A 485347-nucleotide genomic window follows, 5' to 3' on the forward strand; every position below is an offset into this window, starting at 1 on the left:
GTGTCAGGAAAGGGCTTGGCCGCCTGGCGACTTGCCTCTTCTTGGGACTACGCACCTTCCCGGCACACCCTTCCAGGTTCCATATCAATAACACCTCCAGACCTACCCTTGCCTTAAATACGCAATTCCAGGGGTCCTTTCTCGTGAACACATCTCCCCACACATTGTTTAACACCAAAAAACATATTTACGAGAGGCTAGGACCTTACATCGCCACAACTGGTACTTAGAAATAGAACTTAAATAAGTTTATCCATTTTGGGGCGCCTGGGTGGCTCAGTTGGTCAGGCATCTGCCTTTTGATTTCGACTCAGGTCACGATCTCATGGTTCATAAAAATAAATAAATAAAGTTCATCCATCTTGAAAGAGAGAGAGACCGAGAGGAAGCATGCGGGCAGGGGAGGGGCAGAGAGAGAGAGAGAGGGACAGAATCCCAAGTAGGCTCCTTACTGCCAGTGCAAAGCCCAACGTGGGGCTCCGTCTCACAAACTGTAAGATCTGACCTGAGCCGAAATCAAGAGTCAGACACTTAACTGACTGAGCCACCAGGCGCCCCACACAATAAATATAATTAATATCTATTTCCATACATAGTTACATTTTTTTCTTGTGATGAGGACGTTTAAGATCTACTCTCTTAGCAATTTTCAAATGTAAAATACAGTATTATTAACTATAGTCACCATGGTGAACCTTACATCCCCATGACGTATTTGTTTTATAACTGGCAGTTAGTACCTTTTGACCCCCTTCACTCATTTTGCCCCCCCCCCACCCCCATCCTCGCTCCCATTAAAGAATGCTTTTGGGGGCGCCTGGGTGGCTCAGTGGGTTAAGTGGCTGACTTCGGCTCAGGTCATGATGTCACAGTTCGTGGGTTCGAGCCCCGCGTCGGGCTCTGTGCTGACAGCTCGGAGCCTGGAGCCTGCTTTGGATTCTGTGTCTTCCTCTCTGTCCCTCCTCCACCCCTGCTCTGTCTCTCTCTCTCTCTCTCTCTCAAAATCAAATACACATTTTAAGAATTTTTAAAAAGGGATGCTTTTTATTGTATTTGCCAGTTCTAAATAAAAATGATACAATGTTTACACCCATGCTCAGAAATTGAAAACGTCAAGTGGTTTCTTTATGTTCCGAGCATTGCTGGACCTACCGCGTGCGTTTGCGTTACCCCCATGGGGAGCTGCCTCTCAGATCCGCGAGGTGTCCTTGGATAGTGTGATAAAGTCATAATAATACCAAAACTAATTAAGGGACAGTCATATAACTTTACCAATTGGCCCTCTCCAAACTCTGTGAGAAGGATGTGACCTCCCCTGGGATATAACAATATAGAACATACCGTTGGTCTTCCATTATCATTTTATTTCCATTCACTGGGACGCATTTTCTTCCTCCCTCCGTAGGAAGACCTAAGTCGTTTCGTGCCTTCTCCCAAGTAATACAGTCTCAGTCCCAAAGTAAACGCTGAGCTCCATGCAACACCCTAAAATTCATACTTGACATGAAGGTCATACTTCTCCCTGCCCCCAGTGCAGCTGTTGAGTGCTAGCCCCTTGGATAGTTGCTAGGGAAAATGTTTCCTCTCTCTTTCCTCCTGCTTCTCTCCCCCTGAGTTGCTTTCATTTCTCCACTAGGGCCCATTTAAACTAGCGTTAAGTTGATCCCACGCCAATGCTCTCTCTCTCTCTCTCTCTCTCTCTCTCTCCCACCTCCCACATGTGTTCTGTGGGAAATGTCCATGCCTGGTTGGCCTTGAAGCTCTAAAACTACAGGCCAATCTCGCCGAAGAATCAGCTTCAGGCAGTCAAGCCGCCCATCTGTTGCCTTCATATTCCCCTGGCCTCTTCCACCGTGTCCCCTGTATTTTGGTGCCATTGACTGGCCTTGTTGACGCCGCTCTTGTGAAGATTTAGGAAGAGGGAAGGAGCGCCTCAGTTTAAACCCTTGTGTGGGGGGAGTGTGCAGAAATAATGGCACACCCACAGCTCACTCCCAAACCCTTTTCGTGAATTCTGTGTCAACTGCCTTTGCTTCGTGCTAAGAGTTGCCCTCCTGACCCGGCTCAGGATGTGACGCCACTGGTTGGGCTTCTGCCTCCCTAGACGCCCTCCTCGTGCCGATCAGACTTTAACACCGTGTGCTGAGCTGCTCTCATCTCACCGGGGCTCCAACACCATGTTTTGGGCCCCGTTCCTAAGCGGATGCCTCCTGCATTATGCTTGGGGTAAACAATCCGCAGCAAGGGGTATCAGCATCCCACCTGGGATCCAACACTCCGTGTCACCTCCCAACATGGATACTTTCTTCACCTGGGAAAGTCCGGGACACCACAGCTCCCCAGTCCGAACTTGGTCTGACATACCTAATGACTGGACAATTAAATTCTTCAGGAAGGAAAAGTAAAGGGAAATGGAATGGAAGAACAGAAGAAGGCAAAAGAGGGAGAGTAGGATGAGGACTTTTTTTTTTAATTGAAGTATAGCTGACATACAATATTATATTCGTTTCATGTATACATCATAGTGATTTGACATCAACAAAATTAAAATTCAACCTGCTGAATGGGAGAAGGTATTTGCAAATGATATATCCAATAAGGGGCTATTATCCAAAAATATATAAAGAATTTATAGAGCTCACCACCAAAAAATATTAATAATAATCCGATTAAAAATGGGCAGAGGACCTGAATAGACACTTTTCCAAAGAAGTCATACAGATGGTCAACAGACACATGAAAAGATGCTCAACATCACTCATCATCAGGGAAATACAAATCAAAACCACAATGAAATATCACTTCACACCTGTCACAATGGCTAAAATCAAAAAGACAAGAAATAACGAATGTAAGGGAAGACTGGGGATAAAGGACCCCTCGGGCACTGTTGGTGGGAATGCAAACTGGTACCGCCACTGTGGAAAACAGGATGGAGTTTCCTCAAAAAATTAAAAATAGAACTACCATATGATCTAGTAATTCCGCCACTGTGTATTCACCCAAAGAAAACAAAAATACTAATTGGAGAAGATACATGCACCCCTACATTTACTGCCGTAAGACTTGTAATAGCCAAGATATGGAAGCAGCCCACGTGTCCATTGACGGACGAATGGATAAAGAGGATGTGGTGTATAGATATAGATCTAGGAACATTACTCAGTCGTGAAAAAGAACAAGACCTTGCCACTTATGACAACATGGATGGACCTGGATGGTATTATGTTATGTGAAATACATCAGACATAAAAAGACAAATACCATATCATTTCACTCATATGTGGAATCTAAAGAATAAGACAAAAGAACAAACAAACAAACAAACAAGCAGAAACAGATATATAAATATAAAAAGCAAACAAACTTATGGTTGACAGAAAGAGGGGGCTGGGGGGGGTGAGCAAAAAGGGTGAAAGAGAGTGGGAGATGCAGGCTTCCAGTCAGAGAATGAATAAGTCACAGGGATCAAAGGTACAGACGGCATAGGGAATACAGTCCATGGTATTACTACAGTGTTGGGTGTTGACGGACGGAGCTATGCTCGGGTGAGCACAGCCCAACAGAGAGAGATGTTGAGTCACTATGCTGAGCACCCGAAACTAATGCAAGGTTGTGTGTCAAATACGTTTCAATTCAAGAAATCTGAATTGATTAATTAAAATTAAAATGGGCAAAGGATTCAAATAAAAACTTATTTAAAGAAGATGTACAGGGGCGCCTGGGTGGCTCAGTTGGTTAAGCATCTAACTTCAGCTCAGGTCATGCTCTCATAGTTGGTGGGCGTGTGCCCGCGTTGCGCTCTGTGTTGACAGCTCAGAGCCTGGACAGCGAAAGAGACTGTGTCCCTCCCTCTCTCTCTGCCCCTCCCCTGCTCATGCTCTCTCTCTCTCTCTCTCTCTCTCTCTCTCTCTCTCTCTCAAAAATAAACATTTAAAAAAAAGATGGCCAGTAAGCGCATGAAAAAATGTTCATCATTACTCATCAGAGAAATGCAAAACAAAACTACAATGAGATATCGCTTCATACCTGCTAGGATGGCTAGAATTAAAAAGAAAAGGGAAATAACTGTTGGCAAAGATGTGGAGAAATTGGGACCCTCGTGTAATGCCAGTGGGAATGTAAAACGTAAATTGCTGTGTAAAACAGATGACTTCCTCAAAAAGCTAAACATAGAATCACCGTATCAGCTAGCAATTCTCCTCCTGGGTATATACCCAAAATAATTGAGAATAGAGACCCACTCAGATGCTTGTATTTCAATGTGCATTGCAGCACTGTTCACAATAGCCAAAAGGTAGAAATGACACAAATGGCCATCAACAGATGAATGGGTAAACCAAATGTGGTGTGTATCATGTATATATACATGATACATATACATATACATTTATATATGTGTATATATATATATGATAGTATCCAGTCATAAAATGGAAGTTTTCATACATGCTAAAACATGGATGAACCTCAAAAAGTGAAATAAGTGAAATAAGCCAGATACCAAAGTATAAATATTATATGCATCCACTTATATGAAATGCCTAGAATAGGCAAATTCACAGAAACAGAAAATGGATTTGAGGATATGAGGAGTTAGGGGAAGACAGGTATGAATGGGTTGAGTTTCTAGTTGGGTGATGGATAAAGATTTGGAAATAGTGATGGCTGGAGAACATTGTAAATGTAATTAATGGTTTTAAATTGTACACTTAAGAGTGGTTAAAATGGTATGTTTTATGTTATGCACATTTTACCACACGAAATTTTTTTAAGAAGAAAAAGAAATTTGGTTTTTTGACAACATCCCCAACATGATAAAATTAGTCAACATTGGGGAAAAAAAGAATTCTGCAGTGGCAAATGGCAGACTCCAAATCATTGCCTGAAAATTACTTAAAACCAGCTGTTTTTTACATAATCCACTTGAAATACGGGGAAGGAAAGACAGGGTGGTGGTCTGGTGGTTTCTTCTCCCAACCCCACTGATCCCAGCTGTATCCTAAACTTGGGCTCGTACGTTTATTTTACAGTCCGCCTTCTGAAATAATTGTACTGTACGGGCACTCAACTGGGGGGAAGGGGCAAAAATCACAGGGATATCGAGGTTTAGAAACATTGTGTAGGTGTACATGGGGTTGTTCAGAAGGTTTCCCTTACTCATTGGAGATGAGAATGAGGCCCTTTAAACCTCCTTCTTATCCACATTTGAACCTAATTCCACAAGAGTAATGGACAGACGCAGTGGAACAGACACTTCTATAGGAATAGAACTCAGGCTTCTCCCTGAAGGAAGCCACGAGCATAACCACACACACACGTGCAAAACACACAAAGCACACACAGCACACCTCTCCGTGCAAAATGAACAAACCTTTTGGAATCTCTAAAAGTAAGAAAGCGAGTTTTCTTTGAGCCCAACTTAGGGACAGCTGCCGGGGAAACCTGTTCTTCGTGGGGAAGAAAATGTTCCGGAGAATGAACGGTCTTTACAAGGCGATATGCTCTCTTTTCCATCTTGTAAGAGCTCAAAAGATTGTAGACTAGCCCAGAGGCGGGAATCACGTGTGTCGTCGCCACGGAGTGGAGCCGAGCGAGCAGGAGCGCTGACCGCATCTCCAGGACAAGACGGTTTCCTTACACTACTCATCCACGGAGGGAGGACACGATGCACGGTGGCCATAAACTAGGCTTCGGCTGTGAACACAGCTTATGAACAGTCACACTAACTTAGAAACTTACGGTGGCTTCCCCGCGGGGCACCTGGCTGGCGCAGTGGGAGAGGAGCATGCGCCCGAAAGCATCAAGAACACGTCGGGAGCGTGAGCTCCGGCTTCCCCTTCCTGAAGAGCTCGCAGTGCTCGAGGCCAGTGGCTTTGCTGAACCTCGCCTGGTGCCCATGAACGCGGCCGACCCAGGCAGCTGCTTCCGCTGGCCACTGGCCATCTCGACCTCTGCAGTCCACTCCAGGCCCTCTTTTCTGTATGGTTTCACAACAAGTAGACAAAAACGGGACCCTCGAATATGCCACCCGTGACTTTGAGGCACCTGTTCATCTTCCTCTTGCTTGGGTGTGCTTCAGTGAGAAAACCTGAGAAGCCCTAGGAAATCAAGAGATCAGCCAAGCTATCCTGTTGGAATTGTTCAGCCATTAACATGGTGACTTTTTAAAATAGGCTGTTGGTTGTTATCTTTGGATTCGAACAAACAGAAGATACTTTTGTGAGAACATAACTCTGCTGAATCAGGGTTTTGGTGAATGACTCGTAGAACAAGTTGGAAACCCGATGCATAGGGTACCTGTAGCTAGTTGGGATTCCTCCCTCCAAGCCCGAAAAGGGTTTCTCAACAAGACCGAGGCAATGCAGGTGTATTTTCCTTCCTCTGATTTGCCTTCCCTGCTTAAAGGATCATCCCTCCCCAGTATTTCAGACCCCAGGCCCTCGTATCTCCTGCGAGGCCTCAGATATCCCTCTCCTGAATCTTCATTCTGTTGACATTTTTCCTTTGGCAACATATTCCAATCTCTTTCACCCTGGGGCTGTAGGACCTTCTCCCTGTGGGCGTCGGATGTTCTACAGTAGAAATGGCCTTTCATTGTTCATTTTTATAGCCCAGCTTCTGGAAAGAATGATACAGCTTGTGTCCCCTTCTTCCCTTTCCGTCACACTCCACAGACGCAGAAAGCCAGACTGCCAGGGCTTCAATCCCATTTTGCCACTTACCGGCAGCATGCTCTTGTACGAAACACTTAACTTCCTCGTACTTCACGTCCCTCATCTGTAAGATGGGGTTGTTGTGACGATTAAACAGCATAGGGTTCTCGGATGACTGCGTTAGTACACATGAAGAGCTTATAACATGCCCAGAACATAGGAATTCTCAACTGACCTCTACGGTATGTGACATTGCCGTCCCCAACCTTTTGACTGAAACTCTCCTCCCTTGGTTGCCCTAGATTATGTCACTTCTGCCTCTACCAGACCACTTACGACAGCTGCTGTCTCCGTGCTAGGTGTGAGCCATTAGAGGAATGGGACTGGGTCTCATCGGCCTTTAAATTCCTAACAGCCACTGTGCAGGCACATGAATTGGTAGTGCTCCATAAGCATTTGCTGAATGAATGGCACAAGAAATAAAATGAGCACTCTGGGCCAGTGTCTCTTGAAAGAAAAGGCTGAGGAGTTCAGCACTTAATGAGACCTTCTCACATGCAGCGTGGGGATCAGAACCATTTGCTTGATTTCTATTCCAGAATATCTCCACAATACACTCAACCACTGCTGAGGTAGCCTTCTAAGCATAGTCAGCGCAAGCACAGGCCCTGGGATCAGACTGTTCATCTTTCAGCCTCATCAGTTACCAAACGTGTGCTCTCGGGCAAGTTACTCAATCTCTGTGCGCACCAGTTTCCTCCTAAGATAAATCATCATCATAATACACATCTCATAGAATTTTTGTGACAGGTTAATGGGATAACACAGGGGAAGTGTTTAGAACACGGTCTGGAACGTACCACCTACTCAACTTAAAAATTACTATTTCCAACATTAAGACGACTCCCGGTAGAGCATTTTGGCCTTGCTCAGTTTTCATTAAAAGCAAATATGAAACGAAAATAAACCGCAGCTCCCCCGGAGAATCCCAGAATTAGCAACATGATTCGCTAATCTTGAACGCGTGACTGGTAAACCCTGAGGATGTTCTCACGGCTCCCGGCCCCCAGTACTTTGCTCACAACCGAAGTCCTTGGTTACACCGCCAAGGACTCTTTGCTGAGAGCTTCTTAAAAACTTTTGCTCACTCAACAACCGAGCAGGGAAAGCAGATATTCCTCGGAAGGAAATCTCCATTCTGCTCGAACCCAAACACAAGGGATTAGCCTTAGCGGATTCCAGCCCAGGGCTGGGGACCCCGCTGGCATCAGAGAAGTCCTAGCCTCCTCCGCTGCAGCTGTCTCCACCTACGCACGACCACCACCACCCCTCTGGAAGCGTTTCATCCAGCTCGCGGGCCACATCCTCTGTGACCGAGCGCTTCCGCTGCGCTGCGGGCTCCTCCATTTCTCCCAGGTCCTTCGGGGTGTTTTTCGCGGGGTCCGCACTCGTCTCCGTGAAGCTACTCCTAGCTCGAGTCCTCCTTTAACTGCCTTGAGGAAAGGGCACGGAAATCAGACACTGTCATTTAAACAACGTCGTTTCCTCTTAGACCAGGTGGCCGCGGAGCACCCACCTCCCCCCTCAGCCCAGGACCCCAAGCCTCCGAGGAACTCTCCATTTCCTGGCCAGCTCCGCCCGGAACCGCCGAGGGCCCGCAGCGCAGGCGCCCCGGGGCCCCGCCCCGCTACACGGGCTCAGCCCCCATTGGCCCAGAGGCTGGGGGCGGGACGCCCCAGCCGCCGAAGCAGGGGTGATCATGTGACTCGCGGGGGCGGGGCTGCGCCGGCCGCTTCCCAGCCTGGCTGAAAGGGCTCGCGTAGCCGGCCCTGTCGGCCCTTAAAGCGGTCAGTGGGCGGCCTGGCCCCGGCTCCCCTCCCGAGCCGCGCAAAGGGAGCTGCTCCCGGCTCTCGTCCGCCCCCCAGGTTTGCTTTCCTTCCCTTCCCGAAGGTGGGCCCCGAGGTCCACTGCCGCGGAGGCTGCGGCCGCCGGGAAGCCCAGAGCCGAGTGTCCGGAGACTAACCGGAAGTGCGGTCCCAGGCGGAGGGGCGGTGCCGGCGGCTGCCGGGGTAAGCGCGGCCCGCGGGGCCTGGGGAGGGGCGCGGCCGCGGGGCCCGGGGGGAGTGGGAGGGGGGTGGCGGGACCAGAAAGCAGCCCCCGCCGCCTCGCCGGCCCCCGGCCTCCGCAGGGCAAGAGCAGCCTCTGCTACTCGCCGCCGAGCGGGGTCTGTGACCCCCAGCCACCCGACGGCGGACCGAAAGACGGTCAATGAAAAGTTGAAAGAAGAGAAGCTCGGTACGGTCGCTCCTGGAGATAATAGTAAATATTAATTACCAGGCACTTTTCTAAGCGATCTGTATCTCTTCCTACGGGGGGGGGGGGACCGAAGGACCTTGAACGAAGTCCACCCCCTCCCCCAGCATCTTAAAGGTAGAGATTAGTTATATTGCACTCAAATGTGCAGAAGAACAGAACCATCTGGTGTTCAACCACCTTATAACTATTCTTGGAAAGCTACATTGTATATAAAATGGTACCGTATACACTTGTCAACTACGTCTTGGCGTGTAGAGTGGTTAGAAGAATGGGTCCTTGACCTTAGGAGTTGAGGTAATGCAAACAAAAGATAATTAGCAGAAAGAAAAATTTAAACAAACAAGTGAAACAGGACTCAGGGCTTTCTTCAGTTAAAGTTAGTCATTGTCCAGAAGGATTCTTGGTGTTTTGTCTAGAGCTGGTTGGGAAGGACCTGATGGCCGCCAGCAGCAGGTGCCTCTTGGAGGAGAAACAAAATGTAAGCAAATGTGGGAAGAGGTAAGATGTGGTTGAAGGATGCTGACCAGACTGGGGAGTAAATGGGAGCAATATTTAGATGGCCAGCTCCAGAAAAAATACAAATTTCACCAAAAAACTATACATTTCTGCATTATTGATTTTTCCTCCAGGAGAGGGCAGAATTGCGTGCCGTGAATACTTATGGACCAGAGACCTTTTGAAGCCAGAAGGAACACTGTCTCGAGTCTTTGTTGTTACGGTAAGTGGCATACCAGGTTGCGTGTTTCTAGATAAATGTGGATTTGGGAGGGGGAAGGAGAGGTGGGACTGAGGGCCTGCCTAGGATTGGGAGAAGATAACATGAAAAAGGGATTGATACTCTCTTAGCTCCTGAAATAGCAAAGTGATAAAACTGGATCCTATTCTACTAACTTGAATGTATTTTCTACTTCTTTCCAACATGGATACTCGCAACAGGCTTGTAGTAATTGCTTCTTGGTTGATTTGCGGCCCAGAACAGGCAGTATGCTCAGTGCTTGGGCAGACTCCGTAGTTAAAAGATCGAAATTTAAATCGTGGCTCTTCTGCTTACTAGCTGTGAGTTCTTGGGTAATTATTTAACTGCCCTAAGCATCAGGTTTTCTATCTGTTAGGTGCAAATATTGGTATTAATACCTATTTTATAGAGTTCTTGGGAAGATTAAATGAGACAGTCCATGCCATCAATTAAAAATAAATGAAGGGGGGAGTCAACGGGGGGCTCAGTCAGTTGAGTGTCCGACTCTTGATTTTGGCTCAGGTCATGATCTCACAGTTCTGTGAGTTTGAGCCCTGAGTCTGGCTCTGCTTGGGATTCTCTCTCTCTCCCTCTTTCTGCCCCCTCCCGTATCTCTCTCAAAATAAATAAATAAGCTTTAAAAAAGTAAAAGAAAGGGGACAATCCCTAGCCTCAGGCCTGATACAGTTGGCATTACCTGTTTCTTAGATTAATCTTCTGTCACCTTTGTCTGTTTGTCCCATGCATCCTTAACCTTGCACTTTGAAGTTCTAAACTCAGTTTCTCTGCCTGGACTTTTATTGCCTGCCTGCTTACTCTGCACACTGTGACTCTACCGATGGAAGAGAGAACCAGTGTCTTGCTAGGGTGAGATAAGAGAAACCTCTTGGAAGAGGGTACCCTGAAGCTAAGACTTGCAGGATATGTTTGAGTTTGCCGAGTGGACCAGCCAGGGCTGCTAGCCTAGCCAGTTGCATTGCCCTGGGGGTTCTGAGAATTATGACGGCCCTTTTTTTTTGTCGTGCCGCTTGGTCATAGGTTTCATTCAACGGCGTATCCTAGATCCTGGGGATATTGCAGGGGACAATAGACTAAGGCCTAACCCTAATGGAAGTTATATTCTAGTAGGAGGGAGAAACAAATGAACAGGTATAAAATATATTCCACATCGTTGGATGGGAAGTGCTATTAGAGAAATGGAACAGGATAAGAGGACCCCGCTATCTCACATAAAGTAGTCCAGGGGGTGCCTCCTTTTGAGGAGTTAATGTTCAGAGACTGGAATCAAATAAGGAAGCAAGCTACTTGGGGGGAGAGCATTCTAGGCAGAAGGAACAAGTGCCAGGCTCGCGAGGCTGACGGTAGGCAGGGGTGCCACAGGACGTAGAACAGCGAAAACCAGGCTTTATTCTGAGTGTGCTACGAAACCGTTGAAACATCTTGGAGCTCAGGAAGTTTGGACAACTAGACTGTATTTTGTCTTCTAGGTGCTGACATCCAAAAGACTGAGATGCGAATAAGAAAATGATTTCCTTATGTTTTAAGTTTTTTCTTCTTGGTGCCCCCCGTTTTATTGGCTACTTAGGGCAGATAGGCTACCCTGGCCTGATAAGTTGGGAATACTCTGATTTCACTTACCAGGCTATGACCAGACTCAGAATTCTCTGTTTCCACTCTGCTCCCCTTTTGACCTTAGCAGTCATACTGCAGTAATACACATTTTATTTTATCTTTTTAATGTTTGTTTATTTTTGAGAGAGAGAGAGACAGAGAACGAGCAGGGGAGGGGCAGAGAGAGAGGGAGACACAGAATCAGAAGCAGGCTCCAGGCTCTGAGCTGTCAGCATAGAGCCTGATGCGGGGCTCGAACTCTTGAACTGTGAGATCACAACCTGAGCTGAAGTTGGACGCTTAACCGACGGAGGTACAGGCGCCCCACACAGCTTAAAAGACAGAACATTCAGGGGCACCTGAGTTATTGTTTATGATTTAGCTAATTAAGTTTAAATGGGCTTTGAACAAGGCTTTGCACAAGAGACAGACACGGAGGATAGACTCGATAAATATTCGGGTTTTCATGTGTGTGAAGATGGAATGAAGAAAATAATAGAGCCTGTCCTTCATCGAGCATCCCTTGATTCTCAGGCATGGAGCTGGGTCCTTAGTGGCAGCGTCTCAGTTGTCATGGCAGCTGCTTACGGCAGGCCATGGTACCTTACGTATTTTATCACAGGGGAAATGGAAGCAGAAGGAAGGTAAGTACTTTCCTTACCCAGGTTCCTGTGTCTACAGGGGAGCCCAGTGGGAATTTGAACCAAAACCTGATTCCAGAACTTGAACGTTCAATGTTAGCACAATATATCAACTCACTGCTACCGTGTTCTTTAAAAAACAAACTGAAATATCTGTTAATTTGGAAATAATTTCAGACTGACACAAAAGTTGCAAAATCATACAGAGTAGTCCTGTACCCTTTGCCCAGCAGTCCTAAATGTTACCGTTGTACTGTGTTTGCGTTACGATTCTGTGTGTGTCTGTATTCACCTACATATGCATACATGTGCGTTTTTTTCCTGCACTTTTTGAGAGTAGGTTATAGCCATAATGATTCTTGTCAAACTATGAGAGAATGAAGCCCTGAAGTCTTACGACAGGCTAAGCCCTAAAGTCTTAAGAGAATTAAGCCCTAAAGTCCTAAGGTATGTAATGAATTAACTGCTTTCTTGTGCACGTACAATGCTACTAGCTACATGCCATTCTTGGGAGAATTGAAAAAAACAGTTACTCAAATCATTTTCTGTGGAGCTTCATTCTTTTCTCGAACCCCAGCTGAGAGAGCCTGTCCTAAATACTCAATAGTTCCTGTCTTAAAAACAAGGCTGTTCTCTTACCATTACAGCTATCAAAGTCAAGATATTAACTCATGTAATATTATCTTATTCAAATTTACCCCATTGTTCCACTAATGGCCTTTTCAAGAAAAGGGAAAAACCCGGTTCTTACAAAGATCAGTCAACCACCACCCCCCCCCATTTCATTTAATTGTCATGTGTTCTTGCTTGTGGCACACATATCCTCAGACTTTGTCTTTCATGACCTTGACTTTTTTTAAGAGTTTAGGCCACGTATTTAGTAGGATTTCCTTCAGTTTGGATTTGTCCGATGTTTCCTCGTGATCAGATTCAGGTTATACGTTGTTGACAAGGTGGCCCAGGGGTGCGTTCTGTACTGCACGTTCTAGTAGGAGGCAAGTTATATACCATGTTACTGGTGACAGTGACTTTGATCACTGGGTTTAAGTCGTGGCTTCCAGGTTTGTGTCCTATGAAGTTACTCTCCTTGTCTCTGTAATTATTAAATATCTAGTAGGGAGATATTTTCAAATTGTGTCAATATCCTGATGTCACAAACTTTATACCCACTAGATTTTTACCTGAAATAATTCATATTCTTCTTTTGATTGGACATCGTGACTTTTAAAATTACATCTTTTCTTCTACGTTTAATTGTTGGCTTTTTAGTATAAGAAAAACTCCCTTCTCTATTTGCTTTTTTTTTTTAAATATATACGTATAGATTCATGGATTCTTACTGTGTTACTAACTTATTGCTTGTTTTGATGTTCTGTTTGTTCCGGATTTGGGTAATAGCAGCCCCCTCGGCCTGGCTCCTGGGTCCTTTTCCCATCTTGTCACTACTTTCTGAGCACTTGCTTATTTTCTGGCACATGGTGCTCCGGGCTCATCTTGTACTTTCTAAAGCCCGGAATCAACATTTCTCCCAGGAGCCCTGATCGCTTTCAGGGGAGAATGGTGTTTAGAAACAAGACCTGGGTGCTTGGTGTGTTCCTTACCACTAAGATTTCATGCTTTCTGTGACCTTTCAGCAGACATTATTAGAAAGATAAAATAAACGTGCACTTTGACACATACATGCATTTCTGTGTTCTGTATATACTTAAAAACTTGATCTCTGGGGCGCCTGGGTGGCTCGGTTGAGCATCTGACTTCAGCTCAGGCCATGATCCCACAGTTCATGAGTTCGAGCCCCACTGAGCTCTCTGCAGTCGACACAGAGCCTACTTTGGATCCTCAGTCCCCCCCATCCTGCCCCTCTCCCATTCATGTGCTCCCTTGCTCTCTCAAAATAAATAAACAAACTTAAAAAAATGTTAAAAAAAATTTGACCTCCTGGTACTTCTAATTCCAGGTAAACACTAGAGTTCTCTTTTCTATATTTGTAACTCCCTTCTCTGACGATAAGGAATCTGTGTGCCATTTTGCCAGTAGTATATTTACTTATTTGTTCAGTCCTAGGGTATACAGTAGGTAGTATATCTTCACCACCACAGGGGGAAATAGCCCTGCTAATTAGAGTGCAGTAATTGTTGATAGTTCTTTTTATCTTCAACTTGGGTTTATATTCTTAGTATCATATTAAAGTACCATTTGAGTGTGTCGCCTTCTGGGGATTCTTCATTTGAAACACTGACTCATTTGTTTCGCTTGTATTACATTGTAACATTTTGCTCAGGCGTCTTGCCTGTTTACTTACTGAGCGTGTGGAATGTAACAGTTGTGAAAGTAAAAACGTGCGTGTGACAAACAACGTAGGTTCACGGAAGCGTGACTCTCCCTCGGTCACCTGTTGACACCAGTTCCGTTTTCCTGTGCTCTTACTGTGGGTTCGCCCCCCACGGGATAGTAGCCACGCGCGTTAGTGTCTTCTTTCACCTTTTCCAAAGCTGTCTGTGGCCAGATGAATAGATACATGTGTAAGTTTTTTATTTCTACTTCGTTCTTGCACAAAATGGAGTGGATGTTTTTCTTGTTTTTTTTTTTTTTTTCCTTTTTGAGAGTGGGGGGGAGGGGCAGAGAGAGGGAGAGAGAGAAGCCCAAGCAGGCTCTGTACTGTCAGCAACGAGCCCGATGCGGGGCTCAGACCCACAGATGGTGAGACCGTGACCCGAGCCGACACCAAGAGCCGGACCCTTAACGACTGAGCCACCCACGCACCCCACAGAATGTGGCGTGTGTTTCTCGACTGTTGTTTTTTGAAATTTATGGTATATCCTGAAAATCATTTCGTGTCAATTCACGAAGGTTTTCTTCCTTGTTACAGGTGCGTAGTACTCCGTTATACCAGGTTTGTTCGACCACTTTGCTTCACATGGGCGTTGAAGTGGTTTAAATATTTTCAAACCGCAAACCTTGGCTACGGTGCGCAACTTCGTGCTTGTATATGTTTAAATCGTTGGAGATGTATCTTCAGAGCCGATTTCTAGAGATGGGACCGCTGAGTCAGATATAAATGCAGATCTAGTTTTAGGAGCGCTGCCAAACTCCCGGCCAGAGCGTCGTGTCAGTTGGCCTTCCCTCTAGCAACACAAGCGTGTCTGTTGCCCCCAGTTTTGACGACAAAATGCGCTGTCACACTTTTCAATGGATGCCGGCCTGATTGGTGAGAAACAATATTTCACATACCTTTTTTAATTATTTCATTTTTTTAAATAGACGTTTTTGAGAGTACTCGTAGGTTCACAGCAAAATTGAGTGGAGAATGCAAGCAGCTGCCTTGCGTCCTCTACCCCCCCCCCCCCCCCCCAGCCTCCCCAGCTGTCAACCTCTGGGACCAGAGTGCTACAGCTGTTACAGAGGAGCCTACATTGAGATGCCATTATCCCCCAAAGGCCTTGATTTACTTGAGGGTTCGTTCTTTGTGTTGTACATTCCGTGGCTTTGACAAATGTATGATGGCGTCTGTCACCATTTATGGTGTCACAGAAGAGTTTCACTGCCCTGAAAATCCTCCGTGCTCCGCTTACTCATCCTTCTCCCCGACCCCTGAAACCACTGATCTCTTTCACCAATGCCATAGTTTTGTTTATTCTAGAATATCATGTACTTGGAATCGTACAGTTTGTGGCCTTTTCAGGCTGGTTTCTTTCACTTAGCAATATGCGCATAAGGTTTCCCCAGGGCTTTCCCTGGGGAACATTCCTATTTCAGCTCTAAGCAATGTTCCCTTGTCTGGATGTGGCACCGTTTGGTTATCCTTTCATTGACTGAAGGGCATCTTTGGTGCTGCCGAGTTTTGGCAATTGTGCACAGAGCTGCTGTAAACATCCTTGTGCAGGTGTTTGTGTGGACATCACATTTTCAGCTCCTTTGGGTAAATACCAAGAAGCACAGTTGCTGGATTATGTAAGAGTGTGTATAGTTTTTGTGTGTGTGTGTTTTTAATGTTGATTCATTTTTGAGAGAGACAGTGTGAGTGGGGGAGGGGCAGAGAGAGAGGGAGACACACACAATGTGAAGAGGCTCCAGGCTCTGAGCCGTCAGCATAGAGCCCACCGCGGGGCTTGAACCCACCGACTGTGAGATCATGACCTGAGCTGAAGTTGGACACTTAACCGACCGAGCACCCAGGCACCCCAAGAGTGTGTTTAGTTTTGTGAAAAACCACCAAACTGCCTTCCAGAGTGGCTGTACCATTTTGCGTTCCCACCAGCGATGGACGGGACTTCCTGTTGGTCCACGTCCTTGTCAGCATCTGTTGTCAGTGTACTGGATTTGGGTCATTGTAATTTTTAGTGGTATCTCGTTTTAACGTTCAGTTCCCCAATGACGTACGATGTGGAGCATCTTTTCATATGCTAATTTGTCATCTGTACATCTACTCTGGTGGGCTGTCTGTTCAGATCTTTTGCCCTTTTTTTAATCAGGTGGTTCCTTGTTGGGTTTTAAGGATATAGAAATGCATTGTATATTTTGGGTAACAGTCCTTTATCAGATGTCTTTTGCAAATATTTTCTCCCAGTCTGTGGCTTTAGACTGTGTCTTTTACAAAACAGAAGTTTTTAACCTTAATGAAATCCAGATTGTTATTTCTTTCATAGGTCATTCCTTCGGTATTTTATCTAAAAAATTGTCTTTATTTCCCCCGTGTTATCTTCTAGGAGTTTTATAGTTTTGTGTTTTACATTTAAGTCCATGGCCTATTTTGAGTTTATTTTTGTGAAAAGCGTAAAGTCTGTCTATTTCATATTCTTGCAGGGGACGTCCAGTTGTTCTTGCCACATTTGTTGAAAGATATCTTTCTGTATTGCATCGCCTTTGCTGTTTTGTTGAAAGATCAGACTACATCTATATGAGTCCATTTCTAGACTCTCTTCCACTGATCTATTTGTTCTTTTACCAATACTACATGGGTTACTGGAGCATTGTAGCAAGTCTTGAAGTTGAGTAGTGTCAGTCCCTCAGTTTTGTTCTCTTTCAATAGTTTGTTGACTTCTCTGGGTCTTTTGCTCTCTGTATAAACTTTAGGGTCAGTTTGTTGATAGCAACAGAATAACCTGCAGGGATTTTGATTGGAATTGAGTTCAACCTGTAGATCAAGTTAGGAAGAATTGGCGTCCTGACAGCATAGATGTCAGCATATCCATGAACATGGGATTTCTGTTCATTTATTTAGTTCTTTTTTATTTCTCTCATCAGAGTTTTATGTTTTCTTCATACATACAGAAGTTAGATTAATACATAAGTTAGATTAATACTTAAGTATATCATTTTGCATAGGTGCTAATGATGTTGCGTTTTTAACTTCAGATTCATTGCTGGTGTGGAAGAAGGTGATTGCCTTTTGTATATTATCTTTGTATCCTGCATGCTTGCTATAATCGCTTAATTAATTCCAGGTTTTTTGTTGATACTTTTGTATCTTCTACACTGACAATCATGTGATCTGGAAGCAAAGATAGTTTATTTTTTCCCATTCTGTATAATTTTTATTTTCTCTTCTTGTCTTACTGTATTATCTAAGACTTTCAGTATGATGTTGAAAAGGAGTAGTAAGAAGGGACATCCTTACCTTTTTCCTTGTCTTAACTGGAAAGATTCAAGCTTCTCACCATTAAGTATAATATTAGCTATAGTTTTCTTGTATTCTTTATCAAGTTTAGAAAGCTCCTGTCTATTCCTAGATATTTCATGTACTTTTAATTTAAATTTCTGTAAATATAAGTGAGATTTAACATCTTTTTATGTGTTTGAGAAACATTTTTCTATCTTTTTTGTGTATTTTTTTGCCTATCAGGTTTTTAGTGGTTTTTTTCCCCTCAATTTTTAAGAGACCTTTATCTAATAGATACAAATATTCGTTTGTCTCAAATATATGTTACAAACATTTTCTTTCAGTTTGTCATTGACTTTTGACTTTGTTCTTTCCTTTTTACATGCAAAATGCTTTTATTTTAGTCAAATGGCCAATCTTGTGTCATAGGCTGAAAACCTTTCTATACACTGAGGTTATCTGTATGTTTCAGTACCTGTGTGGTTTCAACGTGTTAAATTCAGATCCCTGATCAGTTTGGAATTGATTTTGGTATGTGATGTGGGTATAGATCAAATTGTATCAGTTTTCATGTGACTATCCTGATGTTCTGACATCGTTTATTAAAAGTTCAGCGCCTAGGAGGCTCAGTCGATTAAGTGTCTGACTCTTGATTTTGGCTCAGGTCATGATCTCACAGTTCATGAGCTCAAGCCCTGCATCGGGCTCTGTGCTGAGAGTGCAGACCCTGCTTGGGATTCTCTCTCTCCCTCTCTGTCTCTCCCCCACTCATGTGCTCTCTAAAATAAATAAATAAAGAAATAAAGAAATAAATAAAGAAATAAATGCAAGCTTTTCCCTGCTAATTTGAGACATAACCTTTATTGTATACTAAATTTCTACGTATGGTGATATCTGTTTCTGGATTTTCTATTCTATTCCACTTATCTTTTTATGTATTCCTGTACCAGAATATTAACATTAGAAGCTTTATACTATATTTTAATGTCTCATAGAGTTAGTCACCCCCCAGTCTTTCTTTTCATTGTTTCCTGGCGATTCTTGCATGTTGGTTTTCCCAAGTGAATTTGAGTAATAATGGTAGCTCAGGCATTCCTGATACGTCTGTGAAGCATCAGAAAGTATGTATTTTAGGTTTTGGGGGCCATATGGTCTCTGCTCAACTATTTAACTCTGCCTGTGTGAAAGAAGCCATGGGCAATATGTTAATGAGTAAGTGTTACCTTGTTTCAGTAAAACTTTATGGAAACGGGCTGCAGGCCAGAATTGACCTGTGGGCCATAGTTTGCTCACATTTGGTCTGGTTCCATGAAGAAGCATATTATTTTTTGTTGTAATTGCATTAATTCACACATCTTTTTACGAGGAACCGACGTCTTCATTATATTGAGTCATTCTATCCAAGAACAAAAGATACCTTTCCGTTTGTTCAGGTCTACTTTTAGGTCCTTCAGTAGTGTTTGAGAGTCTTCCTCTTCTCTATTTTACAAAATTATTTATTTTTGCGTATTTCATATTTTCTGTTATCGTACAAGGAATATTCTCTATCATTGTATGCTCTAGTCGGTTGTCTGTGCACAGAAAAGGGCTGTTTGTTTCTGTGGGTGAGTTTTATATCCTGCTGCCTTACTGAATTCTTTTGAGTCCGTTTTAATGTTGATTCTAGAGTTTTCTAGTTATACTCTCATACATCTCCAAACAGATATAATTTTACCTCTTTTCAGTTATTAAACCTCTAATTGACTTTTCGTTTCTAATTGTGTTGGCTAGTACTTCCAGCTCAGAGTTTATTAACAGTGGAGATAGTGGTCATTCTTGACTTGCTCCTGATCTCATTGGAAATGACTAGTTTTTCTCACTTAGGTACTGGCTGTAAGACTAAGGAGTGTATATTTTATCATTTAAAAGGGAGTATTCGTATAAAAAATAAAAGGAAGTATTCATTAATTCCTACTTTCTTGAGTATTTTCATCAGGTATGGATGTTGATTTCTGTTGTGAGTTCCTTCAGTATCTATGGAGATAATTATGATTTTCCCCCATAGATCTGTTAATATGCAGTATTATGTTAATGGATTTCCTAATATTGAACAAATCTTGCATTCCTTGAATAACTCCCACTTTTGTCATGATATATTACTTTCCTTAATGTGATGTTGGATTTTTGTTAGTACTTTTCACTTTAATACTGGGCTACAAAATATTTTTGTACTCTTTGTCAGGTTAATTGTCAATGTTAAACTATTTTCACAAAAAAATTAGAAGTTTTGTTCATTTTTAAGCACTCTGGAAGATATTTATGAAACGTTAGGTTTATTTGGTCTTTGTAAGTTTGTTAGAATACTCTTCTGAAATAATCTAGGTACAGGAGTGCCTGGGTGGCTCAGTCAGTTGAGTGTCCAACTTTGGCTCAGGTCATGATCTCACAGTTCGTGAGTAAAAAAAAAATTTTTTTTGAATGATCTAGGTCTAGTGCTTTTTTCTGGGGTAATTCCTTAACATCTTTGTTTATTCTGTGCATATTAGTGTTCTAAAACTTTCTGTCTCTGACGGGGGTGATTTTGGTGAATTGTATTTCATGAGGAAACAGTCTGTTTCATAGACTATCACATTTATTTGTGCAGAAGTCTGCAAAGTGATACAGTATGTGTATGTGGGGGCGGGGTTTGTTTGTTTTAGCTATTATTTATTCCTTACTTTGTAAGCGTGTACTTTCTCCCTTTTTTCCTCATTGAGTTAGCTCGTAGTTTATCAGTTGTTTACGTTTTTTCCAAAGTAGGATTTTGATTTATAATTAGGTTGTTTTTCTCTTCAGTTTCCTGATTTCCGTCTTTAATTTTATTTTCTTCCTTAATTTCTTTTGATTTACCTTTTTTTTTAGCTTTTTGAGCTGAGAATTTAGTTTGTTCATGTAATTCTTTTTATCGATGTAAAAATATTTAGGGGCGCCTGGGTGGCTCAGTCGGTTAAGCGTCCGACTTCGGCTCAGGTCACGATCTCGCGGTCCGTGAGTTCGAGCCCCGCATCAGGCTCTGGGCTGATGGCTCAGAGCCTGGAGCCTGTTTCCAATTCTGTGTCTCCCTCTCTCTCTGCCCCTCCCCCGTTCATGCTCTGTCTCTCTCTGTCTCAAAAATAAATAAACGTTAAAAAAAAATATTTAAAACTATGAATATTCCTTGGTCACTGCTTTAAATTTATTCCATAGATTATAATCTGTAATATTGTTAATTGTCACTATTTAGAAATTTTGTTTTGTCTCCCCATTTGCTGAAGAGTTGTTTTATTAGTTTATTTTTCCCCATTTAGGAGGGGCTTTTTTAATTTGATGTTTCAATAAATTTTTAGTTTGATGTCACTTTATGGAACTTACTGATGCTCTCTTTGTGACCTACTATATGACAGAATTCTGTGACTGATTCATGTGTGCTTGAGAAGAAAGTTTACTTCCTGTTATTAGGAGATAACTATCCTTAGCTATCCCTAAGATTTACTTACTAATTCGATCAAGTTTTCCGCATCATAACTTATTTTTGTTCTACTTTGTATGTCCATTTACTGACCGTGGAATGTTAAGTTTTCTTATTAATAATGTGTGTATCTCTATTTCTTGTTATGTATTGTAGTTTTTGCTTGATGAGGTTGACTGCTGTGTGATTTGGTGCAAAACCATAACTGTTACAAGTCAAGCTATAGTATATGGCTTTCGACATTAAAAGGTGCCCTTTATCATGTTTCATGTTTTTTGGCCGAATTCTCTTCCTGATATCTTAAAAAAAAAAAAACAAAAAATCCTACTTTTATTGTTTCTATTTGCCCCGTATCCTTTTTTCTGTCCCTGTGTTTTCAGCCTTTTCAAATCTTTGTTTTAGGTGTCTCTTGTGTTTAGCATATAGTTGGGTCTTGCTTCTTGAGCCACAGTAAAAATTTTTTAATGGGTGAGTGAGTCGGTTAAGCGTCCAATTCGGCTCAGGTCATGATTTCACACCTCGTGGGTTTGAGCCCCGCATCAGGCTCTATACTGACAGCTCAGGGCCTGGAACCTGCTTCGAATTCTGTGTCTCCTACTCTTATTAAGATAATAAATGTATTTATTTTAAATATTACAATATTTAATATTTTATTAAATAAAAATAATAAATTTAAAAAAAAATTTTAATGGGTGAGTAAAACAACTCATTTATCGATATGATTGATGTGTTTGGTCTCAGCGTGATCATATTATTTATACTTGTTTTTTCAACTACTTGTTGCTTTTCATTAAAAAAAATCTAGAATGTTTTGTTTTTGTTATAATGGCTACCTTGGAACATAGATCTTTGTAATGCCTTGGTACCATTTTCTTTTTCTTTTTTCTTTTCGTAGTTTTTTTTCTTTTTTTTTTTAAGTTTTATTTATTTATTTTTGACACAGAGAGAGAGTGGGAAGGAAGGAGAAAGAGGAAGAAAGAGAATCTCAAGCTGATAGGACAGAGCCTGATGTGGGGCTCAAACTTACACACCATGAGATCATGACCTGAGCAGAATCCAAGAGTCGGATGCTTAACTGACTGAGTCCCCCGGGCACCCCCTTGGTACCATTTTCTTATTTAGCCTTTAATTATCTGGTTCTTCAGGTTTTGGTAGTATACCTTAACTCTCACCTGCCATTAATACAATAACCAGTGAGGTTATATTAGTTTTTTGTTTCTTTTCCTAGTTTTTAGTTGAATTACGTCTATTTTACTAGAACGTGAAATATTTAATAAGACTGCTAATTCAGCAACACTTTACCACTTTTGTCATTGTGGTAAAGTTTTGTGGCATTGTTTTTCTTTTTTTGTTTTTTCTTTAATGTTTGTTTATTTTGAGAGAGATCGAGTACATGCTCCCAAGCAGGGGAGGGGCAGAGAGAGGAAGAGAGAGAATCCCAAGCAGGCTCCGAGCTGTCCGTGCAGAGCCCGACGCAGGGCTCAGTCCCACAAGCCATGAGATCATGACCTGAGCCGGAATCCAGTAGGATATTTAAGCTAAGACTGAGCCACCCAAGGGCCCCTAGATGGTATTTTTATTTTCCTTTTTTCTAAAAAACTTTTTCCATCATCTTGAAGGACCTTACATTCCTCTCTGCTCTTTTTCTCCTTCACGGTGCAGCCCAGAAGGTTCCTGTCCTTTCCTTTTTACTTTCCTGAAGGATCGCCACCCTGGGACTGCCTCTAAGTGTGTGCAGGCTGAGTCCCTTCCTTCTGTCCTGCTCTGATCAGAGCTTGAAGAAAACATTTTCTACTTGGAGTGAGTTGTGTCTGTCATAGACTGGTTCCAGCACCCCGGCGGCCCAAAGCCTGTGTCTTCAGCTGGCCCTGCTCCCCTCGCCCTGCTGCCCTGGCCCTGCTCCCCTCGCCCTGTCCCTGCTCCCCTCGGCCCTGCCTCCCCTGGCCCTGCTTATCTTGGGCCTGCTCCCCTCATCCTGGCTCTGCTCCCCTCAGCCCTGCTCCCCTCGCCCTGGCCCTGCTCCCCTCAGCCCTGCTCCCCTCGCCCTGGCCCTGCTCCCCTCAGCCCTGCTCCCCTCGCCCTGGCCCTGCTCCCCTCAGCCCTGCTCCCCTCGCCCTGGCCCTGCTCCCCTCAGCCCTGCTCCCCTCGCCCTGGCCCTGCTCCCCTCAGCCCTGCTCCCCTCGCCCTGGCCCTGCTCCCCTCAGCCCTGCTCCCCTCGCCCTGGCCCTGCTCCCCTCAGCCCTGCTCCCCTCGCCCTGCTGCCCTGGCCCTGCTCCCCTCACCCTGTCCCTGCTCCCCTCGGCCCTGCCTCCCCTGGCCCTGCTTCTCTTGGGCCTGCTCCCCTCATCCTGGCTCTGCTCCCCTCAGCCCTGCTCCCCGAGCCCTGGCCCTGCTCCCCTCAGCCCTGCTCCCTTCGCCCTGGCCCTGCTCCCCTCAGCCCTGCTCCCCTCGCCCTGCTGCCCTGGCCCTGCTCCCCTCGCCCTGTCCCTGCTCCCCTCGGCCCTGCCTCCCCTGGCCCTGCTTCTCTTGGGCCTGCTCCCCTCATCCTGGCTCTGCTCCCCTCAGCCCTGCTCCCCTCGCCCTGGCCCTGCTCCCCTCAGCCCTGCTCCCCTCGCCCTGGCCCTGCTCCCCTCGGTGGCTTGCCGCTGAGAGCTCACCCGAGGCATTTGGCGAAGGGGTGTGTTTGTTCGGTGCATTTGTTCTTGTCCTTACAGAGCTAGAGGCATGCCGGGGCGGTGTGGGTGTGCGTGTGGGTGTCTGCAGCACCGATACCCCCTCTCGAACTCTCTTTTCTTCCCGTGTTCTGTGTAGTTCTTCCAGAAGTATTCTGTTCTTTTTCCATCTTTAATCCATTTTCTGCCCCTCGACCGAAGTTAGCATGAAGCATGAAGATTCCAAGGGGGGCTGAGGATGGCCTCTGTTTACCCTGTCTTACCTGGAGCCAGAGCCAGGAAATAGGTCGTCTGTGTGGTGGCAGCTCTGGACGAGTGTCATGCAGAGCCTCTGCCCGGCCCGTGTGTTGTCTGGGTCTGAGCCCTTCCGCTCTGGCTTCTGATCCCTGGTGGCAGTGGGACCCTCGAGGGACCTGAAGCCTCAGTGGCCCGGAAATGGCAGGTCTAGTCTGCTGAGGGAAGGAGTCGGGGACCGGCCTGGGCACTAACTCTCGTGCCCGTCTAGTGCCCGTCATCGGCCGCCTCCTGAGTTGCGTGCGGCTGAAACAGAAGGCGGCTGGGGCCGGTGTAGACTCTCGATGCCCCAGAGCCTGAGGCCTGCTCGCAGCACCGAGTAAAGTTGGGCCTTGTTGCTGTGCAGGTTGTCCCCACGGCTGCGGATGGGGCGGCCTGCGTTCCTGGCGGCCAGGGTGTCACCTTTGCGTGTGTCTCTCCTGAGATTTGGCCTTGGGGGCCCTTCCCCTCCGTGTCAGAACCCCGAGGAGGACGTAGATTATGCAGATGGTTTTCAGATTCTTGTCCCCTTTCTGGAGAGCCACACGGGATGGGTTAGGACGATTCATCTCTCAGGACTCAGTGTAAAGGCTTGTGGGAGAACACCCTTAAGTTTTCTTAAGGAAACTTTACCCATTTTCGGAGTCATCGAGTGAAACGCTCTAGGGCCAAGTCCACTCGCTTGTGACTGTCCCTGTCATACTGTCATGTCTTACAGAAGGCCGGCTGCCGAGAGAGACCGGATTCCCGGGGCCAGGAAGCCAGGCGCTCTCCCAGCTAGCTCCCAGGTAAGCCGCCGTGTCTAGGCCTCAGCAACGTGCGTCCTGTCTCCGGGACTGAGCCCGGGCACAGCGGCACTCGGCCCCCTTCCTTTCCCGCAGGGACACAACAGTTAAGGTGGGGGGGAGGAAGGGGGAGTGGTGCACGCACCGGAGGTGCCTGGTAAAGACCTGCCGTGTGCACGGGAGAAAGCGCACACACGACACCCAGACATCCTTGTCGTGCTTCAGCCAGAGGCCTCACATATCAGAAGATGGCAGACGCGGTGGAGAACAGCGAAAAAGAGGGGTTGGGAAGCCGGGAGCACGCGGGCAGCTCCCTGTTTTAAACGCGGGGGTCGGGAGAGGCCTCCTGGGAAAGACATTTGAAGAAACAGAGGAATTGAGAGGGCGCCGGGCACACCCCTGGAGGAAGAGAGCTAGGGGCCACACCGGGAGGGGCAGAGGCCCTGGGGAGCGTGGGTGAGGACAGCCCGGAGGCCACGTGGCCAGGTGGGGACGTGCGATGGGGACGTGCGGGGAGCGGGCCGGTGAGAGAGCAGGTGGGGGAGGCCGCGGGGTCAGCAGAGCCGCAGGCTGTTCTTCGGGGGCACAGAGGACTGGCCGTGTTGTCTGGGCTGCTTCTTTGTTTGTATCTTTTTAGAGAGAGTGTGAGAGGGGAGGGGCAGACAGGGGGAGGGAGTCCCAAGCAGGCTCCACCGGGCTTGATCTCAAGACGCTGGGATCAGGACCCCGAGTCATGACCTGAGCAGAAACCAAGAGTCCGAGGCTTAACCGACCGAGCCCCCAGGCACCCCCACATTCTGTTGTTTTAACACAGGTTCCGCCGGCCACGGAGCGGAGAGTCTGAGTGTAGGAGGTGGTGACGGGAGGGTGGCCTGAGTTGTGGGGCTACCGTGACGAAGTGCCACAGGCTGGTGTCAAGAGCAAATTTATTTTCTCCCGGTTCTGGAGGCTGACGGTCCAAGATCAAAGCGTCGGGCTTGGTGTCTTCCGAGACGTCTCCTTGGCTCGCGGCCGGCGAGGGAGGCAGTTGGGTTCTCGTTCTGAGAATGGAGCCAGCGAGTCTGCCGATGGCTCCGTTGTGGGGTGTGAGGGAGAAGGTCACAGGAGGACTCCAAGGCTTTGGCCGAGGACCTGAAAGAACGGGAACGGAGATCGGGTGGACGGGGGCGGCGGAGGCCGGGTCTGTGCGCCACCGCCCCGCCTGTGCCGAACTTGTCCTTGACGGGTCAGTAAGGCAGGAGCAGACACGAGGCGTTTCGTTGCAAACCCTAGCGAATAAGAAGCGTCCTTTGTGACGACACTTCAGGCTTTGGGGGTCGACGATGGCAGCCCCAGGCTACTTGGTGCTTCGTGCGCTGTGTGTTGTTGGTGGTAGTTTCTGGATCACTTGGTCCCTCAGTGACCGCGGTAAGTGTCCCGCTGCAGACACCCGCTTAGCGCTCCGAGACACGCGCGCAGGAGTCAACGAGGTGACCTCTGGCGCTCGGCGCGCTGGTAAATAATAGGAGTATTCGTTCTCTCGTGAGGACAGAAATGGGCTCACTCTGAAGGTATTTTACTGGGTGGCAGAGGTCCCTTTGATGGATCAGGTTGGTGACCTTGTTCCCTAGGGTACCCATCCATCATCAAATGATCTGGGAGTGTGAGGAATTCTTAACGCCGCCGCGAGAGTCATCTGGAACTTGTAGTTTGGACCCCCAAAAATGTCACGTCTGGAACGGCTTTGACGATCACGGTGACGTGATAGATTTTTTGAAATCGGAGGTGTATACTTAACCGCATGTAGCATAAGCGTGCTGTCTCTTGTTCAAGCTCACCTTCCCCTGCTCCGAGCCGTTGACTTCACTGCTCTGGTAGCCGTGCGTCACGTTTCTCTCTCATTCTGTCCTTCTGCCGTGGTTTCAGCGTTAACATTTCTTGCGGACCCGTGTCTGCACTCGAGAAACCGCGCTCACTACTCCCACCCCGTTCCGTTTCCTCTCATCCCCTAAACCTAAACATTAGAACTTTTTTGAGCTGACATTTGAAGCCGTGGTATTTCTTCTTATGTTTATGAATAACTTTTTTTTTTTTTTTCTATCACAGCAGCCGTCTCCGTGCCCTGCACATGGAGAGCTTACCGAATTGTTGCAGGGAAATTAGAAAACTGATTAGCAGACTGATGACGCAGAAAGCCTTCCACCTTCTAGATCCTTTTGACTCCTTGTTTTGTCTGAATTCAGGTGGCCACTGCTGCTGCCGCTTCTGGAGCTGTTGTGTTTTGGGTTCTGGTCCGTTACGCTTACTAGCGTGCTATACTCAACCCTCCTGCTGTTTTCATGTCACCTGAGTGTGCGGGTGCCCAGTCCTACGCGTCACAGCTGAGGAACCATGGACTCTGTCCCCAGAAGAGTGTACATACACCAAACAACCTTTGTATCAGTGTTTTCGTAGGTTACTTTAGGTGTCTGTGGATGCAAAATAACTTCTGTTCTAGCTTTGAGCACCTATTATGCGCTATGAGGAGCTGTTCGGCCTCTTGATTATCCGGTTGAAGCGAGGGGAAGGGGAAGAACCCTGGTTTTGAGATCACCCAGGTTCATAACAGAAATAATCCTGACTGGTCTTGTCCTCAGATGTGTCACTGACCGGTTTCGTATTAGAAAAGAGGAAAACTAACTGGGACGCCTGGGTGGCTCAGTCGGTTGAGCGTCCACCTTCGGCTCAGGTCATGATCTCACAGTCCGTGAGTTTGAGCCCCGCGTCAGGCTCTGTGCTGACAGCTCGGAGCCTGGAGCCCGCTTCGGATTCTGTGTCTCCCTCTCTCTCTGCCCCTCCCCTGCTCGAGCTCTGTCTCTCTGTCCCAAAAATAAAGAAAAACATTAAAAAAATTTTTTTTCTTTAAAAAAAGAAAAGAGGAAAACTAACTGATTTCAACCCTTGTGAAAACTAGAGCACTTATGGACTCTGCTGGAGAATTTCTGTCTTTTTTGCAGTGATTTTTAACTTTGAACATTGTTTTCTTAGTCACGGGAAGATAGATAATATTTCTTCTTTGTCTCACAGGGTTGAAAATACCAAGTAAGGAATTAGTGTATAGGATGCTGGAAACTTGTAGTGACGAACTGCTCATGACTGAAAGGCCTAGAACAGATGTATCTTTCAAGTTCTTACCAAGCAAACAGCTATGAAGAAAACGATGGGTCAAGAAGACCAGTGGAAAACTCCCTAGGAGAGAGCCATAGAAAATGTGCGCTTCGGAAGAGAGATATAATCAGAGAACTCAGAAAAGGAAAATATATCATGGATGCCCTCAGAAGGGTAAAAAGATTTTTATTCATGTGCGTGAGATTACGCAAATAGATGATCAGCTATACCAGTGCCTTGAACGTGAGCAAAACTTGTGTGAACGCTTAGCTCTTATTATGTGCGAGAGATCCCACACTGGGGAGAAACCTTACAGATGTGATATGTGTGAGAAAACCTTCGTCCAAAGCTCAGAGCTGCTTTCACACCAGAGGGTCCACAATTACGAGAAACCTTATAAATGCAGCAAATGCGAGAAGAGCTTCTGGCATCACTTGGCCCTCTCGGGACACCAGAGGACACACGCAGGTAAAAAATTCTATACCTGTGACATCTGTGGCAAGAATTTCGGCCAGAGCTCCGACCTGCTTGTCCACCAGCGAAGCCATACAGGCGAGAAGCCGTATCTGTGTAGCGAGTGTGACAAATGCTTCAGTCGAAGCACGAACCTCATAAGGCACCGAAGAACTCACACGGGCGAGAAGCCGTTTAAGTGTCTGGAGTGTGAAAAGGCTTTTAGTGGGAAGTCAGACCTCATCAGCCACCAGAGAACTCATACTGGCGAAAGGCCCTATAAATGCAACAAGTGTGAGAAAAGTTACCGACACCGTTCAGCCTTCATTGTTCATAAAAGAGTTCACACTGGGGAGAAGCCCTACAAGTGTGGCGCCTGTGACAAGTGCTTTGGCCAGAAATCAGACCTTATTGTACATCAGAGAGTCCATACGGGCGAGAAGCCGTATAAGTGCTTGGAGTGCATGAGAAGCTTTACGCGGAGCGCTAACCTGATCAGGCATCAGGCAACTCACACTCACACTTTCAAATGCCTCGAATATGAGAAAAGCTTCAGCTGTGGCTCAGACCTTATTGTGCATCAGAGAATTCACATGGACGAGAAACCGCCCCAGTGGTCTACATGTGAGGGTGGCTTCCTCCTAGGCATGGACTTCGTGGCCCAGCAGAAAATGCGAACTCAGACCGAAGAGCTGCGTTATAAGTACAGCGTGTGCGATAAAAGCTTCCACCAGAGCCCAGCCCTTCTGCAACATCAGACAATCCACATCGGTGAAAAACCGTATATCTGTAATATGGGTGACAAGGGTCTTGAGCTCAGCCCTCCCCATGCATCCGAAGCCTCACAGATGTCTTGATCAGACAGGGAGTTCTAATCCCATAGAAGGTGTATGTACGTGTCCGAGAACTCATAAGATAAAGGACTCTAGGCGAATCTCAGACTTTCCTCGGAGCTCAGACTTCCGTGGGGACCAGAGAATGCAACTGTGGGAAGCTGAGAAATGGTTTGCCCAGAGAGCTACCCTAGCAGGACACTTTTATCAGTCACTTGAGTGAGAAACCGTACAAATGCCCTGAGTTTTGGAAAACCCGTAGTCCAGGCTCACAGCTGATCACCCACGAGGGGATTCGTACAGGTGGGAGACCTTGCAAATGCAGTGAGTGTGAGAGAACTTTCTAGCGGTGCCCGCCCCCCCCTCATCCCACGAGAATTCACACCAGAGGACTTTCTAAATGCCCTCCGTGTCAACAGAGCTTCAGACAGTACGCACATCGCATCGGATGTCAGAAAGCCCACGGTGGGGAGAAACCCCAGCGAGTGCGTAAAAAGCTTCTAACAGAACTGTGACTTTTTTTTACTCTTCAGAGAAGCCATACTGGTGAAAGTGTGTCTATTTGTCTTGACTGTGGCAAATCCATTCATCGGGAGAGCCTCCTTGGGTTTGCACCAAAGAAACCCAATCTGAGGAAGGACCTTACAGAGTCTCTGAATGAGAAAAACTTCTGTCAGTGATCCGCTCTTGTGGTATCCCGGGGCACTCACACAAGTGAAAAAGCCCCTGGAGTCTGAAAAAAGCCTTGTCAGAAACTCTCCTACCTTATCGGGTCCCAAAGAACGTACTCTGCGGAGAACTTTTTGCCAGTGAGAGATCTAAGTGTGTGAACTGTGTACATATAATAGGTATGAAGAGAACTGTTCTCATAGTTAGTTGGCCCGTATGGCAGAGGTGACTTTTAATGGAGTCGGTATGTAAACAGTGTTTAGATCCCCAGGAGCTCGTTCTGGGAGGAGTGAGGGCAGGTCGCGGTGGGCCTCATGGGTAACTCAGGTAAAGATGCTTTTCTTTTATCGGAACCACTTAATGGTTACTTTCGCTTTTTACAATTTGGAAATCCAATAAAGGAAAGGACCGTAACCTTGTGATAGAAGGCGTGACATGTGTTACTGTTGGGGGAAAGGATTGTATTGACTTTGCCTCTGTCCCTTTTTTATTCTTGACCAGAATGGGGACTAGCGTGTTGATGGTAGCCTGGGAACCATTTGCTAGTAGTGAAAAGAACTGAACGGCCAGGGAGGAGTGACCCTAGATCGAAACTGTCCCCCCAGGTTCCTCCTGCGGAGGGCCAACCTCATAAAGAGGCAGAGTAGTCAGCTTTTGTATTTTAGTGTGAGTTAAGGCATCCCCTCAAAAGTTTCCTTTCCCTGAAATACCTTTGAGATGATCGCTGGTTTTCGAAACCTCAGCTTTAGAGATTGATTTCTTTCCAACTCAGAAGTGCAAATTTCAGCAGAACCGTCATGACGTTGCTAGCGTGCACGTTGTTGGGACCTTATCACGTCTCTTTCAGTGATGAGACCCGCTCTTCAGATCCTCGCAGGCTGATTAAGGGAAACCAAAAGAAAGGTTTAAGCCTGAGTAGGCACAGAAAAGAACACATAATGATGCATTATGAATGGAGGAGCTAAACTTCTTGATTCTGATTATCCCGACTCCAAAGCTGGTGTTCTTTTCACTCTGTTACCCTGCTGTTGCTAGCAAATCAAGCCCCATAATGATACGCTTTTCGTTTATTTCAGTTCTGCCAAGAAAAGAGAATACTTTTTTTTCCCAGGGAAAGGATTGCAGTCACCACAACGCAAGGTATCTGTTTGGCTTGGAGTGTAGGATTCTAAATGCTAGAAGGGAAAAGTAGTTGGCAAATTCATCAGAGGTTTAAGGATGAGCACGTATCTGCAATTTACCAGGATAATTATGATGATCTTTAACATTCTCTAGAAATACTATCATTAATCCAGGGATTATTAATGGACAATTCTGAGGGGTTTTTTCCTTCTCTCAGATTAAAAGACATTTACTATAAATCCTTAAGATTCCTCCAGTATCTGGGACTATAGACTGGTGAGTCAGTATGTTGTTGCTAGTCTGGGTTCTCTGGTTTATTTTAACAAATCCCCGAACTCCAGAGTGTTGGCATTCGGACTCATGGGTGGCCAGTGGCTACCTTGTGTGTGGCTCTAAGCTTTGATCCTAATGACTGGTGGATGATCTTGATAATCTTAGGGTCAGTGGATAGAGCATATAGTGATAATAAGGAATCTGATTCTAGGGGATTTTTTGTTTGTGTTTTCGTTTTTGCTTTTTTGTTTTTTTTGTGTTTGAAAACAATTGCTGGAAGTTTATTCGATCTGACGTGTTTTAGTAATTTTCACACACAGCTCTTACACCATGAAAAGTGGCCCAGTGTGACAAAACACGCAAGATGTATTTGTTTCTCTTCGGTGCAAATCATGCCCGTCACTAGTGTATGTTTGACAGTTGTAATACTTAAAATAGTATTGGGCGCATGGCCTGGTGGTGATGACAGTTAGTCCGCGTGGCTACTTGTTAGTCATTAGAACTTGGAGAAGGGGACAGAGTTTGTATCGTCGCCAGGGCAGTGACTCGCCCCTTCTTTCAACTAATCTTTCCGGTAATTGTCTCTCGTCTTTAAGTAAATTAAGGATGGACCATCCCTCAAAAGGAGAACATTAGAGACAGGTCTGAGGGTGAGGGCTTTTAACTGGGGGGGAAAGGTGTTGGTGTTGTTCATAGAGCATAACCTGAGGTTGGAGAGGACCACTTGGGAGCCTGTAACCAAAACTAGAAGGTAACTTCTGGGATGGATGGAGGTTCTCTTGAGACAGTGCCAACCTAAGTCTACCTCAGGTAAGTAGTTAGAGTACCTTTCAGGATTTCAGACCAAACGAGACACTTGTATTCAGTCAATGTATTCCTATGCTTTAATGTTTTTGTTTTCCCTTAATTCTTAAATAAACTTTTATTCTGAAAACCTCTATTTTTGTCTCTACTAAGAAAAGGCATTTCCCCTACACTTGCGTTAGAATAAAGCCGATATGGAGGAATCCTTCCGCAGTGGACACGGATCAGATCATTGCAATGCCCACGTGAGTATCTTAGAATGTTGCCAGCTCTACCTTAATTAAATACACAGAACAAAGGACTAAAGTTGACGTTCACATGGCCCTTTGGCCTGGTAGAGGCGATCAGGGCCATTAGAACGGCTCTAGAGTTCCAGGAGTTTTTGAGGCGAAAGTGGAGAAGTGAACAGAAACCTGGAAGGAATATTGTCTCTGCTCTGCTGGGGATACTGGATCCTTCTGGAGCCTCTGCCGGGCATTACCTAACTAACACAGGAGAGAGTCACCGCTGAAACTGACCATGTTTGGGGCTAAAATTCAGTAACAGCAAAACATCTGTTTATGTGAGTAACCTGCAACCTCGAAATCAAGACAAATTTTGAATTTGAAGTTTGAATGTAGAATCCGCCCGGGGCGCAGTTCTACCTCTCCCCTTGGCGGGGTGGTGTCGGCGGGGTGGCACCGAGTTTCCCCCCGTTGTCACGTGTGCCTCCGTTTGTATCTGTTTGCTCCCCTAATGGAATAGGTTTCAGGGTTTTAAGTGGCTTTTTCATTGTGAGGAAACAAGAGGGAGGTATGACAGCCAGCGGACGAAAAGGGGAAGGGAAAATGGCCCAGCTTCGGCTTGTTTTCCTTCTGGCTTGCGGGTAGAGAGGTGTGCCCCAACGAGGCCTGCAGCCCTCCTGCTGCTCTGTCCCCGGCCCGACATTCACGTGGGCAGTGCTGAGACGAGCCTGGGGAAGCAGCCATTTCCCTTGCGAGTGACGGGGACAGAAGTGATGTCTCGGGAAGTGGAAGAACGAAGGTGCGTCCCAGCGCCCACAGAGGCCTTCAGTGTTTGTCGAAAATAGTTCTTTCTCCTTGAGGGAAAAAACAAAGCTTGTCACGCAGTAGAAGCTTGCTCGTTTCATGCCCCAGGCGACAGCTTTGGCCTCGCCTTCCAGTTGGACTCTAGAAGCGGTGGGGCAAGCTGAAAGCGGTTGACCCTGGCCGAGGCCGTCCTTCCGTCCTTCTGTCCGGCAGGGGATCCTTGACACGGAGGGGCTGCACCTGCTAAGGTCGATTAACTGGCGGTTAAGGTCTAGGGAGGAAAGGAGAGGACCCGTGGGGTAGCTCCTGTTTATTACGTTCCGTGCCCATTTTGAGAAATCTCCACAGCCCTCGCGTACCTTTAACTCCTGGCTCAGAAGGTTGCCTTAACATATCTGAAAACGAGGAGGAGCCTTCGTATGAAATCCTAAGTGGACCTTCCTGGTTGAATCCAGCCCCTGTTCTAAACGGGGAGCCCCGACGTGCGGGCGGAGGACGTTGGAGCTGCTCGTGGTCGGTTCGGGGACGGCAAGGCCTTAGGGTTCGCCAGTGGGCGGTACAAACCCTGTGTTTCTGGCCGAGCGGGGGACTGACGGAGTTTGGAACAGTCGCCGCTGGCCTCCTCTGCCCTCCTCGGCGCCCCCATCGGATCACCTACACGGAAAAACAAAATCTGGCAGTCAGGGCCCTCCTGACCGCTTCAGCACAAATCTTTTTATCTATCCCGCCTTTCTTCTCCCAGAGGAATAAATGTGCTGACTCCTTTAACCTGCCCAGCCCATGCTGCCACCGCCTCTGGAACCTACTTCATTTGTCTTTTCTGTAGGTTTTTAAAATTCATTTCCTTCATGGAGATTTTCCCTCGTGTGTTCAAATATGTGCAGATGCCCTTTCGTACCCGGTTTAAAAAAGAAGAAAAGGTTTGGGTTGCCTTTAATCGGCTGGTGTTTTTTTTCTTTCTTCTTCCCCTTCCAAAATTTACCAGCTTAAAGTCTATACTGCTTCCATTTCCAAGTGTTCATTTCCTATCATGCTACAATCTGTCTTCTCTCAATTTTCTACTTAGCTGCTTTCCCAAAGATCGCTGATCTTTCAGCCGAAGTGCAAGATGTGCTCTCCAGTACTGCAATTCATCTTCCTGCCTCTTTTCTCTGTCTCTAGCAACGGGGGAAGGCATGGATTCTCACCCCGGCTTCCTTCCGGACATGTGTTTTCCTCTCCCCACGCCCTCACGCCCCCCACGCCCTCTGGCCACGCCCCCAACCCTCTGGCCACGCCCCTGCCACGGAGCACCCACGAGGGGATGCGCTGATTCCTCCCCGCCTCCCAGCGATTCTGTGGCGGGTGAGGAGGCTTCGTGTTGCCCCTGCCATCTAGGGCTTGTGGTTCGCATTTCTCCGTCCTCCTTCCGCGCTCCCCTCACTGCGGCCCCTCCACGCCTACTCCCTGTGTCTGTGTGTTGGGCCCAGTTATGTGTGCCTGAGTTCCTGTGTGTGTTTGTGTCTGAACCTGTGTCCCTGTGAATGGGGGTCTCCCGGGCTGGCCTGGCCGCAGCTCTGCAATGAGAACCACATGTATAAAATGTGTCGTGTGCTTCCGCTGAGTTCTGTGTGTATATGTGATATGTTTAAAATCTTGTGCTTTGTTTTGTCGGTGTTAACAGTGTAAATTAAACGGAAAACCACTGGAAGGTGTTCACTACACACACGGAAGAGATCAAGAGTTCCTTTTCCTCCAAAGACAGTAGATAAAGCAAAACGCAAAGTGCAGAAACAGATCTGCATTATATAGGAATTTACTGTACTTAAAAAGTGTCATTTTGGATTAGTGCAGAAAGGATGAGTCAGTCACTCAGTAAATGGTGTTAGTCAGATAAAAGCTTAGGAGAAAAAATTAGATCCCTACCACCCTGAGTGCAAAAATAAAGTACAGGTAGGTTAAAAGACTGGAATTCTAAGCCAAACTCTACCGTAATAAAACCAGATGGCCTTGAAGAAAGTCCCTTAACACCTCTGAACCTGAGTCTTCCACTCTCTAAAATAAGTATTTACACCATATGTTTGCACTATTAAGGTAGCTAGCCACATGTAGCTATTGAGCACATAAAATTTTAGTCTAAATTGAGATATGCTACACTTATATGATACACACTAGATTTGGAAGGGTTCGTGCAAACGAGAACATAAATTATCTCCTTAATAACATATCAATTTCATGTTAAATGGTATTTTGGATATACTGTGTTAACTAAGGTATATTACTCAAATTACACTTGTCTCTTTTTTTGTTTTCCTTTCATATGGCTACTAAAAAATTTTAAATTGCGTATGAGGCTCACATGATACTTCTTTTGAACAGTATCACCGTGTAGTATTTAAGGCCATCCCAAGCTTTGAAAGCCTACTGTTAGTCTTTTACAGTGATTCCTTCTATTTGTATGGTAAATTACATCTTCTAGAGCTGTTTTTTGATATATTGTCTCATACAGAGTTCCCAGGAACTCGGAGGATAACAGTGATCTCCCCAGTCTGCAGATGGTGAGGAAACTAAGCCTGTACTAAAGGTCCGTATGATGGAATCAGGACTAGACCAGGTCCCTTCTCTGCTGGATTCTGTCACGTTCCATTTTATATCCATTTGTATGGAACTTGATGCTCATATTGGAGCTGCTTTGAATGTCTGTGGTCGTCAGAGGCTGGCTGCAGCAGGACTGTTGTGTGAGGGGTGCTGGTGTGGGTCCCTTCTTTTGACCTGCTGTTTGCCTCCCTCGTCGGGGAGGGGGGTGGGCAGTAAGCCTCAGAGTTAAAGATCAAGCGGAAGGGAGCTTGCCTCTTCAGGTATGAACCTCCAGCTTCTGTAGGAACTAAAGAGAAGACATAAAGAGGCAAAATCCCAGAGCAACGAAAATGAATCTTGAAAGAGGCCTATGTGGGTAAAGCAGCAGCTAGGGCCGCTCCACACAGGTTTCCTAACCCGCTGCTCTCCCTACGTGGAAGGTTCCACTGCCATACTTAGAAGAGATCAAGGGTTGTTTTTCCTCCAAAGGCTGTGGAACAAAAATTCCAAACGACAGATCAGTGATTTATATAGCAAGGAATTTTTTTTTTTTTTTTTTTTTTTTTTTTTAAGTAGGCTCCTCTCGCCCAGCACAGACCCCACTGGGGCTTGAATTCCCGACCCTGAGATCAAGACCTGAGCTGAGATCAAGAGTCAGAAACTTAACCGACTGAGCCACCCAGGCACCCCCGAAGTAGTTTATCTTTAAATTGGTATTTAAGTCATGGAGAAAAGGATCATTCATTTGAAATGTGCTTAACACATTAAGGGTTGGGGAAAAGGCATTAAATTCCCACCACACCCAACCTAAAAAACGGTCTGGAGGGGTTTCATTGGAAAAAATGTACTATTTTCTTAATGTAAAACGTAACATCATGGATGTGCCAAAATGAAGTTTAGGATAATTTAAAAAATAATAATCCTTCGTTGTGAAGGCCTTTCTTCACATAATATCAGTGTCAGAAGTTATGAAAGAGTTGTCAGACTTGACAGTATAAAAACTAAAAACTTAACGTTACTTAATTGCCCCATAGACCAGATGAGGAAGGCTACTCACCATATGTCACGGGCAAGTGTTCCTATTCATGCTATAAAAGAGCTTCTACAAGTCAATAACTAAAAATAGGAAAAGATGTGAACAGGGAGTTACTGAGGGAATAAAGTCAACATACACTTGAAAAGAGAGTCGCATTCATGAGTAGACACTTTTCCAATGAAGACATCCGGATGGCCAACAGACACATGAAAAGATGCTCAACGTCACTCATCATCAGGGAACTACAAAGCGAAACCACATTTGGATACCGCTTCACCCCAGAGCGGCTAAAATGAACAATTCAGGAAACTGCAGCTGCTGGCGAGGATGTGGAGAAACGGGCACCCTCTTGCACTGTTGGTGGGAATGCAAACTGGTGCGGCCGCTCTGGAAAACGGGGTGGAGGTTCCTCAAAAAATTAAAACTAGAACTACCCTACAACTCACCAATAGCCCTGCTAGGAATTTATCCAAAGGATACAGGAGTGCTGATTCGTAGGGGCACATGTACCCCAATTTATAGCAGCACTCTCAACAATAGCCAAATGATGGAAAGAGCCTAAATGTCCATCAACTGATGAATGGATAAAGAAGATGTGGTTTATATATACAATGGAATACGACTTGGCAATGAGAAAGAATAAAATCATGCCGTTTGCAGCAACGTAGATGGAACTGGAGGGTATTATGCTAAGTGAAATAAATCAGTCAGAGAAAGACAGATATCATATATTTTCACTCATGTGGGACTTGAGAAACTTAACAGAAGACCATGGGGGAAGCGAAGGGGAAAAAAGTAGTTTCAAACAGAGAGGGAGGCAAACTGTAAGAGACTCTTAAATACAAAGAACATACTGAGGGTGGATGGGGAGGTGGGGGAGAGGGGAAAATGGGTGATGGGCGTTGAGGAGGGCACTTATTGGAAGGAGCACTGGGTGTTGCATGTAAGCGATGAACCACAGGAATCTACCCCCAAAACCAAGAGCACACTTTACACACTGTATGTTAGCCAATTTGGCAATAAATCATATTAAAGAAAAAAGAGTCACGTTAATATTCAAAGTAATGTAAAAGACTTTGATTATTCTTGAATTTTCCAACTCTTGGTAATGTTTCATATTAGCAAAGATTAAAAAACAGTAAGAGCCGTATCGGTGGCAGTTTGGAAAAACAGAAACCTTTATAGATTGAATGTTCGTGTCTCCCCCAAATTCTTACGGCTTCACGGCGTTTGGCAGTGGGGCCTTTGGGAGGTGATTAGGTCATGAGGGTGAAACCATCATGAAGAGCGTCAGTGCCCTTAGCGAAGAGACCCTAGAGAGCCTCTTGCCCCTTCGGCCAAGTGAGCGCCCAGCAAGAAGACCGCCATCTTGAACAGAATCGGGAAGAAGGCCTTCACCAGAACTCTACCATTTTGGCATCCTCGTCCCGGACGTCCAGACTCCAGACTGTGACAAATAAATGTCTGCAGTTTAGAAGCCGCCCAGTCTATAAATAGACGAAACCACTCTTGTACATTACTAGTATGAGTACAAATAGTTTATATATGTATACACAGTCTCACTGGAGAAACAAACTTTACGCCTGAAATGGTTTGAAAGTAGGAGAATAGTAGCTTTCACATTTAATGTATATATTCTTTAACCCAGTAACTACACTTTAAGGATGTTCTATAAATATACTGATAACAAAAATCTATGTGTCTGTGTCTACATGGATATTTATTGTAGCCAGCTTGTGATATAGCAAAAAATTGGAAACGATTTAAATGCTAAGTTAAATAAACTATTTAAATCAACTGCGGTGACTCCATTTGATGAAATGCCCAAAATATATTTGTGTAAAGCCTATCAAAGTAGGATGTACATTATTGTAAAAAGTGGTATGTTTGTAAATGCATAGAAAAATTCTAGGAGGATATTGAGAATAGTATTTTTATGAATGTTAAAAATAGAGGACATTTTCACCTCCTAATTTATGTATTATATATCATCTCATTATTTAAATGTTAACATTCGGAAAAAACAGGTTGAACAGAACATTACGAATACAACTATTTTACTGGAGTTGGGCAACTCTTAGAGCAGAGCTGTACCATAAACCACTGGGACTGTTTACATGGTAGATCATGGTACTTAAAACCCAATGTCTTGTTTTAGTCGTTCATCTTTTTCTTCTGTCTGTTCTAGAGTTATACCTACCTTTGTTTTCCAAGGGATTTCTCCCTTAGTTTTCCCAACACTCAAATCCTCTTGGATTTGATCTGAAGTTATTTTAAGGAATATACCATTAGGAAGCAATTAAAAGTGTGACAAGATACACATACAAGGATGCTTGTCAAAGTGAGTCGTAAAATGTATATGTCTAACACTAAGGGGTATGCATGATGCATTGCAAAAACTAAAAGGCAGGTTATACAGTGATATGTACTGAATGACTCCACTTTAATATATATAGACATGTATAGGAAAAACATTGGGAATATGCTCATTAAAATGGTTACAGGGATTATTTCTGTTGGTTTGTAGGTCTATTTCCCAAATATCTAATAGTGAACATATTTTTGAAACTGAAAATGCAAAACCCATGTTTTTAAAAGAAATTTCATAAAATATAACATAAAATTTACCATTTTAACCATTTGTACATTTACAAATGAAGTACATTCCCATGGGGTGCCTGGGTGGCTCCCTCGGTTGAGCGTCTGACTTTGGCTCGGGTCATGATCTTGCAGTTTGTGAGTTCTAGCCCCGCGTCGGGCTCTGTGCTGACAACTTAGAGCCTAGAGCCTGTTTCGGATTCTGTCTCCCTCTCCCTCTGTCCCTATCCTGCCCCTATCCCACTTGCACTCTCTCTCTCTCTCTCTCTCTCTCTCAAAACATAAATAAATATCAAAACAAAATTAAAAAGGTAAAAAAGGTAAGTATAGTCCCAATGTTGTATAGCCATCACACTGTCAATTTCTAGAACTTTTGCATCGTTCCCAAACAGAAACTCTGTTCCCATTAGACAGTAACTTCTCATTCCCTCTTCCTTGAGCCCCTGGTAACCTCTCTCTTACTTTCCACCCCCATGAGTTTGCCTAGTCTAGGTACCTCCTATGAGTGGAATCATACGATATTTGTCCTTTTGTGTCTAGCTTATTTCACTTAGCATAATGTTTTCCCGGTGCATCTCTGCGCAGCATGTATCAGAATTTCATTCTTTTTTAAGGATGAATAATCTTCTGTTGTATGAGTACACCACATTTTGCTTATCCACTCATCTGCTGATGGAAAGTTGCGTTGTTTTCACCCTTGAATCCACGTATTTCAAAATAGTTCTTCGTATAGCTTTGAGGGCCTTGATGCAGTGAAGCTCTTATGTTTCGCCTACAAAATTTAGCTGCCAACTAGTCTCCTTTTTTTCTTCTTTTTTCTTTTTAAAGATTTTACTTTTAAGTAATCTCTGCACCCACGTGGGGCTCGAACTCACAACTCCAGGAGTCACATGCTCTATCGGTGGAGCCGGCCGGGCGCCCCTAAATTGTCCTTTCTTAAAAAGATGGCCTCGTATGTTGGTGAACGTCCCGAGAGGATTCTCTGGTGCTGTGTCCCTCAAGTTCTTCTCATCTTTTTCTCTCTTAGGTATCCTCAACGTTCAAGATTTTATACGGTTTCCTTTTACGGGGGAAATAAAACTTACACGCAAAATGCTTTTAAAATAAGAGATCAGCCAAGAACTTCATTGTGATACAGACTTTGTCCAGGCGGAATTCAGAGGAGGGAGGCATCACCCAACCGGACCCCTTGACCCCTTGTTAGGAAAACCAGTTCTGGAAGCCCCATCGCTCAGCGACGGAGTCTCTGGTGGGACTTCCCACCTGAGGGCCAGAGCCTCTCTGCTTGAAGTGTGCAGTTTCCGTATACATCGTTTGTGATGTGTTCCTGTGGAAATTTCCCCACTGGGACACCCACTATCCTAGTAGGTACTCTAAAGATTTCGAGTATCAGCTGGAGGAAATGAAACACCCGCAGGGAAAGAAGCCTCCCTAGAGGGAAGAGAGGTGGAAAGGAGGTGACATTTGTTAAGCACTTACTGTGCATGAAGTACGATCATTTCTTTCCAAGAACATTCAAATCTGGGAGTAGGACAACCACCGGAAATGACGCCACCTGGCGGTGGCTTGGCCAGAAGGCGTCTTCTTGGGGGTTTGCCTGAACGCGCAGGGCTGTGAGCAGGTTGAATGCGGCCCGACCACCGTGGAAGAACTTTTTCTTTACGTAACAAATGGTTGCTGAGGCTGGGCATGATTGTAGACAATGCGCAAATATCAGTGAAGAGCACGTGCATTTATGAAGTTTGCACTGTGATAGGAGGGTGGGGTAAACACCAGAACAAACGGTCGCAACGCTCACACGGCCTGGTTTCAGGGAACAAGTCTGTGAAGCCTGGTGTGTTGTAAAAAGAATCCTGAGAGAGGATCAGGAAGTCGGGTGGTTGACCTTTGCTCTGCTGCTTATAAGCCACATGCCGGTGGGTAACACAGTTAGCATGTTGGGTCCCTATCTTCTTCTTCAGTAAGATGAGTGGAATTCAATCAGTTGGTCCCCAAAATATATTCTCCTTAGCACTCGGTGATTTCTTCACTTTTAATTTAACCAAAGTTGACAGCATCGACTCAGCACCCCCTCCGCCCCACCACCCCTCTGCCTACCTCTCCAGAGAGGTACATTCCGGTACATTCTGAAACAAGTGTCCCAAACTGAACAGTCTACTAAATGTATTCACTCTGAAGTGAATTCTATGGGGAATAATAGAACAGCAAACAAGATTTGTTTCATCTTATTATGTCCCTCTATGGAACTTAGCGGATTGATTGCTATGGCCCAATAAAGCAGGAGGGGGATATTAAAGATGTGTCACTGAATGAAAAGGTAGACTAAGGCTACTGTCACATTGAGTTACACTTTGCAGAGCAAAGGGCATTTGGGGAGAATTCCAGGTGTGATCACTGTGTCCTCACCGGAAGACCAAAGGTCCATTTCCGGGATCCTAATTTGAATACAGGTACAGGTAACAGTGCCCGAGAAACTTCCCTTTGATCGTGTTTTGAGTCTGGTCAGTAACACCCCTCCCTTTTCATATGATTGATTGACTGATTGACTGATTGAACTTAATAGACTATTATTTAAAGCAGTTTTAGATTTGTAGAAAAAATCATCACTGGGGCACCTGGGTGGTGCAGTCAGTTAAGCGTCTGACTTCAGCTCAGGTCATGATCTCACAGGTTTGTGAGTTCGAGGCCTGCGTCAGGCTCTCACCGCCTGGAGCCTGCTTCGGACTCTGTGTCTCCCTTTCTCTGCCTCTCCCCATTCATGTTCTGTCTCTGTCTCTCGAAAATAAATAAACATTTAAAAAGTTTTTTTGATAAAAAAAAAGAATAATCAGAAATACAGAGATACAGGGAAAAACCCCACAAGAAATAGAGTTCTCACATACCCCATCCCCCTCTGCACACAATTCCTCCCGTTTGTCGCACTTTGTATCACACGTTGGCTACTTATTACTCTCCAAGCAAAGAAAATTACATCACACCTTAATTTTTCGGATGGCGTTTTCCCAGCTGGGGCTCTTTCCAGGGACATATTACTGTCTATTTCGCACTACTTTCCAGCCTTCCAGACCTTTCCATGGACGCTGTATCCCAAAATACTCAAGTCTGTGCTGAGGACCCTTAAGGGGATGTTTTGGCTTTGGAATCTCCGAGATCTTATTTTACTCAACGAACGTTTTAAATTCTTCATGTTTCGTTCCTTTTTTTTTTTTTTTTTTTTTTTTTTCCTGAAGAAGAAATTCTGTCTCAAGACTGTGACCCAGAAATCCTGTCTGAGTTCCAGCTTGCTGGCCAGCTCTATACACATCAGCCCATCAGATAGGTAAGGGATGAAATAGATAGATGATGCATTGATTGAGGACTGGTAGATGGATCTAGAATAGGGGGAGATCTCTAGAGAAAGGAACTGAGAGAGAGAGATGAGAGAGACAAGAGATATTACATACGTTCTGCTTCTCTGGAAGAGCCATGATCGAAACAGTCACTAACGTTTTTCAGCATCTTGTTCCACGGCGATAGCTAAATGGAGCAAGGGGGCCAGAAGCTATCAAATGACATCCAAGTTAATCCTTTTTGGCCAGAATATCACGTGGGCGTGCCCGTGTGACTTCACCGGGAAGCGCCGATGTTAATCCGCCCCGTTGTTAAGGATGCTCAATTTGATCCCTGGTGTAAGTGGAGACAGAGGTCACTTTGCAAAGACTTTTCTCTTTGCGGTTAGCAAGAGATCTCTGTGCTGCTGCTTTGGTACGTGAGAATATCCTATTTCCGGGCAAGTACACTTTTACCTGATCATTTAAGGATCCACTGATGAGCCTTCAGACTGTCCCCTAAGTGGTTTTCCTTTCTGCGTTTCTCTTACTGGAATCTTTCCCATTGAAGGTATCTTCACCTGTACAGAACCCTTCCAGGGGCTTCCCTGTCAGCCGGAGTGTTAGCAAAAGCTCTCTTATCGACCTGAAAAGAAATTCGGTCCAGATGTCCTTCACTATTATTATTATTATTATTATTATTATTATTATTATTTTATTATAATCACACTTTCTCGGGGTAAACAGCAGTCCCGCGCCCAGCTCCCCACCCAATCAACACTCTGAGGTTCCTCTCTAAGAATAATATCTGTATTGTCAAAATTTGTTTTCAAAACATAGGAACAACAGAAACCAGGAAACGAGGGAACATTTCTTCAATATACACGCCCGGCAAAAGGTTCGTTTCTTGAGTATATCCCACGGTCTGGACTGGGGAAATGACATGATCACGTTTGACAAGAGAGCTCCTCGCGTCCCCGTCTCTGTGGCGCAATCGGTTAGCGCGTTCGGCTGTTAACCGAAAGGTTGGTGGTTCGAGCCCACCCAGGGACGGCCCCTTCCCTTTAAGGACTCGGCGGTTTTCGGAAATTTTGTCGGACAATATCCGTTTGTGAACATTCTCACAAATAAAATGAAAACCGAGCCAACATATCCCCCCAGGGCGTCTTGCGACAGAGGGAGTGTTCCCGTGTTCACGGATTATTTGCTTGAAAGCCTTCAGGATGCAGCCAGACGTGGGCGCGATCCCGTCCTTTTGTCCCCTTTGTACTGAATTTGTTTCCAGATTCCTTCTCCCTCAGCTGCGTTGGTCCATCCGGCGACGTGAACCCCGGCCGTCCACACCCAGCTGGCCCAGGCTGTCCCCGAGTCAGGTCCTCGGGTTCTGGACGTCGGGAATGGGCCGCGGAGGCAGAGTGCAGGCTTCCATCGAAATCATCTGACTTTCCTCGCTTATAATCCCCCAAAGGGTCCCTGACACTTTCCATAAAAGGCATTTTGACAAGATCTACCATAATTACTCTGCAAATCCACTTCTGGGAACGTACACAATTGCTGCATTTGTACAACTAAAATTGACCCATGTCAGGGTTACTCGTGGCAACATTCAGAAAATAAAACTTTAAGTGTAAAAGAAGGTATTTTCCTGCCCTCAAAGGGCTTGGTCTGCAGGGAATCAAGCCGACGGTTCCCCAGAAACTCGTCTTCCACCCATTCTTATCTTCATTTCTCGCTCCGCCTGTGATTTACCCGGTTTTCCAGGCTGCGGGTAAACTCTTTGTTCGAACTACTGTACCGGAGCCTTGGATGCTGACCTTGAATATACTGACACCTGACGCCACCCGGCCCGAGTTTATTTCATTCAAAAAATTCCGAAGCCCCATGTTTTACTTCCTAAATTGTTAGCAACCTAAGGGGAGGAGATTTCTCACTCTTGATATTCTCTTTATCTAACAAAGGTGACAGAGGCACTGGGAATTCTGAATAAGTGAATGTGACAGTTTGTCAGATTCTGACACGGAATTTTTCTCGCTCACTTGGAAAGACATCATGACCTGAGGAAACGATCCACGGGAAACAAACTCACCAGATATGAACACAGAAACAAGGGTATCAAGTTCCCAAGACTGAGGGTGTAACGTTTCACAGATGTTTTTATCAGACGGGTTCGAGAGGGTTAGGGACGTGGGAAATGTGACACCCAACAGCCATCATTTTGAACCGTAAGGTCATTTTTATTCTCCCACACAAAGTGCACCTATCGAATAAAAACCGTAACAGGACTAAGATTTTATCATTTTAGAGCCAAAGAAGTGGATGAATCTGCTTCACCCAAACACATGAGTAATTATATTGAGGAGCGGCGGTGGGGGGGGGGGGGGGGTGGCGGGGGGGGGAATTAAACTGCACAAGCAAAATCCCTATTATTAGAGTCACTCTACTATTTCCTGTAAGTTTGACTGGATAGTGACTAGTGTTTTTTAAGACTTTTTCAGTGATCTCTACACCCAACTCAAGATCAGGAGTCGCTCACTCCATGGACCGAGGCAGCCAGGCGCCCCTGACCGGTTTCAATTTCTATGAGGCTGCATCCAGGTTTCTTAACACTTCAGTTTTGTTTCTCTTAGTGGCTGCCACGGATTCTGTGCGGCTTCTAAAGCTGCTTTGGTGTTGTGAGCCCTCCCCCTTGTCTAAGCTCTAATTTGTAGAAGACCACCCGAAGGGCACCGTGCCTACCTCCTAGGCTTTGTCTCCCTTTACAATGGTTTGAACCCAACGCTCCATCCATGGAGCTTTGTTTCCAACAGGAGTACATCAGGCTCATTCAGATTTCTGTTCACTTTTTAGGAGCGATATGGGAAACTTGGTGAAAACTGACCCCTCTCTGAGGAGTGTGATGAGGGATCAGCTTCATATTAAGCACTGCTTACCTTCCCAGATAAACCAAGCCCTCCCATGGCTCCTCCTCTAGCCCTTATTTATTTCTACATGATGCCTGCAGTACCTCTGGACATTATTTCTTGAATATCTGTCCCCTTCTAGTGGCCTAAAACTCTTAATGCCAAGGGCCGTGTGTTATTACCTACTATCACTATGTCCTCATGTAGTGACTTGGTAAATGTGGAATTAGATCACTGATAAAGTGGGCTAAGAAATTAATCTGATAGAAAAGAGTTCAGACTGAAGGTGGAGAGGGAGGGGGAGGTGGCTCTGAGACCAGGAGATGACATTAATGGGACATGAGGAGACAGAAGTTAGAACTTATAAAATGCACCCCCCCCCCCGCACCAATAAACTACAAAAGTATACAAATATATGTATTTTTTCTTTTCTATAAATACATTTGGAAGGTGGCTCCCACCCAGTCCCACCCCATTAACCCATCCCTGTTAATCTTTTCTAAATAAAAAGGATGTGGCTGCTACCCTTCACTTACAGTTGGTAAAAAAGTTGCCTGGACTACACATTCCCACTCTAGCTTGAGGTAAAGGCTCTTCCTGAGGCCAGAAAGTGGGATTTTTAGAGGCTCCCACTGGGCAGGAGGCAGACGGCCAAGAATCAAATGAAACAGGCATGTGCAGTAGTCATACTCATGCTAGTATGAACTAGGGGCCTTTGCCAGGCAACAGGAGTGGGAGCAGGGAGGAGAGGCCCACAAAAGGTCTGTCTGAGCACTCATCAGAGACTCCTGGTCTGAGAAAGATATAAAATGTCTGCCTGAATAGACATTATCAGGGCTATGAGACAGAAGGGGTCTCTGTGCCCTTCATGAGTCCCTGGCTAGTGAGGGTTCTTCCACATTCTCTGAAGGTGGTGGAGCTCCGAAGATCTTGGCAAGCAGCCCTCGGTTGGAGCGAGCCTGGTCCTGGACGTTAGCCAGGCGAGCCCGTTCACGTCCCCCGGGCCGAGCTGCCTTCCGGGCTCTCAGCTCCTGCTCAGTAGGACGCTGGGCAAAGGCCCAGGTGCCATTCGGGCGGGCGGAGTCCCCATCGGCGGCAAGGAAGCGCTGTCCCCGTTCCACACTTCGAAGGTAGAAGTCAGTCTCACGCTTGGCCTGGGCAACCTCGGCCCTCAGGCGCTGCCTGCGCACCTGGCGCTCAAAGGCAAGATGTTCGCTGAGGTGGGACCACGTGAAACGGTGCAGGTACTGTGAACAGCAACAACAAGGACAACAAAAACGAGAAAGGGCGTGGGTAAGGCGTGGCAGGAAGGCAGAGGAGAGGAGAGGAGAGCGAGTGGGGCCAACAGGAGGTAACGGAGCAGCCCCGGCTAGGGCTGGGAAGGCAGACAAGTCCGCCCCTCACCTTGAGGTTCCACAGGTCGTAACGGAAGGGGCTGCGCCGTCGGGCTCCCATGGGCGTGTTGTGCAGACTGGCCGCCACGCGCTTGGCCACTCGCTTGTCCCGAAACTCCACCCAGCCCTCGGTGTAGTCCTTGCTGTACTTGGGCCGCTTTTTCCCTCCCGTGGCCGAGGCTGCCGCCGCCTTCTTCTTGCGCCTCACGAACCCGTCTGCGCGCCGAGGACACGGCAGAGGTTTAAGGGGCCCACGTGGCTCCCAAGGAACTTCACCCCCCACTCGCCCGCGGGCCAGGATCCCACCTCCAGGCCTTTGCCCGGGAAAAGGACTCCAAGTTCCATCCATTCCCCGTGCACCCTTTCCCCACGTCTAACTCAACCCTTTCCTCAAACGTCAACTCCTGCTTCAGATCCGCTCCGAACATTCTACTTACAACTCTCACACGCCCCCAATCCCGATTCGATTAGTGTCCGCGCGGGAGCTGGGGTCAGCTGACCACACGGTGTCTAGACCCGGGCCGCGATGACAAAGGGGATGGGTTCAGTGTGTGAAAAAGCCTCTGAGACTTTTATTCAGGATGTACGCACTTAGTAAACTGGTAAAGCTGGTTCAGGAAAGAGGGCTGCGCGGGGTCGACACCAGAAGCCAGAGTCACCACCCGAGAACTACCCATCTGTGCGCAAGGCGCTACCCACACCTAATCCCGTCTCCTTAAAGGCCTGCGCACCACTCGTCTCCCCGGGCGCCGGCCTCGAGTCCCGTGCCCCACGGCGCCTCGGACGCGCACAGCCCGGGCCACGCGACGCGCGGGCGAGTCCACCCTGCTGCCCGCACAGCCAGGGCCTACGCTCTTACCCTCCGGCTGGAAAAAAACGCGCCCGACCTCGCCATAGGCGCTGAGAAGGTTCCGTACGTGCAGAGGCCGAAAGCGGGGCGGGAGGTGGCCCAAGTACACAATACCCGGCACTACCCGCTGCTTGCCGCCGCAAGCCGCCTCTTCGGATTCCTCCTGCTCCTCCTCCGCTTCTGGTTTCTGGTCTCTCGCTTCCGGGGGCTCCTGCTCCGCAGCCTCCTTCTCCAACTCCTCGGCCTCCATGCTGGCGGAGACCAGAAGCACGACAGCCGTAAAGCGCCGCGCCGCGCCGGCTGCCGCGCACCGAGTACGCCGGCCGGCGGCGAGGGGGCGGGACCGACGCGGGCGAAGATAAATGGAAGAACCAGATTGGGTGGAGAGAGCGGAAGTGGGGGTCGAAGCGGCCGCGAGATCCGAAGCTGGCGGTTAGGACCCGGGGGTCGAGCAGACCCAGAGGCAGAAGCCGAGCGGGTGGGTCCCCAAGTGTTAACGCGCCCTAGAGAACGCCTTGGTGAGGTGTAGAAAGGCGGGAAGCAGGCTCTTCCTGGAAATGCTGGAAAACTGGGAAGTTGGGAGAGGTTTCTGTGTGTCAGCGATCAAAACAGCATTTTACCCAAGGGACCCGGCTGTGCCTCCGGTTGGGGGCTGTTCCACCTTTTACAGTTTACTTCAGTTTTTAAAATTGTCTTGAGTTTTGAAATTTGAATTATTTTTCAAAATTTAGCTGCGAGTTTTGAATGTTTCTAAGTTTTGGAAATGTAGTTTAGCTTCGCAAATACAGGTTTTGGAAGTGAGATTTGCATTTTGAAAATTTCAGTTGTGACCTCAAGTAGTTTACAAGTATTTTGTTTACTTTAAAGTATTCATTTTAGATTTGATTTCGTAAAGATGTCCCCCAAATGTTCATGTGTAACAGGTATTGCCCTAACGTTAAATACGTGCTTGGCGCCTGTCATACATTTGTACTGATAACGTGATTCGTGTTTATATTATAAACACCTGTTGGCACATAGACACACGGCCCGGAGTCTGGGGACCCCCCGGGCGGCGTGCTTAACCCTGGTCTCGCGAGACCTGTCTGTGCGGACCGCCCCGCGGGCGGTCCTTGCACTCCTGCTGAGACCTCTCTCCCGCCGGTGCCTGGCTCCGCCCTGTCCCGTCGCGCGCGGACGCGCCCAGCAGGGGGCGCCGTCTCCGTGCTCTTGGAGCCGCCGTTCCTCCCCCGCGCACCTGCAATGGGGCGGAAAGGGGCGCGGCCTGGAATGCGGACAAACCCTCCAGCCCGCTTTCCGGAAGGGGCCCGGGGCGAGTTTAAGCGTCACTTAGGCCCGCCCTGGCTGCAGCCGGACGGAAAGTCCCATCCCGCTGGAACAGGCGAGGGCGCCGAGGAACCCAGAGGACTGCAGCAGGGGGCACAGGTGTCCGTCCACAAGCTGCCTTCCTAGGTGACAGCTCCTGCCAGAGCGCCTCCCGGTATATTCCTGCAGGAACGCAGCGCCACGCTCTTCCTGGAGTGGGCGAAAGATCTAATAAACTCGAGTTCCTACACGCCGCTTTCATTAATGTTACGAAAGCAAACTTTATCATTTGCCCGCCGCTCCTTTTTTCGAGGCGGGAGAGGGCGGTAAGAGGCACCGACTCGGTCCCGTAAGTCATTCTTCCGTCTTCAAAGCACCGAGCAACTACGGATGAAGTGAGAGCACGTCTCGGCACCGCTTCAAGAGGCCGGGGTGGGAAGGGGGGCATCTGCGGAAATAGATGCTTCCTGTTGTGCCCGTGTGATGGCTGCGATGGTAACGTATGCTGTTTTCTCGACCTTGTGTGTGTTTCAAGTTGCCATTAATGAAATGTTTATGCGCTTAAATACCATTATAACAGAGAGTCCAGAAAGACCACCGGGCCTCCAAAATGAATTGTAAACTTTGGGTCAAGACGTCCTTCCGGTTGTCCGCCCTCCCCATGACCCTTTCCCAAACTCCATGAAAAGTCAGCCTTCCCGGAGACCCCGACTTACATAAGCAGCTTTTTGTGTACGTATCTGGGGGTCGTTTACTATTGTTTTTATTATTTTTCAGTCCCACGAGTTCATCTGTAAGTACAAATGACAGTCCGCCCAACTGTGTTCAAGTTTTCCTACACGCGCTAGGGGACCGGGTGTGCAGTGTCACCGAAAACCTTTCAAAAAGGTCAAGTCCTTCGAGCCGGATTCGAACCAGCGACCTAAGGATGACCACAACCACACGCCTACAGTCCTCCGCTCTACCAACTGAGCTATCGAAGGATTGGTGGTAAGGCTTGTTAGAATACCTTAATGTTTCTCCCAATGGTTTTGTTTGGATTCTGTTTTTAAAATCTAGTGCGGATTTTGTTCTAGGGTGCTGGAAATGTTCTAAAACTGATAGGGGTCGCGATCATTAAGGGATATTAAAAAATCAATATTCATAAAAACTTAAGTTTTGTGCTTTTTACTGCCTGTTTCAGGTCTTTAAAAAAGGAAATACCACCATCCATGTTCCATATCCTGCTCCCTGAGGCCCATCACCCTTATCCCTACTGCGGCCCCGCTGTCCCGGCCACTTAACGCCTGTTATAGTGGCCGATAAATGATAACTTATCCTAAATACAGATAACTGGGTTGAAGAGGGCTCTACTGTCTTAAAGCAGAGACACTGCCAAGTTCATTTTGGAAACATTGCATTTCTCCTTGTTGAAAGACAAGGAAAGCGTACAGACGGAAATGTGCTAGACCCAAACCACGAGGGGCATCATGTATGCAAGTGTATGTCTAGGAACTGAGTGCCTCATATTAGAGTGGGCCAAATAAATGAAATACGCCCCTCCCCAATTTTGAGAAGAGCAATGTAGACATTTATTGGGGGGGGGGGTTGATATCATGCATTGCTAATGAACACCTGTAATGGTGTTTGGCTTCCTGGTTGAACACGGTTGGAGAAAACAGGAAGCCATCTGGACAGACATTTCTCGATGATGTATCCTTAGAAAAGATTTCTGGTAAGTTTATCTATAAAAGAGTATTTCTTATTTAAAAATACTTCGTAACTGTAGTCTTGGAAAAAACACATTTTTCTTCAGAAGATCCTACCCAGTGACTTCTATGAGAAATCTGCCAACACATAATTCATATTAAATGTAGTTGTTCTGTTCCCTCTCATGAGAAACTAAGAATATATGGTCTAGTACATTTCTCTCCTTTTTTTTTTTTTAAGTTTACGTATTTATTTTTAAGAGACAGAGAGAAAACGTGGGGGAGGGGCAGAGAGAGAGAGCTGTTTTCAAAAGATACCACTAAGAAAATGAAAAGTCAAACCACAGACTGGGAGACAGTATTTGCAGAACAAACATCTGATATACAGGACTTTTATCCAGTATAAAGTATTCTCACAACTCAATCAGGAGGCAAACCATTCAATTTTTTGTAAAAAAGGGAAGGATCTCAACAGACATTTCACCAAAGATGTGCAGATGACCTATAACTACCTGAAAAGGTAGACATCATTAGCCACGAGGGAAATGCAGATTAAGCCCCAGGAGATGCCTCCACACATTCATCAAAGGAGGCCGGAATCTAAGACGACCCCAAGATTTTCACCCACCTCTTAGAATATCTGAATAATCCCCTCCCCATAAATGTGGGTGGGACATGTGAATGTGTTACAGTGTTCGTTACGATTCTGAATGGCCAATATTTAAAAGACTGACTGTGCTAAGATGTGGAGAAACGAACTGCAATGAGAATGTAAAACGGTATAGCCCCCTTGGATAACAGCTGGTAGTTTCTTTGAAAGTTAAATACACACCTCCCATAGGATCCAGCAGTCCCATGCCTATGTTATTTACTGAAAATAAATGAAAACGCACGTCCACACAAAGACTTATACCCGAAATATTTATAGCCACGTAATAGTTGGTGAGGACCGCCATAACAACGCGCCACAAGCTGGGTGACTCAAGCAACAGAAATTTATTTCCTCACAGCTCTGGAAGCTGAGGCCCAAGATCAAGGTGTCAGCAGGGTTGATTTCTTCTGCGGCCTCTGTTTGGCCTCAGAAGGGTATCTTCTTGTTTCCTCCTTCCACGGTAGTTACTTCGTACTCACATGCTCCTAGCGTCTCTCTCTGTGTCCTCATCACCTCCTCTTATAAAGATGCCAGCCAGATCGGGTCAAGGCACACAATGAATGCAGTAACGTCTTTCAGGGTCCATCTCCAAATACGGTCTCATTCTGATGTACTGGAAATCAGGGCTTCAACATAGGAACGGGGCGGGGGGGTTATTCGGTCCATAACAAGCAGTTTTGTTATTAATAAGAAAGCCAATACCAACGTTCGTTAGCTGGTGAGTGAAGAAACAAATCGTAGTACATCCCTACCATGGGCTACTGACCAGTAAGAGGGAACGAACCATGAATATACACCCGACAAGGGTGAATCCCAACAGCACTGCTAGGTAAAGGAAGCCGGGCTCCCAGCCGCACGCTGCGCGAGTCTCTTTCTAGACTTTTGCAGAAAGTACTGCGACGGAAAGCAGATCAGTGCTTCTGAAGGCAGAAGTAAACTTTTTGGAGGGATGAAAAGGTTCTATGTCATGATGGTTGTGGTAGTTCTATGACTGAATATAATTTTCAAGACTCACCGAACTATACACTTAAAAAGACTTAAAAGGAATGGATTTTACTATGTGTGTGTCGGGTTTTTGTTTTGTTTTAGAGAGAGAGAGAGAGTGCACAAGCAGGGGAGAGGGGCAGGGGGGAGAGAGAATCTTCAGCAGGCTCCGACACCAGGGCTCGATCTCACACACCATGAGATCCTGACCTGAGCCAAAATCAGGAGTCAAATGCTTAACCAACTGAGCCCTCCAGGAGCCCTGACTTTTACTGTGTTTAAATTACATTTCAATAGAAGTAATTAAAAACAAAAGAAAACTGGTCATCCAAACGGAAACTTCAACACCAACTCGATGCCATTGCTAAGCAGTCTGTTTCCTGCTGCACGCGGCCTCCTTATCACCGATTCCCAACTTACTCTGTTTACTTGTTCTTTTACCCACAGTACTTACTATTTGCAGCATATTATGCAATTACACAAATTTGTGTTTACCCTATTTTTAAATCTCCAGTGCGTTCAAGCTGATGTTTTGTATCACATACAAGAGTTTTAGTCGTCCTAAATGTCACATTTGGACAGACCTAGTTGCATTTATGAAAAGCCGCGTAGAAACAAATGCAAATCCTTTACCAGCGAAGGAACCAGCGTGCATCACTCAGAGATGCTAGACTTTCAGCAAACTGATGTTCTCATGGACTTTTATGTTGTCTCCCCCCAGGGGAAGCCAAGCGTATTTGGCTTTTAGGAAGGAGGGTGGGCAGAATCGTCGGTGGCTGCGTGGTGAACTGTAACGGACACTGTTGCTTTTCAAAAATCTCCTGACATTGTGTTGTACCATATCTAAGATTAGAGTTCATTACTCCTTTAGAAATAGATGTGGCCGTGTGACTCAACTGTTTTGACAAATGAGATGTCCCTCCTGGAAGTTGGAGAGCCAGTGAGCCATCCACCACACCCCTCTTGACCCTTCCCCTGACAAAATATGATCTGAGTTGTTGGGGATCCACAAGGAGCCCACCAGGCAAACCATGACTGATTTATATGACGCCGAAGAGTTTCCGGTTACGAGCCATCATGATTTGCAGAGGGGGGGATGCTTGTGACTGCAGTGTAACCTACCCTACTCAGGCGGACACATACAGGAAATGTGCAAGTCTGAATCCACCAAGAAGGCTCATTCTCCTCCTAGGAAAACACCCAACAGAAATGTGTGAGCTTCTGCACCAAGAGATATGTATGGTAAGAGGGTTCAAAGATTTGTTGGTTGGTTGGTTTCCAATTGTCCGTGTTCTGTCACTGAGTGAAAGAAAAGTTCAGTGACGTTTGCCGAGAGTCTGCCTGCCAGCCTAGTGTCATTTTGTATTACTTTAAGAGAGGTGAGTTTTTTTTTCCAGTCACTCCAAGAAATGGATTCCAGGAAAGTATTCTGGAAAAGCTGCTCATCGTAGGCTCAGGCTCTTTGTGGAATTTCTAGATGTGTTGAGCTAAAAGGGGAGCAAATTTATCAGAGTGAATCCAGATCTTGGATGGGATTTGAAAAGGCTGTGGCAATTTTTCAAGACTGAAAACTGCAGTAGTTGGGACTCCAGCAAAAAGGATATAAGTCGTTAGACACGAGGTGTTTCACCTGCTCTGTCCTGCATCACGTGGGCCACAGGACTGCCCTGTTCTCCTTTCCTCTCTTGCAACAACATTCCAGAATTCAGCCTGCTTAAAACTTGGTAGCTTCTACCCGCCGTTTGGTTGCTGGGAACAGGCTTCCCCAAAGACAGACTGAAAAGGACAGCAGGAATCTTCAAAGCCTCCTAATTCCTTGCTGTTCCTGAAAATTACCATTCGAGATCATTTTTAAATGTTGGGTTTTACACCAAACTATTAGCAAACAGGCTGAGCATGATATTCTACGAGAAGCTACACGACTGTCTCAAACATGCGTGCCATGTCTAACTAAGTTCACGGCCGAAAGCTAGAGGAAAGCTGTGGGTGGTCTGGTCCCCCTGCCGGCGGGCAGCAGACAGGGCTTCCGCAGGCTCAGCTCCTTCGACGCGATCGGCTGGGAGCAGAGCAGGTGTCATGGGTCACGAGCGAACCCGCGTGTACAAGTTCGACCTCCTCGTTTGTCTGCACGCGTCCCAGCGCGGGGACATCCCCAAGGTGCAGGCGGCCTCCCGCCCGCGCACTCGGTTCATCTGAAGGGTGATTGTCCTCCACTCCTGGTGTGTTTGTAGAGGGGACAGGAGGCTTGGGCTGGTCCTGTCCCCTCTTCCGTCCTTCACACCGATCTCTTCGAGACACAGGAGCGGGAGAAAGGAGAACACATCTCGGGTTTGTGCCCAAAGGTCACAGGTTGCGGGCAGGGTGTGGCTCTGGGGTTAGACGGTGCCACGGTGGTGGCCGTATCTGGGCGGTGGGTACGATGGGAGTTCGTTATGCCGCGTCCTGGGTGTGTCTGAAATTTCTCCGACAGAAGGCTTCAGACATCACCGGGCTAACAGGGCCCCCAGCGGCGGGCTCGGACCCCAACGTCGGAGACACTCGCGCGCCCTCGCGGTTGCGCTGCGCGGAGCCGGCGCCGGGGCCGCGCGCGGGGAAACGCTGAACCTGGAACCCGGGACGGCCGCGCGCAGGGAGCCCAGGGTCGGGGCCGCGCGCGCGGAGCCGGGCCGCCCTCGCGAGCGTGTGAGTGTCACAGGCGAAAAGGTGAACGGAGACTCGTGGGAAGGGCTTCGCCACCCCCTTCCCCCCTTTCCTAGAGCCACCGCGTTGGCAGTCTGTTCCGACGCGCTTTGTGCTTGTAAATAAGAGAGCGCGTTCAGGTTTGAATCTCAGTTAAAACCTGAAACTGCACAGCGCGGAAAGGGACTATTCCCTGCGTTCAGTAAGGGTCTAAGTGTTGCTGTGGCGTCGCTGGAGTTGTCTACGATTTCCAAAATTGTCGTCCTTCGAGCCGGATTCGAACCAGCGACCTAAGGATGCCCAACTATCGCACCTACAGTCCTCCGCTCTACCAACTGAGCTATCGAAGGACTCCTGGGAGGCACCCTTTCAGGATTCCTAAAATAACGTCGGTCCAGACGGTCTCTGTGTTGGTAATGTTCACGTGCACTTTTCAAAGTGCAGCCTTAAGCTGACTTCCTAGACCCCGAATGTGTTTTATATAGTGATCTGGATAGACAGCTGGTTCCATGGGTTTATAAAGACATAAAATTCATTGGGTTATACATATAAGACATTAGGATATCACTTATGTAGCTCTCAAGCAAAACCCCTAAGGCTGTCCCCTGTCCTCCTCCCCCAGGAACAATATAGCTGAAGGTAGTGCCCTCTTATTATGGACCGATTTCCTTCCTTCCTCTCTGGTTACCTACTCCTTCTCTCCAAAGTGTCAAAGTTTGCTCAATAAATGTTATGGTTGCCCTAAATACAGACAACTAGGTTGGAGAAGATCCCTGGGTTGTGAACAGAGCAAGGTCCCATGCATTTTGGTACATTGTGGTACTCCACAGTGAAAGTCCAATGGGAAATCGTGTCTATTCTTAACTCTAATGATGAAAAATGTGGAGTGTTTTGTGTGTGTGTGTGTGTGTGTGTGTGTGTGTGTGTGTAAATGTTCTTAGTTGGATAAATATGATCTGGGTGGTTCACATTCCACTGCATAATTATAGTAGAGCAATTAAAATGAAACAAAAATTCTTAAAATTCTTAAGTGGAAATATAAATATTCCTTACCCAAAGAAAATCAGACAACATTGAGGTTCAACAGAAATTGATCAGTTTCCTTGCACCTGCTACAGAAATAGACACAAGTAGAGAATTTGCTAAACTACCTGGAGCAAAAGGGCTTTTCCTTTGTAATATATTTAAGGAAAAGATTAAGTGGGTTTCTCTGTAAAATATCTGTGCTTCTTATAATAACAGTTCTACAAAACCATATTATTGGAAAAAAATCCAAATTTTTCTTCAAATGGCCATTGCCAGTGCCTCCTATTAGAAACATTGAGAGCTCATAGTTGATAGGAAGCTCAGTAATTAAGTCCCTTTCCATGAGACGCTAATGAAACGGAACCTAGTAACGTTCCTTCCAATGTTCCTAACCTAATAGAGGATTAGCAGCTAGAGAAAAAGGGTCCTAAGAAGTGGACGGTTTCTCTTAACATTATCAGGTGTCCTTTCTGTGCTTTGAATACCAAGTAGAAAACGTTGCCAACAAGTGCTGAAATTTCAGGATGGTGATGGATTCATCGCTGGGGCCACACTTAGAGGAACAGGAAGTTCCCGGAAAGGACACAGGAAGGAGTAAGCCCACCTTTCCTCCTTCTCCAGCCTTTCATTCTCCTCCTAGCTTCCCTTTTGGCAGTAAATCAGCAATGTGGTTCACAGACTCCCATCTCCTTTATCACGAGGCAGATTAAAAAGGGGTTTTTGTCTTAGTCTGCTCAGGCTGCTGTGACAAAATGCCACAGGCTGGGGTGGCTTAAACAACAAAAATTATTTTTTTCTCACAGTTCTGGAGGCTGGAAGCCCATGACCAAGGCCATTCAGTTCCTGTGACAGCTCTCTTCTTGGCTTGCAGATGGCCGTCTCCTGGCTGTGCCTTCACAGGGCAGAGAAAGAATGGGCTCTTTGGTGGCTCCCCTGTAAGCCACCAATCCCAGGGGATCAGGGCCCCGCCCTTACAAGCTGGTAAACCTTAGTTACTTCCTTATTCCAAATACAATCACCCTGGGGGTTAGAGCTTCAACATGTGAATTTGGGGGGAACGCAATTCAGTCCAGAACAGAGAGCTTAGAGTGGAGTCTGGTAACAACTGGTAAAACGTCCATGTGAGTTTTAAAGTAATATTCTTGATTTTCATTTGGTCTCTGTGGAAGCCGAGTGTTGGGAAATGTAACACCCAGCACAGCGGGACTGGAAACTAACACTCCCAGCTCATGGCTGCAGGCCCCCAGACAAACCAGTCGCTGCCGGTGCGGTCAGTCATGCCAGTGTTCCGTCCATGGACCTGAGCTGTGGAGCAGGCCTACTGTCGCTAAAATTCCACACACACCTACACCCTTAGTAGAATCATAGGGAAAATAAATAGGGAGGAAAAAGTGAGCGGAGGCCAAATGGACTTCTGCAGCAGGGTGAATTCTGTCCAGGAAAGAATAGGGGAGACACATCCAGATTCTGGGGACAGTCAGGGCGGGGCTGGCCTGGAGCTAAGTTTTGAACTGAACGGTGGGTTTCTACACACACTCGGAAGACCCGAGTTGTGAACTCTCTTGCCTAAGATGTGGGGAGGCAAGAAGGTGGAAGTTTTCGTCAGTCAGAGGGCTATTCATCAGCGTTTTTATCAGCCCTGATTGCAAAGAAAAAGCAAAAAAGGAGAGCAGACGTGAAGGGCATTTTAAGGATCTTGGGAAGGGCTGTTCTGCATAGGGACGGAGAGTCACTTTCTTAATTGAGATGTTTCTCCTCCGTTTGAATTTTGATCGCTTGCTTCAATTTCACTGAGACTGAAAAATAACACTAAACCAAATAGAGGAAGTCTCTAATGATGGAATATTAGGCAAAGAAGTCGAAGGTGTAGATGGGGCTGAAAGCCTTCATATGGCTTTCCTGCACGTGATGGGCTCCTGGCAATGCCCAGCGAATCCTGCTCTTCGGAGCTAGCTCTGTACAGTAAGCAGCACCTAATACAGTACCTGGTACTTAGTACCCAATAAGTCCCGAAGAAAAAGAGGTGACTACTGCCTTTGTCTTTTTGCAAAGACTCTAGATCTCAGCCTGCAGGCAGAATTATCTTAGCATCCGATTAATGTTTACCTTGGAAAAATGCAAAATAACTTTTACACCCTTTAATCAAAATCAGAAATATAGAAGCCAGAATAAAAGGAGAAATAAACTGGGACGCGCGCCCCCTCGTGGCCATGTATCCACAGGCGGGGATTTTCTTTTTTTTAAGCCAGTTTTTTTTAAGGGGTATTTTTTTTTTTTTTTTTTAAGGGATATCTGTGGGGACTCCGGAGAGTCTGTTTCTGAAGTCAGCAGAGTCAACTGGTGGAAAATGTAGGGGTGCAGGGATTGTCAAGGCCTATTGCGAAGGCCAAAGCCGAGCCTCTTTGCTCGAGGAACTTAGTTTCCCCTCCTGGATGCACCTGTAATTTCCTTCCATTCCCTGTTTCCACAGATAGACGTCCAGGGTTAAACTCTTGCCCAATTTCTAAGACAAGTGTTTCTGAGGACTCCACGGCCTGGATTCCAGCTGCACTCTGAGCTCTTTTACCGACAGGGTCCAGAAGCGTAGGACAGGTTGTAGGTGGCGCCGAGGGACAGAATTGCCGTTGATCTGCGGCTCCGCACCCCAAACAATTGGCTAAGACCGACTACAAACAGGTGGCGCGACACGTTCTGAATGGCCTCCAGCTTTCAAAGTGGGGAAGAGAGGCGTGGCGGCGTGTCCGGACGGGGAATTAGCTCAAATGGTAGAGCGCTCGCTTAGCATGCGAGAGGTAGCGGGATCGATGCCCGCATTCTCCAGTTTTGCGTTCTCTTCCCCGCTGGCTTTTGCTTTCCCGCTCCTCTAAACAGATGGAGATGATGGAGACATCACCAGCTGGGAGCGAGGCCCAGTTCATAACAGGGAAGGCCTTCAGACAGTGCCAGGATAGGAAGGCTGAGGTCTTTAGGATTTGGCAACCGTTTTGCAGATTTGAATATTGGTCCCTGCCACGTGGACTTACGAATCGACGCTTCAATTATTTATGCATTAATATTGTATTTTTATTCTCAATCTATTTCCCACACATCTGACCTATGTAGGGCCACCTCAAGTTCTTAAAACTGGAAGGAAGGATTCCCATTTCTTAGTGAGATGGTGAAGAGCCACATAATTAGGTATATTTCAGACTTGTTTTTTATGCATGCAGTTTTCCTCCTCTGGAGTCGGACGGCCACATCTTTGGAGGTGGTGGTGATGATGCGGATACCGATACCGGGCTGTGGCAGAAAATGGCCCAATTACGGGAGGGTGGAGAACCTCGGTGGTGCCTTCAGAAGCTCAGGCCCGGACTCTCTAATACACTTTGCATCCAGAGCCCAAAAGTTATCTTTGAAAAGAAAATCGGACCCGTTTTCTTCTTTACTCTTTTGCCCCAGTTCGCTTTCCAAAAACAAATTTCATCAGGAGCTATCCGTTAAGACCAATCTTCAGCCCTTAATAGGGATAGTTTCCAATATGGTTTAGGCAGTGGTTCTCACACTACCCCAATGCAAGAAGCCTGGGCTTCTGTGTTCTGATATACACCAAAGCTTGAGAATCATTTAAGACTAAAAGTTCTGAAGCACAGGAAGGAATACAAAAAATTCAAAAAACACAAAAAATTACCGAGGACAAAATTCGCACACAACTCTTCTTTACTTGATCTAATTAGTATCTTTGTAGTTGAGGACTCTCCCACTCGGGAGGTGGTCGGTATCCCATTTTTGAGACAGGGGCGCAAGTGGGATTAATATATTTTAATGAGATTGGCGCAAAATTAGCAAATGCTTTCTGTTGATAAGCGGAATCTCTATCTTTTGAGCTGATTCCCAAAATGGGCAGAAAGTCCTACCCATTTCCCCCACCTTGTCTGTTACTTTTAATTCTAGGATTTTTGTTTCTCTTCTATTCGTGTTCTCCACCCCTGCAGCGCATGAATGCCACCTGGGAATTTTTAAAACTACCAATGCCTAGGTCGCACCTTCAAAATGGCCCAGGCAGAGGCGCGTTGTAAAACCCGCCCAAGTGATTCTGTGTCCACCGACTTTCCTCAGGCAGGGTTCAAAACCGCTGTTACACAATTAAACCGAGAAGGGGGAGTAGTGCCCCTGAATCCCGGAATTTCATCCGGCCCTGACACTGTGGGCGGCTGCCTGCAGTCGAGCAGGAAAAACACCGTCCGGGAGACTCACGACTCCAATTCCACCAGGGGGCGCGCGTGCCCCACCGATTCCCCGCAGGTCGCGTCCTTCCTACGCAGGTACCGTCCTTCCTTCCCGGGTCCCGGGTCTCCCCGGTGGGAGAGTGCGGACGCGTCAGCGGACCCCCAGCCCCGTAGGGCCGCCTCTGCTCCGCCTCGGCCGGGCCCAGGACTTCTCTGCGGCCCCCGCTGTATGTGAAGTGTGCGGCTGAAGCCTGTCTGATCGCGCGTATTAGTCGTCGTTACAGAAACCAGTAATTTTAAAAATTAGATTCGTTGTACAACGGGAATAGTCTTAGGAGACGCACATCGGGGATGTATGTAGCTGAAATGCACCTTTTTGAGGGTGAGGATTCAAAAAAAAAAAAAAAAGGACGCAAAACACGAATTCCTTCGAGCCGGATTCGAACCAGCGACCTAAGGATGCCCGAGAAGCTTTCCACTACAGTCCTCCGCTCTACCAACTGAGCTATCGAAGGAATCACACTGCTGAGCGTTCCCGCCGAGGATGCCTTCTCTGCGCGCGCTTGGGAGCCCGTAGGCGCTGGTCCCTTCGCTCGGCCGCGTGGTTTACGGGTTCGCCTTGGCCGCGTCCGCTCTTCTGTTCTTAATCCCGCGCTCCTTCGCGACGGACGCTCCAAGGTCCACTGCCCTGGACGAAGAAGGAAACGGGAGCCTCCACTGGTTTGCAAAAAGCAAAATAAAATAAGGAGGCACAGAAACGGCTAAGGACTTAGCGAGGAGCGTTTTCTATGATGAGGAATGCATTTCAGTAACCGATTTTGACTCAACTTAGAAATAGGATTTGAAGGGACTTAAATTCTAACAGGGTCACTAACAGAAGGAGGGGGAGGAGGAAGAAAAGAAGTAGAGGGTTAAGCTCTCCGAAACGCTAAAATGTCCTTTCATTGACATTTGTCTTTGTAGACAAATGGTTTACCACACGAATTCTGAACTCGGCAAAAACATCGATAGGGAGCCAAAACTACGTTTTTAAATTCTTCTCTATCTTCACGCAAGGTAGAAACTAATGTCTTTCAAATACTAGTTAATTTTGCCAAGTGTGAGGTTCTGACCGAGTTTTCTGTGACTGTCTGAAGGTCAAAAAGGTCGGTTACTCTCTTGTTAATGAAATCGACATCAGGAATGTTTTGTCCTTCTTCACTTTCCATTAAATATCATTACACTGTCACCCGATGGAACCACACAGATGGGGCAAATGACCCCCCTTGGGCAAGTAGATCATGGAGACCACCTGTGGGACAAAGAAAAAAAAAATTTTTTTTTTCTGAGTAAGAATTAAAAGCAAGTTAATCACTTAATTTGGCCATTAACCTCTTCGAGTCTTCACGAACCATCTACTAGAAGAGAGGACGGTCTGAATGAATTACATATAAAATTTTATCTCCACCCTAAGCCCAAATTGACTAAATGTTATTTTATAGGTGTATTTCATAGTATCCATTTTGTCAAAGCACACCTGTCAAAAAGTTAAATGCACCGAAATGTTATAAAAAGCTGCCTTGCATTTTGTCCCGCTCCACGTGAGAAAAGATTCGGAGATGAAAAAGACGGGCCTGAAGGGAGCCTTGAGAGAGGGGGGCAGGTGGCGGTACAGGCGGTAGATGCGAGGGACGCTGAGATGTGTATGTACAACCTGTATTTTTGTAGGTGAAGAATCTTGCCTGATTCATGTATATGAATCTCTAACATTCCTTTCTATAGATCTGCAAAATAAAATGCAACCCGGGGTGAAACCGGGAAAAAGCAGGAAAGTTTTGGGGTCCCTTTACGTCCTTCGGGAGTGTTCTCAGACGCAGGTGAGCGTGCGCGCGCCGAACTCCCGGACGCGACGGTCGGAAAGCGGCGGGAGTTCGGGGGACCGGTCGGGGGGCAGGTAGGCCCACCCAGGAAAGGAAAGCGCGCCAGGGACCCCCTCGGCCGAAGGGGCTCCACACGGCCGCGCCCCGACGGCCGTTTTGGGCGCCCGCCCGGGGGCACTCGCTCGGCCGCCCACTTTTCTGGCTTCTTCACCCGCCCCCTCCGGACGCCGTGCTCCCTTCCTCCAGGTCGGGAGCCGGGGCGGGGGCAGCGGACCGCCGGGCCGCACGGGGGGCGGGTGGCCGGGGGTCACGTGGCGAGCGGCGGTCACGTGGCGGGAGGGCGTGGCGCGACGTGCGGCGGGGGCGACCGGGGCCGCGGAGCTCTGGCAGCTCCGCCCGACGCCGGGCCGGTGAGCCGTCCTGAAGGTTCCGTAGTTCGCGCTGTGCACTGCGTAATTTTCCGTCAGATAAAGGTCCTTTCGTGTCAAGTGGGGCCCACGCTGCCTAGCGACAGGTCGCTCTTTCCTTTGTCCCTGCAGTAAGGTTTCCCGCGCGCGCGCTGGCCGCGGGCCCCGCGGGCTGAGCGAGCTGTGACCCCGCCCCACATCCCGGGGAGAGGGGGGTGGGGGGCGTGCGGTAGTGACCCTGGCGGGGGGGGGGGGGGGCAGAGACCGGCTCGCCCCAGGTGCAGACTGCGTGTGTCCCGGGGGGAGTGCAGAGCCGCTTCTGTGAAATGTGCTTTAAAGGTCACTGCGTTGTAAGACTGCAAGAAATGTATGTGCATTGAACCCTCCTGTAGGTAGGCTCTGTTTAACACAATATAAAAGTAAATAACGAATTTTTGTGGTAGAAATTAGGGCAACAGACATTCAGTAGCGTGTATGGTACAATGGAAAGAACAAAGGCTTTGGGGCCACTTAGGCCACTTGGGTTTTTTTTTTTTTTTTTTTTTAATTGAAGTATCATAAACAGTGGTATGTTAGTTTCAGGGATACAGTGTAATGATTCAAAAATTCTATGCACTACTGTGGTCACTATGATGAGTGTAGTCACGATCTGTCACCAGACAATATTACCGTAATCGTATTGGCCGTATTCTCAACGCTGTACTTTTCACCTCCCTGATGTAATCTTATACCTGGAAATTTGTACCCCTTTATCTATTTCACTTATTCTCCTGCCCACCTCCCCCTGACAACCACAAGTTTGTTCTTTGCAACTTGGTGTATTTAAAAGTTTGCTTTTTTGTTGTTTCTTTGTTTTGTTTTGAGATTCCACATATAAGTGAAAGCATATGGTATTTGTCTTTGAATTATGTCCTCTAGGTCCATCCACGTTGTCACAAATGGCGAGGTCTCATTTTTTTTCTGGCTGAGTAATAGTCCATTGTATGTACATAGTACATCTTCTTTATTTGTTCCTCTATTGATGGACGCCTGGGTTGCTTCCATATATGGGCTACTCTGAATAATGCTGCCATAAACATAGGCGCGGATATACCTTTTCAGATTAGTGTTTTCATTTTCTTTGGGTTATTAGCCAGTAGTGAAATTACTGCGTCATAGGGTACTTCTATTTCTAACTTTTTGAAGAACCTCTACTGTTTTCCACAGCGGCCGCGCCAATGTACGTTCCCACCAACAGTGCACAAGGGTTCCTTTTTCTCCACATCCTCGCCGACACTTGCTGTTTTCTTGCCTTTTTGACTCTAGCTGTTCTGACAGGTGGGAGGTGATCTCTCACTGTGCTTTTGATTTTCACTTCCCTGATGATGAGTGATGTTGAGCACCTTTTCATGCGTCTGTTGGCCATCTGGATGTCTTCTTTGGAAAAATGTCTGGGTCCTCTGCCCATTTTTAATCATATTGTTTAGGGTTTTTTGGTGTTTGAGTTGTGCAAGTCCTTTATATATTTTGGATATTGGCCCCTTATTGGACATGTCACTTGGAAATATTTTCTCCCGTTTGGTAGATTGCCTTTTCACTTTGTTGATGGTTTCTGTCACTGTGCAAATGCTTTTCGGTTTGGTGTAGTCCCAGTTGTTTACTTTTGCTTTTGTTTCCCTTGCCTGAGGAGACAGCTCTAGAAAAATGTTGCCTGCGTGTTGCCGTCCAGTTCTCCGGGCACCATTTGTCGACAGGCTGCCTTTTTCCCATTGGATATTCTTGCCTCTTTTCTCCTAATGGGCCAGATACGTGTGGGTTTATTTCTGGGTTCTCTATTCCATTGGCCAATGTGTCTGTTTTAGCGCCAGTACTATTCTGTTGTGATTATTACAGCTTCGTAGTGTATCTTGAAGTGTGTATATGTTATATAATGTACATGGTATACAATATGCATGTTATATATGTATATATGCATATATATATCTTGAAATATGAATTTTATGGGTTTATGATACCTCCAGCTTTGTTCTTCTTTCTCTAGATCGCTTTGACTCTGGGGGGGGGCGGGTCTCTTGTGGTTGCATACCCATTTTTTTGCATATTCCATGAAAAACGCAGTTGTGTTTTGATAAGGCTCGCTTTCAATCTGTAGATTACTTTGGGTCGTATGGAGATTTTAACAAGATTGATTCTTCCAGTCCGCGAGCGCGGAACATCTCTCCATTTGTCTGTCTTGCCTTCGGTCTCTTTCATCAGTGTTTAAACAGTTTTCGGAGTATGGGTCTCTCACTTCCTTGGTGAAACTTCCTAAATTTATTCCTAGGTTTGTTATTCTTTTTGGTGCCATTGTAAATGGAATTATCTTCATAATTTCTCTTTCTGTTACCTCATTAGTGTTCGGACCACTTAGGCCACTTTTGAATCCTGTCTCTTCCCCCCTTTGTGACCTCTCTAACTTCCCCATGCCCTGTCCAGAATGGGGGTGATGATAATAAAAATAATACAGGTCCTAAGAGGTATTGTCGTGAATATCCTACGAAATAGCATTCGTAAAGCAAAGTGTATGGAGTGAACTCAGTCCCCCCACCCGCTCATGCAGGGGAGCCCTCACAGGGCGCTTTGAAAGGTTTTCATCTGGGCCACACCTTTGGGTAAGTCAGAGTGGAAAGTTCAAGAATATACCACATGAAACAAAAAGGTAGCAATAGTTGCAGCAGTGGGGGCAGTGCTTTATCCTTCATGAAACTCCTGTGTGACAGGCCTGAAAGAAGGAGGCAGCTTGACGCATTGGTTTCATTGTTCTTTGGCGCCATAGTTTAGGCCTCTTTCCCAGAGGCCATGCCCTCCAGTCCAGTCACGTGGACAGATCTCTTGAGCCATAATCTCTGAAAACTGCTGCAGTCCTTCCTTACATTTTCCTTATTTCCTGTTCAGAAAATGATACTGTCCTTTGTTTCTGGAATGCCGAGGCGGTTGTCCCCGGGCTGCTTGCACAGATCAGCGCGCGTGCCTAGAGGGTTCTTCCTTTCTCCTGGACCTGTGGCCTCTGACACGTTTCCTCCTTTCTTCCTTTCCTCTCCTCACCTAGCGAGGCTTCCAGAAGCACACCTGACTGACAGATTGCTGTTGGAGCTTCCGGAACAGGCTGAACTAGAACCTCCTGTTCACAACAGTGCGGTTTTGTCCCCCTTTGCGCTTTCTCAGAGACTGACCTCCCGAGTTCGGATCTGTCTCTGGGCTTACACAGCCTCGTAGTCGGTGCCCTCAAATTACTCGCTTCTTTGTATTTTCTTTTGTCTTTTTCCTACCTGGCTCCATCCAGCACCATTCCAGCTCTAGTAATGAACAGTCTTGCGTTCCGCTTCCTGAGTATCTGTCCTGAGGAAAAGCCACTGTAAGGCGGTTTTTTAGCTAATTTAGTCATGTTTATCATACACTGTTAGATGTATAGAAGGTGGGGTTGAGTTTTGTACAGACAGTGCAGCTAAATCATTCCTTCAACAACTGTTTGACTACCTACCGTGTGCCAGAGAAGCTTCCGAATTCCAAATGCCACAGTGTGTTTTGGGTGGGGTTTTTTGGGGGGGGGTCTCCCCAAAATTCGTGTGAAAGCTTTACTGAAGTTTACACGGAACCCTCAGCGTGGCTGTATTTGGAGTAAGGAAGTCAATCGGGTTAAATGAGGTCACGGGGATGGGGCCCCGATGCAGTGGGATTAGTGTCCTCACCGGAAGGGAGCTCACCCCCCTCGCCCTTCTGCGCGGGGACACGATGAGAAGGCGACGTCCACAAACCAAGAAGAGAGCTCTTACCAGAAACTGAATCAGCTGGCCCCTCGACCTTGGACTTCTCAACCTCCAGAACTGAGGAAATAAATCTCTGTTGTTCAAGCGCCCAGTGGTGTTTTGTTTTGGCAGATTGGCATAACAAGACCCCTCCGCCCCGCCAAACACCCTTTGCAGTTCAAGTGTTTTATCGAAGCAGTTAGGTTAGCTGCTCAGGGACAGCCTTGGCCTTGGAGGTGATGCCACAGGTCTCAGATTCAGAAATTCAATTTTCAAGTATGTCAATTCAGTTTTAACAATATAGCCAAGGACTAGTAAGAATAGGAAAAAGCAGTCTGTTCCAAGCAACTCAAAGGTTGTTTAGAAGCCAGAAATGCAATAAGTTCATTGACAATCGGGTATGTTTATTAATATTAGCACTATTTGTTTTATCCGTGATAACCCAGTATAGTCCTCGAGGCACCCCAGAAGCCAAAACATTCAGCAGGGGCTGCGGGGCGAGGAAAGGCGGTTCAGGCTTTCCACTAAGACTTGGGGTTCGTCTGCCCACAACATGTGGTCTGGAAATCCTCAGTGGTTGTAGACTCTCGCAGGTAGAACATCTGAACCAGATACGAGGTCTTTGTTCCTCGGATTTTGCTTGGTAAACCCGGGTGATTTCGTAACTACCCAGTCCCGTCACCGTCACCTACTTCTTTAAACCCGTCACGCCAAGCCCCTTCGTTTCCTAGCGCCAGCTCAAACACAGCTGGGGGTTTCACTTCCCCTGAATCAGTTACATTCTCCCAGTGGGGAGATGACAGGCTTCTTGAAGGCCCGGACCACGTTGCGTGTGTGTTTTCATCCTGAGCGTCCAGCACGAGAAGGGTGTTCATCCATTGGTTTGGAAGACAGTCAAGGTCAGTGTACCCCTCTAGGAAAGTTCCTTCTTGTTCATCCATGTCATGTCGACTCTTGATTCTCGGTGTCATTGGGTACACGACGACGGGATCTCCAACCTCTGGGGAATCCACGTGGCGAAAAACATGTGACTCCCGTGCCCAACGACAGATGCAGTTGAGCGGAGCAGGTGAAATGCTGAATAGTTTGGGGACTAAGTGTAACATCACGGGGGGCGAGTGACCGATCAGCGATAGTCATCCAGGCGCCTGGGTAAAGAGACAAGGAAGCTTTGGAAGGGTCGCGTGGAGAGCGGTAATTGGCGGTGACTCCACGGCGCCCAGAAGCAGGCAGTCTTTCCACACCGCGATTCCGCGGGGCTGGCGCCCGCTCAGTGGGGCACAGCCAGCCAGCAACACCGGCGTCTTTACAGCGACACCAGCAGTGTCACCGTCTCTTTTTGCTCTGATTATACCCTAGCCGACCTTCCATACGAATTTGGCCTACGCACGTGCACACACACACACACACACACACACGGTCCCCTAACAGTTTGTTTCTTGGTGTACATCTACCAAGTCGCCCTCTGACTTTAAAAGTTTTTCTTGACTGTCGTTCGCACCCCCAGGAAGTCCCAGAAATCAGGCCACTTCTCCGCTCCTGCCCTGTGACCCCTCCGGGCTGACTTGACACCTTTGGTCACCAAGAGCCTCCTGACGAGGTCTCCTTGTGACCGCTATTGTCCCCTTGAGATCTGTTCCCGTCGCGACAGCCAGTTATCCTTTTCAGAGGTAGGTTAGACCCTGTCACTCTTCTGTACAGACACTTCTGAGACGTATTCCTGCCTCACTCAGCTCGAAGTCCTGACAGCCTGCAAGCTCTCACATTTTTTGAGACCACACGGCCACAAACACGCCTCTGCCTTCGGCCTGAGTCCTCTGTTTAGAAACTCTCCTCGAAAATGACACCGTGGCTCCTGTTTGCTCAAAAGTCCCCTTCGGGAAGCTTCACCTGACAGCCCCGTTTCCTGCTGCAGCGTGCCCCGACCTGATCCCAGCACCCTGACCACGCTCTAACGCCGCTTTTCGTTTACTTGTGTATTTACTACGCGGAATGTAAGGGGCAGGGGTCGTTGCTTTGTCCACCGATGAATCCCAACCCCCAGAGCACCTCCTGACACAGAGTGGCTCTCAGTGAGCGTGCAGAACGAACAAAGGGACGAATGTGTTTCATTTGGGGGAATCGGGACCCCATCCCTGCAGAGTCTACGTGCCTGGGAAGAGGAAGGGCGAATGGCAGAAAAGACCCGCGACGTCAAGTTTCTGAACCCGAGACACCGAGAAACAGGGCTTCCGGTAAGATGCTGACCCCTCGTGGTACTCCAGCCGGGCCAGGCCACCGAATCCGTCGTGTTAAAATGAAACGAACCCCCTCGGAAGCCCTGGTTTCTAAAGCATCGGAGATTCAGCTTCACTAGGGCCGAGCTGGGGCTCAGGAATCAAATTCGCAAAGCTCGCCAGGTGACTCACATGTCCAGCCAGATGTGGATACTCAAGTGAGAGCATTTTCATGAGTTGTCCTGAGGCCTGAAGAGAACATCGGGTCGAGGTTAGGGAAGTGAGAGGAACATATGTGGTTCGTTGTGCTTTTAGAATCAATGAAGAGCTGTGTATGTGTGTGGTTTCTCCATCACGGTCATGGGTGTTTCATCAGTCACTGCCAGTGAATCCACGAACGCTTCAAAGGAATGATAAAGTAAGACAGGCGTGATGGAATTTTCCTAAAGGGACATTTGGAAAAGTCTTGGTCAGTTTGACCACGGGAATGGTTTTCAAGTCAGTCAGTGGTGGCAAAATCCACCCCTGTCTGGGATAATATCGTCCATGCACAGAGCTGACTCGACCTAGTCCCAACCAGCATGGATTTGTAGGAGGAAAAAGAGGACACAGTGAGCGAACCTCGGTGGCTGGACTGGGCAGGTTTATTCTAGAGGGTGGAGAGCTCAGAGGAGTTGGGGGTAGAAATGCAGTTTGGCTTTTGAAAAACAAGCCGAAATAGTTAGATTTTATTTTGTAGGCAGTTGCAGTCTATTATGGACTGTTCGGTACCTTCCACAATTAGGAGGTGTATTGTGCTGTCTGGGTGCAGGTGATCAGAAACCGAACCGATGTGTGAGGCAGTGGAAATAACAAATTCGCCTCCCATTATTCCGGAATGACACTTGCTTGGGCCAGAAAGTGGAGTCGTGGATCTCAAAACTCTGCTTGGACATTGTCACCTCTGACCTCTGCCCATCAGACTGTTCCCTGTGTTTGGATCGTTTTTTTCTCCACCTTCAGACTTTAGCTTTGCCAACATCTCTGCGTCCTTCTCCCTCCATCCTAAGCCTTTTTTCGTGCTTCAGAATCATCCGAGGAGCTTAAAAATACAAAGCTCATGCCCTACCACAGACTTGCAATGTCAAGACAAAGCTCTAAGAGGCCAGAAAAATGCATTCCCCGCTAGGGGGCGATGAGGCCCACCTCTGCAAGAGTAAGAGAGCACGTTAGGCGTAGCTGAGCAGAGCCGTGAACCGCGGCCGCTCCCGGTGATTCCATCATTCCACACATTTAAAAGCGTTGACCTCCCAAACTCCTCTTGCTTGACATTGGGGGGGAGCCTTGCTTCGGAGGTGAGTGGACAGAAAAGGAGAATACACGTTGAAAGGAAAAGGCAACCGCCCAACGTGGGGCTCGAACCCACGACCCTGAGATTAAGAGTCTCATGCTCTACCGACTGAGCTAGCCGGGCAGTTGGTGTCAGGCCTTCCCCAATCTATTATGAGCACATACGAATTCTTCTTGGCCCTGTTGCGACTATAGGGCTCCAGGTCTTGTCTGATTGTTTTTGCCTTCCAAAGAAGACGACGTGAAAGTCAAAGTATATAAGCATTATCTGTTATTCTTGCTGTGCAAACCGGCTCACTTTCGCTACCTCGCCCCCCCCCCCCCCCCCCCCCCCCCGACCTGCTGCGAATACGGCACAGAAAGTTTCCCGGATCCGAGGGCCGGCATCTCTGGGTGCTGAGCGAATCACTCCAACCCTGGCACCCCCATCGCTCTTCCAAGCCCAGGCGCCCTTGCGCCCTCTTTGTGGCCCAACGAGGCACCTCTGGCTGTGGCTGTGGCCCCGCAGGCAGTCTCTGCGGGTTTCTCCTCCCACCGCTTGTTCATATTTTGTACTTCCCCACCATCAAGGCTCACACACGCAGAGAAGGGAAAGGGGGTGCAATTTCATTTTAATGTGTGTTTTGTTTACCACTGACCTCAAAAGTTCACTGAACATAATAGATGGTAAACAAATACCTGCTTAGTGAATGTACCAAGAGCACCCCCCGGGGAAGCGAGAAAGCGTCCCCTCCCAACGAGGAGGCAGAACCTCAGTCTCCTGAAGGATTGGGCGGGGGGAGATAGTCACCCCTGTGCGAACGAGGAAAGCCGAAATATCCTGGACGAAGGTTGCCAGAACCCCAACTCTAGAGCTCATTGTCTTATTTTTCCACAAAAAAGTGATGAATGAACGATGGATGACACTGAATGGAGATGTGACCATCGTCTTCCTGCACTTTGATCGGATCGCAACCGTGGAGTTGGAACTAACTTGGAGAACCAGAAACATCTGCCTCTGCGAGAGTCACTTTAGAGCCGATGGAACACCGAGTAAAAGCCAAAATTAAACAGTGTTTGTTTCTTTTTTAGTAAAAGTCACTTATTGGGATCCAGAGCGTATGCAGCGAACGCGTTTTCACGTGAAGGCCGAGTGGTTTCATTGAACTGTAGCTGCACCTGTTTTTCTGTAACAAAACAAAACAGGGCTCGTCCGGGATTTGAACCCGGGACCTCTCGCACCCTAAGCGAGAATCATACCCCTAGACCAACGAGCCGCACGCTTCCTGGCTCTTCTGAATATATTAAATATTTAGTGAATTTCTTTATTTTATCTTTTGCATTTCATTCATATTTGGGCAAATGTAACTACCACCGACCCTTACTCTGACCCTCCGGCTCTGTGGCTCCCAGAACTTCGCCGGCTCATCTCGCGACCCAATAATCCCTGTAAGGAGTGAACGGAGCCTTGTTTCTCAAGGGCCGCCGGCCCATCCACTGTAAGAAAAGACCGTGGCCGCTGAGAGGGCAGCAGAAGCCGGTGCTGCTTGTCACCTCGCGGAGCCGGTCTGTGGGACGACCCCCGGCCGGCCCCCTGCTCCCGGGGTCCCCGGCAAGTAGCCGGAGCGCGGGCGTGGCTCGGAGGGCCGTGGGGACGCGGGGTCGAGAATTCAGAGGAGATGAGCTGTGTGGGAAGCGGGGGACACCGTTAAGGAGCCGAAAGCCGGCCGTGGCGGAAAATGAGGCGGACACAGGGGCGTCCCGTCCAGAAATGGCCAGAACGCAGGGGCCGCGGGCGTCGGCAAGCCGGGCCCCAGGACGCGGACGGAAGCAGGGTGGGTTGTGCCCGGCGGCTTGGTCCTTCCTCACGGGGCCATCCATTCAATGAGGACAGCGGGCTTCTCTGCACTCGGGTTCCTCCCCCGCCTGCGTGACCAGCGCTGCCTTCAGTCCGCACGGACGCGAGCCCGCGCCGCGGTGATTCAAGACACTTGTTTCCTGACTCTTTTCGGGGGCAGCGTTCGGCGACGCCGTTTTCCTCCTAATGAATTGAATCACCCCTACAGCGTCCCGGTGCCCTTCTGCTTCTCGGGGCAAACTCTCCGAGCGTGCCCGCTTGCCAAGGGGCGCGCTCGGGGTTCCCCTGGGGTGGTCTGCACTTGGAGCAAAAAGCCGCTGTCCTCCCCCGGACCGTGGTCCCCCGCCGCCGCCGCCTCTCCGGGGGACACAAGGGGAGGTCAGCGTTCAGGGCGAGTAGACACCGAATAGAAAACGAACCACTGGCCCGTACGGGGATCGAACCCGCGACCTTGGCGTTATTAGCACCACGCTCTAACCAACTGAGCTAACCGGCCAACTGCGACAGGCCCCTTTCCAAAGTCCTTACAAGAATGTACTCTGGTTATTGTTTATTTTTTTTATACTGTAAGTAATGTGGTGTATCCAAGACGTCGAATTTGGCCCCACCGACCTAGACTTCGTCCTTCTCCCAAGACTCATCCTACTTTCTTCCTGCGGTGACGCAGCAACGAGGTGGCTAGCAATACCCCCTTATCCTCCCGCCCAACCCTCTGTATTTTCAGGCCAAGATTATCTCTGCCTTTAAAGGCCAGCCAGATACTACAAATAGCCTTTTACTGGTAGGCCCTGGGCTGATTGGCAGGCTGCTCCGCTTAGGCCATCTCTTCCCTTGGGTGTTTTTTTTTTCTCTAAGTTGCCAGTTTTATCGGTTTCAGATAAAGATTTCGCAAAATACCTTACAGTTGTCCTGTTTCCCTCTCTACACACATGATTCTGTATGCAGTGGCTATAAGAACGCCTTAGAAAATTAACGAAGACGAGGATACGAAGTCTAATGATTCCACATTATAAAAACATAGCCACAGCTTCTGATGGTGCAGGGAAAACGGTTTGGAGATGCCGGGGATCGAACCCGGGGCCTCATACATGCGAAGCATGCGCTCTACCACTGAGCTACATCCCCAACCACACAGAGCGTCTCTTTATAACTCTTCCCAATTCTTTCAACCTTATTTTTTTTCCCCCCAGCAATTAAGATTTTCTTCAATACTAAAGTTAAAGTTTCCTTTATTGATTCAGCAAAATCATGAAATGGTTAAGGGGACAACATCAGTATTCCGAGCGGAAGAAGCTTTCCAGCCATCGGACCCTTGTCAAGCACTTAACCTAGCGACCAAAGGAGGGAACCAACTACTGAAAAATCTACTGAGAGAAAGGAGAGAGGACCTCCAGTTTAAAAGTTTCTTTCTTTCCTTTTTTCCTTTCCTTAAGGACGGCTGAGGGGCACTGCAGCCACGTTAGGCCGACTATGGGCTGATAAGATCGCTGCAAACTTGCAGCTGAACTGAGAGAGGAGTGGAAGAAACGAATGAGCCCCAGAACAAGGGATATATGTTTACTTGAAGATAATAAACTGGCTCCAGAATTAACTACCCAAGGAAGGCCTTCCGCCTAGATAAAAGGGTACTAGTAATACAGGGGGCTCGAGACCGCACAGAGCAGAAGGTCTTCTAGGGTCACAGTTTGCCTTGGGACTCAGGGCGTCCAGGGCTAAAATTGAGAAGCTTTAGTCACCCCACTCCCCTCTCGGCCACTCCCACAATCCAGAGTTTCCAGCCCAAAGCCCTAAGCGGGCTTCCAGAAGGATGGACCTCCTCTCCTCACGCCTGGCTCCGGAGGCTGAGAAGATCAGGGAGGAGTGGGGCAGCAGAAGGCCTCCTGCTTTCTCTTGGACCCTTGTTCCCAGCCCCTGGAAATGTTAGGGTGCCCTAGAGTTTGCAGGGCCCGTTTTCAGTGATCACGAGAATCTCATGCCCAAACTGTGCTGGACCGGAAGGACACCCACTGAGAAGATGATTGAGTAAACAGAGATACCTAAGTAAAGCTGCGACTGGTTTGTTTGTTTTTGAAGTCCTGAAGTTTCAATTCTGTGACGGAAGTTTCCAGGGTATATTGTTCGGGAACTTTGAAACACCTTAATAGATGCCAAATTATAAAGAACGGGAGAGGGAGCATAAGCCCCAAGTTCAAGACAGTGTGTGTCCGGGGGAGATGAAGAGATACGACCCCGGCGGGACACACGAATGTGGGTCATTATCTGTCTAAGCTGAGAAATGCACACGCGGACGTGCGCGGTATTCTAACTGGTGCCCTTTAAAGTGCATACACGTGTAAGGTGCGAGCAAAAGTGGACGCCGGGTATGTGGGCACTCTGTATGTTTTTGCAACCTTTTGGCACATCTAAAACTACTCAAAAATTAAAAGTTTATCTAAATTTAAAAAGTTAATAAATAAATAAAGACAGCGGAGACCCAGCACAAAATCAAACCGCTTCCTCTGGCTCTCGACCCGTATTCAGATATCCAAAGTGCCGCCTAAAAGGTGATTTAATTGCCCCTTAAAAGCGCCGGTGTCATGTTGGCTTCCTTTGGAAAGTGCTCTATTTGGGCCCAAATGTAGAATATTTGAGATATTTCTCTGGGAAGCCTAGAAGCTTCCCAGCAGAAGCTTCAGAATTCTATACAGTATAATATCTATCTAATATTGATCTATGCCATGTATATAGAGAGAAAGAAAACATTCAGGGCAATATTATAATTCATATAATATAGTTAGGTCAGGGTATTAAAGAAGACTTTCATTGTGACTGAGTTTCTATGCTAATTAGGGTATTAACAAGCATTTTGTGAATGAATAGCTCCAAACCAGAATCACCAGTGAAACTTCTAAAAGAATTTTCTCCTTCAAGTTTGCAGATAAATTGACTATAGTTGATGTGTTGAGGGAGCAGCATGCGAGCCCGGATAGCTCAGTCGGTAGAGCATCAGACTTTTAATCTGAGGGTCCAGGGTTCAAGTCCCTGTTCGGGCGTTAGCACTTTTATGTCGTGTTTGTTTTGTTTTTTCCCGTCTCCATTCCTGCATTTTAATCCCAGTAGATAGTAACAGGAAGGAAGATAATCTCAAATCACAGGCTCTGATGTCACTAAAAAATGAGAGGGGATTCTGAGCACAGCACAGAATAACCTAGGACCTGTTCAGAAAACAAGAAGGGCCTTTCAGACAGGTGTCTAAGGCACACACACAAAACATTTCCTCCAGAGCACAAGGGAAAGTCTCATTGACAATGGTCACAAGTTATCAAAAGTCAAACTCTTATTTGAAAAGCAACAAAAGCACAGAACTGTTCCCTCTGTCCCACGCCGGAGGGCTCCTCTCTGGTCCGCGGCTCTGCTCGGCTCCGGGGAAGCCCAGGTAAACTACTGGGCTGTAGCGTCAGCACTTAGAACTCAGGGGCTGGCGGCCTCGGCTTCCACACTTTCTTGGCCATGACTCGTTTGAGCTTTAGTTTACATCTGGACCCAGACATACAAATGTAGGAGGAAGAAAATGGCCTGAATTACCACTTACTCTTACGCATTCATTGCCTTCTGATAGTTCAGACTCTATCCTCTTCTTTCCAATGCTGGAGGCCACACACCATTAAACTGATTTTGCTCCCCCCTCGTTGGGAAACACGGGGCTTGGAGAAATCATAAAGATGAAATGTGACATATAGCACAAGGTGACGGGTCCTGTGCTGCATAACCTGTCCCTTGCCCTAAATCCAAGTCCCCTCTCCTAGAGTGACCCCAAACCTCAAGTCACCCGAGCTCACTGCCATCAACACCATCTCTGCCCTGCTAGGAACCACGGAAGGAACGAACTTGAAAGCCCCTGAAGGAGACTCCGTTTGGGAATCGCCCAAAGAAGAAATTTCATCCTAAGTGATCCAGAGAATGACAGAGAAAGGGGATTTTACAATGCTATGAAAAAAATCACCAAAGTTGCTACAAAACCTCTGGAAAACCCTAACAGAACACTTCTTGTCCGGTGCCTTGGGGACACCGTAGGCAGAATGTCAGCTTCATAATATGAGGGCCTTGAGCTCAGTCCTCAGAGAAAGTATAGCACTTTGCAAAAACAAAACCAAACACAAAAAACAAAACTGCAGAAGTAATCCAACATGATCGTTACTCTTATTGCTATTAGAGTCACACAAGAAATATCTTCTCTAAGCGCCTGTCGCTTCATAGAATTTTTTCCTGCCTATAAGGAAACCCACTTGGGTTGTGACCCTACGACGTTTCTTTATAACACTCACAGCTTTTTCAAAAGAAAAAAAAAAAAAAAAAACCTCCATTAACTTGACCTAAACACAACAGGGCAAGCGTCTCTCACAACCTTGTAAAAATAGGCAGCGGGAGGAAGTCACAAAATCGAATATTAAATCCAAACGGATCGCAACATGGTCTCAGGGCACCAGGCAGTAAAAATAATAAATGTTGAGTGGCTACACTGTTCAGGAAGACGAAGGACCTACCAGACATCAGTCAGTGCGTGTAGTTAGACGAGAGTCAAAAGGTTTCCTTTTCTCGGTCTTTGGGGGAAGCTTGGGACGGAAAGAAAAGGCAACCCCTTGAACTTGCACATCTTGCACCCTGGATCTTTAGTGGGCTGAAAGGGCAGCCACACGGTGGGTGTTACCTGGGCTCCAACAACAGGAATCCACCTGCTGCAATCGCTCGATTGACCGACTTGCCAAGAATGTTGTTCCAGTTCCAGTAGGCAAGCAGCTCATATAAAATTATAAAATGGCACTGGATTAAGTTAACAGACGAACTGTATTTCCATTCTACACTATTGTCCCCATCTCTTAACGGGTTTCCATCGATTTTCAAACACCGAATACTCGACTAGTCCTCATCATTTGCTTTACCAGACAAAACCACATGTGTGGCTGGCACCCTCCATTCAAGAGACCCAGCTACCCTGAGGCTGGTGCCCAGAGGAAACAGCTACTAGAAATGCCCATGGGTCGTCTACCCTTCTGTTGGACAGGTGAGTTGAGGCGAACAGTCAGATTTAAACTCCCCAAGCCAAGCTTCTTTTCTATTGTTTATTGAAATGTAAAACACACAGCAAGAGTATACAAATAACAAACGTAGATCTCAATAGCTCTGTGGATGTTCTTTGATGCTTCTGGTCTATTGAGGAGAACATACCCTCCACCAACTCATCCAGTCTCTGAAGACTTTGTGAAAGAAAGAAAGAAAGAAAGAAAGAAAGAAAGAAAGAAAGAAAGAAAGAAAAAGAAAGAAAGAGAGAAGGAGGGAGGGAGGAAGGAAGGAAGGAAGGAAAGAGGAAGGAAGGAAGGAAGGAGGAAGGAAGAAGGAAGGAAGAAGGAAGGAAGAAGGAAGGAAGGAGGAAGGAAGGAGGAAGGAAGGAAAGAAAGAGAAGAAAGAAAGAAAGAAAGAAAGAAAGAAGAAAGAAAGAAAAGAAAGAAAGAGAAGAAAGAAAGAAAGAAAGAAAGAAAGAGAGGGAGGGAGGAAGGAAGGAGGAAAGAAAGAAAGAAAGGGAGGGAGGAAGGAGAGGGAGGGAGGAAGGAAAGGAAGGAAGGAAGGAAGGGAGGAAGGCAGGGAGGAAGGAAGAAAAAGAAAAAACTCAACTGGTGAAGCAACTCAGTGTTGGGACGTAATCCTTCATGAATCTCTCACATTTCTTCATGTAATGCTAGCAAGGCAATGAATGCCCCCTTTGTTCTGGATTTTCTTTCCAAGGATGCTTGCACAGCAAACACTCTTGGAAGACAGAGACAATGTCTCTCTAGAGCAATGGACAGGCGTGCTTACATCCATGGGTTTAGGGTTTCTCTCTTGTAACAGAATCCACACGTGTACAGATGCCATGGTTTTGCCCTCTGCAAACTAGAGCCAGGGAACCAGAGGAAAAAATGCTGATAATCCAGTTATTGCTACTACTGGAATAATAGACTTTCCATTGTCTCGGACCCAGGAGTCTCGTGAATTACACCAGCGTCCGTGAAACTGCATATGGCAGGTTTAGCTGGCACGTTGGGTAAAACTTTGGACCCTTCACATTTCTTGCAACTCATCAACCCCACGGTCCCTTCTTCCTTCTGCATATTCCTTACCTTGGTTAATTACACAACCACCCACATGAATCCAAAGCTGGAAGTTAGATGCCTTCTCAGACTCCTTTCCTTTCCTCGCCCCACTCCTCCGTATCCAACCCATCACCAAGTCTACCCTTTAAATACTCAAGAGGAAGTGGGGGCAGAGAATTTTGTGAAAAGTTCATTTCCTTTCCTGCTCCCATCCCATCACCCAAATTCTGGCTCCCGCCATCTCCGTGGGGGTATGACAATCATTTTCTAGCTATCTTTTTCAGCAAAGGGGACAGCTGATTTGCTACTTCCTCATCTCTAGGGCTGAATAAAGCAGTAGATTTTCCAGTCAGGAAACCTCTCCTTCCAACACCCTCCCTCCAATTCCACCATCCAAAGCCCAAGTGACACAGAGGTTTTTGTGAACTGCAAGTCTGGACAGGCTTTCCCCCAGGGCTGAAGCTTTTAAGACAGACAGGATAAAATCTGAAATCCTTTGCAGGAGAAAGGCCCTTTGTGAACTGCTTTGTGCCTAATGTATTCTCCCCCATCCCATGCTTCTTTGCTTTTGTGCGTTATCTAACCACAGCTTAACGGGTCGCTGCAGGGGCAGTGGAATCAAAGGTGGTGCTTAGAGCTAAGTCCTTTGTGCAAAGGCTCCTTTAAGTCTTTCTTCGCAGGGATGTATGATTTAGAAACTGTGGAGCCAAACCTCGGAGCTTTTCACTTGTGTGTTTTTTTTTTCCTACTTTTCCTCAGATGGGAGAGCTTTTTCTCCACCTCTGGAGAAAGGCCTTCTCACTCTCTGTTGAGGACAAGGCCCTTGTGCCTGAGCTGTAGCCGTGGCCACGATCGAAGCTCTCTAAATGCTGAATAAATCAGGGGATTGCCCCCTAAAATTATGTCATCATGCCTGAGTCCCCCCTTTCTCCTCACTTTGCAACCCCCGACTCCCTACACCCACCGAATTTTCCCTTCCTTTATCCCGCAGCTGGAGGGGGCGGACAGCACTCCTTAGCACTCACATCTAAAGGCATTCGTACACACAAGTAAATGCAGATATGTTATTTATTTAGTCCATAGCGGATTACACATTTAGTTCGATGCATAAGTAACCGAAGTTCACACAGTCAATAATACTCTATTACACAGCTGCAAGTTTTGCTAGAGAGTAAATCTTGAACATGCTCATCACCCAGAAGGTTTTTTGTCCCTGTGTAAAATGACACACGTTGGCCACACAATGGCAGCGATCATCTCACAAGGTGCACAACCACCGAGTCCCTACGTGGGGCGGTTGAAACTAACACAGTATTCAACTGTACCTCGGTCAAAAAGTGAATTAAAAAATGCCTGAAGCCATGGGCTCCACGCTGATTCATTTTGGGGTCCCTCCAACACTTCATGTGATCGGCTTTACCCCGGTTCCCCGAAAGAAACCTGAACGGGCACGAGCAAAGCAATAGTTAAATTGCCACTATCCACTTCTCTGGGGGGCCCCTCAACGGGCCAGACACCGCGTTAAGCGCTTTTGCACGGTTTCTTACCTTGGGGACTGGTGAACATTTGCACCTTTCAGATCTCCGAGCTGGAGCTGAAATCTGGCTGTACCCTTACCCTAGGAACGTAGGGAGCCAACCACCGTCAGGAGCGTCTGTGGTTCCGTCACCAGCAGAAGTCACAGACATTTTCCCACTGAGGAGAACAAAGGCGGGAGAAATGTGGCTTCAATTACACCTTCTCACGACCTGCATCCACTGCTAGACGCCTGAGGCCCCCAGAACGGAGCTCAGAAAGGAACTCACCGCTGCCTTGCTGTCGCTGTTGTATTGAAAACAAAAAGCAGCCTTATCTTAACCACAGCCAGGCCCCCAAGGCCCTGTAGGCGCTGCATTCAGCGGACAGAAATTTCCTTAGAGAATCAGGTTATCTCTACCTTCCTGCCCTCTGCAAACCCAAAAACAGAGAACCCGTCACTCCTAGCAACCCCAGGGCATCTCTCCCTGTCCGCGGGTCCTGTCCCCGGGCGGTTATATACAATCACCTTTTGGCACCCAAGACGTCTCCAGACTTGTTTCTTGGCCGTTGGCTCACGACCCCCGAACCCCGCCCCCCAACCCCGGCCAAACCCATCCAGGGGCTCGTACTTGAGACAGGATGCCCGTTATCTACACCGCAGGCCTCACTATCTCCAAGTCTCACGGACGGGACGGGCCCCGGGGGGCGGCGCCAGCACGGGAGGCTCTGAGCAAGAGAGGAGGAAACGTGGGAGACCAGCCCCGAGTCCTGAACATTCTGTCCCCCGGTTCCCAACCGGCGGTGAAACATGGGGGAGGGGGGAACCCAACCCCTCGGGGATGGCGGCTGTCCTCTCTGTCTCTGTCTCTCTTTGTCTCTGTCTCTCTCGAGCCGCTTGCTCTGGTGTCTCGAGATCGTACTTTTCCCTTTAATAAACTTTCCCGCTTGTGTGGCTGGTTGTGCTGCACGCGTGTCCTTGAATTTCTTGTGACAAGACCAGTACCCTTCGGGGACTCCTTGGGTGGGTCTTCCCAGTTCACCCCAGGGGTGGGTGGGTGGGTGGGTGGAGGCCCCAGGCCCCAGGGTCTTCCCAGTTCACCCCGTAACAGAACTGGGAGGGACAGGGGTGGATCCAGGAAAATACGTTTCCCTCCTTCGGCTTTCTAGCTCTGCCAGGACCATTGACTCACTTTCGAGGGTCAGAAGTGTCATTCTGGAAAACTCTGGATCGCTCGTCTATTTGGTGTCAGACACCCACATGCTCAAAATATTCACAGACCAGGGTGTTAATTGAGGAATTTGCAGACAGGAAAAGTGGGCAGAGAGGTTTCAGGGCTGATATATTATTTCCTAATTTGCTCTCCCCGCTTAGAAATATTTGGCTAAGACCGTAGCCTCTTTGTACAGAAAAAAGTAACAATAAATAACCCTTTCTAATAAATTCCATATGACCACTTGATGAGGGAAACGAAGGCAAGAGAAATGCAGTTTAAATCTCCTTGCCGCTGGCAGCCGACTGCTAGATGTGCAGACCGTGACCTTGAGGACCTCATGGCCGCCCTGCTGCCTTAATGTTTTTGTTTCATTAAAGACTAAAAGCAACCTTACCTTAGCAGCTCGCCCCTCAACGTCCTGAAACCTTGCTTCCAAATTCCTTAGAGACTGACTTATCCTCACCCCCACTGACTTGAAAGTATGTAACCAGTCACTCCTCACAACCCCGGGGGCAGCCCTCTCTGCCCCCGGGGTCCTGTCCCTTTGCTGTAGTAAAATCACCTTTTTCCACCAGAAAACACCTCAAGAATTCTTTCTCAGCCATTTGCTCATGAACCTCACTTTATAATTTTAGCACTGTGGCGCCCTTACGTGGGGCTTTGAGTTTTTTCATCTGGACTCTGAGCCCCAGCGCTAACTTGGTAATTCCGCTCCCCTTTCCTTTTATTTCAGGGGCTTTTGGAGGAACAGTTTCATGTCAGTTGCTCAGGCTGCAGGCCTCCGGTGCCCGTGGCTCCTCCGCAGGGAGGAGAAAGGCTGCCTTTTGGCTGGAAGTTAGTACCCTGGCAGGAATGCTAAGACCAGAAACTTGATGCCCTCTCTTTATTCCTGTCCTTACACCAAGTTGTCCGTCTTGGGCGTGGGACGGCCACCTAAGTCACCAGGACGGCTGCCACTCTTTAGACTCCCTTGTGAGGTTTCCTCCTCATTGGTCTAATGTGGGCCCCTCCAGATCCCTGGTCTAGCCGCCTCTGGCCCAGAGAACGCCACTCAGAGCCGGCCGAAACCAGTCCGTGCATGATTAAATTAGATCCCAACTGGGGACTGTTTCCTAGGGAAGTCGGCTGTAAGGACGACATGTGTTGGAATGTCTCTTAGACCCTGATGGGTTTCTGTCTTTCCTATTTTTCATCAGGGCCCCTACTGACTACTGAAATTATCATTCCTGCAGGAAACCAAGCAAATAGACTGAGATACCCTATATCCAGCTGCGAATGGCCCTAAATCATGCCCCGGATTTTAAGCCCTCTTGTAAAATGTGTTTGGCCACTAACCAGGCTGATAAACTCCCTCCTGACACGCTGAGGACTGTCTAAACAGGCCTCCTCTGTAAGGAGCCCCTCCCGGGTAGTGGGTAGCGGGAGTTTTGTTTCATTCTCGCCCTAATAAATTTGGTGCCTGTGCCGCTCTTAACCTTGTTCGTGGGTTCCATCCTTCGGCTCCATCAGAACACGATCCTGAATTTTTAAAAACGCAGTACATCCCCCTGGCATTTAGTGTCCTTTCATTACTACCTGTCTTCGCTGGAAACCACAACTGTTTAGCATGTGGATAGCTTGCATTTGATTGTTTTCTAGTGGTATCTTGGGCAATTTCCTTAATTTACTCAGAAACTGGATGGATTACATTTGAAATTTATACCGCTGATCTTTCCAACAATGAGGGGCTTTCTAACCCCCCGAGTTGTAGACCCGGGTCTTAATACGGATTTTACCACTCACTGTCTGACCTCAAGGCAAATTAATCTGTTTGTCTCAAGTGTCACTAAGTGTAAAGTAAAATGGGGATAATAATATTCAGCTCATAGGGTCATGGAAATAAACTTACGCATGGAAATCACTGGACAGTGTTTGGCAAACAGTGAGCACTTGAGAACTTCCTTACTGTAAAAAAAAAAAAAAAAAAAAAAACCTGCTAGAATTTACTTGGTGATGCATTTAAATCATTCTTTGGATTCAACAATTTATTGACCACCTACTATGCACCATGTTCTCTTAACCTCTTTGCAAATGTCATTGCTCTTTCTAGAAGGCTTGCTTTCCCCCACTCCTTCTTGCTTAAAGGACTTCTTGCTTGACTAACTCCTGTTTTCATTTTGTTGCTTAAGCGTCAAAACAACCCAGGACCCCTTCCTGCTCTGGCATCACCGTCAGGATCTTCTGCGGGATTAGCCCCACACCAGGCACGGTACCATGTGGTGACTTTACTGCATTTGACTTTGGACTCTGAGGACAGGGCATGTTTTTCTTCGGCCCCAATCTGTTGCTTGGCAAAGAGAAGACACAGATACATGTTTGCTGGTTACCAGGCAAAATGAGGTGGGGACAGTCGAGCAGGGGGACAGTAAGGCAGCTTGCTAAAATAGTTTCCTGCTACTCAGTGACAGCCACTTAGCGGATCTTCCTCCTTTTGTCCGTCCCTTACAGCCTTTTGCCTGCCCACACCCCCCTCCACAACTCAGATTGTTTTTCTCTGTCTGAAACTCTAACGGTATCCCATAATGTTCAGAGACACTCTTGTCCACCCTCTTTCCAATTCCTCTTCTGCTTCCTTGTTCTCCCTCAGCGAGCCAAACAGCCAAACACATTTTCACCTCCTGCTTGCATTTGCCGTTCCCTCTGCTGGAACGCTTTTCCCTCATGTGGACCTCTCTTGTTCCTTTATTTCTTTAAGTGTTCCGCTCAGGCGTCATCCTCATCAGGGAGGACTTCCCTAACCACCCTATCTACATAGCACCCACTTTTAAGGCCCCTCGTCACATAAGTTTGGGTATTTTCTACCCCTCCCCCCACCAGAATAGAAGCTTGGCGAAAGCCGCCTTTGTTTTGTTCGTTGTTGTGCCCCTAGCAACTTGGACAATGCCCAGCGTTAGAAAGAGTAAAAAAGGGAATAACATTGTGTAGAAGCAAAACTGTTTGCATATACACAACATATGGTTTACTTATGTAGAAAGCCCAAAAGAATATACACACATATTACACGAATGAGAGTTCAGCAAAGATGCTGGATACGAAAATCAACTAGCTAGAAAATGCAGGAACTAAAAATATACCACAAAAATAGCATAAAAAAGTATAAAGTCCCTAGGAAATATTAACAATAGACATTTATGGAGAAAATTATAAAACTTTATTGAAAGACACTTAAAAAGGTTAAATAAATGAAGAGCTACATCATGTTCAAGGGAAGACTCAACATTGTAATTAGTCTATGAATTCAATATAAATCCAATAAAAATTCCAGCATTTTTGTTTTGTTTTAGAACTGGTCAATCTAGGGGTGCCTGGGTGGCTCAGTCGGCTAAGCGTCCGACGTCGGCTGAGGTCACGATCTCGCGATTCGTGAGTTCGAGCCACACATCAGGCTCCGTGCTGACAGCTCAGAGCCTGGAGCCTGCTTGGGATTCTGTGTCTCCCTCTCTCTCTGTCCCTCCCCCACTCATCCTCTGTCTCTCAAAAATGAATAAACATTAAAAAACATTTAAAAATAAAAGGCCTGATCAATCTAAAAGTTGTAGCAAATCTAACTCTAAAAGCCGTTAGCAAACGGCTGAGAATGGCCACGATGCTCCCGAAGAAGACAAGTTTGGTGGAGATTTTATTTTGGAGCTGGAGGTGAGATCTGTCCTGAGATACCAAGACCTCTTTCTAAAAGCTGTAGTGCTCAGGACTATATTGCACTGCCGTGGGGTTGGGCAAACTGACCAGTGAGTCAGAAGAGCATCCACACCCGCCCTGCCCCGCACCCACCCACCCCCAAGAGACTCCATTTTCGAAAGAGCTGGTGTTCCGGATCCACGGGAAGGAATGAACTCTTCAGAAAATGGTGCAGCGACGACCACTGCTTATCCACCTGGACAAAATATTACATGGAACTTCTATCTCGTACTTGGCGCGCCGATCAGTGCAGAGAAGACTGTGGACAAGTGTGAAACGTAAAACCCTGTTTAAGGTGCAGTAAAGAAGATCCCTAGGGCTGTGGGTAGGAAATGATCCCCCTCCCACCAGGCTAATATGTATTCAGCTTTTATAAGATACTTTTCAGGACCAGCCGCTTCCAGGAGGACACGGGTGACAATCGATCCACACAACACCCGACAACATTCAAACTCCCCCCCCCCCCCAAGTCAACAGTCTTCTGTTGCTCTTCTGAAAAGGTGACATTCTCGGGAGGCGTGGATAGTTCGCATGAGGTACGTGAGATCTTTTCACGGGTCAACTCTGACGTGGGGGAGAGGAGCTAAAAAGTGCAGGATGGCCACTGGGATCGCCTGCCAACTACACACAGGAATCCTGGCTCTTTGGGGCAAGGCCATCTTGATGTTATGGCCAGAAGGCCTGAGTGTGATCACCCGACAGGAGGCTGGGGGTGCCAAGGCCGCGTCATGACTATTCCAGGAAGGCCAGTGCATGCTGCTCGCCTCGGGAGAGAAGCCGTGAGGTTTTGCTTCTCCGTGCCGGAAGGCTTCTGAGCCCGGGGGGCTGACACGAGACCCCTCCCGGGAACCAGGAATAATCTTCAACAGTGAGGACACAGGCGCCATCCCCCCCCATTTCAATCGGGCCCCGGAGACGTTCTGTCAGCGGGATTTGCGCTTTCCACGGGGGACAACAACAATGCGTCTTGTATGCCAACGGCGGAAGTCGGAAATAAGAGCCCAAGTTCTACACTTTTATAAAAGTTGATTGAAGACAGACAGTATCTCGAACAGCAGAGTCACTAGAAGGTGAGTTAGGAAAAAAGTACATTTCATTTGGCGTCCCCGCTGCCTTCTGCTTTCTGTGACGGGGCCGTGGAAGCGTCCGGGTTCTTCCCGGCCTTGTCCCCGGCCTTGTCCCCAACCCTGTCGCCCTCTGCTTTCCCCTTTCTCCCCTTGGGCCGCTTCTCGGCCTTCCTGGCAGCGGCCTTTGGAGGCCTGGCTTCCGGTTTTGGGGGAGCGGGTTTGGCAGACAGCCGCGCGGATCTCCTCTGCGGCTCACCCTTCACCTTGGCTTTGTCACCTTTAGCATCGCCTTTTGCCTTTCTCTTGGGCATGGTGGCGGGTGGCTTCGCCAGGCCAGGGAGGGCGGCGGCTTCTGCCTTCCTCACGCTGCTTCCGGGAAGATTTCTGTAACAAACACAAAGCGTGTAAGCCATTACGGGATGGACGGACAGATGGAACTACATTAGAATTCAAGGTTGACTGTATTAAAATGAAGAACTTGTACAAATCGAAGATAGTATAAAAAAGTAAAAGGATACATTACAAGCTGGGCAAAGATATTCCTAACACACAGAACTGACGAGGGATCCGAATCCAGAATATACAAAGAATTCCTGGGGCGCCTGGGTTCAGTCAGTGGAACCTCCAACTTGGGCTCAGGTCATGATCTTAGAGTTCACGAGTTCGAGCCCCGTGTGGGTCTCTGTGCCGACAGCTCGGAGCCTGGAGCCTGCTTGGGATTCTGTGCCCCCCCCCCCTCTGCCCCTCCCCAAGTTGTGTTCTGTCTCTCAAAAATAAACATTAAGAAATTAAAAAAAAAAAAAAAAAAAGAATGGCTACAGATTCATGAGAGAAGGGCAAAATGAAAATTTTAAAACAATGAGCAAAAGTGTTAACACGAACTTCTTAGAAGCAGCACGAATGGTGAATAAGCACGTACGAGTATGCCCAACCTCACTAGTAACACAGAGAAAGACACACTGACATTTCACGGCCATCAAATTGGTGGAAACTCAATGGCCTGACAAAATCAAGTGCCCAGCAGATGTGGAACAATTAAAGCATCATGCACTGCTGGGCTGTGCTGTTTATTTGTGTGTAAATTAGTGTATTAAATTTGAAAATATCCTGAAAAGCAATTTCACTTCTGGGTGTTTACCTAGAGGAATTCTTGGAGATGAACACAGGAAATCCCTATGAGAATGTTTACGAACCTCTACACCACCCACTGGCCTTTCAGTAGCAGAAGAGATCAATCCATTATTAGCATCGCTGCAAAAGAACGCGAGTCAGCAGCAGAAACGAAGAGATTAGGATGAATCTCAAGCACGTAATGTTGAGCAAAAACAACAGATTGCCAAATATGTACAGTATAGATCCACTGACAAGCATACAGCCAAATGACATGTCTACACCGCAAGCATGTAGTAAAACCAAAACAGAAAACAACAACGACAACAAAATAAGGGATAAAGGTAAAAATCGGGACAAGAGCCACATCGACGGGAGTCGAGAAAGAGCCGGTGGCTGGAGACGGGGTGGGGGTCCAGAGGAAGGGGTGAGGTAGCACTCTCTTCCTTGGACTGGGGGTGGGACAGGAGCACACAGAACAGAAGGTGATTTATTTGGGGTCGGGTAATTAGGACCCGGGGCTGTGGCTGCCATTCTCAAGTGGCAAGGGAACTCTTTTAAAGCTTTAGGCCAAGGGGCGCCTGGGTGGCTCAGTCAGTTGAGCGGCCGACTTCGGCTCAGGTCACGATCTCTCACTCCGTGAGTTTGAGCCCCGCGTCGGGCTCTGTGCTGACAGCTCGGAGCCTGGAGCCTGTTTCGGATTCTGTGTCTCCCCCTCTCTCTGACCCTCCCCTGTTCATGCTCTCTCTCTGTCTCAAAAGTAAATAAACGTTAAAAAAAAAAATTTAAAGCTTTAGGCCAAGTCTAGTGGCTCAGACCTCTGCCCACCCCCCACCCTTGAACACATTTCCTGGGGAATTCTGTAACCTCTGCCCTGCCCCACTCCACAATGTTTTGAGGGGAAAAAAAAAAAAAAAAAAAAAAAAAAGATTACCTTGTCCCTAAACTGCTCCAAAGTTCTGTTGTGTTGTTTTTGCTGGACCTCACTATCTAGATACTTCGTGGGCAAACCTGATCCTTGAGCAAACCTGGTTTTGATTTTATGTTCCTTGGCTAACAAAAGGACCCACCTGTAAATCGTGCTAAAGTATCAAATTAGCCATTTTTCTCCCCACTTTTTCACCATGACCGGAGCCGCTGAAAATTTTGTTTCTCCCTTCCTCCTTGTGCAATAGAGGGAGAAATATATTAGCATAAAGAAGAAAGAGCCAAAGTGCCTGAATCAGTCAGTATTGCCCTTGGGACCTGGTAAGGGACTTTGGGAACAGGGAAGGATATGAACAGGAGGGACAGTTGTATTCTCATGCTGAACAGCAATGCAGTGAAAAGCTAATGTGAAATTAGCAGGACCCTTCTCTCCCCTTGCAGCGCCCTTCGCCCGCCTCTAAATATTCTAAATTCCTGAGGGTCACGAAGCCCCTGCCGCCACAGAAGCGCAGCATGGGTCTGCTGGCCCAGGGGACTCGCCCGCCCTCACCCGAGGACACGCGTCCCCAGACATTCCGTGAACTTAGGCCTAATTTATCCTCTTTTTATTTCCTCTCCCAAACGCACCACTAAAGAAATGCTTGAACAATTCTTAGAGAACAAAAGGTGTGTGTGTGTGTTTTTTAACCCACATTCTGGCACAACACAGAAAATGATTTTTAAAGAAAATAATTGAGGATGCTAGAGATCCCACAGGCTAACGCTGCGTGTGGTGACGGTGTGCCTGGAGAGGGACAGGCAGGGAGACAGCTGCTCTTAAGATGAAGGAAGCAACGTTGAGAGATCTTTTACGGCATGAAAATCATTTGGTCTGGTGCTAGGGTGGCTGGGTTTATCCCTGTTGTCCTGGCATAATTATTTTTAAAAAATTTTTTCTTAATGTTTACTCATCTCTGAGACAGAGAGAGACAGAGCATGGACAGGGGAGGTGCAGAGAGAGAGGGAGACAGAATCCGAAGCAGGCTCCAGGCTCTGAGCTGTCAGCGCAGAGCCCAATGCGGGGTTCGAACTCATGACCTGAGCCGAAGTCGGACGCCTAACCGATCGAGCCACCCAGGCGCCCTGCGTACAGGGGGCTTTTGAGGGCAGTGAAACCATTCTGTGTGTTACCCTAATGGTGGGTACGTGACATTAGGCATTTAGCAAAACTCCACTGTATACAAAGAGGGAGGCCGAATGTAGACTGTGGACTTCAGGTAATTATGTGGAAATCCTGGCTCATCGATTCTAACACATGTACCACGCCAGTGCAAGTTGTTAATAAGAAGAGAAACTTTAATAATAGGAGAAACTGTACTTTCTGCTCAATTTGTCTGAAAGACTAAAACTGTTCTTTAAAAAAAAAATGAAGTCTACTGATTCAAAAAAACAAAACAACCCCCCCCATATTTTAAGAATTAAAACAAGAAGAAATAATTTGTCAGACAATAAAATATAGAATTCACAGGGCGACAAACATTCCATCGTGTACGTCAGAGGGAAGAACTATTACGGGCCGGCAGATAAATCTACCTAATGTTGTAACTGCGGGAATCCAGCAATAGGACTTCCCATGGCTATCTCCAGGGCAAGAAATGATCAAGACAGGGCAACAGTGTTTCAAGTTTTAGGAATTTAACAGTTCCCCTTTGTGAATACAGCTTTGTCCTTGGAAGTGTTATCGTAACAGAGAACAGAACGGGAACACAGTGAGATTCTGAATCACTCTCTCCCAGGTTGCACACCTCACGGGAGAACTCTTCATTTAACCAGACTGCTTGTTCTGTAAGGTCGAGGCTCTCTCTCCCTCAGCAGCCCCCGGGGGAGAGGCAGCAGCCTTTCCTTAAAATGCTTCTGTTAGCTACGAAGATGTGCATTTTTCCATTAGCAAGAGACCTAGGAAGTCTAAATTAACTGGCAGAAATAGCTTAAAACACCTAATAGTCAAATGAAGAGTAAATCCTAGCTTTCATGTGCAGGAGAAACCTGCTAACGCCAACTTCGAAGCAGCTGTGCTATAATCCTCTGGGAGACGCACTGCTGGGGATTCTCCAAACTGTGTCAACAGGATATGTGATACATCCATCTCAGTCTCCAGAAGTGAGCTGAATTTGCAACCCCCCCCCCCCAATTCATAGGTAGAAGTCCTGACCCCCAGGACCTCACACCGTGACTGCAGTTGGAGGCAGGGCCTTTAAAAAGGCAGTTAAGGTAAAATGAGGACGTATGGGTGGGCCCCGATCCGACAGCATTCCTGTCCTTATAAGAGGGGATCGGGACACAGACAACACAGAGGGGTGACCATCCAAGCTACGGAGAGAGGCTTGGGAGGAAACCAAACCTGTCAACATCCTGATGCCGGACTTCCAGCCTTTAGAACTGGGAGAAGATACATTTCTGTTGTTTCCGACACGCGGCCTGTGGCATTTTGTCACACAGCTCCTGCACATTAACGCAGGAGGGGCGAGTGCAAAGACCCCACTGACCTAGAGCACATCCCGGGTGAGATTCCCTGTGAGGCTTGGCACAGCTCTCAAAATCCTTCCCCCATATGGTTTCTTCTCTTTCCTCGCAAGCCTGTCTCCAGTATCCACGGAGCAGATCCCGCCCCATCCAACACATGCCCCACCCCATTCCCAGCAGACTCGCACAGGGCGCATTTTAGCAGCATTTACTGATCTGGATTTCTGGGAGCCAGTTCTAACCTGGGTTCTGGTCTCAATCCCACCCCCAAAGTCGCAAGGCCACCTTCTCTCTGCCTCTTACTCAGGGCAAGATAGTGCTTTGGGGTTGGACGGGAGACCTGGAAGAAGGCTGCTAACACCAAGTTTGGGGAAGGGACAATAAAGGACATGACCGAAGAAAAGACGGTGTGCAAGGCGAGCCGCGGGACAAGAGCCCACCTGGCGTCAGCCGCCATCTAGGGCCTGTCTGTTCTCCACCTGCCAGACGACGTGATCAGTCAGGGCCTGCAGCCCGAGCTTCCATCTGGGGTTAAGTGAGGGGCCCTGGGGGAGGGAAAGGTGAGAGAGGGCAGAGTGTCTAAAAGGGTAGGGCAGCTGCATCTTGCCAGGGTTCTCCTGGTCTGAAGAGAAGCAGAGAGCCACGGGTTTCTAAACGAAACTGTCACCCATTTGCAACTGGTTGGCTTGGGGCACACTCGCTTCGGTGTTCCCGCCCACTGGCATCCGAGGACAAATCTCCAACATCTCCCAGGCCCCTGAGACCCCGGCCTGCTTTCTGGGCACATGAACTCCCTCCTACTTCTGAGTGGCAGGGAAGAGACTGTAAATGAAAATGTCTTAGACAAGTTTCTATCGGCCACCTGCCAAACCTTATTGTCTTGCTAACGAGGAAATTAACAAGATGATAAAATCACGTCCTTTTTTTGGCAGAGACAGGATGAAAATGGAGGAGGGAGAGAGAGAAGGAAAGCTCATTAGGTAAAGACTGCCCTTTCTTACGCCCGTAAACACATCACGTTGGCATCAGTCATGTCAGGGAACCCAGAGCCCCGCGGACTGGGAGACTAGGCTTGGCCGACCCTTAAAAGCAGCCCTAATAGAAATAACGGAAGCAGTGGTGGTGGTGGTAGTAATAATCATCTACGAAGGAAATCCTGAGGCCGTCGGGTGGGATACCGAGACTCCTGTGCCAGAAAAGCCTTTGATGGATCCAATTAACACGCAAGCAGACCAGGGGTCCGAGGTCAGAGGCCAAACACCGGGGCTCAAGACCCGATTCCGAGCAGGTGCGGCCCGTGACCCCAAGCTTCGAGGCGACACGCAGAACCCACCGCGGGTCCGTTTCTTAACTTTCTTCGGGCGGGGAGGGCAGAAGGCCAAAGCGCAGGCAGACCCGGGCCTCCGGGGTCCCCGGGGCGGCGGGGAGGGGGGCTTCCCGCAGGTGAGGCCCCCGGGAGTGGGGGAGACGGACGCCGAGGGGGGTGGGCCAGGCCAACCCACCCGCCACGGCCCGGCCGGCGCGGTCCCTTCGGCCCCCCGGCACCCCCCCCCCCCAGCGTCCGGGCGACGCGCCGCCGGAATTCCGCCCCTTCCCAGAGACTCACGCCCGGGCCGGCGGACACACCGTGATTCCGGAGGCGCGGCGGCGGGAGGGCCCCCGGTACACGACCGCCTCGGCGGCGCACCCGAGTCCCGCGGCCGTCCGACAGGCGCGGGGCTCCCGGCCGCGGCCCGGGCGCCGGTGCCCTCGGCTGGGGCGGGGCCGGCGCGGGCCGCGGGGCCGGGGGCGGACGCGCCGAGCGGGCCCCGCCGGGAACAGGAAGGCGGCGGGCGGCGAGGAACCGCTTCCGGGGCTGCGGGCGGCCGCGCGGCCGCGTGCGAGCGGGGGAGAGCCGCGTCTCCGCTCGCGAGACGTCAGGCCGCCGCCCGGGTGCGCGGGACCCCGGCCCAGCTCGGGCGGGGCCGCCTCCGCACCACGGCCCGGCGACAAGACGACGGAAGGCGGGAACGTATGAAAGAAGACCTGAGAGTTTTAAGGAAATAAAGGAAACAAAATTTTAAGGAATTCGCTACAAAACGGAGAGAAGAAAAGGGAAGCCTTGTTTCCGCCCGGTTTCGAACCGGGGACCTTTCGCGTGTGAGGCGAACGTGATAACCACTACACTACGGAAACACGACGGCGGGAGGCTCCCTGAGAGAGCGGTTCTCTCTGCAGAACACGCCGCCCGGCCTGCCCGATTCCTGCAAACGAGTGTCGTTCGTGTGCGCATGCGTCCGTGCACCCGTCTTCTTCGCACCACACGAGCCCGTGAAGAGCGCGGGCCAGACCCTCGCAGTGTACAGACTCGAAGCCAAATCCATAACAGTTTATTCTGGAAATGCCCAGATTGGGAGAAAACAGAAGAGAGGCTTCGGTGCTCACGAGCGACCCTTCTCGGTTACTTCTCAATCGGAATAGGCACGCCCCGGGACCATGCACAGGCCTCGGGCTGCTCAGCGCCACCGCGTGGCCGAGACGCGGAACTTGCTGTGCAGGGGCGTGAGGACCCCCGCCAGCTGCGGTAACTGCGGCGCTCCTTGGCCCCGGAGAACCTGCAAGGCAGATGTCGCCGTGCCCGAGTTTTCGGGCTCCACGGCGCGCCGCGGTGCTCTGCCCGGGAGAGGCAAAATAGCACGCCCCGCCTCGAGCCAGCCAGGAGTCGAACCTGGAATCTTCTGATCCGTAGTCAGACGCGTTATCCATTGCGCCACTGGCCCGCACGGAGGCGTCCGCCGCCGCGGATACTTTCGTGAGGACGCAGGCGCCGGCGGGTCCGGGCGAGGCGCGCTCGCGCCCGGGCCGCGCTCCCCGCTGGCCCGCTGGGCTCCCGGCCGGTCGCCTGCGGCCGGCTGCTCGCTCCGTGGCGTCCGTGCTCCCCTCCGCGGCGTCTTCTCCGCCCGCGACACCTCGCCATCCACGCGTTCGCCCCGCAACCAGTGTTACCGTCGGAGGCGCTGAAGTGGAGCCCTGAAGAAAAGCGATGTGGTCCCTCGTCCATCGACAAGATGACCGGGAAGCACTACATAAGGAGAATAATCATGATGAGCATTTGGAGGAAAACAGAAAGACCGGGGAGACCAGGAAGGCCCGGCGGAGACGGTGATTAACGAGAGAGAAACGCGGGTGTCAGGGAAAAGAGCCTGGAGGGGCGAGAGCGCGCACAGACCCCCCGCTTGCGAGGACCGTGGATGTGATCTGTTGGGACTTGGAGGTCGTGGTGGGGCGGCGTGATCTGGCGTGCTCTCTTGTCTCTCCTTCGGTCGTTAAAAAATGGGTTTCAGTACTTACCAAGCAAGGCTCTGTGCTAAGCACCTGCTTGCCTGCGCGCCTACCGCTGGGCCTGCGACTCCCAATTTGACACCTTTGAAAGGGGCATCGTCAGCTCGCACGCGTGACTGCGCGTGTTCGCTTTCTCAGGAAGCGAGTAAGCATCTCCCAGGTGTGCGTTTCAGTCTCCAGAATTCTTGAGAGGTCATCGTCGTCTCCATGCCTGGGTGAGCATCGCAGAAGAGTTGACGGCTGTTAACCGAGTGAAACTGCCTGACATTGAGAACATACCCACTGAGCGTAGAAAATAGTCGTTTTCGGTTCATAAGGTTGCAACGGCCCTTAAGAATAATAAAGGTGTTCCTGCTCCTTCTGCATCACCTCCTAGTAGACCTAGTTAGGAATCTCCCCCTGGACAATGGAACAGGAGACCTCTGGCCAGGTTTTGTACTTGTATGCCTAGGGCACTTTGGTGGTTATGGACTGCCTCACAGAATAATCGTTTCGGCTAGAAAGAAAAAAAGATAAATACGTACGATTTCAAAGGGAAATCAGTTGCACTGAAATATGTTACCAAAATATTAAAAACGTACGCTGTGGCAATATTTTTGCTCCTCTATTAATGCACTAACTGACAGTGTACAGCAGGTCTAATCGATACCGTAATTTCAAAGCACTAAGGAGCATCCATGATATTTAACGAAATTTGCAACAACTGTAGTTTGATGCGAAATACTTGTGATCTCCAAAAATGACAAAATAAAAAGGGCTGAGATACAACAGTAATTTGTTGCCAACACTCCAGATGGAATAAAACACAAAATTTCAGTATCAAGTTGGTCAAGATAAAGATTTATTTTCCCATCCGAGTTCACAGACTCTCGCCTCCCTATAGGAAGCAAAAGGAGATTTCCGTTCTCAAGAGCGGTTTGGAAACACGAACACTCACGCTTGAATTTTGAGAAATGAAGCAAACCGGGGTACTTCTCGGTTCTATTTTACCCTCATCGCATACCCAGGATGGGCAGGCAGGCCAGACCCCAAGGCGTCCCTGGAGCCGCGGGTCGCGTCTTGCACCTCTCAAATGGGCTTCAACTCGGCTAGCTGGAGGCCCCGTCCACATGTTCTCTCCTCGGCGTCTGCAGAGACCTCCGTTCGCTGGGCAGGTTTTGAAAGCTTCAGCGGCCTCCAAGTTCTCCGCGATGCTCACAACCCGACAGGAGCCGAGGCATGCTTTCACTTTGTTTTTGGAGAGCTTTCTAGGGGTCACCTTTTCTGAGAGTTCCAGTTTCTAGCGTTCAGTCTTTTCTTCAGTGGTTGTATCAGTCAGAGAAACAGAGTCCAGAAAAAAAAAAAAAAAAAAAAAACAGAACTAGTAAGAGAATATGAATGAATGAATGAATGAACGAATGAATGAATGACTATTTCAAAGCCTGGCGAGTCTGAAATCTGCGGAGCAGGCCTGTAGTTTAGAAAATCTCAGGCAGGAGCTGACGCTACAGTCTTAAGACAGAATTTCTTCTTCCTCCGGGAAGCCTCCATTTTGCTTTTAAATAAAGCCTTTCACCTGGTTGGAAATAATAACTCATGGGAAATAATCATCGGTTCGGCTGGCTGGCTCACCCGTATTACTGAGGATCTTACAGTCAACTCGTTGTAGCCACGTTAACCCACGAAGATATTTACAAAGTATCTTTACAGCCACATCCAGATTAGTGTTCAGTTGAATAACTGGGTACTGTACAGCCTAGCCAAGTTCACACATCAAGCTAACCATCGCAGTGCACTGTTCTTCTGGTTTCTCTCTCAAGCACGTGGACAATGGCACTCTCTGCCCCTCCCGTGTTTCTTTACATTATTGTCAGCAGTCTGTGACACAGAGATCCGCACCTTCTCCAGTTTCGGATGCGAGGAACAGAGCCAAGTGTGAGAGGCCCTTCCACGGGCTTTGCCGGCCACACTGGGGAATTGCGTAGAGGAGAGAATTCGCACCCAGAGTTCTGGAAGCGATTGTTCTAAGTCTCAGCTTTCCCCCCAAGATTTGTCTGCGGCTTGTTAAACAGCTGCTTTGACTTAGCAGCATTTCACTGCAGATTTTGACCGCTGGTGACCCACCAAAGGAAGAACCCCGACCAAATACTCACCGCTCTGCTGTCTTTCTGATAATCTGCCACAGTTTGGTCAAAGCCATAGTAGGTGTGGCTGTGCTCTTTATGATTATGTTGGCTCCCAGCACACTAATAATATAATGGCTAATCTTATCATATTAAAGAAATAGGTGCTTATTTCATGGAGGCTCAAACCGATTTCATGTTTCATAGACTTTCAGGGTTTTTACTGCAATGAGAAATCTAGCAGAGTCATGGGCTTTTATACCCCAGCCCTCAACTGTGTGGAGGTGGTGGTTAAGTGCCAAGGGCTGCCTTTTAGAGTGTGACGGCGAAATCCTTCAAATGTGGGTACAATTTAGAAATACCGAAAGGCTGATTTCAGCATTATCCCCAGGAGAACAGATTTCGGGCAACACAGCCAATCGTAATTGGAGGTTTCATCTGGGAAATTACATTCTCGGGTTATGGCAATAATTTGTGAACTCTTGGGAGTTTCACTAACGCCCTTTGTTCAAATCTTATTCCCAAGGACAGATTTATTTTCCAGAGAATAGAATAAATTGGGGAAGAGTGACAAACACACAAGTCCCCATGACAATATAGAAGTTCTTGTGAATGCTCTCAATTTGACATCTTAATCAAAACGAATCCTTTGGACCAGTTTTAGGACAAGAAAGCTTCCCTCCCTCTGTAGCTGCGGAGGAGAGGGGGCTGCTTCTCTATCTCTTGCTAAAACTAGATGTTAATTATGAAGTCTCGTATTTCTAAAGGTGCGGCTGTGGGACTCCATTAGTTAGCATTATAAGCAGAAGCAGGCAGGTGGAACCCAATTTTACGGAAAGCCATGGGGTAAGGAATGACTGGAGTTTTCATTAAAGACCGTGACACGCAGAACACAGAGCTCGCTTCCCGAGGGAACGGTTCTCGGTGCTGGAGGAGTTGTGGTGGAAAAGCCGGGCGTCCCCTCCCTGGGGCCCCGGGTCACACTCCCCGCGGAGGCGTGAGAACCGCCCTCCCCGCAGTTTCTGGGACAAGACGCCTTCCGGCGCCTGCGGGAAGGGGCCTCAGTTTTCCTGCAGCCGCGCAGTTTCTTAGGTCTTCTGGGGCGAAGCGGGGACTGATTCATCTTTTGGGCCTAGAGAAGCCTCTAGGCTGCTCCTGGCCCTCAGTGGTGGGAAGATGCAGACATGCACACAAGGAAAGCAAACATCATTCCTTTTCTATGTCGATTTGGAAGCAGGCGGGCGTGCCGGCTCCGTGGCTTAGCTGGTTAAAGCGCCTGTCTAGTAAACAGGAGATCCTGGGTTCGAATCCCAGCGGGGCCTTTTGTGGTTTTCCCGCTCCCAGCAAAGACAATGTGCGATCAAAGTATAACATCAAGGGTAAATTCCCCTACGGAATGTGGGTCCCAGGGTGGCCACTCTGCACAGAGAGAAAAGAGTTTGCGTTTCTTTCGGGAGAAAAAATTTCCATCTTCCTTTGTGTCAACACTTATTTTACACGTAATTTTTTTTTTTTTTTTTTTTTTCAGCCAATACTAGAGGAAACTAAGCAAAGTAGAAGGCAAAATCACCAAGTTTAAACTACAAGCAACATCATAATCTCTGGTCACCCGATCCTCTTTCCTGGGGGAATTCCAAACCAATGCACTCTTACGATCAGCAGGCAATATTTGCAGAAAGCGCAGCCTCCGGAATGATTGCTACATGTGCAGCGTCTCAATTCACAGCAGCCACTAAAATCCAACCACATCACGCAAGCCGCAAATAACTGATTTAACAGGTGGTGTTGTGCTCAGACTTTTTCGGAAAGGAGCATCAAACTCAAACAACTGTTTGTCACCGGTGATTTCAGAAAAGAAGGCGTCGGGAAGAAGCATCTGGCTGTACGTCACAGAGTGGATGGATAGCCCACTGGGACAGGCCGACTTGAAAATGGCAGCCCCAGGCTGACTCCAAGCCGTCCAGGAAGAGCCAAGGCGCGGACTCCCAGGCTGAGTCACGGTGTAGACGTCAGCGCTAGAACACTACTTCACCCTGCTACTGAATTTCACTTGACCTTCACCCCCTGCTCCATCAGGGTCCAGGAACACTTTTACCGGGATGCTTCCAGCCCAGAGGCCCTTAACAGAGTGCATGATCTGTACCACTGAGGTAACGGTGCTGGCTCTTGGAGCTCTAGAATATTCCAGGTGAGGACTCTAACCATGTCTCCCCAAAAGCTTGAAAGCCTTTCTACCTCTCCATATATGGACCGTGAAAGTGATTTACGCGTACAAGTGGAAATGATTTACAATCCAATGTTTGTTTAGCCTCCCGGTGCCTACTTGTCCAGAGCCAGTTCTGTGCAAGCGCCATGCCAATCGCACATGGGTCATGAATGGTGCTGTAAAAAGCCTGGGGGGAGGGTGCGGCAGACAGTTCAATGGCAGTTGCAGGGTAGTGGTGGGTGATAACACTGGGGGTGGGGGCCCTGGGGGCCGCAGTTCACTATTTAGCCCGGACTGGTGGAGGAAAGAGGTGGGGGAAGACTTCACGAAGAAGTGACACCCATACTGAGCCTGGAGGAGATGTAGAGAGGGGGCTGGAGAGAAGGCGTGGAAAAGGTGCCCCTGGCAAAGGGGACCATGGGTGGCTGCAGGTGAAGATCTGAGGAAACAATGGTGGGGGGGGGGGGGGGGGGGGGGTGGACCCTGTGGCTGTGTGTGCAGATCCTGAAACTCTCATAAAGACCACAGATGGACTTGACCTGACCGTAAGTCATCAAATGCTTCATGGGATAAATTTGTTTGTTTGCTTGCTTGCTTCATGTTTTGTTTTGTTTTTAAAGACCACGTGCTACTGGGGCACCTTGGTGGCTCAGCCGGTTAAGAATCTGCCTCTTGGTTTCTGCTCAGGTCATGATCTCATGGTCAGGGGTTTAGGCCCCCGGCGGGCTCTGCTCCGACAGTGCGGAGCCTGCTTGCGCTTCTCTCTCCCTCTCTCTCTGCCAGACCCTGCTCAAGCCCTCTCTCTCTCTCTCTCGAATAAGGGCGATCTCCGATCTCCAGAGTTCGGCACAGGCCCCAGCAGAGAGCGGGTGCTCTATTGTAACAAAAAATATCATTTATCAGGTGTTTCTGATTTTCCAGGCAAATAAAGTGTTCTTTGCCAAGCACTTTATATCTACTAAGTCATGCAATCCTCACAGCCTACTTATGAAGTAATGTTCAGTTACTTCCTTCCCTTTAGAGAGGAGGGCACCAAGGCACGGGCTTACAAGGTCACTTGCCTGGAAGGTCACATAGCTCATCAGTGGCAGAGTCAGGGGGCCCTGTAGCCTGAAGACCATTGAACCCGTTCGCCCTCCAAGTGTCTCTAAATGCTTCTCTTTGCACTGTTTGCCATTTCCTCTTTTCTCATATGTTGCCAGCGCCCAAGGGAGGACTCTAACTGGGCAGAAATGGACTGGGTGTGTGGCCACCTGGGCGATAAGGAGAACCCTCGTTTGCTTGTTCTTTTCTAACCTTACTGAGGACAGTCTTCCTAAGCAATACCAACTCGCTTTTCTTTCAGCGTGTGTATGAAGGTTTCTGTGAATTTTGAGGAATTTGGGAGAGGGCAGAATGATTATCAATGATCATAAAACAGATTCCCTCTGTTTTCTGTCCTTGTAACCTGGATTGGATCGGATTTCTTTTAAAAATGGAATGGTGAGGAGAAAATTCCAGTCGCCTGTGCTTTTTGATTACTTGGGGCTTTGCAAGAAATTATGTTAGAATAATATTCACTATCTAAGTTTTGAGTTCAAAATAGAAGCATTGTTAATATTTGTAGCTGTAACTATTGATGCTTAAGATAAGCAGTCTGAACATCAGGAAACTTGAATTTGAGGGATATTTCTGAAGATGTCACTAAACATGAATTTCTATGTGTCTAAATCGCATTCCCTGGGTCCTAGATCCTGTTCTGAAGTCTAACCTTTTTAACTGTCAGACCCTCATCACCTGTCATTTGCTCCTGCTCTATGTCAAGGAAAGATTCATAATGGAAAACATAGGAAGATGTTCATTGATGGCATTTTTTTTTTTTTTTTTTTTTTTTGTGGTGGCCAGGCGTTGAACCCAGTCTGGGAGTCATCCCTGGGTGAGTAGGCAAACCCACGCTTGCTGATCTCTGCGCAGCAATTGAAAGCGATGGTCTAGATGTGCATACGGCAACAGAGGTAAACCTCAAAACCGTGGTAGGATGGAAATGAGGTAAAAATAGAATGGGATACGATGGATGAATGGATAAAGAAGATGTGGTATATATATACAATGGAGTATTACTCGGCAATGAAAAAGAATGAAATCTTGACATTTGCGGCTATGTGGATGGAACTGGAGGGTATTATGCTAAGTGAAATTAGTCAGAGAAAGACAAAAATCATATGACTTCACTCATATGAGGACTTTAAGAGACAAAACAGATGAACATAAGGGAAGGGAAACAAAAATAATATAAAAACAGGGAGGGGAGGCACCCGGGTGGCTCAGTTGGTTGAGCTTCCTCCTTTGGCGCAGGTCATGATCTCCCAGTTCGTGAGTTGGAGCCCGGGGTCTGGCCCTATGCTGACAGCTCAGAGCCTGGAGCCTGCTTCAGATTCTGTGCCTCCCTCTCTCTCTCTGCCCCTTCTCCACTCATGCTCTGTCTCTTTCTCTCTTAAAAATAAGTAAACATTAAATTTAAAAAAAAAAAATAGGGAGGGAGACAAAACATAAGAGACTCATATATGGGGAACAAACAGAGGGTTACTGGAGGGGTTGTGGGAGGGGGGATGGGCTAAATGGGTAAGGGGCATTAAATATACTGGTGAAATCATTGTTGCACTATATGCTAGCTAAGTTGGATGTAAAATAAAATAAAATAAAATAAAATAAAATAAAATAAAATGGAATAGGATATATGAAACAGTGTCATTTATGTGGATTAAAAACGAAAGCACTGAAACCAAAAATATATGTTCCACAAAAACATTGAGAAGGAAAAAGATACCCTCTCTCCAGAAATTTCTTATGGGGGTGGAGGATGGGACATGAACTTGAGAAAAGGGTATTATTAAAAAGAAATCTATAAGCAAACAAAAGAGGGCCCTGCCGACCTCAGCGCTTGTAATTTAGGAGTAGCATTCATTCAATTCCTCGAATGTGAGAGGAGAGACAGACAATTACAGACAGAGAAAGGAGATGAAAACTACCAGGCCTTACATCATCTTCTACGCACCGAGTGCTTACATTCGAGAGCATAGACAAGAATTTTATTTTTTCAGTTGATCATTCCGCTGTTGGAATATTGGAAAAAGTAGCGGGCCACCTTCCGTAGTAAGTAAGGATTCGCAAAAAAAGACCGTTCTGTCAGGAGTGGGATTCGAACCCACGCCTCCAGGGGAGACTGCGACCTGAACGCAGCGCCTTAGACCGCTCGGCCATCCTGACTCGCTGGAGAGCAAGCTTGCTCCGAATTTATTTGTGTCTCTACCCACACACCAAGCAGTTCCGGATGCGGAACCCTTCCGGGCAGGAGAGAAACGAGCGCTCCTTCGTGAGCCGCGCGCGGGACGCCGGCCCCGGCTCCGGGCGCGGCCGAGTGGCACCTGCCGTGCGACCGCGGATTCGATTCCAGGCCCCCGGGAGGGGCGGGGCGGGATGCCCGGGGAGAAGGGCGCCCTCCCCCCACAGGGGGCAGAACCCTGCTGAACTCGTGGCACCGTGGCGCCGGAATACGCGCTTTCTCCCGGGAGGTTTTGGGCCGCGGCAGGTGCGCGCAGGCTGCAGCCCTGCCCGCAGGCGCTCGCTAACCCTCCCCCTCCTCCCAGCGGGCGCCGCCCCGGGAAGCGGCGTTAGCAGGCGGGCGAGTGGAGCTTCTCGTTCTGAATTCCTTGAACTCTCTACACTGAGGATTTGCCGGCTTTACTGTGTGGATGTTCTACTGCGGGGAACAGAAGTTTCTGCACCTAGTAAACCTGCCACAGGGGCCCTCGATGCCAGGCCTCTACTGCAGCAACTTCTCTAAGCACACTTCACGTCTGATGGGACCTACCTCGGGGTTTCTTGTCCAGTGTTAGCGTCGGGATGCTGGGGTCAGGACCTCGCCGACGGGGAGTCGGGGAACCTGACCGTGAGTTTCAAACAAACGACTAGTGAGCCAACTGCCTGGAGGCTTGCGGGCAAGTCGTTTGGCCCGTGTTGACGTGAGAAACGGCTTTTCTAGACGCTTTACAGTTTCATCTAAATTCATTTGAAGAAATACAAAGCTTGAGCGCTTAAATGAAGCATCAAATAAATCCCCGTCCCCAGAGAACCAGTTAGACGCAAGTAATTCTCAGTCTCACCCAGACCTACCGAGTCAGACATTCGGGGGGTAGCGTCCAGGAATCTGTGTGTAACCAGCACTCCAGGGGATTCGAGATGTGCCCAGGTTTGAGAGTCACGGGCTGGAGGCACAGTAACCCCGCAATTCTTACCAGAGAAACTGCTCTGGCGTGAGCAGGTGCCATGTGAAAGCGGGCGCATACTGCCAACCTCCTCCCCGCCTCAGACTCATCGAATCGGGGTGCCTGAGAGTTCCACCTGGGGACTGTATTCCTTACGGTTCCCCCTTCACCCCCGGGGGGTTCTAGTGTGCACCCAAGTTCGAGATCATTACTTTAGGATTTAGCTTCAGAAAAAGGCTGAGTCCCTTAAGGGTGAGGTGGAGGGGCCGCATTCAGAAAACGTGTTCAGGCCTCCGTGGCACAGGGCTCTGGCCCCAAATATTTGTAAAACGTGGAGTGCCGCCGGCCAAAGCACAACTCACGGGGGCTGTTCATAGGCTCCGCGTGTGTGCGCGTCCACCTGCGTGGGATGTCTGAAGGTGGATCGTGGGAGATGGCCAGAGATGATCATCAGCAAAGGAGGGTTTTCCCCGGCACCTGAAATGCCAGGGCCCAGCCTTTCCCAGAGATAAGATGGAAACGATCCAGAGAGCACATTCCAGTCCAATGGTCGGCGTGGTTGCACGTGAGCATTTTGTGAAGACGAATAGATCTGTCCGGGATGCAGATACGCCTTCCGGGTTCCAGAAGCCCAGCAACACCCAGGCTCGTCTCTTTTAGGAGATTCAGGAATAAAGCCAGAACATCCGGAGACTCACCGTTTCCTCCAGGTCCCGGTGGCCAGTGCCAGCTGGAAAAAGAGCCTCAAGGCTCATCAGATAAGTTCTTCCTCGAGGGTGTGCTTCATGCAAAGAGGCTAGAGCTGGGGGTGGGGGTGGGGGGTGGGGGGAAGGAGGAAGAACACAGACGTTTCCCAGGAATCTGCTGTCTGGTTCGCACTGTGCCTCGTGACCGTTTTCCTTGAATGGTCAAGGAAATCATGGATCTTGGGAGGTCGAGAGTCCTGGGGGGAGGGGAGGAGAGTCAGGGAGCTGATTACAATCTATGGCTGTCTGTCCTTCTATTCTCAGAGACGGGTTCTTGTGGCAGCGCCGTCTGTTCTCGGTGAGGTTTCACAAATACGTCTCAGGACACACATTATACGTTACGCCAGCAAAGCAACTGCCTGAGGCTCCCAAGTATTTTTGAAAGACTTGAGACTTTTTCTTCGACTTTCTGAAAGTATAATTTGAACAAACATGAACACTCGAGTCGCGCTATGTGATGTTTTTCTCCCAGGGGTGCCGTGTAGGGTGGCCGGCCTGGGGAGGACAGTGTGGGGTGAGAAGTGTTTGAGGAAGGGGCGTGGAAAGGAGGACACTGGGTGTTGGGGGAATCCACGAAATGACGGAAGGGGCCCTTTCTGTCTGGTTCTCCAGGTGCCCGCCCTTGGTCCAAGTATAAGGTGGCACACTTAGTTACTCTTTTCTTCTCCTGACCCTCTTCATGCCTAAGAAGCTCCTGAGCCAACGGGTCCCACCTTGATAATATCTCGGAGTCTTTAGTCCTCCTACTCAACTATAGTTTGTTCAGTATAAGATGTCCTGGACAGATAGCAAGGACACCCGCTTTCAGGTCCTGGCTTAGGCACAGACTATATGTTTTAATGAATCACGTTATGTCAGGGCGCCCGGGTGGCTCAGTCGTTGAGCTTCTGACTTTGGCTCAGGTCGTGATCTCACACACTCTGTGTTTCGAGCCCCACGTCGGGCTCTGTGCTGACGGCTCAGAGCCTGGAGCCTGCTTCAGATTCTGTCTCTCTCTCTCTTTCTCTGACCCTCCCACGTTCACGCTCGGTCTCTGTCTCAAAAATAAATAAACATTAAAAAAAAAAAGAAAGAAATCACTTTATGTCTCTTGGCTTCAGATTCTCATCTCTGAAAGGAGGCAGATGGAGTTAAGTGTTGACAGTCACTTCTCATGCATTACAGTTTCTTCTTGATCCCTTTCCCAAATACCACCTGTGTGGTCTCCTGATTTACAAGCCTTTATGCGGAATGACTTTACAATAATGCACATGTGGAAATGTCATTATCTAGATATTGTTATGTAGGTCTTGAACCCCAAGTCCGTAGGAAGACACTGAAACCAAAACCATAATCAAAACCTAAATGGAAATGGGGCCTGGGAGGTGACAATCACAAAGGTGAGTGATAGAGTTGTTGGCAATATCACCTGTCACAATACACAGTGGATGAATGTGATGGTAAGAGACCTGTCTGGTGTTCAGAATTTTCCCCTAAGAGAGAATGTTGGGTTTTAAATTTGCCACAATCCTCTGTGAGGGTAGTCGGTGGACTGAAAATTTAGAAAAGGTGGATTTTATCTTAATCGTGAGAAATATATGCGGTGCAATAATGGAAATAATATGTTAGTGTGGATGTAATTGGGATCTGGATTTCTTGCTTGACCTGTAACGGATCTGACTTTGATGACTCCTTAGCAGAAGACACGCATATTAGGTGATATGCCCACCATTTGGTGAATCTTTGGAGACTCACGTTCAGAGCTGGTTGAATTGCTTTAAGGTCAGACCATGTGTGAAGGAGACCACTCCCGATCCTCGCTTGCTTGGGGCCACACAGGGGAAAGCGTTCAGCTCACTGAACTACAGACGTCCTCAAGCAGAGGTCAAGTGGGAATCCACAGGGCTTCCCCTCTGGGGGAGCGGTTTTTTCTTTTCTTTTTTTAATGTGTATTTATTTTTGACAGACAGAGAACAAGCAGGGAAGGGGCAGAGACAGAATGAGAGAGACAGAGAGAGAGAGAGAGAGAGAGAAATCCCAAGCAGGCTCCACGCCGCCATCCCAGAGCCCGACGTGGGGCTCGAACTCACGAACCGGGAAAGCGTGACCTGGGCCCAAACCAAGAGTTGGACGCTTAACCGATCGAGCCACCCAGGCACCTCTGAAAGAGAGGTGTCTAAAGATCGCCCAAGGTTTTTATTTTTCCAATTACTAGGCCCTACAATTCACAATTTCCCCAATATTTCCTCCTCCCGGAAAAGTACTGTTAAAATTTCAAGAGGTGGCTTCACTCACCGACACCCGTAGTCCGTTACCTCTTCAGCCGTCGATATGGGGCCACCACCCACACAGACGCTGAGGGGAGGCAGCGACTGGCACCCTGGCCTTTCTGTAAGCAGCTAGACCCTCCTGGGACGATAGCCCTTGCGCCCTCGGTGAGCCCACTGCCGTCAGGCCTGCGGGTGAGTCTTGGCTACATAGAACCACGCTGCCGCGGCCGGGCAGCTGCGCTCCCCGGCGGCTTCTTTCCTGTTTCTGTCTCGGTTCCACTTGTTGGGATAAAGAAAGGAAGGTCGCAGATGCCGCTTTCAGCAATCAACAGACTTATTTATTAGGTCAAGGCCACGGGCGACACCCATGCTGGAAACTGGAAGAACACAACGGAAGTAGAAGGGAAGAGCCCAGATACACCCGCGGTCCACGGGCGTGACAAGCCCCAAGTGTACGGGAAAGCGCAAACACGAGCGGCTGCGGTCAGCCTAGCTGTGTCGAGCGCGATGACACAGCCTCCGGGGACCCCGGGGAGAACGGCACGCAGGAGAGCTGGGCGGGGAGAGTGACCGGTGGCGGGGCGTGGGCATGAGCTGCTTGGGGAGCGGATGGAAGGGGGGTTTGAGGGGGCTGAAGCAGATGTTGGGACGAGGGCTGAGGGGCCCCGAGGCCGACACCGGCTGCTAAAGAGGGGACATCACCGACCAGGGTTTCTAGAAAGGCTCTGAGATGGAGAGATTCTAAGTCAAAAGGAGGAAGAGAGCTGGAAAGTTGTGGGGCCCAGCAAGTGAGGCCGGAATGACTCCAGGTGAGGGGGAAACAGGAGGCCGCAGAGAGGAAAGCAGGATCCGCGTCGTGGCGACGCACACAGCTTGGGTTTTGTCTCCCGTTTTCTCCGGGGTCAGATCTTCTGTCGGGCCCCCAGCCCTGCTCCCTTCATCCCTTCTCCACGCCCCCACACCATTTTTTTCAGATCCCACAGGAGTAGGGCCAGTTCCCTTTACTCTGTAGGACACGTCTTAGAAAATGTGAGAGACAGGCCCTAAAACTCTAGGAGCAGGCCAGGTATTCGTCATTGGCCTATGTTCCCCTCCCTTTCCTCCACTGCGATGTCCCCCCAGGTTCCTTTATGGGACTTCAGCCTCGAATTTTCCCTTCCCAGAACCTTTTGGGTTTCCCGCTTGTGTAAAACCTGTTCCTCTACTCACCCCTCTTCTGGACACTGAGACGTTTCTGTCATAACCACATGCCAACCTAACCCCATCTCGATAGCCGAGCTGTCCCTCCCTATAGGATGTGGCCTGGGGGGGAGGGGTAGGAGGACACTAGAAACAGCTTCAGAGTCACGCGCCTGCCCCCTGAGTACCAGTACAGAAACAGATTAGGAAGGCCCTACACCCCACGCTCTCTAACAGCAGCAACATAACCTTCCCAAGACCAACTGATCCCTACCCAACAGGAAGAAACAGGGGCTGGGTGAGGTCGGGGGCTGGCGACTCAGAGAGGACCGAGGGGAGGGCTTAGCATAAAGGAGAACGGTTTAGCTGGGAGATTCCTTAAGGTGCCCCTTGGCTGGGCTGGGTAGGGATTAGCTTAGAGTGGAGGGTATCCGCATCCCCAGAGGCAGAGTCCTCCCCCATAGGGGACAGCGGGATCTCCTTAGCAAAGTCCTCGGCATCGACAACTACTGTGACTCTCTCAGGCCCATCAGTGGGTGGGCAGATGGTCAAGGGCTTTTTACCACAAGACCACAGGCAGAAGAAAGGCCGAAGGGGACCAGAGAAGGAGGCATTGGAGAAAGTATAGATAGGGGCTCCGTTGGCCATATTGTAGAAGGAGACGTCTCCTGATTCATAGTCCAGGAAAATCCCAACCCGGCGGGGGGGCCCTGCCAATGGGAGAGGGGTCCGCTGTGGGGTGAGGGCCCAGTACCCACTCCCATACAACTCCACAGCCCAGAACCCATTCTGAGGAGTCATGGGGTCACACCCTTTCTTCACCACATTCTCCCTACACACCCCGACCGCCCAGTCGGCCCTGTCTCCCACCTCCACCTCCCAGAAATGTCGCCCTGACGTGAAGGTCTCACGACCCAACACACAAGGCCAGGAGTCAAATCTCTCCGGTTTCTCGGGCAGTTTCTGGCGTGAATCTTCCAGCCGGACAGATTTTGAATCCTCGTACAAAAAGAGGTGGGGATGGGCGGTGTCTGGATCCAGAGTCACGTCAACTAGAGACGGAGAGAGAGCCGGTCTGAGCATCAGTGAGCATGAGAGGTGACAAGACATAGTCTTTCTTCTCAAAAAAAAAAAAAAATTATATATATATACACATACATATACATATGTATATGTATGTGTATATATATATATATGTATGTATATATATGTGCATATATATATATATATATATATATATATATATAGGGCCGTCTGGGTGGCTCAGTCAGTTGGGCGGCTGACTACAGCTCAGGTCATGATCTCACAGTCTGTGAGTTCGAGCCCCGCGTCGGGCTCTGTGCTGACGGCTCAGAGCCCGGAGCCTGTTTCCAATTCTGTGTCTCCCTCTCTCTCTGCCCCTTCCCTGCTTGCTCTCTGTCTCTGTCTCTCTCTCTCTCTCAAATAATAAACAATAAAAAATTAAAAATATCTATCTATCTATCTATCTAGACTGTTCTAGACTTTGGTAGGTCTCCTCAGGAGGAGAGGTGTTTGGCCTGTTCTGCCGTCTCTATTTTCCTCTTCCGTCAAAAGCCACAAGGTGATGTGTGAGTTGACTGTCCCCAGGGCCTCAGGGGCGCCTGTTACAGGGGCTTGTCTTCGAAACATCTTCCAAGGGCCCTCTGTGTGCCTCGAGGAAAATGTGAAGCCCGTTTACATCATCTTTCCCCTATCTATCTTCACCACGAAACTGTGTTAGTGTTTTTATGTCCAAGTATTATAGGACTTTGAATCCCTGGGTGATAGAGCCTCAGAGCCCTTGAGAAGCTCAGTCACTCACCTGCATGCAGGGTGGCCTTTTTCTGTTCTGCAATGAAAGAGAACGAGATGGTCATTGATGGGTTTCTAATGAGAGAGGGGACACCTTGTCGGTGAACTAACGACAAGAAGAGAGAACTTACTGAGCTCTTCCAGGAGTTTCTCTGGAAAACAAACAGAAATACCTCAATGACAAAGGAATAAATGGTTCATCTCTACCTGATTACTGAAGCTTTATCAATAAATGAGGAACAAGGATTATGGTTTATTTATTTTATGTTTCTAAGAAATGTGCAGGAAGTTCCTACTGGCTTGGGATCAGATCTTTGATCTTTACTGGGAAACCGAGTTAGGAGCGAGGAGAGTCTGAGGGTGGGTAGTGAGTGCACATCAGGTCTAATATCTCAGTTTGCATTGGTTTTGACTCCTTCTGCCCCCCAGACCTTCATATTGGGGATCAGCGGCTTCAGGTGCCTTATAGCGACCCCCCATCTTGACTTCCAGAATTCTAGACCCAAATATCTTCTGAAAGGACTTGGGTCCACCCCCACTCGGAAGCACTCCTGACAAGCGGCCTCTGACTCACCTTTAGAGCTGAATTCATCCTTTCTCTGTCGGGCTCTTTCCGTGTATAGTCTCCAAGTGCCAAATACGGACCCAATTGTAAGAAGTCCCAGGACCATCAAGATGACAGCCACTGCCACCATCCAGGGAGTCAGCCGTGGGAAGAAGGGAGCTGAAACGAAATCCCCAAGAAGGACATTTGTCGTGCGGCCCTGAGCAAGTCTGCCTCTGCTCCCGATGGCAAAGGGGGTTGCAAGAGAAGACGACCTAGACCTCCCCCGTTCCTCCCACGGCAAAAATGAGTCCTTCCAGTGCTGCTCTAAGCTTTTCAGAAAAATTTTGATCTCAGGTAGGGGAGGGCAGTGAGAGAGGAAGGACTAGGGTGGGAGCCAAGGGGATGCGGGAAGTAAATAAGGAAGGGGACATGTCACCTCTGTGTGCCACAGAAAGGGACTCAATGACCAAAGAATAAGGAAAGGTCCCTGCCTGAGCCAGAGATGGTCGGGGTGGGGGGGAGGGTGATGAGAAGATCTGCTTTCCTGAGGGCCCTCGAAACCTAGACAGAGCTCTAGCATGGGAGGGGGGAGGCCAAGGGGCAAGGGTGGAAATGGGTTTTCCTATTACTCAAGGAGAGAACGCTCTGGATTAGGAAGGCCCCCAAGGACAGAGCTTCTGTATCTAAGATATATCTCCTAAAATGGAAAATCTGGGATTTCAATGAGATCCAGGGAGGGTTGATGTGTTCAGAATCCCTATTCTTCTGATGACGTTGGTGGGGCTCCCTCACGTCGGGGATCAGGAGCTTAGGTGGGGAGAAAGTAGACAACTGTGTCATGAGGGCATGGCTTGGGCAGGTGCCCTAGGTGATGTGGCCCTGAAACTGTCACATAGGAACCCAACGCTGATTTCACTGACCTGGTATGGAGATCTCTACTTCCTTCTCCTGGCCCAGAAGGAGGTTCTGGACATGGCAGGATATATTCTTCACGGAGGTGTCCCTGATGATCACGGAAGCCGCCACAGTGAACAGGCCTTCTTCATCAGGGTTCCTAGACTCTGCTGTGGACGGAAACCACTCTCCCTCGGAAGTTCTCCACCGCACCTGGGGCTCTGGGTACCATCCTACGGAGGTACACTCCAGCCGGATCTCTCCACTTTCTTGAACTTCCATATGGATTTGAGGGTCAGAGCCCAGAGCTGCGGAGAGAGAAGCTGGCCTCACTCCTTTAGTGGACACCCTTCTGGGAACCTTATAACCATAGGGTTACACAGTCTGAGAAAGAAAGGCACACGGAGACTAGGAATGAGAGGGATTCATGTTCTGTTTCATGACACGAGGAAACTGAGGCGTCAGTAAAAGGAACATTATCAGAGAGGGATCCCATATTGGGATTTAGTGTTTGAAATATAAGCAGGAGTGTGATGGACAAACATAGGAACACAGTCAGCAGGAACAGCAGGACCAATGGCTTAGAGGCAGGTGAGGGAGCTCCAGAGATGGGGAGGGCTTTGTGGTTGGAAGTATTATGAAAAGACTTCGAGGAGGAGAACCAGGAGTAGGTATTTAACAGAGAAGATGTGAACAGAGAAGTGTCCCTGAGGAGAAGGGGGATTGGAGGTTCCCTGCATTAAGACTGCAGCTGACAATTTAAGTTTCCTTTCCGTGTGATACTGATTCAGGAATTTTCTTAAATGGTTTCAACCTCCTTGCCCCAGTGTCCTAACATATATCAACATAAAGCTGTTCTTACCCTTTCTGTTTTCAGCCTAATTATATTCTTACAATTCTACAGAGTACAGAAAAACACCAAGCTGCAGAGGAGAGTCCTTAAACACCTGTCCACAGCTCTTAGTTTAAATCTACGTTTTGATTTGTGTGTATATGTGAAAATGGGTATTCTTTTCATGAAAAGGGCTGCCTGCCACTTTCAGGAGATTCTCAAAGATGTCTATCACTTTAAAAGAGTAACAATAACAGTTTCATGTATACACCGTCTCACTTTATTTCATTCTTGCCAAATCTTGTTTGACAGATGCATTGCCCAGTTTTATAGCAGGAAATAAGGCTCAGAAAGAGATTAGTTTGATGGCATTCCAAGTAAGCGGGAAAGTCAGACCCCAACGCATACTTTCCTCCTGAATGCTTACCATTCTCCTTAGTTTGAAATTTGGCTTGAAGCAGAGAAGGGAAACAAAACCCAAAAACTTTTCTAGGTGGATCAACAATGTTAGCGAGCAGCCACCTCTAGGATCCTGGGAAGCCCGTCCCTAGGCACGAATCCACGCGGCAGCCTCAGGTTGCAACGGAAAAGCGCGGCACAGGGTCCCTCACCGGAATGGTTACAAGCAGACACAACCTGAATGTTGGGGCCTGGGGCTGGATCCAGCATATTCTGGCGCGCTAACTAGAGAGGACGTGGTGTAGCCTCGCAATCACAACATGGGGCCATCTCTCCAACGCCTTCCCGCTGACCTCCCACCCTCGGCCCGCCAGCCTTTTCCGCCCTAGAAGGGATTTCTCGGGACGACGAACGCGGTGGCTTCCAAAGCAAGGGAGCCGCGGGAAAACGGACGCCCCCCGGAAGTCACCGGAGAGGGTCGAACCCGCGCACTCACCGGCCACCTTCAGGTGCACGCTGGCCTCCCCGTAGCGTCCGTCCTGCCGGAAGAGGCACCGGTACTCGCCGTCGTCCGAGGCCCGGACCCGGTGTATGCGCACGGCGACGCGCCCGGCCGCGATGTCGCCGTCCAGCAGCGTGGCCCTGCCGCGGTACTCGGCTGTCTGCTCGGCCTCCCGCTCGCGGCCGTCCCGGCGCACCAGCAGCGCGGCCGCCACCTTCCCGCGGAACCACCGCAGCTCCATGCGCTCGGCGCTCACGCTCGGGGACAGGCGGCAGGGCAGCTCGGCGTCGTCCCCCAGCGCGGCCAGGACGGGCTCCGCGGGCCCGATCACGTCGAAGGGGGCTGCGCAAACCGGGCGTGCAGGGGGGAGCTGAGGACTCACACGGACGGAGGGCCGTCTGCTCCACCCGGATCCCGGCCGAGGTCGGGGCGTGGGGGGGGGGGGACCCCAGGGGGCCAGAGACGGAGCCCGGGGGGACCTACCCGAATCGGGCCTGGACAGCTGGAAGAAAGTGAGTACGAGCAGGCACGCGGGGAGGCAGGAGTTTGGAAAAACTGCCATGTCCAGCCTTCCTGGGGCAGCAGGTCACCGGGTGTCCTGCGGGCGTCAGAACTTGCGCCTGGGAGATGCAGGCCGGGAGATGGATCTTTCGACGCCCTTCTCCGGCCTCCTCCCCACCGCTCTTTCCACGCGGATCCGCCCGCTCGCCCCCCTCCCACCGCAGACTCCCGGTGCGAGCGCACACCGCCCCGTGTGGCCGAGCAGGTGCACAGCCGAATAGGCCCTAAACCCCTAAAAGAATCCTAGGAGAAGGGAATTGGGAGGCATGGTACCCATTAATGGGTTGCGTACCAATGTACCGCTGCTCTAAAAAGCCACCCCCCCCAGTACAGTAATTTGGTATTTGCTTTCAGGAATGATAATAACGATGAAGCGATGGAGGCAGAGATGGAAACCAGGGGACTGAACCGGAGGAGAGAAGAGGAAAGTCGGGGGAAGGGAGGGGAGCTGGAGAGTAAAGGGCAGGGGGTAGAGGGCCCAGGACCCGGGAAAGAGCCAGAGGGAGAGAAAGTGCTCTCTGGCGGGGGGGGGGGGGGACCAGAGCGGGCACAGGCACTGACCTCTGATCTTGGAGGAAGAGGCACCCAGGAGCCTGGTTAGCAAGTGACCAAGCTGGCTGTGGCCCCAGGAGCCAAAGTTAAAGGCGGGGAAGAAGGAAGCGGGAAGTGATCTCAGGAAAGCCTGCCCCCAGCTCCCAGGCCTTGGCTCTGGGGGGTGGGGTGGGGAGGGGAAGTTTTCCAGAGAGATGAAGGGTCCGTGTCTTTGCAGTCTTCAGCTCAAAGACCAGGATACAGAAGGATGGGCTGGACTAAATAAAAGGGGATAGGGCAAAAAGGGAGGGTCAAGACAACACTAAAATGAAACGAAGGCGTTGGGCTGGTGAATTTCCCCCCTCAAGCCTCACTTCTTTTATCCTGAAGTTGGGGAGGCACTGGGAGCATTAAATGAGATTAAGCCTGTCAAGTGATGGTAAGGATTGAGAAGAGGGCAAGTTGTTACTCTGTTGTTTATGTGGGTTGAAAGTTCAAGGGTAGACTGGGAATGCCCGTGTGTGATTCAGTTTTCACTGCCTCAAAGTTGCCTTCCTGCAAGCAATTCGGCCTGCAATTCCTTATTTTGGAGTTAAACCTCTTATTGTCATGAAAAAAAAAATTAAAAACATGGGAAAACATTTTTTTAGTTATTTTTTTTAAGATTTTATTTTTAAGTAATCTCTACACCCAGTGTGGGACTCAAACTTACAACCCCAAGATCAAGGCTCTCCTGCTCCACTGACTGAGCCAGCCAGGCACCTCTGGAAAACACTTTTACAAAGCAGAAATCACTCATAATGTCACCAACCAATGACAGCCTCTGTTCACATTGTGGCAGAATTGAAGATGCTTTTGCATAATCAGAAACATTATTTATACTTACATAATATCATATTGTAGGTTCCTGTAATTCCCAAGATTGTGGGACATCTTAGTGGGTTTTTTTTTAAATCTACTGTAACTAGTGCGCTTTATAAATACATAAATCTTTGTCCACATCTTTGATACTTCCTGACAAACTTTCTGATTCCCAGAAAGATAGTCATCGGGTCTAGGAGTTGAATTATGAGCATATTGCCAAAGTTAAACCTATCACACTGTTAATGGGAATGAGCCTCTCACCTAATTCCTGCCAACACTGAGAACAAATATTCCCTAGTCATCACTAATGGGATGGGTGAAATGGATCAAATTATTATTTTACTAGACATTTATAGGACAGCGAGGCTGATCACTTTTCATATTAACTATTTAATATACTCTGGAAGAGATTTTTCCAGGCCAATTGCCCCCCCGTCAGACATTCTGATGCTGTTTCCTATTCTTCCATATGAATTTTTTATAAATTAAAGCTGTCAACCCTGTATTATATTTGTGGCTCATATCCTTCACCACCCCAGTTTGTACTTTGCCTTTATTTCAGGTTATGATTAAGACCAACAAAAGAGGGGCACCTGGGTGGCTCGGTGGGTTGAGCCTCTGACTTTGGCTGAGGTCATGATCTCAGGGTTCATGAGCCAGACCCGACCCGCAGACCCGCATCGGGCTTGAAGCTGTGAGTGCGGAGCCCGCTTCCAATCCTTTGTCCCCGGCCTCTCTGCCCCTCCCCCACCTACAGGCTCTCTCAAAAATAAACATTAAAAAAGAAAAAAACGACCAACAAAAAGTAATTGCTCCGGTTGACTTACAAGACTGCTAGAATGGCTTTTACCAAATGGAAATCTGATCATGTCACTTCTTGCTTCAAAACCCCTACATGTCTCCTTAGTGGCCCCAGCACCAAATTCAGACACTTAATCTGGTCAAGAAAATGTAGGATCTAGTTGTCTCCCTGATTCCTTCCTCTCGGCCTCTTCTCCCTCCCCTCCGATGGCCTATCCACCTCTCGAAGAATTTGGAAGATGGGGTAACCTCAGCCCACAGCACCTTTCCAGGCCTCCAGGTTCCGGTGCTGTCTCCCCTCTTCCTACAGCATCTGCAGGACAAAGTCCTGCTCCTCCCTCAGAAGCTCATTTAAGGGCAACTTCTTCCAGAAGCAAGCAGGTGCACCCTCTCTTCTAGAGCTGCTCCTTCGTTCCCTGGGCCGGACCTCACTGTGGTCCCAGCCGAGCACCCTAACCAGAGGGGCTTCAGGAAGGAGCTCCCAGTGCTGCCCAACTCGAGTGAGAAATACTCTTAAAGTCTTGGGTCTTACCTATAAGTTTGGGGTAAATCACATCATTTTACTTCATTATATACGAGATTTGTTTAAATATGACTCTGGATAACCTAGGCCCCCTCCAAGCAAAACCGAGTCTCCAGGACATGGGCCTGGTTTATCCTGTGACACAGGAAACTTCCTGGTCCTCTCTGCTGGCACACACCTGACCTGAGTCCTACTTTGACAGGCACATGTTTATTTTTGTCTTTTGTTTCCAAGTCTACCTTCCTCTCCTAAACTGAGCTCCCCCTCAAGTTCTTACTCTCTGACTTCTCATCAGCACAAAAGCCAAAATAGAATTTGCAGCTGAAATCAAACTAACTGGTCCTTGGCCTTCCTCGTTTGAAATGCTCCTGTCTCATTCTCAACTCCCCTTTGTGTTTAACTTCTGAAAAATATCATCTATAATGGGTTTCCTCTCCTCAACACGCTATGACTAGACTCCTGACCCCTGCTCTACGTTGTCAAAAAAATCTCACAGGGAATTTTGGGGGGGAAAGAAAAAAAGAAGAGCTTTTTCCTGCACCCAAGGGAGCTACACGGAACAAGGAAGGGGCCAGGGAGATAGAAAGCAATGGTATCTAGAACTCAAGCTATGTGGCAGCCCCAGTTTTGACAGGGTAACATCTGAGTCACTTCTACATACAGGAACATCTTGGGTCATCCCAGGCAGGATGTCTGAGTCAAGGCTCACTCCGGGAACAGAGATGCTAGGCGCCCCTGTCTCTCCAGGCTCGCATTGTTCGTGAGATGCCTGAACCATGCGGGGCTGCTATGGGAAAGGTCCTGCCACGCCCAGGGCCACTGGAGACCCGAAACAGACTTTTCCCTCTGAGACGCGAAGATCGTTTGGGCCGAGGCATGTGCCCCGCTCCCTATGGAGTGAATCTCATGGCCAAAGGTCAGGACTTATATCTTCGGCCCTTTCCCACCACTGTTCAGATTTCCCAGCGTCCTAGACTAGTCAGAGCCAGGGATTACGCTCATCCTCGTTCTACGTGACCTTCACCAGCACTTGACTGAGGCAACCACTTGCCCCTTCTGTCTCTCTTTTACGTTTATTTATTTATTGTCTTAAGTAAGCTCTACATCCAGCATGGAACTCAAACTCCCAGCCCCGGGATTAAGAGTCGCATGCTCTTCTTACTGAGCCAGCCAGGTGTCCTGCTTCTCTTTCTAAAATTAGTTTATTTTTCATTTTTTAGAGGAGCAAGTGAGCGGGCGAGAGGGGCAGGGAGAGAATCTCAAGCAGGCCCCATGCTCAGCACGCAGCCCGACGAGAGGCTTGAGCCCATGACCCCGGGATCATGACCTGGGAGTCAGAGTAAAGCAGGTTTCCCTCAACAACATGGACGGGCATCATCCAATCCATTGAGGGCTGAGTAGAACAAAGACGGAGGCAGCGTGTTTGCTCTCTGCTTGAGCTGGGATGTCCAGCTGTCCCTTCCCTCAGACGCTGGCTCCCTGGTTCTCAGACCTTGGGGTTTGGAGCACTTTTCCAGGGGCTCCAGCTTGTGGGGGGCAGAACCTGGGGCTTCTCTGCCTCCACAGTCACATGAACTGGTCCCTCGTAACATATCTTTTTCTAGATGTCTGTATCTACGCTGTTGGGTCTGCTTCTCTGGAGAACCCTGATACAGTTCTTTTACATCACCACTACAGATAGGTCACTTTTCTTCACTCTTTCCAACTCCATGGTTATGTAGCCGTAATCTTATGGAAGGGCCAACACAGTTAGAAGCAAAGAGTCCCAGAGAAATGAAGATCCGCTGATGTGCGTATCATTGCGCTTTGCGTTCTGCAGTAACAGGGAGGTCTTATGGTTTTATAAGAGATGCAAAGCCTTATTGATGGAACCATGTGGGAGAACCCCACAATTCTCCAAGCTCTTGTAGGAATTTCTTTGGAAAATAAACAGAACTAAAGCAACTGGGATTTGAGTTAAGACGTGGGAAGGAGGAGGGAATGTGCTTCAGAATCATACAATGGAGTGACTGTTCCCTTCTGTGAAAACTTGATTACCGAAAAACTATCAATACATCACAAACAAGGAATGCTTTTTGTTGCAGTTTATGTTCTTAGAAATCTGCAGGAAGTTCCTTTTGGCTTCACTTGCTAAGAGAGGTTGCTGTATCTAGGGAACTTAAGTGAAAGTCTGCAGCCAAGTTTGGGATGGATGGGTAGGAGGGCTGGGAGACCGATAGGGGCTCCTCCCTGTCTGTGGCCACGCTGGAGCCCAGCAGCCAAGGCGGACCTGTGGCCAAACCCAGTTAAATTTGATGGTACCTGTTACCGCAGCACAGATCTCACATACTGTGGGGAGGCTGGGAGCTGGGGTGTCTCAGTGAGAGGGGTGGGAGGGATTTATAGGATTTCAGTTTGTGGTGGGGGTTTGGGAGAGGGTCAGTCAAAGAGGGAAGGGTTGCTCTGGATGAATGCCGCTGGAAATCGGGGGACTGGTGGCAGCACTGAATATTCTGATGTTTATTAGGACATGGAGGAACAGAGTGGGCTGAAACTGTAATGGGTAAAGAAGCGGTTAGCTGAGACGGGGATGTGTGGTTGTTCTTGTGGTTTGCCTGTGGTGTTGCATTTGTGTCTGCATGCCGAACATGATTACACGGGGGACTTGTCTCACTCCGTCACAATCCCGGAGTGGTCTTGTCCGTTCTGGGAAGCAGCTGTCACACCTGATTTTGCTTTCTCAGAGCCCACATTCTCCTTCAGATCTAAAGGTATTTGGGGTTGTATTTATTTATGTATTATTTAATACATTTGGGGTTTTATAACCTTTAGAATCCCTTCCCATGTTACATATGTATTTTGAGAGAGAGAGAGTGAGAGAGAGAGCGAGCAGAGGAGGGGCAGACAGAGAGGGAGACAGAATCCCAAGCAGGCTCTGTGCACAGAGCCCAACGCAGGGCGCGAACCCACGAACCACAAGACCATGACCTGAGCCGAAATCAACAGCCCGACATTTAACCTTAACCGACCGAGCCACCCAGGCACCCCCCTCCCTCCCAATTAAAAACAAGTTTCTTTATCTATTTAAGTAACTGCTATACCGGATGTGGGGCTCAAACTCACAACCCCAAGAACAAGAGTCACCTGCTGCTCTAGCTGAGCTCCCCAGGGACCCTGAATCCCTTCCAATTTTGAAAAGCCTAGAATCATAGTTCTAGACTCTAGACGGGGATGACTTTTGACTAGAAGTCATCTTAAAGGGTTATGGAATTCAAGCATGTCTAAGGTTTAAATGCCCACAAGGCACGAACACCCTGCGGAGCAGCCTCATCTGGTGAAATATACAGGAATCAACCTCAGCCTTCCCCTCTGGGTGCCTCCCACGCCATTGCATTTCCAAAATAATATTCCCCAAATGAGAAGTCTCAGGCATGTGATGACCACTGAGCAGAGAATCAGTTTTAGATGTAAGGGAGGGAAAAAAAAAGGCCCTAGACATTTTAATGATGAAAAGTAGAATAGGCCACGCAAAATACACCATTTTGTCACAGAAATTATTTTGAGCTGAAGGCAATCTAGAAGGGGCCAACAAAGATTTCAGTAGAATTTTAGTCCTGAACACTGTGGGGAAAATGCATTTTCTTCAGAATTATCCATTATGTGCATTTAAATCCTGCCAGGAAAAAAAAAACAAAAACCGAAACTATTTTGTTTTAAACTACTTTTTGTATTTAGTAGCTTTTTGTATAAATTAAACAAAAGGTTTTTGAGTCAGGAAAAAAAAAAAAAGGCAGCCAACACAGGAAAAGTTCTTTACTTTCCCCGTTTTGCCTAAAGGCAAGATATAAATTATTTTACCGGAGACTGACATTTACCAGCCCAGAGAGGAACCAGGAGAATCTGCAAACCTCCATTACTTTCCTCCCTTATTAGTACCTTCCCAGCTTGTTGGCCTTGGGGCCTAAAATTGTTTTCCTTTGTCCTATCACCTCTGCAAATGTACTCTCCTTTATTGAAGATGGAAAATAAGTTGGAATTCTAAGTTACCATCGTGAGTTTGTTTTCATTTAGGTTTCCCTTGTGATGTGCACTGGGTGCGTGAACTGTTTTTCTCTTGCTAGTGTTTTCGTTAAGAGTCCTAGCCAAAAACCTAAGACGGGAAGAGGTAAAGTTTTGCCTCCCCTACAATGATATAGAGAGAAAGGGCAGGTATCACTCTGGCAATATTGATGATCTTAATTAAATAAGTTACTTAGGAAATAGTGCAAGGACACTCACACCCTCCTCCGTCCCGCTGAAAGCAGGTAGCAAATCTCCCTTATGAAAAATACCCTCCCTAACAAGTAAACAAGTAAAAAGACATCCACATCACCAGGGACCGGAACTTGAGAAAGCCAAGAAAGAGGAACCGGCGGGACTGTTCTGGACCCCAGGGTTCTTTAGCCCTCCGCAAAAACAGAAATTGACACGAGGCCAAGAAAAGGTTCAGGCAGCGTTTATTGGGGGCCTATGCTCCAGACCAGAGAGACGGCGGCGGAACAAACGTCCCAGCCGGCTCCCGGAACAAAGGCCGGCAAAGCCCGCAAGGGGGCTGAAGCGGCGAAGGAGGGACATCTCAGCAGGTGGAGGTGGAGACAAAGGAGGTTGGGGCGCAGGCGCAGTGGACAGAACATGCTTCCGCAGCAGGTGTCTTATTAGCATGTTAAGTATCCACCCACGGCCGGGATTATTGGTATTCTAACGACGAAAAAAGTAGGTGAGGGTCCGTGCTGGGGTCCATCTTGGCACAGGCTTGGTTTAGTTTGGTTTCTTCATTTGAGTTCTTTCTGGAAAACATCCTGCCCCCGCATCCCTATGAGATATAATGCTCAAAAGCATGTAGCTCTCAGCCTTTTCTCCTAAGGTGACAAAAGCACAGAGCAATGTGCACTGTGGTTAGGGCGGGGAGGGGGGGAGGTCCCAGACACAGCTCCTGGTCTACCTCACCCCTCCCCACCTCCACCGGAGAGATTTTACCCTCCTTATTCCTAAGGAGGAGGGGCCGAAGGTCTCATCTTCTGAAACTGCTTCTTGCTGAGCGGGGCGTCGTCCCTGTCCTACCAGGAGGAGTAAAACTCTCCCGCTGACTGCTCTAACGACCTGTAAGGACCTTGTTCCTCTTGGGGCTGGATAGGTGGGGCCCTTGTGCCACTATCTGTTTGACAAGAAACTGCCGTCCTCTAGAAGACTCAAACTTAACCAAAAGATTAAGGAGGTAGGGTCTGAATAGTAACAGAAGAATTTTTCGCCACAAGAGGGCCCAGGAAAGAACGGAATCAGGCAATGTTAGGCATATAACCTCTGAGTCCTATATAGTTTGGGCATTGGGGCTCTTGAACCCATGCAGCGATCTGGCTTGTCTGTAAATCTCCTGGGTATTTAGCTCGACCTCCCCAGAGGCGTTGATGTACGTACAGCACGTGTCGTTGACTACCGCACAGACACCCCCTTGTGTGGCCAGAAGATAATCTACAGCTAACCTATTGTCAAGGGAATCTAGGGACTCCTGGAGGCCCTCTGAGGTGTCGCCAGCGCTTGAGGCCAGGTTTTCGATGACCTGGGTAAGGCTTTTTAAGGTCGTCTCATGATAGGCAATCCTCTCCTGGGGGGCAGCGGGTCCCGTGGCTTCTCCAGCTGCCGCCAAGATAAGCCCGAGTGCTCTCTTACGTCTGCCTTGAGAGGTGACGTTATATATAGTGGCGCCTAATCCTTCTGGGCCCAGTCGTCCCACAGTGCATTGTCCCCGGAAGTGGACATTATCTAAACACGCGTAGGCCACTGCCCGAAGAGGCCAGGAGAAGGAGGAATCGGGGCTCCCTTCATAGGGCAGTTTATTTTGTGGCGGCCCACAGAGGAACAGATATCCAGCGGGGGCACAGGCCCGGCGGGCTGAAGAGGAATTAAACCAACTTCGTAAAAGGGGACCCCACTTAGGTGTGCTCTTGCACCTGGGGGACAGGGGCCCTCCGTCCATCGGCCCCCCACCTAGCTCTGCGTCCTCCTCTATTCCCTCGTGGCTATCGAAGGCAGATGGGGTCTGATAGGTGAGCCTCCAGGAAGGGGTTGCTGTTCCTTTCCAGTGAGTACAGGAGAAGTTAGGTTGGTCACCCGGGGGAAGCAGAGAGGAGTCCACACACCAGTGAGTCTGGTTGGGGACACACGAAGAGCTTGCAATGGAAAAGGACATGGGATAAATGGAGGGCGAGCTGCCCGCACTGGTAAGGCAGGTGTTGGTCTCGCAGGGGCAACAGGGCCGCCCCTGTTCTTTACAGAGAAGAGGGCGCTTAACCTGGAGCCCAGTTTGGTTCCAAGTGTCTGTAAGGGTCACACACGCCATATCCTCGTGCTCCTTGAGTTCCGCCACCAGGAGTGGTGTGCTCCTAATGGGTCCGGAAGTCAAAGTGAGAGGCACATCCTCGTTTGTAGGTACGAACTGGAGCTTAGGAACCCCATCCCGTGGGCCGGGATGGCAGATCCAACAGTTAGAGAGATTATTTCCCGAGGCCACGATGCTGGAGAAGTTGACGATTGAATTTTCTCCCCAGGTTTCCCTCCCTTTGTTATTTCCTTCCCAACTCATCCCCAGGAGAAGGGCCAAGAGAAGGGCCCACATTATGCAACCCATCATTGGTTCTCGTCTTCTAGACCCAGCAGGGGCAGAACAGGTGTTTGCCAGAGTGGAGTGCCGCGAAATGTACCCGCAGAGAAGAAAAAGGAAAACAGAGGCAACAAAAAGAAATGTCAGCAAACCAATCCACCAAGATAGAATCACTTATCTGACTCTGAGGCTCGCTTCTTGAACCAGGTATCTGAGGTCTCCAACAGGCTCACGTGAGGAAGAAGGTTCCAGGCCTTCCAGGTGTTTCTGAGGAGGTCCAGGAGAAAAAGATTTTAGCCTGGAAAGATGTCCCCAGCTAGGGATTCCTTGCAGCTTAACTGCCACTGGAGTGACTAAAAATCACCTGGTAAGGACCTTGCCACTTGGGGAGCAGCTGATTTTTTTCTGGGGAGCTCTCCTTACAACTTGGAAGGAAGGCCTGACCCCCTGGATTAATTTGCAGAGGTGAGGGCTCTTCTAAATCACCTCTAGGGGTGCCGGCAGCCTATGATTAGCAGAAGCCCAACTGGCTTTTCGCACTCAGCCCAAAGTATTCAAAGGCCGCAAGTTCTGGCTTATCTTCCCGCGTGGTGGAATACGGGCTGGAAGGAGGGTCTCCCATGTCATTTCACTGGAAGAAGGATTGCTCCTGTCATTTCAAATGCGCTGAGTCCTAGGGGCGGTGGGAATCCTGAGTGGTGTGAGAGGAAGCAATTTGACCCAAGGCTCTTCAGTTTCTTGACAGAGTTTTGCTCGCATCTTTTTAAGGGTCTGATTCATCTTTTCTACCTTCCCTGAGGAATGGGGGTGCCAGGGAGCATGTCATTTATAACTTATTCCCAGGGCTGCTGAAAGGCTCTGGGTGACATGAGCCATAAAAGAAGGCCCGTTACCACTTTGGAGTGACTTAGGAATTCCCTTTTAGGAGGGATTTACAGACCTCGGTCGCCTTCCCAGACCCGGGTGGGAAGGCTTATACCCATTCAGTAAAAATATCAACAAACACGAGGTAATATCGGTAGCCTGCTTGTGATGGCACCTGGCTAGAATCCACTTGCCAATCTTCCCCAGGAAATGCCCCCTGGTCTTGGACCGGCATGAGAAGTGGGGATAGATTGGACGGCTCTGTGGTTTATTTTGGGTGCAGAAGTCACAGGCAAGGGTAACTTGGTTTTATTGTCTAAGTCCCTGACCTAGAAAGACCTTTTGCACCAAGTCCCATTGGACATCTCTGCCATAATGGGTGGCGTGCATCATGTCGATGTTTGAGCTTTTCTTGTCGGGCTTCCGGAATGAGAATTTTGTCCTCTCTCATAAGCTACCAGCACTTTATTCTGTATATCCCTGTCTCTCTGTGTCCTCCCATGCCAGCAGGGAGCATTGAGGGTGGCCGGGGAACTCAGAGGAGTCAACTATCAAGGTGGTAATTTGATCTGGTTTTTGTGCTCCATGGACTGTGAACAGCTGATCGGTCAGCCTTACTATTATTTTCTTTGCTTACAGAGGTCCCATCTTTCTGGCAACTTTCACAATGGACTACAGCCACCTAAACGAGAAGCTGTACTGCCTCTACAAGAGTGAAGATTGGGTCCTTACGTTTTATTGGTGAATTCTTGCTGTTAACATTTTCCTGTCTTTCTGGACGACCGCAAGGGCATGTAGTACATGGAACCCATATTTTGAATCAGTGTAGAGATTTCATCTTTTTCCTTCCCTCAACTGCAAGGTCCTAATTAGGGCTATCAGTTCAACCTTTTGGGTGGATGAAGTCTTGAGGTGAGCTCTAGCCTCAATGACCCTACTTAGGTTCACGATCACGTAGCCTGCCTTCCAGATGCCTCTCTTCACAAGTGTCCCGTCCGTAAATGACACCATATCCAGATTGTCAAGGGGTTTGTCTTGAAGGTCAGGTCTGCTAGAAGTCTGTTCTACTGTCTCCATACTGATGTTGGAGCCCCTTAACCTCCAGGGTGAAGCAGGGTGCAGTCCAGTGGACCTTTAAAATATCTGGGGAATCTGGCAAGAGGGCGTGATACTTAGTTAGCCTTCCTCCAGTCAGCCAGTGGTGCCCTCTAGTTTCTAACATGGTCTGAACCTGACAGGGAGTTAGGCTGACCCGGGGTAAGCTTACTGGCCTCGCTAAGAGAGATGTGGCCATCACTGCTGGGCCGTCCCTGTGCAAGTGGGTCTAGTTATTTTGAAAAGTACTCTCTGATCAGGGTCCGGCTCTTGAGTTAGGACCCCCAAAGCCTGCCTCTCATGGGTAGATGAGGTAAAATGTTTATCCAAATAGGGGAACTCCAGTGTAGGGGCCCCATCCAGCTCCGTTTTCAAGGCTTTAAAAGCCCCCCAACACAGTCTATTGTAGGGGTTCCCTTTTTTCCCCCTTCAAGGCCTCATATAGGGGCTTTGCATCAGGGCCGTAACTGGGGAACCAGATACAAGAGAACTCTCCCGTGTCAAGAAAGCCACGGAGTTGCTTTCTAGTTGGCAGTATGGGCAGGCGCTGCTGGTCCTCTTGGGATCCGTGGCCAGGACATGGGTGCCTGGAGATAGGATGAAGCCCAGATATTGGCCCTGTTGTTGTGATATGTGAGCCTTTGATGGGGGAGACCCTATATCCTCTGTTAGCTAGAAAACGTAAGGTTTTTGCAGTATTATAGTCCGAGGACTGCTTAGTCAAACTGGCTATTAACAAATCACCATGTTGTAAGAGGATCCCCTCTCTCAATTTTAATTCTTGTAACTCTTTTGCCACTATATTTCCAAATAGATTGGTGGGAGGTGTCTCTAAGGCCCCAGGGAAGCACCACCCAGGTGTGCTGGGTAGTGTCTTGAGTATCAGGGGTTTTCCATTCGAAGGCAAGTAAATAGTGGCTCTCCTCATAAAGGGATGTGCAGAAAAAGGCACCCTTCAGGTCCAGGATGGTAAAAAATTTAGCATCGCCTGGACCCTGGGTAAGCGGAGTATATGGGTTGGGTACTACCAGGTGTATGAGAACAGCTTTATTTATGGCCCTCAAATCCTGTACAAAGCAATATTCTCCACTGGGCTTCCTCACTGGGAGGACTGGGGTATTACATGGGGATTGACAAGGCTTGATCCATCCATACTTGAGAAATTTTGAAATTATCAGCTGGATTCCTCCTAAAGATTTACTTTTTACGGGAAACTATTTTTTCTAGACACCCTGCACTAGGTTTTACCTTTCCCTGAATGGGGGAGACTTTTTTTTTTTTGTTTTTTTTTTTTGCCTCCCCTGGGACATGAGTCTACTTGGTTGTTTGTCCTCGGAGTATCTGCGGCTCAAGCCTGGGACCATCCAGTAGTGCCCACGGATGAAATCCCAGTTTCTGGTCTATCTCCATTTTAATATCACCCTTTTCAAGGTAAAGAGTGGCTCCAGAATGGTTTTGTAGATCTCTTCCCAGCGGCAGGGCAGAGCAGAGCATTCCGGGACCTACAGAAAGGAATGCGTAGAACAGTTGATCTGGCTTCACAGGCGAGGGGGAAAGTAAACGGTCTCATCTTTGGCCACATCTCTCCCAGTTACCACATGTCATGCTTGGGGAAGGGCCCACAGGTTGGGTCAGGACAGAGCAGGCGGCTCCAGTATCTACACGGAATTTAGTTTTCCTACCTGCCACGTCAAGGGTGACCGAGGTTCCGCTAGTACAATGGTAAGGGGTCAGGTGGGTGCTGGGGCGGGCAGCTCCTGGGGCCTCTTTGTGGTTGCACGGCCCCTCTTCCGAGAGACTGGCCGGGGGTGGGAGTCCGTGTGTGCCCTTCGCTCTCTGGGGCGGGCAGGCTCAGGTCCCCCCACCTTCCTGCCTGCATTATGCACACTTGTTCCGATGGTTCTGGCTACGGCCTTCTGGGCCTCCTGGGGTCACCCTGAGCAGGGCAGCCAGAACCTGTGCCTGTTTTGCTACCCTTGTCTTTACTGGCCTCCTCTGCGCTGTCTCAGTTATTAAAAACCTTGAAGGCCTCCTCCACCAAAGGTGACAGCAGGGACTGAGAACCTGCCTCTGACGTCCGTAGCTTCCCCCTAAGATCAGAGGCAGGCTGGGCGATAAAGCACACAGTCAGTAAAGACCTCCCCGTGGCGACTCTGGGTCTCCATTTGGGCGTCTGCAGAAGGCATCCATCAGTGGTTTAGAAAGACAGCTGGATTCTCCTCCTTTTTGCCGAGTTATTTCCCTCCCTTTGTCATAATTAGCTGGTTTGGCTAGGCACTTCGTCATCCCTTCAGACAGGCAGGTAATAAAGTGCCTCTGCATCCTGGGGGTTGTGCCCTCCTGATCCTACTGTGGGTCCCAAGCAGGGACAGCATTTCATCCGGCCCCAAGCACTCCGTCCCCTGGATTGGCAGACCCTAAGACCCCAGGCTGTCAGCATAATCCCCAGCCTTCCTAAGGATCTGTCTTCCTCATCTAGGGTGCAACAGTAAGGCCTGGGATGACATCTCATCAGGTGTTTGTTTGTTTGTTTGTTTTGGAAAAATGACCCAACTGTTCTTTACACAGAACCAGGTCTGTAAGCAAGACAGGAAACTCTGGTAATCCCTTCCTCGGGTATGTCCTTTCCCTAAGGGGAAACAGATCTAGTTGGGGCCTATGGTGGGTGGGTGGGCACTATGGGTGCTAGTGGGACTTACTTCAGAGGAGGGAGGAGGATGCAGGGGCAGGGAAGCTCCTTATGAATAAGGAGGTGGGGAGACCTTGGAGGAAGGAAGGGAAATTGTTGGGGTCAAAGTCGCAGAGGTAGAGGGGGTTTGGGATGGGACTCCTGCAAAGGAGTACTAGGTCCCACTTGACTAGAACAGGGGATTGTCTAAAATGTCTGGTTTTGGGGTGCCTGAGTGGCTCAGCGGGTTAAGCGTCCGACTCTTGACTTCGACTGAGGACATGATCTCATGGTTCGTGAGTTCGAGGCCCACATTGGGCTCTCTGCTGACTTTGCAGAGCCTGCTTAGGATTCTGTCTTCCTCACACTCTGCCCCTCCCCTGCTCGCTCTCTCTCTCAAATAAATAAATATAAATTTAAATAGATAAGTAAATAAATAAAATGTCTGGTTTCAACCCAGCAGTGAGAGGGGTGCCGGTGGTAACGATCTGAGGCCACAGAGACTCTGCAAGAATTCCTTAATTTGGGGTCTTGGTGTCTCTCCCTACTTCTGAGATCTTTTGCAAAACAAATCCAACTGCAAGATAGTATTAAAATTTAAATTTGAGCATACAAATTTAAAGGTCCATTTTGGAGCCACTGTTCCTGGTTCTTGTTCGCCTAAGATATTGGGGCCAAACAGTGCCATGCAAAAAAAAAAAAAAAAAAAAAATTTTGTTTTCCTTTTCTTCAAACCATCCAATTTAAACTGATCCCAATTATTTATTTATTTATTTTTAATGTTTACTTATTTTTGAGAGAGAGAAAGAGTGCAAGCAGAGGAGGGGCAGAGAGAGAGGGAGACACAGAATCTGAAGCAGGCTCCAGGCTCCAAGCTGTCAGCACAGAGCCGGATGTGGGGCTCGAGCTCACAAACTGTGAGATCATGACCTGAGCCCAAGTCGGATGCCCAACCGACTAAGCCACCCAGGCGCCCCTGATCCCAATTATTTAAAAAAATCCTAGAAGGGAGTCCTTTGTCCCATTTAAGGTGTTGCACATGTTGGGAAGTTGGATGGGCCTGGTGACTTATAAAAAAAGAAAAAAGGTGAAAGCTGACTAGCAGATAGAGTCACACTGTGTGATTCTGTGTGATTCTGTGTGAAGCCTGGGTGATTCTGGGTGAAGTCTGTGTGATTCTGTGTGAATGGACCTCTCCTTGTCCCAGCTGGGCCATCGGTAGAAGCAGGCCAGTACGACCAGAGAAGCTTGATTTCTTAAAACAGGCGGCTCCCCGGTACACAAAAAGATTAACCCTGAGGCCCCCCGAATCCGGACCAAGGTCTGGATTTCTTCAACCTGACACTGGAACGAAGTCTGACTCACCAGGAATTCTCCTTCCCTCTTAATAGGATAAGGTACCAGATGATTCACAAGACAAACAAAAAGGAGAAAGACGAGATGGTCAGGGTCAAGCCAAGACTGACTTAGGAAGTTAACACTTACACAAAGACAACACAGAGTTAGTTCTCAGGGCCACAGCCCACATTCCGAGAGACAACAGGTAAAGAACACAGATCTGACCCCAAAGAAAATCACAAGAGAGTCTGGAAGTAATTCCGGCTTTCAAACACACCCAGGAAACTGAGACCGGCCACAAGAAAAGCCAGCGGAGAGGATACCCGGGCCGGGCTCAACCCACCAGAGGCCCTCCAGTGAGCCTGCAGGGGACCACCACTGGGGGTTAGAGTCAGGGGACAGGGGACAGGGGACACTCAGGCTGAACCCACCAGAGAGGTCCCAGTGACCCTGCAGGGGACCAACGCCGGGGAGGTCAGAGTCGGGGGACCGGGGACACCCGGCCCCGGAACGCCGGCCCAGACCAACCTTGCTCCGTCCGAGAAATGCAGACTACAGTGACAGTGACAGAGGGAGACGGGCAAAACCCGCAGCCGCAGGCGCGGCCTGAGACGAGGGGCAGAGTCCCGGCGGCGGGAGGCACGACTTACCGCCGCGGGGACGCGGGACTCCAGCTCCGAGCCGCTGGTGAGTCGCACGGCAGGGGGGGCTCCCTCCGCGGTCCGCAGGCTCCGGGTCCTCGGGCCGTCACCGGGGCTCCCTCTCGGGGTCCCTGCGTGGTCGCCAAAGTACGATCCCGACCCCACGGCTCTTTGGCTCTCGGCGCAAACAGAAATCGACATGAGGCCGAGAGAGGCGTTTCCCGGGGCTTATCCTCCGGCACCAGCGCGGCGCCAGGCGCAGAAGTCCCCGCCGGCCCCCGGCACCGACCCGCGGTTGGCAAAGCGGCTGAGGCGGGAAAGACGGAACACCGCGCTTGAGGGGCGGGGAGAAGCTGGCGCGCAGGCGCACTGGGCAGCACGCGCCGCCACCTGCCCCGCCTGTCTCATTAGCATGTTAGGTCTCCACCCCCTGGCGGCATTTGCGTATTCTAATGAGGAGAGAGCAGGTGAAGGGTCGGCGCCGGGGTCCACCTGGGCGCGGGCCGGTGTAGTCCGGTTTCCGGTGCTGAGTTCTTTCTGGCAAACATCCTGCTTCCGCATTCCTGTGAGGTCTCCGGCCCTGGAACGTGTAGCTCAGCCCGCTCTTCTAGGGGGATAAGCCCAGAGCAGCAGCGAGCTCCGTGGTTAGGGCCGGGTGGGGGGAGGGGACCCAACACAGCCACTGTTCCATCTCGGACTAGTTTAGCCGGCGAAGTTAGGAAGGGCCTCCTAGAGGAAGGGAGGGATTTTCAGAGACGGGAGGACGAGGCAAGAACCAGCATGTTTGGGGGCCGCCTGCCCAGGGCCCGCGCATTACTTGATGAGGGAGCCAAAGGCAAGCCGACACCCCGCAACACCTCACTACCCACCCTCCCCACCCCCACCCCCCAACCGCCAGGTGGGATCTCTGTGACCTTCCTCAGGCACTCGGGCTGCCCAAGAACAAAGGAAAGGGGAATGCAAATGGTTGACCGGTAGAGATCACAGTCGTGCCGGACGTGAGTCTACATCAGTTTACAAAATGTCTTGGTAAAGGACAAGAAAAAGGCAATCTTATCAAGAGTCTAATCTTCAGAAACCTATAGTTTCAGTTTCCCGGAGCCCCAACATGACCTTCCCCTCCCTAGCGATGTGGGGAATAAAGGCAAGAAGCAAATGGTAAATAACATTGAATTTCTGTGTAACCTGCGGCCCACTGACAAGTACTTGAGGCAAATACAGAGTATGACGATTCTCCAGGAACCCCCTCCCCTCTTAATGCTAACGCCTTACTAGAGGGACAAACAACCTTAGCTTGACCGTGGCGGGGGCTCCGGTATCTTAAGCGCCCCCTGTAGTATTTGAAAGTCCTTCTGGGGGCCTCCCTGCCTTTTACCTTGACCTCCCCCAAGTCCCTAGTATATGACCAGTCACTCCTCACGACCCCAGTGCCGCTCTTCCTGCCCACGGATCCCGTCCCTGTGCCTTAATAAAATCACCTTTTTGCACCAAAGACGTGTCAAGAATTCTTTCTTGGCCATCAGCTCCAGACCGCCACCACTCCAAGACTCCATTAGTAGTAGTTATGATAATAATAATAATATAATGTTTCTGCTCTCAATCTCTCAAAGTTTTCGAGATGACATGACTTGTGATACTCCAACACGAGTACAGCGGCAGATGAGAAGGTGCAGCCCATCTTTTAGGAGAAGCCAGACATTAGACTTGCAGAAACCTTAAAGAATGCCACATTTCTCAATAACATTTATTTGGCTTTGGAAACAAGTGATTTTTCATAAAACATGTTTTTCCTATTAACTTATCGTTGGTTTATTATTGCTATTTTCATATAAATTATAAATACAGTTTTTAAATGTTTCAGTTTCAACCTTCAATGCCATAAATGTTCACAGATATAACCCAAGTGAGCAAGACTCTTTGGGGTCCTCAATAATTTTTGAGGTATCTTACTTAAGTGGCCTGAGGTCAAAACGTTGGAAACTGCTGCTTTGCCCACTGAACCTGAACCCGAACCTGAACTCGGGGCAGTTCTCACCAGCTCAGCTGCGACCTTAACCCTTAAGCCATACTCAGTCACTGAGTGCTGACTCCCAGTTTATTGAGGGGACACCCGAGCCAGGCCAACACGGGTCTTCTTCTTTCATCTTTCTTCAGCTCAGTTCTAGGCTAGGAGTGCAATCTGGAAATCTCCGGGGGTTGTGGGGGGAGGGATAGAAATGGGACCACCAGCTCTCGAGCCCCCATAGCTGTAACTGAGGCTCGACAGCACCCAGGCCCTTGTCCCCTCCCACCCCCCAGGCTTGGCTTCCCTGTCCCTGACCTCCTGTTATGGTTTCCCTCCCCTTACAGTGGGTCCTGTGTCCCTCACCCCGAGTCCACAGAGCCTGGTGCCCGGGCATCAGGCTGACTGTGTCACGCTGATGTTAAAACCCGTCACTGTCTCCCGCTTTCTTCCAGGCTGGGAGCCATGTAGCAGCACGGCTCTGAGACTGGCCGGTGCCCCCATGGTCACCAGCAAATGAATCGGGTAAGCAACAGCCTGATGAGGGCCAGGCAGGGCTGGGCCTGAAGAGGGTGTCCAGGCGGCCTCTGGAGGAGGTTCTTCACATGACCCGTTTCCTGCCAGGGGTGCCGGGGCCCTCTACTTGGCTCTGAGACCAGGGAACTGACCCTGGTGACTGCGCTGGGTCCCCGTCCTGTGAAGGATCAGGCCGCCCTCGGGCACCGCGACCCCCCGGGCCCCTGTGAAGGCTGGGCAGATGAAGAGGGGGCTGTCATCAGACCCCAGCCTGAAGAAGGGTCTCAAGGGCCCAGAGAAGGGTGAGCGGGGACACGTGTAGATGTGTGACCGGTCCCTCATGTTATAGAAGGAGATATCTCCAGCTTCGTAGTCCAGAAAGATGCCCACGCGGCGAAGGCGCTCTTTCAGGGGGAGGATCTTCTCGGGGGAAGACAGGACCCGGTATTGGTTTCCAAACATCTCCAGGGTCCAGAAGCCATTCCGAGGAACCGGTAAGGCCTCTCCTTTCCTCTCGACATTGTCTCTACAAAGCCCCAGAGCCCACACCATCACGTTTTCGACCTCCACCTCCCAGTAGTGCCTCCCTGAGGAGAAGCTCTCCAGGCCCAGGACACAGGGCCGGCAGTCGAACCTCTCGGGGTTGTCAGGCACACTCTGCCTGGAGGGGCCTCGCCTCACACCTCTCCGGTCCCCTGTCAGGAAGAGCTCAGGATGTGCCGTGTCTGGGTCTAGGACCACGTCAGCTGCAGAGGAAGTCTGCCGGTTAGGTCTGGGGTCTCAGGAGACGGTGCTACTCCCGGACCCCGGAGGGGGCCCAGGAAGGTGGTGGGAGATCCCCGTGGGGAGGGCCCCCTGCACCTGCTCCCGGGCAGGAAGCCGGCTCACAGACTTGCTGAGGCTGCTGGTCTGTCTCCCGAGTGAGGGGACACTGCCTCAGGCCGGGGACAACCCTAAACAGTGGGGGAACTTTAGCAAATGCACTGAAGTTAGCGGCCCCTGCTTTCTGTCATCATCCTCAGATCTGCCCCCTTGTCTATTCAAGACGGAAGGTGTCTGGGACTCTCTTTACCTAGGAAGTTCCCAAGCGGGGCCTAAACCAGCCAAGAGCCCCCCTCTCCCAATGAAGCAGTTAAGGCCAGTTTTTCCCTGCGGATTCCTGGGCAGCAAGAGGTCCTTTCGCGGGTTGGGTGTGTTCCACCAGCGTAACCGGGCGACAGCTGATTGAAGTGACTCACAAGGGCATCCTTCACAGGGGACAAAGACAGGAGAAGGTCTCCACAGGCCACCCTGCTTCTGCTCTATCAACACGGGTGTGAAGTCTCCGTCGGTGACCTCTCTGGACACGGGGAACGCTTGGGCCCCCTGCCATCCCGCGGACGGCTCCCCACCACCGCTGTCAGTACTCAGCCCAGCTACATTTCTGTCGCGTTAAAGTGACTTTCTCCCTTCCCCGCGTTGTTGATACGCCTGACTCTGACAGTTTGGAAGTTCACCCAAAGAGGAAAGGGCCGAGGACCATGGGATCTGGTATGGCCTGGACTCCTTGGCGCTTTGGAGCACAAGGGGAGAAACCAGCGGAGGCACAGTGCTCGTGGGCATGAGGCATTTGGATCCTGTCCCCGCACCGCCCCCCCACCCCCGGCCACCCACCACCCCCCTTCCCTCCCAGGCCAGACACATAGTAACCTGGGAAGCAGGAAGGCGTTTCTTAAGAGCTGGGACCCAGGGCTGTGGGGGTTACTGCCAGGGAGCTGACCCCAGCGCCCCCCCCCAGCTGGCCTGCACCCCAGTTTGTGTGCGCTAATCGGCCCTGGTGGCTGGCCAGTGGGGAGGAGTTGTGGATGTGAGGGAGTGTCGGAGGCTCACCGGCATGTAGCAGGGTTCTTCTCCATCCTGCAACAGAGGGACAGGCAGAGGTGAGCTCCGGGAGGGGGGACAAACGGAGCAGAGCACCGACGACGGCACGGGACGCGTCAGGAAATGCCACACTTACGCAGTTCTTCTTGAAGATGCTCTGAAAAATAAACAGACGCACGTGAGTGTCCTCAGTGGAAGAAATAAGAGAATTTGAGTTTGAATCAAACAAGGAAGGACTGGCCTTTCGTGAACACCACGGGCCCCCTCCCCTCCTGCCTATGGGACTGTCAACGTTCCACAAACAGTCTGTGAGCCCGGGGTGGGCCTTCTGAGTGTTCGTGGGGTTTGCTTCTGTTCAACAAGACAGGCCTGTGGGCAGGGGGGTGGCGGGGACTCTGCAGAGTGGAAGCAAGCTGCGAGGGCGGGGCGGGTCACAAGATGCCACCGTTCCCAGCCCCTTGCTGCCGCCTGTTTCTTGCCTCCCTGTGCCCGGGCTTCTAGCTTGCAGAGCTGTGTCCCCCTGTGACCGTGACCTGTCTTCGTACTCTTTTACCTCTGATCTCACGTTCTTTCTCTTTTTCCACATCTTCTTTCCCCAGTTCCTGGCATGCAGTTTCTCTCTCTTCATTCTCAACCTCTTTTTCCCGGTGGACTTTCCTGGCGAGACAGAGGACTCCAGCGACGAGGAGCAGCAGAGAAGGCGGGAGGGCAGCGAGGCCCGCCATCCAGGGGAGTGCGCTGGGGGGCAAGGATTCTGAAAAGGGAGCCCGAAAAGCCCCATTTCGTGAGAAAAAGGAGCCCCAGGATGAGAGAGCCCCATTGGAAGAGCTCCCTGGGGTCCCTGCTCTGCCGCCTTCTCTCTCAGAAACCCCAGAGAGGGCCCCTGGCCCTACCCCGGCTCATCCTGCGGCGATCGCCGGGGCTGGGGGCCCAGGCGACAGAAAGGCAGCACACCTGAGTCACCGTGGGAAGGATCGGGGTGAACAAAGCTAACTGGCCACCACCAGGCACGAGGTACCATCCCTTCCTTCCTGCCTGAGATTTTGCAATCCCTTATTCTGGGCCGCTGCCCATACTGTCTGCAGTCTATCCTCAGCACGGCAGCCAGAGCAAGATCATGTCACTTCTCTGCTTAAAACCTTGCAGTGTGTCCTATCTCACTTGGACCAACTCACTGAGGTCGCCCCGCCTGCCCACAAGCCACACCTGCCCTTTGGGGTTCCCCCAAACTGCTAGACAGGCCCCTGCCTCAGGCCCTTTGCATGTGCTGCTCCTGCTTCCTGGGTTTCTGGGTCCTCAAATATCTGCCCGGTTCATTCCTCACTTGCCCAACCTCCATCTTTTCAGCGACGACTTCCCTGAGCATCCTCTTTGTAATTACAACTCCCCCATACCCCCTGGCACTCCCCTCCCTCCCCCCAATTAATTTCCCTACACTACTTATCGTCATCTGATATAGTCTGCAGTTTAATTAATTATTTCACTTCTTGCTCTCTGCTACTCTAGAATGAGGGTAGGGATCTTTATGTATTTTGTTCACTGATTTATCTTTGCTTTCTAGCACAGGGCCTTGAGCACAGGTGATGCTTGCTAAGTATCCGTTGGACGAATGTGTGTGCGTGTAGATAGAGTCCCGCCCACCCCTCCCTTCCCTTGAGAAATTCCACCGACAGAAAGGGAGACCAGGCAGCACCTCCGGGTGTAGGTAGCCACTTGTCCATACCGTTCTCCACTTGTGACTGTTCTGAGTGTTTAAACATGGCCACGGGGGCCCCTGGCTGGCTCAGTCAGAAGAGCAGGTGACTCTTGATCTCGGGGTCATGAGCTCAAGCCCCACGGTGGGTGCAGAGATTACTTAAATACATAAATACACTTTAACAAAAATAAAACAATAAAAATTGCTGCAGGATCAGGACCAGAGCAGAGAAAAAAACCACCAGATCGACCCTCAGAGAAGACTGTTTGGTTTTCCCCTTGGGACGAGGGGAGCGGCCTCCAGCTCTGTGGGGCGCAGGACCCCTCTGCCCCACGTTTCTACCTCCCCAGCCTCCAGTCTGTCCGTCTGAGGATTCTGCCTCCACCTGATGGGCCTCCAGAGGGCAGGGAACCAACCTGGAATGAAAATCACAGTTTCCTTCTCCTGGCCAAGCAGGGTGTTGTTGACGGAGCAGGACGCGTTCCTCACAGAGCAGTCCCTGATGATCATGGCCACGGTGACCGTGAAGAGGCCGTCTGCGTCCACAGTGTAAGCCTCCTCCAGGGCGGGCATGATCTCACCGTAAGGGTCCCTCCACACCGCGTGGGGCTCTGGGTACCACCCTACGGATGTGCACTCCAGCCGGATGCCCCCGTCCTCATGGCCCTTCATTTCAATGAGGGGCTTGGAGCCCAGGCCTGGGGACAGAGACCAGGGCTCAGCTAAAAAGGCAACAACAGTGTCTTAGCCAAAGTGTCTTAGATCAGCCCCCAGTGAGGAGAGCCCAGGGAAGGAGACAGACGGCCAGTGGCCAGTGGCCAGAGAAACTGGTTATGCCCACAGCACCCTTGCCATGAAGGGGGGAAGGAAGGGAGGGACAGAGGGAAGGAAGCAAGAGAACACCAGGAGACCAAGATGCCAATGGATCGTGAGATCTCTGAGGACAGGATGACACGGCACTTTGCTTTGTGCTCTACCTATGACCCCATCACAGTGGCACGCATCCGTCTGTCTCCTAAGTGTTCGTTGACCGATTCGATTCAGTGAGAGAGGTTAGTTTGTTCACTGCTGGGTGAGAATGTGCACTCTGGCCTGAGACGGGCAGGTTGGGGATTTCACTTCCTGTCCTGGGAGGACTTCTCAGTAGCATTGGCTTCCCGAAGCTCCAGAATCACATGACAAGGACAGAAACCGGCCAGGCCAGCAGAGTCTTAGGAAGCTTTTGACCCCGAGACACTGTCCCTTCTCTCCTGGCTAATTAGGGTTTCACATGACCGCAGGTCATAAGGAGTGGTTGGATTTTAGGAGAATGGACAGAACTAGAATACGAAACCTACCCTTCCCCCAATTCAGGGAAGTTTACCTCCCAGGGGGCTCAGTCAGCGAGGTGAGTTCCTTAAGTCCCTCCACAACATCTACCTAGTAGAAAGATCTGGATGCTCGTGGGATCCTCAAGAAACAATATCACGTCTTCAATGTCAGCAGAACATCACACAAAATCCTGAGCTCAGACTTTTTCAACTTATTCTATCTTTAAAAGAGAATACTAAAAAAAATAAAAAATAAAAAAAAATTAAAAAAAAATAAAAGAGAATACCAATGCAAGACCTGAAAACGCACAGTCTTAGGAGACTTCTGCCCCATTAGCCAGGGGTCCAGCGATCATCCAAACTGTTTTACTTTATTTTACTTTATTTTATCTTATTTTATTTTATTTTTATTTATTTTAGAACAACAGGGCAAAATAAAATTCCAGTTTATTGCTGGACCACATTGTCTCATCCAAACTTCTAAGTAATTCATTTGTTGGGGCTAGACACCAAATTAAAAGATAAAATTGAGACAAATTAAGAGGCAAAAAGACAAAATTAAAGCAGTTGCTTAAGCCTTAGTGCTACCTCCTCCATCTGATTTTTGCCAAGAAGAAAGAAAGAAAGAAAGAAAGAAACAAAGACTAGTTGCGTATGGAAAGGCTCACACAGAAACTCTGAAGCATGACACGGCTCAAAAGAATTGGGCAGGTTGGAAGGAAATTCTACAAAATTGGGTTCAGTAAGGGCAAGCATTAGACAACAGACTTAAGGACGAAACCAGCCAGCCGATTAACCAAATGAGAAACAAGAAACGAACAAACAATTCCACAATTCAGCTCGGAGCAGGGCAGGCCAGGCCAGGGTCGCGTTTACAGGGAAAGGACAGAGGGTTCCCACCGCATACAGACCCATCCCGGTCGCCTGCGCCGGGCTGCTGTGAACAGTCAGAGCACCAGGGTGAGAAATCTTCCTGCCACAATATTTTCTATTAACTACACACAAGGTTGCCCTTCTCAGTAACAAAGATGGGGGCTCCTACCATTTGTGAATCGAGGCCTACTTAGGGGGGACCTCACTGTCCCCTAAGCCTTACTTCCATGGGTCTGATCCACTGAAATGCCATTGATTTATGTGTATCTTAAAGGCTTTTCCAGTCTTCAAATGTTTCTTTTAAGATATAACACACTGGCCCCGACGGTGAGATCGTACCTTAAAACCATTATTAATAAACTCCTAGAAATCTCGGTTTAAATGCCACTTCTATTCTGAAACCCTGCGAGATTCCTCTCGGTTCCATTCCCACGGCTTTCCCTTGGGGTCAGCAGGCTTGGTGATTAATCACACTGTAATGAACTCATCTGTACACATCAGTCACTCTCACTATGGTCAGTATTTGGGCAAAGGGGGGGGGGGGAAGGCAAAATCAATGTTTATCAAGACAAGGGATGTCCATATGTCATAGTTTGCTGGACAGCTCTGGTGGATTCCAGTTGTCCCCATGCTTCTTACTCTCAAAATCAGAGAGTGTGAGTGACAAAGTACGTGGTCCCCCATCTAGACGCCAGGGGCCAGGTGCGGTGCCAGATGGGGCCTCACACCGGGTCCCTCTGCCCAGAGGGGCACAGCTCACCCCCTCCATTCTGCTTCTGCTCAATTGCCATCCTTGCAGGGAAGCTGGCTCTGGCCATTCTTCCCCCCCGCCCCCCCCCCCCCCCAGCACTCCCAACCCTTTCTCTGCTTTCTTTTCTCTACAGTGCTCACCACCACAGGATATAAGATCCAGTGTAATTAATTATCATGTTTATTGGCTGTCTGCACTCTCTAGAATGTGAGCTCCACGAGGGCAGGAAACTTTGCGTATTTTGTTCACTGATTTATCCTCGGTTTCTTGGAACAGTGACTTGAACATAGGAAGGGCTTGTTGAGCATTTGTTGAATGAACTTGCGCATGTCTATGATGAGAGGGAGCCCAAAGGTAAATTTTCCCACTCTGAAATTTTGATATCAGCAATTTCTTTTTTTCCACCCATTCATTTTACAACTATTTTTAAACATATTTTTTAATGTTTATTTATTTTTGAGAGAGAGAAGAGAGAGCAAGCAGGGGAGGGGCAGAGAGAGAGACACACAGAATCCGAAGCAGGCTCCAGGCTCTGAGCTGTCAGCACAGAGCCCGACACTGGGCTGGAACTCACCAACCGCGAGATCATGACCTGAGCCGAAGTCGGCCGCTTAACCGACTGAGCCACCCAGGCGCCCCTGGACTATGAAGCTAAAAAAAAAAAAATCCGGTGACAAAAGCCTGAAAAGGTACTCTGGTGCCGTCCACCAAAAATTTTCAGTTCACCTGGGCACACGGTTGGGATTGTGTTTCCGCTCTCCTGTGCGGTGAGGCACGGGACTGGCTTTGGTCAATGAAATGTGAGTGTAAATAACATGCCGCCCCTCACCGGCAGAGGCTTTGTGAGCCAGGAGGGGATTTGCCAGGCTCTTTCCCTCTGCCAAGGGGAACCGCAAAGCTCCAGATCCCCGAGGAAGGTCCCTGTGAAGTCGAGGCCCACCTGACTCATGAGGACACGTTTCATGGTCAGAAACGGACCTTCGTTATTTTAACGTACTGAGTGCTGGGGGCTGCTTGTTACCAGAGCATCACCCAGCCTGCCCTGACTAACACACACATCAAAGACGATTAAAAATTTAGACTGGCCGCAGGCTCACAGGAAAAGGTTGAAGAAGCAGATCGGAGGCTCAGAATGAAGACAGCGCAGGCATGAGATGATGAACAGCACCTAGAGCCTTCATTTATCCATTCAATTACTATTCGTTGAGCACCTACTATGCCCCAGACATGGGCATACAACAGGAGCAGAATAGGAAAAAAAAAATCCCTCTAGTGGAAGAGACATAATAAGCAGGATGAATAAGCAAAGTGCATACTACACCAGAAGGCTATACATGCTGAGGAGAAAATTCAGGAAGGGGAGTGAAAAGGGTCAAGGTTAGTGTTTGACCCTCCCAGTCATAAAAAGCAACTGACTAGAAAGAAGAAATGGGTTGGGGCGCCTGGGTGGCTCAGTCGGTTGAGCGCGGCTGACTTCGACTTCACTTCAGCTCAGGTCACGATCTCAAGGTTCGTGAGTTCGAGCCCCGCGTCGGGCTCTGTGCTGACCGCTCGGAGCCCGGAACCTGCTTCGGATTCTTGGTCTCCCTCTGTCTCTGCCCCTCCCCTGCTCATGCTCTGTGTCTCTCTGCCTCAAAAATAAACGAGTATTTAAAAAGATTTTTTTAAAAAAAGAGAACGAATCGAATTCAAATGTGAAAAACTTGTCTTCGGACCTGATGGCAAATGTATGGAGCACCATATACTATTGGTAAGAGTATATATTGGTACAAGCATTTTGGCAACCAAATCTGTCGTATCTCTAAAAGAGGAAGATGAGTATTTCCCATTACACAGCACTTCTGGGAACACGTGTCAGTTGGGGGTTTTGAGAGGGGGCATGTTATGAACTGAACTATGCCCCTCCCCATTCACGTGTTGGAGCCCTCACGTCCAATACCTTGGGCTGTGAAGAGATCAGCACAGAGAAAGGTACCAGGGGTGGGTCCACACAGGGGAAAGGCCACGTGAAGACACAGAGGGAGGACCACGTGAGGACACAGTGAGACGGCAGCCATCTGTAAGCCAAGGAGAGAAGCCTCAGGAGACACCAAACCTGTGGACGGTTCGACCTTCGTCCAGAACTGTGAGAAAATTAATTTGTGTCGCTTAAGCCGGTCTATGGGGTATTTTGTTATGGTGGGCCGAATTCGCCCGGTCAGGAGAAGGCAGGGCTCTATTCGTTGATATGAGTAGCGGTCACATGGGCTACAGTTCATAGTCGTCCGGTAATCTGTACATTCATGTTTCATAAGTTTTTCTGTATGTGTATTGTATTACACACTAAAAATGTCGAATTCTAGAACAAGTTACTAAGGAGGACCCCCAGAGATCTCTGAGTAGGCATAAGAATTATCTCTAGAGGGGCGCCAGGGTGGCTCAGTTGGTTGAACATCTGGCTCTTGGTTTCCGCCCAGGTCATGAGCTCGAGGTTCGTGGGATCGAGCCCCACGTCAGGCTGCACGCTGACTACGCAGAGGCCGCTTGGGATTCTCTCTCCCTCGCTCTCTGCCCCTCCCCCTCCCTCAAAATAAAACAAATAAACTTATTTAAAAAAAAAAAAAAAAGAACTATCTCTAAGGACTAAACATTCTCCCTGGCTCAAGGCTGTAGCTGAGTCCCGTGCCTACGTCTCGAGAACCGATGCCCACGGTGTAGCAGGTGGTCGATGCCCACAGTGGTCCTGGGGCAGGAGGAAGCCACTCTCCCCGCTTAAAGAGGATTCGAGGCACAAATGTGCCGGTCTGCCACGGGCCTGAGGTGAGGAGAGAAACTTTCCCTACGAGCGACACTGAAAAAGCAACCGAGCAAAATGAAAGGACACACCTGCAACCATCAGCCGCATGATGGCCTCATCGTAGGACCTGCCTTCTTGGAAGTAACAGTGGTAGATGCCATTCTCGTGCGCTGTGACATTGTGTATGACGAGTGCCACGCTCCCCTGTTTGATGCCGTCGCTCACAAAGGTCGTCCTTCCTCGGAACTCCTCCAGCTGTTCCTCGGTTCTCTCTCGTCCACCCTTGTACACGAGCACTGCCCGCGAGAAGTGAGTCCGGAACCACCGCACTTCCATGTCCTCAGCGTTCTTCTCGGGGGACAGGTGGCAGTGAAACGTGGTGTCTTCTCCCACCATGGCCAGGACTGGGTCAGCTGGACCCACGACAGTAAACTGGGCTGTTCGACAGAGGAGCGGAGTCAGACGGGGCACAGCCATCGGATATGGAAGGCAGGAAAGGAAGCAGATACTCTGGGGGGACGACTTAGGCTTTCCCAGGGCCCAGGGGCTTCCTGAGCTGCGGATTCTGGGGGCCAGCAGCCCCCAGCAGCCGCGGTCTGGGGCACCAGACACCCGGTGGGGTTCTCCGCCCCTGGGGCTGCTCCTCCTTTGCGAACAAAGTACCAACAGCACATCCCGAGGACCTCCCAGACCCCGTGCTTGCAGACACTGTCCACCCCCCAGTCTAGCACAGGGCCTGGAGTGTAGCCTCAACTTGAGCGAGTCCCTACTGAAATGTGTCGTAAATGTAAGGTACACGCACACGCAATGCGGAGATGTTAGAATACGAAATGTTCTCTATCTCACCGGGAGGTGTTTCACATCAGCTCAGAGTTCAAATAGCGCTAGTCGGGTTATTTGGAGTTAAGCCAGATACCGTATGAAAGCGCACTTCGTCTGTTTTCTTTTTACTAGTTTAAACGTCGCCGCTCAAAAAACGCAAACCCTGTCCGTGCAGCCCGCCTCTGGGGCTCTCACCGTGTTTCTCCTACCAGGCGGCGCTGGCGTGAAACCAAGGAGCCGGTGCAGAATGGAAGGTGCTTGACCCCAACTGCAATACCTCTTGACCCTCCCGACTCGGGCGTGCATTTTCCCCTCTGCAAGGCTACGGGGGCTGGGGCGCCCCCTACCTGAGAGCAGGGCACACCCGCAGAGGAGCGCCAAGAAGAGAAGCGAGCCCCGCGCGCGGCAGCGGGGGGCGGCCGCGGGCTCCATCAGCGCCACCGACCAGGCACCCGGGAGGGTCAGCGCCCGACCGGAGGCCTGGGGGCACCAGACGTGGAGAGACCGGCCGAGGAGACGGGGCCCCAGCTCCGATCCAAGTCCAGCTTTCCTGTAGCCGCGGGGGACCGTCAGCGCGCCCCACGCTGTCTCCGGGTTCAGGTACCTCCCGACGGATGGGCTCATTAGACGTTCCCTGGATTAAGCCAACGACACAATGATCGGGGAGGCAGTTTTCCGCCCTCCCCGACTCACTTCTCTCGCCAGAGTTGAGTTTCTTCAGCTGTCACCTGATATTTTTCCATACCCTTCCCCTCCCCCCCCCAACCCCCCCAGGAATCCCGGGGTGCGCTGGGAGGTACCACCGGGAAGCGGCTCCTCTCCCGGGGACCCCGCCGCCCACAGAGTGGGTTCCCACCTACCGCCCCACCCCTGCCCCCAGAGGGGTAGCGCTACCCCTCCTCCCTCCCTTTCCTACCTTCTAGAATTAACTTCTGCGTTCTCTTTTCTCCTCTGACGCTCAACTAACTGATGATTTTCCTGTGGTCCGTCTTCTGTCTAATCTCATAGTCACAAACAGAGAACAAACCGCCCTGAAATCGGAGAAGAAAAAACAAAAAGCAAAAAAATTTACCTTCGCCTTCCATTACTCGCGGAGTGCCCAGCGGCAGGACCTGAGACTAGGTCCACTCTGACCGCGGAGTCCCAAGATCTCAATGAATGGTCTAGAGCCCAGGATTGGCCGACTGTGGATGGGCCCAGCCAATGGTATCCCTGAGCCTACTCTCTCACCAGTTACTAGGCAGAATACACAGACAGTTTTAAAATCTCACCGCTGCAGACAGCCTTTTGAGATGAGCTGACCTTTTAAAAATTTCCTTTTCTTTTTTCCGGAAGCGAGGTAACCACCAGGAGAGATATCTGAGTGTGTAGCGGCTGGAGTTGGGGGTGATGAGACAAAGACAAGCCGCCCTCTTTCCAAAGCCAGAGGAATCTGTCCCAGTTGCTGGGTTTGTGGGGAGCAGGGAGGAGGGCACCGGAGAGAGACGGAGGGAACGCAGGGAGGGGTGCAGAAGTAGTAAAGAAGGTGCCGTGGCCATTACGGGCGCCCTGTCATTCCTTCAAAAACTATTGAGTGAGAGATGCTAAGGATGCGAGTGTGAGATGCTGAGTCACCCCAGGGAGGTGACATACCAGCGGGGACAGGAAGGTGGCACTGAACAAAGGCTTTCTCCTTGGGCGTCACGCTCTGTCGGTCTGGTTGAGTCCAACGTCCTCTACACCCACACGGCCCCCCTCCCATGCCCCGCAGACCTCAATCCGACCATCGTATAGCTTTGTTCTAAAGTCACCTTCCCAAAGCACATCTCTTAATGTTTCCCCAAGGGCCCAAATGCTTCCCCGAAGGCCTCCAACTCCCTTCTGCTTCGATTCAAACCTGTGCAGCCAACACACCAGCAACGGCTCCCCTGGCCTCCTACCCGCTGCTGCCGGCCCAGCTCCCCCTCGCCCAAATCCTTCTCCACTTCCGCCTCTTGAATCCCTGCCCCGCCTTCTTGTCCCCTCCAAGAACGACTCCAGGCGTTCCCGGTCTGGAGCGTCCTCAGACTCTTCTGACCCCCGAGGCTTTCCCTGTTACTATATCCTGTCCCGCGTTATCGTAGGTTAGGGACCTTGCACGTCCCCGCAGATAACTTGCACCCTGGGATTCCTCTCTCCCCCTCTCCCCTGCAAGTCCCAGCGGGGGGCGCCGCACACAGCGGTTGTTCAGTGCGCGAGTGAAACAGCTAAGTGCCACGCCATGCCCCGGCGGGCAGTCAAATGTGCAAGGCCTGCCCTCTGGCCCGGCCTGGGTGGGACGCCCCCACCAGCTCCAGTCCACGGTGGGGCGGGGAGGAGGCAGCGGGGCCTTATCACAGGGACGCCTACCGGAAGACAGGAAGTGAGCACGGCTAAACGGATGGGAGTGGAGGGAGGGCCGACGGATCCGATCAGGCATTCACTGCACTCTCAGGGGCAGAGCCTTGTAAACAGACGCCGTTGATGTCCAATCCCACCCCACCCCTCCCCGACCCCCTCAGGCGGAAGGTTCCTGCCAGGTGGCTCCCCAGATGCCTGCTTTCCTTCTTCCCCACCTGAGAGCTTTCTCTAACACAAGGATGCTTGCTGCTTCGCATGTACACAGCCTGACCTGGAAGTTCAGGGGAGTTAACCCCCCCCAGGGGCGGATGGGGCTGTGGGTAAATGGCCCAGGCTCCCCACCCCTGCTGCGAGGATTCTGAGAACACTGGGTGGGATTGAGCCCCATTGCCCACATGGCAACCAACTAGTTAATGTACCCTTTATGCCATTTTTTCACTTGGTTGACTTTTTGTTCCTTTTATTTATTTCTGAACTTGGTTTCCCCCGGGGGGTCATTTCCCACATGGACGACCTCGACCTTGACTCAAAAGTCAGCTTTTGGGGCACCTGAACTAAGATGGAAGGAACGAGGTGGAAACGTCACACGCTTTGTCCAACAGTGAGAATGATCGTTTCTGGAGAAGGGCCCTCTGACGTCTGTGCCTGTTTTCTCTACGGAGTGACATTGCACATCCTGTCATGGTGTCATTTCCTTTTCTGCGAGCTAATAATTTATGTCCTTTGCTCATTTCTCTACTGGGCTGTTTTTTATTTGAAGGAGATTCGATTTTTGTGTAAGGTGTGAGTTGTATATATTCCCCCCCACCCCGTTTTGTCACGTTATCTTTGCTGAAGGATCTAGTATTCACCACTTCTCGTCGCCTGTCACAGATTTTGGCCCACAGGCAACACGCAGGAAATGTTTGTGGGGGGAGACAGCTTTGTGGGGGAAAGACACATCTCTGGAGGGAGAAGGCTGGGGATTGCCGCTCTGTGTCTCACCGTCCCTGCAAAGACACAAGTCACCGGCAGAGAATCGACATCCTCCTTGGAACAGCCGCTCTACCCGAGGCTGCGTGGGGTCCTGACCTGTGACGCCGGTCCCAGGTCCCCGGCTGTCCCTTCCTGGCTGAAGGGGGAATTCTGATGATACAGGACACACGTGCCCCAGGGCTCTCTGCAGCCGCACAGACCCTCTCCGTCTGCAACCCTAGGCACCGCCGAGGCCCGGCAGACTCTCTCCGTTGGCGGGTCTCCACTGTGCCTGGGGCCGGGGACACAAGCCGGTGGACGTGCGCTCCAGGCGGATCCTGCCATCTTCATAACCCTTCGTTTCAGTATGAACCTCTGTCAGAACCCAGCGCCGGACAAGGAGCTGTGAGCCAGCGTTCTCGGGGCCACCAGCATCAGCAAGACTCAACAGGCTTCGGAGGGGACGCTCACACTGGGAACTTCAGGAAGGGGTCAGTAGGGAGCTGTTCACAAAAATGCGGGATGGAGCTATACCCCAGGGCCAGGAACAGGGGACCCCGTTACCACCCACCCCTAACCCAAAGGGGAGGAGGCAGAGAGGCCGTTTTGGAGGCCTAAAAGAAGGCGGTCGTGCAGGCAGGGCTCTCTTAAGAGGAGCCGTGAGCTGTGGAGGGGAGTGTGGCCAGCGAGCAGTGGCCCTGCAGGGACAGAGCCCAAGGGGATAGTGCGCCCACAGTGCTCCCTCCTCTCCCCTTCTTCCATCTTCTGCCCTGGCTCCCCATTGACCAAACCCAGCCAGAAGCCACAGGCCAAGAGGGCCCCCTGAGGAGAAATGCAACCCTTGGACATCGGCCCGGACTCAGTGTCCTGATGGCCATAAGCGATTTCAGGGAACATCGACATCAGACGTTATCACCGTGACGGATCCAGCCAAAAACGAGACCGCGCGACAACTGCGTACGAACACGGAGAGAACCGTGAATGCTGTTCCACACCGCAGCCAGGCCCAGCCATCCTCCTGTCCTGGCTTTGAGGGACCGCTGCCCCTCCTCCGGTGACAGCTTTAGCCTCGTGAGATGCAGCCTTCCCCCAGACAGGATTTAGGAAGCTGCCCACCTGCAGGACCGCCCCTGCCCCACCTCCCTGACAGCATCCCCTCCCTGAACCCTCCCCCAAATTCCCTAACACGAGCCCAGACTCCAGGCCACGTTTTCTCTGACGCCCTCTTGCTGAGACTGGGTTAGAGGCGTCGGAAACCACTTCTCCAATGCAGAGGTGTCTTGGGGGGCCTTTGATCCGAGAGCGGGCTCAAAGGTGTTGCAGAAACAAAGTGGGAAGGCAGCGCAGGCTTCCTACTCGTGACCAGCTGAGGTGGTGGGGGGGGGGGGGGGGGGGCGGGGGGCGGGGCGGGGGGGGTGTTGGTGGAGCTTTCGGGTGCATCTGGAACAGGAACTCCGCATTTGTCCCCAGGTCCCACAGAAAAATGAGCAGGAGCCCTGGGGGCCACGTGCCCAGATGGTGTGTCTGAGCGGCCAGACCAGCTCTGGACGGTTGCTTACTTTGTTATAATCTATCCTGTTCATCCTCCTCTTCATTCGTATTTCTTTCTTTCTATTAAAAAAAAAAAAATTGTAAATGTCTATTTATTTATTTTGAGAGAGAGAGAGAGAGAAAGCAAAGAGAAATTCGGAGAGAGAGAGAATCCCAAGTAGGCTCCGTGCTGTCAGCGCAGAGCCTGATGTGGGGCTCGAACCTGTGAGATCCTGGTCAAGAGTTGGATGGTTAATGGACTCCACCACCCAGGTGCCCCACTATTTATTTATTTCCGGTCCTGGTTTTTTTTTTTTTTGTTGTTGTTTGTTTGTTTCGTGCCTTCTAAAGTAAGTTGCAGACATCAATGCATTCCACCCCCCATGACTTCAGCACCCCTGTCAAGTAGAACACAGTTCTGAAATGCTCAAGGCACCGACACTGTACTTGAAATACGTGTAGGAGTAACTCGCAGTTTATGCTCTAAAATGATCAGTGGGTTGTGTTTATCTGGGCATCCTTGGCTCCTAGATGCCTGGCCATTCCCAGCCTTGTCGCCAGTCTGGCCCTAGGTGCCTGGCCTTTCCCAGTAAGAGTCAGGAATGCCTCCAATAGGCTTTTGTGAGCGAGGGGCCTCGGGGACTGCCCCTTGGGATGCCTTCTGTCCAGTCTTTGACACCTGCTGGGAGAAGCGCTCCCTTCTCCACTGACATCACAAGAAGGGACTAGATGCTCTTGAGGACCTGTCCCGACGACGTAGGGCCCCACAACCCCCTTGTGAACGAGTGAGGAACGACAGAGTTCAGAGATACAATAACAGGGGAGTGAGAGAGTATGAAGTAGCTTGGAATGTGGAAATCTGCCCTTCCAGGCCTCAGGCCAGGCTAACAGACAGGTTTGTTGAAGCCAACTGCCTAGTTAACAGGAAATACTGTTTCCTCCAAAGTCACTCTGCCCCTGCAAAGCCCAAAACAGCCCCCTCCTCTGGGCGCTTCCTGCTTTGTCACTGGGAAACTGTCTTTAACTTTCACATTCTACCAAAAGCTTTGATGTTGGAAATCGTACCGATAAGAATGAAACCTTCTGGAGGATCCCCCACTAGTTTGACCCAGAGAAGCAGCTTGATTTCTGAACTAGATGCTAAACTTCAGGTAAGGGCCCCTAAAGGTGCATTTCTGCCCCCCAGATACTGGGTAACTAACATACCAGAGCCCCTGACTGTTGGTAAGGTCATGTGTGTGTTCTTGGCCCAGGCACGTTGATTATAATATGAATTTGCCAAATCTTTCTGATGTTTTTAGATTTTTTTTTTTTTTTTTAGCTAAGCTCCATGCCCAATGTCGGGCTTGAACTCACAACCTTGAGATCAAGGGTCACATGCTCTACCCACTGAGTCAGCCAGGAACCTCTGGGTTGGGGGCTATTTAAAGAGGGATGTACCAAGCCGGGAAAGTGAGGAAACTTTTGGAAATCCTACCTCCCTGAGGAACCGTTGCTATTTCTATGTATTCTGGAACACGGAAGGTATAATATATATATACATATATATGTACATATATATATACACGTATATATATGTATATATGTACGTATATATATGTATATATATACATATATATACGTGTATATATGTACATACATATACATATATATGTGTATATATATATACATACATATATATATATACATACATATATATATATATATGTATGTATATATATATATACTGCTTCGAATATCATTAGTCGCTGTAACAAATATATTCCAAAATATCAGGGGCTTAATTCAACAGTCATTAACGTCTTGCTCACATCATTGTCAGCACGGTTGCCCCTGGTTGGCAGGTAGGTTTTGTTGTGTGACTCCTTTCATCTGTGAGTCCCCATCCCTGACAGCAGAGTCCTTCACATGTGGCCGGAGAGAAGAAGAGAGAAAGTGGCTTTGGCCCAGAGGTAACACACCTCACCTCCACCCATGTTCCCTCGGTGAGAATCAGTCCGTGGACCCACTTAGAAGCAAGGGGTGCTGGGAAACGTATTCCCAGGCCAGATGGCCAATTACCAGTGACAACTCCATTCTGTGGGAGGAAAACCCATGGATTTTGATGGACAGGTTTCTCAGCTTCCGTGGGGAAAGCTGTTATTCAGAGCACGCCTAAAACAACAAGCCCCACTGTCCAATGATCTGCTGTGGCGAGAGCAAAGAAATCTTGCAGACTGTCTCTTCTGCTTCTATTTTTGTTTGTTTATTTGGGGGGCTATTGTTAACCCAAAGAGGGGTGCTCTCCAGAAATGTTGGTCTCAGCCCCAAGGATGGTAATTTCTAGCTGGCAGAGTCAGAACACTTGAAAAGGCTCATGGGAGGTGGGGGCGTCTTGGTGGCTCAGTCGGTTAAGCATCTGACTTCTGCTCGGGTCATGATCTAAGGTCATGATCTAACGGCCAGTGGGTTCTGGCCCCGCGTCCGGCTCTGTGCTGACAGCTCAGAGCCTGGAGCCTACTTGGGATTCTGTGTCTCCCTCTCTCTCTGCCCCTCCCCCGCTCACACTCTGTATCTCTCTCTCTCTCTTAAAAATAAACATTAAAACATTTAAAAAAAAAAGAGAGAGAAAAGAAAAGGCTCATCGATTCATTGAATGGAGCACATACCTTTAGACCCTATTTCTGTTTTAAAAATAGACTGTCCCCGAGGCCAATTTGTAGAATTTGAGAAGTTTGACTTCGGGATATCCAGTCTCCTCTGGGTACTGAGTTTCAGATGCCCAGGGCCTGCTGACTTTTTAACCCTATCCCTTATCAGACAGACTTCTGTGAGGCAAAGTCTCTTCTATTTCACATTTGCATACTTGAGGGAAAATGGAGTCAGTGCCTGAAAGACAGGGTCTGTGCCCAAACCGATGGTTGAATAAAAACAGAGAGGAGAGAGAGAGAGAGAGAGGATCATTATCTACCTTAAAAACTCATCTGCTCTTTTATATCGCATTTGAAATTTCTTTTACATTGCATTTGCAACCTGTGATTTCTAATTCTTGGATAAAAGGCTATCTCCCTCATGAAATAGATTTCAGGCAATAGTGAGCAGGTTGGAGATAAAGTTTCAGGTGCTAGGGAGTCTTCTCAGCCCTGGGATTATCCTTCATCCAAATCAGGCCCTGGAGTTAAGCCTGTTTTCCAGGCTTTCCCTGGGGCGGGAAGAGCAAGGACCCTCTCTCCTCAGGTCCCCACCCCCCAACTTCACGTTCAGCAAGATGATTCAGCTGCTCAGATTCACAAAATAGGAACCTCAGACATGGACAAACTAGTCCTCCACCTGATCAATGGCAAGGATTTACCATTATATATATAAAAAATAATGGCAATAATATTTACTCTATAGTGGGTGTATGCATATTAGACAGGTTTCTCTTGGTTTTGTTTTTAAGATTTTTAAAACTAATTTACTTATTTTGAGAGAGAGAGAGAGAGAGAGAGAACGCTCACAAGCAGGGGAAGGGCAGAGAGGGGGAAAGAGAGAATCCCAAGCAGGCTCCGACAGGGCTCGCATTCATGAACCCAGAGATCATGACCTGAGCCAAAATCAAGAGTCCGATGCTTAGATGCTTAACCGGCTGAGCCACCCAGGCGCCCCCAGACAGGTTTCTATTGTTAGGATGCCTCAGATAAACACCGAACATCTCGGGCGATTATGTCAACATTTATCTTCTCTTCCGTGGGTGTGCAGGTGTCTGGGGTATAGCTGGCCTGCGTGTGGCCGACTGGGTTGGACTCCAGGCTGGACGTGGAACTCCAGCCAGCTTAGAGGTCTCTTTATTCTCACAGCAGGACCTACAGGACTCAGGTGTCCCCCGTCCCGGCAGGTGGGCAGGTGGCAGAGCTAGGGAGCCACGCCACACCCCGAAAGCACATTCGGAGCCCTGGAGCATTTCCCCCACCTTCCGCTGGCCAGGCCCAGAGGTAATGAGCAGGGCACCGCACAGACACCCGCCTGGAGCGGGGACCTGGGGGCAGGGGCCTGTGCAGCACAGCCCTGTCTGCAGAAGCAGCATGCGCTAACCAACGCATGCACGCATGCACACACGCAAGCACATGCATGCACACGTGTGCACGCAGGCACACACGTGCAAGCACGCGCACACGCAAGCACGCACGTGCATGGACATGCACACATATGCATGCACGCGGGCACACACAAGCACGTGCGCACACGCATGCACACGTAAGCGCACACACGCGCACACGCATGCCCCCCCCCCCCCAATCCCACCACCAAAGGAAACACAGTCGAATCACTATTCTCGTCGCCGGCCACTGGGCCATCCTCTCAAACCAACTCTGGAAAGTCATCCCTGCTCCTCCTGTCCTCATACCGCCAGCATCGAGCCCACCAGCAAGTCCTGTCGGGGCTACGTCCAAATAAACCTGATTTACATTCTGTGATTCTGTGGTTACCACGTGGTCCAAGCCTGCATTTCCATCTCCGTTTTTTGAACAGTCTCCCTCCTCCGCACTTGGCCCCAGGTACCCACACATCACAGGAGAGGGAGGTTCGACATGGCAGGCTCCCCCCAGATCCCCCAGGGGTTCTTGTGTTAGAGTGGGTAGTTAGTTACTGACAGGATGCCCGGAGGCCAGCATGGAGGAGGCCGTGCCCAGCTGCAGGGAGGGTCAGAGGCCCGTCCTGGCCTCACTCCGTGCGAAGCCCCATCACACCAGATGGCCCCAGATGGTGGCACCAGGACAGGAAGCCCCCAAGCAAGTGAGGAGGAAAACCCCCTAAATCCTGCTTCCTGCTCTAAGTTATATTCTACCCCCTAGTTAACAACTGTTAAAAAAAAAGGTAGAAACCCCAACCCCCAGGGCGCTAAGCTCCCTCTCTCTCTCTCTCTCTCTAGCTCACCCGCTCCCTTATCATGAGAGTGCACTTTTCACTTTAGTAAACTTTCCTGCTTGTGTCACCTGTCCGCTGTGCTATGTGTCTGTCCTTGAATGCCTTCTCATGACAAGACAAGACCAAGAACCTTTGGTGACCCCTTCAGGTCTGGCTGGGTCAAGGCTCCAGGGTCCGGGCTCTCCCCAGTTCACCCAGCAACACTTGCAGCTTAAATAAGATCCAAATCCCTTGCCATTCTCCACAGCATGCCTCCCTCACTGAAATAGGGATCTCAGTGGCCTGGGTGGGGACCTTATTAAAATGCAGAGTGACTCAGTAAATCTGGGGTGGGGCTTGAGACTTAGCATTAAAAAAAAAAAAATTCTTTTTTTAATGCTTATTTATTTTTGAGAGAAAGCCAGAGACAGAGGGTGAGCAGGGGAGGGGCAGAGAGAGCCAGAGACACAGAATGGAAGCAGGCTCCAGGCTCCGAGCTGTCGGCACGGAGCCCGATGCTGGGCCCGAACTCATGAACCGTGAGATCATGACCTGAGCTGAAGTCGGACGTTCAACCGACTGAGCTCCCCGGGGCCGGGAGACTTGGCATTTTCAGTGAGGTTGGTGCGTGCATTAGGCTCCCGGACCCGGGGCGGGGGGCGCCCTCTGTGGTCTGCTCCCCACTTTCTCTTCGGCCACACCCCTTCCAAGGCCTTCTCTCTATTCCTTTTCCACTGAAGGCTTTCCTGCTCCAAGGACTCTGCCCCCTCTGCCTGCACACTCTCCTCTCAGCTCTGCACTTGGCTTACTCCTCCTCAGTCAGGTCTCAGCTCAACCGTCACCTCCTCAGATGAGCTACTCCTGACGCCCCATCTTGCTGGAGGGTTTCTCAATCAGCACTGTCGACATTTTGAACCGGACAGTGGGGAGCTGTCCCGTGCACTGTAGGACGTTTAGCAACATCCCTGGACCCTCCCCTCTAGGTGCCAGTAGCCCCCGTCCCCCATTAATAATCAGTAATGTCTCTGTATGTCGCCAAATGTTCCCTGAAGGGGTGCAAATCATCCTCAGTCCCCGGCTGCCGCCACTGTTTTATTTCCTTCATAGGTTTTGTTTACTTGTTCATTGTCATTGTGCAGCGTGAACTCTGTGTTGGTCTTGGGCCACCTCTTTCTCTGGCACTTTGAACAGTGCCTGGTATATTGCAGGTGCTTGGTAACTATTTGTGCAATGGAACGATGAAGGAATGCATTTTTCTTCCCAAATGAGCACTTCATGATTCGTGCCCTGCCATTTTCTAATTCAGCAGAGTACTGGGAAGGTTCTCCTGCCATTTTTTTCAGCATCTTAAAAAAATTTTTTTATCAAGGAAATTTTCAAACATACACAGAAGTAGAAAGAATCGTATAAGGGATCCCTCAGCCGTGCATCCCCGGCTTCAGCAACCTTAACGTTCTGCTAGAATGGAAAGTATTCATCTCTCTGCCCTCATTTTTCTCCCCACACACCATGTGATTTTATCCATAAGGATAAATCTTTAATAGTTAAGGACTTGTGGGGCGCCTGGGTGGCTCAGTCGGTTAAGTGTCTGACTTTGGCTCAGGTCGTGATCTCGAGGCCCGGTCATGATCTTGCAGTCCGTGGGTTCGAGCCCTGCGTCGTCGGATTCTGTGCTGACCGCTCTGAGCCAGGATCGTGCTTCGGATTCTATGTCTCCCTCTCTCTGCTCCCCCCACCCCTCCCGGCCACCCCTCCTGCTCACACTCTGCCTCTCTCCCTCAAAAATAAATAAACATCAAAAAAAAGTTTTTTTAAAAAAAAATAGTTAAGGACTTTTTTCTTACATAACCACAATGCCTTTATCATGCCTAATAAAAATTAAGTCTAGGGTAGTTTCTTTGAGTCATCTAAACCCAGTCATATATAAGTTTCCCCAATTGTCTCAAAAATGTATTTTTACAATTGGTTTGTTCAAATCAGGGTCCAAACAAGGTCCGGTCCTTGCCATTAAATGTGTGTCACATTCAATGGTGTGTAAGAGTAGGGATGAAAACTAGCTTTATTAACTGCTAATTGCTGCTTACTCTTTCACAGGCACTATGCTACTGTTTTATAGATGCATTATTGCATGTAATCCTTAAAACACCACTTTTATTTTTTAATTTTTAAAGTATAATTTACTGTCAAGTTGGCTAACATAAAGTGTACACAGCGTGCTCTTGGCTTCAGGAGTAGATTCCCATGGATCATTGCTTACATACGACACCCAGTTCTCATCCCAACAGGTGCCCTCAATGCCCATAACCCATTTTCCTTTCTCCCCCCACCCCCCCAACAACCCTCAGTTTGTTCTCTGTATTTAAGAGTCTCTTATGGTTTGTCTCCCTCCTTCTCTGTTTGTAACTATTTTTTCCCCTTCCCTTCCCCCATGGTCTTCTGTTAAGTTTCTCAAGATCCACATATGAGTGAAAACATAGGATATCTGTCTTTGACTGGCCTATTTCACTTAGCAGAATACCCTCCAGTTCCATCCACGTTGCTGCAAATGGCAGGATTTCATTCTTTCTCATTGCCGGGTAGTATTCCACTGTGTATATAAACCATATCTTCCTTATCCATGCATCAGTTGATGGACATTTGGGCTCTTTCCATAATTTGGCTATTGTTGAAAGCATGGCTATAAACACTGGGGTACAACTGCCCCTCTGCATCAGCACTCCTGTATCCCTTGGATAAATTCCTAGCAGGGCTATTGCTGGGTCACAGGGTAGATCTAGTTTTCATTTTTTGAGGAACCTCCACACTGTTTTCCAGAGCGGCTGCACCAGTTTGCATTCCCACCAACAGTGTAAAAGGCTTCCCTTTCTCCACATCCTCGCCAGCATCTCTTGTTTCCTGAGTTGTTAATTTCAGCCACTCTGACCAGCAAAACACCACTGTTACATGGTGAGTTCATTCTACAGAAGAGACATCTGAAGCTCAGAGCCACCAAGTAAGCTGCTCTCCTCACAGACAGAGGAACAGGGTCTCAGATCTAAAGCCAGATGTCTCATCCCAAAGTTTCTGCTTGAAACTGCTATGCTGTTTTGATTCTGCATGATAATAGAGAAAACAGTGGACAATCATTTAGGTGGTAGATGTTATCACACAAAGGAAAACATTTTCAAGGAATATTTTTGACTTTATGGAAGGAATGCACAATGCATTATGCCACCAGCTGGCTGTGACCATGATGTAACATAGCAGGTGTTTTTCCGCTATACGGTGAAACTCCATGCTTAATCTCCAAAAATGACCAGCCGAAGAATTCAAAAAGGATTTGTTGAGTCACTGGGCATCATTCAATACAGGTCAGATTAATTTCTGGGTAAATTTTAAGTTGAACCATAAAGTTTGATATTTGAAAAGAATTCCAAACCTTGGCCACCTGAGATGCCCACAAAATGCAGAAATCCTCTCAAGTACATCCTTCACGGCAGCATCAGATCTCTGCTTAACCCCCCCCCCACGCCCCCCCACCACCAGATTGGCAGCTCATTACCTTACAAAAGGAACAAGGCTAATTGTGAGAAAGCTTTTTCCCCTACAGTGCAAAATCCTCGTACCTTTTTTCCATCTTTTGTTGTAGCTCTGCTCTGTGAAGCTAAAATATTAATCCAATCTCTGAAACAGTATAGCCCCAAATGTCATGATTATAGTAATAAACTCCCTGTCTCTCAATTTCTTTTTTTATTGTTCACACTTATGGAGCGCTCGCTAAGGCCTATGCTAACTCATTTGTTCCTCATCGGAACCTTGAGGTGGCGCTGCTGTTCTCATTTTACAGATGAAGAGACTGCTCGGAATCCTTCCTGATCACTCCCTCCTCCCCTGCCTTTATCTCTCTTCCATGTTTATTTTTTCCGCATAACATATGGGTCACCGTCCTCGCTACGCGCGTTCCTAGTCTATTTTCTCTCCCTCTCACTAGCGCCGACTCCAGGAGACCAGACGATCCGTAAGGTCTGGAGCCCTGCTCTAGCCTTTTGTCTCCGTGTCTGAGCTCCGACAGGAGGACTGCACCCGTGGCATGTTGTCCAGAATAACCACAGACATGGATTTAATAAAACTGTAAAATACTGGGAAGGTCTAGCACTCTTGACATCCTCACCCCGAAAATGTGCCTCCTCATGGATAGAGCAGGCTTCCTGGTTTTAATCCACAATATTTCAGGCTGAAAATAAAAGCGTTAGGAAAAAATGAGACAGTATCTAGAACACGTTGTTAAATGTGGCAACAAGGAAACTACAGACCCCAAGTGGAGACACTTGGGCGGAGTCACCAAACCAGGGCTTTCTTTATCCCTAGCCTGAAACTGCAGTTTCAACCTCCCCCAGACAAGCAGTCTTAACTGGTCACTTAGGAATTTTCTGGTCTCCACTAACGAGGTAATCTGCTACAGGGGCCTCTCCCTCCGCCACCCCCTCGCCTAACAGAAGGTGACTTTGCGCGAAGCAACCTTTCCTTTTCTTTTGCTAATAACCGCCTGGCCCCACCTCCCTCCTGGAAAAGCCTCCCATTTCACACAGCCTCTCAGAGCTCCCCCTCTACCTGCTGGACGGGATGCTGCCCGATTCGTGAATCGCTTACTAGAGCCAATTCGATCTGCAAATGTACTTAGCTGAATTTTTGTTAACAGATGCGAAGTTTCCTAACTGCCATCCAGAGAGTTATGATTTCCCTGCAATAACCTGCTTTCCCCTTCCCTTGCTCTGTCCACCTCGGTCGTTCCTTTCGGCCGACCTCCTGCGCTCTTTCTCCCCTCCCCCCCCAACTCTGGCCCCCGCAGGGTCCCCCTCCCCCTTCCCCCGCCCGGCCCTCCTCCCCCTCCCCGGCCGCCCCCGCCCCCGCAGGGCCCTCCTCCCCCCTCCTCTCCTCCAGCCCCCCCCCCCCCACGCTCATCGGCAGGCTTCTCCGCCCCCTAGTGGCCGCCACGCGTGTCTGCACGCGCCCTGCGCGGGGAACAAACCACCTCTCCGCCAAGACCACCTCTGGTCCCGGAGGTGGCCGGGCGGGAACCCCAGGGCATCCCCAGGACCGAAGAGTCTGGGTTTTGCCCGTAAGAACGTTATAAGGTAGCAGGATTCCCACACAGAGAGTCGAGACACCGAAGCTTTTTAATTTCCAGGAAGCAGCTTTATTCGCGCCGGCCCCGCTTAGTTGGGTTCGAGCGCCCAAGGTCACGTGGCATAGTTTTTAATACATTTTTTATTTCTTGGTGTCCCATATATGGTAACACACACAAACACCTAGTCTGAGTAAGTGGTCTCAGCTTACAAGGTCACGAGGGATGTTGCACGGAGGCGCATAGCCAGGTTACCTTGAAGTTTTCTGCCCTTTCTTCTCTCTCCTTGGGGAGCGGACCCTACCACAATAATAGAATTAGGAGAGCCGTGAACAGGTTTGAACGCTGTGGGCCACACGCTCAGGACTTAATCTGGGGGCTCCCTGTTTCCTCGGAACTGAATCTCACTTTGGGGATGAAGACTTCTGACCTGTCCAGGGGCGGCGAGGAGTCACCGGTGGGTGAGTGCCCTCCGCCTCCCCAACCTTGTGCCCTGGTTTCTCAGCGAGCAACCACGCAGATCCTCTCTTCCCTCCGCTTCCTGGCGCGGGGGTCGGTGGGTCCCCTGGGCCTCCACAGGACAGGTCCACACCTGGAGGGAACCCTGAGGAGCGTCCCTCCATCCTGTCGTTCTGCCCCCTGGTTCCTATGTCTTCGATCTCACATAATCTCACAGGTTTTTGTTTTTGTTTTTGTTTTGTTTTTTTTTTTTTTTTTTTTTTGTACTGTGACGCACAGTGAGAAATACCTTTTATATTATAACTTGGGACACACAATCAAATTTATAGATACTGTACACTCTTTTTTTGTCCTTTTATATTTGAATTTGCTTATCTATCTATCATCTATCCTGTCTACTCTTGATGTCACCTGGGGCTGGGGAGCCAACGGTCAAGGAAGAATTCTTGAGATGGTTTCAGTGCAAAACAGCACCTTTATGAAAGCACGGGGACGGGACCGGTGGACAGAAAGAGCGGCACCTGTGTTGGTGAGAAGCGGCTGGAAGGTGTTGGGGGCTGGGGGCTAAAGGTAGCGGAAGTCTCTAAGGAATCTGGCAGCAGTTTTAAGCACCTTGAGAGGCCAGCTGCTGCTAAGGTTAAGTTATTTACTCCTGCCAAGTAGAAGGTCAGTCGTGAGCCCCCTAGGATGTGCGTCAGCAGGCCATATGCTCCGGGAGGTAATTGCAAAAGTGACCCAGAGCTCGGCTCTCATGGTAAAGCAATAAAGGAAGTCCTCAAGGGCTGGAGGGGGTCACAAGCTGCCTGGATGCTTGCCAGCCACAGCAAGTCTGGCCTTTCATTTTCTCTGATCCCTCTTCTAATCCATTCTGTTCAGCTTGCTTAATAAGAATCTGCCATTTTGGGGGCGCCTGGGTGGCTCAGTCAGTTAGGCATCTGACTTCACGGTCTGTGGGTTCAAACCCGGGGTGGGGCTCGTGCTGACAGCTCAGAGCCCGGAGCCTGCGTTAGATTTCTGTGTCTCCCTTTCTCTCTGCCCTTCCCACCCCCCCCCCCCGACCATGCTCTGTCTCTCTCTGTCTCTGAAAAATGAATAAACCTTAAAAACAAAACAAAACAAGAATCTGCCATTTTTAACAGTTTTGAAGTGTAAATTCAGTGGCAATTCAGTGAGACCATCACCAGCCTCTATCTCCAGAACTTTTTCATCATCTTAAACCGAAGCTGTCCCCATTGAGTAAGAACTCTGCCCCCTTCCCTCTTAGCCCCTGCTGACCACCATTCTACTTTCTGTCTCTGAAACTGACTGTTCTAGGCTATTCCTTGGGTAAGGGGAGTCACACAGTATGATACAATGTCACCGGCTGTATCATGTAGCTGCCCGAGTCCCTACTTCCAACCCTTTTGCCGATATACCTAGAAGTGAAATTCCTGGGTCAGATTGTAATTCTAGGTTTCATTTTTCAAGGACCCACAACATTGTTTTCCACGGGGTTGTATCATTTTACACTCCCACCAGCAATGCGTAAGAGTTCCAATTTGTCCATATCTTGCCAACACCTTTTTCTTTTTCGGTAATAACCACCATAATGGGTGTGAATCTTTTCCTTAGGTTTCAAACACACTTTAATGACACTTGACCCCCGTCGTCTACCCCTTAAACACAAATTTATGTTGGCATTGCAGAGGCGGTCTGAATCGTGGCCTACCTAGTAGGGTGGGGAGGGGAGACTCAGAGGGTGGCCCCCTGCAGGAATCAGGAGACAACCCAGCCTGGGGGAGGGGAGACGACCCCACGGAGGTGAGGTGGTTCCATGAAGATTTCAGCAATGTGTCTTGTTAAGGAGAGTGTCAAGTCCTCAGTAATGAGATGTGTGAGAGGAACAAAGACGTTTGGAGACCCAGATAAGTACTGATTCTGCGGGGGAACTGCCAGCAGGTTGGGGATGGGGGGCAGGGCAGGAGACCGTGTGGAGGAGGGGCCTGGCAAGAACCAAAGGGTTTATTCCTGGAGTCCCTTTCCTTAGATCTTCAGGACTAGATCCAAGTTTCTGGACCAGATACTAGGAAGAAACAGAAAACATGGACACAAAGACAAAGCCAGCTATCAGAACCATGCTTCAGGATCATAACAAACAGTAAGGGTGATTCGATGCTAAGCCTGCAGCTTTGAGGGGCCCTGAAAACTCTCTTGCCTGAGCCTCACGTCGGAAGAAGGTAATTAGCAAAATCAGGACTATAAGGCCTGGGATCGTGGGTCTCCCGCTTTGGGAAAGAAAAGGCTGCCCAGGAAGCAAAACAAGGCAAGAGGGAGAAGCAGCTTGGAGCTCTGGGAACTTGCTAGGGAGAATGGATAACAATTTAATTTTAAAATATGATCCTGAATTCCTCCAATATTAGCAAAAAATGGATTATAAACAACCAGACAGAAATCAGCTGTCTAGTTCGCATTAAGGACGAACTAAAATACACGAATGAGGAAACTTCTATGAGCTGAAGTGTGTCACTGAGTTTTAAGCCTCAGCTGCCAAAAATAAATAAGAAACAGACATTCATAAATTTCAGGCGCGGGTCTGAGTTGACCACACGCTCATCTGCAGCCCCTCTGATTTGTGCCCTAACTCGGGATGATAACAATGTTACTTTTCCCCCCGTGATTTTACTTATTTTTTTAAAAAGGAGTATTTCTAACACCCGAAATAAGCCAATGCACTTAATTCTGTGTGATGACCCGGAACTCCAAATCTGTGGAGGAAAGTAGCAGTTGACACGTGTGAATTTTACCTCCAGTCTCCGGCAAAGCAGGCTGTGAGCGTGCAAACTTCATAGGGGTAGTAATCACAGTACCATCTACTTCTTTAAAGTTTATCTACTCTTAAAATATCCCCTGCACCGACCGTGGGGTTCAAACTCACAACCCCTAGATCAAGAGTCACGTGCTCTTGTCGCTGAGCCAACCGGTGTCTCCTACACTAACCTTTCCTGAGAGCTCCTGCTGTCCGGTAGGCGTCGTTCTAAACGTAAGTGAATATATACGCCCGTTTCGAGCACATTGCATTTATCAACACCAGCCTAGGAGGCAGGCACTACTAACATTATCCCCATTGTATAGGTAGGGGAGGAAAGCATAACTTTTAACTTTCAGTCGACTATGGCCACACTGAATTCTCTGCCAGCAGCGCACCTGTACCCCCATTTCTTTTCCTAAGTGGCCTCAGCTTCTACCGAACCTTTGGAGGTTTGTTTTCTGAAAGCCTGGTTCACCTCACCTCCCAATGAGGCGGGCTCCAGCATATCCCTCACCCAGGTCCCTAATCTCGTCCCCCCACCCCACGGAGTGACTGTACCTGGACATAACCTACCAAGGGTGCACCGCTACCTGCAAGGTCCTTCAGTCCTGTATCCATGGTCCTTTACAACTCCCGAACCCCGGGCGCTGGACCCATTTTTCAAGATTAAGAAAGGGAAACCCTAATTTCCAGAGAAAGGTATGGGGATCACTTTCCCGCATGTCCTTTTCTAGGAGTTCAGAGACACCTCTCGCTCTTTGCGGAGATAGATGGTCTGCGTGATTTCAGGTCTGCAGAAAACGTTCCCTGAGATGCACAAGCGGGGTCTCCAACTTTCAAGACAGGTGCTTTCACCAGCCAACCCCCGGCGCCAGAATGGCCTACTTGCTCACACAGGAAGAGAGTTCTTGCTCTTTTTCGGGGGCAGTTTGAGACCCAGTGAGAGACCCTGAAGGACCCCTGGCAGCGGGAAAGCAATCGCGTCTCCCCGCCGCGCAGGAGAACGGGGGGCGCGGGGTGGGGGCGGGGACGCCGTGGTCCGCGGGCAGGTGCGGCTCGGGTCCCCGCGGGCCGCCCCGCGTCAGCCTCCGCGCCCCCTCCCCGAAACACCGCGGGAACCTACGAGCAACTCGGGAAACAGATCCCAAGCCCGCCTTGGTTGCCCCTCTGACTTGGGCGGGGGGCGGGCGGGGGTGGGGAACACTATTTTTCTTCGCTGTCTCCCCCCCACTCCTGTCCGGAGCGACCGACCTTCTATAGCCATATTTCTAAAAAAGACAAAAACAACAAAACTCTCGCAAACGTGTTTTTTTGTTTGTTTGTTTGTTTGTTTGTTTTTATAAAGATGGAGAAAACCAGGAGTGAAATAGAGAAGGAAGGCCCGTCAAGTAGAAGCAACTGGGACGCAGAGTCGGGGAGTGATTGGAGGGCCCGCGTTCCACCCGCGCGGTCCTCACCCACCGGGTGCGGAAAAATCGATTCCACGGATCAGGTTGACAGGTAAAGAAACCCCGCGGCCCCTCGGGGACCTCGTGGCGCAACGGTAGCGCGTCTGACTCCAGATCAGAAGGTTGCGTGTTCAAATCACGTCGGGGTCAGTAGTTTTAGTCTCTGGGGGAGGCTCTGGTCTGAGAAGGGAGACGGATGGGGGTGTAGGAAGGTGCCTTCTCAGCTTTCTCCGGCCTTGGATCCCCTCCTTAAAACACCTCCAAAATGTAAATAAAAGGCGAGCATACGCAGGAACGTACGATGTTGTTACTGCATCCGGGGGCCCATAGAGACCCACTGCAAACGTTCTCGATTTCACTTTTCACCGGCTGGTCCGTTAATATTCCCAACCCTCCCTGCCTTCTCTCCACACGCTCACTTCCGTGCTGGCGGACCCATCTCTTCGTCTGTAGGTCCCTCCAACCTTTGCAAGCTTAGCAGGTGTGCCCAGACGACCGGTTCTAGTAGGCGACCTTAGCTCACCCGCTCCACACATGGGCCAGCCTTTCCAGACCGGGCGGTCGCATCGCCAGGCCGTCCGTCCTTGGTTCTCTCCGATTCCCTACCACTGCGAGGCACAGGAGAGGTGAATTCCTTTCCAGAGGCGAGAAAACCTGAACGTTTTTGTTTGTCAGATTGAGTCTGTAGGGAGTGAAGCACCAATTCAGAGAAAGTCTTCGGGGCCGGAAGTTCCGCGAACCCTCTGAAAGTCAATGTAAAGTATATGTGCGGGAATGTGCGTTTTCCTCTCACCTGGGGCTCAAGACTTCCGTCCGCCCCCCACGCCCCCAAGATTATGAACCATCACACCACAGCACAGGGGAAAGTGCAAGCACGTTTCCTTCATCAGAGTCTATTATTTTGTATAACTTAGAATGGCTTTAAGACACGACAGTGGGATACAGGCAGGCATTCTGTTCCAGACCTAACGTACACATTCACACGGTACACAATATCAGATGTCACAGCGGATCACGCCTTTGTGCCCCGGAGAAGCATACCCACAATAAGCTTTTCCATTTCTTCTTCACCCTTCTGTTGGGCGTTAGTTCAGGCCCAGGGCTAGTGAATTACAAAAGACAAATCATTACTACTCTAGAGAGAAAAAAGAGAACCCAGTTTCCAATTGTACAGATTGCAGGGGCAGCGGGAGGAAGGGGCAAACCAGACAGAAACTGAAGGTTAATTATGAAGAGAGACATCCCCGGAGCAGAGTGGCGCAGCGGGAGCGTGCTGGGCCCATAACCCAGAGGTCGATGGATCGAAACCATCCTCTGCTAAGTACAGTCCTTTTCGTCCCAAAGCAATCTTTAGCTCAGCGAGAGGGAAAGAAGAGATTGTTAAGATTGTTAATTCTTGTTTCAAATCTAGTGCGATGTTTGACTCTTTAAATTATATGCATGTAGAAAGGAGGATAGAAATAAAAACCTAACAAAATTTCCCATCTGCCGTGCGTATGTTCGGTGATGTCTGCTAAGGCCCTTTTTAAAAAACATATGAAAAGGTGCTCCGCATCACACGTCATGAGAGAAATGAAAATTAAAAATCACCTCTTAAAATGTCCAAAGTCCAGAACACTGACATCAAATGCTGGCAGTGATGTGGGACAACAGGAACTCTCCTTCATTGCTGAAGGGAAGGCAAAATGGCACAGCCACTGTGGAAGAGGGTTTGGTAGTTCCTTATAAAACGACACATGCTCTTACCATACCATCCAGCAACTGCCCTCCTTGTCGTTTGCCCAAAGGAGTCGACATATATGTCCACACGGAAACATGAACACAGATGTTTGTAGCAGCTTACTCATAATTGCCAAAATTGGAAGCCACCAAGATGCCCTTCCGGAGGTGAGTGGAATGCATAAATTGTGGGACCTGCAGACAGTGGAAGAATGCGCAGCATGAAAAAGAAATGAGATACCAAGCCACGAGAAGACACGGAGAAAACTTAAATGCCTGTTACTAGGTTAAAGAAGCCAAGCGGAAAGGCTACACATGATATGATCCCAACTGTATGACATTGTGAAAAAAGTCAAAACAACGAAGACGCTAAACGATCAGTGGTGGCCCGGGCGTGGGGGGGGGCGGGTGGGGGATGAATCGGCAGAGAGCGCAGAGGATGGGGGAGGGGCGTGAAAAATACTCTGCGCGGTTCTGTCATGATGGATCCGCGTCATTACACATCTGTCCAAACCCGCAGAATGTATAACACCAAGGGTGAACTGTAACGTCCGCTATGAACTTTGGGTGATTGTGATGTATCAAAGTAGGTTCCTCAGTTGTAACAAATGTCCCCCCGCTGGTGGGGGATGTAAGTAACAGGGGAGGCTGTGCACGTGTGAAGGCATGCGTGGGTACCGTCCTCTCAGTGTTGCTGTGAATCGAAAACTGCTCTTAAAAAATTAAATCTTGAAAAAAAGAGAGAGAGAGAGAGAGGAAAAGAATTGGTATTTAGAAATACTCTTTTTTGTGAAACTTCGATGCCTTTGAAAGGTCTTCCTTCTATTTGGTATTGATCATCTCATGGGAGGACTGGTCGATTTTGAAAACCATTGAACGATGTGATGTGAAGAAAATTGACATATGCAAAAGCAGAATATGAACTACAGTTGAGGCGTGTCTTATTAGCATTTTTGTTATTTTGTGTCAAATCACATTACAAAAGAAAATTTTAAAAGGGCTTAAAAATATTTATATATACAATTACATCGGCCTAAGGAAGATGGAGATTGTGAACCTCCAAAGGGGAGGTGGCTAACCAAAATGGCGAGCCAGCCAGGAGTCGAACCTGGAATCTTCTGATCCGTAGTCAGACGCGTTATCCATTGCGCCACTGGCCCCCACGCATGCGAGCGGGATTTACACTTAGGGAAAAAGGTGATGGTAGACTTACTAGGTCGCTCTAAATATGAATGTGTGGAATCTTCTCTTCCAACTTCCTTTGTCCCTATCACCAGGATTTCCAAGCCCGAAACCTCAGAATTCAAACGAAAGCGTTCTATTGGCTCTTTTGTTTTAGTTCACTCATCCAATAGGATTCCTTCGCGGTCAGTGAGAATTCCTCCATTTTGATGTAACTTGCAAACGTCTGAACGGATGTTTAATGGTTTTAAAAGTCGGCTGTAATTGAAGATCGAGTACAAGAGCAAATATATAAAACTCGCCCGTCGTAGTCGGCAGGATTCGAACCTGCGCGGGGACACCCCAATGGATTTCTAGTCCATCGCCTTAACCACTCGGCCACGACTACAGCTACTGGGACGCTTTTTTCCACTTCCGCCATGTTACGATATATCATGTATTCTAGGCTACTTCAGGATTTAGTAACACAAGAGGACGAAACAAACGATCCCCTCTAATGACACCAGCGAAGTCTCACCCAACCTGCGTTCCAGCACGTGGCCACCTGAGAATGCTTTTTGGGCGTTTTCTAGAATGCAAATCAGCGATTTGTGGCGATAATCCTCTGTAAAGAATTGCCTTCGAATAATCCTTTAAAAATCCTCGTATTTTTGCCGCAGTAGGACATTAATTCTCAGCGAATCACCGGACAAAGATGTCGTCACAGACACCCCATGTCTTCACCCGCCCAACCCAATGCCTGGAATACAGCAAGGGCTCAATAAATCGTCAGCTGCTATTGTAACCATCCCGTTCAAATTCAAGAAAGGGGACCCATCAAAATGTTCCATAGGGAAACCTGTCTCTTGTGCCTTGGTAAAGCTCAAAATATTTTATTAAAAAAAAATTTTTTTTTAATGTTTATTTTTCAAAATATTTTAAAGCGGCTGACGGAATGTTGTTGAATGGGATAGGGAAGGAGAAAATATTTCTGGCAGTCAAATCTGCTTCACTGCGCGGGGCCTTCTCTTCCAAGGGGGAGAACAACAACAGTATCTGATACTCTGTGGATGATAGTTAAAACGTATTTGCAAAGATCACCGTCAGAGCAAGAACAGATCCCCAGGATCGCCGCATTTCTGAAACTACACGATTATTATCACAATCTTATCTGTATGTGTAGGAGCGTGGGTGTATTAGTGTGCAAATAGGAGATTCTGTACTTCATCAATAACTCCATTCTGTGAACACAAGAAGGATAAAACATGACTGATAATCCATGCTCATGTGCTGAAAATAATCTCCAGCCCAGACCTTTCTTCTGGGCTTCATAATATATGCCGGCTTGGTAATTTCTTTTTGCACGTGCATGGGCATCTCAAAAGCACTATGTCCCAAAATGAATGCTCTACCCTTTCTCTGCAAACTCGAACCTCCTTCAACAACCCAGATTTTATGGGAGCCAAAGCCAAAGACTTAGAACTCCCCCTAACTTTCTTCCTTTCTCTACTCTCTCCCCACAGCCCGTAGATTATCAAGCCTTCAGTTCCACCTCCTAATTTTTTTTTCTCAAATCTGGCTCTTCCTCCCGAGCCACAGGCCCTTTTTCTTAGATCGGGTTCTTACAGTTTTTCATAGGAGTGATTGCAACAACTTCTTAGCAGTATTTTGGCCTCCAGGCTCTTGTCTCTGAATGGGTTCATTTCTTCATTCTTTGAAAAATTTTATTTTGAGCACAATCACGTGTCATGCATTCTGCTAGGTGCTGCTCATTCAATGGAGAGCAGGAAAAATATAGCCCCTCCTTTGAGGGCTTTCTAGAGTAAACAATGGTAGAAGTGAACATTTACAATTGGGTGTGGCAAGTGAGAGGTCCAGGGAGCCACGTGGCCTATTGGAGCAGTGCTAGGTCCCAGACGTGGCCACCTTGGGTGGTTGCCTGGAGGGTCACTCATTAGACTCCGAGTTGCATGAAGACAGTTTCCGGTTCTGCCTTTGTTACCTCTGAACGGGTAAATGGGTAATCAATGAATATATGTGGAATGAATCATATTCGAGCTCAGATCTTGAAGGATGTGTGGGAGCTGGCCAAATTGGAAAGGTGCGTGGTGTTCTAGACCTAAACCTCGCAGAATAGGAGAGAAACTGAAGAAAGTTCTGTCTGGCTGGAACATTGCATTTTCGAGGGGCCCAGGGAGGGGCAGCGGTGAGAGAGAACACCAGAGACGCAGTTTGGGGCAGATGGCGTAGGTCGGGCTGGATCACCACCGATCCATGTCTTTACCTGAGCGTGCAAATCTGTGTCCCTTCCCTCCTTTAAAGTCTTAAAAGGTACTTTGTGGCCTATAAAAAGGGCACAAACGGCAGAAGAGGCCCTCGTCATGGGAGCTATCTGACCTTCTCAGCTTCCTTTCCGGCCACGCTGTCCAGGGAGCCCGGGAAGTCCTGAAGCGAGGAAGCGTCTGCTGGTCCTCACAAGGTGCGGGTTCTCGGTGCTGAGCCTCTGCCTTTGATTTGCGACATTTCCTTAGTCCCTTTCTGTTTGGAACAGCATCCCAACTTCCTGTTGCTGTTACTGTTCTGACATTGACTTAAAAAAAAAAAAAAATCCAAGCCGGTTATCTTCTAAAACGTCTCACATTCTGACTCTGTCTCCCTGTCTCCCAAGGCAACTTTTAATTTATTCCTCCCTGCTCTCTAAACCAGAAGTTAAATCGCAGTGATGGATTAGATCGTTTTGATTCGAGTACCTAGTTCCCATCCAGAGGCATTTGTCTGGGCATCCAACTGACAGGGAAGCCGGAGCGGTCCCCTCCGAGCTTTCTTCTCCTTTGCAATTAGCAGGGAACCTTGGGGGTGGGCCTTTACCACCACGCGCGTGCTGTTTCCCGCTAACCCTGTTAAGGTTTTAAGATCCTTAATGCTCTTTGCTGAGTCTCTTACTTCTCTGGGGATTGCGGACGGTGGCGGGTCTTCTAATCCTACCCCTTGCCTACATTTGTTAGAGGCTGCCGTCGAGCGTGACCTCTTTCCTGCCTTCCCCAGGCTCCGGTCTTTCCTGGGGTGCCCAGGGCCGCCTCGCTTTCCCGCGTTCCCGGGGGTGCAGGTGGGCGGGCGCTCAGCAGCGCGGGGCGGGGTCTGGGGCGGGGCGCCGAGCGGGCGCTGGGGGCTGGGGGGCCGGGGAGCGCCCCCTGCAGCCGGGCTGGAACCCGGGCTCCCAGACGGGCGCCCCGCCGAGAGGGTCGGGGACGGGCCGGCAAGGTCCGCGTTTCCGAGAAGCTCCCGGGGGCAGCTGCCGGCCAGAAGAGGGGGTGAGCGACATCGAGGGCCAGTCACTCGCGGGGAGGGCAGCGGGGTCACAAACGGAGGCGGGGGTGTGGAGGAGACCTGGGAGGAGGGGGTGGGGGGTAAAACTATGTTAGCGTCAGAAGGAGAAGAATCTGTTCACGGACTGAACCGAGAAAACAGCAGCAAGTAGCAGGAAGGGCCTGGAGTGTAATAAGTGAGCCCCGCAGCAACCACGAAGGGATTCGAACCCTCAATCTTCTGATCCGAAGTCAGACGCCTTATCCATTAGGCCACGTGGTCCTCCTGCAGCATGAGGGGGTGTGTGGGGAACTTTTGGGGAAGGAAAATAATCTTGGCGCTGTGACTGCAACATCGTGAAATCATTATTGCAAAGCAAGGCGTTTCCGAGGCCTCAGAAGTCTGACAGTCTGGACTCCTGACTGTAGGGAACCATCCAGAGGTTGATGGAGGGAGGTGGGTGGGGGGGTGGGTGAACTAGGTGACGGTCATCAGCAGGGCACTTGTTGGGAGGAGAACTGGGTGGTGTAAGTGATGAATCCCTGAATTCTGCCCCTGAAACCAATATCACTCTGTATGTTAACTAACTGGGATTTAAATAAAATCTCGAGGACAAAAAAAGAAATCTTACAGTCTAGTGGGGGAAACAAGTTGGGCCGCGGGGTCAGAAATGTTGTCAGGTTTCCAGCAAGATAACTGCGGAGGAGAGGAGGGTGAAGCGACACTAACCAACAGACAGTGCTTTATATTTGGACGGCACCTGGGAGCAGAGGCCACAGCCCTGAGGGGACCGTGGGCGCGGGGCTGAGCCGGGAGAGGCAAAGACCAAACCCGATTGCTCCCCGTGCCCTGGGACCACCGTGGCAGGGAGAGATGGTGGGATAAACACAAGAATTCATTTCTGCGCACTGCGCGAATCCCTCTCGGAACAACTCCAAAATAGAAGTTCCAATGGGACAAGTTGGGGACAGGAGATAACGGCCACAAGATCTTGCCATCTGGAAGGCCGAGGGAGGTTGTCAGACTCCAGAAAGCGGGGGCCTAAGCAAATAGTGTGGGAGAAGCAAAGAGGCAGTCGCATTTACCCGTGCACCCTCCATCCTGGCACCCCAGGGCGGGGCTCAGGAATTGTCAGCAGGGGCTTCCATCTGGAAACTTCCAAGTCAGGGGGCAGAGCTGTGTGTCCCACCGGCCCCCCTTCACAATGTTGAAGGCCTAACCCCCAGCCCCTCAGGATGTTACTGTATCTGGAGGTAGGGCTTCTTAAGACCTAGACAAAGCAGGGGAAGGTCATATGGGTGGGCCCTGATGCAACGGGACTGGTGTCCTTCTAAAAAGAGATTAGGACACAGACACGACAGAGGAAAGACCCAGTGAAGATACGGGGAGAAGACAGCCATCAGTAGGCCTGCTGACAGGGTCGATCTTGGGTTCGTAGTCCCTGGAAATGCCAGAAAATAAATCCGTGGCTTAAAGCACCCAATCTGTGGCACTTAGCTGTGGCGGCCCCTGCTGGCTCAGACATTGTCCATCCTCCATCCTGGAAGGGGACAGGAAATTTATTTTCTTGAGAGAGGAAAGTAGGTGATCTCCAGGCCGGAGCAGTGATTTTCCGCCTTTCCCCCGAAACACAATCGCCTGGAGAACTTGTTGGCACACAGGCGGCAGGGGCCCATCCCCAGAGTCCCCGCTTCGGTAGTTCTGGGGCATGGACAAAGATGTGCCTTTCTAGCAAGTTCCTAGCTGAAACTGATGCTCTGCTTCAGGGGACCGCGTTTTGAGACTCACCGCAGGAAGGTCAAGCACAGGCTACTAAAAAGTGGGAAGAGCTCGCGAAACAGCCACCGGATTTGAGTTGTTGCTTATGTACAAACTATACAGACCAGAAGGCCGCACATTCTGACGGAGAGGAGCCGGAGCCGGGAGCATTTCCAGAAGTGATGTCGTTTACGCTGGGCTTTTGAGACCCAGCAGCTTTTCAGCAGGTCGGGGGTGGGCCTGGCGGGTGCTGAGAAAGGCAGGGAGGCGGGCCGGTGCGGGGCCAGGAGTCTGTTTCAGAAGAGGGAGAAGTCTCGTGAATGACGGGTAAAGCAGTTTTGCCAAGTTTTTTGCCATCGTGATGCCTGTTTCACTGCGGATCTAAATAGTAAGCACAGGAGAGTTCTCAAAACAGGAGAATTCTGAAGAGTTGGAAAGACTGAGCCTGAGAAAGCACTGAGTTTTCCTGAGAAGGGAGCATTTGGGTTTTTGTATTAATATTTAATGTGGTCAATTCCTTTACTTTCTTGGCAAGGCATTAGCCAAGCTGTGGATAGTGGGGAGAAAGCTGACCCAATCCACCCATCAACAGAAGAAAATCTTTAGAATCTGGAGGAGAGGAGACAGGATTATTTAAATCCTAATTTGGCAGATAAAGAGCCTTTTCCCTGTGGCCTCGTGGCGCAACGGTAGCGCGTCTGACTCCAGATCAGAAGGTTGCGTGTTCAAATCACGTCGGGGTCAATTGCAAATAGCCTTTTTTAGGGTAAAGAAGCAAGGCGATTTCCCTCCAAGGTATACCCAGTAGGTGACTTTGAGAGGCCTCCCAGGAGTTGTGATTGTTAAAAAACAAAATTTACTGGGCCAATTGTGAAGATCTTACTGACTTTATTCAACCTTTCAAGCCCGGGGCAGCATCCTCTGTAGTAGAGAGAAAGGAGCTCCAGGGAGCCGTACAGAATGAGACTCTTATAGGCAGAAGGGCCTGGGAACGAGGACGTTATACTGGCATAACACAGGCTGGTTCAGGCAGAGTCCTGTTCCTTTATGGGATGACGGGCGTCTATCAGGCAGGTTACCTACCTCGTGCTGACCCAGGGATTTCTCGCTGACTGGTTTAAGATTCCATTTCTGCGACATGCTAACACTGTAACTGGTAAGTCTAGGTCTCGGTGTGGCGATTGGGCTTAGCACAGGTGACTCCATCTTGGGCCCGTGGTCCTGTTTTTAACATGACAGAAAGGACAGAATATCTGCTCTGCCCGGAGTTTTGTGGCACGCGTTGTGGGGAATCTCGCTGGGGGAAGAGCCCCCGCCCCCCAATGGACAGTGCGTCCTTTGCAACCTTCTTTAAAGAAAGGTTTCACGTAAACACTCTCTTGGACAGTCACCACGTCGGGGGAGGCACAGTCTTCTGTTTCCCTCTTTCTGCTCTGGTTGCTTTCTGGACTGTTCCTTCGCCCGGCTGCCTGCAACAGGGTGTGCCTCCTTCCCTGCTTCATTCCCGCCCCTCCCCCACCCAACCAGGAATCTAGAACCATCCTGGGGACGTCCTTTTCTTCACTCCCAGGTCTGAGCAGGAGTCCCACTGAGTGTGATTTCCTAAAACGTCACAGCCCATCTCCTTCTCTGTTCCACCAGGACCTCTTTTCTTCCATCAACATCTCTTGCCCTGGGTGTTGACAGGGACCTCGTCCCAGATCTCCTCGTGTTCCGTGAAATCCGAGTCCTTATGGCGCATGTCTGTACACACAGATCTTGTCTTGATTATCCTCCTCCTTTAAACAAAACAACCCAGCGTGTGTCGCCCAGGCCATTCGGTTCCTCAAATATGTGTCGCTCCTTCCCAGGACAGGGCCTTTGTCCCCGACCTTTCCTCTGAAAGGAATGTTCTCCCTTGTTTGCTGCATGATTCTGTTGCCAGGTGAGCCTGGGCCTGGCCTCAGCCAGCTCCATGGGCCTCGCCGAAGGTTCTCGGTCTTGGTCACCAGAATGAATTCAAGGGCAGACAAGTAGCACAGGAGTGGGAAAGTTTATTAAAGCGGAAAGTACACTCTGCAGATGTGAGAGCAGGAGAAAAGGGGGTGGGGAGAGGAGGGGGAAGGGGGAAGGGAGAGAGCGAGCACTCGAGAGTGAGCAGGGAGAGGGAGCAGGGAGGTTTGCGCTGGAACTGCCCATGGGGGGTTGTGTTTCTATCTTTTTTTTTTATTGACAGTAGTTAATCGGGGGCCGAATATTTATTCCTTGGGGGTGGGAAGCAGAGTTTTGCTCTTTCTTCCTCACTTGCTCGGGGGCTCCCTGCCATGGCTCCTCCCTTCGGCCCCCGTGTGATGGGGCTTCTCGGGGCGTTGGGCCCGGACAGGCCTCTGGCCTTCTCCAAATCCCAGCAACAGAAGAAAACAAAACTGGCCCGTATGAGCCCGAAAACTCCACTGGATCAAGTTGCATAACGTGCTCGTTCCCCTGGCCGGTAACGGCTTCCTCCATGCTGGCCTCCAGGCCTCCTGTCAGAGCCTAACTGACAGCCTGGGGGGACACAGCCCCACTGACACGAACACCAGTGATGTGTGTTATACTGAATATATCTGCTTCCGATAGAAATACGGTAAAATTTCTGACGTTCGAAGGTTCACTAAAAAGTTACATGGAATAGAAACCAGTAACTAATATTTGACGGGTGGTTTTATGTTGTTTTTCAAACCGCTTTAATGGCCATCCTCTGAATTTACCTTCGACGCCCCTGGAGGAATGTAGGCACCCTTTAGGCACGAGTAAACAAGAACGAAGGCATTACGTGACTTGATCAGGTTGATTTTTATGTCTCATGCTGTCCAGTTCTCTTTTCTTCTGTTGCTAGGGAATCCTATTTCAAACCTATTTCTCCTGTTTGGAGAAACCTATTTCATGGCCCCAGTTCTTACTTGAAGATCAATTTGCTGTTGGAGCTTCCTCCCCTTCAGAGCGGCCTAATCACACCTGCCAAGTAAATACTGTGAGTTCTCTATTCTGAAGAAAAGGTGCAAAGAGATAGAGACCAGGAGATAGAGGCATGTGAAAAACTGGCTCTCACATGTTTCGTATCATCCGGACTATCAGAGCCCATTACCTCCCAGAAAACCAAACTCAAGGCTCACTTTGGGAAAGATAATTTTCATGGATCGTCAATGGTTTTCTCTGTGTTGGCTTTTTCTCCAGACAAGTGAAAAGTCCTCAAAAGCAAGGGATATAACTTCTGTTTATTTCCATGTCCCGCTTGGCTTTTGGTTCCCAAGCCCCACACCGACCTCGGCGGCCAGTGGCCACCCTCCAAAGGGCAAGTCACGGGGATGTGTGTAAGGGATAGGATTCGGGAGAATTCCTACTTTCAGCATTTTCTGTACTATTCTCGCGTCTGATGACCATAACCTTCTTATACAAACTTGGGTCTTCACGGCAGAGTGACGATAGGTCTTTTTTCCAGAATGTGGTAACTTGTTTCAACCTCCAATTGAGCGCTTTGACCCAGTAATTAACCGAATTGGCTTGCATCCTAAAGGAGAGATTTTTGGAATTTGTTTCCATTAATGATGTAAGGGGGGAAGCGGGGGATGGAGAAAAGACATTTTTATATGTTGGGTATTTATACTTGTTTTTCACCTTCAAAAGCCCGCATATCAGCAGTTTCACTTCTTCTAGGTCACAGGTTTTCTGAGAATGTTTAGGTATAATTTTTTCTTTGATTGGGTTTAGAAAAATTCTAGGGAAAAAACGTACAATGTCATTGCTGTTTCCGGAGACTGTATAACTGTAGCTATAAGGACAAATACGGGAGCAAAAACACACGAAGCATTGGTGGTTCAGTGGTAGAATTCTCGCCTGCCACGCGGGAGGCCCGGGTTCGATTCCCGGCCAATGCAGCGCTCGCCTTTTACCCAGCGCGCGGGTGAAAACATTTTGACCGAAAACTTACAAGCTAAAAGTACGTTAAAGTAACAGTGTTTCTTGTATCCCGGTTTGGCTGAGAAAGATCAAAGCAAGCCCTCCTTTTGCAATTTCAGCTTATAAATGATGCCAATTGGCATGCATTTGGTTTTCCCCATGACCTGAGACGTCTTCCTGCTGGAGGGGGCGTGCACTCCGACCTCAACCGGTCGGTCTTTCCGGGGCGAATTGTAAGCTGCTGGCATTTGAGGGGCGGAGGGTGGCCGTGCACGGAGCCGGGGGTATCCTTTCTCAGTCTTCGAGGCAATCGCTGAAAAGCACCCAGACATCTATCTCATAAGTAAGAAGGCGCCAAAATTTACTGCCTTGAAATTTAAATTTGAAAAGCCAGTTTGGTGTGGGGAGCAGAGTGGCGCAGCGGGAGCGTGCTGGGCCCATAACCCAGAGGTCGATGGATCGAAACCATCCTCTGCTATCTCCTCGGCACCCTTCTTTAGCTCAACCTCAAATTTTAGAAAAAGGGAGTGGACCGGATCTGGAGGTGTAAGAATCCCCAAGGGAATTTGGGACAAACACCTGCTTCCTGTCTTTGCTTCCCTTTGGTCCCTTGTAACTCAATCTCTGAGTTGGGTACCCCCGCACCTGTTGGATTGAATGCGACGTCCGCAGGGGCTTTGGTATTTCCCACGACAGGCAAACGTTACAATTTGTAATAACTTCTGTTATCAACGTCTCGATATTCAAAATCTTGTTCTTTTTAGTATGATGACAGGCGGTCCAGAGTTGTTAGACCAGCAGGAAAATCAATTTACAAACAGGGAAGATATTATTCCTCATGGGAATATATCCAGACAGCTGGGGAGCAGTCGTGTAGTCGTGGCCGAGTGGTTAAGGCGATGGACTTGAAATCCATTGGGGTCTCCCCGCGCAGGTTCGAATCCTGCCGACTACGGAGTAGTGTTTTCTTTCCAGGTGTTACACCTGCTGGACCAACTTTGGAAGCTGCAAAGTACATAAAACAGCACGAAATACACCAATTTCCTGGGTAATATTATGTTTGCCCTTGAAACTGTAAGCAGGTAGTTGTCTTTTAGTAAAACAGCGGGGGAAGAAAATTTTTGAAACTGGGGAAAACATTAGGGATTTCTTCTGAAACCACTATACGGATGCCGAAAAGTGCCCAGGCTTTAATCTTTTTTTTTTTTTTAATTATTTTAATTTTTTAATTTTTTTAAATTTCCAATTCCCTATCCAGCTCGGGTCTGACTTCTGAAACCGAAATCCGAAATCCGAAATTTGGGCACATCCAGTGCATCACTCTTTTACTCGTGAGCACATTTGGTGTTTTGGAATCAGTATCTCAAACAGGAAATTTCCAATCTTCCCTCCTTCTGGAGTCCTCCTATTCCACTTAGGAAGCCAGAACTGCAGAGAGGATGCACAGAATAGAGAATTTTCAAAGCTGTTTTCAGTTTTTCAGACACTGGCTTTGTTTTCAGACATCGTTTTCAGACGTTGGCTAAATCTTACTAAGAAAAAAAAAAGAACTGTGGCGCTTGATAAAACTGGCAGATACACAATACTGTATATGCAACGGAAATAAGAGTAAATATAACAAAAATTAATCTTTTATTACACTTGCAATTGATCCACTAGAGAAAGCGGATAAGCAAAAAGAAGGACGGAAAAATACTTAGAAATGTAGAGGTTCTTCTTAATCCTTGGCATTAAATTCCCATGCTACCTTTAACTTTTTTTCTTCTTGAGTTTTCTATATTTGTACACGTCCGAAGAGATATTTTAAGCGTTGACACTTTCCTCTATAAGCCTATAGGCAGACAAACGTTCATCGTCCAGGTTAGGTATTCAGGAAATGCACAGCTTTGATTTTTCTAGGAACATTGGCACTCGAGTCCTCTGTGGGCCCTGGTGAAAATTCTAAGCAAAGACGAGCTCTGTGGGGCTCCCCCCGCCCCCCACCCCCAGCCGAACAAGTCTGTTGCCCCCTTGGATCCAGGGAACGTGGACCTTCTGCACCTGTTCAGGACAGAGATCCAACCACACGCATCCGACGCGCTGCAAAGAGCTTCCAAACATTTGCCAGGGGACACGACTGTCATCGGCCCCATGGTGTAATGGTTAGCACTCTGGACTTTGAATCCAGCGATCCGAGTTCAAATCTCGGTGGGACCTGCCAACCTTTTAGTATCTTCTCTTCTCTTAAATCACCCCCGTACCTGGACTTGGCCAGAGACACCTGTGCACTCGGGCACCTCAGCACTCAGCATCCCAGTTAGCAGGGCGACACTTCCCTGCAGAGCTGCGTGGCTTGTGCGCTTTTCTGGAATTCTGTGTCCTCCTCTGCATCGCCCCCCCCCCCCTTCATTGGGAAACCAGGTTATCCTCTGGATGCCCTAAGTACTCCTGTGTCACACCCCGGACCTCAGTTCCGGGTTTGGGTTCCAGCAGGTTCTTGGTCTTAACATTGTTTACACGTGTGAGCCCCAGTTGTCCTGTTTATTTTGGAGCATCTGCTGTCTGGGATGTAGCAGATTTCCCACTGATATTTAAAAAATATAAATACTGTAGTCCATAACATGCTGGATAGAATGACAAGCCCTGCATTTAATATTCATAGATATTCCCTCAAAATACATGTGTGGTGGCCCCATGGTGTAATGGTTAGCACTCTGGACTTTGAATCCAGCGATCCGAGTTCAAATCTCGGTGGGACCTGCTTTGGTTTTGGTCGCCTGTCCCCACGTTTCAATTTGCCAGTGCATCCTGCTGTGTGTGGGGGCATGAACTTTACACTTGAGCTTTCTTCCCCAGAAGAGCCTCCTGTGATTCCTTACTCTCTTCTCAGACTTACGAGAAGCGAAGTACTTTGTGTCCTCGTGGAAAACATTCTGGTCTCCCTGGGTTCCTGATGTCAACCTGATCCTCCTTAGTCTTAAGGCCCTAATGGCTCACGTATCAGACGCCCCCCCCCCCCTTTTTCTCCCCCGCGGTTCACACAAATGTTCTGGAGGCTAACGCTGACCTTGAAAACGTCCAAGCCGTGGAGTGAGACCCCAGCCACCCCTTTCCAATTTCTCTAGACAAGAGGCTCTCTCTTAATGTTCCTTAGATTGAATTTACGCCCGGACATCTTGAAGATCAAGTGACCAGACTCAAGAGGATACGCGTCTTCCCTTGAAGGTTTGTTATACAGAGATCCCATGGTGTGACGGTTAACCCTCTAGGCATTGGATCCTTCCGTTGACTCTCTTGTCCTTAGTTCGAGCACATCTTCCAGTGATCTCAATGACAGCAGGAGAAGAGCCTCTATAAACTCCTCTGGCCTCTAAACTTCTTCACGCCTGCAAAACTTCTTCACGCCTATTAAGCCGCAGTCATGGTCATGTTTTAGAACCTCTGTATTAGTTTCCCCTCGCTGCCGTAGCAAATTACCGCGTATTTAGTGGCTGAAAACAACACGAATCACCCTTCTCACAGCTCTGGAGATCAGAAGTCTAAAATCAAGGTGTGAGCAGGTTTTCTGGAGACTTCGGGGAAGAGGCTTGTTTCCTAGCCATTTTCAGCTTCTAGAGGTCTCTTCCCCGGATCACCTCTTGCTTCTGTGGTCACGTTTCCTATGATTAAGTCTGACCTTGCTTTGGGTGCTCTTGGAAAATCCAGGATAATCTCTTCATTTCAAAATCCTCGATGTAATCGCATCTAGAAAGTGTCTTTTCCCAGGTAAGGTAATGTATTCATGGGTTCTGGGGATTGGGATGTGGGTCTATGTTAGAATGCATGACTCAGACTACCACAGCCTCTATTAACGAATGGCAAGTATCTACTAATGCTCTTTAGATTGATTCTATTGATCAGGACTTTTTTCCAAAGGTAAAATATGCATCCAGCTTCCAGACACGTCTTTTCTTCAACAGACACTCTTCTGTAAGGGCTCCATGGTGTAATGATTAGCATTTGAACCCAGATCTGGCAATCTTACGGTGCCTTGTGCTTTTACCTTCTCAATGGCATTCCCTCGCTGCCACGGGATCTCAGGGCCATCAGGCCTTCCTGACTTTGTGGGTTATTTGTTGTATAGATCCCAAAGCAGAGTGAGACCCGTCTGGCTCTGGCCTTCTGCTAGGACTCATACTTTGCAGGTAGCTCGTTTTTTCCTTTTGCTTAGTCACCAAGTGCTCTATTGAGAGGCATTGCTGGGACCTTCCCACTGGGAACATTCCTTCCAGGTCTTAGTGGTTATAGTTTTCCTTTATCTACCTTTCTTTACATCATGTTTTACAATTCCCGTCCTGACACTCCCAAGCCCAGATAAATTCTTTTTCTTTCCCGCAACATTTTAGACTTCGTCACTCACTTAAACTTAAAAACGGTGACAACTTTGTGCCTTTTACCTGTTGTATTATATGCACTGCCAAGGGATCCCTTTTCTCCACAGAGTTACCAACACTTGTTATCTGTTGACTTGATGATGATAGCCATTCTAACGGATGTGGGGTGCTTGTGGTTTTGACTTGCATTTCCCCGATTATTGGCGATGTTGAACAGGTTGGCCAGTTAGATGGTTTCTTTGGAGAAATGTTCCATAAAGGGAGGTCTACACAAAACGACGTCCAGAAGCCCGGGGAGCAGGAAGACGGAAGGGAAAGGCCGACAAGTCTAGTTGTTGGAGAAATGGTTTCTCAAGGGGATTTAGGGACAGATGCGTGTCTTGGGTGACCCCACCTCCTATGAGACCTGCTTTTATAGCCTTGGGGACTGGGAGCACACAGGGAGGACTTCCTGGAGGAGATGTTGGAGACTCACAGTTGTATCTCCAGAGCTGACTGAGGACATTGTGCCCGAAGGTGTACTTATCAGGGTGGGGTTGGACAGAAAGAATGTGTGTGTGTGTGTCGGGGGGGGGGGGGAGGTGGGAGTGTGCTCAGGAAGGCTTCAGGTCCCAGGGTGGCCGTCATAGCAGATCTGTCCGAGATGGTGCCAGTCTGGTCCATGCAAATGTCTATATGGTTCTCTGGCCATTTTTAAATAGGACTTGATTGTTGTTATGTCCATTTTTAAATAGGACTTGAGTTGTATGAGTTCTTCCTCTATTTTGGGTATTAAATCCTCCTCCGATATATGGTTTGCAAATATTTTCTCCTATTCCATAGTTTGCTCTCTCATTTTCTCGATGTCTTTTGCCCCGCAGACGCGTTAGTCCCACTTGTTGACCTTTTTCTTTTGTTGTTTGTGCTGTTGGTGTCTTGTCCAAAACAATCGTTGCTGAAATAAATGTCAAGGAGTTTTTCCCCTTATGTTTCCTTCTAGGAGTTTTATGGTTTCTGGTCTTATATCTATGTCTTTAATCCAATTCCTGTTAATTTTTGTGAGTGCTGTGAGATAGAGACGTCCACTTTCAGTTTTCTGCATATGCTTATCCAAGCATGGATCCATCCAGGATTTGGCTTATATCCCATATGAAGCTTGCGTGGCCTCGAAGATGTTGCTCTACATTCTGTCTGTACCAAGGTTGTTGACGTTTTTTTGGTTTTTGTTTTTAATCACGAAAGACTGTTGTGTTTCGTCAACAATCTGGCAGACAGAGGCGAAACGTGAAGGCATGTTTGTTTTAATAAGGTCTTTAAAAACACCCCTTTAACTGAGATTCCCCAAGATCCCTGGAGGCGTGTGCTCTTCCTTGGGGCCGCTGCAACAGACCCCTGATCCACCTGCTGGCGTGTTCCCGGGGATCTGTGGCCGGGGGGCATCGAAATAGGCAAAAAAGAAAAAAAAAAAAAAGACAGTACATTTTTAAAAATCAAACGTACTGTACAAAACAAACAAAACAAATAGAACCAACACAGAACACAGCTCCCTCGGATGGTCCTACGATCCTTCCATACAGTCCAAAAATCTTTGGCCTGACATTCGGGACAGGTTACAGTTCGACTTTCACGCCTCCCTTCCAGCTCTCGCCCAGTCACCCTCCAGGACTTCCTGGAGAGGTGACTGTTTCTAAGAAGCGCTCATGGTGCCCAGGACGGCCATCCTCCTGGGAATCCTGCCGAGGAATCTCCCGCGCTAATAGACGCAATCCGTGGTTCCGATGTACGGGCCCTAAGAGGGACGACGAAATCCAGTTAGATTTTTAGAACCAAAGCAGTCATTGACTCCGTTCCGCCGTCAGAGGCTCCCGTGTTTCCTTAGGAAGAGTGTTTTGTTTCTCTTCGGGTCCGCATCCTCCTCCCCCGGACGTTAGTCTCTTCTTTATTTTGTTTTTCGCTTTGTCAAGGTAAGAGGGCCCCTTCCAGGGAGCAAAGGGATCCACTTCATGAATAGCACAGTGGGAATGACAAAAATAGACCTGTGCGCGTGACAGCAACATAATATTTATCCGAGACGCCACCAGCAGGTGACGAGGTGGCCGAGTGGTTAAGGCGATGGACTGCTAATCCATTGTGCTCTGCACGCGTGGGTTCGAATCCCATCCTCGTCGCGGCTGTTCCCCTGCGGCCAGGGCAGTGAGGTTTTAGCTCTTGGCGAGCGAGAGGGGTGGCCCGATCTTGTTGGCAGCCCTTGTAGGGAAAGAAACAGAAACGGTAACTTTGGCTATTTGCAACTTACCCATTTAACCGTTTTACAGAGGGGTCGGAGGGTGGATTTGCTCCCATCGCCTCGATGGGAACGGCCGCCGGAAACTCCGGTCCCGGAGCCCGCGTCTTCCTTCGCGGGTCAGCCACTCGGCCCCTCCGGCCCGCGGTCCCGACGGAGGTCGCAGGCCGGTTCCCTGCGCCCCCGCGCCGCCGTGACCTCACGTCTCCCAGGTGAGGTCCAGCCGCCAGTGCGGGTGCCGGCGCACAGGTGATGCTGGCGCCCCCTTCCGGCAAAAGGTCCTTTTGCAAGCCCCACCTCGCACGTACCTTTCGCGTAAATTCGCAAAGAAAAGCAATTCTCTAATTTTTTTTTTTTTTAAAGTAGAATCCTAGTCCATCAGGGGGCTTGAACTCACGACCGCGAGATGGAGAGTCACGTGCTCTACCGTCTGAGCCAGTCAGGCGCCACGCCGTCATTCTCCATTTTGTGTTTTGGCTGAAAGAGTTTAAATCAAAGATCTTTTCCAAGCGCCCCAGCCTCTATTCGTTTCTCCCTTCTTTGCTCACCTTCTGCCATTTGCATCTCAACTGTGGCACATAATCCCATAAAATCTCCGCCGTCACCTGTTTTCACTTTACTATGAACTAGGCAGCAAGGGTCGGGTATACCGCGTACAACGACACAATTTGTAGGGACTGTAGAGATGATCTCTTTGAAAACATCCCCCTCTGTCACCTGTCTCCATTTTACAGATGAGGAAACTAAGGTAGAAACCAAGCCAACTGTTTTAAAAAACTCATATAACGGGCCTTTCCTTATTAAGGTTCGGGCGGACCAAGTTCTTCGGGTGATGAGATCTTTCCAATATGTTCCGATCTTGCAACTGACACTGTGACTTTTGATATCTAGAAAATTCTTAAGTACATTTGTCACGGGCCAGCGGATCTTCGAAAAACCTCACGAGGACTGAGGCCCACGGAGCACAAAATCTGAAGCAGTATCTGATTTTGAATTTTATCTAAGAATATCTGGCTTATATGGTATATGTAGTTTGAAGATGGTTTACAAACTCCTAAATGAAAGAAAGCATCAGACCGTTAAAAATTAGATGAAAAAAATCGCAAAAGAAACCCTGATAAAGTTCCTAAGTAAAAATTAAAAACTACCACATGGCCCAAGACACCCCGTATCTAAACAAAACCATAGCATGGTAAAATACAGCAAACCGGAACAGTTTGTCACTCTTATGACATGCAGAGCATATGTTCAACTTTTTAACCCATCTTTCCTTAGCCTGGCTAAGTGATGGATGAAGGGAAGATACCTCATAAAAGTTAATTGGCTTCATCTCAGTGATATTTAATGCTTCAAAATTCAAGATAATTGATCTGCCAAGACCTACGAAGGACACACTGTGGTTGATCAAAGTTGGATTTATTGTCTTGTTACAAGGAGGGGGGCAAAATATGGTGATCTATTAAGTGACTCGGCTACTCGATGGTTGGGTACCTTAATAGTTTTTGTCTCCAAGGTGAGAGGATCAAAGCAAGACGAGAGCTAAAATGGGTTTGAAAAAATGCAGTAGTCCCTCACGTGAGCCAGGGAAGGAGGGGAGGTTTGGTAACTTTCGTTACATGCGCAACGTTATTGCTTTTCATCTGCGTTCATTGCTTTTCATCTGCGTTCAGACATGATTACGGACAGTGTTTTGTTTTCATCTTGCTTCATCATGGTCACAAAGTGGCCTTGCCTGTGGTTGATGTCCCTGGAAATTATTTATGTTCAACAGGAGTTTCCTAGGGCTTAGCTGGGAACGCCAGGCCAGCTCCTAGCAACACTAAGGCTGAGCTCTGAGCGTCAGGCCAGTTCCTGGCTGTCAGTGGCTACTCTTCTCTTTCTCAAAGTGTGTAGAATTCATACACGTGAGAACTCATTTTTAATATGGAATATTCAGATAAAAGGAAAGGATGAATAATTGCTAAAATTCAAAATCAGCACAGAGCCCAAAGTGGGGCTTGAACTCACAGAGCATGAGATCACCACATGAGCCAAAGTCAGAAGCTCAACCGACTGAGCCACCCAGGTGCCCCTCGTTCCTGTCTTTATCCGAGTCCTTTGCCTCGTAACTAACTCCTCAGTTCCTCTTCAAGAGATGGAGTGTCGTCCCTTGTCTCTGGGCTGGGGCCTGAGGATGACTTGGGTCAATGAGATATTAGACACAAGTCAAGCAGGGCCTTTAAATACGTTTGCCATCTTCGTGAGAGGACGTCCCCTCCAGGGAGCGGCTGCGATTTCACTCATGGTCCCAAAAGGAACATGCTTCAAACTCACCGGAGCCCCTGCAGCAGGGGGCCGAGGAGCCAAGTGGAGGTGTACCCGCAGCTCAAAAATACAGCCTTCGGTTAAGCTTGGCTTAGGTCATTCACCTTCAGACGCTTGAGTAATAAATGCTTACTGGAGTGTCTTCTACGCGTTTGGGTTTTGTGTGTTTGTTACGGGGCAGTAGCTGACTGCGACATGCAGTCTTTGCTGCTTCCCGGTCATGATACAAATCCTGACACTTTCAAAACTATCTTTTCTAATATATCCTATAATTTACTTATAGATTATATAATCCACTTATTCCCCTCTGTGTTTTCTGCGTTGTTCCCTTCCCCTCGCCCTCTCCCCGACACCAGGTCTCTTAAGGACACGGGCTTTTGCATACTTTGTTTACTGTGATCCTAGGACCTTAGATCCTATATCCTAGAAGCTTAGTGCGCTCCATAAACACATATTACACTTAGGAGTCTGTTCTGCCCCTGTCCAGCAGGGCCCAACGCCCTGTGTTTGTAATCCACATCCAGGAATCTTTCTTCTTTATTCCTGTTCTTCCAGCCACTTTTCCCATCCATCTCTAGCGAGTGTTATTTGTTTTCTGAATCCCCTTCTCAAAGCGGAAAAGCTTACACATCTATTGGGGGGCCCATATATTCTTATTCTCGGGATTTGGGGACAAGCCCCTAAGCTCCAATGACCATTTAAAGCTCGGGATGTCTGCAGATGGCCCTGTCGTTTTTGATTTTCTTCTCTTTGACACTTTCTGCTCTGGAAAGGCTGTCTACTCCTTTTGGTATCCTTTGCTGTGAACGCAGGAGAAACGGAAAGAAAAAGAAGAAGGAGGGAAAGAATTTGTATCAGGGACATTTTTGTCTTCTTGGATCAGGATTTCTACTTCCATGAATCTCCTGGAGAAGGTGTGGGTGAAAAAAGTCAGTGCAGAGGGTTACATGCCAATCCGGTCGGGAGGGGGAAGCTTTTGCATATTCCCAGGAAACCAGAAACATGCGAGCAACTTAAATGTTTCTTAACCATAACTTTATCTGGTTCTTTTGAGATGATATCCTTTCTCTGGCTTAGAAAGGGATACTTAGTGTCAATGGTACATTTTGTGAGGAAGGAGGCAGTGAGTGGTTTCTTAGGACATTAACGCACTGCAACTTTTTCTCCTCTGAGAAATCTCAACCTCTGGGAACTGGCGCTCAGGCCGCAACTTTGCTTTACAATTTGGACTCAACAGCTGTCTAGAGAAACCCAGAGTCATACCAGAGGCCTAAAAGAGAGGCTGGGAGAGGAAGAGGTAATTATTCCCTTGTTTTAACAGTGCTCTGATCTAGCAAAGACATTCATGCGCTCATGTGATTTGAACAGACTTTCACCAGGAAGTCAAGAATTGGAAATCACTCTTTGTTCATCCTAAAGTTTCAGATTCAGTTATTTAGGCACAAAAATGTGGTTTTTTCTGTGTGTGTGTGTGTGTGTGTGTGTGTGTGTGTGTGTGTATGTGTGTACTTTGCACCACTATCTCCTTCTGTCTTCCTGTTTGCCCGCACACTCTGGAAACAGCTGGGTTCTTTTCTCGACCTTAATTTTTCCGTTCTGTAATTCAGGTTTGCGTATGACCTGTTCTCATCCTTTTGATGGCAACACAAGGGGAGGCAAAAAGGCAGTTAAGAGGGGAAAAGGAGGGTAAGAGTGAAAACCAGTAACACAGGCTGCAGCGGCAGCCGGAACCTCCAAGGACGCACAGACTCAGCCCCGAAGAGAAAGAGACCAGAGAAGAGATTCGGGGACAAACGACAGGTTCCCACGGTGCCGGCCCCTGGGCCCCGCGTCAGTCTGAGGCTCAGCGCTTTCGCTTTACAGATCCGACTCCCCTGGAAACACTGGTCCTTCCAAGGCTTTTGAGAATGGCCTGTTGAGGGTAGGAAACGGGTTTGCAAAACAGGTGACAGGTGGTCTCTCCCACCGCGTGAGATATGGCCACTTTGGGGGGGGGGGTGGGGAAGGGGAGTAAATGCATTTTAAAAAAAAAGAGAGCCAGCGCTAACCACGAAGGGATTCGAACCCTCAATCTTCTGATCCGAAGTCAGACGCCTTATCCGTTAGGCCACGTGGTCCCCCAGTACACGTGCGTGTCGCAACACTTGGAAAGTATAATGAGCTTTCCGCCGGGTCCTGAGTCTCAAAAGAGCGCGCCCGCCGCCCGCGCTTTCTACACTAGATTACCCGGGTTATTTGAGGCCCCGGAGTCGGGACTCACCGCGGGTAGGATCTGACAATTATGATGGGTACAGCGTGGGGGAGAAAAGTCACTCCCATTCCCACTCCCGAGCTGAAAACCTGTTCGTGGGACCGAAGAGATGCCAAAGCAGCGCCTCTCGTCTGCATCCAGGGATAGAAGCGAACCCAGAGCGTCTTCCCTGTTAATATTCCGCCACAGTCACTCGTCTCAGACCCTCGGTGCCGGGCTGCCCGCCGGCCCGGCGATCGTGTCACCGCCCCCACAAGGCAGTCAGCACCCGCACCGGCGTCCTTGTCGCTGTCTTGCAGGCCCCGGGGTCTAACAAGTCTCCCCTGCCCACACTCTGGTACTCTGCGATCGTTGTCACCTGCCACCAGAGCGCTTGTCACATCGTGTCTCTATCTGGAGAAGAGCGTGCTTTTTGTTGGCGTCGCTTAGGCCCTTGGAGTGGTCCAGGCTCATTGATATTATTTGAGGTTCCCGTACATGAAAGGAGAAACACTGTCGCGTTGTCACAGACATGGTTAACGAGTTTTACATTTGGTAGATGACTCAACACCGGAACGTGTTGCAATAAAACCATTCTATGGCCGAGGTGTTTATAGAATTGATGATGCTCTGTAGAGTGCTCGGCCCAATAAAGTGGAAGAGATTTACACTTATATTTTGGATGGCTTCTTTCGAGTTCATCAGTGAATCTGTGTGACCTTGCTTAAGGATACTGTCGACAATCTACACACGCTGCATTTCCTTAATTTTCTTAAGTCCCAGACCTTGGGAGCACTGGCCCTCTTGGCTCATTTGTGATAGATCTTGGCTTGTGTTGACTAGTAAATCAGCAGCTTCCGGAGCACAGACATGGGATTCTTTACGTAGTCCTTCTTTCCCTGTCCATGGAATAACATCAGGCAAATAGTAGGAGCTCAATAAACATGTGCTCAATCTCTCACATACATATTTTTTGGGAATTTTGCCATCGCCTCTAATGTGGGGATTATGGAGCTCAAAGATTCCTTCATCCAGCAAAAATCTGACTACGGATTTGTCCCGGTGGAGACCTGACCCGGTGGAGACATGATCTACGGGAAGATTCCCCAGCGAGGATATCCAGCCCAAAGAATTGTTTTGTTTATTTATTTTGAGAGAGAGCAAGCGAGCAGGGGAAGGGTGGAGAGAACCCCAAGAGGGCTCCACGTTGCCAGTGCAGAGTGAGACGTGGGGCTGGAACTCAGCCGCCTGCCGAGCTGAAAAACCAGGGGGCGGTTGCCAAAGAATTTTTGCGGATGACTGGTGTCTCAGTTTCCATGACATTTCCCCTCAGGCATCAACACGGTTTCTGGTGAGACCCAAGGGACCTATATCCCAGATACCTGTGGTGGGAGATGATGGTGAAACCTTTGGACATTTGATGGTTGTTGACCAGAAACGTGCTGCTGATATGGGCCTGGTTATGGGACAGAGGCCAGTGAAGGCTGAGTTGGGGTTCGGTCCGTCTGTCACGTTCACCTGCCTGTTTGCAGGGGTGTGCAGATGTTTTGGCCTCCTGGTCTAGCGTGCTTTACGGGTCATTTTCTCCTCCCTTGGCAACGATCACGTTCGCCAAGTTCCAAGATGTTAGTACGCTTATTCTTGTCTGTGAATGGAGAGGCTGAAGAAATGATTTTTTAAAACCGCATACGTTATGAAAGACATTGTTGCATAGTTTGCAATGAAACCAAAAACCAACACCCCCCCTCCCCTGCATAAAAAACAAAACAAAAATAGTCAAAGATCAGGCCACCAACTTGAAAATTCCAGAGATTTTCTTTCTTTTTAAACAAATTTTTTTATGTTTATTTATTTCAGAGACAGAGAGAGACAGAGCATGAGGGGGGGAGGGGCAGAGAGAGAGGGAGACACAGAATCTGAAGCCGACTCCAGGCTCAGAGCTGTCAGCACAGAGCCCGACGCGGGGCTCGAACTCATGAACTGTGAGATCATGACCTGAACCGAAGTCGGTCGCTCAACAGACTGAGCCACCCAGGCGCCCCTCCAGAGATTTTTTTTCTACTGAGAAAATGTGATCCTATTACTCCTTTGATCAAAACTGGTGGTGGTTTCTTACTGCCCATAGACAAATTCGAAACCTGCTTGCACTGCACCTTCCCTTCCTTATGCCTGGCCCTTTCCCTATCGCTTCTGCCACAACTCAGAATTCCAGTGTAGGCCCGAAAATTTCCAGGGCTCCTTTGACATCTTTGAGCCCAAACGGCCTGTGCATTTGCCTCTTCTCACAAGATAAGACCTCGGGCCCGTTCCTCTGTCCAGGTACATCCCGTCAGCCCCTCAGCCTCATGGGTTTCCCTCTCTGTCAGTGCTGGAAGCTGTTAAAATAAGCCAATCGATCTTTTGGAGGGAACCAGGGGTCGCTCTGCCCCCTGGTTACTATGAGGCTTACCTCCCGCAGCCCTTGGTGGCTCACTCGATTGGAGATTGTAGCCGAGCCACCTTGTGCGGCATGCGGTGCCCTCCCCTTCCAGGCTGTGAGTGCTTGTGACCGGAAACGGCTACTAACTCATCTGTCCAGGGTCGAGCATGGCCTGTCCGGCCGTCTGGTGTACTGTGGGGGGCAGACCGCCTCCAGCTACGGGGTGAATGGGAGGTGATCTGAATACAGCCACTTTGCTGAATACAATCTCTCTCCCCTCCATGTTCGATCGCACTGAATGCTTTATAGTTCTTTAGAAACCCTCAACCGTTACGCCTCCTTGGGCTTGTCCCCCCCCCCCCCCCCCAATCTGGAAGCCTCTTCCTGGCTGCCTGCTAAGCTCTTATTCAAGTTGGGACTCAAAATCTGCCACCTTTCCCGACTTGGGCCATTGCCAGGGCAAGGGTGATGCCGCGAATCTATTTCACTCGGATTCCACAGATCTCTGTAGTCGCGGTGACGTCCCTCTGTCAAACTCTGGAATGTTCACACGGTTACTGGGAAATGATGTTATTCTATGCACCTGAGGCGGTGGGGCACTATGAAGCAAGTTGTCGGCTTATTTGAAGTAAACTTGGAAATTGCTGACACGTAGCTGGTGTGGGGTAGGTGTGGCAGGTAGGTGACCGGCTCCCTTCCAGAACTCGGGCTCCAGGACTCAAGTGGACTTTGTTTGGCAACCACAGCTTTCACTGGTGCCTGTAGCTCACAGCGCGAGAGGAGAAGAGTGTGCGCATCATCTCTGAAGACGGAGGCCGAGAGAGACTTCTCTTGTCTTTGCTCGTGCGTATCTTTGTCCCTCTGTGTCTACACTCCTCCCTTTGCTGTCATAAATCTTAGCTTTGAGTACATGTTGAGTCATGTGAGTCCTTCTGGAAAATCACTCAACTAGTGGGTGATCGTGGGGCTATCAGAAAGCGTCATTTTCCCTTCTTCCCGCTGCACTTTGTGCATAACCTTTTAAAAGAAATATCTTATTGTACTATACATACTTGTATACTTGTTTAAAAGCATGTCTAGACTGTAGGTTACTCGAACACTTCATGCTTAGCACAGTATCACGTTGAAACAGGGTGCTGTCAAAAAAAAAAACAAAACAAAAAAACAAACCCACCAGACACTGAATAGAAGCGAGGCCGGGCCAAACCTGATCTCCTGATCTTAAGGAGAAAAGTGTAGAGAAGGGCCCCGAACAAAGGTAGCAGTGAGCTTCTATGGATTTTAGCAAGTCAGAATAGGTCATTATTTAGTTAACCAATTGCAATTTACAGCATTTCATGGTAGCCAATTCTATTGTGACACAGAGACCTTAGTTTTGGTGGGAACCTATCAATTTAAAGTTCTTTGTCCTAAGAGGGTTTAAAATGACCAACTGTAGTTAGACACCTAAGATACCGTGGGGCAGTGAGTTGGTGAATTTTTACATGTTGGTCTTCCCTGGCCAGATCTTGGTAGAAGGGGTGGGGGAGCGTTTTGCAGCCTAAGGTATCTATTTAGCAAGCAGGCAAAGTTACAGCCACATAGGGCGGTCAATTTCCGTATTAGGGAACTACAAAAGCTATTATCTCAATTATTCATGAAAGGTGAGTTTAAGCTGAACTTATATACAATAAGCTTTCTGATATCTTGTAAGTTGACCTATTACAACGTAAGTATATGAACAGGGATCTTTTCTGAGAGAAATATAGAACATACACTTTAAACATGAGCATAGAGAGCACCTCCGTTGGAGACTGGTAAAGGGAGGCAGGCGGTAGAAACACATTTACCAGCATCAACCACATAAGTGGTTTTCCCAGGTCAGCGTTCAATCGTGGCCACCAAAACTTTGCACTCTGTCTCAAACTGCTACTTATTTATTCCAAAGTTTCCGACTCTGGTAGTTGCAAAGATTTGGCGCTGGGAGGGCCCAGCAGATTGGTCTATGGCTTTAGCCACGTGGCCACAGCTCACTAACAAGTAGAGCTTTTCTGAATTACACACAGAAGGAAAGAAAACGCCTTCTCTCGGCTTCCATCCCTGTCCTCACCCTTACACTCAGCTTATTTTAGCGTTTTCCCAGGTTCATAGGGCAATGGGACTGTCACGATCCCTTTGGCAACCACTAGAAATATAGCTTGTGGTGGGGGAACATCTTAATTAATGATAACTGAGTATCCATGACCGACGGTCTTTTTCTCTCTGGAGAAGGAAAACAGTTTCACGTTTATTTTCAGGAAATAATTTTCACTCCAGAACGAAGCAAAACAGGCTCTATTTTCTTCCCCTACTGTGAAACGAGGCTACAGAAACTAAAAAGTTGCAGGAAAAAAGCAGATAGCAGAGGATGGTTTCGATCCATCGACCTCTGGGTTATGGGCCCAGCACGCTTCCGCTGCGCCACTCTGCTCCCCGGCGAAATGCCACTCCTAATAATGCTCTTCACTCTGTTCAGAGGCGATTACTGACACTGGAAAAACCCACGTTGAGGTCGCCGGTTCAACACCTCGGCTACCACAAACTGCCAATTCTCTTCGGAACAATATCGCTACCAGAATCAGAGAGAACAAAGCCAGAGGCAGGGACGGAAGCGTTACCACCCCGTTGAAATTCCGGAGGCAGAGGGGAGAGGCGGCCAGATACTCAGCGAGGGTTACAAGCTTTCCCAAACAGGGAAGGAAGGGGAAGACCGGGAAAGGCACGCGGGCGAGAATTCCGCCTCGGAGTCACTAACCAGGCCCGCGGTCGCCGTTGGGAGGACACCTTCTCGGGCTCGGTGTGGGGGTGACGCCCGGCCGCGGGAGGCCCGCACGGAGGCTCGGGCGGGAAGGGCCGGTCCGCGGGGTCGCCGCAGGCCGACGCAGGCGCCCGGCGACCGGCCAAGGCCCCTCACGCAGCAAAACGTAGAGCAAAACGCTCACTTTTTTAGTCTGACGCACCGAAAAAGTTCCGAGGTCCCACAGGCCCCCGGACCCTCCAGCCGCCTCCGCGGAGGGCACGCTCCGAGGGTCCGGGCCCCGCCTCCAGTGACGTCACTGGAGTGAGCCGCGGAGGGCGGGGCCGGGCAACGGCCCTTCCCGCGTGCGCGCTTCCAGTCTTCAATTAGGTCCGCATCCTGCACATATAAGGAGGTTGCCTCCCCGACTTTCATGCTTTCTCCGGAAGGTGACTAAGCGGTGCTGACATGTCTGGCCGAGGCAAAGGCGGGAAGGGTCTGGGCAAAGGGGGCGCCAAGCGCCACCGCAAGGTGCTGCGCGACAACATCCAGGGCATCACCAAGCCCGCCATCCGGCGGCTGGCCCGGCGCGGCGGCGTGAAGCGCATCTCCGGCCTCATCTACGAGGAGACCCGCGGGGTGCTCAAGGTGTTCCTGGAGAACGTGATCCGGGACGCCGTCACCTACACGGAGCACGCCAAGCGCAAGACGGTCACGGCCATGGACGTGGTGTACGCGCTCAAGCGCCAGGGCCGCACTCTCTACGGCTTCGGCGGCTGAGCGCCTCGGACCTCCTACCTCCACAAGCACAAAAAGGCCCTTTTCAGGGCCGCCCACGTTTTTCACGAAAGATCTGTAGCTTTTGGTTACTTTCTAGGTATCTTGTGCTGTATTGTGTGCCCACCTTCCAAATGTGTATAAGGATTGTTAGTTGTCCGCTCTGTTGTGCCCCTTTATTTTAATCCGAGGGCTTTTAACGTTGGGGCTTAGTTGTTAAGCCGTGCTGTGGCTCTGCCGCAGTCGGTTTGTCTAAGCCTTGGCCTGCCCATCATTTTTGGGTGACAGACAAGGCCACATGGTATCGTCGGCATTTCCAAGGAGCTTCCTTCGTCCTCGAGCACTTTCGAGTTGGAAATCAGGTGGGTTTGGTTCTGGAATACTAGCAAGGGGATGCCCACCCGGGAGGGAGTGGGTGCGCCTTCCCTGCAGGGCTCCCGCGTCCAAGATGGCGGGGTCGGCGGCGGGAGGACGGCTGCGGAACAAAGACGCGTTCCCGCCGCCCGCCTGGCCCCGCCTCCGGCCCCGCCTCCGCCCCGCCCCTGGGCTGGGCTGCGCTCTGCCAGGCTCGCTCCGCGGTTCCGAAGGCCCCGGGGTCGTGCGCTGGGAGGCTGGGGGGTCAGATCTGGCAGGTGTTGCGTGGCCTAGCGCGCGACATTTTATGATGTATTATGAAAACCTCACGGAGATAAGGATGTTACTTAATGGTCAATATGTAAATGTCACCTAATTTTAAGGAGATGTGGTGGCATTTTCAAAACGTGTACATATAGGCATCAGGATATTTCCCCCCAAATTGCTAAGCGTGGGGAGGGAAGTGATGAGGGAGCGTGGAGCGAGCTGGGGGCAAAATACAGGCTACCCCTCCCCCGCCCCCGGGTGGGATATATGTGACGTTCCTAGGACACTCCTGGCTACCCTAGAACAAAGGAAGGGGGTGTAAGCGCTTGCCATAGTGATGTGGGAAGCTAAGGCAAGCGAAAAACTAAATTCCCTTACTGCCTACAGCCATTGGCAGGTCCTTGAAACCGGCAGTGACCTCCCTCTAGGAGCTCAGCTGGCTGGATGATGACACTTTGCTAGGGGCAAAAGAGCACCTTGGCTTAACATTATCCTGACCGCCCCCCACTCCCCACCCCTGAACCTGTAAGTCTACTTTAACCTATAAAAATTCCTTTGGAAACTTCCTTTATCTCAACTGCCCCAAGATATATTGCTGACAATCATACTCTAAGCATGTGGCCCCCTGATGTATATCTGAAGGGTCTCATGACTGAGGTTTTCCTACACAGTGATAAATGGTGTTTCCCTAGCAACAGCTAGTCCCTCAAGGTCCTGGAAACCTTGCTGACAAAATTCCTTAAAGACTTTATCCCTGACCACCTTCCATCCTGAGGGTATATAAGAAGTTACCCGTCAGGACAGCTCTTCCTGCCCAGGGTCCTGTTCCCTGCTTTAATAAAATCACCTTTTTTTTTTTTTTTTTTTGCACCAAAGGTGTCCTCAAGAATTCTTTTTTGGCTGTTGGCTCCGGACCACCCCTCCATCACCCGAAAATGTCATCAGAAGTATTCCACTTCCTCCAGGGTCTTCCAGCTGGACTAAACTTTACAGGAGGACATACTAACAGGAGGAAAAAAAAAAATCCAAAGGTTTTATTACCTGCGCCCAGAGGCCGGGTGAGGAATTTGAGGCCCAAACAAATGAATAATGCAGGGCAGTTTTTATACCTTCTAGACAGAGAAAATGCATTCGTGAGGAATGGACAGGATTAAAAACACACATTTGAGAGCTTTAATTAGTAAGGACTTTTAAGAGGAATTTGGCCTGATGTAGTACATGAGTGAAATCAACCAGGATTGTTTCTATAGCTTTCTTGGCTTTAAAGTTCCTATTTCTGGTGATAATGATGTGTTTTTACTTAGTCCAGTGAGGGGTTCCTTTTATATGGTAGTTTTATTTCCACATTTTAAGGGGACCGAGGAGAGTCTAAGTGTCCTTGCATGTGCTTTTTCCCACGTAGCTTCAATTCAACATAATACACCATCGTATATTTTGGACAACTTGCCCTTGGCCCTCTTGTTAGCTAGTGAATGTAGGGTATGAGAGAATTAGAACGCTCTCGGATAATCCCAATGATTTTAGCCACTGCATCGAAGATGGTAATGCCAGTCGCTAAAATGGATAAGAATATAGAAGGAACAAGTTTTGGGGAGAATCACAGGTTCAGCTTTGGACATGCAGAATTTGGGATACCTATTACATTTCTAAGAGGGAGGTAGGAACTTGGCTAGCTAGATATATGAATCTGCAGTTCAGGGAAGAGATCTGGGCTGGAAACATTATCGGGAGTTGTCAGGGTATAACTGCCCTGATGCCATGAGAGTGAAAAAGCCATGCGAGAAGATGAGATCTCTTAGGAAAGAAGGTTGGTAATGAAGAGAAGCAGTTCAAGAACCGAGTCCTAGGTCAGGTAAGTAAGGAGTGTTTGCTCTGTATTCATGATATGTGGATAGATCACTGATGGTTTTACACGTGTTTCTGTAATTCTCCCTTTCTCCTGTGACTCTCAGAACAAGCAGAAGAAAATAGTCTCATTTTACAGATGTGGAAAGCTGCCCTCAGTCATAAGAGTCTGCAATGACAGTGGCGCTCTCACTCAAATAATCTGTTGAAGTTAGAACCACGGGAGATCACTTTGGGGATCCACCAATAGATAATATGCACCCTTCTCAAAATGGACAACTTCCCCATATATTTTCCATGCAACTCCAGTGAGTTCTCAGGCCTCCCGAAGCCTGTTTGTGGAGGCCAACGTTCAGAGCTCTGTGTCTGAAGCTGCTTTTCTCTTCCCTTACCTTCGCCAGCTCCAGATCTGAGAAAGTGGACCCTGAGAACACACGTTTCTGATCTGTTGAGCTGGTGTTCCCCTGTTGTTGTGGAGATGCCGTCTATATGATAATGTAGAAGAAGTTAAGTCATCAGCCCAGAGACTTCCCTTGAACTCCACACTCAGAGACCCAGCTACCCCCTTGACTTCTCTGTTTGGAAGTCCATGAATATCCATTTCCAAATCTGACACCACCACTGCAAGACCAGCCTCTCTCGTCAACATCTTGAATTTGGAAAACGCCGAGTCCCACCTTTCAGCTGGAGTTGTTTTCGACTCTCCAGTCCATAGTAGGTCCTGTCAGCTATACCTGCAAAACACAGCAAGAAGGCATTTCCCTTTCCAGCTCTTTCCCATCGCTGGTGCTCTGGCCAAGCAGCCGTCACTCTATCGTTATTCCTGCAGCCCTGTCTGCTTCCGCCCTCCTATATTTCACACAGCAGCCAGGGATTATAATAAAGAGTAAATCAGATCAAGTCGCCTCTCTGCTGAAAACCCTCCAACGGCCCTCATTTCACTTAAAGTGAAAGTCAAAGTCCTTACTCTCTTGGCCCTTGTTCAAACTGTCTACTCTCCCTCTCTTTCTTAGCCCAGTGACACTGGCCCTGGAACTTTTTCAAATAGGCCAAGTACACAGATCTTTTAAAGACTCTTCTTTCTACATGGGCCTCTCAGCTCCCAGATCCTTGGAGGCATCCATCGCTCCTCACCTTCTTCACTTTTTAAGTCAAATATCCTTTTAGGGAGGCTGTCTGTGATGGCATACCAACCCCTGACGCCCCCCAGTCTGTTTTCTCTGCTCTTGAGAAGCTTGCAGTCTATTTGGGAAGTCAACACCCCCCCACCCCTGCCCATGAAATGTGAAGCAGAAATGGACACCATAAAGGGTGTCCAAAGAGCATAAGTCAAGTCCGTATTGGGAGTCCTAAGCGGATGCTTGCCCAGGAGGCTCACTGCCAGGCTCAGGAGGCCTGTCAGGCCCGTGACGGGGATCTGGGCTTTACTCTGGACAACAGGGAGCTATGCAAAGTTGTGTCTCCTTTTGTCTTTCCCTACAGTTTTTCTCATTGTGGAACAATTATCTTTTTCAAAATCAGTTGTTGCTCTTAGCATACTGGATTTCAATGGTGCATGTGTATCTCTTTCCCCATTAGAGTGAAACTGTACTGAAACTCTCAAGTGCCTGGATGAATAGATAGGAATGAAGTGAAGGTTAAACGGATGTACAGTTAATGAAATGAAAAAGGCTACACAAGCAACCTTGCAGAAAAGAAAAATATTTCTAGAAGGATCCATTGAAATACACATTTTGTGTGTATCAGCAGTGACTTTGGCAAAGTGCCCTGCTTTGTCCCTTGTGGGCCTCTACAGACTTTTGGGATCTAAGGGGTGATTTTCTTTCTTATAAACAAAACCCAGTATAGGCAACTTTTAATAGCTTAGGAGGCTTCGGTTTTGTGGAACGTGAGGTGATTCCACCAATATAATTGCACATTTCCCTTTATTAGCTTTATAACTTATAATTCTCAATATATACAAAGGAATATCTGAACTACGTGTACATGTTATAAAGGATAATATGATGATGACCACATTAGAACCCAATTGCTGGGGCACCTGGGTGGCTCAGTTGTAAGCGTCCGACTTTGGCTCAGGTCATGATCTCATGGTTTGTGAGTTCAAGCCCCGCATCGGGCTCTGTGCTGGCAGCTCGGAGCCTGGAGCCTGCTTCGGAGTCTGTGTCTCCCTCTCTCTCTGCCCCTTCCCTGTTCACGCTCCGCTCTCACACTCTCTCTAAAAATAAATAAACATTAAAGAACCCAATTGCCAACCGGGTTATACAAATATTCCCAATCCATTGCTTTGGCCTAATTTTGTCCTCCTTCAACCCCACCAGAGATAGCCACAGTCTTGAATTCTGTCATTTTCTTGCCTTTATTTCTTATCCTTTTAAAATCACACATGCATTGAAATCTAAATAATACGTGGCTTTGGTGCTTAGTCTTTGCTATCAAAAAATGGTATCTGTGGAAGAATGCCCTATCGTTCCAGACATTTGCAACTCCATCCGGTGAGAGGATTTTATTTCCTGCCCTAATGGCATTAGGCTTGCTCATGTGATTTGCTATGGGCAGTGAATATGAGTGAAAATGACATGTGTCGTTTCAGTAAGCCATTGTGTGATCTGTCCCTATTTCTCCAGCATGGTTCTTAGGCTGAAGACAGGTGGAATTAGAGCAGTAACTCACCCACAGTCAATAAACATGAGCACAACAAGAACCTTTATTGTAGTAAGTCACTGGGATCTGGGGATTGTTTATCACGGCACAATTAGCCTAAATGGATTGACACAGGATTAGATCACATCTGGTTTCTGGGAATTGCTTTATTCTGAGTTGCCACGTTGTCACGTGTGGCTAAAGCTCGTTTGCTTTCATAGCAATGTTAGAGCGTGTGATCATGCCTGATTATGTCACAATTCATCTGTCTATTGGTTGGCAGTTGCTTTGTTGACTGCCCTAAAACAATTACAGGATGCTTTGCTGGAATATGAAAGATCAAGTAGAATTTTCATTGTGTGGATTACTTCATAATATTCTGCTAATGATATTAATATGTGTGTGGATTACTTATAATAATAGAATATAAGTCTTCAAACATGTGGAAGGGAGAAGTAGATATAATTTTAGGGGAAATAGTCAAGAAATCTGTTTTAACCCGGGCCCCTTCTCTGATTAGCTGAGCTGATTCAGAGACATTTTTTAAAATTCTGAAATGAAGGGACTTGAACAAATCAGTGGTTCCCAGATGCTCATCTAAGAATAGTGTTAGTCCCGGCCACTTTTCTCTGTATTCTGTGTCAAAATGAGAAACGTAAGGTCAGCATAGTAAGTTTTCCTTAATATGAAAAGTTAATTAAATTTATTTGGTAGAAAGGACCACATTTATTTGGTATAAAGATTTCTTATTTTGCGGTTATCTGTATTTTCTTCGAGGATCGTTCTTTTTTGAAAGGAGATTGATTGTCTTTGAAGTTGTTGGCAACAGCACAGCCGTCTGTAGGGGCGGCCCTGGCTTTCCCTCGTCTGGGAAGGACCATAGGCAGCAATGTCGTGATTCTCTTCTAACTTTAAGAGTGCCAGCTGGTTTTCTGAAGATGATTCTTCGTTCTGGCCGGACACCACAGCGAGGTTAGGCAAAGAGAACAGGAGGCATGGGAACAAAAAAGGGAAAAAAAGTTACTAACGGCTCTTGTGTGTTTCCAGCGTCCCTTCCTCATACTCCAACGCACACCTTACTGTTAAATGAGGTGCCGCTGGCTCAGGCGAGGCAAGAGGAAGTCCCTGGAAAATTAGGCACGTGTTGCTTGAACTGGCAGGCAGAGGCGGGGAAGTCTCACAGCCACAGGCACTAGGTTGTCCTTAAAAGAGTTCAGGGTGGAGAGATGATTCTAAGGAGGGGTTCAGTCTATTAGAAGGGGTTTAGATTGACAAAGAACCCTACCTGGTGTCCCATGCCTTTATACTTTTGTGGCCTTCTGCGTTGTTCAAGGCCTCAGGACTCAGATCCTAACACGGGCACCTTTCCTACCCCTTCAACCAGAGGCTTTAGCCATAGCTGCTATCTTGGATGACTTTCCCCTCTGTAGGGACTGTCCTAGCGCTCTTACTGTGATCTTTTATTGATCATCAGCAATGCCACGCAGTAGGTACTAATTATTATTCCCATTTTAGAGGCAAGGAAATGCTCACAGAAGGTGTAAGAAGTTTGCTCAAATGTAGCCTTGAAACAGGCTGCCAGGACTGTATCTTTGGACACCCTTTATGGTGTCCATTTCTGCTGGTGTATTTCTTTTCATGAATGTTATTTTCTAAATGTACTTAAAATTAGCTTTGGAGAGCTAGAACTGAATGCCTTAATTGCATGTGGGGCCGAGAGAACCTTCACAAGCCCCATTACAAAACGAAGCCGTTTATTTAATGCTCACGGAAATTTACCATGTAGGCATTTGTAGATAAAGACATGTAGCTAGTAAGTGGAAAATGAGATTTTTGAGCTCAGTTTTACACCACCAATGCTCATGCTTTCCCCCTCTGCACCACAGCGCCAGAAAAGTTCAATTTGCTACCAGGTGATTCTTACCTTCCATATCCGTGATATATATTCCATATAGTATTTATTGATGTAAAGGGCTGCTTAATCTCAATTCTCAGGACATTCGCTTGTACAATGGAAGATTCCGTTTCACGGGTAATTGTAGGCTCAAATCAGGCGAAGGACACGCACAGAAATGTAAATTCCTTTGCCTTGAACTAAAATCCTAGGGAATGAAAAAATAACTGGAGACAAGGCTATTCTGGACACAGGGAGGCTTCGGTAGAACTCTGGGACTCCCCCCCACCTCCTAGTTACCCAGTTTTAGGTAGCGTCTCTTTCACCCTCGTATATTAAGCCGGGTAGAAAACCCCAGTGGATAGAGTTCCTGATCTTTTCCAAGAGGCAATGTTTAGCTACGTTAAAATGTTCGCTGAATTAGTGGAATCGGGAGGATGTGGATGAGGACTAGCAGATCCGCTAAGAGTCTAGAAAGTCAAGCTGCAGAGGGCACATCGCGCCATTAGGTGCCGCTGTAGCCACTCACAAGCCAGCAACAAATTACAAGAAAGTGGTTTCATTTTCCTCAAGAATGGTTAACACTTGTTTTCATTTAGGGCCACTCGAAACTAGGACTCCAGGTTTTCCTGAAGGGAATTCCCCCAGAGGTAACGGGGAGGACAAAACGAAACCAAAAGCGGGGAAAAAAAAAAAAAAAAACCTCTCGAGGTGGGGGCAACCCTAGGTCCACTATCTCCAGCAGTTGTCGGGAGAAGCCAAGCCAAATGCACCATAATCAAGTTACTTACACATTTGCTTCTTGATGGTCCGCACACGCCAGAAGTTAAACTTGGTTCCCAAATTGAGCTTACCAATACTCAGCAAATTAAACGTGACGAAAACAAGTTACAGTTTCCAGAAGTTGGGAAGATTACAGCTCTTTAAATGAGAATATGGGCGGCTCTTAAAAGAGCCTGAAATCGTTAGTGCTGTGACGGTGAACAAATTTACTTGGAGCTGGTGTACTTGGTGACGGCCTTGGTGCCCTCGGACACGGCGTGCTTGGCCAGCTCCCCGGGCAGCAGCAGGCGCACGGCCGTCTGGATCTCCCGGGACGTGATGGTCGAGCGCTTGTTGTAATGCGCCAGGCGCGACGCCTCGCCCGCGATGCGCTCGAAGATGTCGTTCACGAACGAGTTCATGATGCCCATGGCCTTGGACGAGATGCCGGTGTCGGGGTGCACCTGCTTCAGCACCTTGTACACGTACACCGAGTAGCTCTCCTTGCGGCTACGCTTGCGCTTCTTGCCGTCCTTCTTCTGCGCCTTGGTCACCGCCTTCTTCGAGCCCTTCTTCGGGGCCGGGGCGGACTTCGCGGGCTCAGGCATTGCGTCCCAACAACACCTCTAGGCGAACGCGAGGAAACTACGCCTACGAGCAAGCGACCTCTTTTTTATTTGGTGTGTATGCAAATTAGGGATCGCAGAATTACGGTTTCTGATTGGACTCCTCAGTATCTTAGCTTCTGATAGGCTGTTCTTTATCCTAAACTCTCATTGGCTCTTCCCCATAGTTCAATCATGAATAATTTGACCTTTCTACCATAAACGTTCTATGTAAATTAGAAACATTGTTGTTTTGGACGTGCTTTTTGATTGGCTAGAATTTGTGTTCGGGCAACGGCATAGGCTGCTTTGTCAAACCTCTGCAGACTATAATCGTCTAGCTTCTTGTGAGGTACGCTCAGTCTTTTCTTTTTTCTGGCTTTGTAGTCACAGCACCATCATGTCTGGACGCGGCAAGCAGGGCGGCAAGGCTCGCGCCAAGGCCAAGACGCGCTCGTCGCGGGCCGGGCTGCAGTTCCCGGTGGGGCGCGTGCACCGCCTGCTCCGCAAGGGCAACTACGCCGAGCGGGTCGGGGCCGGCGCGCCGGTGTACCTGGCGGCCGTGCTGGAGTACCTGACGGCCGAGATCCTGGAGCTGGCGGGCAACGCGGCCCGCGACAACAAGAAGACGCGCATCATCCCGCGCCACCTGCAGCTGGCCATCCGCAACGACGAGGAGCTCAACAAGCTGCTGGGCCGCGTCACCATCGCGCAGGGTGGCGTCCTGCCCAACATCCAGGCCGTGCTGCTGCCCAAGAAGACCGAGAGCCACCACAAGGCCAAGGGCAAGTGAATATCTAAATCCCAGTGTGCACTAAAGCTAAACTTTTATACCCCAAAGGCTCTTTTCAGAGCCGTCCACATTTTCACATGAAAGAGTTTGTAACTCAACTCGAGGCAACATAATTGCGTAAAATGTAAACGGTTGCAGCTTTTGGTTACAGTTCATTCATTGCAATTTATTTTGTTGACGTTACTTTGGGATCCTGGGAAATGGGACTTCTGAATAAGCTTAACAGTTTTAAGTACAGCATTGGGTTAGTGGTCATCTGGATAGGTTGGACTCCCATGTTTCCCAAGTTGTGCGCAAGTAAAACGCTTAAATAACCACAAGTAAGGAGGATAGTCTAATAAATGAACCCTGTGAAAAATGGCGGGTGGGCACGTTAACCTAGAGTCCCTTAAGACACTTAAAAACAGCAAAACTACAGAATCGGAAATCGGAGCAAGCTGTTTCAATTCTGAATTGAAAGAAGCAGTATTTGGCCACCTTAAGGAAGTCCAATAAACATTTCTTGGGCCCTGGTGATCTCCCGTCGTCTCCGGGATGAGGCGTTTTACCTGTGGTTTCCCAGAGTGGACACAAGTGGCAGTCTAGGCCACTCAAGGGTCAGTTCAGTAAAAATAACCATCTGAAAAAATATACATAAATCTGTGATGAAAGCGTGGTCCTGGGAACGTTAGGCCCCATTACGTAGGTCTCCTCAATCAGAATTTGCAGTTTTCCCCGACCTTCAAGTGATTTCTTAATTGGTTTTGAGATGAATTGAGCCAGAATATTAGTGTTAAATCCTAGGATCGCTGTGACAAAGATTACAGGGGATTGAAATGATGAATTAGTTATCCAATCGGAGTCCGTTTTAATTCACCAATCAGGTCGTTCACTCTTTAGCCAATAGTTTCATTGCGCGGGACTTTTGAAAAACGCGAGACCAATCGGAATGTTTCTGAGTATATATAAGGGCAACGCCTTTGGCCTTGCTTGTCAGTTTGGCTTTTTTCCTCATTTTGTCTGAAATGGCTCGCACGAAGCAGACGGCGCGCAAGTCGACGGGCGGCAAAGCCCCGCGCAAGCAGCTGGCCACCAAGGCGGCCCGCAAGAGCGCGCCGGCCACCGGCGGCGTCAAGAAGCCGCACCGCTACCGGCCCGGCACGGTGGCCCTGCGCGAGATCCGCCGCTACCAGAAGTCCACCGAGCTGCTGATCCGCAAGCTGCCGTTCCAGCGGCTGGTGCGCGAGATCGCGCAGGACTTCAAGACCGACCTGCGCTTCCAGAGCTCGGCCGTGATGGCGCTGCAGGAGGCGTGCGAGGCCTACCTGGTGGGGCTCTTCGAGGACACCAACCTGTGCGCCATCCACGCCAAGCGCGTCACCATCATGCCCAAGGACATCCAGCTGGCGCGCCGCATCCGCGGGGAGCGGGCGTAAAGCTTTCCCACTTTTGATTTCGATCAACTCAAAGGCTCTTCTAAGAGCCACCCACTTTTTCTGTAAAGTTGCTGTAACTTTGTCCAGTTGTAGCCGTCTTGGGGTTTTAATGTTCGAGACTTGATTGCCCTGTTGGCCTTCTAAGTTGATCTGGTGAGTGGCATTCGGCTGTCTTCAGAAACTGCTCGCTGTATTCTGCACCTTGAGGTTCCCTAAACTGCTTAGTGAGTTGATAGGTGGTTGAAAGTTCTAAGGTAGTACCTTCTGGCTCCGGGGAAGGGGCATGTGAGTTCGGGAAGTCAGGGCTGCTCTGGCCTGGCAGTGGGATGATCCACTATTTTATATGTGACTGGTTAATGGGGATCTTTACTCCCAAAAAGTGAGCTTGGGTGCTGGTGCTTGTACGTTTGCTGTTTACACAAAGTTCCCACCGGTTTGGGTATTTGCAGTTGGAAAACTGGAGCTGTGGACATGTTTAGTTTTTTTTTGTGTTTGAAACCTCAATTTGACGAATTCCTATCCTTATCATGTAAAGTGAGTTTTTTTGGGTTTTTTTTGGGTTTTTTTTTTTGCTTTTTTGTAAAAACTTAGAACAGTACAGTCTGATCGTTGACTGTAAAAGAATTAGACTCAGGATTTCTAATGAGCTTACTGGCCACAGAGCCTATAACAGTCCTGGTGGTTTCTACAGTCTTTGACGCATAAAGGGTGTGCCCACCAGCAAGGGCATCATTTGTAGGGATGAAGATTCTCATCACCGCGTGCCCCCCACCCCCTATCCCCCCAGGCCTGGTCAGAAGCTGCATTGTACCAAGTTCACCTTATGTGTTTGTCACTGACACCAGTTTAAGAAGCCCATTTTTAAAAATGATATTTTTGGCCTCATCAAGAAAGCTACCTGTCAACTCTCACCAGGAATAATCATTTGCAAACAGCATGCTTATTTATGTCATAGAGTTAAATGTTCTCCAACTCAATTGCAAGTTCCTGGGAAAATAGTTTGATTTAACAGCAGTGATCTCAATATTGCTTACACATTACAGACAATTAGAGGTTTTGTGAAAAATATCTTTGCCTGATGTCCAGTCAGGACCATTTTAGTTGTAGTCTATGGGTTGCTTCTAGGCAATGGTAATTATGAAAGCTCAGATGCTACCAACAGGAAGTTGGGGTCAAGACCAGATGCTACATAAATTCCAATCTTGTGGTTAGCTCCTGTTTAACTCCTGACTCCCAGTTTAGCAAGGAATTATATCTGTAGAATCAGGTTTGTAGCTTGCTTTCAGAGACTATATATATATATATATATATATATATATATATATATATATTCTGGCTTGGTTGACAACTGTTAACCTCGCTGCAATGAATCAAATAGTATCTGGCTTTTGTAGGAATTTCTGAGGATAGGGCCAATGTGAGTCTATGATGAGAGACAGGGCTGCTTTGGGCAACTGATAATACGAGATTAAAAAAAAATTTTTTTTTAAGTTTATTTATTTTCAGAGAGAGTGAGAGAGCGAGCACCAGTGGGGTAGGGGGTAAGGGGCAGAGAAAAAGGGAGGAGAATTCCAAGCAGGCTCTGTGCTGACAGTACAGGCCCCAAGGAGGGGCCCTCAGCTCATGAACCGTGAGATCATGACCTGAGCCCAGATCAAGAGTCAGAGGCTCAACTGACTGAACCACCCAGGCGTCCTGGTAATACCAGATTTTAAGGGATGCTACAGAGAGGAACATCCTGGACTTCGGGGCCAACACTGGGCTCGAAGTGCCGTTTGGGTATTCACCTGGTCTTTCTCCGTGGCCTTTGTCAATTTATCTTCTCCCCTACAGCTATTCTTTTCATTTTTCGAACTTTTTTATCATGCGACATTTCAGAATATAGGCAAGAAGAAATAATGGTTTGATAAACTCTGTATACACTGCACCAGCTTCAACATCATCAACAGTAGCCAAGTATGTTTTATCTGTACCTCTTGATCATTGTAAAAAAAAATCGTATCATTTCCGCTCTCAATATTTAAAAACACGTCTACCGGGGCGCCTGGTTGTCTCAGTCGGTTGAGCTTCCCACTTCAGCTCAGGTCATGATCTCAGGGTCCAAGAATTCGAGCCCCGCGTCGGGGTTTTGCTGACAGCTCGGGGCCTGGAGCCTGTTTTGGATTCTGTGTCTCCCTCTCTCTCTGACCCTCCCCCGTTCATGCTCTGTCTCTCTCTGTCTCAAAAATAAAAAAAGTAAAAAAAAAAACAACAAAAAAACAAAAACACGTCTACCATTTTAAAGCCCAAAATGATCCGTGATGATTCCAACAAACATTTCTCAACACTGAGGAATTTAAAAATTTATCTACTCCACACATATAGTTGTTGAGAGTTTCCAATGTGCTAGGTGCTGTTCTGTGCGTTGGGAATATGCTCGCAGAACAAAACAGAATTCTCAGCTTTCGTGGAGTTTACACGTCCAGGAAGGACAGACAACGAATCAGATGCATATCAGAGGTAGTGTGGTAGATGGTAAGGAGAAAAATGAAGGTCGAATAAGGAATGTTATGGGGAGTTCAAATTTAGATAAGGCACCTATGAAGACAAGGATACAATTTCAGCATAGATTTGAAAGGGGGCGAGGGGAGAGGAGAGGGGAGGGGGGTCGTGAGGTCCCCCCCCCCCCCCTGCATGGAATGGGCGGGGCACAATAGGAGGAGGTGAAGGCGGAGAGGTAAAAAGCCAGATCAAGTAGGGCCTTGGAGATTTTAGCTCTGAGATGCAAGGCCTTGGGAACAGTTGAACATAGGAATTTCTGTCTGTTTCTCAGTTAAGCAGGTTCTGTTTTATACTTAGGTAGTCCCAGTTGTGCTCCAGGACAAAAATTAGGGCGCACTTTTCTTTCTCTCCAGGTCTAGCAAATAGAAGCTGACCTTTAGCATTTTGTACTTAAGGAGAAAAGAGCAAACCTGTGCAGGTTAGAGGTTAAATGCAATTCATATCCTGATACTTCAGACGTGCTAGTTTTATGGCCACAGGCAAAATGTGTGTGCTCGGGTAACAAACTCCATTTGTTTGAATTGCAAATTCAAGATTACAGACACGAAAGTCTTCGGGGACTAGGTCAGAGGTTCGTGTATCAGGAACAGTGGTGAGCCCCCCCCAGCTGTATTTCACCGGGTGAGCCAATCAGCAGCAGTGTTTCTGGTTGAATCTACACCCACTGGTGGCCTGCTCCAAGCTCTGGGTGGCATCTGGGTTTCCCTTAGGTCACTTGCCAGGTAGAGATGTTAACAATCCCTGTCTCGGGGAATTGTCTAGGTGGTAAAAGAGCCATGACGTCATGAGTTCAAAAGTGTAATTTGGCGCCTGCATAGATCATTTTATTTAATCCACACAATAACTCTATGGGCGAGGGGCCATTATTAGCCCAAATACAACGACGAAGAAATTGAAGCATAGTGAGGTAAGCTACTTCACAGAGGTGCTCATTTTGATAATTCAGCCATGGGTTTTATCTCCGGTGCTAGACAATGGATGGCCATTGTGTGTTACATGCATATTTTAATTTTGCTTTATCTGAACACCCATCAAAAACTTTTTGAGCGCTTACAACGCGCCCCACGTCATTGGAGGTGCGGGAAATAGAGCAGTGAGTAACATGGGTAAGGTTCCCTTGGGATGGAGCTCACGGACATTGTCCTTGTAGTTGTGGGAGACAGGAAATAAACAAAAACAAACAAACACAGTATTTTGGTGGGTAAGGAGATTCAGGGGTGGAAGAAACAGGCCAAGAAGATTAAGGACTGCCAGGGATGGGTGGTGGAGGGTTGTAGTCTTAAAGAGGGTGGGTGGGGAGGACTCCCCCACTAACGTGCCACCGAGGCAGAGGCAGGAAGCCTGGGAGGGAGGTGGTTCTGCACGCATCTGTGAGAAGATCATTCCACAGAGAAGAGGACAGTGATGACTGAACAGGTCCTAAGCTGGGAGCATATTCAGGGTCACGGTCTGATAAGCAGCCAGAGGACAGGGTCCTCTGTGTTCTCAAGCTGGGGTTCCCAGGGAAACTCAGCATGGATTCACGTGTTTTTAATATTTTTTGAGAAAGTGTCACTCCAGGTTCCCGAGCGCACAATGAGGTTCGGGAACCAAGAGGCAAGGGCAGGTATAGACGAGTGTTAAGCCTGAGGACTTGGAGGACTGCCAGCCTGATTCAGGAAAGGGTCTTAATTGTGTGCTAGTGTACTTAAAATCAAAAGTAAGAGGTTTGAGGTTCCAAATGAGAGAACAGAGCTTTTGAGAACAAAAGGCGAGGACTGCATCTTCTGGAGGTTCGGTGCATAACGAATGTTACCCCCATGGTGATATCTTCGGAATGAGTTGAGAAAACCCACCAAGGTAAAAGTGCAGAAGTCAGGCCTGAGGCAGGTAAGGCTGGAACTTGTATACCAGATGGGTGGCCCTCAGAATGTACATGGAAGCAGTGGGCTGTCGCTGGACTCCACACTCAGCCTGACCTTGTTCACGGGCTTTGAGTCTGACCTTGTTGGCCTCCCTCTACCTTCCCAGGTGTTTTCCTGATCTCCCAAGCCTGTGCTGATCGCACACCGCTCGCCCCGGCTTCCCAGTGGCGGTGATCACTGTTCATCTCAACGGGGAAATTTGATTCTAACCAGACTGGTACCACTTTATTTTCTTTGCAGCCGAAGCAATTATTGCCAATACTTACAATTCAGTTGTGTTGTACCAGGAAGCTCCAGTGTCCCCCTGAAGAGGTAGGAACTCATCAGTCTCCCTCTGTCTTTAAAAATTTTCTTTTTTAATGTTTTTCTTTATTTTTGAAGGAGAGAGAGAGACAGAGCATGAGCGGGGGAGGAGCAGAGAGAGAGGGAGACCTTCTGTCTTTAGGTAAGAGCTGTGGCCGGGACAGCCACATAGTTGTTCCCTGAAATTGGCTTTTCCTCTCTTATGTAGTAATGCCACTCCCCCGGCTTCTTTCGTAGCTAGTGTGGCCATCGAGTATTTTTGGCTAAGGGCATATTAGCGAAGGCCGGGTTACCCCATTCTCAGGATTTCAGTAAATGGTGGGGATGCCCGTTTCTCCTTCCTTCAGGATAGAATGTGAACAAGAGAGTTGTAGCTGGAGTAGACCTCTTGGGCTGCAAGGTGTAAGAATGACAGCGAGAGTAAAAAGGCAGGAAATTACCCTCATGTCTTCTTTAAAAAAAAATTTTTTTTTAATGTCCATTCATTTTTGAGAGAGAGAGAGAGAGAGAGAGAGAGTGCCAGCAGGGGAGAGGAAGAGGGAGACGCAGAACTCAAGGCAGGCTCCAGGCTCTGAGCTGCCAGCACAGAGTCTGATGCGGGGCTCGAACTCATGAACGGTGAGATCATGACCTGAGCTGAAGTTGGACGCCCAACCAACTGAGCCCCCCAGGCACCCCCCAACCCCCATTCATGTCTTCAATTATACTACCAGGCAGGCCATTTCTGGGCACACAGCCTCCCGTATTGGCTGCCCGTGACATCCCAAGCAGCCATGCCCTTGACGAGGGTGTTTGTCTGCAGAAGGCAAATGGGGCTAAAGTGGAAGTCACCAAGGGGTGGTGGTCAATATAAGACTGAATACTGAGTACCTCATAAATATTTGGTGTGGCGCAAATTCTGCCATTTCTCGCTCTCTTTCATCTCTTCCCACCTCCGTGTAGCCCACGAGCTCTGCTTACTTTCTCTATGTGCACCATGTCTGACAGGCAACAAATTTATGATTTTTAGCAAATACAGCTTTTGAATTTTGTCTCCGTCTCATACAATTTCTTGCTTACCCACATAACACTTCTCATACGTTTCTCACTTAGGAATTACCCACTTAACATTTCTTATGAGTTGCAGCCATCCAGTTTGTTGGTCTTGGGTTGGTCCTCCATAGCAGAATTCAATAGCAGAATATATTTGAGAATATTCTCCAATGACAGAGCCAACGCACATTACACAAAGGGAGATGAGCTCCTTAGGGAGACCCCATGCCAGGCCCGAGCTTACATTTATATACCTGTTCATGAGAGAGAAACCGTCTTCTATCTACTTTAACCATTCACTCCCAAGGGTGTACACAAAAAAAACAGTCCTTAAGAAGATTAATGGACAAGATCTATGATAGCGTTCCTTTCTGCATTTCAGTAAGATCGTACATTTTAGTTAGGCACCGAACTTCTACACAATCCCTGTGAACCCAAAATGAGACATGGCCCGATGAAAAGCATAAATAAATATATAGCCCCTGTTGTTAACTCTAGTCCATAAATGCAAACTCTGCGTGGTTTTTTTTCTGCACATCGAATCTTCTCTCCCTCTAGCCACGTCCTCTTCCCTTGTCATTGTCCTACTCAAGATTAAATCCATTCGACTTTTGGCAATGCTAAAGTGACCTTCAGAGACAGAGGTTTGCCCTTTCTGTTAGTCTGTGAGACTCCTATTTAAATGTCCATTTTAGACTTGGAGCCCTGTGAGGTCAAAGATTATTTCTATCCTGCTCACTGAGCTCTTCCCCAAGTACCTGTCACTCTCTGAAGCTCACTTTCTGAGGCTCTCAACAAATAAACAAATAAACTCAGAGTCCTAGTCCTTCCCCTCAACACGTCATTTAGGGAAGAAAGTTAGGCACACTCAGATCCGTGATCCTAGAACACTGTGCACTAACTACCACCCTCTCTGTTCCGCACTCCCTGATCCAACAGAGAAATGCCTAGGAGGGTGGACTTACCAAAAGTGAGGACAGTAACTGAAGGGCTCTTGATGACATTAGTCTCAAGGTATTTTGTAAATGGATAGGCGACAGTGTATTCTGTTGAGGATTCCTATCAAGCCTCTTAAGGGAAGACTGCCCAGGCCTGGCTCCTGTGCTGGCTGGCAGACATCACTGCAAAACAAGAGGCGGTGTTTCCAGGCTGTTCTCTGCCGCTTCTTTACCTTCTCCTTCCTCTTACAAATCCTGTTTACACTTTTTCAAAGAAGCATGGAATGCCTCAATTACTTGCAGAATAACAACTAAAGTTTGGGGTTATTCTTCAATAGACATCTATCCTTTAAGTTCAGTGGCTTCCCTCCCAGCCCCTTCCATTTACTAGGAAATGAGTTTCTCAAGCCATCAGGTGTATAGCATCCTATTGTTTCCCACTGAACAATGACTCAGACTCACCAAGCACATTGTGCTTTCTAGACAGGCTTGCCAATAAAGGATGCCAATATGTAGAACTCGTCCAGGCTCGTCCGGACAGCCCAAGACTTCTCAGTACAAGCCCTGGCGAAAAATCTGCTAAGTTAGTTTCAATTTCTGAAACTCTCAATAGTTAAGCAGCCAAGCACTGCCTTGTTTTCGAAACAAGTTTTTCTGCTCAGGGCTTGCTTAATACCATCTGTTTCATGAACACAAACTACTGAGAAAACTAGAATGGGAAAGTGAAGACCGAGAAAAGCATTTCAACTGCCACATGGCTCTTGCCTAACACTACCAACGCTCCAGGATTAAAGCTCTTTATGTGAAAGGTTGAGCGGCTCTGAAAAGAGCCTTTGGGGTTGGGTAACAGGGCGCTTACTTGGCGAGTCTACTTGGAGCTGGTGTACTTGGTGACGGCCTTGGTGCCCTCGGACACGGCGTGCTTGGCCAGCTCCCCGGGCAGCAGCAGGCGCACGGCCGTCTGGATCTCCCGGGACGTGATGGTCGAGCGCTTGTTGTAATGCGCCAGGCGCGACGCCTCGCCCGCGATGCGCTCGAAGATGTCGTTCACGAACGAGTTCATGATGCCCATGGCCTTGGACGAGATGCCGGTGTCGGGGTGCACCTGCTTCAGCACCTTGTACACGTACACCGAGTAGCTCTCCTTGCGGCTGCGCTTGCGCTTCTTGCCGTCCTTCTTCTGCGCCTTGGTCACCGCCTTCTTCGAGCCCTTCTTCGGGGCCGGGGCGGACTTCGCGGGCTCAGGCATGGCGCACAAACGTAGCAAAAAAGTCTAACAGACTGAAAGCTGAGCGTAAGGCTGGCCTACTTTTATATGCCTCGTATGCAAATAGCGGCTTAATCTATCTTAACTCCTGATTGGAGCAAATGTGCCAGTAGAAACACCTTATGCAAATAAGGTGATTTTAAATCTACTTTCTGATTGGTCGTTTGTGTGAAAGCAAGTCTAGGCCCTTTTCTCCACCATCAGAGTTTTCCTTTTCAAAACTGCAAAAGTATATCTTGTCAGTAATACCTGTTTATGAAGTCTTGTGTCTTCCTAGATCCCGACCCGAAGAGACAAAAACCTGACAAATTTATGACATCTTCCTGCCGAATTGCAGTTACCCGGTTACTAAATGCAATAAAGAGAACACAAAAATTAAGTATTTAAATTTTAGGAAAATTATGCCATGGCATTACTAGTTTGGTTTGCTCAAAGTCGGCAAAATTTAGGCTTTTTCACGAAGCGAAGGAGCGTCACATTTCAACAGCGGTGCGCTTTTTATGTTTCCTAGGAGCAGGGTGTCTGGAAGTGATGCCAATGTTTGTTGGTGTGTTGGTAGTTATGGGATACGGCGCTTCCTCGGCTAATATAAAACGTGGCTTCAAGCTCAGAAACTGAGAAATGACAAAGCACGATACTGAACTGGATCAATCACGTTCAGACGGACAGCTTTTGAAACCGCTCAGGAACTGTGGAGGTTTCACTTTCGTCTCTTCCCAAATTCAATTCCAGACAAGAGGATTAAGACAAAACCAGTTAAGGTACCGTGAAACATTAACTACAGCCTGAATAAAGGACGGAGGAGTCTGAGAAGATAAGTACATTTCAGGATTAGGAGATTTTCTAAAGCGAGTCCTGGTAGCCAATCAGAAGGCCCATCAGGTTACTCAATTCACGGCGCGGAATTTGAAGATTCGGACCAATCAGGAGGACGTTGCCTTTATAAATAAGAGCCAGCGCAAAGGGACTTTCAGTTGGGCGTCTGCTGTGCATTTTCCCGTTATGGCTCGCACGAAGCAGACGGCGCGCAAGTCGACGGGCGGCAAGGCCCCGCGCAAGCAGCTGGCCACCAAGGCGGCCCGCAAGAGCGCGCCGGCCACCGGCGGCGTCAAGAAGCCGCACCGCTACCGGCCCGGCACGGTGGCCCTGCGCGAGATCCGCCGCTACCAGAAGTCCACCGAGCTGCTGATCCGCAAGCTGCCGTTCCAGCGGCTGGTGCGCGAGATCGCGCAGGACTTCAAGACCGACCTGCGCTTCCAGAGCTCGGCCGTGATGGCGCTGCAGGAGGCGTGCGAGGCCTACCTGGTGGGGCTCTTCGAGGACACCAACCTGTGCGCCATCCACGCCAAGCGCGTCACCATCATGCCCAAGGACATCCAGCTGGCGCGCCGCATCCGCGGGGAGCGGGCCTAAATTCTTAACGAAGGATCGCCGACCTTAAACCCAAAGGCTCTTTTCAGAGCCACCTCTCGTTTCAATTTAAAGAGCTGTATCCTGGGCAGTAGTGTCCGCAGTACTTCCTCTCCCATCTCTTCCCCCCCGCCCCAGGCCATGTGGGAGTGCCTCTAGGGGCGGCGGCATTTGCCGAGATTTCAGTAGCATTGGTACCTGTCGCGGGGGCTGACTCCCCAGCTTCCTACTCTGGCCTCCACCTGAACACGAGAAACTTCGGGATCCTTACCTTGATTGGGCCGAGTGCGCCCTTTGAGGCCTCTTGGCACTGCATCCTCCAGCGGAGGGTGTTTGACAGGTCTTGGCTTTTCCTTCCTGCCTTCGACAATGTGGAGTGTAGTGAGGGGTTCATACGGCCGCCCTGGGCTGGTGTATTTACCTGGTCTACGAAGTAGTAGCGGCAATTTACGTCCAATCCCGAAATTGACCGGTCAGGATTTGGGAAATCTACAGAGCAGCTGGCTGGGGGCCACTCTTAAAGGGCAGCAGTTGATGCAGTTAGGCATATCAAGACGGCAACCTACCCGGAACCCAGGCGTGGGTTTTCCCATTTCATTCTCAAATGACAGGAAGCGAACTGGGTTCCTGCGTTTGATAGGGCATGCGCACACTGATGTTCATGAGGGCGTGCTGAGTCGTGCGTGGGAGCAGTGAGGTGGCAATGCGTTTATTTCTTTACTGAGCAATACATCCTCCAGTAAAGACCGTCATCCTTTCTGTGCTGGAAATGGAGGTCGGATACCGGTACCCCAAACCTGGGTTCCACAGCAGTTCCAGAATTCACCATGCAGCAGCACTAGCCGCGGTGTGGGCAGCAGCCTGTCTGTAGAGCTGCGCGGGGCGCCAGTGCACCAACCCTGGGGCCTGGAGTGAGAGCTGAGTACGTTCAGCACGCCGCCCCCCCCCTCCCCCCGGAAATCGGCTTGTTGCAGCTCCTCACTGAAAAGTCGAGGTTGTGCAGAATGTGTCTACACCCCGTATGAGAACCATGTAGTCTCTAAGGCAGGACTCAGAGCTTTCACAGGTGGTGGTGAATAATCTGTTAATCCTCAAAGAACCAAGGAGGCAACAGCTCCCAACTTTGCTCAAACAAATTCTGAGTCCTATGACAATCACCAGCGCCGTGCAGGATTTGTACGCGCAGTCAGGTCTTAGGGACATTGGTAATGGGGAACTCTTAGCCTCATCCCAGGGTTTATCCAGCTGTGAGGTTGAGGAAAGGCTGGAGGTTTTTCAGGAAGGAAGCGAACAGCTCTGCGTGTCAGTGGAAACACACATCCCATGGCCGGAGCCACAGGACGGGGATACCAGCATTTATTCAGCAAACACTGGAGACTCTTGGTGGGGTAAATCCTCGGCTACAGAACCCAGAAGTCAGATTTCAGAAACAACGGGAACTATGGTTCAGTCAGTGCAATACTTTTGAACCTTGAAGCAACCTGGCAAATGATAATAGCAACACCGTGGGATTCCTTTGTGACTATTCAAAAGGTTATTAGGCTTCCAGATAGCATAGCAGCACTTTTGTGTCTTAAAAAATGTCATTTTAAGGTGGGCTGCAGGAAATACAGAATAACACAAAACTGCCAGGGGCGGGGGCAAAACAACCTGGTACATGGAAGTTCATAACAGCTTTATTTGCAATAGCCCTAAATTAGAATACACAGTGATACATTTGTATCTTTCAATGGGTGGATGTGAAATGTTTTCATACACCCACACATGGATTCCTGCTGGGTGATAAAAAGGGAGGTTAGTGATCCAGACAACAGCTTGCATGGATCTCAAGGGCTTAAGGCTTAGTGGAAAAAGCTACTGGGGAGGAACCCATTTTCCTCTACACTTGGAGGTTCTTTGGCTGTAAATTGCTACAGAAACAAATTGACAGGAGAAAAATAAACTTAATTATGTATGTGTGAGAGCCCCATCAGAATATGAGACCCAGGGGTAAGTCTGTCAGTTGAGATTTATTTATTTATTTATTTATTTATTTATTCATGCATTCATTCATTCAAGTACTTATTCATTTATCTTGAGAGAGAGAATCCCAAGCAGGCTTCGCCCTCAGCACAGAGCCTGATGTGGTACTCGATCTCAGGAACTGTGACCCGACCCAAGATCAAGAGTCAGATGCTCAACCGACTGAGGCACCCAGGTGTCCTGTCAGTTGAGATTTATAGGCCACCCTGAGCTAAAGGCACAGAGACCTGTGGCTTCAAAGGGAAATAGGGCAACCCACAGATAGGTGTTTCATTCTGGTTGGGCTGCCCTCACAGCAGGGCGACAGAAGAGACCCCTGAGTTGGAAGACGTGCGGTCACATAGGGATGATCTGTGTGATCTGACCAGCTTGTCAGTTGGCTTTTCTCATTTGTGAAGTTTCTGATCAAGGCCTTTGTCCAATCTCTAGATCGTTTTCCCATTTTTGTTATCGATTTGAATAAATATTGATTAATTAAATTAACTAGATAAATGTGGATTAATGTATTCTGGATCCTAGCACTTGGTCGATTTTAGATTCATATCATTTTCAGTTCTGTGACTCGTAGTTTCGCTTTTTACGTAGTCGCCTTTATAAACCGAACTCCTTGCTTTTAAGATGGGTACAGTTGCACGTACCCATTTGTTACTTTACGTCTTTTCTTTTTTCTGTCTTATTTTAAAAATGTCCTCTCTAATCCCAGGTCATGATGATATTTACTTATGCTGTTTTCTAAGAGTTTATGTTTTGTTTTTCACATTTCCGTTTTTAATCCTTGGGGTGGGGGAGCTTTAATTTCATTTGTTTTCCATGTGGCTACCCAGCTTTCCAAGCATCATTTATGGACAGCATCATATTTTCCCTGCAGGTCTCTTTAGAAATTTTTTTTTAAATGTTTTTATTTATTTTTTTTTGAGAGAGAGAGAGAGAGAGAGAGACAGGACATGAGCAGGGGAGAGGCAGAGAGAGAGGGAGATATGGAATCCGAAGCAGGCTCCAGGCTTGGAGTTGTCAGCACAGAGCCTGACGTGGGGCTCGAACTCACGAACTGTGAGATCATGACCTGAGCCGAGGTCGGACGCTTCACCGATGGAGCCCCTCAGGCACCCCTCCTTGCAGGTCTCTTATGCCACCTCTGCCCCATCTAAGTGCTCCTGAGTGTGAGGGTTTCTGGGCTCTCTGTTATGTTCCGGCGGTCATCGTGCCTGGAATTTTACCACTACATTGTTTTAACCATTATGCTTCGATGATCTTGACCATCTGGTAGCTGAGTCCATCTTATCACTTGTCACATAGAAAGAGATTAAGTATTGATTTGATTATGAATCCAAACTGAGCATCTTAGAGATAAAATAATTACTCCTTTTACTCTGGAAACTACGTTCTACTATGGCAAATGTAGTTTAAGTTCCCAGGTAAAATCTCAGTCAAATTTTCACAGTGTGACAAAGGAAGGTTAAGGCTACTTCACTTAGGTTTTATTAGTCTTGTATTTGTTTCCTGTGGCTGCTCTATCGAATTAACACAATCTCAGTTGCTTAAAAAACACCCCGAAATTTGTTAGCTTACGCTTCTGGAAGTCAGAACTCAAAATGGGTCTGAGGAGTTACAATGGAGGTGTTGGTAAGACCGCATTCCTTTGTGAAGGTTTAGAGGGGAATTCTTTGGCTTGCCTGTTTGAGCTTCTAGAGGTCACCCACATTCCTTGGCTGGTAGCCCCTTCCTTTGTCTGCCAAGCACATGGCTCCAGTCTTTGCTTCCAAGGCCACTTCTGTGACTCTCATACCTCCTTTCACAACAATCCTGTGGTTGCACCGGGCTCCCTTGTGTAATCTGGAATCATCTCCTAATCTCCAGACACTCCATTGAAATGTTTATTTATTTTTGAGAAAGAGCAAGTTGGGGAGGGGGAGAGAGAGAGAGAGAGAAAGAGAGAGAGAGAGGGAGAATCCCAAGCAGGCTCCACATTGTCAGCGCAGAACTCAACATGGGACTGGAACTCACGAACCATGCGATCATGACCTGAGCCAAAATCAAGAATTGGACTCTTCTTTAATTTTTTTTAATGTTTATTCATTTTTGAAAGACAGAGAGAGACAGAGCACAAGCAGGGATGGGGCAGAGAGAGAGGGGAACACGGAATCCAAAGCAGGCTCCAGGCTCCGAGCTGCCAGCACAGATTCCGACGCAGGGCTCGAACTCATGAACCGCGAGATCATGACCTGAGTCGAAGTCAGACGCTCAACCGACTGAGCCACCCAGGCGCCCCAAGAGTTGGACTCTTAACCAGTCGAGCCACCCAGGCGCCCCACCCCAAACCCTCCATTTAATTCCATCTGCAAAGTCCTTTTCGATCAGGTAACATATTCACAGGCTCTGGGGATCTGGACCCATCCTCATGGGTGGGCTGGGCTGGGTAGTATTCTGTCCGCCATGACCGCAAGGACTAAAGCCTTTTTGCCTCTGTGGGGGTTCAGAGCATGCCATCTCGATATATGCTGCTTCGATATTGAAGTGAAATCAAGGGGTGCCTGGGTGGCTCAGTCGGTTAAGCGGCTGACTTCAGCTCAGCTCATGACCCCCAGTCTGTGGGTTCGAGCCCCGCGTCGGGCTCTGTGCTGACAGCTCAGAGCCTGGAGCCTGTTTCAGATTCTGTGTCTCCCTCTTTCTCTGACCCTCCCCTGTTCATGCTCTCTCTCTCTCTCTGTCTCAAAAGTAAATAAATGTTAAAAAAAAAATAAAAAAAAATGAAATCAATTTGACTTGATGATCAACATATTGATTCTTTTCAGCTGAGGCACTTGAAAAACAGCAGAGGCAAGAAGGGTGCTCTGACCTTCCTTTTTCTTCCCGAAAGCAGGAGATTAAAATTCCCTGTCCCAGGAGGAAAGAATATTCTTATCGGAGACGGGACCTGAGATGGAGAGAAATCTGTAAAACCAGACCTTGTTAAAATACCCCTTATCTTTCTTCAGCCTCCCTAAAGCATTTGAGCAACTTTTCCAACCTAGTGTGTAAATACACACGCCTAGCCACGTTTTTGGGTCTTCGTTTTCCTGTGAAGGTTCCCGTGCACAGGTAAAAGAAAATTTGTTTTTCTCCTGTTAAGTTTACCTCTCCTACACATCACTGTTGTGAAACAACTTTAAGTACCTAAAATACACAAACTCTACCAGAAAGTATTTAAAACCATTTAACACTTTTTTTTTTTTTTTTTTTTTTTTTTTAATTCAAAGGTAGGAACCAGAAAGGCTGACTCTGGTTGATCACACATGAAGGGCGAGGGCAAGGGGATAGACTGCGTTCCAGGGAGGGCTGTGGGACCAGGCCTGAAGACACTTCCCAGTATAAAACATCTTTTTTTTTTTAATGTTTACTCATTTTTGAAAGTTTTTATACTTTTCGTATAAAAGTTTATTGGCAGCCTTTGATAGCTTATTCATTTCACTGACTCAGTCATTTCACTGAACAGTCTCTGCTGTCTCGTGCTTCCATTTCGAAGAGAAGTCTTTCGAAGGTGAGACCGATTGGTGGAGCCTGGCCACATATATCTCCATTGTGGCTGGGAGGGAGCCTGAGCATTGCCCTTCGGAAGCCTCGGTAAGTGAGGCCAAGTTCTAAGCTGGGAGCTGAATGCATTTATAAAGGAAATCAATGGACCAGTGGTTTGCAAATATTTTCACTCCAGGTTCCACGGTAAAAACAAAACAAACAGAAACACATGTACTTGAAACTAAAATTTTATGGGGTGATATTTTCATTTTTTACACAAGATGGTTGATATTTTCTATACATTTCCTTGCTTTTAAAAAAATTTTTTTTAATTTTTTTTAATTTTTGTGAGACAGAATGTGAGCAGGGGAGGGGCAGAGAGAGAGAGAGAAAGACACAGAATCTGCAGAGGCTCCAGGCTCTGAGCTGTCAGCACAGATGCGGGGCTTGAACTCACAAGCCATGAGATCATGACCTGAGCCGAAGTCGGATGCTTAACCAACTGAGCCACCAGGGCACCCCTGCTTTTTTTTTTTTTTTTTTAAGGCTACATCAATGGATAGAGGTAAATCCAAATTTTAATCTTAGATTCAGAAGTGCAGCCAATAATTCTGAATAAACATACCACTTTCACTCAAAATAATTTGGATTAATTTGGGTGATTAAGTATTTTCGTTAAAGATCTGTTGCCATAGCTATTTTTCACACTGTATAAGTGAATCTGCTAAAAATATAATACCATACACTTTTAGGAAATCTACATTGTAGGTAAGTGTAACCCTAGCTACAGAACTGAAAAACCGTTTTTTTTTTTTTTTTTTTTGGCATGACACGTAAGAAAGGAAACATGAGCCGGAATGGCTCAGTTGGTTAAGCCTCCACTTTGGTTCAGGTCATGATCTTGTGATTTGTGGGTTCAAGCCCCATGATAGGCTCTGTGCTGACAGCTCAGAGCCTGGAGCTTGTTTTGGATTCTGTGCCTCCTTCGTTCTCTGCCCCTCCCCCGCTCTCTCTTTTCTCTCTCTCTCTGAAATATAAAGATTACCAAAAAAAAAAAAAAAGAAAAGAAAAGAAACCAAATGTGGAGCTCCCCGTCCCCCCCCCCCCAAAAGGCTGCTGCTAATACCTCTTTTATTTTCTTTCTCTTATATAAACACATGCTGGCAACATAAAGTTTAGGAATTCTATAGCAAAAATTGCTATCCCAGTAAATAGTGATGAAAAACTGGCTCGCTTTCAATACACATAAGCTTATGAAAGTAGCATTTCTGTGAGAAAATTTTGGGTTAGGGTTGGGACCCATCAAATTATTTTCATTACAAATTAAGGGCTTGCAATCTGCATCTTAAAAGTCTGCAGTGGTGGGGGGCGCCTGGGGGGGCTCAGTTGGCTGAGCATCCAACTTCAGCTTGGGTCATGATATCACAGTTCGCGGGTTCGAGCCCCGCATCAGGCTCTGTGCTGACAGCTCGGAGCCTGGAACCTGCTTTGTATTCTGTGTCTCCCTCTCTCTGTCCCTCCCCTACTCTCGCTCTGTCTTTCTCTCTCTCAAAAGTAAACATTAAAATAAATAAATAAATAAATAAATAAATAAAAAGGCTGCTGTGGTGATTGGCACTCACAAGCCCGATATTTGTGTAAAGGAAAATGGTAAGAGGAAAAAGTTCTAGGGGGGCAGATAATATGATTTAAAGGGGAGCAATTTGTATAAAAGTTTATTTGTGGCCTTTGATAGCTTATTCATTTCACTGAATCATGTAGTCATTGCACAGATATTTACTAAGTGAATAACATGTGCTAATAATTTATCTGGGTCCTGAGAATGTTAAGATGAAGATATTGTCCAAGCCTTCCAGAAATCTCGAGGGGAAAACGTATTAGTCATCACCAACAACTGTTTAAGGGTGTAGTAGCACCCGAGTTGGAGAGGGGACTCTGAAGTTGTGTTGGGTACTTGTGTGGAGGGGTGTGTTTTTGGCTTGGGAGAATCAGGTGAAGTTCTCTTGAAAGGGGTGAAGGGATCCGGATATGCCCCCCGAAAATATGCTGCTTTATAGAAGTGCGTATACAAAGCGTAAGGATGAATTTTGTGTTGAAAGCATTTGGGTTCCTGAAATCTCTCTTTGCCTGAAAGCAGATCTGCTGGAAGCCGAGCTATCAAACCAGCCTGATGGCAGGGCCCGGGCGGTGGACGGATGGGGACTGCAGGGTGGCCCACAAGTACAAGTACAAGTGAAGCTTCTTGTACTCCCGCTTTCATGTAATTTGGCCTTAGCGTTGGTCGGGGCAGCCCCCCTACCAATGAAAGTACCTGGGGAATTGTCGGTTGGGGAATTGCCCACACCAGGCCCCCCGGGAAAAGAACCATTGGGGAAAGAAATAAGATTCCGCAGGGAAATTGTGCAGCCCCACATCCAGCCCTTGCCACACCCTACAAAGACTTCTCTACCTAAAGGAAGGATGGGCCCATATATTTCCCAGCCAAGGAGGGGACAAATGGGTTCAAAATCCCCACTCCGGCAAAAAAGAAACGTATCTATGGATACAAGTTACTCCAACCCCTAGGCCCGCTTGGCTCCCAGGAGGCATTCCAGATGATAACTGGACCTGGTGGGTTAAGGTACAGAATGGTTCATTAGTTCCTAGGCATACATTGTCCCTCTGGGAACACATGAGGGGTGGGTTCCCAAGGCCCTCTTGGCTCCCTCCCCGCAACCCAGACCAAAGCGAATACCTTTGTTCCTTGTAGTGCAAATGGTTCAAAGAAACAATTAAAAAGTCCTATCCCTGTAAACCTTCCACTTGAGGTGTGGAGAGCTAGATGACCTTGAAAGGGCAGGAGGGAACGTTACAAGAAAATAACTATGTTGTTCCTTTATGGGTGATCACACAAAGGAACATTTTTAGAATTAGTTAATGCCTAGAAACATCGATAACGTGGCTACAAGGAATTTGCTAACACATATAATGCCACCCTTGCTGCAATAAAGCAGCCAGTCTAACACGCTGTTGTTGTCTGTGTCCATTTATTTTTTTATTTTTAATTTTTTTCGCCGACGCCGTTCATCCTTCAGGAACCCCTGGGCCTGCTGGGGCTGGACCTTGGCACAGATCCTCTCAAAATAACTCGGTTGTCCAAAATCAGTCCGCTCCTCAGAAGCAACTCTAGTGTCTTGTTGGAAAGGAGAAATTGGTACCACACCCAGACAGACTTTGTCAGAGACTATCACACCTGCCATCTATTCTTTTAGGGTCCATGTATCTTTCAAAAAGTCATTTGCTTTTCCATAAGAGCCCTTCTTGCCTCCCTGTCCCCTACTAAATTAGGTACATACACCCCCAAACTCTGACTTCCGCTTTGAGTTACCTCCCGCTGAGTGCTCTTTTGTGCATCTCTGATACACAGGCTCAGCTTCTGTCTGTTTTCCTTGTTAGGCTGTGTGTTTCCTTAGTCTTATGTACAGGGCCCCCGCAACGAACCTACGAGGGAGCGGTTCAGGAAGAAGATCCTGGAAACCTCCAAAAAGAGCCGAAGGTTCTTTATGGATGAAGAAGTATATGTAAAGGAGACGGCTGATGAAAAGAAAGTTCCAAGTAGGATGAGTTGTTCCGTATTCTCAGCTAGAGAAGTCCGTGGGGGGTGGGGGAAGGGGTCTGGAGATGGCCTGTGCAGGTGAGCCAGGACCAGGTAAAGCACAAGACTTGGATTTTATTCTGCAGATGTTAGGAGAACCAGTGAAGGCTTTTTATTTTTTGTAGTCTTGCCCAGATGGCATCATGAAATGTGTAGTCACTCAGGTCCCTGCGGCGAGGCAGAGGGATTGTAGCTGGGAAGGACGCAGGCGGACAAGTGTCAGGACCCTGCGGTCATACAAAGGCACTGAGAATAGGATTGGAAGGCTGTGTAGAAGAGGCATAACTTCCCTCTACCCTTCCAAGGTCTTTGGCTGGGCCAGAGGATGAAACTGACATGAAACAGATTAACAGGAGAAAGCATACAAATGTTATTTAGTGTTTTTATGTGTCCACTGGGGTCTTTACAGGAAAATGAAGACCCAAAAAGTGGTTAGGCCTAAGTGCTTACATACTTAGGTTGTAACAAAGATTAGGTTGAATAAAGATGAGTGGTCATGAAATAAAAACAAAAATAGGAGAGGGGGGTTAAGGGGTTATTTTAACAAGGTCTGTTTGTATAGATTTCTCTCAGCCCTGACTCCTTATTTCTGGTGATGAGCGTTCTTCTCTTGCTGATATAGGGGTGACACCTTTCACACGGGATAATTCTCTGCTTTCAGAGAGAAATGGGAAGGTCAGAGCCCCATTCTCGCATCTGCTGTTTTCCAAGTGCCTTTAGCTCAAATAATCCTCATGCCTAAGTGCCATATTTTGGGGTGGCGTATTCTGCTACTTTTCAGCTGATAACTCGGTTCTTTTCTGGGTGCCTGGATGTCTCAGCATCGATGGAACAGTCAGGAAGAGATGGCTCAAGGAGGATCTCTGGACTGATGTGAAGAGAACACCCATTTGTTCATTGGAAAGAATCACAAGCAGAGGAATCGGGCCCAGAAAACAAACCGAAGTATCACGGAGAACACAGGATCTGGGTCAGGAAGAAAACTACCACAGAAACGGGAGATTGTGGAGGGAGGAGTGATGCAACAGGATCAGCTGTAGCAGGGATGACATTTTTTGTGATTTTGGATCTGGAAATTAGCAGGTCACTGGTAACCATGGCAAGGGTATTTTTTTTCTAAGTTTACTTTATTTTTGGGGAGATAGAATGCGCGCAAGTGGGGGGGTGGGCAGAGAAAGAGGAAACGAGAATCCCAAGCAGGCCCTGCGCTGTCAGCGCAGAACCCCATGTGGGCTCGAACCCGCGCGAATCATGAGATCATGACTTGAGTTAAGCTTAACCGCTTAACCGCCTGAGCCACCCAGGTGCTCGGCAAGGGTATTTTTAGTGAGTGGTGAAGTCACATAATCATGAAGAGTGACTGAGACGTGGACCTACTCAAGATTACTTGGAGATTTAATAAAATGTTAAGGACGTAGTGAATGAGAGGTATGGGTTAAGTTGATACTGAATTATAGATATAGATAGAGATATATAGATATAGAGATAGACATAGAGGTATAGAGATGGGAAGGAGCCAGTAGAGGAATATGGAGACTTAATTTGCGCCATCACTGTCAGATTAGGATATGCACCTAGCAAACTTGTCCAATCAAAACTTACTGGTGGTATTTGTGGGCCCTGTTAACAATGAGGACAAATACGAACTCCGTGTCAGAAAACCGGTAGCACGGCAGGTCCGGCGTGGCCTCAAGGCCAGCTGCCTGCCGGACAGGAAAATGGAGAAGAGTGCAGTCGCTGGCGAGAAAGCCCGCGCCATAAAGCCGCCAGAACATACGCACTGGAGGCAGCATTCTCCCAGCTGAGACTTCCCTCCCCTGGCTCCGCGCACATGACCGTGGCCATGTCACGTGGCTGCCCGCCTGCAGTCAGAATTAAAGGGAACACGGACAAACCTTCCTCGGTTAACAGCTCTTCCTGTGACCGAGTGGGTGGCCCTGAGAAGGACCTTTTGGGATTACGCGGAGGCTGCAGGTGCGAAACTTAGCCCCCGAAGCCGTAGAGGGTGCGGCCCTGGCGCTTGAGCGCGTACACCACGTCCATGGCCGTGACCGTCTTGCGCTTGGCGTGCTCCGTGTAGGTGACGGCGTCCCGGATCACGTTCTCCAGGAACACTTTGAGCACCCCGCGGGTCTCCTCGTAGATGAGGCCGGAGATGCGCTTGACGCCGCCGCGCCGGGCCAGCCGCCGGATGGCGGGCTTCGTGATGCCCTGGATGTTGTCGCGCAGCACCTTGCGGTGGCGCTTGGCGCCCCCCTTGCCCAGGCCCTTCCCGCCCTTGCCGCGACCTGACATAACTGCAGTAGCGAGTCGTCGCACAGTGTGGTACCTTACCGGCGGCTGCAGCCCTTTATATACCACGGTCGCGGACCTTTTAGGAAACCGGAACGGCGCGGGCGGGAACGAGTCTGTGCCCCGCCTCTTCCCACTTCCGCCTTGCGGGCCGCGGCTGAGGGGGCGGGGCGCGGAGCGCGGGGGCGGGGCGCCGGCAGGGGGGGGGTGGGCTGGTCTGGCGTCCGTTTCCTCGCGCGGGTCAGAGCTGTCGCTTCGTGTGGCTAGTCCTGTGCCTGCGGGGGGGGGGGGGGGGGGCGGGGAGGGGGGTCTCAGACAATCGGCATTGGAGAAGTCTCGTAACCTTGTACCATTTATAGAAAGGAGGCGGTGACCCTACAGGTGCCTATGAAAGCGAGGCATTATTTGTAATTGTAATTTGTAAATTACAATTTGTAATTTGTAATTGTAATTTGTAATTGTAATTTGTAGTTGTAAATTACAACTTGTAAACAATTAAAATTAGCTTTTAGATGCGAAGTTTCTTTTAAAAGTAAAATAATGACTTCTTACAATTTTAGCAGCATTTATTTAAATTTGGTGGATCATGAAACAATCATTCCCCTCTGGCAGAACATATACGTTTACCTGATTTTCAGCATTCTTGATAAGGAACTCTAGGAAGGGGAGCAAATGTGAATTGAATTTCTATTCTGATTCCAGATTTATAAAGCACTATTTGCATTGTAAAGATGAAGAATCCCAGGCTTGGAGAGCTAACCCTGTTCTCCTAAGTGGTATTTTACCGGATAGAACTGAGGTCTTCTAATTCTGGTCTTAGGATCTTGCCACCTACCACAGATCTATGTCAGTAAAACATTGCAGATACATCATGCTGAGTAAAAGTTTGCCAATTAACAGGATTAATAAAAATAACGCTAAGAAACTCTGAAACTCGTCCAAAGAGTTAAGGTTAGTGAATTAAGGCGTCACACAGATGACGCACTGATATGCTTAATAGACAAACTCCAACAGTTACGCATCTTCCATACATTCACATTAAGAACCTGACTTCTACGTACTATAAAAGGTAATTAAAAAAAAATTCCTTCTCTGCTGGTACTTACGATATAGGCAGTCAGAAGATTATTCATTTCCCTTAGTCAGACACTATTTGAAATATAGCTCAGTTACTGCTACCTGCAGACTTAACACACAGTGATGTCCCAGGCACCAAAGAAGAATCACTAATTTCTTCGTTCAAGAACTTACATGCCAAGATCGGTGTATAAATACCAGGTCTGCAAAGACCATCCTACACGTTCTTTCAAAGAACTGAAAGCTTAGGAGAGGGAAGAGAAAAGGAAACGGTGAGGAGTCAGACATCAGCTCAGAATACTAGTTTCTGCCTGGCAGCAATGGGTGGACCAGCTGTATCTCAGCAACATGAACATCACCTGGGAGCTTAAGACACACAGACTTTCAGGCCCCACGCCAAGTCTCCTGAATTGCTAGGGCATTTTTAAAAGGATCTTCAAGTGGATGGTACGCTTATTCAGGTTTGAGAAGAGTGGTTTTAAAGCTGGGCTTCCCAATGTTGGCCATTAGGCACAAGTGCTCATTTAAATTTCCATTAATTAAAATTCAATCAAATTCAAGATCTCTTTGGTCACTCCAGCCACATTTAACTGCTCAATAGCGTATGTAGGTAGTGGCTGTCTGTGTGACAGTACAGATACAGAACGTTTTCATCATTGCATGTAAGTTCTCTTGGGTTGTGCTGTGACAGTGAACTTCTTCTGAGGAACTTCTAGTCCAGACTGGGAAGGGTATTTGAAAATGAGGCTTACTGCAGGAAGTGGGGGTTGGAATATTTTCAAAGTGTGATAGAGCGTAGGCACCTTCTGGGTATACCAGATCTAGATAGAGAAGAACATATAAGAAGGAAATTGGAACTTTGACATTGTAGTGCGCTTCTGAGGAAATACAATGAGATATGGTTCACCTTGGAGAGGAGTTTCAAGTGGGAGAGTGTCCTCGGATGAGATCATCGTGATAGGAAATTAAAATAGATGTGATTTCTTGTGGTCCTTCTGAACACATCTGGTTCTAACACAATGCTCTATCTGCTATATAGCCTTTGTTTTTAAATCACTCGTTTGGTATTTATTCAACATAGTCCCTTTTCTCCTTGAACTTTGAAATTCACTGAATTTTGGAACATTTAAGCATAGCTGCTGTGGGCTGACCTGCTGAGCACTATCTAGACCTCTCACAGTGGTTTACTATGAGGAGAGGGAGGTTAACACCAAAATGGGGAGAACAAGAATTCATAAGTGAGCTACCCATCACCCATCTAACTGGAGTTCCTCTCAGTTATTTTTACATGTATAAAATAAACGGTTCAGGTCTCGGTCTAACGGAAAAAATCGATTGTTTTAACATATATACAGATTTGGGCTTCAAAAGTAATAAACACAACTTTTTTGGTGTGGGCTACGAAAATAAAAGGGGGGACGTTTCAAGTGTATAATACCTGGGGGTGAGCCAGCTTTCTAGATCCTCGTCCATGCTACAGTTACAGAGAGGATAAGTACCTGGGTCTCAGACAGTAGAAGTAACTAGAACAGCCAAACCCCATCCTTGTCTAAACATTTGGGGAAGAACTTTTCAGGTGAAATCAAGTCTCAACTATTGTTTCTCTAGGAAGGGCAGATGTTACCTACAATTAAGGAAATAGCCCTGATGTCCTCTACCCTTATGTGGGAACCAGCAAGAGTTGTACAAGAATGCAGTGGTGACATCTACTGTAGGAACTTTTCACCTATTTTCTTTTTAAGGTGTATTCATTTTTCAGAGACAGAGAGAGAGCATGAGTGGTGGAGGGGCAGAAAGAGAGAGGGAGACACAGAATCCAAAGCAGGCTCCACGCTCAGAGCTGTCAGCACAGAGCTCGAAGCGGGGCTCAAACTCACAAACCGTGAGATCATGACCTGAGCCGAAGCTGGATGCTCAACCGACTGAGCCACCCAGGCCCCCACTTTTCACCTATCTGAAATTGAGTCTTTGCAACCTAGGGGACAATTCCACTGATTATTCAGCAACTGATGTTTTGACTACCATGATGACCCAAATGGTAAACTTTTAAAAATCTCAACTTAAATTCTATCTTTAGGTCTAGATAATATTAGCTAGTAGGCTCCGGTCTGAAAAGGGCCTGTAAAATGTTTGGGGCCACTGCTATTGCCAATGACGCTATAGAGGACGACAAACAGTCCCTTCTAGACACTCCTAAAATGCCTGCCGAGGGAGAACTAAATGCTGCATATCCAATCCTGTAAGTTTACCTCTTTATACACAGTATTTGTATTTGGTATATAACATGGGTTCAAGTCCCATAGACTTGTATTCAGTCAGTGCCAGCCAATACCTGACTGATTAAAAATAAGCCAAGTGACTTTTATGAAATTAGTTAAGTGTGGAGAGATGACATCTTTAAAGCTGATTATCCTATTTTGGATTTATGTGAGAAAATTCTTAAGTCATCATTGGATGGAAGCTGGAATAACTACATTTTTGGAAAGAAGGATATTTGTTAGAAGAAACATAACACCAAAATACTTATTTATTTTCACAAGCATGTAGTTTAATTTCATTATCTGATTATTTGGTTGATAATATTAAATTTGTGTTTCATTATCCAATATTTACCCAATTTTATTAGCTCTGTTGTGTTGCAAACTACAAGAGATGGAATAATAAAGTGGGTCATACCTGCCGTGAAATGTTTGTTCAACTCTTTTGGTGGGCATAGGTAGCCAAGTAAGTTAGGTTGTCACAGCGTAGTTCATAGTCTGTTAGTCAAAAGCCCAGGGAGAATTATGAAAGTCCAGAAAGTGATTTCAATGACATTTTTTTTCTTTCTAATCTTGTGTCCCTACTTGCAATGTTGAAAAAGAGTCAAATAACATTTGCACTTTAAATTTCATTCTGAAATACAGGAAACATGTACAAAATTCTATGCTAAATATTGGAGTTAAAAAATCTTAGGCTGTCTGTCATTAAGTAATTTAGTTTCAAGGAGACAGATGGGATATAAACACGTAGCTTTCTACTCTTCAACTCATATGATGTAGACCCACCATTCCATTGTTTCATGATTCTCTTTTCCTCTTTGCAGTTGATGTATAATGCCGATCCTAGGTCTGAAAAACCTATTATACAGTATTTTAGGAAAGCTGCTATTAAGAACTGTTTATCTGGAAAACCCATGGAGCCACCTCGCCCCCCATCCTTCCTGAAATGTTTAAATCCCCCAAATACGGGGATCAAAATCCAGTTTACACACTGATCACTCAAAGACTTAAAAAAGATTCTATTCAAAAAAATAATTATCCATCTTGTACGTAGAATTTTCTATCCCTTTGCCAATTCCCAGGGCTTAGCGCAAACAACTGCGGGAGAGTTGTGCTACTGCTCCCGAGAAAAAAGCGTTTTTCCTTGTATATTCGAATAAAAATGAGCTTACTTATATAAATTTGCAAAGAAAAGAATGTGCAGATCCATGTCCTGGAAGACAGACGTGCAATGGGAACAGAGAGAAATAGTATTTTTAAGGAAAATCTGAAAGTTGTCTCAGTTTGACCGAAGTTTTAAAGAGAGTTGGGGGAATCAGGAAAGTTTCAGGGTACTGGTTTTGAAACTAGGGGTAGCAAATAAGGCAGGGATGAAGCCTGAACACTCTCGGATCCGTTTCCCCCAAATCTCTAATTATTTCATGCCCAGATTTCTTACGTTTTTCTTCTTTTTTAAGGGGAAAGAAACACAGCCACACTGCAGAGCGGAGGAGCCCTTCTGAGCGGCGCGGCGCACGGCGCAGGCAACCAATCATCACTCAGCCACTCGCTATATAAACCCCCCGCCGCCGGCCTCCGAGACGCGCCGCCCTGACAGTTTGAGTTTACTTTTTGTCTTAGTTGGCAACGCGGAAGGATGTCGGAGACCGCGCCAGTCGCCCCTGTGGCGCCCGCACCCGCAGAGAAGGCACCTGTGAAGAAGAAGGCGAAGAAGAGCGGCGCTGCCGCCGGGAAGCGCAAGGCGTCCGGGCCGCCGGTGTCCGAGCTCATCACCAAGGCCGTGGCCGCCTCCAAGGAGCGCAGCGGCGTGTCGCTGGCCGCGCTCAAGAAGGCGCTGGCGGCCGCCGGCTACGACGTGGAGAAGAACAACAGCCGCATCAAGCTGGGCCTCAAGAGCCTGGTGAGCAAGGGCACCCTGGTGCAGACCAAGGGCACCGGCGCCTCGGGCTCGTTCAAGCTCAACAAGAAGGCGGCGTCCGGGGAGGCCAAGCCCAAAGCCAAGAAGGCGGGCGCGGCCAAGCCCAAGAAGGCTGCCGGGGCGGCCAAGAAAGCCAAGAAGGCCGCGGGGGCCGGCACCCCCAAGAAGAGCGCCAAGAAGACCCCGAAGAAGGCGAAGAAGCCCGCGGCGGCGGCGGCTGCGGCCAAGAAAGTGGCCAAGAGCCCGAAGAAGGTGAAAGCGGCCAAACCCAAGAAGGCGGCCAAGAGCCCCGCCAAGGCCAAGGCCCCGAAGCCCAAGGCGGCCAAGCCCAAAGCTGCCAAGCCTAAGGCGACAAAGGCAAAGAAAGCTGCGCCTAAGAAGAAGTGAAGGTTGTAGAGAGGTATGTCCTGCCTCCGAGTTCTCAAAGGCTCTTTTCAGAGCCACCCAACTATTTCAAGCGGAAGAGCTTAACTGGTATCTATCTGTGAGGTACTTTTTTGTTTCTGTTTCGTCTTACACTCATCCGTCGTCAGCCTTTGGTTTCCTTCCTCCCCTCTTGTTTCAAATACTCCCGCCGGAGCATGTGATTGGTCCGCTGCTTTCGAGTTCAGTGGCTCTAGAGGGACCTGCCGCCTCTCCTTGCAATTCTAATCTGTAAGCTCGTGCCACTAGGGGCTACAGTTCTCGAGAAGTTTGGTGGCTCTGAGAAGAACCTTTGACTGTTTCGGGCAGGGACCGTGAGTGGTTAAACTCCTCACTTGCCCTTGGCCTTGTGGTGGCTCTCGGTCTTCTTGGGCAGCAGCACGGCCTGGATGTTAGGCAGGACGCCGCCCTGCGCGATGGTGACGCGGCCCAGCAGCTTGTTGAGCTCCTCGTCGTTGCGGATGGCCAGCTGCAGGTGGCGCGGGATGATGCGCGTCTTCTTGTTGTCGCGGGCCGCGTTGCCCGCCAGCTCCAGGATCTCGGCCGTCAGGTACTCCAGCACGGCCGCCAGGTACACCGGCGCGCCGGCCCCGACCCGCTCGGCGTAGTTGCCCTTGCGGAGCAGGCGGTGCACGCGCCCCACCGGGAACTGCAGGCCGGCCCGCGACGAGCGCGTCTTGGCCTTGGCGCGAGCCTTGCCGCCCAGATTCCCGCTCCCACACGTGTTTAGAGAAGGGGCTGTTGCGTAAAAAGCCGGTCTGAAGACGGGGCTATTATAGTCACTGGATGTTTCCTAATGTTTCTTTCCCATTGGTTTGCAGATGTTGTTCTGAGTTAGCCAATCAGAAGGTACTCTTGACTTGCTGGGCCCCCAGTGGTAGAAAAATACTGCGCCAGTTAGAGGTTGACATTAAAACTTGTATATGTTGGGGCGCCTGGGTGGCTCAGTCGGTTGAGCTTCCGACTTCGGCTCAGGTCATGATCTCACCGTCTGTGAGTTTGAGCCCCGCGTCAGGCTCTGTGCTGACAGCTCAGAGCCTGGAGCCTGCTTCCGATTCTGTGTCTCCCTCTCTCTCTAACCCTCCCCCGCTCATGCTCTGTCTCTCTCTGTCTCAAAAATAAAATAAAACATTAAAAAAAAGAATTAAAAAAAAAAAACTTGTATATGTTGTGAAGCAGTAGAATATCTTGTTTTTGTTTTTTTTCCCCCCCTTGGTTAGTTTGAGGCCTCCTTTGGGGCACTATTCACGCTATTCTCCTATAAAGGTGAATAATTATTTAGCACCCCGAGGCTAAGGAACATTAAAAAGTGTAAAAGTCTTCTCTGGTGGTTTGCTATTCATCCTCTCTGCCAGATTTCCTTCCCCTGGATTCCTGAGAGGTCCCAGGGAGGCATGGTTGGTTTGAATATTTATGCCGAATAATGAAAGAATAGACAGGGTGAAACGCAATAAAAGAAAAGTCTCTGGGAGTCTGCGTGGTTTGTTAGAGAGTTCCCGGAGTTGGAGTTGTGGTGACCAGAGCAAAATATTTGGATTCTACATGGGTTGATCTTCCACCAGGGCCGAGGTAGGTTTTATTTATTTATTTATTTATTTATCTATCTATCTATCTATCTATCTATTTATTTAATTTCAAGGAAGTCCACTTAATTTTACTGGGAAATCTTGGCAAAAATCTGATCATTATGGGGCTGTAAAGGTGGATGGGGAAACATCTTTATTTTCTCAAGGAGTACATGCACTTTGTCATTTCCCTCAATTATGTGTGTAGGCAACTAATCACAATGCATTTTGCTAGTGCCTGTGGCTTTTCCAGTAATGACAACCACAGGCGTTTTCTTATCAGTTTCAAGTACTGAAGGTATTTTGAAATGAAGTTTGCACTCTGAGCTCTTGGCACTGACATTCATCATTACACCTGGTGCCCCTTGTTATTTGATGTGTCCCTGATGAAACACATCATTGCATACACATCCTTAAAAGAAATACACTTTGATAACTGCATTTTAATGTCGCTTTCCTATCCAGTATGCTTTAAGTATGGAGAAGGTGTCTAGATTTCCTCAGACTGTCCGTAGAGTCCATAGCAGGAAAGAACTCAGATACTGCTGATCACATCTCCAGCGGGCACAGATTACTCAAGGTTCAAGTCCCTTTTGGCTTTGTTTCTTGATTTGCAGCCTTCCTCCCCTACGCTTACGGCTTAATAGCTTATTAACATTTATTATTTTCAAACTTTGTTAAAACAGGCCTGGGGGATGTATCCGAGAGTATCTTTCTAGCTGTTCTTTTTTTTTTTTTTTTTAATGTTTATTTACTTTTTGAAAGAGAGAAACAGCGCGAGTGGGGGAGGGGCAGAGAGAGAGGGAGACACAGAATCCCAAGCAGGCTCCAGACAATGAGCTGTTAGCACAGAGCCCAGCGCAGGGCTTGGAACTCAAGGACTGCGAGATCATGACCTGAGCCGAAGTTGGATGCTCAACCGACTGAGCCACCCAGGCACCCCTCTTCCTAGCTGTTCTAAGCAGGGGTTCAACTTTTCCGAATCACAGCTGCAGCTCATAATTTCTTCTTTCCCGAAAGAGCCCCCCAGACTCTTTATGACAGTGACTTGTTTGAGGATGAGATCTGGATAAGTGGGGGAATGTGACATATTGACTCAAAAGAATCTCTTTGAAGACAAGAGGTTGTATGGATCGGAAAAGAGAAGTGGCAGGAGACCCGTGCGCTTTCTCGTACGCGGGATGAGAGAGCTCACTTCTGATGCAGAGCCAGGTGGGATCAGAGAATGAGGCCAGCACGGGGCATTCAGTGAGTGGTCAAAATTACTACGGAGTGTCTCTGCAGTGCCTTACAGTTTACAGGACGCTCTGTCACCACCTCCCTATGAGGCTCTTGCATTGAGTCTATTTAAAATGCTGGTTTCACAGTTAAAAAAAAATTGGGGCTTGAGGGTGCCTGGGTGGCTCAGTTGGTTAAGTGTTCAGCTGTTGTTTCAGCTCAGGTTAGGTAGAGTCCTGGGCTGGGCTCCGTGCTGACAGTGCGGAGCCTGCTTGTGATTCTCTCTCTCTCTCTCTCTCTCTCTCTCTCTCTGAAGAATAAATTAAAAAAAAGAAAGAAAAGAAAAAGAAAATTGTGGCTTGGAAGGATGATCTGCCCAGAATTGGCTTGTCACTGAACAGTGGACCTGGGTCTCAAGTACAAGTTTCTTTGTTTCTAGTTCGTAGTGTGCCCCATGTATTATATCAGCTACAAAGGGAGTGGAGTTCTTGGTTTCATTTTCCGCCTTGTCCAGAAGGTAGTAGAGTTATTGTAATTCTGTTTCAGGCCCGTTGTGACTTAACTACTTCACAAGCCCTTTGGAATGCCTCAGACACAGCTAAGTATGATTTAATCAAGGTCCTAGTTTTTCTATGGTTTCCGTATATTCGGATTCGGATTCCTTTCCCTGGGACAGGACAGGGTTTTCACAGGCATCAGAACTTATTTAAATCTTTTTCCATCTCCCCCAATTTTTGTTACAGCTGACGTCCTGGGTAAGGAAGACCACCTCTGTCTTAGTGTTCTGCACCCAGAGGACGAGGGAACAGGAAGCTCATTCCCAGTCACCGTGTTTCATCACTGACCACGTCCCTGGGACGGTCTCCCTTGAGGGTCTCTTGAAATGCTCATGCTTGGGTTTCTGATGCTCTCTTAGTGAACCAAGATGGTCTGTCCGTTATTGTTGCAAAAGCCCAGGTTTAGAAAAACCTGAGACATTGACACTTACAGATGGCAACCATCAGACAGGAGCCCCTGTGAGTAGTTCTCTCAGAAGCACACAACCAACCAATCAATCAATCAATATAAATACAATTTTCAGGACCAGTCTGAAGTAACCACTTTCTCCTTCTGCTTAGTAATTGCCTGACTTCTTACAACGGGAGGCGGCACCCTGAATTCCTGTCATTGTATTGAGGCCCCAATTGTTCCTGTCACTCAGTCACTAAATCAGGTTGATGTTTATTTAGGGTCTCGGTAAGTGATCTTTCCGCCTTTCTCACATGCTCTCTGTATCTTCTCCGGCTTGGGATGATTCTATTGTTTCCTACCCAGGGTCCTAATTCTAGTTTATCCAGCCCCGAACTCTGAAATTCTGGTCATTCTGTGATCTGTCTTATGCATAGGGTGACTGGCTTCCCATTGCCTTAGGTTCAGGTGGGAACTTTGCAGTCAAATTTTTTTCCATAATAATACTTTCTGCTTGCATTAACTAGCACTAATAACAACTCAAATTTTCTTTTCAGTGCCTTCTCATTTGCTCTTTTGTTTTTCTTTTTCTTTTTTTAAACAACTTTCTTCCCCTGCCATTCTCTCCTCTCTGCCTAGGAGAGTTTTCCCAATTCCACTTCAAGTTCCATCTCCTTGAATAAATTCCCCTAATTAACATGTCTAGCCTCTGATAACGTGCTTTGATGACATTTAACAATTGGGTGCCATTATTATCAATGGCAAATTTATAACGCTTCTAGTCTTTTCTCTCATTAAACTACACCTTAGGGCCTCAGTCATGGTTTTCCACTACTCTAAGGTTTGTGTTTTTAATTGACTAAGGTTTTTTGTTGTTGTTTTTTTCCCCCCATAAGTGTTCTTTTTAATCCTCATTCTCTATTTAACCCATTACCCCCCGCCTCTGGTAACCACCAGTTGGTTCTCTATAGTTAAAGAGTCTGCTTCTTGGTTGGTCTTTCTTTCTTTTTTCCCTTTTGTTCATGTTTTGTTTCTTAAATTCCACATGTGAGTGACATCATATGGTATTTGTCTTTCTCTGACTTATTTCGCTTAGCATTATACTCTCTAGCTCCATCCAAGTTGTTGCCAAATGGCAAGATTTCCTTCTGTTTTTATGGCTGAATAATATTCCATTGTCTATATACCACATCTACTTTATTCATTCATCTATCCATGGACACCTGGGCTGCTCTCGTAGTTTGGCTATTGTAAATAATGCTGCAATAAACAAAGGAATGCATATACCCCTTTGAATTAGTGTTTTTTAAAAAATCTTTTGGATAAATACCCAGTAATGTGATTATTGGGCCTTAAGGGAGTTCTATTTTTAACCTTTGAGGAGCCTCCATACTGTTTTCCACAGTGGCTGCACTAATCTGCATTCCCACCAGCAGTGCGTGAGGGCTCCTTTTTCTCTACATTCTAGCCAGCACCTGTTGATTCTGGTGTTTTTAATTTTAGCCATTCTGCCAAGTGTGAGGCGATATCTCATTTTAATTGACTGAGTTTTTAATCCTGTCCAAAAGGTGGGATTATCCCCAGATATTAATCAGAATCAGTAATTTTATTTTCTGTCTTTCAATGAAGGAAGCCAAGAGTAATAAATCTCTCTGCCCCTTTTATGCCCCTCTTCCCCATGGCTTGACTTAGGTATTACGTCCCTTACTTTCTGACTCGTGCTATGCTGCCGAAGGTGTTGGGGTTACTACAAAAAGAAAACCAAAAATATTTATAATGCTTTCATGGCAAAAAAATCTCCAGATATAAAAAATCAATATCCCTCTGCTGCCAGTTGCGGTAGGAAGTGTATGCAAAATGAAATAAAATTTCTGAATTGTCTTGATTTTAGCTCTCATTTCCATAAGAGAAAGTTCCTGGTCATTCGGAGATTATACAGTGAAAAAAAGTGATGTAGTTTCAGGCAGCCGGATAAACCCGAAATGCATATACGACTTAATTACCAGTAGGTACATATGAAATGTGACCTGAGTCATAATTTGTGATCTTTCTCCAATAAAATAAAAATTCATTAAAAGCAATTTGATATCAAGTACTACTATTTTTTCTTACATTGTGGAACCTTATACCTGACTTCTGGCCCATTGTAACCACTCAATAAATTTATTTCTACTTAGGAACATTGTATATGAAAATTACACAAACTCTACCATTTAAAAAAAAAAATGTTTATTTGTTTTTGAGAGAGACAGAGTGCGAGCAGGGGAGGGGCAGAGAGGGAGACACAGAATCCAAAGCAGACTCCAGGCTCTGAGCTGTTGGCACGCAGCGTAATGTGGGGCTTTGAACTCATGGACCGAACGATCACGACTGGAGCCGAAGTTGGACACCGACTTCGGTTAACCGACTGAGCCACCCAGGTGCCCCTAATGTTTTATTTCTATAGTCAGGACTGTAGTAAACAGTCATCTGTTTGTGCAATAATTTTTTTAAATTCCAATTTAACTAAAAAGTTTTCTGAGGGTTTGTTCAGGCGAAGGACCATTCTACATATTCTGGTGGATTTAATGACATAAAAAGATGTTTTCTGTGCCCACTGGGTCCTCATATCCTGATGACCAACATCCGGTGAGACAGAACACAGATTAAAAAACTCACTGTGCTAGAATTTCAAAGGAAGTAGGAAACCACACTCTAATATGAATGCCTTGATCCAACATTACACATATAAAACAGTCCAGTCATTTTAGTTATGGATAGCTAAGTGCTTTTCCATATGGATCCAGAGTTCCCTATTCCCAAATCCCCAAGTCTCAATGTCTGAAAGAGTTGCAAGAACAAAAATTTCTTCTATAAAACCTCTAGGACTTTTTACGATGGCTGCCTTGTCTGTGCACTTTATGTATAGCTTTGTCAATGTTAAGTATACCACCCCAGTAGTCCCCTTCCTTAGTGGCCCTTGAGGTGAAACAGTCCATTAAAAGTTTTTGGGTTTTTTTGATAGAAGCTTCTCAATTCTGCAGTTAAGGATACCTTTTCCTATCTCAAACTCAAATTTGCCGAAGCGTTTAAATACATGAGATGAAATCCTTCCAAGTAGTGTGTGTATCCCAATTAGTAAACATCCTTCTACATTTCCAAATAACTCCCTGAATGGTTTTAGAACAGAATTCCTGATTTCCCTTCTATTCAGTTACCGGTTTAGAAATTGAGGAACCTGTTATTTTCATGGAAAAGGAACATCTGTTTAATAATAGCATCAAACCATTTTCTCATAGGCATTGAACAGAATAATTTAAGAAAACTCTCCAGCTTCCAAAGGATTGTCATGTTTTACTGATAAATATGAGGTAGTCTCATAAGATTTAAATCGAGAGTAAGATAGAGAATTTAGGAAAACCAAAAGTGCCTTTTTGAATGGCAGTTAAAGGCTCAGTCAATAGACCATGCAACTCGATTTTTTCGTTGTAAATTTGAGCCCCAATTTAGGTGTCGAAATTCCTTAAAACCTTAAAAAAAAAAAAAAAAAAGCGTCAGTTGAAAGGATCCTCATTCCTGCGTTCATTTCTAGAGGTACTTTCTGAGACCCACCCAAACCGCTCTTGGTTGTTTAGTCTGGTAGATATACCGGGAAGGATAGACGGCAAGTTCTCAGGAAACACTACCGTCTTACTTTTTTGTGCTCCAGCTAATAACCCAAGCCTTGGCTCCCCTTAAGAGGCTTAGGGGGAGATCTTTGATCACCTTTCATAAAGGTCTGGCGGTTGCTAGTGAGTTGGGTCCCCAAATTCTGCTCAGCTAAGTGCCGACCAAGGGTTCTGGGGCCTTGGGATTCTCTTAAGTTCAACACGGTGAACCCTGGGAGAAACAGATAACCAGCAGCCTTGAAGGCTCAGCCCAGGCCCCCAAAGACACAACGGGCCACCCCTTGAATAGCGCCAAGTAACGTTGCAAAAGTCAAAGAGCCTGTAGGATGAAGAGGCAAGGGAACGGTCACGATACCAGAAAGGTGCAAGAGACCATACTCGAAGTTCAGAATAAAACCCATAAATCCTAGAGCCAGAACGAAACCTGTCAGACCTATGCAACATACGGAGAAATAGGGGTTTGAAAGTAAAACCATGTTAACTAAACACACTAGGAAAACTTCAAGAGACCAAAGGCTTGAGAGCTTAATTTAAGACAGCCCTAAATGTCTTTCAGGCCTGCTACAAGTTTGAGCTCGGTTAGCAACGGAACTTACTTGTTTAAGTGTCACGGCATCTGTTATAGATCAAAGTGGTTGGCTCTGAAAAGAGCCTTTGGGTTCAAAGTTGGCACAGAATCCGGAAATCAAGTTTACGCCCGCTCCCCGCGGATGCGGCGCGCCAGCTGGATGTCCTTGGGCATGATGGTGACGCGCTTGGCGTGGATGGCGCACAGGTTGGTGTCCTCGAAGAGCCCCACCAGGTAGGCCTCGCACGCCTCCTGCAGCGCCATCACGGCCGAGCTCTGGAAGCGCAGGTCGGTCTTGAAGTCCTGCGCGATCTCGCGCACCAGCCGCTGGAACGGCAGCTTGCGGATCAGCAGCTCGGTGGACTTCTGGTAGCGGCGGATCTCGCGCAGGGCCACCGTGCCGGGCCGGTAGCGGTGCGGCTTCTTGACGCCGCCGGTGGCCGGCGCGCTCTTGCGGGCCGCCTTGGTGGCCAGCTGCTTGCGCGGGGCCTTACCGCCCGTTGACTTGCGCGCCGTCTGCTTCGTGCGAGCCATGGCCTAACTGCAAAGTCAGGAAACCAGGGTAACAGCTCGCCCCTGCATTTATACAGGGGCAGAATCACTCTGATTGGATTGTGGGCAATCCCGGTGAGTCAACTGGAGCTCCATTCCGGAAGTGCTCCCTGAGATTTAGCATTGGTTTAATCTGTTCCGTGCTAGTTTCTGATTGGTTAATTTCAATTAACCGACTTGTTCCCGTCCCCCTTGGGAGAAAAAAATCACTAAGCTATTTGTTTCCCTCGTGATGCTTGGCACACAACAAATAGGACCGACAAACGCCACAATTCTCGTAAATAATTCTGTTGAATTTTTCTTCTGTTTGTCTATACAAAGTACGGTGTTCTTGAAGCAAGACAGTACTTGAGAATTTCTCTTTAAAAAATCCGCCATTTTCTGCATAGTTATCTCTTTTTCATCCGGAAGGTATTTCCTGTCCTATTTGAAAATCCCACTGTATAATATCTCATGAGTTCCACTTCATTTTATTGACAGCAAATATCTAGTTCACTCTAGTATGGTCTAGGACATAATGTTAACACATAAGGAATTTTATATTTCAGGATTCGCACGTTAAAATTCCAATGTTTTGGAGCCCCTCGTTCTTTTTAATACCGTATTTGACTCAAACTGGTGAGTGGACTCTGATGTTTGGTTTTAATGAATTTAAAATGTCAGTCGGGGTCTAATGGGGTGAGCATTGAGGAAAACGTTTGCAATGCTGAAACTTGAAAAAGATGGCGGTGATCGAGAGTCTTTTGCAACATATCTTAATGATAATAGTCTAGCATATCATGATTCTTGTCAGAAGAGACCCGAGGTGTCCTGGATAATTTATGACAAACCCAAAGGAGCAGTAGTTAGGACTGTACTGGGCTATATAATAGAATTTCCTTCCCTCGTTTGCGCGTGCCAGTTCGAAATTTCTACTTTCATAATTTAAAATAAGGTTTTATTGAGAGGTTTTCTTTTTTCTTTTTGGTTTGATTTTTGGTGAATGCACTTTGAGCAATAAAGCGGCATTGTAAATTAACCTATTGGATTCTCTGGAAGAGTTAGTTTTTTAGTCCAATAAAAAAGCAGGTTTGCAACGCTGCTTTTACATGCTATTAATCTATTGGTCAGTTTTGGTCCAATCAAAATTCAGACTTTTGGACCCTCATTTGCATATACGTGATATAAATACTCGGGATTTTTTTCCCCCCTCACCCTTTTCCGTGTTGGTCACAAGTTTTCTGCTTTTGGTATTGTTTATCATGCCTGAGCCCGCGAAGTCCGCCCCGGCCCCGAAGAAGGGCTCGAAGAAGGCGGTGACCAAGGCGCAGAAGAAGGACGGCAAGAAGCGCAAGCGCAGCCGCAAGGAGAGCTACTCGGTGTACGTGTACAAGGTGCTGAAGCAGGTGCACCCCGACACCGGCATCTCGTCCAAGGCCATGGGCATCATGAACTCGTTCGTGAACGACATCTTCGAGCGCATCGCGGGCGAGGCGTCGCGCCTGGCGCATTACAACAAGCGCTCGACCATCACGTCCCGGGAGATCCAGACGGCCGTGCGCCTGCTGCTGCCCGGGGAGCTGGCCAAGCACGCCGTGTCCGAGGGCACCAAGGCCGTCACCAAGTACACCAGCTCCAAGTAGACTCGCCAAGTAAGCGCCCTCTTCCCCAACCCCAAAGGCTCTTTTCAGAGCCACTCACTTTTGCATATAAAGAGTTGTCATAGCAAGGTTCCTCAACTGGCTTTAAAAGCATGTTTTGTCTTTTTACAGACCTGTTTCCATAAGATGTGAGAACTGTTATAGTATGAGATGTTTACTGGAACTTATGTTAATCTCTAGAGCCACATAGATTATGTGAAATGTGTATAGTAGGATTTGGCTAAAGCCCTGAAAGAATAGTTTTTGTGTGGTTTCTTTAAATTTTTACTTGGTTCATTGTTCAATCATTAGACTTTACAATAATTTCACACTGGGTGGCTGTAACTTACAGTTGTCTGTACTTAAGTACATGTACTTTGGTTATTTGTTTTCATTACAATTTTCACATTATAACAACATAATTATATGTATTTCACAAAGGCCAACTCGTGCAATGAGAAATTATTTTGCACAGGACACCAAACTCTGAATGTCATTCATCCCATAATAGATCTTAATTAGGCATGGGTATTATTGAACTGCAGAATTTAATCATAGCATCTATTGTAGACCGTTTCGACAATTCTTCAAATGTACATTAAAATGAATTTATCATCCATTTTATTTTGCCTGTATGTTATTGATGTAATCAACTGCACAGCATGTTGAGTCATTTTCCTAAACCCTAATTTTGATCCACTTTTACATGGTTTTTCTTTTCTTGCCTTTGGTGTATCGTTCTGTATTCATTTAGACAGAGAAAAACTAAAATGAAACAAAAATAAGAAAAGATCTAGGTATGCAGGGATCACAGAAGATATGGATGAAAATCAGTGGGTTTCATGTGTTAATTATGGAAAAGTAGACGGTTTGTTTTTGTGCTGCCGAAAGTAAAATGAGTTAGATGTATTGGTGTTGAGCACGTCATTGTTTATAGGCTTGGTATTAGGGAAGCCTGCAAAGCATGACCTATGTGGGAGATACGTGTGAAGCGTTAGACAGTTGTCAAAGGGAATATTCCCATTATAGGTTTGTTCTCCTCCCCCCCCCCTTTTTTTCCTTTTTAAAATGTATGTCTTCCATTAAATAATGATTGCAGTTTCAGTTCATGTTATGGTATCTTAGATGGAACACTGATTGAAGACGCTACGTGTGTTAGCTAACTGTGTTAGCTGTTGCTGCACAACAATTCATTTGAATTTACTATCTTAAAACAATACACATGTACAATGTGAGTTTCTGTGGGTGTGGGCAGAGTTTAGGTGAGTCCTAGATCAGGATGCTATTGAGATGTTACCTCGGATAGAGGTCTCTTGGATGCTTGCGTGGGGAAATATCATCTTCCAACTCATTGCTTACCTGAATTTGTTTCTTTGTGCTTGTAGGGCTGAGGAATTCATTTTCTTTCTTGCTGGCTGTTGGCTTGAATGGTTGCAGGCTTTTGGTTTTCGGCCTCCCTCACTTTCTAAAGAGCCCCTGGGTTTCTTGGCATTTGTGCATGCTGCCATGGATACTTGGTCCGTCAAAGCCAGCATGCTAAAGTCAAGGAGGATAGATATTACACAACATACACGTCAGTTAACAATAATCATATACAGAAAAATTACATCCAGTCACCTTTGTAGTACTCTGTGGGTTGGAAATAAGTCACAAGTCATGTCCACACCCAAGGGGGCTAGATCACAAGGGTGAGCACTAGGAGGGGGAATCCTGGCGGACACCCTACGAGGCCATCACAGGACCCATCAAGAAAAATCAAGGCTAAGAACCCAAAGAAAGTTCACTAACATAGCGGTTTTCCTCCTTTCCCCTGTCCCTTCATTACTCTAGTTCAATTTGCCTGGAGGCAGGAATTGATGCTAAGAGGTAAAGACAAAGGCTACAAATACCTTGAAGTGCTTTTAATTAGGCTACTGCCAGTGACTTTCTCTTGAAGTGAAGACAGAGAAGACAATTTGCCTGGTTATTATTTTGGAGACCTCCTCCCCCTTTCCTCTGTAAGTATGGACACATCAGAAAACACTGCAGGTGGTTGAGCCCTAGCACGGGTCTAGGTGTCTGTGTAGCTCCCTTTCTGGCTTTAAAGGAGGCACCAGCGGGTTTGTGAGAGGACTTAACATTGCTGCTTTTATTATAGAATATCAGGGAATAGACGTGGCAAGGTTAAGACAACCCCCCAAATCATTGTGGCTTAAATACATTTTATTGGTAATCATTTTACATAATCCAAATATGAGGGAGAAAAAGGGCGAACAAGTCCCCACGTGCCACCTAGGAGGCTTGCTTATAGGTGGCTGCAGTCTACAGCTCAGTCTAAGCTTCTCACATCAAACCCTTCCCCCTAGTTACCACGTAGTAGCTGGGCATTCTCACGTTGCTTTTCCTTGAACAGAGTAGGCTAATGGTTTTTCCTCCAGTTCATATTCAAGCTTTATTTCCAGATAGCAACTGGATTTGAAAAATGTACAATCTCATGTTTGGGACATGTCTATAAATGGATTGCAACTTAAAGTGTGGGCACGTCTCAAAAATAGAAAAACCCATAGACAAGGTCTGTGACCATAAACCTTAAAGGCTGCCTTGATGTTTAATGCCCCCGGACAAGGAGTAAACATGGTTAAATTATATGGAAGTCATGGAACTCAGATCGCAAAATACATGCAGTAACCTCAGTTCCCACGAAAAGGAAATAAACAGCGTCGCTAGCTCCTTCTAGTGCATGGATAGGTGGCCCTGAAAAGGGCCTTTAGGGTTGGCAAAGAATTCACTTCTCGTACGCAAAGTCTTAGCCCCCGAAGCCGTAGAGGGTGCGGCCCTGGCGCTTGAGCGCATACACCACGTCCATGGCCGTGACCGTCTTGCGCTTGGCGTGCTCCGTGTAGGTGACGGCGTCCCGGATCACGTTCTCCAGGAACACCTTGAGCACCCCGCGGGTCTCCTCGTAGATGAGGCCGGAGATGCGCTTCACGCCGCCGCGCCGGGCCAGCCGCCGGATGGCGGGCTTGGTGATGCCCTGGATGTTGTCGCGCAGCACCTTGCGGTGGCGCTTGGCGCCCCCCTTGCCCAGGCCCTTCCCGCCTTTGCCGCGGCCAGACATGACCTCCTGTCAGTAAAACAGAGCAGCGAAGTTAGGTTACACAGCGACGAAATCCTCATTTATAACCCTGTGGCGGACCTTATTGAGAACAGGGCCGGAGGGGTCGGGGGCGGGGCCTGGGGCGGGGCAGCGAGTTTATCCCCGCCCACAAGTGCGCGAGGCCGCGCGTAGCCGGGGAGACGCAAGAAGGCTCTGTTTAAGGGCCTGTAAGGAAACGTCTCAGGCCAATCAAGGGACCTAAGTAATGGCAGCTGTCAAGCTAACAGCTGCTTCTCCGGGCTGAACTGTGAGGACCCTTGCACACCTCGGGCAAGTCGCAGTCGAAATTCGGCATTGGTTTGAATTCTAGTCGCATGTCTGAAATGTATTGGAGTGTTTCCCTTCTGTCCTCCCATTCAAGCAGTTTTGTCCACTTTACATCGAGGTCAAGTAGTGACGTTGGCAGGATGGTCTTAGGGAGCGAGAAAAGAACTGCAGTCCGCAGCGTGACACGCACACGAGTGTGACGGGTGGGGGCTTTTCACGGGGAGGCCTGTCCCCTTGCTTGCGGCCTGCACTCCCTGCACTTCACCTTCTGAGGCCCACGTCCTGCTTTGTGGCTTGTGTTCTCTCATTTTCACTGTAGGTTCTTCCTCCGCAGGATGGAAATGTTAATCACAAAGATGGTTTGGCAGTCAAAGGGTAAATGTCAGGTCCAGTGTGAGACACAGGGACGGCCACTTGGCCTGAGAAAATTCTGTCTTCCTGCCCCAAGGCTTGCCTTCCTTCTCGATATTCTTAATTTTTTTTAACTTTTTTTTTTTTTTTTTACTTTTGAAAGACAGAGAGACGCAGATCATGAGCAGGGGTGGGCAGAGCGAGGGGGAGACAGAATCCCAAGCAGGCTCTAAGCTCCAAGCTGTCAGCACAGAGTCCAAGCGGGGCTGGAACTCACGGACCCTGCGATCATGATCTGAGCCGAAGTCAGTCTCTGAACTGACTGAGCCACCCAGTCGCCCCTCCATATTCTTAAATCCCTCAATCTGGTATTTTGTAATCTGGATTTATGTTCAGGTTTTGTTTTTGTTTTTGCTTTTTTTTTTTTTTTTTTTTTTTTCTTCCTAATGACCTCTATATCTATGTATGGGCAAATCTTTGCTTTTCGAGGTCAGTGCTACCCTTACATGGTTACATTTAAATTTATATACTTTCCGATTTAACCACCAGCTTCCATCACCACCTTCACACCCCAAACACAATTCCTTTTAAGAAAGCATTGTCTGATAAAGTGCTCTGGACCCTCTTTTGAGCATTCGGAATGTGTCTAATGCTGTGAGGGACTGAATTTTTAATATTAAATCATTTAAATTGAAGAGCTATTACTCTGTTCAGTTATTGGAAAATTTGGCGTATGTTTGAACAACGTGGACATGTGAACTCAATTTGCCAACAGTAAAGTTTATGGTGTTGAAATGCAAATCAAGTTATTTCCAATCAAAATTTAGTAGCAGATTGAATGAAATATACACCCAGTTTAGAGGATTTAGGATGAAAAAAGGAATCGAAATATTGCGTTATTCATGTTTTTACATTGATTGAAACAAATATATCTGGAGATTTAGGATTACATAGAATATATTATTAAAATGATTGCATCTTCACTTTTTATTTTTTTTATTAAAAAAATTTTTTTTAACATTTATTTATTTTTGAGACAGAGAGAGACAGAGCATGAACGGGGGAGGGGCAGAGAGAGAGGGAGACACAGAATCTGAAACAGGCTCCAGGCTCTGAGCTGGCAGCACAGAGCCCGACGCGGGGCTCGAACTCAGGACCGCGAGATCATGACCTGAGCCGAAGTCGGCCGCTCAACCGACTGAGCCACCCAGGCGCCCCTCCACTTTTTAAAATGTGGTTAGTGGAAAATTTAAGATAACGAATGTGGCTTCCATTATTTTCTATAGGCAGCGCTGCTCCAGGATTCTTCCTTGCCCCTCTCTGCTTCTTGATTTTTCACCCAACCTTGCCATCCTGCGCTTTGAAATATGGTGGAAATTCAATGTAAGGTTGACTCTTGAATAACAGGGGTTTGAACTGCATGGATCCACTTAGAGGCACACTGTTTTTCAGTAAACACAATAAAGCACTGCGAATGTATTATCGCTTCCTTATGATTTTCTTTCTTTTTTTATAGGTATAATTTTATTTATTTATTTATTTATTTATTTAATTTAATTTAATTTTATTTTGAAATTTACATCCAAGTTAGTTAGCATACAGTGCAACAATGATTTCAGTACATTCCGGTGACTCAGCCCCTCTGTACAACACCCAGTGCTCATTCCAACAAGTGTCTTCCTTGATGCCCTTTACCCATGTAGCCCATCCCCCCTCCACAACCCCTCCAGCAATCCTCTGTTTGTTCTGTATATTTAAGAGTTTCTTATATTTTGTCCTCTTCCCTGTTTTTATATTATTTTTGCTTCCCTTCCCTTATGCTCATCTGTTTTGTATCTTAAACTCCTCAGATGCGCGAAGTCGTATGAGACCTGTCTTTCTCCGACTAATTTCGTTGAGCATAATGCCCTCCAGTTCCATCCATGTACTTGCAAATACTATTTTCTTAATAGCATTTTTCTTTTCTCTAGCTTACCTTATTATAAGAATACAGTATCTAATACAATATACAAAGTATGCGGTTATCAACTGTTCATGTTGTCCGTAAGGCTACTGGTCAGCTGTAGGCTGTTAGTCGTTAAGTTCTGGGGAATCAAAAGTTTTATCCAGATTTTCAACTATGCAAGGGGTCAGCACCCCTAACCTTGTTCAAGGGCCATCTATGTTTCTAAGAAATACATTTGCCCAGAGACTGGCCCCAAACTCAAATGAAGCATTGTAAAAAAATAAAATAAATAAAATCATGTTAGGGAGCGAACACAGGCTTGCCAAAGAAAACATTACCCATCAAAGCAAGAAAAGAGGGGTAACTCGAAAAATTGTCAACCTTAGAATTCTTTAAGGGCGGGCTGATGGAGACTTCCTGAAGTTCTATGCTAATATTTTTTTTCCCAAAAGTATACTTTTTTGAGAGAGAGAACATCCAAAAACGTTTGCTAATGCAGTTATAGTTCAGAAGAGCTTAAGCTTCTGTACAAGAGAATGTAGAACCTGGTATCTTTTTTTTTTTTTTTTTTTTTTTTAAGATGCAAAGTAATCACTGTGGAAATGTAAAAGCATCTCATGAAAACGAAAGCCCGAGAATGGTTTACTGTTTCTGGAACCCAAGACCAAGAGAGACAGATAAGAAAATCAGGTGAATCAGTTTGGAGTCTAGAAACAATAAAAGGTTACAGTGTCTACTATGTATTTGATTAATGAGTACAAAGTCAAGGAGTCACATCATGCAGTTTCATAGAAATTTATCTTGCAGGTCCTATGTTTTTATTTCTTTCCAGGAAGGATTCACAGTATGTGACACTTTATCTGAGGCTTGGAAATAGGGAACAAAAGGATGGGCCATGATGTTTAGTATCATAAAAGGTGAAAGACTACACAAGAATTGCAGGACCATGGACTTTGATCATCTCACTATTTACTATTGATTGAATGTATCAAATTCAGCAGGGGTTTATTTGGTAGAGCTGTAAATATTTTCTGTCTGGTGGAACAGCTCCAACTCCAAAGATTTATGGCTTCTTGGACATTATTAATTTTGTTTTAACCTCATTCAATAATCCTATTCCAATATTTCTGTGTTGAGTTGTTTATAAATACCCTAATTTCTTAAATATTCTTTGAACCTTTCAGAGCATTTTACCCTTTTCAGTCATTGATGATTTAAGTACTCTCTGTGTCACATGTTTATTTTATATTTTTTGAATCACAATTTCACATTTGTGAAACAAGCTAAACACGTGATGTCATGTGGCTCTGACTTGGAGATAAACAGGATGTCACAGACCTGCTGGTCCTTTCTACTTCTTTAGGCCTGGGAAATTCAACACTAGTCCCTCAGTGTCATGGTAAATCCTTGGTAAGCAGGGAGGTGGAAAGCGCAAATGAGAAGGCACATTCATCATCAGGCATGAGGTCACTGAGGACAAGGGAAAGACTCTGGTCACAGACCAGAACAGATCTGAAACCTATTAAGAAATATCCAAATCTCTAATTAAGGTAAAGGGATAGACTGTATTTCTTTACATTGTCTCATATGAGCGTAGTTTAAAATTTTTTTTTTTTCAACGTTTATTTTATTTTTGGGACAGAGAGAGACAGATCATGAACGGGGGAGGGACAGAGAGAGAGGGAGACACAGAATCGGAAACAGGCTCCAGGCTCCGAGCCATCAGCCCAGAGCCCGACGCGGGGCTCGAACTCACGGACCATGAGATCGTGACCTGGCTGAAGTCGGACGCTTAACCGACTGCGCCACCCAGGTGCCCCTCATATGAGTGTAGTTTAAAAGGCCTGCCAGTGTTTTTTTTTTTTTGTTTTTTTTTTTAAATTTATTTCAAGGGTATGTTCTTCTGTTAGACTGCTTATTAGGGTTCAGTATCTTTGAAAAATCTATGAATTTAGATAACTTGTAGGATGTTGATAATTTCAGTGATTTTTGTCGGTTGGAGATGAAAATTATGTCATTAGAAAAGATCATCTAAAGGTTGTAATTGTGCTGTAGAATAATAACACTTTTTGGATCTAAATTTGCTCTTTTGGTTTTATTCCAGTCCTCATTCTTTTGTAAAGGAGGTGAGTTTTTCCTCTATCCATCTTGGTTCTTGGCTGGGGCCCGTTTTACAAAGCACCGATTAGCAGGATAAAAACAATGAGAAGTTTATTAACGTGTTTATTTCGCATGCACATGGGAGAAACCCAGGCAAGAACCCTTGGAAGAGGTACCTTAGCACTGCAGCTTACACAGCGTCTTCAACAAAGAATGTGTGGAGAAATGACTGGACAAGGGAAGGCAGTTTTAGGCCTTGAAGGACCGAAAACCATGGCAAGGTAGGTATATGGGAGGAAGCTAACAGTAAGGTTTGTCTGCGGCTTCCTCTGGTCCCTCTCTGGGCTTTTAAGAGTCTCCAGTATAGAATGTATATCCTGTCTTAAGGCGGAAAAGGGGAAGGGCCCACATTGGTGCTAATGACACATCGGTGTCATTGCTGCTTAACTGCCTTTAGCCCCCAATTTTATGTCAAAGAGGAATATTGTGGGGAGACTGTCCTAGTTTCCTTCACTTTCTTGAACTATTGCTGATCTTGATAACGTCCTATATTGCTTTGAACTAGGTTCATCTTCCTGATGTTCCCTTACTGATGGTTATATATCAGAATAATTCACAATGAGACAGCTTATTATTTTGAACTTGACACTTCGATAACTTATAATGTAATGGCATGAAGACCAATTTCTCCACCTCACAAGGAATCATGTTTGTATTTACTTTTTAGTCTGCTGGGGCCGATCCAGTGGGCTGGAGATCCATTAAAAAGAAATAACGCATTTCACTTGATTCACCTAGACTTTGACTCTGCTGAGGATGGAAATCGTAAACGTTGCTCTTTTCTTTCAACCCCAAAAGGATATAAAAGGCTGCATGTAAAGAGGGAAATCTCCTCAACAATAGTATCCCTTTTGATCTTTAATACCTACAAGCCATTCTGTGCCCTCATCAAACGGCTGCAGTTTGAAAGACTAAGTAACGGAATGTTACACATTACACAGAATTACTATGAATCCAAAGCCGATTCTTTGTTATAAAAACCGGCGGATCCATCTAATACAGTTTCAGAGTATTCTTGAAAAAGAGAAACTTACTTTCACCAAGGGAGCAATCGGAAAGAAAGTGTTACAACAGTTTTTGACAAAGTAGGGGGCTCTGAAAAGAGCCTTTTTCAAAGTCCGGAGGGAACAGCCTTGGGGAATTACGCCCGCTCCCCGCGGATGCGGCGCGCCAGCTGGATGTCCTTGGGCATGATGGTGACGCGCTTGGCGTGGATGGCGCACAGGTTGGTGTCCTCGAAGAGCCCCACCAGGTAGGCCTCGCACGCCTCCTGCAGCGCCATCACGGCCGAGCTCTGGAAGCGCAGGTCGGTCTTGAAGTCCTGCGCGATCTCGCGCACCAGCCGCTGGAACGGCAGCTTGCGGATCAGCAGCTCGGTGGACTTCTGGTAGCGGCGGATCTCGCGCAGGGCCACCGTGCCGGGCCGGTAGCGGTGCGGCTTCTTGACGCCGCCGGTGGCCGGCGCGCTCTTGCGGGCCGCCTTGGTGGCCAGCTGCTTGCGCGGGGCCTTGCCGCCCGTCGACTTGCGCGCCGTCTGCTTCGTGCGAGCCATGACAATTACACAGAAAAGGAGACTGGAGAGTAGCGAGGAGCCGTTTCTGACCCTATTTATAGGAGAGATCAGTGTGGTCCGCAGGTCCCGCGCTGTGATCTAATTGGTTCTCAGGTTGCCTTTCCGAGAAATGATTGGATTTCCAGTAAGATTTGAATATAGAATCAAAATTTATTCCAGTTTATATTTATTCTTAATGCACTTTAAATTGAGTTCATAAAACCGAGGTTTCATTTCGTGTGTTTCAGCGGACTTCATTCATTTCCTTTTTGTGTGAAAAGACGGAAACGCACAACTTTTTGCAGCGGGAATTCAGGCCGCCCCAGAATTCGAAAAGCCCGCCCTGAAATGTGATTGGTCAGGTATGTCTCCTTTGTTCTCTCATTTCTTTCCTGCGTGTTTGACTTTGTGGCCGCAACTTTGACCATGACCAGAGTGTGTATAGAATTACGTACATGTGTACACACTGCGCTTTTAAACAATCTCAACATACAGATAATGCTCTCGATGACTATCGTTGTTATATACGTAACCTACACCCCGAAGTTACGACCTCAGAGAATTGCCACTTGGTTTACGGCGAATGGCTTGTGCATTTGTAATTGGCGGGAGCATTTTATGTAATGTTTCATAAACCTCCAGGCATTAGACATATAATATCTTAAACTCATCTGACCATTGTGTGGGAGTACCGGGAGGAGTTGTACAGTTTTCACAATAGGAAATTTCGAAATAGGCTACCTTAAGGTTAGCAAGTAAGGAAACAAACGTCTCAGGAGTTCTGTAGTATTTCAGCACTTCCCAGAAAAGATGGGTGGCTCTTAGAAGAGCCTTTGATTTTCGGGATCGGGAGAGCAGGCAGATTCCGTAAACGTTTCACTTGCCCTTGGCCTTGTGGTGGCTCTCGGTCTTCTTGGGCAGCAGCACGGCCTGGATGTTGGGCAGGACGCCGCCCTGCGCGATGGTGACGCGGCCCAGCAGCTTGTTGAGCTCCTCGTCGTTGCGGATGGCCAGCTGCAGGTGGCGCGGGATGATGCGCGTCTTCTTGTTGTCGCGGGCCGCGTTGCCCGCCAGCTCCAGGATCTCGGCCGTCAGGTACTCCAGCACGGCCGCCAGGTACACCGGCGCGCCGGCCCCGACCCTCTCCGAGTAGTTGCCTTTGCGGAGCAGGCGGTGCACGCGGCCCACCGGGAACTGCAGCCCGGCCCGCGACGAGCGCGTCTTGGCCTTGGCGCGAGCCTTGCCGCCCTGCTTGCCGCGTCCAGACATAGCGAGTGGTATCCGCGAAAGAAAGTCCGCAGGAAAAGCAAAAGAGAAATGTCCTGGAAGCAGCAAAAAGATGCCAGTTATACTGGTGGATGGAAGTGTAAAACGCGAGCCGGGATTGGTTAAAAAGATCACCGTTCGCTATCCAACCAATAAGAAGGAAGATATGACACAACCAAGTTTACATATTCACGTCACCAAAGACATTATCAAATCAGATCGGGGTATTTCTGCATACCTTATTTGCATAGATGCCCTATAAAAGAGGAGACTCTGCTTAAAGACAGACATTTTAGGATTTGTTTTTTTTAATCCGTCTACTGAGTTGTTAGTAGTTGAGATGCCAGAGCCCGCGAAGTCCGCTCCCGCCCCGAAGAAGGGCTCGAAGAAGGCGGTGACCAAGGCGCAGAAGAAGGACGGCAAGAAGCGCAAGCGCAGCCGCAAGGAGAGCTACTCGGTGTACGTGTACAAGGTGCTGAAGCAGGTGCACCCCGACACCGGCATCTCGTCCAAGGCCATGGGCATCATGAACTCGTTCGTGAACGACATCTTCGAGCGCATCGCGGGCGAGGCGTCGCGCCTGGCGCATTACAACAAGCGCTCGACCATCACGTCCCGGGAGATCCAGACGGCCGTGCGCCTGCTGCTGCCCGGGGAGCTGGCCAAGCACGCCGTGTCCGAGGGCACCAAGGCCGTCACCAAGTACACCAGCTCCAAGTAGACTCGCCAAGTAAGCGCCCTCTTCCCCAACCCCAAAGGCTCTTTTCAGAGCCACTTCAATTCTCATCTAAAGAGTTGTCACGTTAAGGATTTCTCTAATAGCACATAGTCCCAGTTTTGTCACTGCGTTTTCTTAGACACTCTTTAAAGTACAAACATGACTTGTTCCTCTGTGCTTGGTAAAGCATGTCCTTTACTCAAGAATTTCTCTACACTTTTCCTACCTTACATGATATGGCACCTGGAAATTTACATATATGTAATTTGCAGTTGGGTCTTAAAGGTTTTGGAGACAGCGAGGGAGATGTGAAAAGAAAGTTCCCTTTTCCTCAAACCCTAGCAGTTTACTTACTCTGGCAACAGCAATGCCACCACCCCGTCCACCCTCTCTGGCTTCTACACTCCCAGAATCATTTCCACACTTGTGTCCCACCCACCCACCCCCTTCTTCCCTCACCCCCCCTCCCCCATTCGTTCTCACGCTGAATTCCACCTTGCCTGTTCTCCAACCTTACAATTTTTGACAACTTGTTTCCTGTGTGCCTTAAGCCCTCTATGTGGCTACTGTTTCCTTCACTTGTCTCTGGGAATACCTTAGTTTCAGCTTTTGAGTATTCCGCGACGTGTGTAACTTTTAAGTTCTGTTTGTAAAAATCCAGAAAATTGAAAACTTTTCCTGAATGATGCATGGCCCTCAGCCTCCATTGATTTAAAGGGCCATTACTCCTTTACATTGGAAAGCATTTGGGTAGTGCACTTCCTCTCTCCATTGGCACTTTGGTAATCATACAAGATACCCTTCTTGCTTTCAAGGGATTGCCGGTCTCAGGTTTATCAGCATCATTTCTTCCAGGCAGGGAAAGTATTCATTCCGGGATACAGAAGTGAATTGAATTTGAGGTCAGCTGACAGTCGTAGGGATGTGGGATTTCTTTTCCTAGGCCAACCAAGGCTTTCTCTTTTGGCTGACTCGTACACTTAAGGAAAGCTGAACAAAGAAGGCACCAAGGAAGGAGATGAGATATGGAGCCTAGTGCTGGAGAGAGGAGATAATCTATGTTAAGGTCCTTAATAAAAGTGGTGAGAAATGTATTCGATGCGAAGTGTCTGAATTCTCTCTAGACATCTTTGAGTCAGAAGACATTGGTTGGCATGTTCTGCCATGTAAATGAACTTTGGTTCTCACACCCACTGTGTCTTACTTTATAAAATGAGCACGTCACTACATAATAAATGACTAAAACAAACCATTCGACGGACACTTTTGTAAAAATGAATGCAATTACGATAAAAACTCGCCTTGGAGAGGGCTTCACAATTCATAAGGCTTTCATGGACGTTACGAATTAAAATTTTCCATCACTCCTCTACATGCAACATATGCGAACTTTTTGAAGAAGAATTATAATCAGACGTAATAAAACCATAGTGAGTGGAGGAAGTGTTACTCAAAGAAGAAGAGTTACTGCTGATAAATCAGACCTTTTGAACACGAGCAAAGAAGGAACGGGAAGTTGCCGCCGTTAAAATCAGAGACATTTCAAACTATGGGAGTCTGCAATATTTAGGGAGAATTTCCGTGCATCTACACATTTAAATTTAAATATTTATCTACTGTAATTTTAGAGAATGTCATTGAATCCAGAATCAATAATTCTTAAGCTGCGTGGATGTGTTAATTTCCTACTGGTGGTCTGACAAATTATCACAAACGTTGTGGCTTCAACCCGTAGAAATTTATAATTTCCTAATTCTGTAAATCAGCATTTGGGCGTGGCTCTCACTCAACGAAAGTCAAGGTGTCAGGAATTCTGCGTTCCTTTCTGGGGTCTCTCAGAGCAAATCTGTTTCCTTGCTTTTTATAGCTCCTGCACGTTATCTTCTTTCTTTGGCTTTCCATTCCTTTTCTCTGTGTTCAAAGCCAGAAGTCTCCGGCCACATCAGCCCCCTGCTATCTCTCTGGTTCTGTATTTAGGTTGCCTCTTCCAATTCTAAGCACCCATGGGATTTCATTGGGTCGCTTGGATAATCCAGGATAAATTCCCTTTTTAAAATTCAGGTGATTAGCAATCTTGATGCTATCTGCAAATTTAACCGCCCTCTGTGTTGGACCCTAACCTATTCACAGATCCGTAGAGATTAGAAATTAAATACAATTGGGATGGCATTTTTCTGCCTAGCACAGTAGGTCATAGTGTTTTCAGAATTTGATAGAAGGCTATATATTTGCTGCTCTGTGAGGGGGAACAACGCGTAGGCACACCGTCGTACATATTCTCAGGGCGCTCCTGTACCCCAGGAAAGTCATATATGCTTTGTTTAGATATTTCTTTCCTTCTGGGACTACTACCTAAAGCAATCATTGACTATGGTAATATAAACTGCCCAATCTGGCAGTTTTAGTTTTCTTTCTTTTACTTTTCTCTCCTTGTTGCTTTTGTTAATTGTTTGAAGGCTTACATATTCTTTGTGTATGTTGTATTGTGTGCGTGCGTCTGTGTTCTGTGGGGAGTAGAAAGTCTGTTACTCATGAAAGAAATTAAGCAAGAATACAGAATAGCTTTACTTTTTTCCGACCTGGGTTAAACCCCTAAAAATATTTTGTACGTACATTCTTCGCATTTAAGTCATGTAGGATGCCATTCATGGATCCATGGCAGTTTATAACTTTAAGTAGTTTCCTAACAACAGGCAGAAAAGTGCATATTTTCATTACCATTTTATATATCTGCATGGACCCGGGCAGCGGTGTCACTGCAATGACCTGTGAAAATTTTTTCTTTTAATTTAAAAAGAGTTTTTGTTGGTCAAGATAGAAAAAACCTGACACAAAGTCCACCCTGGACGAAAATAACAATTTTAAGGGAGAGACACCAAAATATCAGTATAAAGGCTGTGTCTTTCCTGGACGGCCGGCATCATTACTGTGGCCTTTTGCCAATGATCACCTTTCATTTAACAAGCCTTCGGAGAATTCGCAGTACAATGAAGTGACCCCCGTCTTGGAGTCAGTGATGTGCATTTTTCAGTTTTCGTGCATAGGCCCGTTCCCACTAGTTACAAGTTATACTGCCTTAAGCAAATGAATCTCCTAGAAGGGTACGATGATGAACGTGGAAAGCAACCAGTTTCTTTTTACCACAACATAGCACTAACAACGCAGTCCTACCAAATCTAAGCCCTCTTTGCTTTTCACAGAAACTATGTGTAAAGGACACCGCATCACAGCAGCTTAAGTGAAACTTACTTGTCACCGCTTTGGCCAGGCTTTTAGTCAAAATGGGCGGTGGAGACAAGACACCGTCGACTACGTTGGACATTTTTCTCTCTCTACCAGTGACAATGTATGTGTGCTTTAAGGTGTTGGTGCCACACAAGGCAAGCCGGGTATTTTCAGCAAAATAAAACAAAACCTCTTCAGCAGTCACATAAACTATTAAAACCATTACAACTCTCGCTGAAAAACTGGCTGGCTCTTAAGAGAGACTTTGGGGTTCAATACGAAGACATTTTGTCAGGATTACTTGGCGCTGGTGCACTTGGTGACGGCCTTGGTGCCCTCGGACACGGCGTGCTTGGCCAGCTCCCCGGGCAGCAGCAGGCGCACGGCCGTCTGGATCTCCCGGGACGTGATGGTCGAGCGCTTGTTGTAATGCGCCAGGCGCGACGCCTCGCCCGCGATGCGCTCGAAGATGTCGTTCACGAACGAGTTCATGATGCCCATGGCCTTGGACGAGATGCCGGTGTCGGGGTGCACCTGCTTCAGCACCTTGTACACGTACACCGAGTAGCTCTCCTTGCGGCTGCGCCTGCGCTTCTTGCCGTCCCTCTTCTGCGCCTTGGTCACCGCCTTCTCGGAGCCCCTTCTTCGGGGCCGGGGCGGACTTCGCTGGGTGTGGCATGATGATGAAAAACTCTGCTTCTGAGATAAGAAATATGTGCCCTGGTTCTAGCATTCATAATATTCGTAGGGCGCCTGTGCGAAAGAGGCGTTAAACGAGTTAGACTTTGATTGGATAAATTGTCCTAAAGTGTAAGGCAGTTGCGTGAAAATTGCGTGGGGTTAGTCGTCCTTTGTAATTGGTTGCAAACTTCTGGATAGTTTTAGCCAATCAAAACGCGTCATTTACAATTCGGCTTGCAAGTATAATTGCTTCTCATTTGCTGAGAGGACTTGAGCCCCCATTTCACTTTTCCTTACCAAGCTAACTGGTTGGAGAGTATTAAAATGTCTGGACGCGGCAAGCAGGGCGGCAAGGCTCGCGCCAAGGCCAAGACGCGCTCGTCGCGGGCCGGGCTGCAGTTCCCCGTGGGCCGCGTGCACCGCCTGCTCCGCAAGGGCAACTACGCCGAGCGGGTCGGGGCCGGCGCGCCGGTGTACCTGGCGGCCGTGCTGGAGTACCTGACGGCCGAGATCCTGGAGCTGGCGGGCAACGCGGCCCGCGACAACAAGAAGACGCGCATCATCCCGCGCCACCTGCAGCTGGCCATCCGCAACGACGAGGAGCTCAACAAGCTGCTGGGCCGCGTCACCATCGCGCAGGGCGGCGTCCTGCCCAACATCCAGGCCGTGCTGCTGCCCAAGAAGACCGAGAGCCACCACAAGGCCAAGGGCAAGTAAGCTGGAAAAATAGCACCTTGGGTCATTGAGGGGACAGTTTTAACCAAAGGCTCTTTTCAGAGCCACCCCCGTATTCATGAAAAGGGCTTACATTTTCCTTCTTAATTGTAGCTAATTGGAAATGCCTTTCAGGGTAGTTCGTCAATCCAGGAATAGGGGTACGTGCTCCCAACTCCTCACAAAGGTGAACAAGCCATTCACTCTAGAGTTACCATAAACATAGTTCCCATTAGTAAACTAAGACGGATGTAGAGATGTGTCACAAGGGTTAACCAGATCAGTGCTGCAGTCCCCAGCGTTGTAAACCATCAGGTAATAGGAAGGTTGATGTTTCCTCTTTGTTGGAAATGGAGATCCAAATCTAGTTAGTGACCTACAGGACGATAGATCTGGACCTTTAATATTATATGCTATTGAAAGCAGTTTGCCTTTTAATTGACAGAATCCCCTGCAATTCACATTTTATAAACAAACCAGATCCAGCGTTAATGAGCTTGGGGCCTAATCAGTTGCCAATCGGAATACAATACATGCCCTAGAGCCCGTTGTCCTTCAATCAGTACTAAGAACACACAGTAATCTTGTACCACTTACAACTCTGGGTATCTTTCAACACCATTTTACACAAACTTCCGTTTGTGTAAAGGAAGTACGTGTTAATAATATTATAACCTTACAACATTAAATATGAAATCAAATCAGGCTTAATGGCCGGTGCATTCAGGACTTGTATAAATACATACCTAAAAATCTGAGTTTGAATAGAGACATCAAGAAATAGACATGTAATTTGTCTTCCTAAAGTGGAATTAAGGTAAAATACTACCTTGCCACGGCACCTGGTGGCTCGGTGGGTTAAGCGTCTGACTCTGGACTCAGGTCATGATCTCACAGTTCCCGAGTTGGAGCCAGGCGTGGGGTTCTCGGCCACCTGTGCAGAGCCTGCTTGGGATTCTCTCTCTGCCCCCCACCTCTCTCTTAAACAAACAAACTTAAAAGAAAAACCTACTTGACCAGTAACATCTATAGGGTGTCTTTTCAAAACGATCGAAAGCAAGCCGGTTTCAGAGGTCATATCTGAAATTGTTATTCAGCCAACAATAGATAGCTTTGGAATAATTTGTATTAGATTCTGCTTTCAAAAGCCAAAGAACTTTGTGAAGAAACAGGCGAGGTAGATAAGTGATATATCATTGTAAATAAGGTAGAGGCCGGAAAGTGTTGAAAACACCAGCAGTGGTGGATCGGAAGAAGCTGTTATTTTTATTTTTTTATGGAAGATGTTAATTTTGGATCTAAATGTACTAGAGGTCATGTGAATCAGGGAGTGAAGGTCAATACCAATGTCTTCACTTGGAGCCATAGGAAACAAATACCTGTCCAAACAGGGGGAGTCTCGTTGTATATAGTAGCCGAGGATAGTATGGTTGCATTTTCCCGCAGCTAACTGCTGTGGGAAGTTTTAGACGGCTCGCACGAAGCAGACGGCGCGCAAGTCGACGGGCGGCAAGGCCCCGCGCAAGCAGCTGGCCACCAAGGCGGCCCGCAAGAGCGCGCCGGCCACCGGCGGCGTCAAGAAGCCGCACCGCTACCGGCCCGGCACGGTGGCCCTGCGCGAGATCCGCCGCTACCAGAAGTCCACCGAGCTGCTGATCCGCAAGCTGCCGTTCCAGCGGCTGGTGCGCGAGATCGCGCAGGACTTCAAGACCGACCTGCGCTTCCAGAGCTCGGCCGTGATGGCGCTGCAGGAGGCGTGCGAGGCCTACCTGGTGGGGCTCTTCGAGGACACCAACCTGTGCGCCATCCACGCCAAGCGCGTCACCATCATGCCCAAGGACATCCACCTGCCGTGCCGCATCCATGGGGGAGCGGGCCTAAGTTCCTTCAGCCAGTGAAAACTTTAATGCCCAAAGGCTCTTTTCAGAGCCAATGACCTTTTCTATGAGATAGTGCTTTGTTCTTGTTCTCGTAAATTGTGAAAGATCCTGGAGAAACCAAGTGTTACAAGTCCTTGCATAAGCTTAATTGTGTGGCTGTGAAAAGAGCCTTTAGGTATTCTCAGCCCAACTTCTGAGTTCCTGCCGGCCCCTTCTTGGGCTTGGCCGCCTTGGGCTTCGGAGCCTTGACCTTGGCGGGGCTCTTGGCAGCTTTCACCTTCTTCAGGCTCTTGGCCACTTTCTTGGCCGCCGCCGCCGCCGTGGGCTTCTTCGCCTTCTTCGGGGTCTTCTTGGCGCTCTTCTTGGGGGTGCCGGCCCCCGCGGCCTTCTTGGCTTTCTTGCCCCCCCGCGGCCTTCTTGGGCTTGGCCGTGCCCGCCTTTTTGGCTTTAGGCTTGGCCTCCCCGGAGGCCGCCTTCTTGTTGAGCTTGAACGAGCCCGAGGCGCCGGTGCCCTTGGTCTGCACCAGGGTGCCCTTGCTCACCAGGCTCTTGAGGCCCAGCTTGATGCGGCTGTTGTTCTTCTCCACGTCGTAGCCGGCGGCCGCCAGCGCCTTCTTGAGCGCGGCCAGGGACACGCCGCTGCGCTCCTTGGAGGCGGCCACGGCCTTGGTGATGAGCTCGGACACCGGCGGCCCGGACGCCTTGCGCTTGGCGGCGCCTGCGGACTTGCGGGCCTTCTTCACGGGCGTCTTCTCGGCGGGGGCCGGCGCGGCGGGCGTAGCGGGCGCGGCCTCGGACATTCTGGGCTCGGCTGGCGGAAGGTACAGAAAACAATAATAATAATAAAGTCTCGGAGTTGAGCTGCCTGGCCCTGGAGTGTGTGTGTGTATATATACAAGCACGGCGCGGCGCGCTGATTGGTTCCCAGCTCAGCCTTGCCACTTGACCGCAACCTAGTCTCAGCTCTGTCCCGGAATTGTGTTTGTTACCCTTGAGGAAAGCAAAAAAATGAAAATTTCCTGTGGAGGGATCACAGTGACTCTATTGTATAGCGACGCGGGACAGCTCGTGCTTGGAGCCTGTTTTCTTCTTCCAGGTTTTACCACGTCAGTCTCAGCCTTTTCCAAAAGCCCCTGACACTCTGAGAGATTCACAGGTCAGGGAGACAACTTCACGATTTTCGTTTAAAATAGAAGTCCTCCCGTCTGTGCTGTCAATAGCTTGCTCTCTCCTAACAGTCTGTACATTCTTGGCTTCTCGAACGTTCAACAACCGCTTAGTTCTCACTGAGATTGACCCGGAAAATCTGGTTCATATGAAGGGAACTAGCACAGGCTGTTTCCCCATTTCTCTGCAAGAGTGATAGTAAAGGATGGTTGTAATAAGAGCTTGTACTGACAAGGACAGTCACTACTTTGTCCAAAAAGCCTTCATCATTGCTTTTAGTGACAATTTGGAGGGTTAGTTACTTTGGGGGTTTCAAGCATTCCAGATTTGTTGAGGTAAATGGGAAATGTAGCAATGTGTGGTCCTGACCTGGTTGTCTGGCCTATGTTTCCCATAGATGTTGACAGAGGATATCTAGGAGGGCTATGAAAGAGGCTCCTTTATGGTTTAAAAAATGTCTTATTTACACTGACTTTATTGGGGGGGATCGGTAATTAAAATATTAATAAGCTTTTCGGTACAGAAATCTGCCATGCTTGGGGAAGATAAACTTGGGCAACCTAATAAAGTAACAGAATTGAAGAATATACACGTGTTCTTTCTCTCGCCATGGTTTGTTGGAGCCTCAGTTTTTCTCGCCTTTTCTGGGCTATCTCGTTCTTTCCAGGCTACTTTGTAGCTAGTTGTGCTCATTACTTTCTGCTGGAATCCAAAGGTCTAGAGGGAGCTTCGGTCTGAGACTTGGCTTTCGATAGATTTGCCAACGAAGCTTTACCCATCCTGTGGCCTGGAATCTTCTCACATGGCCAGTGAAGAAAATTCCCAGGGAGGCTCAGCTGTCAAACCATCTTCGAAGTATTAATAAAGAACCTTAGTAAATTGACTCTCAACCCTAGTATCAAACTTTTTCCCCTCTACCAGAATATCCACCCCAACAGCAGGACAGGGAGAAGGAACCACAGGGACTTGTGGCCCGAATACTCAGCATCAGGAGGAGGGGTGGAGTAAAGACTGTGTTAACTGCTCGGAAAGAAACGATGGAAAGGCTGATGTGGTTTATTAAAGACCATCGCTAGTTCAACCAGCATTCCACGGATGAATCCAGAGTAGAAAGATCTAGATGTAGATGTCATTATTGCCTGTATCCTAGACCTCCCGAGTATACCAGCACAGAGAATAATTATGACATCGAGTCTATGTAAACATAAACCTTATATGGTGTTTTTCTTGCTGTTAATTTTAGAATCAGTATGTAGCAGCTTGGGAGAGCTGCTCTATCATAGACAAACTGGTATTTTGATAATCTGTGATATTAGCTCTGTGTTTTCTTTTCTACCTTGGTGCCAATATTTTGTGAGGAATCCTGTAGTTTGCGTTTGAGTGACTTCAATATATTTTAGTTCCACTTTTGATATGACCCAAGGAAGTCCTAGTAGGTTTTGAGTATTGCCCGGGTGTTTGAGAAGCCCGAAGTCATGAAGATCCGTGAACCTAACATGGGGCTCCTGGGTGGCTCAGTTGGGTGAAGCGTCCGACTATCGCTCGGTAGAGTAGGGCTCTGTGCTGGCAGCTGGGAGGCTGGAGCCTGCTTCAGATTCTGTGTGTGTGTGCTTCTCTCTACCCTTCCCCCACTCATGCTCTCTCTCAACCATAAAAACATAAAAAAGCAAAACAAACCCGTAACATCAAATTGGAAGCCAAGTAACTTGCGCAGGAGGAATATAGAGAGACTATTGGGTGGTTTGGCTAGAGAGAATAATTATAGTCATGGCAGAGTGCATAGGCTAGATTTTCTGGGTTTCAAAAATTAGAGTTGTAATAAAAGTTTTTTGTGGTAGTTCAATTTTCAGTAGCAAATGTGTATGTAGAGGAACTTATTAAAATTGAGGCTTATTTGAAAAGAAAAAAGAATATACACATGCAACTCACACACACACTCACACACACACATGCATTCTTACACTTCCACGCACAGTTCATTTGAGACAAGGGCAATTTTTATAAAAGCGTGTTTTATATTCACTAGTACATTTCTTAGTTATGAAGGAGATAGGTTTGTATTAATGTTGAATAGGAAATATGTTTATGGTAGAAAGGCATTTAATTTTTATTTTCATCACTCTTCAAATTCTTTCTCTTGAACACGTTTATTTTGAAGCATGTACCCGTCTTGTGTTTTGCTAGGATGTTGAAAGTAAGAAATGCTGGGAACACACAGAGCAAAGCTCAAAAGGTGAGGGTTTCACACTCCTTTTCGATCCCTTCAAAATCCAGAAATGACTGATTACTTCCTGTAGCACATTCAACTGAAATGTGAAAAACGTAAGAAATGTTACTAAAGACTAAATATTAACACAACTCAGATGGGTGAGATGAGATGGGAAGTCAGCTCAACATAAATCATTTTTACTTTGTGTATTTACTTATGTATTCCTAATCCTCTTAAGAGGTTTTGATTCTTATGGTTGAATTTGAAACTCACTTGAGGAATCTTCATAGATAGCAAGGAGGAGTATGAATTACAGAGAGGCCATGTCGTAAGAAGGCTGTGATGGTGGTCAGTCTAGACGAGAGCCAGAATTACAACCAGGATCCGGGAAATAATGGAGGTGCCTTACCAACAAAGGAAGGGTTGTCTCTTGGCCACCTAAATGTAGGGAGTCTCCAAGGTACTGCCCCATTTACCTTCATGGGTTCATGAATTACCTTTCTATGGGTAACTTCGAAGTTTCTCCCTCAGGTCTGTCCTCTTGCCTAAATGTCAAACTTGTATTTCTGGGTGCCTGCTGGTTATTTGCCTTTGTACCCCTGTATACGAGATACACTCTGTCTATACTCTCTACATAACCTATCTCATCTACGTAGTTTCCAATCAAAAGATAACCTTCCACCTGTCATCTCTGTAAATTCTATTTATAAAACCCCCATTCTTTATTAAGTGAGCCACACCTGATTTGTTTGGGGACTTTCAGTCCGTTGAAGGTCCAAGCAACTTTGAAATAAATAGATGGCTCCCAATGTTTCCCAGTAGGCTCAGAGTGGGCCAACTACATTTCTCCTCAGAGAGTTTTGATCCTTACATCAATTTATACAAAAGGATGCATGTTTCAGCAACCATATCCTACCGGATATGATAAAGGAATATGAAACTTATGCGTTTTGGGCCCCTTCACATGTTGGAGAAGTAAAAGAATAGTGTCAACAAAATGACCCTTCTGTAGCAATATAGAGGAGGGAGAGGAACACATAATACTGAGTAAGTATTAACAGATTTCCTTTCATATAACTCAGCACAGTGGTGACTACAATTAGGAGAAAAAAATATCACATGTCTCATATAGCAAAGCAAAATGAAACTATGACTCCTCTTATCTCTGGATAGTCAGGGGTGACAACGTCCTGTGTTTCTTTTGACAGACCGGGAAGCTAATTCCAGAGGCACATTTTTACACACCTAGAGATGACTTGGATAATAATATATTATATACAGACTATATCTCCCCAACCTAGGAAATATCTCTCCACTGAAAAAACAGGAGACGGGGCTTAATCCATAGAAAAATTTCTCTATGTTCCTAAGGGAAACGTGAAAACACAGACACACTATTTTCTCCAAGATAAGCTCTGTAAAGAAAAGAGGGTGAGGAAATAACTTCTTTGTTGTGGATGGGTGGAGAAACCATTGCCATGTACCTTTACACAACGTCTGACTACTGTTACTAACCTATGGTTTTCTTTCCAATGCTCACAGCATTTCCCAGTGCTCCTGTCTGCATATTTTCCAAACCCAGAGTCCTTAAAGGCTCTGAAGAGCCCAAAGAAGGCTCAGTGATCATTTCGTGTCGTGGACTTCTTTGGATATCCCATGAAGCTTATATATGCACGATGAATTCTTAAATGATGTACAGAGAATTTATAAAGGAAAAGAATTATATTAAAATTCCAGAATCAAACTTATCAAAACCCCAAATTGTTGAAGTGTTCACATATGTGTTTCTTTACTAATACGTTAAAAGTCCCAAGGTTGCCCTCGTGACCAACAATTACCACAGTGTAGAAGGGGTGATATGCTTAAAAGATATTGGCAATACTGACGGCTGCACCTGCCAGTGAGAAGAATACATGGCGGGTCCTGCCCGTCACACTGTTTGCTGCCTGTGTGCCTCAGTGGAGACAATGCCAGGGTTCAGTTGGTCAATAGCGCAAATAAAGACGGAACTGTTGTTCTCTGCCAGTTCCTAGAAGTCCTGAAGCCTGCCATTGTAATTGAAGCTAAGAGCCCCGCTCTGGAATTTGTCCCCGTGCACCAGGAAGTCAGAAAACAAGCTTCGATGAAGCAGGTGCTGCTCACAGAGCCTGGAGGAGAGGCCACATCTACACAAAGTCAACGGGAACTTCTCAAAGGGATTAATGGCAGGTCAAATGTGTAAGTGTTTATTATTTGAAGGAGTTGTCAAAAGAACGTTGTAGCAAACCACGGTGCGCTCTTCGTTTGGGAGCTGCACCCACTTTAGAGGGGTGACTACTGAGGAGAGGAGCGGAGAGCATTCACAACAACATATAATAATGTCGAGTGAGTGCCTGCGTGCAGCCTCCAACACTTTCCATGCAGAATCTCCTCGAAGCTTCACTGCTCTAGAACTTGGACTTTCTTACCTACTCGCAAAGAACAAGCCGAGCAGACACCGCCCAGGTCATAGGGAGAGCGTGGCAGCCCGCTGCCCCCAGAGCTTGGCTCCGCGTGTGCGACTGGGGGGAGGACTGGGCTGGGATGCAGGGACAGTGCCAGCCAGAAGCTGTCCCTAAGGGACCATACGGTCCGATCATAAACTGGAGACTCCCGGCAGGCAGCACAGGGTTCTCGACACTTGCCTCCAGCGAGGCTCGGTGAGGGACGCAGACATCCATCGATCGAGAAGACCAGAAGACACTTGGCAATAGAGACACGCTCAGCGTCAAAGCTGACCTCAAGCGTCTCGGGGACGACGGCGAGTATTCGGTGGGCATTTCCGGGTTGGTCTGGGAGACGTGAGGGGCAAGCGTGAGGCTTCGGTGTGGAAGGTGTAGGAAGCGTCGCCCGGAGTGCCGGCTGCCAGGCTGCGCGGAGCCGGGAGGGTTCCCGGAAGCCCCTCCGGGCCAGACTCCGGCTCGGGGGCCCCGCCCGGTCGGCGCCGCTCGCAGCCAAGGAGACACGAGCGATGGGCGGGCCCTGAGTGTGGTTACCGCCCCTGCTCTCGGGGTTTTCAAACAGGTCCGGCACTTCGCTATAAAAGGGCTGCTTGGCGCCGAGGGGAGTGGTGCTTCCGTAGCGTTGCAGTGGTGTTGTGAGGATGTCTGGCCGCGGCAAAGGGGGGAAGGGCCTGGGCAAGGGGGGCGCGAAGCGCCACCGCAAGGTGCTGCGCGACAACATCCAGGGCATCACGAAGCCCGCCATCCGGCGGCTGGCCCGGCGCGGCGGCGTGAAGCGCATCTCCGGCCTCATCTACGAGGAGACCCGCGGGGTGCTCAAGGTGTTCCTGGAGAACGTGATCCGGGACGCCGTCACCTACACGGAGCACGCCAAGCGCAAGACGGTCACGGCCATGGACGTGGTGTACGCGCTCAAGCGCCAGGGCCGCACCCTCTACGGCTTTGGGGGCTAAGTGTCATCGTTCGCGCTGCCGAAAGCATGCGATTTTCACCCAAAGGCCCTTTTCAGGGCCACCTATTTAGTCACAGGAAGAGTTGGCACGGTTTTTGCTTCTGCTGTTTAGTTAAACTTCTCTCAGGTTGTGAGGTTCAATCCGTGAAAGGTGTGGAGAGATCGCCTGCGTGCTTTCTGTCGGCCGTTTTCCTCCAAGACCCGTTTTTTCCCGGTTTCAAAAGCATCTTCTTGGCAGTTGTCCATGTTCAGGTTTGTTCTACCAAGTCTGGGCTCATCTCAGTTTTCAGACACCATTCCCTGTCCTCCACTTTAGTCTCCGTTACAGATGAGCGTTCCAACGTCCCCGCCTCATAATCCTGTTTTTCAAACCCGGGTCTTCGTTATTGAAACCCCGCCTTCTCAGCCTGTCTGCTATTGAGAGGAACGCTGTCCTGCAGTGGGTTATCTGTATCCTGTTTTTAGGCTGCTGGAAACCTTGTACTAACCGCCAGCCTTTCACTCCATCTTCTGATGTCCTGGTGTATTTGTTTTTTTGAAGAGTCTTGGGGATCTTTGCAATGTCCTCTGGCCTTTATCCACTGAAGTCTGTTCAGCATAATAAAGGCATAGCTGGACTACTAGCTTTCTAACCCCAGGCAACAGGTGCTGGCCTTTCTGGATACAGGTGGGCACGTGGGAGAGTCAGGAAGTCAGCGGAACTCCTTCCCAGGTGTGGGCTTGAAAACCTCCCCTCTTGCCTGCAGATAAGGTGTTGATCTTGTTTGTCCTCACAAGACCTCAGGCCTGGGGGACAGCAGAGCAGCTACTCGAGGGAGAGTCCAGGATTGATCGGCAGCAGCTGAGTTAATCACAACAGATCTGTCCTGTGACATGAATAATTGTTCTTAGGCTAATTTATGGAGTCTCGGTTACAGCCCTTCACTTTAACAAACCAAACACGGATTTGTTTTCTCAGTTTATGAAGCAGTGTGGACAGTCCCTCTGTCCACCTGAGAGCGCTTTAAGGAAAGCTGATTCCAAACGGGTCTGTTGCCTGTGTTCCTATGTGTTGCGCCGCGTTCCATTCTGGACAGGGCGCAGAGTAAGAGCTCGTGTTAGAAATGCATGGACTGGCCAAATACCTTAGGCAGCTGTAATCTGAATATTTGAAAGTGCTGTCCTCCCTTAGCAGAGTGGATCTTTACAATAAGTGGATGAATAACTCCTTTGAGAATCTGTTAGAAAATATGCATGTGGGCATAGACATTTCATGGGAGTCACGTCCCCTGCGAGGCTCATCCGAGGAAACCCCAGGGCTCCCTGGATTCTTGTCAACAACCTGGAGTCTAGGACTTCAGGATCTGGGATCTAGAGATGCAGAACTGAAGAGAGGAAAGGGCAGACATAATACAGAGAGCGCATATTGAACGATAATATCCCACTTTATTCACTACGGGCCGTAGGCGTATCTATTCTCGAGAAGTGAGTTTGGAAATGCAAGCTAGCCCCATCTGAGAAATTATGATTTTCAGAGGCCTGAAGCCCAAACTGAATCACACACGATTTGGGAGTAAATGAAAACAATGAGGATGGATTTGCAGCCCGGTTCAGGAAGAAGTCCATGAATCTTCTTAGTTAAGGCCCTTTGAACTTCCATCGCCAGTCTTGAAAAATATATTAACAAGGCGTAAGAATGCAGTCGTCTACGTCCTTGAGCAATTCATATATTAAGTTTACAAGTTTCCATTATCCCTTAAGAAATAAAAAAAAGAAACTGGAGACCTGACTTGTGTTTTTGATATTATTTAAACAATATATATATATATATATATATATAAAAAAAAACCTCTCTTGAAAGAGACGTTCTCCTAGCACACCCTGAGCACTCGTGTCTATTTCTGTTCTTTCTGTTCTGTCCCTTTTCCTTGTTTCTAGAAAAGGCAATCTATTAGATGCAGCTAGGGAGATGCCAGCGTCAATCACATGATGGCCTAAGAGAGAGGAGCGAAACAAAGTAGGGACATGTGGGTCCCAGAGTCAAGGCAACAATCCTGAGTCCTGAAGCTGTCCCAAATGTCTGGGTTGCCTGTTATTCCCTGTAACTCGAATTCCCAGTGGGTTCCATTTACCGTATGCAAAGGTCTCCCATGTTGTCATTTCAGTAGACATCACACCAGGCTGGTCACGTCCTCCTTCCTGAAACACTATTTTCTTGACTTCTGTGACTCTAATCTCCTGGTTTTTGTCCTCACCATTTAGAATCTTTAGCCATCTTCTTTCCTTTCTTCTTTACCCATGGGAAAATTCCAATTCCGTTGCATGCCAACAATAACATTTCTATTTCCAAACTCTTGTCACAATTTCTATGTTCGGTCCCCACTTTGCTCTGGTTCCCAGATTCACATGTACAACTACTCACTTGCTATCTTTCGTGGAATGCTTTAGGGGATTTAAACATTGCCATGTCCCAGTCTCTGAAACCTCATCCTCTCCTAGAATTCTTGGTCATTATGCAAGAATTTCAGTAGCACTGCAAGTGGTGGATAAGCATACAGGCTGGGGGCACACATTCTGGTTCCAACCCCAGCCCCACACCTTGCTCGTCCCCAGTCGATTAGAAGGAGATCATAGTTGTGTTTAGATAATCCGTGGAAGCTGAGAGCACGAAATGAGTTAACCTTTGTAAAGAAACTGTTACGGTTTCTTAAACACATGGAAAGTGCTCAATAAATGTCAGCAACATGTTTCTTCACCTATGAAACCCAGATCTTTTTTCAATTCTGTTTTCTGCTTCTTTCTACCTTCAATCCCATAAATCCCATTTCCCACACAGCAGCCTGCGTGCTTTAAAATTCTAATAGATTCTCACGACACAATAAAAGTCTGGGTGCCTTCCTGGCACTTAAGGTCCAACATGTTCAGGCCCCCCTTTAACCCTCAGTGTCTTCCCCGAACACCTCATATTTGTTTCCTTCTCTCCCAGCACACAGAACTTGTATTTTTGAGCAGCGACTTCTCCCTGCCTTAGAGCTTTGTTGTAGCAACAGTCTCGGCCTGCGAGTCGAGTCGTATCCCCTGGTTCCTTGGTTCCCTCACCTGGTCAGTATCACGGCACCTGGTTTATTTCCCATAGTTTCATAGCAGTGAGAACTCCTAGTTGGAATGATCGAGTTGAGGAATCAGTGTGTTGATTCTCTCTCCTCTCCCGCTAGGATCTCAGCCCCACAGAGCAGTCCCTCGTCTGTCATGCCTACTGCTGTCGCTTAACGCCCCACACAGAGGAAATCGATCACCATTTGACAAAAGACGGAAAGAAATCCCGTCAACTGCTTTCTGATTTCTCTGTCCTCATCTAGCATAACCTCATCTTTACCACCGGAAACCTCCACGCAGGAAGGGGCTTTGGTCAGCTTGTTCTCTATGTATCAGATGTGCTCAGAGCAGAGCAGCTAGAAGCAGCATTTATATCTGTGGGAACTTGCTCGAAAGCCAAGTTCCCAGATACCCCTCAGAGCTAAGGAGACGACAGAAGCTCTGGGAGTGGGGCCAGCAATCTGTCCTCTAACAAGCCTCCAGGTGACTTTGAAGCACACTCAAGGTTAGCAGTGCTGCTGTGTATCTTTGGTGCGTAATTCAGTGCTTGGCACTTGAATGCCAATGCGACAAATGGATGTTCCTTGTTTCTGCCTAGAAGGCGTCTGTATGAGGCAGTCAGTGCCACTTCCCCTCCTTCTAATCCGGCCTCGGGTTTGTTCAGGTCCCCCCTCCCTCCTTGCCTGTGCTCCAGGGAAGGGAACCTTTCTGGCTGGTCTCAGGGAGCAGGCCCTGATTCAACCACACTAGTCCTGAGGGTCCCAGCCAGTCAGTAATGAGGAATTTGGGGCTGAGAATAGGGCCAGTTCTTTGCAGCTATGAGAGCCTTTAACAGGGCAGTTCAGAAGCTTCCTCAACAACTTTTTGAGCAAGCCGAAGGGAGAGTTGTTGATTACAAAACTGTGTGTGTTGGGGAGAAAAGTGGAATCCGGGACATTTCAGGAAGAGAACATTTGCAAAGGCCTGGAGGCTGGAGAGGTCAGGGGGCATTCCAAAAAGTGTGAAAAAGCAAGAAACAAAACAAAACAAAAAGCAAAGCAACAAAAAAATGGGAGGAAAAGCATCCACTGAGGTTTGGTTTGAGCATTAGGAGAGTGGCTGTCTACGGACCTTGATATCTGATAATCGTGCAGCCAGCACGGGGATCATTGAAAGGCACCGAGAGGGATAATACATGGTCACGTATGCTTTCTCACAAAACTACTCCCCTGGAATGAAAAGAAGACTCACTATGGACAGAGGAGTTTTAGTATTACCTCAAACTGAAATCAAGGTGATCACAAAAAGTTGAAAAGCAGTTGTACATTTGGCAATGTGAAAACAAATACTTGTTTGTTTTTTTTTTTGGGGGGGGGGGTGTTGCATACTTATTTTGCCTTTTTGAGAGAATAAAGGGAGACCAGGTAGACTGGCTAGGAAGGCTGGCTAGGAGTTTCTGGAGGACAGAGTTAGTGATTTTCGAGTGCATTTTCTGGAGGACAGAGTTAGGGATTCTTGGGTGTACTTGGCATTTCCATTTACAGGTAAGGTGCCACGAACGCAAACTTTCTCATCTGACTTTCAGAAGGAAGCCTCTACGTCGCAGGGTCTGTAGAAATGAGGGAAGGAGACAAATTCTGCTTTTAATTTTTCAGGTTTAGGTTCTTTGGCGTCACGTGATCACAACCTCTAGCCTTCCAGACCCTGGTGTCCAGCATCAGGATGGTAAAACGCATGTCCTGAGTCCACGTTTCCTGCTCTCCACCCTCTGACTTCCCTGGGTCCCCGAGTTCTCAGGATCGCCCTTTTGCTCAACTGAGCTGGGGACCAGAGCTGATGACAGGACAGGTGGACAAATTCTGCCGAGTGACGGAAAAGGACGGACTCCGGGCAGCTGAGCCAGCTTTCGTATTCTGGGGGCTGCACTTGTGAGGCGACTGTAGCGCTTGAATATCCAGAATTGTTTTTGGAAGTCACTTGGGAGTCAGGGAGGGGAGTGGGAGAGGAATATATTGTCACGTTACACCGTAAAAGCCAAACGTAATGACAAGCACCTTTTTGAGAGCAGCTTAGGAGGTAAAGCAAGATCGAAGCCTTTTGCTAAAAACCGTTGTGTCCTCACCGGAGAGCGGCAGCCGGTTAACACGTTTTGAAGACCCAGGACACACGACTAAGCAGGATCCTGGAGTCCTGGGCAAACGGGTGGGGAAGGGCAGTGAGAGGATCAGATGCCCACAAAGAATGCGGGCCGCCGTCTCCGCGGCACCGGGAGAGGAAGTCCCGCCCTTACATGGCGGGCTTTTCAAATGTCATTGTGGCTGCTTACACCCATGGAGTGACACTTCCCATGTGGCGACCGGGGTCAGCTTCGAGAAGGGGCCAGCAGCCACCGCGCCTGTGCAAGCCTTAGGAAAGGGGCCAGAACCTGCAAGGATCCGGGAAGGGAGCGCTAGCCGTTCTGCCCACGGGCGGTTATGCTGCTGGCGACGTCTGTACAGCCCTCGGCGATCCGAGCCAAAGGCAGAATCTCCCAAAGAACCGGTAGCGGGTTCTCCCGCGGGTGTCCCCAATAACCTAACAATGCCCAGGAAGACCCCAGCGCGTGTCAGCGCACAGCTCTGGTGGTGAAAATCTGTGGCTCTGAAAAGAGCCTTTGGGTTGGATCGTGTCTCCCAGCACTCACTTGGAGCTGGTGTACTTGGTGACGGCCTTGGTGCCCTCGGACACGGCGTGCTTGGCCAGCTCCCCGGGCAGCAGCAGGCGCACGGCCGTCTGGATCTCCCGGGACGTGATGGTCGAGCGCTTGTTGTAATGCGCCAGGCGCGACGCCTCGCCCGCGATGCGCTCGAAGATGTCGTTCACGAACGAGTTCATGATGCCCATGGCCTTGGACGAGATGCCGGTGTCGGGGTGCACCTGCTTCAGCACCTTGTACACGTACACCGAGTAGCTCTCCTTGCGGCTGCGCTTGCGCTTCTTGCCGTCCTTCTTCTGCGCCTTGGTCACCGCCTTCTTCGAGCCCTTCTTCGGGGCCGGGGCGGACTTGGCTGGTTCAGGCATCTCAAATTTGCCGTCTTCCGAAAGGAGAAAAAATGGGGTGGGCGCCAGGATCCTGCTTATTTGTAGGCAGCTTTATGCAAATATAGGATTCATTTTGAGACTTCTGATTGGTGGGTTCGTCGTGTGGCCTGATTGGTTCGAGCTCTATTCTCCTATTGGTCATATCCGGAGAGAAATTTTCCCCTGTTCTTCCTGGCCGCTTTAGTCCCGTTAAACCATTTTATAACAAATTATGATTAGTGTGTAGCAATGTAGATTAATGTGTTGATTAATTTTGGATATTAGAAGGCATGTTCTTTTGTTTTGGAATGCCAGGGAAGCAATCTTGTGTAAGAAGTGCTGATTATTTTATAGTGTTTCGGGTTAGGCCTGGCCACCCCCCTCTAGTGTGCCTGTCTGGCATGTGGGTTATTTTTAGCTGAAGACGCTTGAGACTCTGCAGGCTCAAGAGAAACTTTTCTCCCTCTCTTCACCGTACAGATAAATCTAAATTGGGAGTAGAGTCTTTCCCAAAATAAGTGTGATTAATAGAGATAAGATTTTTCTGAGTGATCCGTCTGATGAGGGAGCATGAGGCAAGCCGAGGGCGGAGCACAAGGTAGCACAGGCCCCCCTCCACAGGATAGGAGTGATATTCCGCAGGCTCTCCTGGCTCCCTAATAACAAATGAACGGAAAGAAAACAAATGGTTAACTGATAGAGATCACAGTCTTGCAGGACATGAATTTTCATCAGTTTACAAATATCTTGGTAAATTACAAGGGCAATCTTATCAATAGTCTAATCTCCAGAAACCTTTAGATTCAGTTTCCTGGAGCCCCAACATCACCGTCCCCTCCATAGTGATGTGGGAACAAAGGCAAGAAAGAAAGGGCCGGTAGCGTCCCCTGGGTGGTTCAGTGGGTCAAGCGGCTGACTTCAGCTCATGTCATGATCTCGTGGGTTCGTGAGTTTGAGCCCCGGGTCGGGCTCTGTGCTGACAGCTCAGAGCCTGGAGCCTGCTTCGTGTTCTGTGTCTCTCTCCCTGCCCCTCCCCCAATCACACTCTGTCTGTCTCTCTCCTTCAAAAATAAGTAAACATTTAAAAAAATTTTTTTAAAGGAGAGGGCAGGTAACATTAAATTTCCTTATAACCTGCAGCCCATTGACAAATATTTGAGGCAATTATAGAGTATAACGTTTCTCCAGGAACCCCCTAGTGTCCTAATGTTAAGGTCTTACTAGTGGGAAAACAACCCTAGCTCGGCAATAGCAAGGCCCCTGGCATCTACTAGGAGTCCTGTTTAGCATATGCAAGTCTTTCTGGAGGCCTCCCTTTTGCCTTCACTCCTCCTACTCCATAGTGTATAACCAGTCACTCACAATCCCAGTCCATGGGTCCTGTCTCTGTGCTTTAATAAAGTCACTTTTTTTTGCGCCAAAAACATCTCAAGAATCCTTTCTTGGTTGTCAGCTCTGAAGCCCCGTCCCATGTGAATGAAAGTGCAAACATCTAATGACCAAACATCTGTTCTTATTGCCTTATGAAGTCCGTTCCCTTCCTCTGTAATCTCAACCCCCTACCCCCTGCCCCCTAGTTGAGAATGATTTATTGACCTCATTTAGCCTATCTTCGGAATTTCCATGTATTTGTGGATTCCCGGTATGTATACTATAAATTTGGTTTTCTCCTGTAAATCTTTTCATGCCAACTTGTGTAGAAGGAGCTTTGAAGGGACAGACAGAAATTCATGCTCCCCAAAGGCTGGCATAGTCTGCAGGGTACTTTAACTCACTGGGCACTGTTTGTCCTGGATACTGCGGCAGCTTAGAGATCCTTGGGTCGTCTGACATATAGCTGGAAGGTCACATTTCTTACCACGTCAGCCTCTTGGAGTCTCTGTCTGTGGAGTCTGATGGAGCAAGAGTGGTGAGCGTCCTTTTTCTCTCTTTTGACATTTAGATTAGCAGGAGAAAATATTTGTGGAACTAGTTCTTTGGGCTAAACGGCTCTTTGGTTGATTTGGCCCGGTACCCTTTGGTAACCGATCCATTTCCTCCCAGAGATGGTCTTTGTTTTCGTTTGTCTGTGTCTTTCACGTTGCTTGTCATTCATTGCGAAGGGACTTCTTGGAAGCCCTCACCCCATTGGTGAGGATGGATTGAACACTTAGAAGCTGTTAGAGTGCTGGCCGGCTCAAGAAAACTCCCGCGGTAAGGTGAGTTGCTCTTGGAAACGGTTATATGGATAGTAGGTACACCAGCTCGAGAAAACTTCTGTGCAGGGGTGCCTGTGGGTTTCGGTCGGTTAAGCGTCCACCTCTTGATTTCAGCTCAGGTCATGATCTCACGGCTTGTGGGTTCGAGCCCCCATCTGGCTCTGTGCTGACAGGGCACAGCCTGCTTGAGATTCTCTCTCCCTCTCTCTCTCTCTGCCTTCTACCACTTTGAGTTCTCTCTCTCAAAAGTAAGTAAATAAACATCAAAAAAAAAAAAAAAAAAAGAAAAAAAAGGAAAAAGAAAACTCCTGTGCACGGAAGTACACTCTAAAACAACCCGCAGTCCCCAACCCCACAGCAAATACTTCCTAGGAATTAGTTTGGCTCCATGAGACCCAAGGCTTAGATCTGTTAATACTTTCCTTTTGTTTTGTTCTGTGTCTTAAGAGCTTGGCCTTTGAGCAACGAGAATATTCTCTTTGGTCTCGACCAATTGGAGGGTACATTTATCAGGTGCACGCCGATGGCCAGTTGAATAGACTGGGGATCCCAGATTCCCTGTCTGGCTGGCTGGCTGTGCCACCTCCCGGGTGTGTTTGTCACGAGAGTTCTGGCCCGTAGGAATCTTTGTCGTCTCAACCTTCCCCACTTGTTAGAGCTGGAAAGTTCCATTCCAGAAGCGCCTACCCGCTTATCACTGATTCGTGGGTCTGTGACTGGAGGTGTATCATGTTTTCATGGGAGACCAGAGACATCTTTTTCACTATATCGTCCTTACTGCCTCTGTGATGAACACCTTTGCTTTCTTAGACTAATTACGAACTAAACTTTTGGACCAGGAGTCTGCATCCTCTGTGCCCTCTTTGGACACCTGTTGTGTCTTGGAGTAAGCCATTAAAAGGCTTTTTGTTTTAAGTCATTATTAATAGATCCTACTTGTCAATGGCCATACAAGGGATCCTTTAGATTGGCTGTATTTGAAAAATATATTTAAAGAGCTCTCAGTTGTCTTATAACGGCTCACCTTGGTGACTCCTTTGATGAGGTAATAGAAAGGAAATTAGACACAAGACAAAAGGAAATGTCCACAGCCACTGCAAATTCTCCTTCTTAAAATTTGGCCGCATCTGCCTGTTTTAAATTCCCCTTTCCCTACAGGATTTACAGAGATCACTGGCCTAATCTCTTGGTTCCGAGTATAGATGTTGCTCACATAATTACTGAAAGCCTGGAAATGAGTTTAACAAAAGCAGCGGAGACTGGCCGTAGGGGTGCCCATACTCTTACTTTCCAAGGCTCTGTAATGGGGCTCTGTCAAGCCTCAGCATTGCTACACCATGTCCTTGGCAGTGGTAGCCTAGATCCACTCTTCCCTACTCGCCCCTGCAGGGGAAAAAAAAAAAAAAGTGTCCCCTGGGCAACAGCAGAGTTTTTAAACTATAAAGCCCCTTTACGTCTACTTTCAAAAGATCCTACCAAATTTAGAGAGTAATTAGAAAGATTATTTGACTACGTTCACAACTTTGCCTTCTGAGGAAATAGATGATCACCGTGTCTCCTAGGCCTTCCTGCAAATGATTTGCAAAAGACCAATACTCAGGGGCTAATAGAAGCCAAATTTAAATTGTGTGCCCAGAAAAACAAGGTTGTTAAACGGCTACATATAGACTTTACAAAGGTGTAGATCTTTTGGTTCCCATTTTAGTTAAAATTCTCCCTGATATAAAGAAGCAAATTCAGTTAAGAAGATGGGCCATCCCTTGATATTCGGGCTATAATCCAGTCTTTGGGGGATTAGGGTCACGTGTCCTGTCCTGATTTTACAAATCTCTACCAAACCACAACCACAACCACAACTCTAGAAACAAGTTAAAGCCCACCTGTCTTTATCAATTTTCAGATCTTGCATATTCCTTTGAAAATGTTTGTGGCTATTATTAAAAAAAAAAATCAGGATATTGAAAGAAAATTGTTCTGTATTTTTAAAAGAGGGTAAATTCTAAATAGCAGTTACCCTGACACTCTAGAAAAAAAATTTCTTTGCGCTCTTTCTCTGTCCCTTGAAATTATAAATCTCATCATGTCTTTGAAATGTAAACACATCCCACACTCTCCTGAAACTGAATGGAAAAAAAAAAAAAAAAAGGAAAAAGGGAAGATGGGGAAGAGGCCTTTTTAAAATGCAAATTTATGACTTTTTTTGCCCAGACTATAGCAACTACCGTAACAGGCAGGTGGGCTCCAAATATACACCTTGAAGAAAACTCTGTCTCTGCCTTTTGATGTAAAATTTCTACCCCCATCTTCTCTGGGACCCAGGAGCCAATCTTTCTGACAGGCAAACTTTAGGGAAAAGTTTTTCAAAAAAATAAACAGATAGGTGGATATATAGATAATTGGGCCTATAATGTCCTCTCCACAAATATTAGGATATGTGTGTATATGTCCATGTATGTTTTAATGTGAGAGATTTTCTCTACTTCTGGATGGTATTTTTACAATGAATACGTACTATATTTATATACAGTTTATATATAACTAAATGTACAATATTTGGTTGGAAGCTGGCACACGCTTGTAAAGATTGGGCACTCTAACACTCAGAAAGGTAGAAAATAATCCAAATGATTTTCAAATTCACATAATCTGGGAAAATATTTGGTATTGAAGCTAATTGCAGTTTGTTGGCTTCATTAAAATAGACGTGCTTTTTGAGTTATCACCATGAAATATAAAATTTTTATCCTGTTTGTGTTTACTGAATCCAGTAAGTTCATGGTATTTCTGATGAGGGGGCGTGGGGCGAGCTGAGGGCAAAGTACAGGCTAACAGCACCCTTCCGTCCACCCCCACAGCATGCCCCCACACCCCTCCCCGCCAGGTGGGGCATGTGTGACATTCCTCGGACACTCCTGGCCACCCAAGAACAGGGGAGAGGAAAGAAAGCAAATGGTTGACTCGTGGAGATCACAGTCCTGCAGGACAGGAGTCTCCTTCAATTTATGGAGAGCTCAGTAAACTGCAAGAAAAAGGCAATCTTATCCACTGCCTAATTCCCAGACACCTATAGACTCCACTTCCTGGAGCCCTAATATCACCCTCATCAAGATAGAAGGGGGTTTAAGTGCTTGCCATGGTGATGGGGGAAACTAAGGCAAATGAAAAATTAAATTTCCTTAACTGTCTACCCCCCAGTGACAAGTCCTTGAAACCAGCAGAGTGACCTCCTTCTAGGAGCTCAGCTGCCTTGATGGTGACACTTTGCTGGGGGGCAAAAGGGAGTCTTGGCTTAACATTATCTTGACCCCCCCAGGATCCTGTAAGTCTCCTTAAACACATAAAAATTCCTTTGCAAACCTCCTTTATCTTTAACCCCCAAGTGTATGTTGGCAATTATACTCCAAGCTTATGGCCCCTGATATACTTCTGAAGGGTCTCACGGTTGAGGTTTTATTTAATGGTAAATAAATGGTGTTTTCCTCACAACACCAGCCCCTCAAGGCCCCGGAAACCTTGCTTCCAAAATACCCTAGAGACTTACTCTATCCCTGACCCCCTCCCAACCTGAGGATATATAATGAGCTACCCGCCACGACCCCATACAGCTCTTCCTGCCCATGCTGTCCCCATGCTTTAATAAAATCACTTTTTTGCACCAAAGACGTCTTCAAGAATTCTTTCTTGGCCGTTGGCTCTGGACCACCGCATCATCACCCCAAACCCCCATCATTTCTGTTGCAAAATTTGTTAGGAAGAAAAAAAACTTAGAATACCTACTTCATGAAGTTTTTGCGGGGTAGTCTATGCATAATTGTTAGAACACATAATTTATGTAGATGTAAATAAAGTAAAAAGCCTTATAGGTAAACTAAATAACTTCCAAAATCTTTGGAAAGCTAACCTTTTAAAGTTTTGTAAGTTAAATAATGGGTAAAAGTTAAGTTTGTTGATGATCTAGCTCTGTTCCGAATAAAACAAAAGAATGAGATATTAAGTACTGAGCATGTTTATCTACTTTTGCCTTATCACAGAGAAACTAAAGATAAATTTAGGTTTGCTAGTAAACATTTTATGCTTTACTGAAAGATTATATTAGGAAAAAATCCATGTTTCTAAAAATAATATCACATATTCATAAATTGGCCAATATGAAGAGTTGTGGTGTAACAGTTCACAATTGCTTCCTACTTAGTTTTCAAGAGGAATTGAGGTTTCTAAGCATTAATCATTTTCAAAAGGTTTTTTTGATGTTTATTTTTGAGAGAGAGAGACAGAGTGCGAGCAGAGAAAGAGGGAGACACCGGAACTGAAGCAGGCTCCAGGCTCTGAGCTGTCAGCACAGAGCATGATATGGGGCTCCAACCCATGAGCTGAGCCAAAGTCGGATGCTTAACTGACTGAGCCACCCAGGCGCCTCTAAGCAGTAATCATCGTAATAAATCATTTTAATAAATGTAATAAAGACTGCTAGAAATGACAGCTCTGTATGCAAGGAAAGTAAGATATGTGCTTTTGGTAAGAAGTATGAGTAATAAAAAGACATATTTGTTGAGACAAAAGAAAGCCTTAAAACAAGACTGGTTGGTTAAAGACAGAAAATTCAAGTCAAGATCGGAATGCTAAATAGAGAAAGTTGTAGGTTTATGGAGAAAGATTCTTTGGAAGGAAACTTTATATGTGGTCAGTACTGGCTAAGATTAGGACAAATTTAAATTAGTAAACAAGTTTCAGTATCAGATGCACTCTGGTGGGTGCAAAGTTTTTGTTTTCTCTTTGCTACAAGTACAAAATTTTCTTCAACTATTGCTCTGCTCTTCATAAGAAATTGTGAACAAATGTTTTCTTTACCTTTTAAGTTATCCGCCTAAAAAAACAATGATTCTGTTTGCCAGAATAATTTCCCATATTTATCAGGTCTTTGATTACTTAAGAAAACCTAGTGTTAATATTAAAAAAAGCTAAATTTTACTCACAACTATGTAACCATCTGAATTTGTCTCTGGTATCTTTTACTGCTGTTACAATTCAATGGATAGTTACATATTAGTTGCAAATGGATCATTTCATAACGATTGTGATCCTTATGATTCAATCCATGATTGAATATTCACATCTTTTGTTATTATTTTTTTTTGGACATATTTCCCAGAATCATATTCTAAAATGAAGTCTTTTGACCATAATCTGAGTGAAATTTTCTAGCGGGCCCCTGTAACATTTCAAAAAACAGTTTTGATGAGAAATTAAACTAATTAGGCTTATTTACTATGTGAAATTACATGGGAGGCATTATGAAAGAAGTGATAAACCTTGTTAGTGGGTATTCATATAGATACATCATCTAAACTGATACGAAACTTCTAGAAATCTGAGGTCTTGAAGTGTTCTATGTCACAAAAAATAACAAAGTTTCCTTGTCAATTGCTTTGCGATGAAACTCAAATCAGATCCTTAACCACGACCATTTTAAGTCTTTTATAAGATACAGCTATACTTGTACTCAGATGTCACTATAAAGTTTCCCTCAAATATACTTCATCTTTAGTCACACTCATGGAAAAAACTCTGTGGGTTTCTGGTAACCTTCAGACCATAAAATGGAACTATGTAAAAATTTCCAGGACTAGTGGAAAAACTGGATTCAAGCAAACAAGAATAACATGGGACCGAACGAATTGAGGAAGATAATTTTGCTGTATATGACTTTGTCTTTCAAATATTGCTGACTTTTAACAAATGTTTTGCTTTGTTTTCCAGATTAAGAAAACCTCTTCTCTTAGCTCACTGACTTCAGCAATTTGACAAAATATGCCTCTGTGAACAAATTGAAAGCTTTAGCTCTTGTCCCTATCTGAACCATCCAGAAAGTCTCAGTGAGAATTCTTATATTTTGATGGCAATATGTTTATTTATATAAGTTCAATAAGTACCTCTTCTCCTTATGACAAGACGTCATTGGGAACAATGGTCATACTACCGAGTCTTTGACTAGATTGTCGTATTTGAGAGAGATGTGCAGAGACTCAGTTATGACCCATCAACTTTGAGGAACTAAGGCTGACTTTATGGAGCCAATAAAGCCAGGAAATATCACCCTGATACCTTGCTTACAGAATTCCAAGCTACCTTACTAGGTGAGTAGAGCAGGTTACTTTCTGGCAGGCACAGGAACCTCAGGATATCTGGGGGACCTCAAGAGGAGAGGAATTCACCCAGATGTACAGGTATCGCAGGCAAAGTCTGAGGGCAAGCATTTGGCTTGGCTTCTGGTCTTGAGAGGCTATTACCAATTTGATCTTGAGATTCCTTATGAAAAGTTCCAGCAAAGCAGGTTTTCAAGAGTCTATACCATCAACCACACTTCTTGCTGCGCTTATGGAAATAATCGGGCCAAGATATCTTAAAACTAGACTTATTTTGCAAACAAAATACTGTTAATATGGCTATCTTTGGTAAAAATGAGGGTGAGTATACAGAGAAAATACGTTTCTATCACACATCTTTGTAGATATTAGATTTTAATACTATATGTTATAAACTGCACTGGATCGTGATTTCTTCTGGCATCCTCCAGCGCCTGGCCACAAGTCTCTAAGCGAACATTTTGATTTTTCTTTCATCTTTCTGACTTTGAATTCTTTGAGAGCTGAAACTTCCCCTTTTCCCCAAAGCCCTGCAAACTAAGTATAAATGACTTGATGTGAAAAAATTGCCCTAATAGCTCATGCGTAGTCTGTGTGCGGTTGGTCTATGGGCCCCTCAAAGGATCACCAGAGACCCCTGAACTACAATCTAGGAAGATCTATCGGATTGCCAGTCCTTGCCCTCGCTCTGTCTGAAGATGGTTTCAACTCTGCCATATAGAAGTCTTCTCAGCTGGTTACCCCATGACTCAAAAACTGAGTTTACATTAGATCCAATCATCAACCATTGCTTTTCTTTTGTTTCCATAGAAATGCCTCTTGTTTAATACCTATTTGAACCATGGGCCTACCTTGGAGAATACACCTTGATCACTGCCTCCTGAAATGAGTTTGGCTATGGTCACGACTAAGAGACCAGATCAAGGAGATTAAACTACCGACCTTGAATAAATGAAACTCCCAAGAAGTTTCAGCTGGGGAAAGTGAAGGGGTTCAGGACGTGTACCTCCCACCCCACCCTCCCAGCTTATGCCATTTTGACACATTTTGAGTTCAAGACACTTGAGACCCAGCAGCTCAAGAAAACTTTTGTCCCTCCTTTAACCAAACAAAAGAATCTAAGTTGGGGGGGTCTTTCCTTGAATAAGGTTGATTCACAAAGGTAAATTTTATCCGAGCGATCCATTTGTAAAGCAGGGCAAACATGTAAATACTAAACACGTGCTCTTCTGATTCCTCTGTGAATTGCCTTCCCTCCTCCTAAAGTCCCACACCCCTACCCCTTTCTCCTTAGTTCAGGACGACATACATACTTTATTTTGCCAGTCTTTGAAATTCCCATGTCTGTGTGAATTCTGTGTGTGTACTCCATTAATTTTGACTTTCAACTGTTAACCCGTCCCATACCAATTTGATTCTTAGTCCAGCTACAAGGACTTTGAAGTACAGAGGAATTCTTCCTCCCCAACATTAGAGTTCTGGAATATGTACAATATTTTATCTTTTTATGATGTTAATGATTTTTTTCCTAAACCAAGAAGCTGTGTGTAATTCAAAATGTGCATTAGAAAGTGCTCCTGAGTCTGAAAATAAATCATGTATGGATTTAAGAAGTCATAATTAAGGAAAATAAGAATGAAGGGAAATATGCCTGGAAACTGCTTATCAAGAGAAAACAAGTGTAGCAGTATTAATATTAACCAAATTTTAAAGCTCAAAGTATTAGTGGGGATAGAGAGGTACACACTACAAGCGATTTTAGTTCCAGTGTGGAAAACAAAATATTCTGGAAAGCCGTCCTGAAGCAAAAAAAGCTAAGGAGTAGAGAAACAGCCAAAACACTCTAGCATATCATGGCCTAGATCACGAGAAGCCAAGGAAAACTCCCTAAATCCAAGGAAAACTCCCCAAACCTCCCAGAACAATAAACAGCTAGTAGACGAAGCCCTACTGATTCTGCACTGTGTCAATGTCAGCCTCTTGGGGATAAAAAGGACTCTAGACCCTTAAACTGAACTGGAGACACCTAGTAAGCGAGAGCCAGAGCGTTTGAGAAAGCTCAGGCTTGAGGGGGAAAAAAATCTAGCAAAGATTTCTAAGAGGAAACCTGTTTTGTCTCAGAGGTGGAGCTGTGGAGAAAGGTAGAGGAAATTTACAAGCAGGATTTCACCAAAAGCCTAGTCTATTTCAGTGAAAGGTTCCAGATTAAAGAACGGTGGGTTCGTTGCGCCCTCTAGTGCCTTGTGGAGGCAAACAAACCACCTCAGGAAGGAAACATCTGTAACCCCAATTCTGTAGGTCCACACATTACTTATTATCTATCTATGTATCACCAATTAACTATTCACCCACTATTTATTGAACACATATTACGTTCCAGGAACTCTCCTAGAAGTTTGGGGTGTCTAAACAGAAACTCATAATAAATGTGTAAATTGAGAAGGAAAATACACTACGAGGAGTCAGGCTTCCAAACAAAAGAGATCCCCTCCTCTCCCTCAGACAGAGAATTTCCGATATGGAAATTATCAGAGACTATGAAATATTTGCTGAAAGTCTGAAGAAATAAAAATGGAGTAATACAGGCAAGAAGCAAGGGATATTCAAAACCAGGCCCATTTTTAAAAGTAATGAAATAGAACTTCGGGAGATGAGAAAGAGCTATAATTCATAAAGATAAAATAAAAATCCACTGATAAAATGTAACCTTCAGGGCCTTGATGTACCCGACGAAACAGCCACTATGTATGGCAGCAACGGCCAGATTCAAGGTTACTTCATGTCTACAGGTGTAGGGCAAGCTTTCGATATACTACTCTTTGAAATTCATATAAAAGGCAAGGAAAATGCTTATGCTTATAGAAGATTTGAACAACACGATAAACATAACTTCATCTGTGATTCCTGCGTTTAACGTATAGAGAATATCTGACTTATTTCAAGGTATTCATTTTAAAATTTCAAAATTTCAATCCTGGTTTCAGAAAAGTAACAATAGGTACCGAAAAAATAGGTACCAGTTTTATATATACTGCACTTAAAAAAAATTTTTTTTTAATGTTTATTTTTGAGGAGGGGGAGGGGCAGAGAGCGAGGGAGACAGAATCCTAAGCAGGTTCCAGGCTGCACGCTGTCAACGCAGAGCTGGACGCTGAGCCAAAGTCCGACATTTAACCAACTGAGCCCCCAGGAGCCCCTATATTGCACTCTTTTATCCTCATCGACCTATAGAGCAGTTAAAGAGAATTTTTTTTTAAGATAGTAAAAATAAAAGCCTCTCACACGCTTGGAAACAAAGTAGTTCTAAATACATGGGTTAGTGTGCATATCGTAAAAGAAACTATGTAACATTCAAATACTCAAAGGAAGTGTCCTACAAATATGAGGACGGGAAATCGGGGTTGTGCAAGCCGGGCGTCCTGCGCGGCCACTGCGAGGGTGTCCTCGGCCACTGGGCAGCGAGGCCGGGCCAGCTCAGAAACCGCCGGAGAGGAGGCCGACCAGGGAAGCTGCTGCCCCGCGGCTCGGTCCGCGCACCGCTCGGTGCCGCGCTCTCATCTGAGGACGGCCCGCTGGATTGTTGCGAACGTCCAGCGGCCGCGCGGCGAGGCCGGGTCGCCACGGTTTGCGCCCCAGCAGGGGCGACACGGGAAGCAGCCTGGCGCCGGTGGCCGGAAGGGCCAAGAAGACGCGCGACCCCGCCCCCCACCCCCAGGAGCCGGAAGCACGTAACGTGGCGTAGGCGCAACGTGAGGTTCGTTGGGCCCACCGGCTGCCGCGGAAACGGCCCAATAGGAGGACGGTGTGGACGGGCGTTGCAGGAAGTCCCACGGAAGGAGCCGGCGTGAGGGGGCGTGGCAAGAAGGGCCAATGAGAAACCAGCGTGTGGGGGCGTGACAGGACGGGCCAATGAGGAAGCCGGCGCGGGGGCCGTGGCTGCGACACTGGCCGGGAGGGGGGGGGTGCGGGAGGCGGGGCCTGCCGGGCCACGGGATCGCGAAGGTTGGAGGAGGGCGGCTGCCAATTTTTAGGACTTTTCGATTTCAGTTAAGACCTGAATGTGATCGGGTTTGTGTTGCTGTTTGCTATTCGTATTTCAAGGAAATCCCCTCTCCTAGTTGAAAGCACGGTTCTCCAGGTGTGATTCCCTGGACCAGCAGCATCAGCATCACCTGGGTAATATGGAGACGCAAATAACGGGATCCTGCTACAGATCTGGTGAATCAGAATCTGTGAGGTGGGGCCCCGCAATCTACGTTTTAAAAAATACTTCAGGTGATTTTGGTGCACGCGGACGTTTGAGACTGCTTCGAAGTATTGTGTTTCCCTTAATTCAGATGCCGGAGGTGATGGGCGCCTGGCTGGCTCAGTCGGTTGACCATGGGACTGAGGCTCAGGTCATGATCTCATGGTTTGTGGGTTCGAGCCCCCTCAGGCTCTGTGCTGATAGCACAGAGCCTGGAGCCAGCCTGGGATTTTGTCTCCTGCTCTCTGCCCCTGCCCTGCTAGTGCTCCCTCTCGCTCTCTCTCTCTCTCTCTCTCTCTCTCAAAAATAAACATTAAAAAAAAATTTTTTTTTAATGTCAGCTGAGCTAAATCAAGCTACTTACCTCCACGATCGTTACTAGAGTCAAACCAGTGCTTAGGCCTTACCCACTCAGACTTTGAAGCAGAAGATAAAGTGAAAAAATAAATGTGTGTCTAGAAAGGAGAGATCTCGGGGAATGATGTGGGTCAACAAGGAATGCGGAATTCCATTTCTCCACGAATTTTATTGATCTTAACATCTCATTTACAGACTTTTTGCCCTCCTCATTTAGACTTCTCCAGCAAACATAGTCCATTGTAAATAATGATTCCCTGTAGGCCTGTAACAGCAGTAAATTCTGTTTTCGTAATTAAAACAACAGGTGAAATGAAAATACTAAAGCACTTTATTTAGGCTCTTACACTGAGATAATGCTTTCGGAATCCATGTACACTAAACCAGGATGGGTTAGATCGGAGCAGGGTAGGCACACTAATCAATCATTCTCAGGCAAAACAGACGTTCATACTTGATAAATTCTATTGAGCTCATCCACATTTGCAGTTAGTGTTTACATTCATTTCTTCTTTGCATTCATATTTCTCCTATAATTGAAGAAATAAAAAAGGGTTTGTTTGTTAGGTGCCATTTTGCCATCAGCACTGATATTTGATATCGGTATATATCTGATATCTGTATAAGGAATCTGTATAAGGAAGAGAGTTCTTTTCACATGTGTTTGTATAATGCGCTATGAGGTATCTCTACTCCAATATTACCTTTAGTCATTTTCACATGAGTAGATAATGACTCAAACCATCCTTAATCAAGAGATATTCCTAAGCAACATGACCTTCGTTACAAATCCCCAAATATACTTCTTGTGGCGGGATTCAAGTCACTCAAAGATCATATTTTGTCTCTTAGTTTTTGACCTGCGAAAAGTTGGCTACTCTGATTGTCCTTTTAATTCAGCAACTGAGGAAAATATAGTTCTTGCTGACAATTGTTAAGTGTTAATAAATGTCCATAGTACTTTAAGACTTTTACAAGATTTACCTCACTGAATCCTTAGTAATACACTACTTGTTAGAACATTTTATTATTGTTATATAGTTGTGGAAAGTAAGACCCAAAAAGACTGAGTCGCTAAGTCTACTAAACATTTGCAACAATTCAGTTCATCCTCTATCCCTGCTGTTATATGTGTATTTTAAGCGGTTATGATTGCTGTAAATCCTAACTGAGAGCCTACTGTGTGTCTGGAAACAGCCTTAGGCATTGGGGAGTCAGCAGCAAAAAGGACTAACTCTGCCCAGTGGAGCTTAGAGCCTGGAGAATGGGAAGAGGAAACCAGCAATATGCAAATTCGTGTCAGTTATGCTAAGGGTAATGAAGAAGAATGAACAGAGCAAGTTAAGAGCCGGATTGAAGGGCGCCATGTGCATTTGCTGGTTAGAGTGTCTCTCAAATGTTGTAACATTGTAATCATCCACTCACCCCCAAACCCAAGAAATGTGGGGCGTATGTCAGCACGTAAAATGTGCTATTCCCAGCTGAAGTGTCAAACACATAACAAGGTGTAACTGTTCATCTCCCTCTTTTCCCTCTCTGCTTTCTCCTACTATCTTCCTCTGTGCCTTCCCCTTGGTCTTCAGGCTCTGGCGCTCCCTTTCGCAGTAGCCATTTGCTTCTTCCATTCTTTTTCTCAGTCCCTCTCACCTTCCTTCTTCTCCCTATTCCTAAAAAAAAGCCACCATTTGGCTGTGATACTTTTATTGTTTTGTATTTATGAAATGCAGCTTAACGTTCACGGTTAAACTTTTAGACAAAATTCGAAAACGTTAGTCCTTCACTTTTCTACAATTCCTGTTCCCTTTCCACGGTAGCGAATTTCAGGGTTGTTGAAAGGAAAGGACAGTCAAGTGCCGCTGTCCATGTAAAGCAAAGGGAGCGTTTTCTTCTATGTAGCGCTGTGTGCCCACGCCACCAAAATGAAGGTGAAGAGCTCTGAACTTTCCCCAGCGTGATCTCCACCTCTCCTAAGTCTTCTTTGCTGCCGCCAGGGTGTGGAGGGCAGTGGGAGTATAAGTCAGGGAGGAGACTGCTGAAGTTATTCATCTGAATAAAGTACAAAAACATTATCTTCAATTAGAAATCTCCTTATAACTTTTGGGTCCACAGTTGATCTAAATACCCCAAACCATTGACAGAACCATTAAAAAAGAAAATAGTTGGAGAATTCAAGTTGTGGTCAATCATAGCCATCTAATCAAAACTGTAAACCTATAGTTTTTCTTACGACGATGTGTATGGTGAAGAACCAATTTTATCCAAAGAGAGATGTGGCCTTTGCCCTTTGCTGGGAGGGGATCTCTAGGCTCATGGAATGTCCTGCATGATAAGATGATCTTTGTTTACCTAGAAGCCCTGGGCTGCACAGGACAGGGTGATGATGTCACTTATGTTGGGGGCTTTGGGTCATGTGGCATGTGGGCTACCTCCAGAGGGCCTGCTGACTAAAGTTCAGCCACGTGGACAGTCAACCGTGTTCATATGACAAATCCCCTAGGTTGGCGATGTCTGTGTGTTGTGCCAATATTGTTGTGCGGCAGGGAGACATAAACCCTCCCCCGGCCTCCACTGGGAAAGGACCTACCAGAAGCTCTGAGTTGGGAAGCCTGTGCTCCATGTGCCTTTCACCTTGGCTTATGTGTAATCTGTATCCTTTTGATGTAATTAATATCCCCCAACCTTGGGTGCAATAAAGTTTAGTGGATTCTGTGAGTCATCTAGTGAATGATCAAATCCGAGGATGGTTTTGGAGACCCTTCAACTTTGCAGTTGGTGCCAGACGTGAGGGGAGTCTATTGGGAGTGTACCTGAACTTTGCACTATGTCTGTTAGTATTTCTAGATTCTGTTTCGTACTCAAATATTGAGATGAATATTTTACCTTAATTTAATGAGCTTTGTAGTTCCCGTATAAGTCTATTCCCCTGCCAGCAGAGTTCCAAAGAGTGATAAACACTTTTTTAGATTGTAATGAATTAAAAAAAAAAAAAAAAAAAAAGGAAGCAATTAGCTGTAAGTTTTCTTGATATTCTACAAATCTGAGGGCTCCAGATGGTCTGGGACAATGTCGTCTCTTTTTGTATTTCTAGTGCCCGTGCCAGTGTCTGACCCAAAGACGTTCAATAACTATCTCTTGAATGAACTAATTTATTAGAAATACTGTGAGCTATCGCCATGTAACAATTTAGTGGGGAATTTTGACATATGTCAAGGATCTTACTAGCATCTTAGTCCTTTGACATATTTCAAATTCTTTTTTTTTTCTTTTTAAAGAAATTAAAGTGAGCCACTTGAAATCTGTATCTGTTAATTTCCTTTTACTCTGTTTATTTCCCTGCTCTTATTCTGGGCCACAGTGTCTTGTTGAATAATGTGCTGGTGTCCTGTAGAAAGCCTCTAGTTCCTTTTCTTCTAGGTGTCCTATGTGGGGATTTGTTGAGGCCCACAATGAAGCTCATTCCCCCAGAGAGGATTTGCATTTGCATTACCCAGGTGCTCAGAGGCACAAAGCCAGCTTGGGCTTAATCCCTAAATTAATTCTCATCCTGGGTGTTTGAATCCCTGTGATATTGATGCCAGAAACCAATGGATAGTAGTCCAGATTGGCGGTGGCAGAATCTACCTTGCTCAGCACCAAGGCTCAGGGCACCCTCTTCCTTGCCATCGTCCGTGGCGAGTGTGGGTCTGTGTGCATGTGTGTGTGTCTGTGTGTGTGCTCGTTTCTAGCTCACCTTCTACCCTGAGGATGTGACCCGGCAGGTGCGTCAGCGTCACCAGGAAAGATTTCTCATCAGGTTTCTTGGCGAATAATAAAGTCTACATTTTCCTCACTCCCCAGCAGCTGAAACCCTTCAGGCCAGCGAAACTTGTGCAAAAGAAACCGCTGCCTGCCCGAAAGGCTTTCCTTCCCTTCCAACCTCCACTCTGGCCTCACCTCAAGGGTACGCCAGGGAAGCGGCCAGGGTGCTGAGAAAGGGGCCTCGGTCCCGGGGGGTACCCATCGCCTCATCACAGTCACACACCTGATGGGACTGAGTAGTGGGCCTCTGTCTCGTTGGCCCAGAGGACTTTACAGCTGAATGCTTCCCAAAGACTGTAAGCGAAATAGGACTTCCTAGGACAGAGGCGACAGTAACTGACAGGACTGGAAGGCCTCTCAGAGCCCGGACACGTTTCCTTCCGGTCCCGCTGCGACTTTTGGATACAGTATAGACTCTGCCACCCTCCTCCCCCAGAGAGGCCCCCTCCCTGGCCGGCTGCTCAGAGCAAGCAGATATGGGAGCAGCTGCAAAGCAGGCCGACCAGAAAAGCCCACGTACATTTTCGGGGACGCTCCCACGGCCTTCGGATGTTTTCAGTATCACCTCTATACATTAAAAAGGAAAAAAAAAAAAAAAAAAAAAGGTGAGGAGAACAAAGTTTTCAGAGCAGGCTCCTTTGTGCTCTGGGTAAGCTCCTTCCTTATCAAGTGCCTCATGATCAATCTGCAGCCCAGCCCAGGGAGTGGAGAGCTGTGTCCTCAAATGGGATTTTCACTTGACTACCTACTTTTGTGAAATTGAAGGGATAGTAGTTGTTTAGAACCATTTTCGTTCAACGTGAACACGTAATTTACGGTAGGTATGGCTCCTGACACGGTTACTTGCAAACACTTTCTACGCACCTGTAACTGAAAATTGGTGGGAGTCGTAGCTAGATTTAAACGTATCAGACACCCGGAAACAGCTTTCCAAAAGAGATTACAGCTCATTTATCGAAAGCATGCATGGCTCTGAAAAGAGCCTTTGGGGTTGGGGAAGAGGGCGCTTACTTGGCGAGTCTACTTGGAGCTGGTGTACTTGGTGACGGCCTTGGTGCCCTCGGACACGGCGTGCTTGGCCAGCTCCCCGGGCAGCAGCAGGCGCACGGCCGTCTGGATCTCCCGGGACGTGATGGTCGAGCGCTTGTTGTAATGCGCCAGGCGCGACGCCTCGCCCGCGATGCGCTCGAAGATGTCGTTCACGAACGAGTTCATGATGCCCATGGCCTTGGACGAGATGCCGGTGTCGGGGTGCACCTGCTTCAGCACCTTGTACACGTACACCGAGTAGCTCTCCTTGCGGCTGCGCTTGCGCTTCTTGCCGTCCTTCTTCTGCGCCTTGGTCACCGCCTTCTTCGAGCCCTTCTTCGGGGCGGGAGCGGACTTGGTGGGTTCAGGCATCGCGGCGATAAAACCTAAGACAATGTGGCTAAGACCTAAGGGAATAATCAGCCGCGGCAAGGTCACGTTTATTTATAGATGCGGTATTCTAATGAGGTTAGTAAGATCATTTGCGATTGGATTAATTTTCGCGTGTTGTCAGAAATGCGAATGTAAAAGATACTTGCAGGTCTAGCTTTTCATTGGCTGTTTCGTTACTTTTCTTTTACCCAATCAGAAGGTCTAGACTAGGCTCCCGGAAGCTAGTATAAGTGCGCCTTCAAGGACGTTAGCTGTTGGTTTTTTTTTTTAATCTAAAGTGAAACCTTCCCGGAGACATCCTAATTATGGGTGGGTGTGTGGGCACGGCTTCTCGCTGGCTAGTACAGCTTGCGTTGGGGTGGGTTTCGCATAATGGACACCTAGTGGCGTGTTGACGTCCTAGATGCTGGAGCTGGAAGGAACCTGGGTTTCTGCAGTATGCTTGGCTAGGGAACCCTTGGACTTTGCCTTAGTGTCTTGGTTTTCTACCAGGAGACGGTGCAGAAAAGCCGCGGTGGCTAAAGTATTTTCCTAACCTAAGAATGGCACTGGCTCGTCAAGTGCAATTTTCAAAGTGGGCAAATCGTACACAACACAAGCAGGGTTCCCCAAACAGGGCTGGGTTAGCGTGCAGTTGAGCTATCCCCTCCCCCCCGCAATTACTCCTGCCTTCGCGTGGAGTGTGGGCTATTTCGAACCATCGGACGTTGGGGAGGGGGAATTAGTGCCAAAAATAGTCCCCAGACTTTCCAACCCCTACTAGTAATTCTCACCGCCCGCAGTGCACTTAGGCGTCGCTCTTGGGACCCGCGTCCCTTGCGTAGGGGCCGCCCCCCAGCTGCAGTGCTCTCTGCCCGCCACGCCCCCTGCGTCCGCACGGTGTCACAGCTCCTTTCCCGAGGCCGGTGGGTGGCTCTGAAAAGAGCCTTTACGACGTTCTCGACGAACCCATACGCTTACTTCTTCTTGGAGGCCTTCTTGGGCTTGGCAGCTTTGGGCTTGGCCGCCTTGGGCTTCGGGGCCTTGGCCTTGGCGGGGCTCTTAGCCGCCTTCTTGGGTTTGGCCGCTTTCACCTTCTTCGGGCTCTTGGCCACTTTCTTGGCCGCCGCCGCGGGCTTCTTCGCCTTCTTCGGGGTCTTCTTGGCGCTCTTCTTGGGGGTGCCGGCCCCCGTCGCCTTCTTGGGTTTCTTGGCCGCCCCGGCAGCCTTCTTGGGCTTGGCCGCGCCCGCCTTCTTGGCTTTGGGCTTGGCCTCCCCGGACGCCGCCTTCTTGTTGAGCTTGAACGAGCCCGAGGCGCCGGTGCCCTTGGTCTGCACCAGGGTGCCCTTGCTCACCAGGCTCTTGAGGCCCAGCTTGATGCGGCTGTTGTTCTTCTCCACGTCGTAGCCGGCGGCCGCCAGCGCCTTCTTGAGCGCGGCCAGCGACACGCCGCTGCGCTCCTTGGAGGCGGCCACGGCCTTGGTGATGAGCTCGGACACCGGCGGCCCGGACGCCTTGCGCTTGGCGGCGCCTGCGGACTTGCGGGCCTTCTTTTTCACGGGCGTCTTCTCGGCGGGGGCCGGCGCGGCGGGCGCGGCGGGCGCGGCCTCGGACATTCTGGGCTCGGCTGGCGGAAGGTACAGAAAACAATAATAATAATAAAGTCTCGGAGTTGAGCTGCCTGGCCCTGGAGTGTGTGTGTGTATATATACAAGCACGGCGCGGCGCGCTGATTGGTTCCCAGCTCAGCCTTGCCACTTGACCGCAACCTAGTCTCAGCTCTGTCCCGGAATTGTGTTTGTTACCCTTGAGGAAAGCAAAAAAATGAAAATTTCCTGTGGAGGGATCACAGCGACTCTATTGTATAGCGACGCGGGACAGCTCGTGCTTTGAGATCTGCCTGTTTTCTTCTTCCAGGTTTTACCACGTCAGTCTCAGCCTTTTCCAAAAGCCCCTGACACTCTGAGAGATTCACAGGTCAGGGAGACAACTTCACGATTTTCGTTTAAAATAGAAGTCCTCCCGTCTGTGCTGTCAATAGCTTGCTCTCTCCTAACAGTCTGTACATTCTTGGCTTCTCGAACGTTCAACAACCGCTTAGTTCTCACTGAGATTGACCCGGAAAATCTGGTTCATATGAAGGGAACTAGCACAGGCTGTTTCCCCATTTCTCTGCAAGAGTGATAGTAAAGGATGGTTGTAATAAGAGCTTGTACTGACAAGGACAGTCACTACTTTGTCCAAAAAGCCTTCATCATTGCTTTTAGTGACAATTTGGAGGGTTAGTTACTTTGGGGGTTTCAAGCATTCCCGATTTGTTGAGGAAAATGGGAAATGTAGCAATGTATCGTCCTGTCATGGGTGTTGGGTCCGTGTTTCCCATAGATGATGACAGGAGATTCAGAAGAGGCATAATGGAGGGTTGAGCCCCTATACCAGTGGAAAAAAATTTTTGTTTACATTGATTTTACTTGGGGGGATCAGCTACTAAAATGTTTACAACTTTTGTGTCAGAAATCTGCCATGTTTGAGGATGAGAAGTTTGGAAAGTAACAGAATCAAAGAGCATACACACATACATGCAGACATTCACACCCAGATTTCCCTTGAGAAAGGAACAGTGTTTAAAAGCATGTTTTATATTCACGACTACATTTTTTATAGAAGGAAACACATTACAACATATGCTTGATTTTGAAATGTGTATCAGTCTCTGGTTCATTAAGATGGTGAAAGAAAGAAATGTTGAGAATACCCAGGGCAAACCCCAAGAGACGAGGGTTTCACCCTCCTTTTGGATCCCTTCAAAATCCAGAAATGACTGATTACTTCTTGCAGCACCAAAGGTTAAATATTAAGTTAAATATTAAGTACTAACACGAATCAGATAAGTGCGATGCGATGAGGGATCAGCTCAGCATAAATCACTGTTGTGTGTATTTTGTGTATTTCATTTTATAGCGTTTATGTATTCCTAATCCTCTTAAAGTGGCTTGATTCATTATGCTCGATTTTGAAACTCACTTGAAGAATATTCATTGACAGCAGTGAGGATTATGAAGTGCGGAGAAGCTGAGCCATAAGAAGGCTATGACAATGTGATAGTAGTCAGTGCAGACAAGAAAGAGAAAGTCAGAATTACAACCATGATCTGGGAAATAACAGAGGTGCATTACCAACAAAGGAAGGGCTGTGTCTTGGCCACCTAAATGTAGGGAGTCTCCAAGGTACTGCTCCATTCACCTTATGGGTTCATGAGTTACCTTTGTATGGATAACTTTGAAGTCTCTCCCCCAGGTCTGTCCTCTTGCCTAAATGTCAAACTTGTATTCTGGGTGCTTGCTGGCTATTTGCATTTGCACCTCCATATACCAGATACACTCTCTCTATAACCTCTTTGCTATTGATAAGTGGAGATTGTTGCCTGTTACCCTTATACAACCTCATCAGATTATTGTTAGTAACCTATGGTTTTCATTCCAACATTCACAGCATTTCCCAGTGCTCCTGTCTGCACATTTTCCAAACCCAGAGCCTTTCAAGGCTCTGAAGAGCCCAAAGAAGGCTCAGTTATCATTTCGTGTCATGGACTTCTTTGGATATGTGATTAAGTTTATGGGCCCCTTCCCAGCACAATGCTTTTAAGTGCTTAAGATAACATACCCAGGATGGACAAAAGAAAAGAGTTACATTAAAATACAACGTCAAATTGTCAACAACCATAATTGTTGGAGTGTTCACATATGTGTTTTTTAATTAATACATTAAAGTCCCAAGGTTGCCCTCGTGACCAACAATTACCACAGTGTAGAAGGGGTGATATGCTTAAAAGATATTGGCAATACTGACGGCTGCACCTGCCAGTGAGAAGAATACATGGCGGGTCCTGCCCGTCACACTGTTTGCTGCCTGTGTGCCTCAGTGGAGACAATGCCAGGGTTCAGTTATAGCGCAAATAAAGACGGAACTGTTGTTCTCTGCCAGTTCCTAGAAGTCCTGAAGCCTGCCATTGTAGCCGAGGCTAAGAGCCCCGCTCTGGAATTTGTCCCCGTGCACCAGGAAGTCAGAAAACAAGCTTCGATGAAGCAGGTGCTCCTCACAGAGCCTGGAGGAGAGGCCACAGCTACAAAGTCTCTAAGGGATTAATGGCAGGTCAAATGTGTAAGTGTTTATTATTTGAAGGAGTTGTCAAAAGAACGTTGTAGCAAACCACGGTGCGCTCTTCGTTTGGGAGCTGCACCCACTTTAGAGGAGTGGCTACTGAGGAGAGGAGCGGAGAGCATTCACAACAACATATAATAATGTCGAGTGAGTGCTTGCGTGCAGCCTCCAACACTTTCCATGCAGAATCTCCTCGAAGCTTCACTGCTCTAGAACTTGGACTTTCTTACCTACTCGCAAAGAACAAGCCGAGCAGACACCGCCCAGGTCATAGGGAGAGCGTGGCAGCCCGCTGCCCCCAGAGCTTGGCTCCGCGTGTGCGACTGGGGGGAGGACTGGGCTGGGATGCAGGGACAGTGCCAGCCAGAAGCTGTCCCTAAGGGACCATACGGTCCGATCATAAACTGGAGACTCCCGGCAGGCAGCACAGGGTTCTCGACACTTGCCTCCAGCGAGGCTCGGTGAGGGACGCAGACATCCATCGATCGAGAAGACCAGAAGACACTTGGCAATAGAGACATGCTCAGCGTCAAAGCTGACCTCAAGCGTCTCGGGGACGACGGCGAGTATTCGGTGGGCATTTCCGGGTTGGTCTGGGAGACGTGAGGGGCAAGCGTGAGGCTTCGGTGTGGAAGGTGTAGGAAGCGTCGCCCGGAGTGCCGGCTGCCAGGCTGCGCGGAGCCGGGAGGGTTCCCGGAAGCCCCTCCGGGCCAGACTCCGGCTCGGGGGCCCCGCCCGGTCGGCGCCGCTCGCAGCCAAGGAGACACGAGCGATGGGCGGGCCCTGAGTGTGGTTACCGCCCCTGCTCTCGGGGTTTTCAAACAGGTCCGGCACTTTGCTATAAAAGGGCTGCTTGGCGCCGAGGGGAGTGGTGCTTCCGTAGCGTTGCAGTGGTGTTGTGAGGATGTCTGGTCGCGGCAAAGGGGGGAAGGGCCTGGGCAAGGGGGGCGCGAAGCGCCACCGCAAGGTGCTGCGCGACAACATCCAGGGCATCACGAAGCCCGCCATCCGGCGGCTGGCCCGGCGCGGCGGCGTGAAGCGCATCTCCGGCCTCATCTACGAGGAGACCCGCGGGGTGCTCAAGGTGTTCCTGGAGAACGTGATCCGGGACGCCGTCACCTACACGGAGCACGCCAAGCGCAAGACGGTCACGGCCATGGACGTGGTGTACGCGCTCAAGCGCCAGGGCCGCACCCTCTACGGCTTTGGGGGCTAAGTGTCCTCGTTCACGCTACCGAAAGTATGCGATTTTCACCCAAAGGCCCTTTTCAGGGCCACCTACCGCGCCCACCGAAAGCGCTGTCCACTTCGTGTTCCCCACTCGCTGTTGAGCCGGGTTAAGCAGTCGCTGCGTTTTGCGGTTTTGAAGTGAAGTTAATTTGACAACTAAGACACTCTGCGTTTCTGGTGCTCTCCGATAATGAACGCAGATCCAGAACAGCAGCCTGTGCTAAGTTGTGGGCTTGAATATACGTCCCTGTCGTGTTTCAGAGGGATTCCCTGTCCAGCGTGGCTGGTTTCTTTCTGAGCCCACCAGAACCTTCTATTCTACTCCTGGTTAGTGTTCTACAGATTTGTTTCTGAACGTGCTTTGTTATCCCGAGTAGTCTTCGGCTTGCTTACAAGTCCACTTAAATTTGCGTTAACAGATGGTTGAATTCCTGCTAGAGAGGTCATGTGCTTTTCGACCCCAAACCTTCGTGGTTCAGATCCCACCTTTGCGTCGGGAAATGCGTGCTCAACTAGCAGCTCGCAGATGGGTTACACCTTGTTCTCAGGGTCTGTAAACCTTGAGTCTCAGACTGTCAACACTGCCACCGTGTGTTAACAATGGGTCTGATTTTGTGAAGATTCTTGCGGGACCGTTGTGCTGTGTCAACTGGTCCATTTCCAATAAAATTTGTTTCCTGGAATACAAAGGCATAGCTGAATAGGTGGGTCTGTCACTTTAGGCGACATGTCCTGGCTTTTCTGGCACCAGACATGCCCTGGCTTTTCTGGCAGCTGAAGTTAGGTTGTGGCACAGGGGCCCAAGATGAGTCAGAAGTCACTCCCAGGTTTGGGCTTTAAAACTCTCTTCCCTCTTATCTGGTAAGAAGGAGTTGACCTTGTTTGATCTAGGAGAAACATCAGGTCCTTAGGGAATGGTAAAACAATGCCTTGAAGGAAAAAGAGTCCTGGATTGATCAGGAAGAGGTGGATTAATCACAAGGATCTGTCCCGTGTGACATGAAGAACTGTCTTTAAGCTAATTTATTGTGGAGACTGTTACAGCCACTTAACATTTCAAACCAAATACGGTTTGGGTTTCTCAATTTCTGTAGCAGTGTGGACAGTCCTCTGTGGACCTGAACATGGTTTTAAGGGAAGCTGATTCCAAGTGGGGCCGTTTCGTTGGTATGTGTGCCACTGTGTTCCATTCTGGACAAAACACGAAATAAGGGCTTATTATGTGTTAGAAACGCGTGGACTGCGCAAACATCTTAGACATTGTAATGTGGGATTTGAAAGTACTGTCTTCCCTTGGTAGAGTTGATCTTCACAATAAGTGGACCAAAGACACCTTTGAGAATGTGTTAGGGGGCTCAAGTCCCCTCCGAGGCTCATTCAGGGAAACCCCAGGGCTCCCTGGATTCTTGTCAACAACCTGGAGTCTAGGACTTCAGGATCTGGGATCTAGAGATGCAGAACTGAAGAGAGGAAAGGGCAGACATAATACAGAGAGCGTATATTGAACGATAATATCCCACTTTATTCACTACGGGCCGTAGGCGTATCTATTCTCGAGAAGTGAGTTTGGAAATGCAAGCTAGCCCCATCTGAGAAATTATGATTTTCAGAGGCCTGAAGCCCAAACTGAATCACACACGATTTGGGAGTAAATGAAAACAATGAGGCACGGATTTTCAGCCCGGTTCAGGAAGAAGTCCATGAATCTTCTTAGTTAAGGCCCTTTGAACTTCCATCGCCAGTCTTGAAAAATATATTAACAAGGCGTAAGAATGCAGTCGTCTACGTCCTTGAGCAATTCATATATTAAGTTTACAAGTTTCCATTATCCCTTAAGAAATAAAAAAAGAAACTGGAGACCTGACTCTGTGTCGTCTTTGGTGAGCTCACTTACCCTCTCTGTGTCTGTTTCCTTGTTTATGATAGGGAGATAGCAGCAGTGTCTACCTTATAGGTTTGGGGTGAATAAAATTAAGCCTTTGGGGAGTATTTTGTCCAGTGCCTCGTACATGGTATCTGCTCCGTTTTGTCTTTTATTATGATTGCTATTACTATTATTGTTATTTCTCATGAAATGAGAGATGCCCAGAGAAAAAGAAGGTGACATTTAAACTGTGACACATACTCTTCAAGTTTTCAATTTGCACTTGGTATCTTTATGTTCTGTGGCAAATCTCGAACCACGTCTGTCATCTATAATGCAGGGGAAGCTTCGTATTTTTTTTTTTCAGGCTTGAGTGCGAAAACCCCGGATAAATAATATGGTCTCAGTGTGTGTGTGGGTTCCACAAACACGAGTTTACGTACATTCTTAAGAAGTTGCAAGTGTATTAACGAATGTTTTGTGGATACAACCATAAAAACTCAATTCCAGATAATTTTAAAAACAACCCCCCACCCCAATATACACACTAATATTAAGCAAAAAAACCAAGAGACTCTTGAAAGGGCATTTCCCTGATCAATGAAGAAATGGCTGGGTCCTCAGGCCTTTCACTTCTGTCGCTGTCCGCAGCTTCTAGGAAAGTAGATTTGACGGATCTAGCTGGGCAGGTGCTGGCTCCAATCAGACATCATGGCCCTAGAGAAGGGGTGACAACACAGTGGAGACTCTTATGTCCCAAGGGTGAGACCACATTCCTGAGTCCCAATGCTGTCAATGTCTGGGTTGCCTGTTATTCCCTGTAACTTGAATTCCCAGTGGGTTCCATTTACCGTATGCAAAGGTCTCCCATGTTGTCATTTCAGTAGACATCACACCAGGCTGGTCACACACGTCCTCCTTCCTGAAACACTATTTTCTTGACTTCTGTGACTCTAATCTCCTGGTTTTTATCCTCACCATTTAGAATCTTTGGCCATCTTCTTTTCTTTCCTTTCTTCTTTACCCATGGGAAAATTCCAATTCCGTTGCATGCCAGCAACAATAACATTTCTATTTCCAAACTCTTGTCACAAGTTCTATGTTCGGTCCCCACTTTGCTCTGGTTCCCAGATTCACATGTACAACTACTCACTTGCTACCTTCCGTGGAATGCTTTAGGGGATTTAAACATTGCCATGTCCCGGTCTCTGAAACCTCATCCTCTCCTAGAATTCTTGGTCATTATGCAAGAATTTCAGCAGCATTGCAAGCGGTGGATAAGCATACAGGCTGGGGCACACATTCTGGTTCCAACCCCAGCCCCACACCTTGCTCGTCCCCAGTGGATTAGAAGGAGAGAATTGTTATGTCTAGATAATGTGGATGTTGAGATGTTAAAAAACTAAGTTTAGCACAGGTTTTTTTTTTTTTTTTTTTCTAATTTTTATTTATTTAGAGAGAGGGAGGAGTGCAGAGAGAGGGAGGGAGAGACAGAATCCCAAGCAGGCTCCATGCTGTCAGCTCAGAGCCCAATGCAGGACTCAAACTCATGAACCCCTGGATCATGAATTGAGCTGAAATCAAAAGTCTGACCATTAACTGACTGAGCCACCCAGGCGCCTCTGGTAGAGTTTCTTAAACACATGGAAAGTACTCAGTAAATGTCAGCAACGTTTCCTCACCCATGAAACTCAGTTCATAAATGAACTCTTTTGAGTTTCTCCTCCCATGTCTACCTCTTGCTTTCTTTCTTCAATTCTGTCTTCTGCTTCTTTCTACCTTTAATCCCATAAATGCCATTTCCCACACAGCAGCCTGCGTGCTTTAAAATTCTAATAGATTCTCACGACACAATAAAAGTCTGGGTGCCTTCCTGGCACTTAAGGTCCAACATGTTCAGGCCCCCCTTTAACCCTCAGTGTCTTCCCCGAACACCTCATATTTGTTTCCTTCTCTCCCAGCACACAGAACTTGTATTTTTGAGCAGCGACCTCTCCCTGCCTTAGAGCTTTGTTGTAGCAACAGTCTCGGCCTGTGAGTCGAGTCGTATCCCCTGGTTCCTTGGTTCCCTCACCTGGTCAGTATCACGGCACCTGGTTTATTTCCCATAGTTTCATAGCAGTGAGAACTCCTAGTTGGAATGATCGAGTTGAGGAATCAGTGTGTTGATTCTCTCTCCTCTCCCGCTAGGATCTCAGCCCCACAGAGCAGTCCCTCGTCTGTGATGCCTACTGCTGTCGCTTAACGCCCCACACAGAGGAAATCGATCACCATTTGACAAAAGACGGAAAGAAATCCCGTCAACTGCTTTCTGATTTCTCTGTCCTCATCTAGCATAACCTCATCTTTACCACCGGAAACCTCCACGCAGGAAGGGGCTTTGGTCAGCTTGTTCTCCATGTATCAGATGTGCTCAGAGCAGAGCAGCTAGAAGCAGCATTTATATCTGTGGGAACTTGCTCGAAAGCCAAGTTCCCAGATACCCCTCAGAGCTAAGGAGACGACAGAAGCTCTGGGAGTGGGGCCAGCAATCTGTCCTCTAACAAGCCTCCAGGTGACTTTGAAGCACACTCAAGGTTAGCAGCGCTGCTGTGTATCTTGGGTGCATAATTCAGTGCTTGGCACTTGAATGCCAACACGACAAATGGACGTTCCTTGTTTCTGCCTAGAAGGCGTCTGTATGAGGCAGTCAGTGCCACTTCCCCTCCTTCTAATCCGGCCTCGGGTTTGTTCAGGTCCCCCCTCCCTCCTTGCCTGTGCTCTAGGGAAGGGAACGTTTCTGGCTGGTCTCAGGGAGCAGGCCCTGATTCAACCACACTAGTCCTGAGGGTCCCAGCCAGTCAGTAATGAGGAATTTGGGGCTGAGAATAGGGCCAGTTCTTTGCAGCTGTGAGAGCCTTTAAGAGGGCAGTTCAGAAGCTTCCTCAACAACTTTTTGAGCAAGCCGAAGGGAGAGTTGTTGATTACAAAACTGTGTGTGTTGGGGAGAAAAGTGGAATCCGGGACATTTCAGGAAGAGAACATTTGCAAAGGCCTGGAGGCTGGAGAGGTCAGGGGGCATTGCAAAAAGTGTGAAAAAGCAAGAAAAGGGGTGGGGAGAAGCAGAGAACTAAAAAACAGGAGGAAAAGCATCCACTGAGGTTTGCTTTGAGCGTTCGGTGAGTGGCTGGTTACAGGCCTTGATGTCTGATATCGTGCAGCCAGCATGGGGATCATTGAAAGGCACGGAAAGGAATAATACATGGTCACGTATGCTTTCTCACAAAACCACTCCCCTGGAATGAAAAGGAGACTCACTATGGACAGAGGAGTTTTAGTATTACCTCAAACTGAAATCAAGGTGACCACAAAAAGTTGAAATGCAGTTGTAACTTGGCAATGTGAAAACAAGTACTTGTTTTGTTTTCTTTTCTTTTTTCTTTTTCTTTTTTTCCTTTTCTTTTCTGGTGTGTTTATTTTGCCTCTGCGAGAGAATAGAGATCAGATAGACTGGCTGGGAAGGCTGGCTAGAAATTTCTGGAGGATAGAGGTAGCGATTCTTGAGTACAGTTTTATTTCCATTTATAGGTAAGGTGCCGCCAGCCCAACCTTTCTCAGCTAACTCCCCAGAAAGAAGCCTCAGGTCACAATGTCTGCTGATTGAGGGGAGAAAGACTCTGCTTTTAATTTTCTGGGTTTAGGCTCTTTGGCATCACGTGATCACAACCCCTAGCCCTCCGGGTCCTGGTGTCCAGCATCAGGTCGGTAAAACGCATATCCTGAGTCCACGTTTCCTGCTCTCCACCCTCTGACCTCCCCTGGGTCCCCGTGTTCTCCCGGATCGCCCATTTGCTCAGCTGAGCTGGGGACCAGAGCTGGAGACAGGACAGGTGGACGGTTTAGGCGTAAACTCACAAGTGACAGAAAAGGAGGGACTGGGGGCTGCTGTGCCAACTTCATACTCTGGGGCTGCACTAGTGAGGAGACTCTGGCGCTTGAATATCCAGAATTGTTTTTGGCGGTCACCTGGGAGTCACGGATGGGAGTGGGAGAGGAAAGTATTGCCACCTTACAGTGTAAACATCAAATGTAATCACGAGAGCCTTTAAGGGCAACTTAAGAAAGAGGTAAAGCAAGATCAAAACCTGGTAAGAACCGTCGTGTCCTCACTGGAGAGCGGAAGCCGGTGAAGGCACACATTTTAAAGGCCTGTGGTACACGCCTAAGCAGGACCCTGGGAGCCTTGAGCAAACGGGTGGGGGAAGGGCAGTGCGAGGGAGGGCCCGACCCACACAAAGAAACCGGGCTGTGGTCCCCGCGGCACTGGGAGAGGAAGTCCCGCCTCTAGATGGCGGGCTTTTCAAATGTCAGTGACTGCTTACACCCGTAGGGTGATACTTGCCGTAAAGTGGACACCAGGGTCTGCTTCGAGACGCGGCGCCAGTAGCCACCGCGCCTGTGCGTCTTTTAAGGAAGGCGATCTGGAGCTGCAATGGTCTAGGGAGGGAGCGCTAGCTGTTCTGCCCGCGGGGTTTCGCCGGTGAGGACGTCTTCTTCACAGGCCACGACGGAACCTCCCACCCAAAGCCGACAAAATGTCACGGTGTACCGTGGGTTCCCAGCAACCTGAACGCCCAGGAAGACCCCAGCGCGTGTCAGCGCACAGCTCTGGTGGTGAAAATCTGTGGCTCTGAAAAGAGCCTTTGGGTTGGATCGTGTCTCCCAGCACTCACTTGGAGCTGGTGTACTTGGTGACGGCCTTGGTGCCCTCGGACACGGCGTGCTTGGCCAGCTCCCCGGGCAGCAGCAGGCGTACGGCCGTCTGGATCTCCCGGGACGTGATGGTCGAGCGCTTGTTGTAATGCGCCAGGCGCGACGCCTCGCCCGCGATGCGCTCGAAGATGTCGTTCACGAACGAGTTCATGATGCCCATGGCCTTGGACGAGATGCCGGTGTCGGGGTGCACCTGCTTCAGCACCTTGTACACGTACACCGAGTAGCTCTCCTTGCGGCTGCGCTTGCGCTTCTTGCCGTCCTTCTTCTGCGCCTTGGTCACCGCCTTCTTGGAGCCCTTCTTCGGGGCGGGAGCGGACTTCGCGGGCTCAGGCATCTCAACTCCGCTTTCTTCCGAGTGAAGAGAAAATGGAGCCCGCGCCAGGATCCCGCCTATTTGTAGTCAGCGGTATGCAAATGAGGAATGCGTTTCGCGGCCTGTGATTCGCTGACTCGTCGTGTGACCTGTCTGCACATGATTGGCTCCAGCTCTACGGTCCCATTGGACGTATTCCTGAGAGTAGTTTCCCCCATTCAGGCAGGCTTCTTAACCTATTTGTAACAAGTTCAGACCACTTTATGAACATCCAGATTACTTTGGTGATTAATTTTAGAAAGTAGAAGCTCTCCCTTGTGTTTTGAATTGCCAAAGAGACAGTAGCCAGGTCGAGGTCACGTCTCCGATTTGCAACCCGCCTGTATGGTTCCTGGAAAAGGCGTACCTTTGCATTTAAATCCGGGTTCTAGACCAGTGAGAGAGACGTGAAGTCGCTGCCAGCCCAATGGGGAACTCTGGGCACACTGTCTATCACAGAAATTCCTAAGTGGGTCAAATGACCAGGCCCTTGACAGCTGCCTTGCTCAGGGCCTGAGCACCTGCCCTAAGATCAGCTTGACCTAAGATGGATCGCTGAACTGGACCCTGATGAAGCTCATCACTGGAGGCGATTTAGATACCCACACTCCGCACATGGGCAGGGAGTCCCTGAAGAGACTCTCAGCTGTCTGCCATAGGATTATTTAGGACAGTTAAACGATAGAGGGACTGTTTCCAAAGTTGTGAGCAGGGTTAAGGGATATCACCAAAGAATGGTGAAGGACGCCGGGCTGTTATTCCTAGTTCGGAAGAGGCAGGAGAAGAGCAGGGTTTGAAGAGAGCAGTGAGCATAGGAGACGGCTGTCGGACAGGAGCTGTGGCTGTCGATAGACAAAGGCAGTTTCTGCCCAGTTTTGTAGGAAGGGAGCCAAGAAGAATAAGAATATACTCTCATCCCCCCCCCCCCCCCAGATGTCTTGCTTATCCCTCCCAGAAGCCAGAGGGTAAAGAAACATAGTTGCTGTCGTGCACAAATCAGCCATCTAGGTCACAAAGTATCCTAAGCCTTTTAAGATGAATATCTAAAGTAGCAGAGATTCAGATTTTGTACAGGTAAAAAACAAGTTTACCTCATTTTTCTAATCGGTTAGATATCTACGGCTATTTCGTTTTCAGCTCCTGAAGTTAGTTCATGAACACTGGATTATCCTCAGAGCTGCAAAATTTTAAACATGCTTTGTTGCTATCATTACCACTGCGCAGATGGATTCAAGGTTACCTTTTTTACACAACACTTCCTCTGAGAGATTCTCGAATTTTCTTTCTTTTCTTTTAAAGCACAAATCTACAAGGGGAGAGAGAGAGAGAGAGAGAGAGAGAGAGAGAGAGAGAATCCCAAGTAGGCTCCAAACTCATCTTGGGGCCTGACCGCAGGGCTGGACTAGGGGCTCAATTCCAGGATCCTGAAATCGTAACCTGAGCCCAAATCAAGAGCGAGATGCTCAACTGACTGAGCCACCCAGGTGCCCCTTGAAACTTCTTCATCATAGACAAATATATCACCACTTTCTTTTGCTGGCCTGCATCCTGGAGGAATGGTCTCGTTTCCCATTGACCCTTGGTCCCCAATTTAATCACCTCCCCCCACCCCCCCACCAAGGGCTGACCACTCACATTATAGCCACTGCACCACCAGCAGGATGTCATAAAGGAGCTGGTTACAAATAGGATTGTAAGCCCCACCCCAGAGCTACACATCAGACTGAATCTTGACAAGATCCCCAGGTAATCTGGGTGAACGCTATAGTTTGGGAAGCACAATCTAGAGTGCTGTCCGTATGATTGCGGGTATGTGTCTTCACGCATGTGGTGGGGTGAGTGGCTCAAGAAAACAAAGAGCATAAAGGGGCAGATTTTATTGGAATGTCTTTTCTTCTCCATGTTAAACAAGTTGCCCTTTTCAATTCTTTGTCTGTGATCACTTAGTTATTGGTGTATATTCGCGTTGCCATTGGTTTTATTTGTTCGTCTCTATTAGCTTTGCCACTGCGACCTCTTTATTAATTTACTAGTTGAGAATTTTGTATATCTTCATTATGGGTAAATTGGAAAGCTACAGATTGAGAGCCAACAGTAAAGTCTACATGCAATCGCTTGAGGCATGATGATTTCTCTAACTTTCCTCAAATTTCTTCCTCCCCATGAGATTTCCCTCTGAAAAGGGCCTCTCTTTTTGCAAATAATTTGTGACCACTTTTTGACACGTTGCCTGGAAACACAAGACCTTGTAGGATTGGGAAAGATAGGGTAAAATAGGCAGAGAGGGACCTGAGGTCCCTGGGTGGGGGTGAAAACACATATTTTGGAACGTATGCAAACAGTAAACAGCCTAGGCCGTAAGGTGCTTCTTAAGAATGTAACAGTGACCACCTACTCCCCTTCAGGTTTCCCTCAGGAATTTGACAAAAGGCCTGACTAAAAATAAGCAGTAGACCATGAAACATTTGATCCACAAGGGATGGTTTGGCCATAGACCACCCAGTATCATACAATGGAGTCAAGCCAATCAGCAGTGGACAACCCGGCAGGTAGAGTTATGGTTAAGTGTCCGATTTCAGCTCAGGTCATGATCTCACAGTTCTTGAGTTTGAGTCCCATGCTGGGCGCTGTGCCGACAGCTAGGAGCCTGGAGCCTACTTGGATTCTGTGTCTCCCTCTCTCCCTGCGCCTCCCTATCTCTCTCTCAAAAAGAAGTAAACATTAAAAAAAAGAAGCAAAATTGACAGGTGTGCTTTCAAATCAGTGAATTCCTCTGGTGGACTTATTCCCCATCAAAATTCTCTCCGGATCTAAGAATACAGATTTTTTTTTTTAATTTGCATAAAATGTAACTCCAAAATAGTGGTAGATACTAACTTACGTGTAATATTTTTTAGTTGTTTTGCTATATGATTGTGGTCTCATGGAAATTTTTTTTTAAGCTTTCATTTGCCTCTCTCAGAAAAGCATTATGTTAGAGTTCTGGAACATGTTCAATATTTTATCTTGTTATGATATTTACCATGTTTTTTACAAACCAAAAAAAAAAAAATGTGTGTAATACAAAATGTGGCTTAGAAAGTGCTCGTCTTATTTGAGTCTGAAAAGAAACCATTACTGGATTTATATAATAATAAAGAAAAAATAAGAATGACGGGTAAACGTTACCAAGAGGCAGCAAGTATGGTAATATTAATATTAAACAAATTTCAAAGGTCAAAGTATTAGTGGGGGTAGAGAGGTATGCACTATAAGGACTTTTAGATCCAATGTGGAAAACAAGATATTCTGGAAAGCTGTCCTGAAGCAAAAGAGCTAAGGACCAGATAAACTACAAAAACACTCTAGCACATTATGGCCAAATCACAAGAAACCAAGGAAAACTCCCTAAATCTCCCAGAACAATAAACCCCTCGGAGCTGAAGCCAGCCTGCTAAACCCACCAGATTTGGTTCCTAGGGGCAAATACCATTATCAGGATTCGACGCTTTGTCAATCAATGTTAGCCTGTTGGGGAAAAGAGAATTCTCAGCCTTTAAACTGAACTAGAGACTTGTAGCAAAAAGCCAGGGCTCCTTGAGAAAACAAAGGCTTGTAGGGGAAAAAAAATCTAGCAAAGATCCCTAACAAGAAACCTGTTGGTGTCCGCAGGGCTCTGTGGAGGAGGGTAGAGGAAATTTGCTACAAGTATTTCCCCACAGACCTACTTAGAGTAGAGAGTTTCTGTGAAAGCTTCCCGACATTAATGTGTGGCGCGGGCTTGTGCGTCACCTCGTGCCTCATGCAGACAAACTCACACCCCTTTGGGAGGGAAGCATCTTGGATCCCAGTTCTCTAGATACGCATAAATTACTTACTTATTTCCTAGTATTTATTGAGAACATATTATGTGCCAGGCGTTCCTAGGAATTTGGGATGTTCAAATATAAACTCATCATAAATGTGACCTAACCTAGGAGGAGAACAGACACTTTGAAGAGTCAGGCTTTCAGCCTTCGATCCCCACCTCTTCCTCACACAAAGAATCTCAGATATTAAAGTTGTCAGATACAGACTATAAAATATTTACTGAACGTTTAAAGAAATAAAAATGAAATAATACACTCTAGGAGCAAGGGACAATCAAAACCAGACCTATGAAAAAATTAATGAAATTGAACTTTTAAAAATGAAAAGGATCTATAGTTCATAATGATAAAATAAAAACCCACTGATAAGATGTAACATTTAGGGCCTTGATATACCTGACCGCATAGCCACTAACTGTGTATGGCAGTAACTTCCAGAAATTTTAGGAGAATTTCAGGTTTACAAGTGTAGGGCAAGCCTTCAATACTGTACTCTTAGAAATTCATATAACAACGAAGGAAAATGCTTATGGTTATAGAAGATTGAACAACACAATGAACAAACTTCATTTATCAGTGATTCCTTCACTTAACACGTAGAAGATTTCGGAATTTTTCAAAGGACCCATTTAATAATTTCAAATTTTCAACACTGGCTTCAGAATACATACACATACATACATATAAAGAAAACAGTTTTGTATATATTGCACTATTTTATCATAATCTAATTATGGAGCAATAGAAATAATTTGTTTTTTTTTTTTTAGGAATAGTAAGACTGAAACAATCTTCTCATATTCTTAGAAAATAAAAGCACACTTCTAAACACGTGGATTAGAATGGATATCATTAAAGACAGTATGTAATAGAAATTACTATGAATACACTTAACCAAGGAGGTGAAGAATTCGTACTCTGAAAACTATAAACATTCATGAAGAAATTGAAGATAACACATACAGTGGAAATACATTTCATAAATTACGTGCTCATGAATTGGAGGAATTAATATTGTTAAAATGTCCATACTACTCAAAGTAATCTACAGAGTCACTGCAATTCTTGACAAAGTACTAACAGTATTTTCCACAGAACTGGGATAATCTTAAAATCTGTATGAAACCACCAAAGACCTCAAGTAGCCAAAGCAATCTTCAGAAAGAGGAACAAAGTTGAAAGTATCATAATCCCAGATTTCAAGATACATTACAAAGCTATAATAATCAAAACAATGTGGTAATGGCACAAAAATGGGCAGATAGCTCAATGGACTGGATAGAGAGCTCAGAAATAAGCCAACTGTTATGGTCAATTAATCTATGCCAAAGAAGGCAGGCATACACAATGGGGAAAAGACTCTTCAATAAAGGGTGTTGGGAAAACTGGACAGCTATGTGCAAAATAATGAAACTGGACTGCTTTCCTACATCATATACAAAAATAAACTCAAACAGGATTATAGACCTAAATGTGAGACCTGAAACTATAAAACTCTTAGAAGAAAACACAGGCAATAATCTCTTTAACAATCTCTGTTTGCCTTAGCAATATTTTTCTAGTGTTTCTCTGCAGGCCAGGGAAACAAAAGCAAAAATAAACTATTGGGACTACACCTATAACAAAGGCTTTTCACAGAGAAGGTAACCAACAACAAAATGAAAAGGCAACCTGCTGAATGGGAGAAGATAGTTGCAAATGATATTTCCAATAACGTGTTAATATCCAAATCATATATGAAGAACTTATACAACTCAACATCAGGAATAATAAGATTTTACAATGGGTAGGTGATGTGTATAGACATTTTCCAATGAAGACATATACATGGCCAACAGATACATGAAAAGATGCTCAAATCACTTATCATCAGGGAAATGCAAATCAAAACCAGAATGAGATATTGCCTTACACCCGTTAGAATGGCAAAAAAAAAAAAAAAAAAAAAAAAAAGGAAATAACTAGGGCTGAAGATGTGGAGAAAAATGAACCCTCATGTTTTGTCGGTGGGAATGTAAATTGGTACGGGCACTATGAAAAACAGTGTGGAGTTTCCTCAAAAACTTAAAAATGGAAATACCAGAGAGTATAGTAATTTCACTACTGGGTATTTATCCCAGAAAACAAAAATACTAATTAGAAAAGATATATATCCCCCCATGTTCCTTTTAGCATTATTTACAATATCCAAGATATGGAAGCATCATAAGTGTCTGTCAGTGATGAATGGATAAAGATGTGGAGTGTGTATATCCGTGTGGAGTATGTCCGGTCCATCATGGAATATCACTCAGCCATAAAAAAGAATGAGATCTTGCCATTTGTGACAACACGATGGATGGATGGACCTCGAGAGTATTATGCTAAGTGAAATAAATCAGACAGAGAAAGACAAATGCAGTACGATTTCACTTATATGTGAATCTAAACAACAAAACAGACAAAAAAGCAGAAATAGGCCCATAAATACAGAGAACAAACTGATGGTTGCCGGGGGGAGAAGGGTGAGGGGATGGGCAAAATGGGTGAAGGAGAGTAGGAGGAACAAGCTTCCAGTTGTGCAATAAATACGTCAGGGGCATGACAGGTACGCCATAGGGAATGTAGTCAATGGAAGTATAATGTAATAGCGTTGTGTGGTGACAGACGGTAGCGACACTTGTGGTCAACACAGTATGATGCACAGACTTGGCAAATCACTATGTTAAAAAAATAGATGGTAAAAATGAAGCAATCTTCTCAAATGCTTGGTAACTAAAAGCATACTTTTAAGCACATGGATTAGGCTGGATATTAGAAAGGAAGCTATGGAACGTTTTGAGCTAAATATGAATAATACATATGAAAAATGCAGGGTGTATTTGTAATGGTACTAAAAGGAAAATACATACTGTTAAATGCACATGTTAAGGAACAAGAAACACTGAAAATACATAACCTAGGTATTCAACCAAAAAAGCTAGAATAAAAATGACAGTAAATTGAGAATTGGGTTTAGAATCCTTAGGATCTGTTGTACTGGTAGGAATGATGTCTTTGTTTTCTATTTTATTTCTAGATAGGTCATTGCTCATGTGGAGAAAGGCCATGAATTTTTACGTGGTACTCTTATACCCTGTTGAACTCTTATTAGATCTAATTGTTTGTTTATTTATAAACTCCATGGAGTTTTACATTGACATATTATTGTTAATATGTCAATTTCAAAATTTAAAAAGAAGAAAAATTAATAGAAAAAATGGAGATGATCCGTAAACCAAAAGCTTATTCTTTGAAAAACCTAATAATAGACAAGCCTCTAGCAAAACTAATTAGGAAAAAAAAAGTGTGTGTGCACGTGAGGGTGGGGGTGGCGGTTGAGAGATAGTTATGGGATTAAGAAGGGAACGTCGCTACCAAAAGGGAGTTATTAAGAACCATGAGAATGCTTTGAATAAGTTGAAAGACAGAAAGAAAGAAGGAAAGAAGGAAAGAAAGAAAGAAAGAAAGAAAGAAAGAAAGAAAGAAAAGAAGAAAGAAAGAAAGAAAGAAAGAAAGAAAGAAAGAAAAGAAGAAAGAAAGAAAGAAAGAAAGAAAGAAAGAAAGAAAGAAAGGAGAGAGAGAGGAAGGAGGGAGGGGGGAATGAAGGAAGGGAGATAAAGAAAGGAAATGTAACAGAAAAGAATGTCTTTCAAGAAAAAACATTAAGGAATAAACAAGATGAATAAGCAAATATGATTATAAGGGAACAGGAAGGGCAGTTAAAAAAAATCTCTTCTATGAAAATAGATTAGAATAGATAGAATATGAAAATAGAATAGAAGATTCTATGAAGAATAGAATAGAAGATTTCTATGAAATCCCTTCATCCCAAATGGTACTAAGGATAGCTGGGTTATACAGGTTTAAGTGAAATTACAGGAATTGATAATCCCTATTTTACAAAAGCTGTTTCAGTAGAAAAATAATTCTCTCTTATGTCTATAATCTTTTCTTTTGAAAAGTCTTTTCTTTTGAAAGTCTATAATCTATTATGAAAACTGAACAGGAACAATTCAAAAAAAGAGAAAATTATGGTTTTGTCTTACTTGTGAACACTTACTTTAAGAAAAGCTCTATTTAAAAAGCAAGAAAATGGAAACGAAGAAGCCATGTTATTTAACAAATAGCATTTTGTGCAGGATTTATTCCAAGAATGGAAGAAAAGTTGAGCATCCTAAATCTGCCAGTATAAGATATTACTAGTGTTAAAACTGTATGGTCATCTCCACAGACACTGAGAAAATATTTGCTAGAATATAACACTTTTTTTTTTTTTTTTTGAGTTTGAGAGAGACAGAGACAGCACGAAGTGGGGGAGGGTCAGAAAGCGGAGGGGGGAGGGGGGAGAATCCAAGCAGGTGCATCGAGCCCGATGTGGGGCTCAAGCTCATGAAGCTGTGGGCTCATGACCTGAGCGAACCCGAGTCGGATGCTTAACCGACTGAGCCACCCAGGCGCCCCAACATTCTTTCATCATAAACATTTTCAGCAAACTAGAACAAGAGGGAGTAGCTACTTATTTTATAAAGAGTAGCTACAGTGAGCATGACATATAATGGTACACTTTTAGAAGAATTTCTAGGAAGTAAAAAGAAAAAAAAACCAAAACAGACAAGAGCTCTGTGGCACGATTCCCATTCAACATGGTGCTAAAGGCCTGGCCAGCACTGTGAGACCAGGGGAGGATGATTAAGTATAGATAAAAATTCAGTAAGAAAAAGCTGTTATCTTTATTGTTCGAAAATGATGTCATTTAAGAAATCGGCGAGACTCTACAAACAGATCTGAGAGAGCTCAACAGGGTTAGTGGACACATGATCAGCACACAAAATTCATGACCTTTGTATACATTAGCAATGCCTCGGCTGGAACTGAAATTAATAACCAGACGTTATTCACAACAGTACTTTAGATTCTAAGGATTCTAAGTCCAAGAAAAAAAAATTCGAATCTATATGAATAAACTATAAAATGTCATTGAAGGATGTAAAACAAGATTGACTTTAAAGAGTTAGACCTACACTTCACCGTGTTTATGTTTTGTGATGACACCATGCTAAAATGTTCATAAATTCCAGAATAAACTAAAAATTTAATGTTATTCCACAAAACGTCGCTGGAGTTTTGGTAACATTGTAAAATGCACGTTCATGAGCTAAAACATTGAAGATGATTCTAAGAAAGAAAGGAAGAGAAAAGGAAAAATAAAGAATGGTGGGTCTTGATTTAGGGCATGCACTTTAAGAAGGGCTAGGGTCATCTTAGGGATATAGCTTTGATCTGTTAAAAGGACCTTAATGCTTGTCCAAGCTTTTATAAGTCAAGTTGAGAAGAAGGCTCAGAGGAGCCTGGCTAGAGTTTGGTGTAAATTTTACCTGCTGTTACTTGAATTAATTGCATATGGTTGCCAAGAGATGTCTTTACTCTAGTGGGTAAGAGCAGGGACCCTGGACCTAAACTGCCTGCGTTAGAATAAGAATCCCCTCTGCCATTTACTAATGGTAGGACATTGGGTAAAAATAATTTTAAGCTTAAGGTGACTCAATATATATGGGGGTAATTAGAATAACAATAGTTCACGTGTGTATTATGAGGAACACCTGAGTTAACATCTGGAAACTACTCAGAAATGTATCTGGGTGTTTGCAAAAAAAAATAATAATAATAAAAAATAAACAAACAAAGATAGATGAAAAGGATTGTGTGCTATCTGCTCGCAGTTTCACTGATTTTTGTGGGCCCTAGGGACTTTTGCCTTCCTGGGCCTCTCCCTCCATTAAAATAATAAAATTAATAACGTTATTAAAATTACACAAACGTAAATATATTATTACATACTAGAGCCTTTTGGTCAACTTCACAGTTAATATTTATCTTCTGATTTCAGAGAAAATGACAAAATTTTCATGAGCCATTGAAAGTACTGTGGGGCCTGGGCTCTGTGCCGACCGTGCCTAAAGGATTTAGACCTGCGTACACGAATATGAAATTAAAAAGCATGGTTATCCGAGTAGGAAATAAAATCACCCACATACACAGACATAGGCACACGCAGTGCTCACACGAAATCCCCTACAATTACGAGGACGGTAAACAGGGGCTGTGCAAGCCGGGCGTCCTGCGCGGCCACTGCGAGGGTGTCCTCGGCCACTGGGCAGCGAGGCCGGGCCAGCTCAGAAACCGCCGGAGAGGAGGCCGACCAGGGAAGCTGCTGCCCCGCGGCTCGGTCCGCGCACCGCTCGGTGCCGCGCTCTCATCTGCGGACAACCCGCTGGATTGTTGCGAACGTCCAGCGGCCGCGCGGCGAGGCCGGGTCGCCACGGTTTGCGCACCAGAAAGGGACGAAACGGGAAACAGCCTGCCGGCGGCGACGCCACCAACCGAGAAAACGAACGACCCCACCGCGGAGCCCGAAAAACGAAACGTGGCGCAGGCGCAACGTGAGGCTCGTTGGGGGCGGGACGCGTGCCGCGGAAACGGCCCAATCAGGGGGTGTCATGGACGGGCGTTGCGGGAAGGCCCACTGAGGGAACCAGCGTGGGGGGCGCGGCAGGACAGACCAATGAGAAAGCCGGCGTGTGGGGGCGTCGCAGGACGGGCCAATGAGAGAGCCGACTTGGGGGGCGTGGCTATGAGACTAGCGGTGCGGAGCCGGGGCCTGCCCCGCCAAAGGGTCATTTCCATGCCTGCGTGGACGCGGAGGATGCAGGACAGTCGCTGCGAATTTTTAGGACTTTCCAGTTCCAGTTTAGACCTGAATGTGACGGGTTTGTGTTGCTGTTTGGCGTTCGTAATTCAAGGAAATCCCCTCTTCTGGTTCAAAGCACGGTGTGATTCCCTGGCCCTCCTGCATCAGCATCACCTGGATAATACAACCGGCAAATAACCGGATCCTGCTACAGATCTGGTGAATCAGAAGCTGGGGGCGGGGGGGGGGGGAGGGCAGTAATCTATGTTTTAAAAATGTTCCAGGTAGTTTTGGTACACGCTGAATTTTGAGACTGCTTGGAAGTATTGTGTTTCCCTTAATTCAGGTGCTGGAAGTGACACCTCAAATGTCAGCTGAGCTAACCCAAGCTGCTTACCTTCAGGATCGTTACCAGAGCCAAAACGGTGCTTAGGCTTTCCCCACTCAGACTTCGATGCCAGAAGATAAAGTGAAAAATAAATGTGTGGCTAAAAAGGAGAGATCTCGGGGAACGATTTGGGTCAACAAGGAATGTGGAATTCCATTTCTCCACAAATTTTATTGATCCTAACATCTCATTTACAGACTTCTTGCCCTCCTCATTTAGACTTCTCCAGCAAACATAGTCCATGGTAAATAATGATTCTCTGTAGGCCTGTAACAGCAGTAAATTCTATTTTCATAATTAAAACAACAAATAAAACGAAAATGCTAGAACACTGTTTAGTTTCTTCTTCTTCGCTAAGGCTCTCCTTCTAATGAATCCGTGAACACCAAACCAGGATGGGTTAAATTCGGGCAGAATATGCATACTAATCAATCCTTCTCAGGCAGATCACTTTTCATACTTCATAATTCTATGGCTGATTCACTTTTCAGTTACTGTTTACATTCATTTCTTCTCTGCATTCATATCTCTCCCCAACTGAAGAAATAAAAAGGGTTTGTTAGGTGCCATTTTGCCATCAGCCTTACTATTTGATGTACAAGAAAGATTGTTTTGTTTTGTTTTGTTTTTTACGTGTGCTTGTATAATGAGTCTCTGCTCCAATATTACCTACACTTTAGTCATTTTTAGCATGAACACATAATGACTCAAACCAGTAAAGAGAAACCTGGACAATAAGATCTTTGTTTCAAATCCTCCAGTTATCCTTCCACAGGTGGAATCAAGCAGTTCAAAGGCTTGCATTTTCTTCTTTTAGTTTCTAACCTGAAGAGAATTGGCCCTTCTGATTTCATTTTAATTCAATGACTAAAGAAATCTAATACTTGTTAACATTGGCTAAGCACTTACAAAATTATTTCAAGACTGATTTAAGAGCTTTGCATGAATTATATTACTTAATCCTGAAATAGCTCTAAGAAGTAGTATACTATTATTTTTGTTGTGTAGATGTGGAAAGTGAGACTCAGGAATGCTGTCTCTCATTCTTTTGAGCCATTGCAACAACTCACCTCTGGCCCCTGTCCCTGTTGTTATATGTGTACTTTAACTCGTTATGATTGCTGTAAATCCTAACTGAGAGCCTACTGTGTGTCTGAAACAGCCTTAGGCATTGGGGAGTCAGCAGCAAAAAGGACTAACTCTGCCCAGTGGAGCTTAGAGCCTGGAGAATGGGAAGAGGAAACCAACAATATGCAAATTCGTGTCAGTTATGCTAAGGGTAATGAAGAAGAATGAACAGAGCAAGTTAAGAGCCGGATTGAAGGGCGCCATGTGCATTTGCTGGTCAGAGAGTGTCTCCCAGATGTGGTAACATTGTAATCATCCACTCACCCCCAAACCCAAGAAATGTGGGGCGTATTTGAGGTATGTAAAATGTGCTATTCCCAGCTGAAGGGTCAAACCCATAACAAGGTCTAGCTCTTCATCTCCCTCTTTTCCCTCTGCTTTCTCCAACTATCTTCTTATGTGCCTTCCCCTTGGTCTTCAGGCTCTGGCACTCCCTTTTGCAGTAGCCATTTGTTTCTTTCATTCTTTTTCTCAACTCTCACCTTCTTTCTTCTCCCTATTCCTAAAAAATAGCCACCATTTGGCTGTGATACTTTTATTGTTTTGTATTTATGAAATGCAGCTTAACGTTCACGGTTAAACTTTTAGACAAAATTCAAAAACGTTAGTCCTTCACTTTTCTACGATTCCTGTTCCCTTTCCACGGTAGCGAATTTCATGGTTGTTGAAAGGAAAGGTCAGTCAAGTGCCGCTGTCCATGTAAAGCAAAGGGAGCGTTTTCTTCTATGTAGCGCTGTGTGCCCACGCCACCAAAATGAAGGTGAAGAGCTCTGAACTTTCCCCAGCGTGATCTCCACCTCTCCTAAGTCTTCTTTGCTGCCGCCAGGGTGTGGAGGGCAGTGGGAGTATAAGTCAAGGAGGAGACTGCTGAAGTTATTCATCTGAATAAAGTACAAAAAAATTGCCTTCAATTAGAAATCTCCTTATAACTTTTGGGTCCACAGTAGATCTAAATAAACCCAAACCATTGACAGAACCATCAAAAAAGAAAATAGTTGGAGAATTCAAGTTATGGTCAATCATAGCCATCTAATCAAAACTGTAAACCTATAGGTTTTCTTACGACGATGTGTATGGTGAAGAACCAATTTTATCCAAAGAGAGATGTGGCCTTTGCCCTTTGCTGGGAGGGGATCTCTAGGCTCATGGAATGTCCTGCATGATAAGATGATCTTTGTTTACCTAGAAGCCCTGGGCTGCACAGGACAGGGTAATGATGTCACTTATGTTGGGGGCTTTGGGTCATGTGGCATGTGGGCTACCTCCAGAGGGCCTGCTGACTAAAGTTCAGCCACGTGGACAGTCAACCATGTTCATATGACAAATCCCCTAGGTTGGCGATGTCTGTGTGTTGTGCCAATATTGTTGTGCGGCAGGGAGACATAAACCCTCCCCCGGCCTCCACTGGGAAAGGACCTACCAGAAGCTCTGAGTTGGGAAGCCTGTGCTCCATGTGCCTTTCACCTTGGCTTATGTGTAATCTGTATCCTTTTGATGTAATAAATAACCCCCAACCTTGGGTGTAACAACTTTTAGTGGATTCTGTGGTATAATTCTAGTGAATGATCAAATCCGAGGATGGTTTTGGAGACCCTTCATCTTTGCACTTGGTGTCAGATGTGAGGGGACGCTTATGGGAGTGTACCTGAACTTTGCACTGTGTCACAATGATATTAGTATTACTAGATTCTGTTTAGTACTCAAATATTGGGATGAACATCTTGTCTTAAGGAGCTTTGTAGTTTCCATGGGAGCCCAAGTCTATTCCCCTGCCAGTGGATTTCCAAAGAGTGGTAAACACTTTTTTAGGTCTTAGTGAGTGATAATAAAAAAAAAAAAAAAAAAAAAAATTGAAGAAGTAGCTATAAGTTTCACTGATGGTCTACTAACCTGAGGGCTCCAGAAGGTCAAGGACACCCTCACCTCTTTTTGTATTTCCAGTGCCCATGCCTGTGTCTGACTCAAAGATGTTCAATTGACTATCTTGAATGAGCTGATTTATAATAATACTCTGAACTGTCGCCATGCTACAATCTAGTAAGAATTTTGACACATGTCATGGATCTCCTTATAAGCCTTCATGACTAAATTAATCTCTTTAGTTTCTTCTTGTATGTCTTTCTCCTACCTCTTAATCTGTTACCTTACACTTGAAACATTGTAGTTTACTTTTAAGTCTGACTCAATCATCAGTTCAAATTCCACCTCTTAAATCAACTAATTGAGCTTTTCCTTCTTGTCCCACTTTAAATTTTATTAATTTTTATTTTTTATATCATTGATTTTTATATCATTAATTTGTTATATTTGCATAGGCCAAAGTATTTTTCAGATTTTGCCTTTTTTTCCCCCTAAGGAGTTAGAAGTTTATTGAATACACTGACAGGGAGTGATAGGACAGCAGAGAAGAGGCTAGCTCTCTGCTTGGGGTTTTATCTTTTTATTGTATTTGTTTTCCCTTTTAATTTATCTTTTCCAAACCTACTAGTTTTGTTGGATATTCCTACAACCATCATGAAGCAGAGATTTGTTGTACAGATGGCTGTTTACGATTTCTCTGTTGAATTCATTCAATTCATTCAACATTTTCTCTATATACTGGCAACGTGCTGGTTTATTTGACTACAGAGACAACTGTTCGGTCCTTACAATCTCAGGGAGAAGTCCATCAGGACATCATGAGGAGTTTCATTGGCTTTTGTCTTTGTGGATTGTGGTCAATTTTAGTCTAACTCCTGGAATTCTTAACGACCTAAAGGAATTAGGTCTAGATGATTTCTGACTACTCCTTAAATAACAAATACTTTTTATAATCGAGTAATTAAAGCATTAAAAAATGATGTGAAAATTTCACAATATGTTCACATCCTTACCTGGAAAGGTGAGCTGGAACCCAGTTCCCCTTCTGATTACATGCCACATTTAAAGTGACTTGCTTCTAATTAGTAGAAAGTGGCAGAAGTGACAGCATGTGACATTCAAAACTAGGTCACAGAGACTTCAAGGGTACGTTCTCTGCCTGACTTCTCTTTCTGCAAGAGAAATGCTACCACATTTTGAAGAGATTTACCCTCCTGAGGGTTCCTGGCAGGGAACTGAGCTGTTACTGTGGTTCTCCTGCCAACAGCCAACAGGAACTCGTGCAGGAGGGCAGCCAGCCAACTCTGGTAAGGAATAAGGAATCTTCCAGCTGTGGTCAAGCCCTCAGGGGACTGCAGCCTGTGTGTACATCTCAACTTCAGCCCCACGAGGGACCCTGGGCAGAACCACCCAGCTAAGTCACTTGTGGATTCCTGATCCCCAGAAACAAGTTGAGGGAAGAAATGTTCATGGGTTGAGCTGTTGAGTTTTGGGTATTTTGTTACACAGCAGTAGATAATAGAGGAGAGTTACCATAATCTTAATGACAAAATCTGATATGGCTAAACCCAAAAGAGAGTGTGACTCGAGTAGGGAAAAAAAAACACTCTAAAATATTAAAATGTATGCAGCTGATATTTAAGATAATAATATAACATGACCACGTAAGATTTGGGCTGGGGATGCAAGTATAGATTAACATTAGGAAATCTACATATATTCATTGTGGCAGGATAAAGGACAAAAAGCACATGAGCTCATCAAATGGCAAAAATTCGTATATCATTCCTAATAAAAAGACTTAAAATAAATTTAGAAGTAAACTAAGCAACACATACAGATTACACACACACACAGACATACACTCACACACACTCCTGTGCACATGTGAACAACGAGCAGGGAAACAAATTTTTGTAAGTCATGAACTACCAAAGCCACTGATGAAAAAGAGGAAAAAGACCATGATGACTGAGAGCATACCTATATGGCATCCAGTTTGTGATTTTACCTGATACAATAACATGATAATGTAATTAACATAAATAGTTATTGGAAAGAATATTAATTTTTTAAATTTCCTAATTATAGTATTATATGCACTGAAAAGCAAGACAGTCCATTAAATATCGATTAGAATTACAAAGTTAAGTAATCAGATAGATATAAAGTGCATGTAAATAATTTCTCAATTATCCTCCCCTCCCCCCCAAGTATTTATAACAGTATTTCAGTCTGATGGCACCTGTCAGAACAGGTTGAAGACACAACCTTGTTGTAATCAGCCTTCTATCTCTTGTGAGAGTTTATGGGGCTTAGGTCACAGTGTGATGCAGTGACCCCCCCCCCTTTTTATATCAGTTTTCACTCTGTTTTATTTATTTTTAATTACATGAGTAATCCATTAACTCTAAAACATCCTCAGCCATGATCTTTGAAAGCTCACATCAGCATCATTCTCTCTGGTTGTCCTTCTGGTACCAAGATTAGAGGTATTTCAGACAATTTTGCTACTAATTCCAGATCTCTTGAATTCACTTTTAGTTTTCTCTCTCTCTGGATTTTGGATAATTAAGACCTGCTTACAGAGTTCATGAAAATTCTTGAGCTGGGTCCAATTGGCTATTTAGCCTATCCAGCAAGCTTTTTAAATGTTAATTTTCTTATAATTAATTGTGTATATGTGTGTGTGTGTGTGTATATATATATATATATATATATGTATCTGGAATTTGTATTTGGTTCTTTTTTTCAAATCTTTGTGGTCATTCTTTGCATTCTCTTAGGCTCTCAGCATATTTCAAATAGTTCTTTTTTCCCCCTTTGTAAATAATAAATTATTTACTTATTTTGAGAGAGAGAGAGAGAGAGAGAGAGAGAGAGGGAGAAAGAAAACCTCAAGCTAGCTCCACATTCAGCCAGATGGGACTTGATTTCACCAACCCTGGGATCCTGACCTGAGCCCAAATCAAGAGTTGTGCGCTCAACCAACTGAGCCACCCAGGTGTCCCCCCCTTTTTCTTTTAAAAGTTATTAAAGTGAGCCACTTGAAATCTGTATCTGTTAATTTCCTTTTACTGTTTATTTCCCTGCTCTTATTCTGGGCCACAGTGTCTTGTTGAATAATGTGCTAATGTCCTATAGAAAGCCTCTAGTTCCTTTTCTTCTAGGTGTCCTATGTGGGGATTTGTTGAGGCCCACAATGAAGCTCATTCCCCCAGAGAGGATTTGCATTTGCATTACCCAGGTGCTCAGAGGCACAAAGCCAGCTTGGGCTTAATCCCTAAATTAATTCTCATCCTGGGTGTTTGAATCCCTGTGATATTGATGCCAGAAACCAATGGATAGTAGTCCAGATTGGCGGTGGCAGAATCTACCTTGCTCAGCACCAAGGCTCAGGGTACCCTCTTCCTTGCCATCGTCCGTGGCGAGTGTGGGTCTGTGTGCATGTGTGTGTGTCTGTGTGTGTGCTCGTTTCTAGCTCACCTTCTACCCTGAGGATGTGACCCGGCAGGTGCGTCAGCGTCACCAGGAAAGATTTCTCATCAGGTTTCTTGGCGAATAATAAAGTCTACATTTTCCTCACTTCCCAGCAGCTGAAACCCTTCAGGCCAGCGAAACTTGTGCAAAAGAAACCGCTGCCTGCCCGAAAGGCTTTCCTTCCCTTCCAACCTCCACTCTGGCCTCACCTCAAGGGTACGCCAGGGAAGCGGCCAGGGTGCTGAGAAGGGGGCCTCGGTCCCGGGGGGAACCATCGCCTCATCACAGTCACACACCTGATGGGACTGAGTAGTGGGCCTCTGTCTCGTTGGCCCAGAGGACTTTACAGCTGAATGCTTCCCAAAGACTGTAAGCGAAATAGGACTTCCTAGGACAGAGGCGACAGTAACTGACAGGACTGGAAGGCCTCTCAGAGCCCGGACACGTTTCCTTCCGGTCCCGCTGCGACTTTTGGATACAGTATAGACTCTGCCACCCTCCTCCCCCAGAGAGGCCCCCTCCCTGGCCGGCTGCTCAGAGCAAGCAGATATGGGAGCCGCTGCAAAGCAGGCCGACCAGAAAAGCCCACGTACATTTTCGGGGACGCTCCCAGGGCCTTCGGCTGTTTTCAGTATCACCTCTATACATTAAAAAGGAAAAAAAAAAAAAAAAAAAAAGTTGAGAACAAAGTTTTCAGAGCAGGCTCCTTTGTGCTCTGGGTAAGCTCCTTCCTTATCACAACTGGCTGAACAACGTGACGATCAATTTGGAGCCCGGCCCACGGAACCAGGAGCTGTACACTTGCAATGGCGTTTCATTTAAAATTAAGGTCTAGTTTGGTGAAACCGAAGGAATAATGGATGTAGAGAATCGTTTATGGTGAGCACGCAATTTATACTGTGTTACTGACAGAGTAACTTGAAAATACTTTCTACGCAGCACTAACCAAAAATTGAGTCGTGCTAGATTACCAGATCCTCGAAAACAGCTTCCGTAATGAAAGGGTTACACCTCATTTGTTGAAAGCATGCATGGCTCTGAAAAGAGCCTTTGGGGTTGGGTAAGAGGACGCTTACTTGGCGAGTCTACTTGGAGCTGGTGTACTTGGTGACGGCCTTGGTGCCCTCGGACACGGCGTGCTTGGCCAGCTCCCCGGGCAGCAGCAGGCGCACGGCCGTCTGGATCTCCCGGGACGTGATGGTCGAGCGCTTGTTGTAATGCGCCAGGCGCGACGCCTCGCCCGCGATGCGCTCGAAGATGTCGTTCACGAACGAGTTCATGATGCCCATGGCCTTGGACGAGATGCCGGTGTCGGGGTGCACCTGCTTCAGCACCTTGTACACGTACACCGAGTAGCTCTCCTTGCGGCTGCGCTTGCGCTTCTTGCCGTCCTTCTTCTGCGCCTTGGTCACCGCTTTCTTCGAGCCCTTCTTCGGGGCCGGGGCGGATTTGGTGGGTTCAGGCATTGCGGCGTGAAGTTAACACGCTATAAACTAAGAGCTGGGAAAATAACTCGCGGCACCAAAGCCACGTTTATTTATAGATGCGGTATTCAAATGAGGTTAGTAAGATTTCGTCCGCGATTGGATTAATTTTAGTCTGTCGTCACAAATGCGGATGTAAAAGATACTTGCAGGTCTAGCTTTTCATTGGCTGCTTGCTTACTTTGCTTCGAGCCAATCAGAAGGCTTAGAGTAGGCTGCCTAAAGCTACTATAAATAAGCCTGTTAAAGAACTTGCGCCTTAGATTTCAGTCACTGAAACTTTTCCGGAGAACATCCTCGCTTTCGGTTTAGAGGTGTAGACCACTCCCTGCTGGCTACTATGGCTTCGTGCTTGGGAGTCTGGGGCCTGCACCAGCCGGTATCTGGCGGTTAGGATGCCCTAGATGCTGGAGCTGTCAGGCTTTAGGCGGGGTAGTACGTGGTCGTTGGCCCGAAGCCCATAGTCCTTCCCAGCTCGCCTCATTGATTAGCAACCTGCTCTATTGCGCCGGGCTGGTCAGGAGGTGAAACACCGTACGTACCTGTACTAGCAAATGCCTGGGAAATACCGCTTCCCAGATTTCTGTTCTCACTTACCCCCTGCCCGTCAGTGTGGGAGAAGTTTACTACTGACCAGCCTACTCGAGACATAAGCTCGAGTTTGGGGCGTGGATAGGCTTGCGGGATCTTTACTGAAACCCCTGCACGTACAAGACTTTTGGGGGGTGCACGCAACTAAACCTTGCCAGGAGACGCCTCTCCGTGCTCGAGGGACCGCCCCACCGAGGTGGTGTCGTCCCTCCGGCCACGCCCCCCAAGGAACACAGTGCAACAGCTCTTTCCTTGAGGTCTGTGGGTGGCTCTGAAAAGAGCCTTTGGGTTGTGTTGAGCTTCTAAGCAGTAGGCCAAAGAAACTTATTTCTTCTTAGCTGCCTTCTTTGGCTTGGCTGCCTTGGGCTTGGCGGTCTTTGGCTTGGCCGCCTTGGGTTTCACGGCTTTGGCCTTCGCTGGGCTCTTAGGCGCCTTCTTGGCCTTGGCTGCTTTCGCTTTTTTCGGGCTCTTTGCCTTTTTGGCTCCTGCAGCCGCCGCGGGCTTCTTCGCCTTCTTTGGGGTCTTCTTGGCGCTCTTCTTGGGGGTGCTGGCCCCCGTCGCCTTCTTGGCTTTCTTGGCCGCCCCGGCAGCCTTCTTGGGCTTGGCCGCGCCCGCCTTCTTGGCTTTGGGCTTGGCCTCCCCGGACGCCGCCTTCTTGTTGAGCTTGAACGAGCCCGAGGCGCCGGTGCCCTTGGTCTGCACCAGGGTGCCCTTGCTCACCAGGCTCTTGAGGCCCAGCTTGATGCGGCTGTTGTTCTTCTCCACGTCGTAGCCGGCGGCCGCCAGCGCCTTCTTGAGCGCGGCCAGCGACACGCCGCTGCGCTCCTTGGAGGCGGCCACGGCCTTGGTGATGAGCTCGGACACCGGCGGCCCGGACGCCTTGCGCTTGGTGGCGCCTGCGGACTTGCGGGCCTTCTTTTTCACGGGCGTCTTCTCGGCGGGGGCCGGAGCGGCGGGCGCGGCGGGCGCGGTCTCGGACATGTCGAAGGCGGGCGCGGGGAGAGCGACTCGAGCCGGAAGCGGAGGCACTGGCCGGGACTCGGGCCGCGCCGCTGCGCCCTCCCGTTTATATAGGGCGGAGCTGCGCCGTGATTGGTGCGCTGTCCAGCCCGCCTCGCTGGCAGCCGCAGAGTGTCCTCTCGGATCCCGAGTTGTGTTTGTTACACCTCAAAAAATGCCAAAAATATCAAAATTCTCTACATCGAATCGCCCGGTTTTTCTCACAAAATGATCCCTGAAGCCTCAGGCTTCACGCCGGTCTCAAATTATGAAGGAAGCACAAAGCTTTATGCCAGAAACTTACAATATTTCCCGCCGTGCTCTTCAAATTTCAACTCAGAGAAACAAAACTTTCTATTTTCTTCGTAAATTATAAACCGATCTTTAACTGTGGAGTTTTCTGACCTCTCAAATAGGATTCTCCAAGTGGTTAGCTTCTTATATGTCCAAAAACCGTGCCACTGGCACTAAGATTTTTATTACAAATCTGCGCTTAAGTGAGGGAAGTAACACAGGCTCCTCGGAGAGTCCTGCCTATTGAGCCGAGGGCATTTGAGTTCATCAAACTGGTTTAGTTTAATGGCAAACAAATTATTGCCCATTTGGGGTTAGATTTGGGACCCCTGGGACATCAGTCTATGCAGTCATGGTTTTATTTCTGTCGGCTGCATCTGGGTTTTTAAATAATTCTTTAGGATAATTCTTTTCCTTTCTGCTCCCAAGGGTTGGGGGCGGGGCTGTTGCTTCTCTTTTCCCTGGACAACTGCTCCATGAGTTTAGATACCTTGAATTCAGGATTATTTGGGACGGTAAGGGGACCCCAAAACATAGTCAGGGTGGACAGATGCAAAAGGATTAATTTTCAAATAACACAGAGATGAGGTCCATAAAATCATTGGAAGTGGAGGGACACGTTGAAGAATTTGCAGTGTTGCGGGGTTCTTTGGCACGTTCTTCAGGATTAAACTGTAAGAAACGAGTTAGAGATGAAATTCAAGCGTTGATCGTATGGGGAAATACGTTCGAAGTGTAAATGATAACATATCTACTCCCATTATTAGAGCAACCCAGACCCTGTCATTACTCAATAGCTGATGAATGGCTAGTCCACCTACGAAATATGGCTTCCGTCATGAAGATTATGGCCCTATGCTTCCCAGACGTCCATAAAAAAGAAAACAAGTTACGTGTTGGATTGAATTGCAAGTTCAGATTTGCATCTCAGAGGTGGATCTTTGCGGGACTATGCAAGTTAAGTCATGGTCCTCTGAAGACTTCCTTTGCAAGATCTGTGAAAGATGGGTTTGTTTGGGTAATTGCCCAATCAACAGAGAGTCTATGTTAGCAATGACCATCCAACTAAAGAAATCATTCCTGGAAAATGGTCTGGCTGGAATTGCCTTTAAAAACTTGCAAGCCATGTACTTGAGAGACAACGTACCATTTTGGCCAGTGCTATAAAGTGATACGACACCATTCTTTGAGTGTAGCTGGTTGTAACACAGCATTGGGCATCACAGTAATTTTTAGTTTTGTTGCCACAAATCTCCCTGCACAACAGACCTTACTACTGAAATCAAAAGAGAATATATATCTTTGATACAACATTAATTAAAAGTTTCAGATTAGTGTTACTTAAGTTAATGCTGGTATAAAATCAACGTAAATAATCTGTATTTTTAAAGCCTTAATGTATAAACATTTCAATGTAATTAGTGCATGCTAGTGAAAAATAAATATGCCCTTTGGTATATATTCATATAAAAAGGGAGAGGATAAGGTTCCAAAACAGACCAGTTGATAGTTACTAGGGAAACTGATTTATGGGCATTCAATCCCAGAACAGCGTGTTATACTCATTTTCAATGACAAACAATAACCTTTGCAAATGGCTGAAATTTGCACAACCCATTGAAGTTTTCTCTTAAATGTCTGGTTTGAGCCTATGTAATCCTTACACTTCTGACGTTGAGGGACTTAATGTCTCCAAATTCTGTGATCTTTCAACTCACCTATGCTTGTCTCCTCTGGTACAGTGTGCTTTCCCATCAATAAAATGAACTGATGGGTTCAAAGAATACATTGAGCATCTCCCACTATGAAAACAAATGTTTATCTGACACTCTTCTATGATGGCGTAAGAGTAACACCAAAGGGTCTACTTTACTATTGATCTATCAGCTTGGCTGGCCCTATTCCAACTACCTAGGGTGTGTGTGTGTGTGTGTGTGTTTACTTGTATTTTAAGTTTAGATTCCAAAGTCTTTCTTCAGATGATTCTGAAGCAGTAACTCCAGGGACTCTCAGAATATCTAACAAGTCCTCGGTTCCCTCTGATGCCCAGCTGAGTCTGGGAACTACTGTTGTCCCTGGAGGTGACCAACAGGTCAAACCCGTTTTCTGTCATGCGAGGGTTCCTGCAGATTTCTGGACTTGCCTGTGACACGCCAGACGTGACCCCAGGTTGAGAGGGTGCGTTGCAGCAATCTGACCCTGACTCCCTTGGATTCCCACCTGACTGGGCACTCAAGTGGGCTCTGGAAGGTGAGAAAGTGATGGCAAAGCCTCCCACGCTTCATGATTTTCCATCCACATGGGGTGGATAAGCCTTGGTTTCCTGTGGACTCCCAGAAGCCCCTAGTATGGCATCTCTACTCCTCATCCCGTTTTATCATTCTTTTTTTTTTTTTAATTTTTAAAAATGCTTACTTATTTTGAGAGAGAGAGCGAGTGTGCGCATGCAGGTGGGGGAGGGGCAGAGAGCGAGAGGGAGACAGAGAATCCCAAGCAGGCTCCGGGCTCTGAGCTGTCAGTGCAGACCCTGCCGTGGGGCTCGAACCCACAGACCTTGAGACCATAGCCTGAGCCGAAGTCGGAAGCCTAAGGGACTGAGCCACCAGGTGCCCCTCTCACTTTATCATTCTCAATAAAAGCTACCCTTTCCACTTACTGGTCATTGTACTCTGTGCTACCTACATTCTTACTTGGTCAATGTAACCATCCCTAGCCTGGGCTGTTGTCCCTATTTTACAAAGGAGCATATGGTCTTGCACCGGCTAAGGACTTCTGAGCAGGCTGTTGCTGACAGGTACGTCTAAGTTTCCAGCTCACATCTGTCTGAATTCAAAGTATGTGCTCTTAATGTGTTTTCCAGACTGTAGGTCTGAATAATCACTAGAGGTTGTGAAATCAATTTAGTAGCACAGGCCACGTGTTTCTTTTTCTTTCTTTCTTTCTTTCTTTCTTTCTTTCTTTCTTTCTTTCTTTCTTTCTTCTTTCTTTCATTCTTTCTTTCTCTCTCCCTCCCTTCCTCCATCTTTCTTTCTTTCTTTCTTTCTTTCTTTCTTTCTTTCTTTCTTTCTTCCTGAACTAGACTAGAATATCCAATACCAGTGCCCAATGCCTGTGGCTTCAGTTATGCACTCAGTTCTTTGACTGTGTGCTGATACTTCCCATGTGAAACGTATTTTTTGCTGTGTGGGATCATAGGCTAGAGTGGGAGGAGTCTTCCTCATGGAATTTCTTGAACTCATGAAGTATTCTCAAGTTTTTAATCTCTAATGAGCTAAAAGAAAAAAAGGAGGGATTTCCCGATACGGACTTTTATTAAGCCTCTAAAAAAAAAACCCAAGTGATGGACAATGGGGAGCATGCTGTGAATGGTGGACACGATAGCAATTGTGGGAAGAGGCACAACAATATGATTTGCAGACAAGTTAAAGGCATAGGAAGCTTGTACTCGGTTCCTTTTACTCCATCATTCTGGGTTCCAAGCACTTGACTCTGCACTTGGCTATTTTAATGTTGTCATGAGTGCTTTAGTGAAGACAGAGTTTGGGGATGAGGTGCTTTTTGCAGGACAAACGAGTCCTTCCCGAGTTTCCACACAGGAGGTGTATTACGTACGCAAAGGACGTGGCACCGTGGACTGTGGTCACTGTGTGGATCACTTTTGGAACTCTGTGTGTTGGGACAGACTTCCCCTCTGTGGACTTTTAATAGGTACTCTATCTTAGCTTTCGGTGTAGAACATTTCTGGCAAATTTTTCGTAAAAGGACCTATATGTTACCTTACAAATTCTTATTCTTTCTATCTCATTCAACCATGTGTGGATTGCACACCATTCAATCCAAGTGTGGATTGCACACCCTAGATTATTGACTTGCAACATTGTTTGGAACTATAAAACGTCGGGGAGAACTTTATTATCAACCCATAAGAGAACGTTGAAATGAACTAGGGTACACTTGCAATACGTAAGAATACAAAGCTACAGAAATGGGTAAGAACGATCTCTTGAAAGTAATAAGGAGCAAGTTCTAGGATGTATGGCTAAGTGAAAAAGCCAAGTGCAAAAGAATATCCATAGTATGACACCCTCCATAGGAGAAAGAAGAGGACATAAGAAAACACACCTTCTGCTTATTTGTGCGGAAGATATACAGGAAGGATAAACCAAAAATAAAGGAGATGGGTTATCTATGGCAGTGGGGGAGAGTTAGAAAGGAGTATAAAGAAGGGAGAAAGAGGAACAGAGCGTCAGGGTGAGGAGGGAGTAACGGTTTATTGAATATGTCTGTTGGTGTAACTGACTCTTCCAACATAGTAATGTTACATGTACCAGTAAAATAAACTGTTAAAAGCGATAGGGTTGGGGAAGGAACCCAGCACATCTGGCCTTTAAGCATCATTCTCCAATAAAAAGAACCAGGGCTCCTTGGATAAGTGGTTGATTCCAAGGAGGGAGCAGGCAAAAGACAGGATGGGCCTGGAACATCTTGTGGTACCAGAAGACAGGGAAATGTTTTCTAAAAGACGGAAACTTTGAAAAAAACATGGCAGCCAGTCTCAAGGAGCTACTAATGACCAAAGCTGCTGCCATTTGAGCAACAAAATAAAAATTGGTAATGTTGGACTTTTTTAGCTCCCTAGAATAAAATATGTATCCATAAGTACATACATACGTCACGAGAAAGACAACTCTCCCTCATCGCGGATACAATCCACACGTGGATGCTAAAATCGCCAGGTGGAAGTTTAAGGAGCATCAAGGTTTTCAGTCTGAGTGTCTTCCCTAAGACACCTATCAACTACGAAGACAAAGGTAATAAGTTTACAGTGGTTAACCCCAGAAGACATCCCTTAACTAAGTGAGCAAGGTAAATGTGACAAGTAATAGGACATATGGACATCACGAACTCCTTGCAGTGAGAAAACACCCGTTTTGGGGATATTTCCTGGCAGAAATGCATAAGCTCACTCCAATGATAAGGAAACATCACACAAATTCAAATCGAGTGGCATTCTTTAAAATAACTCATCAGTAGTCCTCAAAAGTGTGAAGGTCAGGAGAGATGAGGACAGACTAAGGAACTATTATAGACCTGAAAATCCTGAGGAAAAACAACAAGTAAACTCAACTCGGGATCCTGAATAAGACCTTGGAACAGAAAAAGGATACCGGTGGAAAAGTTGGTCAAATTTGAAAAAAAGTCTAAATTTGGTAAATAACATTGTGCCAATGTCCGTTTCCTGTTCTTTTGTTTGCTTGTTTGTTTTGTTTTGTCGTGTTTCCTGTATTGTCGGTGTTCCCGTATTGTCGTTGTACAACGGTTATGTAAGACATTAACATTAGGGGAAGCCAGTTGAGCGCTACAAGGGAATTTTTGCACCAGTTTTGTAACTTCTGTATAATCTAAAATTAGTTCAAAATAAAAAGTTTTCTAAAAAAAGTTTCTCTTCACATCTCACCATGTTGTAACACTTTTCATAGAAAGGGAAAACATCCATGTGACATAGATTCTCCATAGTGGTGGAAATGTAGATGACGTTTATTCTTGTGTCCAAGCTTTTATGTTTTTTCCAAGTTTTCACCATAGCCATGGATCCATGAATTACTTTATTATTAGCAAACAACATGCTTCCCTTAAAAATATGATAAAGATTTTTTTTTGTTTTGTTGTGTTTTTTTGTATGCTAAGTTTCCCAGACACCAGGTAGTACAGGCTGAGACACCATTCTGCTCTTTCTCTGGACTTTCGCTGAAATTATTTCTCTGGTTTTTATCTAAGATTTATTATATACATCCATGAACGTTCTGGTTTAGTTTGTCCTGATTTTGAAATGCATATGTGCCAAACCATAGTGTACTTATTCCTCTGTGTCTTGATTATTCCCTCAATAAGAACCACCCTTCTGTATTATTGGTAAGAGAGAGCTCTAGTTGTCGAGTTGCACTGTGTTATATTTCATTTATAAACGTGGCCCAATGTATTTACTATCTAGCTTCCTGTGCCTGGACATCCTCCTGGTTAGATGATTAAGCAACTTTAATTTTCCAAAAATGTTTGCCGCAATTTTTCCTGACCCACACTCCCTTCTCCACCGTGTCTTGACTCTTGCGCCCTCATCAAATCTAATTCCTGTCCCCTCGAGGCTGAGTGAACTTGTGACAGCTCACACCAAGAGGGTGGGGGGATTGAGGCTGTGACTTCCGAGCCCAGGTCGTACGGAGCAACCAGCTTTTGCCTTATTTGCTGGAGCCCTCAGGCTTGCTCTCTGAGCTATCTCAGAAGAATTTTGGTGATTCTGAGGCCACCAGGCTGTGAGGAAACCAACCTCTGTTGGAGACCAAGTTTGGGCACTCTGGTTGGCTGTCTTAATATTTGAACCATCCTACTTCCAGGACCAGAAATATGAGAGGAGGCTCCAGGTTATTCCAACTGACAGTGGTCAAGTCTTTTCATCTGAAGTCCCAAACATAATGGCAGAGACCCAAGCCAGCTCCGTTCTGCTCTATCTAAATTCCTGGTCCAAAGTCTGTGGGCATAACAAAATGGCGGTTGTTTTTAGCAATTAAGTTTTGAGATATTTTGTAACTTGAACAGTAATGATTTCAGTTTATTTTCATGTAACTTATTAGCTGATCAGTGGCCTTAAAAACATTTTGGTCACAGCCTGCATCAAGAAACACGTCTTACAGCATTATATTCACCCTGGCCTACCCCTCGTCCTGCGTGTCCTAACTGAAGACAAAACAAAAGTAATAGGTATGTTTTTTTCTGTGCAATTTGCTCTGCTACTGTCTCTTCTTCACTCCCTTCCCCTCCCTCCCCTCCCTTCCCTTTCAGTCCCTTCCCTTCTTTCTCCTCTCTTCTCTATTTAATTTCAACGAAGTTGACTACTTCGTTAATTTCAACGAAGGCAACTAAACTGCTTTTATAAATAATAGGTCTCAATCAGCAGACTGAAGGAAATCTGTGCTAGAGGCTGCAGTTTAAGAGGTGATCTCAAACTCATTTTTATACCTTACAGAGTGTGCGTGTATTTCTATATCTATCTTACATATTTACATCGGTATATATATGTACCTACATGTATTTTAAGTTCTGAACTCAGTCAAGTTGTTCTACGTTGGCCCGAGGCTAAATAAATCAGTGAAATAAAGATAAAAAATATGGCAAGAGAAAATCTAAGAAATCTAAACTTAATTTGGATGTTGAAGCACATTGAGTCTCCACGAATGCATCTTGTTTCAAGATGAAAGCCTGAGAGAGGTCAGGGACTTGTCTTCTGGGTTACCAGCAAGGAGATCCTCTGGAATCTGGATGCAGGAAGGATCCTTGAAAAAGGTGGAGGTGGAGAGCGTTTCGGATCTGGGGGTGAGGTGAAGGATTGGGGTGTCTTTTCTTGGACTGGAAGTGCATAAAAGTATAAAGCATAAGTGTCTACATATATACTCTGAAGAGTCAAAACACAGATCCCTTAATCCTGGCAAAAATCCCAACAAATACCGTCTTCTGTCTGGAAAGAGAGTGCCTGGAGAAACAATGACTTCAGAGATATTAACTACCTCTTCATTAACCTTAACATTGAACTCATAATCATTGTCTAACTCAGTATCTTCGGCATCCATTTCTTCAAAGATGTCGCCGGTGTCTTTAGAAGAGATGGTTCAATGAATAAGAATAGGTTGCATCTGGCCTTCTTGCATATCTCTACTCTGTTCTTCACTTTCCCTCTTTATCCATCATAATTCCGATTATTATTTCCTCATTTTCCCTTTACTTTTCCTCTTCACTCCCCCTGCATTATATGCATTTGCTGGTTTGTAAATGTAAGATCTATATATTTACACAGGTTGTTCATTCATACATGGTGGCAGTTTGGCATAATGGCAGACTCTTTTATAGTTATCTACTGCTGCGTAACAAATTTTCCCAACCTTTAATGGCTTAAAATAATAACAAGGATTTACTATCTCACACAGTTTCCATGGGTCAGAAATTTGGGGGTGACTTTACTGGGTAGCTTTTTTTAAGTTTATTTATTGTGACAGAGAGAGAGAAGGGGAGCAGCAGAGAGAGAGGGGGAGAGAAAGAATCCCAAGAAGGCTCCGTACTGTCAGGGCAGAGCCCAACGCAAGGCTTGAATTCACGAACCGTGACATGATGACCTGAGCCGAAGTTGAGAGTTGGACGCTCAACTGACTGAGCCACCCAGGCACCGCTTAACTGGGTAGTTTTGACTTGAGATATCTGATGAGACTGGAGTCAAGATATTAACTGGAAGTGGAGTCATCTGAAGACTTGACTGGGGCCGGAAGACCCAATTCCCAGATGGCTCTCATGGCTGCCAAGTCAGTGCTGGCTATTGGGCAGAAGGCCTCAGTTCTTTGGCCTCTCCGTAGGTCTGCTCCAGCACTCCCTACGTGGCACCTAACTTCCTCAAAAGTGAGTGATCCAAGAGAGCAAAACTGAAGTCACAGTACCTTTTATGACCTAATTCCAGAAGCCACGGTATTATATTACTTACATAGGTCAGTGTATCCAGTTTGGGGAGGGAATGATCCAAGCGTGTGTGTGCCTACTGGAAGGTGAGATTACCAGGGCCATCTTGGAATCTGGCTGTCACAGTTCTGAAGGCAGATGACTCCATTTCAAATTCAAATCCTGTCACTTACTAGATTTATGAGTTTAAGAAATTTTCTAACCTCTATTTCTCAGTTGTCTCATGTTCAAAATTTGGATGACAATAGTATATGGTAGATCGTATTACTACTCCCAAATTTTTGCTGCATATTTGGGAGGATTACACATCCCTGCCCATCAATATGGATTTACAATATGCCTCCCATATGAAGAGTACATTTCTCCTCCACATCAACATAAGTCATTGCCACAGGAGTGGCTTTGGTTGGTAAAATATTATAAGAGACGTGTGCCCACTTCCCAGAAAATCATTAACAGCAATAAGATCCCTTTACGTCGCATTCAGCCTGGGTCCCTCCATGAAGAAAACGTGGAACAGAGCCATGGCAGATCCACTAAGAAATACAGTGTGAGTCGGAAATAACCTTTGCTATTGCTATGAACTAAGATTTGGGGGTTGTTTGTTGTATAATCTGGCAAAAATCTCATAGATACAACTATTATCTACTTTGTAGGAGTGTTGCTAAGATCAGATGAGGTCATTGTTTTGAAGCGATTTAACAGTCTAGGGCCATATGCACCCTGAATGCACCTGATCTCATCTGAAGTGATTTCACAATGTTTGACACATAGTAAGTGACCATATATGTTACTTTTTAAAAAAATTCTTTTATGTTTTATTTTTTATTTTTGAGAGAGAAAGAGGGACAGTGTGATCGGGGGAGGGGGAAAGAGAGAGGGAGGCACAGAATCTGAAGCTGGCTCCCGGCTCCGAGCTGTCAGCACAGAGCCTGACGTGGGGTTCGAACTCATGAACGGTGAGATCATGACCTGAGCCGACTGAGCTCAACTGACTGAGCCGCCCAGGCGCCCTGATATATGTTACTTTTTAATCCTAAATTCACATGAACTGAGTTTATAAGCCATACCGTTAACTAATGTATAATGAGATACACTTGATATTAAATAAAGTATCAGATGTGTGCTTAATTTCTGGTCAGGAGATCAAGGTACAGATTAGAGGATATATTTTGAGCTGGACTTCCAGCAGCATGAGGACCCGGGCAGATATTTAGGACTAGAAAACGCTGTAAACACTGCTCTGCACGTTAGTTGTTCAAGGGAGATCAGTGTTCGTCAGCTGTGTTTGGTCCCACTGTTTCCCAGTGGATGAGTATAGTCCGGTTAAAAAAGAGAAGGCACTCTAGGGATTTCATACAGATGGAATTTAATTGAGATAATTATATAAACGGGTGATGAAAGAGTTGAGAAACCAAAAGAGGGGTGGGGAGTAACCAAACGATATGCGGCAGCAGGAAGTTGTGTGTCTCCCAGGGCTCCTGGGACAAAGGGAGGAAGAGGTGTTAACTCCTATTAACTAGGAGCTGGGGCTGGAACCCCCCAGTGTGGCTGGAACAGCACAGGCTGGTAAGGCAGGAGCTCAGACCACAAAGTGAAGGCCCTCTGATGAGACAGAGCCATAGAGTACCAACTGGGGAGACCCTAGGAAGTGAAGAGGGAAGGGAGAAGTGCCCGGCCTCATCAACATGGCCTACCAGCATCTCCATTGGTCAAAACTACTGGAAACCAGAGAGCAAGGGAGCCTGGGAAATGTAGTTTCCAGGGACATTCAGAAATGTAACTACTTGGGCAATTTTTGATGCCTGAGCACATGACCCAACCTGCACCCAACCAGGCCTGTGTGTGTGAGAACTCAGAGATACTCTTCCATTTCTAAAGATACTGGATCAAGAAGACAGTTTCACCTTGTTTTAAACGGGTCGTGATATATTCCGTGTGGTGGGCATCCTCTAAGGTGACCCTGTGCCTCTGAGGGTTCACACCCTCGGGTTATCCGTTTTCTGTGACTGTGCGCTGCGCTTGGGGACTTGCTAGGAACAAGTAGAATGGGTCAGAAGCGATGGCGGGTCCCTTTTCACATTAAGTTCCCAAAAGGTGTGGCCCCTGTCTGGGGCCCTCACTTGCGCCCTCTCTCATGCTCACTCCCTCAGAAGAAAGTCAAGCTGTAAGCTGTCCGGTTGGAAGGCCCACAAGACAAGAAACAACCAACGAGGACTTGAGCCCCTGAGTCTAACAGTCCTCGAGGGCCTGAATCCTGCCAACAGCCATGTACACGGGTTTGTGAGTGGATTGATCCCACACTGGGCCTTCGCTGCACACTGGGCCCCACTACAGCCATCGCTGTAGACCCACCACATCTTCAAAGCAGCCTGTGAGACAGCTAGAGGGCCCGGCACGGCCAAGTTCCGGTCCTGAAGTGGCCAAGTTTGGGGATAATTGGTGACGTGGTCATAGAGAATGGATACACCAAGAGATGAACCAAGCTCATAGATAAGGGGAAAAGAAAGGAGGAGGGGGCATTGTTTTCAGTGTCTACTATACGCCCAGTACATTATCTCCACTTAACCTTGACATCCATCCCCCGAGGCAGGTGATAGGACTGGTTCCATTTTCCAGACAAGGAAAAACTGAGGATAAAAAGGGGAAATGGTTTGCTCTCGGTCACATAGTGTTGCAAAGGAGGGGCTGACGTATGGCCAAAACTGTGTCTTTACTTCCATTATCCCACAGGGTCCCAGAAATCACAGTGTCCAGCCTTCACGGCTGCTGTCCGTCTCCTTTGGGTTGGGCACAAAGAAAAAGAACAAATTGTTCAATATCAGGTATCTTCTTGCTTCCTTAAAGTTGAACGTCTCTCTCAGAAGTTCTCTCTCTCAGAATGACAAGAATCACCAAAAAGTAACAAATGAGTAGGGCCTCATTTCTGGTGTTCCTTGATTAAAGACTAAGCTACAAGAGGCCATTGCAAGATGGGAGTGGCAACCAAGTCAACTCAAACGGACCTCCAAAGCGACAGGCGGTTCACAACTCCTTGGGCCAGTAGACCCCGGGTGTCAGCGCGTAACGAAAAATGACGACACGGGCAAGTTCCCTATGTCTCTGTGTCCCTAGGTCTCTGGGATCATAAGAGCACCTACCTCATAAACTCCTTATGAAGATAAAAGAAGGTAGTGCTCGGCACGCAGTGAATATTATAATCTACTTCCTGAAATGAGGCAGGGACTACATCCGTCACAATCTAACGCTAATTTGGAGAGTGGTGAATTTGGGTAGAAGGGCAATTTGTCCGATTCTGAGGCCCAGCTTCTGAGCTACAGGTGAGATCCCGGCAGCGAGGTTCCTGATGATGGAGCCAGAGTACCGCTGTGCACCTGCTGTTCCGCCACAGGGACGCGGGCGCCCGAAGCCGAGCTGAGCCTGGGTCCCCCGGGAGCATCCATGGATCACGGTGGTGGCGGGTCTCCATGTAGTTCAACACCGACCACCTAGTGTGAAAACAAGAAGTTACTTTCATGGGTTTTTGTGAATTTTTTTAGTTTAATTAAAAAATCTTTTAAGTGTCTTTACTTATTTTGAGAGAGACAGAGCTGTGTGAGCAGGGGAAGGGCAGAGAGAGAGAGAGAGAGAGAGAGAGAGAGAGAGAGAAAGAGGTCCCAGGCAGGCTCAGAGCCTGACGTGGGGCTTGAACTCTCAAAACCGTGAGATCATGACCTGAGCCGAAACCGAGAGTCAGACGCTTAACTGACTGAGCCATCCAGCTTCCCCCACAAGGATGCTTTCAAAAAGTGTTCCTTGAAAGATAGTTGATGGTACGTGGAGAGGAAAGAGATTGCGGGCAGAGGAGGGACGGTAGAAAGGGGACCTACAGGAGATAAATGGGAAATTATAGAAACAGCAATTGGTTTCTAGCTTTCATGAAGGACATTGGAGAAGACAGACACAAGGCGATTTCCATCATGATCAAAAAGTTAGATCTAGGCCCTTAATGGAAGCTCCTTTCCACTCCTTTCCACTGACTTCAACCTCTAGAGGTCATGCGACTCCGACCAGGCCTTCCTATTTGGGGCCTCCGGTGGTCTTGGCTGTGGCCCCTGGAACTAGGGGGGTGGGCAGAAGTCTGCCAGGGCACTGGCTGTTCTCATGCAACGCTCAGGGCTCATCTCTGGGGAAGGTGGGGCGCATCCCTGGTGCCCAGAGGGGCGGTGCTCCCCAAGGGCACCCACTGCCTGTGCTGTTCCCTCAGTAGAAAAAACACGAAAGCAGACTTGAATAGGGAGAAGAAACATTTTCTGTGTGGGCGTCAGCTGCGAACGCCAGGCTCCCAGCACTTGGGAACATTGGCTGATCTTCCCACGGGGAAAGAAGCAGCCATTGTTCTCAGTTTATCACCAGGCAACCCCGAGGAAGTCCCTGGGGTCACTGCTTAAACAGCCCTGCTGTGCCTTAGTGGTGCCTTGCTCGGGGCATTCGGAGCCCGCTGTGCTCACAGCCCTCACTCCCAGCGTCACCACCTGCCAGGCCATGGCCACTCTCCCCCTCTGGAAGTAGGAGAATGATCAGGGAGCAAAAGCCATGAAGGAAGTTAGGGTTAGGGAAGGTGAGTATCTGTCTGTCTGAAGAGTGTGCTAGGTTTCCTCCTACAATTTGGAAAGTAGGCATGAAAACAATACGAAATATACATGGGAGGTACAGATTATAGGGATTTCTTTATCTTTGAAAACCAATTTTTTAATGTTTGTTTTTGAGAGAGAAAGAGAGAGTGTGAGCAGGGGAGGGGCAGAGAGAGGGAGGGAGACAGAAGCCGAAGCAGCTCCGAGCTGCCATCACAGAGCCCAACAGGGAGCTCAAACTCCTGAACCGCGAGATCATGACCTGAGCCGAAGTCAGACGCTTAGCCAACTGAACCACTCGGTGGGGGGGTGGGGGGGCGGTTAGGGTTAGGGTTAGGGTTAGGAGTGTGGGATTTAAATTAGCCCAGAAGCATGGGAAGTGAGACGGGACCTTTCCGGGTAGGAAAATAGTGTGAGCAAACGTGTGTGTCCTCACTGGGGAGGAGCGACGGTTGTTCAAGGCGGCGGTGTGCTGCTCACTGTTTAGCAACTGGCTCTCCAGGAGAAAACCAAACACCCTGATGTGTAGCATTTACTAACCCCCATTAGTAACTACTGGTACCGTAAGTAGCAGCGGTTTTAAGGCTGCCAGCCCTACACTGAACACAGCGTAGCAAGAGAGGAAGGAAAGATCCAAAATGGCACGTAAGTTGTCCACTGGAGGCGTGAGACAGTCAAGACGTCAAGGGCAGAAATATACCTCAGGGTGTGGACGTGTACAAACCACTGATCTCTTTCGCAACCGTGCACAAGGCCAACTGATTCAGGGCCCTGGTCTCTTCACTCACTACCTGCAGGGACTGAGCCAAAGGAAACAGAAGCTTCCTTCTGTGCTCTACGCCCACTTATTCTGTCCTCCCCCAGGGCCCATCTACCCAGGACCCTTCTTTTTAATAGCCGTCTGCATTTTTCTTTCCTGTGTCAAGGCTGCTCAGATCCCCGGTCGGGGTGAATTCTCCACATCCAGGGAGCGAACCGAGCCCAAAGTGGAGGGGGCAGCGTATGGGGCATCCGTGCCTTGACATCCTCTGCTCTTGGAAAGACAGCTCAGCTGGGTTCGAAAGGCCCACCCGTTCCACTGGGGCTGCTGCTCCCGTACCTGGAAGAGACTTGGGGGCAGGTGAGTGGCGGCATCCGCTGCCATTTCAGCGGTGAATGTCTGCTGGGCCCTCTCTTCTAGAAGCTTCTCCTGCCATGGGCCTAGTTGCCACCAGCAGCAGTTTGTATTCCAGCTTAGCATAAGCCCAGTTACTTCTGTCTCTACAGGCGAAGCCAGCAGATCCCTGACGGGGATCCCAATATCCTCTCCTGCTTTTGCTTTTCCATATTTGGAAATAGACAGATGGATGGATAGATGATAGATAGATAGACTGGGATGGATCTCTATCCGCATCGTTTCGCGCATGTTTATATTAAGCTTCACGAGCAACACTGTGCTTCCTCGGGTACCATCCCACTGGATTGGTTCTCAAAACTCTGGGAGGCACTGTCCCATTTTGCAGATGGCAAGTCTGATCTTCAGGGACGGCAGGCGACTTACCCCCAGTCAGACACGTGGTAAGGGGCGGAGCAGAGCTAGGACACAAACCCAAGCAGTTAACTCCAGGTTCCCATGCCTTCCCGGAAGGTCTCACTGCGTGTCTGCTGTGCAACTACATGTATTTGTGTGTGTGTGCCCGTGCACAAGCCACTTTGTATAGACTTGGTACATCGATGCCCCCTTCCCATACCTGCCAGCCTGATGGATTCGCCAGCTGTTTCTGGACTGACCAGTGTATGCCAGGCAACGTCAGTCCCCAGGCTCACAGCGGGCAGCGCAGCAATGGCCCAGAGGGCCCCCCAGCCCCCAACACACACAGACTTTACAGCCTAGCAGAGACATTCTTAAAACGTGACCTTAAAAACAAAAAAACAAACAAATAGACAAAAGCTGACCTTGGTTGAAGGAAAAAAAGCAATAGGGAGAAGGGTCGGAGGAAATTGGGAGACGGTATTTTCTGACTCCGGTGGGCAGGACAGGGCCATGTCACCCGGGAGATGTCTCAAGCAGGTAATTGAGAGCCGGCCTTCCTGCCTCCTTGCACCACCTCATGCCCGGGCAGCAGGCTGGACTTTGGAGACTGTTCCTATTACAACGTATCATCTCGAACTCTCGCAAGCGAAATGTTGTTGAAAGTTACACGATCTTATCCCTGTTGTTCTTTTGAGCTTCAAACAGTTCACACGGTCCTCTTTCATTCTTATAGTCACCGTAAGGGAGGCATTGCCTCCATTGTACAGATGAAGAAAGTGAGGTTGAAAATTGCTACCTCGGCTAGGGCCATAGAGTTTCTAAGGCAAAAAACCTTGAGTCTCTCACCCAAGAGTGACGCATTTCTGTTCACTTTCCACAACCCCAGCAGAACGGGAGGACTGTCTATAGGACGTGCTGTGAATTCGGGTTTATCATCTCGTTTTATACTCCCCCCCGATAGCGGACGGATTACATACACTAAGATGTAGCGACACAGTGCCATCCCACAGGATGGTGTACAGAAAGCTCCCTGTTTTCACATCTGGAAAGTTCTCCAAAATACACTGTTGTAGGAAAAGAGTAAGGGCAGAACAGTGTATACAGTTGGCTCTCTTTCAGCAGTGAAGGCGGGAGGGGGTGGGTGGCTTGACTCACATCTGCGTGAGTTAACAGTGCGTAGGTATACAAGGGAATTAATGGTTACCTCGTAGAGTAATCCAGTGGAGGGGTGGATTCTCAACACATACCTTGTTAGTTTGCTTTGTTTGAACCCTCTGAATCTATGACTTATTCAAACCATTAGACATATTTCCTACGAGAGAGAGCTTCTCTTCGATAATATTTTCCCACCTTTACTCTCCTCCCCAAGGTGTACATGTACACACAAAGAAATAAACCCGGAATAAGTTTTCGGGAGGAAAAAAATTGCAGGTGCAGAATCAATCAGTCATGAGTGAACATGGCCCCCCATCTATCCATTTATTTCTGAGAACCGATGACTTTCACAGACACTTTCTGGACCCAGACATCTCTGTAGTGAGAAGCTTTGGAAACCGAAGGAAAGATCTGAAACCAAAGTAAATGTCATTAGGAACTTCTTCCTCGGCCTTTCTCAACACAGGCAGAAAGACCCACAGGCTCATTTCTGGTGTCAGACCTTCTCAGTTGCTCGTATAGAAACTCCCCACGGTCAAGAGGACCCAGGCTCCCAGGGAAGATGCTCTCATTTGTTTTTTAATGTTTATTTATTTTGAGAGAGAGAGAAAGAGAGAGAGAGAGAGAGAGAGAGAGAGAGAACAGGGGAAGGTCAGAGAGAGAGGGAGACACGGAATCCGAAGCAGGCTCCAGGCTCTGAGCTGTCAGCACAGAGCCCGACGCGTGGCTCGAACCCTCAGACTGTGTGACCATGACCTGAGCTGAAGTCGGACGCTCAACCGACTGAGCCACGCAGGCACCCCGGAAGATGCTCTCATTTTGCTCTTCAGGCAGCGTTGCCAGATTTGGCGCATAAGAATGCAAGATGCCCGGTGAAATCTGAATTTCAGATAAATAACAATTTTTGTCTTCGCGTAGTACATTTTGTGCAACAGTTTAAAGCATATTTAGTCTTCAACAATCATTTGCTGCTTATCTGACATTCACATGTAACTGAGCATCCTGTATTTTGTTTGGTGACCATACATACTCAGATGCCACCTGGAGGGCATCGAGTAAGTGCCCGTGAACAATTAGAAGGACAAGGAGTGCCTACCAATAGAACTTTCTGGGATGACCCAGGTGCTCTGTATCTTTCTATCCAAGACCGTAGCCACCAGCAACTTGAACTGTAGTTAGTACAACTGAAGCCTGATTTTCAATTTAATTTCATTTAATTACTTAATTTAATTATGCTATATTTAAACTGAAAACGTCACATGTGGCCAGTGGCTACTGTGTTGGACACAGCAGCTGTAGAACCGTCTTGGACCTCCCTCCAAAGTGAGTAGCTGGGATTTAAGCCTGGGTGGAGGCTAAAATGGTACATACCCCAGGGACAAACCCTCAAGGCCCTGCGGCTTGGTGACTATTCCATTTCTGGGCACATCTAAGGTCTGTGGTCAGCACGTTCATTCGGGGTATTTACTGAAACTCCACCATGTGGGGAGAATGTACAGTGCCAGGGCATAGACACGGGTGGGATAGAATCTTCCACAAACCGCCTGGAGAGGAGCGTGTTAACTGGATAATCCGCGCGTTGGAATGTAGGAGCCAGGAGCTGCCCTTCTGTGCAGAGCAGACGCTGTGACTGGATGAAAAAGTATCGACTTTGTCACACGCACCAGCTGTGTGACTCTTTTCTTTCCAGGATTCCAAGCGAACCCTTAGTAACCACAGACCCAGTAGCACATTAAAGAGGAGAGCACATTCTCAGCCGGCAGAGAAGAGGCCCTTAAAAGAATGAAGGGCTTCCTGAGGGTTATCATGAAGACATTAAGTCTGGGGAGGTTAGCGCACAAAGCCGAAAAGGGGGAGCGTGGCAGGCAAGCGGGGCGCACTTCCCGATCTCGCTGCACACCTGCTAACGGGGCGAGCTGTGGGTGACGGTTAGTGGACAGACCCCTCTCCGCAGACGTGCAGACAACCACGTGCGGGGCTCAGAGAGGGCTTTCTGGGCTACGCCGTCCCCTCCCTGCGCGTTCGGCGGAGTTGAGTGGCCGCCACTTCCCAGACCCTCTGCTGGATGCAGGGAAGGCACGGTGAGAACGCAGAGGGGTCCCGATTTCACGGAGCGGAGGCCGGAAGGGGGAGACGCCAGAGCTGTGAGACCCAATAGGTAAAATCTGGGACTGTCGTTCAAAGAATCTACACAGGGTCACGGCCAGAGAGTGACCTGCCGGAGCAGTGAGCAGAGGGAGGCTTCTTTTTAACTTTACTCTTGATACTTGAAGTTACCAACTTAATACACGCCCATTTTAACACTTCACACTCAGATGCTTGTAAAGGTGAAAAACCTCTCTTCCTATAACCTTACATCATGGGGGCTTGTTTCTAGAAGGTAGATGTCCTCTTTTTTCAAGGGCCAACTTTTTTTTTTTTCCTGTTTGGTTTCCGTCTTTATTTATCTAGAACTGATTTGTTGTGCACAAGGCCAAGGGTCTAATACTACATTTAAATAGATATTTCCAGGAGAATTTTTCAAAAGAGTATAGGCCGTGGCAATCCTTCCCCGCCCTCAGTAGTCCTGTTTACTATTTGTTTCTGTGGGTATCTCTCCATGGATAGGAAAAGGCATCCCGTTATTACTGGTATATACAAAGCTTAACTACAAGAAAGGTTAACTTTTTTACCCCTGATATGCATTGGCCACTTGAATTTATTAAAAAAAATTGTTTTATGTCTATTTATTTTGTTTTTGAGAGAAAGAAAGAGAGACAGACCGAGCGGGGGAGGGGCAGAGAGAGAGGGAGACACAGAATCGGAAGCAGGCTCCAGGCTCCAAGCTGTCAGCACAGAGCCCGATGCGGGGCTCGAACTCAAGAACCGTGAGATGGTGACCTGAGCCGACGTTGGACGCTTAACCGACTAAGCCACCCAGGCGCCCCTGGCCACTTGAATTTAATAAAAGATACAAAATATCCTGGTTAGTCATTTTCTTCTATTTATTGTCTTAAATCTCCTTCTGGCCTATGTAGTTTATGTCCTGTCCTCTACGGCTTTGTTTCCTGCCTTGCTTAACAATAACACCTGACCCTCAGTGGTCGCGCGCACGCACACACACACACACACACACACACACACACAGGCACACACACCCCTGAGGTTAAGATGTTTCCTAAAATGTCATCCAGTATTTGTATTTTGTATCCAGATCTTTGATCTGTCTGGGTAGGTCTGTCAGAACAGGACTGTCTGAAGAAAAGCAGAGTCCTGAAGGGTGAGAGAGAGCTTTCCAGAAGACAAGTCAGGGAAGAGGTATTTCGGAGAAAAAGAGCAACAGTGAAAATGTCTTGAAGCAGGAAAGAGCTTGGCAGGTGGAAAGAGACCAGTGTGGCTGGAACAGAAAGATGGAGATAAGTCCGAGAGAAGGCCAGAGGCCAGAGGCCAGAGGTGGTCATGGGTGGCCCCTCAGGTCATGGCAAGGAGTGTAGAGAACACCGGAAGACACGTGTTGGGGTATAGGTGACATGACTTACGGATAGTTTGGATTTGTGGAGAGGAAGGGAAGCGAGGAAGGCTCACCCCCTAAAGTTTTGGCTTGAGCAAATGGATTTAGGGTAGCGTCACTTCCTGAGTGGGAAGGAATAGAGGGAGTAACAGGCTTACCGCGTCAACGCCTGTGTCTTCGGTGGATTCAGGCTGAAAAGAGAGTTGCACGTGAAGGAGTTGAGGAGAAACGTGCATACACACCTTGCACTTCACAGTGGAGGTCGGGGCTGGAGACGTAAAATTGGAAGTTTACTGCGCGTAAGACAAGCCTCGGAAACTGCAGAATTGATGGGACATCGGGGACATCGGGGAAAGACCGGGAACAAGTACCAAGCGTCACGGTTCTGAACTTTAGGGCACGTGGCAGTCTGACCGTGTTGGGCTCAATCTTTAACGCAAAGACAATTTGTTGTGGTGCAAAGTCAAGTCCTGTGCTTTCGGTTCTGGGTATCACCACCACCTGGTGTCCCCGAGAGTGAGGAATGTGGGAAAGGGTTAAGCTCCACCTGGCAGACAAACCACAGGTGACAAAGAGTCTGAGGCTTAGCACACTCACTTCTTTGGGAAACAGCCTCAACTGGAATGACGCGCGTTAGTCCTAAGCCCTGAGATGGTTCCATCCCCTTGCCCCGGCTGCCACACAGGGAAACCACTGCAGTGTAATCAAGTCCCATGAAGTTCAGCTATTTTTTAAGATGCCTACCCTCACTCCATGCCTGTGACTTCACTTTATTTTCAAGTCTGCACTTCTTATTCTCCATTTCAGTACGCATGGGGAGTCCTCAGTTAAATTCCTAGCATCTTCTAATAATATACACGCATATTTAACAGGAATATTTACATTGGTAATTATAATTTAGGATCGACAGATGACAAACCCCTAGGTGGTGATGTAATTGACCTTAATATACGATCTTTCATAATTATAAAATGTATCATGCTTATAAAAAAAAACTAGTAAGTGACTGTATAATGGACGGAATAAAGGAAAGGTGCATAGGTGGTTTCAAAATGTAAAAAGGGTTTTTCTAGTTGGTGATGCTGTATCATCCTGGTCTGCATTGTTGGGGATGCCCTAAATAACCAAATAATGATTCAGCTTAGCCTCACATCTCAGTAAATCCCTGAGATCAACTTTTTGTCCCTGGTGTCCAGGTGCCTCCAGTAATTGGAAGGCCTGGGTTTATCATTCTCATCGACTTGCCCCAACTGAAATGGTCCTCCCCAGGACCCTTGAGGCATGGCGGATGGAGACCTGCTCGATGGCTGGAAACCAACCGAAGCTACTGAGAATTTATTGCTCACTGGAGAATTTTCCAAAGGAGTAGCTAGGGCTTTTGGATATAAACAGTGACGTTTCAAAGAGGAAGGAAAAGAAGTATGCTGGAGAGGGGGAGCTAAGACACATCTCTAAGCAGTGTCCTCTGCTTGGGGAACGGCCTCGTGGCTGTCCTCTTAGGTAAGAGCTGGTCAGTTGGCACCTTCTGTGCTTCTCTGAAGCTCCCCAAATAAGATGCCAATGCAAACTAGTTTTTCAGAAGGGATTTTCTACTGCGAAGAGAAGATGCTATTAGCAACCTGTTAGTCTCCTCTGGTGATAAGCAGACCCTCTAGAACAAAGTGCTTCCTGATGGCCCAGCCACTGACTCAGCTCCACATTTACACACTGCCCAATTCTCAAGTGTTTCTCTTATGCAAGGGTCTATGCTGACTGTTAATTTAACAAGATGGGGTCTTTGACTTTAAGGAGGTCTTGCTGAAGAGGAAACAAATAACAGGAACACAATGTATCGTTAACCAAACAATACAGAGTTTTGTTACTGAAGCCCAGAGCGGAGAATTCAAAATCATATCTTCACTCACTCCTTCTTCATTCACAAGAAATTAGTGTATCAAGTCCTGTAACTCTTTACCGAACGACCTCCTGATTTTTCCCCTCGTTTCAAGTCTAGGGGCTTTTCCTCTGGGTTCACAGTGCTAACAATACCATGGGTGACCTTCCTCCATTTGTGTAGATTCCAGGGAGAACACCTCTCCTCTTTCCCTTGAATTCTTCACAGTTGAGGATACAACTGGTGACAGTCGGATAAGTGGACAAAGTTAAGCCATTATGTATTGAGTTTTTACCGGTTTCATTATTCCGACAATCATCTATTAAGGGAGCCGTGCTTACAGCAGAACAGCCAGCAGTTAAAGTATTGGCTTCCTGACCTTGGGACTTAGACAAGGTCTAAGTCTATGTTCTGTTCCTGTTACCTAGGCTTTCAAGTGTGGAGAGTGATAGCACTTACCTGTAGATTGTTGGCTTAAATGAATTTTCTGGAAGCAGGTAGGACTATGCCTGACACGGTAAAGTGCTTAGTGTCAGCTGTTGCCCTTGAGTGCCTGTGTTCTAATTTCAGAACCCACACTGCTGAGCCTACTTGTTTCACCACTAGGTGAGCGAAGGTGAACAGGAAGAAATGGAGGCAGGGGGGAATTGACCACGAAGCCCAAGGTCACCCACCTGGTCAGTGCTGGAGCTGGACTCAAAATCAACCTGGAAAGTTCATGAAGAGCATTGCCAGGCTCATATAAAGCAACTCGGACCTAAGCATACAAGTTCTCCGGCATACAAGAAATTCTGGGTGCAAAGAACCTGGTCCTCTGGGCGGACCCCAGTCTGGATCGCTGCCAGGCCGGAACCTCCCCGTGTGCAGTCTCAGCCCTCCTACCCCTTAGAATCCTTACAAACTCAGAAAACCCTAACGTGTTAGAATCAAGGCGCTCACTTGTTCTGCCGCTTTGTCTTCACCAAACTCCCAGACACCCTAGCCCCTTTTTTCCAGGGTGACTATCAGGCTGGGGGAGCGGGAGGCGGGACTCGGGGAAGGAGGGAGGTGGGTGGGAGTGGAGGAGGAGGATGGCTGGGAGGGTGGAGGCTGCTTCCAGACCACTCCAGAAGCGTCACCATTTAGAAAGTGGGAGGCATGCCCACGGGGAACCAGCTTATGTTTAGATGATCTCCCCTCCCCTCCCCGTGCATATTCCGATATGAATGCTCCCAAAACTGCCACCTGAAATGCTTCACTGGGAGCTCCAAGAGCGTGTGCAAGAGGCTGTTTCTCCTTGGGCCGCCCGAGTCTCCGAGTGCAGGGGCGTGGGCAACCCGTGGCCCACTCACCCTTCCTGCCTACGAACTTTCCAGAGCACTAACCCAGTCACCCCAAAGAATCACTTGGAGACTCAATCCTAGAAAATAAGATTGCAGGAAGTTTTGCACGGTCCCAGATTGCAGCTTTTGGTGTTGGGAGCAGCTAAATGACTAGATCCTTAGTAGCAACTGCTTTGGAGAGGCCTGTGCCCCAATTCTACCTTTTTTCCAGGCTGCCTTAGGAATCTAGGCATTTGAGCCTCTTGCAATAACGTGTTCATTGCAGTTGGTTGAAAGTCCAGCACTGCTCTAGGTTAGGGGCTCTAAATGCATTGATTGGCAGAAAGGTCTAACGAAAACACCAATTTTCCACCAGTTTATGGATGACAAGACCGAGTACCAGGAGTTAGAAACTGGTTCCAAAGCCAATTGATTTGTAAACAGAAGCCTCAATTCGAATGTGGATTCGGTCAGTATTGTGAACTATCCTGTTCGGGGAAAGCCACTTTTCAGAGACCCTTTCCCCATACTTGAAGTTTCAGATAATACTTTTGAAAACTTACAGGAGCAGAGGCTAACTCCTTTATAGATTAGTTAAGACGGGTTGCTCGCAGCCCAAGACGAGGCACCTACGAGACTGGCCAGGGAGTTACTCGGTTAAATTTACCTTCAAGGACATCCGAGCAACTTCGCAAGACAACTTAAGAGATCACTGCGGAGCTGCGCAGTTAGCCGAGTTTTAAGTTAGGCATTACCATCCGAGGTGCCTAGATTCGTGAAGTCAGGAAGTACAAGCCGTTGTCGGACACTCGATTCGCCATTACCTAAAAGGACCCGGCGATTTTCATACCTGGACACTTTTTTTCAAAAGCCGAGGAACCGCACTATCCTGGCTTGGGCTAAAGTCAACTTACCTTTATCGACTTCCCCGCCTTAACCTAAAAAGTGGTATTAGCTCTTCCTTTGAAGTGGTGGGGGGCTCTGAAAAGAGCCTTTGGGTATGAAAGCGCTTCCGGAAACTCAAAGGACTGCCAGATCACTTGCCCTTGGCCTTGTGGTGGCTCTCGGTCTTCTTGGGCAGCAGCACGGCCTGGATGTTGGGCAGGACGCCGCCCTGCGCGATGGTGACGCGGCCCAGCAGCTTGTTGAGCTCCTCGTCGTTGCGGATGGCCAGCTGCAGGTGGCGCGGGATGATGCGCGTCTTCTTGTTGTCGCGGGCCGCGTTGCCCGCCAGCTCCAGGATCTCGGCCGTCAGGTACTCCAGCACGGCCGCCAGGTACACCGGCGCGCCGGCCCCGACCCGCTCGGCGTAGTTGCCCTTGCGGAGCAGACGGTGCACGCGCCCCACCGGGAACTGCAGGCCGGCGCGAGAAGAGCGAGACTTGGCCTTGGCGCGAGCCTTACCTCCCTGCTTGCCACGTCCAGACATCGTAAGCAACGAAAAATAACCGCAAGACAAGAGAACTAATCACTTGCCAAAAGACAGCAAGCCGGGAAGTAGGTAAAACACCGCTGCTTTTATAGCCATTTCCTGGGGATCAAACCCGGTTGCCTGATTGGCTAGTAACGAGTCTCAGTCAAGTAGCCAATAGAAAAGCTTTATTTCCATACCTCATTTGCATAGTTCTGCCCATGGATGACAGCCTCACGGCTGGTCTTCCAATGAACTAAGACGCGGTCTGCATCCTTCATTAGCATAAAAGCCCTATAAGTAGCAGACATTCGCTTCCTGCTTTCACTCCACTTCTGGCTTTCTGAGGTTTTAAGATGCCTGAGCCAGCGAAGTCCGCTCCCGCCCCGAAGAAGGGCTCCAAGAAGGCGGTGACCAAGGCGCAGAAGAAGGACGGCAAGAAGCGCAAGCGCAGCCGCAAGGAGAGCTACTCGGTGTACGTGTACAAGGTGCTGAAGCAGGTGCACCCCGACACCGGCATCTCGTCCAAGGCCATGGGCATCATGAACTCGTTCGTGAACGACATCTTCGAGCGCATCGCGGGCGAGGCGTCGCGCCTGGCGCATTACAACAAGCGCTCGACCATCACGTCCCGGGAGATCCAGACGGCCGTGCGCCTGCTGCTGCCCGGGGAGCTGGCCAAGCACGCCGTGTCCGAGGGCACCAAGGCCGTCACCAAGTACACCAGCTCCAAGTAGACTCGCCAAGTAAGCGTCCTCTTACCCAACCCCAAAGGCTCTTTTCAGGGCCACCCACATGTCCACTAAGAGAGCTGTAATCAAACACTTGAGTTTGCATGGGGGAGTTAGCAAGATATTTACCTTAAGGTATTCTACTTTAGAAAAGGCCATTGCACATGTAGGAATACGTAGGTTTTTTGTTTTTAAAAGACGGAAATGAAGGTGATATTACGCACTGCCGAATTTTATGTGCCAAATGTTACATTCCATTACTCTATACTCCGGGGAGTTTTCAGTGAAAACGCATGCTGTTTCGGGTCCGTGCTGTCTACCTTATGCGACTCCCAACCTTCATAGGTGGCTGGTGGCTTGTAGTTAGGATCCACATACTGCTGTAGAAGACGCCTGGTCAAAACTGCTGGGTAACTTGCCTCCAAGGAGTCTGAACTGAAGGCAAGCAAGTACTAGGGGCGGAGAAAGGAGGTGGGTCGACGGGAAGGACGCCATTGAACTTGGCACACTCAGTCTCCCAATAGGGAACCTTCCGGTACCAGATACCGCAGGCAGTCTGTGTGTTGGGAAATTCCGCTTTAAGCACTTCACTCGTGGACTTTGCTCCAGGCAAAAGTTTTAAGGTGTAAAAAGCGCTTTCTACGTTTGTTTTACTCAAGTCACATGTTTCAGTACCGAGTGGTCAGGCTTGCTTTTTCCATTAAAAACATGGGAGGGTACAGGGAATAAACTTTGTTACAAAGGACACACAGACCTGTAACAATTTCGGATACAATGCAGGACAGTGGCAGACGCTGGTCACACTAGCTCCTCAGCCAAACGCGAAGGTTTCCTGAGTCCTTCAGCAACTGAAACGATTTTTTAAATTCTCCTATGTGCCTATTGAGCCTGCTTAAGGACTGATGGTCCAGTCCAGACTGACCACCTGTCAACGAATCAGGTTACCCCCAAAACGTGCAAGTTCACTATTACCAGGTTGACTACAAGGGGTTGTTTCTTGTTTGTTTGTGTTCTTGTTTTTCTCCGTCGCTTCTCCCCCTTTTCTCTTATATAAATTCTGGTCTGCCTTTGTTGGATGAAATAATTCTATAGTTTGTTCTCCCTTCTATACAAGTGAAGGGCGGGCTACTCATGAACTACCTGACCATTTATTTCTGAAGGTTCCACCAAGATGTTGTTTACCTAAGTCCTACCATAGGAATCAATAGAAATGTGTGACCTGGAAAGGAACCTTGTCCAGCCCTGGGCTGTTGGGAGTTTTATGCTTATCTTCCTTTGGTTCTTGCAGCCTGCAACGTATTCTTGCCCAAAGTTGTTTCTTATTTTGGCTTTTCCTGATTGCCCTTTGCAGATCGGGTACACCCTGCTGGCTTATGTCAGATCGTGAAGAGATTAGTTGGTGGCAAAGGACAGGGAATCTGAAGTCTAGATCATTTGTTAATTTTTCTGGGGTTGATTGTGTTTATGTACTATTTGTTCTTATAATTCTCTGCCATTTGAGAACACATGAACGGGAAGTTGGTCTTTTCTTTCTGGCCTTTAATGTGATCCCCTGGGTTTGGTGTTTTATGTTTGCATGCTGTGGATTCCTGAAACTAAAGATAAGAGTCTCTTTCCTCCTTTCCAAACGTTCTTTTCTTGTGTTTTCTCCTTACATATCCAAATAGTTGTCAGTATCTGCAAAAACAGCATTCCTGCTTCCAAGATAATGCAAACACACACTGGCAATCCGTAGTAACTTTTGACTTTAAGAAAGCGGTTAGGCCTTACAGGAGACTAATGACAAGAAAGAAAACAAGTTAACCAAATCTCCAGCATGCAAAGGCCTGTCTCTTGTGAGGCAGAAGCCTCTGAAGTTTATGATTCAGCAACACAAAATTATTGTCGCTTCAGGCTTTTCAAGGTTAGAGAGAAGAGAGAAGAAACATGGTATCATAAATCACACTACTGAGTCGGACCAAAAGTAAAGGGTTCCGATACCTTTTTTTGAGAATATTTTCTGTTTTGTGAATACAAATGATTTCGAGCAAGTTGTCTACTCTACCTCAGCAGGGGATCGGTAAATTACAATGGAAACTTATTTACATTTTCAAGGGCTTATATGAAGAATGAAAAACACAATTGAACTTAAGAGAAACTAGGAGCTAGAGAGTATAACGCTAAAGGAAATAAGTCCGTCAGAGAAAGACAAATGCCCTGTGATTTCACACGTATATGGAATTTGAGAAACAAAAGGAGCAAAGGGAAAAAAGAGAGAGAGAGGCAAACCAAGAAATGGATTCTTAACTCTAGAGAGCATACCGAGGGTTGTCAGAGGGGAGGTTGGGGGGTGGGGGGGTGTGTGCTAAATGGATGGTGGGGATTAAGGAGGGCATTTGTGAACAGCGCCTGGTGATGCATGAAAATGTTGAATCCCTATTGTCCTCCTGAAACGAATATTACACTGTATGTTAACTAACTGCGACTTAAATAAAAGCTTAAAAAAGAGAAACTCAAATCAAAATAAACGTTCTCCCAATGTTTTAAGTGTGCTACCCCTTTAAACTATAATTCAGAGAAAACAGAAAAGTTTAACTGTTAATTTAGTGGTTTTATTTATTTATTAAAAAAAATTTTTTTTAATGCTTATTTATTTTTGAGAGAGACAGAGACAGAATGCGAGTGGGTTGGGGCAGAGAGAGAGGGAGGCACAGAATCCAAAGCAGGCTCTAGGCTCTGAGCTGTCAGCACAGAGCCTGACGTGGGGCTTGAACTCACGAACTGGGGCTTCATGACCTGAGCCAAAGTTGGATGCTTAACCCACTGAGCCACCCAGGTGCCCCAAATTAGTGGTTTTAGTTAAGAGGTTATAGGATGAGAAGCAAAACAGAACTCTTACCATTTTTGAACAACTTAACATTTTTAGTTCATGATATGTAATTTTATAGGACAATAGCACATATTTTTAATTGAGTAACTTTTTGGATACATTCATTGGCTTCACACTTTTGCTTTAGAAATGGTTTTATGTCTTTTTCTTTGTTATCGTCATGATGTAAAAACAACATTAGCATGATATTCTAGTTCACACAAGTCTAGGGTTTATTTTCTTTTTTTTTTCATTTTATTTTATTTTTCATAGGAAATGTATTGTCAAATTGGTTTCCATACAACACCCAGTGCTCATCCCAACAGGTGCCCTCCTCAATGCCCATCACCCACCCTCCCTTCCCTCCCACCCCCCCATCAACCCTCAGTTATTCTCAGTTTTTAAGAGTCTCTTATGGTTTGCCTCCCTCCCTCTCTTTTTTTTTTTTTCCCTTCCCCTCCCCCATGGTCTTCTGTTAAGTTTCTCAGGATCCACATAAGAGTGAAAACATATGATATTTTCTCCGTATGACTTATTTCACTTAGCATATCACTCTCCAGTTCCATCCACGTTGCTACAAAAGGCCATATTTCATTCTTTCTCATTGCCACGTAGTATTCCATTCTGTATATAAACCACAACTTCTTTATCCATTCATCAGTTGATGGACATTTAGGCTCTTTCCATAATTTGGCTATTGTTGAAAGTGCTGCTATAAACATTGGGGTACAAGTGCCCCTGTGCATCAGCACTCCTGTATCCCTTGGGCAAATTCCTAGCAGGGCTGTTGCTGGGTCATAGGTAGAGTTTATTTTCTAAAAGAAAAAAAAAAAGAAAGAAAGAAAGAAAGCAACCCTAATTAATTTGAACTTATTAAATTTCTTCCAGTAGGTTTACTGGTTAGAAGAGTTAAGATCACTTTATTTAAAATTACACACCTGTAAATTACACACTGAACTAAATTAAATCATAATAGATAATATTTTTAAAACAGTTAATGTTCATAATGTTGCATACAAATCACAAAAGCTCAGTGTGTCAGCTTAAATGCTGAATTCACAACCTATACATAACTGTAAGAATTTTAAGGCATGTTAAATTGAGTATTTAAATGCCTAATCTTTGGATACCTGGACAATTAGAGGGTACAAAATATGCATCCCTGAAAACAATTTGGTCTATGCAAGGCCCTTATTTTTACACAGTTGAAAATGACCCTAGATTAACAAGTTAGAGAATGTGGAGATGCCTTAGGAGAATGGAAGTAGATGTATTCGCTTATTTTTGCCAGGAGAGAACACAATCACCTGGTTCTTTTTTTTTTTTTTTTTTTTTTTAAGGTTTATTTATTTTTGAGAGAAAGAGAAAGCAATCAGGGGAGGGGCAGAGAGAGAGAGGGAGGCACAGAATCCAAAGCAGACTCCTGGCTCTGAGCTGTCAGCACAGAGCCTGATGTGGAGCTTGAATCCACGAACCCTAAGATCATGACCAGAGCTGAAGTCAGATGCTTAACTGACTGAGTCATACCTGCTTCTTTTAAGGGCTGTTATTAACACACAGAGTTCTGATCCTATTAAGTATTACAGCTGTAGAAAGACACAAATATGCACACAAGATCATGGCTGTATTTAGTGTGTTTATTTATTACGGTAACAAATGGAAGTTGTTACAGTTTGTTAACGTAGTAAATTCAGCTTAATATGTGTTTTATGCATGCTGATTAGTTAAATATACTTCAGAAGTGAAGTTAAAGGCTTTGAATTGATCATTATAGACTTTGTCATTATATTTATCTATGGTATGGGTATATCTAAAAACACGTGCACAGGAAGGTTTACTAGGATTCGTTAAAAACATAAGCAAAAAACACTACAAGAAAGAGAAAAATTCAGGATTCAAATGGAACTTTCAATATATTGTGTCTCTGCCAAGTGTGAGATAATTTTCAACAAAAGTGCTTCGTGGCAAAGAACCTGCTCCCATCACTTTATGCTGTGTTTTACAGGGCACTCTAAAATATGACCACAACCATTTCCCCATTTTTATATACTTACGATTTATGGTTACGTCTTAATGTAATAACCAGTTTGCTCGGACAAGTCTATTTTTCACCTTCCCAGATTCAAGCTCTGACTACAGATCAAAACACCACAAAGATTTCTTTTACACTGGGCCTTGCTTGGCAGCCATTGGGTAACCAACGATTTATTCCCTCCACTTAATGAGAGGAGGGACGATAAAATAATTAGGCGTGTTTGGTATTTTTCAAATATCGACTGCCAAATCACTGCTTGGTCTGCTTTTTATATAATTCCTAAATTTTCTTGTCTTAACATTTTTTTAATGTTTATTTATTTTTGAGAGAGAGAGAGAGAGAGAGAGAGAGAGACAGAGTACGGGTGGGGGAGGGGCAGAGGGAGAGGGAGACAGAATCCAAAGCAGGCTCCAGGCTCTGAGCTGTCCGCACAGAATGCGACGCAGGGCTTGAACTCACAGCCATGAGATCATGACTCGAGCTGAGGTCAGGGGCTTAACCGACTGAGCCACCTAGGAACCTTGAATTCCTAAATTTTCCAGTCTAAACCCAGCTTCCCAACCTCCTGATGAGAGTAAATCATAGAACTTTGTAACAACTGTTCTCACACTAAGCGCGTTTTATGCCGGTTTGTCTGATGTCCCACCCTGATTACAATTTTGACACATTATTTGGTAGTTAATTGTTTCTGAAGAGTAATCCGGGTAGATTTTTACTGTTATGTTTTAACTTAACTGTTCCCTATAATCAATAATTCAGTGGGGGGAGGATAATTACTCATGAGAGGAAAAGGAAGAACGAGTAGTTACAATTAAAGGTAATGCTAAAGAAAATACCCCAACTGCAGTGTGAAAAACAGCCCTTAACGTTTTCATCACTATCAATACTATAACAACAATTTTCTAGTTTGATTTCTGAAAATAAAATCAAATATAACCGGCCCCTCAATAAAAATTGACTATCACAGGGGCGCTTGGGTGGCTCAGCCAGTTAAGTGTCTGACTTCGGCTCAGGTCATGATCTCACGGTTCATGGGTTCGAGCCCCGCATCGGACTCTGTGCTGACAGCTCGGAGCCCGGAGCCTACTTCAGATTCTGTGTCTACCTCTCTCTCTGCCCTCCCCTGCTTGCACTGTGTCTCTGTGTCTCTCTAGAATAAATTAACACTAAAAAAAAATTGAAAATTGACTATCACAAATCTCTCACACTCTTGTATAGCCCAACCATCTCCAGACTTTATAGTCATATAACAAAAAAATAACTCCCATGACAAGCACAAACCAGTTCAAATTTTACAAATATGTTGATTAGGCCAAAGACGCGACAAGTGATTGAATCTCACCTTATTTATAATTAATATAAACTGCAAAACTATAAAGGTGGGGCAAGGCTGCAACTGCCACCTTAAGAACCACATTAACGAATCAATTTCATGTTATTGTTAAAATTTATGGATTTTTCCCCCCATGGTAATGCCTTTACTATTTGTGAATGATGAAAAGATCATAGGTAAAATACCTTCAAAAATCTGTATAAAAGTATTCATATCGGACATCTGTCCATATCATCCCCCATCTACTGAGAAGATTATATGAGAGAATTTAAAGTAAAATTTGCCTCAAGCAACTTAAACTTACGGTGCCAAAATTTTACTCTTTCCCCTAATAATAACGATAATGTGTCCACCCCTGAAGATTCTCATAAATTCTCATCATTTGAGATTGTACCAAAAGATCCGTGTGGCGTGGTTTCTCTTCTCTTTTGACATGTTTTGCTTTGGGGTGTTCTGATGTTGTTGTATATTATGAATAACTAGTGTTCTTCATACACTATCATAATTGAGCAAATGGAAGTTACCTTTGAAAAGATGTCACCACACTCACTTCTACAAAATGTACAGTTACAGACTACTTTCAAAGAGACTTCAAGAAGTGTCTTGCTACGACATCTGTCACCCCACTGCTGGCCAGGGTCGATTTGGCTGGTCTGGCTGGCTAGGCTGGTGTCCCCCTTCCTCCCTCACCACTCCATGCGAGTCCCTTCCGGGGCTGTGCTAGGTCGGAGAGGATGACCTTCCCCGATACAGGAGGACCATTCTGTGGTCAAAGGTACAGGAGTAGCTGTGCTCTCCCGCCAGAATCTCCCAACAAGCTCTCAAGGTCCATTTGTAGGAGGAAGTAAGGGACCCAAGCTTCCAAGATTCCAGACATGTCCATATGAGGCTCTGCACGTGGCAGTCTGCCTTTCTAAAAAATAAAATAAAATAAAATAAAATAAAATAAAATAAAATAGTAATGTAAAATCAAATCAAATAGAAATGTCAGCTTTATAGCAATGGTAGAAAGGGCCATCTGCAGGACTTTTAACTAAAAACATTGTTTTTACGCTCCAGGACAGAGGGATATTTGATTCTCAGTGCAGACATACGTAGAATCTCACCACTTTGGTATAAATTCCTATTGGAAACACAGTCCGAGACTCATTAAAAACTTCAAGAATTCTGGAAATAGGAAGCTTGCTCTTATGATTCTACAGATCAAGATGAGATCTAGAGTCGACTGTTTCTTCCTTTTTCTTCCTCTCTGTTTTGCCTTTTTCTCCAGTATCAGTCTTTCCAACAATTGGACTTTGGATTTGGTCTTCCTCAGTATTGAATAGAATAGAATAGAATAGAATAGAATAGAATAGGATTCCTCAGAGCCTAGACCTCCATACCTTGGCTAAAATTTCCTAAACAAGAATGAGTGCTTCGTAGTGTACTTCTGACTGTGGCTCAAATTACAATTGAAATAGTCAAGAAAAATGATACGTGTTTAACTAAAATCCATCAGAATGATCTTTGAGAACTATTCTAAATGAGACAGGCCAGTTAAACACTTGGAGACTACCTTGACTTTGAATACTTATATGTGTGTGATTGCTCTCATACTTTTTTTTGACCAAAGTCAACAGTGGGGGAGTTGAGAAATTCCTGTGCCAGAAATGGTGGAGACATGGCCCTCCCAAGATGGAGGTGCTGACTGAGGGTTGGAAGAATATACTGTGCAGAGACAGCCTGTCCCGTGCTCCACAGACGATCTTGAGAGTTTCTGAAGAATCGCTAATTATTTTCTTTGAAAGTCCTCCTTGGTCTGTGTAAGAACAGATTGTCCAGACTAAAAATAATGCACAAACGTAACATCCTGTTCTTACTCTGCAGGCTTTTTCTCCCCCCGTCTCTGTTATAGAATCATCTTTTTTGAATTTGTTGGATGAAATCAACGTATTGCTTTGTACGCAGGAAGACAGCCGGCTAGTCATTACCCAAATGTCTTTGAGTTTCTGTTTGACAAACCTACCACTCTGAGCCGCTGGGTGGTAATAATTACTTACTCATGAAGCTGGGGTGAGGATTAAATGAAACAGCAAATATAAAGCACTCGTCCCAGGGATGGTATCATGGCAGTAAAATAGCTCCATGGTGAAAAAAGCATAGCGTCTGGAGACAGAACCTCCAGGTTTGACCCCCCCCCCAGCTCCCTACTTATTAGGTGTGAGACTGAGGCAAATCCTCATCTCATCTGTGTGCCTCAGTGTCCTCATTTGTGTCTTTTTTGTTAATTATTATTTTTTTTAATTTTAAGTAGGCTCCATGCCCAACACGGGGCTGGAACTCATGACCCCGAGATCAAGAGTCACATGATCTACTAACTGAGCCAGCCAGGCACCCCTGGCCTGGCTGGTATCTTGAGGATGATGGTAATAGCGTCTACCTTCTAGATGTTTGTGGAGATTAAAGATCTTTAATGCATAGAAAGCACTTTTGAAGAGTGCCCGGCACATGGTAGGTGCTCAGTGTCTGCTGATATTTGACAAACTTCATTTATAGCCTTTTTTATACCCCTAAAGGGACCTAAGGCAGATTATGATGATCTTGGTAAAAGCCGGTTTTTCATAAATCGAGAATTTCACAAGTGATCTGATATAAAAAGAATGCCAACCGATTTCGCCATGTTTTACCCTGGTCCAATAGGTTGAAAGAAAATGCAGTCCCCTGCCCCCCCCACCACACCCCATATTTAATGACCTCTCTAGGCCTCTTCCTAAGGGCATAAAGAATGATCCCCGCATTTCTCTTGAGTCTTCCAGATTTGGAAGGGTGTGTAGATTGAGCACTTTGCTAGGTAGTCCCAGATGTCCTAAATTAAAAGGCATTAAACGTTAGTTTTTGCAAACTTTCACCCCGGGCCATCCTGGATGACCAAGCGGAAAAAGAAATGGGGCCGAATATGCATCTGCCGGTGACCTTTCCTGCAAGATATTCTAGGCTCGGATGAAAATGTCCAGACTCTGCCAATCAGCTTGACATCTTCAAGCACTGTGGGTTCATTATAATTTAAGGAGAAGAGAGTAAATCTGGAAAATGAGCTACTTTTTGAGTGAGGAAGAGGAAGGCTTTGGTTGGCTCAGTTGAAGACTTAGGTAGCTTTATCATCCGGTAAGCAATTTGCATTGTAGTTGATAGAAAGGCCTGTTTCTTTCTGCTATGGTTTTTCGTGGTGTTAGATGTCCCAGCTGTTGGCTCTGACAGGACAAAGGAACGGCAGTGACGGGGGCTGGTCTCATCGAGGAGCAGACAGACGTACCTAGAGGAGGCAATACTGGCGAGAAACCTTGACCTCATCCCTTAGGCCTAAACTTGTCTTCTGACCCTCTCAAGTGCTCCAAGTAAAAGACTGGCTTTCAAAAGCCACGAGGATAAACCTTTGTTCTCATTCTTTTCTCCCTCCTCTCTTCACTTTCTCCTTTATTTTCTTTTCCTTTATTTTTCTTTTCCCTTTTCTCCTCGGTTATTTCTCATTGGCCCAAACTCCGCTGTGGGACAGCATATAAAAACACAAAAATACTGAAGACGGAAATGTGCCCCTTTTACTGCTGGACTTGCTTAAATAGCTGTGGCGAGAGACATTGGGTGTTAGGTTTGAAAACACACACACATTTGGGCTTTAAGGCACTGAAATAAATATAGTTTTTACAGCTGAGAAAAGTCAATGAAATCGTGTGTTTAAGAATCGAACTGAGATGGTGCAGGTTCTCAGACCGCAAAGGGAAGGGAAGCTGCTAGGCAGGAGGGTGGGTCAGTGATACCTGGTGGGCGTCAGGGTGAGGGCTTTGGGGAAGGTCTGGGAGGGTGCTCAGGGGTCTTGATTGTAAGGGTTAGAGCTGGAACTTGGCCCAGTCAGTTCTAAACATAAATAAGACTGAATGGATTGCAAATTTTTCCTATATTCTTTTATATATATATGTGTGTGTGTGTGTGTGTGTGTGTGTGTGTGTGTGTCTATTTAGGGCATACATATGCTTTTATATTTATATATATTTAGAGCTTATATATGCATACACACACACACACACACACACATACATACATATGTTTCGAACAGTTTTAGGTGTACAACAAAATTGAGAGGGGGGTACAGATTTCCATATACCCCCAGTCCCCACACGTGCGTAGCCTCCCACCTTAGCAATGTCATTCACCAAAATGGCACTCTTTTGGATGACCCTACACCGGCATATCACAATCGCGCGGGGACCATAGTTGGCCATTGCGGTTCCCTCTTCGTCGTGTACATTCTATGGGTTCGGACAAATGTGTCATGACATCCATCCATCATTATAATATCACACAGAGGCTTTTCACTGCCCTAAAATGACCAGAGATTTTAATCAGCAGGAACTGGGGGAAGGGCGGCGGGGCCTCTGTCTGGTGGGGCGTGTGAACTGGGGCATCGTGGGTGGTCCCCATGTGCCTGAAGGGGATACTTACCTTGCCTTTAGGATTCTCCAGCGCACTTTGACAGGCCCTTCCCCTCCACCCTGTGCCTGGGCCCTCCTTCTCCCTTCTCTTTTGTGTTCCAACACCCTGCTTTCCTGGCTCTCTGCCACCCACATACACTGGACCTCCATTTTAAAAAAAATTTTTTTTCCTTCCTTCTTGCCTAGAAACCCCTACTCATCACCATCCCACAGGCATCTTCCGCCCCATCGCCTCCCAGTTGTCCGATGTGAGCATTGCACAGTTTGTATTTAGTTGTGACCCCTGGTCTACTAGTCTTGTCCAACAGGCTCTGGGCTCTGATTTGGTCACCACAGTATCCCTAGGGGCTGTCGCCGGGCCTGGTGCACAGCCACACACATAAATGACGGAATGAATCAGTTCATTCACTAATTTTTGTGGAATGCCTCCTGTGTCCCAAGTTCCCGTGTGCATATAGCAGTGAACAAAATCACAAAATCCCTTCCCTCGAAGAGCTAGGACTCTAGGAAGGTAAGATTGAAAAACAGAATAAATAGCTAAAATGTCTGATCTTTCAGAAGGCAAGTGCCATCCAAAAAACCAAAAGCCAAACCAAAACAAAACAACAAAGGCAGGCTTAAGGCATGAGGACGATGAGGTGGGGGCTGCCGTGATGAACAAGGAATGAAGTTCTGAGCAGGGGTCCCCAGGGTGCTCGGGGCTTGACTGGGAGACCAGATCCAGGATCAAGGTGCTACTACCAATAACAATGTTGAGTCCGCTTCAGTAGACAAGCCTCAGGTCAAAACAAGGTGGGTGACCCTGTTCTATGAAACAGATCTCCCAAACCTAGGGGCTAACCACAATAGATATGTGTCACTCTGTTACACAATGTTGTATAGTGTCCCGTCACAATGGGGGGATGGGGCTCAACTCCTTGGTCCTTCAGGGACAGTTTCCTTCCGCCTGGTGCCTCAGATGCCCCGGGTCTTAGAGCCCGGACATCCGGCCTGCAGACAGAAGAAGGAGGCTTTCACGGGCCAGGCCCCGAAGCGGCACACGTTATTCCGTCCACATGATTTTGATCGGAACTCAGTCCCAGCACCCCTAACCTGCCTGGGAAGCGGGAAAATGGGGACCGGCTGCGTGGGTCGGCGCAAAAAAAGCCGATGGATTCGGAGCAAGCAAGTGCTCGGGAGTCACGAGGTCCAGCTTTCTTCCCAATCCCTCTCCCTCTCACCCTCCGGGCCCTCTTAAAGGTCAAAATGCTTTTTCGTCAGGCAGTGACAACATCCAGCGCAGAAAGAATGAGGAGAGAGCCGTGGGGTGACTGAGTTCTTTCTTTTCTCCCCCAGCCTTGAAGGACCACCCTCTCACCATCAGTGACCGTCTCCTTGGAAGGGGACAAAGTCACTGCCGTCCCGGGGCTCACATTGTGGCTGGAGAAGACAGACAATAAACAATAGTTATTATACACAATTATATAGAATGTGAGAAAGGAAAGGTGGGTCACATGTGGCAGTGCCTGTCATTGTAATATGTTCACTAATGAAAATGCTTCATGTAACCATAGCTGCTAACACTGGGGTCGCACTTAGCCAAGCACCGTTCTATTAACCCAGTTAATTCCCAAACAATAAAACGGTCGCTGGAAAGCACACGGGGAAGAAGAACCAGTGATGAAGAAAAGAAGAGAAATCAAAGTCCACCATTGTCCCTCTGGCGTGTTTCGAGGACCTGGCCCTCCTTCTCTGGTTCCACAGTCCGTGTGTTCGTTCGGGTGTGAGCGGGCGAGATTACGTGTGAGCTCACAGAGGGAGAGCCGGGGGATGCCTCCAGCGCGGGCCTTAAATTTGGGGCCTCTTCAAGGGGTTTAAAGCCACACGTGGCTTGTTGTTGTTCAGACCATGACATTTGAAGGGGCAGTGAGTCCGTGAAATGCACTCTCGGAATATCAGAGGTCACATCTTGAGTCAGCAGAGGTGGGCGGTGGTGTGAGGGGCAGACTGTCCCTCACCAGCTAGAGAGAACTGCCTTCCGTCACCCGCCCCGCAGACCACCAGGCTCTGCTTCAGGCAAATCTCTCCTAAAACTTACCTGAATGTGACCGTGATGGCCCTTTTGTAAGTCCATACAAAACGTGCGGCAAAGTCTCTGTGTCTGTAAAGTGAAATGATGGCCTGGGCGTTAGACGTGTCCAGCACGGGTTATAGTTATGAGTCCTCAGACCCGACAGGTGTGCCAACACTTGTCACGGAACCCGGATGTCCCCGCCAAAGGGTCGTGTCAGTCCGCATGCATTGAAGGAGGGGGGGGGGGGTTCCCTAACAAGGAAACCCTGCCAACGTCTTCCTGCATGGGGTTCCATCGCCTCCGGGGATAAAATCAGGTTTGCCTCTGCTTGTTTGTCAAGACGAGGGGGAAAAAATGCATTTTGTAACATCTCAAGAAACAGACTAGGCATTTATTCGGGCGCATTTCCATTAGATATGTTTCATTTGACTTATTTCAAAGGCGGTGGGGGTGACTTCATCTGTTAGCAGCGCGATGAACACCCGAGAGAAGGGTGGCTTCCGGGATGGTTTCAACCGCTCCCTGTGGGAATACCGAGCTGGAACTCTAACCCATGGCCGTGCCAAGGGCCTTCCTCATCCCTCACGGGCAGTCCAACTCACCCCCAAACACCCCACCTTAGACAACCCTCACCACCTGGCCTTTGTCACTGTGGTACCTTTGTGAAAAACCCTGACACGACAAATTCTTACTCGTCCTTCAAGACTTAGCTCAAATGTAACTTAGGAGACACTGACTGGACCATATTCATCCTTTATTTAAGAGTCTACAGAGACTCCAGAGGGTGTGAATCGCCACCCAACAGCCGTGTCACCCGGGAAGCTCAACCTTCGCCTTCTCATCTATCCAGCGAACAGAACGATAGCAGGTGCCTCATAAGGTTGCTCCAAGATTAAATGCATTGGCATCAATAAAGCGCTTAGAACACACACTGCCTGGCACAGAACGAGCTCCCAGTGAAATTAGCCATTGCCATTACCGCTGTTGTCTCAGAGTCAAGTACAGTGTCAGGTATCTGATGAATTATAGAAATGAATTGATCAATCAATCTCTCTCTTTTCATAGGAGCCGACGGGCTTCAGACATCTTTTCCCACCACTGCTCACTGCTAACCACCGCGGCATCTCTCGCGTAAAACAACGGGTGACGCTACGAGAAGATAAATGGAAATATTTTTAATGATCATGGAAGGCTCAGTAAGAACCTGGCTAAAATATTTTTTTTCTGAGTATAAAAATATTAAATGTTTATTGTAGAAATGTGTAAAAAGAAAAATATATAAAGAAGAAATTAAAATACTCCTGGTATCTCTTTTTTTTTTCAAAAAAAATTGTTTAATGTTTATTTTTGAGAGAGAGAGAGAGAGCATGAGCGGAGGAGGGTCAGAGAGAGAGGGAGACCCAGAATCTGAAGCAGGTTCCAGGCTCCGAGCTGTCAGCACAGAGCCTGATGTGGGGCTCGAACTCATGAACCGCGTGATCATGACCTGAGCCGAAGTCAGACACTTAACTGACTGAGCCACCCAGGTGCCCTGGTACTTCCTTTTAATATGTATGTGACAAATATGTATAGATGAATATGAATACATAAGGTACACCCATAGCATATATCATATATAAAGCAAATTTAGGTACCATGCCATAGATACACATATATAATTTTCTAGGTAATATGGTTAGAAGCACAGTTTTTAAAAATGTTTGTCTATTTTTGAGAGAGGGAGAGGGAGGATCCAATGGAGGGACAGAGAGAGAAGGAGACACAGGATCCAAAGCAGGCTCCATGCTGACAGCGGAGAACCTGATGTGGGGCTTAAATTTACAAACTGTTGGGGCGCCTGGGTGGCTCGGTCGAGTGCCCAACTTTGGCTCAGGTCATGATCTCACGTCTTGTGAGGTCCAGCCCCATGTCAGGCTCTGTGCTGACAGCTCAGAGCCTGGAGCCTGCTTCGGATTCTGTGTCCCTCTCTCACTCTGCCCCTCCCTCACTCATGCTCTGTCTCTCTCAAGAATAAATAAAAAACATTAAAAAAAAAATTATGAACTGTTACCTGAGCTAAAGTCAGATGCTTAACCGACTGAGCCACCCAGGCAGCCCTAGAAACACAATTTTTTATGAATGTATCATTACTTGGGTAATTAGTCCTCTGTTATTGGCTACCTAGATTGAGTTCTATTTTTATGCACTATAGATCATACAGATCACACATCTTTGTTTAAATATGTGATTATCTCCTTAAGATAGACTTCTAGAACTAGAAATACTAAATCACCAGGTCACAGCATTTTTTAAGGCTCTTAATACAAAACATTGCCAAAGTGCCATCTAGAAGGACCATGCCAATTTATAATCCCAACATACTGTTTACACTGAGAATTTTTTAAAGCATTGTTAACCTGACAGGCCAATAATAATAATAATAATAATAGAAATGCCAGCTCCTTCATTATTAGCGAGTGTACTTTCCCCCCACATTTTCATTAGCTGTGATCCCGTAAGAAACGAAGGGCGGCCTAATGATGCCCGTGACCACGATTGTCCCCTGGGGGGCCACCATATGGAGAACAAGCAGTCTGTTCGGTTAAGACCAAAAACTAGTATTTGTCAGTCAGGTGCCTCCTCTGTCCAGGACTGTGCTGGAATAATGAACTGCATTTGGCTGTGTGTATCTGAAATTACTTTTGCCTACATTGTCTCTTAAAAGCCTCTAACTGCTCCATGAAAAAAGCGTGTACTGTGGATTGAATTATGTCCCCCCAGAATTCATATGTCGAAGCCCTACCTCCCAGTGTGACTGTGTCTGGAGGCGGGGCTTCAGCAAGTATTTAAGGTGAAAGAGGTTGTAAAATGAGGTCCTAGTCCAAAAAGATTGGTGGCCTTATCCGAACAGGAGGAGGAAAAGCTAGCTCTCCCAGTGTGCATGCGCCACAGAAAGGCCGTTTGAGGACAGAGCAAGAAGACAGCCAACGACAGGCTGGGAAAGAGCTGTCACCAGAATTCGGCCACGCTGACAGTCTGATCTCAGATTCCTAGTCTCCAGAGCCATGAGGAAATAAATTGCTATTGTTGAAACTTCCCAATCTATGGCATTTTGTTCTGGTAGCCCGAGCAGACTAAGACGGTGTCATTGCTGTGACACACAGACCAGGAAAGTGAGTAAGCCCAGGAGAAATACAGTTATATTTGGCCAAGATCATTAAGAATCAGAAAGAGGCAAGGTGGGAGAACCCACTTGTCCTCATTCCAAGGCCAGGGCTCCCCCGTGCCACAGGCAGACAGTAGCCTCAGAGGGTCCAGAGTCACGTGTCCCCAGAGCCATCACTAGACTAAGACTTGTCACCGGAAGAGGAATGCGTAAGCTCGAATAAATATGCTCTGACCACTCGCTTAGGAAAAACATCGCACTTCATGTGAAACTACAGTGCAAACTGTGTGCAAAACCACTTTTACCCCTGCGGTGGAGAGAGATATAAAGCCTAACGCTATCCTTGCAGCATTGGGGTTTATATGTGCGGCAAGGCAGGCTTTCGCAGGGGTCCTAGAGTAGTGCCTCAGACAGGTAAATAAACTGGAAAGATATCTATTGTAAAATGTTTATTATTATTTTGTTTAATAAATAAGCCCAGGTACACAGGCTTCTCTAGCACCCTGTGCTGTCAGCTGTTCAGTTTCCACCCCCTTGTAGTTTTCAACCTCACAGACATCTTTAGCGCCTCTGGAGGGCGAATCTATGCTCCAGCCTGGAAGAAGGGGTGAGATCAAGGGGAACTAGGCAAGGGCCATCTGAGGTCTACTGGATTACTATCGGGAAGTTAAAAGAAAAGGCTTCCTGCTTTTTTGTCTGATGCTTCTGTATTCGGTATTAAAGTGCAACAGAAAATTCACAAGTTCCAATGCTTGTGTCTCCGGACTTTCAAAGACTGGCTCATTGGCATCTGTGTGGCTTAGGAGGATCGTTTCGGTCACGTTAGCACAAAGGTTTTGGATGGAAGTCTATATATGTGTTATTCACAAATGAAACAGCACGATATGAGCACCTGTCTTTGCTTACATATAAATAGCTACTAAGAGCTAAGGTAGGAATGTCTGGAAGAACAGAAATAAGGTCACCTGAATGGGGGGGGCGGGGGAGGTCCCAGTTATGCAAATAGCTTTTCTTCTTGGTCAGGCATTTCTAGTGCTTCTTAATTGGATGGTGGCAGGTTTAGCTCCTCTGTCCTCTGAGAAGTTTCTAGAACTCCTTCTGAAGGTGTTCAGTTTCGTAAGGAGCAGCAGAAACAGGCTGAACAAGTGATTCAGGTCCATCTGACTCAACAGAGGAAGATTTTCCCGCCACCCTCTCAAAGTCCTCCATTGTGAACCACCTGGGCAGGTTATTGGTTTCGACGTTGATCTCCGCACCCAAGAATTGTCAGTGCATATACTAAACATTTTTTAATGGTTATTTATTTTTGAGAGAGAGAGAGAGAGAGAGAGAGAGAGAGAGAGAGCACAAGCAGGGAAGGGGCAGAGAGGGAGGGAGACACAGAATCTGAAGCAGGCTCCAGGCTCTGAGCTGTCAGCACAGGGTCCGATGCCATTCGAGCCTTGCCCCACGAACTGGGAGATCACGACCGGAGCTGAAGTCGGATGCCTGATCGACTGAGCCACCCAGGTGCCCCGAACACTTGATGACTTTTAGAGACAACCTTCACAAAGCATGAAATTATACACATGCCCTTCCTACAAAACAAACAAAATAGTTACTCAATAGCTGAACAAGCAGTCAATCGAAATAGAATAATTCAAAACGGAAGAAGTCAGTTGAAGAAGAGTTAAGGTTAATTGTGAAATAGTGTTTGTTAAAGATAGTGGAAAGCCAAATATGAAGTTCAAAAATAGCTACTGAAAAAAGAAGAAACATATGACAAAGGGATAACAGTTTTACAAGGTAGTTCTAAAACTTAGACACCAGGAAAATCCAAGAAATATATAGGGTGGACACGTTAGTAAGTGAAACCCCGTGAATCTCACTGAACACAGTGAAAATCTAGAGAAGACTTTATTTTATTCACACACACACACACACACACACACAGAAATATAGGGTAAACATTGTTTTTAAACAACAGACTAGAATGTTAATATTAAGAATGGGCTGCTGGGGCACCTGGGTGGCTCAGTCAGTTAAGCGTCCGACTTTGGGTCAGGTCATGATCTCACGGTTTGTGAGTTCGAGCCCCACATCAGGCTCTGTGCTGACAGCTCGGAGTCTGGAGCCTGCTTCAGATTCGGTGTCTCCCTCTCTCCCTGCTCCTTTCCCCACTTGTGCTCTGTCTCTCAAAAATAAATAAAAGAAAAAAAAAAAGAATGGGCTGTATAGTTCCCATATCATGAGAGAACAATTTTATTATATTTTTAAAAGAAAACAGTTCTCTTATTTTCTTTGTGATCGCTTACATTGTTTGACTTCAGAAGAACTGCCAGAAGAAGTTGATCTAAGGAAATGTTTACAGCAGGAGTATTGTTTCAATGAGACTTTGGAAGGGTGACTTTCCCACAATAGAAAGTTTTTCAAGATAAATTTATATTATTGGTCCACAAACACAAGTGCTCCAGGGGTGCCTGGGTGACTCAGTCAGTTAAGCGTCCGACTCTGGCTCAGGTCATGATCTCATGGTTCATGAGTTCAAGCCCCTCGTTGGGCTCTGTGCTGACAGCTCAGAGCCTGGAGCCTGTTTCAGATTCTGTGTCTCCCTCTCTCTCTCTGCCCTTCCGCCACTCACATTCTATCTCTCTCTCTCTCAAAAATAAATAAACATTAAAAAAAATTTAATAAAAAAATAAAAGCTCTAAAAATGGAATTACACGAACAACAGTCCTGACATATTAAGAGGAAGAAAAAAAAATAAATGCTCCAACACAGCTGATGTGCATAACTAGCCAGAGCCTTCTGAAGCCAGCCTCCTGCTTCCTAGCTCTAAGACCTTGGGTGAGTTTCATGACTTATCTGTGACTCAGTTTCTTAACTATAAACTTAGCTTCTACAGTTTTTCCTTTTTTGAAGGGGAAATAATTGGGATGATGACGACACGGCGTAAGCGCTGTGCGTGTGGGTGTTCATGGTAGCGTTTAGATTTCCAGTGCAAGACATGAATCATGGTCCTCTCTCTGGGTTTCAAATTGCGGAATGTGGGAATTTTTAAAATTCTCCAATTCTTTGTTACTTTTAATGTTTATTTATTTTTGAGAGACAGAGAGCGAGAGAGAGCATGTGCATGAGTGGGGGAGGGGTAGAGAGAGAGAGAGAGAAAGAGAGAGAGAGAGGGAGACACCGAATGGGAAGCAGGCTCCAGGCTCTGAGCTGTCAGCACAGAGCCCCGAAGCGGGGCTCGAACCCGCAAATGGGGAGATCATGACCTGGGCCGCAGTCGGGCGCTGGATGGCCTGAGCCACCCAGGGGCTCCCAATTCTTTGTTACTTGTAAAGCAATGGAATGATATCTTCTGCCAACGTGTAATTAATTACAAGGATCAATCCACTTCACAACCTGACCTCCAAGCACAAGTACTCAGAGGTCACACCGAGGGTCCAGGAAACCAAACACGTGTTAAAACTTAGGGTCCTTGGGCTGCCTGGGTGGCTCCGTCTGTTTAGCGTCAGACTTGGGCTCAGGTTCATGGGTTCCAGCCCCGCGTCGGGCTCTGTGCTGACAGCTCTGAGCCTGGAGCCTGCTTCAGATTCTGTGTCTCCCTCTCTGTCTGCTCCTCCCCCACTCGCGCTCTGTCTTTGTCTCTCTCTCTCTCTCTCTCTCTCTCTCTCACAAGTAAATAAACATTGTAAAGAAACCCGAAACAGGTCCTCAGTAAGATGCTCTTGTAACCTCTTGTAACCTGAAAAAAGATTTTTCTTTTTAAATTTCTTTTTTAACCTTTATTTATTTTTGAGACAGAGAGAGAGCATGAATGGGGGAAGGTCAGAGAGAGAGGGAGACACAGAATCCGAAACAAGGTCCAGGCTCTGAGCTGTCTGCACAGAGACTGAGGCGGGGCTCGAACTCACGGACCACAAGATCATGACCTGAGCTAAGTCGGACACTTAACCGACAGGCCCGCCCAGACGCCCTGTTTCCTGAATTTTTGTTCCCGGTGTGTGTGTGTGTAAGCACGTGCCCATGAGCCAGAGAGAGGCGGAGACTTTGCTATCTCACTTTGCACCCGGAAGTTGGAAAGTCTCATGTTTTGATTTTCACTTCAGAAATATTTCACACGTAGACTCTCTCCTTTCCCACAAAGTCAAAGCCCTTGTCTTTCTTCTGAGGCTACGGAAACACACTACCAACCTCTGACATTGGGCCATTTTTTTTTAATTTTTTTTTTTAATGTTTATTTATTTTTGAGACAGAGAGAGACAGAGCATGAACGGGGGAGGGTCAGAGAGAGGGAGACACAGAATCCGAAGCAGGCTCCAGGCTCTGAGCTGTCAGCACAGAGCCCGACGTGGGGCTCGAACTCACGGACCGCGAGATCATGACCTGAGCCAAAGTCGGCCGCTTAACCGACTGAGCCACCCAGGCGCCCCTGGGCCATTTTCAATAATGATTGTTTCTGTGAAAACTCTAAAACCAAGACAACTACAGCACCAGTATGCAAATCCTCTCCTTAGAGCCTCCAGGCGGTTCTCCCGCCTGCAGAATGACCAACTTCTCACGAGAGCATTTGGGGAGCATCTCCACGAGATGGTCCCTATGGGGTTTTCCTCCGCTGAACCCCGGGGAGCTTTGGCAGCACCGCATTGCTCTCCTCCTGGAAGGTCTGGCCTTGAAGAACAACCCCCCATCTGGACGTCTTACAGAGGCAAGTCCTAGGACAAGCCCAAAGAAGCCTCCTGAACCTTGTTGCCAGAACTCTCTTCCAGCTTTGCAGGCACATCTGCCAACTCAGTTCTGTTAGAGATCTGGGCGTGTGGTTCCCACTGAGCTCTTCAGCCACCGTTCCTGCCTCCCGTTTTATAGGCGATTGAGAATAAGGACTGTCTCTTTTTCCGTGTGTGTGTGTGCTTGGCATCAGGCAGTGGGGGTGGGGTGGAGCGGGGTTTGGATGACTGAAAACAGAAGCAAAATTCAGTTGAGGACGTCAGCCACGGAGGTGACAGACCTGATGTGCAGATATCATGTGTTAGATAAGCAGATATCTGTGTTAGAGTCTGATCAGATATCTGATATCTGATCAGATATCTGATAAGCAGATATCATGTGTTAGAGTCTTAAGGGTCTTCTATCAAACTGCATGGACGGAGGACTGGTTTGGGTCACAGGCCACCCACATACCTTGCAGATTATGGTTTCTTAGATTGTGTTTGCCCAAATAAAGTCGTACTCTGCACTCTTTGGCCGATTCTATAAGCATCGTCTAACTACACAGGGAGCCATTTAAGCGACCCGTGTTATTTCCTTCACATACATAGAGAATTTCCCATAAAAACCAGCGCGTGAATAACTTATTTTCTCCACCGATTGGAAGCCCACCGTTTGGAAAACTACTCAGAAGAGATGAGGTAAGTTTTGTGCTAAAACTTACTTTTTACATTACAAGGAAAAGAGCAAGTTTTCTTCTTCTTGAATTTCGCCGAAAATCAAGGGCTTTATCTGATACTTCGGGCATGCAAGGTTCATTTCTCATGAAAAGGTGAAAAGGCACGTGAAATCCGGATCTCCACGGATCACTCAGCAGTAAACCCTGGGCGACGCTGCTCAGAGGATTTGTGTGGGATCCAACTTTTGGGGGTAAAACAAACACAAAGGCTCCTCCCCCGAGGGGCGGGGCAGTGCCTGGCGATGCACCAATCACAGCGCGCCGTGCCCTATATAAAGCCTTGAGGCTCCCACCTCCACCCCTACCCTGCTGCACATTACGCTTTGCCTGGTAGGTCCCTTCTGTGTTTCTGTCTCCGTGACATGTCGGAGACGGTTCCTGTGGCCACAGCTGACACGGCCCTGGCCCCTGTGGAGAATCCTCCAGCTAAGAGGAGGGGGAGAAAGCCGGTGGGCATGCCAGGCTCAAGTCGCAAGACCCCGAGCCTTTCTGTGTTCAAGCTGATCACGGAGGCTCTCGCGGTGTCCCAGGAGCGAGCTGGCATGTCCCTGGCCGCGCTCAAAAAGGCGCTGGCGGCCGCCGGCTACGACGTGGAGAAGAACAACAACCGAATCAAGCTGGGCCTCAAGAGCCTGGTGAGCAAGGGCACCCTGGTGCAGACCAAGGGCACCGGCGCCTCGGGCTCCTTCAAGCTCAACAAGAAGGCCATTCCTGAACCCGGCAAGAGCAAGGTCAAAAGGCCCACTTCTGCCAAGGCGAAGAAGCTGATCATCAAGGATTCAAAGTCCCGGAAGAGTGCCAAGACCACCCAGAAGGCCAAGAAGCCTCGGGCGGCAACAGCCCCGAAAGCACGCCGAGGCAGCAGGAAGGCTAAGGGAGGCCGGGGCAGGTGGCCGGCGCAGAGCCCAGGAAAGGCCCGAGCAGGGGAACCCAAGGCTGGGAAGGCCAAGGTCACCCAGCAGAAAACCAGCACCAGGAAGGTGGCGTCCAAGAAGTAAGCCGAAGGCTGATTCTCAAAGAACCCAAAGGCTCTTTTAAGAGCCACCCCAAATACTTTAAAAAGGGTTCGGCACTGGAAGCTTAGAAGCTCGTAAATAGGTCACCGCACGGTCTACTAAGCAAGTTTCATTGTAAGATGTGGAAAGTTTCGTCAGATGTGGTGTCGCCCAATAGGGATTCCAGTATTTGAAATTTTTTCTTGTGTTGCCTGGTCCCAAAGAGCTTAAATGTTTCTAGTTACAACACGGCATATGGGGGAGGGGGCTGGGGGGCGGTGGGGCGCAGTCGTTTGTGTCCGACTCTTGATCCTGGGCTCAGGTCATGATCTCACAGGTTCCTGAGTTCGAGCCCGACATCAGGCTCTGCACCGTCAGTGTGGAGCCTGCTTGGAATTCTCTCCCCCTCTCTGTCCCTCCCCCTGCTTGCACTCCCAGGATAAATGAAAATAAATGGGTACACGGCCTTGTATATCCCCCATCCTTAGCTGAGAATACCTGCGTTTCTGTGGAGGAAGGAGTGGAGATCAGCTCCGTGCACAAACACGTGACTTCTTTCCAAGCGCCACGTTCCAGTTCACACTTGCACACGGGGACATTGTAACCGGGGTTTCATAACTCACTGCTCACAACTTTGGGGGGGGGGGTCAATATATACAGGAATCAAATTGTAACAAACTTCTGGGGCGTCTGGGTGGCTCAGTTGGTTAAGCGTCTTCAGCACAGGCCATGATCTTGCGGTTTGTGGGTTCCAGCCCTGTCATGGGGCTCTGTGCTGATAGCCCAGAGCCTGGGGCCTGCTTTGGATCCTGTCTCCCTCTCTCTGCCTCTCTCTTACGTCTGTCTCTCTCTCTCTCTCTACAATAAACATCAAATTTTTTAAAAAAATTGTAACAAACCGGATGAGGGGGAAGTTTTTAAATCTGGGCGATTTTTCACTTGATTAGCAGAAATAAGTATTTTCAGTTTACAGTTGTGAGACCATTGCAATAGCGCTTATCCTCAATATTTCCAAATACTATGTTGCCACATTAAGAAATGGCTTCATTTTAGGATTAGTCTAATTATAATTCTATGTATTTTATTTACAAAGAGAGTGTACAGGCTTGTCCAGATTGTGTTCCACAGGCTGAAGAATATTACCTCTAAAACCTGTATGGAAATGGTGGGGTTACAGAGTTGTTAGGGTCCGAACTGACCTAACAAAAACTGTTATTAGGAAATTCTCAGGGTCTGAGTCAAAGCATCTTTTTTCGTTTTAAGAAAAGTTCGTTTATTCCAGCTCTCAATTTAGGAACTGGCATTCTTATTTAAAGATGATTATAAACACGAAATTCATACTGCTGATTTATTTGGGGCCTTGGTAGTATTGGGGGCAACCCCACAAAGCCCAATGCAGAATTACGTAACGCATTCTTTTGCATATAACCATGTATTGAAGAGAACACTAGAGCCTGGCCTTTCTAAATTCATCTCTATAACTGGGCCTCTGACAATTTTGTCAGAACGAATAAACAATGGTTTGAAGTCGTACAGAATCACGCACAGCCCATGTCTTGCTTGCACACGCGGCGATTCCCTTCCAGGTCGGAGCTGCAGCGCCGAAATACGCTTCACTTGCCGGGCAAGACGGTGAGTCCCTTGTGTGACTGCCGTGCCCCGCAGTGGACTGACCCCCGGCCTGCGCCTGGCATCCAGCAGGCCCCGGCACCGCGCGAATCCGTCTAGAACTGGTCCCGGGAGCCTCTGTGCTTTTTGCTCCTAGTACTGGTGTAGCGCCTGGATTAAAAGCAAAGTTAACCAACCGAGGTTTTTCCTCCGGTTCCGGGGACAGCTATGAAACCATTTGTGGCCAACAGGAAAATGGCCCCGGAATCTCACCCTCCGCAGCTTCTGCCACACCGATTGTCACCCAATCAGAGCTTGTCCTCAGAGGACCTGCATTTACATAGCCGCGGCTGCGGTCCCCGGAGCTTGGTGCACAGAACGCTTCCGGTCATGCGGATGAACCCGAAGAACGTTGGCCAAGATCTTTTGTTTCCGTTTGTGTAGAACAAATCGCATTTCCCTTCTGGGACTCGCTCATTGGCAGTATCTACTGCCCTATTTACTCCAAGGTGCATTTCTTTGCAAACCTTAAAGTGTACCCAAGCGTCACAAAGCTTGCTACAGTACCGCAGACAAGACTATCCTACTGCTCACCAGTGTTGCGCCTGCGGGAGTCTTACATGCCCCGATCCCGTTTCCGCAAGCACGACAGCCCTTTAAGTGACTTTGTGGGCGGCCCTGAAAAGGGCCTTTGTGTTTGGAAATATGGCGGGTCCCGGGCGCTCAGCCGCCGAAGCCGTAGAGGGTGCGGCCCTGTCGCTTGAGCGCGTACACCACGTCCATGGCCGTGACCGTCTTGCGCTTGGCGTGCTCCGTGTAGGTGACGGCGTCCCGGATCACGTTCTCCAGGAACACCTTGAGCACCCCGCGGGTCTCCTCGTAGATGAGGCCGGAGATGCGCTTCACGCCGCCGCGCCGGGCCAGCCGCCGGATGGCGGGCTTGGTGATGCCCTGGATGTTGTCGCGCAGCACCTTGCGGTGGCGCTTGGCGCCCCCCTTGCCCAGGCCCTTCCCGCCCTTGCCGCGACCAGACATGGCTGCAACCGAAGTGAGCGTTTCGACCTCACGCAGTTCCTTAAATAGCATTTCTGCGGACCTGATTGAGAACAAGAGGCACTGACGGGTTTCCCCCCCATGAGGTCAGCAAGGGGGTGGGGCAAAGAGAGCTCATTAACATTCCAACGTTGTGATTGGCTAGTGAATCTCGCCCTTCGTCGGCAGTAGGGCGGCCCGGGGGGAGGGTCAGCTCTCCTTCCGCCAAAAAGCCTCGGTTTCTCTTTTGTTCTGCGTTACTTTTTTCCGCGCGCGTTTGCCAGTGGAATGCGTTATGTCAAAGCCGCTGAGTAGAGGGACCGCCCCCTCCACGTTTGTCTGTATTTTCACTTAATAACTAATAAATTATGGAATGATTTTTGGGGGGGAATGTAGAGGTGGTATGTGAAGGACGGTGCGTTTATAGGTCAAAGGACTTTCCCTTTCCATTCCTTTTAATATTCCTATTAAACTGACGTATTTAGATGACCTTCTTTGTGCTGGACAGTGTAAGCCCTGGACCTATCGAAACAAACAAAAAGAAATTTGCAAATTAAAACTTCTTTTTTTCTTTCAAACATTTATTGGGTGACTCTTGTTTCGACAAAAGTCTGTGACAGGGAATGTACAGCTAGGCTTGGAGAACGCGTTGCCCTTGGACCTTCTTCCTGGCCCTGCTGGGCCTCTCGGTTCTGCCTGTAATTCTTGACAAGCTCCCCTTTCCTCCTCAGCTGATCCCTTTTCAACCTTCTCCAAGTTTAGAGACAAGAACAAACATTTGGTGTAGCTGGGGGTTAATCGCAGGGCAGGGCTAATACTCGATTAAGGTCATTACAAAGCCTACAAGGCCCTCCCCTGGAGGGGCTTTGATGAGATTATTGGTGTTTTAAACAAGGCTAATCCCATTAAGAAAAAAAAAAAAAAGCAGAATTGGATCCGAATGTGGTTGGAAGAGAGAGCCTTTCAAATAAAAAATTTCCCTTAGCCTCCTGCTGCCGCTTTTGAAAATGTCCAAGATCAGTTATTCCAGTTAAAAGGTGGGGAGGGCACACCCTCTCTCCATCCTGGTTAACAAAAAGGTGCCTATTGCAGATACTTAAAATGAGACTCCGGCCCGAGAGAGACCGCATGTTAGAACCTCCTACTTGTTTTAGCAAAGAAAAGAGACCCAGCAGAGGGTAGGAAAGCTCTGAATGGCATATGATTTGTAACACTTGCGAAATAATTAAGTAATGACATTCTTCGGCCCCCATATTGAGCATTTTGAGGTTCCTGACTTTTACTAACCCCTCCCCACCTCGAACACATACTTTATAAGGGGTCACTTAGCTAGGAAGGAATGTCAAACACTATAGAGAAAAAGTGCAAGGTTTGAGATTATAAGTAAAACTGAAATCTCAATATGCTCTTTAATTCATGGAAATAAATAAAAATAGTGTATATAATATGGTAATTTCATGGAAAAAATACGTGGTGTGAGCCACCCTTGCTACACAGCCCAGTGGGTTCCATCTGCATTTATATATTTTTGTTTGTTTTAAGTAGGCTACAAACCCAGCATGGAGCCCAAGGCAGGGCTTGAACTCACAACCTTGAGATCTTGACCTGAGTTGAGATCGCCAAGGCGCTGCTCAACTGATTGAGCCACCCAGGCACCACAGGGCCCAGATTTAAACCAGAAGTCTAGGTCAGCTTTCTCCCAATTTTATTTTGCCCACTCTGTCATTAATAAAACGTCACTTTTATTTTGACATCTTCTTCCTGTTTTCTATTCCCTTCTCCTAATTTCTTCATTTATAAATTTTTCTCACTGACACTGACTCAGAAGTCACGAATGTTAGGACAGAAAAATTTAAAACATGCACATAAAGATATATATTAAACGTGGCTCCTTCCACTCTCAGAAGAGTACAGGTCTTAGTCATGTGGCCTGGGAGGGAGTGGCTCGCTCTGGAACCTGTGTGGCTGGCTTTCTTTTCACCTCCCGCTCATCCTCAGAGAGAACCTGATTTCATGGACCCCCATTCCTTCAACATGGGAGCTAAGCCCTTCAGGTAAAAAACCCTGCAAACAAGTTGTGGCTAATAGGTCACATCACACATTTGAACAAATAAAACTATGAGGTTAATCAAAGGTCTTATAAAAAATATGAAATGCCCACAACCACTCTCTGCAGCAGACTCAGAGTATCAGAGTTGAGAAATGGTGTATATAATGTATAGTATATATTAAGATGTATTTTACAGTCAACAAACAATTCCGATACTTGCCCAAGGTTGAGAATACCAGAACTACCATCACTTTGTATGGTTGTACTTCAGGGAGAAGAAATCCTAGGATAGGAATACTTTTCACCATATTACAGTTGAGGAAATGTGTACGTGCAGCCCCGCCCAAGCTAGTGTGCCCGGGGTTTCTAACATTAGCTGTCTCCAGGCATTTGGGGACATCGCTCCTGGTCTGGAGCAGAGGGCTGTTCTAGCCACTGGCTGAGGGATCTCACTGCATTCTAAAGCGTCAATGAATTTCTCTTTTCTAGCCACCTAACCTTTTCTCTGGTTTGAATATATCCACTGTCTTATTCACTTCCTCTAAATGTCTCTCCCACTGGCTGTGGCCCGTAACTTACACTGTATCTCTCTCCTTCCTCTTCTAGAAAAGTGTTCTTTCTTTCTCCTTTCAGTCCAAACATTTTACTGAAAAGTTTTTGTCCCTTGCACTTCCTTGGCCTGCTGTCCTTGGGTGGGCTTGCTCCTATAAACGTTCTTAATTTATTTTGACCTACTAAAAAAAAAAAAAGTTCTTTGGACAGAGAATTTCTAACATTACCCTTTCCGATACATTTATTTGTTTCGAAGTTTTTATAAATGTCTGTAATTGAATTTGATTTTCCAAATTACCTTGAATACTCTCTTAATCACACACACGCAAAGCACCAAGAAAGTATTTTGCATTTGTTTTTGTTTTTTTTTTTAATTTTTTTTTTCAACGTTTTTTATTTATTTTTGGGACAGAGAGAGAGACAGAGCATGAATGGGGGAGGGGCAGAGAGAGAGAGAGGGAGACACAGAATCGGAAACAGGCTCCAGGCTCCGAGCCATCAGCCCAGAGCCTGACGCGGGGCTCGAACTCACGGACCGCAAGATCGTGACCTGGCTGAAGTCGGACGCTTAACCGACTGAGCCACCCAGGCGCCCCTTGCATTTGTTTTAATGGTGAAACTGCGATTCCAAACATCCACAAAGGAAAGACCATTAGCAGTTACATTTGTATTTAAAACACTTTAGGGGCGCCTGGGGGGCTCAGTCGGTTAAGCTTCTGACTTCTCAGGTCCTGATCTCACGGTCCGTGAGTTCAAGCCCCGTGTCAGGCTCTGTGCTGACAGCTGGGAGCCTGGAGCCTGCTTCAGATTCTGTGTCTCCCTCTCTCTCTGCCCCTCCCCCGTTCATGCTCTGTCTCTCTCTGTCTCAAAAATAAATAAACATTAAAAAAAAAAAAAAAGCAGAGGCTTTCTCCTGCACACATTGTCAAGCTCCTTTGGCAACATCAAAGTTGGTTGGTTATTGACTGTTTTATGAAAATGACATTGTAAATTCAGGACATTTAATCAACCCCATGGAGTAAGGTTAACTGATGAGACTGGGGTTTATACAAATATTGGTACTTACCCAACCCGCCCCCACCTCGCCCCACCTCGCCCCACCAGGAGTACACAGAAGGCTCCAAAATTCTTTTGTAGAATCTTTGGATCAAAAGCTAGACTTTCATGTTTAAAAAATAGCCATACTTTCAAAAAATAAAGCAAGCAAAAACCCCCCACTAACAATACTTTCTACCCAAATCTGGTGAAAAAAATAGTTCAGAGGTGTTTTAAGGCTACTCATCCCCAAATTTCTCCCTTAATGATAAAGAGAATAAACAGAAACGTGAATTCATTAGTTAGAAATCTGTTTATTGACAGAAAAAAAAAGTCCTTAAGTTAAAAAATACACCCCGAGAAAATACGTCCAAATATCTATGAAACAATTACAGGGATGTGGCAAAATCTGAAATATTAAAACAGATTCCGTCCTCACTGCAGGAAACATCAGAGGCTGTTGCCATCAGGAGCACCTCACAAAGTTGGGAATGATGCCCCACCACATGTTCTCTTGACTCACAAACAGGTACTGTGTAGAGGTTATGAGCTTGACTCTGAGCCAGACTAGCTACGGTACAAATCCAGCCCAATAATTTTCTAGCTGTGTAACCTTTAGCGAGTTATTTAACCTCTCTGTGCCTTGGTTGCCATACAGCAAAATAAGGGTAATGAAATAACAGTCATTCCTACCTCACCGGCTTCTTCAGAAACATTAGTATTCAGAACAAGACCTGACGTCTGGTAAGTGTGTAATAATTATTAGCTGAGAGAAAAAAAAAGTTCTGCTTAAAAGACACCGTACGTGTCTCTCACGCACAAGTGAACACCGGAAAGAATCACGCAGAAAGAGAATGCAAGAAATACCAGGATGCACCCAAGCCAAGCAATATACACCTACAGGATGTCAAGCCAAGGAGGCTTTGCAACGAAATTGTCACCCCCCCAAAATTAATATTGAATTGACATTCTGCCTGTTAACACTGGTTCCAAAAGACAAATGAAGACAATGATGACCCAACGTCTACAGAGGGAAATCAAAACCTCCAAATATCTGTCCATAGATGCGAAAATCTTAAATGTTTAAAGTCATGCATTCTTGGGTTCTAGTCCTTACTAGAGAGTGGTTAGAAAAAATATATAGCTTTGAAATGTTAACTTGTTAGAATTTTCCAGCATTTTAGAGCTGTTATGTTTTTAAACGTGTATCCGTGTGTACATGAAGAACGCTCTGTAGTGCATCAAGTATACCCAGCAGCCTAAGACTATGTTATTAAAACACAGCGAGAGTTTTTGCCCTTGACCTCCCAGCAGGTCTTAACCAGCTGCAGCACGTTGCCTTGAGAGATTACCCAAGATCCTTTTCTGTTCTGTTCCCAGTTCAGGTAGCTCAACGGTGCCCTGTGGGCAAACACCTGGTGACTAGTTTATTTCCTCAAATTTTCAGGGGCTCTTCTCCACAAACGGGGTCAAGCGCCCACCTCTTCTCCACCGATCCTGGGCCCTGCGCCCAAATCCCGGCCTCAGCTCTCAACGGTCACATGACCACCGTGACACTTTTGGTCACAGCCACCAGGTGGCACCCTTCTCCACACTACCGCGCTTTGGAGGCCGTTTTGCCAGAGGTGATTCAGAATGTAAAATGTTAATCCTGATTTTTCAAATGTAGTCGACCTTACGACTTGATGAACAAGGGCAGAAAAATTAAGCTAAGACACACGGAGAGGAATCGGAGGTTTGTAACTTCCATTATAACAAGAAAAGTAACAGACCAGTCGCCAATGGTCCGCAAAACGGGCCACTGTGAAGGCTACGGTGTTCCTTGTAATCCCAGCCTGTGTGAAATAAAACCAGCATAAAACAAGCCGTTGCCTCATTAATTGTAACATATCCTTCATGGGCTAGAAAAGCACGGGAAGCTTTTGGGCGGTCTGTTCTGAGTACAGAATGATATCCACAGAGAAAGAATTTGTCAGAGAGACAATTTTGCATTAAAAAATGCAAAAACCTTGAAAGCAGCATCAATGTCCCACAAATGATTAAGTTGATGAATCCATAAGATGGATAAGCACGTCAGAAAAATCATGCAGCACACCATGCAATTCACGTATGTTTATTAAAATGCATTTGTTACTTTTATATGTTTTAATATAGCAACACTGAGAGGAAGTACACAGGTCGTTAATTGGGTTTACCACTCGCCAATGGAATGACAGTTTCACCTTTTCTACAGTGAGCACAAATTATGCGTGCTTTTTATCTACTTAATTTTCGTAACCAGAAAAAAAGAAAAGTAAAAAAAAAATCGAGACCTCTTTGCCCAAATTCAATACCTACCAAACGAACTGTCGAGCTTTAGTTGGTCTTTAAAAAAAATTTTTTTTTGACGTTTATTTATTTTTGAGACAAAGAGAGACAGAGCACGAGTGGGGGAGCGTCAGGGAGAGAGGGAGACACAATCTGAAACAGGCTCCAGGCTCTGAGCTGTCAGCACAGAGCCTGCTGCAGGGCTCAAACTCACGGACCGGGAGATTATGACCTGAGCCCAAGTCGGACGCTTAACCGACTGAGCCCCCCGGGCGCCCCAGGTCAGTTTCTTTTTTAACGTGCACAGTTGGGGAGGAGGAAGATGCCAGGGTACCTCCAGGTTGCTTGGTGGTTTCCGTCTTAACATCTTCAAAACAATTTTTTTGAAATGTTTATGTATTTTGAGAAAGATAGCGCAAGGGTGGGGGGCAGGGAGAGGGGAAGAGAGAGAATCCCAAGCAGGCTCTGCGCTGTCAGCCCCGGGTCCGACGTGGGGCTTGAACTCCCGAACCAGGAGATCATGACCTGAGCCGAAACCAAGAGTCAAACGCTTAACCCACGCCCCCCCGCCCCCCATCCTTCATATGACAAGGGTTGCTCGGGTTCTTGGAGGGGAAATGCCACCGGCGTTGTGACTCTGGTGGCCCCGGCAGAGGGCAAACACCGTGAGGTCCAACACGGCGACAGGCTGACACCAGCAATGACAGCCCTGACTTGGGGGCCCGGGAGCGATGCCAGACAGAGCAGGTGGGGGGTGGAGTGCTTTCCCCAGAGACTTTGAAAGGAAACGAGGTTGAGAAGATTTTCTGCTGTTTCCCTTCATTTCCATCCAGCTCACTAAGAGTAAAGACACCGAGACAGTAAGAGCCGTCTCCCGCCGCCCCCCACCCCCGCCCTTCTCCATTTCCTGGGCGACGTCTAAACCGCCTGAATGCACTGGTGCGGGACAGGGATCAGAATCCGACAGAGGCTGAAACCTGCCTCTCTCCCTGGCAGGCCGGGGATGCTCTGTACTTCATTTACTTCATCTAAAAAAACATGAGGATAATAGTACTAACATGAAACAATTATTGTAAGAATTGTATGAGATAACGCGCGTCAGTAGGTCTCAGAACTCAGTCTGGCAGCAAGTAAATCCCCCACGTTATCCTCTTCCTCCTCCTCCTCCTCATCCTTATTTTCATTTTCATTATCACTTCATAGCCTCTGAGACCAAGTGGGAAATTACCGTGTTCCTTCAACTCTGGCATATCCCAGAGGCATCGTAGATGCCTTCGCGTAAATCATTCCTATACAGAAACCTATATGACACTTTTTTGCCAATTAGAAAAAAGATGCCCCTCGTCAAGACACTTCCCACCCACTTTCTGGAAAACTATCACAGGACACAAACATCCACGCCTGACAGCCCTTCTGGGAAATGTGCCTCCTTGGGTTGTGCAGTGCACGGCCTTCACGACTGTACAATGACCCACTTCAACCTCTGGTGGAACAGACCACAGGGCTTGGTGACAGGTGAACTGCTGGATAAAAGAGAGGGCGGGGGGTCAAAAGGAAACTTGGATGGGTCTAGAAAATGCCGGGATGTGTGCGCAAAATTCTGGTAAGGGTATGACACTCCCATGTCCCAACGGGAAAGTTCGCGGTTTTTCTCAGATGTTGAAAGAAACTGCGAGCCCCCCAAAATTTTAGGAGCCCTATTCCAGAGGTAGGAGAGGAGAGGCCATAGGTATACGGAGTCCGAAGTGGTGCGGAAAATAAGGCAGACCCTAGAGGCGGCTGGAGATTCCTGAGAGCCGGTTCTCGGAGAGGCGCAGGAACTCAAAAAACCTAAATGAGAGAAACTTTTCGAGAACGAACGGGGAAGGCCGCAAGCAGAGAGTTCCTCGGTAGCTTCCTACTTGTGAGGTCCCACTCAGTCCTGGAAGCAAAGAAGGCCCCAGGGCGCCCTCTCTTTCAGTCTCCACGTCTCCTCCCATGAGAGGTCTCAGGCTGCCTGTCACTCACATTCGGCCAACACGTAGTCCCCCATGGCTCCTCCTGTAGAGAGGAGAGACAGGAGAGGGGCGTGCCGTCACCTCCCTGGCCCTCACCTCCCTCCGGCCACCTCAACCGGGACCACTCCCTGCCGGAAGAGCCCCCCGGGGGTCCACACACCATCAGCTCTCACCGGGAGTTGCTTACCAGCTTTCTAGCCCGGGTCCTCCTTTGCCTTCCCTCCCACCTCCTGACACTCCCCCAGCTGTGAGACTGCGGACCCCCTACTGTCCCTGCACTGGCTTCCCCGGGGGTCTCCTTGTAGAACATTCTCAAGGCCCCCAGGGCTCTGCGGGTGCCTTCTGTCTGCCCCTCTTCCCCCCCACGCCGCAGATGCTCCCTCAGGAGCTAGGAAGGCACATGTAGTGATGGCCGGGATGAGGCGATGATTCCTTACCTCCCACGAGGCCTCCTGCTCGGGGGGCTGCGTGGCCGCTCCACCTGTGCAGAACCCCCCCCCCCCCTTCCTCGTTCTCCGAATGACCACGGTGACGACCCCAGCTCCAGAGCCCCTGCACTACCTTAAACAGCACCTTGCAAGAAGTTTGTGGAATTTGCACCTTCCACTCTGAGGAAAACCACGCATTCCCGCTCCCAAGGAGGCACCAGTGGTCCCAAAGGAAAAAAGGAACAGGCTTCTCGTGGGTGCCAGATCCACTTTGCCCTCCCAAAGCCCCGCTTCCTGCAGAATTCGCGTGTCCCGGGGTCCGAGGTGCTAAGAGACGTCCTCCTTCTTCCTACTCACTCGAAGCCTGCCTTTTCCTGAAGATTCGGAACAGAACTCCAATAACAAAGAGGACGACACAAACAGCGATCCCACTGATGGTTCCAACGACCAGGGTGCTGGACACCGACGGCTCTGAAACAGCAAAGGCGAGAGGGAGCTGTGAGGGTCGCCGCAGACCCCCCTCCCCGCGGGCTAGCGCTCGGGTTCCACCCACGACAGAGCCCCTCGTCCGTACCCCACGTGGCAGTGAGGGGCTGGTTTAGCCCCGGGTGCTCCACGAGGCAGGTGTATCTGTGCTCTTCCCCGGGAGGCACGGCCACGGCCAACCAGCCCTGGTAGGTCCCGTCCCCGTTGGGCAGCACGTCCTGAGGCTCAACGTCCTTGGCCTCCAGTGGCCGCCTGTCCTTCAGCCACCTCATGGTGATGTTCTGGGGGTAGAAGTTCAGAGCCTGACACCGTAGAGTGGTCACTGCAGAGGCCACACGATGAGTCACCTTCAGCAAGGGAGGCACTGGACAGGAAGGAGGAAGGATCTGGAGAGGGGATCTTTCCACCCTTGCCAGGAAGACTGGAGCTTTCACTTCCCTCCTCTATGGGTTAGAGGGACAAGACGCCCTATTCAGACGGGGCGGGCTGCCGGAGAGATGCCATTCTGTGTCCTAGAGCTCGCTGCGGGGCTCGGCCCTGACGTGGCGCTACGGGGACGGCAGCCGAGCCTGTCCGCCTGGCCCGCACACGAGCGTTCACGCCTGCAGCTCGGATCTTCGTGTTACAAAGAACCAGGTAAAATTACCCTGGAGGTGGCTCAGAGAGGGTTGAACAACCACTCCTGGCAATTCACCTCGCCCAACCCAACAAGAAATCTTGTAAGAAGGGCCTGGAAGATAGCCAGGCTTCAGGGACTATCTCTAGGTTCTGGGGCTCTGTGACCGGATCTGTGACGGTAACCTTTAACCTCCAAAGGATCCTGTTACTCTGATTGGTGCCCCCCCGCCCCCGCCGGTGGGTACTCTCGTGACCTGGCATTCATGTGACAATTGACATCGCTGAGTTCCTAAAAGGTGTAAGTACACACTGGGTTTTTGGTTACATCACAAGGTCACAGATACTGCTTCTCCGGCCGCGTGCACGGAGGGAAAAACGCAAGCCATGACCCTTGGCCGTCAGACACCTTGGTTCTAAGGTGGAGACCTCGGACCTCGGGTCCTTCCCGGAGAGTCACAGGACCCTGGCCACCTCTGAGGCCCGAGCCCCGGACCTCGCCCCGCGTTCCCCTCGGGCATGAGTGGGGGGGGGGGTGCTCCCGCCATACCTTGCCGGTCCAGAACCCCTGTCCCCAGCGCCAGCAAACTCTGCAGCTGCATGGGACAGTCCCTCTCCAGGTAGGCCCTGTTCTGTTTGGCCCGAATCGTGCTCGCTTCCCACTCCAGCTTGGTGGCCCAGGCCCTGGGCTCTGCCGCCCTCCAGTCCGGCGTCTCAGGGCGGAATTCAAGGTAGCTCTGCCCGTCGTAGCCGTACTTCCAGAAGCCCCTGGTGCTGTTGTCCTCTCGCACCTCACAGCCCAGGATCACTTGCAGCGTGTGGGACTCTGACGACACCCCGAGCTTTGTTACTGAAACCACAGGAGTAAGTCCCTCTCTCACCGTCCCCAGGGACCGAATGACCTCACACACTCCCCCTCCTCCCCCCAGGACCCCACACTCCCTGCTCTGGCCCCCAGATGCATCTCTGAGGGAGAGAAATGCTCCGCCCACCCCCGGAAAGTGAGGGCCCCGTCCGCGTACCCTTGCTGTGGTTGTGGTTGTCCATGATGGTCCAGAAGTCCACGATGAACATGTGATCCCACCCTTTCAGGCTCTGACTCAGCTGCAGCCACAGCTGGCTGGGGGCCCTACCCTCGAGCCACTGGGCGCGGGGCTCTGCCCGGCGACTCTCGTGATTGTAGGACACGAACAGCTGGTCGTCCACGTAGCCCAAGGCCTCGAACAGGGGCAGCCCAAGGTCTGGCACTGAGGCGCCCATGAAGAGGTAGCTCAGGGAGTGGGACCCTGGAGAAAAGGTGACAGGACAGCCCTGTGGGCCCCCAGCGGGATTGGGAGGTGCCGTAGCCCCTCTGAATCAACGCCCAGCACCTGCTGTGTCACGGCCCACCCCATGAGATGTGGGGTGTGATGCCTCTCCTCCCTCCGCGACAGGCCTGTCTGCTCTCCCTGTCCCGCCCCCCCGCCCCCCCCCCCCCCCGGCAGACTGCCACCCCTTCCAGCCCCCAGCCTCTGCCCCGCTTCTCACAATTCGGGCAATCGCCCCTGCAGCCCACAGACTCCATAAGATCCCGAAGTGTCTCTAGCCGGGGCAGCTGAGCCCAGGAGTTGATGCTCAGACTGAATCAGACCCAAGTCCAGAGGACTTTGCCGGTGGGTTTTTTCCACACCACTCCCAGCTCGAAACCCTTCCCTGTTACTGAAACCAGCAAATGTTTGCTACCAGATGCTGGGAGGTCTGCTGCTGAACCACCCAGGGCACCTTTTCAGCACTAAGACACTTGCAAAGCAAATAGGGAAGAAGCCCCAGTAAGCACAAGCCCTGTATCCAGCAGGTGAGTTTCCCCGACAGCTTCCTCAGTCCTGGAACGAGGGGTTCGGCGCTGGGGGCCCCTGCCTGCCCAGCATCAGAGGTGCTCAGCACAGACTTGCTGGATGAATGGGTGAGATGTGCCCTATTTTTATTCTTACGCCCAGCTGCCCACGGGACACCACCCGCGGGGATGACCAACTGGAATCTCAAGTCCAAAACCAGGCTCCGGATTTCTTCTGCCTTCACCGTCGCGGCCATGGCATCACCTGTCGCCTTACTGCTCGAGCCCATAAACATTTTAAAATAATTACATAACAGAGTCGCCGTTGACGGTTCTCTTTCTCTCACCCAACACCCAGACCTCCCTCAGCACCTGCCTCCAGACTACATGTGGCCTGTGGCCCCTGCGTGCCCGCTACACGGATGTCCCTGCCCCTCCTGCAGCCCAGGGGTTCCCAGCCCAGGCATGGTCTCTCGGCAGACAGGTTGCAGTGTCTGGAGATGTGTTTGGCCTCCGTAACTGGGGGGAGTGCCACTGACATCCGGTGGGTTAAGGACAGGCATGCTGTAAGCCCTCCCACAAAGCCCACAAGGGTCCCCATGACAGAAAAGTGTCAGGAGCACCGGGGTCCTTCAGCTTTCAGGGCCCACTCAGAGCTCCGAGTGGCCATGACCTTCGATTCCTTCCGGTCCCCTGGCCCCAGAGGGCCTGCCCTGGGTGTCTTCACAGCTCCTAGCACTCCCTGGTGCTCTGTGTCCTTTTGTTCATGACCATCCCCCCACTAGAACGCAAAATATCGGGGGGGGGGGCAAGGATGGCTCCCACCCTCCCTGCTGGCCTAGAACAGGGCAACACTCGCTTGGTACCCTCTTTAGACTCGTGAGCGACGAATATTTCTGTTCGACATCCAATTCACCATTCGGCCTCTGATGTGGCGTGACCTTGAACAGTCAGAGCCACAGAGACCCGGGTTCTGCCTCAAAAGCCCAGGGTAACATGGAACAAAATCACCCAGGAGCGGGTCCTGCCTCATCCTCCTCATGGATAAACCGTAGATACACGGATGACGAACCGTCCGTGTTGTTCCCAGGCTGTGTGCAAAGGCGTGTAAAGCGTCGCGGTCGACTGAGATTAGAAACCGTGCTGGTACTTCTCCCACCAGAGAGGCGCTGCCTCAATTCTTTGTAACCTGGAGGGGGGGTGGGTGGGTATTTAACCCCAGGGCCGGTTTAACCGCCCCTAAAGTCACCCTAAGAATAGCTCCGACCTCCCCAATGCACCGTAGAGTCCAACCTAGACGACAGGACAGCGAGTTCATTACTTAAACGTTAGGTGACATCACGCTGGCGTCCTTTGGTAAAGGCCAGTTAATTACACCGTATGGCTAACACCGCAGATCACCAACCTCCAGCGGCTGGAAATGAGAACCGTGCGGTTCAGTCCAAAAGCCCGGAAATCACAGATAGGCTCTTCTTCCAGGGAAAAGCACAAGCGCCGAGAGTCACTAAGGCCCCGGCGGATCTGGCTCGGGGCCTCCCCCCACCCGAGGCCGCAGGGGGCTGCGGGTGGGGGGCGCGGCCAGCCCAGCCCCCGGCTCACCAGGTGGGGTGCGGTGGGGACCCCGCCGGGCCGCGGCCTCCAGCCCTCCGCGGAGCCCCGCGCGGAAACAGCGGCCCGGTCCTGGGCGTCTCTCGGGAGAAGGACTTCCTGTTTGGGGACGGCCGGGGGACAAGACACGGCCAAGAGCGGAGCAGGAGCACCCAGACCCGAGTCCCAGGATCCTAGCTCGGCCTCAGTGAGAAACGCACAGATTTGTCGTCACGGTCGGCGGGGGGGAGCGGGTGGCTCCGGGCGCCACCCTGGGGAGCTGGGACGGGGGAGGGGGTCACAGGTCCCCGACGAGGGGGTCTCACCACCCCGCCCGCGCCCGGCGGCGGCGCCCCCTCCCGGGAGAGGCGGCGCTCGCGGCCCAGCCGTCCCTCCGCACTTAGCGACCCCAGCGGCGCTGCAAAGCGGGTTTGGATCTGGCGCCCCCGCCGCCCGGACTCACGCGGCGGCCGCCGGTGCGCAGCCCCGGTCCGCAGCAGGAACAGCAGGAACGGCAGGAACAGCAGGAGCAGCGCGCGCCGCGCTCGCGGGCCCATCTCCGCGCCGCGCCCGCGCGTCCCCCGGGCTCGGAGCGCGCGTCCCCGCGCCTCACCCGCCTCCGTGCGGCGGCCACGCGGCCATGGGCGGCGAGTCCCGGTGGGGCCGCTGCCGAGGCTGCGGGGACACGCGGCAAAACTTCCTGGCCAGCGCGATCCTTTTCCGGGCCTCCGGCACTTGAACTCCCTTGCGGCCCGGACCACGTGAAGGTCTCGGTGACCCCGCTGTCCCTCCGGTTTTCCGTCCTCTGGGGATGTTGCAGATGCGGGAAACTTTGACAAGTTTCGGGTCTGAGTAGTCCCATTTCTCATCTGCAGTATTTAAATAGCCAGTGATTTAAGAATTCGGTGATACATTTTCAAAACTTTTATCGTCAGCTCAACTCGGGCGCATCTCGTTATTCGACTTAGCAGAACGACTGTCGTGTAAACCTTTCATTTCGTTCCTACATTAGAATTAATGACCTCATGAGGTTAGTAAATCAGACTCCACTGAAACGTCTTTCACAATTTCCATAGTTAAGCTAAATTTCACAAACTTGGTGGCACGTTGGAATCACCTGGAAAATCATTAAAACTATGGATGCCGTTTTTACCCTCAGGAACCGATTTAATTGGTGGGCGTCAGGATTTTAAAAGCGGCCACCCCCCCCAACACCCAACCCCCCCAAAGTCTGGGAACTACTGCTTTAGATATTTCAAAACACACTAACAAATTTAATACATCCGATTTTCCTAAAGCCTTTATATACCTAATAAATCCAAGAAGCAATGCTTTTTTAAGCATGGATGCGAAGTTTGACCATCTAAGAAAAAAAAAAAAAAATCAAACTTGGAAGTTAGGGCCTGACTGTAGGGGGATAGGAAATGCACCTGGGAAAATGTTGGATTCTGGTGACGAGTACATTGGGGGGTGACAGTGATATTCTTTTTTTTTTTTTTTTTTTTTGGCAACAGCTTTATTGTCAAGATTTAATTCACATCCTATATCATTCATCCACTTAAGGTGTAAAATTCAGTGGGTTTTCGTATTTTCACAAAGCCATGTAACCATTACCCCAGGTTTAGAACATTTTTTCATCCTCTCTGCAAAGAAACCTTGTACCTTTTAAACATCACCCCCCGAATCCCTCCATCCCCCGCCCCCCCCCCCACGCCACCCCAGGCAATCACTGATCTACCCTCTCCTTCCAATAGATTTACCTGTTCTGAACTTTCCCCACACATGGAGTCATACAATATGTGGTTCTTCACGACTGGCTTCTTTTATGTATTTATTTATGTATTCGTGTATGTATTTGTGTATTTATTTATTATTTTTTAAAAGTTTATTTATTTTGAGAGAGATAGAGACAGCATGAGTGGGGGAGGGGCCCAGAGAGAGGGGGAGAGAGAGAATCCCAAGCAGACTCTGCCTTGCCAACGTGGAGTCCCACGCGGGGCTCGAACTCATGAAACTGAGCTCGTGACCTAAGCCAAAACCGAGAGACCGACGCTTCACTGACTGAGCCACCCAGGCGCCCCTGGCTTCTCTTATTTAGCATAATGTTTTCGTGCACCTTTTTCATGGGGGAATAATATTCCATTACACCACATTTTACTTATCCATTCGTCTGTTGATGGAAACCTGAATTATTTTAGCTTTTTGTCTGTGAAGAATAATGCTGCTCTGAACATTCGTGTACCAGTGTTTGTGCGGACTTCTGTTTTCGTTTCGTTCGGGCAGACACCTAGGAGTGGAATTACTGGGTCATACGGTGACTCTGTGTTTAGTTAACCTTTTGGGGAACTTCCAGACTGTTTTGCAAAGCGGCTACGAGACTTCACCCCCACCCCCCCCATCGGCAGGGAACGAGAGTCCGATTTGAGCACATCTTTGCCAGCACGGCTTCTCGTTCATCTTTCTAATTCTGGCTGTCCTGGTCCGTGAGAAGGGGTGCCCCCTTGCGCTCCGGATTTGCCTCTCCCTGATGGCTAGTGACAGTGAACGTCTCTTTTCACCTGCTTATCGGCCATCTGTAAACCTTTGGAAAAATGTCTATTCGGATCCTTTGCCATTTTAGTTTATTTTATTTTTTAAGTTTATTTAGTTATTTGGAGAGCGAGCGAGCACACAAACAGGGCAGAGGGGCAAAAAGAGAGAAAGAGGGGAACCCCAAGCAGGCTCCGCAAGCATGGAGCCCCGTCTGGGGCTCGAACCCACAAACCCGTGAGATCACGACCTGAGATGAAACCAAGAGTTGGATGCTTAACCGACTGAGCCGCCCAGGTGCCTCTATCTATCCTTTGCCATTTCAAAATTTGCTTTTTAAAATTTAAAATCTGCTTTTTATTATTGGATTGCCAACGTCCTTTACACATTCCAGCTGTAAGTTCTATACCAGACATATGATTTGGAGACATCCTTTCCAATTCAGTGTGTTGTCTTTTTACTTTTCTTGCTGGTGTGCCTTGAAGCACAGACACTCCTCAGGTTGAGAAAGTGCAATTTATCTATTTTTCCTTTCGTGACTTGTACTTTTCGTGTCCTATCTGAGACACCACTGCCAAATCCAAGGTCCCAAAGATGTACACCTATGTTTTCTTCTGAGTATTTGTAGTCTTAGTTCTTACGTTTTTGTCTTTGATCCATTTTGAGTTAATTTTTGGATATGGTATGAGGTAGGGGTCCAACTTCATTCTTTTTCATGTGTAAAATGAGCTTTAAAAGGTAAAAATCTGAGCTTTTCCCAATATGCAGCTGTGTCTCCTGTACGACTCACACGAAGCACTTCTGACCCTTCTCCTCACCAAATAGGTAGTTTTGCCCCCAAACAATAAGCAACTCTCTGTAACACCTGCTGGGTCTCTTACAATTAAACTCAGTTCTGACACATCTCCCTAGAGATAGTGTCAGATCCCACAGAATAAGGGCCCTGCCCCACAAAACTGTCCCCCATTCAGACGCCAGTCTCAAGCCCAAGTTATCACCTGTGCTTCTGTCCAACGGGCTGTAAGGTTGCAGTGACCCCTTTGTCAGGTTCAGTTAATGGGCTAGAGTGGCTCACAGAATTCAGGGAAACACTTAGGTGTTTATTAAAGGATGTGATAAAGGGCACAGATGAACAGCCAGGTGAAGCAATGCATAAGGTGAGCTCTGGGAAGGTCCTGAGTATTGGAGCTTCTGTCCCCGTGGCGCTGGGCTGTGTCACCCTCCTGGCGTGGATGTGTCCACCAGCCTGGAGGCTCCCTCAAACCCATTCCATTGGGGTTGTATGGGGGCTTCTATTTTTATGGAGGCTTCAGTTATCAACTCCATTTCCAGCCCTCCTTCCCTCTCTGGAGGATGGCGGGCAGGGTGGAGGGAGGGAGGGCAAGGTTGAACATTCCAAGCTGCTATTCACGGCTTGGTCTTTCCGGTGACCCTCATCCAAGAGCCACCAGGAGCCCACCCAGAGTTGCCTCATCAGAACAAAAGATGCTCCTATCACCCAGGAAATTACAGGCACTTCAGGAGCCCTGTGTCAGGAATTACGGGGGAGGCCAATATATATTTTGCATTATCTCGTACTGTGGATCTTCAATGGTCTCAGCATCACTTGTTGAAAAGACTGTTCTTTCTTCACTGAATTGCTTTGGCACCCCCTTGTCAAACATCAACTGCCTGCAAATGTGAGGACTTATTTTTAGACTCTCAGCTCTATTCCACTGATCCGTATTCTGGAAAGTGCTTCTATCGAAATTAAGGATTTTTGTTCAGTGAAGGACACCATGTATAAAGTTAATAAAGAGCTGACAGAATGGCAGAAAATTATATATGATGTTGGAAACGGACCAAAGGATTAGTATTTATAACAGATAAAGAACGCCTCGAAGTCAAGGAGACTGAGACAGAAACCCCAAATCAGAAATGAGTGAAAAAAGGGAACAGGAAACTTATATATAGAAAATCCAAAGCACTTGGAAGAACGGGTAAGGAAAAGGGGTGTATCATTTTGTGCCTCTTAGAGCATTAACACGTTAGCAAGTTGAATACTGCCCAGTGTCTGTGTGGATATGTGAGTGCAGAATGGGGCTTCAACTCCCTTCCGGGGCACGTTTCCTAAAGAATTTCTCAAATGTATTCCATAAAGGGACATGTCTGTGGGTGACCAGGAGGTGCAGGCAGACAGGGGACCCTTCACTGAGAGAGTAAAAATGGGCAACTTCCACATGGTATTGGAGGAAATCAAGGACATTAGTAAATTTAAAATACATGCAGTGTTGGGGCACCTGGGTGGCTCAGTCGGTTAAGCGTCCGACTTCAGCTCAGGTCATGATCTCGTGGTTCATGGGTTCGAGCCCCACATCGTGCTCTATGCTGACAGCTCAGAGCCTGGAGCCTGCTTCGGATTCTGTGTCTCCCTCTCTCCCCCTCCCCCACTCATATTCTGTCTCTCTCTTTCTCAAAAATAAATGTTTAAAAAAATACATGCAGTGCAACACAAGGACATTCTCCCCCTGAAGGACATTTGCAACTCAACATGCCCATTGAACTCATTAGAAAGACAGTCTGCAAAGGTGGAATAGGAGTGGGATATGGGGGCAGAAAGGAATACGTAAATAGATCAAACCCACACATACACACACTCCTCTGTGTAGTTCTCTCTGGCAGATATAGGGGGTCCTGGTGGAGTAAAGGCCTTCTCACCCCACCTGCTGGATAGCAAAGGGCCAGGGATGAGCTCTCACTCCATGAAGGGACATCGGAGACAATAAATGCTGTCTGGTCTGGGGCTCCAGGGGCTGGCCACGCAGGAGACGTTGATAGCGAACCCCACCATGCCTCTTCTTACCTTTCCTACCTGATCAGAAGAGCTTTTTCCAAAGAACTCCTATTCCAGCCATGGCCAAAATGGCGTCTGAGCAGTGGCGTGGCAGAGTCTGATGACGGCTCTGAAATGAGACGCAACGTTTGAGGTTCAATGGGCCTGAACTTGTGACTTCCTTTCCCACCTCACCAGGGTGCGAGATTCCGGGTCCTTTGTCCCAGCTGTCTGCTCAGGTGAATATGCCAACCCCCCCCCCGCCCCCCCCAAGGCTACGAGCCGGGACATCCTAGATCTTTACTCCACGTGCTAATGGTGGCCCCATTCCGACCTCCGTGTTCAGTGTGGCGGGGGTATGTGGCTTCTTCTCCCCAGGGGACAGGCACCTTCATCTAGCACTGACAGGTTCCATTCGTGTTGGGCAGGGACCCTCTGTGGTCTGAGTGCAGGCCTTCCAGACGCCTGAGCAAGCTCAGTACAGAATCAAGAGGAAACAACACAGGGCTGGGCGCCGTGACGCTGTTTCCTGCCCAGAGGTCCCATGGCTGGTTACATATACTGAAGGGGGTTCTGAGGAGCAGGGGCGGGATGAAGAACGGGCCCTCGCACTCCTTACCGAGATACTGGCTTACTCCACAAGACCCAGGCCACCACTCCCAGGCTGGCCTCCCCGCTTGGCTAGTGCTTCAGCCCCCGTCCTTCACGTCTCTGGAAACCCTTGTGGATGCCAGGTGTTATGGGTTGAAATGCGTCCCCCACTAAAATTGTTCAAGTCCGAACCCCGCCCCCCGTACCCGTGCATGTGACCTTATTTGAAAACAGACTTTTGTTTTTTGCAAATGATCCAGCTAAGATGAGGCCATTAGGACGAGGCCTAATCCAGTAGGACAGATTCTGCCACAGAGAAGCTCGCAGAGGGAGAGTGTGAATCCCCGAGGGCAGCCGGCGGGGCCTGGACCAGACTTTCCCTCGCGTTGCTCAGAAGGAATCAACCCCACCGACCCTTTCATTTCAGAACCAAACCCAGAACAGCGATTTCAGACTGTCCAAGTCCTTCTTGTCACCCAAGGAGAGAAAAGGAAAATGAAATACAGTGTCCTTATAAAGCAGGGGAGAGGAGCCTGGGTAGTTCGGTGGGTTAAGCCTCTAACTCGATTTCCACTCAGGTCAGGATCTCTTGCTTCATCAGTCCGAGCCCTGTGTCAGGCTGAGAGCCTGCTTAGGATTCTCTCTGTCTCTAAATAAATAAATAAAGAAACATTAAAAAAAAAAAAAAAACACAACAGGGGCAATTTGGACAGAGACATCCGTGCATAGAGGGAAGAAGACGGTCCTCTACGAGTCACGGAATGCCTGAGGCTGCCAGAAGAGAGACCCAGGGTAGATTCTCATTCTTAGCCCTCAGAAAGAACCAACCCTCTCACCACCTTGGGTCTAGACTTCTAGCCTCCAGAATGTGTGACAGGAAGTACACTTCTGCTGGGTAAGCCAGGCAGCGTGTGGTACTTCGCCCAGCAGCAAACTAATACAAGCCAACACATTTATCCTACCTGGCTCAGGGCTTTACCCAGAGTAGACGCTCAAGAGGAAATTGGTTGAAACGAGAAACGATAGGAGATACAAGCCTGGGTAGGAGTGCTCCAGGAGACAAAGGGGAAGGAGCTGGGAGAATTGAACTTGGGGTATTCAGATTCTCTCTCAAAGCCTTATTTTCAGTTTTGTGCCTCGGCCACGCGCCCTCTTGTCAGCTATGCCCGAGGCCTCTGCGTCCAGAGTCATTCTGATTCCGTACCACCTAAGGAAAACCCTCGGTCTCCTGTTGAGTCCGGCTCCAGTGGTTGCCTGGCTATTAACATGGGGAGGTAATCCGGGCATCAAAATGTCTTTTCCACAGGGTTCTAGCAAGTCTGTTTCCAGTCTTGCTCGCAACCCTGACCTCAAAGGTACCTGGCGTCTCAAAGACTTAGATCTTTCTAGGGCACCATGTGAGGAAAAGTATTTGTTTCTTATTGTCCCTCCCCCCCCCCCCCCCCCCCAGGCGCTGCACACAGCTTTCTCTGGCCCAACAAGGCATTCGTCCGCCTGCTCTCCAGATTCCCAAATTCCGTTTACAGCTTTCACGGATTATTTCATCTCCCAGTCTCTTCATCTTTGAGGGCTTTGTAAAATCCTTTACCGGAAAAGGGTGGGGTTTGGGGAAGAAGCAGAAACTGACATGCCCAGTCAGCACAGCTAACTGCAAGTTGGTTCCTATAAATAAAAGAAAACAATGCAATGTACTAGTGGCAGGAGAGAACCCTATTCGCTAGGAACCACGTACGAACCTTCTTTAGACACGATCTCACTTCATTCTCAAAACCATCTAGCTATCTATCAAGAAGTTTATGGTCAGGTTGAAGAGATATGCCCTGATACACTAACTAAGCAAATAGCAGCACCCTGGAATTCTGCTGTATCTGCAACCAGCAGGAGAAACAGGTGAAGGTCCATTCCACAACTGGAGTGACAATTCCGTTTCTTCGCTCAAACTTCATCCAACCACGAGTCCAAAGACCTGCTTAAGACCTGATTAAGGCTGCTTAATCCTGGCCTTTTTACTCTACTGTTTACTGGTTACTTTTACTCTGCTACGGAACCGCCTTACCGCAGCCTCTATGAACCTCCATCTGCTCATCTGTTAAATGGGGGTGATGATTTATGCTCGTCAAACCATTCTTGACGTGAATGCTCTCTTCCCACTGTGAACAGATATAGACACCAGTAGAAGGTAACAATTACCCCGCAGATTAGGAATGGACTGTGTGCGGTACATTTTGGTGGCGAGTGCCGTGAGAACTAACGACATAGCACGATGGAAAGGGGTCTAGTGCAGCCGGGAAGAGTTTGAGGTCCACGTGGTGACTACTTCTGTTCCTTGTGATCCTTCAGCCCCTTCGGCAGCCCGAGAAACTTCGTGGGAAGAAATGTCCCCGATATTTAATATCTCCCAATGGAAACGGTCCATATATTAGTTTTCATTACGGATGAGAAAAGCGATAGAGCCTACACTTGTTCACTTTGGTACCACCTGAGTTTTTGTAAACTTCTCTATCGGTTAATGACATTGCTTCTCTGAGGATGTCACTTCCTACCAGGTAACAGGTCAGTATCCTCTTACAGATGGTCTATATTGTGGTTATCTCACTCTTAAAATAATAATCATTTTTTTAAATTTTTTTTAACGTTTTATTTATTTTTGAGACAGGGAGAGACAGAGCATGAACAGGGGAGGGTCAGAGAGAGGGAGACACAGAATCCGAAACAGGCTCCGGGCTCTGAGCTGTCAGCACAGAGCCCGACGCGGGGCTCGAACTCACGGACTGTGAGATCATGATCTGAGCCGAAGTCGGACGCTTAACCGACTGAGCCACCCAGGCGCCCCAATAATAATCATTTTTAAAAGATAAAGCATGTGCAGTCTCCCCAGGTCTCTGGGGTTCTTCTGCTTGACCTGCTACTCACATTTGAGACACAGCTGACGTGGCTTCTGCCAGCCTGTTTTCACCCCATCGTTCGGGAAGCTGGATTCAGTTCCTCCTGGGGCCTGTGCTCAGTGCTGGGCGGAGAGCCCTACTCCCACCCCCCCTTCCCTTCCCTTCCCACGCGTCTTCTTAATTCTAGCCGGAGGCACGGCGACAGTAGCTGTCCGTCCGGATTTCTCCTGCTTAGTAATTATTGGACGAGTGAGTGAATCAAGCCGCGTGGGTTTCTTGTCCAGGACAATGTATTTCTCTTTAGGAAGCGTAGTGACCAGAGAGGTCCCGGCCGCCAGCCCCTCGACTTGACCGCTCTGGGCCCTTACTCCACTCTCACTGCTTCTCAGTACTGTCATCGTCACACGTGAGTAATAATCACTTCTGTCCGGCAGAAGACAGTACAGGGATGAGGTTTCAAACCTTCTGGGTATTACAACGTCAACCCGTGGTGAATAACTGATGACTTTGCCAGCAGGCAACCCGGGAGTCAAGCCTGCCCGCCGGGGGCCGTTTGGATCTGGAGCGCCATCTCGTGCCTAGTGGCGCAAACAGCATCCTGCCTCGGAAATGCCTTCGGGCAGGAATGGGTCGAGGCCAAAGCAAAACTGTTGTCCTTGGACAATTCAGCTAGCCCTGGACACTTCAAAGGTTAAACACATAACCTTTCTATTCAGTTCTTTATCGACAACTCTTTCTAATTACTGGTCAGCAACTGGGTGTTTTACAATTACTTAATGTTTGGCATTTCACAGATGAGAAAACTAGGTGGCAGGAGGCTCTTCCTTTGGACTTTCAAAAACCTACCCTTCAGTGCAGGACACTCTTGGGGGCTCTGTTTGAGGTGTGTGCGTTTCAGCCAAGGTGTCAGATTGATCTTAGGCACATTGCGAGGTCACAACCCCCTACAACACATACTGTTGAATACATTTGTTATTATTCTTGGTATGACTACCCCCGTGGCCATAACTGATACACCTAACCAGAAATCTCATAATTTTGTTCCCGACTAAGCAGGAGAAGAGGCAATTTCCGTGTCCCCGTCTTTGCACAATGGTGTGTTCATTCGCCCTTCTCCTCTCTGCGATCATTGCACTTGGCAAATGAAAAGAAGTAACTGAGTACTTTAAAAGTTGCCCTTGTGCGATTCGATGTCTAGCCTCCTCTCCCAGGTAAAATCAACTGTTCCCCCTTTTCAGGCCCTCTCTGACCCCTTTTTCACAAGTACGGTGATCCACTATTTCCTGGTTTCCCCTCCTCCCAACCCCACCATAAGGGGAGAGCCTGTCTTACTTACTTTCTTATTTTCCGAGCCCAGTACGGTGCTGGCCTTATCGAAGGTGCTGACGAATTCTTTGCGCAATGAATGAATTATCCAGCATGATTTTCCTCCACCATTTAAACAAGAGCCCAAGTCACTCGATTTGTTCCTCTCATGTTCTTTCTGCCTGTGGACCTCCTGCAGTGTTAGGGCTTCCCAAGGCCCCCGGATCGCCATCCGTCAAGTGGGGATAGCAATTTCTGTTCACCAAAAGAGACAGGGAACTGTTAAGTGTATGATTAGATGTTAATACTTGCATAAAGGCCTGGACGAATTGGAACATTCGTCCAGGAACATTCAGCCTCTAAAATAAGCGTTGGTTGGTTACGAGCGCCACCTAGTGTCAGTCAAAACAAACAGCAGATGGATTGTACTGGATTCCGCTGGGAAGGTGTGAGGTCCCAACCGGAAGTATTCACACGTGTGAAAACGCTTTCTACCTAAAACTCGCCGAACAGATTAGTAAGTATTTAATAGCCGGGGTGTATTTTACTTGTATGCACTTCATAGATTAAAAGTAAGTCTTGCCTTCCACTGTAGTTCTATTGGTAGCTGTGTGTGTGTGTTTAGGCATATGGATGGTAATCAGCCTTCAAGGGCTGGCCCAGGAGAAATCTGAACTCTCAATTTCCATCCTTCTTATCGATGAAATGATAATGATTGTAAAGGGTGTATAGGTCGGTGGTGAAGACGGAACGAGAATAGTGCATACAATGCCTGGTCCGTAGAAAGTGTTCGGTTAACTGTTTATTAGTATTGTTGACACTCTTAAAACCAAAGTTGCAGCATGGTGCCATATTGTGGCTATAATAATACATATATGCTTCTACAACTAATTTTGCTGAACATATATATGTAAAATTTTGTACTTATATGGTAGGCACTATTTATTCTAAGAACTACATAAATATTAACTCATTAATTCTCATGATCCTATGAATCAGGTACTATTATCGACGTTTACAGATGAGAAAACTGCAACATAGAGAAAGGAATTAACTCGTCCTGTGGCAAAGTTGAACTTGAACCCAGGCATTCCAGCTTCTGGGACAGTCATTTTGAGAAATATACTGTGCCACCTCTGTATCTTTCTTGGACTATTTGATAAAGTTAAGAGGAAATATAAGTGCCACTCCCATGAACCATGAAAAGAATACGAAATCTATGTTTTAACTGAAGCATAGCTACAAATCCGTAGGTAAGCTAGGACCAACAAGAATTTGGTCCCAACGAGGATTTCTGTTTAACTTAAGCCCGCTTAGGTGAGTTTGGTAGTAACAAATTCAGGGTGACGGAGTACCTTGGTCCCTCTCACGTACTGGCAACACCGTCTTCCCTGACAGCCAGACCTGCCTGCCACTGAAAGTGTGCGTGCACCTGACATACAGAAGGCAGGGACCGGGTGACTGTGTGAGGGTCATCATAACCGTTTCCCATGGAGTTTCGGGCAAGGAGTGAGCTCCAAAAACAGCAGTGTGGGGGTAGATTCTGAGTGACAGTGACGGTCCTGGGTTGTGCTCACCTACCACTCCCCAACATACACACACACAACTGCATGCATGTACACACACACACACACACACACACACACACACACATCTCCTTTCTCCGAAGCCCCAGCTTCATCTCGTCTTGTTAGAACCTCTTCTTAAAGTCTTCCTTGGGGTAGTACCCGGGTCGTGTGACCTTTCAGAGGCGTCCAGGGGAAGCACACATAATTGGAAAGAGTGAACAAGCCTGATGGATGGTCTATTCTCACCCCCCTCCAAATTAAGGAGAGTACCAGCTTTCTCAGAGTCACCCCCAAAACAGCAGAATCCCACGGTGGGCAGATCTAATGGAAATACACTTCAGGTAAGAGGCAACTGTGTGTTCAGCGCCGTCTCAGGAACTATACGCGTGTTACCTCATTTAATTCTCACTATATTCCTTGGGGGAGGTGCTACTCCATGTCACAGAGGAGGAAATGAAAGTTGGGAAAGCCCGAGAACGTAGCAGGTGGTATCCTATACTGTACATTATATATACAAGCCTATAGTGTATAATATAGATGAATATGCAACATATGCCATCTGTTAATTATGTATAATTCTAAATAAATAAAATTAATTAAAAAAATTTTTTTTTAACGTTTATTTATTTTTGAGACAGGGAGAGACAGAGCATGAACGGGGGAGGGTCAGAGAGAGGGAGACACAGAATATGAAGCAGGCTCCAGGCTCTGAGCGGTCAGCCCAGAGCCCGACGCGGGGCTCGAACTCATGGACCGTGAGATCATGACCTGAGCTGAAGTCGGCCGCTCAACCGACTGAACCACCCAGGCGCCCCTATAAAATTAATTTTTTATTTAATGGATACTACCAAGTGCATTTAGATATACATTATTAGTTTAACCCTCAGTTTTAATTTCTAAAGTGGTTCATATGTCTATATTCGTGACCTTCACTAATGAGATTTGGGGGGCACCCTACTAATTTTTACGAGCGTAAAGGAGTCCTGGAATCTAAAGTTTGAGAACCACTGCTCTAGGCTGAAATCGAATATCTTATTTTCCCAGTGGGTTTGGTAAGGATTTGAAGGCGAAGGTGTAACCAGCACAGTAACATTTTAATTTTTTTAGTCTTCCGTTTTCTCAGTGGTTTTGGTCTTTCCCACCAGATTCATCACACAGCATGATATTTATGCTCGTCTCTGACTGTCCCACCAGTTACAGCTCTTTGAGAGGAGACACTTTGCTGGGCTGCTCTTTGCTTTTATTATCTCTTCCAGTGTCTTTTGCTTAACAAGTGCCCTGTGTGTGGGAAGCTCATGCATGGCATCGTGATGGGCTAGGAATGAAACAGCAATCACACATCCTAACAAATCTATCAAAACTTGTACGTCCGTGTTTCCTCCAAAACAGTCACTGAGTGAGGCTATACCCTCATTCCGATTAAGGCTATTGCCTAAAATATGTCTGCATTTTGTGCATCATCACTGCCTTCATTAGAGACCTAGACTAGGAAGCTGTAAAAATGTATATAATCTCACTGTTGAGAAATCCTCTTGAGGGTAGGTTTGACTTCTGAAACAGCTTACAGTCATTTGAAAACACGCTTAAAGAGTGAGGTGGCAATGAATGAGCTAGTTTCCTGCGTCACTTATGTGGTCCTAAGAGCAATTCCAAAATGTCAGGTGAATATATTCTGGAATGTGTCGTTCCCTTGGTGATACTCCCGATGCATTTATTAAGCACCAATCATGTGCTTTACTATTACGTTCTCGGTTTCCCCAATGTCTTTTAAGGATGTGTCCGGGAATAAACATACAGAAACGGTGGTCTCAGCCCTTAAAGTGCCCCACGGGCTGGTGGGGGAAACATTTTGGCTCAGGTCTGACCCCCTAATCGTTGGCCATTTGCCTGCAGAGACTGGGTTATTTGTTTGTGGGGCTAAAAAGCAAGCACACAGACTGGAGGGCCTACAATCTTCTTTAGGCCACTCTCCTGAATCTCTTTCCTGCATGTTTTTTCTCAGGCTGCCCTCTATTATCAACCTCAAGGTGGACCCAAGCACGAACACTTTACGCCCTTGGGCAGGCAGGCCAGGAGAGCGGCTGGTATCATTAGAGCCCCATCCCTCGTGAGTCAGGAAAGAGCAGGTTTTAATCGCTCCCAGTTGGGGCCTGTAACAAGGTTCATTAATATCAGGTTAGCTACCTTCAAAAGCAGACAGAACCCTATTCTGGCCTGGTAAAGGGAGGGGCCGTGCACCTGCTCCAGCAACCCCCCTCACTGTCCTTATGTATTTCTCGCTGTTCAAGTCTCTCCCCCACACCCTCTGTCCAGCTCCCATGACAGCCTTTTGGACTGGACATTCAGCTCTGCGTAATTAGCTCTGTTCACCAGCTTTCCAGACCTGAAGCACGTGAAACGAAAGCAGCCAACCTGTAATATCCAGAATGGGTGTAAATACAAGAATACACAATTGACCGCATTGCGGTATTTCTGTCCTCAGTTTATTGTTGGCCCCCTTAAGGCCATCAATTTTGAGGGGGAAGACCACACCCTTCACCTGAATTTTCCCCTGGAGGTAATTTTAATAGGCTTCTGGTGGCTCACGGGCTTGTCCCATCTTGTTTCAAAGCCTGAGACTCTGTGACCCACCTGCCAGATCTAAGGTCACTGTAAGGTTGACAGTCAAAAAGTTTTGTATTTCCTGAGTTTTAGAATGGTTTGTAAAGGTTCTGTTTTAGAGCGCTTGGAACAAACCGATGAACCGAGCGTCAAAGTATGCTTTTCAAGAAGTTAAAAACACAAGTCTCATACAAGTACTGTTTAGAGTGAGCTCATGCCTGGGTCAAAGAATGTTATGTCATTGACAAGGGAGCAAGCAGGATGGCAAAGTTGGGTCAAAGCAGGACACAGGAGAATGAAATACGCATTTAGGCAGGAGAAGGTAAAAGGCGGGAAGGCAGAAAAATACCAAACTGGTTAATGTTCTATTAAGCAATACAATCATCACTTTTAGGGTTGGCTTTTCTACTGAATGGAGTTCACGTGCCTCTCTACTGGACAAAACACTTATTAATGTATCAACCCTCTATATGTGACTGTCTAATTTTACATACTTTGGGTGTAATCAAAGAGTAATTATGAAGTCAAAGTTACCTTTGCCAAAGCCGTGCTGTCCAGAATGGTAGCTGTTGTGGCCAGGGAGCACCTGTAAGGTGGCTAGCCTGAAATGGAATATTCTACGAATGTAAAATATACTAGATTTGGAAGCCTCACGATGTGAAAAAAAGGGAATATAAACCATCATATTTTTTAAAATACTGATTACATGTTGAAATGGTGATAGTTTGGATATATTGAGTGAAGCAGAATATATTATTAAAATTAAACTCATGTTTCTTTTTATTTGTGTCATGTGACTACTAGAAAACGTAAAATTACGTACGTGACCCACATTCTATTTGTGTAGTATTGCCTTAGAGCATCAAATGACTTGCAAATGAACTTAGACAATTTTCTAATACAGCTTGGAAGGACACAAAGAAACAGTTTTGTCTTATTTTTCATTTTTGGATAGCTTTTCTCAGCATGAATTACAAGAATCTGGAGAAGATCAAGAATCTTGTGTCTCTGCCTTCTGGTCTCTACCCTGTGGCCAGGAGGTTGGGAGCAAGACTGAGTGGCTGGTGTCCGAATGACCTGAGATCTGGACGTCAGACTTGCCTGTAGGGAGATGTGTTTTGATTGATTCAACCCGAGTGATCATATTAGAGAATTGAATCACAGGAATCGAACTTATGTGCTGTTGATGTATAAATCAGGACACCAACTGATGGTGAGGGGAGGTCCAGTGACCTGGCAATCAAGATTCTACATTGCTATTTTCCTGGTGGGTACAGGATATTTCACTGAATTTCAAATGGCTGGGGGGGGGGGGTCTCCTTGTACATAGAATCAGAGCAAAGTGCATGTTCTCATTTGATTTCATTATTTTGATGCCAAGATACATTAGTGTGATAAAAGTGCTTTAGTTGTTCAGACACTTTCAATAATTTCTTACGATTCCTATATCCAAAATCACGGCAAGGGATGGCAGGTCTGCAGTGGTTTTCTACGGCTGCTAATTCATCCATCACTAATCTCATTAGGCTGGTAATTCTCAGAGGACATGATCAGTAGTAGACACGATTTCCGAATGTTGAACAAACGTTACTCAGCGAAACTTACATGGAGTTATCCTTAGTGTAAAAATGCCTCATTTTTTTTTTCTTTCATCACTGAACTTAAGTTGTATAACCTTTTTTGACCCTGGTCCAAGGCTGGCATCTTTAACACATATTTTCATGTGGCTGTATATTTGAATGGGAATTTCGGGTAAGTTGTAATACTTCCTTGGTCCCTAAAAGACAAAGCAAACTTTAGAATGGAATCCGAATGACCAGCACCAAAGGGCATGAGAAGGGGTAATCTTACCAACAACAGAAAAATGGTATAATAACTTACGTGTTTTAGGAATTGTCCTCTATTTCTATTTAAAAATTTGCCATCCGTTTTGTTTTACTTCGAATCTCCAGTTCATCTTATAAAAGTGTATCACATTAATGTTAGCTGCTTTCCTTCCATCGAGGTCGTCGAATTCCCAGTTAGAGTGTCCTTCTATACCATAACATGAGTTAGATGTTGTTACTGGAAGTAATCTAGAATTTTCACGTGCTGAAGTTCATGTCTTTATTGGAACATATAAAAATAAATAAATAAATAAATGCTTGTTTTCTTTGGAAAGAGATCATCTCAATGTCTGTCGCTACCAAGTCTATTGAGGATTCTTTGCAGGCTTAGGGGGTCTCCCTTCTTCCCTTATTATCTCTATTCTTGAGGGTCAGACCCCCTGCCTTGCACAACCCAGAGGGGAACCTGAGATCTTTTTTAAAAACTGCCCAATTTCTCGCCTTTGGAGAAGTGAAGAGTGCCCCGCCCCCATCTACGAAAAGACGGAGTTGATAAAGAATTTCAGTGTCTTCAAATCTAAGATTTAAGTCTCTAACCCCCCACGGTCCAGGACACCCCCCAAGGCCTTTGGACCCCCTTTCATCCAACCCTAACTGCTTTGGACTGGCCCGGGAATACTTGTCCCAGTCCACGGTTCCTGTGGGTCTGTGCGCAGAATTCACAGAGGACCTGTGTTACTTCCCTCGCGAAGAAAGAGAATTATCGTGAAAATTTAGGTGGAAACCATTTCGTTTTTGTCTCCCAAAGAAGGCAACCATGTGCCCAACCACCCCTGAGAAAAAGAACTTTCAGGGGCAAAGGAGCGAACAGGTAATTTAAGAGAAAAACAGAAAGTGGTCTCCCACCGTCCTGGACTTCCCTCGGAGTTGGGGGAGTTGGGGGCTCCTGGACGCGTCGCCTTTGGGGTTGCGGAAAAAATAAATGGAGAGCCCGGAGCCTGAGGCTTCTCGGATCCTTTTCCGACCAAAGCCGGGAGATTTGGTGCGGGGTATTTTAACATTTTCCCCCTTTTGTGAAGTGGAACAAACACAACTTGGGCGCACGGCGGCGGCTCGGAGCCTGCCAGCCAGGCGGGCGAGCGGAGCACCAATCAGCGCGCGCCTGCGCTCTATATATACGGCGGCCCGGCCCCGGCGCACCCACGGCGCTCTGCCACTTGTCCCCGGTCCTACAGCCTCAGCATGTCGGAGACCGCTCCCGCCGCTCCTGCCGCCGCGCCCCCCGCGGAGAAGGCCCCCGTGAAGAAGAAGGCGGCCAAGAAACCCGCAGGGGTGCGCCGCAAGGCTTCTGGGCCACCGGTGTCCGAGCTCATCACCAAGGCCGTGGCCGCCTCCAAGGAGCGCAGCGGCGTGTCGCTGGCCGCGCTCAAGAAAGCGCTGGCGGCCGCCGGCTACGACGTGGAGAAGAACAACAGCCGTATCAAGTTGGGTCTCAAGAGCCTGGTGAGCAAGGGCACCCTGGTACAGACCAAGGGCACCGGCGCCTCGGGCTCGTTCAAGCTCAACAAGAAGGCGGCGTCCGGGGAGGCCAAGCCCAAAGCCAAGAAGGCGGGCGCGGCCAAGCCCAAGAAGGCTGCCGGGGCGGCCAAGAAAGCCAAGAAGGCCACCGGGGCCGGCACTCCCAAGAAGAGCGCCAAGAAGACCCCGAAGAAGGTGAAGAAGCCGGCGGGGGCTGCTGTCGCCAAGAAAGTGGCCAAGAGTCCGAAGAAAGCGAAGGCTGCCAAGCCGAAGAAGGCCGCCAAGAGCGCAGCTAAGGCCGTGAAGCCCAAGACCGCCAAACCCAAGGTTGCCAAGCCCAAGAAGGCTGCACCCAAAAAGAAGTAGGCTGTTGAAGAACGTCTGCTTCTGAAACCCAAAAAGGCTCTTTTCAGAGCCACCACTGATCTCAAAGAAAGAGCTGAACCTTCTAATCTTGTCCCTTTCTCCCTTTAACCTTTGGTTCTAGGTGTGGTTGGCAGCTACAGTTGACGCCTGCCGGAAAGGGGCGGCGGGGGTCTCTGCGCCGTCCTAGGGCTCGTCCCCTGCCCAGCGGCATCCCGGGTGGCCTCCCCCGCTACGGTGCGGAAGCGCTGTCCCGGAGGCGCGCACTCGCGCGCCAGCCCCGCCCCGCGCCAGGCCATCGAAAACAACCACAAATCAAGTCAGCCAGTTCCTCGGTCTCCAGGAATCCCCCGATTGGGTTGGAAAGCCGTTCAAAAGTCCCGCCCTGCTGGCGGGTTGGCCCACTCCTCCGGCCCACGCTTTTCATCGCGTGTTTTATTGGGTGGAGGCCGGCCTCTTGTGTATTCTGTGTACGTTTCGTTTCCAGGGGATTGATTGTGCCTTTTTCGCCTGGTAAGTGTGTCCCTGATACCTCGGACACTTCCCATGGTTTGGAAAGTCCAGCTCGTGTCCGGGGACGGCCGCAGCACCCCGCCGGGGAGGAGACGGTGCGGGCGTCCGTGCCGCGCGCTCCCGTGGGCCAGCCCGCGCGCTGCGGCCGCTGAGGACCGCGTCTGGACCACCGCGCGGCGGCGGCGGCGGCGGCCACCCTGCCACCGGGCGCCGCTGGACCGGCGCCCTTCTGTCCCTCGCGTCATGTAACTTTGCGCAAAAGTGTGATGGATTGGAGTGCATCACAACAACCCTTCGTCGGCCATCTTGTCCCGGCAGCGGGTCACCGAGCGTCGTTTTAGGTAGACGTCAACATCTAAACGCCGGAGATGCTTTCAACGCATTTTTGCGCGGTCCGAAGTCCCAACGGTTTCTACGCGAGTAACGTACGGGTAAACCTGGGAACGTATGCATGTGTGGGGGTGAAGTGATGTCTCTAACGAAGGCCTTTAGTTTATCTTCACGGCGGAATCTGCGGCTTCTTTCATACTGATGGCGTTTCTCAACTTTTTTTTTTTTTTTTTTTTGGGACAGAGAGAGACAGAGCATGAACGGAGGAGGGGCAGAGAGAGAGGGAGACACAGAATCGGAAACAGGCTCCAGGCTCTGAGCCGTCAGCCCAGAGCCTGACGCGGGGCTCGAACTCACGGACCGCGAGATCGTGACCTGGCTGAAGTCGGACGCTTAACCGACTGCGCCACCCAGGCGCCCCCTGATGGCGTTTCTTCTGGGCAGAGGAAAGTCCAGTGTCGTGTTTTATATTCTGGTCAACACGGATTTTCCTGAGACAAGTTCCAGGAACCGGGGCTTCTGGAGACCCGAAGCTCAGTTCTTCGCCCATTGCCACAGCGACTGATGTAGTCGTTAAGTAACTTAGATTAATTTCCCCCCGTTACCGGTAGTGACCACGGAGTTCATTCCTGCCCGCACCGTCCCTTCCAACGGAATGGGATACTTTAATGTTCGTTTTCATGTGTAGAAAGACCCTTCTTTGAGAGCACAGCGCACCGCGCGCGCGCATTCACAAGAAAGTTTTCCCATGGTTTGTTTCAATAATTTTTGTGTTGTCAATTTCACTTTAAAAGCAATTGAACCCCCTGTATTTTGTTACAAGGTTTAATAAATGCGTGCGACTCTTCCATTTCTGCTTCCTTTCCCCTCCCCACCTCACTCCCGTTGGAGATGCCAACCGTTATCATAGGCTAAATTCCATGGATAGGTGGAGTAATCCTAGGTTTTCTACTTTGTCCCTTTGATCTTTCTGGTCATTTCTCCACTGAGATCATACTGTTAAGTATTGTTCACAGCACTGTCTTCAATGCTGAGAATACATAACCCATAGTAGGTACTGAAATAAAAATGGAATGTTTGAGAAACTGAGATGTTATAACATGACCGAGGGAGGATAGAGCTCATTCCCTGTCGTTGCTCTTTTTTTTTTTCCCAGAATTTCCTTGTTATTCTAGTTTTTGTTTATTTATTTTGTTTTTCGAAATGCACTTTAAGATGCTTCCTCCCTCCCACCTCACCTCTTCACCCTTCCATTACACATACACACACACACACACACACACACACACACACACTCGATATCCTCGTTTTATTGGGATGGTGTTAAATTTACAAATTAATTTGGGGAGAGGATGAGTTTTCCTCTTCAAGAGCATTTTATGTTTTCACATCCCTCCCCCCCCCCCCAATATTTTGTACCTGTGGAGAATGTTTCAAATTTTCTGCAGACAGATCTTCATATTATATATTACCCTTTATTCCCAGATATCTTGTCATCTTTGTTGCTGTTGAAAATGACAACCTATGAGATTTTTGATTCCTTTGGGGCCTGGCACACTGAAGATATCCAGTAATGGAAGGGATCTATGCCTAGTGAATGAACAACCTCTAGAACAGTCCTGTCTATAGCCAAATTAACTAAGGAAGAAAGAAACAGGTGAATCAGTTTTAATAACATAATTTAGGGGCACCTGAATGGCTCAGTCCATTAACCATCTGACTTCTGCTGGGGTCATCATCTCATGGTCTGTGAGTTTGAGCCCCACATCAGGCTCTTCAGATCCTCTGTCTCCCTTTCTCTCTGCTGCTCCCCCACTCTCTCTCTCTTTCTCTCTCTCTCACACACACACTCTCAAAAAGAAATATTAAAAAAAACCACATAATTTATTTAACCTAACATGTCCAAAATATTCTTGCTCAGCACAAAATCAATGTAAAAATATTTATGAGAGATCTTACATTCTTTTTTGTTTCTCATATTCTGTCTTTGGAATCTCCATGTATTTTACACAAACAGCACATCTCAGTTCCTACGTGGCTATTTCAAGAACTCACTTAACTGTATGTGGCTCATGGCAACCTTACGGACAATAAACTCTAGAATGCCCTCTGGTCCCACATATCCTGCTCTTCTCTAGCCTCATCCTTAGTTTAAAGCTTTCATATCAGTGGGTCTTCATACACGCTGTCCTCTGTGGACCTAAACTTTTTACCTTAAAGGGGGTTGACCGGTCCAAAAGTCATTGGGCCAATATGAACCAATCAAAAATTCTCTGTTCAAAAACTGGAACTGAGTTGCAGAAATTGAGGTGACCTGATGTCAGGGGCTGGGAGTTTCATCTGTAGGAGACACCGGGAGGTCTGGTGAATCAAAAATGCCGAATGGAGCCAAGGGCAGAGCACAGAGGAGAGATGCATAGAGCTTCGTTCTCTGGGTTCTTAACGTGGGGATTCTGGGTCCTCTGAGCCATCTGTACTCCTGTCACTGGGGCAGGAGCCTCCCTTGGCTCAGGTTGGGTCAAGTTGCAGCAACCAGGAGACCCAATTAAGACACTTAAATTTAATCACAGTACTTGTGCTAAGTACTATAAGTACTTGTGCTAAGTACTCATGTTTTCAAGTCCACACACTTTTTAGGTTCATATACTTACAATGGATCCTAACATTGAATGTCTCCTGCAAACATATTTGTATAGGTAAAGAGCACCCTTTTACTATTCAAATGAAATGTATTCCTCAAAAACAAATATTGGCCCTTCTCTAGCAAGGGTGAGGGGAGAGTTCACTCATAGAGAGCTAAAAGTTATCGTAAAAACCTCTAATTTTGCCTAGACTTTCGATAAGACCTCCAACAATATGTTTCCTTGATTTTGGCCCATTCCCTCACGGGTGTCCACAAAGTTGACTGGCTTAGGTCTAATACTGTAAGCCATTCATTAGACTCTGCATTGGCTGCTTTAAGAAAAAGGTCCTTGTCTTGATTTTTAGTTTATGAAGTCTACATTTTATTTTGACATTATTAATGTTATCATTTTCAATAATCTACTTATTATTATAAAATAATATTGACAACGGCAATAATATATTCAAATAATTGCCCAAACATGGCTGACTACCTAAACTTGGCAATGATTACCGCATCAAATAAATTGCTGATTGATAATTCAACATGAAAATTCATGATCTCATGTCCACGTACGATAAAAGTGTAACTCAGAAATTACAGGTTAGGGGCGCCTGGGTGGCTTGGTCGGTTAAGCGTCCGACTTCGGCTCAGGTCATGATCTCACGGTCCGCGAGTTCGAGCCCCACGTCGGGCTCTGTGCTGACCGCTCAGAGCCTGAAGCCTTTTTCAGATTCTGTGTCTCCCTCTCTCTCTGCCCCTCCCCTGTTCATGCTCTGTCTCTCTCTGTCTCAAAAATAAATAAACATTAAAAAAAAAGAAGAAAAGAAAAAAAAGAAATCACAGGTTATTTTAATGCATTATACCCACCTTTTAAAATTTCTCTGCGCATACACAAGTGGTCTCGTGGCTGAAAAATTAAATATCCTATTACTTCTCGTAGGCAAATTTCTAGGTGATTCTACGCCTAAGGGAAATGTAGAGAGTAACTTTGGGTTGAAATCCAGGCCAGAGATGAACAGGTTGGTCCAGTAAAAGGCAAGGTGACATCCTTAGAGGGTTTCAGAGTACAGCTGCGATTTAGGGTACAGTGGGAACAACACTGCTGTCGAGAGCTAGCAATTCCTGAGTTCTAATTTACAACGTGCCAAGCATTGTCGGGGAGAAGTCTCCATTGCTTTTCTTTTTTTAATGTTTGCTTAGTATTTTTGAGACAGAGAGAAACAGAGTGCAAGCTGGGGAGGGGCAGAGAGAGAGGGAGACACAGAATCCGAAGCAGGCTCCAGACTCCGAGCTGTCAGCACAAGAGCCCGATGCAGGGCTCAAACCCACCGACCTTGAGATCGTGACCTGAGCCGAAGTCAGACGTTTAACAGACTGAGCCACCCAGGCACCCCTCCATTTCTTTTCAAACACCTTCTTAGCACTCAAAGGTAGGTGTCATGATTACTGAGGACTGGTGATATTAAGAACATAGCTAGTTAGGGGCACCTGGGTGGCTCAGCCGGTTAAGCGTCCGACTTCGGCTCAGGTCATGATCTCACGGTCCGTGAGTTCGAGCCCCGCATCGGGCTCTGTGCTGACAGCTCAGAGCCTGGAGCCTGCTGCAGATTCTGTGTCTCCCTCTCTCTCTGACCCTCCCCCATTCATGCTCTGTCTCTCTCTGTCTCAAAAATAAATAAACATTAAAAAAAATTAAAAAAAAAAAAAAGAACATAGCTAGTTAGTTTCTGCTCAGTGAGCCGGTGTCATTACCCTTTGCAGAGTAGTGCTTTTCCTCAGAAATACAATAGGAGTCACATAGGTTATTTGAAATTTTCTAGTAGCCACATTTCAAAAAGCAAAAAGGAACAAGAAAAATCTATTTTGAGAGTACTTTAACTCACTGTTATAGAAATATTATTTCAACAAGTTATCTAATATAAAAAATACTGAGATTTTTTTCTTAATTCTATTTTTCAGACAACTCTTTGAAGCCTGGTACGTATTTTACATGTAAAGCTCATCTCGGTTTGGACCAGCCACATTTCAAGTGCTTCATAGCCATATATGGCTAGTGGCTACTATCTTGGATGATATAGTTCCACAGTAACTAAATACTGTGAAGAAAACACAAGCAAATACCTGCTCTGTAGTAGAATCCAGATGTTTCCAAGGAAATGATTATTCTGAGCTGGTCCTGAAGCCCAGAGAGCATCCCTGAAAGGTGATGTTTCTTCTATGCATCATATGCATTTCCCCTCGTACTAGGCCACTGGCCAGAGGACTCTCATAACAGAACATAGCCCAGGCCAGGCCACTGCATTTCCCACCCATCCACTAATCTGTGAGTCTGAGTGAGCCTTGAGGAGGAACTGGGTCTAACAATCCATTTCCAGGAAGTCTTATTGGTCCGAAGATATTTAGTGTGTGGGTTTGTTGTGAGGTTGCTTGTCAATGATATCTATTATGAATCTGGCCAATTAAAGTAAACTCTCTTGGGCTAACGTTCTTCCTCTATAAAATGGAGACAGTGAGAGAACCTGATTTTCAGGGTTGTATTAAGAATGTTCTATAATAATGCAGGCCAATCGGTTCATGTGCTACTTGACCCATGGAGAACTAGGAGACAGACTCCAATGAAAATGTGGGGACCTCTTCCATGGAACCTTCTCTAAAGGAAGATGATATTCAGCCCAGGCTAGATCGATACCATCCTGCAATATTGTCCCAGGGAACTCACCGCGATACTGAAAATGTTCAACCTGCTCAGAATTGACTTTATCTCCTCCCCACTAACTTTTGTTCTTCTGGTAACTCTGAGAATGGTACCACAGTTCAAAGCATCATGCAAAGCAAAGCTCTTTGCCAGAGGCCTGGAGTCATCCCAAACCAGTGATTCTCAATTCCTAGGGTGCTAGGCTGAGATGTTAGAACAGAGTGGTAGCAGGGCATGGGAAAGCCGTATATAAGTTAGAAAAACACAGCCAGTGATCAGAAGCAGGTTTACCCAGAAGCTAATGAAACTCAAATATTAGGCGCAAAGGTCTGAGAGAGGCTCTTGGGACTGTGTTCACTGGGTCTCATTTTTTTGCAAAATTTCAATGTTAAAATACTTTCTTCACAGCCGGTTAGACTTGTTGTCTATCGGAAGTTAATCTTCCCTTTCATTACAGTTCACCTTTTGTCTGATTATGGTGAGATACTGAAGAACATATCTGGATTTGGGTAAGAGAAAATGGAGTTGAATGTATTTGGGTAGGGGTTAATGAGATGAGCAGTGCGATTTGCAGATGTGCTCATATATAGTTCAGTTCTAGCCAATCTGAAGTAAGAATGGCGTCAAGGAGTTTTCTCCTGTTCATGGACAAACTCAGCTGGATTACAGACAAGAAGATGTTGGACTCCTGTCATTATATGACATCTACATTTTCGTAGCGAACGTGCTGGCAGTGAACGTATAGTACAGCCGAGTCAAGATTTGAAATGTACAGAATGGGAAGCTAGTTCATGAAGAAATCCTCTAAATTTTACAGCTCACGTATGCAGGAAGCTTGACAGGATTTTCTAAATTTGAAAACAGTCTTACACATAACATTACCAATAATGTGCTTTGAAGCTGAAAGTACTAAGCGATCAGGAGAACAAAACAGTTTGTGATCAATCGTGCTGGAGGAAATACTGAATTGTCTTCCTATTGTCTATATAGAAAATAGTACAAAATAACTTTCGAGTGAAGATGAAGTCGGAGTATGCGGTCAAAAAACAGGAAAATAAGCATGATAAGGTTGTATTCGAGAGTTAATAAAATGTGCTATTCTTCTGAACTTTGTGATGGCTATGGTTTTATTTTTGCAAAATTGGAATTTGGCTCATCTTTCCATTATAAATTAATATTCACTGTCTAGTTTTGTATTTGAAATTTTGAATTGTAATTGTTAAGAGTTGTGTAAATTTTAGGCCTCAGAAAAAGCTTACCTAGCATCAGTTCATTATACTTTTAAACTTAGGAAATTAACACTTAAGTGGATGGATACTGATCATGCTATTAGGTTAACTTCTATTATGCTAAGTGGACCAAGGACAGGAAGTACAGGAGATGGTCAGGAGCTCCTACAAACTCACATAACTAAATGTTCTCTTTTATTAAAGCACAACCAGGTAACAATGAATCCGTGGAAGTGCTCTTCAGAGAATTGCACTACAAATGAAACGCCCTGAAGGGGGCGCCTGGGTGGTTCTGTCGGTTAAGCTCCGACTTCCGCCCAGGTCAGGATCTCCGGGTCCTTGAGTTCGGGCCCCGGCAGGCCCTGTGCTGACAGCTCGGAGCCAGGAGGAGCCTGTTTCAATTCTGGGGTGTCCCTCTGCCTCTCAACCACTCGCCCGGTCTCTCAAAAATAAACATTAAACAACTCCCTGGAGAACTCAAAGCCAATTAAAAGCTTACTTTGTCCTCAATTTCTTGTATGCACGTCAAACTGGTCCAAGTTGTGAGTAACTAGATCTATATTCAACAAGCCGCCACGTGAATGACAAATCACTTAATAGAACGGACTGGGAAAAAGGGATATGCAACCCTCAGATACCGAACATGAAAAACATCCGTAAAGGACTATTTCCATAGCGGCTCAATTACGCCAAGCAATTAAAAGTTACAGGTACTTTTAAGAGAAAGTGTGGGTGGCTCTGAAAAGAGCCTTTTTCAACCAAAAACCGGCCTTACGCCCGCTCCCCGCGGATGCGGCGCGCCAGCTGGATGTCCTTGGGCATGATGGTGACGCGCTTGGCGTGGATGGCGCACAGGTTGGTGTCCTCGAAGAGCCCCACCAGGTAGGCCTCGCACGCCTCCTGCAGCGCCATCACGGCCGAGCTCTGGAAGCGCAGGTCGGTCTTGAAGTCCTGCGCGATCTCGCGCACCAGCCGCTGGAACGGCAGCTTGCGGATCAGCAGCTCGGTGGACTTCTGGTAGCGGCGGATCTCGCGCAGGGCCACCGTGCCGGGCCGGTAGCGGTGCGGCTTCTTGACGCCGCCGGTGGCCGGCGCGCTCTTGCGGGCCGCCTTGGTGGCCAGCTGCTTGCGCGGGGCCTTGCCGCCCGTCGACTTGCGCGCCGTCTGCTTCGTGCGAGCCATCTGAAACAACTAAGAACACACAGAACCTGGTGGGCAAGGGCGAAGTTCCCCTTATATACAGTAAGAAGCATTCTGATTGGTCTTGTCATTTTTCAAAAGAACCGCGCGATAAAACCATTGGTCGAAGGGTAATTAATTACTGGAGAGCCTGATTGGATGAATCACTCCACCTCGTCCTTCTTTTCAGCGTCCAGGTTCTGTTTTATCCTTTCACTGAGTACAGCGTGAAAAGCGAGGATTTCACCATGCGAAACGTAACTTTTGGTTCAGTAAACCTAAGTGGGACCTGAGATTCTCAATTCCTGACAGGCTCGAATGTCACCAACCTGCTGGGCTGCACACTTCTCTGAGTGCGATTGTCTTGTCTCCTTCTCCCCTAGACGGCTGGATTAGTTATTTTTAAGTAAACCTCGGGTCTCTTGGACTGCCACTTCCTAGGTCTTTGGTCATTATACCTCCCTTAATACAGTTTTCTCGTGTGAAACTACATGGTAGGGTCCCTGGATGGACCTGGAAGGTAGCATGTAAAGCACTTGGTCTGGTAATGCTAGATTCACACTACACTGGACAGCAACAAATGATCTCGGGCTTCTTTGATACGATGGGTTTTCCTTAAATTGAAAATTTGAAAATCCCGCGCGGCTTTCTTATTGGCCAAACGCAAATTTCCATTCTGCTTGTTATGCTTACATTTGAGCCCCTTTACTTTTTGTAGGTCAGTTCCATCTGGCATATAAAATTAAGTGGGGGTTTTTTGTTTTGTTTTTTGAACAAGGTTTTGACGTTACCTTATCTTTTACAGATTCAGGACTGATTCTACTAACGTAACAGGCTGGTTACTAGCCTTTCATGTGAAAATATGGATGGCTCTGAAAAGAGCCTTTGATTAGCTGTAGAAAAACGGAAGATCCGTGGTGTTCTGGGCTAGACTTTACTTGCTCTTAGCCTTGTGGTGGCTCTCGGTCTTCTTGGGCAGCAGCACGGCCTGGATGTTGGGCAGGACGCCGCCCTGCGCGATGGTGACGCGGCCCAGCAGCTTGTTGAGTTCCTCGTCGTTGCGGATGGCCAGCTGCAGGTGGCGCGGGATGATGCGCGTCTTCTTGTTGTCGCGGGCCGCGTTGCCCGCCAGCTCCAGGATCTCGGCCGTCAGGTACTCCAGCACGGCCGCCAGGTACACCGGCGCGCCGGCCCCGACCCGCTCGGCGTAGTTGCCCTTGCGGAGCAGGCGGTGCACGCGCCCCACCGGGAACTGCAGCCCGGCCCGCGACGAGCGCGTCTTGGCCTTGGCGCGAGCCTTGCCGCCCTGTTTACCACGTCCAGACATATCAAGGAAGACTAACTCACCAGCTAAAGATCCGCGAAATACAAAGAGACGAACTTGGCAGCTCAGGGAAGTTTAAAAAAAAAAAAAAAGTTCTTTTATAGGCAGAGCATGGATGAGCAAATACGCCTTCCCATTGGTCAAAGTATGTTTGCCTGTGTATCCAATAGGAAGAGAAACTGTGTATCCCTCATTTGCATAAGCCCCTCCCCTTAACGAAAGTGTTCTGCTTTTATCCAATCAGAAGTGATAATTCTTGAACCTTCATTTGCATTGAAGAACTATAAAAGAATGGGCTCTGGACCCCTCACAACACTAACCTTTGTTGTGGGGAGTGCGATTAGCATTTCTACAGCTCTTAGAGAAAAATCATGCCTGAGCCCTCCAAATCTGCTCCTGCCCCGAAGAAGGGCTCCAAGAAAGCCATCACTAAGGCGCAGAAGAAGGATGGCAAGAAACGCAAGCGCAGCCGCAAGGAGAGCTATTCCATCTACGTGTACAAGGTGCTGAAGCAGGTGCACCCCGACACCGGCATCTCGTCCAAGGCCATGGGCATCATGAACTCGTTCGTGAACGACATCTTCGAGCGCATCGCGGGCGAGGCGTCGCGCCTGGCGCATTACAACAAGCGCTCGACCATCACGTCCCGGGAGATCCAGACGGCCGTGCGCCTGCTGCTGCCCGGGGAGCTGGCCAAGCACGCCGTGTCCGAGGGCACCAAGGCCGTCACCAAGTACACCAGCTCCAAGTGAGTGCTGGGAGGCACGATCCAACCCAAAGGCTCTTTTCAGAGCCACCCACTTTATCAAAGGAGAGCTATAACTGCCATTCCGTGGCTGAGCAATTGCAAGCTTGGGCTACAGTCTTAATGAATCCACTGAAATGGTGATCCGTAGGGGCATTTTTAGAGCCAAGTATGCGTTTGGGTGGTCACTAACTAGGCTCTCAGCGAAATAAAATACTGTGGCGCAATGGCTGTGCTGCAAAGCGCCACTTCACTTGTAAGGTTTTTTTCAGCCCACGTTTCGTTTTCCCCCAAACTCGTAATACTTGGAAGCGCTCACTCCTTTCCCTGTGTCTGCAGGTTTCTAAAGGAGACGGGAGTTTCCCTGCTAGGTAAAGAAGTGACTACAGCATTTCAAAATAGGGACCCTCCGCGGATTACTATACCATGCTGCCCTGTTGGGAGGAGGAGAGGTCCAGGTACTGGAAAGAGCCGGTAGGCGCACGTATTCCCGGAGCCTCAACTCCCCAGAACCTAAAGCATTAGGTAAACAGCGGAGCCGCCTGTGGTTCCCGTGGGCATCCATGGGGTATACCTCAAGCTCTCTGCGCACGCATTAAATGAAATTACTCTAGTTTCGCGTTAGAATTGTTTCCCGATGGCAACGGCCGATCTAAACCGCTTTCAGTTTTGCAGGTCGGAAACCCGGGCTATTTCCTGTGTCACTGGCTTCTCTGGAATGCCACCAGAAGGGCGGGAAGCACGGCCCTGCAGCTCTAGGAAGGACAAAGAGTTTGAATTTCCCGCGCTTCCCCTTCGCGGCACCTCGTTGGCTGGCCGGGAGGGCCCCGCAGAGGCTGGTATGCGGGTTGTTCTTAGTAAACCTTTTTCAAAAAACTGGGACTCCAAAAATGATGCTCAAAAGACAGTAATGATCTTGGTGGAGGAAGAGGAGACATTTGGGCAGGTCTGGGTCCCGGTTTGAGGGGGGCGGTGTCAGATTGGGTAGGACTGAGCTGTTGACTGCCTGTGAAAAGGGGAGGGAAAGAATATTTTTCATCGGTTTACGAACACTTTACGTAAGGGCGATCTACAACAGTGTCCTTTGGATGAAGAAGTCAAATTTGAAGTAGGATTTCTTTAATTTCTTTTTTTTTAAGGACCCCTTTAAAATGAAAAGTTAAACTTAAATTCTCTTTTCCCAGATACCACGTCAGTAGACTGCTGTGTATTTACTGTCTCAGCAGAGGCAACATATAGCTGTGAAAGAGACCCCTGTCTTTAAAATTCATTCTTATAAAAAGACATCTCCCCTCACCCCTCCCAGGCCCTTTTTCTTTTCTCTTCTCTTCTTTTCTTTTCTCTTTTTGTTTCATTTCTTTCTGTTTCTTCTCTTTTCTTTTCTTTTCTTTTCTTCTCTTCTCTTCTCTTTTCTCTTCCTTTCCTTTCCTTTCCTTTTTCTTTCCTTTTGTGTTTTTTTTTTTTTTTTTCTTTTTCTAATTATCAAACTCCGGCTACAGTTTAAGAATCACTGACACTTATGTTCTTCCCCTGGAGAGGTGAGATCTGGATGGTAATATTATTTCCTATCCTTTTCAAAATGATCTTTTCAAAATGATCAGATTATTTTCTCCCCATCTTGTCCTTCAAAACTTTTGCCTGCCTGCTTGCTTTGGTCCCTTTCTTCTCTCTCTTCTCCTCTCGTTCCTGCTTCCCTTCCTTCCTGATATTTGATGCTTTACCTAAAACTTTACCCTTAATTGAGGAGTTCAAACTAAACCCCAAGCCTCCTAAACTCAGACCTAGGCCCTTTTGCCATCTCTCCTGGATACCTGACTGATCTGTAACAAGTGAACGAGATTTTTTTAAAAAATCGATGCCCGGACCCTGTGGTAGGACCCCAGATCTATAGTGGGAGTGCGGAGAAACCAGAAAAATTTTTTTTATAAAATCTCCCCAGTTGTATCCGATAAAGCACCAACTTTGGACACAGCAAGGCCAGCAGTCCAGCCATCAAAGTTAAATTCTAGAAGGGTTTATACACCCCCTTGCTTAATAAAACACCCACATTTTCTTCAGAGAGGCAGTCTCTGAGTAACAAAGCAAACGAGCAAAAAATAACCTGTCTTACCTTCCTGATTCTCCTTTCAGTCATGGAAAGTTCTTCCTACCTTTCGGTCCAACAAAGGTGACCTGGAGACAGGAAGAGCTGAATTTGTAGGGGAGAACACTTTCTGGACCCCCTGTTATCTGTTTGTGGACCTTTCTTCTCTTTTCCAAATTCTCGGCCTCCCTCCAAATGAAAGGTCTCCCAACCCCCTCTGTCTGCCCATCAACCATTCAAAATAATTTCAAATAGACAAATAAAAATCTACTGTAATTCCATTATCCGGGACATTTTTGCCCTCAATCTTCTGGAAGTTTTACTTTGTGCAAGTCTATATGGACAGGTGTATAAATGTAATACAAGTGAGAGCATACCTTCTGTTATCCTTTTAAATTAATAGAGATCTTGTTGCCGGGTAAACTGGGAAAACTCGGGCCCTGAGGCCTCGACTGAGCCGGCCCCAAAGGAGTCGCCAAAGGTTATTGGTCTTGTCAGGAGAAAGAATCCAAAGACAGACACAGAACACAGCGGACGAGGGACACAAGTGGGAGAGTTTGTTGAAGTGAAAAGTACACTCTTGAGATAGGAGAAGGAGAAAGCTCCAGAGAGACAGCCAGCTGCCTCCCTGGGGTTCGGGTTTCTTTCTTTTATCCTAGGTGTTAACTAGGATGTTCACTAGGGATGAAAAGCAGGGTTTCAGGCCTTTTTTTCCTAATTTGTTCAGGGGCTTTCTGTCAGTTCGCCGCCATTTTGGGCCTGTCTGGTGTGACGGGCCTCTCACTTTCCAGATAGCTGGCCACGACTTCCTCGTTGCTGACCTCCAGGCATCCTGTTGCAATGTTAACTAACTGCCTACTCTAACAGTACCAGAAGGAGAGCTATTGTCAGGCATACCTGTTTTTTTTTTTAATCTGAAAGGTTTTTCTGCTGGGCAGAGCAAACATCTGATTAACCAAACATCTACGCTTACCTTTCTGTGAATTGCCCCCTCCCCTTTGAAGCCCCAGGCCCCTATCCCATTTCTTAGCTCAGGATGGCCTACAAGCTTCAATTGCCTGACGGCCTTTGTGAGGACGTTTTGGAGTGAAGGGGGAAAGAAAAGGGGTTCGGAGCCAACGTCCAAGCAAGAATTCTTGAAGACCTCTTTGGTGCAAAAAGGTGATTTAATTAAAGCAAAGGGACAGGACGGGTAGGCAGAAAGAGCTGCCCTGGGGCTGTGAAGAGTGACTAATTATATACTCTCAGGCTGGGGCGGGGTGGGGTTAGGGGTAGAGTGTATCTGTAAGGAATTTTGGAAGCAAAGTTTCTAGGACCTTGAGGCAGTAGCTGTTGTTAGGAAAATGTCATTTATTACCGTTTAGTGAAACCTCAGTCATGAGACCTTCAGATGTATACCAGGGCCCATAAGCTGAGAATATAATTGCCAACATATACTTGGGGGTTAAAGATAAAGGAGGTTTGCAAAGGAGTTTTTATGTGTTTCAGGAGACTTACAGGATCTTGGGGGGTCGGGGTAATGTTAAGCTAAGGCTCTCTTTTGCCCCCAGCAAAGTGTGATCATTGAGGCAGCTGAGCTCCCAGAGGGAGGTCACTCTGCCGGTTTCAAGGGCTTGTCAATGGGGTGTAGACAGTAAGGAAATTTAATTTTTCATTTGCCTTAGTTTCCCCCATCACCATGGCAAGCACTTAAACCCCCTTCCATCTTGACGAAGGTGATATTAGGGCTGCAGGAAATGGAGCCTATAGGTGTCTGGGAATTAGGCTGTGGATAAGACTGCCTTTTTCTTGCCGTTTACTAAGTAAGCTCTCCATAAACTGAAGGAGATTCCTGTCCTGCAGGACTGTGATCTCCACGAGTCAACCATCTGCTTTCTTTCCTCTCCCCTGTTCTTGGGTGGCCAGGAGTGTCCGAGGAATATCACACATATCCCACTTGGGGTGGGGGGTGTGGGGGCAGAGGGGTGCTGTTAGCCTGTACTTTGCTCTCAGCTTGCCCCACACCCCCTCGGCTCAACCATTTTTTGCCTCATGTATTTTGCGAGGCTGTTATTTGGTGCTTATACATTTAGAATCGTATGGCTTTCTTAGTAGTTTGACCCTTTTATTGGTCTGTAATATCCCTTTCTATCTCTGGTAACTTTCTTTGCTCTGGTTTACTTATCTGATTAGGAGAGGCAATCCTGATTCCTTTTTGTTGATATTTGTATGGTTTCGCTTCTCCTACCCTTTAATTTCAACCTGCGTGTGTAGTTCTATTTCAGGTGAGTTCCTTGTAGACAGTGAAGGGGGACATTATTTGCCACCCTAAAATATACCTCTTTGGTGTAAGGATTACCTTGAGTGGATTATTTATTTCTTTAAATAGCAGACATTTAAAAAGCTTTGAAACCCCAGTAGAAGTTAGTCATTTGTGAGAGAAGTTTACATTTACCAGGGAAATCTGCATTTGTAAGAGTGTTTCCCTCTCTGTACTGGGAAAAGGATGACTAAAACTAGGGGGACCCATTGGAGAAGGCAAAGATTTAAATCTGCGTAAAGATTTAAATCTGGTCAAAGATTTAACCATACCCGGTTAAATGTGCTTTGCCTGGTAACTTCCCAGAACTGGCCCCCCACCCCCACCCCCAACATCTTTTGTGTTTAGCTGGAGATCGTATTTAAGGCAGTGGCTTGGGCCATTTGGGGCATTACTCAATACTTCCTGGATCTCTCCCTTGTATACAGGAGGTACACATGTTATTAAACCTCAGTTTGTTTTTCTCCTGGTAATCTTTTATTCCAACAATAAGGGGGGGTCTCAGCCAACAACCTAGAAGGGTAGAGGGAAAATTATTTTTCCTCCCCTGTAACAGCGTACATTTGCAGCACATTTTTATCCACTCAGCCAATCTCTGTTTTTTAATGGATGCATTTAGATCATATGTATTTGGTGCAATTATTGACATTGATGGGGTTCAGGACCTACTACCCCAAAAGATGGCACCTTGACATACTGAATATCTTAAGCCAAAGGAGTTTGGGAAAACAGCAAAAGCAAGAAGTTCACTTTGACCTCCTCTTCCCTAAAGACAGGATTAGGGAAACATGCTTATTACCAGAAACAGGGAATTTAGGGCCATGAAAGCTGTATGAACAAACCTTGTTACTTTTTCACCATTTACTACCCATTGCCCAAACCCCTTTGTCTTTTCAGTCCTTTACAAAGATATTTCATTGTAAAAGCTTCCTACTCTGGTCACTTTAGGTTTTCATTTTTTTTAGGAAGGCTCCCAAGTACGTGTAAAAGTTCTAATAAAATGTGTATGCTTTTCTCCTGCTAATTTATCTTTGGCAGTTTCATTATCAGACCTAGCAAGGAGCCCTAAAAGGGTTGGGGAAAAATTCTTCTCCCATACATGTTAGGCCTTAAGTTTGCCATTTTAGTTTTTGTTTTCTGGTGTTTTTTTTTTTTTTTGTCTGTTTGTTTGTTTGTTTCTTTTCCCCCTCACTGTTACCCACTTTTTGTTTTCTAGGTCTGGCTTTCCTGTGGGCTACTTGAGTATTTTCTTTAGACAATTTGATTCTGATTCATTTATTGTCTTTGGATAGTTTTTTAGTGGTTGCTCTAGGTATCACATACACATAACATCACAGTCTGCTGGTATCTACATGTTACCAGTTGAACTGTACCAAGCTTCTCTCCTTTTAAATCATTTACCCTCCCTTGTTTATAATTATCTGAAATATTTCCTCTCTATATGTTGAGAACCACATCAGATAATATTAGAAATTTAGCCTCTAAACATACTTTAGAAGATTCAAGACAATTGCGTTTACCCATATTTCTTTTTGTTGTTCTTCCTTGTTAATGTTCCAAAAATATTATATCATTTCTTTCTTCCCCCCCCCCCCCCCCAAAACTCCCTTCTGCCATTCTTATATGGATAGATAACACTGGCAGCAAATTCTCACGCTTTACTTTATCTGAGAACGACTTTATTTCCCTGCTAATTTCTCAAGGACGTGAAATTCAGAGGGACAGTACCAGTTCTTCCCTTTTAGCTCTTAAAAATATGTGACCCTTCCTTTTGGTATGTGGTTTCTGATGACAAATCTGCTACCATTTGAGTTGATTTTTCCCTTTTACATGGGTTTTGTTTCTCTTGCTGTGTATGTGTCTGTGTGTGTGTATATTTGTGTCTTTAATTTTCATAGGTTTGATTATGTGTTTGGGTTTATTCCACTTGGGGTTTGTGGAGCTTCCTAAATCTGTAGGTTTATGTCTTTTGTCAAATTTAGAAATTTTTGGTTATTATTTCTTCAAATATACTTTTCCAACACCACCCTCTTTTCTCCTCTCCTTTTGGTCCTCTGAAGACAAGAATGTTACATCTTTTGTCATCGTTCTACATGTCTCTGATGTTCATTTCTCTCCCCAGTCTATTCTCTCTCCGTTGTTCAAATTGGGCAATTTCTATTTTTCAATCTTCAGATTCACTGTTTTGTCCCTATCTTCTCCATTCTGCCGTTGACCCCATCCATGACCCCATCCACGGAGCTTGTTATTCCAGGCATTGTATTTTTCAGTTCTAAAACTTGAATTGGGTTCTTCTTTTATTTCTATGCTGAGGCTTTCCCATCTTTCACTTGTTTCGCGTGTGTCTGTCATTGCTCATTGAAGTATTTTTACGATGGTTGCTTTAAAATCCTAGGTGGATAGTTCCAACATGCCGAGAGGGGAGAAGTGCCCCATCGTTACCGAGAAGGGTGGAAGTCCAGGATCCCCATGTAGCCTCTGATGGAGTTTGAAGTGGGGTTCATGAGCAAACGGCCCAGAAAGAATTCTTGAGATGTCTTCAGCACAAAAAGGCGACTTTATGAAAGCACGAGGACAGGACCCGTGGGCAGGAAGAGCTGCACGGGGGTTGGGAGGAGCGACTGATTATACTTTGCAAGTTTCACCGTAAGTCTCCAAGGAATTTCTGGATGCTGAAAGCAGGGTCTCACAGGACCATTCAGCTATTGTCCAGACCAGGTTGCTTTTAGTTTTTAAGGAAGTGTAAACAGGCATCAAGGCAGCCATGAACTTCTTGAGGGGTGTTACACCTGCAGGTGTCTGACATCCAGCCGTGGGCTGCAGGCTATAAGGGAATGGAAGTTAAGCTACATTTTTCTTGCCTTTGTTTCCCTCGTCAGCCTCCACAGAAACCGTATAGGTGGGGAGTGGGGTGGGGGGGAGATGCAGGATGTTTTCCATGGTGTTTGGCTGGAGGAGAGTAGTTACTTCTTGAGTTCTCCACTATCTAGGTGGACCTTTGGTCTTTTGGCTAGAGATAACAGGGTTTTCTGGTTTTGTGTCTTTATTGTTGTTGTTCGTTTGCCTTCCTTGGCATTTCTAGATTGCCAGCTTCTTCAGCACCACATCCAGGATAGATGAGGTAAAAAGAAAACCCAGGGAACACACAACATCTTGTTCCTCAACTTTCAAGGTCACTTAGCCAGCCTACCTTCTCGACACCCTTTGGCAGTCTTATGTTTAACGTATATGGGAGGTTCCGGGTTGCTAGTTGTACTTCGCAGAAAGAATAGGGAGAAGTGTGTTTTACTTCACCTTGGTCCAGAAATAGAAGTTTTTATGCTTTTGAAAAATTTTTATACATTGCTTCTATGTGACATAAGAGAGGTTTCCAGCTACTATTTTCAAACTTATTTCCACAAAGAACACATCCTGCGTATTAAATAGATATTTACACTTAGTAGATTAAAAAAAAATTGAATATAATCATTCTCTTTTTAAAAAGTGGCTTTTGGAGGACTGGAGATGACTGGCTTTATAAGAATTCTGTCAGATGAGTACAACGTACAGATCCGGATCAAGTCAACTTGAGCTTTCTTTCAAGATTTCTGGTCATTGTTAGGTTCTTTTTTAAAATGAGGGATCCTTATGCCTCCTGTCTGTAACCAGTGTTCTATAATGTGTGTAATGTAAACAACAGGTGGCCCTCAGAATAAATTAATGAATTAAAAGCACTTACAGCTGTAACTCTTGCCGTGTTCAGGTGAGTGACAGTCTACTCTAGGACATACTCTTGCAAATGCTTCCATTTGTCGGGGAAGAACAACTTGTCTCTACACTCATAGGGTCTCCAACTCGGTCTAGGAATTCAACTGACATAGACAAATTAATGGGATAAAAGCCTACAAGTTATAATTATTACTTTTTGTTTACATGCACATGGGAGTTTTCACAAGAAAAACGAAAATCCAAAGAAGCTCTAAGAAGGTAATGCTTCTATACTGTGTTGGACAAAGAAGGGTAACTTAAGAAAATGTCACCGGCGAAGGGGCTGGGACTAGGGGAGTTAACTGGGAGATGATGTTTGTCTGCACAGATTTCTCTGAGCCTCAACGTCCTGTCCTCTGCGAGAAGAATGACTCTTTGCTTCTGGTAGAGGGAGGACCTCTTTAAGGAAAAGAAGGTAGACAGTGAGACTGTCCCTGCTGTTGCTCTTTTCTTTTAACTCAAACTACTCAATGTGCCAGAGCTGCATATTTTGGGATGGCATGTTCTGGACTTCATCAACAATAACCTCAATGTCGGCTAGTTTTTCTCAAGGGTATTTAAGGCACATTATACTTTTTTTTATTTGTATCGAGCAAAGAACAGATATTTACTTCCTTTCATTGTCATACAAAACAATATGCATCAAAGTGTCCTCTCCAGGCAGTAGAGTTGTTACTTTGGAAATTACTTTTCTCTCACATTGTCGTGGAAGCGTTTACCCCCACCGTCTCTCTCCCCAACATCTGCCCTGCACGTTATTTTTCAGTCAAATGCCTAGAGTTTGCCAATTTTGAGAACGTGCTGATAGGGTTTCATCAAGCTGTTCTACTGTTGCAGACAGTTGTAGTGTTGTGTTTGCTGACTTGCGTGACGCAGGGTCACCTAGATGACCGGAAGCCTTCTTCTCGTCCCCGATCTGATAGAGTACGGGTTCCTGATGCTGTGAATGTCTGTACTCCAACTTCTATTCTGTGGTTTTGAAGCAGGCTTTAATCTTGCCTCCTATTTTACCTAGCACTCTACATACCCCTTCCTCCATCCAAAGTGACCTACTTTATTCTGGAAATTAGAACAGTCCTACCTCTGGCCCTCGGCTCCTGACATTCCCTTGGCTTTGGATGCACGTGGGCTTTTATGGGAGCATTTACTCTTCCTGCTTGGCTAGCTTCTTCACCGCTTTCAGGTTTGAACTCAAACCTGAAACTCATACCCTCCTGGTGACACTCTCCCTGACCATCCCCGTGTGTCTCAGATATGCCCTTTTCCTACTTTGTCTCCATGCCGCCCGTCACCAAAAACCGCACTGTCCTCTTCTGTGCATTTAGCCCATTGTGCACCTCGCCACGCTAGGAGGGCGTCACCGCAAGGGTACAGTTTTCCATCTGCCATGGACACTGCCATGTTCCGTGGACCTGGAACTCTCTGGCATTTAGTCGGTATTCAATGAGTATGTGTGGAATGAATGCTGAATACTCACCTCCCTCCCTCATGAATTCTCTTGACCCTTCTGATTCGCAGTGATGACCCCTCTCTGCCACCCATTCTCATATTCCTGATTGCTCACACCTTCATTTTTGGAGGCAGAATATCCTGTACTATTTAATCTTCAGACATACAGTCCTTCTCTTTTCAAAAAGTGCCAAGTCTTTGAGGCAGGATTTGAGACCTTCTATATCTTCATCTTGCAAAGACATTGAGCCTGTGGTTGTTGTTTACTGCTGTCATTGACACTGAAGATAACGATGAAAAATTAAAAGGAGAGTGAATATTGTCAAGAGAAAGAGTCCTAAGTGTCTGAAGACTTAAGAGAAGGCGAAAAAAAAAAAATGGAAGATGCACATCTTGACTCTCCTGCCTGGTTCCCTGGATCAAAGGATGCTTCTCTGACCGTTGGCTTATGAGTAGATTTTTCTCACACATAGGTTCGTGTTCCTTTTACCATCCTATCTGGGACTCAGAAGACCTGTAGGCTTGAGTCTGCAAAACTTCCTGAAATTACTGTTCACCTTCCTCAAGGCCCCATCAAGGTCTATCTTCTGGACCATAAGAGGAAAAACACCAAGATTCCTCCCGGCAATGTCTCTCGATGTTACTATATTCCTTGACATGAGCGCTAAGACCAGGCAAAGACTGCAGTCATATAAACACAGCGTTTATAATACATCATCTTTTTTGTGTATTTCAGTGTTGTGGGGCATCTGTTCCCTCATTTCCTAAAGGTCCCAAGACTTCTTGTGTTTGCGTTGCAATGTTTCGGCCCTCTAACCACGAGGGGTGCAGTACGCTATGGATATGGAGGATGACAGAAGAATTTTCCGAACCAACCAAGTGTTGTAGCCAAGTGAAAAAATGGAGAAGGTAGGAGTTGGGAATGGCAACGGGGGGAACGAGTTTCCCAACCAGGAGTATGGAGTCCTTGGTCTTGACGCAGTTTTGGAGTGGTGGCGGGGTCCAGAGCTGATGGCCAGAAAAGAATTCTTGAGTCGCCTTTGGTGTAAAAAGGTGGTAGTATTTAAGCACGGGGACAGGACCCAGGGGCAGAAAGAGTTACACTGGGGTTGTGATGGGTGACTGATTATATACCTTCAGGTTGGGAGGGCGTTAGGGATAGCATAAGTCTCTAAGGAGTTTTGGAAGCAGGGTTTCCAGGGCCTCGAGAGGCTAACTGCTGTTAGCAAAAGGTCATTTATTACTGTTTAGTAAAACCTCAGTCATGAGACCCTTCAGATGTTTATCAGTGGGCCATAAGCTTGGAGTATGAGTGCCAACATGTATCTTGTGATGGTAGAGATAAAGGAAGTTTTCAAAAGAATTCTTATATGTTAAAGTAGACTTACAGGATCCTGGGGGGTTGGGTGAATGTTAAGATAAGATTACCTTTTGCTCTTAGCAGTGTCATCATCCAGGCAGCTGAGCTCCTAGAGGAATGTCACCCTGCCTATGGCAAAGGCTGTAGGCAGAAAGGAAAGTTAGTTTTCCATTTGCCTCTGGTTCCCACATCAGTCTAATTAAGTCAATGTGAGCCGGTAAAGACAAAGACACAAAAAACTCACAATCGGGGTCTCTATGTTTTGCAATCTCTAAAATGAAAACAGTACTCTACCTACCTTCAAGGTGATCCCATAAGACCTCATGTGTAAGATAATGATTTAAACAAAAGACCTACTGTCTTGAGTCAGGGAGAGGATGGGCCAGTTCTTGCCTTTAGTTTTCATTGTTCAGACACTTTTCATTGCTCAGACATTGTTAAGGCTTGGGCTCTGACAAAGAATTGTTTGTTTCCTTTCTTTCTGTTATTTTGTGAGGTCCAGAGACTTAAAGCAACTGTTGGCACAGACGTACTTTTTAAATGTACACTATTTTAGAAATTGTTCTGTTTATTCCTTTCCAGAAACAGTCACAATCCTGGAAAAGGAAAAACAGCCAAAAGACAGAGCAGTGAGGACAATCATTCCTGCTTCGGATTGGATTTTAAATTCGTATTGTTCAGAAAATCAAACTGTTTCAATTATTAGTGCTAACGTAAAAGCTCTTCACGCCAGATTACAGTGGAGTATTCAAAAACCTCCCGCTAGGTGGAGGGCTTTTATGCAAATGAGGGATGCTGATTATGCTTTTTCATTGGTTACTTGAAAAGAGCCAATGGGAGGCTTGTATTCAGCATACCTCCCGTTAGTATAAATACTTCTCTTGCTCTCACTCTAGCTCAATACTGCTTGCGTTTTCTTTTGAAGGCGTTTGCTTCCTTTTCTGCTAGTGATGTCTGGACGTGGAAAGCAGGGTGGCAAGGTTCGCGCCAAGGCCAAGACCCGTTCGTCGCGGGCCGGGCTGCAGTTCCCGGTGGGCCGCGTGCACCGCCTGCTCCGCAAGGGCAACTACTCCGAAAGGGTCGGGGCCGGCGCGCCGGTGTACCTGGCGGCCGTGCTGGAGTACCTGACGGCCGAGATCCTGGAGCTGGCGGGCAACGCGGCCCGCGACAACAAGAAGACGCGCATCATCCCGCGCCACCTGCAGCTGGCCATCCGCAACGACGAGGAGCTCAACAAGCTGCTGGGCCGCGTCACCATCGCGCAGGGCGGCGTCCTGCCCAACATCCAGGCCGTGCTGCTGCCCAAGAAGACCGAGAGCCACCACAAGGCCAAGTGCAAATAAGCTGTTGACTTTTTTTACACAGGCTTTTTTCCTGATCAAGAGAAAGTCCGCTTAACTACTTAAAAGGCTCTTTTAAGAGCCACCCACAGTTTCCTTTGAAAGAGCTGTGCTTTGAACTATTAGGAACATTTAAAAACATGGGAGGTGAAATGTCACAGTTATACCTGGAAGGCTTTGCTCCCACAGAAATGCTTTCACAGTTTCGAGGCTAAAGCAACACGGGAAATCAGTGTAAACGTTGCTAACCCCATTGACCGTGTTTAACCGTGTAGGGCGCATTAATTTCTAGTCAAGCAGAAAAGGGCATTGCTATATTCCACAGATGAAGTTTGAAAGTTTTTCGCAACGACAGTAGCTTGGAGAAGGAAATAATAGTGAAAGTCCCTAGATTCTTAAGATTCTTCATTTTATGGAATACATCCATTAAAATCCCAGTTTGTGAAGGCATGTTTGCTGAAGCAGTGAGGCTAAGTCCTAGTTCCTTGATAATTCATGCTTGCAAATGAGGAGCATTTTACTAACTCTCCACAATATTTGTGCCACGCCCAAGAAAATTCTGAATGTCATTTTAGAGGCAGCCCATGTATTTACCTAAACACCTGCAGAATATCTTGATGGTTTCTCTCTAAAGACAACAAAACATCCATTGGAAGTCCCTATGTGGCTTTGCATGATTACCTTACTTTACACTTTAAAATATCTGCAGCTTTCTGTGCAAGATTTTTGTTCACAGTGGATGTAGGAACGAAAGGGTAAATAAATGACGTCAGAGTAACCACATTTAAGGGCGGGGCTTAAGATTCATTCACCAACCTGAAAGCAACTCTTAATCCGGGCTCCCCGCACGGAGCTGGACCAATCCGAGGAGGGCGCGGGAACTTTTGAATGCTCTTGGGTCCAATGGTTGGCGGTCCGGCTGTATAAAAGAAGGAGGGCTGTGTGCCTCTCACCGCTTTCGGTGAAGACACTCTCGGCCTGCTTGGGGGATGGCTCGCACGAAGCAGACGGCGCGCAAGTCGACGGGCGGCAAGGCCCCGCGCAAGCAGCTGGCCACCAAGGCGGCCCGCAAGAGCGCGCCGGCCACCGGCGGCGTCAAGAAGCCGCACCGCTACCGGCCCGGCACGGTGGCCCTGCGCGAGATCCGCCGCTACCAGAAGTCCACCGAGCTGCTGATCCGCAAGCTGCCGTTCCAGCGGCTGGTGCGCGAGATCGCGCAGGACTTCAAGACCGACCTGCGCTTCCAGAGCTCGGCCGTGATGGCGCTGCAGGAGGCGTGCGAGGCCTACCTGGTGGGGCTCTTCGAGGACACCAACCTGTGCGCCATCCACGCCAAGCGCGTCACCATCATGCCCAAGGACATCCAGCTGGCGCGCCGCATCCGCGGGGAGCGGGCCTAAACTATTAACGAAGGATCGCCGACCTTAAACCCAAAGGCTCTTTTCAGAGCCACCCAATTAGCTCAACAAAAGTGGCTGTGAACCTTTAGATGGTGTTTAGGTGACCATGGCCATACTAAGCATTGCTTGAAATCTGGTTGTTCTGACGGTACTGATACCCGCAAAAAGGTCCGTTTTCGAAAACCATTTAACCGACTGCCTATGATCCTGTCAACCCACTTTCCTAGACTATATTCGTGTACCTTTTCCGAAAAGGGGACGACCTTGAACCAGTAGCCGGGTACGTGAACTGCCCACTTTGAAAGTGCCTAATTTTGCCTCTAAGAAATTTGAGTTTTAGATTACATCCCCAACTATCAGGAAACACTTCAAAGATCATAGCGTTTACACTATACATAACTCAAACTTCAGAGCAATACAGAATACTGAATAATGACAGCTCCAAATTCCAAAGGCTTCATCGGAGATGGGAGTTGATGCATCGACCTAAATCAGGTGGACAACCATCAACAAAAAACAAGATTCACCTTGAACTGTGTGGTTTGCTTGGATGGCTTTACATTCCTGGATTTTGATAAAACAACTTTGACTTTACAAAATATTTGCATTTTTCTAAGTAATAAGGTTGGATGTTTCTATTTGTGTATGTGTGTGTGTTTGTGTGTGTGTGTGTGCACACGTACACGCGGGTCATTGCGTTGTAGTTTTATTTAAATTTCCAGGCTCTCCTACATGTAATTGTCTGGCACAGACCTTTGTTATCCATGTAAAAGGTCTCAATGATGCCCTTGGCTTGAGCCAGGGTCTGTCTCCTGCCCCAGCCCACATCTGGGCCCCAGCTGAAGTCAAAATATCTTGGTTTTTCTTATCGCTGTGCTGGCTTTTATGTACATTGTTTGGCTTTTTCCTCGATATGTTATGTATCTGTTAGAAAAGGGGTGTTTAAGGCACAGGGCCTGAAAGGATAGCTTTAAAAAGGTACAAGTGCCCATTGCTGTCTGAGGGTGGGATGGCCAGGGGACAGTGGCTCAGATTGGCTGCCCCTGCCCTCCCCCATCCCCTTCCCAGTCAAGGAATGTGGATTTGGTTCTAAGTCTTCATTTACTTGAGCCCCTCAACAGAAAAACTGCCCAGTGTCTGGTGAATAAAGGATAGCACTGTCTTAGAATCCATAACGTTGTTAATCTTTCTGCAGGAGTACTCTGGAAACTGGAAGCACAGGGCAGCATTTAGATATCAGATTGCCCACATTCAAATCGCAGTGTGACCACTTACCGTATCGTCTGACACAAATTGATTTCTCCATCATCAGAAAAATAGGGAATAACACTACCCACCTTAGTGGGTATCATAGTTACTGGGATCATAGAAGTTGATTTTTGGACACGTGGCACTGGAGAAATGCTATGAATTTTCCTGAGCTGTGTGTGATTTTCCCTTATACTCTGACATTTCTTTGAAAATTGAAATAAAAACTCAAAACTTTCCCCACTAAATGTCCTCTTCATTGGGCATGACTTTACTGAATAGACTTGGCCCAGTTTGGAAATGAAACTTCCACGGGTATTCTAAAATCAAAGAATGGAGGAAATTCAGTCATAAATATTGCAAATATTTTGGAAAGTCAAAGTTGTTTTATCAAAATCCAGGAATGTAAAGCCATCCAAGCAAACCTCACAGTTCAAGGTGAATCTTGTTTTTTGTTGATGGTTGTCCGCCTGATTTGGGTCGGTGCATCAACTCCCATCTCAGATGTAGGCCACAAATGTTAGGAGTAAGAGCTAAGGTGTGGGGGGAAAAAAAAGAAAATTTACTGAATATATTAGAAGGGGAGCTGTGCCCACATTTTAATATCACTGCATGAAGCATTTATTACTTTCTATTAGCGGAGTGCCTATGGTCATGCTGGAGGGGAAAAAAGGCGTTTGACATACAGATTGTATTTTTTAAATGGCTGTTGGAAGGTCCTCCATGAAACACGGTTTTTCTTTCCCAGACACCATGGTGATACGACACCACATGCTGAAACTCACCGCTACTACTGCTGGCTCTCGAACTTTTGGTTTATACAGACTTTCAGAAGAGAGGAGGAAGGAGGCCAAGGTCAGGGTGTATTTTCCAGAGTTAAAGATTTAGTAGTAGCCCTTCCAGTCATCCCAGTAGAAGTGACTGACTAATCCGTGAGTGTCTGAGATTTAACACCACAGTGGGAAGTCAGTGTAGAAATGTCAATTGTACTCCAGATCCGGCTGCCGGAGAGCCAGAAAGGAACATTACTTGTCAATGCCCCTTTGGAAAGGGCACCTAGGGATATTCTCAGGCAACCATATTTAACATGTCATGTATGAACAGAAAAACAACACCCTGTCAGTCACTAGGTGAATGAATAAAGACGGCATCTTACATAGAGCCGACGATACGGTTTCAAAATGCATGTGTCCACTTATTTGCAGAGTTTTATAACAAATACAACACAGTACTGTAAAGGTTTTTCTCTTCCTTATGTTTTCTTAATAACATTTTCTTTTCTCTGGTTTACTTTATAATAAGAATACAATATATAATACATATACCAAATACATATTAATAGACTTTATGTCATCAGTAAGGCTTCTAATCAACAGTATAGTATTGGTAGTTTGGGCGGGGGGTGATCACAAGTTATATCTGGATTTTCAACTGTGCAAGAATCAGCCCCCCAAGCCCTGCATTGTTCAGAGGTCATTTGCATATAAAATGGGACATTAGTCATACAAAGAATGAAATCTTGGTATTCACAACATGGATGGACTTAGAGGGTATTAGGCTAAATGAAACAAGTCAGGCAGAGAAAGACAAATACCATACGACTTCACTTACATGTGGAGTCTAAAACAGCGTCGACGACAACAGCAAACAGAGATAAATATAGAGAACAAATGGTAGTTTAGGGGCGAGGGGTAAAAGGCAAAGAAGGTAAAGGTGATTAAGAAGGAAAAACATCCAGTTATACAATAAATAAGTGACAAGGACGAAAAGCACAGCATAGGGAATATGATCCTATTGTAACAACTTTGTATGGTAGCAACACATCATGATGAGCATTTCATAATGTATATAATTGTCAATTCACTACGTTATACACTAGTATACTATTTTAAGTCACTATACTTCAATTGAAAAGAAAACAAAACCAAGAAACCCAGAATCCATCAATGTCTTGTACTTTATTAAATGTTGTGATTAAAAAGAAAAAAAAACTTCGCTATTATATACGTATCTGTGTTGCCTATATTGTGTCACGAGTAAAAGCCTGAAAATGAAGGCTCAGGGCAACATCCTAACTCCGGACAGGTTCTTTAAGCAACAATACCAACAAAAAAACAGCCATAGTTATGTCTTTGCGCCAATCTCTGTTCTAGCCTTCTGCTTACGTTAGGTAATTTCAATCTTTACAAAAGTTCCCTGAGTACTATCATCGCTCCACCTTAACAGATAAAGAAAATGAAGGGCAACTTTACAAAGTCACACCGCTGTAATAGAGGAAAAATGACTTCCCCTTCCCTTTTGAGTTTTTGGCCTAGACCCTGCCATAAAAGGCAGATTAAGGACAGAAAAACAGAGGTTTAATGATATATATACCTCAGGTATACATCGGAAAGAGAGACTCTGAAAAACTGAGAAGAACACCTGAAAAGGCCCAAGCCACCCCCTTACATACGATCTTCCACTAAAGACAAAAGATGTCATGCGGGAGGGGCGTGCACAGGGAGCCAGTTATGGGCTCCCAGGAAAAGGATAGTAAACAAGGCAAGGTTGTTCTGCAGAATCAAGGCCGGGCTTTCTCCATGGACAAGTTTCTGTGCTGATCTAGTCGTCCTTCTCTTTCTGGCACAGAGAGGGAGACACCGATTGAGATCTCCTTCATAAATGTGAAATTCCCCTTAAGAAAGTGTGAGTTCTCCTCTGGTTTTAGAGATTCTCCTGCGTCTGGTGTTTCTCTAAACTGCTCAGAAATAGCCCTTATGTCAGACAGGCCTATGTGCGGGCGGCGTATACTGTACCGTTCACACGCACGGGGCATGTTTGGGGAAGGTGTGCCTGAGCTCCCCACTCCTATTTTGGGGTGGCGTCCTAGGGTACCCTTCCCAATCATCCCCTTCTGAAGGAGAAAGTACTGCACTTGCTTATAAAAAAAAAAAAATTAGCCCCTGTGAACATTCTCACGGGAAGATATAATTTCAGATACAAATATCAACGGTTTCAGAAAAATCTAGAGCTTAAAACTGAAACTCCTCACTCCGTTCCCTCCCCCACACCGCCATTGGCTCTCAGCCCAGAGAGGGGCGGAGCCCGGCGTGCGGTCGGGGCGCCTCGGTTCCCGCCCGCGCGGTCAGTTCTCAATCAGGTCCGACGACTGCTTATAATAACGCCTTTCGGGCCAGTGGGGCCACCGCTGTGAGTTACTCACAGGACGTGCTTAGGCAGCTATGTCAGGCCGGGGCAAAGGCGGGAAGGGTCTAGGCAAAGGGGGCGCTAAGCGCCACCGCAAGGTGCTGCGCGACAACATTCAGGGCATCACTAAGCCCGCCATCCGGCGGCTGGCCCGGCGCGGCGGCGTGAAGCGCATCTCCGGCCTCATCTACGAGGAGACCCGCGGGGTGCTCAAGGTGTTCCTGGAGAACGTGATCCGGGACGCCGTCACCTACACGGAGCACGCCAAGCGCAAGACGGTCACAGCCATGGACGTGGTGTACGCGCTCAAGCGCCAGGGCCGCACCCTCTACGGCTTCGGGGGTTAAGCCTTCGTCCCCACTTTTTCTCTATAAAAGGTCCTTTTCAGGGCCGCCCACTTACTCTCAAAAGAGTTGTACGCGTCTCCTCCTTCCCGCTCTCCAGTTGTGCTCATGTTGGGAAGGCCCATCCGGCCTACCTGCTAAGGCTTCGGCTTTCGTTTTACGCATAAACTGAGACTCCATTCTCCCTCTCCACCAATCAGCTCGCAGCACAGTGCGAGGCGCAGGCCGCGGGCCAATCCGGAGCAGGGGCTGGCCGAGGGAAGCCAATGGGGAGGCGTCTGAAGGCCCCGGCCCACGACTTTCTGGGGAAGGAGTCGGCCTCCCCCTCGTCGTTTTCCCCCAAGAGGCCATCCTGGCCGGCGGCCGTGCTTCAGTCGCTGTCGAATGCGTTGGTCCGGGGAGGCTCCGGTGAATATCCGTACTAATTCCCAGAGCGTGCTCCCGCCTCTGGAAGCCAGGGATGGCCCGAGAAGTCTCTTCGTTATCGTGTGATTGCCCCCAGCGATGCCCGGACAGAGGACGACACAGGCTTTCCCCGTCCGCGCTGGCATCCGCCACCTCTATCTCCGGGGTTGGAGCCGGTGAGGGTGAGGTCGGCCCACAGCCTTCCGCAGACGGTGTCTTTGAGCTTAAGATGCCTTGGCATTGCAGGTTTGCGTCCACAGGCCGCGCGCCTAAGCCTTTGGCTTGGGGAAATTGCCATTTACTAGATTAAAGGGAGTCTGTTCTTCAGGTCTCTGGCTACTGGCAGCCTTGAGGTCTCCAACAGGGCGCAAATTCGAGGGGCTGAGGGAGAAAGCCGCCTCCTCAGGTCACTGGCTCTGGTGACTGTCTTGGACCTTCCCCCTTCTTCCCTTTGTCCGGTTCGTTTCCCTCCTGCCTCCTGTATAAATTCTAAGGTTGTTGGGGCACCTGGGTGGCTCAGTTAAACGCTTCTGACTTTTGCTCAGGTCATGATTTCAGTTCGAGCCCCGCGTCGGGCTCTGTGCTGACAGCTCAGAGCCTGGAGCCTGCTTTGGATTCTGTCTCCCTCTCTCTCTCTGCCCCACCCCTGCTTGCGCTCTGTCTCTGTCTCTCAAAAATGAGTAAATATTTTTAAAAATGTAAGGTTGTTTTATTTTAATGAACGTTTCAAACATGGTTATAAAAAGTTTTGAAGTATGCCCTCCAATTGGTAAGTCACAACGGAATAGTCAGCATTGATTTAATGCTTAAGAAATATATTGACATTTGCTTAAAGCTCTGCTGGCTGGTTACTCTGCTAACATGTCTCTGACACAAGAAGATACTTGAATAGGCAGTTGGAAGATTCTTGAGTTCCAAGGGAGAGGTCTGGTTTAAAGAAAAATTTGGTAAGACAATGTAAGTGTAAATGGTAAGACAATGAGATCAAGACTTTCAACACCATTTATTACTGTACGTTGTAATGGTAAATGAGTGGAAATATAAATTGTCATCAGAAGGGATTGGGGCACCTGGGTGGCTCAGTTAGTTGAGGGTCCAACTTTGGCTCAGGTCATGATCTTACGGTGTGTGAGTTGGAGCCCCGCGTCTGGCTTGGTTCTGACAGCTCAGAGCCTGGAGCCTGCTTTGGATACTTCTCCCTCTCTCTCTGACCCTACCCCGTTCATGCTCTGTCTCTCTCTGTCTCAAAAAATAAATAAATAAATAAATAAATAAATAAATAAATAAACATTAAAAATTAAAAAGAAGGGATTGGATATCCTTGAAGTGGTGGTCTGAGTGCAGGCTGCTATAACAAAAATACCATAGACTCTGTGGCTAACAACGAATATTGATTTCTCACAGTTCTGGAGGCTGGGAGTTAAGATCAAGGTCCTGGAAGACTCAGACAAGATTTGGCGTCTGGTGAGATCCCATTTCCTGATTCATAGACCTATCTTACTGTGTCTGCAGATGGCAGAGGGAAGGACCAGAGAGCTTTCTGGGATCTCTTATTATATAAAAGGCACTAATTCCATTCATGAGTGCTCCACTGCCATGGCCTGATCACCACCCAAGTGCCCAATCTCTTAATACCATCATATTGGGGGTTAACATTTCAACATACGAATTTGCAGGGGATACACACAGTCCGTCATAAATGGGCTGCTATGGAGCCCTCCTAAAGGATAAAGCAACCTGGAGTGCATTTGGGCTCATTTCCTGGCCCCTTCTCTGTTCTTTGTCTCGCTATTGATTTGGTCTGTGTTTTGTGAAATAGTTGCTGCTCAACAGGAGAACTCGATGGCCTAGCTCTGAGTGTCCGGCCAGCTTGTAGTGACACTTAAAGGCTGTGAGAGTGTCAGCTTCTCTCTCAATCCCACTGGTTGTTTTTAGGAGGGTGGCCTTATCACCTCTAAAATTTTATCAGTTTCCTTCCACCCACTTCGAGCTTCATAATGAAGCTTGTCGCATATCCACCTGTATATCTGATATATCTACTTGAATATCTAATGGACATCTCAAACTTGTCCACATTAGGTATCTTAACGCATAAACCCCAAATCTGTTCCTCCTTCAGTATTCCCCACCTCAGTAGATGGTACTCCATTCTTCTTTGGGCTCAGCTCAGAAAACATGCGGTCCTGTCTGAGCTCTTTCTCTTAACTTTCATCCAACCCAGTCAGCTCTATCTTCCAAATCAATCAGAGCACCTTTGCCGACATCCTCTGCTTCTACTCCTGGACAAGCCACAATCACCTTTTGTCCAGATGACCATAATGAGTCCTAACTAGTCTTTCTGTTTCTACTTCTGATGGCTAGTTTTTTTCTCAGCCACACAGAAGGAGCGATCCTTTCAATAGATGTCGTGTCCACCATCTGCCCAGAACATTCCAGCGGTGTTCCTTCTTCATAATAAAAGCCAGTGTCTTTGTCACAGCCTACAAGCACAGTAGCCAATAAGTCCAGCTTGCCTGAGTTGGAGGGGTTTCTGGGATAGGGAGCTTTCAGTGCTCAACCTTGGGGAAAGTCCCAAGCAAACAGGATGAGTTTGTCAGTCTACCCAAGATGGCTTTACGTGATCTGGCCCTCGGCCACCCTCTCACCTCACTCACTCTCCCATTTCTTTGTCCTCACTGACCTTTTTGCTGCTTGTGGAGTTGAGCAAGCATGTTCCGGGCTCAGAGCCTTTGTCCTGATTTTTCTTTCTTCCTAGAAGTATCTTCTGGTGTAGGGGAGATAAAATTTTACCTCTGCTTTCTTAGGGGTTTTAGCAGGCCTAAGAATTAAATTGACATAAAACAGGTTCATGGGAAAAGAGCATACAATTCATTTATATTTACATGAATACATATATATCTTTATATATAGTCATTGAGGTACACCAATGTGTTTTCCGGGACAAAGGCGCCCTCCTAAGGAAATGAGCACCCAAAGAAGCAATTGGACTTGAATACTTATGTACCGAGCTGGACAAAGAAGAGTAAACTGTGAAAACAGGACAAGGCAAGGGGGCTGGCGGCCGGGCAGTTAATTGTGGGGAAGTAACTAGGAAGATAAGCATTAGTTTACAAGGTTTGTACAGAGTTCTCCCAGCTTTGATGATCCAACGTGGCAAAAATATGACTTTCCTCTTGGTAGAGGGATGACATCTTCCATATGGGGATTTTCTCTCCTGCTTTCAGGAAGAGAAAGGAGAGGTCAGAGTGCTTTTCTCGCACCTGTTTGTTTTCCCAGTGCCTTTAATCTTGATGTCAGGCACATAGTTTGTGTGGCATGTTCTGCTGTCACTGGACATAGAGTGACATGCTGCATGGCTGCAGACTTCATTCAGGCCTCTGCTCAAATGCCCTCTTATGAAAAGAGAACTTTCCTGACCACCCTATGTGAACGAATACCCCCTCTGCTCATTCTTTAAAATAGCATATGTATCCCCACCCGTATCGCTATATATTTATTTTGTTTGTGGTCCTGTCTTCCTCAACTAGAATATAATCCTGTGACAGCAGGGGCTTTGTTTTGTCCCTGAGATGTTCCCTAGCTCCTAGAACAGGGCTGAGAGCTAACAGGTATGCGGGTTTGTTGTGGAGGGAGAGCAAAAACATTTTTCCTTCTGCTCTTCTAAATTCTTGACTGGGACCTCCCTGCAACAAAAAAGACATATTGACAGGAGAAAAACAAATTTAATTATATACAGATGTACAGGAGCCCCCACAAAGATCTGAGATTCAAGGAAGTGATCAGAGCAGGAAGCTTTTATATCTTTTTAGACAATACGTTTCTAAAGAACAGAGAAAGTGCTTTTGGGCTAGGAGTAAAGAAGTAACAGGGTTTGTTCATACAGACTTCTTGACTCTGAATTCCGCGTCTCCAGTGATAAGGATGTTTCTCTTCTTCCTGGTATAGCAGGGTACTTTTCATAGAAGATTTATCTTCTGCTTTCAGGGAAAAAGAGAAGTGGGGGTTACAAGCGGTGAGGAGGTGTCGGGATGATTTTCCTGCTTCTGCCGCTCAAGCTCCTTGAGTTGAACATATTTAATATGCCAAGGCGGCGTATCAGGGAATAGCATGCCCTGTACCCTATCAGTTGAACGAATGCATGCGTGAATTTTCTACACAAGACCCTAGGCTCACCAGAGTGCCGCCATGATGGACTCTCCTTCTACTCTTCCTTGACTTACCTAGATCTGAGGAATGGTGCTGAGTGGGAAATCGGGCAGCAGCAGTATCTTTGTCCTGAACAAGGCCTTCAAGAGTGTTAGGACGGAGGAAGGCTCAGAGGCTTTCACCCAGGCCAGTGAGTGTGACAAATGGGTATGGTGCTGTCTGTAAGGCTGTGAATAAGCTAGGCCAACCGTAACAGAAGCCAGGCATGTCTGTTGTTATAGCCACCGCACCTCCCGTATGGAAAAATCTGCATCCACACACCTCTCTAATATACTCCGGATCCAGGACAGAGAATTCTGTCGGATTTGCCCACTGCCTACAGCAGTATCAGGCACGTCACATGAGGTCAACAAATAACTCTTGAAGGAACACCAGCTGAGGAAATAAAGTGACCACTCTCCCAACCATGCCTATTTTGGTCCTCTGACGGTCCAGGACGCAGCTCTGAATCCTCCCCATTGTCAATTTAAATTAAGCCAGGCTAGGTACTTTTATCATTCCCGGAAAAATCTTGGAGGACAATTATTAGGTGGAAAAGGAGACCTAAAAAGCTAGGAGAGACATTGGCTAAAGCTAACACACGGTGGCTGCAGTCAGCACACGCTCTCACGCCTGCTCTCTAGATTTTGAGATATAGTGTATATACCATACCCCCCCCCCACACACACACTTGAAGTGTACAATCCAATGTATTTTAGTATATCTACTTAATTGTACATCCATCCCCACTATCTAATGTACATTTCCATCACCCTAATTTCCATTTCTCTGGGAAGGAAGGAAAAAAAAAAAGCATGGCTAACTGCAGAGGGCTGTGCTGACAGTGAATGAGGCACTTTCCCCCATTAGCCAGATTTTAATTTCCCCTGAATCCAGTGCTCTCTGGGTTTTCTGGCAGTCTGAAACTGGTTTCCTCCCCTGCCCACCATTTCCAGGTTTTTCTTGTTTTATTTATTTTATTTATTTATTTATTTATTTATTTATTTATATTTTTAATTTTTTTTTTAGACAAATCTCCCTATTATTGGTAAAAACTTCAGTACTCTTCTTGGGACCTGATAGAGGGCCTAATAGATAAGGTCTATCTCACAATCCGCAAAAAGACATTTTTAAAATTCCTAAATCAAGGCTTTGGCGTCTCTGGCCAGCCTTCCCATCCCCCAATCCAGCTCGCCTCTGGGGGCGGGGGGAAGCACATGAGATCATCAGTTCTGATTGGTTGACAACCATGGATGGGACTTGCTGATTGGATAATGTTCCTCTTTGTTCCTGGAATCCCTTGCCAAATTGCTTACCCTGCTTTGGTTATCCCTCACTTTTGACTTGGATTATCACTACTCCCCTGCTCGTATGCGGTGAATGGGAACAGAGGGGCGGGTAAAATAAACCATTGAGCTAAGGGAGTTACCTTGGCACATACGACTATCGAACTGAAGTTTTCCTTTCAAAATCCCGCAACCTTCTGGGTTTCGGTGTCAATATTGTGGATTCTAAGTAGACTACAGAGCTGGTAGGCTCAAGTGCCCTGTTCGTTTGGGACAGCCCTTTTTTTGAACAGTTGGGTGGCCCTGAAAAGGGCCTTTGGTTGAGAAATGAAACATTCTGGTGGCGAAACCCGGCAAGTTAGCCCCCGAAGCCGTAGAGGGTGCGGCCCTGGCGCTTGAGCGCGTACACCACGTCCATGGCCGTGACCGTCTTGCGCTTGGCGTGCTCCGTGTAGGTGACGGCGTCCCGGATCACGTTCTCCAGGAACACCTTGAGCACCCCGCGGGTCTCCTCGTAGATGAGGCCGGAGATGCGCTTGACGCCGCCGCGCCGGGCCAGCCGCCGGATGGCGGGCTTGGTGATGCCCTGGATGTTGTCGCGCAGCACCTTGCGGTGGCGCTTGGCGCCCCCCTTGCCTAGGCCCTTCCCGCCTTTGCCTCGGCCAGACATGGCTTTCAGGAAAGCAAACCAACAGTAAGTGACAAAGAAGCCGAGAGCCGATCCTTATATAACTACGTCCCCCGCCCCCTTGCAGATACAGAGAATGGAAAGCGCGCAGGCGGGAAATGTGACGCAACAGTCCCCTCCCTTAACCCCTCCTCCAAGCCCCAGGAACTAGGGGCGGGAGAGGGGTGGGTCAGAACCCAGTTTGACCAGTGTTCTTAACCGGGCTACATTGTTTTAAACTACACTTATAGTAAATTCATGTTCTGATTCCAAAAATAATCTGGCAGAGAATACTTAAAGGCAGTCTTTCACAGTAAATTTCAGTAATGGCAAAAATACCAAGGTCAAATAAATGTAAATTGGGTAGTTTGGTCAATGACAAAACCAGGCTTTTGAAATTATCTTACAGGTTATAGTTGGTAAAACTATACTGTTCCAGTTCCACAAATGCGCAATAGGCCATATTTAATCCTCTTCAAAGACCAATCCTTTCGGGTTCCTCTTAAAACGCCAACCGGCTTAGTTAGGACCTAACCTTTTAAAGAGCCAACTTTGTTCGCAAATACAGGAAATGTCTGGACAAAATTTACTACTGTAACCCGTCAAATTGTCGTCGATCCCTAGCTTTTCAACTCTTAGTGCAGCTAGTTCTATTAAACTGTGGAGCTAGATTTTTACAGCTACTTTACTTGAAAACGTGGGTGGCTCTGAAAAGAGCCTTTGGTTTGAATTTCAAAATAAACCGGCAGCGTTAAGCCCTCTCGCCGCGGATGCGGCGCGCCAGCTGGATGTCCTTGGGCATGATGGTGACGCGCTTGGCGTGGATGGCGCACAGGTTGGTGTCCTCGAAGAGCCCCACCAGGTAGGCCTCGCACGCCTCCTGCAGGGCCATCACGGCCGAGCTCTGGAAGCGCAGGTCGGTCTTGAAGTCCTGCGCGATCTCGCGCACCAGCCGCTGGAACGGAAGCTTGCGGATCAGCAGCTCGGTGGACTTCTGGTAGCGGCGGATCTCGCGCAGGGCCACCGTGCCGGGCCGGTAGCGGTGCGGCTTCTTGACGCCGCCGGTGGCCGGCGCGCTCTTGCGGGCCGCCTTGGTGGCCAGCTGCTTGCGCGGGGCCTTGCCGCCCGTTGACTTGCGCGCTGTCTGCTTGGTACGAGCCATGGCAGAAACGACCTACAAAGACATACCACGCCAGCACAAACATGTCGGGCAGACTTGCCGGTATTTATAGTACGTAGGGTGTGGTGATTGGATGAGAGAAATGCTTAACTACAAGGCTACAGGCTCTGATTGGTCTATCTCTGGATTTTCCAACAACTGCGCAGTTTCATTGGCTATCACGTTATCCTCAGCTCTTTCCAAGGTCTTGTTTCTTCCACTTCCGACTTTCAGTCTGAATGAAATGCCTTGAACCTTACCTTTCAAAAAACTAGACATGGACTTCATTGGTATCGCTTCAAAGCTCTATATTTCTTTAGTTCTTCGGGAGCAAAAATTGAGAAATATTGTCCGCAATAACGTACTCTTTATAGTCCCTGCTCAATAACCCGATATCAGGTTACAAATTTCTGAAATCTTTTTCAAAAATGTGATTCTTTTGTAATGCTTAAGTTGAGGAACTCCTTTGAATCCGACAAGACAATTTCAACCATAATCAAATTACGCTAGCGTTTACAGAAATTTTCCTGTAATCAGGAATCTATTTGTTAAATGTTAAAGCTGACTTCTAAGCGTGGAGCATTCTTATGTGTCTCATATGCCTTATATCTTCTAAAGCCTAGAGTGCATTTTGCCAGGTGTAAAATAGCAGTGACTAAACTCTCCAGTACCGACCTCTGAGCCTTGAGGAGGAGGCGTGTCCTCGTTCCGATCAAGTGGAAATCAGAGCCACAAGGGCAAATTTACCACTGCCAAGGCCTAACCTTACAGTTTTAAAAATTCTTCCAAGCTTAAAAGCATCAAATGTGACAGATTTGTACTAAGAGTAGGCATACCAGATTCTACCGTTTGATTGGTTGAGTCTTTTATACTGATCAGCCATTAAGCAATCTAGCATCTTCATTTGGGTGGAAAATTCGCTATTTTATTTGAATCCAATGGCTACACAGGAGTCGGGAACCTTTGCTTAAATTCCTGAATCCAGCATTTTCTTTTAAACACCTGCGTTTAATTAGAGTCCTCACTTATTATACTAAGAAAAGCTTGATTTTCAAAAACTGTTTCACTTACGAAACCTTCCGTTCTTGGAGGAAGGTTGTGTACCTGTTAGTGTCATCGACTATCCTTCAAAGGCTTAGCTTCAGATCGTTCCCTTCCAAACTGTTAGAAATTACGTGTTGCGTTTTGAAAACCTGGACTCTGGAAAATGGGAAACGGTCGAGAACGGTAGGGAAGATGGACGTGGGAACATCACATTATTGGCGGTAAGCTGGCAACCAGCCCCTCTGTGGTTGGCGGGAAGCAGGGAGGCTCGGGTTACCCAGGCCCGCGCGGACTTGTTTGAGAACCTCTGCCGCGCAGCGCGGGAATGAGACGCCGCTGTCTTCTCCCGGCCGCCAGGCGACTGCCCAGAGCCTCTCGTGAGAGGCATTTTGTTCTTTCATGTTTCTGCACGATGTGAAATCGCTTTAGCGGTGTTGATACTTTTCAATGCTCCTTACAGCTCTAAGGAGTTGTGTCCTCTCGCTTTCACACAAGGAACCCTAAGCCCCCACAGTCCTCCCGGCGCTTATTTGATGCCCCTCCCTTGTCTGGTTTTGAGCTTCAGAAGTCTGGTGAATGCGACATACTGACAGGGAACAGGTGATAGGTAAAGGGGAACGGCCGCTGGTAGGGGTTGCGTGGGAAGGATGAAAAGGCATCGGGAATTCGTGCAGCGCAATTGGATTGTAAACATAAGTTGCAATCACACTTGTATATTGTTTTCTGCACGTGCGGTTTGCGTGTTAGCTGCCGCGTGAGTTCTGGTGTTTCCCACGACACTCCTCTGACCGAAATTCACAAAAGGCCCGGTGCAGGCGTATCAGTCTTCGGCGTTGCCGGCAAGGCCACGGCACTGATGAGAGCTGGTCCCGAACCTGCAAGACGAGGCCTCCACCCACCCACCCACACACCCCCAACCCAAGCACACCCCGCTTTCCTCTCTCCCTCCCGCCACTCAAGACGCCACCTTTCACATTTACTAATCAGAAACAGGCGCCCCTGACAACACCCAGCTGAAGCTCCTTGGATTCCTGTTTGACGACCCCGTTTACAAACAGCTCTCCCTCCGCCGCCCGAGATGAGGCCGGTTTTGCGGTCCGCGCTGAGGTCCGGGGGCCGCAGAGCCCGGCCCCTCCCCGCCCGGAGTTTCCGTGCCCGAAGCGGCCGGGGTGGCGGCCTGGGGCCCGCGCGCGCCCGCGCGCGCGGCTGGCTACAGGGACCCGGCGGGGAGGCGGCGCTCCGGGGCGAGAGGCGAGCGGGGCGAGCACCAATCACAGCGCGGCCCCGCCCTATAAATACGCGGCGCCGCCGTCTCCGGCGTCTTCCTGTCCCGTCAGGTCCCTGCAGTTGGCTCTGCCCGCCTCCCTCGCAGCATGTCCGAGACCGCGCCGCCCGCTCCGGCCGCCTCCACTCCCCCCGAGAAGCCCGCGCCGGGCAAGAAGGCCAAGCGACCCGCGAAAGCCGCCGCCGCCAAGAAGAAGCCCGCGGGCCCTTCTGTGTCCGAGCTGATCGTGCAAGCCGTGTCCTCCTCCAAGGAGCGCAGCGGCGTGTCCCTGGCCGCGCTCAAGAAGGCGCTGGCGGCCGCCGGCTACGACGTGGAGAAGAACAACAGCCGCATCAAGCTGGGCCTCAAGAGCCTGGTGAGCAAGGGCACCCTGGTGCAGACCAAGGGCACCGGCGCCTCGGGCTCTTTCAAGCTCAACAAGAAGGCCTCCCCTGGGGAGGCCAAGGCCAACCCCGCAAAGGTGGCGAAAGCCAAGGTGACGGGCGCCTCTAAGAAGCCCAAAAAGGTCACGGCGGCTGTTAAAAAAGCCGTCAAGACCCCGAAAAAGGCCAAGAAGCCTGCTGTAACCAAGAAGCCCTCCAAGAGTCCCAAGAAGCCCAAGGTCGTGAAGCCTAAGAAAGTAGCCAAGAGCCCTGCCAAAGCCAAGGCTGTGAAGCCCAAAGCGGCCAAGGCGAAGGTGACCAAGCCAAAGACTGCTGCCAAGCCCAAAAAAGCAGCGCCCAAGAAGAAGTAAAGGTTCCAGTTGGAAGCTTCTTCCAATAACCCAACGGCTCTTTTAAGAGCCACCAACATACTCCGGGGAAAGAGCTTTAGTACATGTGTCCTTAGGCTTCTACGCGGAATTTCTGCCTTCTTGCCGGGGTCTCCGCCAACTTCTGCCCCGCGTTCAGTCCCTTACAGTGGAGTTCTCGCTACAGGGAGCTAGGCCCTTGTACTTGAGACTAGGGTTCTGGGGCTTGAAGGGGCTTCAAGTGGGGCGGTTCTAGAGCCCCTTCCCTAGTACTTCGTTTTACCCGAGGTCCCCGCTCAGTACCAGAAGTACGTGGGGGAACTTGGCGTCCCTGCCACGAAGTTCCACACCCCCAAGTTAGTCCGTCATCCACGTGAACTATCTGGGGCGTGACAGCCCCGCCGTGGTCCGGGTTGGAAGCGTGTGCCACGACTACTCGGTTTTCCTGGTTGAGTTCAAAGCAGGGACGTGGTGTGGACAATAGTGCGAAAGCGGCCTTTTCCAAAATTGGTTCCCTGGAGAAGGCCTTTCCGGTGCAACCTAGGGCTTGGCCACGCCCTCCGCACCCGCGGCTCGCCAGCTGGACGTCGTCCGGCAGGACGGGCCGGACGGAGACGCCCTGGCGTGGATGGCGCGCAGGCCCGTGTCCTCGAGGAGCCCTAGGAGCCCCGCCAGGTAGGCCTTGCACGCCTCCCGCGGCGCCGAGACGCCCGAGCTCTGGAAGCGCAGGTCGGTCTTGCGGGCCCTTGAGCGTGGGGCAAGCTGCGGGCGAGCTTCTGGCCGAGGTCACGACCAAGGGGCTTGGCTGCAATGGAATTTGAGAGCCATAAGCCCAAAAGCCCTCATCGGGCTTGTCTGTGTCTAGGAAACGAAGCTGCCCTGGCTGGGTTTTGGAAAAGCCACTCTGTAGCCTAACTACGTGGTGTTTCCCTGCGCGCGGGGTTGTCCATTCTGGCGGTGCTATATACCATAGTAAGTAGTGAACACTTTCGCAGAATTGCCCGTTTGTAAAGGTTTTTCTAAACTAATTCTGGGATTCCGATGTTAATCCCGCCTTTCACATCCGAGGAGAAAACAGTATGACCCAGGGTTACTACTTAGCACAGCTCCGTAAAGATTTCTTTTTACGTGTGCCCATACGAATTCTTCTATTTTTCAGATGATCTTTTTTCTTCTTGCACTGGCTTGCTGGGCTCCCACTATCCCGTAGTCGGCCATGCGCTCCTCCCTCAAATTGGTTTGTGCTTTCTTTGAACTCTTTTACAAGCACCCGTCCTCCACAGGCATGACTGTTCATTTTGGTCTTCGGCCAGGGTTATTTACAAAACGGTGTTATTATATACGTTGCAACTTTTTTACCAAAACTTCTCAAAAATCCCCTTTAGTCAAACCTTTTTTTTAAAGGTCCTTCACGTAACATAAACTATTCACCCGTTTCCTATTGATAAGCTTTGACACGGTTTCCATTTACCACTACTGACCCTGGTGCAACAGAGTTCCAACACCGAAATTGCTAGATTAGAGTGTATTTGATGTCTGGGTTGGTGCTGACCTATCCTGAAAAGAGCTCCCCTCATCCATTCCAGCTATCAAGGTGTGGTCACAATTTCTGCCAGTCTAACAGGTATAAAATTATTTCACATTGTCCTTTTGATTTGCATTATTATAGTCACTAGTGCATCCTTCCTTTAAGTTTATTAGTCATTTGAATACGCTTTTCAGAGAATGTCTACTTGTCCCTTTGCTCACTTTTTTTCATCGGGCAGTTTGTGTCTCTTGCCCCATTCTGTTTTTTTATATAGGAGAGACAGGAACCTTCTTATCACCTGTGTTGCAGATAGTTTTCTAATTCTGGCATTGTTTCCCGTATTTTGTTTATGATGTGTTTTCCATTTATATGTATTCTATAAAAGGAGATCTGTATATAAAATCTGGAATATTAAACGTTTTAGTTAGAAGCGTATCTTTTTCTTTTGTAGCTTCTAGATTTCCATTTTGGTTAAGAGACTGAACCCTACCCCACCATTATTCATTCAGCAGCCTAGGTTTTCTTCAAAGAATTTTTCTTTCTTAAAAAATATTTAGTCTCTAATCCATCTAGAATTTTATGTTGTTTAAGATAGAATTGAGTTTACATTCTTCCAGATAATGACCAGTTGTCCTAACACCATTTATTAAATAATCCGTCCATTTCTACCACAAAACTGAAATATGTCCTTGTTATTAAAGTATTAAATAATGGGATCTATTTATGTATTCTAATTTTTTATTGATCTCCATATAAGTCCTGTACCTTTATTCCCGATTTGTATGCTTGTTTCTGTTGCGAATGGAAGGCTTTTTAGGTCTTACTGCTAGGAAGGAAGAAATGTTTTGATATGTTGTGGCCAATGAATTTACCAATTTCTATAATTCTGTTTCTCTTTACTCTTTAAATTAGGGCTCCTTGAGTTTTTCCTAGTCCTCTGCAAAATAATCTTACCGTTTTTTTTTTTTCTCAATGTCAATACCAAGCGTTGTATTTCCTTTTTTGTACTGCATTTGCTGAGAATTTCCAAAGTGGAGTTAAATAATTTAGCAGAAATCACTTTTTAATTCTTGGTTTTAATTAAGCTGTTGTTTGTCCTTTCAGATAATATCCGTTAATTTTTGGTATCTCCATTATATTTAAATGATACCTTCAACTCTTTTTACTTTTTTAAGAAAATTTTTCGATAGCTTTCAGATTTTAATATATAGAAATGTATATAAGTATAAATATATATTTTTCTCTTTTCAAATTTTTATTTAAATTCTACTTAACATACATTGCAATATTGTTTTCAGGAGTAGAATTCATTGATTCATCGCTTCCATACAACACCCAGTGCTCATTCCAACAGGTTCCCTCCTTAGTACCCATCACCCATCTAGCCCAGCCCCCACCCTCCTCCCTCCATTAACCTGTTTGTTTTCTATCTTTGAGTCTCTTATAGTTTGTTTCCCCCTCTCTTTTGTTTCCCCCTCTGATATGTTCATCTGTTTTGTTTTTAAAATTCCACATATATGAGAAATCATATGGTATTTGTCTCTCCCTGACTTATTTCGGTTAGCTAATCCACTCTAGCTCGTTGCAAAAGGCAAGACTTCTTTCTGATGGCTAAGCCATATTCCTTTGTATTTATATGCCACATCTTCTTTATCCATCAGTCAGTGGGCATTTGGGCTCTCTCCATAGTTTGGCTATTGTTGATAATGCTGCTATAAACACCAGGGTGCAGGTACCCCTCCAAATCTGTATTTTTGTATCCTTTGGGTAAATACCTAGTAAGGCAATTGCTGGATTGTCGGGTAGTTCTGTTTTTAACTTGTTGAAGAACCTCCATACTGTTCTCCAGAGCAGCTGCACCAGTTTGCATTCCCACCACCAGTACAAAAGTGTTCCCCTTTCTCTACATCCTTGCCAACATCTGTTGTTTCCTGAGTTCTTAATTTTAGCCACTCTGACTGGTGTGAGGTGGTATCTCAGTGTGGTTTTGCTTTGTATTTCCCTAATGATGAGTGATGTTGAGCATCTTTTCAAGTGTCTGTTGGCCATCTGGATGTCTTCTTTGGAAAAGTATCTGTTTGTGTCTTCTGCCCATTTCTTCACTGGATTATTTGTTTTTGGGGTGTGGAGTCTGCTACGTCCTTTATAGATTTTGGATACTAACCCTTTATCAGATATGTCATCTGCAAATATCTTTGTCCCATTCTGTAGGCTGCCTTTTAGTTTTGTTGATTGTTTCCTTTGCTGTGCAGAAGCTTTTTATCTTTTTTTTTTTTTTTTTTAAGTTTGTTTATTTGAGAGCAAGCACAAATACGTGGGGCAAGCGCAGAGAGAGACAGGGAGAGAGAGAATCCCAAGCTGGTTCCACACGGTCAGCGGAGAGTCCGATGCAGGGTTCAAACCCACGAACTGTGAGATCATGACCTGAGCCTAAATCCAGAGCGGATGCCTAACCAACTTGGGCCACCCAGGTGCCGCTGGAAGCTTTTTTATCTTGATGTTGCCCTTGCCTCTGGCGATGTGTACAATCGCTCCAGCCAAGGTCAGAGAGGTTGCTGCCTTATTCTCCTCCAGGAGTTTGATGGCTTCCTGTCTTACATTTAGATCTTTTATCCATTTTGAATATATTTTTGTGTGTGGTGTAAGAAAGTGGTCTAGTTTCAGTCTTCTGCATGTTTTGCTGTTCAGTTTTCCCACCACCATTTGTTGAAGAGACTTTTTTTCTGATGGATCTTCTTTCCTGCTTTGGCGAAGGGGACTTGGCCATATCGTTGTGGGTCCGTTTCTGGGCTTTGTATTCTGTTCCGTTGATCCACGTGTCTGTTTCTGTGCCAGCACCATACTGTCTGGATGACTGTAGCTTTATAATAGAGCTTGAAATCCGGATGCCTCCAATTTTTTTTTTTTTTTTTTTTCAGGATTGCTTTGGCTATTTGAGATCTTTTGGGATTCCACACAAATTTTAGGATTATTTGTTATAGCTCTGTCTGTGAAAAATGCTGGTGGTATTTTGATGGGGATTGCATTACATGTGTAGATTGCTTTGGGTAGTATAGCTATTTTAACAATATTTGTTGTTCCAATCCATGAGCATGGAATGTTTTTCCATTTCTTTGTGTCTTCAGTTTCTTTCATAAATGTTCTATAGTTTTCAGAGTACAGATCTTTTACCTCTTTGGTTAGGTTTATTCTTAGGTATCTGGTTGTGTTGGGGGCAATTGCAAATGAGATCAACTTCTTGATTTCTTTTTCTGCTGCTGTGTTATTGGTGTATAGAAATGCAACCGATTTCTGTATGTTGATTTTATATCCTGCAACTTTGCTGAATTCATGTATTAGTTCTAGCAATTTTTGGGTAGAGTCTTTCAGGTGTTCTACATAGAATACCATGTCATCTGCAAATTGTGAAGGTTTGACTTCTTCCTTGCTGATTTGGATGTGTTTTATTTCTTCTTGTCGTCCAGTTTCTGAGGCTAAGACTTCCAGTACTGTGTTAAATAGTAAGGGTGAGAGTGGACATCCTTGTCTTGTTCCTAATTGTAGGGTGAAGACTCTTAGTTTTTCCCCACTGAGGATGATATCATCTGTGGGTCTTTCCTATATGGCTTTTGATGATGTTGAGGAATGTTCTCTCTGTCCCTACTTTGTTGAGGATTTGTATTAAGAATGGATGCTGTATTTTGTCAAATGCTTTCTCTGCATCTATTAACAAGACCTTATGGTTCTTATCCTTTCTTTTGCTAATTTGGTGTATCACGTTGATTGATTAGCAGATATTGAAGCAGCCTGGTAAGCCCAGGAATAAAAATCCCAGTTGATCATGATGAATAATTCTTTTAATGTACTGTTGGATTCAATTTGCTCGTATCTTGGTGAGAATTTTTGCATCTATGACATTGGCCTGTAATCTGTAGCAGGGTTTTTGTCTGATTTGGGAATCAAGGTAATGCTGGCTTCGTAAAATGAGTTTGGAAGTTTTCCTTCCATTTCTATTTTTTGGAACAATTTGAGAATAGGTATTAACTCTTCTTTAAATGTCTGATACAAATCCCCTGGGAAGCCATCTGGCCCAGGATTCTCATTTGTTGGGAGATTTTTGATTCTGGTTCAATTTCTTTCCTGGTTATGGGTCTGTTCAAATTTTCTATTTCTTCCTGTTTCACTTTTGGTAGTTTGTGAGTTTCTAGGAATTTGTTCATTTCTTCCATTGCCCAGTTTGCTGGCGTATAATTTTTCATAATATTCTCTTATAATTGTTTGTATTTCTCAGGTGTTGGTTGTGATCTCTCCCCTTTCCTTTGTGGTTTTATTTGGGTCCTTCCTCTTTTCTTTTTGATAAATCTCACTGGGGGTTATCCGTTTTATGAATTATTTCGAAGAACCAGCTCTTAGTTGTGAGTTTAGTCAGAAATTCTGAGTCCATGAGATTACTTAACAAGCAACGTTCAAATGCCGCTGCCCAAGTGACGGGCTGGGCGGAGGCCTGAGTTCTGAGCCCCTTGGCAAGTACCATGGAGAGGGCTGGTGGCTCTGAGGAGAGTGGTTTGGGGCAGGACAGAGTTGAATTAAGGTGGAACTCTAAATCGGGGCATTACGGGTATATGGATGGCCTTTAAAGCCATGAACCTGGGTGAGGTCACCAAGGGGATGATTGAGGTAGAGGAGAGTATAAAGGGGGAAATACTGGGTCCTGAGGCCTCCAACCCATACTTCTGCAGTCACATACTGCTCTTTCCACACCTGCAGGTAGGCTCTTCAGTAGACATCCCAGAGGGGCCCAGGGACAGGGACGCGTGCGGAAGCCTCGGCAGGCAGGACCCAGGGTCAGCTGGAGTCTGGGGTCCCACTGGGCCCCTGCTGTCACTGCCGCTCCCGCTAAACTCAGGTTTGGTCCTCAACTCCCTCCACCTCCTGCATCACTGGCCGGCTCCCTCGGGATCCGCCAGGGGGACAAAGGCTTCGTTCTCCCCAGAACCCATCTGACCTGAAAACCGCCTCCAGCATCGGCCCGGGAGGAGAGCTGGATTCACCCTGCGGGTCCCCTTGGCTGGCCTGGGGTCCTCCTCCCCCGGGTCCTCCTCCAGGAAAGAGCTGCAGTGCGAAGGCCGAGCCGCCAGAGGGCGGCTGCCTCGGGAATCGGATGCCCCGAAGGAGAACCTGCCTGAAGAACCTGCCGTCCGGGTACCAGGACGCAGGACGCGGGGGACAGAACCGGCGCAGGCAGGGAGCGAGCTTCCGGGAGGTGGGGGTTCTGACACCTGTTCCAGCGCTTCCTGGCCATCATCGGTCGTTGACAATCTGCTTAAGGTCCCAGAGGTTTGGGTTTCTTGGCCACAACCTGGGAGTCAAGAGCGTCCCCACGTCCCAGGAGTAGGCCGTTCACACGGAGTGGGAAGACGGCTCTGGGCAGAGAGGTACTTACGGACGGTGGGCGGGGACCAGCTCACCAGAGCCTGTGGCCAAGCTTGCGGGCCTTTTGTGAGCTGGCTGTTTGAATGCATTGATTATTAAAAATTACATTCTAGGAGCCCCTGGGTGGCTCAGTCGGTTAAGCATCTGACTTCCACTCAGGTCATGATCTTGCCATTCGTGGGTTCGAGCCCTGCGTCAGGCTCTGTGCTGACCGCTCAGAGCCTGCTTCGGATTCTGTCTCCCTCTCTCTCTGCTCCTCCCCCGCTCGTTCTCTCTCTCTCTCTCTCTTTTAAAAATAAACATTAAAAAAATTAAATTCTATAAACTTACAATATAAAAGGCAAAGTTAACAGCTCCCTCATGTCTCCCGATGACTCTTCTGCTTACAACCCCCCCCCCCCCCCCCCCCCCCGCCCCGGGTTGCTCACCTGTCCTGCGTCGGTGTGGTGGTAACACACATTGCGCTGCGACGCACCCCCTCCCAACTCCACACCCGGGCACCACCGCAGTCTGAAATCAACCACAGTGGGGGTCGTTTGACCACAGAAGTGGGCAAGCACTCCAAACGGAAGGGACGATTTTGTTTTTGAGTGTGTGTGTGTTCTTATTGTTTCCTGAGAGCTATTAAACATTTATCCCCATGCCTTTACTTTCACAGGAAGGTCTCCATAAACCCCTCCTTCTAGGCTTCCTCTCGCTCAGGTCGGGGCAGAAAGGCTCGGGGCAGGCTCGTGGGTTCGGTCATTCCCTCCGTGTTCAGACCTCCACACTGAACTTCCCTGGGTCAAAACAGTGTGGCAACAGACTCCCAGAGTGGGACTCCCTAATGAGGACAACTGTCACTGAAACATCACGGGGCTTCCGTTTGATTCATAAGAAAATTTCTTTTATCGTTTATTGTGATTTGTAGTTTTATAAGGTCTGTCACTTGGTTAGTCTACCTAATTTCAGATCCATAGTGGCTTTGATGTTGTCATTCACCAGCTTCTAGAAAGGTGTGGGGGGGGGGGGGGAGGCTGGGATCCTATGAGCAAAGGTTCAAAAAACAGGTGGGCAGGGGGTTGGGGGAAGGGGAGGGTACAGAAACATCAGTGCCCTCTCGTCCCCACACGCCTGGAAATGTGAGTACAAGTGGCAGTTCTGGAAGATAATAGGGCCGATTTATACAGGAACCTGAGGAAGCCCCAAAGCCCCCTGGGAAAAGGAAATATCGACCACCTAGAGGGTTAAGAGCTTGAGACAAAAGCAGGGAGGTAGGTAGTCCAACTAAATCACAACTCACTTTTCAACCATCCATAAAATGTTGTCCATGAACTGCCAGTGTCCTCGCGGATGATTCCAATCCGGGCCTTGGTATCATCATAAAATAGAACTGTCTTGAATTTTTAAGTCGAAGGAAGAAATCGAGGGGACAACAGTCCCGCAGCTGGAGACCCCACTGCCTCATTAGAGAGACCGCTCCCGGGGAGGGGTGTTGGTCTCCCTGGGGTCTCAGCGGTCCTTCCGCCCCGCCTGACAGTCCAAGAGGCAGGGAAGCTGGCCGATATATTCCTCAAAAGGGAGCCATCCTGGAATGTTCACCGTGTTTCAAAAGTATTGCTTATCAGTAATCAAACCTGTCGATGGGCTTGCCTGGTGGTCCACGCCACCGAGCGGAGCCGGGTGGCCCTGCCTCCAGGCGGGGGGCTCGGTGTTGCCTTTAGGACTGACGGTGGACTCGTAATGCGAGTAGAGGGGGCCTGCCCGAGGGAAAGAGCCCCCCCCAGTGCTCGCGGAGCTGCTCTCTCCGCGGCACGGGGCACAATAAAACCCGTTCGTTCGCGTATATTCAGTACATGCTGCTCCATCGCCGTCCTCTGAGCTTCCAGAAGTTTCCCTCCACGTCGGCACCCCCCTTCCTCCAACCCACCTTCGTCGGCCACCCCACATCTCCACCGATGTATCAGAGGCCTTCCCCACCGCACCCAGCATGGCCAAAACCCTGCTCCCGGACGCACACGGGGAGCCTTTTCAAAAGGTAAAACTCAGAATGAGGTCTGCAGCCAAAGGCAGCCTCCGAGAGACAGTAAGCCGATTCTTCGAGACCGCAAGCGAAACGGGTGTGACACGAGGACGTCAAGGGGCAGGGCTTCAAGACGGCCAAGCTCGGGCATCCTACTCCCTGGCACAAGGAGGGGAGGGAGGCTGGAACGGGGGATTTTCTGTGTTCCCAGCGTCGTCCACCAGAGGGCGGCCGCGGGCTGCCGGCGGGCCGCCCACGGAGCCGACCAGACGGGGCGGGCCTTCGGGACCCTGTTTCTTCCCAAGTGCCCAGGGAGGCCCGCTTACGAAATGAAGACCTGTATTTACTTTTCTACATTAAATCCCAACTTTTAAATTTTGTTAACTAAATCTGTGAGTATATTCCATCATTTGTCACAGGACATACTCGGATTTGTTTTTTGCTTGTCTCACTTAAACATTATTTTTCATTAGAGAGTGAGCAGGGTAGGGGCAGAGGGAGACATACAGAGAGATTGAGAGAGAGAGAGAGAGAGAATCTCAAACCAACTCTAGGCTCAGCGAGGAGCTCGATGTGGGGCTCAGTCCCATGACCCCAGGATCGTGACCTGGGCCAAAATCAGGAGTTAGACGATCTTGGACTGAGCCACCCAGGCGCCCCAAACATTTTTATTAGATTACTGTCTGTTTTATAACAACCACTGAATCTTCTGTGCAATTCCTCAAAGCTGCTGGTCTGATTAAACTTATGGAGTCACTCACCTGCTTTATAAGAAGGAAATACTGAATATTTTGGCTGCCCTAAAATATGTATTTTACGTATGTAAACATGTAAAAATGTAATTTTACAATTAGCATATTCTTGATACTGGCTCTTAGAATTGGTTTCTTAAAATATGTATGGTTTATGGACATTTATAAAGCTTTCATTGCATTACTGTATGATTCTATCAGAATTTCTTATTTATGAAGCCATTAGCTACATTATGACTTAGATTAGCATATAACTTTAAAATGGTTATTAGTAGAAATAAAATGTTCTCCTCAAGCTTTTTTAATTTCTTATGTATTATATAAGAGTATAAAAAACAAAATAGCAGAGAAGCCCCTTTTTTTTACCAAACTGCATGTTTTTACTTTACTAGTAAAATTTAATCAGATTTCTGTGTTGGCCAGATTTGCTAGGCTAAATATTAAAAGTTCCCAAGCAAATGCATTTTTCTCTCATACTTTTCTGTTATCCGAAGAAAACATAAGGGCCTCCTATGTTATAAATGTAATTTTCGCTCATGTTTTCAAATATGGTTTCGACTGAGTTGGAGGTTTGTGAGATAGTTTGGATTATTACATAATTCGCACAGGCGACAGCTAGTCTGACAGCTCACACATTATCAGCTGAACTCAGTTTAGGTTTCTGTCTTCCAGCTCCTAAAACAAACAAAGCCCTCCCACTGGTGAAGACAAAACCCTCACCACCTTGTCTCCCGCTTTTCGGCAGGATAGAACGGTAAATCAATCGGATTCCACGCTGGTGCAGTTCCTACGGATGGCTCTGTCTTCTCCACAAATAGGGCCAAGGTCCTGGGGTAGACTAGCGCCCGGTAAGTGGCAAACACAGAGAGGAGCGGAGGAGTGTGTGACGGCCGGTGTTTGGAGGGGGTTGGTGCCAACTACGAACCCAGCCACAATGCCAGGAGAGACCTCCTCAAGACGCAACACTGCCAGAGAGTTCCAAGTGGGTCAAGGCTGGGCCACCACCAGGCAGAGGGCGTTTCCTTCCCGCACCCCGGCCCCCCCATAGGCGCCGTGGGCGTGCGCATGGTAAAGGGGGTGATCTTCAGCACCCGGGGCCTCAGGGGAGGAGGCACCAGGCAGACTATGGGGAGGACTGTCAGAAGGTGACATTATGGACGGTGACCAGAAAGGAACAAGGTAAGGATGCAAAGCTTTAGCCGACTGTCTGGTCCAGGTAAAAGAGGAAAGAGACTGGGGCGCCTGGGTGGCTCAGTCGGTTGAGCGTCCGACTTCGGCTCAGGTCACGATCTCGCGGTCTGTGAGTTGGAGCCCCTCTGGGGCTCTGTGCCGACAGCTCAGAGCCTGGAGCCTGCTTCGGATTCTGTGTCTCCCTCTCTCTCTGCCCCTCCCCTCCCCTGCTGGTGCTCTGTCTCTCTCTCTCTCAAAAATAAATAAACATTAAAAAAAAATTTTTTTTAAAGAGGAAAGAGATTGCAGGAAACATGCAATGGTCTCGGACTCAGATGCTCTGCTGTCACTCTGTACACCCATCTCCCCGTCCTGCCATGTCACCGAGGCCAGCATTTACCCCTGGATTGGGGCGGTGTTGGGTAAGTGAGACAGTAACGAACCAACGCAGAACCTTCAGCAAAGAACTGGGTCAGCCAAATGATTCTGATGATTATGAATCATGTGAATGAAAGAAAAGTGGAATAACGGAGGTCATTTTTGTTACTACTTTTTAGATCAACTTCATTGCAGTCCCTTGCATACGGTACACAGAATTTAAATGTTCAGCTTGATGAGTTTTGACAAATGTATGTTCCCTTGTTTCCCTAACCAAGATACAGAATATTTCTGTCACTCCAGAAAGTTCCTTTATGCTCCTCTGACATCAATTCAATAAGACCTAAATAAATGGGAGAAACTTCAATTCTCTCCAAACTGATGCAATAGCTTTAATACAATCCCAATAAAAAATACAGCTGGCACTTTTGGGGGGGTGGGGAGAAACTGGCAATCTGATTCTAAATTCACACGGAAATGCCAAGGGCCAGAGACAGCCAAATCAATCTTTAAAAAAAAAAAAGAAGAAGAAAAGTCTAAGGACTTACTACTCTCTAATTTTAAGATTTCATTAAAAAGCTGTAGTAGTCAAGACAGTATGTCTATATGTACTTGTAGAAGGATAGACAGAAAGATCAATGGAATAGAACAGAGTACCGGGAAATAGTTCCAAACATCTACAGTCAATTGATTTTGACAAAGGGCCAAGGCTGGTCAACAGGGGAAGAACAGTCTTTTCAACAAATGGTTCTCAAACCACTAGATATCCCTGAAGGGGAGAAAAGCTCTTAACTCTTACACTTCAAATGGATCACAGACTTAATGTAAAAATAAAAATTACATAACTTCTAAAAGAAAACATAGAAGAAAATCAATACTTCAGGATAGGCAAAGATTTCTTAAAAATACAAAAGAAAAAAAAATCGGGGTGCCTGGGTAGCTCAGTCAGTTAAGTGTCCAACTCCTGATTTTGGCTCAGGTCACTCACGATCTCATGGTTTGTGAGCTCGCGTCGGGCTCCAGGGTGACAGTGCAGGGCCTGCTTGGGATTCTCTCTCTCTCTCTCTCTCTCTCTCTGCCCCACCACCCACCAAAATAAAATAAACTTAAAAAGTACAAAAACCCCATGAACCATTAATGATAAAATGACAACTTTCCCTCATTAAGAGTAAAAACCTCTGTCCTTCAAAAAACAGTTAAGACAATGAAAAGAGAGACCACAGACTGAAAGAAAATATTTATAATACATCTGTCTGGCAGAGGACTTGTACCCAGAAAATAGAAAGAAACTTACCATTCAGGAAGACAAAATGCAAAAAAAAAAAAAGAAAAAAAAGAAAAAGAAAAGTTTTCAAGAGATGTAGCACATAGTACTTTTCAGAGTGCATGAAAAGATTCTAAACATTATTAGTTATTACAGAAATACAAGTCAAAATCACAATGAGACACCACTCGACACCTGACAGAATGCCCCAAATTAAAAACGCTGACCTGGTGTGAGCAAGGGTATGCAGGAACCAGTACCCTCACACGTCGTGGAACAAAGGGGACGATGGCAAGACCACTCTGGAAAGACAGTGTGGCTGTTCTTATACAGGTAAACAAACACCTTCTACAGCCCAGCGATTCCATCCAAGAGAAACGAAAACATGTCCACGCCATGACTTGTAGACAAACATCTAGTTTTTTTTTCACAATTTCATAGATTACAAACAACGCAAACGCCCGTCAACAGGTGACTAGATAAATTAACGTCATGCGTCCATATAATGACACAGGGCGACAAAAGGGAACAAGCCGGGACGCGTGCAATGACATGGATGAATCTCAAAAACAGATCGAGAAAAATAAAGCAGATACAAGAATACATGATGTAAATTCTATTCATATGAAATCCTCGGAATGGAAAAACCAAGCTATAATAACAGAAAGCAGATCAGTGGTTGGCTGGGGGACGGGGGACTGTGTACAAAGGGGCACATGGAAACTGGTTGATGGAAATATTCTGTATCTTGATTATGACGGTAACTACACAGGTATATAAATTTTAGTATATCATATAATTAATACAGGTGCATTTTGTTGTGTATCAATGATTCCTCAATAAAGTTGATTTTTTATTAAGTAGATTCTTGGCTGGAATGGGGTGGGTGACAATTACCAGGATAATTAAGCACAGGAAACACTGAAAATAGTATCATCAACTCGTAAATACATATACCTGGAAATTAAAGAGGAGAAATAATGGCACGATTAATTAAAATCAAAAACAACCTCTAAATTTTATTTTAGCCTATAGTTTTAAAGTTGCCCTTCCTGACAGAGGCCGCTCAGTCCTTCCATATTTCATCATTCTGGTTTTTTTCAAAAGGCCCTGGTTTATCTATCACCTAAAAGCTATCAGATAAACTCACTCATACGGGGGTGTAAACATATTATATGTTAAGCCTTAGTGCCGCTTTAATTTCTAAAGAAGATACTTAACGTTTAAACAAATAAAACTGAAAACGGCAACACTTCATGATGAGATTCCACCTCCGAGACCGCGTGGATGTGAAGATCCGGAGAACAGGATTGTCCCCGCTTCACTCCCTCACTCTCCCCACCGAGCACACACGTACGGGGCTTTTATGCAGATTAAGGCTCCCGCTAAGTCGCTGAACAACTGGGGTGGAAGGATTCCACTAGCTGAATCCTGGGTGAGGTCACAGTGAGAAGTCCAATCTCTAACCATGCCACATCAGCCTTCCCTGCTGATGGTGTGTTTATGAGGCCCGGACCTTCGGGGAGGGGGAGGAGCTGTCTTTTGTCGGCAGGACTATTTACTTTCCCCAACGGAGGAGAGAGCTCTCCTTCAGAAATACACAGGGAAATCAGTACAATAAAAGAAAAGCCCAGAAACGGTGCCACGCACAGCACACGGCAGAAGTGATACTAAAACTTGGTGGAGAGAGACTGAGAACTCAGGCTGAGTAACTGCCTTTCATATAGAACCAAAAGGAAATTATAGTTCTACTCCTCACAAAAAGTTCCAGATCCGATAAAGGTACAGATTAGAAAAGAAAATCTTTGAAAATTTTAGTAGAAAATAAGAATACTTATGACCGCAGGGGAAGGGCAGAGTTTCTTAAATCGGATACAAAACCAAAAAATGATTAAGGGATATGGTATTCAACTTGAACAATCCGAAATTAACATTTTCTATAGGACAAGATCCATTCTAATCACAATTAAGGGACAAACAATATACTCATAGAAACTATTTGTTACCTCACTAAGAATTAGAACCCAAAATTCATAAAAACCTCTTAAAAATTAACCAGGGAAGAAAAACAACCCAAAAGAATACTGGACAAAGATATACCAACAGACAACTGGCAGAAGAGGAAACTACAAAATGACAGGTAATTTGCAAAAAGCAAGTAAATGCAAATTAAAACAACAGTGAGATATCATTTCACACCCTCAACGGCAGGAATGTGGGGGAAAAAAAAGCATGGCAACGTGGCAGTCCGGAGTCCAGTTGAAAGTGTGCATCCCCTAACACCCAACAATTTTCCTTCTTGGTATACGCCCTGGAAAAATTCTTGTACATATGCACAGAGATGTGTACTAGAATGTAAGCTGCGGCCCCGTTTGCAAGAGAGGAAGAAATATAAGACACCGGAAGATAAGAGCTCGGAGAGAGACGTGGGTGGCTACAGGGGCTGAACATATGAAAAGGAGGCAAAGCATGTCAATGGGGAAAGAACACATAGTCTGTAGACGGTGCTGGGAAAACTCACTGAATGACAAAAATAAACCGGATCCCAACCCTCCATCGCCTACAAAGGTGGGATCCAGTTGAATTAAATTAAATGCCGAAGAGTGTAGGGTAAACTCTGAGGTTTGAAATAAACAGTAAACAAACAAACAAACAAACACATGAATACTTGAAGGAAATTCCATTGGCATTGATCAGAATTAAATTAATACTTTTGATTACGTTACACTTAAGGCTTCCAGTTCAATTAAGAATCTATGACAAAGTTACCGTGTTGGTGAGAAGATACTTGAAATATCAAAAACCAAGAAAAGAGTTAACAGCTAAACTATATCAACATCTGAGAAATCAACAAAAACATGTAACTGACTCAACAGAGAAATCGACAAACGGTATCATCTGGTAGAATACAGATGAAAAAACGGAAATGCTAACAATCATTTAGAGATTTACAACTCCTCAAAATGGACAGGTAACACAATGAGGTGTCATTTTACTCCCTATTTGGCACAAATTATAAAGCTAGATAGAAGCAAGCGCTGACAGCTTCAGGGGACCTAAGAACTCTCCCGCTGGTGCAGGACTCTAGATGCTGAAGCCACCAGGAAGAGTATCTGGCAGCACTTAACAACTTGGGAGTTTGAGAGTCTGTCACTGGGAGGGTGAAAAACTATGCACACTGCGGAGAAGTACTCTACAGTGTCAGGATTTAGGTAGGTTAGACGCAGCAGCACGGAAGCGTCTTAAAAACATCTCAGAAACACCAGGAGATGCCAGCGTCAGAGCCTGCCCGCTCTCCACCAATATCCCCACTGGGCAAATAAACAGCCTAAACGTTCAGCAACAGAAACACAGGAATACATACGATTTATTCTTTCAATACAATGGACTCAACTGCTTGTATCTACATAGATAAACAGAATCAACACCCCGCGGGGGAAAGAGCGAGTGACAAAAGGGTAGATGCACATGGTGGGCGCAGCAAGACAGCATTTAATGCGGTTTTGCCTGTCCTTAAAACTTCATTTAAATGATGTCACGCTGCATCTAATATTTCGGAAAGTCCCTTTTCATATTTTTAATAAAAGCCTGTCACCTGTTATTTCTCTAAACACAATCCGAAGCAAACACAGTCAGATGTTAACTTTAAAGATCTGGGGGTTGGGTGCGCAGGTAGTTTTGTACTGTTCCGTTGGCAGGCTTTCTCCGGAAAGCCCGGCGGCTGCAGCCCCCCCAGGACAAGGCTAGGAGGGGTCGGTGGTTCCCGGCCCACCCCACCCTGCGGGGGTCTCTTTACTCGCCTCACTTCTTTCCGCTCTGCCCGCCTCAGACCCGGGGTCTCCATCTGCATCCCCTGAAGACTCCCCCAGGATCAGCTCCTTTGCGGGAGCGCTCGCCCATTGAAGGAAACGAGGAAAACCGGGAGCGGCCGGGAGATTCCCAGGGCGCCGCGAGGCGGCAGAAGCCGCCGGCGGGCGGCTGAAGGGGGCGGGCCGGCGCGGGGGGCGGGGCTCCGGCGGCCGGAGGCGGGGCAGGGCTCGGAGGGGCGGACGCTGCGCCGCGGCCGCGGACTCGGAATCCGGTCTCGCGAGGTCTCCCCCGCTCCGGACGGCGGTGGAGTCTGCGCCGAGGAGCGCCGGCGTGGAGGGGCTGGTCCTGCGGGCCGCACTCGGGCGCCTGCCCGCCCCGCGGGTGGCGCACACGACAGGCCCGAGGGGAAGGGGTGATGGCGGGTGGGACCTTGAACTCCCCCAGGACAGGCCTCAGGAGAGAAGGGGGTGCTCCACCATCCCTGTGGCTCCTGGGGTGGGGGGGAGCTGGGTAAGACCAAAGAAATGATCCCTCCGGGGGAGAGGCCCCTCAGTGTCACTATAGGAGCTCAAGATGTCAACCCTGGGCCTGGGCTCCCCGGGCTCACATCCCTTTGTGATTTGCCCGGGGCAGGCCGGCTTAGGTGTCGACACACGGGTAAACTCTCCAGATCACACCGTGGGCTGCAGGCGTTGAGAACCACCGATCTGGGCCGAGTCCCCCACAGTAGTGAATGCTTTTCTTTGTCGTCTCTACAACTGAATTAGGACTTTTTCTGGAGTGATGGAGGCCCAGAGAAGGGGTTGAATTACCCAGGGTCCCGCAAAGATTACATGATGGCGGTCCAAGAATTCCTCTTCAGCAGGTCATGTATAGGAAAGTGCTTTGCAATTGTTAAATTAACAGAAAAAGCCAATCTGTTGTGTTACATAGCTGGTGTTCTGTACCTGAGCACTTCTCACAACAGCCTGGGATTATGGCCCCGTATTACTCTCCAGGAAAGGGAGACCCAGAATGGTGGCCTCAGGTATCCTCTTGTAAATAAAATCAGACATGGATCTGTCTCATAGAGGGTGGAATTTTCTATTTTTAAACTTCACTTGATATATTTTATGGACCCAGGGTGTCCAGTAAACTAAAGCAGGCATTTAGGATTGGCACCAAGATGTCAAAGAAAAATCAGTCCCGTCCTCAGATTGGAGAAAAGAGACACAGGCTGAGACGCAAGGCAGGTGGGAAGGAGAGTTGATGAGGGAGCAAAAGCAGGTGGGAAGGAGAGTTGATGAGGGAGCAAAAGGGAAACGGAAGGCAGAGCACAAGCTAACACCCTACACCGCCTCCTCTGGAGTGGGATCTGTGTGACATTCCTCAGGCGCCCCTGATGCCCAAAAACAAAGGGAAGGGAAAAACAAATGGTTAACTGCTAGAGATCACAGTCATGCGGGACACGGGACATGACTCTTCATCAGTTTGCAACTGTCTTAGTAATTTACAAGAAAAACGCCATCCCCAGAAACCTGTAGACTCACTTCCCTGGGACCCCCACCTCCATGGGAAAGAAAATCTTATGTAATCAGTCACTCCTCACAATCCTAGGGCAGCTCTTTTCTGTCCCCAGGTCCTGTCCCTGTGCTATAATAAAATCACCTTTTTGCACCAAAAACGTCTCAAGAATTCTTTCTTGGCCGTTGGCTCCGGAACCCCCGCCTCCAGACATGCCGGAATGAGCTCTGAGGACTGAGAGCCCTGCCCGTGCACTGCAGTGAAGAGACGCCTGACTCCTAGATTAGCACGGGAGGGACCCTTTTCACTTGTCCAGAGACGCTCAGGGTAAATTCAAGCAGCCTGACTGATTCTCTTGACCACATGCTCGTTAACATGCTCATCAAACACCTTCCTAAACAACACTTTCTTGTGTCCCTTACTCCCAGGAAGAAGGGAATTGGGATGAAAGGTCTTTGGAGTTTCCCGATTGTCTAAGTACAGCTACCTGATAAGTCTTTCTTTCCCTGGGAGTCGGGAGAAGCAGGCTGGCCATACAGGTGGGCATGAGGTGCGGGGCTAAGAGAGGTGGGGGGTGAGGATCAGGTGACACAGAGACCCAGGGTCCGAGGCTGTCTGTAGGCAGAGAGAGTCCAATTACTGATGTTGTGGAGAGTTCTAATAGACCTGGTCTCCAGGGAGAAGCTAGGCCTGAATCTGCCACACACCAAGGACTCAGGGTGTCTGAATCTCCCTCCCTCCCTCCCTTAGTTTCAATGTTGACACTTTTTTTTTTTTTTTTTTTGAGAGAGAGACAGAGTGTGAGTGGGGGAGAGGCAGAGAAAGAGGGAGACACAGAATCTGTAGCAGGTTCCAGGCTCTGAGCTGTCAGCAGAGAGCTTGACACGGGGCTCGAACCCAGGAACCCTGAGATCATGACCTGAGCTGAAGTCGGACGCTTAGCCGATGGAGCCACCCAGGCGCCCCTAGTTGTTGAGACTTTAAGCCACAAGTTTCTTATGCTAGATTGCAAAATTTGCCCCAAATGTATCTCATCCCATGTGTTTGTCTGCTTTTGCATTCGTAACGTCGACGCTTCTCCCGTCAAGAGGTGGAATGTATTTGTCTCTCCCTTGGATCTGGGCTTGGCCAAGTGATTTCACAAATGTCACCGAAGCAGATGCTTGAAAAGAGCCGGGTGCATTGCAACCTGGTCCCCTCTTGGTTCTCTCATAACCTGAGCAACCACGTGAAAGAGGCTGAGCTTATCTGCCAAGAGGAGGAGGGACTCCAGGCAATAGCCTGCCAACCTCCAGACTCATGGGTGAGCCCATCCCGGACCAGGCAGGGCCCGCTGACTCTTCAGGTGTTAAAGACACAGGAGAAGGCAGGACCGGGTTCAGCCACCTGCAGCCCTGACTACCAGAACCTCCAGCCCCTGGAGGTTAAGTGTATTGTAAGTGTAATCATTGGTAGTGGTTTTAAGCAACCGAGTCTGGGGGTGGCTGGAGGCAGAAATTGACACACATTCAGTGAATGGCCTTGCCTTAGTCTTTTACAGCCGTGACAGCCCACGGGTCCCTCGTGTCATCTCTTTCCAGGTACAAAAGCGCAGCGTGAGTCTGGTTTGTGCAGTGCAAACAAGGAAGAGGGTTCTCACCTGGAACCCAATCAGCCCAGCTTCTTGATCTTGGATTTCTCAGCCTCCAGAAGTGTGAAAAATAAATGTTTTCCGTTTAAGTCACCCAGCCGATTGTATTTTGTTATAGCTGTCCGAGACAGTTATCAGATTTCATTTCCTTGGTGGCTGTGGGGGTATCTTTGTCAAGTTTTTAGGTCAATGAGTTTGTAGGCTTTTTTTTTTTTTTTTAAATCCACTAACTAGAACAGTTTAATATCTGCATGTGGTGACTGTTGTCATCTACCTCAATGTCTAATCTCCCTTACTTCCTTGACGTGAGAATCTCGGAATGTTAGCCGGCCGCCTTGAAGAACGAGGCTATTTCTCAGTTCCCTAGGTGAGGTCTTAGACTAAGTCCTGGCTGAGACAACGCAAGCAGAAAGTTGTACGGTAGGTTTTAGGAAGCTACGTCAAAAATAGCTGTCGCATGCATGCCCTTTACTTCCATGTTCCCTTCTCCGTCCTACAGCTTGGAATGCAGGCGAGATGGCTGGAGCTCTAGCCGGCTTAGATCCCAGCTGTGGGGGAAGGGCTGCTAACAGGAACCTGGCAAATCTGCGGAGTTTCCATACCGGCCCCGGACTTTCTGGATTTCCTGGACTTCTACATCTGGACTATTTTTGTATGGGAGAGACATGAACCTCTTTCAGCCGCTTTCATTTTGGGTTGTCTAGTCAACAGAACTTAACCTAATCTCCCAATAGCAATGCGTTGCTATTCCTTTGGGGGGGGGGGGGGAAGTAGCCATAAAATCATCTACTCATTATCTGTTTTGTTTCCGTGTATTTAATTAGGATTCTGTAACTTCCTGAATGTCATTTGCATGTATTAGAATGTTTCGATTTTCATTCCCCTTCTTGAATCAGGTCATTCGATTTCTTTTTTTTTTTTTTCATTTTTTTCAACGTTTTTTTTTTATTTATTTTTGGGACAGAGAGAGACAGAGCATGAACGGGGGAGGGGCAGAGAGAGAGGGAGACACAGAATCGGAAACAGGCTCCAGGCTCTGAGCCATCAGCCCAGAGCCCGACGCGGGGCTCGAACTCACGGACCGCGAGATCGTGACCTGGCTGAAGTCGGACGCTTAACCGACTGCGCCACCCAGGCGCCCCCGATTTCTTTTAAAAAGTAATTTCTCAAAATTTTCAAATTTATTTGCACGCAATTCTTCAAATTACTCTCAAAGCTAGGATTTCCTGCATATGCTCTCTTGATTCCATTTTACTTCCTGTTTTCTTTTTTAAAACTCTGCATTCGAATAGTCAATGATTTATCCAGTATGGTAGCATTTTTCCCCTTAAGGACAAGAACTTTGTTTTCTTTCTGGAACTTGCCTGCACCTGAATCAGTTTCTCATTTTATCTCTATTACCCTTATGGCTTCCAAAGGTTTGTTTTGTTAATTTAAAAAAAGGTCTTAGTTGAATGTTTATCATCGTTCTTTCCTATTCAGCAGTCTAAGTGTTTCACGGTATAGACTTCTCTGAGCAGAGTAGTCTATTACGCTGGGAAAGACTACACTTATGGATAAGACGGGACTGCAGGACACCTAGAGGTAGAGACGACTTAGTGATTTATCCTGCGCAAAGATGTGGTCTCTCAAATATCCCGTGGGTCTGAGGCTCCAGAAGTTAGGTCCATGCACTCAGACGATGGGGCCAGAGAACACATACGACTGGGGTTCCTTGGGGGGAGGGGGATCTCTTCCCTCTTCCTATCTTACGTTCTCCAACTAGGGTCCCGTAAATTAGACTAAGAAAAGACAAGACACAAAGAGAAGTTATTAACGTGTCGTGAGATCATAGAAAATATATGTATTGGTCACTGCCCCCAGTTCCTGGCACACGGCTCCTAAATCCTTTGGAACTTGCTGAGTGATAGGAGCGTCTCTTGTTCTAACGAAGCAGCTTTGGGTGGCTGCTGGATAGCTCCAGGACGGGGGGCAGGTCACCAGAAAGACCAAGCCATGGTTTAGAACTTCCAGCGTCATCCCACCTACCCCGCCTCCGCCCCACCCTCTGGAAAGGAAGGGAGGGGGGACTGGTAATCGGGTAACAGCTGATCGTGCCTTTGTGATGGAACCTCCATAAAAATCCCGAAGGTACAGGGTTTGGAGAAGCTTCTGGGTTATGAATATGTCCACGTGCTGGGTGACATGCCCCCAACTCCACTAAGGACAGAAGCTCCTGTACTAGGAACGTTTTTGGACCCCATCCGATGTATCTTTTTTTTTTTTTTTAAAGTTTATTTATTTATTTTGAGAGAGACAGAGACAGTGTGAGCAGGGGAGGGCAGAGAAAGAGGGAGAGAGAAAATCCCAAGCAGGCTCCGAGGCTGGGGACAGTCTTGCGGGACGGAGCCCTCAACCGGTGGGGTCTGCTTGAACTTTCGTTACTGGTCAGAATTGAAATGAACAGTAGGACATTGCACCTGTCGTGAGAAGTGAACTATCCAGCCACAGTAGGTAGGGGTGGGAGGGTAGAGGAGAAATGGAGTTTTCCCTAGACACATGGGAGCACTCGGAGACGAAGAACTCAAAGGTGTGACTGGCACTGGGGCTTACAGCATCTTAACAAAGGAACCATTGACTTTTAGAGAAGGGATAAGACGAAGGAAGACGGCTTTCTAGGTGGTGCACCGAGTCCCCCAAGAAAATTCGTTTTCATTCTTTCTCTCCTTTCCATTCGGAACATCTCGTCGTAGACCACGTTTCATTCTTCTTTTCACACTTCACTTGTTATTGCCCAGACAGAGCTCGCTAGGCCTGGTGGGCATCCGCACTCGCCCCATCATCCGGGCCTAGGGCTCAGATGATTAATCCGAGGTCAGCGGTTCGAAGCGTCACTATTTTGATTTTCCTGCTCTTTCTTGCAGCTGGCAGACACAACCGCAGCTTTCCCTCACTCCCCACCCATGAGTTCATACGGCATCCGACAAACCGGGAGAACGCAGACCCCCCGAGCCCTGGGTCACCCTGTGGGTCACCCAGAGACTCCTGTCAATCCAGGCTCTGAACCCACGGAGGGGCTGCAGAAGACAATGCGTGATCATTGCTATTCTCTTGCTTTCCTCGAGCTCAGGCTGACCATCTGTGGATTTCTGCAGTTCCCATCCATTCATTCAAAGCAGGTTTATTAAGTAGCCACAAGTGCAGCAGAGTTCTAAGTGCAACAGCAGTGAAAAGAACAGACCAAATTTCTGCCCTCAAGGGATTTCCATGATATTTTCTACGTTAGCTAAATCAGAAGGTTTTGCTACTTTCCTTACTTGTCTGGGGGAGGCAGGAACAAAGGAGAATGTTGATAAACCCGGAAATAGGGCCGGAGAGTATCAGAGAAGGAGGCCCTCGGGAAGGTAAAGATGTGGGAGCCAGCGGTCATGTTGTAAAAGGATACAACCCCGACATCGCAGTCCAGAAAAACCCCCACAACCAGGGGCTGCTCCCTCAGATAAAGGGAGGTTAGGGGAGAGGTGAGCGCTACGTAGCCTTTCTTTACACATAGTCTGATGGCCCAGAATCCAGACTGAGGGCACTGTATCACGCCAATGTCCCTATGCACGTTTTCCAAACAAACTCCTAAATCCCAGCCAGTTCCTTCTCCTACATCTACTTCAAAGTACTGTCTTCCTGAGGTGAAGCCTTCACAGCCCAGGATACTGGGTAAGACAGTGAATCTCCTAGAGGAATTGCCTAGATTCTCCTGGAAGCATCCACGAGTCACTTGTCTCCGATCTTCAGACAGAATTAGCTCATGATGGGCTGTGTCTGGATCCAGAGTCACGTTGACTGAAAAAAAAAAAAAAAAGGTAACTAAGTAAGTAAGTCAATAAAGAAGGAAGGAAGGCAGGAAAGGAGGGAGGGAGGAAGGGAGGGAGGGAGAGAGGAAGAGAGGAAGGAAGAAAAATGGGAGGAAGGAAGGAAGGAAGGAATGGAGGAAGGAAGGAGAGAGAGAAAGAAAAAGAGAGAAAGAAAGAAAGGCACATTTTTTGTTGTGAGAGCACAGTTTAATTTAAGTTAAAGCAGCCTGTGCTGGAACCCAAGCACCTCTCTTCCTAGTGGCGAGAGCTTAGGCAAGTGATGCTCCGGGGCTCAATTTTGTTACATTATGAACGAGAAATTGTCATCTCTGTCACAAAGAATTGCGGGGGAACTGAATGAGTTTACGTACGCTTAATGCTCGGTAAAGTTCCTGGAATATGGGTAAGTGCCCAATAAGTGGTTAGTAATGGAAACACTATCATCTGCATCATCACCGTCTTAGTCACTCAGAGAAGTCAAGGACCAGGACTAACCAGGACAGCAAAAATTACAGAATTGCAAGGAGAAACAGACAAGTCTACAATCATCACGCGGTATTTTAACACTCTTTTTTCTATAACTGATAGATCAGGCAGGCAAAAAAAGGGAAGATATGAAAGATCTGAACAACCCAACAAGCCCAGCCTAATAAATATATGTAAAGCTCGGCAATTAATAAACGGAGACTATGCACTTTTCTCAGGTATAGACAGAAGATGTACAGAGTAAAGACTAGTCAGAAAGTAAGTCTGAACACATTCCAGTGAATCTATATTGCACAGACCATATTCTCTGACCTCAGTACAATCAGGTTAGAAACCAATAACATAAAGATAATAAAAAACATTCTAGGGGCGTCTGGGTGGCTCAGTCGGTGAAGCATCCTACTCTTGATCTCAGCTCAGGTCACGATCGCACCGTTCTTGAGTTCGAGCACCGGGTCGTGCTCTGTGCTGACAGCGTGGACCCTGCTTGCAATTCTCCCCTCTTTCCCCCTCTCTCTGCCCCTTCCCCGTGCTCTCTCTCACTCTCAAAATCAATAAACATTAAAAAAAATATTCTTGGGGCACCTGGGTGGCTCAGCCGATTAAGTGTCTGACTTTGGCTCAGGTCATGATTTCGTGGTCTGTGGGTTTGAGCCCCGCATCAGGCTCTGTGCTGACAGCTTAGAGCCTGGAGCCTCCTTCGGATTCTGTGTCTCCCTCTCTCTCTGCCCCTCCCCTGCTCACGCTCTGTCTCGCAAAAATAAATTAAAATGTTAAAAATTTTTTTTTTAATTTTAAGTTAAAAAAATATTCTAAATAATAGGAAATGTAAATGTTGCTAAATCATAATATGATGACATTTGGACTTGAACAATAATAGAATGCTACATATAAAAAATTATACGGTAGAGTTAAGGTGGAATTTTCAGGAAAATTTTATAGCCTTTAAGTGTTTATTTTAGAAAAAGAAAAAAGCTGGAAATTAAGAAGCTAACTATCCAACTTTAATTAGAAAAAGAACAGAGAAACCCAAAAAGAATTTCTTTTTAAAAAAAGGCTAATAAACAGGGGCGCCTGGGTGGCTCAGTCGGTTAAGCGTCCGACTTCAGCTCGCGGTCCGTGGGTTCGAGCCCCGCGTCGGGCTCTGGGCTAATGGCTCAGAGCCTGGAGCCTGCTTCTGATTCTGTGTCTCCCTCTCTCTCTGCCCCTCCCCCGTTCATGCTTTGTCTCTCTCTGTCTCAAAAATAAATAAACGTTAAAAAAATATTTTAAAAAAAAAGGCAAATAAACAATAAACCAATGAAATGAAAATAATGGGATGGAGAAGGAAAAGCCAAAAGTAGCTTTCATGAAAAGACTAATACAACAAGCATACCTCTAAAAAGACTTATCAAAAGAGAAAATAAAAGACTTATCAAAAGAGAAAATAAGAGAGAAGGCAAAATTGGAATGAATACAGAAATTTAAAAATTGGGAGAATTAATGATAAACTCTATGCTACTAAGAAAATCGGCCATGTTAAGAGGCCCATGTGCAAGAGGTTGAGGGGTGCCTTCTAGAAGCCGAGGGCAGTCTCTAGCCAACAGCTCCCAAAAAGCCAGGGCCCTAAGCCCTACGATCGTAAAACAATGAATTCTGCCAACAACCTGAGTGAGCTTAGATGGGGATTCTTCCCCAGTCTAGCTGGTCTCCATGAGAACCCAGCCTGGGTAACACCTTCATTTGCAGCCTTGTGAGATCCTAACCAAAAGACCAACTAAGCTGTGCCCAGCTTTGTGACCAACGAAAACTGTGAGATAATATGCGTGTGGTGTTTTAGGCTGCTACATTTGTTTACCGGTAGAGATTATACAGCCGCCAAATCATTTTAGGTTAGCTCCGATTTTGTGGCCAAACAAGTTTTAGAACACTTTCAGTTTTCAGAGCTTTTTAAATTTTGTAATTATAAATAAGAGTAGTGGAAACACAGAAAGCACTGAGGGAGAGAAACAACAGAGCAAAAAGCTCTGGCTTTGGATTTGGTAAAATTTGGTTTCCATCCTGGTTCTAGCACTTACCGTCTGTGTTATCCGGGCCGCGGTCCTAAAGTCATTTGAGCCAAAGTCCGTAATACTTACTTATCTTTCTTACATCGTTCTGAGAGTCGAGTAAAATATTAACCACACACACTATGTCCCAGGCACTGCGCTAAGCACGTTACACACGTGGACATATTTACGGTTCATGAACAACCCAAGGAAGTGGAAATTCTTCCCATCCTCGTTTTTCAGCTGGGGAAACCGAGGAAGTTGTTTGCCTGGGATGACTCAGCTAATATACGGGAGAGCAGGAATCTGAAGGGTCTGTACAGATAACCAATATGCTATGTCTCCGCTGAAGTACCACTAAACGTCACTAAATGACCTCTCTGGCTAGGAGCCTGCCCGGGGACAGGTGGCGAATGTGATCACCACCTCAGGTCCCTTCCACCCATAGCATTTCGGGATTCTTCACATACCTTGATAGCTCCTTAACATTTTCTTCATATCAAAATAAAGCTCAGAAACACTGCACACAGTATGAACTTCCAAAGAATGGGCCTCTGGTGTTTCCAGCTTCACAGCCGAACTCCTAGAACAAGGAGAGGCCAAGGGTCTCTTCAGTGACACATTCCATTCAGCTCGATCCACCCGGGCCCTCCCCTCCCGCATTCATATAGGACTTACCTGCGCAAAGTCTCTTTCACATCCTACGGAGAAACAAAGACAAAAAGGGAGTGTGAGAACCTGAGTATTTCGTGAGGACTGGCACACGGGCTGCTCTCCGGAAATGCTCCTTCCAAAGAAGCAAAGAGAGTGACCCCAGCCTCAGATATTGACGGACACTAGATACAATCATCCCCACCCCAGCCTCCTGCGATGTTCGGCATGACAGGACGTTGGTCAGCCTCTGAGTCTGTTCTCTGCCTTGCTGAGATCTGTGGGAAGCTGTGGGGTCTGCAGTCACAGCCCGTGGGATGCTGACGCAAGAGGCCAGAAGCTTTGCCCACATGCCCGCTGGCAAGACTTCCTTCTTGCCTCGACCTCATTTCTTTCAGAGCGAGCCCATATTAAAGACTGGCTGCCACAGAGGGTCCTTCGCGGCGAATCCACGCACAGCCCCCTGCAAATGGGCCACGAAGACGGTGGGGGCAGTTATCACACAGTGATACGGCAGGTCACGTACAGTCTCCCACTTACAGCGGGAGAACCTCTAGTTCCATTAGCGGAAACTGGAACGAACAGTTCCTGGCATAGTTGACCTCACTGGGCTGGGTCTTTCATTCAGCTGAAAGAAGGCCCCATAAGGGCCGTGGGGGGCTCTATGAACAAATCAGGGAAAACTGTCACTCTCGCTGGCTGCCCCACTTGAACATCCGCCAGTCTCCCGGCGGAGCGTTTCAGGAGGCAGTTTGACAGTCAGGGTTCTGTGCACATGGGACAGAGGCGGATGGTGGCAAAAGTTACCCCATGATCCTGTTCGGCCAAGGACCCCACCACGTCCACCCAGTGGGGGTCTAGTTTTCTGATTCGCATAAAGGTACCTTATAGACTAGTGAAGGCCACCCTGTAGATACCGAGGTGTATCCAAACATTCCTTTAAATTCCCCTCATCGATGTGCCACTTTTGAGTGAGACAGGCAACTTGCCAATCTTCCCACGCTCCCTCACCCTTCTTCTCTCTTTTTTTTTTTAATTTTTTTTTTACATTAACTTACTTTTGAGAAACAGAGTGAGACAAAGCGTGAGCAGGGGAGGGGCAGACAGAGAAGGAGACACAGAACCTGAAGCAGGCTCCGGGCTCTGAGCGGTCAGCACAGAGCCCGACACGGGGCTCGAACCCACGAACTGTGAGATCGTGACCTGAGCCGAAGTCGGACGCTCAACCGACTGAGCCCCCCAGGTGCCCCACCCTTCTTCTCTTAACAGGTCGAGGGTGCCTTCCCCACAAGCGCATGGCCCCACCTGCAGCAACTTCTGGGCTGAGCTCTGACATCTCTTCTCTAGTTCCAGGATGTGACTCTTGAGTTCTTGGCTCTTCTGTTTCAGAGTGGCCTCGTTATCCATCAGTCTCTGCAGAGTCTGCTTGTTTTCTTTCTCCAGTCTCCACAGGTAAGACTTCTCCTCTTCATGCAAAAAGCTCTGAAGATTCTTGAAGTCAGACTGGATTTTTTGTTTCTGACTCTCTATCTTCTCCTAGAGTCAAGAAAGTAAGCTCAGAAGGCGGAAACAAGCCCAATGCCCGTCAGCGGGTGAAGTGGTGAAACGTGGCAGATAGGCAACGGAACGCTACCGAGCCTCGACGAGGAACGAAATTCGGACACACGCTACGACACGGGTGAACCTGAAAGGCGTGATGCTAAGCGACATAAGCCAGACACAAAAGGACAAATGTTGTAGGATTCCACTCACATGAGGCACATAGACTCGTCAAATTCATAGAGACGGAAAGTGGGAGAGTGGTTACCAAGAGCTGAGAGGAGAAAGGAATGGGGAGTTGAGCGTTTAGTGGGCACGGGGTTTCAGTTTGGGCTGATGAAAAGGTTCCGGAGAGGGGTTCCCACCAGTGGTTCCCACCGATAGGTGGTGGTGATGGTTGCACAATAACGAGAAAATACTTAGTGCCATGGAATCGTACACTTGCGAAGGATTAAAACAGTAAATTCTGTGTTACGTATACTTTAACATACACGCGGAAGAAAAGTTTTCACAGCTACTGTGACATCCTTTTCCCAGGAGTCACTGGAGCTGGATGACTGTCACAAATTTCCGCTGTAGGCTGTTCTCAGATGTGGGAGAGTTGTCACAATTCTATACAGTCACCCGATTGATTCCCTTCTTCGGCCAAATGCAGGAGGAAGGAGGGGCGGGAGCGCCAGATAATTTGATCATGGAACTAGGGCTGAAGCCAAACGCTTTAAAGGTTTACGGGGGGGGGGGGGGGAAACCCCAGTTTTTATTTGGGATGTAAAGAGGTATTTCTGGGCCTGAGGGAATGGCCCGAAGCAAAAGCTCGCGATGAACATCGTGGAGACGTGACTCTGAGACAACAGGCCAGCAGGGAAGGTCAGTGCTACCAGCAGGGGGAGGTCGGGGTGGAAGGATTTTATCATAGTTATGTGTAGACTGACAGAAGCCAGATGACACATCTTGTGGGACCAGGCTTTCATTTTGGGAGATACAGAACTGTAGTTTCCACCAGTGCTTTCCCAATTCAAGCAGTGTTTGCATGACTGAGATGTCGTGCTAAAAGTGTCCTGGGTGGGTTTTCCGTATATATTAGTGTTTTTTGTTTTTTGTTTTTTTCTTCTTGAGACAGAATGCACAAGCAGGGGAGGGGCAGAGGGAGAGAGAGAGAGAGAGAGAGAGAGAGAGAGAGAGAGAGAGAATCTCAAGCAGACTCCATGCACCAGTGCGGAGCCCAACGCAGGGCTCGATCTCACGACCGTGAAACCGGGAGCTGAGCTGAAATCACGAGACCGACGCTTACCCGACTGCCCCGCCCGGGTGCCCCACCGTACGTATTAGTTATAATCAAGATCCTCCCCGAGGCCCAAGGTCCCAGAAATGAGGGAAGGGAGAGCGTCCTCTGCGGGTTGAGCATCCGCGCCCAAAGGAGCAGGGCAGAGGTCGGAAGAGACCCCCGAGAGAGGCAAAGCGGTCGGCCAGCCTGAGGGGTTGGGCCGTGTGTTGATGGATTACATCAATGTTCCCATGCAGGAATGCATCTCTGATCATGGGCAGCCAGTCAGCCAAGGAGGTCAACCCGGAGTGACCGTTTTCTCGGTGTTCACAAAGACTGGCCTCTGAACCCGTGAGCGAACGCACTCTGCTCTGTGGTCAACGTTTCAGCGTAATCAAGTTGAGGCCTTCAAACCAGGAAGGTACCGTGAGGTGTTTCAAATCTGAAACGTGGGCAAGGAGGGCTCTCGCCTACACAGGCATTCCAGCCCATGACTATCGGAAAGTTGAAGGGATTGGAGATAAATTCTCACAGATGTAGACCACCACGGGCATCGAAGCATGTAAACGGTTTCTTCTCTGGGTTTTATCGGGCTTTATCTGGTCTGGTTTAGGGAAAATAAATGATCGTCCTGTTTTACCCATCGCCTGCCGCGCCTTTGCTCTAGGGTAGAAAATAGCTTGAGATCAATGAACCCAAATTCTTACATTCCATTCGCCTATTTGCTTTCTTGCGAGAACCTTCTGTTTCGTACACTCCTCTTCCAGCTGCTTCAAGTTCGTCTGGGCATCCTGGAGCCTTTCCTGAAGGGAAAATGGGGTGAATAAAGTCTACTTAATGTGACAACTCTTCTTTAGGCACGTAAGAGGAACCCCAGGCCTCCCAGACTGTTAGAATAACACTGGATACTGGGGCACCTGCGTGGCTCAGTCGGTTGGGCGCCCGACTTCCGCTCAGGTCACGATCTCACGGTCCGTGAGTTCGAGCCCCGCGCCGGGCTCTGGGCTGACGGCTCCGAGCCTGGAGCCCGCTTCGGATTCCGGGTCTCCCTCTCTCTCTGCCCCTGCCCCACTCGCATTCTGTCTCTGTCTCTCTCAAAAATAAATAAACATTAAACAAATTTTTCAGGGTAGATTTTATAAAAGAATGTGCTGAACCGAACACAACCAATGCCAGAACGTCTGACGCACAGGGAACTTTGTGTGTGCTGTGCTGAGTCGGGAAGGAAAGACCAGGACGCCAGCTCAAGTTCATGGAGACAGCTAATGGAGGAGGGTAGTGCTGGTATCTTTTGAAGAGTGATAATCCACGAAGCCAGTCTGAAATGATTTAGTATCGATATCAAGCTTTTGGGCTATTTTTCAAAATAGTTTCTCACATTTTCATGGAAAACAATTTTAAGCTGCCCCAAATTGCTAGCTGTGGCTAATGCTACGAGAGTCAGCCTCTGCCTTCCGTAAACCCGGTAAGTATACTCGTTAATTCTCGAGTGTTCTCAGGAAAGGGCTCTATGAAGCTTGTCAGGAAAAGACGATATTGCCCTTTCTACCCAGGGGACCCAGTGTCTTACTCCAAACCCACCTCCACCTCATGGGGGAGGGAACCACGAGCACCACACTGGGGGCAACAATCTTCCTCTAGTCTAAGCAGGACAGAGAGAGAATAAGGCGCCAGGTCCGTGCCCCTCCTTCGCTCCCTGTGGCAAAGGCCAGCCTGCCTCTACTGCTTCGGAGTGAGAAACGCAGGCGCTGCCCCAAACCTCTCCGTCCACCTCAGCCTCCGTGAACAATCATTTCCAAACCCTTCAGCTCCCCTTCCCAAATCTTGCTTGAAACTGTCCCATTTCCCCCTCCTTATGGGAATAATCTGAATTTTATCCCTTGCTATTTTTACTTTATCGGTGGCCAGACATCCTTTTCAAAGTCAGCCTGATCCTCCGATTTGCAAATAAAAGCCCCCCCCTTCCCTCCCCCTCCCCCCTCCCCCCCCGCCTTCCCTCCCCCTCCCCCCCTCCCCCCCGCCCCCCCCCCCGCCCAGTGACCAGTACTGCTCTGGGCTAGGATTTAGACTCTGAGCTGAAGCTGCGGTTCCGGGCCCAGACCCTCCTTTCCCAGCCCATCACCCGCCTTTCCCTCCATCCCGCGCCCCGCTGTGCCTCTGCACATACGGTCCCCTCTCTCTGGAACGCCCTGCCCTCTCTTTTCTCCAGGCCTCTGTCTACGGTTAATTGTCACCTGTCCTTCAGGAGTCACTTCTCAGAAGGCTCGTCAGACGCCGCTCCCGCTCGGTGCCCACCCCCACCACCCAAGCCAGGTCACTCCGAGCAATCTCTTTTGCGGATGTGTCCTCCCTACTAGACTGTAGGACACCCGAAAGGTGTAGGACACATCTTTGTTTCCTGTGTGTGCAGAGTGCATCACAGTCTCGCCCACTGTGGTTGCTAAAATGACACACACGGGGTGCGGCAATAAACCACGCAGGGCTGGGTTCGAGCGCGTTGCGTTCTGGAGCACCGACAAGCGCCCCACAGCAAGAATGGAGAGGGACAAGAGGGTGGCCTTCCCGCCGGAGGTCGAGATGGACAGTCAGGACTTGACTCAATGAGGACCCACAATAAACCACTTTTCACACCACGAAAGACAGGACCTGATGACGTGATGACAGCTGTAGTTCAGGGTCATTTTCTCGGGTTACAGGCCTCGAAAACCTCAGGCCCGGGGGGCAGCACGGGAGCGGTGCTCGCCAAAGCCCCTCCGGTCCACGCGCCTACCTTGTAGCTTTGGCACACGTCCTCGATGACAGCTGTGTCGTGCCCTTTGTGCTGCGGTGACCGCTCACAGCGCCAGCAGATGAGCTGGCCTTCGTCTTCGCAGAACAGGTGCAGGAACTCTCCGTGTTCCTCACACGACATTTCCTGGTCCATCTCCTTGATGGCTTCGATGAGGTTTCCCAGGTGCTTGTTGGGCCGGACGCTGGCCATCCGAAACGGAGCCCGGCAGTGGGGACAGGAAAACACGTTGAGCGACGGCTCCTCCTGGTGCAGGTTCTTCAGGAAGTCGCTGATGCACTGTTTGCAGTAGCTGTGCCCACAGCTGATGCTCACGGGCTCCGCCATCAGGAGCAGGCAGATGGCGCAGGTGACTTCCTCCTTCATCTTCTTGGTGACTATGGGGCAGGCCATGGCTCTGCCCGACAGGCTCCAACACCGGATCCAGAGGCAGAGATGAAAATCCACAGGGACGGAAGTACGCGTCGCCCGAGCCTCGGCGCGGTGCCCTGCGCTGGCCTCCACGCGCCTCGGAGTCTTCTCTGTCGAGAGAAGAAACGGGTTGGAATTTAGAGGATACGTAAGGCGTAGCTGCGTTGGGGGCGCCTGGGTGGCTCGGCGGGTCAAGCAACCGACTTCGGCTCACGGTTCACGGGTTCGAGCCTCGTGGCGGGCCCTGTGCTGACAGCTCTGGGCCCGGAGCCTGCTTGGGATTCTGCGTCTCCCTCTCTCTCTGCCTCTGTCCCACTTGCGCTCTGTCTCTCAAAAGGAAATAAACGTTAGGGGCGCCTGGGTGGCTCAGTCGGTTGGGCGTCCGACTTCGGCCCAGGTCATGATCTCCGGGTTCATGGGTTCGAGCCCCGCGTCGGGCTCTGTGCTGACGGCTCGGAGCCTGGAGCCTGCTTCCGATTCTGTGTCTCCCTCTCTCTCTGCCCCTCCCCAGCACGCACTCTGTCTCTCTCTCTCAAAAATAAACATTAAAAAATTTTCTTTTTAAAATAAATAAACATTAAGAATTTTTCAAGCCAATGTTGCTATGTTGTGCCAAACAGGAGTGACTATCACGTGTGGCCGCTTACATTTACATTCGTGAAAATTAAATAAAACTTAAAAATTCAGCTTCTCAAGCAGGCCAGCCACATTTCAGTCGTTTAACAGCTGCGGTGACTGGTGGCTACACAAGAGCATAGGCAACACTCTGTCACTGCACAAAGTTTCCTTCCAGGAAACACTGACAGAGGACAAGGAAGGTTTCCTGCAGCAAGAGAGGAGTCAGGGAGGGAGCGTGATACTCTTTCCTGCTCTAGGAAACATCCAGAGTCACTATTCCCAGAACTATTTCTTTGGGACTGGTAGGAACACCGAGGTAACTGGGTGGTCTATGAGGGATTCCATGGAGGTCATCCAATGTGACTCTACCCTACCCCGCTGCCACTCCCCCTCCCTCGCCCCACCCCACCGCACTCAGTCCCACAAGGAACAAAAGACAGCGAGCGGGTTAATAGAGTCTCAGGGAGCCCCAACCAGGACCGATAATGAAAGTAAACAAGACAAGGAGAAGAACCGATGTGTCCTTTCCGGAGTCCTCTCAGCCTGAGGGAAAAGAACTAGAAGGAGCTGGGAGAGGGGTTGTCGTGGGGGGCAGAGCTCCTGTAGAATTAGGGAGCGGGCTGTGTCTTCTCCAGGCCGGGGCCTGCGTCTCGGGGTGACCGGAGCGCAGGGGCTCCGCAGAAGCGGGGTGTAGGGGGAGGCGGGAAGCAGACAGGGGGTGGGGGGGAGGAGGACACCGGACGGGGAGGCGTGACCAGGAGCAGAGGGGGCGACCCCGCGCCCACCGCGGCGCGGCCGGGGACCTCGCTCCGTGCCCCACTGCCCGCTTCCGCGCGTCTGCGGGGGGCAGAGCGGCGGGGACGCCCCGAGAGCGGCCTTTCCTTTGACAGTAACACAACCGAAAACGGGGGTGCCGCTCAAGGTGCCGGGACCGTCTCTCGTAGTCACGGAGGAATTCCTCTGGGGACCTCGGCGCCCCGGCAGGGGTGGGGATGGGTGCTCTCCGCCGGCACACGCGGGGCCCGCCCGCACGGGGGAAGGCGCTCCCCTCCCCGGGCCCGCCCCCCGCCCCCCCCCCCCGACGCCACCGCCCTCCGACCCGGGCGACCACTGGCGGGAGCCGGAAAGCGGTGCCGACCGTGTGCAGGGTTCGCGCGATGCGTCGGCAGCACGCGCCCCCCCCCCCCCCCACGCTCACTCGCACGCTCGCTCACACTCACACGCGCGCGCGCATCCCAGGTCCCCGCGCCGACGCCCTGTCCCACCTGCTTCCCCCGCCGCGGACGCCCGCCCAGCCCGGGCCGCCGCCGCCGCCGCCGCCGCCTCCCGACGTCCGGTTTCGCCGACCGCGGGCTCTGAAACGAAACTGCTGTGGGAGGCGGGCCCGGAGGTCCCGGAAGGAGGTCTGGGGCGGCGCCCGCGAGGTCCGGGAGGAAGCGGGCCGCCGAGTCCCGGGAGGAGGAGGGAGAGGGGGAAGAGGGCGGCGGAGTCCCAGGAGGAGGGGGGGGAGGAGGAGGAGGGACGCGGGGTCCTGGGAGGAAGAGGAGGAGGAGGAGGAGGGGAAGGAGGAGGAGGAGAGCCGCGGGGTCTCGGGAGGAAGTGGAGGAGGAGGAGGGCCGCGGAGTCCCGGGAGGAGGAGGAGGAGGAGGAGGAGGAGGAGGGAGAGGAGGAGGGGAAAGAGGAGGAGTGCCGCGCGGGGTCCCCGGGGGAGGAGGAGGGGAAGGATGTCCGCGGGGTCCCGGAAGCAGGAGGAGAAGGACCGCAGGGGTCCCGAGAGGAGGAAGAGGAGGGCCGCGGGGGTCCCGGGAGGAGGGGAGTATCGCCCGGATCTTAGCACCGAATACCTCTGTCGCAGCCATAAAAAGGCGGGGCAGATTAATAAACCCGTCAACTATTTTGTGACCTTAGCACCGGAGCATCTCAGCTCGGGAAGCCCGCGGAGCGTCCGTTCCCAGACTGACTCAGATCGGTCCACGTTTGCCACCACCGGCTTTAGGATTCACCAGCCTTCGGGGCCGACGTTTGTGCCGGTTTGGGGCCGCGCACGGTTCTGTAACTGGCGAGGGGCGCGGCGGGGAGGGGTGGCGACAGCAGCGGCGTCTCTCGGGGTCACGGCGTCGGCCAAGCAAGCCCCCGCGTCTCCGTCCCTCTCGGTGTCCCATTTTCCTCCTCCGCGCCCCCGGACGGGACTCCGACGCCGCCCTTCTCCGCAGTAGGAGACGCCCTCGGGGACACAGAGCTCGCCCAGCCGCGGCCCCGCGGGTCCCAAACCGTGAAACGGGCTCCTCTCTTCCCTTCCCGGACGGGAGTCTCTCTGTGTCCTCTGGGCCCTTCACAGACACTCCCGCCCATTTGCCACCCAGTGGCTCTTCGTGGGCACCCCGATGGCGCATCTGATGGTGGCGGGCCCCGCGCCCAGTGCGGGACGTATCTGCCCCCGAAGTAACCGGCACACGGACGGGGCTGAGGGCTGAGGTCCTGAACCCCTGGCCCCATGGCGGGTCCTTGCAGATCCCCATGACTTTCACCGTCGTGGACGTGACTGTGGACCCAGGCAGAGCTCTTCCCAAGCTGGTCCTCTCAGAGGATGCCAAAACGAAAACAAACTGCCGCTAACACAAATAACAGCAAGGCCAAAGCAATAACGCGCTGACAGGGCCTGTCTTGCGTGCCATACGTTTGTATGCACGCATGTGTGGTACGCGTGCGTGTGTGACACGTGTTATGGGGCATGCGATGGTGTGTGATACATGGTGTCTGTGTGTGCGATATGTGCATGTGTGTGTGTGTGTGTATGCGTATGTGGAAGGTAGCAGGCAGGTTAACAGGGCAAGGGTAATGCAAATATACTCTTTAACGTTCTTAGTCTATAAGATAAACTGTGATTGGGGCGCCCGGGGGGGCTCAGTCGGTTAAACATCCAACTCGATTTGAGCTCAGATCATGATCCTCAAGTTTATGAATTCAAGCCCCGTGTTGGGCACTGTGCTGATGGTGCAGAGCCTGCTTGGGATTCTGTCTCTCTCTGCCCCTCTCCTGCTCTTACCCGCATGAGCTCTTTCTCTCTCTTTCTCTCTCTCCCTCTCTCTCTCAAAATAAATAAATAAACAGTAAAAATATTTTTAAAAAAGACGACCTGTGATTTAATGATGTACACTCTACACTCTAAAGCAACCACTAAAATAACAAAACAAAGAATTATGGTTAACAAGCCACAAAAAGAAATAAAACAGAATCATAAAAAATTTCAAGTTGTCCGATAGAAAGTAAAAATGAGGAAAGGGAACAAAACCAGATGGGACAAAAAGATGGGTGCCAGAGGGGCACCTGGGTGGCTCAGTCGGTTGAGTATCCGACTTCGGCTCAGGTCATGATCTCACGGTTCGTGAGTTCGGGCCCTGAGTCGGGCTCTGTGCTGACAGCTCAGAGCCTGGAGCCCGCTTCAGATTCTGTGTCCCCCTCTCCCGCCACTCTCCACCCCACCCCTGCTTGTGCTCTGTCTCTGTCTTTCAAAAATGAATAAACATAAAAAAAATTATGATTACAAAAAAATAAAATTATCATTATATTTTGCATGAATTATTAGAAGAAAATATTTTCCAGGAAAATATCATAGCAACATCTCTTAATTTTGTTTCCATCTTTCCTTCCCATTTCCTGTAACCTACGTAAGGAGCCAATATTGAAACTAACATGTATTTTCCACTGCATCTCAGTGTGTCTTTGCTTACATGTTGATCAGTAGATGGCAGTCTTGCGTTTTTGGTGTCTTAGGTCCATATGGTTTTGCCTTTAAGAAAGCAGAACTACTCCTTTGATCAATATTAAAAACCAACTGTAAATTTAATCTGGTTCTTATGGATGATTTTTAAATGGCTAACAATGACAATTGTATCCAGTCACTTTTAGTGCATTTATTTCTTCACACAATAAACATTTATTGAACAGCTTGTCTGTGGCAGACAGCAGCCTGGACCCTGGGGATATATCACTTATATTAGAGATCATTTATTTCCTATAAAAGTTTCCAGAAAGCTAAAATTATTATAAAAAATTATAAAAAATTATATAAATTATTAAAAAAATTATATCCAACACGCTATAACAAGGTAATAAAAAGCGTTGAAGCCAAGAGAAGAAACGACGAAGCATGCAGGTTTGGGTAGGATCTGGATCCTTCTGCAGAGTTGATAACCTCTGAGCCACAGTCTGAAGGAGAAGTGAAAGTTCACCATGGGAAGGAGGGGGCCAGGAATTACGGAAACACTGCATGTGAAAAGGTCAAGAGTCATTAAAAATATTCCATAATATGTGAATGCGGTGAAGTCCCAGGACCAAGAGCATGGAGTCCATGAGGAAGACTGGCCTCAAATAAGTCTGAGACCGACAGAGTGAGGCACATCTGGCAGAACTCATACCTCTTTCCTCCCCTCTCTCTGCATCTTTCCTTTACGGGATGTTTACATGGGGGGAAAATTCACAACCACCACTGAGCCGAGGTGCTGGGGAAGGTGGAAAATGAATACGCCTGGCTTGCTCATCCATTTCTCCGGTTCTAGGACCTTCCACCTGTTTTCAACTCTGTTGCCAAGACATCTTTGGACCCCAAGGGCACTTGGCAGTGAGGTTTAAAAGTTCAACCCATCTACAAAACACCTAGCCTGTACCCTTTAAGAACTCATCGCCATGCAATTATATATATAGAGAGAGAGACACAGATCTGTAACTAGATGTATTGGATGGAGACAAAGCAAATGTGGCCTGATATTAACAATTGGTGAATCTAGGTAAAGGGTATAGGAGGATTCTTTGTATTTATCTTGCAATCTTTCTCTAAGTTTGAAATTATTTCAAAATACAAAGATTTTAAAAGCCACAAGTCCCCTTGACCTTTGACCCGCATCACCAGAGGCCAGGCTCAGTAGGGACTCTGTGCCTTCTAGGCTACAAGAAAGATGAAGGGATCCTAAGGAGGAGACAGGCTGTGTGGTTCTTCCTTCTGGGCTAGGGCTCTGTCTCTCTGTCTCTGACTCTGTCTCTGTCTCTCACACACACACTCCTCTAAACATCAACTCTCATTATCACTCCCCCGGTCTGGTCTACACCTCTCTCTATCCCAATGGCTTTGTGTTGTGATGGCTTGTTTATCTGTTTCTTTTGCTTGCTTGTTTATTTTTGTTCTTCTCTTTCTGCAAGAGATCTTCCAGACCAGCCCGTGTCTGGGCATGGATTTCTTTTTTTGGTTTTATCCTGTTGGGAGTTTTCCGATGACCTTGCACCTGTACATTCATGCCTTTCCTGTATTTGAGATGTTTTCAGCCAATATTGGTTCAAATATTCTGTTTCCCGCTCCGTGCTATTTCTCCTGTACTTCCGAGGCTCCGATGATCCAAACGTTAGAGCTTTTCAAAATTGCCCTATGGGCTTAAAGCAAAGCATATTTATTTTTACCCGGCATCTGTGAATCAGAAGCTGAGGCATGGCCTAGGTGGGTTCTCTGCTCCCGGGTCTCACCTGACGGCAGTCTAGAAGCTGACCGAATCTGAGGTCTCATCAAAAGCATGACTGGGGAAGTAGCCACTTTCAGCGCAGATTATTAGCAAAATCCAATTCCTTACAGCTGCAGAAGGGAAAGTTTACATTCCCTGGCAGAGGCTGCCTGCAGTTTCTTCCCAGATGGGGGTTTCCCTCATACAGCCCGTGCTTCCTCGGAGCCAGCGAGGGAGAGACAGAGAATGCAAACCTGTTAATAAGACAGAGGCTTACTGCGATACGATTGTGAGGTGACATCCCATCACCTTTGCCATACTCCGTTGGTTAGAAGCAAATCACAGGTCACATCCGTACTTAAGGACATGAGCACAGACGTGGACACGAGGAGACCGGGATCGCGGAGGCATCTCAGAGTCTATCACAGTGTGAAGCGGGCTGTAGACCGAGCCGTGGCCTGATACGTCCAGGGCTCGGCAAGATGGAGTCCTGGGGAGGTAGGCAGGCGAATGCAGGCTGTGGTTGATGGCTAGTATGTCAGCCAAGCTGCCTACAGGATCAGAGACCAGATTTCCGATGGCCAGAATACGATCACAGGGCAGGAGGCCTGGGATGCTAGGGTAAGACGTGGCATGGTTCTAGAATGCGACCCTTAAGACGCAGGTGAAGGCCACACAGAAAAAGTCCCAGACGGTGTAAGGTAAGACCTGAGGAAAACACACAAGGAAGAGGAGAGAGAGTCAGAGACAGACAAGTGAAAACAATGAAATTTGGTTTGCACACCAAAATGTCAAAATTGATGAAGTTACATAAAGCTACAAGACGGTGATCAGACTCAAAAAATGGCATGTGACATTCCTCTGGATGCAAATAATTTTGAATTTTTTTTAACATTTATTCATTTTTTTGAGAGACAGAGACAGAGCATGAGCGGGACAGGGGCAGAGAGAGAGGGAGACACAGAATCCGAAGCAGGCTCCAGGCTCCGAGCTGTCAGCACACAGCCCGACACGGGGCTTGAACTCACGGACCGTGAGATCGTGAGCCGAAGTCGGACGCTCAACCGACTGAGCCACCCAGGCGCCCCTAGATGCAAATAATTTTAAAGCCAGACGAAGATAACTATGTTTAGGATGCTCGAAACAAACGCAACATTAACTTCTGCTTAAAAACACGAGGAAATTATGAAACTGAAATAGGTCAAAGTGAAATAAGAAAAATCCACTGCTTCAAAACTTTAAAAATACTAGAAAAAATACAGGCCTCGAAAGAAGAAGACTTATTGCTGAAATAAAGCCTAGACTACCTGTTGTCCCTGGAATGAATTACAGGCAAATTTAGTGGGAGAGCGCATAAGAGCAGCTCCACACAAAGGAGCAACAGGCCGACAGCATCAGGATCAGCATCATTCCGGAAGCTTCACAGAAATACAAAACCTCAGGCCCACCCCAGACCCACTGAGAGACTCGACACTTGCAAACATTTCGTCAATTTTCACAAATTCCTCATCAAGGTAACGCATATGCCCGTGAAATTTCGGACGTGCCGCCTTAGGGCAGTGGAAGAACATTTTGAGGAGTCAGCTCAGAATGCAGAACAGACCAGAAAGACGAAGAGGAACGTGTACAGTATGGGAAAATGCAGTTCAAGGTCAAGGATAGACGAGAGTTTCTGTATACCCGTAATAGGTCGGTTGATCAGAGCAGAAGTGTTTGAAGGTACTAGGCGAGAAGTTTTTGGAATCAAGGACACTGGTTTCTCAAATCACAAGTACACCGCGAGTCGGAGCAGGACAAACAGAGGTCAGAGGTGATTTATGCCAGTCCTTTGCTGCATTCGACTTTCTTGTTGTGTTTCTCCATTGTCCTATCTGCTGTTTGCATAAGAAGTTGCTCCTTCCACAGACAATACGCGAGCTTTCCATGGTAGCTTTTAAGGGTCTCTCTTTCTCTTAAAATTCTAGCAAAAGCTGCTGTTGGTGCGCGAGGCTTGGTCTCTCTTTGCCTCTTCTTGCCGTTTGGGACCTGAGGCCTTGAAGGCTGTGATTACGCTGCAGGCCCAGGGAGAAGGTGAGCAAGAGGTCCATAGCCTCCTCTTCACCGCGGGGTCGGGAGATAAACTCAATCGTTGCCTTTTCCAGAGGGCGGACAACACCTCCAAGCTGAAGGCCCCATCCGAAGGCCAGTGGCCTCATAGAGATAATCCGTGTTTACTCACTTGGAGAACCCCTTGGAAAATCTTCTTTGTGAACGAGAGGTGAATGCTAGTGCCCGCTCGAATCCTTGGGGACCTTGATCTGGAAGCCTATTTATCTTCTTTCCACCGCGGTGTCATTTTGCAGCCAGATTTTTTTTTTTTAATGTTGTATATATCTTTGCCGGAAAGCACAAGTCGGGGAGGGGCAGGGAGAGAGGTGGAGAGAGGATCCGAAGCGGGTTCTACGCTGACAGCAGTGAGCCCGATGTGGGGCTCCAACTCAGGAACCCCGAGATCATGACCCGAGCCGGAGTCAGATGCGCAAGTGACTGAGCCACCCAGGTGTCCCACTGCAGCCAGATTTCAAGTTCTAGAAAGTTAGAGAAGTCATGTGGAATGATTCGGGAAGCTCCTCCTGTGGTTCAGCCCTTCTCTGCCACCCTCTGTCTCCCTCTTGGAAAGCGAAGTCGGTTTAATTCTGTGACTCCCACCTTGAGCTTCTTACCTAGTAGCACTTTTCAGTTAGGGACGGACTCACTCTCATCCATCAGGCATAACCACCAGGCTAAACTTCCTAGAAGTATAAACCTGATCACACCCCACACTTGCTTAAAATGTTTTGCTTCCCACTTTTAATTTTTTCCACTAGACGATATCTAACCACAGAGTGAATCTGGGTGTGTAACACAAGAAAGCCTGGAGGAATTCTTTTTTCAAGTCTACATTTTTTTCTTTCTTTCTTTTTTTCTTTTTCTTTCTTTCTTTCTTTTTCTTTCTTTCTTTTCTTTCTCTTTCTTTCTTTTTCTTTCTTTCTTTCTTTCTTTCTTTCTTTCTTTCTTTCTCTCTTTCTCTTTCTTTCTTTCTTTCTTTCTTTCTTTCTTTCTTTCTTTCTTTCTTTCTTTTTCTTTCTCTTCCTTCCTTTCTTTCTTTTTTTAACATTTATTTCTTCTTGAGAGAGCAAGAGAGAGACAGAGCATGAGTAGGGGAGGGGCAGAGAGAGAGGGAGACACAGAATCCGAAGCAGGCTCCAGGCTCCGAGCTGTCAGCACAGAGCCCGACGCGGGGCTCGGACCCACAGACAGAGAGATCACGACCTGAGCCGAAGTCAGACGCTGAACCGACTGAGCCACCCAGGTGCCCCAAGTCCATATTTTTCCTTTCAGAATTCACGCAAGTTTTACAAGTGACTCAATTTGTTTAAAACAAATAAAAACATGTTCCCCAAAGTATTGCATAAAACTGGCACTTCAGAAAAACGTTCCGTGTTTTCCCTGTGGCCTCAGTACACTGCTGTGCGTAGCTGTCTCCCACAGGGGCTGCAAGGTGAAGTTCACGCTCCTGAGTGTTACATAAAGGCCGCTGTGACCCAGTCTTGCTGACTTCTGCCCCAAATTTCCTACCAGTCCCTGATGTGGAGTGTGGGATCTGGGTGCTACAGGTTTCTCTAAAATCAAAACGGGCTTTTTCTTTTTCTGATTCCGGAATAAATAAACGCTCTTTGTACAAAACTTTAAACAATATAAAAAAAACCTAAGTGAGAAGGTCAGACTTATTTCTCCCCACAGAGCCACTTATCTTTGATATTTTGCTGTTTCTGACTCTCTAGCTCTCTCTCAACATATACGTGTGTGTATACCTGTACACGTAGACATATACGCTTGGACATGCGTATACACACATAGACAAATACATGCTTGTGTGTATTCACACACGTACACACATGCATAATTCCACAGGCATAGGTTATAAACGCTCATTTTCTGTCGTCACCTTTTTGTTTAGTTTTATAGTTTTTTTGTTTGTGTGTTTGTTTGTTTTGTTTTAACCGTCTCATTAGTTACCCAAACCAGATAACCAAAGTTAACAGCCAGGTCTGACTCACAGAATCTCACACAAAGATATATTGATATCCTGTTTTCTTGGGTAAATATTTAGAAAAATATGGGGTCCCTTTCTATGTAATCTGCATCTGTTTTACTCGCTTAAATTATACAACATTATAAAAAGCATCCAAGTCAGGGGCTCCTGGGTGGCTCAGTCGGTTAAGTGTCCGACTTCGGTTTAGGTCATGATCTCATGGCTCGTGGGGTCGAGCCCCACGTCGGGCTCTGTGCTGACAGCTCGGAGCCTGGAGCCTGCTTCAGATTCTGTGTCTCCCTCTCTGTCTGCCCCTCTCCTGCTCGCATTTTGTCTCTCTCTCTCTCTCTCTCTCTCCTTCAAAAATAAATAAATATAGGGGTGCCAGGTGGCTCAGTCAGTTGGGTGTCCGACTTCGGCCCAGGTCATGATCTCATGGTTCACGGGTTCAAGCCTCGCATCGGGCTCTGTGCTGACAGCTCAGAGCCTGGAGCCTGCTTTGAATTCTGTGTCTCCCTCTCTCTGCCCCTTCCCTACTCACACTGTTTCTCTGTCTCTCAAAAATAAATAAACATTGAAAAAAAATTTTTTTAAATAAATATTAAAGAAAAAAATAAAAAGCGTCCAAGTCAAATGGTACAGATACCACTCATTCTTTTAAAGTGTTGCTCATTTTTTAAACATAAAGATGTCTTGCAATCTGTTCGGTCAGTCTCCCATTGATGAACTCTTAGGTTATTTCCAGTTTGCCCCTCTGGCTTTCTTTTTTTGAGTTGCATTTTCACTGAATGTGTTTGTGAATTCCGAGAGGATCAACACTTTTATGATATTAAGTGCTCCCACCCAACAATGTAGTCCATAGTTCTACCTAGTCAGGTTGTGTTTTATGTCCTTAATGAAATGTTATTGTTTTCTTCCTTTGAGCCACACGTTTCTCGTTCGAGTGATTCTTAAAAATTTTGCAGTTTTTGTGGCTAGAAAACCTTAAAAACTTTCTATCTCCATTCCTGGCTGGTTATTTCTACTACCGGGGAAAGCAACTGATGAACAGAAAAAAATCTTTCCCGCGTTTGCGGCCAGTTTCCAAATCCCCTTCCTGCTTTGCACCGTAATCCCTGGTGGTGTTGAACAATTGCGATCGTCCACACCGCGCCTCTGTGCCTTTGCTCTTTCTGGAAGGTCCTTGCCCTTGGTCACTGACTCACCCACACCACCTGTGAAGACTGACTACAGCCGTGCCTCCTCCTGGAAGCAGATAAGGCGGGTCCTGATCCGCTCTTCCTGGGTGTCCCCGTGCACGCGTGTATGATTTGTTTCCAAGACTTGTCATCCCAGCTGTCTGTCTGGGAGTCGTCTCACTCAGCGGACTCCGAACTCTGTGCAGTCACGGGTCAGGTCTTAAACAAACTGGTGTTCTCAGAAGCAAGCACCACGTCTGGAACAGAATAAATTCCCCAAGAAGAAAAAAAAGAAAAGAAAAAGAAAAAGAAAGAAAGAGTGTGGAATGAAACTGCTCTGAATGGAAACAGCTGTCAATACCAGGCCAGAGAGACCTAACTTTCTAAGGGCCTCTGATCTTTTCTGCTCTATTACTGTAGAGAATATACTCTATTGGTATACAGAAATCCTGACTCCTGATGGTGAGCATGACTCAAGAATTCATCCATGTAATAAATTAATGTTTAATGAACACATACTATAGGCCAAAGACTATGCCAAGAGCTGTGAATACAGCAGTTTTCAAAATACACGGATCCCTTCGGAGAGCTTGCAAAACTCCACTATAGGATTACACTGTTTAAACAAAATATGCAGCTTGAAGAATACAGTTTGAACCTTACTTGTGGCATTGGACTGTGGGCCATTTTTCCTTAGTATATTTACTCCTATTTTGGGGAATCTGCTCTTGGCTACTTCCTCTGCTAGGGTTTCTGCTAAGTCATGCTGTGCCTTTGAGCAAATTAGAAATTATCAGATCTTAGGGGTGCCTGGGTGACTCAGTCGGTTGAGCATCCGACTTCGGCTCAGGTCATGATCTCGCGGTTCGTGAGTTCAAGCCCCGCATCGGGCTCTGTGCTGACAGCTCAGAGCCCAGAGCCTGCTTCGGATTCTGTGTCTCCCTCTCTCTCTGCCCCTTTCCCGCTCATGCTCTGTCTTTCTCTCTCTCTCAAAAATAAATAAACATTAAAAAAAAAAAAAAGAAAGTTTTCTTCTTCTGGGCAGACTAAGCAAAAAAAAAAAGCCCTAATTTGTCTTCTTTTTAACCATTTTTTTGGCTTATCAGGTACCTGATGACTTTGCAATAAGTCAAGAACCAGGATTTTCATTAAAGGAAGAAAGGAACTATTATCTCAATTCTCCTGGCTCCCCCCATGCCTTAAAAGCAGACTCAATAATGCCACTTAAAGACTTTCACATCCTAATCCCCAGAGCCTGTCAATATGTGATTTCGCGTGGCAAAGGGCACATGACATATGTGATTAAGTTAAGGATTTTGAGGTGGGAAGACTGTCCTGGAGTTTTCAAGTGAGCCCAATATGATTGCAATCGTCCTTATAAAGAGGGAGGCAGGAGGGTCAGGCTTCGAGAGAAAGATCTAAAGATGTTTTGCTGCTGCCTTTAAAGATGCAGGAAGGGGCTGTGAGCCAAGGAAAGCTGGTGACTTCTAGAAGCTGGAAAAGGTAAGGAAATGGATTCTCCCCTAAAGCCTCCAGGGAGAATGTGCCCTGGGAGACCCCTTGGTTTTTGGCCCAGTGTAACCCATTTTAGACTTTTGACCTCCGGAACTGGGAGAATAAATACGTGTTGTCTTAAGTCACGAAGTTTGTGTTAATTTGTTACAGCAGCAACAGGGAACCAATACAAAGGAACCAAGGAGTTAAACTAAGGGGCTGACTCCAGTTGGCTCTCTGGGGGAGTCTGGGGAGTCAGACCTGACAGGAAACTCAACCACGGCAGTTTGAAGCTAATGAAGCGAGAGAGGGCGGGCCCTCACTTCACTTATGAGGGCCAAGAGTCAAACCGGAAGTGTCGGTAGCAACCACAGACCAAAAACTACGACTCACAACTGAGACACAATCCAAGAATCAGGAGTCGAGCAGAGCCTGGAGTACAAAAGGTTCAGAGAAGAAGCAGGAAGGAAGGGTTCAGGGTATTGGTTTGCACCGCTCTTGGGGACATCCCGAGCGTAATCGGAAACTGGCTCCTGGACTCAGAGGGCAGGGAGAGACTGAAGAAAGAGGCAGGCCACTCCAGGTTGGTAGGTGACGGGTTTTAATAATAGCAAAGGAAATGTGCATACGACACCTGTCGTGGGTAGCAGCAAAATGAATGGATCTCCGCACCCACCTCCAAATCTTAGAAGTTTATAACGAGGCCCCAACTGGGTGTTCTCAACACCACATCACCATCTCAAGGCCATGTCCTTGGAGCAGGCTCTGGAAGCAGGAAGGACAAGCGGGACCCACATTCCTAGGACAGAGGAGAGGGCGAGGAGGCTCTGAGAGCCCAGGTCTAGCTCATGGGTCAGCCGGTGGTCACACGTTTTTGATGACGTTCCCCAACACAGGGTCGCTTCATGAGTAGATATCGGAGTAGCCAACGTCCACATTTATTAGCATGTGGGCACCAAAAGCTTAAGGAAAGTCTAGCTGACTTACCAGAACCCCTGGGAACGTCTCGTTTATTGAGGACCTACTATCGGTCAGCATAACTATTTCATTTAACTTGTGCAATCCCCCCACGAGTTCAGTATTAGAACCTTGCTTTACTGATGTAGAAACCAATTCACAGAAGGCGGGTGACTTGTCCAAGGCCACAGAAAACACCAGGAAGTGAAGGTGGGGTTGACGTCATTTCTCCGATCCTAAGAGCTTTGCTGTTTCCTCCACACCGTGGCCCCTTCCTTTCAGGAAAAATGCTCGTTGACTTGTTTTGGTTGCATGCACAGTTCTGAGCAGAAAAACATGATGTCACCTTTCGAGACACTCATTTTATCAGTGGGGACTTGAAAATGAAGTTAAAAATTAAGCAGCAGAGTCAAACCCAGGCTCTCTGCTCTGAGAATGTGGGGCCAAACCTGATGCTGTCTGACTGCCACGTGGCTAATTATTTATCCTTGTGAAACTCTGTGGAATTATTTGAAAGGGAGGAAGGGACAGAAACTTCTTCAAGTAGCCTTGTAGTCTAGGGCTTAAAATACTGGTTTAATGGCGAAGGTAAGTGCTTTTCTTCTTTTTGGGTCTGAGGATAATTACTAATCAATCAGAGATCCATTAAAGGGAGGGAGCACTTTGAGGGGAAGTCAGAGGAACACCATGAAAGCGGCCTAAGGATTCCCGTCTGGGAACGGTTTCTGGCTTCAAAATGAAGAAGAGACTTTCTAAAACGTGCAATCGATTCAATCGATACTCTAGAGCACGGCTTGAGAGGCCACCGATGTCCATGGACACTGGACAATGGTCCCTTCTCTGGGGATTCTGTATTAACTGTGGCACCTTGAGGAGCTGGGTGGGTTTCACTGTGGGATAAAATGCTGGATCAGAACTAACAAAGCTTGGATTTGGGGACTGACTGATGAGTCTTTTCAGATTGCCACGTATATTTGAAATGATGTCTCAAAGAAAGGCGAATAGGAAGTTGTGAATAAGATAAAAGCAAGAGAACGTACATGCTTGTGGAGCTCACCTGGCTCCTTGCCCTCAGAGCTCAGGGAAGATGCTCAGAGAGACCATGATGAGCACCCACAGGTGCTCC

General features: G+C 47.5%; 45 protein-coding genes, 6 long non-coding RNA genes, 28 other non-coding genes and 3 pseudogenes across 105 annotated transcripts; 37 read left to right on the top strand and 45 right to left on the bottom strand.

The window, feature by feature from the left end:
- Positions 1-8445: 8445 nt before the first annotated feature.
- On the top strand, positions 8446-32169 carry ZNF322 (zinc finger protein 322). 8 transcript variants are annotated; one of them, XM_042985510.1, is made up of 6 exons: positions 8446-8725; positions 9602-9690; positions 11854-11963; positions 14830-15168; positions 24689-24758; positions 27801-32169. In XM_042985510.1, exon 6 carries the CDS (start codon positions 27983-27985, stop codon positions 29189-29191), a length of 1209 nt encoding a protein of 402 aa, XP_042841444.1. In that variant the 5' UTR covers positions 8446-8725; positions 9602-9690; positions 11854-11963; positions 14830-15168; positions 24689-24758; positions 27801-27982; the 3' UTR covers positions 29192-32169. The 8 variants fall into 8 exon arrangements, with proteins under 8 accessions (XP_042841444.1, XP_042841446.1, XP_042841445.1 ...); XM_042985512.1 differs by lacking the exons at positions 11854-11963; positions 14830-15168 and adding an exon at positions 9389-9470; XM_042985511.1 differs by lacking the exons at positions 11854-11963; positions 14830-15168 and adding an exon at positions 9389-9450.
- Positions 32170-43540: 11371 nt separating this feature from the next.
- TRNAN-GUU lies at positions 43541-43614 on the top strand. The gene has a single exon. It is a non-coding gene; the product is annotated as a tRNA-Asn (tRNA).
- Positions 43615-46134: 2520 nt separating this feature from the next.
- ABT1 (activator of basal transcription 1) lies at positions 46135-48005 on the bottom strand. The gene is made up of 3 exons (XM_042985520.1): positions 47715-48005; positions 46866-47071; positions 46135-46708 (listed from the first exon to the last, which is right to left on the bottom strand). The coding sequence occupies exons 1-3, from the start codon at positions 47953-47955 to the stop codon at positions 46328-46330; spliced, it is 828 nt and encodes a 275-aa protein (XP_042841454.1). The 5' UTR covers positions 47956-48005; the 3' UTR covers positions 46135-46327.
- Positions 48006-49904: 1899 nt separating this feature from the next.
- Positions 49905-49993, bottom strand: TRNAY-GUA. Its single transcript is given in 2 exon segments — positions 49905-49940; positions 49957-49993. It is a non-coding gene; the product is annotated as a tRNA-Tyr (tRNA).
- Positions 49994-55275: 5282 nt separating this feature from the next.
- Positions 55276-55363, bottom strand: TRNAY-GUA. The gene is given in 2 exon segments: positions 55276-55311; positions 55327-55363. It is a non-coding gene; the product is annotated as a tRNA-Tyr (tRNA).
- A 1156-nt stretch (positions 55364-56519) lies between these two features.
- LOC122238528 lies at positions 56520-59591 on the top strand. Its single transcript, XR_006217453.1, has 3 exons — positions 56520-56633; positions 56843-57020; positions 58510-59591. It is a non-coding gene; the product is annotated as an uncharacterized LOC122238528 (long non-coding RNA).
- TRNAA-AGC lies at positions 58787-58859 on the top strand. Its single transcript has one exon. It is a non-coding gene; the product is annotated as a tRNA-Ala (tRNA).
- A 1078-nt stretch (positions 59592-60669) lies between the features above and the next one.
- TRNAY-GUA lies at positions 60670-60759 on the bottom strand. The gene is given in 2 exon segments: positions 60670-60705; positions 60723-60759. It is a non-coding gene; the product is annotated as a tRNA-Tyr (tRNA).
- Positions 60760-69870: 9111 nt separating this feature from the next.
- On the bottom strand, positions 69871-69943 carry TRNAK-CUU. The gene has a single exon. It is a non-coding gene; the product is annotated as a tRNA-Lys (tRNA).
- Positions 69944-70619: 676 nt separating this feature from the next.
- On the bottom strand, positions 70620-79852 carry LOC122238530. The gene is made up of 3 exons (XR_006217455.1): positions 79808-79852; positions 79311-79458; positions 70620-70985 (listed from the first exon to the last, which is right to left on the bottom strand). It is a non-coding gene; the product is annotated as an uncharacterized LOC122238530 (long non-coding RNA).
- Positions 71004-71075, bottom strand: TRNAP-AGG. The gene has a single exon. It is a non-coding gene; the product is annotated as a tRNA-Pro (tRNA).
- TRNAI-AAU lies at positions 72079-72152 on the bottom strand. The gene has a single exon. It is a non-coding gene; the product is annotated as a tRNA-Ile (tRNA).
- Positions 72710-72781, bottom strand: TRNAA-CGC. The gene has a single exon. It is a non-coding gene; the product is annotated as a tRNA-Ala (tRNA).
- Positions 74616-74688, top strand: TRNAK-UUU. Its single transcript has one exon. It is a non-coding gene; the product is annotated as a tRNA-Lys (tRNA).
- A 4124-nt stretch (positions 79853-83976) lies between the features above and the next one.
- On the bottom strand, positions 83977-91569 carry HMGN4 (high mobility group nucleosomal binding domain 4). Of its 4 annotated transcripts, none has more exons than XM_042985552.1 (3): positions 91445-91569; positions 90259-90363; positions 83977-85663 (listed from the first exon to the last, which is right to left on the bottom strand). In XM_042985552.1, exons 2-3 carry the CDS (start codon positions 90273-90275, stop codon positions 85306-85308), a joined length of 375 nt encoding a protein of 124 aa, XP_042841486.1. In that variant the 5' UTR covers positions 90276-90363; positions 91445-91569; the 3' UTR covers positions 83977-85305. The 4 variants fall into 4 exon arrangements, with proteins under 4 accessions (XP_042841486.1, XP_042841485.1, XP_042841487.1 ...); XM_042985551.1 differs by having other exon boundaries at positions 91425-91569; XM_042985553.1 differs by lacking the exon at positions 90259-90363.
- A 351-nt stretch (positions 91570-91920) lies between these two features.
- On the bottom strand, positions 91921-91993 carry TRNAV-CAC. Its single transcript has one exon. It is a non-coding gene; the product is annotated as a tRNA-Val (tRNA).
- Positions 91994-92504: 511 nt separating this feature from the next.
- Positions 92505-92577, bottom strand: TRNAR-ACG. Its single transcript has one exon. It is a non-coding gene; the product is annotated as a tRNA-Arg (tRNA).
- Positions 92578-96489: 3912 nt separating this feature from the next.
- Positions 96490-96563, top strand: TRNAT-AGU. The gene has a single exon. It is a non-coding gene; the product is annotated as a tRNA-Thr (tRNA).
- Positions 96564-100610: 4047 nt separating this feature from the next.
- On the bottom strand, positions 100611-100693 carry TRNAL-CAG. Its single transcript has one exon. It is a non-coding gene; the product is annotated as a tRNA-Leu (tRNA).
- Positions 100694-105002: 4309 nt separating this feature from the next.
- Positions 105003-112597, bottom strand: BTN1A1 (butyrophilin subfamily 1 member A1). 2 transcript variants are annotated; one of them, XM_042985506.1, is made up of 8 exons: positions 111974-112597; positions 111335-111471; positions 110846-111193; positions 109145-109426; positions 108252-108401; positions 107809-107829; positions 107688-107714; positions 105003-106917 (listed from the first exon to the last, which is right to left on the bottom strand). In XM_042985506.1, exons 2-8 carry the CDS (start codon positions 111411-111413, stop codon positions 106244-106246), a joined length of 1581 nt encoding a protein of 526 aa, XP_042841440.1. In that variant the 5' UTR covers positions 111414-111471; positions 111974-112597; the 3' UTR covers positions 105003-106243. The 2 variants fall into 2 exon arrangements, with proteins under 2 accessions (XP_042841440.1, XP_042841441.1); XM_042985507.1 differs by lacking the exons at positions 107809-107829; positions 111974-112597 and having other exon boundaries at positions 111335-111943.
- An 8269-nt stretch (positions 112598-120866) lies between these two features.
- On the top strand, positions 120867-122431 carry LOC122238529. Its single transcript, XR_006217454.1, has 2 exons — positions 120867-120954; positions 122251-122431. It is a non-coding gene; the product is annotated as an uncharacterized LOC122238529 (long non-coding RNA).
- LOC122238524 lies at positions 121030-128855 on the bottom strand. The gene is made up of 3 exons (XR_006217449.1): positions 128832-128855; positions 127363-128082; positions 121030-124208 (listed from the first exon to the last, which is right to left on the bottom strand). It is a non-coding gene; the product is annotated as an uncharacterized LOC122238524 (long non-coding RNA).
- Positions 128856-128863: 8 nt separating this feature from the next.
- On the bottom strand, positions 128864-139564 carry LOC102953925 (butyrophilin subfamily 2 member A2). The gene is made up of 6 exons (XM_007074453.2): positions 139227-139564; positions 133844-134125; positions 132285-132485; positions 131868-131888; positions 131741-131767; positions 128864-130617 (listed from the first exon to the last, which is right to left on the bottom strand). Exons 1-6 carry the CDS (start codon positions 139531-139533, stop codon positions 129995-129997), a joined length of 1461 nt encoding a protein of 486 aa, XP_007074515.2. The 5' UTR covers positions 139534-139564; the 3' UTR covers positions 128864-129994.
- Positions 139565-159544: 19980 nt separating this feature from the next.
- TRNAW-CCA lies at positions 159545-159616 on the top strand. Its single transcript has one exon. It is a non-coding gene; the product is annotated as a tRNA-Trp (tRNA).
- A 1098-nt stretch (positions 159617-160714) lies between these two features.
- On the top strand, positions 160715-160786 carry TRNAM-CAU. The gene has a single exon. It is a non-coding gene; the product is annotated as a tRNA-Met (tRNA).
- Positions 160787-162272: 1486 nt separating this feature from the next.
- TRNAR-ACG lies at positions 162273-162345 on the bottom strand. The gene has a single exon. It is a non-coding gene; the product is annotated as a tRNA-Arg (tRNA).
- A 328-nt stretch (positions 162346-162673) lies between these two features.
- TRNAS-AGA lies at positions 162674-162755 on the bottom strand. The gene has a single exon. It is a non-coding gene; the product is annotated as a tRNA-Ser (tRNA).
- Positions 162756-165861: 3106 nt separating this feature from the next.
- Positions 165862-165934, bottom strand: TRNAR-UCG. Its single transcript has one exon. It is a non-coding gene; the product is annotated as a tRNA-Arg (tRNA).
- A 2148-nt stretch (positions 165935-168082) lies between these two features.
- On the top strand, positions 168083-168154 carry TRNAW-CCA. The gene has a single exon. It is a non-coding gene; the product is annotated as a tRNA-Trp (tRNA).
- A 3081-nt stretch (positions 168155-171235) lies between these two features.
- On the top strand, positions 171236-171306 carry TRNAG-GCC. Its single transcript has one exon. It is a non-coding gene; the product is annotated as a tRNA-Gly (tRNA).
- A 428-nt stretch (positions 171307-171734) lies between these two features.
- TRNAM-CAU lies at positions 171735-171806 on the top strand. Its single transcript has one exon. It is a non-coding gene; the product is annotated as a tRNA-Met (tRNA).
- A 395-nt stretch (positions 171807-172201) lies between these two features.
- TRNAS-UGA lies at positions 172202-172283 on the top strand. Its single transcript has one exon. It is a non-coding gene; the product is annotated as a tRNA-Ser (tRNA).
- Positions 172284-173452: 1169 nt separating this feature from the next.
- On the top strand, positions 173453-173524 carry TRNAQ-UUG. The gene has a single exon. It is a non-coding gene; the product is annotated as a tRNA-Gln (tRNA).
- Positions 173525-173995: 471 nt separating this feature from the next.
- TRNAQ-UUG lies at positions 173996-174067 on the top strand. The gene has a single exon. It is a non-coding gene; the product is annotated as a tRNA-Gln (tRNA).
- Positions 174068-177745: 3678 nt separating this feature from the next.
- TRNAS-GCU lies at positions 177746-177827 on the top strand. The gene has a single exon. It is a non-coding gene; the product is annotated as a tRNA-Ser (tRNA).
- A 4464-nt stretch (positions 177828-182291) lies between these two features.
- On the bottom strand, positions 182292-182364 carry TRNAR-UCG. Its single transcript has one exon. It is a non-coding gene; the product is annotated as a tRNA-Arg (tRNA).
- A 4909-nt stretch (positions 182365-187273) lies between these two features.
- On the bottom strand, positions 187274-187345 carry TRNAM-CAU. The gene has a single exon. It is a non-coding gene; the product is annotated as a tRNA-Met (tRNA).
- Positions 187346-188092: 747 nt separating this feature from the next.
- On the top strand, positions 188093-188455 carry LOC102952863 (histone H4). Its single transcript, XM_042985558.1, has one exon. The coding sequence runs from the start codon at positions 188120-188122 to the stop codon at positions 188429-188431; it is 312 nt and encodes a 103-aa protein (XP_042841492.1). The 5' UTR covers positions 188093-188119; the 3' UTR covers positions 188432-188455.
- A 28-nt stretch (positions 188456-188483) lies between these two features.
- On the top strand, positions 188484-192974 carry LOC122238525. The gene is made up of 3 exons (XR_006217450.1): positions 188484-188790; positions 189926-190107; positions 191296-192974. It is a non-coding gene; the product is annotated as an uncharacterized LOC122238525 (long non-coding RNA).
- A 123-nt stretch (positions 192975-193097) lies between these two features.
- On the bottom strand, positions 193098-196850 carry LOC102953157 (histone H2B type 1-C/E/F/G/I). Of its 3 annotated transcripts, XR_006217446.1 has the most exons (4): positions 196223-196367; positions 195462-195580; positions 194613-194769; positions 193098-194488 (listed from the first exon to the last, which is right to left on the bottom strand). XR_006217446.1 is itself a non-coding variant. In XM_015540538.2 (3 exons), the coding sequence occupies exon 1, from the start codon at positions 196799-196801 to the stop codon at positions 196421-196423; it is 381 nt and encodes a 126-aa protein (XP_015396024.1). In that variant the 5' UTR covers positions 196802-196850; the 3' UTR covers positions 193116-194769; positions 195462-195580; positions 196223-196420. The 3 variants fall into 3 exon arrangements, 1 of the variants encoding a protein (XP_015396024.1); XR_006217447.1 differs by having other exon boundaries at positions 193098-194739; XM_015540538.2 differs by having other exon boundaries at positions 193116-194769; positions 196223-196850.
- A 335-nt stretch (positions 196851-197185) lies between these two features.
- Positions 197186-197725, top strand: LOC102953459 (histone H2A type 1-E). Its single transcript, XM_007074452.3, has one exon. It carries the CDS (start codon positions 197199-197201, stop codon positions 197589-197591), a length of 393 nt encoding a protein of 130 aa, XP_007074514.2. The 5' UTR covers positions 197186-197198; the 3' UTR covers positions 197592-197725.
- A 102-nt stretch (positions 197726-197827) lies between these two features.
- LOC102968129 (histone H3.1) lies at positions 197828-199078 on the top strand. The gene has a single exon (XM_042985541.1). The coding sequence runs from the start codon at positions 198596-198598 to the stop codon at positions 199004-199006; it is 411 nt and encodes a 136-aa protein (XP_042841475.1). The 5' UTR covers positions 197828-198595; the 3' UTR covers positions 199007-199078.
- A 7462-nt stretch (positions 199079-206540) lies between these two features.
- Positions 206541-206990, bottom strand: LOC102952583 (histone H2B type 1-C/E/F/G/I). Its single transcript, XM_007074450.3, has one exon. It carries the CDS (start codon positions 206971-206973, stop codon positions 206593-206595), a length of 381 nt encoding a protein of 126 aa, XP_007074512.1. The 5' UTR covers positions 206974-206990; the 3' UTR covers positions 206541-206592.
- Positions 206991-207979: 989 nt separating this feature from the next.
- LOC122238519 (histone H3.1) lies at positions 207980-208435 on the top strand. Its single transcript, XM_042985539.1, has one exon. The coding sequence runs from the start codon at positions 207994-207996 to the stop codon at positions 208402-208404; it is 411 nt and encodes a 136-aa protein (XP_042841473.1). The 5' UTR covers positions 207980-207993; the 3' UTR covers positions 208405-208435.
- Positions 208436-219486: 11051 nt separating this feature from the next.
- LOC122238522 (histone H4) lies at positions 219487-219881 on the bottom strand. Its single transcript, XM_042985561.1, has one exon. It carries the CDS (start codon positions 219842-219844, stop codon positions 219533-219535), a length of 312 nt encoding a protein of 103 aa, XP_042841495.1. The 5' UTR covers positions 219845-219881; the 3' UTR covers positions 219487-219532.
- Positions 219882-224770: 4889 nt separating this feature from the next.
- On the top strand, positions 224771-226040 carry LOC122238512 (histone H1.3). Its single transcript, XM_042985521.1, has one exon. It carries the CDS (start codon positions 224813-224815, stop codon positions 225479-225481), a length of 669 nt encoding a protein of 222 aa, XP_042841455.1. The 5' UTR covers positions 224771-224812; the 3' UTR covers positions 225482-226040.
- LOC122238477 (histone H2A type 1-E-like) lies at positions 225834-227429 on the bottom strand. The gene is made up of 2 exons (XM_042985402.1): positions 227420-227429; positions 225834-226255 (listed from the first exon to the last, which is right to left on the bottom strand). The coding sequence occupies exons 1-2, from the start codon at positions 227427-227429 to the stop codon at positions 225849-225851; spliced, it is 417 nt and encodes a 138-aa protein (XP_042841336.1). The 3' UTR covers positions 225834-225848.
- A 5763-nt stretch (positions 227430-233192) lies between these two features.
- On the bottom strand, positions 233193-234012 carry LOC122238517 (histone H3.1). Its single transcript, XM_042985536.1, has one exon. It carries the CDS (start codon positions 233995-233997, stop codon positions 233587-233589), a length of 411 nt encoding a protein of 136 aa, XP_042841470.1. The 5' UTR covers positions 233998-234012; the 3' UTR covers positions 233193-233586.
- A 1196-nt stretch (positions 234013-235208) lies between these two features.
- LOC102952001 (histone H2B type 1-C/E/F/G/I) lies at positions 235209-236253 on the top strand. Its single transcript, XM_015540585.2, has one exon. The coding sequence runs from the start codon at positions 235257-235259 to the stop codon at positions 235635-235637; it is 381 nt and encodes a 126-aa protein (XP_015396071.1). The 5' UTR covers positions 235209-235256; the 3' UTR covers positions 235638-236253.
- Positions 236254-237042: 789 nt separating this feature from the next.
- LOC122238521 (histone H4) lies at positions 237043-238762 on the bottom strand. The gene has a single exon (XM_042985559.1). The coding sequence runs from the start codon at positions 238729-238731 to the stop codon at positions 238420-238422; it is 312 nt and encodes a 103-aa protein (XP_042841493.1). The 5' UTR covers positions 238732-238762; the 3' UTR covers positions 237043-238419.
- A 5872-nt stretch (positions 238763-244634) lies between these two features.
- LOC122238518 (histone H3.1) lies at positions 244635-245796 on the bottom strand. Its single transcript, XM_042985537.1, has one exon. It carries the CDS (start codon positions 245043-245045, stop codon positions 244635-244637), a length of 411 nt encoding a protein of 136 aa, XP_042841471.1. The 5' UTR covers positions 245046-245796.
- Positions 245797-245845: 49 nt separating this feature from the next.
- LOC102967543 (histone H2A type 1-B) lies at positions 245846-246375 on the bottom strand. The gene has a single exon (XM_007074492.3). The coding sequence runs from the start codon at positions 246312-246314 to the stop codon at positions 245922-245924; it is 393 nt and encodes a 130-aa protein (XP_007074554.2). The 5' UTR covers positions 246315-246375; the 3' UTR covers positions 245846-245921.
- A 250-nt stretch (positions 246376-246625) lies between these two features.
- On the top strand, positions 246626-247083 carry LOC102951437 (histone H2B type 1-C/E/F/G/I). The gene has a single exon (XM_007074448.3). It carries the CDS (start codon positions 246652-246654, stop codon positions 247030-247032), a length of 381 nt encoding a protein of 126 aa, XP_007074510.1. The 5' UTR covers positions 246626-246651; the 3' UTR covers positions 247033-247083.
- A 3453-nt stretch (positions 247084-250536) lies between these two features.
- LOC102951143 lies at positions 250537-250948 on the bottom strand (annotated as a pseudogene).
- Positions 250949-251244: 296 nt separating this feature from the next.
- LOC102950830 (histone H2A type 1-E) lies at positions 251245-251704 on the top strand. The gene has a single exon (XM_042985544.1). The coding sequence runs from the start codon at positions 251260-251262 to the stop codon at positions 251650-251652; it is 393 nt and encodes a 130-aa protein (XP_042841478.1). The 5' UTR covers positions 251245-251259; the 3' UTR covers positions 251653-251704.
- Positions 251705-252932: 1228 nt separating this feature from the next.
- LOC102950523 (histone H3.1-like) lies at positions 252933-253569 on the top strand. The gene is made up of 2 exons (XM_042985403.1): positions 252933-252953; positions 253119-253569. The coding sequence occupies exons 1-2, from the start codon at positions 252933-252935 to the stop codon at positions 253545-253547; spliced, it is 450 nt and encodes a 149-aa protein (XP_042841337.1). The 3' UTR covers positions 253548-253569.
- Positions 253570-253661: 92 nt separating this feature from the next.
- Positions 253662-254985, bottom strand: LOC122238515 (annotated as a pseudogene).
- Positions 254986-260007: 5022 nt separating this feature from the next.
- On the top strand, positions 260008-260400 carry LOC122238523 (histone H4). Its single transcript, XM_042985562.1, has one exon. It carries the CDS (start codon positions 260027-260029, stop codon positions 260336-260338), a length of 312 nt encoding a protein of 103 aa, XP_042841496.1. The 5' UTR covers positions 260008-260026; the 3' UTR covers positions 260339-260400.
- A 5670-nt stretch (positions 260401-266070) lies between these two features.
- Positions 266071-266471, bottom strand: LOC102951741 (histone H2B type 1-C/E/F/G/I). Its single transcript, XM_007096007.3, has one exon. The coding sequence runs from the start codon at positions 266449-266451 to the stop codon at positions 266071-266073; it is 381 nt and encodes a 126-aa protein (XP_007096069.1). The 5' UTR covers positions 266452-266471.
- A 14608-nt stretch (positions 266472-281079) lies between these two features.
- LOC102952025 (histone H2B type 1-M) lies at positions 281080-284594 on the bottom strand. 2 transcript variants are annotated; one of them, XR_006217445.1, is made up of 2 exons: positions 283714-284594; positions 281080-281441 (listed from the first exon to the last, which is right to left on the bottom strand). XR_006217445.1 is itself a non-coding variant. In XM_007096009.3 (2 exons), the coding sequence occupies exon 1, from the start codon at positions 284592-284594 to the stop codon at positions 284214-284216; it is 381 nt and encodes a 126-aa protein (XP_007096071.1). In that variant the 3' UTR covers positions 281080-281441; positions 284205-284213. The 2 variants fall into 2 exon arrangements, 1 of the variants encoding a protein (XP_007096071.1); XM_007096009.3 differs by having other exon boundaries at positions 284205-284594.
- Positions 284595-284607: 13 nt separating this feature from the next.
- On the bottom strand, positions 284608-286241 carry LOC102952494 (histone H1.4-like). The gene is made up of 2 exons (XM_042985532.1): positions 285576-286241; positions 284608-284629 (listed from the first exon to the last, which is right to left on the bottom strand). The coding sequence occupies exons 1-2, from the start codon at positions 286208-286210 to the stop codon at positions 284623-284625; spliced, it is 642 nt and encodes a 213-aa protein (XP_042841466.1). The 5' UTR covers positions 286211-286241; the 3' UTR covers positions 284608-284622.
- Positions 286242-289619: 3378 nt separating this feature from the next.
- On the top strand, positions 289620-290051 carry LOC102950229 (histone H4). Its single transcript, XM_042985557.1, has one exon. The coding sequence runs from the start codon at positions 289660-289662 to the stop codon at positions 289969-289971; it is 312 nt and encodes a 103-aa protein (XP_042841491.1). The 5' UTR covers positions 289620-289659; the 3' UTR covers positions 289972-290051.
- A 41-nt stretch (positions 290052-290092) lies between these two features.
- Positions 290093-296984, bottom strand: LOC102949948 (histone H2B type 1-C/E/F/G/I). The gene is made up of 2 exons (XM_042985533.1): positions 296562-296984; positions 290093-291728 (listed from the first exon to the last, which is right to left on the bottom strand). The coding sequence occupies exons 1-2, from the start codon at positions 296936-296938 to the stop codon at positions 291662-291664; spliced, it is 444 nt and encodes a 147-aa protein (XP_042841467.1). The 5' UTR covers positions 296939-296984; the 3' UTR covers positions 290093-291661.
- A 1686-nt stretch (positions 296985-298670) lies between these two features.
- On the top strand, positions 298671-301750 carry LOC122238527. Its single transcript, XR_006217452.1, has 3 exons — positions 298671-298765; positions 299362-299505; positions 301575-301750. It is a non-coding gene; the product is annotated as an uncharacterized LOC122238527 (long non-coding RNA).
- Positions 301751-308033: 6283 nt separating this feature from the next.
- LOC102949443 (histone H2B type 1-M) lies at positions 308034-315928 on the bottom strand. The gene is made up of 2 exons (XM_007074444.3): positions 315446-315928; positions 308034-309910 (listed from the first exon to the last, which is right to left on the bottom strand). Exon 1 carries the CDS (start codon positions 315833-315835, stop codon positions 315455-315457), a length of 381 nt encoding a protein of 126 aa, XP_007074506.1. The 5' UTR covers positions 315836-315928; the 3' UTR covers positions 308034-309910; positions 315446-315454.
- A 708-nt stretch (positions 315929-316636) lies between these two features.
- LOC102967258 (histone H1.4) lies at positions 316637-317473 on the bottom strand. Its single transcript, XM_007074491.3, has one exon. The coding sequence runs from the start codon at positions 317423-317425 to the stop codon at positions 316769-316771; it is 657 nt and encodes a 218-aa protein (XP_007074553.2). The 5' UTR covers positions 317426-317473; the 3' UTR covers positions 316637-316768.
- Positions 317474-327579: 10106 nt separating this feature from the next.
- On the bottom strand, positions 327580-341656 carry LOC102948769 (annotated as a pseudogene).
- Positions 341657-341905: 249 nt separating this feature from the next.
- On the top strand, positions 341906-356209 carry LOC102949057 (histone H2B type 1-C/E/F/G/I). The gene is made up of 2 exons (XM_007074443.3): positions 341906-342335; positions 356121-356209. Exon 1 carries the CDS (start codon positions 341946-341948, stop codon positions 342324-342326), a length of 381 nt encoding a protein of 126 aa, XP_007074505.1. The 5' UTR covers positions 341906-341945; the 3' UTR covers positions 342327-342335; positions 356121-356209.
- A 6358-nt stretch (positions 356210-362567) lies between these two features.
- Positions 362568-364879, top strand: H1-6 (H1.6 linker histone, cluster member). Its single transcript, XM_007074490.3, has one exon. The coding sequence runs from the start codon at positions 363991-363993 to the stop codon at positions 364624-364626; it is 636 nt and encodes a 211-aa protein (XP_007074552.2). The 5' UTR covers positions 362568-363990; the 3' UTR covers positions 364627-364879.
- A 607-nt stretch (positions 364880-365486) lies between these two features.
- Positions 365487-367346, bottom strand: LOC102948484 (histone H4-like). Its single transcript, XM_042985555.1, has one exon. The coding sequence runs from the start codon at positions 367315-367317 to the stop codon at positions 366955-366957; it is 363 nt and encodes a 120-aa protein (XP_042841489.1). The 5' UTR covers positions 367318-367346; the 3' UTR covers positions 365487-366954.
- Positions 367347-373723: 6377 nt separating this feature from the next.
- On the bottom strand, positions 373724-389063 carry HFE (homeostatic iron regulator). 4 transcript variants are annotated; one of them, XM_042985519.1, is made up of 7 exons: positions 388979-389063; positions 385514-385604; positions 377756-378019; positions 377284-377583; positions 376207-376482; positions 375990-376103; positions 373724-375247 (listed from the first exon to the last, which is right to left on the bottom strand). In XM_042985519.1, exons 3-7 carry the CDS (start codon positions 377991-377993, stop codon positions 375207-375209), a joined length of 969 nt encoding a protein of 322 aa, XP_042841453.1. In that variant the 5' UTR covers positions 377994-378019; positions 385514-385604; positions 388979-389063; the 3' UTR covers positions 373724-375206. The 4 variants fall into 4 exon arrangements, with proteins under 4 accessions (XP_042841453.1, XP_042841452.1, XP_042841451.1 ...); XM_042985518.1 differs by lacking the exons at positions 385514-385604; positions 388979-389063 and adding an exon at positions 380597-380731 and having other exon boundaries at positions 376207-376440; XM_042985517.1 differs by lacking the exons at positions 385514-385604; positions 388979-389063 and adding an exon at positions 380597-380729.
- Positions 389064-397437: 8374 nt separating this feature from the next.
- Positions 397438-405403, top strand: LOC122238513 (histone H1.2). Of its 8 annotated transcripts, none has more exons than XM_042985526.1 (4): positions 397438-399075; positions 400460-400631; positions 403560-403803; positions 404163-405403. In XM_042985526.1, exon 1 carries the CDS (start codon positions 397493-397495, stop codon positions 398132-398134), a length of 642 nt encoding a protein of 213 aa, XP_042841460.1. In that variant the 5' UTR covers positions 397438-397492; the 3' UTR covers positions 398135-399075; positions 400460-400631; positions 403560-403803; positions 404163-405403. The 8 variants fall into 8 exon arrangements, with proteins under 8 accessions (XP_042841460.1, XP_042841462.1, XP_042841464.1 ...); XM_042985528.1 differs by having other exon boundaries at positions 403560-403577; XM_042985530.1 differs by having other exon boundaries at positions 403560-403577; positions 404753-405403.
- Positions 405404-406218: 815 nt separating this feature from the next.
- LOC102972317 (histone H3.1) lies at positions 406219-406714 on the bottom strand. Its single transcript, XM_042985538.1, has one exon. It carries the CDS (start codon positions 406704-406706, stop codon positions 406296-406298), a length of 411 nt encoding a protein of 136 aa, XP_042841472.1. The 5' UTR covers positions 406707-406714; the 3' UTR covers positions 406219-406295.
- Positions 406715-406878: 164 nt separating this feature from the next.
- Positions 406879-408083, bottom strand: LOC102966693 (histone H2A type 1-H-like). The gene has a single exon (XM_015540722.2). It carries the CDS (start codon positions 408028-408030, stop codon positions 407638-407640), a length of 393 nt encoding a protein of 130 aa, XP_015396208.2. The 5' UTR covers positions 408031-408083; the 3' UTR covers positions 406879-407637.
- Positions 408084-408358: 275 nt separating this feature from the next.
- Positions 408359-408828, top strand: LOC102972032 (histone H2B type 1-B). The gene has a single exon (XM_007074439.3). The coding sequence runs from the start codon at positions 408399-408401 to the stop codon at positions 408777-408779; it is 381 nt and encodes a 126-aa protein (XP_007074501.1). The 5' UTR covers positions 408359-408398; the 3' UTR covers positions 408780-408828.
- Positions 408829-420480: 11652 nt separating this feature from the next.
- Positions 420481-421905, top strand: LOC102971737 (histone H2A type 1-H-like). Its single transcript, XM_042985543.1, has one exon. The coding sequence runs from the start codon at positions 420661-420663 to the stop codon at positions 421051-421053; it is 393 nt and encodes a 130-aa protein (XP_042841477.1). The 5' UTR covers positions 420481-420660; the 3' UTR covers positions 421054-421905.
- An 87-nt stretch (positions 421906-421992) lies between these two features.
- LOC102966405 (histone H3.1) lies at positions 421993-423070 on the top strand. The gene has a single exon (XM_007074488.2). It carries the CDS (start codon positions 422040-422042, stop codon positions 422448-422450), a length of 411 nt encoding a protein of 136 aa, XP_007074550.2. The 5' UTR covers positions 421993-422039; the 3' UTR covers positions 422451-423070.
- A 3795-nt stretch (positions 423071-426865) lies between these two features.
- Positions 426866-427321, top strand: LOC102971438 (histone H4). Its single transcript, XM_015540513.2, has one exon. The coding sequence runs from the start codon at positions 426920-426922 to the stop codon at positions 427229-427231; it is 312 nt and encodes a 103-aa protein (XP_015395999.1). The 5' UTR covers positions 426866-426919; the 3' UTR covers positions 427232-427321.
- Positions 427322-428421: 1100 nt separating this feature from the next.
- LOC102971152 (histone H4) lies at positions 428422-433832 on the bottom strand. Of its 2 annotated transcripts, none has more exons than XM_007074436.3 (3): positions 433248-433832; positions 430314-431607; positions 428422-428560 (listed from the first exon to the last, which is right to left on the bottom strand). In XM_007074436.3, the coding sequence occupies exon 1, from the start codon at positions 433772-433774 to the stop codon at positions 433463-433465; it is 312 nt and encodes a 103-aa protein (XP_007074498.1). In that variant the 5' UTR covers positions 433775-433832; the 3' UTR covers positions 428422-428560; positions 430314-431607; positions 433248-433462. The 2 variants fall into 2 exon arrangements, with proteins under 2 accessions (XP_007074498.1, XP_042841490.1); XM_042985556.1 differs by having other exon boundaries at positions 430314-431610.
- A 606-nt stretch (positions 433833-434438) lies between these two features.
- Positions 434439-434985, bottom strand: LOC102970844 (histone H3.1). The gene has a single exon (XM_042985542.1). It carries the CDS (start codon positions 434931-434933, stop codon positions 434523-434525), a length of 411 nt encoding a protein of 136 aa, XP_042841476.1. The 5' UTR covers positions 434934-434985; the 3' UTR covers positions 434439-434522.
- Positions 434986-437314: 2329 nt separating this feature from the next.
- H1-1 (H1.1 linker histone, cluster member) lies at positions 437315-438061 on the top strand. The gene has a single exon (XM_007074487.3). It carries the CDS (start codon positions 437348-437350, stop codon positions 437990-437992), a length of 645 nt encoding a protein of 214 aa, XP_007074549.2. The 5' UTR covers positions 437315-437347; the 3' UTR covers positions 437993-438061.
- Positions 438062-459738: 21677 nt separating this feature from the next.
- TRIM38 (tripartite motif containing 38) lies at positions 459739-472346 on the bottom strand. Of its 2 annotated transcripts, none has more exons than XM_042985563.1 (7): positions 472315-472346; positions 470003-470541; positions 467940-468035; positions 465735-465965; positions 464457-464479; positions 464249-464361; positions 459739-461254 (listed from the first exon to the last, which is right to left on the bottom strand). In XM_042985563.1, the coding sequence occupies exons 2-7, from the start codon at positions 470411-470413 to the stop codon at positions 460731-460733; spliced, it is 1398 nt and encodes a 465-aa protein (XP_042841497.1). In that variant the 5' UTR covers positions 470414-470541; positions 472315-472346; the 3' UTR covers positions 459739-460730. The 2 variants fall into 2 exon arrangements, with proteins under 2 accessions (XP_042841497.1, XP_042841498.1); XM_042985564.1 differs by lacking the exon at positions 472315-472346 and adding an exon at positions 472270-472287.
- Between the last annotated feature and the right edge of the window lie 13001 nt (positions 472347-485347).

The sequence above is a fragment of the Panthera tigris genome, chromosome B2, assembly GCF_018350195.1.
Source record: "Panthera tigris isolate Pti1 chromosome B2, P.tigris_Pti1_mat1.1, whole genome shotgun sequence".
Classification (NCBI taxonomy): domain Eukaryota; kingdom Metazoa; phylum Chordata; class Mammalia; order Carnivora; family Felidae; genus Panthera; species Panthera tigris.

Coding starts and splice junctions, on each gene's coding strand:
- LOC102949443 (XM_007074444.3), bottom strand. CDS start 315,835: ATGCCTGAACCCACCAAATCCGCCCCGGCCCCGAAGAAGGGCTCGAAG.
- LOC102949057 (XM_007074443.3), top strand. CDS start 341,946: ATGCCTGAGCCAGCGAAGTCCGCTCCCGCCCCGAAGAAGGGCTCCAAG.
- H1-6 (XM_007074490.3), top strand. CDS start 363,991: ATGTCGGAGACGGTTCCTGTGGCCACAGCTGACACGGCCCTGGCCCCT.
- LOC102966405 (XM_007074488.2), top strand. CDS start 422,040: ATGGCTCGCACGAAGCAGACGGCGCGCAAGTCGACGGGCGGCAAGGCC.
- BTN1A1 (XM_042985506.1), bottom strand. CDS start 111,413: ATGGCAGTTTTTCCAAACTCCTGCCTCCCCGCGTGCCTGCTCGTACTC. Junction 107,715..107,808: donor GAAACTCCTGGAAGAGCTCA/GTAAGTTCTCTC, acceptor CTTTCATTGCAG/AACAGAAAAAGGCCACCCTG. Junction 106,918..107,687: donor AAAGGCCACCCTGCATGCAG/GTGAGTGACTGA, acceptor CTCCGTCTCTAG/TTGACGTGACTCTGGATCCA.
- LOC102972032 (XM_007074439.3), top strand. CDS start 408,399: ATGCCTGAGCCCTCCAAATCTGCTCCTGCCCCGAAGAAGGGCTCCAAG.
- LOC102952863 (XM_042985558.1), top strand. CDS start 188,120: ATGTCTGGCCGAGGCAAAGGCGGGAAGGGTCTGGGCAAAGGGGGCGCC.
- LOC102948484 (XM_042985555.1), bottom strand. CDS start 367,317: ATGCTATTTAAGGAACTGCGTGAGGTCGAAACGCTCACTTCGGTTGCA.
- TRIM38 (XM_042985563.1), bottom strand. CDS start 470,413: ATGGCCTGCCCCATAGTCACCAAGAAGATGAAGGAGGAAGTCACCTGC. Junction 468,036..470,002: donor ACGTGTGCCAAAGCTACAAG/GTAGGCGCGTGG, acceptor TTTTCCCTTCAG/GAAAGGCTCCAGGATGCCCA. Junction 464,480..465,734: donor CAGCCCAGAAGTTGCTGCAG/GTGGGGCCATGC, acceptor GTTTCTCCGTAG/GATGTGAAAGAGACTTTGCG.
- LOC102949948 (XM_042985533.1), bottom strand. CDS start 296,938: ATGCCTGAGCCCGCGAAGTCCGCTCCCGCCCCGAAGAAGGGCTCCAAG. Junction 291,729..296,561: donor ACCAAGTACACCAGCTCCAA/GTGAGTGCTGGG, acceptor ATATTTTTCAAG/ACTGGCGATGGAAGTTCAAA.
- LOC122238523 (XM_042985562.1), top strand. CDS start 260,027: ATGTCTGGCCGCGGCAAAGGGGGGAAGGGCCTGGGCAAGGGGGGCGCG.
- ABT1 (XM_042985520.1), bottom strand. CDS start 47,955: ATGGAGGCCGAGGAGTTGGAGAAGGAGGCTGCGGAGCAGGAGCCCCCG. Junction 47,072..47,714: donor CGTTTTTTTCCAGCCGGAGG/GTAAGAGCGTAG, acceptor CTCGGCGCGCAG/ACGGGTTCGTGAGGCGCAAG. Junction 46,709..46,865: donor ACGACCTGTGGAACCTCAAG/GTGAGGGGCGGA, acceptor TGCTGTTCACAG/TACCTGCACCGTTTCACGTG.
- LOC102967258 (XM_007074491.3), bottom strand. CDS start 317,425: ATGTCCGAGACCGCGCCCGCCGCGCCCGCCGCTCCGGCCCCCGCCGAG.
- LOC122238521 (XM_042985559.1), bottom strand. CDS start 238,731: ATGTCTGGCCGCGGCAAAGGCGGGAAGGGCCTGGGCAAGGGGGGCGCC.
- LOC122238519 (XM_042985539.1), top strand. CDS start 207,994: ATGGCTCGCACGAAGCAGACGGCGCGCAAGTCGACGGGCGGCAAGGCC.
- LOC102971152 (XM_007074436.3), bottom strand. CDS start 433,774: ATGTCTGGCCGAGGCAAAGGCGGGAAGGGCCTAGGCAAGGGGGGCGCC.
- LOC102953459 (XM_007074452.3), top strand. CDS start 197,199: ATGTCTGGACGCGGCAAGCAGGGCGGCAAGGCTCGCGCCAAGGCCAAG.
- LOC122238522 (XM_042985561.1), bottom strand. CDS start 219,844: ATGTCAGGTCGCGGCAAGGGCGGGAAGGGCCTGGGCAAGGGGGGCGCC.
- LOC102952001 (XM_015540585.2), top strand. CDS start 235,257: ATGCCTGAGCCCGCGAAGTCCGCCCCGGCCCCGAAGAAGGGCTCGAAG.
- LOC102970844 (XM_042985542.1), bottom strand. CDS start 434,933: ATGGCTCGTACCAAGCAGACAGCGCGCAAGTCAACGGGCGGCAAGGCC.
- LOC102950830 (XM_042985544.1), top strand. CDS start 251,260: ATGTCTGGACGCGGCAAGCAGGGCGGCAAGGCTCGCGCCAAGGCCAAG.
- LOC102951741 (XM_007096007.3), bottom strand. CDS start 266,451: ATGCCTGAACCAGCCAAGTCCGCCCCGGCCCCGAAGAAGGGCTCGAAG.
- LOC102950229 (XM_042985557.1), top strand. CDS start 289,660: ATGTCTGGTCGCGGCAAAGGGGGGAAGGGCCTGGGCAAGGGGGGCGCG.
- LOC102952583 (XM_007074450.3), bottom strand. CDS start 206,973: ATGCCTGAGCCCGCGAAGTCCGCCCCGGCCCCGAAGAAGGGCTCGAAG.
- LOC102953925 (XM_007074453.2), bottom strand. CDS start 139,533: ATGGTGGGAGAAGACACCACGTTTCACTGCCACCTGTCCCCCGAGAAG. Junction 132,486..133,843: donor AACTGTGATTTTCATTCCAG/GTTGGTTCCCTG, acceptor CTCCCTTTTCAG/AATCCTTGCCCCCCAGCGCA. Junction 130,618..131,740: donor AAGAACCCTGCTACATGCCG/GTGAGCCTCCGA, acceptor CTTCCTCTGCAG/CTGACGTGGTCCTAGACCCA.
- LOC102950523 (XM_042985403.1), top strand. CDS start 252,933: ATGTTAATTTTGGATCTAAAT. Junction 252,954..253,118: donor TGTTAATTTTGGATCTAAAT/GTACTAGAGGTC, acceptor GGGAAGTTTTAG/ACGGCTCGCACGAAGCAGAC.
- LOC122238513 (XM_042985524.1), top strand. CDS start 397,493: ATGTCGGAGACCGCTCCCGCCGCTCCTGCCGCCGCGCCCCCCGCGGAG.
- H1-1 (XM_007074487.3), top strand. CDS start 437,348: ATGTCCGAGACCGCGCCGCCCGCTCCGGCCGCCTCCACTCCCCCCGAG.
- LOC102968129 (XM_042985541.1), top strand. CDS start 198,596: ATGGCTCGCACGAAGCAGACGGCGCGCAAGTCGACGGGCGGCAAAGCC.
- LOC102967543 (XM_007074492.3), bottom strand. CDS start 246,314: ATGTCTGGACGCGGCAAGCAGGGCGGCAAGGCTCGCGCCAAGGCCAAG.
- LOC122238517 (XM_042985536.1), bottom strand. CDS start 233,997: ATGGCTCGCACGAAGCAGACGGCGCGCAAGTCAACGGGCGGTAAGGCC.
- LOC102952025 (XM_007096009.3), bottom strand. CDS start 284,594: ATGCCTGAACCCACCAAGTCCGCTCCCGCCCCGAAGAAGGGCTCGAAG.
- LOC122238518 (XM_042985537.1), bottom strand. CDS start 245,045: ATGGCTCGCACGAAGCAGACGGCGCGCAAGTCGACGGGCGGCAAGGCC.
- LOC102952494 (XM_042985532.1), bottom strand. CDS start 286,210: ATGTCCGAGGCCGCGCCCGCCGCGCCCGCCGCGCCGGCCCCCGCCGAG.
- LOC102972317 (XM_042985538.1), bottom strand. CDS start 406,706: ATGGCTCGCACGAAGCAGACGGCGCGCAAGTCGACGGGCGGCAAGGCC.
- LOC102971737 (XM_042985543.1), top strand. CDS start 420,661: ATGTCTGGACGTGGAAAGCAGGGTGGCAAGGTTCGCGCCAAGGCCAAG.
- LOC102953157 (XM_015540538.2), bottom strand. CDS start 196,801: ATGCCTGAGCCCGCGAAGTCCGCCCCGGCCCCGAAGAAGGGCTCGAAG.
- HFE (XM_042985517.1), bottom strand. CDS start 380,690: ATGGGCCCGCGAGCGCGGCGCGCGCTGCTCCTGCTGTTCCTGCCGTTC. Junction 376,483..377,283: donor AGGGGTTCTGGACCGGCAAG/GTATGGCGGGAG, acceptor CTTCCTGTCCAG/TGCCTCCCTTGCTGAAGGTG. Junction 375,248..375,989: donor CAGGAAAAGGCAGGCTTCGA/GTGAGTAGGAAG, acceptor TCCTCTCTACAG/GAGGAGCCATGGGGGACTAC.
- LOC102971438 (XM_015540513.2), top strand. CDS start 426,920: ATGTCAGGCCGGGGCAAAGGCGGGAAGGGTCTAGGCAAAGGGGGCGCT.
- LOC122238512 (XM_042985521.1), top strand. CDS start 224,813: ATGTCGGAGACCGCGCCAGTCGCCCCTGTGGCGCCCGCACCCGCAGAG.
- LOC102951437 (XM_007074448.3), top strand. CDS start 246,652: ATGCCAGAGCCCGCGAAGTCCGCTCCCGCCCCGAAGAAGGGCTCGAAG.
- ZNF322 (XM_042985512.1), top strand. CDS start 27,983: ATGTGCGCTTCGGAAGAGAGATATAATCAGAGAACTCAGAAAAGGAAA.
- LOC102966693 (XM_015540722.2), bottom strand. CDS start 408,030: ATGTCTGGACGTGGTAAACAGGGCGGCAAGGCTCGCGCCAAGGCCAAG.